We start from the raw sequence: 506,286 nt of genomic DNA, 5'->3' as shown, positions 1-506,286 counted from the left end.
TTAACCATGAAGTTAGGAGTCTAGAAGAAAATTGCTTCCCGATCCAGTTATTAAACACAATATTTGCAATGTCAATAATCTCATCATTTCAATAAATGTAAAATGTTAAAGACATCATTTTCTGTGCCTGCTTCCTGAGGAACATGTAGCACAGTGCTCATATTAGCTTGCTGTTCCAAGATTTGCCATTTATAGGCCTGCAAGTATAAATGCTAAACCCCATGTAAGAACTAAAAAGTAAAATCCTATGACATAGTGGGATTGGACCATTTTCAGTTTTAGCAGAGATAGGCATCGGGTGATTTATAACAATGATAACCTCTCCTCTAACCTCTGGGGATCTCTGGGGATCTCTGGGGGAAATTACAAAAACAAGAAAAAGTTGTCTAACATAACCCACACACATCAAAAGCTTTATTTGTATAAAGGATATGGTATTATCAGAGAGGCATATGTGTGGCCTTTGCTTAAAACCTGTGCTGTCAGCAACTTTGTTTACAATCATAAGCAGAATTCAAAACATCAGGGATGGCACTACAGGGAGAATGAGTAAGCACTTTTGCACCTTGGTGAGGATTACCATTCAACAGTTGAGCTGACACTAAAACATCTGCTGGTCTGTCAGAGAAAGCAGTAGTAAATAACCTATTACCTATGATGAAGGGCTGATTTCTGGTTAACCTCCTTCATTAGAGGAATGGAATTGTCACATTAATACATTTGTAAAGTTAAAGAAGGCAGATTTGTTTGTCACCTTTAAGAAAGAGAAAGCAGGCTGGATATATTATTTCTGGTTTGGATTATGGGAAGCCTGTATTCTTTGTATCTTTTGCCTTGGGTGTCAAAACACCATTTCTAAAGATTGCATATGTTTAACTGTAGCATTTACATTTCAGAGTCTATGAAGGCAGTTCTTGTTTATGTTGTACTTCCTCACAATGCTGTATGGTTATTGATAGTAGAATATCACACCAGTATTTGGGGCTACATGTAAAGGCAATAACTTGTTTATTAAACATTGTCTCCATTTGAAAGAACGCAAGGTTGCCAAGAGCAGTACTGCATATCCTTGAAATGCACTGTGCACATATCTCATCAATATAACTTGGGAAAATTACATACAGTGATGTATGTATTACAGTGATGTATGTATTACAATTACATACAGTGATTTTTTCTGTTTTTGTTGTTGTTCCTTGGTCTCTCTCACTGAGAGATTAAAAAAAGCAGCTGTTGCTGAAGAATTTTGGCAGGAACTGTAAATGTCAAATGATTGTAATTGTTGTGTATGCTTCTAAAGGAGAAAACAATGTATTATGGCTTTATTCCAGGCGCTAAAATGAAAAAGTCAATGATTATACCAGTCAGGGGAGCTTCCTTATCTTATAGGGGAACAATTGTGAAATTAAAATTAAATATAAGCTTTATCATACTTAAATACAAAATTATCCAAATATAATCAATTAAAGATTATGTACAGTTTTTGAAATAATTAAGTTACTCTTCACACTCCCCTCTCACCATCCCTTCATTCTCTCTTAATGCAGGAGTTGGGAGTTTGTAAAAGTTACAGAAAGTCTAACACAGACTTTGGGGGCGAGGGGGCGAGGGGGCGAGGGGGCTCCTCTTGCCTAGAAGATGTATTAGAGCTCAGTCTAAAAAATACCAAAAATTCTGTCCCTCTGCATGCTGGATATGTGTTTTATTTTGAGTTAGCTCTAATACATCTGCTAGAAAAGGGAGCCCCCCCCCCCCAAAAAAGATATATTAGATCTAGCTTTCAATCAAAATCTGATGCCCAACTCCTGCATGAACAGAGAATGAAGAGAGACAGATGCTGAGAGGAGGGATAGTGAAGGAAAATTTAATTATTTTTATCAATTATATTTATGGCTCACTAATAAGAAAGGTTGGGAACTTACAACTACCACTACTTCTATGAAGGTACATCTTGTGCCCATAGGTAGATTGGGCCTCTGCTAATACACTAGCACACATTGCAGGGCTCAGTATGCTGGGGGGCAAGGGAGACTTCTGATGCACCTTGCACCAATAGATCAAACTTGAATGGCATACTAACAAGGGGTGTGCAAGAGGGCAGCTTTCTATGTGTCAGCAAAGAAATCTAACTGCAGAAAAATTGTCTATACAATTACTAAAAGTTTATTTGTCATGATTTTTATGGTGTACTTTTTATTTTTAAATTACACTTTTTACATTGTTTATATTTAAAATGTTATTCTTGAACCAACAAATGTATTATTTTTAGTTAATTAATAATAGTAGTATGTAGGCAGCCATCTCAGTGCATTGTGCCTGAGTCTGAGCTATTAGAAAGAGCCAGTGCTACACATTAGAACTGTTTTTTAATAACCTATAACCTCCAATTTGCAGCTCAGCAGTAAAGTATGACTGAAGTTTATCAGAGCACAGGTCACATGGCTGTGGCACCCTGGGAAATGAAGAATATGGCTAGCCCCATTTGAAGTTTCAAAATTAAATATAAAAAAATCTATTTTTAAAAAAAGGATTCCAATGCAAGCAAAAGCTTTACTAACTGATGTATTTTTTCCATGACATTATTCCTTTAAGCATTAAGTCTCGTTTGTCTATGAATAGTGTTCTTGTAGAGGGGAATCTTTTGTCTTATTCCTTTTTTTGTTCTTCAGTGCTAGAATGATTGGCATGTCCCTGGGTCTAAGCACAGACAGTGAAAGCTGGAGGACAGGGGCCATTGCTGAAATGGTTTTAACTATACAGTAAATATGTTTCTAAAATTTTAAATAGGTACAGGCTATATGTCCCAAAAGTTGTTAGAGAGTATTATTATATATATATATACTGTATATACGGACAGAGAGCCGAACACACAAGGACTTGGCAATAAAGTTAAAAAATTTATTGAAAAAAATCCAACGTTTCGAGTACTGACTGTACTCTTCCTCAGGGACAAACCTCAGTGGTTTGTCCCTGAGGAAGAGTACAGTCAGTACTCGAAACGTTGGATTTTTTTCAATAAATCTTTTCACTTTATTGCCAAGTCCTTGTGTGTGCGGCTCTCTGTCCGTATATTTCCTCACTTTAGCCAGCACCCAAGGCATTTGAATTCCTATAGGGTGTGCTCCACTCTTCCTTTTAATATATATATATATATATATATATATATTAAAACAGTTAAGAAAATCGTACTTGTAAATACTGTGCATTCCATGTCAATTCCTCCAAATAGCTTCATATTTTCATTTGGATCTGAAAAAAAATACCCTGACTTCAAGGGCATCTGTTTACAAACATGCCAAATGTCTGAGACCTCAACTACATAACAATGTCTACAGCCCATAACTTAACCAGTGGAATCCAGTTAAAGGCTATGGGATGCTATTAAACATTTCTTCACCTTTTTGAGTAGACAGACAAAACAAATGATCAAGGCTGGTGAAGTGGTTCACAATAAGACAGCGTTGTTGTCATTATTATACAGCTATGTTAAGATCCTTCACAGTTATTATTCACATTGCAACCAAAGATTAAGGTGCTGTATTGTAAGGGCAGTATTGTAAAATCTACCAATTTAGGATGTTGTTGTTTTTATCTGTTATATATGTTTATATATAATTTGATATGTATTTTATGTTATCTCTTGTTAATCTATTTCAAATGTATAAAATTGTCTTTTCAAGTTGTTGGCAATTTTAGACACACAGTGCAGCATCCTGACCTTTACTGTTTCCTTGTATAGATGGGAGAGGCTGTTTCCCTTTATAATTATTAGTAAGCTAATTACATATGCCTTATGGGTGGCAAACACGCTCTTTCTGCCTGCTGTATATATGAACACTGGATACATATATATATTTATATATGGACTAGGCATACACCGAATCAAGGGTTTCATTTGACATTTGGCTAAATCCTAACATTTTTTGTAGGATTCAGATTCTTAGGTGGTTATTTATCCACAGTTGTGGATAAGTTTTTATTTAATTTAAATTATGGTTTAAATACCCTAAAAGTGTCTGGAAGCTTGCGAGGTCATGTCGATTTTTCTAACTTGTCAATGCATTAAAATTATACGTAGAGGCATTCAGTTTTTTCAGTTTTATTTGTTCACTTGTCTTTTTTTTATTTTTGGAATAAATTGGGTAACATTCATGTTTTTAAAAATTTCGGGGTTATCTGAAGTATAAAAAAATACATGTTCAGTCAAGTTGAATCCAAATAAAAAGTGGCAAGGAACAGGTGGAGCGGAGGTGCACTCAGCAAGGAACAGGTGGAGGGGAGGGGGCCATGACAATGTTAGGAAAAGCCCGGGAAAAGATCTGGTTGTTAAGGGAAGAGGAAAAGAAGGCTACTAATAACCTGATTGGCCAAGGGGCATGGGGGTTCTTCTGCAACTTAGGCTGGGCTAAGGGGAAAGGCACCATTTTATCTTAGCAGCTCCCACCTTCCCTCCCTACATTAATGAAGGGAACAGGGCAGTTTTAAGAAAAGATGGGGGTGAGAGCTAGTCACAGCTAGGACATAGGCTGAAGTTTAGGCCTGAGGCTAGGGAATTTTTGCCATTGGCCAGTGGCCAGCGGGGTTTGTGGTGGCCAGCTTAAAGGGGATGGCTAGCCTCAGGGACCCGAATGTGGCTGGGGGCAGGAAATGCTCCAACTAAATTGCAGCCTTCACCCAACAAAAGTGTGGAGTTTGTATTCTGATTGGTAGTGGGGGGGTGGTATAGAGTGGGCACAACATTGATGCTGCCATTTTCATGGTCTGGACAGCGGAATACAACAATTGAACAATGAATACAAATTAATTATATCATATTAAGTGGCCTATTAAAGAATCTTACCAAACTGGAAAATACATATATAATCATATATATACATATATAATCAAGCATAGAGAGCTGGCACTCATGTCACAGGGAGATATTGAGCCTGGGTGCAGTCCTCAAAAACTGACAAGTATCGATGAACAGGATCCACTCACATAGGACTTAGAGGTCATTTTTTTATTTTTTATTGAACTAATGTTTCGGCTGGTATCCCAGCCTTTGTCAAAGATACACAGTGAGGCAAACGGAGCCCATATATACAATGTATGGCGGGATAAGTATATCGGTCTCTATTTTGATTAGATCACCCAATATTTATTTTTTTTATATGTCCCCTCCCTACTTTTTTTTTCAATTTATTTTTTCCCTAATTCCTGCTTAACGCAATTATGTTAGGTGTTTCATAGTGTGCTATAGAGTTGGTATCACAGTTTGGTGCGTCATCGCAATAGGTGGGTTACGCCATACACATTCCCTCATCACTCTTCAAGGTTTCCCGCCGTACATTGTACTGTATATATGGGCTCCATTTGCCTCACTGTGTAACTTTGACAAAGGCTGGGATACCAGGCGAAACATTAATTGTCTGCCTCTCAATAAAAAATTACGTCTAAGTCCCATGTGAGCGGATTCTGTTGATCGATACTTAACAGGAGCAGAGAGGAGCACAACCCATCAAAATACAATAGTCAGCTGCCTGGGTGCAGGTAAAAAAAGATATGTATATAGAGAGAGTACCACACTCAATATACACACATTCCCTGTGTATGCGGCACTCTGTTCTTCATTTATATATATATATATATATACACATGTATATATACATATATATATATTCATATAGACATATATAAAACAGACAGATATAGATATATCAGTATAACAGAAAATATTGTCCTTTTACATCCTTTCCCTTGAGCCACCATTTAGGGCTGTGTGCTCCCTCAGAGATCACCTGACAGGAAATAATGCAGCTCTAACTGTAACAGGAAGTAATGTGGGAGCAAAAGGCAGAAGTTAGTTCTCTAGCCACAAGACAAAAGGATCCAACCATAAAAATAATATATAAACTATTAGGGCATCGGAAATGCATTTTACAAACAATGTGCTGTACGTGCTATGGCTATTGTTAGTTTTAAAGTTTACATTGTATGAAATGAATATACTGAGCAATTACCTCATTATTTTGATTGAACAGAAACGGGAGATGTCAAGCACATCTTTACTTGGAAAGCGACACCAGTAATTAGTTGCCTACTCTATTTTAAACTTTGACTTCTGACCTTTTTCTTTGGAATTGTTTGGGTGCCAATTCGTTTCACATGGACAAAGCAATAAAATTTCACCCACTCGCCTGTAAGGGCAGCAACAAAAGTAAGGCGGGGGGAGGGGGTGATCCTGCACGTATTTGTTTGAAGCTCTGACCAAGAGATCATTTGCAAAGGCATTTACCAGTCCAAGTATGGAGCTGCCACCTGTCAAAAATCCCCCTCGGGAAACCCAATCAAAGAATCCTTAAACAGAATCCAAGATAAAACGCTGCTGCCTCCCCAGAGCAAAGCATAGTTTATAATGACAGTATACTGGTTGCATGGGAAAACAACACTTAAGAGCTATTTTTAATGGGCAATGGTATATGATGTACCAACCTAGAATGAAAAGACTTCCTTTTAAGAGTGGTATCAGGCATACAGCAATATATAGTATAGATGGTATACATATCAGGCATGTATTCTTAATGCCTCGAGCATTGATTTCATGAATAAACTGAAGACAGCTGGGTGTATAGAGAGGCGGATTTCTCACTGGAGGATCCTTTTGGGCCACTGACTGCAGAGAACTGCGAAAGTTTTATCAGACAGTATGCATATACTATGTTGGAATATAATAGTACCCCTAGATTCATATGCTTGGGGGCATAATTATAAAACTCCTCAATCACACAAAATATTGCCACTTTACCATGTATTTATAAAGCTATGATTTTATGCCAATGTAAGAAAAGGTGTAAAATAAAATTCTGGCATTTATGCCTGAAAGTCTACAAAAGGAATTCTGGGAGTGAATTCCAAACTCTTAAAAAAAATCCCATTTACATGGGTTTATCCTATAGGCTACAGCTCACCCACTGGGTTTGAAGCTGAAGCCAGGACAATAGCTGATCAGATTCCCAACTACAGACCGGTTTCGCCCTTCTTGGGGGCTCATCAGTGTAGTGTAGGGTTTTCTGATCAGCTTAGGTAGAGTCACCATGTGGTTCTACAAACAAATAAATTAGGTTGAGGAGACTGCCTCATACAGAAACCCATGTAAATGGGATTTTTTTTTAAGAGTTTGGAATTCACTCCCAGAATTCCTTTTGTTTGCTTTTGTCTGTATGAGGCAGTCTCCTCAACCTAATTTATTTGTTTGCCTGAAAGTCTGTAATTGTCAGAATGACTTTAATAGTTATACTTGAGTAGTATGAAAAATGGTGTGAGTCTCTTACATACAAACCATTACAAACAAGGCGATTCCCTTTTTGTAATTGTATTTCTGTTATTTACATGTAAGGACAAAAGAGCTTTATACATACACAATTTAGTGTAAATCAACTTATTGTACACACTTTTATTAATCGGCCTCTTGGTCGGGAGAAATTTATTTCTATTTTCTCATACTGGGGTGAAGCTGCAATGGTCTTTTCCACCATTGTCACTTCCCCTATGTGCAGTTCTGATAACTTTGCCCATGTATCAGTACATCCTGTTGCACAGTCACAATCCCAGTCTCTTTTGCCAGTAGTGATGTTGTCACATGTTCCAATAATGATTTAATCCTTTATATACTACTGTATACATTTTTAAGCATGATAGTTTGTTTTCTTTTGAAGCTGCAGTGTTACAGCAAGACATTAAGCTCTTGCTTATTTAATACTTTATCTCGAATAACTCATTAAATTAACAGCCAGCAGAAATTTCTGATTCAAGAAAACAAGTTAAATGGAACATAAAGCTTCCTTAAAACTAACTTTGTTCCCATGGGCTCCCCAAAGCAGGCATCCCAAGATTAATTAAAGATGCAATTGAATTATCCAATCAGAATCATCTTTACCACCAATCATCTTGTCATTGTTATTATTAACATTTATTTATAAAGCGCCAACATATTCCGCAGCGCTGTACAATAAGTGGGTTTCATACATTGGACATACGGAGTAACATATAAAGCAATCAATAACCAATACAAGAGGTAAAGAGAGCCCTGCCCAAAAGAGCTTACAATTATCTAACATATTGGGATTACCATGTAATTGTTGATAATAATAGACTGTTATCAAACTTCAGAAAGGTTGTTGGGTGAAGATAGTACTGTTTAAGTGTTCAGAACTACACATGTTATATCCATATCCATATGTCTCTGTCTAAGGTAAAAAAAAAACACAAGCAAATGGAGGCAATGGTAAACAAATGGTAAATTCTTGCATCAGAGCTCTAATCGTACATCAACTCTTAAAGATGGAAGCTGTAGTCCATCAACCTCTTAAACTTAACACACAATTCATAACTTTACTATCTGCTTTTTCCCTCTCATTTCATTCCTCCTCTTTCATTTATGTTTACATACCCACAGACATAACTTCTTCACACTCTTGCATTTAAAACTTTTCATGTGTTGCTCCATTCCCTCCCACTGCCCATTAGACATTGCCTCTAGACCTTTAACTATTAATTTAAAACTCACCCCTTATATACCTTATATATTTGGTATGTACATTTAAATCAAACCCTGAGCTAGCAGGGCTGAACTGAAAACAGTTTATTTTAAATGCAATCAGTGCTACCCTGTTAGATGTATGTATTAGATGAATTTTCGAGTTGATCTAGTCACCCTACCAGAAATGCCATATTTTATATACTGAAATGTTTATATATTAATGTCGCGGAAGCTCCCATCTTGGATTTTGTTAGGCATTTCACATGCTCGATGAGCTCTGGGCAGTTGTTCAAATGCTTCCCTTTAAGCAACATTGTTTCATAAAACTTTTCCCCAGCTCTTGCATGCCAGTGGCTCACCAAATGTAAGAGGATCTTCCAACATGGATCCTGTCTGTTCAGTGTACACCCTACATCCTGCTCCTTTTTTCATGCAGTAGCCATTGGAGGCATTAAAGGGGACATACCCCTTCCATAAACTGACCCATTTATGCTCCCATCTGTGCAAAGCTAGCATCCCAAACTTAATTAGAAGTCTAAATTAATTATCCATTACACTGCATTCCTGCCAGTCAGTCAAGTCACTGTAGTTAAACATAATAATTTTTGTTTGCTTATAATGTACCCCAACTGAATCCCTTATCTGGAACCCCGTTATCCATAAAGTTCGATTATGGGAAGTCTATCTCCCATTGACTCAATTTTTTTTAAATGATTTCCATTTTCTCTGTAATAATACATGATCCCAACTAAGATATAATTAATCCTTATTGGAGGCAAAACAATTCTGTTATTTTTTAGTAGACTTAAGGTACAAAGATCCAAATTAGGGAAAGATCCCTTATCTCGGCCCCGAGCATTCTGCATAATGGGTCCCATACCTGTACCAGTATATGGGTGGATAAAGAGTTGCTGAGACATCCAGAGCTAAAAGAACTATGTTAGAAATCATCCAGTTATCACTGTATTACAACAGAGCATGCTGGATTCTTACTATACTCTTGCATTAATTAGGCCTCTGGCCCTGGAGATCTTAAAAAAGTTTTATAAGGTAGTGCTTCTTTAGGAATACATATAAGATTTGCTTAAAAGGTGACAGGACCCTTCAATAGCAGTGACTTTACACTAATAAAGTACATAAGAACCATAGATAACTTGTAAAACATTCCCTTATATATGGTGATGTCTTTTGTGTCTTGTGTATGATTAAAAATAATGTATACCTACTTCAAACTGTGAGGATGACAGAAGTAACCTTGGAGTTCCACGGCCTGTATTAAAGCACTTGCCTCATGCTTTGTGCCTTTATATGGTCTTAGAGTGCCTTGCTAACCTTAATAGCCTTACCTTTTACTATAGGTGGGAGGGGATTCAATTTTCCCTATAGCACCACCAAAATATAAGCATAGTAGCAGATAGTGGAACAAGTTACATTACTAATACCCTCTCCCTAAGTACACTAGAATTAAAGCTTCTTTGCACAGGCTGATATACAGCTGACTGAAAGCTTCACTTCACTGCCTGTCTGGATATGGCCCAAGAATATGACCTTGAAATGAAAAGCTCTGTATCTCGTTTCAACTAACTACACAGCCCAGGTCTCTACAGCTCGTTAGGACAAGATGCTGCATAGGAAATAATTGCAGGTTCTTGCTCTCTTTTGTTAATTAGCCATTGCTATGATTATAGAAAACAAAACGAACCACTGAGCTATAATCAGCTCATGCTTATGGTACAAACAACTTAACTGACTATTACAAATATTTGGCAGCAATTAGAAACTATGAATAGAATAAGTAAATACACTTAGAAAGCTGCATTGCTTGATAATTAGGCCTCTCACTAAAGGGGCACTGATATGTATTTAAAAAAATTACACCTATGCCATCCTGCAGGAGGAAACTTTGCGTGACTTCAGAAAGCCGAAGCGATGCATTGGCCTTTACACCAGTGATTCCCTTTGTTGCCTGCAGAAAGGTAGCAGAAATGTATCACAGGTGACTAAATATCTCCGTGGGACATTAGCCTAATGCACAAAAAAAATCCAACTCTCATATTGCTGCCTATCCCTAGTTTCAGCCCTGGGTGAGGGAAAATGTAGCTCTTGGATGACATTTGCACCATTCACCAATGGGCCCCCTTTCCTCCTTCCTACACATCATCGTGGGAGCTAATGTGCTGGGATGTGTGTGATACTTGCTTGGGTGTCTCTGTGAACTGACCTGGCAGTGGCTGGGCTACATATCCCAAGATGCTTTAACCCAGGCATCCCTCAAATGTAAAAAGATTTGGAGAGCAACACAAGCATCATAAAAGTTCATGAAGGTGCTAAATAAGGCCTGTGATTGGCTATTAGGGAGCCTCTATGCACACTATCCTCTTACAGGGGGCTTTATTTGGTAGGAAATCTTGTTTTTATTCAACCAAAACTTGGCAGCAATTTAAAACTCAAATTTTAACTACCTGGTTTGGGGGCACTGAGAGCAACATCCAAGGGAGCCACTGGTTGGGCATCACTGCTTTAACCCATGGCATGCTATACTCTGCTGGGAACTGAAATCAAGCATCAATTGAACAAAGCATGGTTGAACAACAGTGTTAAGGTCACCTTTGATATCCCCCACCTTGGTTCCCATCTCATGATAATATTTTATCAAGACTGTATTTAGTGGTCATAATTTTGATAAAGTTGAGCAATGCTGCTGGAAATTTATGTGCCTATTTAATCCAAGTGTAATGTGATAATACATTGAAATAATGTAGTCAAGCAACAGGTTAGAATAGAAATGTTGCACTACGTAAAACTGCCAGTTTGGCCTTAGCTGAGATTTAAGTTGTCCATTAAAATTACCATGAGGCTACAGAACATAGTTCTGCTAAATTGTATTTTTTTTTGTATTTTAGTTTGGGGTCCATAGGTGGCAATGAAAATACACTGTGTCCTGGTTGCCAAAATGCTAATCCTTATCTGTCGCGGTCAAGACATAAGGAGAAGTGCAAGTTATTTTAAATATGGCCCTAACGATGCACAGCATAGTAACTGGTGGTAGTTAATGTCATCCAGTGTCTTGTTTTGACCTTTCACCTCGACACACTTCAATTACAGAGGTGTTGAAGGACTCCGTATGATGAAAAGCCATTGGGTCTGAGGTTGCTGACTGGAGGAAGACACACTCCTGGTGTATATATTATTAGGAGGAAGGGGCTGCTAACATATAATCACAGCTGAGCAGATTACTGATCACAAATGCAATGGAAGAAGAGCCAAGCTGCTGCTTTGTATACATGCATACATAGGTACTACATTGTACAAGATTCTAAAATTAAAAAAATTAAAACAGCCAAGTACAAGAAGTGATAGTTTTTTAAGTATGACAATCAGCATATGTGGTAGGTGGTGGCTGTGATATTGGCATCAAATCTTGGTGGTGTAACACCCCTTTAAAGCTTGGCCACATTGAACTCAATCACAAAGGAGCAGTTCTTATGTGAGTACTATTTTCTGAGATTATAAATTAAAAGGAGGGGTGGGGAAGTCCAAGTCCACCTGTTGGTATTTTATTGGGGATAGGTAGAAAAGCCTAGGCAGGGTAGGGAAGGCAGAGTATGGCACATACAGGCAGGGTAGGGAAGGCAGAGTATGGCACACACAGGATGGGTAGGGAAGGCAGAGTATGGCACACACAGGCAGGGTAGGGAAGACAGAGTATGGCACACACAGGCAGGGTAGGGAAGGCAGAGTATGGCACACACAGGCAGGGTAGGGCAGGCAGAGTATGGCACACACAGGCAGGGTAGGGCAGGCAGAGTATGGCACACACAGGCAGGGTAGGGCAGGCAGAGTATGGCACACACAGGCTGGGTAGGGCAGGCTTTTGCTGTACTACCACCATTAATATGGCTATGGTCATGCGGTAACATAGGTGTGGTTTCAAGTTGGTGTGGTTTTAAAAAGGGGAGTGGTCAAAACTAGCTTCCATTACTGGCTCTCCACCACGGAGGCCAGAAAAATTCCGGCCCTCGGTACCACAGAAGTTGGACAGCACTGTGCTATGCTGGCCATTTGGTGCATCTCCACGAAGCCATTTTCAATATCTTATTTGACCCCTGTGAACTACCATATGGAATGAAAATGTTTTATTTAGTGCTTTTTCCCCAGGGGACTCAAATCACTTTACCGCAAGGAAGGTAGCCATTATAGGTGCACAAAGTATACTGAGACACCACAGGGCCTTAAGCACATCCCACATCCAAGTCTAATCACTTAACCTCTAGGCCAACTCCTCATAATTTATTTATATAATAACAGCAAGCACTTTATTACTACAGCAGATTCAGGAAAATGTGATGTACCATGGTAGCCAGTCAAAATGTTCCAGGGTAACTTTTTTTAAATAAAAAATAACAAAAGTGGTACAGTGGAGGAAATAATTATTTGACCCCTCACTGATTTTGTAAGTTTGTCCAATGACAAAGAAATGAAAAGTCTCAGAACAGTATCATTTCAATGGTAGGTTTATTTTAACAGTGGCAGATAGCACATCAAAAGGAAAATCGAAAAAATAACTTTAAATAAAAGATAGCAACTGATTTGCATTTCATTGAGTGAAATAAGTTTTTGAACCCCTACCAACCATTAAGAGTTCTGGCTCCCACAGAGTGGTTAGACACTTCTACTCAATTAGTCAACCTCATTAAGGACACCTGTCTTAACTAGTCACCTGTATAAAAGACACCTGTCCACAGAATCAATCAATCAAGCAGACTCCAAACTCTCCAACATGGGAAAGACCAAAGAGCTGTCCAAGGATGTCAGAGACAAAATTGTAGACCTGCACAAGGCTGGAATGGGCTACAAAACCATTAGCAAGAAGCTGGGAGAGAAGGTGACAACTGTTGGTGCGATTGTTTGAAAATGGAAGGAGCACAAAATGACCATCAATCGACCTCGCTCTGGGGCTCCACGCAAGATCTCACCTCGTGGGGTGTCAATGATTCTGAGAAAGGTGAAAAAGCATCCTAGAACTACACGGGAGGAGTTAGTTAATGACCTCAAATTAGCAGGGACCACAGTCACCAAGAAAACCATTGGAAACACATTACACCGCAATGGATTAAAATCCTGCAGGGCTTGCAAGGTCCCCCTGCTCAAGAAGGCACATGTGCAGGCCCGTCTGAAGTTTGCCAATGAACACCTGAATGATTCTGTGAGTGACTGGGAGAAGGTGCTGTGGTCTGATGAGACCAAAATAGAGCTCTTTGGCATTAACTCAACTCGCTGTGTTTGGAGGAAGAAAAATGCTGCCTATGACCCCCAAAACACCGTCCCCACCGTCAAGCATGGGGGTGGAAACATTTTGCTTTGGGGGTGTTTTTCTGCTAAGTGTTTTTCTGTCAGAAATTTTCCCTGAAGCCTAACATACCCAGTCCACACAATACATAGAATTGTCACTGAAAAGTTCCTCGATTTTGTCCAAAAAAGTGGAGCAGGGAGAATGGTGGGGGCAGGGCAGATGACCAATGAATGCTACCTGATAGGAATGGATCTTAATAAATTAATAAAAAGTAACAATAACAAGGAAATTGTAGCCTCAAAGAGAAATAGGTTTATGGCTGTGGGGGTCAGCGACCCCCTTGTAAAGTGTCGGAAGAGGAAAGCAAATAACTCAAAAACAACAACAAAAAAAATTAAAGGTCAATTGAAAAGCTGCTAAGAATCGACCATTTTCTAACATATTGAAACATACTAAAAGTTAACTGAAAGGTGAACCACCCCTTTAATGAGTAGTGTTGATTTAAGTGTTTTGGACTACAGCTCCCATAGTGCTTTAGCCCTTGGTATAATGCTGCGTGTAGTGTAAGTGCTATGTATATAAAGAATGATTAGGAGCCTGGAATGCTGGTAAATTTCAGAATAAGGTTCAGAGTGTTTTTATTCATTAATTTGTCATGGGTGCAAAAAAATACAGGTGCTTCCCTTGACACATAAAAAACTATTTAATGTGCCAAGGTGAATAGCCCTTTCTTCATCTTCTTACTCTTTTAGGGCTAGTACCTGTGTGCAGAAGCATAACAACAGGTCCGGGGACTCTCCTGTCCCCCAGGCACAGGGGGTCTGCTCCCTCTATAGCAAAACCACTGCAGGGGTGGGCCTTATCACTATTGCGCCTTAGGCAAGGCAACTGATTCACTGCGCCCCATAAGAGACAGGTAGAGGCAGGGCATGACAGCTTTCCCGAACTCTCGCCAGAGTTTGCAAGAGTTCAGGAGCAATCTTGTTCTGCCTCCGCCTTTCTCTGGTAGGGCGCAGAAGTTTTCTCTGGAGCCTCCAGAGGTAAAGAAGGGCCAAAACTAGGGGTAACTAGGCAGAAGAGGTTTGTGCCCTGCGCCCCCCAAGTGTTGCACCCTAGGCACATGCCCCTTCTGCCTGCCCCTCAGTCCAGCCCTGCACTGCTGTGCATGATTCATGTCCCCAACATTTTCCTTAACGTCCCTATGTGCTGCACAGTTCACACATTCCCAAGAAACCGTTGTCCATAATTTCATTATGACATCTTCTGCTTTACACCCAGCTACTAGGCAGGGAACATTCCTCTAGCAGCTTTAGCTTACACACATCATGGAAACAGGCAACATAAGCTCCCAAACTCATGCATCTACCCTGCCTCCAATAACGCAAAAATGTGAAGTCATATGATGCTCCACTAAATGCAGTGCTATAGCTCACAATTCATGAGCAAACTTCTTGTCTCCAGATGATCCAGTGTGCCACAGTCTGTCAGTTCCATTACCAAAATCTGACTTTAGTGTTCATAATATTTTTATTTTAGCCTGCTTTAAAAGTCCAGGATGCATTCTGAAGGTGCTTGGGTCCCACTGCCCCTAGCAACCATGCAGTGGCTTGAATGACAGACTGGCAGATGAATGAGGAGGGCAGTAGAAAGCTTCAATAAAAATTATTATTATTAGATATTATTAATAATGTATTATTGTTATTACTAAAAATAAATTAAAAATAACAAAAATAACAAGAGCTGCTAGAGAGCAATGAAACTGCTCTCTAGCAGCTGGGACTGACTTATTCTAGCAACAAGATAGCATTTTACATTTAATATTTCTGTGTCTTTTATTGAAGCAGCCTCATACAACAAGTAAAATGTTGTTGGATATTTGGTGGGCTTTATGCCGGCATGCCAGGCAGACATTGCTTCAGCTTCTTTATTCACCCTTAATTCACTTGGCAGAATTGTGAAACAGAAAGAAAGAGAGCATACCAACAGACAAGTTAGCAAATAGGCATACAGTATGAGCACCCCCTTGTGGCAGACAAAAGCCATGCTAAAGCTGTATTTTAAACTTATTTAGTATAACCTGCACCTGTTTATTTAGGGAAAGCATGAAAAGTGAACCTTCACAGTGGGAAATGTCACTGCTCCCTATACACTTTTATTGGATTTGTAAGATATAGTTATTGAAGGGGGAAAACAGAACAAAATTTTATTCAACCCTTGACAAATATGCACCTAGTTCAGTCACATAAGTCCCTCGTTCACTCATCTATGCCCCACATTTTTTTGTTCAGTTATAATTGGTCTACAATTTATAATAAACCATTTAACCGATCACATTTCCAGTTCCCAAACTGGATGAGAAAAAAAAATTTAATTTTGTTATTTTAGATACATTATTTAGTGGAATGGTACACCTACAGATAATTTAAGATATATTTAATTAAAATCTCCCCCTCACTCTTCCCCCTTGTCTCAAACCTAGTCCCCAGAGTGAAGCGCAATTTATTGGCTATATAGTTCGTTCCCCAAAACCTTCTTTTCACAATTGATTTTAGACAGATTTAAAACTCCCTGTGCTCTATCTGCCTTGAGTGTGGAACAGATAAAGCATATGTTTTTATAAAAATAAAAATTTGTTTTCTAAGCTCTATGAAACACAATGTTCCTTTACGTTAGAAGGGCTACATTCTTTGTTCTATGTAATTACAGTAAAGACTCTTTGAGAGAGAACAAGGGGATGAGGATGAGGTGGGCTGTAACTAAACCTTTGATAGTGGGTAACAGGCAGTAATATTCTAGAGAGAGCAGCATTATAGGGCAGGTGCATAAAAGTTAGGGCCAGAGACCATAATTAAGAGACAGCCAGAACACTGTCTGGCAGAAAAGCCCCACATGTAAACTAGGAATCAATAACAATAACGTTACAATTAGAGGTACGAGGGTAGATATAAATTGCATAACTACCACCTAGGGAGTCTCATAATAAAACTACAATACTCCATATAGTAAAACACAAGAGACTACACCCCCAAGAGGCAAAGCAATGAATACAACTGAGTAACATGTATAAAAAGTTTATTGATTAAATCTGCCTACCAAGATAAAAAGCCCCGACCTGTAAAAAAATAGGCAAAAAAGTTTTTTTACATTACATTAGAATATGCAGTATAAATACAAATTCCTTAACTGATTATTAACAGAAGAAAAAACATATTTATAGGGATATGGAATCCACAGTACAATCCACAACATTTTTGAACTGTACAAAGGTTTACAGTATGTACACAGTACAAATACACATTTGGTTTTTCATTTTCGTCTTTTTCCTTTTATTTTGAGCATATAATGTATACAAAGGAGAAGCCATCATTAGATAATTTATAAGAATATGAATTCCACACTGTACTATGACTTGGTGTCAGTGGCTGGGAAACTACTGGGAGTTCAACCACAACTTGAGTGTGCCATGGCTGGTCCAAAGAAAAATATTATTGCCAGAATTACTAAAAAACAACAAACCTTAAGCACAAATGCCGCCCATGTCTATTGTTTAATTTAGTGCAAACACAGTTGAAGTGACAATAATTATTTTTAATTTATTCTCCTTTAAATAGACAGCAACCGATAAGGACATGGATAGGGGCTGCACAAAATATTTCTTTGCTTTTTCTCTTCATATGAGCAGGAGCTGCTATATTGCTTGCATTAGCTAAGGCTGCTATGGGAAGCCCACTGTGGCTTTAAGTATAAAACACAGGGCAAATTTTGTGCTAAGCCCATAACATAGATATGCCATAGTGGGGCTAAGAAATCTGCACACTGACCTATTTATATGCTATCATTTATGTACAGCAACCTAGAAGGATATCTAGCCCCCTGGGTCATAACATGACATCACTAGGGGTGTGGCTAGCCATATTGGGCTGTAAAAAGAATTTACTCTTACAGGGAAAAAATCATTAGTTTAATTCATTAGTTTTCAAATACCATAAAACTATGCCAGCATAGTTAATCCCTAATAGTTAACACAATTTGGCAAGAAAACTTTTAGCTGTAGCTGTCCCGTAAATTGTTTTTTTGGTTACCTTGATTTATCCCAGTCAGGTAAGAATACAATGATAATGTTTCATTTAGCTAAACTGAGGGTAGACCTGGTACCCACTGTTATACACAAATCTGCTGTTATCCCAGCAATCATGGTTACTCCAGTATTCTACTCCAGGCTGAATATACTGGTAAAACACATTGTCCTTTCCCGATGAACATGCTGGGGAAAGCCTTTGTAAAACTATAGCACTGAATTGGTATGTTAACTTTCTTCTGATCTTTAGTATTTCTCCTGTCCTGCCATAATTCCTTAAGGCTCTTGCCATTTTCTGGTAAGTCATGATTTTACGGTTTCCTTTCTTCTTGCCCCACAACTCTGCGAGCCTTTCTTTGTTTTTAGAAACAAACTGGAATACACCATTAGATTTGTCCACCCACTGGATACAATTCATTAAATCTGGATCATGCAGAGCTTCGTGAAGATACTCAAAGAGCCGAAGCTTTTTACTCCCTGTTTTTAAAAAAAAAAATATTAAGATATTAGTGCTCAATAGAAAATAGTAGTAATACTGAGATACTTAGTAACTATTAGTTATGGGCATTTTATCTGCTTCTTTCCCAGTTATGTTTTATGATAGTCTTTACTGTAAATACATAGAAAAAGAATGTAGTCCTTCTAACGTACAGGAACATTGTATTTAATAGAGCTTAAAAATCAAAATTTTTATAAAAATATATGTATTTACTGTTGGCACTAGATTTAAAGTGATACTGTAATGATTTATATGGTATACTTTTCATTTCTAAAGTACCCTGTGTACATAGTAAATAATTCCCTCTGTCATTTAAAAAAATTTTTAACCAACAAATGTATTTTTTTAGTTGCCATCTCAGTGAGCCAGTGCTACACATTAGAACTGCTTTCAGGTAAGCTATTGTTTCTCCTACTCCCATGTAACTGGAGGAATCCCAAGCCAGACTTGGATTTCTTACTATTGAGTGCTATTCTGATATCTACTGGGAACTGCTATCTTGCTCCCTTCCCATTGTTCTTCTGATCAGCTGCTGGGAGGAGGGGTGATATCACTCCAACTTGCAACTCAGCAGTAAAGTGTGACTGAAGTTTGTCAGAGCACAGGTCACATGGCTGTAGCACCCTGGGAAATGAAGAATATGGCTAGCCCCATGTGAAATTTCAAAATTAAATATAAAAAAAATCTGTTTGCGAAAAACAGATTTCAAGGTATGATTCTGCTGGAGAAGCTATTAACTCGTGTGGTTTGAAAAAAAAACATGCTTTCCCATGACAGTATTCCTTTATGAAGGAAATAAAACGTAAAAGGAAGAAAAAGAAAAAACCTATATGGGCAGATGCAATACTGAATAAAATATGCAACAAGGTCATTATTTATACAATTCCATGTGAAAAGAAAATTAAAATAGGTTTAAAAAGAGCAGCTGCTAAGAATACAATGGCAGAGAAAGTTCTGTACTTTTGGACTCATAAGGCTATTTAATCTTTCAGCAGGTGTGTTTTTATATGTCTCTTTACATTTGTAACTTGATATGCTCCAGGCCAAGTGGGGTGTTATGGAACTCCTAGGTGACGTCTAACATCCTCATACTGTATTTCAAATTAGGGGATGTATTATAGTATACAATTACTGTTTACAATTCTAGTCCCAAGCATGGAGCAACAGCCAGTCCATTTAAAAATACAAAATACTTTATTAATATAGTAAAAGCATCAAAGAAACATAATGGGCTCAACCACACAACATACCCTGCTCAGCTTCACACATTCTAATTACTCATGCACACAAAAGTGCAAAGAAATTAGTAAAGTATTCACTTTGATGAGCATAGCTCATGATATTTGTGTACATCACCAGTGACACCCAAATGCCTTATATATTAACATAGTCATGAGAATTTGTAGTGTGCAGTTTCTATGGTCTAATGCTGTGTGGTCAGTCTTTTTCAGTGGATTTTGGTCTTGGTTCCTTTCTTCTTTCTTCCTAGTATTAGCGCATGCACATAAATAAAAGAAAACTGAGGAAAAGGCTTTTGGTTATTGGAAAAATATAAACTAAGCCCTATAGCATGAAAAAAATGTAATGAGAATGGCAAAAGGGTGTCTAACAGTTGAAATAGTGCTGTGAAATAGGGTTGCCTTTTCCTTTAAATTTAGATTCCTTATTCTACAAAAGAACCCTTAGTAAAAACAGTAAAATGTGTAATTTAGTTGTAGAGCCTAGTCCAAAAACTTTTTGTAGGATGGAGAAGAACTTAAATTGTTGGGTATTTCCACAGGACTTGCATATACAGAAGAGCATCTTATTAAGCATTTCAATTGTTTTTCACAATTAATTCTTACCGTGTTTTTGTTGAGGCACACTGGGAGGCACCATGTGTATAGCTTGTTCTTCTTGCATATTGGACATGTTGTGATAGAAACAGTCCTCATCATAGGGGTATGGAGTGTTTATCTGCAAATAGAAAATAAAATGACCCTAATGGCTGGCTTTGTGTTCCTATGGCAGGAAGATGAGACTGTGAAAGTGCTGCATGATATGCTGGTGCTAGATAAATACATGATTAAAATAGGAACAAATATGTGAAAATGGCTCCATTTATGAGAGTTGTTTCAAGAGGTGAAAAACATGGAATTATAGTAGCAATCATTTATCCTATTGGAACTTTTTCAAAGTATCATAATAATTAAGTAGAGATTATAGCCAGTTGTCTGTCTGAGATTATTTACTAAACTCCTTAAATCCACTCCACCACTGAGCAATGTCACCCCCACTCCATTATGGCCCTAGAGTCAAAATGAACCTTACATAAAGTTTATAAATTAGACCAACCATTTGAGACAAGGAATGGGGGAACCCTGTCTTTTTCTTACTAGCCTAGCCTTAGAATGATCTATGAAGGCACATACAAAAAGTATTCTTTCCACATTGAGTAAATGAATGAGCAGTGCCTCAGATAAGTGTTGCAGTAGGACTACTTAAAACATTTAATAAGGTAATGCTTGTTCAATCTTGCAGGATGCTAAAACAGGGACTGTGAATCTAGTCCAATTACCTTTATTAACTTTCTGTTATACTATGCTGCCAAACTACTTAAACTCTCATTATCCTTTGTTACTAGCAATATAAAAGTTATGTCCCTTCCGTTTTCTATATAAAAAGGTATTCAATAATTCTGATGTAAGACACTTGCAACATATCAAGTTGGCCTCATTTCTGACCAATAGCAATTGGTATCTGTGTTGACCCTGACCCCATAGGGTATAAAGTGTTACCCCCTTTCTAAAGTCTGCCAGGGATTTGCGTGAGTTTGCATTTGGCTGGTGCTGATAATTTCAAAAATTATTGGCAGCATACAGACAAGAAAATAACTAGTAGGCAACATCTCTACCCCCATGTATTGTCAGTTATAATCTAAAAAACTACATACAGCTTAAGCACAGTTACATTTACACCCCTACTGCACCATACATGAAGAATGGAAAGCAGTGTCAAAGGAACATGTATGAAATACAGTAAGCAAAGTAAAAGCTAACTTAAAGAAGAATTTGGAGTTATCAAAAATGACTTCTGTTTTGCATTTCAGATTTGTATAGGAATCCTAAATTAATAATATAGCCTGCATCAATACCCTTTCCAGTATCAGTCAGTTTGCATACAAATGAAGGCAAGTTGTATAGACAGGTGAATAAAAATCAGCTTACCGATGTGTGCTGCTTGGGTATTCCCCTTCTCCTTCTACCAGGGAAGCAAGTCAAATAGAACTTAGGTGCTTGTCTAAGAAAATCTTATACAATAAACAACTGCTGCAGGCTTTACTCATATAAGACTATTCAAATAACCTTCCAGGAAAAGAACAATAGGGCAGATCCACATACCATATGATCCCTCCAGGTGCAGACTGTAGGATCTACAGGTGAAGATGTGTAACAGTTCTCACTTGCTCTCAGTGGAGAGAAGGTACTGAGAAAGGTGATGTGACTCTTACACTCTGCAGATACATATATGGATTCATTTCAGATGCTTGTATACACATACACATACACATGTGTCAGTCATGTTTACATAGTTTATAACTGTACCTTACCAAAGAATATTTAACCAATATATAAATTATACCTAATAACCTTACCTAAAATAGTCCATAGGGTGCACACCATTTGCAGCAACAAAACCTGGGTGCTAGTACAAAAAAATGCACTGGAACAAGGACAGTACTCCTAGGATTTAAAGAATTGTGAGCAAAATGTAAGTGCAAAAACAGAAAGGTTTATTACTCAAAAGTAAAATTATTTGAGTAATAAACCTTTCTATTTTTGCATTTACATTTTGCTCACAATTCTTTAAATCCTAGGAGTGCTGTCCTTGTTCCAGTAGATATTTATATATATATACACACACATATTGGTAAACTGGAATAATGTGGTTCCTAACTGTAACAGGAAAAAGTGTGGAATTTGTACCCTTGGTTTGTGTGTGAGCACAGTGCCTTATATGCGCCAGAAGGTGGGGTTTAATACATAAAATGGCAGTTTATCTATATTGGCTGATCAGAGGTATAGTTTCCATTTACAGGACATATGGTTATAGCACCAGTTTAACATGATTTCTGAATTTCTGTCTACTACTAATTAATTTCTGCAGATGCATATAGAGCCACTTTACCTTGTTTTTTATTTTATTATTAATGTATATTTTTTTCTGCCTTGTTTTATTTACCCAATTGGAAATGGTTCAATTTACACGACACTGCATTAATATAGATGTCTGCCCAACGCCTTCCTTTTCTCCTCCCATAATAGTGGAAGTAAATTCTATGCAACGGCAACTGCAATTATTTGCTCATCACCCTCCGGAACTGGTGCAAGAACTGAAATAATAAAACTGCTGAGGCAAGCCTGACAGATTGCAGATCCTCCTGATTAGTCAGTGAGAGCAGTTGGAATTCCCCCATGCTATTACCCCAACCATCCATTTGTGAATCTCATGAAACTATTTTGAAAAAAATATGTTCTTGTTTCTTTTATAAACAGGCCCAGTTTTTAGTCAGTTACAGTACGGGGGGCATTTACTAACATTCATATTTATTTTTTGTCACGATTTGTACTTTTTTTTCTCAGAAAAAAAACTTGATTTTTTTGCCATTTATTATGTGTCAAAGCTGTGACAAATCCGAATTAAAAACATGCCATCTAAAAGCTGTTGAGATCATGTAGAAGTCAATGGTAGATGTCCTTTTTACAATTAGAAGATCTTTCTTTGCTTTGTGGTTTTAGAGTGTTTTGTGTTTTTTTTTATATATATTTGAAAGCGCATGAAAATCCTTTACGAACACGAAAAAATTTTAGGTTTTTTTTCAGTCTGTGTTTTTTTGTTGCGGTTTTTATTAAATGAATAGATATGTTTATTAAAGCACATATTATCGTGTTTATTAAAACACAAATTTTAATTAACCTCCCCCTATAAGTTTAGTGTACGAATATATAGTTTCTTGTGTTTTTTCCCCAGAATTCAATTTAAATAGGAGTTCCTAATTGTAATACTAAGGGGCCTATTTTCTAAAGATTGTGGTTTTTTTTCACATTTTTTTTTTGCACAAAATATGATTTTTTCTTCACTTATTATGGTGAAGATCATACTGCTCCCGCTAATTACAGTGCAGTTGAAGACTTCTACTTATTTTAAAGGCCTGCACCCAGGCTCCTAAGCATTTTAAAAACATTCCAAGACCCAGTTGATTTAGGAGGGGGTGCTGTGTGAATCCCCTTGGGGTCAGAGACCCCAGGGACACCACACCATATCATTGTATTTAAAGTGATTGAGTGAACCCTACTCAAAGCAGCACAGGGATCCACAGGTTCTGAATCTCTGAACTAATCTCTAGCAATAATATTTCTGTCTCTGGAAGAGCGATGTCTTTTTCGTAATGATCGGTATTTTGCGACTTTTTCGCGAATTGTCGCGAATTTTTCGAGCTCAATACGAAAAAGTCACGACAATTCGCGAAAGTCGTAATGGCTATGAAAAAGTCGCGACAATTCACGAAAGTCATAATAGCTATGAAAAAGTCGCGACAATTCACGAAAGTCATAATGGCTACGAAAAAGTCGCGACGGTGACGAAAAAAATCTCAAAAAATATGAAAAAGCCACAAAATGTTCGTTTCCAATCCGATCTTTTCCCATTCGGGATTTGGATTCGTGGATTAGTAAATCAGCCCCTTAGAGTGGAGAAAGATTGTTGATTTTATTGTTAATCTAATTAATGTTTCTTACATTTTGCATCTCTTTCATTTGTGCTTATTACCTGCTGGATTCTGCAGCTCAAGGGAATTCTCATGTAAAACTTCCAGAGCATCTTCATAAGCTTCTCCGAATATATCTTGTTCTTGACCATTCTAAAAGGGGTTACATAAAAAAAAAAATATATATATACTACAGTAAAAACAACATTAATATTCCAACTGTTTTATCTGGAAAATTTCCTCAGTAAATTACCTTACTTATTAAGGGGCCTATTTTTTAAGTTTTGTATTTTTCCTGCGATTTATGTTCTTTTGCACTAAAACATGATTTTTCTTTTTAAAATATTTGAATTTTGCACTATTTATGTTAAATGATGTAAAATTCATGATTCAAGGGTTTCATTTTTTTTTTACGCATTTCCTCATCCTTATTTTTAAGGAGTTTAGTCATGTTAGAAAAAAAATCTCTAAAATCACATCAATTTAAATTTTGATAATTTTCTAAAGGGCAGTTTATACTAACATTATTATTGTTAGCAATTAATTATCATAGAGAAAATCCATACTAAATATCATGCAAATTCAAATGGTGTGGAGATTCAACACAGGAAATTTTACACTGAATATTTAATTTGTTATGTTTGTATAAAAATGGCATCATTTGTGAAAAATGTGTAAGGACATCATGTGATTATTCACTATTAATACGGCAAGGAATTTTTACTGACAGCAGACTAGAATGGATTTTTTTTGGGGGGGGTATGGCAAATCTGGTACTTCATATTATAGAACATTGTACAAATACATAGGGTTCAGTATGCAAACTTTTATGAAAAATTAGCACCAGAAATACTTAAAGTTATTCCTAAAATAATCTCCTGCACACACTCCTTTAAACACATTTTCAATCAAAGTCTCTTGAAATTCATATTTTCTGACTGTAAAGAAGGCATTAAATAAATTGGCAAACAGAAAAACAGATCAGTGTGGCAACTCAACAGAAAAAGTTCCTCTCTTTTTACATTCTATCACCAGTGAAAAAGATCCAACAGCCAGGAAATATTCCTGTATGTATATTCCTCCATAGCAGTTTTCTCTAAGTTTTAAAACTGTGACAAAATATGTTACTGAGTTGCAGGAATTTAACATGGGATAAACCATGTCATTTGTCATTTTTAACAAGTGGCAAAAGCTACCCATCCTGTCAGATTTACCAAGGTTTTTTTTCATGCTGGAGTAATTTAGTCAGTTTTTCAGAATCAGTAATGCCTCAGTTAATTTGTATTACATAAAACGTAATGTAAATGTAATGTAATGCTCATTAAATTTTAGGATTGAATTTTAGATTGGTGATTTGGCAGGGTGTCAGAGATCAGTACTATAGTCAGCCTATAGTCAAATACTTCATGATGAATAGAAATGTTAATATGCTTTGAAAAATATGTCCTGACACATAAATAATAATAATGAGATAACATTTTTACTGCTGATTTGAATTTCCATAAATTAGCCCTTAACTGTAAGTTAAATGCTATGCTATGTTCTGGTATTTGCAATATATATATATATATAATAAGTATATTTGATAATTAACAAGAATATTTCATTTTGGTTTTTTGTGATGTATATCTACCAACATTTCCTGTAGATAAATATCTGCCAAGGTTGTTAACCAAAAAACAAAAATAAGATGCATACGAGTAGGTTAAAGTAGGTTTCAGCTAGAGTCATAGTAACTGCAACTTATTGTACTCCGCTGCGGAATATGTTGGCGCTTTATAAATTAATGTTAATAATAATAATAACTGTTGACCATGCAAAGTCTCCCTAAATCATGAGAACCCAGCACTTTTTTACTTCCCATAGGAATGAATAGAGATTTTTTTGTGAGTGGAGCTCTAATTTTACACCTTGATGAATCTGCCCCGAAATTCTGTCTCCATGTTTAAACAAAGTAGTACAGCTCTATACTTTTCCCCAGTTTAGCATGATAACCCCACTGCTACAAGTGCATGTATTACTAACTATAGTAAACTATAGTACATTTAAAATCAAATATATAAACTGTGTAGAATGTTATTTGGTCAGTTAAAAAGTACCAAAAGGTACGTATATATGAAAGATTTTATATTTTGTTAAAAACTTACACAGCAGATTCTGTTCTTTGCTACTTTAAAGCATGAACATGAAAATGTATACAGAAATATATTACAATTATAGAATCCTAAAAAAAAGTAAAAATACTCTGATGCACACTGGTTAAAATACAAAAAAGCTTACTTTATTATTAGGAAGGAGTGCAGTCATATCTACAATATTGTTTGCAGGTATAGAATCCTTTATCCAGAAACCAGTTATCTAGAAAGCTCAGAATTAAGGAAAGGCCATCTCCCATAGACTCCATTATAAGCAAATAATTCTAGTTTTTAAAAAGGATTTTCTTTTTTCTCTGTAATAATAAAACAGTACCCTGTACTTGATGGTAACTAACCTGCACAAATCCATATTGGAGGCAAAGCAATTCTATTGGGTTTATATAATGTTTCAATGATTTTTAGCAGACTTAACATATGGTCATGTGAACTACGGAAAGATCCCTTATCCAGAAAACCCCAGGTCCCAAACAATCTTGATCCTATACCTGTATTAATAAGCATTAACATCTTTTGCAAAAATTCTTTTCTTAAACAAAAAAAAAGTTTGTCTTTCTCATACATATAATATACATAAAAATAATATTTCATAAGAAATAAATAACTACAAATGTATTAAAGATATCGCCTACTGGAGGCAAAATGACAAAAATCCCAAATGTGCCATATACTGAGAAAAACTATTGATTTTAACTTACCATTATCAGGGTCTCAGTGCAGCTCCTGCAAAAAAAAGATTTTAGAAGTATTCATGAGTAACATTTCTCTTTCAGTAAATTCATATAAAATCTGATATTTTTATTACTGTTGTAAACCCCCTCCAGTGTTGGTTAGTCAGAAAAATAATTTCAAAATGCAGAAAGAATGGGAAATAGGCAACTGTCCCTAATAATATCAAACTGTTTTACCTTTGTAGAAGGGTTCCATAAAGAAAAAAAAATGAGGTAGCTGAGATATTTAAGCAGTTCTCATTTTTGTACGTCACTGAAATGTAAATTATAACACAACAAGGCCTTTAACACTTTATGTTCCTTACAACCCATAAGCAAATGAGGATATCATGAAATGGTAAGCCTCAGCTTAAATGGGGTTTCCCTTGAAATGGTAATTGCTCAAGTTCACATGTTCAGCCACAAAAGCATAGCACACACACAACTTTCCTTACATTGTTGATATTTAAAAAAAAAAAAAAAAAAATCAGTTATCTACATAATATCTATTCATATAGTCCCAGCTCTCCCATGTATAACATAAAAGTCTTTCAAAGTCTGGAATCACTAAGAAATGTGTTTTTTACAATGTTGTATCACCCGCTATGGTAAGCACTTTATTGGTGCAAATTTCATCATGTAGAAGGACTACAATCCAAGTAAACCCTATTTGGGAAAGAAACAGCAAGCCAGACTATCATCTTTGATAGGGTGGCCAGCAAAATCACCAGAGCTTAGTCCTACTGAGCCTTTGTGAAGAGACCTTCCCCCTAAGGTCAGAGAAAAATGCACTACAAGCCAGTAACATTGCTGGGAAGAGCTACAAAAGGTGTGGGGTGAAAATGCCATGAATATTCCAAAACCAAGATGTAGAATGCCAAAGGTCTGCAAAGCTTGTGTCAAATGGAGAATTTTTGGATGAATGTAGAATTTTATATACAGAACAGCATTAAAAAAGTATACATTTCTTTTAGAAATATGAGCATTTCTGGGTGATTCCAAACTTCTGCATAGAGATAAGATCACTAACAAACCCTTATTTCTCTCGCAGTCTTTTTGTTTCAGGCTTTTATATAAGGAGGAGTTCATTATAAAGAGCGCTTATCTGTGGACTGGTAATTTAGTTCTTGATTAATGTTCTTTTGCTCCCACAGTGAAACTGAGGTTTGCTCCTGTAGCTAGATAATGTATCCCTGGCACCTTGACATTTTATCTCAGCAGCGGTGTTAACTAATGAATGAGTCTCTGTAAGCTGGGCCCCTTCAAAGATTTTCTTCGGGGGGGGGGGGTTACAGAATAGTTATGCACTGCTAGGTATTAACGAATTCCGAAATGTTCATATACTTTGCGCAAAGTACGATTTTTTTGTGGAAATGTACCGAAAACCACGAAAAACGTGTGGAATTTTAACTAATTTTCACATACACTCTCTAATTTAGAAAAAATATGAACTTATCTGAAAATTGTTTAGTAAATGGGCCCCTATATGTTATGACAGTCTGTCCACATAAAAAAAACAGTTGCATTGGTCGAAACCAATTTTAGGTGTATTAGGGTTTTTTTTCGTTTGCAACCATCCACTTTTACAATCATGTTATTGTAATTCACACAGGTCTCTCATTTGCCTAACATCGCAGTGTCGAACTGCATTAAATATTGTACATCTGTTGCTCCAGGTGGTCAGTGCTATTTACCCTGCATGTGACTGCTCCAGATTCTTTCACTACTATTGTTTGTGTTTAACTGCAGTCCATAACAGTATACATTAAACAATATCTGTTTCAATGATTGAACTTAATGTAAGCAGTGCAAACACATTTTTTTTGTTGGCTGATGTGTGCTTACCCTGAAAAATCTATCCTTTAAACAAAAGATTTTTTTTGTACCAATAGGAAGGCTCAGATGTAGAGCACATACAGTTAATTGAGTTATTTTGGGGAAGTGTATGACCTGGGGATTTTTGAAAAATGTATTTTTTTTCTTCTCCCACATGCCCACAGTAGACACAACCCAGTATTACACGTAGTTATGCAAGAACAAAATACTCTGTAAAGCATTCAAAGAACTGATGTTGCTCTGTACCTCAGATAACTTTTCACCAGTCTTTCCTGAGCAGAGCAATATCAGAATAGTTCTCATTCTTTCTTCTCCTGTTCTACTGACAGGATTACAGTCAAAATATGGACCATGAGGTGTTGGTAAAAAAATATTATATTAGTACTACATATTTCAGAGTATTAAATCATAAATGCTCAAACACACTGCCTTACTGTAGTTCAGGCTTGATGCATTGATCCCAGAGGGGTCGAGCCATTCATATTTCAGGGTATGTATCCCAACCTTGCACTCAACTTTTGAATAGAGCCTCTCCAGAAAATGGAAGAGCTCTACAGCATGGAACAAGTGTTACTAAGGGATGTATCTTATAAAACAATGTCATTTTAGCTTCTTGTGTTGTCCCACACAGAAGTGCGTATTCAGGTTTTAATTGCTATGCTTTTTAATTGCTTTTTGAGGTTTTAATTGCTAAGAACAACTGCAGTGGTTCAGTTTTGCAAATATTTTAGTAAACTGCCCCCCAAAGCCCAGGGAGCAAAGTGAAAAGGAGATGTGGGTAGCTGAACAGCTTGCTAGGTCATTTTTCTTTTGACTGCTCAGATGGCCAATTTGTAACAATCTAAAGTCACATATGAGCTCCATTCATCATTTAAATGCACAAAATAAACTCTGATTATATAAAGATTATGCCTACAATTAGACATGAATAAAGAATTAATTTGCTTCCAGGAAATGCTTTTTCCATGTCTAATTTTGTTGTGTTTAGTCTTTAAAGGAATCTATTGATTTTTCTGTGGCCTTTCTTTTGAATAAATAATGGGCACTCCCATTGCATTAAGAGCACTGATCCAAATCAGTTTATTAAATATTTTGCATTAAAGAACACCAAAACCCCCAATTTATTTGTTAAGCACCCCCAGTTACTCTAGTTGCTAACCTGAAACCCTGGACTGATACCCACAGCCCAGGTTAATTTCCATTAGAATGCCACACCACCACCTTCTTTGATTTTTCCAGGGATTCCGTGCACCACCATAGGCTGATGCATGTGCAGTACAGTAAATCAGGAAAAATTTGTATACTCTAGGGGGCTGATTTACTAATCCACAAATCCAAATCCCAAATGGGAAAAAATCGGATTGGAAACGAACATTTTGCGACTTTTTCGTATTTTTTGCGATTTTTTTCGTCACGGTCGCGACTTTTCCGTAGCCGTTACGACTTGCGCGAATTGTCGCGACTTTTTCATAGCCATTATGACTTTCGTGAATTGTCGCGACTTTTGCATAGCCATTATGACTTTCGTGAATTGTCGCGACTTTTGCATAGCCGTTATGACTTTCGTGAATTGTCGCGACTTTTGCATAGCCATTACGACTTTCGTGAATTGTCGCGACTTTTTCGTATTGAGCGGTCGAAAAATTAGCGACAATTCGCGAAAAAGTCGCAAAATACAGATCATTACGAAAAAAACGCATTTGAACGCTTTTCGGATGTTCGTGGATTAGTAAATGTGCCCATAAGGGTAGTACAAGGGATCCCTTGGATAATCAGAGAAGAAAGCTTAATGAGCATTTATTTTTTATTTGCTTTATTTATAAGATTCTGTGAAGTTTTGCCAGCTCAAACTTTTTTTTTTTTTTATCAAAAAATGTTCAACTGGGTCAAAAAAAAAAGGAAGGTAAAAACCTGCAACTTCAATAAATGTTTTTACATCTCGCCACTAACGAGAAAATGCTAGAAAACAATGAAAATGCTGGGAAAATGTATTTCTTTTCTACTGGAGATAAAACTTTAGAAAAAAAGAATACAATGTCATCATCTAAAACCTGCCAAGGTGCTAGTTTTAAAAATTGTGGAAAAAACTGTTATAGATAAATGTTGCAATCTTTCTTCCACTGTCAGACGGGATCACTAAATACTTTCTGGTATTGCAAAAGCTATATTAAATTCATCAAAAAGAATCACTTGAAGGTATCATGTTTGTATTACGCATATTTTTCCTATATTAAATTTATTACATTCCCCACTTAGAATGAAGATATGAAATATTTAAGTCCTTTTTTTACATACAAGATTGTTGCAAGGAAAAAGCTCCCTCTAAGCAGTACAGTTATTTAAAAGATCGATAACAATAAGACAAAAATATACTTTCTAACCCCCTAAAAAAGTTAATCTAACACGTTTCTCTTGATATTTCTCCAGATGTGACACCATTTTGTTTTGCCCCTGAAAAACATAAAAATGTTGCGATCTTAAAGGTGTGTTAGTTTTTTTTAAATGCTTTGGGCTTATGTAGCTTTTTTTAGATTAAAAAAAAACAAAAAAACATTGATTTGAGTGTACAGACTCAGCATGTACTTTTTACATATAGAGATAAAAATGATACTGGAAGCAATTCACAGTAACAACTGGACATTGTAAGGAGACAATAGGGGAGGGCCCTGAATGCAAGAACTTACAATCTAAGCTTTGACCTATTCCATTTGAATGGCTGCCCCCATGCTTAGACAGCAGCTTATTTATATAAATTATAGTGGAGTTTATGAAGCAAACACACAGGGCATGGTAACAGCACAATATATTTAAATGAATATAAAACACTTTAAATTTTTTAGTGTTACTGTCACTGTTGCGAAAGTTCTGTGAAACTTTACAAATCCATCTCTAAAGTTGCAGGGGTCCATATGAACAGCATATGGACCCCAAAACAGTATAAGTATAAGCAAAACAGCCTCCTGGAAAAGGATAGCAAGTCTTTTCCCTAAAATTTCCATTGTCAGGAAATACAAAATAAGCTAAAGCTCATCAACTGGGTAAAGCATAGCCAGAGCAATGTCTGGTCAGACCCTAGCTACAGACTGGTTTTGTTCTTATTGATGCTCTTTAGTGTACTACAGGAACATGAAGTGGTTCCACATGAACAACAGATTAGAGGTGAGAAGAATTTTTCCTCTTTTATATTATAAGCAGTAGTAATACACTAAAGAATAAGGTCTGCTCCAAACATTTCTATTTTCCTTGTAGGCTAAAGTTAACCTGCTTAGAGCCAAGGACTCTGTAAATCTGATCCCAACTACAGACTAGTCTTTGCTCTTCTTGGAGCTCAGTGCAGGGTTTTCTGATTAGCATATTCAGAGCCATAGAATTCGATCCACATGATCCTATTTAGAATGAGGAGACCTTTGACTTGTCACTACTCTAATGACTTTGTGCCACTGTTGGCCTTTTGTTTCATAACAGTAGGAGGGTATTGGAAGTTAAAACTCACCTTTTCACTAAAGCCTATAACCTAAACCCCCCCAAACATTCACTAACCACTGGTTTTCACCTCTTACTCCGCAATTACTGTCACTTTACACACCTACATGAACTCCAACGCCATGCTAGTTACCCTGACCTTATGTCTCAGCCCTCCCTTTTAGAATGTAAGCTCTTGCGAGCAGGGCCCTCCCCCTCGTGTCTCCGATCCTCATCCAATAGTAACTGCCAACCATTTTTGTGAATTGTTTATATGTATATGTTAACTGTTATGACTTTTGTACCCCGCTATTCTGTAAAGCGCTGCATAAATTGATGGCTCTATATAAATAATAATAATAAGATTAAATTGAAGGTGGCGGCCAGTTAACCTAAGACAGGTGGAAAAAGGTATAAGAAAAATATTTACACACTGAGCCCTGAATATTAGACAAATACAAAACAATAACAAAAATGAAGATATAGAAGAAATTATTGGACTTTTCCCCAAGAAAACAATAGTTCTTTGCCAAAGGTTTGTGCACCAGGACAAACCTGCACCATTGTTGCTAATGTACATAAGCCTGCATGCAAATGATATCAATTAAATGTAACTTGTTATTACGGTTTCTTCTGAAGATTGGTGGGTAATCTTTCCAATTTTGTTTGTTTATTTTTCATGCTGTGTGTGGTTTAATATTAGTCATATACAGATATGGTTGCCACCTGGCTGATTTCTGGCTTTAACTGGCTTCTTATAAATAGGAAAAAAGATAACACAGATAGAAGGCTGGTTTATTTTTTAGAAAAGATAGCAACCCAACTTAGACCTGAAGCTAAAAAATATATATATATTTGAGCAAAGTTCAACTTTTTGCTCAAATAATTCCTACCTAACTTCTAGCTGATCCAGAGGAAGGGATAATGCCACCGCCCCAAATCTGTATCTAAATTATCTTGGAAGGGGAAAATAGAACAAAGCCTCATTTCTGTGCAAACGTTGCACATATTGATGCCTTTTTAAAGGTACTTGAGAACAAACACAGTTTTTCCGCTTCCATATATTCGTGGTACATCTGTCGGTACTGTGAAGCACTAGAGCTACTGCCTCATGAACATAGCAGTATTTTTCAGGGTGTCCTCAGCTGGTTGTGTCAATACAGAAGATCAAAAGACTCACATTCTAATGCCATTTTGGTAGCATTAGAGCCCACACACTTGAAGGTGGAATCTTTTGTCAGTTTATAGAGCCATGCAGTAGAAAGATAGAGGGAAGTCTGTAAGCTTTCTCTAAAAATGCAACACTTTCCTGTTCTGACCTACCCAAAGGAAAAAGTTATGGTTCCCAACTCTTTTGAAACTGTGTGGTCTCTTGGTAGACTAACTTTTCAGTTGTTTATATGTGCTTTGCTCATGTGCTCTCATGTTATTTGCCCAATAACTTAACTGGCCAAATGGAAAACTGGGTCCACTATGACCTGATTTGTGGGTGGGTAAAGGACAAATAGAGTTTATCAGAAGGGGAAGAAGTGAGAGTGAGAAGAGATTAAACCAAAGGGGAATGGGTAGAGATGTGATAAGCAGATCCACATCGTTATATATTTCACTGTGCAACTCCTATGCATAAGTTAATAAAAAGAGTGTTGATTAAGCCCCTCCACATAAGTAACTTTAAGGGTTGTTTTTTTTCATTTAGGAGCCAGTGCCTTCCTGGCATATAATAAAAGTAGCTGTGCTTGTTTCTTTTGGGATATACTGATAACCATGACCTTGCAGGCACATCTCTCGGGCACACAGGGATGGAAACATTTTTATAAAAAAAAATACTCAAAATAAAAGTAAACAGCTTCTTTTCTGAACACACATAAATGTATTTAGAATTGCTTGGCTCCTCCTAATTAGTTTGGGTTTTTCAAGTGTATTCGTGCGTACCCAAGGTAACATAAAACTAAAGGGGTTACTTTTACAAGTCTTTAAAGTTGCAGGCTATGGGGAAGTACCAGTCTGATGAACAATGTTATAATCTTCCTCTTTTTTGAACTCCCCATTCTAATAAGCGAAAGTGGCAATAAAACATTGTGAACATGACCTTTCTTTAGAGTTTCACTGACTGACTGGCTTTGAAAGAGTCGCAAAGGAAATTTATTCTATTTAATCATCTGCAGGGCTGGATTTGAAACCTATCAATCTATAACAATAAAGTGAAACTAAAAACCCACAATTATTCAATTTACAATGAAATGGTGTTGATTACCTGACATGGACTTGCTCATTACTCATGCTTGTTTTTTTAGGGAAATGTGAAATGGATTTTACAAAATGTTTGTAAATCTGCTAGCAGAATTCTCTTGCACAATGGTTAAAGGGGACATATACCTACTCAACAAAGTAGCCAACTTATACTTAATTAAAGTAATCTCATTGTTATGCCAACTTTAGAGAGCTTGGGAACGCAGATGGGAATGTTTAAAGAACCTCTGAGTTTTGATATTCATTTAGCATTTAAAAGCTTCATCTGGAATATCAATTTGCTCATTTACACTAGTTTAGCATTCCAGCTACAAACTAAAAATATGACTTGTTGAAGGCTTTGAATTAGATGGGAAGCAAATAGACTGAGGGATGCAGCTGAGCATATTTATATTAGGGACTAAAGCTGTACCTTTAGGGGCTGATTTACTAACCCACGAATCTGAATGGGAAAAATTTCGATAGGAAAACGAACATTTTACGACTTTTTCGTAAATTGTCACGACTTTTTCGTAACCATTGCGAATTGTCGCGACTTTTTTGTAGCCGTTACGATTTGCTCGTATCTTGTCGCGACTTTTTCGTATTGAGCACTCGTAAACTTGCGGGCAAAACTTTCAGACTTTGCATGATTTTGGAAGCCTCCCATAGGACTCAATGGCACTCTGCAGCTCCAACCTGGCCCAAGGAAAGTCTCCCATAGGACTCAATGGCACTCTGCAGCTCCAACCTGGCCCAAGGAAAGTCTCCCATAGGGCTCAATGGCACTCTGCAGCTCCAACCCGGCCCAAGGGAAGTCTCCCATAGGGCTCAATGGCACTCTGCAGCTGCAACCTGGCCCAAGGAAAGTCTCCCATAGGACTCAATGGCACTCTGCAGCTCCAACCTGGCCCAAGGAAAGTCTCCCATAGGGCTCAATGGCACTCTGCAGCTCCAACCCGGCCCAAGGAAAGTCTCCCATAGGGCTCAATGGCACTCTGCAGCTCCAACCCGGCCCAAGAAAAGTCACGATACTGAAGCTTGAATGAATCCGAAACTTTCGTACTCGGCGCAAAGGCTACGAAAAAGTTGCGACAATTCGCACAAGTCGTAACGCTACGAAAAAGTTGCGACATTTTGCAAAACAGTCTTAACGGCTACGAAAAAGTCGCGACAATTTACGAAAAAATCACAAAATACCGACCATTACGAAAAAAACGCATTCGGAAGGCTTCGGACCATTCGTGGATTAGTAAATCAGCCCCTTAATGTATGTAAATAAAAATAAAACCCATTAATTGCTTCAGCGTTTTATATTATATATTAGATGGAATATTATAAATATTACAGATTTTTTTTAACATTTTTATTATACAAAAATTGCCTAGACTTGCAAGTGCAAAAAGAAAAGCAATAAAATATAAATATATTTTTAAAGGAGAAAACTCTGCATATATATAAAGTTTCTTTATTGTGTTGTGTTGAAAACCCCAACATACTGTTCTTCGACTTTAGCTTATTCTTCCGCTTCTTCTTCTTCTTCTTCTTAGCCCCCCCATTTTCTAAACGCTACTCCTCCTATAGTTTTAGGGGTACAACACCCAAACTCTCCACACTTCTTTGCCCTATAGTGGAGCAGGTTTCTTGTGCTTTTCTAAGCCCCCTGTCTTTTTGTGGCGCCGCTCCGAACACCCCAATTTTTCCATTGACTTTGACAGGGAAGATTTTCAAACTGCTGCCACACTTACAGCTTTGAAGCTACACCCCCCAAACTTGAATAACATAATAATGGGGTCACCTCAAATGAAACAGCGACATTTGTTGGATGACCCCCCCAAAGTGGGACGGGCCAACAACAGCCAATCAAATTTTACCCATTGACTTTAATGAGGAAATTGAAACTGCTGCCAATCTTACAGCTTTGAGGCCACACTCGCCAAACTTGAATCGCATAGTCATGGGGTCAGCCTGAATGAAAATATGATGATTGCTGTATGCCCAAAAGTGGGTGGAGCAGTGAACAGCCAATCAAATTCTACCTATTGATATGGCAGAAATTCAACCTGCTGCCATTCACACAGTAATAACACCAGGGTCCCCAAACTTTTTACACTTGGTCACTAGGGGACTGCAGTTTTAGTTTTGAAAAGTGGGCAAAGCCACCAACAGCCAATCAGAGTTTCCAAACTTTGCACAGTCAGTCACTGGGTAACTACGCATTCAAGTTTTTTTTTTTAAAACGCAAAGTGGAAGGGGCCAACAACAGCCAATCAAATTTTACCCATTGACTTTTATGGGGAAATTGAAACTGCTGCCAATCTTACAGCTTTGAGGCTACACTCCCCAACTTGAATAACATAATAATGGGGTCACCCCAAATGAAACAGCGACATTTGTTGGATGACCCCAAAGTGGGACGGGCCAACAAATTTCACCCATTGACTTTAATGGGAATATTGAAACTGTCATGGGGTCAGCCTGAATGAAAATATGATGATTGCTGGATGCCCAAAAGTGGGCGGAGCTGTGAACAGCCAGATTGACCTATTGACTTGGTGGAAATCCAACCTGTTGCCATTCTCACAGTAATAACACCGGGGTCCCCAAATTTTGCATGGTTAGGCACCAGGTAACTGTGGTTCAAGGTAAGAAAAAGTGGGTGGAGCCACCAACAGCCAATCAGATTTTACCTATTGACTCTAAATGGGGAACTTCAACCTGCTGCCATTCTCACAGTAATAACCCCAGGGTCCCCAAACTTTTCACAGTTGTTCACTAGAGGACTGCAGTTTTAGTTTTGTGGGCGGGGCCACCAACAGCCAATCAGATTTCACCTATTGAATTTTATTGGTTTGATGCAAGGGTTCGCAAATTTTGCACAGTCACTGCGTGACTTTGTACTCAAGGTTTGAAAAAGTGGGCGGGGCCGCCAAAAGCCAATCTCATTTCTTTCATTGTTTTCAGTGGGGAAATTTTAACTGCTGCCATTCTCACATGTTTAATGTCAGGGTCCCCAAACTTTGCACAGTTTGTCACTGGGTGACTATATTCCAAGTTTAGAAAAGTGGGCGGAGCCACCAACAGCCAATCAGATTTTAACTATTGATTTTCAATGGGGAAATTCAACCTGCTGCCATTCTCATAGTATTAACACCAGGGTCATTAGGGGACTCCATTTTTAGGTTTTAAAAAATAGGTGGAGCCACCAACAGACTTCACCTATTGAATTTTTTTGGTTTAAATTAAAAATGCTGCTTTTCTCACACTATTTATGTCAGGGTTCCCAAACTTTGCACAGTCAGTGACTGGATGACTACATATTCAGGGTTAGAACAAGTGGGAAGAGCCACCAACAGCCAATCCATTTCCACCCATTAGATTTCATTGGTTTATATTTAACTGATGCCATTATTTAAATATTAATTCCAGAGTTGTTAAAGTTTCCAGAGTTACTCACTGGGTATTTGCTGTTCAAAGTTAGAAAAAAAAGTGGGCGGAGCCACCAACAGCCAATAACATTTCACCTATTTACTTTCAATGGTGAAGTCTAAAATGCTGTCAGTCTCACAATTTTTATGCCTGAGTCCCCAAAATTTGCAAAGTTGGTCATTGGGGGACTGCAGTTCAAAAATAGGAAAAGTGGGTTAGGCCATTAAAAGCCAATAAGATTCCATCCATTGAATTTTATTGATTTAAATTTAAAATGCTGCCATTCTCACACTATTTATGCCAGGGTGCCCAGTGTTTGTCACTGGGTGACTTCGACTCAAGGTTAGAAAAAGTGTGTGCGCCCACCAACCACCAATCACAATTCAGCTATTGACTTTTATTGGTTTAAATAAATTTGTTTAAATAAATGACAAAGTAGTTTAAATAGCTAATCACAATGACTGACATACCACGTAAATGGGAAAAATACCACCCCTTCCGTATTAAAACATTAATGGAAAAGTGGGTTAAACTCTGATGTTAGCTGTTATACTTTATAGAACCTTTCTCTATTTATTTATTTAGATATGTATTTATTTGACATGAAACTTACCATTGATTGGTTATTCCCTTAAATGTATTGAATTACTAACTTTTTATATTTTTTATACAATGTATTCCTACTTTAAAATGAAGAAAAGGAGTTTAATTATGCTGTATACTATGCTGTTATCCTGTTTATGGTCTTTTCCATTAATGTTTTAATATGGAAGGGGGTGATATTTTTCCCATAGACATGGTATGTCAATCATTGTGATTAGCTTTTTAAACTACCTTGTCATTATGTGTTTTTGCCTATGATTAAGTGTGCACGCGCACGAAACGCGTTAGGCATTCTGATTTTAAATGGAATAATAAAGACCTGCTTTTAAGCAAACTTCCTCTTCCAGAGCGCTTGGAGTTCTTTTCATTTTGTGACTATTAAAACCAGGGCCCCCAAACTTTGCACAGTGGTTTTTACTATATAACTGTGCTCCAAGGTTAGAGAAAGTGGGCGGAGCCCATTCAGTGACTTCTTGTTTTTCAACCCAACATGAACTTTGTTCTCAAATTTCCCTTTCTAGTTGAATTATATTATTTTAGCAAGTGGGGAAAAAGTAGAGGTTTATTAAAGTTTTGTTTTATAAATGCAGAGATATACTGTACTGTGATCAGCAGCGTAACAAGGACATGCCATGCCCCCCGCAGAACAAAATCATGAGAGAGGCCCGGCGCATAATTACCCAGCCCTCCCTCCATCTGCCCGCCTGTGTCCCCCGCTCCACGGCCACTTATGATAAGAAGATAAGAGAGCGGCTGGTGAGGGGGACTTCTTAGATCTAATCAAACAAGTCTGGGCCCCCCTATCCTTCGGGAACCCCCGCAACAACGGGGTCTGCTTCCTTTATAGTTATGCCACATTATAATTATGATAAAGAAAGAAATGCCACAGCACTACTTCTCTTCCAGATCTTCCATGTCTTGTCAATGACCAATCTCATCCAGCTTGTGGAGAAACTACTATGCAGAAGGACATATTACCCCAAAGTAATGGATAATGTGAGTTCATTAAATAAAGTGTACATCACCAAAAAAGAATAAATGAGGTCTTTACTGGAGCTTATATGGGTCTTCCCCATGTTTGATGTATGCATTGTGGGACTTGAAGAAGGTAAGGTATAAGATATTTTTTGTATCAGAATAAAATTACTTTATTAATGATAGTTTTCTTTTACTTATCTGTTACATATATTAATAATACTGACATATTCAGTAAAATAGTTAAAGGAGACATTTTATATAAAGTCCATATTCAGGTATAATATTCATCCTCCCTCAAAATGTGAAATGATGTAGAAAAAAAGATGTTTTGAAAGCATTTTACCTCATAAAACTGTCATTATATGAGAGCTGCATAGACAACCTTACAAGTCTGAAGCCAGAGCGAAATGAAACAAGGGAGTGTCCTTCAGTCTCCCACAGGAACTGGCCACAGCAATGGCTGACAGGCTTTACTCAGCAGCAGCAGCAGGGAAAACCCCTCCCTCCTTCTGTGTCTCTCTGCTTGTGCTGCTGCCGGGGGGGGGAACCCAAAGGTATTCAAATAAAAGCACTTACTTCTATTTTACATTATTTTACATGGTTTAGTGCATTGTAAAAATTTATGGTATATGTCCCCTTTAACTAAACTTATATTACTCTTTTCCAGAGATCTCCTATAAAGAAAAGAAACTGAAATATAAGATGTAAAATTGCCATGGAGTAAGCACCTCTAGATATACAGAGTTTTACCTGTATCTTGGACAATCTATTGCTACTGTTACCATTCAGTATCCTTATGTGAGTTAATCAGTTGGTGAAACCTATGCTAGTTTTAAAATGCAAGCAAAGAAGGCAAGTTTTCCCCCTTTTCTCTTTCTGGATTTTATCCCAGTGGTTATCAAACACAAATGGTTTTAATTTTGTAATTTGCCTAACCACCAACAGAAAGAAAGTATTCCATACTTCCTCTTGGCAAGATGGAATATATTAAGAATCAGTAAGATGGATAGCTAAACAGTGATAATATTACAAAGTTGCACTTTAGGGGCACTTACACAGACCATTTATAGGTTTAGAAAGTAAGTTACCTGTGATGTAAAGTAAGTAAAACAAATATATTGATTGTTTAATCCCACCAAGTATTAGTGGCAAAAGTCTATGAATGAATGTTTTAATGTTTATTACTAATATTACAGTTAGGGAAATGTTTATTATAGGGTAAAAACCGAACTCACCTGTATGCCAGAGGAAAGTTTCATAGCTATATTTTAACCTTACCCATGACCCTGACAGCCAGAAAGTTGAAGCTGGAAGGTTAATATAAAGGTGAACATTCCAATTAATGGGGTTTGTTTAGACGGTTTGAACCCTCTAACTCAGGGATCTCCAACCTTTTTCACCCGTGAGCCACATTCAAATGTTAATTGACTTGGGGAGCAACACAAGAATAATATATGTTCCTGGGGGTGCCAAATAAGGACTGTTTGGAAACCTACGGGATGTTCTGTTTGGCAGTACCTCTGGTTTTGATGCAACCAAAACATGCTTCCAAGCCAATAATTGAAAAATAAGCACCTGTTTTAAGGCCACTGGGAGCAACATCCAAGGGATTGGAGAGCAACATGTTGCTCACGAACCTATGGTTGGGGACCACTGCTCTAACTGATGGACGTTGGTCTTTCTTTAACCCAACTTAACTATGTGACTATCCAAACTCAGGTGCCCTAACAGAGGCTTTCTTTGCTGTTCAACCCTACCTAGCAACTAAGTTCCAGATAGCATGTGTGAAGGGTTAAGTGCAATGGCTTGTGTAAATAAATTTTATTTCTCTAATCGTACTATAGCTTCTTTTGGGACAGAAATAGTAGTATAGGTACAATACTCTACAGCTGGTCCAACTTCGGAAAAGGAAAACGATACCCCAAACAATGTAGGTCTCTATCTAAATATATTGCATAAACAACTTATATGTAAAACCCTGCGTCATCTAAATAAACCATTTTCATAAAAATATACTTTTTAGTAGTATGTGCTATTGGGTAATCCTAAATAAAAAAATGCCATTTAAAGAATTAAGTGCCGTCTCCTGGGATCATAGGATTCACAGTGCACACAAACAAGCCAAGGCGCACATACATGCTAAGCCCCATCAGCCAATGAATGAACAGAGTCATGCCTTTTGCTTTCACACTACTTCCTGTTACAGTTAGAGCTGCATTATTTCCTGTCAGGTGATCTCTGAGGGAGCACACAGCCTATTACAAAATGGTGGCTGAAGGGAAAGGATTAAAAGGGCAATATTTACTGATATATATATTCCAGTTTGGTGAGATTCTTTAATAGGTCACTAAACATAATCTGTTTGTTAAGTATTCATTCTGGGGGTATGGTTTTCCTTTAACTGTCAGTGTGTTCATTAGTTAGCAGTGGGAACATGCTTTGCTACCCTGGCTGTGTGTGTGTGTAGATTGTTAGGTAGGGAATCCCCTTTAGGAGCTTCTAGAACAGGTTCTACTTTGCAGCACTTAACAGGGGAATTTCCTAGCTAGTGTATATAAGGAGGGGAGCAGTGGGCTACTTTCTCTTTGGCTGATGCAAAGAAGACACGATTGCATGATGTCAGGGGACCAAAGGTCTGCCACCTCAAAGAAGTACCAAGGTGAGCCAAGAAGTAAGGTTAGCGAGTGTTAGGCCAGATCTGGGGAACTCACTGTAGGTGGTGAGAGATAGTGACAAGCCAGATAGCCAAACAGCTAAAACTCCAACAAGGAGTAAGGAAGGGGCCAAATCCAGTGGAAAACAGTAAGATATTGAACAGAAGCCGAAAAACACAGTAATTTCTTCTGCTATAGAAACTAATCTCCAGTATTATAGAAAGAGTTTAACAAAGTTAAATTAAGGATTATATTTCCATTTTGTTTAGAGGAAAAGTTGATGGTTGTACAAACTGAAGGTGTGATAAAAAGACCCACTGCTCTGTACTTGCAGCACAGTTAGGTACATAAACAGAGACTGCGTAAGTGGCTGCTAATAAAAACATAATCTCATCCGTCTCATCCTGTTGGTAAATCTTTGTCTCTCTTGCTGTTAGGGAGATAAAACCAGAAGAGGGCCCTGAAATTGATGTGTGTGAGTTATGGACAGATATCTATTTACTGATGCACATAGAGAAAGCTTTGCTTTTAAATACAACCTTAAATATATATAAGGGTTGATTCACTAAAGTGCGATAAAACAAGCGCTATTTATAGCATGCGTTAAAAATTTGATTGCGTCTTATTTTTCGCGTCTTAACCCACGATTCACTAAAAGGATACTTGCATTAATTTAGACGCGATGTTGTTTGCGTTATTTAAGTCTCGAAGACTATTTTCGTGCAGTATTTGACGCAATGTGCGCTAATTAACGCAGGGCACACAATTTGTCACCGCGTGCAAAAAAACGCACGCCATATTAGCCATACACGCCATTACTTTCGGAAAACTACTGTTCTGAAAATGACCATTTCCCTGCAAACTGCGGGATTCATCATTCTAGGGCCAACACAGACTTGAATAAATCACACTGCAAAGTCCATATTGTGTTGCCAAAACCTCATGAACTGTACTTTTCTATAATTAGTAAGTAGGTGTTAATTTTCCCACAGACTAATGCAATATTTAGCGCGTCTAAGTGTTTGTGAATCATGCGTTAGTATTATATCTGCGCGCTAATTAACGCAATGCGTTAAAATTAACGCATTTGGTTGTGCGCTATTTAACGCATTCGATATGTGACTTAACGCATGTGATAATACTTTAGTGAATCGCGTGTTTTCCTTACGTCAGTTTTAACGCAAAAAAGCATGCGATAAGCGTTATCGCACTTTAGTGAATCAACCCCATATTTTCTTAATTCAATAAAACAGGACTTCCTTATTTATGTATTGCTTGAACTTTTTATATGTAGGTTAACCACCAGTAATGACAATGTACAATTCTGTATAAACTGTGGTTCAATACTTTGGATGAAATAACACAAAGCAGCATTAAACAAAGGCTTCTGGGAAAACTCTGCCATCCATAGTGGTGCAATAACGCCATTTGCAAGATGGTAAAGGTTCCCTAGTTGTTGTAACTTTAAGTACAAGTTCAAGGAAAATACACTGTAGTATATTTTTCTAATATAGGCATACACTCCCAAACTGCTTTATTTGCTAAATCTTAATAAAATGGAAGAATAGTTACCATGATTTACAATGCAAAAGGGAAATCCCTTTGGTGCCTGCAAACACACTACTGTGCACTGTAAGGACATGCTCAGTACCCCACCATGTGCCTCAGTACAACTCTATATGCTAATATACATTGAACTAGGGCAGAACAATGATTTTTTAATCCAAAGCAAGTCATAAAAAAGTGCCTCAGTGGTTATTACTGCTGCCTTGCAGAACTGGGGACCTGAGTTTGATTCCAACCTGGACACTATTATCATAACAAATGTAAATGATGATAGGGGCTGTACATTGTAAGTTTTACTTGCACCTTTGAAGTCATGTTAAAAAAATGGCTAAATGCAAAAGCAAAGCAACACACCCAACCACCATGGGTTCTATGGAGCACAAATATGACCAATAGAAATACTAAATTTGTTTTGCTATCACAGCAAGTTCAAAAGGCAAACATGAATGAAAGATCACTTCCAGATAAGTAGTGAGAATGATTCACCAACCAATGGGAGCGTGAGAAAAACTATATTAACGTAATATCGTAAACGTAAAAAATCAACAAACTTTTAGAAGTTTATTAATAAAAGTAGTTCTTCTTTTTTTAAGGACTTGAAACTTGCTAGCACAGCACTTTCCAGCACTTTCTTAATGTGCATTAGCATTACAGTTTTCTCACATATGAAGCAGATTTTCTACATTGTTGTTTAACAACATACAGGAAGAGGGCCTGCTTTTTTAGAGCTTACAATCCAATATTTTAAATTGCACAGTAAAAAAAATCTTTATTTATGGTCTTTACCATAATTACAAATACATTTTATGTTAAAACATGTATACATTGCAACACAAAGTTGACCTTGACATTGATTAAATTGCTGGAAACCAGTGGCAGATGCTTCCTATTTTAGTGCATGGGAATATTCTGACTTCTGTTGCAAAAAGAAGGGTGGCATCACCATTCTCTTACAATGAGGTGTATCTTTTGGTGTTTGTATTAGGGGCAATATCCTGAGGTAAAGCCCCACTCCAGTCTCAGGCCTTGCACACTGAAACAGGTTGGCTTCTAGATTTACTCTGTATTTGGCTTCAGCCAACTTGCCCTCAGTCCTGACTGGTTTCCTGTTCCATTCTACCACACATAAGTGGTTAAAAGAATACTGTAATTACTGTAATGGGAAAACATGTTTTTTTTTTTTTTTTAATGCACAAGTTAATAAAGCTTCTTCAGCAGAATCCTGTACTGAAATTGTTTTTTCAAAAGTGCAAACAGATTTTTTTTAAATTTAATTTTTCACATGGGGTTAGCCAAATTCTTCAGTCACACTTTACTGCTGAGCTGCAAGTTGGAGTGACATCACCTCCTCCCTTTCCCCCCAACATCCGATCAGCAGAACAATAGGAAGGAGTGAGATAGCAGCTCCCTGACACCTGTATTACTAAAAATGGTAGATATCAGCCATACATAGCACTCAATAGTAAGAAATCTGGCTCATGACTTTGGTTACATGGCAGTAGGCTTAACAATAGGTTATCTGGAAGCAGTTCTTATTGAATATAGCAAATGGCCACAGTTATTGTGTGAAAAAATCCATTCATTAAAGAACAGGCACTGATGGCATTTTAATCCTGAATACTGGAAGTGATACCAACTGCACTTCTTCAGCCCACCTTTATGAAGCTTCTGGGTTGTAGTCAAGCCATGTGCCGCCGCTGCAGAGAGCTTCTATACATGACAGCCCCCCTGGGCAATGTGCCAGGGGGGCTGTCATGAGGGTCCTGCGAGAAGATCGCTAGCAGGACCCTCCAGGAAGCAGCAGACGCGATCGCATATCGTCTGCTGCTTCCTGCTTCCTATTTCCCCCAGGAGCGCCGGCCCACTGAGGAGGAGGCGATCGGGTCTTCAGGACAGGTAAGGAGTTTTTTTTATTTTTTTCATTTACACACTTACACACACACTTACATACATTTATACACACTTACATACATTTACACACACAGCACACATTTTAGCAGGTTTTTTTTTTTTTTTTTTTTCATTTTTCACACTTTTATACACTTATTTACACTCATATACACACTTACACACTATCACACAACTTTTACACATGTACACACATGTTTACACAAACACTTTGTTTTTTTTTTTTCATTTTACCACTTTGTTTTTATTTTCTTTTACCTAAAAACTGTTTATTTTGACAGCGTGACTATTGGATCAGATATTCTGACCACTAATTACGCTGTCGTGTGACTTATTTTGTTGTTTCACTGATTTGCACAATTTTTGTGGTTTTATCGCATTTTATCCCTGTATAAGTGTTCATAATCTGTTTTTAGCATAGCTTTGCCAGGTGTAACTTTGGTGTACAAAAATAACTTTACCTATTTTGAATTCATCAGAATGTGTACTTTCCAAAAATATATGGTTTTCTGGGGGTCTCTGTATAGTAAGGGGGGTTACTGCACATAATACGCTGTCAGGGGTCTCTGTGTGCAAAAGCTGAGTTGGCAGGCGAGAAATCCATATGCGCTATTTTTGTTTTGGGGTCAGTACATACCGCAGACTTTGGTATATCTATGCATATTGGGCATCAAACTGTTCAGTAGGCCTCTGGTGTTCCTATTTGGGGTGACTTGCCTTTGTACGCAAGAAATTGTGTGAGATAAATGCGGCAAATTGCAACATTTTTAGGTGATTTTCTGAAATGTCATAAAAACCAATAACTTTAGGAAAGCTTTGCAGATTGGTACTTTGGTGTAGAAAGGACTCTTTACCCTTGTTGGATTTGTCAGAATGTGTACTTTCCAAAAATATATGGTTTTGTAGGGGTCTCTGTATAGTAAGGGGAAGTTTCGGCACATAATACACTGACAGGGGGCTCTGTGTGCAAAAGCTGAGTTGGCAGGCGAGAAATCCTTATGCGCTATTTTCATTTTGGGTTCAGTACATACCGCAGACTTTGGTATATCTATGGATATTGGGCATCAAACTGTTCAGTAGACCTCTGGTGTTCCTATTTGGGGTGACTTGCCTTTGTACACAAGAAATTGTGTGAGATAAATGCGGCAAATTGCAAAGTTGTTAGGCGATTTTCTGAAATGTCATAAAAACCAATAACTTTAGGAAAGCTCTGCAGATTGGTACTTTGGTGTAGAAAGGACTCTTTACCCTTGTTGGATTTGTCAGAATGTGTACTTTCCAAAAATATATGGTTTTGTGGGGGCCACTGTATAGTTAGGGGAAGTTTCGGCACATAATACACTGACAGGGGGCTCTGTGTGCAGCTGAGCTGGCAGGCGAGAAATCCTTATGCGCTATTTTCATTTTGGGTTTAGTACATACCGCAGACTTTGGTATATCTATGCATATTGGGCATCAAACTGTTCAGTAGACCAAAGGTGTTCCTATTTGGGATGATTTGTCTTTATCAAAAAATTGTGAGAGATAAATGCGGCAAATTGCAACATTTTTATGCGATTTTCGAAATGTCATATAAATCTGCAAACTTAGGAAAGCTTTACAGCTTGGTACTTTGAAGCAAGAAGAAATGTTTACCCATCATAGATTTGGGGGGATGTGTACTTTCCAAAAATATATGGCTTTCTGGGGTGAGCGTACTTTTTTTGTAGCATTATCCCACATAAAGGATATAAATGTGTTGATTTTGCAGGAGCTGAAATGATAGATCATATGGGGTTATGTTCCCATTGGGGCCCCTACATGCCACATACTTAGGTAAACCTATACATATTGGGCATCAAACTATTCAGTGGACCCCTGGTGTTCAAATTCAGGGTGTTTTATCTTGGTACCTAATGCTATGTGGGAGATAAGATGCTGCAAAGTGGAAGCTTTGAGGGGATTTTTGGAAATGTTATCAAAATTGCTAAAAGCTGTGCGGCTTGGTACTTTGGAGTAGAAAGACATGGGTACCCATTTTAGATTCGGGGGAATGTGTACTTTCCAAAAATATATGACTTTCTGGGGTGAGCGTACTTTTTACTATCTTTATCCCACATATAATGATGTAAATGTGTTGATTTTGCAGGAGCTGAAATGACAGAAATGACAGTACATATGGGGGTATGTTCACATTGGGGCCCCTACATGCCACATACTTAGCTAAACCTATACATATTGGGCATCAAACTGTTCAGTGGACCCCTGGCATTCATATTTAGGGTGTTTTATTTGGTTACTTTATGACCTGTAGGAGATAAGATACTATAGACTGGAAGCTTTGAAGCGATTTTTTTTTTATAAAAACCAATAACTTTAGGAAAGCATTGCGACTTGATAGTTTGGAGTAGACAGACAGTTGTGCCTTTTCTGTATTCCCCAGAATCTGTTCTTTCCAAAAATGTACAATTTTCTAGGATAAACCTTCTGTTAGTGGAATTTTTGGCCTTGAAATCTAAAGTATGCAGCTTTCTGGAGCAGTGCTTTGGAAATTTGGTAGTGTACTGCTGGGAGTTTTTGACCTATACAAGTGAGAAATCTCCATAAAACTATATATATTTGGTATTGGCACGTTCAGGAGACATGGGACTTTCCAAATCAGTATTCATCATCATATCATATTCGTGCATAAAATAATTTTTGTTTCTAGTATGTGTGATTATATTATGGAAAATTAGATTTTTTTTTGCATTTTTAGACATTTAGAAGCCTATATCTTGTTACAGAATTGGAATTACACAAAAATACCATATTTTGAAAGCTTAGGTTGTTCTGAAAAAAATGATATATATATTGTTTTCCTGGGTAAACTAAAAGTCCCCCCGAGGAAAGGCCCCTAAAGTGAAACAGTGCAAAATGTTCAAAAACTGTCTGCCAATACAAGTTCCGCTTTGACCAAAACAGCTGGCAGTAAAAGGGTTAAAGAACACAGGGTGTCACCTCTCTGAAGAAATATAATGTGCCATTGTGACTGGATTAGTGGAAAAGTTTAAATGCTGAGGACTTCCCATAGCAGTTGAACTGAAGAAGCCGCTCAGATGAGTAGTGAAACGTCTTCAATGATTACTCAGTCCAGTTGCTCTAGATTTACTTATATTAGACATACCATGACATGGATGAATGAAAATCTTCATAGGTATATACTTCAATGATGTTGACAACATCGACTAAACTTCCCGTGCACTTTTATGGTCTATGCCAAGTGTATGAGTGTATATATATATATATATATTGTGGGGATTTAGCTGGTAGCAGCAAGTAGCAGACTGGAACCTTGGTAACACAGACGAGGCAGGCCACTCCGGTTTGCGACAAAACTAGCAGTAGGCTCCTGTCATACACCACAGCTTTGTGTTTGAAAGGGAAAAAGTTCAACAAAACAAAGTCTCACCAGAGTGTACAGTAGTTTCAATGAATGGTATAACAAAATACATAGTGCCAATGCCCGGCAGGCTGTCTCTGGAGTCCCAGAGTCAGGGGAAGTTTGCCTTTAGCCCAGTCTTTCCCTCACAGCTTTTCTTGGTTACTGAACTCCTGCTGCACAACCAAGCAGCCCTTAAGTGCTTCATGTCTTGCCTAATTGGCTTCAGTCTTCACTATCCATGCTGCCAGGGCACTAGCCTCTCTTGCCCTGGAGATTTAAAAGAGCGAGTATCTCAGCCTGGGTGCTACGTATCTGCCATCAAACAGAAAATTCCGACAGAGATAACCCTTTTTGTCACAAAATATATAGTTACACCAAAGATTAAATGGCAATTACCTCAACAAACAAAAGAAATGGAGGAAAGGACCATCAGACACAATATAAGTTAATTGCACTTAATTTTATTGATTTGTAAGCTATATATTTTCGGGTTTCTCATTGCTGTACCTCATTGCAAGCTACTGATGTAATTGGATCTTTCTGATTGCCTATTTGACTCTCATCTCATTTATGTTCTTCTTTGACATATTTTATTGTATGTAGATTAACACCTAGGGGCACATTTACTTATCCACGAACGCTCCGAGTGTTCGTTCGATCGGTCCAAACGTATTTTCTGCGAATTTTTCATACCTTGCGTGACTTTTTCGACGCTTGTGAGACTTTTTCATATTTTTTAGCTCGATAAAAATTGGAACGGTTTTGTCGCTGTTTACAATCGTTCGGTACCAACATTTCGTGACTTTTGGATCGCCAATACGATATTATCGTGACTAATACGATTTTTTTGTAAGCATTTTCGTGATATTTGCGATCTTCAGAAATTTTCATTTCCAATCCGAATTTTTCCCATTCGGGATTCGAACTTGTGTTTTGATAAATCTGCCCCCTAGAGTAAATCAGAGAAATATCAATAGGTGCTGACAAAATTAGCAGAATGCAAGGTGAAAAGGGTTTTCTGTGTCTGAGCACAAGGTGAGTTAAACATCTACCAGTATTCAGATATTGTGTGTTGATTTTCATCATGTTATGTACAGTGGTGTGAAAAACTATTTGCCCCCTTCCTGATTTCTTATTCTTTTGCATGTTTGTCACACTTAAATGTTTCTGCTCATCAAAAACCGTTAACTATTAGTCAAAGATAACATAATTGAACACAAAATGCAGTTTTTAAATGAAGTTATTAAGGGAGAAGAAAAACTCCAAATCTACATGGCCCTGTGTGAAAAAGTGATTGCCCCCCTTGTTAAAAAATAACTTAACTGTGGTTTATCACATCTGAGTTCAATTTCTGTAGTCACCCCCAGGCCTGATTACTGCCACACCTGTTTCAATCAAGAAATCACTTAAATAGGAGCTACCTGACACAGAGAAGTAGACCAAAAGCACCTCAAAAGCTAGACATCATGCCAAGATCCAAAGAAATTCAGGAACAAATGAGAACAAAAGTAATTGAGATCTATCAGTCTGGTAAAGGTTATAAAGCCATTTCTAAAGCTTTGGGACTCCAGCGAACCACAGTGAGAGCCATTATTCACAAATGGCAAAAACATGGAACAGTGGTGAACCTTCCCAGGAGTGGCCGGCCGACCAAAATTACCCCAAGAGCGCAGAGACAACTCATCCGAGAGGCCACAAAAGACCCCAGGACAACATCTAAAGAACTGCAGGCCTCACTTGCCTCAATTAAGGTCAGTGTTCACGACTCCACCATAAGAAAGAGACTGGGCAAAAACGGCCTGCATGGCAGATTTCCAAGGCGCAAACCACTTTTAAGCAAAAAGAACATTAAGGCTCGTCTCAATTTTGCTAAAAAACATCTCAATGATTGCCAAGACTTTTGGGAAAATACCTTGTGGACCGACGAGACAAAAGTTGAACTTTTTGGAAGGTGCGTGTCCCGTTACATCTGGCGTAAAAGTAACACAGCATTTCAGAAAAAGAACATCATACCAACAGTAAAATATGGTGGTGGTAGTGTGATGGTCTGGGGTTGTTTTGCTGATTCAGGACCTGGAAGGCTTGCTGTGATAGATGGAACCATGAATTCTACTGTCTACCAAAAAATCCTGAGGGAGAATGTCCAGCCATCTGTTCGTCAACTCAAGCTGAAGCGATCTTGGGTGCTGCAGCAGGACAATGACCCAAAACACACCAGCAAATCCACCTCTGAATGGCTGAAGAAAAACAAAATGAAGACTTTGGAGTGGCCTAGTCAAAGTCCTGACCTGAATCCTATTGAGATGTTGTGGCATGACCTTAAAAAGGCGGTTCATGCTAGAAAACCCTCAAATAAAGCTGAATTACAACAATTCTGCAAAGATGAGTGGGCCAAAATTCCTCCAGAGCACTGTAAAAGACTTGTTGCAAGTTATCGCAAACGCTTGATTGCAGTTATTGCTGCCATGTAGGTTTGGATTTTTTTTCTCCCTAAATAATAAAAACCCTCATTTAAAAACTGCATTTTGTGTTTACTTGTGTTATCTTTGACTAATAGTTAAATGTGTTTGATGATCAGAAACATTTTGTGTGACAAACATGCAAAAGAATAAGAAATCAGGAAGGGGGCAAATAGTTTTTCACACCACTGTATTTGTACCAATAAGACAAATTAGAATGAATAAGGTGTGGGAAAAACAAGAAAGTGAAAAGCCTGCGCCATAAAATAACCCCTGCCCTTTTGTCACAAAGCCTAAAAGATAGAGTAGTTGTAGAAACTTACCACAGGACTAAGCAATTCAAAGAATCAGTTCAGGGAACAAAGAAGAATAGTAAAAGTATATCTTGCATGCAAATATGTGGCAGCTGCAAGTGGTAATATGAAAATGTTTCACATCTTTATTCAATATATATTGTGGAGTTTATGGGAAAATAGAATGCAACTGGTTAATGCAAACAAAGTAGTCTCATTTAGCAAACAATACTAGTTCACGTCATGAAGCTGGGCTTTAAAAAACTAATAAAAAGGGTATTTTAAACAAAAGGCATAAATGAGATCATGTGATTTAGGAAGTCCTTTAATCACTCCATGGCATTAACACATGGTATCTGGCACAGTGTTTTAATCCAGGATCAGTCAACATTGTGGCATAATAAAGCCTGTGTGGGAACTGAAAGCAGGTGACCATACTGCTGGGCTCTGGATATTTTTCTTTATTTTAATAAAAAAATGTCCTAGATACAGTATATGCTACTGAGCCACAGAGCCCTGTATACTTCTACATGCTACCGAGGAATACAACATTTTGGAAGCTCTAGCCAAGCAATATAAGTGCACAGACTAGACTCAAAAGCTGTTGGATCCTTTGGCTGGTCATGGTGGGTGGTGCGCCAAAACTATAGGCATGACTGCTTTCCCATCTCCAATGCCTGTAGCATTTATAGACTCCTGCCTGGCCCGCCTCCTTGTGTGGTGTCAAAGATGGCAGGGAAGAGTATATAACTGGTAGTCGTGCCGCAGACTGTGTTGCCTGAAATGAGGCAGGTTAGGTGCATTACTAAAAAAGCTGAATTCTTAAAGCAACACTACTTTATAAAACTTTCTCCTCACTTATCAAGGCCAGTGGCCAGGCTGCTCAATGCAAGAATATAATACTTTATGCATGCAACTGTGGCCAAAGGCATTTCTTCTTGCACTTGCTTATATTTGATTACAATACACTACTAGCATAATTTGCATTATAACAGCAAGATGACTGAAATAGCACTTGTCAAGATCATTCTCATTAGTGGACTATTTGCATTTTTAATTACACGTATAATACTTATCACAGGGAGCAAGTAGTTGAGCAAAAAAGCAAATTTAGGGATGGTGTATCTCCCCAATGGGCAAGTAGGAAATATCAAAGAAGGCAGAGATAAAGCAGATTTTATTAATATGAATTTAGAATAAATGCACTATATCTATATATAGGAAGACTATCAACAGCAATAAGATTCAGATTCTGTTTCTATATTTCATAGCACATGCACTTGCCTGGAATGATTTCTGAAGTACTCAGTGATAAAAGGCAAATATATTCAATAACAAAGTAAATAAGCAAACAATAAGGTAAGTTGGTTGAACAAACATGATTAAATATCAGTGCTCACAATGCAACGCTTCCTCTTTTTATATGTACCACACATCTTTTCAAATGGTTAAACCACAAGCAGAAGTACACCAGTAATCTCAACCAGCATTTCTACAAAATCTACAGTTAAAATGACAAATGGCCATAATAGCTATTATGTGGTGTCATGGGTGTTTTTTTGTGTGTTCCATAAAACATGATCACCTTAAAGGCATAATTACATTAGGGAATGATACAGAGCATATTTTCATTTTAAGCAACCTTTTTGTATTAAAGAAGGTCTGGTTTATTTTTCAGTTTTGTTATACAGGTATGGGATTCTTTATACAGAAAAGCTTTGAATTACAGGAAGGCCATCTTCCATTTTAATCAAATTTTTAAAAATGATTTCTTTTTTGCTCTGTAGTAATTAATCAGTACCTTGTAAGTCATTGGAACTTAGCTGCATGAATCCGTATTGGTGGCAAAACAGTCCTTCTTGGTTTGATGTTTAATTGATTTTAAGTGGATTTAAGGTATGGTGCTCAAAAACCATGGAAAGATTCCTTATTTGGAAAACCCTGGTCCCAATCACTCTGGACAATTTATCCTATACCTGCTTTTATCCTGGGATGTTTTGCTTCTTTTTCATGAAAATGTAAAGGGGACAGCCCTCTCATGTTTCTTTATTCCTACTCCCACACCCCATGTCTGAGCAACATTTTCTTATTTCCACAGTTTACTTTCAGAACTCCACAGTTTAAAAAAATCTAAAAATGGTGGGATGATGTACTATGCCAAGAAATGTATTTTCTGTTTCAAACCTGGCAATATATTACACCCTAATTATCATGTACATAGTAGGAAAAAAGTATTATGTTGGCATAATTCTTATGGTTATTGTCTATAACCCACCTCTTCTCTGGGTGTCCATATCGACTGGGCCACTTGCTCTGGAGAGATGGGGAAAATGTAATTATGCAATATTGCATTAAATGGGATACATTGTATAAAGCAGAATTGCTCCACTCATACATAGAGACCAAATATATTATAACAGAGCTGTCAACTCTCCCATTTTTTTCTGGAATTACCCAACTTAAACCGTTTCCCTCGGGTCTCCCCCCAGTTTTTGATATTTCCCTGTCCAAATGCTTACTGCACATGTGCAGCCCATACCTGTTCAGGGTTGATGTCTCTGCTATCAGTTGGAAAACAGAAGATTACATAAGCTATTGTTTATAATCATATGCAGCAACTTTTAGGCTAAATGAAAGCAGATCAAAGAATCAATGTAAACTTTCCTTATTTAGTGTAAAGTGGCCTTAGCGCTGGCCCATACTTGTAATTCTACCTTCCTTTTCCCTTAATTGCCCTGTATAAGCTTTGCATTTAGCTCCTTTGTCCTGTGGTTGATGCGGTGCCAGATATCCATGGAGAACATAGTATCACGGGAATTCAAACTGAACATGTGCTGGAATTGCTTTTTCTGCTACTTCCCTGAGTTTTAGTGGAATAAAATTAGTCATACAATGTTAATATTATTAACTCACAAATATATATATATATATATATATATATAAAAATATAGTTTGGCTCATTTAAAGGATCTAGCACAAGCAGGAAAGTCCCACAAACTCCACAACATAACAAGCTTACTAGGCATAAATGTGCAGCAACTGAACTGTACACTTGTTATGTATAATGGCATTCTGAGGAGCTCAAGAATTACAGCATAAAAACTAAATATGATTATAACATGCTAGGACTAATGAAAATGTCTTGTCTCTGAGGAAGAATAATGGTAATCCATAAATGTGCTGGGAATCACATAAACATAAATGCCTATGGCAACATTAGTCTTTTGTCAACACTTTTTTACCCTAGTTTACTTTATGGGGGACACATACCTTCTCCCCCAGAGCTATGGGGCAACTGATGCAAGAGCATGCTCCAATCAGAATTCTGTCTGTTTACATATGACTTAGTTTAATACTGTCATTACCAAAGGCATTAAAACTATTTTTGTTGTAGCTTCAAACACCTTAACAGCACAATATATGAGATTTTGAAGTCTGATTAAAGTTGAAAAAAAGCTGATGTAGCATCACCAGGAATGATTCCCAACTGAGATTACTCTTGCATCTGTAATTAAGTGGTGTACCTATTTTGGAGTGACAGGGGGCATATATTTTGTTTTAGGGACAGTTTGCTCTCCACAGGAGTTTTTGTTGGATTGACAAAACACATCCTACAAGTCGATACAAAAATCTGATGTGTAAATTACATGAAAGATTTGCCATCCAACACGGCACACCTGTCAGAAGGGAACGCAGCATGCTGCATCCTCATCTAACGAGAGGGTGTCAGACAGACTTTTTTTCATTGAAATACATTGACTGTTGGATGTAGATAGTTACATAGTTACATAGGGTTGAAAAAAGACCATTGTCCATCAAGTTCAACCCATCCGAGTAAAGCTGGCCATACACGTGGCGATCCGACGATGTTTCGTACGACCATCGGTCGCACGAAACATCGTCAGATCCGCCACACACCATTCAGGGCTGAATCGGCAGGTAAGGAGGTAGAAACAATAGGATTTCTACCTCCTTCTGCCGATTCAGCTCTGAAGGGAGAATTTTGGTCAGGCGCCTTCTATGGCGCCCGATCAAAATTTTCTAACTTGGCCGATCGGCGAGCCGACCGATTTCAGCAGCTTCCTGCGATATCGGTCGGCTCGCTGACATGCCATACACGCACCGATTATCGTACGAAACGAGGTTTCGTACGATAATATCGGTGCGTGTATGGCCACCTTAAACCCAGCACACAACCTATACTAACCAATCTATACACTCACATACATAAACTATATATATACAACCAGTAATACTAACTGTAGATATTAGTATCACAATAGCCTTGGAGATGCAGAAACAAAACACATCTGACTTTATCTGATCTGACATTACATTACAGCTGTGACACAAAATCTGATCAAAATCTCCCATGGAGTTTATCCCTATTAAAAAGAAAAATTATCATATATGTGAATATAAAAGTGTTTTTCAAATATTAAAGTTCCTGAGAGTGGAAGTTCATGCCTATAGTAGTGCTTTATTTTTACTTTACCAGTTTAAAGGAACAGTAACACCAAAAAATGAAAGTGTATAAAAATAATTAATATATTATATACTATTGCTCTGCACTGGTAAAAGTTGTGTGTTTTCTTCATAAACACTACTGCAGTTTATATATATACCCTGCTGTGTAGCCATGGGGGCAGCCATTTAAATTGAAAAAAGGAGAAAAGGCACAGGTTACTAAGCAGATAACAGATAAGTAACAGATTCCCATTGTATTCTACACAGTTTATCTGGTATCTTCTTATGTAACCTGTGCCTTTTCTCCTTTTTTCAATTTAAATGGCTGCCCCCATGGCTACACAGCAGCTATTTCTATTAACTATAGTAGTCTTTCTGAAGCAAACACGCAACTTTTACCAGTGCAGGGCAACAGTACATTATATTTTAATTATTTTAAAACATTTTTATTTTTTAGTGTTACTGTTCCTTTAAGCCCACTTTTGAGATCTAATATTTGCTCAGTGTCCCCTTAGCTTTAACAAGGTTAAAGTTAATATAAGACGTTGCTAGGGCTTAAAGAAGGAAAGTCATTTTGGCATTTTACTGCCAATTTATTCACCACATTAGTGCCACCTAGAACACTATATTTATTCTGCAGAAAGCTTTATCATATCTGAGTAAAGAGCCCTAGAAGAAATCCTGTGTTTCTTTTCATAAAGGACTCTGTGTATTTACATAGACTTTTCTGATAAAGCTTAATTAGTTTTCACCTTTCCTTCTCCTGTAATTACCCAAAGGAAAGCAAAATTAAAACTATATTTTTTTAGTTGAGAAGACACCTATTTCTACTGTATGCTGCAAATAGGTGGATTGATAACTGAAAAAAACTCACAAAATAATGAAGACCAACTAAAGAGCCATTAGAATATGTCAATCTATAACACACCAAAAGTTAATAAAGTGAACTTTAACTGTGATTATCCTGTCTGTGAGCAGTCTGTGTCCTCTAAGGATCAGTCACCTAATAACCTTGGTGGACTGGACCTGAAAATTGGGTAGAATACTGTTTGTGTCACAAAAGCAGTAGTGTTCAGTGTTCTTAATTCAACTTTATCAGAAACCACAACCAGCTCATCACTTCTCAATACCACTAGATCTCCCATATGCTTTTGACATTGTTGATTACCCCTTCTCCTTCAGGCCCCCCATTATCTGGGTCTTTGCGTATCTGCCCTCTCAAGGTTTTCCTCATATCTTTCAAATCACTCTTTCAGTGTTCCCTAACAATGGACGATCATCTTTCTGTCTGGCTCTTCAATAATGATGAGCAAATTTTCTCACCAGGCATGGATTCCCAGCAAAATTCCGCATTTCTGCAGCCTTGTCAAAAAGGCGTGCTTGCACCAAGAAAGGCGCAAATTTTTCTGCAAAGCAAAACAGGGCAGATTCACTCATCACTACTCTTCCAACACTTTGTCCTAGTCCCCTAGTCCTATTTCTGTATACTCCTTTTGCATCAATTCAAACAATTTATGATATTTACAATATGCTGACATTACTCTAAACTCTCCATTACATGTCTTAACTCGGGTCATATACCGGTATATCTCTAATTGGACATCCCACTGCTACCGTAAAGGAAAACCAAGGGATCACCCATAAGTGAATGCTGCCACGATAGCCAGGGAAATCTGCATTCCCTTTGTTGCTTTATAGACAAGTATTGGATCGTGGGTTAGCAACAGGATATACCAGTCCAGCAAGTAACTGACCGCCTCAACAACCAGCTCTGATTGCACCATAATTACTGCTCAAACGCGCACGGACAACAGATTCATCAAACCACAAACAAAGAGCTGCCTGGCATTTCTACATTTCTCAGTTTGCAAATATACTAAGAAAATATTTTCAGACTACTAATTTTACTCCGTAAGCCTAGCAGAACTGTGTATTTTATTTTACTTTTTCTTATGTCGAATCTTGCGTTCCGAATCATAAGTGCTGTAGCTCTGTGACTGGCTGACAGAGTGACGTGGAGCTTCTGGCAGCGCTTCCGGGTGTGAGACTAAAGCAGCAGGATCAGCAGCAGCTCCTGCGTCGGCCACTCTACCGCTTAAGATGGGTAAGCCTGGGCCTGGGGCTGTACGGCCTGCGGGAGGGGGTTCTTACAAGTTAAGGGTAGGGACGTTGCTCGCACTGTAAATGGGTTGTATATGATATGTTTATAGTTAATGTTTGTATCCATGTATGCCCATAACGCACTAATGGTCATAGGAGTCGTTTGGCGACAGCTGGAGAGTACACAAAGCCCCCACCAGCCCAATAAATAGTGAGTGTCTATGGCATCTTACAGCAGCCCCTCTGGCATTTGCCACAATCCACAGATTGCCGGTCTGGGCCCTGGGTCTTGTGTAGTTGAACATTTATGCAGAGGTTTCCTTATGGCACTTTCCCATGCAAACATGTATGTAAATGTGTTGTACTCAGGCCTGGAATAGAATTTCAACTACACAAAGGCCCAAACAGCCTTCCACCATGTTGTTGAATGCCAGATAATGAAGCCAGTAACCAGCCCAATAAGTAGCGACTGTCTACAGTATCTCACAGCAGCCCCTCTGGCATTTGTCTCAATCCATACATTCCAAGGCCGGGCTTGGCACCCACCAGAAATTGTGTCCAACGCTTTCTGTAAGTCTCGTGCCATCATTACAGGGATAGGTCCTCTTAAAATTAACTTTTATTATGTTGTAGACAGCAGTGTTCTGAGAAAGTTTGTATCTGATCTTATTTTTTTTAACAGCTGCCCATTTTTTCAGGTTTAGTTACCCTAGTAACCAGGCAGCCATTTGGATGCCATAATGGGAAGATCAATAGGATTGAGACTGAAAATTAAGATAAGCAATAGGAATGTAAACCGAATGGAAATGGAACCTGAGGCGGATCAGCCTACATATAAACACAGGCAGCAATCCACCTGCACACTTGAAAAATCTTCTACTTATGCCAGCACCTAGAAGCACTGAATCCACCCGGGTACAGGCACACACAGGCGATATTCACCAACTAACGTGCGACTTTGCAACCCTTGGTGGATATCGGCTGTGTGTGCCTGCACCCGGTGGATTCAGTGCTTCTGGGTGCAGGCACAATTGGAAGATTTTTCAAGCAAATGGGCAGATTATCAGTCTGTGCTTACATGCGCATGGGGCCTTAACCTAACAGTATGTGTTTGTGGTTGCTGGGCATCAGTCACTCTGGCACCCAGAGTATATTTTTAGTTGTATGATGGGAATAGGCAGGCTTATAAATAAGAAAGCATACACAAAAAGTAATAAAGACAAATTTAAACATTATTCAGATTTGGTTTCCTTATAACATACTAAAAATACATATAATTTAAAACTCCCATAGCCATCTTTCTAGCAGTGCTGCCAGATTTCACCCCTGCAGTGGTACTCACCAGATGCTTGGTACTGCCAGCAAGTAAAGATATACAGAATAAATAATCAGTATCAAAGCAGTATTGTGTGTTATAGCCTTTTCTCACATAACTATTATTGGTAAACCTGCAGCTTATTGTATACAGGTATCTACCCCTACAGCCTTTTAGCAACAGCTGGGGGGGGGTCACAGGCTGGATATCATTTATATGTGATACAATTTCATGAAAGTTTCTGACTTTCTTAGGGCTCTTCTCCCTGTGTTCCCCTGTGTGGATCTTTCATGGGTTCCTCAGGGGACTGCTGGAAAAAAGTCAGCTCCTTCTTTCAAATGACTTTGTTCTCACTGAGGCACCTGAATACAAAGTCATTTAAAAGAAGGGGCTGTGTTTTTTCAGCAGTCCCCCTGAGGAACCTATGAAAGATCCACCCAGGGGAATGCAGGAAGAAAAGCCCAAGTGTAAGAACTCAAAGCAGAATGATCATGAAAACAAAAAGTGATGCCTGGGAAAATGGGACCTTAGCAATTTAATTCATTATGGGTGCCTAACCAGTGAATGAGCTTTTCACTGTCCTTTAAAGTGATACTGACATGAAAAAATGACTTTTCAATTTATGAATCTACATAAAAAGTTACCTATAGGTCATGTTGATCTTTTTTCACTGTTAGGGTTGGTTTTGTATGTAATTGTTGCTTGAAGTTCCTAAACCTGACTGTTTTGCCAGCCTGACTGTCCCTTCTCAGCCTGTCAGTTATAGCTTCTAGTGCTAACGGCCTACTGCTGCACAAATATGGCAGCCCCCTCATAGAAGAACATGGGGGATCAGATAAGGAATGGAAAAGCATCAGGAAATACTTTTTTGGCAAAATTATAAAGCTCATGCAAAGACAATGTTATGATAGATGTAAAAAAGTTTTCATTTCTGGTGTCATTATATCTTTAACTCTGTCCGAGGTTCTGGTAACTGTTGCTCTTCAGGATTAAATTGGTCCCGTAGAACTCATTGTAAATGACCAAAGGGGCATTTTTTCCTAAAGCGTTGGCATCTGGCTATATGAGTCAAAAGTATACACAGAGTAATTGCAGGGCAAAGCATTTAATATTAAAAATAGCATTATGATTATATTCATTATCACTAATAAGACATAGTGTGACTTCTTGATTTCACCACGGACTAGTTTAAAGGACAGTTAATACATTTTTAACCCTGGGCTGCCATCTTCTCTCCTGTCCCAGCGATCTGTTGTGGCTTCCTGTGCAGTAGAGTAAAGTTATTGGTTAGATGCGAAAAATTAAGCTTTTACTTGATTGCACACAGCCCAGTCCTGCAGCAAATATCTTGGAGACGGGGAAGAAGTTTGTGGCGCTCACCAGAATAGTAACCTAGGCCAGTGACCAAATAAAAGCAAGCAAATCTATCCCCTGATATGGCTACATTGGTGGACGATATCGTGCCCTAGGGCCCTACAATAGCATTAAAATGATAGGGATATGAAAAGTCAGTGCAAGGACAGCAGCAATGAGCCAATGCGGTCCTCAGTCTTGAAAAATCAAGCCTGCCCAATCAACATCTGGCTGATATTTGGCAACTTAAGACTGCATGTAAGGCCGCTTAAGAAATATCATGCAATTTTTTTAAAAAGAGTAGAGATAAGATTTATTAGTGCCCTATGCAATCCCTCGATCCCATTTTTATGTGTTGGTCATTCCAGCTGCACTTGTTCATAAATCAGAGACTTGCATGAAGTCTTAAATAGAATGTTAACAGAGTGCAGGTATTGATCTACCCTAGCAAGGGGCCATAGGCCAAAATGTATACACAATTGATGTTTCATGTGTCAACACTCTTTGTGAATTAACAATAGGTAACTGGGTTTCCCTGCACACACTCCCGAATACTTCTCTGTTGAATCATTGCTAAGCCTTTTTCAATAGCAAGCCTGAACGCTGACAAAACTAAATTCAGCATTAAACTTCAGCTGTCATTTGCCTTATTATTTATGCTTTCCCACACAACATTATTATTATTATACATTTTGTGCAGTCTCCCTTTTTAGTTTCCAGGTTACTGAAGAGATGGACATGACAAATGAATATATATAATCCCAAATAATGGTGTAAATGTTTTCTGCTGAAAAGGGTGGTTGAACATATAGAAAGTCACTCTACATAGCACTAGGTATACATTAAGTAAATTATCCTGTGGCAGGGGATTTCAGTAAGGATAAAAAACTCTTTGAGGTGCAGCAAATTTATGATTCAGCCAAACTGTGTTGGTTCAGGGATGATACAAGTTTTTAAAACATTTTCCCAGAAGTTTAATTTACATATAGGGTTTAGGTTATTTGAAGGGGATTTGGTTCAGTGGAACCCACAAATTATGAATTTGGTGGAGCCCAGTACATATTCCTGTGTTTTCTTCTGAAATAGTATTTTCATACCATGTAGTGTTGCAGGTTGGAGAGATTTGCTTATGCATTCAGTTTCTTTCTTGCATTAAATATCTCTGTATTACTTTTTCCAGGGGGCTTTTTTTCCAGCATCTTTTCCAGCTTGTTTGGAACACGAGAAATGAGAATTTTGATTCTTGGCTTAGACGGAGCAGGGAAGACAACAATCCTTTACCGGTTACAAGTAGGAGAAGTAGTTACTACTATACCAAGTAGGTGCTTATAACTCTGTATGTTATACTATATATGTATGTACGCCATTGGGGATTACTTATTCAGTAGTAAGAAATATCTTTATGCTGTGAATATTCTGTAGGATCATGTTTATTTCTGGATAACATCAAAGTAAATATTTCTGCTGGTCCTTTAATTGATTGAAACTGCAACCTGTATAGGGTTGTGTTAATTATGTTGTCACAACCTTCTTAAAGGGATTCAGTCATGATTTTTATGGCATACTTTTTATTTCTAAATTAAACTGTTTACAAAGCAAATAATTCACTCTACCATTAAAAATGTTATAATTGAACCAACAAATGTATTTTTGTAGCTGTAATATTGGTGTGTAGGCGCCATCTCAGTGCATTGTCTGAGCTTTCAGAAGGAGCCAGCACTACACATTAGAACTACTTTAAGGTAACCGATTGTTTCTCCTACTCCCATGTAACTGGAGGAGTCCTAAGCCGGACTTGGATTTCTTACTATTGAGTGCTATTCTGATATCTACTGGGAGCTGCTATCTTGCTCCCTTCCCATTGTTCTGCTGATCGGCTGCTGGGGGTGATATCACTCCAACTTGCAGCTCAGCAGTAAAGTTTGAAGTTTATCAGAGCATGGCTAGCCCCATGTGAAATTTCAAAATTAAATATAATTTTGAAATTATAGAAAAATACATTTCAATGCAGGACTCATGTTTTCCCATGAGAGTATTCCTTTAAGGGGTAAATTATTTCTCCCACTACAGGTGCGGGCCAGAAGAGGCTGAATTCTGGTTGGGGAAACAATACTGTTTTATTAAAATAATTGCCACCCATCAGTTCTGTGCAGTCTGCACTTGGAGGGAACTCCTGATGAGCGGACATGTTTCCTAGCACATATGTTTTTAATGACAGAACCTTCTGGGTCGCTCATTATGTTCATGCTTGTGACATCACACGCATGCACATAATCTGAAATCTGGGACACAAAGCTTAATTTGAATGTTTGTGTCCCAGAATTAGGCTTGGGCTGGCAATCTGTGAGTTACTGGCAAATGCCAGAGGTGCTGCTATAAGACAGTTGGTATTTATTGGGCCTATGAGGGGTTGTTTGGGCCTCTGTGTCTATAAAATGCCAGGGCCTATTTTGAATCCCAGTTCAGACATGCCAGAATGGTTGACTGTACCAGAAGCTCCTTTTCGGTGTGGGCGGCAAAGTGCTGGTGGGGGGGGGGGGGACAAGTTTTCAGAAAAATACTGTTGTTTTCCCAAACCGGAGTGTGGGCTTTTCTAGCCTGTACCCCCGGGAGGGGGAAACAATTTGGCCCCTATAGTTGCCCTTTAAAGGGAAAAAATACCTCTCTTTTCTGACATGAGCTCAATCAGTTGGGCTTGCGTAAAAAAGGTTTATAAATGCAATCTGAGCTGTCAAAAATAACACATACTCCACTCATTATGACTTTTAAGTGGAGTCAGTGATGATCTATTTAAGAACCATTTACCAGCCCCCATCTCCCAATGATTGGCAGTCATGCAACCCCTCCATTGCCTTGTTTCATTGGGAAAAGATGAATTCTGGGACTTTCGCAGTTCTTTAGATTTCGCCAACATGGAAAGAAGAGGAACTTTCATATCCATCACTTCAGTATGGAACAAGGAATAAAGATGCATATAAAATTCTGATGGCAGTATGAAGAATTTCTTATAGCAATGTAATTGAAATACAAATAATTCTTACATTTTTTTGTTTTTATTTTCAGCTATTGGTTTTAATGTTGAAACTGTAACTTACAAGAATCTCAAATTCCAAGTTTGGGACTTAGGAGGACAAACAAGTATCAGGTACTAAATGTTCCAATGAACAATTCTAGGACCTCATGGTCCCTAAAAATCGGCTTTAACAGTGAAAATAATAGTTGAGCCTTATTATAGTCTGTGATAGTTGTTATGAAAGTTTGTGAGTTTTACCACACATTCTTAGTTAGTCATGTGTAGTTTGTTTTTCTTAACTCAGTTTTGTTGTGGGTGTTCCCTTTACTTCTGTCAGTTAGTATTTTGGGATCTGTATGTGTGATGTATGCAGACTTCTATTTTATAGCGTTAAGGAATATGGTGGCACAAATACATGTCAGCAATAAATACTTCAGCTACTTTCTTTTCTGTCCTGTTCTGCATGATATTTCATCCTCATTCCTTTATGAAACTGCAGGGATATCTTAAAGAAGGAAAGGCTAAGTTACTTGGGTGTGCCAAAATGTTAGGCACCCCCAAGTGACTTTAATCGATTACCTTGTACACCGGGCTGGTGCCCTTGTTAAGAGAGAACCGCACCAACCCGAGGTACCTGTCGAGAGCGCTTCCTTCTTCTGTGTTTGCACTTGCGCATGCGCATTAAAGTGAAAAACCAAACTTTAACAACAAAGTCGGCTTTTCGCGGCCCAGGGATTTTGCCACAGAAGAAACGCGGAAGAAGGAAGCACTCTCTACAGCTACCCCAAGCTGGTGCAGTTTTCTCCTAACAGGGGCACCAGCCCGGGGTAGAAGGTAAGCGATTAAAGTCTCTTGGGGCTGCCTAACATTTTGGCATCCCCAAGTGATTTAGCCTTTCCTTCCAATGCATTTTCCTTTGATTATTAGATCTTTTAAGTCCCCTCTCTGCAAAACATGTTCTTGGCAATGTTCCTTTTATCAGCTTCAGTAAAATGCATGCAGGCTAACATTATCAGCAAATACACAGTTTCAAATTCTTTAAATCTTTGGGGAACATTGGCTGCTGGTGCCCTTTTTAGTTTACTGCAGTGCCCTAGAAAATTCTTTTATGGCTTGGATTAAGCAGGAAAGTTTCTGACTGCATTTAACCTGGCTTTTCCATTTGGAGTGGCCAACTCTGATGCAGCTATATTTCCATTTGGAGTGGCCAACTCTGATGCAGCTATATTGGATTTTATAAGTTCAAAATGATCAGATGTCCAGTCATCATCTAGTTCAGATGAAAATAGAATATAGCAACAAGATAATTCCATCAGTGATCAGTTCAAGGGTGAAGAAACACAGAGCTACTTAGTAGCAGCTATTTCTCACGGCTACTAAATGCTAGAAAATACCCTGCCATCTGAGAATTGCCTCTGCTAAAATATTTAGATACCGTTGTTATGAGTAAATGATCAGCATTGTCTATTTCTGTAGCTGTGACTACTAGTAGCTCTGTGTGTTTTCGCCCTAAAAGTCAGCTCCTCCATGTTATTGCAATGCAAGCTATTTCCACTTGGGGGAAGCAGAGAAACTGCATTAGAGATGATTGTAACCATGACGTATTGTGTCTTTTCTTCTTTAAGACCTTATTGGCGATGCTACTATTCCAATACTGATGCAGTCATCTATGTAGTAGACAGTTGTGACAGAGACAGGATTGGAATCTCCAAGTCAGAGCTGGTGGCCATGTTAGAGGTAGAGTATGACTAAAGGGGAATGCAATCTGATTTATTTTTCACAAACATCTACAGGGCCAATTTAAATACTGTATATTAATATGTTAATTTGGGTGAGGTATTGGCTTTAGAAACACACCTGTTATACCTGTATACATTTAGTAGAAGTTAATTATGTTGTACATAGCATTATGCCTTAACTCAGTGACCCCAACCAGTGGCTCAGGGGCAACATGTTCCTCACCAACCACTTGGATGTTGCTCCCAGTGGCCCCAAACCAGGTAGATTTTTTTAAATGTATAACTTGGTGGCAAGTTTGGTTGAATAAAAACAGGTTTCCATACCAAATAAAGCCCCCTGTAAGCTGATAGTGTGCATAGAGGCTACCTAATAGCCAATCTTAGCCCTTACTTGGCACCTCCCATGAAGTTTTATGATGCTTGTGTTGCTCTTCAAGTGTTTTTACATTTCACTGTGGCTCAAGAGTAAAAAAAGGTTGGGGATAACTGGATTAGACAAAATTGCACATCATTACATATGTATTTCTCTGTTTTTCAGGAGGAAGAGTTGAAGAAAGCGATTTTAGTAGTGTTTGCAAACAAACAAGACATGGAACAAGCCATGACCCCCACAGAAGTTGCAAATTCACTTGGCTTACCAGCTCTGAAGGATCGCAGATGGCAGATTTTCAAAACATCTGCTACAAAAGGCACTGGACTTGATGAAGCTATGGAATGGTAAGCAAAATAGCTAGATAAACCAGGCGGAACTGAAGTACCATTGGCAGTTACTCGTATTAAAATAAGGATATTTGCATGATTTGGACACTGACTCTTCTTTAATCATTGGGCACTTTGGTCTATAGTCAGATCATGGAGAGCCAGTGCAAACCCTTAAATAGTGACCACAGTGAGGCCTTTTTGCTCATATACTTCCTGTTTTAATCCAGTACATAGGCCCATAATCTACTGATCTGCTTTATAGAGTGACTGATGCCCACAGCTGGCCAGGTTTATATTCCTGCTTCTGTTTTCAAAAGACTATTGTTAACATGTGCTACTGTCTTGCAGGTTGGTGGAATCCCTGAAGAGCAGGCAGTAATTCACACTCTGACTTTGCTCTCCATCACTCCAGAAAAAGAATGTCGCTGGATGTACATATGAAATATCAAACACCACCACAAAGAAACTGTTTATTGGTGAAAATATAGTTATTGGAAAATGCACATGTCTTTAACAGCAATGTACTATAGCCAGTTCTTTGTGCTTGCTCTGTGTAGGGTAGTTTCACTTTATTTATATGACATTTTTGTAATGAATATAAAAATTGGGAGAATGTGAAGTTAGGTGTTAAGATCATCGAGCTTTCCCCTTTGGCTGAAATTGTTTATTTTTAATTATAACTAATAAAAACCTCTTTTCAGCTATGTGGGTTTTTTTTTTAATATATATTTTTTGTGGGACAAAGGACCTGTGATTGATTTATTCAGTCATGGGAGCAGCCTTATAGAAAGCATACTTGTACTTTTCTGTAAAGAAATTAATATAAACGTACTTTCATAAATAAACTGTCATTAAGCATTTGTATAAATGGCTTCTAGAAAATTCTTTCTAATCCTTTGGGTGTGTGCACAACAGGGACTAGGAGCTCCTGGGCCCAAGTGCACTATTGGAAGCAGGGTCCCCCTAGTCACATATTTGTATTAATGTTCCCTCTGCCGCAGGCACAATGATTATTGGTATTTGTGCACTTCTGTAGTTGTGCGTTTGTCTTATTACCGGTCCCCTGTGCGGTATCACTCAGATGTATACAAAATATTATATACTAATGCCGTTTCTGTAAATAAATCTTGACAGTGTGACTAAAAGCAAATAGATTTCTGGGTTCTTAACCAGTGCAAAAATGTCCAAAAAAAAGTTGTGAGAATCTAGACACACATCTGTAATAATATAGCAAATGTTTTTTTATGCGTGCATATGCAATCTGTTTACTAACGCTGTCAAGTGATAGGTGCCTTACAATGAGCTTGCAATCTAATGTAGACTTATGTATTCTGAGGCAATAGGTCTGCATTTTTTATGTTTTTTTACCTATATAAATGTTTTGATGTGCAGCTCTCAGGCTTGGGGTTTTTTTTTTCCTGATGTCTAGTTGCTAGGACTTGGCAACCAGGCACCAGGTTGGTAGTTAGAATGGATGATGAATAGCAGAGGGTCTTAACAGTAATATAATATAAAATATAATTTTAGTAATAAAATTTCTGCCTTGCAGTTTTGCTATCAATTTACTAACAAACAGCCCCATACAATTGTAGGCCAGAAACAGCCAGAATTGGAAAAATGAAGACAAATTCCTAGGGGCCATCCTAAACATTTATCTAACAGTGTCTGAGGGGTTTCATTCATCCAGGTCATGTAGAGTATCTAGTAGTGGTAAGTCTAAGGCTGATGCCACACGTGGTCTTTTTCCGCTGCGTATTTTCTAATTCTCTCGGCAGCTGAAAAACGCCGATATCATCATCCATAGAAATAGCTTGAAAAGACTCGTAGCAAACCACACAAAGCGGAAATACGCTAGAAAATGCCTTAGCGCGGATTTTTCAAGCGTAGGCCGAAATACGTCAGTTTTTGCAAAGCAAGCTATTCCTATGTATACACAAAGGCAGCTGCCAGACCTAGTGGAAATCCGCTGCGTTTTTTGCTATTTCGCACTATTCGCACCATGGAAACGAGATTTGCTACGTCACCAGTACTAGGCTGAAAAACGTCATAGTTAGGGGCTGTGTGGCTTGTGCGGCGTTTTTAGGCTGAGAAAATATGCAGTGTAAAAACGCCACGTGTGGCATTAGCCTAAAGCAACTGGACTTGCTCATTCAGCAAGACTTACTACTAGATATGTAAAAGTGAGATTCTCTTGAATCGCTTGTTCACCTTTGAATTAACTATTAGTATAATGTAATGTAGAGTGTGCTATTGCTATTTTTGTTTTTTTTAATTAGCTTTTTGTTCAGCAGCCCTCCAGTTTGGAATTTCAGCAGCTACCTGCTTGCTAGGGTCTAAATTACCCTAGCAACCAGGCAGTGGTTTGAATGAAAAACTGGAAAATGAATAGGAGAGGGCCTGACTAGAAGGATAAGTAATGACAATAACAGTAAAATTGTAACCTCACAGAGCAATAGTTTATGCTCTGCTGGGGTCAGTGACCCACAATGTGGAAGCTTGAAAGAGTCAGAAGAAGGCGGCAACAATAAATAAGACCAAATGAAAAGTTGCTAAAAATTGGTAATTCTATAACATACTAAACTTGGTCAACAAACCCTCGAAGAAATTTTTTCCAAAAATACCAATGCCAGCATGGACCTTTAAACATTCAGCAATACACTATTATCCCAAGCAACGTTAAGATGGATGCCCCCAAGTCTTAGTGATAATTACTGTGATACAAACAAATATTCTCCTACCCATTTAGCAAGCCTAAGGTATGACTTTAATTCTATAATATTAAAGGGGCAGCACAAATCACTAGGAGGCAGTTTTTATTTCCAGTAGTGCCAGTTACAGACCCCCAACTCATTCTAAGCTAGTGACGTGGGCACTGGGCCAGGCGTTACTTTAGGTGCAGGTGCTCTTCCTAAAACATACTGCCACATTTCCTATTTTTACTTGGAATGTGTCAGTATTGCTTTAATTAGCATTCTATTCTGCAATCAAATGTGACTCGCAGGCACACTAATATAGACCAACACACATCTGGGTAATGATCTGGCATAGGCCAATATGTATTTTTAATGTCGTTATAGGTCACTTCTTTGTCCAGTTGACTGTTCTAACTCCTTGCAATGCCAAGATTCTCTATAGTTTAAAGGAAATACTGTTTCACAGTAGTCTTAGATCCTGATTGGGTAAAACACCAACATGTGGATGATGATCTAGAGCAGTACTGTCCAACTGGTGGCCCACGACCCCCCTCTGTGTGCCCCCCCACCTGTCTGGCTGGTTTGATGGCTTATTTTGTGTAAGCTTTAAATGGTATCAGTACTGTGATTAACTGGCCCCCCTGCATTGCTCACACCTCAGATTCAGGCTGTAATCCCCCTGTATTGTTAAAAAATGTAGTCCCCTGTACTGTTCACACCTTAATCACTAGATTGTTCACCCCCTGCAGTGCTCACATCTCAAACTCAGGCTGTAATCACCCACATTGTTCCCCTGTTCACACCTCAGGCAGACTGTTGGAGCATTAGAAACCCACAAATAAACCCTGCACACTATAAAGAGAATTGAGGTGGTACTGCAATTAAAGTTTTTTTTAATAAATAGTTATTGTGCAGACTGTAGGAGCAGTGCCAGCATTGTGTCAATGTATGCTGCCTGTGTGTGCCATACTCTGCCTGCCCTATGCTGCCTGTGTGTGCCATACACACAGGCAGCATAGGGCAGGCAGAGTATGGCACACACAGGCAGGGTAGGGCAGGCAGATTATGGCACACACATGCAGCATACATTGACACAATGCTGGCACTGCTCCTACAGTCTGCACAATAACTATATATTGAAAAAAACTTTTTAATTGCAGTACCACACAGGCAGCATAGGGCAGGCAGAGTACGGCACACACACACACACACACAGGCAGAGTATGGCACACACAGGCAGCATAGGGCAGGCAGAGTATGGCACACACAGGCAGCATAGGGCAGGCAGAGTATGGCACACACAGACAGGGTAGGGAAGGCAGAGTATGGCAGTTTTTTGCTGTACTACCACCATTAATAAAGTTACGGTCATGTGATTACACGGGTGTGGTTTCAAGTGGGTGTGGTTTTAAAAAGGGGAGTGGTCAAAACTGGCTTCCATTATCAGCCCTCCACCATGTAGGCTGGAGAAATTACGGCCCTCGGTACCACAGAAGTTGGACAGCACTGATCTAGAGTTTTATTGCTGCAATTTGGGAATCTTTTTGTTACCCAAAGCAGCATTAGAACCATAGGGGAAAAATATAAACACGGGAGCACTTACCGCTTAGAAGACATGTGTGCTGCTCGCAGACCAACTCCCAATGGCCCAAATAGCAGAGAACCATTAGAATCATACCTGTTACTGCTCTATAACAAACTCAACTGCAGAGCAACCAGGCCTTGGAGTGTTTCTGCTTCTATCAATTGTGAATGAATAGTGTGAGTAAATAAATATGGCCAATTGGGTAAAAATCTCCACCTTCACTGCTTCCTCATCCCTCCAGTACTGGGCTGGTAAGGAGGGAAGTAGGGAAACTGATCATAAAGCGATCTCGAATCTGGAAAAAAAGTTATCTTTGGAGCAGATTGCAGCTTCCCATTGCCTCCATTTTTGAAGTACTCTGGAATATTGGATCCAATATCTTTCTTGCTTCTACACACACATTTGAAAAATATGCCCTACAGTTAATGTTCATTTCTTCCTTATGCTGGGCAAATTGCTAGTAATGACAACAAATATCTTGTACTATCTATAAAAAAACAAAAACCATGTATATATTGGCAAATATTCTACTATACTGACTGCAAGTGCCCGCACCCTACTATGAGTGGAAGAAGTCATTGAGCCCATTTTCCTCCCTCTGAATCTCAAGACTGAATACTTTACATTACACCGTAATGCAATCTTCCTGCAGACTCAATGGACAAACACTGACACTGTTGATTTATGAAGTTACGAATATTTAATTACAAAAGGTATTAGTACAATAAACTGTACATTGGAGAATATTTCCAAACACTGGCATTTCAGTCTTTTTCTAAGGCAAGGTTGGCCCAGAATCGATAAATAGTCCCATATTTATTCCACCATTGCTAAATCTTTCAGCGTGTGGCTGCGGGATCTCTTGGCTTTATATCCAGGGCGTAGAAACTCAATCTTCCTTTTCTTGGCCTCAATTTTGTTTTTGTGTTTCTTCAACTTCTTTTTAGCTGCCACTTCAGGATTTGCTACAGCCTGAAATAAAACAGGACACAGAAATATTCTTCATTAAATAAAGCTTAAATCCTTATGATATTTGAATACATAGTTATGTCTTATGGACCTTAGACAAGTCTCTGCCCCAGACCTAGAGATGCAGAGTCAGGTACCAGGGCAGCAAGAGATAGTGCCCAGAGACTTTGCCTGTAATTAGAGAGGCATTAAAGAAGTAAAGAGTTATGGCTTTTTGCTGATATTAATATTTATGTACGGATTTTCTGTTTGGTACTCCTTTGGACCTGGTGGTGCAACAGAATACTATAGCCTGGCAGCATCTTCTAGATGATTAATGGCTGGATCTGATATTTTGCTCTGGCCCTTATCTTTTACCTGAAGTGCTTTCTGTTTTTTCCGCATCACCCTCTTCTGGGTGGCTTGTTTCTGCACAGATGCAAATGCTAAAGAAAACTCCTCCAGCCCAATTAAGCTCTTTAGAAGATCTATGATTTCTTGGGCTAAGTTCTTCAAAGTTGGGTCTGAAAAGGAAAGGAATAAGTGAATGTGGGTTCTGCCTTGTTCAGACTAAACTCAGCATCAGGTCAGATTTATTAGCCGACTTTAAATTATCAGTCGGTTTTGGGGTGAAAACTTACTTTATTGAAAAAATTATTATTAATTTATGCAATAATTACAAAAGACTAAGAACTCAAAAGGAGCAGCAGAACACAGAATGCATCAAATCCCAAACCATCAGTTCAAAGGTCCATGTATTTTTTTTTTATTGTACAGGTACGGGATCTGATATTTAGAGACCCATTCTCCAGAAAGCTCTGAATTACAGGAAGCCATTTCACATAGATTGCATTTTAAGTAAATAAATGACATTTTTGAAACTGATTGCTTTTTTCTCTGTAATAATAAAACACTACCTTGTACTTGATGGTAACTAAGCTGAATGAATCCATATTGGTGGCAAAACCACATTATTTTTTGGTAGACAAATTGTTGTGATGCAAATTATGGAAAGACCCCTTATCCAGCAAACATCAGATCCCAAACATTCTGGATAACAGGTCTCATACCTGTACTCTACATCTACAAGTGAGACAGGGTGTCTAATAGTTCCGCTTTGGAGACAGACCACCTTAGCAACTACAAACACTTGTATATTCTTTACAAAAAAACCTCTTTATACCATGTGGTTCTTGGCAGCTACTTTAGATGTTGTTGAACTCTCACCATCCTACCTACAGGCATTCAGGGGGCTTCTTGGAACCATGATTAAGTAAGATCTGGAGGGCTACTGGCTTCCTGTCACCATTATAAAAAATATAGAATGCCCCTTTGCTGGATGGGAAGGATGCCACGTATATTACCTTGTTCTGAATAGGTGCTGCTAAGTTCTCTGAAAAGGGGGGTTAAAATGGTTAGGAGAAAAGGCTTCAGTCTTTCCTTTCCCAGATCTACTGCGCACGCTCCAAGGAACTTGAAAATGCATGTTCTCTGTAGGGATACAAAGAGAGAGCTTGTCATGTGACCATTTTTAGCCAGACACATTCCCCTCGAAGCAGCTCTGAGTGCAGTTTGAGGACTGCCTCCACTTCACATCATTTAGTGCAGTTATACACCAGGAAATGGAGCAGGTTTAGAGCCGAGTCTGGTGGGGAAATGCTGATCCTTTACATGGGACAACCCTAGTTTATCTCTGTAACAGAAGCAATTAAAATTCACCTTTAATGGGTTTTTTGGCGTATAGGCAGCTTCTCTTTTTGCTAAGATGGTCAGTCTCTTCATCAACCAAAGCAGCGTAGCTTTTTTCTCATCCTCTTTGTCCTTCTTTGCCTCTTCATCACCAGCATCATCATCCTCTTCCCCAGATACAGCATCCTTATTTGTTTCACTATCCATTTCCCCATTACTAGTTTGGGTAGGTTCCACGCCAGGGGCAAGGAGGTAAATAACTTTGGCCACAAAAAGCAAATTCTTAATGATCTAAACATAAAAACGATTTCTATCATTACAACATAGAATCGCAAGTCTGTAAATGTAAAATATTCAGTTCAGCAAAGGTTGGCTAAGGGCACTGGGTACGGTAATTCACAGCTAGTTGCAGGGTTTGACATGCCTTGAGAAATGGATTTGGTGTTTCCTCCAAAACAACCATGGAGCAGGAAGTCTGATTGCCAGCCATGTTATGTTTACATCTTATTATACATCAGAATGGTTAGAAAGCTGAATTAATACATTTTATAAATCTGTATGGCTACCAACCAATCAAAATAAGTATTTGGCCTTTAGCGAAAATCATTTCACCCTATGAAAAGTGCATTTTTTGTGCTGAGGCTTACAAATGTAGAATACTAATAAATACACAGTTTCTTGGTATTTATCTTAACATAATGTGATTGCATTTTTGGGTTTTTTTTCGACATCAGCTATGCCAGTATAATGAAATATCCCCAAACCTATAAAAAGGCCAAGAAGGGTCATTAAATGTCATACCTGTTCTCCCAGAGCCTGGTCAAGGAATTTTGACTGCAGCTGATGGCAGAAAGCCAGAGCGAGGTCTTTCATCTGGAAATAAAACACCCAAATATGCTATGTAAGGGGCAGCATTGCATTGCTAACTATGGTATCAATAATCTGTATGAATCCCTATTTGAAATGAGCATCATGACAGTAAAAATATTTATTAAGTGATATATTTAAAAGCAAATTGAAAATCGCAAAAAGAAACTGCAACTTGTGCCTCTTCTGATACTGCCCAGGGAATATGACATGAAGTTTAACTAACTACAGTATCTAGGCCAGAATCCTGTCACATACTGTCATGACATGGGATGGCATATACACAGGTAGCCACTTTTGCCTTTTAATGCCATTTAAGTCTTTTAATGGAAAGCAATAATTGTAATTAATTTTATCTGGGCTTTCTCTTATGGTTGGACTTTACCAATCTCACCATACTGCAGGGGAGTCCGTGCCTTGAAAATTGGTTTGTTCTCCAGAAAACTCAACCGAGCTCCCTGCCTACATCCCACAATAAAGGTGCAGCAAATGTGGGTCCTTGCAGCTCAGTGCAACCGCCAGCGGTAAGCAGGTGAAATGACAGATAAAGTAGGACAAACCCCCATAACATATACAGTATGTACCATCATTTATTTAGCACAGGCTGCTAACCATTAGAAGTTTGAGGCTAAGGACCAGTCAGATGGTCAGTTTGAATGTGAATGTAAGAACTATTAGTACATTAAATATAACATGGTAATACTGAACAGCTGAGGGTGCCATAACAGACACAGTTTGTAACATGGAAAATACACTCATTTTTTCATATTTGCAAGTACTAATTTTAGAGTCAGTAAAATATTTACACACCTACATATTACATAAAAACACACACAGGCTACTTCCTGTTATTTCCAGAGCTTCTTTCCAATAAAACCCTCACAATTTATGTTCCCAAATGCCTGCCTCACATCTGTTGCCAGGTTATGGTCTTTCATGGTAAGAAGAATCCCGTGTGCAAAGTCACATAAGCAAAACAATCAAATCATCTATTTACAGTGCTTTTTGCAGTTTTACTAGGCCTAAAGTGTTGCATGAGAAAACTCAGTTAAACAAATGGTTGAAGGTTCTCTCTTGTGGAATAGTGCTATATAGTGGAAATAATACAATAGATACACAAAGGGGCAGATTTATCAAAATGTGAGATAAGAGCTCAACCACTTTCTATTCATGGGCAGCATGGTGGTTCAGCAATTAGCACTTCTGCCTTGTAGCTGGGAGTCCTGAGGTCAATCCCAGCCAGGGCACTATCTGCAATGAGATTGTATGTTCTCCATATGTCTGCATGAGTTTTCTCCGGGTACTCAGGTTTCCTCACACACTCCAAAACATTAACTGACTTCTGACTAAATTGACATAGTCATAGTCCATAGTGTGTGTGAATGTGATAGGGATGTTGGATTGTAAGCTCCTCTGGGGCAGGGGCAGGGGCTGGTGTAAATGATGAATAATCTCTGTAAAAGGAAAATGTGTTGGCACTATATAAATAACAGAAAATAAATGTAATTTCTATGGGAAGCATATTTATAACATGGTGAACTCTATCTTTTACATACTGTAAATAAACATGCTTCTAAAAAACCCATAGGAACTAAAAGAGAGTGGTTGAACTTATTTGTGGTAAATGCTCACGTTTTAAAAATGAGAAAGCAGCCATTTGTGGGCCGACCTCCTCTCTGCTGTGTGTGCCTGCATGCAAGTGAAGATGCAAAACCAAAAATAAAGGCACAAAATGACCAGTAGTGAACAAATCAGATATGGAAATGAAGCAGATGTCTGACCCTTTGGTTGCAGAGACTTTCTAAAGTCTATAACAGAGGTGTTCAATTAGTATAGAATAAAGCTGCTTAGAGTCATTAGATGAAATGGACTGTAGTGAAAATGTTTAGTTATTTTTTACCTTTACATCCAGATGTTCCACTAAGAACGAGCAAGATAATGCTTCCTGTGTGGCTTTTTTACCCGGCTTTTTGTTCATCCATTTACTGACAAGATCTTCTGGCTTTTGTAAGGCAAAAAGCAATCCAAAGATCTGGGATGAGGTGAGCCAGACCCAGCTATGAGGATACCACAAATGAGACTGAACATGGGCTGAAATGTTGAACAGAGCAAGTGAGGTTAGTTAAGTAAATGCCACGTGTGAAACAGACTAGCAGAACTGCTCCCTGATTATAAAGAATAGATATATCAGGAGCCTTTTCAACAAAGGGGGAGAAATGTTTATCAAGTACTGGCACAGTCTGTGATCACTTATAAAATATTACACCCCTCTTTAAATTCCGAGGCCAGAAAAAGTCACAATAAGTTCCATGAGATGGATTTTAGGCACTGGCATAAGATTATTTTTCTTTTATTTTGCATTCAACACAAATACTGTATGTTTCCTTACTTTACCTAATGCCATGGATTTTGCCAGTAAAATTGCAATATTTCATGGTGAACACAAAATTACAACAAACATGGATTTTCTTTTTAGGAGGCTGTCTTTCATTGGCACTCAAAGGTAAACCTTGCATGAAATTATCACTTTTATAAAAATATAGCTCTCAAAGGCTTTTGTGGTTCAGATTTCACTGTTATGTGCATGCATGTCACCTGAAACAGCAATAGAAATAAAGGCTGGCAGCGGGTAAAGCCCATGTTGCTGAGCTCTAAAATGTACAGACTTGATTCCCACCCTCTGCCCCTAAAAGAATTAGGGACCATCCTAACAAAACAAAGGACCTATTGGAAGGAACTTTTATAATAATATTCCATGTGATTGGAAGTGTGCTGAAAGTTATTTTTTTTTAGCAAGATGGCCAAACTCAGTAATGATTAATAGTCTTACTTACCAAGTATTACAACCATAATCTCTTGGCACTTTGATAACTGGGTAACGTTGCATTCCTTAATCAGCTTAGTAATTAATGTAAGAAAACTAAACAGCAATCTATCCGCTGCCTTTTCTTCAGTCTCTTCTTTTAGCTGCAATAGACAAAATATCCATTGAGTCACAGCAAATAGAGGGGAAATGCTCTGAATCTATTAAAATGTGATTTACTTACATCCTCAAACATAACAGGGTTAATTTCTTTTTCAATGGTGGTAAGGACAGGCTCCAGTCTCCTCTCGAATTCAACGCCTTCAGCTTCAACAAATAAACCACATGTTTGGGCTCCTAATCTTTTGTGAGCAGACTGTGACAGACAATATGAAGAGAAGCATATGATGAAGAGGCAGTGAGACATTGTTGGTTCTCTCCTGTCAGCTATGGGCCTGCCTATTATTTGTTATTCCACTAGCAGGATACAAGGAACTGAACAATTTGCTCAACATCCTTTGAAAGTCAAATATCACTGAAGGGACATGGAACTCACATACAGCCAGCTAGGGTAGTAATAGTTGGCCAAATTGCCCATAGGTTAGTGGATGATAAATGAGGAGAATTACAGAATGCTGTAATAGTGTCTATTCATATCAATAGATTTGACATGCTAATCTCTGGCAGCACTTTAAGGCTACATACAGAGGAATATCTCTATCATCCCTGAGCCTGAGGTGGGGGCTCAGTGAAAATATGTTGCAGAAAAAGAATTTTGGGAACTTTTTTTTTTTTTTTTTCCAGAAACCATTTTTCCTCTGTCACCCTCAGCTGGAGTGTAGATTCTCCCAGTGAAAACCAACAAAGTGTATTTTTACACAATGGTGCCATGCCAGCTTGATGGAAACTTGAGTGCGAACACTCCATGGGTCAGTCGTGCTGCCAAAACAGCCTGATATTTGTGCTCATATGTGCTAAAAATAACCCAACTGAAACCGTTAGGGGCATAAACAGATTCCCACAGAAAAATTAAAAATGATCTTGTGGTTTCTGATCACAGCAGCCCTACCCTGCAATCTTTCCCTCTGACCATGACTGCAATGGCTCAGCAAGCGCACTTACCTTTTCATTAGAAAGCCACTGAGTGACCAAGGAGAACATCAGATCCTTCTTCTGAAGATTGATTTTACTTAAAAGGGATTTCCCTGCCAGAGCAGCCATTTTTTTACACTTAGGGGAGTCATCATTAACCATCAGCAAAACAATGGGGACAAATAGAAGTCCACAGAACTGGTTGAGAATGCTCTGTAAATAAAAATATAAGCTTTAGTATCATTTTTCACCAGAAATAAATATGCCAAATACAAAGAACCAGAATTGTAGGTCAAGTAATTTTGGTAGAGGCCTAAAACCCCTACTGTAATGGCTCACATTTCCCAATCCATTTGTCCTTGAGGGTTTTCAGAGGATAGAAGGCCAGTGAACTACATGACAGTATATATGTGATAAATCCACAAGGACAAAAATCATGGCATGATGCAAAACATGGATTCCATTATTTACAGTTTTGGCTTCCTTACATCTATTTTGTGTCGGTACAAAGTTACAAAATAATGACAGTGACAGAAAACAAAGTTACTGGACCCCCTCCGGGAAGATGATAGGCTTTGCAGAAATATATTACTTAAGATTACGCTTATACAATATATTGCAGTACATGGAGACAGCGCAGTGACACTTACTTCTGGGAATGCCTGGAAAAGGTAAGCCATCATTTCCAAAGCAGACTCTCTTCCAGTTTCATATTCATAGCTGCACCAAAAGGAACAAACACTTAATTGTTAGAATTGAGAAATACCAAAGGAAGGTTACTAGTTTGTAATATAAAGGTAACTTGGGTTATTCGCCTTTAATGTAAAGAGATATTCTGGGATGATCTGTAATTGGTCGTCAGTTTTTATTGTTTGTTGTTTTTTAAATTATTTTGCCTTTTGCTTATTCAAAACACTGGTTACCAGGGTAATTTGGATCCTATTTGGCAGGACTATGAATAGGAGGGGAACTGAATAGAAAGATAAGTAATAAAAAGTAACAATAACAATGACATTTTAAGTTAACTTAAAAGTAAACGACCCCTGTATGCTTCCAAAGATATTCCAGCAAACTGGACTTTAACTCATCTGTAGTGAAGCAGGTTGGAGGTCTCTAACCTTTAGATTTAACAATGCTCAGTTTGATAGGTCATGTTGAAACATTACAGGTTGCAAGGCTGGGATACAGCAGCTGTGTGGCTACAGTCAACCACACTCTTTAGAAACTACCACACTCTGGCACATTTTTATTAAAGGCAGAATAGACAATAATCCACATATATCTTTAATAGTAGTCTAGAGCCATTCCAATGAAAATGATTTTGGAGTAGTTTCTACCTAAGAGATCTCTTCACCCTTTGATAAATATGCTGCAACACAATCAACTCAACTCACTATAAGTTTGCTTTTTGCACCACTCTTCCCTAAGCATTGCAACTTGTAAAAAAAATTTTACTCTCACATTTTAATGAGTGAGATTCACAGCAACCAAACAAAACAACCATGTACATTATTATGGAGCCAGTAACATTCGACACCGTTTTTATGAGGCACATTAAAACATATTAAACCCTGGAGACATTTGTGCAACTTCATCTATGCATTTCCCAATATTATCTTGTACTGGCCAGAGAAGCATGTTGATCAAACATACTGACGTTAACATGCAATATAGCAATACATCTTATATATACAGCTCTACGTGTGCACAGAACTGTACATTCATATCTGCTGCTCATAAGGAGTAATATAAGCAACCCAAAAGCAGTTCATTCCAAGGGGTGAACATACACTTACTTTAGCTGTGCAATTATAAACTCCAAATTCGTTTTTAATTTTACCCCAAGAGGATAGTCAAGAAGGTACTTCAAGTAAATCTGTAAGAAAAATTTTAGGGCACATTAGAGGATGGATTCAGTCCAATAGTAACTGGCAGCACTGCACATACTGTACATCTTGTCATCTCACTTCTACTAACACAAGTGCATGGTTCCCTTTACCTGCCGACATTGGACTCTGACTTGTTCGCTCTGCCCAGTCACTGCTAACTTGGCTACTTTCTGCATCACCTCGTCAATCTCAGGAACAATCACCTTCCTTGATACAATGGCCTTTAGAATAATCAGAGGAACACAGATACAGTCATTAGAAAATTTCCCAGAGGACAAATCCCAGTTATTCGCAAAAGTCAGAGAAGAATATGTTATATTTAACATATAAGAAGGGCAATGATAATATTTGAAAACTAGAGCTAAATTTGTGCTAAAGTGGGCTAGTATGTTGCCCATTCACAAATGATAGCTTCTATAATGGTTTATACTATAAGAGGTTATCAAGAAGTTTTATAACTATAGGAAAAGAGAAGGCCAACCATAGAAGGGCATTTATTATTTACTAACTATATTTACAAATAGAAATGTTTTTGCACATTCTCCAAAGATACATTACATATGCCTACCTTTAATAAGCCGAAGGCAGTAGCCTGTCGTGATGAATCGTACAGATCTTCCTCCGCATAGCCCAGTAACACTTGCAGCTGCTTCTCTGTAATTTCACCCTTCGTGTGTTTCACCAGTATGGTAACGCACTGCAGAGTAAAGGATACTTATTATTGGCGTGGGAGCCCAGTGTGTCAGAAAGCTAGGTGTCTGGGCACTTTTCTTGTCTGATCTATTAATGGCTTTGGCCTACAGCCAAGCTAAATTATATTCCTACTGAGCACCAGGACTCATACTAAAAACAATATACTATTTCTGACCTTATCAGTCTTATAAAACTTTCAGGTTTATGAAGTACCAAAATACAAACACTTTTCCCTTGCAGCAGGACTGGAGCTACTGGTAGGCAGCAGTACCTGCCTTAGATCCAGCTGCTGAAGGGGTAGGGCACAATTCCAAGGGAAAACACATTACTTGATAATACCCTCCACTCCTGAAAATTGGCAAAGTATCAATATAATGTACACATTGGGTATCATATTTTATAGCATTACTATAAACCAACTAAAGGCAATGTAATATCAGACAAAAGGTTTGCTCCAGGTCTAGTAATATACTTGGTTAGTCAGTAAGCAGCATTTACCAAGGACACTATTATGACCACAACAACAGATGTGGTTGAGTTAATATGGATGCAGTTGCTGTGCAAATTAATGCTATTATTAAAGGAATGTGCATCCAAACAAGCTTCTAGTATCAAACCCCATTTCTCCCCCTTCCAGTTTGTTAAGGTGAATCACAAACAAGTGCTGGGAGGAATCCTGGTAGCTTCTGGTATCACACTGCAGGCAGAGTCAATGTGAGGCAAATGAATTAGCTGACACCGAGTGCAGGAAATGATGGCATTTGGACTTTTGTGCCTGTAACAGCATTCCGGGTAAAAAAACTTTGCAAATTGCATCCAGAATTGCACTTTGCACACTGCACTTGTGTAGGTAAATAATTGCTACTGATCTGCTGTTTCAAAAGGAGGCAATGTCGGTGGCCAGAAATCAAAGAAAAGGTGAAATTCTCACCTTGAAGCAGTTAACAACCAAGTGGAAATTCTGCCCTTTGGCTACTCCAGCTTTTGCGTAATCCTTCAGCAGCAGAAAGAGCTGTTTGATCAGTTCCACTGTGTTGGTTTTAAGGGAAGGCAAAGGAAACTTTAGGATCCAGATGAAAGACTGCAATGCTCCAGTGATAACCTGCAAAAACCCAAATGTACATATTAAAACAGCTTATCTCAGCTACTACTGGAATATTGGCTCTTGTTGCTACTAAAGCTTCAGACATAAAGTACATTGGGGCCTCAGGGTTGGATTAGGATTTGGGCCTTTCAGTGAAAACCAGATAAATGGCTTCCCCATGAACACCTTTCCCACAGAGCCAATGTGCTGTCACCCAGGCTTCAGAAACGCAATGCCTACTTCTGTGTGTATATACTACTGTGCACTATAATAAAGAACATTCAAAAAGGATGGGGGGTTTCTATAATGCTTTGGTACTGATATAACAACAATAATGAGGTACAAAATGTACACTTTTATGATTTACAAGTAATACAGAAAACAAAGAAGAACAGTTTGTTGTAGAGCAGATGAATGCAGGTATAGGAAAATATATGATATAGGACTTAAGGAATGTAAAGAAAAGGGTGATATTTGACCAGAGGGGAGAGGCTTAAAGAATGAAGGGAAAAAGGTGATGACTGACCACAGGGGAGTGGTATATCCTTTGTGGTTAAAAAGAAAGCTACAGGCTGGGTGGGAGTGCCAGAACATCTCTACGAAGGCTCCATACAGCCTCTTGGATTGTTAATACTTTCTAGCAGCAAAAAGGAACCACGAAAAAAGGTTAAAGAGATAGTAACACCAAAAACTAAAAATATGTGCACTATGGCAGAAATAATATAAACACGAACTATCTACTGAATGGTAGTTTGTTGGGGGGATCCTTAATGAAGAAGGATCTAGGGGTTTTTGTAGATAACAAGTTGTCTAATTCCAGGCAGTGTCATTCTGTGGCTACTAAAGCAAATAAAGTGCTGACTTGTATAAAAAAGGGCATTGACTCAAGGGATGAAAACATAATTTTACAGGTCCCTGGTAAGGCCTCACCTTGAGTATGCAGTGCAGTTTTGGGCTCCAGTCCTTAAGAAGGCTATTAATGAGCTGGAGAGAGTGCAGAGACTGCAACTAAACTGGTAAAGGGGATGGAAGATTTAACCTATGAGGTTAGACTGTCGAGGTTGGGGTTGTTTTCTCTGGAAAAGAGGCGCTTGCGAGGGGACATGATTACTCTGTACAAGTACATTAGAGGGGATTATAGGCAGGTGTTGTGTTTTCCCATAAAAACAATCAGCGCACCAGAGGTCACCCCTTTAGATTAGAGGAACGGAGCTTCCATTTAAAGCAGCGTAGGTGGTTTTCCACGGTGAGGCAGTGAGGTTGTGGAATACCCTTCCTAGAGATGTGGTAATGGCAGATTCTGTTAATGCCTTTAAGAGGGGGCTGGATGAGTTCTTGAACAAGTATAGTATACAAGGCTATTGTGATACTAATCCTTACAGTTAGTACTAGTGGTTGTATATATAGTTTATGTATGTGATAGTATAGATTGGTAAGTATAGGTTGTGTGTGCTGGGTTTACTTGATGGACTCTGGTCTTTTTTCAACCCTATGTAACTATGTATATCAGTCGGCCCTGCAGCTGCAAATAAAATATTGCTTGACAGAACTAGTCCTCTACTGGAGAAAGGTTTTCATCCTATAGGTGTAACCACTGGTTACAACCACTTTAGAACTAGAAGTGGTTAAATATAACCTAAGACAACTTTATTTGTTATCTTCAAAAAAGGACACTACAGCCCCCCACTGAACATTACATTTTCTTGGCAGCGCCTGAGAGGGCTAGTACATGTGTTTTCAGACAATTTCTACTAGATTTCCATCCAGCAATACCCTGACTAGCTCGTGCACATGTTTTAGCCAGTTATTTTCCACTGCACGCAGAAAAGGGATGACTTTTCTTGAGCTACTAATATTATAAATATAATATTTATCATGTGTGCAACTCCTCTTACAGCTTCTAAAGCAAACACACACTATTTACAAGCACTGGCTAACAGTACATCATATTAAAATGTACCCAAAGACCTTTAAATATGTGGTGCTACTGTTCGTTTAGGGCAATAACACACAGGGAGATTTTAGGTGCCTTTTATAAAGCATTTATCACTTCTTGTTTCCAAGTGGTTATTGCATGAGAAGCACTTATACAAGCTTTTTCAGACAATGGCTATAGTAGACAAGAGTGCAGTTCTGGGTAAATTGGCATTTTAAGTATCCCCAAATCTCCGTGTATCATTGGCCCTTAGGTATTTAACAGTTCTGAAAAAGAGTTGCACACAGGCCATACTGTCTGTTGACTAGGTTACCCTTAGAATAGGAAGCTTATTGGCCTTGGTATGGGGAAAAAATGACATCCTTCACAACCCAATCGGGTTGGCCCTAATGTAATCTCATGAACAGCCCAGAAACAAAGCGACTGGCACACCATCTTGGTAGGCATATCAGCTTGTCTGGCAAACCTTTGTAAACAAGGGTATTTTAATGGGCATGGGTAGCTTCACTAATTCAGGTGGGGGACTAGAGGTGTTGCTTAGCTTTATTTTATTATTACCTTTACATCCATTGACTGCAAACAGCCAATTAGGATTAGCACAAAGGGATCCAGCATTTCTAATGTATGCTCATCAGAAGAATTGACCTTGGATTTCTTCAAACTCATGTGCAGCAGCTGCAATATAAATTAGTGATAATTAAGAAATTGTACCCACAATTCACCGGTGTTATTAAGCTTGCAAAAAAAATAACTGCTATTTCAACAAAAAAAAAATATTAGCAATGTTTATTGGGCTGGATCCTCAACAGGAGATCCACACCCTTGATCACAACATCGTTGTTGTTTACATACATAAATAACTGCTGATGTACTAAAAAGAATGTTACCAGCCAGCCATATTCAGGCCACAGCCTAAAGTTTTCTAGCAATTTTAGTGCTAGATGTGGTATATTCTATGCTACATCATATATTCTAGAAAAATCCTTCAAGGTCACACAGCTCAGAGTGTATCCCAAATATACTGCCTCAGTACAGTGCACCACAGATATATTACTTCCCATACAATGTGTCACGTAAACTTGTGTAAACTTCTTGTTACCCTTCTTCTGTGCCCTTCTTTGAATTTCTTCCTTTTTTTTTTATCAGTCTTTCCATATCATTCCTTTCCATTTCATTACTCCACTTTAACTTCAAGTGTGTGTGTGTGTGTGTGTGTGTGTGTGTGTGTGTGTGTGTGTGTGTGTGTGTGTGTGTGTGTGTGTGTGTGTGTGTGTGTGTGTGTGTGTGTGTGTGTGTGTGTGTGTGTGTGTGTGTGTGTGTGTGTGTGTGTGTGTGTGTGTGTGTGTGTGTGTGTGTGTGTGTGTGTGTGTATATATATATGACAAAAATAATGCATCAAAATCAACAGTAGAAAGCACTCACAGCTACAGCATCAATCAGGTCAGTGATTTATTTCAGCATACCATCTACGCGTTTCGATCACCACAGGATCGTCATCAGGAAGTGAAGTCTATCATCCTGATGACGATCGAAACGCGTAGATGGTACGCTGAAATAAATCACTGACCTGATTGATGCTGTAGCTGTAGCTGAGTGCTTTCTACTGTTGAGTTTGATATATATATATATATATTCAATTAAAAACCATGTAGTCACAAAGATTTTTTTGCTTAAATTTTATTTCTACTGATGTGTGATTTCATAAAAGACCCATGAGTGCTGGCCTACATTGCTCTTTTATTTGTATTTTTTGCACAAGCACCTGGGCAATTACCACTTTGTATGTGGTGTGCTTCCAGTACTGGAACTCTATATATATATATGTGTGTGTGTGTGCCCTCTTTTACTATGGTGTACATATACAGGTCCTTTTCAAAAAATTAGCATATTGTGATAAAGTTCATTATTTTCTGTAATGTACTGATAAACATTAGACTTTCATATATTTTAGATTCATTACACACAACTGAAGTAGTTCAAGCCTTTTCTTGTTTTAATATTGATGATTGTGGCATACAGCTCATGAAAACCCAAAATTCCTATCTCAAAAAATTAGCATATCATGAAAAGGTTCTCTAAACGAGCTATTAACCTAATCATCTGAATCAACAAATTAACTCTAAAAACCTGCAAAAGATTCCTGAGGCTTTTAAAAACTCCCAGCCTGGTTCATTACTCAAAACCGCAATCATGGGTAAGACTGCCGACCTGACTGCTGTCCAGAAGGCCATCATTGACACCCTCAAGCAAGAGGGTAAGACACAAAAAGAAATTTCTGAACAAATAGGCTGTTCCCAGAGTGCTGTATCAAGGCACCTCAGTGGGAAGTCTGTGGGAAGGAAAAAGTGTGGCAGAAAACGCTGCACAACGAGAAGAGGTGACTGGGCCCTGAGGAAGATTGTGGAGAAGGACCGATTCCTGACCTTGGGGGACCTGCGGAAGCAGTGGACTGAGTCTGGAGTAGAAACATCCAGAGCCACCGTGTACAGGCGCGTGCAGGAAATGGGCTACAGGTGCTGCATTCCCCAGGTCAAGCCACTTTTGAACCAGAAACAGCGGCAGAAGCGCCTGACCTGGGCTACAGAGAAGCAGCACTGGACTGTTGCTCAGTGGTCCAAAGTATGTCATTCGGAAATCAAGGTGCCAGAGTCTGGAGGAAGACTGGGGAGAGGGAAATGCCAAAATGCCTGAAGTCCAGTGTCAAGTACCCACAGTCAGTGATGGTCTGGGTGCCATGTCAGCTGCTGGTGTTGGTCCACTGTGTTTTATCAAGGGCAGGGTCAATGCAGCTAGCTATCAGGAGATTTTGGAGCACTTCATGCTTCCATCTGCTGAAAAGCTTTATGGAGATGAAGATTTCATTTTTCAGCATGACCTGGCACCTGCTCACAGTGCCAAAACCACTGGTAAATGGTTTACTGACCATGGTATTACTGTGCTCAATTGGCCTGCCAACTCTCCTGACCTGAACCCCATAGAGAATCTGTGGGATATTGTGAAGAGAAAGTTGAGAGACACAAGACCCAACACTCTGGATGAGCTTAAGGCCGCTATTGAAGCATCCTGGGCCTCCATAACACCTGAGCAGTGCCACAGGCTGATTGCCTCCATGCCACGTCACATTGAAGCAGTCATTTCTGCAAAAGGATTCCCGACCAAGTATTGAGTGCATAACTGAACATAATTATTTGAAGGTTGACTTTTTTTGTATTAAAAACACTTTTCTTTTATTGGGCGGATGAAATATGCTAATTTTTTGAGATAGGAATTTTGGGTTTTCATGAGCTGTATGCCACAATCATCAATATTAAAACAAGAAAAGGCTTGAACTACTTCAGTTGTGTGTAATGAATCTAAAATATATGAAAGTCTAATGTTTATCAGTACATTACAGAAAATAATGAACTTTATCACAATATGCTAATTTTTTGAAAAGGACCTGTATATATATTGTAAAACAATGATTACAAACCCGTAGTCCAGTCTCTACAAGGATGTGCAGGTTGGTCTTGCTGTTAACTGCTGCTTTAAGGCCTCCACGAGGTATAGGTGTCTCAATTAACAAACAGCTCTTGGGCTGAAGGCGTTGATCTGGAGGAAGCATTTCTGAGCGGCTATTTCTGAAAGAGAAGAAACATAACATGCAGTTACCCATATTTTAAACAAAACTATATGTGCTAGAAGCCATTATCTTTTTCACTGCGAGGATAATAACATGGTTTAAACTGTTTGAAAGCAAACAACTGATTGGCTGCTGCGGGTAACAAGATCTGCAGCAAACTTCTGCCATTGCATTAGATGTATCACGCCCTCGCGTAGCCCCGCAGAAATCTAAACCTGTTCAGTGCACCATAACAAACCATAAGAAATTAGTTTTGATCAATGTACAACCAATTAGAAAAGAAAAGCAAAGATCTGATTGGTTGTTATGGGCAACTGCACTGTTGCAATCTTGGCAAATCATCCCACCTATGTACAGCAGAACAACCACCACTGCATGTTCTCAGTCAGTTCACTGCCCATTTTGTCTCACTGAAACAAGCATAACTAAATAACAGCACTGGAACATTTGGGTTGTATATAAACAACCAAAACCTTGATGTGTTTCCTTATTGTTAGTGCTATTTTTGTGGTTTACTGTTTTCACTGCAAACTGTTATTTGTGGTTTGTTTACTACATTAACCCTTAAACAGTACTAGGGTGTAAGTTCTCTAACAAAAGGCAGCTATGTTAGGAAAATAATGACTGCAGTGCAGTGGAACCTCTTTCATAAACAACCCCCCTACTGCTATCATAGTTTATTCAATATAAAAGTGCCATTTTTACTATTAAAAAGGATACTTTAGTAACCAACTACAGAATAATAACATACAATACAAGGTGCTTACTTCTCTTTTTCAGTTATTAGTGGGAGATTTTCACTAATGAGCCCATAGCTGAGTAAGAGGACAGGCTGGGCAGTCATTCCTGTGTTGGCGATTAAACCAAAAACAATCCGGCGGAAAGCTTCATGCACTTTACGTGACACCTTCAGGCTTGTAGTCACCTCCAGAACCTAAAGATGAAAACAGACACCCACTTACCAAATTATATACATATCTGAAAAGATTCCTATAAAATGGAACATTTAAAGGTCTGAAAACATATGATTGTTTTTCTCTGCTGTATATTCACCTCTTTCAAGGGCAGAATAAGCTTCACCACCTGATCTTTTCCAACAAACTGAGCAAGGAGTTCATAAGAGTCGTAGCTTTTACTCCTTCGTGCTTCCATTACTTTTGAAACAATACCTTTAACTTCTTTTTCTTCTGCGATATTCCCAAACAACTCCTGATTGAAAATCTTTTATTGGGGAGACAAAAAAGAATACACTACAGTAGTATAAAAATAAAAAGGTAAAATGTTTCTATTGCAGCTTTATATAGATATAGGCTTTACATGTGTTAGAGAAGCATTTACATGCATCCATACTTTATTCAGACTGTGCCTATTTACACACTGATTATTAATCTGTACAGCCAAAGCCCATTCTATTTACCTGGACCAGTGTTTCCAAGCAGCCATCTAAATCTCCATTCTTTAGGCTGCCAGTCAGCCCTTTTAACAGCAGACTGACAGTAAAGGTCAGAACATGGACCTAATAGAAAAAAAAAAAAAGAAAAAAGGTTTTTCGTTTGCACATAAGGTATAAAAAAAAGGAAGCTGCCATTTCAAGAAGGAAAAGTGACTATTGGCAACTAGTTATGTCTAATTTTTTTGTGTTTGCATTTCTATTATCATCGTTTCCATACTTTATCCTTCTCTTTGTAACGTCACCTAGAGATTTTTATATGTTCTCAAGTCACTGGCTGGTTGCTAAATTACATTAAGTGGAACAATAACAATGAGAAAAAGGTTAAATGCCAAACTGCAGAGCAGCAGAACACCAATTGAAAATTGTCTTTGGGAAAAACTGACCAAAGTATACAAAATGTTTAATGGTAATGCCACACGTGGCAGATTCTCTGCCTACAGATAAATGCAAGCTGAGCATCTGCCCCTACTCTTGAATCAGCACTCAGCACAAGAACACCAAGTGGATTTTGGTTCCGAAATGCATACTAGCGTGTTTCAGGGCCAGAATCCTCTCTGTGTGCCTGCATTCCATGCCAACATAATGGCATAAAACCAGGTGCAGGTGCCGATTTAAACATAGGGGTGGATTCTCTGCCTGAGTTTATCCACAGGCCAAGAACCCGCCATGTGTGGCTTGTGTCTCCTATAAAAAGGGACACAAGGATATCAAAAGGATACTGTTATTAAGATAAAGGGCTAACGATTGTACAATGAGCCTTGTGGGAGTCATGTGGACAGTACAACGATGGCCCTGTATTCTAAATCTGGTCAATGGCAGGTGTAAAGTAAAGGGCTCCTTATATTTTAAAAAGGTGATTGTGCAGGTGTAAAGTTGCTTCTCCTTGCATATGTTATAGTTACCTGGTATCCTTTGACAAGCACAGATTGCATCTCTTTAAGTACATAGTGCAGGTACCGAGCACCAATGGTCTCCATGATTTTAATTAAAGTGTTACGGGCAACATCACGGATTTCCTGTGCTCTGTTTCTCAAAAAAACGCAGAGCTTGAGCAGGATACTGCAAGCATAAACAATCAGTCAGTACAATTCATAGATGTAGAAATGATCACACAGGAATTAAGTTAATGAAAAAAGATCATATATGAGATGTTGCATTAAAGGGCCTTTACACTTGCATTCTGCATAGCACAATGGAATTCCTATGACAGCTTTTTAGAGTCGCTACTTCTATCCACCAAATACTGGTTACAACAAGCTATTTGGAGGCTCATTGAAAAATCCACAACGTTACTGTGTCATCACAATGCTGTGACCTCTATTTTTACACTTTGATATTTGCTCCTTTGTAGTACACACCACTCCTTCTCTGTTTGGTACTACAATATTCAAGAAACTAACCATATTGCCCCAGAGATTTAGCTGCACTTATTCTGAATAAGAGTTCACTGGGCCCTGCTATATCCAAAAACACATTTTGCCTGCATTATTTTATTACTGACCACTTTTGATACCAGGTTACATACACTGTGTCACAAAGCTACGCTGCTCTCTGCTGGCGACTTTTCACCCATTACAGGAGGTGAAAAGACAGCTAAAGAAAGGCTGTAGACAACCAAGCAAAGGCAAGACTTAACTGGTTAGCAACACCTACACACAATCTAAGCAGAAATTTTTTGAAAATGCTGTAGTGGCAAAAACAAAAGAAAATAAATGATAAATCTCAATCAGTTGTGCCAGTTGATACATTATATAACTTTAAGAAGGGGCAGGATGGATTCTTAGCAAGTGAGAGAATACAGGGTTATGGGAGATAGCTCTCAGTACAAGTGAGGGAATACAGGGTTATGGGAGATAGCTCTCAGTACAAGTGAGGGAATACAGGGTTATGGGAGATAGCTCTCAGTACAAGTGAGGGAATACAGGGTTATGGGAGATAGCTCTCAGTACAAGTGAGGGAATACAGGGTTATGGGAGATAGCTCTTAGTACAAGTGAGGGAATACAGGGGTAGGGGAGATAGCTCTTAGTACAAGTGAGGGAATACAGGGTTATGGGAGATAGCTCTCAGTACAAGTTGATCCAGGGACTGGTCCAACTGCCATCTTGGAGTCAGGAAGGAATTTTTTCCCCTCTGCGGGAAATTTAGAGAGGCTTCAGATGGGGTTTTTTGCCTTCCTCTGGATCAACTAGTAGTTAGGCAGGTTATATATAGTCATTATGGTTGAACGTGATGGACGTATGTCTTTTTTCAACCCAACTTACTATGTTACTATGTAAAATGATTTAAATCTGATAAAAAAAAACTGGTAATTTTACCTAGGTAAATTAGACTCCATGACTTCTTGTGGCAAAGTCTGCATGAGTTTTACCATAGCAAAGGCAATTGGAACCCTAACAACTTCCTCCTCATTCACTGCTTTGGATTTCACAGACTTGTGCTCTTCATCTCTTTTAACCTACAAAAAAAAATGTTAAATTCAACTATAAATAGCTGGGTCGAAAACATATTGTATTACAAAAATGTTCCAGCCAAGCCAGTAACATACCTCCCTGTATTCTTAATTTTAAATCAGAATTTATTGCTATATCCCCAGTGAACTAAGGTCATACCTCTAAACAACTCTAACCCTTTCCTATTCCCCATTTTCAAGCTACCTGTGACTACATTTGCGACAGATATATGAAATAAAACAACATATGGATGTCATTATAATCAAAAATCTGCATGGTAAAAAAGGGATTAGTAAGTATATACTTATTGCTTCAGAACATGCACTGGAAACATTGGCAGTACAGGTATAGGACCCGTTACCAGAATGCTTGGGACCAAGGGCATTCCAGATAAGGGGTCTTTCCATTATTTGGATCTTCATACTTAGTATACTTTAGTATACTAAAAAAAAAAAAATCAATAAAACCTTAATTAAACACAATAGGATTGTTTTGCATCCAATAAGGATTAATTATATCTTAGTTGGGATCAAGTACAAGGTACTGTTTTATTATTACAGAAAAAAAGGAAATCAATTTTAAAAATCTGAATTATTTGATTAAAATGGAGACTTTGTGAGATGGCCCTTCCGTAATTCAGACCTTTCTGGATAACGGGTTTCCAGATAACAGATCCCATTCCTGTATAGCAATTTTTAGAATTCAGATAGCACTGCTCATGCATCCAAACCCTATTCTGTGCTAGGGATCTCGGGAAGACAGAAAGAAATGTAGGCACCTAATTCCCATTCAAACAATTGTCTAAAAAATTGCCCCCAACCAGTTATTTAAGTTTTGTTGTCACTTAATAGTTTATATTTCCTTTTTAAGCAATTATTCAACTGACACACTAACTTCCAGGATTTAGAACCTTCTACTCTAGCTGGGATAGTTACTTAAACAGAAGACTGACCTTAGCATCAAGACATTTCTTCAACTTTGGTATGATAGTAGTCTTGACCGTCTCCTGAATATGTTGGATAAGTGATGCAAGTTCTTCCTTGTTCTTTGGTAGAGACTTGAGCGCTATGTTTGGCTTTTGACTCTTTTTGTGTTCTTCATCCAGATTCTCACTTATCACATTTGCTGCCTTTTCACTATCCACATTGGATATTTCCAGATTTTCCTCTTCCTCTTCTTGCAAATCCATTGGTTCCTCCTCCTCCTCTTCTAGTTGGTCAGTGTCCATTTTACCTTCAACAACAACATAAAGCACTTTACACAGGAGATACATGGTACATTACTGTCTGTGACTATTTATAATAACCTGCATATATCATTTGGGCACTTTGATTTTACTTACTTTCTTCAGTTTCTACTGCTTGCAGATGCTTTTCCATTGTATTGTGATCAAAATGAAATGCATCAAGCACCATCACTAGCAAGCTGTTTAAAAAATAATGAGAACAAAAGTTTGAATAATGTATATGTAATTACAAAGACAGGTGAGCAATGGCTATGTGGTGCCATGGATAATATTGGATAGAAAAAAGACCAAAGTTAGTAAAGTTCAAATCCATCAAACAAACCCCAGGGCAAACATATACCTACACACTTTACCAACCTATATAAACACTATGGGGCAGATTTATCAAAACACGAGTTCGAATCCCGAATGGGAAAAATTCGGATTGGAAAAGAATATTTCTGAAGATCGCAAATATCACGAAAATGCTTACGAAAAAATTGTATTAGTCACGATAATATCGTATTGGTGATCCGAAAGTCACAAAATTTTCGTACCGAACCATTGCAAACAGCGGCAGAACCTTTCTGAATTTTTCTCGCGGACGAGAAATCGGCGAGAATGCGCTCGCAGCGTTTGCATGAACGCTCCGAGCGTTCGGGTCTTTGTAAATCTCCCCCTATATGTACCAATATCTACGTATTGTATATTATAGTATAGTAGCCTTGAATATTATGCTTGTTCAAGAAAACATCAAAGCCACTCAAAGGCATTAACAAAATCTGCTATCACAACATCCCTGGCAGGGCATTTTACACTCCTTTTACATCCTCACTGCCTTCACCACCTACGCTGCTTCAAATGAAAGTTCTGTTGCTCTAGTTTAATGGGGTGGCCTCTGGTGCACTGTCTATAATTTCAACCCCAACCTTGACAGTCTAACCTCATAGTTTAAATCTTTCATTCCTCTTATGTTAAGGCCTAAGTGTGGCTCTGCTGCTTTCAGCCTGGTGGGTTTTTTCAGCCTGTGAAAAGGAGTGTTGGCTCTGCAGGCTGAGAGCAGCAGAGCCAATGCTCCATGGGACCATACCCTTACCAGTTTATCTGTACATTTAGGACACTGACACAACACATCTTTAGATGAGAGCTCACCTGAAACTTGCTTCCTACTATAGCATTGCTCTACCTGGACAGGACTGGCAGTGAGTAAGATGGCTTCACACTTAACCAAACCATTGATTTCAGTTTGAAACACAGCCAGCAGCAGAAAATAATCCCACTTGGCACAATTTGTTTTTGAGAATATTATAAAAATGTACATGCTGTACAATTATTGTGTTCTCTAGGGGCATTTTTAAGACATTTTGTTACTGTTTACATCTTAATATTATGCAACTATATGTGAATAAAAAATGACTAAGATACATGAATAAAGTGCCTATAGGAATCTAAAAGTCATGAGCATCCAACTATATCAATATAGAGTGCATTACCCGACACCCAGCTTCTGGCTGATCTGCCCAGTTTGAAGAACGTGAATAAAATACTTCATGTGGTACATGTATGCCGACCATGACAGATGTTTGCACACTGCGCCTACCATCTCCACAGATGCATTGATCATATTTTCATACTATAAATGAAATATGGAGACATGTTTTAATTGAAAACAGTATAATTTTTAAACTGCACAGTTATATTGTTTAAGACACATGTAAGCAAAATTACAAACAGATGGATCAGTGGACATAGATTTATTTACTATAAAGGACAAAGATGCCGAGGTCCAGGGCACCAGCTTTAAGGGGGCAATGGGAAAAACTTTTTTCTGTGATAACTATATTTACCTTTCATGATTCATGGTAGCACTAGGGTGGAAGACTATATTTGGTATTCATGGAGCCCTTTAGAAATCTCCAGACTTAACATGAACAATGCTAGTCACACGTGGACTAGATTTAGGATTTCCAGCTGATCAACTCATGCAACATCAGTCAGAATGAGAGTATAAAATGGCTACATACATGAACTGCTACATGAAAGCCTGGTCCTGTACAAATCCAGGTCAGCTGATGACATGCATGAATCAGGTCACTGCTGATGGGGTTGTAAACAGAGGCTCCACAAAACCAAGGTGGCAATTATCCAAGGTGGCAAGCAACAGGGGAAAAGTTCTTACCTTTTGCATCTTTTCGTCAAAGAGAGTTGTGGTGGCATATGGCATGATGTAGTTCTGGAGGGATTTAGAGGATAAAAGCACATTCTCCTCCACAAGTTTCTTTGCTAATTTTCGCAAAGCCCTTGCTCTCCTGTGAATCTTTAAGACAATATAAATGCTTTAGAACACTAGGTTCACTAAAGACCGACATGTTTTCATTTAAATCCCTTAGTCGCTTCAATTTAAAAGGCTATAAGTTGAAAACAGTTATATTTTATCTTGTATTTATCTTGTTAAGTTCTATATATAATATAGTTCTCCAAAGAAAAATGCATTAAGTGCCAGAAATGTCTACGGACAAGGAACCTGTTAACATTATTGCCATAGGACAACAGTTTACATGGCTTTTGCACCAAAATAATGAACACAACAGAAATAATACAGAGTATCTTGACAGAAAAGAACACCCTGCTTATAACAAAGATCAAAGTCCCATTATATTTCTGCAGATGCTCAGGAAAAAGATTGGCCTGGGTTATTTTAGTATCAAACCACAGACAAAACAGTATCTAGGAGCTAGGACTGTGGGAATCAAAATATGCATAATTCAGCTGATATACTGTGTTTAGTTATTTACTGGTTCATATTTTTCTGCATATTTAACTGTGTACATTACAGTAGGCTTCCATATTTCCCCATGTCACATTACCTACTGTTTTTACTGTTCCTTTGTCAGAGCATCCTTGCAAATCTTAAGCACTCCAGTAAATTGTTGCTTAGATTTCTTTCTTAATAAGTATATATTAGAATAAAGAACAGACCTTAAGTACTAGAATAAGAAAAATGGACATCAAAAAACTACAATGTTTACCTGAATGTGTTTCATGTTTTCAAAGAAGTCCATTTCGGGGTCATTGTAATCTGTAAGTTGAACCAAATCTGCAAACTCTGGATGTTTGGGAAAGGTCCGGATCAAGTTAGAAAGCAACGTTGTGTAGTCCTGCTGAATATGCTAACAGAAAGAAAATATTTGTCAGCAGATATTCTCTAATATAAGAAATCTTCATTTTCATAAGACACAGGACAAATGTGAGTTGATACATTCATCATCTAAAATAGATGCCTTCTCAGGGTCTAGTCTTTTCCTATGAGTTAAGGATGCAAGGATGATGGTCAACCAATTTGCCAATCGGTTTAATTTCGTAAGGGGCCATTATTAGCACTGGGCATTGCGGTGAGCAGTTCAAATACTCAGTCTGCAATTCATTTTCTTGCTATCATGAAGTAGAAATAATGTAGAAATTTAGAACTGGAAATACAAATGTCAGTGTCTGCTTGATAAACATTTGCATTTGGCGCATCCCTAGTATATACAAGACCAAAGACAGTAATATAAAAACTGTATATCTGCAAGTTGGATATCCTTGGGTTAGAATATCAGACATTTCCAAATAAAGTCAGAAATCAAAACACAATAAAAGCATTACAAGGGGAGGATCATTGAGCAAAGACTCATTCATGGTTGAATGATGACACATGCCTGACTAAACAAAGGATTCATGCACAGCAGAAACACAAATCTGACAAATGCCTCAATGTGTTGTCTTTTTCCCAGAAAGTATGTCTTTGTTTGTATACACAGGATTTCTAGCATCTTACTAACCTCCACTTTGCTTCTCAGCCCTGTTTTCACACTCTGCAGCAAAGTGCGCTGCACTATCTCTCTGAATTCAATCTCTTCGTGTTCCACTGCTGCAAGCTGTGTTATTATGGCAGTAAGGCACAGGCTGGCATTGTCACTCAGAGACATTTCTCCAATCTACAAAAAAACACAAGTGTTCCAATGTTGGTTAGACAATATATATAGTATAGGAAGCATGATACGGAACCGTAGACTTTATGCAAACATTTGGATATTTAAACTATAAGTAAATTTAACTGCTGCAATTATAATAACTGTACATCTGGGCAGAAATTATCATAAAGGTGTGACATTATTACCCCTAAAGCAACTGTTTTAACAACCATCAAACATTCTACGAAAACAGAAATGCAACCCCTCAGTGGAAATAGATGACTAATTCTTAAATAATCACATTCATTTTTATTTAGTGTGCAGTGTAAGATATACAAACAATGTTACCTGTATAGTATGGAAGCAGTTGTACATAAGGGGAATGATATAGTTCATGTCGAGTGACTTCATCTCCTTTATATGGGCAGTGGCTTTTTGGAAAGCTGGTATCCGCACATCAAAGTGAATGTCATCTAAATGTCTCTTGTCAAATGCATTCAGCTAGAAAAACGCAAGTAAATAAAAAGAGTAACCAACTTCACGTTTATCACAGTGAGATCCTACAAGACATATGCAACTCTACAGTAAGAGAAGTATGAGCATTTCTGTCAGGTACACTGTAGTGAGAACAACAACACTTCCACTAAACCCAAAAACTGGAGCTTTTAGCAACGTGCATTCTAATGGAAATAGTTACAAATTAGCTATTGGCATAAATACCATTTAATCAGCAGTCCGATCAGATGAATGGAAAAGACTTTTTATATGACTAATGTTACGGCTGCCAGGTAGCGAACACTTGGAAATATAATCTTTGGTGATTTCTACCAGACAGTGCCTCTGCCATAGGCAGGGCTTTTACCATTGCCATGAATAAGAAGCAACTGCATGAAGTTCTAAACCTCCAGGATCTTCCTGGAAGAAGCTCTGTGATGCAATGTAAAACATGTACTGTAGGCCTAACAGATTTACAATACAACCCTTTGACTCATTTTGCAATGAGAAGAGAAAAAAACTATAGGAAATGGTGTTAACAATTCTTAAACCTTGTTTAGCACATGTAAAGATGTCAAGGGAATTCACTAACCTTAGCAGCCACATCTGTGATATATTCCATTGAGGGATCCAGTTCTGACAAAACCTACAAAATAAATGCAACGTATTACCATTATGTTTTAAATGTATGAACGACAAAGGTCAATGAGCGGTCTGTCAGGGATGTGACCCATATGGGTTATGAATAAATAGCAGGTGCACCTCTAAAAGGGTCTTGCAAACTAATACTTTGTTATTGAGCAGTACTAGCTAGTACTCAACAACTAGCACTAGTTTGCCCATTATTCTTTAACATAATTTGCCATGGCAAATTATGTTCTGTAAAATAATAAAAATACTCATATTAATAATTATTACATATCTGAGGTGAATTTTTGCAAATTAATTTCGCCAAATGTTATGAAAATGTGCATATTTACCAGACAGTCACAAATTCATGATGATTTATATGATAAAATAACAGAAGCAGATAATTTGTTCATTTATGTCAATCACACTTTGACCTCCATGAGTGAAGAAATCCCTTTAGATTCAAAAGCAAAGGTAAGATAATGTACCTGAAATGTTAAACACAGAGTCTGGCGGGATAATTTGTTCTGAATAACTGCAAAAAGTTTTGCCATTGGCTTCAGAAAGATTGCAGGGTTTGTACAGTGTCTTAACAGATTCTGAATTGTTTGCAGAATATCCACCTCTGTATCCTGAGATAAAAAAAAAAATCAACAACATTAAATATTTAATTTAATTTCAAAATACTGAAATAGACTATCAGCCCTTTGTATATCAGAATTTAGGTATCACAGAGATATTCCTCTGAATTTTCAGGAGATTAACTGCAACCGGACAGACCCTGCCTGCACTCAACCGAGTACAGCCACTTACACCCCCACCAAACCCTTTAACACCCATACCACTCTCCCAATCCACCTGAGCCTAGAATATCAATCCTGCAGACTCCAGTATAATATTTAAAAGTTATCTATAGTACAAATAGAAATAAAAATAAATCATACTAAAGAGGAAAATGGAGAATGGTATGCAGGGTCCAATAGTGAAGTAAATATTTTTTTATATGAATTTGCATATTAAAAGTTATATTTTCAACAGTTATACTGCCGACTGGGGTGATGCATAATTATAGGGCACTCATTTTCTGATTTACTTAGCAATAAAAATAGCAGCTGGTATGACTACTTAACAAGGAATCTTGCTATATACCTGTTCACAAATTGTGTTTTTTTTTTTTTAAAAGGCTGTTGGCTATGCACATCTATCATATCACTCATACACATACCTGAGCTATATTGCTTTTATGCAAGTAGGAAATAAGGAGCCCAATAAGCACAGTACTTTGTTCTTTTTCCTGAATAAACTTGCTGATCCTGAAAAAAGGGATTAAATATTTCTAAAATAAACATACAGGAAAAACATTTATTTCAATTTACATTAAATAAAACATTTAACACTGTAAACAAACCCTAATACTGAAGTTGTTTTTAGAGCCCTACATGCACATACATTACCAGTGTCCATACCAATTAGGCAACTGCACAATCCTGTCTTTCTGCATGTTTATGTTGGCCCACCAATCATGACTAATACTATAAATTTGTCAGTTTGAGAGTCTGATTGAAAATGTAATCTGCCAGTGCATTTGACATATCAGCTAGTATGTGACACATCATCAGATGAAGGAGTGGAGTTACTATTATTTATACAAAGAATAGTAAGGGGCACATTCATGAAAACAAGAGTTCAAATCCTGAATGGGACAAATTCGGATTGGATACGATAATTTCTGAAGATCACATATATGACGAATATGCTTACGAAAACATTGTATTAGTCACAATAATATCGTATTGGCGATCCGAAAGTCACAAAAGTTTCGTACCGAACGATTGTAAACAGTGGGAAAACCTTTCCGATTTTTTCAAGCAAAATTACGAAAAAGTCGGCGAAAATACGCTCGGAGCATACGTGGATTAGTAAATCTGCACCTAAGTCTTTTGTTTTCCGTATATTATGAGTAAACGTTGAAGAAACAGTCTGTCCACAAAAACTGAAGTTTGGGGCTGCCATTGTTGGACATATTTAGCTAAAGCTTCCACCTTTGGGGGTCCAACGTTTGGTCCTGCCCCCTTAACTTAAAATAAGGACAGATATAGAAAAATATTGATTTGTCATCTAGGCATAGTTACAAGATCTACTTAGGCAGCAAATAGGTTTTCACCCCAAATATCAACTTTATTGACCTTTAGTCTGGGCCCTTCCAGTTACTGCTATAGGTCCCCTTGATTTAGAGTAAAAGTAAAAGATTCTGTCTTGGGATGCCATGGTAAAAGCTGTCCTTGACAAGGCTTTGGCACCAGCTTTTATGAGAGTACTGTGAACTTATACTCTAAGTTTATACTTACTTTGACAGGATGTTTAGTTCTTTGCTCACTTGTGCACTAAATTTCTTTTTCCTCATTTTGTCCACATTCAGCATACTCTTATTGAGGTACTGCAGGATTGCAGAGATGTGCGGGTATATCAACCTTACACCCACAGTGGGAGATTCTACCAAGGAGAAAGATAACATTTTATGCCTGAAATGAACATGGGACCAAGATACATGAGAAATAAAATACGTAATGATTTGTTTCTTTCCACTCTCATACCATCATTTATGTTTTCAACATCAGAGAGAACACAATCATTCACCAACAAGCAGGGAAGATTCTCTGCAGCTTCAAAATCCGTGCTGTTAAGAAGATTGTCAGCCACATCTATAACCAGACTTGCAGTAGCCTCTGATAAGTTCTTTGTTGAGAGAAGTGCAAACACATTTAGAAGTATATCATATTCAGGATGCCCAGGCCTTTGTTTTCCAAGCAACAGGAAAAACCTAGTTTAATGATACATTAAAGTACAAATTAAATGTTATTACATATGTTATATTGAGCATGAATGTAAATTAAAATGTATAATACTTAGCTTTAGTTCGGCACACAAAGAATGAAAACCAAATTCAGTAGGTTTTAACCAAAAGTGGCAAAATATGGGCCCACGCTTGAGATTCCTAGTCCTAGGGGCTGATTTACTAAGACACGAATTCCGACCGAAATGGAAAAATTCAGATGGGAAAACGAACATTTTGCGACTTTTTCGTATTTTTTCGGCGCCTTTACGACTTTTCGGAAATTATCGCGAGTTTTTCGTTACCAATACGATTTGCGCGAAAAAACGCGAGTTTTTCGTAGCCATTCCGAAAGTTGCGATTTTTTCGTAGCGTTAAAACTTGCGCGAAAAGTTGCGCTTTTTTCGTAGCGTTAAAACTTAAAAGGCGCGACGTTTTGCGCAAGTTTTAACACTACGAAAAAAATCGCAACTTTTTGCGCAAGTTTTAACGCTACGAAAAAATCGCAACTTTCGGAATGGCTACGAAAAACTCGCGTTTTTTCGCGCAAATCGTATTGGTAAGGAAAAAGTCGCGATAATTTTCCGAAAAAAAATCGCAAAATACCGATCATTACGAAAAAAAACGCAATCGGACGCATTCGGCCCGCATTCGGCCCGTTCGTGAGTAAGTAAATGGGCCCCCTAGTCTATTTTATGCCTGCATTGTGCTGGCAATGTTTCTTTATTAAAACACATTTCTGTCATGCTATGTAGTCATGTCCCCTAGTATCTGACATTGCAGCTCCCCTGTTCTGCTCACTTTTGATATGACCTTGCTCCAATAGATATACAATCTGCATCTTCTGCTCAGGGCTTGTGTTCTATAGTGCATAATGCACCATTGCTATGTGTATTGCTTTCTTGTTGCACTTATGCAGAAAAAGAAATATTTCTTTGTCAGCTAGAAAGATTTATTGTGCTGTTGCTGCATATCTACGTTACTCTCTGTGTGCAATAGATGTATATGATAAACACATTCATCACAAACACACTTTGTAGGGATGCCATATTACCTGCTGTTACTGCTCCAAACATGGATAAGTTTCAGTAAAAGGGTTGGGGAATACTGACTTTCAGCAGCAAGTCTGCTAATCTGCAAGAAATAAATCATCCAATCAAAAGCAATGATTATTTTCTCCACTGACAGCCACTAGCTTAATACTTGTTAGTTGAGAACCCCAAATTCTCCATTCCCATTCAGTACCAATAATCTATTTCCAATCCAAGTTAATTATAAAACATAAATAAATAAATGAGAATAAAATAAGTAAAAAGAGTAAAATGAGAAATCAGGTTCTCCATTAAGGGACTGCAGTGATAATAAAAATCACCATAAGACATTGCTCCTAAAAGGTTTCAAATATTTTTAGCTGCTAAAACACACTAAATACATATTTAAATATCTAATAATTAGACTGCATTTACGTTTAGTTGTGTTAGTGTGTATTAAATGACAGCCATTAAATTACCTGTGGCCATACAACTGCATGAAATATAGCGTCAATCTCATCTGAAGAGAAATTATACGTCTCAAAATCCGTAAAAAATTCAGCAATGCGTTTAACCCCAAGACGTCTCAAGTTCTTTAATGGGTTGATGAATTTTAGCTGTATCTAAAAAAATTTATATATACACATATTTTAAACAAACAAATGGACACAAAGTCTTTATTACCAGCATCGTTCATTAATGCAAACAGTTCTGTTGACATTGCATAAGTTAAGCTGGCTATACACTTATCGATAAAGATTTTCGGACCATGTGGGCTGAGTATTATCGCCCCATTAATTTTCGTACCATGACGATCAGTCGTTCAGATTGGTTAGAAAATTTTGGTTGGTTAACGATAAAATCTGTGTATGTATTGTGTATTGGACGATAGCCTTGGGGGACCTACAATGGAAGTCACTTTGGTACAATTGGTATCTGCCAACTATTTCATATCCTCAGATTTATTATTTTTAGAGCTTTATCCTACAATCATGGCATATAAACACATGACCGATAGCCACACCTTTGTCAGAAAAAGACAAAAATTTGAATGTGTATGGCCAGCTTTACCTACTAACTGCTCCCAACATTTATCAACACTGGGCAAATTTGCCCATGGGCAGTAAGTCGCGACAACCAATCAAACTGTTGCAGTCATAGTTGTAGCTGGCTTAAAAAAAGCTATTCACTGACTGGTTGCTATGGGTTACTGCCCACAGGCAAATGTGCCCAGTGTTTCCAGCTCCCTGGCAGAAGGGACATTTTGTCACCTACCATACTGCCATTAAAGTAGATTCCTAGTGGTAAAACAAACATATGCAATGGACAGTCTTGATTTTATTTTTAATCAAGAGAATAAAAAAGATAAACAGTTGATCACAATAAAAATGATGTGGATAGATTTTTGCCAGACATATAAAGGCAATATCATAAAATATTCTGATATCACTAGTTGCATACACAACATTTTCCTTTAGCAGTAGTGAAAATCAAATAATCTTCTGCTCCACAAAAAGACAAAGGTATTAGATTCATTTATTTTTATCAACCTGCTTAAAGTGGTGATTAATAATAAATAGGGCAAATGTTACCATCTGTCAGATGCACATAACTTTCCCAGGGCAATAAGCAGTTAGCTTCTCAGGTAGCTGTAGCTACCCCTCTGTAAATAAGTTGCAGTATTTGGATCATAAACACCACAGGAAGGTGTTAATTAAACTTGCCAACACTTGGTTAGACCTGAACCTTTGCTATTGAAGTTAAAGTTTGCCAGGGTTTTACTTAAGCAATAAAGTCCGGGCCCTGGAAACATCCTATAATCATTAGCTTGGATGGAGCCAATGTCATCTGCTTTATGGATCTTCTAACACCCTGGCATCTAATGAAGCGGTAAATGAACTTTGCAAATGACTGCTTGGCATTTCAGGCAAATATCTAAGGGTTACTGAGTCTTCAAATCTGTTGTAAAAACAAGTTAGGGATTCTATGAACAGACATTACATGCAGGGGAACATAAAGGTGTTTATAATAATGTTTGTGTAAACATGTAACACACTGGTTAAAGGGAGGAAATTGACTATAAAAAAAAGAATAAATGTTAATATCAATCCCTTGAAAGGACATTTAAGGGACCCACTTAACTGGTTTGTTTAATACTAGGGCAATGAGGTAACCACTGACAACAACTATATACCTGTGAACTTTCAGAACTCCCATCATTTAACCTTTATGATCCTGCCAGTATAAGGTAGCTGTTACATTTGCTACAAAGGTAGGGGCAAATTCATGGGATCTGAAAGGTACATGAAGGCTAAATTTGGGTCTGTAACTGAGGCATTTGCTGGCCAATAAGTCAATGTTATGTTGGGCCTTTTGTTCTCCTTTATAAAGTAACATAGTAACATAGGTTGAAAAAGTCTCACCCATTTGTCAGGGGAGAAAAATCATGAAAAACTGTACAGGGATGTACAAGGCCAAAAAAAAAAAAGAGTGGGCCTCTAAAACTGCAGCAAAGCTTGTGCATAACAAGTGCATGTATAAACTATGATAAACTGGATGTATGGACTATTATTTAGTAACATGGGAAAGATTGCACTGATCCAGATGTCCACTGCAACCAATAAGATGTTTGTGCTTACTGCTGATCTGAACCAGAACAGTACATTTAAGTGCTGATTGGATTACTGGAAATTCGTTTAGATTAGTGCAGAAATGATTTCACATTTTAATGTGAAAAATGTTGTTGTATTATTAAGTTTCAGCCACTAAAAAGCAATTATAGGACATGCTGCTTAATAATTATAAGTCAACGAGGACTTCCATAACCATTTAATGGTATACTATCATCATTTTTATGGTGCACTTTTTATTTTTAAATTACACTGTTTACATAGCAAATAATTCATTCTACCATTTAAAATGTTATAATTGGACCAACAAATTTATTTTTTGCTGTAATATTGGTGTATAGGCAGCCATCTCAGTGCATTGTGCCTGAGTCTGAGCTTTCAGGAGGAGTCAGCCGGACTTGGATTTCTTAAGGTGGCCACACACGTAGTGATTTTAGATCTTTTGTGCGATCATCGGTCGCACGAAAGATCGTACAATGCGCCACTAACCGTTCAGGGCTGAAACGGCACATAAGGAGGTAGAAACAATAGATTTCTACCTCCTTCTGCCGATTCAGCCCCGAAGACCGATTTTGCTCAGGCGCCTTCTATGGCACCCGATCAAAATCTTTAAAGCAGCCCATTCGGTAAGTCGACCGATATCAGCAGAATCCTGCGATATCAGTCGACTCACCAACTTGCCATACACGCACCGAATATGGCCAGCTTTACTATTGAGTGATATTCTGATGTCTACTGGGAGCTGCTATCTTGCTGCCTTCCCATTGTTCTGCTGATTGGTTGCTGAGAGGGGGGGGGAGATATTGCTCCAACTTGCAGCACAGCAGTAAAGTGTGACTGAATTAGGGATGCACAAAAGGATTTGGTTCAGGGTTCGGCCAAGATTAAGCCTTTTTTTTAGCAGGATTTGTATTTGGCTGAATCGAATCCTAAAAGACTTTTTGTGCAATACACGCACAGCAAAATTTTACCCTCGGGGGCTCAGCTGAATCCGAAAAAGTGGATTCGGTACATCCCTAGACTGGAGTTTATCAGAGCACAGGTCACATGGCTGTAGCACCCTGGGAAATGAAGAATATGGATAGCCCCATGTCAAATTTCAAAATTAAATATAAAAAAATCTGTTTGTGTTTTTGAACAATGGATTTCAATACAGGATTCTGCTGGAGAAGCTCTGTTAACTGATGCATTTTAAAAAATATTTTTTTTCTGCTGGTATTCCTTTAAGCATGAGACTGAAGGCATGAAACTCCTCGATGACTTATAATATCCTTATATTTTTCAATAGGGGGTACTTTATTTATTACAATATACAAGTTGAGTGAGTCATGTGACAGAAATAAGTGACACTGATTAAAACTGATGGCATCACTAAGTACCATTTCTAAGGATATCATTTGCAGGATATTCATGGTTCTTGTGTAGTATAAAACAATAACAATATTAATAATTTCACATATTTCTGTGATTAGCATTAAATGGCACAATCTAAACAAGCAATGCATTGTTCTTTTGCGTTTGCACAACATTACCGTCATTTATTACCTTTTCTCTTTGCTCGAGAACGTAAGAGACGGAAGCAGTCATGCACAGTAATATCTGTAGCATTTCAGGTAAGTAGAGGCTAATCAGGTGTCCGAGATGTTTCAAAACCACCTCCAAACTACTAAGCAGACTGTGCTGGCGCCCAAGAGGAAGAACTTTAGCGAGATCCAGACTTTCAACAGTTTGTACTACTGATGCAAGGCAATGACCTGTAAAATAACACATGCTTTAAGGCAATACTATTATAATATTAATGTAAAAAAAAAAACACAATTAAAAGAAAGAGAAAAGGGAATCTTTTAATAAAGCATGTATTTTCCCTGGGACTTAAAGAGCCATTATAGACACTAAATATGCTGTGACAAGGAATTGAACCAGGATCTCTAGCATGAGATCCCACAATGTAGACCTTTTGTTAACTAATAACAGGTATATACAATTATCCAAAAGCAATCCAATGGCATTTTTTTTAGATGACAATGGAGGCAGATCAAAGGCCTACCCTGCAATGACTAAAGCGTGTGTGTACTGATGCATGCCAACACTGGCACATCTTTCAAACATGAATCAATGCTGCAAGATGCACTAACAAAAGGAAAATCCTAATGCATCCCCATTCTAGCCTCTAGTAGCACCATTCATCATTCCCACCAAATTCAACCCAAACCATTCCCTTCTGAAAACACCAAGATTTGAGCGTTAATATAACTAACCTATTTATCATACTGATTTATGCCATCGCCACTACATGAAAACAATTCTATTATTTACAGCTACCAATACAGGAATGTTTGACAAATACATCTGTAAATGTAACATTAATTAACCATTTAGCAGTAATCCCAATAAGTAAGAGCAGGTCCAGAATGATGAATAAGATATGAAAGCTGAAAGATGAGCATACTATCTGATATATAAAGTTTCATACCATCTTTCAAATGTTTTATGGGCTCAAATAGGAGATCCAGGAACATCCTGATCTCCTCAGGCAGTGACCCAGCCAGGAACCTTAACACAATAGACATGCGGGTTCCTGCTGCCGACTTGCCCTGTGTTTTACTGCCAGTTTTACTTCTCATGCGGCCATAAAGGATTCTGAAATGACAGAAAATAGATATGTATTATTTCTGTTAAAAAAAAAATAGAATAATTAATAGATAGATAAATAATTTGCCATCTTAATAACTGGCATCTTAACAACACAGACCTCATGAGAACTGACATTACATCTGGTCGGTGGAAGGATTTTACTATTGAATTCTCTTCAGATATGCTGAAATGGACAATTTCATCCTTAAAGCTTTTATCATCCAACAGCCTTAGCAGGTTTTCTCTAGAGAAAGAGAGAACAAAGAGAGTAGAATGTAAAAAAAAAATCCCAAAGGTGTAAAACTGATTACAGTGTGTAAAATGATTGCTTGCTGTAAACTCTAGTAATATAATAAGATGTTTAAGGTGCCTATTTGCACACACAAACTTTTAGATGTTATAAGGGTTAGAAAAGTTTGGTAATATCATAAGTCGCAAGAATATTCAAAATATTTAACTGTATATTATCTTGACGTAACATGTATATTAGGATTTAGATAAAATCTGCATACTAACACGACAATGGTTGGCTAAAGTGGTAGACAGTGCTATAAATGAATATTGTTTGGAGACATAACCTCTTTCTGGTTGTCTTGAATTAAATGTTTGCAAATGTGTCCTACAATATCTCTTAAAATCACACATAAAAGTTGCTTACTTGTAAGGGAGAAGATGGGGATGCTTATAGCTCATCACACACTCAAGGGTGATCTTCTGTACTTCCTGATCTTGATGACATAGTAGCTAGAAGGGAAAGAAAAGGGGAGATATTGAACTAAAGTTGAAGAACTTTGAGCATAAACTATTAAGTTGAAAACATGAATATATCAGAAAAGAAGCACAAAGAATTTAAAAATGAACCCATTTATTCTACCTCAAATTTATTTGGGCCAAGAATATTTCAGGTTTACTGCATAAGAGAAATACAAACTCCCCTATCTGCCTGTCACCGCTTCCCATAGTAATACACGGACCTAAGGAAGACATTATGCAACAAGCAGACCACCACAGGGTCAAGACAGTCCTGCTGGAGTATATGAACATCTCCTGGCATCAGGAGCAATCCTCATAAGCCCTTTCCTATGTCTACCATAGATTTAAATGACACCTAATATATTTAAAACTATCTACATCAAATGGTTGTGAGAGTGGATCCTCAAGGTCAGGTTCTCTGTTGGGCCCTAAGGGGCCCAGACTGAAACTTGAACAATGACTAGAAATGCACTTCTGTATAGTAATCGAACCCTAACCACAACATCTGCATTAGGCACCACTTTCCCCATATATAGCAGGCTGCCTTGCCTTGAGCGCTAATACAGCTTGGTCTGATACTGCCACAGCTAAAATGTGTTTTGACACAGGGTCTATATACCCAATAATTTGAAGAAAAAAAAAAAACAGCTTAAAAAAAAAATGATTTAGGCTATAAAAAAGGTACGTCAATTCAAACAACAATTCTTTTTAATTTAACTGGTTCCTTAAGGAGTGCAGCAAGCAAAAAATGTATATGCTTCCCCTGTGACACACAAAGCACATGCAGCTTGGCAATAATCCTGGAAATTACTGTTTCCCTTAAGCAGCCTTTCATGATCTTAGCTTCTGTACATTGGTTAGCTTAAAGCAGGGATCCCCAACCTTTCTACCTGTGAGCCACATTCAAATGGAAAAAGTGTTAGGGAGCAACACAAGCATGGAAAAAAGTTCCTGGGGGTGCAAATAATAGCTATAATTGGCTATTTGGTAGCCCCTATGTGGACTGGTAAGCTTATAGAAGGCTCTGTTTGGCTTTACATTTGGTTTTAAGCAACAAAAACTTGCCTCCAAGACAGAAATTCAAAAACGAGCACCTGCTTTGAGGCCACTGGGAGCAACATCCAAGGGGTTGGTGAGCAACATGTTGCTCATGAACCACTGGTTGGGGATCACTGGCCTAGAGGCTAGCACCTAATAAACAAAACTCCATAGCATGCTGCACTGGTTGCATGTGGCACAAAGGGCAGGGCTGCCAGATGAACCTCAGTGAGCATCAGTTGTTGAACCAAAATATGTCTGGCTGGCTGAGTAGGCTGGGCACTGTCATTCTCAAACAGGTGAACAATGACATTTGAGGATTTTAGTTTATTTTGAGAAAACATTATTACAACTTCCCAGATTAGGTATTGCACACTTCTGGCAAATGTTATTTATTTAAATCTGTCCAGTAACTAACATGCCATTCATTTCCGACAGCCCACACAATGACACCACTGTATAGTTCCTGTTTAAAATACAAATATAAGGACATTTACCTGTGTGTAGAGGTCATATAATTTTTGTTCCAGGTACAAGGCACGCGGATTGGAAAACTTGGAAAACACTTTCAAGTGAGCAATTAGCTGCCTTAACACAAAAAAAAAAGACAATTAAGGCAAATGCATTTTCTCAACAGAAGAATGTATTGCAGTGTATCACTCTATGACAATGTAAATGTAAATTCTTAACAGCTAATTAATGTGTGGGACCTGACATTTTTTGGAGAGGTTTTTTTTTTTTTCAGAAATCATATGCAGCTAAAGTATATTATATATTATGGAATAGTATAGTATTAGAGGAAGTACCAATACTAACCCGTTTTGAGTGTAGTATAACAATGCTAGAAACAACTGTGTTGATGTAAAGGAAGGCTCATTTACAAACACAGGGTATATTTGCACTAGTGCAGTAACCCAAGGCAACTAAATAGGTGCTATGATTGTTTTTCCTGCAGACCTCTGTAAATACATATTCGCTGATTGTTTTCACTACCCAGAGGTGACTTTGCCCAGTGTTAGTACATGAGCAAGAACTTTTGCCTGCTTTGTAATAATGTTTCAATGAAGCATTTCACAGAAATAGCAATGCTAAAATTCATTATATAACATCCTTTAATAAAAATATCATTGCTTTTGAAAGAAGACCAAACAGAAAACTAAAATTTATGGCTTCTGAGGCATTTTGATTGGTAGGCCATAGCTTTATGTAGTTCCCCAACTACTTAAGAAGTAATGTCAGGTTATCTGCATCCAGCACAAACCTGTAGGTTCACTTGAATTGCCAATGGCTATATTCATGTTTTTAACTAACATTCTGACACCTCAAGCAATTGCTGGTTTATAATTCAGAGAATTTCTGAAACCTTGCAACTTTATAACTAAACTAGATAATTAACCAAGGCAAATGTTTTAACTTAATTAGGGCACATGGTCAAGGAGAAAGTGTTACAACTGAAATACTTGCAGGGAACCCTTCATGCCTAAAGCAATGTGCTGATTTTAAATAACAAAATACACATAAATGCCTTTGTGCACCCACCTCCACATTCAACCCAATCCTCTTTCTGTGACAGTGGGTGAAGTACTGGAAGCTTGACCTGAACAGCTTGCAAGACAAGTCTACAATTTATATACAGGGATATCCATTATACTTGAGATACTATTTTCTAATAAAATATTTTAAAACTATGAAAGGCTATATTTAGTTTCTTGTCACGATTACTGTGCTGATTAACCTTATTAAAGGGCAGCTTCACCTTAAGGAGGCCTAAAGAGCAGCTTTAATCAAAAGAGCCAGTTGCTTTCCTTGCCTGAACATGTGCAATTTCAGTCATCAGTTACTCACTTTGAGGCTGCTCTCCTTGTTTTCTTTTTCTGCGGCCCAGAATCTTTGACTTCATTTAATTCTACATCCTCCTCCTCCTCTATAGTCTCATTCTCTTTCATGATAACATCATCTTCAGACTTTACCTTTTCTAGATGCTTTTTTCTAAGGTCCTGAGAAGGAGCAATTAATAAATCTGCTGGATAATATTCATTGCTGCAAAAAAAGGATGCTGACATTACTAATAATAAACAATATTTTCAGTAAAAAAAGTTATAATGCATTAAGTCAATGTCCCCAAAGTGTTGGCCTTTTTTGGCTTTATTCAGCTACAGTGGGGTTCCTGTTAAGTGAAGATTATGATCAAAATATATGTTACCTTCCTGGAGCCTGCAAATAACAAGCATGGGTTAATATTAGAAAGAACCTGCTGGAAATAGATTCAGAAGAACTAGCCTTTACTCTTAAACAAATGCCTAATGGAAAAACGCCAGGGCCAGATGGATTCCCATATAGATATTATAAAGCATACCACCATATACTATCACCCTATCTATTAAAATTATTTAATCAATTTCTACAGGGCTCACCAATCCCAAACACCTCTTTGATGTCTCACCTATCCCTACTATTAAAAGAAGGCAAAGATCCAACCCAATGCACAAACTATAGACCCATCGCCCTTTTAAATTCAGATCTCAAACTTTTCTCTAAGATTTTAGCCAACCGCCTAGCTCCTATTCTACCTAGACTCATACACAAAGACCAAGTCGGGTTTATTCAGGGGCGCCAAGCGGGAGACAATACCAGGCGGACAATTGACCTTATAGAAATACTTCAAAAACAAAAAACTCCAGCTCTAATCTTAAGCCTTGATGCCGAAAAGGCTTTCGACAGACTGAATTGGTCATACTTATTTATACTGCTACAACACCTTAATTTTGCAGGCCGCTATCTCTCCGCCCTACAAAATCTCTACAGTTCCCCCACAACTTACTTAAAACTACCGGGCCAATCTGGAAAACCCATCTCAATTTCAAATGGCACTCGCCAGGGCTGCCCTCTATCGCCTTTATTGTATGCTTTAAGCATAGAGCCGTTAGCAGCTGCAATTAGATCCCACCCTGACATCAAGGGAGTGCTAGGACAATCAGGTCACTATAAAGTGGCCTTATTTGCGGACGACGTTCTACTGACCCTAACCAATCCCATGATCTCACTCCCAAACCTACATCAAACCTTATCTCACTACAGCACATTCTCTGGATACAAATTAAATCTGAATAAATCAGAAGCCCTGCCACTAAATATCCCTCAGAAAGCATTAGAAACCCTCAAAGCGAATTTCAACTATAGATGGAAAATAGACTCAATTGCTTACCTAGGGACCCATATTCCAACTACTCATAGTCAGATATTCAACCTTAATTTCAAACCCCTCATAGGCGAAACTAAAACCAAGCTAGCGGAATGGGCAAAATATCCAATTTCATGGCACGGGAGAATAGCAGCTCTAAAAATGACCATCCTACCTAAATTTCTGTATTTATTTGAAACATTACCTGTGCCAATATCAGCGAGTATACTAAAACATATACAGGCCACATTTCATAATTTCATATGGAATTCCCGTAGACATAGAATCTCCAAATCAGTAATTATGACAGCGGTAAGACGTGGTGGGCTGGGTGACCCCAATCTACAAAAATACTATGAGGCCACCCACATAAGACAACTTTTAACATGGTCAACTTGGAGTTCACCCACTATCTGGGGTCAAATTGAAAGCGACCTACATGAAGACTCCCACCTCAACTCAGTAATCTGGTCGAAAACAAGAAAACAGCAGCTCTCTCAAAATATGCTGTCATCAACCCGCCTCACGCTCACAATCTGGACTAGGCTCAAACACAAGCACAAACTAATTTCCAACCTGTCGGGTAACACAATTTACCTAAGGAATCCTAATTTTCCTCCGGGCATGGACCAATCCTTCTACAGAAGATGGACTAGGCTAAACCTGCATACAGTGAGAGACATGATAGAACCTCAGAGATCTACAATACTCACATTCCAAACTCTGAAAGACAAAGCCCCACAACTCAATCTCAAGCTATTTGAATATCTCCAATTGCGACACTTCCTCTTACTATATGCAACTTCTGCAAAGGCTGGCCACCCAACGGCATTCGAAATCATAGCAAAAAGAGGCCTCCCACAAAAAGGCCTGATCTCAGCACTCTACAACATCCTAACAATCCCACTCGAAGGACCTCAAGCCCGGCACAACTATATGAACAAATGGGACTTGATACTCACCCAACCGTTATCTGAAACAGATTGGACGAGCATTTGGGACAATGCAAGAAAAATGTCCACATGTGTCAGACAAAAAGAACAAATTTATAAAACTTTGATGTTTTGGTACCATACCCCCGAAAAATTACATAAACTCTTCCCCGACCACTCTCCAAATTGCTGGAGAAATTGCGGCTCACACGGTACCCTACAACATATTTTTTGGGACTGCCCCATAATCCAACCTATTTGGAAGGACATTGCAAACCTACTGAGCCGACTATTCTCCCATGAGGTCCTCCTAGATCTCCCCACAATGCTATTAGGGAAACCATTCCCGAAAATGCGCAATAATGGTCAAGCACTAATCAACCAGATACTTACCGCCACCCGACTAGCCATAGCAGCAAAATGGAAAACATCCACTGCACCTACTATGAATGAGATAATCAACCGGGTGAACTCCAACAGGAAGTTCGAACACGGAATTGCCATTCTCCACAATAACGTCCACCAATACCTCAAAATCTGGGACATCTGGGAACTACATGGTCTGGCCACTTAACTCAATATTACCCTATAGGGGACACCCAACCACCCACCTGCTTATCCCTTCTATAGCTATTACCTCACCACGTCTTTTGACCTTTTATATTCATCAACTTAAGAGTCTACCCTGGTCTTTATTTATTCATCCCTCATTGCATACCTAAACATACCAATGCTTACAGTTCTTTCCTTTCTTTTTTTTTCATATACTTATATTGAAACTACGGTACTGTTGTTTATTTGACTTACTGAACTCTGTCAAAGATAACATGCTTACTACACACAGCACTGTACTTTTGCTTTCTGTCCTGTATAATTGAAAAATAAAAATATAAGTTACCAAAAAAAAGAAAGAACCTGCTGGAGACATCAGAATACAAATGTTCTGCACAGGGAGCATAAAAGTAACAGTGCAGCTTTGAGGAACTTTAAACACTATACAGACTATATAGAACATACACATAGCTTACAGCAGAGGTCAACAAGAGTGAGTTGCCTCTGAATGGTAATTATAATTACTGATATTTTTGCGTTCCTTAGATTTATTGCCAAGTTCCTTGGTCATGCAGTGGTGTGGAAGCACACACGGACTGTTGAAAGTTATGTCATACATAGCAATAGAAATTATCCATGTCAGACTACCATTACACAATTTGTAATGCACAAATACTCTTGCTTTTTTTATACATTCAGATCCATAGCCCTTTGATTGGATGAAACATCAGGAAATTAAATAGAAATTTAGCTTTAAGAACTAAATGCACTTTCAAAAAAGCATTATGGCTTTAGGCATTGTTTTCCATTTCACAGAGGCTTTATGACATTTCCCTTAGAGGTGAGGTTAGAGAATTTTTTTTATAATAACAACAACTCCTACCTAATAAACCTCAACAGAAGGGGTGACAGTTCCCTAGATCTTGGTTCCACCCTGTCAGGGAACATGGACATTGCTTTCCACAAAAGAAACCGGAAATTGGTAAAATCAGTTCTGTCATTAATGTTAGTTCTGCGTTTAATAGATTCGTTATATAGTGCTCCAATGTGTCCTCCAGAGCTAGACTTGGATTCTGGGCCATAAGTGACTGATATCTCTTCCTCCGGTTCATTTTCTTCTTTCAATTCTTTCTCTACATAAAGAGAAAAAGCACAAATCCATTACATTTTCCAGAAACTGACAGATAAAAGGTTCTGTCAGCAGCTAAGAAGGTATAACATCACTGTTTATAGTATAGTGAGCAATTTAAGCTATTAGGCGGTTAAACCAATGCCTAGAAGAAAAAAATACTGCTGTTTATGTGATCACATCAGGATGTTCCAAGTTCAAAATGTAGTAAACAAAACTAACATTTTGTGATGGACTTATGTTATGAAGATGGAGCATCTTGTTAAGGTCTGCTGCAATTATGCAAATACAGTACTTAAATACTTAAGATCAGAATAACATCTTTGTGGTATGGCAGTCAGTTTCATAACCAACACTAAAAAGCACATGAGAATAATTGGTCCTCGTGCAATGGTATAGCTTGAGCTAGGTAATACTACATTATGACATCTAAGTTTATTCTGATGAATAGCCAATCAAAACTCAAAGGAATCTAAATATCTATGTTCTAAGGTAGAACTACAGTGAAAAATGGGAGGAAGGTTGAGGTGCATCACATTCATGAAAGACATGCCTGAGCTGAGTTCTCCTTTTATAGTTAAGTATAGCTGCAAAACCCACTAATGCTAAATTGTGCTTAACAGCTATGGGTGTGACCAAACTAATGGCATTCATGTGACCCTCATTTTAAATGTAAAGAAAAAAAAAATGCTGCCTTACCAGCACGGGTAGCAGACTCCTCCAAATGCTCACAAAATACTTTCCAAAAAGATTTATTTTCCATTTCATTTGCATGGGAACTGTAAAAAATACAGAATATTATATCTTCTTCAAGCAATTCCCAAAGGGGCTGTACTTTGCATATCTTCAGACAATAATACCTTTTATCAATTATGGCCAGTTTTCAGCTGTACAATATTCCAAGGTGTTGAATTAATTCTAAAGGGCACATTTACTAACCCACGAACGGGCCGAATGCGTCCGATTGCGGTTTTTTCGTAATGATCGGTATTTTGCGATTTTTTCGGAAATTATCGCGACTTTTTCGTTACCAATACGATTTGCGCGAAAAAACGCGAGTTTTTCGTAGCCATTCCGAAAGTTGCGCAAAATCTGGCGATTTTTTCGTAGCGTTAAAACTTGTGCGAAATGTCGCGATTTTTTCGTAGAGTTAAAAAGTTTTAATGCTAAGAAAAAGGCGCGACTTTTCGCGCAAGTTTTAACGCTACGAAAAAAATCGCCAGATTTTGCGAAACTTTCGGAATGGCTACGAAAAACTTGCGTTTTTTCACGCAAGTCATAATGGCTACGAAAAAGTCGCGTTTTTTCGCGCAAATCGTATTGGTAACGAAAAAGTCGCAATAATTTCCGAAAAGTCGTAAAGGCGCCGAAAAAATCGCAACAAATACGAAAAAGTCGCAAAATGTTCGTTTTCCAATCTGAATTTTTCCAATTCGAATTCGTGTCTTAGTAAATCAGCCCCTAAGTCTTAACAAGTTAATTTATGGAAAATGCAACACAAATAAAATAGTAAAAGAAGTCATCCACTGCTTTATATAGGGTGAAAAGCAAGTAAGCACTTGCATAGGGGTTATGCATATGGTGTAAGAAATAAGCCATCATTTAAGCCATCATAAAAATGAATTCATATATATATTTAATAATCTAGGTTAGAATATAACATCACTGACCAAGAGACAGATGAATAAGACCTGTTTGGGCAGAGAGTTGTCAAAAACACTGATAACAACTGGAGTCTCTTAGATCAAAAGGGTTGTTTAGTATAAACAACAGATTCTGGGGAAATAGCCAGAAGCATCAGAGTAACCAGGTTAAACAGTTTGCCCTGAGGCAATGGAGATGTGACGTAACTATGATATCATCATAATGTGTAAACGAAGGCTGACTATATATAATGCAAAGAGCTGGTCATAAAATATGGTATGAGATCGAGCGATTATGGATCAAAAGCCTTCCGTTGCATATTGTGCGGGAAACATTTGTTACTAAAACAAGAAACTTGGATCCACTCAGGTTTCTGTTTCACCTGTTTAACCAGATGTTTTATGGGGGATGAGGCTCTAAACAGTATAAAAAGGGAGACCAAAATGCAGTCTGGAGTTCTGTTTTGGGGAACAGGCCTCTGTGTACAGGGTCTACCTCTAAACAGGAACTCTGCAGGCCGAGAGACTGAATTACTGTCCCAGGATTGGTAAATATTCTTCTGTCTTTTTGTCTCTGATGGTTTTAGTATTTTGTATTTAGTATTGTGTTTATGTATTAGGTTTTTGCTGTTTGTAGTATTTGGTTATAGTCTTTGACAGATAGTATTTGTTGGTTGAAGACTGTAAGTTAGTTTGCCTTTGTTAGTGATTATAATTTAGGGTTGTGTTGCGGGTTGTTTGGGGTATTTACGATTTACAATTTGTGAGTATTATTTTGGTATAGAATTGTTTTTATGCTTTTTCCCTTTTGTAAGGGTGTGTAATATGTTTCATTCTTTTCATTGTTTGTATTAGTGTGTTTTTGATTTGTGCATAAATTATATTTCAATGAGTACAGTGATTTGATTGTCTTTCTTCGCCAAACCTCCCTTTTTAGAACCTATTGGTTATATTATTATTGCCCAATATTAATATTTTATATGAATGTTAATATTGTCACTAATAATTATAATCCTACAATGGGGAATGCTCTAAAGGTGCAGAAATAAGATCTGCAATTATAATAATCTTGAGAAAAAAGGGAGAACTAGAGAACTGAAAAAAAATAAAACTATAAAATTTAGGAAAGAACATGCCAAGGAAAAACCTGTTTTAAAAGAAGGTGTGGCAGCCATTGGCCTAAACAGTAACCATCGCACCCCAGTGCTAGAAATGACTTAACCCCTGTGGCGATTAAAAGCATTAAAAACAGTACAGGGAAAGCCTATGATTAATGTCTTGCATCTCCACTGTGCTTTAGTCTCGTATTTTGCTGGCTACGTATTGCTTAATGTAGCCATATGAATACTTAGAAAAAAAAAAAAATATATGACACTCTATGTACATCTCTTTCTACACTCAAAAAAAACAGGTCCTCACAAAAACTGTACTGAATATAAGTAAAATATGTGTACATTAGATGAGAAAACAAAATAAGCACACAAAAAGTTAACATAGTAGAGTACAGCCTTCCCTAGGTTAAGAAATACTTACACAATAAGCTCAACAACTGGATCCCAGAGCGGACTGAAATTGATATACAGCATTGCCAGTAAATACCGTAGAGGTACCTGTAAAAAACAGTAACACTTTTTAAGTTTTTTTATGTCCTCTACTTGATGGTTACTTCTTATTTTTACACCTGATTACTTTATGATCTATCACTGGAATGTCCTATTATATTCCTTCCTTAAATGAGGATAACATATGCAATAAGGGTTGTTTGGGTTGCTAGGGGTTACTAGACATGAGCAAATGTTGTGCCTTATTGCATTACCATGTTTGCTCATAACTTATACAGAGGATATACATATATCTAGTTTTGGTACACACAGTCACATGTAGTAAGCATAATAAATTCATACAGAATTAGCCTATTGTGTCGGTTACCAAATCTGAAAAAAAAAAAAAAAAAAAAAAACCATACAAACCTCCTGCAAGTCTCCTTTTGCTACAGTTTTCACCAGATCATGCCTCAGTTTTCTGAGATGAAGAAGTTTCTCTCTGTATTCATGAACAGTTGCTGGTACAAGTTCAGCTTGCAACAGGATTGAAAACAGTGACTGACTCCCCTCTCTCTGCATTTCCTGTGCATGAAACAAAGACTGGAGATACAGCAACTTTAATTCTAACTTCCCTAAAATACAGTTTTCTGGTTGTTTCATACCTCAAGAGCAGAAGTGAGAGGAGCATCAAAATTATTTAAAATCCTTATCGTTAAAAGGCGCACCTACAACAAAAAATATGGATATTATTTAAAATAGCGTAATACCGACACCAGTTTGTGGCTGGTTTATTTTGGAAGAAATCATTAAAGTAGAACTATACTCCTAAACAATGTCACTATTAAAATATACTTTTTTAGTAGTATGTGCCATTGGGTAACCCTAAATAGAAAATTGCCATCTTAAGTATTGAGGGCCAACCCCTGGGATCATAGGTGCACACAAACAAACTGTAAGAAAAACCAAGGACAGACATACATGGTAGGCCACATCAGCCAATTAGTATACTATATATATACATAAATAAATTGTTTGTATATGTATGTATGTATGTATGTATGTATGTATGTATGTATGTATGTATGTATGTATATATATATATATATACATATACATATATATATATATATACACACACACACAACCTGTTGATTAAGTATTCATCCTGGGGGTATAGTTTTTAAAGGGGCAATACACCTTTTTTCAACATGAGCAAAATAAATTAAGAAATACATTATGCCTATTCTTTAATTTTACAAATATGCATATTTTTAAAGCATTGTTGTTTTCACATTTGCCATCTTAGTATTAATTAGCTCAATTAGTTTAAAGGGGCAGTATACCCCATTGTTCAACATGAGTGTAATGAATAGGACTTGTGCTGAACATACTTTTTCCCTTTTGTTTTAATCATGACAAATTAATATTTTTATTATTTCTTGAAATGAACAAGGCAAACAGGGATACTAATGCTACTCCATGACTGGTCCTTCTGAGGTAGATAATTAGATTACCAGTATGCAATCACCTCTCTTCATCCTTGAATGTGACTGTTTTGTTAACAGGTGTCCACTGAGCACTGGGATTACTGTATCTGTGATCCCATTAATACCATTTTAATAACTTTTACGCAATGCCAACCCTGGTCTTATCAAAGCCTTAACTCATCTATTCAATCGCTCGCTCTCTACTGGAATCTTTCCCTCCCAACTGAAGCATGCACTTCTATTCTGAAAAAACCCTCCCTTGATCCCTCCAATCCTAGTAACCTCCGACCTATCTCTCTGCTCCCATTCATCTCCAAACTACTTGAGTGCCTAGTTTTTGACACTGTGGATCACCCTCTTCTTCTCCAGTCTTTCCGCTCACTTGGCCTTCGTGACATGGCCTTATCCTGGTTTTCATCTTATCTTTCAGATCGATCCTTCAGTGTCTCTTACAATGGGGAATCGCCTTCTCCCTTGCCTCTTTCTGTCGGGGTTCCTCAAGGCTCTGTCCTGGGCCCCTTACTATTTTCTCCTCACTTGGCAAACTAATCAATTCTTTTGGCTTTCAGTACCACCTCTATGCTGATGATATTCAGATCTATCTTTCCTCTCCTGATCTCAAACCAGAGCTTCTAACTCGTGTCTCTTCCTGCCTGTCCGCTATCTCCACTTGCATGTCCCAACGTTACCTTAAATTAAACCTCTCTTAGACTGAATTGATTCTCTTTCCCCCATCCAACGCCCACATTGTTCCCGAGGTATCTATAAAGGTTTACAATTCCACCATCACCCCATCTTCCCAGGCCCGGTGCCTTGGGGTTATCCTTGATTCCGCCCTGTCCTTCACTCCTTATATCCAGTCACTTATCAAATCATGTCACTTTCACCTAAGAAATATTTCCAAAATACGATCATTTATCACCCAAGATGCTGCCAAAATTCTTATCCACTCTCTTATAATATCTTGTCTGGACTACTGTAACTCCCTATTAATTGGCCTTCCTCTTCAAAGACTGTCCCCTCTCCAGTCCATAATGAATACTGCTGCCAGGCTCATACACCTCTCCAACCGCCCCTCTCTGCCATGCCACTCTGCCAATCCCTGCGCTGGCTTCCCCTACCATCCAGGATACAATTCAAACTAATGACTCTCACATTCAAAGCATTTCATAACTCTGCCCCACCCTACATCTCTGAGCTTATCTCTAGGTACCATCTAACGCTCCTCTACTGACCTGCTCCTCAACTCCTCTCTCACTTCCTCCTCACACACTCGCATTCAAGATTTTGCAAGGACTACCCCCCTTCTCTGGAATTCACTCCCACAAACTGTCAGACTTTCTCCCAATCTCTCTGCCTTCAAGAGATCTCTAAAAACGCATTTATTTAGAGAAGCTTACTCTCATTTAGTTTAACATGTCCTCCTGTTTTAGCAGTGTACTGCTAAAAGCAATAATCTGTGCCACACCTCTCAACTCTGTCACGCCCATTCCCACACCTTGTGTCTTAACCCTTTCTCCTTGTAGATTGTAAGCTCTTTTGGGCAGGGCTCTCTTCACCTCTTGTATTGGTTATTAATTGCTTTATATGTTACTCTGTATGTCCAATGTATGTAACCCACCCATGTATTGTACAGCGCAGTGGAATATGTTGGCGCTTTATAAATAAATGTTAATAATAATAAAATAATAATAATCTGTGCACATGTAATCTAATTATCTACCTCACAAGCAGCACGTTCAGCACATGCAGTTATATTGCCCATTTAACTAGATAATACTGCGCTGAGTAAAAAAAAACCTTCTCCTTTACTCTTTGTTGTGAATATTTTGGTTTACAGATTACCAAAAATCCATTATTGAGGGTCATTATCTATACACTATATCACTATCTATAATTTGTCAACCTCACAAGAACAAAGCAGTAGATTCATATTGCCCTGTTTAGCGCAAGACATAAGGAAAACCATAGATCATGATTCATGTTTCATGATTAAAACAATAGGCCAAAAGTATGTTCAGCACAAGCCCTATTAAATGAGCTTATGTTGAGTAAGGCAGTGTACATTCCTTTAAGGCAAATCCCAGTCTCTGAAGATAAGAACAGCCTACAACTACTTGCACTTTTATAAGGGGATAACACTTTGTACCATTATGTGGGTTTAAGAAAAATATACTGGATAATTAAAATAAGAGACCACACCTTGCACACAGAGCAGAACACTCGTATTACTATCTACCAGAGCAAGCGCGAGGGCAGTAAAGCAAATAAAACACCACAAATGATAAAATCCTCATTTCATATTCAATTCCATTTTAATAGGCCTACTGAAAGAAGTGATAAGACTGTTTCAGACATTTAAAATACCTTTGAGGAGTTTGTTGAAATGTTATTTTGCAGTTTGGTAAAGATCTCCACCATGGTGTTGTGTGACAGTCGATTCTGGTGGCCACAAAATACTAATCTAGTAAAGTACAGATCAGCCAAGAGCAAGACGCTTGGATCAGAGGGGAAAGTCCTAAAAGACAATCAAACACAGAAGGTGAATTGTATTGAGTAAGCCATCAGTGAGGCATACAGTACAAAGAAGTGTAATAATTTTGGCTTGGGTGCAGGCATATGGAGCAGATTTCGACATCAAAATCCACTCTGTGTGGCTGCATCAAGCATATGCAGTGGCTCCTGGTGTATACACATCAGAGTGCTAATGCAAGCATAGGGGCTGATTGTGGGCCCGAGAATCAGCCCCCTGTGGCATTAGTTCTTTGTAGTGTGTTATATATATATATATATATATTTATATATGTATATATCAGTGGGGTTTGACATCGTGAACAAGGTCCTAGACCCGGACCGAAACGTTGATGTTTGAGCTATGATGTAAGTTATTAATAAAGCTGATTGATCTACGCTGGAGTGCACATATCTTTTGGAGAAATATACAAGGTACAACCCTATTTAGCACCCGCTTATTTTGCCTAAAGGATTAATTAAAGGGAGTGCGGACCTATATATATATATATATATATTTATATACACACACACGCCTACATACAAACAACTCTTTCCATGACCAGGGTTGTTTCTAGTTCTGGTAAAAGGAGAGGGTGGGAGGAGGTTTGGTGCCTAGTGCATCACCAGAACCAGATACAGCCCTGGTCACCAACCCATGGAGCAGGTTAGCAAGTTCATTACAATTTCTTCATCCATGTAAACACAATATGTTTCTATGGGTCAACGAGTCTGGCTAGCTTTATACAAAAATGCTTCAGATGTGGCATCCCTGCTCAGTAGTGACACTTCTATCTCTACACAGGCCCCAACAGACCCATTCTTAAGAGTCAATACAAAACAAAAGCAACTCCATATAACGAGATGTCTGTGTACCCAAACTTTAATTCTAATGTTACTTGAACCAAAATTTCTTTACGAGCAAAGTATTAACCTAGGAGCAGGAAAAGCAGATATTTATTACCTTAACTCCATTAAACACTTTTTTCAACCAATTTTCACTTACAGCAAAAGGCACTTCACATTCTCTACTGGAACAATAGAAAGAATTTCTGAAGAGTCATCCAAACTGAGTAGTGTGCTTACAGCTTGGCAAAGTACAAATAGGATTCCTAAGGGACAACAAGTCAGTTCAGTATCATGTAAGATAAAAAAAAAAAAAAAACACACACACACACTACAAATACACAAACACAAAATCCTGCATTACTATAAAAGTATGCACATAATACAGTGGCATCATTATATATAATTAAGGATTCCTTTAACTCATACTATCTTATACCTTGCTTCTGTTGTATTTGATCCGTTAAAACAAAAAGCTTTTCAATAAAAGTCTTTAAAAGTGGCAGAATGTTGTCTTTTTCCAGTGGCCTGCAAATAGAAAATTACATTACATTACATGGAGGCACTCACATATGTTTAACCTTCTTTAACCGTCTATCAAAAATGTAGAGCCAAACTTGAAATCAAACCAGGATACAAAAATGTACTTTTTGTCCAATCATTCACTCATGGTATCAGTTCACACTGCGAACGTACCAGATTTCTCATGGTTCTTTTCATACATTATTCCATTCTGTATCATTCTCAGCCACATTCCACTTAAAGGTAAACTAGAGTACTTGATTTGAGGGTTCAACAGCATTTTTTTCATATTCAATTCAATCTTTGGAACAACTAGCTAGCTAGCATTTTGACAGTGAAAAATTACATTGTTTCCAGAAGATCATAATGACCAAATGCTAGTACCAAATCGCAGTGACAGACATAATCTCTGTAAAGCGCTGGGTAAATGCGTTGATGCTATATAAATATCAGGAAATAAAGACAAAAATGACTATTTTGCCCATGGATTAAAAGAATTATAATTGCTACTATATAAAATATTTGGCATCCTTTCGAGTTTCATTTGCATTAATAAGTGTTTAGACTAATTACCTTAAATGAGGCAGAACAATAAGTGCAGCCCAACACTGGGGAAGGTTGGTGATATCTTGTCCCTCTGATAACTGAACCAAGGAGAGTACATAGCTTAGCACTGTTGAAGGCTCCCCTTCAGCACATTTAGACTTGTTTCTAGAGAGAGAGAAATAAGTAATGTTAATGTTCATTTGGGAAAATGTTACAATGGTTTGCCTAGCCCAGTAATAAAAGGAGGTTTTGCAATTATTTTCAAGTTAAGAATAGCAAGGAGATCAGAACCAGGTGTAGACTTGCAAGGACATCATAATTGATTGCTATTTTTTGGATTCATATATCTAACAAGTATTTCTGAGTAGATTAAATGCTATCATACATGCATTATAATCTTTTACATAAGTGATTCAAACAGACCATTTTTTCACCCTACCACAACAGTGGCATAACTATAGAAGGGGCAAACCCCAGTAATGCGTCAGTAATGCCTCAGTAATGCGCACCCGCAGCTTAACATTTGCAAAAGTTATGCAGGCATGTAAGAGTGGGTGGGGAGGGGGCGGTAGCTAGGGTGCCCACCAGGCCCTTCCAAAGATTTTTTTGTATGGGGGGCCCAGCACGTTCTCAGAAGGCCTGGGCTTATGACAAAAGGAAAAATACCAAAAAATTCTAGAAAATGTTCACTGAGGCTTACAGGGATTTCACACCAAAAGCAAGGGGATATTTCTCAAATGCCATTGATGCTGTAGAAGGAGGTTCAGCTTTTGATAAGATAAGCTTTGCCAGTATCACCAAGGCCTCATCCTTTACTTGACTGTCGTCTTCTTTAAAAAGTAACAGAATGTACTGTAGGAAGCTTTGTAAAAAATGCTGAAAGAAACAAAAAACATTGGGTAAGGGTAAATTTACAGAAAAACATTTGCTAAAGAAAACCCTAAAAAACCAAACCAAAAAGTAAAGCCCTGGGTGGCCGAGATGTCCAATACTTTTATAAATAGGATCTATATGCTTAGTTACATACAGAAATGAAATATTAAGAACTAAGCCTGGGCAGTTTTCAGAACAGCATGAAAGAAAGAAATTCCAGCTTTTAGATAACCCTGCTTTGTATCACCTACTGCATAAAAAAATAAGTTAAACTAAGAAAGATAATAAGGCTGGCCCTAGCTGTATTTCCCACATGAGGATCGCACCATGTTCCATTTGTTGTATGGCACTACTAACAGAATTTCAGTGTAAACACAAATAATCTATTTGCCAAGTACAAGTTTCTTATATAGACTCCAACTCACAAAAACTGCAAATAGGATTTTGAAATCATTCGGGGGAAAAATTAAACAGTAGAATCCATTTTTCAATACTATGTTTTGTAAGAAGGGCTTTGTTATTTCTCTAGTACAGGTATGGGATCTGTTATCCGGAAACCCATAATCCAGAAAGTTCCGAATTACAGGAAGGCCATCTCCCACAAACTTCAATATAAGAAAATAATTCTAATTTATAAACATGATTTTCTTTTTTTTGTAATAAAACAGTACCTTGTACTTGATTCCAACTAGGATATAATTAATCCTTATTGGAGACAAAACAATCCTATTGGGTTTAAATAACGTTTAAATTATGTTTTTAGTAAGCTTAAGGTAGGAGATCCGAATTGCGGAAAGTTCTCTTATCCCAAAAGCCCCGGGTCCTGAGCATTCTGGATAACAGGTCCAATACCTGTACTGTCAATCTTCATTCTTAAAGTGATACTAACACGAAAAAACTACTTTTTAAAATATGAATCTACATAAAAAGCTACCTATAGGTCATATTGATCATTTTTCACTGATAGGGCTGCTTTTGTGAGTAATTGTTACTTGAAGTTCCTAAACGCGACTGTTTTGCCAACCTGACTGTCCCTTCTCAGCCTGTCAGTTATAGCTTCTAATGCTAATGGACTCCTGCTGCACAAATATGGCCGCCCCCTCGTAGAGAAACATGGGGGATCAGATAGAAAATTTAAAAGCCTCAGGAAATACGTTTATGGCAAAATTATAAACCTCATGCAAAGACAATGTTATGAAAAAAAGGTTTAATTTCTGGTGTCAGTATCACTTTAACACTCCCCAAAGCTTTCCTGTCACTAAAATAATCTCCTACAGGAGAAGGGGGCATGGCTAAGAGGTCTTAAGTGTGCTGGGAATAGAATGCACTTTACCACAAGATATGGATAATAATGACAGATTAGCAATTGCAACAATTGCTACATTCACAGGTTGAACTCCATTAAAGCTTCAGGATAATAACACATGGTGTCATTATTGGGAAACTAAAGCAGAGGAATTTATAAGCACAAAAGTATGTAAGGTATGGCAAACAGAGATACAGGGGGAGGAGGACCCTGTAATATAATCATTATGGGCACATGCTTCACACACCTCAATGAATAGAGCTCTGAGCTTGTTGGTAAAATCCTCCTGCAATACCCTTCTTTGTGATTATGCTTACCTGCTCAAATTGCTTCATACGGAACATATCTTCAGAAAACTCCAGAATTAAACTTCTTGCAAATCCACTTTGAAAGACCTTTAAAATTAGAATTGCATAACTGCATCATTGTTGACCAACTAGTTATTTTGTAAGAACTCTCTTTATTACACGTTAATAAGCATAAGGAAAACTCCCAAATAGTAGTAACGAACAGCAGAAGATAAAAAAAGGACTAAATAGTTATAGGAAAGCAGGAACACAAAAGCTTTTTACTGAACAAAGCCAGGGTTGGCTGAGAGAGAGTATACTCCCAGAATGTATTATTCAGTAAAACCAACAAGGACAGGTATTGGATAGGTGCATAAGATTCATTTTGTTTTGAAAGATCCTATGAAGAACAGCTTATACTGTATGCTTTGCCACCACATTTAGTTGTTCTTCGAATATTGTTATACATGCCCTGAACTGTGTCGACTGAGATACGAAACCATCCTATAAATGGGGATGAAGAAGGTGAAAATCTCCATTGCACTTTATGCTCTGTTTGTTCCCATAAAATGTCAAAGGAAGTTTCCGACACACCAGTTAGGAAGTGCTGACACTGTGTTCTGTACTTGTACGTGTGTGCCAGTTTGGTTTTTTTGGTGCGATGTGAAGAGTGCTGGCCAGAACACCTTAGTGTTCTTGCACTGCTGTCTAGGGTCTTTAAAATTACCCTTATAGTGTAGCTGCTTTTGCAATTGTGATTTAGTTATGATGTTTCCAATATTTTGTCCTACCTGTATCTATAGAGCAGTGATCCCCAACCAGTGGCTCAGGGGCAACATGTTACTCACCAACCCCTTGGATGTTGCTCTCAGTGCCCCCAAATAAGGTAGTAATTTTTGAATTCCTGACTTGGTGGCAAGTTTTGGTTAAATAAAAACAAGATTTACTACCAAATAAAGCCTCCTGTAAGCTGATAGTGTGCATAGAGGCTATCTAATAGCCAATCTACACTAATAGCCAGTCTACACTAATAGCTTGTGTTGCTCCCCAAGTTTTTTTTACTTTTCTTACGCGTAATAAAGGTTGGGGACCCCTGTTATAGAGTATATATAAACACACATGCTAAATACTATTTATATTATTTTTAGCAGATACCTAATACACTTTGTTTAGTATCCTGTATCAGGCATGATTTATTAAAAGGAAAAAAAACTCATGTCAATACAAAACTAAAAGTTATAGAGTATACTAAACAGTACTTTCAGTAAATGTGGTATATAGGACAATTATTACCTTACTGATGGTGTGTTCTATATCACAGGCAGGCAGTGAAATGTTGTCATTTAAAAGTAAAGTAGAAGTTATCTTCAAAAGGTTACCACAACATGACAATGACATATTTTGAGTGTTCATCATTTCTGTTAAAGTCTAGAAATAAAAACAAATACAAGATTATTATTATTCTAGTATAAAGAGATCAGGTGGAAAATGGAGCATAACCAAGTAGCTAAATTATTCCTACCTGGCAGTCAGTTTCTGGTTTTGGGACCTTAGATCCGTGACCATGCGCCAAAAGCACAGAATACGCCTGCAGCAACCTTTCAATTTGATCTGAACATTCAGATGGATTTGACCCTATTTTCTTTGAAAGTGCTAAAAGGGTCTCCTTAAAAGGCAAAATTGGTGGAAAATCTCAATGAGGACAAGGGTTAATTTTTACAATTTTTTTCACTGCAGGATTTATTTCATAGGGGAAGTATTTAAAAACTTTTCTTATTTACCTGAATATTGGTAATTAGTGGATTAAAATGCTCTGTGTTGATATAATGTGTTGCAGACTCCACAAAATGTTTCAAAGTTTCCCCAACCAGACTCCATGGCAACTCCTCCTCAGTTTCAGTGACAGGTCCAAGCTTTTGTAGTATTAGTTTTATGGCCTGTCAGAGGTATAATGGAATATAAGGAAAACTGCTTGAAAAATAAATACATAATAAAAATACAGGTGAAGATGAGTAGTGCATGATGTCATACTGGGTGACATCATGGGTCCAGAGGGATTTATTTATTTATTTATTTTAAAGTGGCACAAAATATTTATGGCATGAAAGCACCCAATTGTACCCAACCACTTACCTTTAGGGCTGAGGAGTGAAACATGTTTCTAACCCCTTTACACATCTCAAACAGTAACTGCCCCAGGCCTTGTGCCTTTTGAGGGTGCTCTTTAAGATCCAAAAACATGAAATTTAATAGCTCGTTTAGATCAGGCACCTGAAACAAACAGAATGATACTATGATCAACAAACACAACAGATGCATGAAAAAAATTGCAAAATATAACTACAGGGTGCCTAAAATGTCTGCATCTACATTTTGCAAACATTTCTGTAGTTCAGAACATTTCAAAGTAAAGCCTCCGCTCAGTGCATGTCTACTTATAACGTTACATATAATTGCTTCTTACCTTCCTCATTAAAAATGCAAAGCTCTCTGCTGCAAAGTTTCTGATGTGTGGCTTCTGATGGGCCAAAAGAGTGCTGTACAGACTGTTATTCATAAAAAGAGGTGTCAGAGAGGAATAAACACACAGAAAAATGAATTCCATATACATCAGATGAAATCTAAAACTACACCAGTTTACTAAAAAATGTCACAGCCCCTTTCCCTGTGTACAATAAGATCTTCAAACAAGAGAGACAGTGATATGTAACTTTACAAAGTAGCAAAGTATGGGAACCATAGGCCAAGGCAGAATAACTGCTATTTAGATTTTTATTATGTAACCATATGATATGTTTCGGGCATCAAGGGCCCTTTCCCAAGTATGTGCTCTGATATAAATACTGCAGAAAATCTCCTCCAGAGATAATCTGCACAAATAGGCAATGTACAATGTTCTCTGTCAGTTTTGAATTGGCAGATATAATTTTATTTAGAGGGGCATGAACAATGCGGCCATAGCTGTACTTCCAGGCAAGACAGCAAAGCAAATAAATGCATTTAAAATGCACAGCTTCCCTCCATAATCTTTACAGTTGGTTAACCTTCTGTTCATATTGGGCAGTAAAATTTGGGAAGGAGCAAACTTGAGAATACACTTCTTCCTTGCATTTTCGCATGGATACTCAGCCATCAATCTGTCTGAGCCAATGTATTTTCCATAAAGACAACGAGAAAGTAATACAGATTTTTTTATTGTATGTTAGGGCTTTTGCTAAATTTACATTGTTAGAAACATTAATATGAATGTTACATTCTATGCATATAATGTTATGCCCCTTAAATGGCTATTTAAGATAAAACATGAACAAAGAGAGAAAGAGAAAGGGCGCTATAATTCATAGCATTAAAATCATTATGGCACATTACATCAATTTAAAGTGACACTTAATACAAGTTTATAACTAGATATTTCTAAATTCTTGCTGTACAAATGTTCCCTCATAAGGATTCTGCCAAAAAACAAAAGCAATGAATACATTTTAATGACTTTTCATACCTGTATATAGCTGGCATATCCTTTACCATCATCCTCCATAGATATTTGTAGAGATACGACAGGCAAGTAAAGGCCCATTCTAATAAATCAGTGTCTTTGGTTTCCAGTATAGAAGAGACAGCTAGGAAAAACTCTTGAAAGTGGGGATAGAAGTCAATCTGGAGATCTCTAGCCAGCTGTACCACGAGGCTATCAAAATATAATATAACTTTAGTAAAGGCTGTGCACATCAGAGACTAATGAATTAGAGAACAGCAAATATCTGTGAAGGAAAAACAGCAAATAACCATATAACAATTCCATAACATTTGGCTACTGCTTGCCTGTGCTGTTCCCACTTAATAACTACATTATAGTAATATGCATTTAATCTGGCATTCAACAGCATATCGACTCACTTTTAGAATGATAGCACTGTGAAAAATGCATTATGGTTAAAAATAAATGCTTTTTGGGATCATTTTCTAACCTTACTCAAAATTTTTTCACAGGTCCACAATCATCTGGAAAATGAATCATGAAGAGGGGTTCCAGGGTTCAGCAAGGTAGGCTTCCAACCAGCAAATGCCAAGAAGATGCCGCAGTACATCCATAGGAGCAAATGAACAGCTGATGTATAGGATACCTATTCGTTCAGTGTTTCCCATGTATGCTAAAGAACCTAGAAAGACTGACACTGCTTGAAAGTCTATCTCTCTGAACCACGCTGAAGAACCAATACCTAGCGACCGGACAGGTATTTAAGCTGTGAAGCAGATTTCTATTCTGTATAATGAGTATCTTTTTATTTATAACAAGATTATTATACAAAGGAAACGGTTTAATCTTGCTATTCCTCCTATTAAGGGGATATAAAAATATATAACAGTATTTTTTACAAAAAATATAGGCATATACATAGGTATATTTTCATATCCAGTCTTAAACCGCAGGTAAAATAAATGCTTCAGCGCCATGGAACATTGGTGTATTTATACATACTCGAGAAGGGGTTGATAAGCAAGGCTGTTCTTCACCTGCAGATGAGTCTTCAAGCTTTGAACTATATCATTCTGGTGATATACCAGAAGGTTGAAAGACTGACATTTGGAAGATACCTCTTTGTAGAATGTTACTAAAAGACAAAAGATGATCCATCAGACCAACCAAGCCATCTGTAATAAAAGGTAGCCTTTTCTAAAAGACTTCATATATATTTTTATAGTTCAGAAACAGGTGTAATAAAATATAAGAAAAAAACATCTAGAATTTAGTCAGAACCCCACAGAAGGATATCATTCTGGCTAGGCATAATCCTTACAACCCTAGTTGTCTATAGGTTGAATTTCAAAGTTAGCCACTTCTGTAATAAGCTTGTTACAAATTTAAGTGCAAAATTAACATTTATTAAAGCAAAAACAAAACAAAAAACACAAATCAATTTGAAGGAATTAAAACACAGTGGCCAAAACATAGAATGTTTTAGATACTTTTGACAGCTATTCCTTCTAATTTGCATCTTATTCTAAATGGCACTATAAAATCGTGTTATATCCCTTTGGATTTTACAGGCAACACTGAGTTAGAAGAGTTACAGGGATTTATAGTAACAATATACAATAAAAAATTAAATATTAACTTTTTAATTTTTTTTTCACAGGAATCACAAACAAGCCCAATTCCAAATGAGTCTCTAAGCTCATAAAATCCCCTAAGGATTGAATTAAAGTAAAGGCACAGACTTAACAAGCCACACTTCCTTAGCACAGCTTCTGTACACACAACCAGACACTAGAAATAAGTAAGGCTCCTGTTCACACTGTTCTAACTCCCAAAGATCAGAGAAGAGGCTTTAGACCGTTTCGTGGTCCAGCATTTGGTCAGGGCTTCCCTCCCATAAAAATGAATTTCCATTCAACACCTGAAACTAGTTTTCTAGTGGGAAGGATCTCTATAGCAGCTTTAGCTTAGTAATAGGGTTGCCACCTGGCCAGTAAAAATTATGCTTGATCCCAATGTTATTATTAAGGCTAATGCCAGACGAGGTGTAGGGCGGATATTTTCGGCAAGCGGAAAAGCGCTTGCTGAAAATTCCACCCTATGCCTCCTACTTGTGCCTGCACCTGAATGAATGAGATACGCTCGGGTGCAGGCACATGTAGCGGAAATATGCATAAAAACGGGAGAGTTTGGAAGTCTTGCGTTTTTATGCATATTTCGGCTACATGTGCCTGCACCCAAGCATATCTCGAGCATAGAGCGGAATTTTCAGCAAGCACTTTTCCGCTTGCCGAAAATATCCGCCCTACGCCTCCTCTGGCATTAGCCTTAGGAAAAAAGATGAAAATAGGAAGGCCGGTATTTTTTCTCAGAAAAGGTGGCAACCCTACTTAGTAGAAAAAAAATGTTGGAAGATGGTACATAATAACAGTTTTCCCTGTGAACACTGATAAGGAAAGGGAAAATTGTATCATACTTACCGTGATTTTCCTTTCCTGGGAGTACTCCATATCAGCATGTTCCCATCCCTTATGCAATGGTAGTCTTAAAGCTCGTAACAAAGACGCCATAGAGGGGGTGGGGGTGGCTTTTAAAGCTTTGGGGAGGATCCTTCTGATGGGGCATGGGGGCGGGGATATCCCAGATAGTGCTGATATGGAGTACTCCCAGGAAAGGAAAATCACGGTAAGTATGATACAATTTTCCCTTTTCCCTGGTCGTACTCCATATCAGCACTATCTGGGACATAGCAAGCTAATACCCAGTTGGGAGGGAAACTAGGCTCTGGCAGACTTCTGGATGGTACTGCAATAACTTTGCTAAACGTCATAGTAACCTATCCATTGTCATGCTAACAACTTCAGGAAAAGAACCTAGCAATGTATTGAAGACTTCTAATAGGATTGGCTGATCTCAAACCAAACCAGGAGAAAGAATGAACAGTGATACTAAGGAAAGAAGATCCTGCTAGGACCCAGACCTACACAGAGAAACACACACAGTGAGTGTGACCCCAAACTGACCATCTCATCGCCACTTGGTTAGAGGTGGACAGTGCCTGACACCATAAGAACAAACTCCCAGAATTTCACAAAACTATTTAGAGACATACCATTTGACAGCTGTGAAATTCACCGCAGGTGGAAAATACCTGCTAAACCATAGCAGAGAATCCGGTCTCTATACATATCAGTATCTGGAACTAATGCAACATGAACATTACAAGGTAGAAGATATGCATCATGAAGGAAGTACTATAGGCAGAAACCATGTGAGCCCTGTCAGACCTTTATGAGTCCTATATGTGCTTATGCTGACCTCTTGACCGCTAGTAGCACTGTATCCCATAACAATCTTTAAAGGTTGCTCTCATGCCGAGGTCACATACTAGAATGATAACCCTCCACAAGAGTAACCTAATTCCAGGAATCTCAGGTACTGCAATGACAAAACAGTCCCTAATTTTTGGGCTATATGCTGTCCCTTTATGGGGACTAGCATAAAATGAGACAAGCAGGGCAACCCATGACAGAAGACATGAACGGCAATGCCACTACATATGATATACCCTGGACGGGAAGGCATACTCATAGCCACCATGCCGCTAAATTAATATATAGCATAGGAACAGGAAGACAATCCCAGCCAATGTAGACAACTGGGTAGGAATAAGGAATGTCTTTCAAGTATGAGTTAAGGTTAGAGCTTCTAGACCTAACCAGTGTGTATGCCCTGTATCCGGACTAATTTGATGGAAGTCAAAAACACCCTGTTTCAAGCTTCCCAGCTGGAGGCACCCTCACCCAAGGGAGAATACTTCAGGGCAAGTAATTAACTGTTGTGCAGGCAATACTATGGGCCAGATAACTGGGCCCTAGGCAGGGAGATGTAGGTAGATCTTACCTCTAGAGACTATGATGGCACAGTCCATAAATTGGAAAGCATAGGTCATCCCAAGCAGTGCGAATGTGACACATCCCTTGAGAGACCAGGTCATTCCCTGCCATATGCCCTGCAATCAGAACAGTGTATAACAGAAAACCCAAAGAGCAAACACGTGTCCTCTTGGGGGAACTAGGTATGGAATGGCAGCTACCCCAAAACATTTACTCACAGCATGTAATTGGAAGCCAGGTGAACCTTTATATATTCTCAAGCCCTGTAGAATGTATACAATATGCCTAAACAGCTGTAATCCCACAGCCAATTCAATGCAAGGGTTAGACCCTCCGAACCCAACAGAAGTGACAATGATAGCTTAGCAAGGTAATGCATAGTCTATTTAACGGCTGCTTGCTGGGCAAAAAACACCTAACCCCTGTCAACAAAAAACAGCTTCGAAAACAAGCGTTTAGCTGTGAAGCTATTCAAGGCAGAGAAGATACCCAGTAACATAATTAAGATGTAATGTACATGCCATCTTATTACCCTGCTTGAGCTACTGCGATCCCGCAGATGCCATGAGATTGGCTGCAACCTGCCAGCCTTTAGCTCCCAAGAGGCAATACCAACAAGTGTACTGGCACCTTTCAAAAAAGGCTAGTGTTATACACTAGCAATGTGGAGATTCATGAACACACTGATGGGTTTGCTTCAAATCGGTCATGGAGCCAGCCCCTATTTAACTATTTAATGTTTTCGGACTGACTTACCATGTAGATCAAACTCATGAGAGAGCCCTGTAGAACATGCAAGTCAGATGCTGTTCACCAAGTGTATATACTACTAAAGTGATGCCTCCCTGCGGCACAAAGGAACGCATGTTGCTGGGCTCTAGAATAACTGCAAACTCAGAGGAATGTTTGTTTTGCAGCATATTATGGATCATGGTTTTATGCCAGGCTCAATAATTACTACAGGCCCAATGGCCCCACTACAGCATGTGAGCATAACCCTTTTGGTTCAGCTGTAGTTATAACCGTAATGCATTCCGCTTGCATACCCACAGGGCCCAATGAAACCTGCAGCTTGGCCCATACGTACTACCTGGTCTTAGAAGTACTGCAAAAAAGGCCTACAAAACCCAGAACTGGCAACAGCTTATGAAGCTTATCAATAATAGGACACAGTGAACCATGAATTGTGCTGCAGCTTTAGGCATGCTAATAGCACAGATAAAAGAAATGCTGGAGATAGTACTCTGTTTGGGCTGCAGATTCATAAACATGCACATTGCCCAGTACAGCAAACATTCAGTCAGCTAAAGCTCTAGGTATGCTTACTGCCCAAACTGGTACCAGACTCTGGTTGCTGCAGAAACTAATGAATATTATTTTGTACCCCGGCATTTGCAGTTTAAGCATGCATAATACAGGAACCATGAGTTGTGCTGCAGCTTTAGGCATGCTAATAGCACAGATTTGGAGATGCTAGAGATGCACTCTGTTTGGGCTGCAGATTCATGAACATGCACATTGCCCAGTACAGCAAACATTCAGTCAGCTAAAGCTTTAGGTATGCTTACTGCCCAAATTGTTACCAGCCAATGGTTGCTGAAAAACTAATGAATATTATCTGGTACCCAGACATTTGCAGTTTAAGCATGCATAATACAGGGTTCTACAGGGTTGCTGAAGAACTAATGAATATTATCTGGTACCCAGACATTTGCAGTTTAAGCATACATAATACAGGGTTCTAAACCTTAGAAAAGTGAAAAAAAAAAAAATCTGCTGGTGATTATTGTACAGAGAAAAATACAGCATAAGTATAGGAACACTTAATGGCAATGTGCCCATGCATAGCCTGAAAGAAAACTACATGGCAATACACTATTAACACATATGCAGATAATGCTAATCACAAATCAATAATTGTGTTAGTTTACTGGTAGCAACACAAGCCTGGCCTGGGGACCCCAAAGCATGGCCAATAATTGCTGCTAGCTGACAAGGTAGGATTACAGCCCTCTGCAGTGTGCTACAAAACACCTTTAAGTGATCAGAATAAAGGGCTCTCGATTTCTATAATACTATAGCTCTCTAAGCCAATAGTTATGGCCTACCTTAGGCATCAAAAACTGGAAAGAGGTTCCTAAAGGAGGACTGATTATAGGAAACCAGCAAACAAATCAGTATACAGAACCTTACCTTCCCAGCCCATGGTGCTATACTCTGGGAACTCAGGATTGGAATGAGAGCCACAACACCTTTGGCTAATTACATAATTACCTTCAGCAGAGGTACTCTGGTTACACCCCTATTAGCCAGTAGGGTTATACTACAGACCCTTATACAGAGTTTTAAACATAATTAGCCAGGCTACTACTAGCGAGGCACCTGAACAACTTCAGCCCTAATGCAGCAATACAATCTGGCTACAATCGTGATGGCAAAGTACTGGATCCATGTGCATACACATAATTATACCCAGCTAATGCAGATACAGATCTCAGAGGTACTTCAACTCTATAATGCCCTGACTACTATAAACACCTTCCACAGTAAGTGAAATATTAGTGCATTACCTGGTGTAGCAGCAGTAGCCATAACACAGAACTGGTGCAACTCTCTGGGAAGCTCAGCTGGAGTGTAACTGATCACGTAATCACATTCACCTGAGGCTACTCAGGAATGCATCTAATTAGCCAGTTCTTAGTAGTAACTACACTACAGTGCCCTAGCAACCATAACACAATGCGGGCAGCTGAAAGGAGTTGACGCATTACCCCATGTATCAGCAAGTAGCCATGACACAGGACTGCTACAATCTCTGGAAAGCTCAGGTAGAGTGTAGCTTAGCACATAATCACATTCACCTGAGGCTACTCAGGAATGCATTTCATTAGGCAGTTCCCAAGGTTACTACATGGCTCTGCCCTAGCAACTGTAACACAATCCAGAGCAGCTGAAAGGTTCAATGAATCACCCAATCTGTCTGCAAGTAACCATAATATTTGACTGGTTACATTCAGCTAAAGCTATCCAGGTATGTAGCAACTAGCAGGCAAACTAACCCATTTGTAGTACATAATGCAGCCCAATGTTTAAAGACAGTGGGGTGTCAGGCCCTTTTTTTTTTTTTTTTTTTTTTTTTTTTTAAACACCTCTTAATACAAAACCTTAGGAAAGACTTTGTGAGGGAGGCAGTAGGCTTTGAACTCTGGCTCTATTAAAAAAAAAAAATCTCTCCACACAGTAGAACAAAAAGGAATATGGAGATCGCCAGACTCAGGCCACTAACTAAATGTTGAGGACTGCTAACTTCCACCTCCCTCGCCCATCCGCAAAAATATTAAGTGTGTCGGGCCACACACCATTGCCACCAGACACTCACGGCCTGGGAGGGCATACGGATGGGGGGACTAGCACTTGCCATTGGATGCCATTATGACAAACCAGAAAGGCACATGGGATCAAATATACCAAACAGCATTGTCCTACCTTATCAAGCAGAACAGAGCCAAAGATCCCAGGATATGAGGTAATGTGCAGGGGAAAAGATCTCATGGACCAAAAAACCCCAGTCCCTAGGTGCCATTTCCGGTCACCTAATGCTTTCCCAAGGCTAAAAAGCAAAAATGTTGCTTCCAATGGAGCAAGGAAAGCAGAAGGAAAAAAAGACGCCATAGAGGGGGTGGGGGTGGCTTTTAAAGCTTTGGGGAGGATCCTTCTGATGGGGCATGGGGGCGGGGATATCCCAGATAGTGCTGATATGGAGTACGACCAGGGAAATTGTAGCTACTGATGCCTCCTACGGATTGCGTCTCTTATACAAATGTACAATAGAACATAAAAAATAAACCTACCATAATTTTCAGTGAGATTTAGTTCCTTCCATTTCTGTAATGCTTCAAAAAAGTAGGTCTCAACCACCTTAATAAATTGCAATAAAATTAAAATAAAAGTATGCAGATAGATACAATAAGAGAATATATAAAAATTCAACTGCAATTCGATTCAGTAGCTTACTGTTAATCTATGTACACGTGACCTTCCTTTTCTTACTTAAGATTAATGATTAATGATTTATATCTTTGGGTGGTTAAATTAATCAGACCAAAGATGCTAAATGGTTTCAATTTCTCCTTCACTTGAAATTAGATTGTGTGTAAATACCCAGGTAAATTCAGATGAAATCTCTGGCAGGTAGTGATGCAACTAGTTGGTCAGCTCTATAGAACTCTATGATTAGTAGAGTAGAGTAGTCTGCATGTAGACTGGATGTAGCTTTGCAAGGTAAATAATGCCATGCATGGTACCAAAGAGATGCTTTTGAGTTTCAAAATCTGGCATTAACATTTGGGCATGAAGAAAATAAAAAATCTCATGCTTGTTGCTGTCAAAATACTGAGCCTCGAGTCTGCACTGAAATGCACTGCATCAGCCTGGGAAACATGCAAGTGCATATTTTTATGCTGAAATCCACTCCCTGTGTCTGTACCTAGACAGTACTTTTTAGTGAAGACCCAGGAGCTGGCACAGGCCAAAGGATTAGTTGATTCTGGCCCTTTGCTTTAAACAGCACAATTCCCTTTAGTTATCATGGCAAGGAATCCTTAGCAATTCAATGCATTTCCTCACAATGACTTGTCTCTAGATAATATGCAGGGACCAGACACCATATGATACATGCTAAAAAATAAGGTTCTGGAACAACATTGCCTTTGGATCTTTATATAAATTAACAAGCTCGAAAAGGGCACTTACCTCAGAATGACTCTCTGTTCTGTCAATACGATGGATAATATCAATGTTAACATTTGCTAATCTTTCTGAAAATGTCTGGAACTGAAAAAAGGAACAAGAAATATTGATTATTCAAAATGACACTTAGGGGCTGATTTACTAATCCACGAATCCGAATCCTGAATGGGAAAAAATCGGATTGGAAACTAACATTTTGCGACTTTTTCGTATTTTTTGCAAATTTTTCGTCACCGTCGCGACTTTTTCGTAGCCATTACGACTTGCGAGAATTGTCGCAACTTTTTAATAGCCATTACAAATTTCGTGAATTGTCACGACTTTTTCATAGCCATTATGACTTTCGTGAATTGTCGCGACTTTTTCATAGCCATTACGACAATTCGGGAAAAAGTTGCAAGATACCGATCATTACGAAAAAAACGCATTCGGACGCTTTTCGGACGTTCGTGGATTAGTAAATGTGCCCCTTAGAATACATAAGAAAGGGGATGTATTTTAATCATGGAAATAAAGCACTCACACTGCTTTAAGTGGAAGGAGTCCCCAAACTGGGACCGAAATGTTGGATGCAGAATGAAGTAAAATAAAGTCAAAAGCACATTGGAGCACAATCTTGGAGTGCTGGTTCATTCTTTGATTTTATATATAGATATTGTATCAGTAATGGAAATTGGAAATTACGAAAATATGTTTCGAAATGACATATTCCAATAAAATCCATAGGGACATGTCAGTATTGCTAAAAATAATGGGCGCAATATTTTTTTCTTACAAGGTGCCTCCAATCCAGCAGTACTTAGAAGAGCCAACAGTCTGACATTACTTGATCCCTGAGGCAGAGGGCTGACTGTGTCTGTCAAGCTGAGCTGGAGGAAACATACTCTTGTAGTACTCTTTCCATTTGTACTCCAGCCTATGGAAGGATTGCCTACCCCAACCCAGCATGACCGCAGGAAAAAGGAAGAGTTCTGCAGCTCTCGCACCACATCATTACTGCAAATAGTACTGGGCGTGGGGTGGCTTGGGGGCCACTTTTCTAGAGGTAGAATATAGTTCTCATTGTTTTTTTAGTAACACTCACACATTCCTACAGATTTTCAAAGGAACATATCAGCATCACTTTAAAGGAGAACTAAAGCTTAACTAAGGAAGTAGGGAAAAAATGTTGCACATTATGTTTTGGGTTTCTGTACCAGCCCAAGGGAATCGCAGCCCTTTAGCAGGGAAGATCTGTGCCTCTGAAGATGCCCCCAGTAGCTCCCCATCTTCTGAACTTCATTTTATGCTTAATGATTTGTGATGACCCCTAAGCTCAGCTCCCCAACAGTGGCTCAAAGCACACTGAGCATGTGCGGGGTCACTGACACTCTTAAAAAAAACCAAGGTCAAGAGCTCCTGTGACAACTTTAAAGGCCTGGATCATTACTGGTATAGAGATGCTGGAACTTTAGGCTGGTGCAATAAGTTCAGTATATATAATATAGCATTTCTATCCATATTCATGTTTAGTTCTTCTTTAAACAGTGTTAGCAGCTTACTTCCAATATGTGATGCTGCTTATTTATCATTTTATGCACAATATTTGTACCTTCCTTAGGTCACAAAACATGTTTTTTTATACCCATAAATCTTGGTCCCTATATGACATCACAGAATGTGATTAAAAAAAATGGTAAGAGCTTGCTTGAAAATATCTATGCATTAACTTATAAACAAAGTTACAGTAGTAACTTTGGCCATTGTAACTTGTAAATGGCCATTAAATAGTTTTTTTTGTTTTAATCATGTCTATGCAGAAATATGTTCAATATTATTACATTTATGTATAAAGCACCCACATATTCTCCAGTACTGAACATATAGGCGTATAACTGACATACATCAAACTCATACATGAAGGTAAGAGGGTCCTGAACACAATGGCTTAAAATCAAATACAATTACTAAAAAAACAAAGCTTTATACACCTATGCATCTTTAAGCTTTAATGAAATATATATGATACACATAGTGAATATTTAGAGACAGAAAAGCCTTTAAAGATTAATTACACCTAAAAAGGAGCCGCACAGACATTAAAGCATTCTTGTCTTCTTGTGTATTTTTTTAACTGATACAGGGAATTTTACTTAGAGGCATTAAGACCACCATATGTAAAGGGTTGTCAAATCTAAAAAAGCAGAGTACATCTATTAAACTGAAAATCCAGTATGGAAATGATGGGGGTGGCAAAGAGGAGCCATATTTTAGCCAACCTTATGTTTCATGGTACAGACAGAGCTACCATTTCAATGGTACAACTTGCAGATTGTTTTATGCTGTAACCCATAATAAATAATCACACAGCTTAGTTAATAATAATTACTGAGTATATTGCATTCATCAGTTATTATAGTTTATAATATTATAGTTTCTGTAATACCCTATCAATTCCATTTAGGGAAGTAAAAGGTTCCCTGTAAAAATGTAGCATAATTCAGAAAAAAACGCGATTTATAAAAGTCTAACTGATTTGTAGCAAAACAAAGTTATACATTGAAACAATCATTTGTGCACTAGTTACAGAACATTTCTCCACATGTACTTATTGTGTAAAAGCTACTTATAGCCTACTTTATATACGTACAACAGCACTTTTTCAGCCATTGCAAGCACTGGGAGCATTAACGATTTCGTTTCTAGATGGAATTTACCTTATAAGTGTTCTCAGACTTGTGACGAGATGATTTTGTTTTCATGTTCACGGTAACTAGTAACTAAAATCAGAAGGCTGTGTGTTTTACTTGTTGTTGTTTTCAGTGTTCCAGATTTTTGTTATTAACTTCAAAATAAGCACGTTTCAATATAGCACTAAACACACGCCGCTAGTTAGTGGGGGCCGCCATATTGCCAGTGATGACGTATAACTACCTAACTTCCGGAGTTCCCGGAATCGCTTGCATCTGCCTGAATAAAGACAGAGGTTTCCATCCAGCAGCCATATTGTGGTTGGCGGTGCCGTAACGTGTAATGTTTTGCGAACGTGATTGGATTAAAAATTTAGCTTTGACAGGCATGACATGCACGTTTTGTCCCCTAGGACAGTTAGGTGTTTGGATGCTTTATTGTATTATTTAGTTCTGCTCCGTAATGATGTGCAAGTTCTGATTTGCTTGCTATTGCAAATTTGCAGTTGACGTCTTTAATAGCAACAAAAGTGATTGCAGAGGATAGTGCGCTGCTTTGGAGGCCAGACATTTTTAAGGCAGTGCCGGAAGGTGCGGAGCATCCAGAGTATATTTACCTTCATCAGATTGTTAAAGGAACAGTAACACCAAAAAATGAAGGTTTTAAAGTAAGTATGATATAATGTAATGCTGCTCTGCACTGGAACAATGTGTGTGTTTGCTACAGAAACTCTTTTGTAGTTTATATAAATAAGCTGCTGTGTAGCCATGGGAGCAGCCATTCAAGGTGGAAAAAAAAGGAGAAAAGGCACAGGTTACATAGCAGGTAACAGATAAGTTCTATACAATACAATGGTGTTTTATCTATTTGCTAAGTAACCTGTGCCTTTTCTCCTTTGAATGGCTGCCCCCATGGCCACACAGAAGCTTTGCTTACTAAACTATAGTAATGTTTGTTAGGGCTGTGACACACGGGGAGATTAGTCGTGCCACAACAAATCCTTGCCTTGAGAGGAAACTTCGCGGCACCGCCTTTGCCATCCCACCGGAGATTTACATTCTTGCCGGAGGAATGGCATTGTGGGGAGATTAGTCGTAGCGCGACTAATCTCCCCGTGTGTCACAGCCCTTAAGCAAATACACTAGGGGGCACATTTACTAATCCACAAACGTCCGAAAAGCGCCAGAATGCGTTTTTTCGTAATGATCGGTATTTTGTGATTTTTTCGGGAAATTGACGCGACTTTTTCGTAGCTGTTACGACTTTTTCGCAAATTGTTGCGACTTTTTCGTAGCGTTACGACTTGTGCAAATTGTCGCGACTTTTTCGTAGCCATCGCGCCGAATACGAAAGTTTCGGATTCATTCAAGCTTCGGTATCGGGACTTTCCTTGGGCCAGGTTGGAGCTGCAGAGTGCCATTGAGCCCTATAGGAGACTTTCCTTGGGCCAGGTTGGAGCTGCAGTGTGCCATTGAGCCCTATGGGAGACTTTCCTTGGGCCAGGTTGGAGCTGCAGTGTGCCATTGAGCCCTATAGGAGACTTTCCTTGGGCCAGGTTGGAGCTGCAGTGTGCCATTGAGCCCTATGGGAGACTTTCCTTGGGCCAGGTTGGAGCTGCAGAGTGCCATTGAGCCCTATGGGAGACTTTCCTTGTGCCAGGTTGGAGCTGCAGAGTGCCATTGAGCCCTATGGGAGACTTTCCTTGGGCCGGGTTGGAGCTGCAGAGTGCCATTGAGCCCTATGGGAGACTTTCCTTGGGCCGGGTTGGAGCTGCAGAGTGCCATTGAGCCCTATGGGAGGCTTTCCTTGGGCCGGGTTGGGGCTGCAGAGTGCCATTGAGTCCTATGGGAGACTTTCCTTGGGCCGGGTTGGAGCTGCAGAGTGCCATTGAGTCCTATGGGAGACTTTCCTTGGGCCGGGTTGGAGCTGCAGAGTGCCATTGAGCCCTATGGGAGACTTTCCTTGGGCCGGGTTGGAGCTGCAGAGTGCCATTGAGCCCTATGGGAGGCTTTCCTTGGGCCAGGTTGGAGCTGCAGAGTGCCATTGAGTCCTATGGGAGGCTTCCAAAATCATGCTAAGTCTGAAAGTTTTGTCCGCAGTTTACGAGCGCTCAATACGAAAAAATCGCGACAAGATACGAGCAAATCGTAACGGCTACGAAAAAGTCGCGACAATTCGCACAAGTCGTAACGGCTATGAAAAAGTCGCAACAATTTACAAAAAAAGTCGTAACGGCGACGAAAAAGTCGCAAAATGTTCGTTCGAATTTTTCCCATTCGGATTGGATTTGTGGGTTAGTAAATCAGCCCCTAGCTGTACCAGTGCAGGGCAACAGTACATTATATTGTTATTACTTTTATACACTTTCATTTTTTGTAGTACTGTTCCTTAAAGTCCTGTAAAGTCAAATAGGCAAATTAGTTACACTAACATTAACAGAAAACTATAATTGGGCACTGACCCAAACTCAACCCAAGGTGGCCCAGATTGCCTCACCATGCTGTGCTGAATGAAATACCTGTGCCGGCCTGGCCATATGTGACATAACAGGAGGCTGCTGCAAGTATATAAATACAGTGGAAAGCTATGTCCTTTTCTAAAGTTGGGTCGGGATACAACAGCGGCTGGACACAAATATGGCCAGATGTCCATATTGGGGGGGCATCTGGTTTGCCCTAACCCAACCTATGCATCACTAAATTGCATGCAATGACACATGGAAACCCTGGAAATACTGTTATCCTGGATTTGGAACTGGTGTTGAATTTATAGATCCAGGATTAAATACATTAAAATATTTTATTGCACAAAGGACTGACCCAATATGCCAACTGATTTATGTGAATTGGACATTGTAACATAACTCCATGGGGAAGAAAAACGTGCATGATTTACTAAAGTGAATGTTAATAAGCACCCATATTGGAACATTATGCACAAGTTGCAGTTGACACGACTAAGCATGCACCCACAAGTACACTGGATCGCAATGTCATCACACTTTCATGTCTTTACAGTGGAGGAAATAATTATTTGACCCCTCACTGATTTTGTAAGTTTGTCCAATGACAAAGAAATGAAAAGTCTCAGAACAGTATCATTTCAATGGTAGGTTTATTTTAACAGTGGCAGATAGCACATCAAAAGGAAAATCGAAAAAATAACTTTAAATAAAAGATAGCAACTGATTTGCATTTCATTGAGTGAAATAAGTTTTTGAACCCTCTAACAAAAAAAGACTTAATACTTAGTGGAAAAACCCTTGTTTGCAAGCACAGAGGTCAAACGTTTCTTGTAATTGATGACCAAGTTTGCGCACATTTTAGGAGGAATGTTGGTCCACTCCTCTTTGCAGATCATCTCTAAATCCCTAAGGTTTCGAGGCTGTCTCTGTGCAACTCTGAGCTTGAGTTGTCCTGTGCCCTTAGCAGAAAAACACCCCCAAAGCAAAATGTTCCCACCCCCATGCTTGACGGTGGGGACGGTGTTTTGGGGGTCATAGGCAGCATTTTTCTTCCTCCAAACACAGCGAGTTGAGTTAATGCCAAAGAGCTCTATTTTGGTCTCATCAGACCACAGCACCTTCTCCCAGTCACTCACAGAATCATTCAGGTGTTCATTGGCAAACTTCAGACGGGCCTGCACATGTGCCTTCTTGAGCAGGGGGACCTTGCGAGCCCTGCAGGATTTTAATCCATTGCGGTGTAATGTGTTTCCAATGGTTTTCTTGGTGACTGTGGTCCCTGCTAATTTGAGGTCATTAACTAACTCCTCCCGTGTAGTTCTAGGATGCTTTTTCACCTTTCTCAGAATCATTGACACCCCACGAGGTGAGATCTTGCGTGGAGCCCCAGAGCGAGGTCGATTGATGGTCATTTTGTGCTCCTTCCATTTTCGAACAATCGCACCAACAGTTGTCACCTTCTCTCCCAGCTTCTTGCTAATGGTTTTGTAGCCCATTCCAACCTTGTGCAGGTCTACAATTTTGTCTCTGACATCCTTGGACAGCTCTTTGTTCTTTCCCATGTTGGAGAGTTTGGAGTCTGCTTGATTGATTGATTCTGTGGACAGGTGTCTTTTATACAGGTGACTAGTTAAGACAGGTGTCCTTAATGAGGTTGACTAATTGAGTAGAAGTGTCTAACCACTCTGTGGGAGCCAGAACTCTTAATGGTTGGTAGGGGTTCAAAAACTTATTTCACTCAATGAAATGCAAATCAGTTGCTATCTTTTATTTAAAGTTATTTTTTCGATTTTCCTTTTGATGTGCTATCTGCCACTGTTAAAATAAACCTACCATTGAAATGATACTGTTCTGAGACTTTTCATTTCTTTGTCATTGGACAAACTTACAAAATCAGTGAGGGGTCAAATAATTATTTCCTCCACTGTATATACTCGACATGCACTGGAGTTGGTGGATGTAAAACAACATTTTTCACAGATTAAACTGTGCAACAACAGATAAATGTGCTTTATCTGATCATAGTCTGGTATTGATTTTAGTGACTGTTAAATCCATCAGCTCAAATAGGTCTTCCTAGTGCCTAAACCTGCCTCCCCTGTTAGCCACTGACCTATGATAAAATGTGATAGGAAAGTAGATTCCCATGGGTGTTGCAGGTCATCATGATAACAGCAGAATTAAAATTCAGCATACCACAATGATTATATAACTAGGTCCTAAAACAAAAACACAGAGATGAGAAAACATAACCTCAGAACAGAATGAGAATAGTCCACTGTCCTATTGGTTTGGGAACTCTCTCTTTCACAATAATGCTTCCACCAGTGAAAACACACTGGCATTACATCCAAAACAGCTTTGGTCAGTTCTTGCACACAGATTTGTGCTTCGGTTATAATTATAGGCATTTGAATAAAAAAACCACAGCATATAAATTAGAAACAGTAGTTGTGCTTAATTTGCATTACTGGCAAGAGGAGTGCTTTTTGTTTATTTTTTAGGCAATCATTTGTGGGGCATTCCTAATACGTTAACTATGTGTTAGCAGTTGAGTCATCTATGAATATCTTTATACAAAACAAAATATTTAGCTGGATAAAGTTCAAACTCGGGTCTATTTTGAATCATTTCCGTGACAAGACAAAAGGTGCCACTGTGGGAAATGTTGTTTGTAGGTATTGAATACGTGCAAAACCAAAATGGATGATTTACACTAGATTGGACTTCACAGAAAGAGAATGTTTTTGTGAGAAAGGCAGAAGATCGCTTTATCTAGGATTAGCAATATATGTTAATTAGATAACAGCTTGTTGACATAATGAAGGTACTTTAGCTAGACTTTAAATTTCACCACTAATGTCTCTTTCCAATCTGCCTGCTTCGCGACAGTGGGATAAGCTCTGTTCCAAAATGATTCAAATTAGTAGGCAAACAGCTATAGGTACAGATATTGTTATTGTTCATTGCTATTAATTATATTTATAAAGCACCAAATGTTTGGCAGAACTGTATAACAGAATCTTTAGTCTCCTTGACCTTTTTTTTTCTTCTTCATAATTTGGTGGGATAATAAGAAATTGTAAAGGTCAGTTGTGGGTAATTCAGTATCTTTAAATTAGGGTATTATAGAAGGAAATAGAAATAGTCATTAATTGCATCTGTGGAAACATGCTATAAGTTCCAGCAACATTTATTTCCCAAGTTATTCTAAAACTAAGCCTTACCAGTTGAGGAGTGTGACTGACTACTCTCATTCAGTCTCTGCAAGATTACTCTGTGCAGTTCATCAGTTCCAAAAGTATTGTGCCAGCTTGTATTCTCCAGATTGGGTAATACATTTAGTGCACTGCCATTCACAGCCTGCCTTGTTTATTACACTGGCTAATGCAGTGCTTCTGAATGGCCTGGCAAATCTGCACTGCTAGTGATAAATAAAAAAATAGTTTGTACTAAATACTTTGCTTTTAATGAGAAATGCAGACTTTTTCACAGCTTTTTCAACTTGATCTCTCCTTTACCTTTCCTGCTCCCCCTGTTTATTTCTTCTTCTCAACCACAGATGGTGCTGTAGTCACTTATTAAAAGAGACAAAAGTGCTCATGTTTTATGCAAGTGCTACAGGATGCAAAAATGTCATGGTTTTATCTATAAAAATATAATTATTATTTTGATGTTTCTCCTTGAGAAAGACATATGGGGGTTCTGTGAGGGAACTGAAAATGAATATGACATGACATAATATTTCTAAATTGTTTCTTGGTCTTGCATTGCATTTAGCACAGATCTGCAAACATAACCCAGCTCAAACTTGTGACAAACCTCACCCTATCTATTTTAAAGCTAAAGCTGGCCGTACATGTATGCTCATTTGAGGCCCATTCAGACCAATAAACCTGCAGTCATTGTGGATTAAGAATTATCTGTCCCCACAGAAAATTTCTGTAAGTCAGCCAAAAGTAAATAACGAGAAACTGCAACTCTGCGGCTCCTTTTCAAGCCAAACAGAACGATGAAAAAGTGGTCGCCTTAACACTGCAATTTCATTTATTATATACAGTGGGAAATATTTATCAAAGATTGAAACTAAAGTGTGCCACAGTCCGCCACAGAGAAATATCGCTTGGTTTATTTGGACAGGAGAGATATAATTTTATAAAAGAGGAAGCCCTGGTTTCAGCCTTTTACAAATATACCTTAAAAAACCCAAAGCAAGAGAGATTGGTTTCTCTTTGGCAAACCTCTACTTTAATCATTGATAAATATGCCCCTATGTGTGTAACTGCAAATAAATAACAACAACATTTTTTAAAATTTTGTGTGCATACAGCTTACAGGGATTTGCTTGTGCCCCTCTATGTCTAAAACTTTTTTTTTAACTTTTCATATTTTTTATTGCTAGTCCCTCTACATGTAAAGGGGAACCCCTCATTTAGTTAGGAGCAATAACTAGAAGTTGCTGTGTCCAATTACAACCACAGAAACTTTTTCTGTAGCACAAATGCACACCTGTGTCACTGCTTTTGAAATGTCTATGAATTGATCTGAAATTGAAATCTGCTTTTGAAATGATCACTCTGGTTTCCAAGCTGCTATTGATTAACAAGCAGTTCCGTGACTGTCAGGTGATTTATATTTAAGTCTATGGGGGTCTGCTTTGGGCACTTTGGCCTCATTTTTAGGTTACTCAAGAAATGTGCAGTTGCCCTGACACAGCCCTGTGTGCCATTGCCATTACACAAAGTGCTTAAACATGTGCTTTTAGAGAAAGCAACATAGATACAATTAGCATCTTTTGCTATAGGGTAAGGTGTTGTTTTAGGAGAGTGCTTTAAGGTTTATAGAACAATAACATTCTAAGTACATTTTAATGACTTCCAGTCAGTGGCAATTGCTGCTGTTGGCAGGTGTTACCATTTTAATTATGCCAATAATGACCCCTAAAACAACTCGGGTAATATATTTCAGTATCATGCAATCTGTTTGTCAATCTATAATTAAATGCTATCAGTTCTGTTGCCAGTTCAGGTAGGTACATTGTACACCTGGCTTATTGTATCTGCTGCCTATGTGTTTGGCTCATTGTTGTTAATGATGTTTGTGTGATGGATTTCTCCTCTTATCACAAAATCCCTATTGTTCTGTATCTTTACCATGATTTACCCTGGCTATATCGTCAATCAGTAAACAAGTCATTGTTTAAACATTATTTACTTTTGATTTCCTCATCTTGATTATAGAGTATGCTAACTGTTAAAAAATCATTGCAAAACATTTTCTACAGACAGAATGAAGGTCATTGAAGGGACCTTATTCTTATTCAGCTTTATCAAATATATATATAGTCTACTATACAAGAGGAAAATGAAAAACATTTTCAGCTTACATGGTGATAATAGGCAATAAACCTACAAAAAGTATAACAGATCATGCGAAGAATCAGAGACACCTGGAGAAAGTCCAGCTAGGAGGGCTGCAGTAATTACATTCAGTTGTAATATAATCAGCTTTCAATTAGCGCAACCCACCAAATGTTGTTGATTTTTCATATGATCTGGTAACCTTAACCTAGAACCTTAAGCAGCGTCTTTCCATTGCTTTCTGTGGAAATCAGGCCACGTAAGAACAGTGGCACGTAGGAAGTTTTGTTGCTGGTGCCAGGAGACCTCTGCTACATCCCAGTCCAGAATCAGCATTGATGTCAGCAAGGCAGCAGCATATTGATAACCCCTACAAATTGCAGTGATCAAAGTGCAGAGATTAGCATGGCAATCAAAATATCTTGTGTGAAATTATAATTTCCTTATCTTGAATCTGAATTACACTGGAACTTTTGTTGAACATGCTTTCATAAACAGATTTCATAGTTAGATGTAGTTGCATATCTAAAGTGCGACAGACTTTTCTTTATCATTAAACAGGAAGAGCAAGGAGCAGAATAAAGGTAGGTCAAAGGATAAGAAAAACAAAATAAAGCTCAAAGAGAGAAGAAGAAACTTGGAGAATATGGCACAATGAAATGGGGAGGTGAAAAATGAAGATCGAAGAATGGGGTACATGAATGAGGAAGGGGAACAAAGGAAGAAAAAGAGGAGTGAGCTAAAAATGAAAGTAGGAAAAGATGAAATTAGGGCATAATAAGGAGAAGGGGAGGTGACTTCAAACAGTAAAAGAGAGAGAGAGAGAAATAAAAAGGTATTCAGAAGGATAACTTCTATGAGAATAAAAAAAAATGGGATGAGGAGACAAAGAGAATACACTGAGTTGGAAAGCAGTTCCACAACGTAAAATCAAAAGTCACATTGTAAATCCTGGTTCGAGCGCTTCCGAAATAAATAACCAGTCAATTGAGATGCCCTCTATAAAATGAACTGTTCTTTATCTGTAGTCCAGTTGGATACAGCTGATTAGGGAGACACTGGCTTATACAGAGGGCTTGATTCCTTTGGATTGTGTCGGCAGGTACAAGAAGTAGAATGTGACACTAGTTTAAATTTCAGATGTTTGCACTGTTTAATGCAAGAATAAAACCATACATATTTCTTATTTAAAAGGACAGGCAGACAGCATCTTTAGCACAAGACATATTGAACAAATGTTGAAAATGGGGCGGATGGAGGTTACCATTAAAGCATCGTTTATGCTTGGAAGAGAAACCTATTTGGCAGGATACACTAAACAAGTTAGGCTATGCAAAACACCATTTCACTTAGACTTAAAAAGTTAGTTATTCAAACTAGTTATAAAGCTGGAAATTCCCAAACAGATGGTTTCTCGGCTTATGTTGTATCAAACTACACTTGATCCTTTAAAATTTTAATTAAATGGATTGACACATACTTTCGTACCAACACCCAGTGATGTAGACATCTCTGACTCTACTTATACTGTCTGTGTTGATGCAACAAACATATTTAGGAAACACAATGAAAGTTGGCAAACTAGAGCCTGAAGTGAACAAAGCAGATAATCAGCCAGGGACTAAAAGATTATACCCTAAATCAATTAGCTACTTTATCCTCACTGTATGTTCAAAAAATGCCAGATAAAACACAGTGCATGCATACAAAACAACAGTTGCATTGTAAAAGAGTGCCTCGTAGCATAAACAACCATTATCATCGCCTGTACTCTAATGGGTATATTTGCACTACTGGGTTTCTTAAAATATCAGCTGTACAGAAAAATGCATAACATTTATTACTACTTATATTTTAGTATGAGACAATAATGAAGGGTCTTGTAGCTTGCCAGATCAATCCAAGTGTTAAAAAGGCATTGCATACATAACGGTTATTTTATTGAAACCTACAGTAAGGGCCGTGGCAGACGGGGAGATTAGTCGCCCGTGACAAGAGAGGTTTGTCGCAGGCGACTAATCTCCCCGTCTGCCACGGCCCTTACTGTATGTTTCAATAAAATAACTGTTATGTGTGCAATGCCTTTTTAACACTTGCCTCTCAAGGCAACTTCCGCGATTTCGGGAAATGGCGGCGCCGCATATGCCTTCCCACCGGCGATTTACATTCAAGCTGGTGGGATGGCATATCGGGGAGATTTGTCGCGGGCGACTAATCTCCCCATCTGTCATGGCCCTAATTGTACTGGACACTGGTGGAACACACTTTGGGTCTTATTCCCTCATGATTGGTACCAATCCCAGCTTGCTCCTTATCATCCACCAGGCCTGGACTGGGATTCAAACTAGGCCCTGGCATTTTAAGTACACACAGGCTCAAACAGCCCCTTACCAGCCCATTAAATAGTGACTGGCATCTATGACATCTTACAGAAGCCCCTCTGGCATTTGCCAGAACTCAAAGATTGCCAGTCCAGGCTGGCTGATAGAGTCACTTCTGGTGACAAAAGTTGCCATACATTTCATCCAACTACACAAATAAAGTATATGCATCTATCCCCAGTTTCCTTCCACACAGAAATATAGAGGCAGGTTATTTGGTTCCTGATAAAAGTGACCATAGTGTGAAAGTTTTAGGGACCTAAGCACCACTGCGGCAAGGGACCGACATAAATGATAATAAACCTTTGCAGGTATAGCTTTGCTAGTAATGATCTATTTGTTAGGACATTACCCCTGCAGTTTAAAGGACAATTTTGATGGTTGTGTTCCTTTAATACACTATTATAACTGGTGCCATGTAGTACAGGAAAGGAACCCTTTGTGGTTCAAAGTGTCTATGAATTCTTTGTTTAGGTAAATTGTGGCAACAAGGGAAGCTGGCAGACCATGCAATCTATGTGGGGTCTTAACTCTTCTGTTATTTCCTTCTCAGGAAATGCTTTGGAATTACAGGAAAAGCAAATTACTTTACAATACACCTTTACAATATAACATCTTCCTGCCTTCTGATTTAGAAAACAAATATATTTTTTTCTTTCAGAACACCCAAGTACCTTCACATTGGATTAGGTTTTCTAAGAATAGTACTGATTCGTACCTGCATTCTATATAAAGGACGAAGAAACTGTGAAGAAATTCAAATGACAGAAATGCCATTTACTGGCAACTCAGAGATGCCAGTACAACTCCAGTTTATCAAAGAGAAACAATTCTTAAGAAAACTTCAGATCAACTAGGGAATACTATGCATGCACTGGAATTTTCCTCTTACAGACAAAGTTGCATTTGTAAGAGTGGTAAAGAAAGTGTTGTTTCTGTAGAACCATGATTACACAAAAGCTGGCACTGACAGCCAACTGTATTTATCCTTTATTTTCATCAGGAAACACTGTGAAGCAATCTTTGCATTCTGTTGATATAAAGTTGTACTGGCACATGTTATTTTTATTGTATCTATTGTGCCACCTCAGAACGTTGTGTTCATAACCGCAATAAGGCTGTAAATAACACAGTAAACCTTGCTGGATTAAAGAGGCAGTTTACCTTAAAATTAACATTTATTTCACAATGGGCAGTAACATTCCAAGACAATTACTGTCTTCCAGTAATTCTTCTTTTTTTCATGTTTTGTTTTAGAATATTAAAGTGTAGTTGCAGAGAGGCAGAAGAGGAAGGCAAATAATTAAAATTAAGTAAATCAATCAGGTGATGCACAGGACCAACTCATGTCAGCTTTAACAAAACTTTATAGGATCATCTGTTGCTTTTGCTATTTAATTTTTCTTCAAGATTAAGCCAGGCTAGCCTATCTGCAGGTGTCTCAATGGGGGGGGTGTCTTTTTTTTTAAGGAACCATATAGGGTGACATTCATTTTTCCCCCTGTGGAGCAGTAAAAAAACACTAGCAAATACTGCCAAGATGCCGGGACAAATTGCCTGAGTTACTGATGGGCCAAAACTAGGAGTTGGAAGGCAGACACATTGTGAACCCCGCCCCCCCCCAAATGTCTAGGCAAAACCTGTTTCAAACATATACTGTATAATAAAATTGCCCATAATCTGTATGTACTGTATGTTCAGTGTATACACCCATTTATTTAAAGGTTGGCAGTTTATAAATATATGTTAATAATTAAATTGCTCCAATATATTACCAGTAATAAGCAATAATAGAGTGTGCTGATGTTACTGTTATATTTCTAAGGATGTCAATAGGAAGAACCCTGTGATGATAAGACAGGATTTTGATGGTGTGAAAACCCATTGCTCAAGGATCACACATATCAGTTTCTACCATCAAACCTATAAACAAAACTTAATGCTGCAATAATGGCATTATGGTCTGTTAGATTTGTCTGAATCCAGTCCCACTTTAGGCATCCTTTGGGAGGGACAATTTATTTTCATGGAAATTAGCCTCTTAACTTGGTTTCTTCCTCCCCTCAAACTTACAGCTATAAACAATTAGCTATACTGTTTGACAACAGTCCTTTGTTTATACACAGACAATAAAGTAACTGCCTTAAGTGTGATTTTCCTTTAGTAACCAAGATAAGTATTCTATTTGCAGACCAAATCTGTGGCTATCAGTGCATTTGTGTTACAGGATGAAACTGTACTGTATTGGTTTCAGGCTGATAACTGTTGCTTCCCCTCATGTAGTTACCCTTTCTTAGCTTAACTTCACTTCTGTAATGAAAAAATCTGGGGAATTTCAGACAGAATCTGTTCCATGCATGGAAAACAAATTCTGGCCATACATTCTTGTACTTATTTGGCAAGGCCACTAAACAAGCACATATCTACTTAACTTGTCTGCGCACTCTGAGCCAAATTGTACTCATGCAATTGGGCCAATAATTGGGTCATACCTTAGGCCTTCAGAGACCTTTTGCTCGAGGTTCGCATTGTCTTGGTGGCCCAATATCGATCATGCAGCCCAGTGGGAGGCCCTCAAACACTGGCCATTAAAATGCCAACTTGGCCTACAAGGGACTAGTTGACTACATATATGAGCCCATGGATGGACAGCTTAAGTCACTATACAGTGAAAATACATTTATAATATAATTTATAATAATTTGTATTAATTTACCACATCCAGATCCAGGCTTGAGCTTTAGCATCCAGCGCAAAGAGGGCACTCTGCTCATATTCCAACTAAATCCCACCATGACATTACCCCATTTTAATCTATTTATCACCTTTGTTAGTATCACCATTATAGCTTTTTTGTTATGTTCCACATCAGAAGATTTTGTCCTATAACCCCAGTCTAAAAGAATCGTTGGAAAGTGCAGATCAGTTGTCATGGAAGAGTGAGGAAAGACATAAAAGATTGTCTAATTATGAAGCCCTTAGATCAGTTATCCCCAACCAGTGGCTCATGAGCAACATGTTGCTCACCAACCCCTTAGATGTTGCTCTCAGTGCCTCTACTCCTCTACCTACTGGGTCCCCTCCCTTAGGGAATTGACTTTGGCTCTTGGCTCACTGAGCATGCTCAGTTCTTCTCTACTCAGGTTACTAAACACACCCTCCAGTATAACAGCCAATGAAGAGATGGCACTGCTGGTTTCCATAAAAAACTCTGCTCTAGTTGTGTACTCAGCTAGAGAAACAAGTTTGTTTTCCTACTCTCCTGAGCTCAGTTTAATGGTTACAGTGCTCAATCCAAGCAGGACTCTTTATAAAAGTAAGCTCTACCTATGTAAGCATGCATTCTTCATTGCATGAACTTTACAACCCATATGTGCTGTTTGCAGATGTAAATGTCACTGGAGATGTGTGAGAGGTAAAATGGCCACTGGGTGAAAGCTGATATTTGTTTTTTTTTTTTATTTCAATATATTTTTTATTTCAAAATAAGTAAAAGACATACAGGCTACTTTCCAAGTATCACAGTGTATACAAAAATAAAATGCAAAATCGTAAGATACTAGAGCTTTATAGTAAAAGGAAATTGTGAACATTGATTAGTTAGTAGTCTGGATTATACCATGGGGAGGCCAGAGGGGTTCCTGAAAGGGGACACTCTGGGTCCCTTTCTTTTATGTTCTATTATAACTAAGTAACTGTAACTATATACAACATGGGATGGGTTATATTGCTTTGGTTTTTACTCGGGGATGCTGATCAATCAGGGGTTTTATTATGATTCTGTAGTCGATGCCCACGGTGGTTTTATATTATGTTTAGGGTTACAATGAGAGAAGGGAGGTGGGATAAGTGTCTCCATATCTGTAAACAAGCCATGGCTCCCAGATTTTAATAAATTGTGTGAGTCAGATAGGATACTAGACATTTTTTCCATAGCCATGATTCCATCATCTTTGTTTTTGAGAGCTTCAAACGGAATTAGTTTCGTTATCCATGCTTTCGCGATTATACGTTTAGCTACCATTATGATAACTGTTAAGAGTTGGAAAGCTGATATTTGTTTTAAAAAAATGTGAGGGTGCTGGCGAAGAAATATGCCAATCAGCAGCTGGGCTGACCCAATAGGGAACTGAAGCCTGTCTGTGCTTGAGTGACTGCAGGGCTGTGATTGGCTCTCCCCCTTCTACTGTGCTTTTGGCATGGACCGTTAGGACACCCCCACTCTTCATTTCACACATGGACAGAGAAGCGAGAGGATCTATAGGGAGCTCCAATAAAGGGGCAATTGTTACAGATAGGATTGCCTACAAAATTAGGGGTTTCCCCATTTATCTAATATGTCTCCTTTAATGAATAAGCTGCCATCTGTGTGGATGAAAAGGTGAGAATAAGGTAGATAACTAGAGAAGAAGGGTGCTGACAAAGGAAATTAATAAATGACTATTTTCCCAGAAATATTCCCTTGGGCAGATTGTGACACCATTTCCAGTGTGAATGCTCTCCAGTAATATTATTCCCAAGAACAGCATCTGGCTATATAGTTTTAAAAGACTACTGATTAATTAGATCATGTCAAGTTATTAACACTATTTAGACCATTGTTTATGATCCAACTGAATTTGAGATCACGATGACAAGGAGCTCAAAATGTTTTGAGCTCCCCAGAACTTGGGCAAGATAATCAGTTTCATAAACATATTGATATTGGGCATCAGCTAGGACCCTATTGCCTTGAACAGTCTGTGGGTTTGGTAACCTTGTTGTTACTCCCCTCTAGTCAAATGCAAGTTGAGATTTTAGTATGTGGCTGCATGCAATTTAGCTGAAACTGAAGGAGAACATTTTTTATCCATCAGTTTATAGTTTAAATGCATCAATGATGCATCTACTTTAAATGGAAACATTTGCATAGTAACCCATAGCAACCAATAAGTAATTAGCTAACTGCTAAAGTTAGAACACAGCTGCCTAACATTGGTAATTTAATCCAACTGGGTGAAAGTTCTATTGTATAAATCAATGTGGTGAGAGTGACTAAATAGCTTTGTGTAAAACATGCCACATACTGCATCTTTGGTATGGCAATTAGAGCCAGATTTTACAGATTGGGCATGATAATAAATTGCACCCAGCTTCCATCAAAGCCAGTGCATGCAAATGCACTGTATATTTGATACCATGGTCACCAATTCAGTAAAAATACAAACTAAAATTAAAACTAAAATGACTAGGCCCCAGTGTACATCTTTTTTAGTGCACCACAAAACACTCTGATTTAATACATTTAAAATGTAATTAAACTAGTCACAGCCTGAATCTACCGAGTCCCTGAACTCATAGATCTTCCAGTAACCACTGGGTTTTCTGTCTGTTTGTTGTTATGACCCTCTATTATCAAACTGTTTTGATTTTCAGTGTACACAAGTCAGCACAGGGATTATAGTACATTTCTTTCAAATGCCTCCAGTGTGCATAGCCCATATTTATGAAAAATTAAAAGGCCACACCTTGTAACTAATGAGACCAGCAACCTAGGTCCTATAGAAGAACAATATTAGGACCACCCTAAGCATATGGAAGATGCCCTATATTGAAAATGATTTTCAGTCAAGGCCTCATAGTGCTCTTGGCCCCCAGAAATTGCAGATTCTACTTCACCTGTTGTTGCAAACCCCTTATGCACAGACAATGAATGAATCTGTGGAGGTCTGCTTTCAGAGGTCCAGGCCTAAAAGGATTTTAGTAATGACATCCTTTTGTTGATTGCTGTCTAGGAGCAGGTTGGGGACTCATTGTTATGTTTATTATCACCTCTGAAAGTACAATAGTTGCTAATGGGAAACCACCATTGTGGCATTATCCTTCTGCAATATATTTGGTGATTTAGAAGCAATATATTGCAACAATTTTTAAAAACCCATATCACAACAATATGCATGGATGGGCATGTTGTTTTTAGTGTAGATTAAACACTCAAGGAGACCCTGTCACCTCAATAAAACATTGAGACATTCATGGGCAGTAACTGTTATCTAAATTAACTACACAGAGTTGCCTCATTTGCCTTCAAAGAAACACAAGACTTTCCTCCTCTTTCCTATAAATAACATTACATTGCCAGGCTAGCTAAGTGGCAATGTTTTATAACCCCATAATTTATAAATTTATATTCCTTCTATGGTAATATCGCTGCTCATCTCTTGGCCATTTTATCTCCATAATTATTAATATGTAATGCAATCTGTTCTACGTGCCTTATGCGGATAGTGGTTATAATCTGATGCCTGGCTGTTTTGCCTGTAGGAGAGTAGCAATGTTAAAGAACTGGAGGCAAAGTGTTTTATCTGTTCTGGGAGGGGATTGCAGGACAATGACAGCTCTCACCTGCTGATCCCTCCTACTGAGTCTGGCTTCTTTATTAACCCTCCTTTTGGCTCAGCCCTGCTTCTCATTCCTTACTTCTCTGCCTTTTCTGCTCTCCTGCTCCTTAGCTTCTTACAATCACTGCACCTGTAGTTACCTCCCCTGGGCATACTTTCTTAATTGACCTTGTATTTAGCTGTAGTTATCTGCCCCCTCTACCCTCTCATTTGTTGATAACTTCCCTTGGATATTACTGCCTATATCTGAGCAGATCCCTTTTGGGCACTGTTGCTCTAACACAGAAACAATACTCTTTTCACTATGGTTACCCCGGGGAATATTGGTTCCTTCACAGTTTGGGACTATGTGGTGTTTGCCTTGATGCTGCTGATTTCAGCAGTGATTGGAATCTATTATGCTTTTGCTGGGGGTGGACAGAAGACCTCTAAAGATTTCCTGATGGGTGGGAGAAGCATGACTGCTGTGCCCGTGGCCCTATCCCTAACTGCCAGCTTTATGTCAGCAGTTACAGTGCTAGGCACCCCAGCAGAAGTGTACCGCTTTGGATCCATGTTCAGCATATTTGCCTTCACATATGCCATAGTGGTGGTTATCAGCTCAGAAGTCTTCCTGCCGGTGTTCTACAGACTGGGCATCACTAGCACTTATGAGGTAATTATTGCTTACTCATTTGGGGCTGCACTGTTATGTACATATAATGCCTATATATAAGTGTAGGTGCTAGTACAGTGCCTAAAGAAACTGGTATTTTAATAATGAGGCTTTACTGCCACACTCTTGACAGTATAACTCTTGACTATGTAATTCTAGGATTTGCATTAGGGGAAAGGGTTGTCTCAGAATAAATGCTAAGAACCCACCTGATGAACTTGCAGTATGGTGTCTACCAACCAAAACAATAACCATATACCTCCCAACCACAGTTGTGCCATACCTACGGGGCATGCCTTTTTTGTCTAAATACTGTAGTTTAGAATGTCCCCTTAAAATACAGTGGGATCTATTTGCTTCAAGAAGTCATAGCCATTTAGCAAACAGCTTGCTTAGATTATTGTATTTAAAGTGCCCAGTATGCTTTATACATAAGTGAGCAAATACTTATATGTTCTCTCTATGCTACTTCAAAAGAACAAAAGAAAGATGGGACTGTGAGGGGATGCTGGTAGCTGTAGTTCTAGCCCAGGCGGAGAGAGCTGCAAGTTGTACTATAGATAATAGGGAACCATGCAGTATTAGTAGTAGTAGAACCATCAGTAGTTAGCATCTGCCATTTAAATAATCCCGCCATGTGTTTAAAAGCAAAATAAATGCTACAAAAATGTTGTCTTTTAATTTTCAGTACCTAGAACTTCGCTTTAATAAGTTTGTCCGGCTCCTCGGCACCATACTTTTCATCATACAAACGGTATGTCCTTATTGTTCCCCATTTCACTACAATCATGATGCTGAATATTATAATAACAGTATAAATGAAGTACTTAATGGTTCCATGTTTTATAACATGTATAACAACATGTATGCAGTTAGGAATAAGATTAGGGTAGTTTTTCTTCATTTATTTGAAAGAACAATGTAAAAATAAGATCAAATGTATATTTTGCTTTAAAAATGTAGCATTATTGTGCATGACCATACTTGCTTGCTCCCTTCTGTTTATTATGGGGAAATAAAAGGCTATTGTAACACCAGGCTGAGTCTTGGCCTGCGGATAAACGCCAGCTGAGAATTAGCCCCTACATTCTAACCAACCTACCCCTGTGCCTGCATCTGGAGCCACTGTGTCAGCCACTTTACCCTAATATCATCATTATGCAATAATATGCAGCAAGGTAAACAAACCATGTGCTTCTGAAAAGGCATAAAAGTGGCCATACACGGTTGCGATCTGCTCGTTTGGAAAGGTCACCAAATGAGTGGATTGTCTCCCGATATGCCCACCTATGTTGGGCGATATCGGGCTAAATCGCTAATTCGACAGAATTAAAATGCCGGGTATATGGTATATGGGCCATCGGACTGAGGACAGCATCAACTAGCCAATGTGGTCCCCATCTAAGGAATAGGGTGTATGCATCAGTTGCACGCTGAACACCAGAATGGACTTTGTTAATTGTGTCTAATTTTAAACAAAGTACAAGCAGAATTGCACTAATTTTGGCACATTGGCCACAATTGCATCAGGTGATAAAATTCTGAGAAAAAAACCTACATTATGGAAAAAAACATGGCATTCAGAATTGCTTACTGCACCTGCAGATGTAATTGAGCCCTAGTGTCTTGCTAATTTTCCAGTTTTAACGGCTAACACCACCCAAAAATTTGCACAATTAAAGAAAATATAATGCTAGGCAACTTTCCAATATAGATTTATCAAAACACTTCAGTGTTTTTTTAAAAAGTTGCGGCAACTAATCGCCCCGTGTGTCTTCACTCTAAGATGTACAAGTTAGGGAGCTCTGGCGCAATTTTCAACCTGGATACAAAGACCAGATCTAACATAGTATGGTTAGCTTAAGGCTGAGCAGGGTTCAAATCCCTAAAGAGGGTAAAAACCTTACATGTGGCAGCCCTCTGCAGGGTGGTTCCAAGGGTAAATGAACTCTAATATCCATGCATTTACATGTGTTAAGTACCGTGTATACTCGAGTATAAGCTGAGTTTTTCAGCACGAAAAATGTGCTTAAAAGCTCATGCTCGGCTTATACTCGAGTGAATATACGATGCGCTGGCATTCGCCGCGCCCCCATCCCCCGCCCCCCCCGCATGTACTCGGCCGTTCTCGGCCAGTGCAGTGTATATTCACTAGAGTACCTTCCTACTTAGCATGTCAGCTTCGATGTGAGGGCACAGGGCAGGATGGCACAAAGCAGGATGGCTGAGGTAATCAGTTCCTCACTTTTAGAGGACCTGGCTGGATGAGAAACCCAGGTGGGCTGAGAATATATAGCCTCAAAGAATGTAGTGCCCTTAGTGGTTTCATTCCCTCACTCTAGAGGGTGCATTCCATTCCCATTACAGATTCTTTAGCCTCCCCAAACTTGCCTGACAGTTAAAAAAAATAAAAGGTAAAACAATGAAAACTATGAGGCAAACTTTTCTCACCCCCATCCAGAAGCCTGCTACTCTAAAGGACCTTTACCTAGAAATTCTGACAAGCAGCAGTTGAGAACACTGCTCTGATTGGTGGCAGATTCAGTGCTTTGCTCACAGTAGCTGCTTCTCAGAAGTTTCCTAGGCATCGGACACAGCCTTCCAGATGGGAGTGAGTAAAATTATTTTAGGCTCCTTCCACCTTTCACTAATCACCTTTCCCTAATCTGCAGCTGCCAACATTATATATTTATGAAGAGTTCACAGGGGGTCACGCTGAGTGTTCTTTATTAATTATTTGATTATTGAAACTTAGCAGTAGCTGCACATTTCCCACCCTAGGCTTATACTCAAGTCAATAAGTTTTTCCAGTTTTCTTAGGTAAAATTAGGTGCCTCGGCTTATATTCTGATCGGCTTATATTCGAGTATATACAGCATGCCAGAAGAGTTTATAATGCCTAAGCTATGGGATTCATCTCATATGACTGGTGCACATATAGAGCAGAATTCATTTTATTTCTAGTGTTTTGGGCAGGAAGTAATGAATCCTTTATTGATATCAGTAATATATTATGGCAGTGCTGTCCAACTGGCGGCGGCCCACGACCCCCCTCTGTGTGGCCCCCCACCTGTCTGGCTGCTTTGATGGCTTACTCTTGAGTATGCTTTAAATGGTATCAGTACTGTGATTAACTGCCCCCCCTGCATGGTTCTCACCTCAGATTCAGGCTGTAATCCCTCTGTATTGTTTAAACATGTAATCCCCTGTGTTGTTCACACTTTTTAATCTCTGCATTGTTCACCCCCTGCAGTGTTCACACCTCAGGCTCAGGCTGTAATCACCCACATTGTTCCCCTGTTCACACCTCAGACAGACTAGAAACCCACAAATAATCCCTGCACACTACAAAAAGAATATATACTGAGGTGGTACTGCAATTAAAAAGTTTTTTAATATATAGTTATTGTGCAGACTGTAGGATCAGTGCCAGCATTGTGTCACTGTATGCTGGCACACACAGGCAGGGTAGGGAAGGCAGAGTATGGCACACAGGCAGGGTAGGGAAGGCAGAGTATGGCAGGTTTTTGCTGTACTACAACCATTAATATGGGTATGGTCATGTGATAACACGGGTGTGGTTTCAAGTGGGTGCGGTTTCAAAAAGGGGAGTGGTCAAAACTGTCTTCCATTATCGGCCCTCCACCACGTAGGTCGGAAAAATTGCGGCCCTCGGTACCACAGAAGTTGGACAGCACTGTATTATGGTATAACCTGATTTACCATAATGTACTTTCCTCTTCCATAAGCCAGTATAGCGCTGGGTTTGAAGGTCAATTACCACAAAGCTGCTGCAGTGAAGTAATTTACATCCTTTATTGTGAGTCGGGCTACTTATTTAGCAGTGAATAGGTGGGCAGTTATTTGACTCGTGTTTATGTGTGTGATGGGTACAAACTTATGATTTCTGTCCTTTTTACAGTATTAGAACTGGACAATGCAATAATGTAATTCAAATTGTTTATTGTGTCTTTAAGCTTGGTGCCTTTAAGGTGCTGTTGTGGTTGTACTTTCCTACGTTAATCTGCTATGAAAGGTTCTCTATTATGAAACTGTGAATAAACAATTGTTCTATTCAGTTTTTTTTGTTAGCAAAGTCATCAACCACATGTTCCTCAGTGCAGATATGTGCCCCACGACAGGGAAACTATATTTTGTATAATCATTTCAGTTGTCCTACACTAGGTACATATCTAGGCAATGGGATTTTAAAAAAAAACATTTTAGGCACCCATACAGGCTTATTATGACCATGCAAAATGGTTATATATTATACAATACGACCACAGATGCGGATGGCCAAATTGCAGTGATTACTTTCAGCTGAAGCTTGAGGAAGGTTTAATACCAGTCACTTTAACTTGTTATTCCTGTAAATGTTAATGTTTTATGTTATTCTACATAGTGACTCCTGGAAACCAGATAGCATTTTTATCTTCAGACAGGAAAGGGTCAGAATAAGAAAGCTAATAATTAACACAATTGTGCAAAATAAATAATGAAATACAACTTCATAAGTTACTTTAAGGCAAACTTTCCCTTTAATAAGGGAGAGGAAGCTGATATATTGCTTCTTTTAGCAATTATGTCCTCACTTGGCTAAAATGTTATTTATTAGCTCTCATCTACTCAACTCAGTTAGTAATGTGTAAACTTTAAAAGGGTAGTTCATTCTTAAATAAAGTTTTAGTATAATGTAGACAATGATATTCTAAAACTATTTGAAAGTGATCTACATTTTTTAGTTTTTTTTAAAAATTATTTAGCCTTTTGTTCAGCCTCTTTTTAATTTGGAGTTTTAGCAACTATTTGGTTTCTAGCAACCAATTTACACAGCAACCAGACAGTGGCTTGAATTAGAGACAGTAAGATGAATAGGAAAGAACCTGAACAGAAAAATAACATTATAGCCCTACAGAGGTAATAGTATTGTGACTGACTGGGCCAGTGATCCCCATTTGAAAGCTGAAAAGAGGAAGAAGAGGAAGGCAAATAATTTAAAAAAAGCTATGAAAAATGAAGACCAACTCCTATCTAAACCAGTATCCTAATTCTACTCATTACTTAACAAACCGGGCAATCCCATACTCCCCAAACTTAATAACAAATGGAAGAAAGACATCCCCCACCTGACACCTGAAATGTGGACAGAGATCTTAGAAACCTACAACACTACCCTAATCCGCTCCAAAATAAGATGACCCTATTTAGATTCTTACATAGAACCTATCTAACCCCCCACAAACTCCACCTAATTAACCCAAACATCCCTGATATCTGCCCAAAATGCTCACAATTCCCAGCTGACTACAAACACATGATGTGGGGATGTCCCCCAATCAAATGATTCTGGTCCAAATAACCAGAGAAATCAGCCGCTTATTGGCACTTATAATACCTCTAGACCAGTGATCTCCAACCAGTAGCTCGCGAGCAACACGTTGCTCCCCAGCCCCTTGGATGTTGCTCTCAGTGCCCCCAAACCAGGTAGTTATTCTTGAATTCCTGACTTGGGGGCAAGTTCTGGAGGCATAAAAACCAGTTCTACTGCCAAACAGAGCCTTCTATAGGCTGCCAGTCCACATAGGGGCTATCAAATAGCCAATTATAGCTCTCATTGGCACCCCCAGGAACATTTTCCATGCTTGTGTTGCTCCCCAACACTTTTTCCACTTGCATGTGGCTCACCGGTATAAAAGGTTGGGGATCCCTGCTCTAGACCTAACTTGCTACTGTACTGCACTACTGTTACTAAACCTAGTGGAGGACACAACTCCCTCCACAGCTGAAAGAACATTATTGTGCTAAGAGACTAATAACTCTTAAAATAAGAACAACCGCCGAAAAAAAGAAAATGGATCTACCTAATTAACAGCTTAGTCCCCCTAAACCACCTGACATACCTAAGTAGAGGATGTCCCCAAAAGTTTGAGACAGTGTGGACCCTTTGGCTAACCGAACACTTACCTGCACTACTACCATAAACAAGAGTCAGGCCCCCCTTCACCCCTATACTCCCCCCCTCCCCCTGCCTTCCCATCCCCTTCCTCCCCCTGGGAAACAACAGTACACACCATAAGTTGGGAAATAGTTTATTAATATAAATATATACTAGCACAATATACTGTACAGTTGCCTATACAGTTGTTTATGTAAAGGCATGTCATTTCTACAACAAAGCAATGTATAAGAATTGAACGCCTGTACTGTCTTTCTATACGGAAATGTTACTATTCAGACTAACTATAACATACAAAGAGCATGTTGCTCTATTTTTACTTTCTTATTCCTTCTTCTTTTTTTTTTTTCTTGCTTTTCTCTATGTTAAATAAAGCTCAATAAAAAAACTTTTTTTTTAAAAAAAAGAAGACCAACTGAAAACAGGGCATTTATATTATTAAAAGAGCAATAAAATGCGTGGCATTTTCATTTCCCCTTTTAACTACTATGGTGTTTGAACTGAACTCTAATCAACCTAAATTATTGTGTATTAATTGTATATTTCCTTTCATAGGTCTTGTACACTGGAATTGTTATTTATGCCCCTGCTTTGGCTTTAAATCAAGGTAAGAAACCAGTATACAGAGACACATAATGATAGTATATAGGGACAAATAATGATCCAGCCCATTCTTCCATGCAGGACACATAAAGATGGAAGCAGCTAGTGGCAGAAATTGAATATGCATGTAAATATTGCTGTTGGACAATCAGTGGACTCTTTACTTACTCTTACATTTAATTTTCCTCTTGCAGTAACTGGGTTTGACCTGTGGGGTGCTGTTGTTGCCACCGGGGTGGTTTGTACCTTCTACTGTACAATGGTAAGCAGTTATTCATTTAATTCATTTAATGCTGACCTGAAGCATATTTTTCAGTTTCCAAGCAGTGGCAACCCCAACAGTTCTTTACAAAGATATACCATTGAGTTGTTGGGCACTGCAATAAATCACAGTTTACCTAATAATGGCTATATATGCACAAACATATTGCAAGCCCTTGGAGAAACTAAAACCTGCAATCAGCTTAAAAATAGCAAAACAAGCAAATATATTTCTAGTTATAGGCGTGTGTGTATGTGTTGAAGTCTTATAACGCTTAATAGATGTTTGCTTTTAATCTTCAGAAACATTAGTGGATGTTTGAAATCTGTGGTGCATGCAATATTGTTGCATACCTGAAAATCTGCATTAAACCTTGGTTAATACAGCAGGGCATTGCTTAATATTAATTCCCAAAGGGATTGTAACCTGAAAACACAGGTAGTTTTGTTCTCCAGGCACCTAGTGTGACATTGTCAGAATCGTTCGTGTTTACCTACTGACAAATATACACCAGAAACAAAGAGATGACTGTGTGCAAATAGAAGATTATCTATGCAGGGCAATATCTTGTAATACATTTTCCTCGAATAAAGGGGAGTATATATATATATATATATATATATATATATACACAAAGGATGGCACACCGCTACATAACATACCTTGGGTGCTCGGTAAAGGGTTCCAATAGTATAAAAAAGACCAGCAACTCCGGGATTACTTGTGAAAAATCAAAACATGTATTCAAAGTAGCATAAACAGCCAGGCTGTTTATGATACTTTGAATATATGTTTTAATTTTTCACAAGAAATCCCGGAGTTGCTGGTCTTTTTTATACTATATATATATATATATATATATATATTTATTTATTTATTTATTTAAACTCTGGGAGGGTGACTAGGCGTAGCCCTCCCATGTGATATCAAAAACTGCCCATGTGCCTGTGCCCAAGTAAACTGACTATATACAATTTCATTAAAACTAAAAGCATTTAGTTTTACACACTTACCTCTTAGTATCATTATGTAACAAATACAAAACAAAAGAACTTAAGACATATAAGGACTTAAGACATATAAGAGACATTGTGGAACCAAAAGGAAATATATATTGTTCGTCCTCTCAGATCTGTTTTTTATTCTGTTGTAGGGAGGCCTGAAAGCTGTGGTCTGGACGGACGTGTTCCAAGTTGGAATCATGGTGGCTGGCTTTTCTTCTGTAATCATAAGAGCAGTTGTGGTCCAGGGTGGCATTGGTCCTATTCTGAATGATTCTTACTATGGAGATAGATTGAACTTTTGGGAGTAAGTGGCTTATTTTATTCCTTACGTGTATTAAATACTTATTTGGGGCACCAGTCCTCCAACTACCCACTCGGCGATTGGTACATGCACGGTGCAGTTTGGGCTAGTGCTAGTAGTGGAAGAGAGGGCCACCCAGCCCTTGGGTGTCTCTGTAGGAAATATGGCCTTGGCTGAACGATGGAAATAATATGAGCAGGAAATGTTTTGAGCTGACGCTGAGTTGGGAAAAGCTGCCCCTCTTCTGGGGCTAAACATTAACATGGACACCATTTTTCCAAGATTCTGTGCTGCCCAAGGCAGTCAATTAACATTCCCCTCACATCTTGCCATAATTTTCTTTCAGGCTGCCCCCATCTGCTGCTTCAGCCCCTCTGGGGGGAAGGCCCCACAGTTTGTAAATCACTGGCTCAAAGGGAACACCTTGGGATCAATAGATATAGACATAAAGGGAATTACAGTCCTTCACCAATAAAAGTTTTTTTAACGTTTTAAGAAGCTGCTTTTATATTCATATTCATATACAGGTATAGGATCCGTTATCCAGAATGCTCGGGGCCAAGGGTATTCCAGATAAGCGGTCTTTCTGTAATTTGGATTTTCATACCATAAGTCTACTAAAAAATCAATAAAACATGAATTAAACCCAATAGGATTATTTTGCACCCAGTAAGGATTAATTATATCTTAATTAGGATCAAATACAAAGCACTGTTTTATTTTTACAGAGAAAAAGGAAATCAGTTTTAAAAATCTGAATTATTTGATTAAAATGGAGTCTATAGGAGACAGGCTTTCTGTAATTCGGAGCTTTCTGGATATTGGGTTTCCAGATAAGGGATCCCTTACCTATATGTGTTTTTTTTTCTCAGTTTCACTCCTAACCCTCTGCAAAGACATTCCTTTTGGACAATTGTAGTTGGAGGAACATTTACCTGGACAGGAATCTATGGAGTAAACCAATCTCAAGTTCAGAGATACATTGCATGCAAAACCAGATTCCAAGCTAAGCTGTAAGTATCAAGGCATTGCTTCTGATTTGCTCGTGGATGCCAGGCACTGTGCCAGGGAATGGGTTCTACAGGCTGAAGTACAGTAACTCTGCACGCTGTATGAGTTCTCATTTTCAATAGCCTCATTTTTTGAAATGCAAGAAAGAAGGAATGTCACAGCCCACCCAATGTACATGTATAAATGTAACTGAATTATTTCAAAAGAAGCGGTAAAATTATTTAATTTAAGGTGCAACATATGTGCTGAGTATCTTAATAGAAAATACATACAAGGTGGCTGTATTTACATTTTCCCAGTGATCTGCAGGATTCTGGAATCTATAATATTTATATATGTAAATGTCTACTGTCATTTCACACTTATCAAATCCAAAGAATCAGCAAATGCCCCCAGAATCAGCTTCTGATTATTTAGCCTATGTCCCCGCAATAGTAGTTTTAGGAGAATGAGCACACAGGTGTTTTGCTGTGCACCAAGGTATAGTTTACTAAATATTAGAGCAGCAGGTTGGGAGGACACAATGTAGCTGCATGTACAAATATTCATGTGTTTCCAAATAGGTTCCATTTGTAATGTTAAAGGAAAACTATACCCTCGAACAATGTAGGTCTCTATAAAAATACTGTATATTGCATAAAACATACGTAGAAACCCTGCTTTATCTAAATAAACCATTTTCATAAAAATATACCTTTTAAGTAGTATGTGCTATTGGGTAATTCTAAATAGTAAATTTCCATTTTAAAAATTAAGGGCCGCCTCCTGCGATAATACAATTCACAGTGCACACAAACAAGCCAAGGCACACATACATGCTAGGCCTCATCAGCCAATTAATGGACACAGTTCTGCCTTTTGCTCCCACACTTCTTCCTGTTACAGTTAGAGCTGCATTATTTCCTGTCAGGTGATCTCTGAGGGAGCACACAGCCCATCACTAAATGGTGGCTCATAGGAGAAAATTTAAAAGGGCAATATTTACTGATATATAAATTCCAATGGTAAGATACTTTAATACGTCACTTAAAGGAACAGTAACACCAAAAAATGAAAGTGTATAAAAGTAACTAAAATATAATGTGCTGCTGCCCTGCACTGGTAAAAGTTGTGTGTTTACTTCAGAAAGTCTACTATAATTTATATAAATAAGCTGCTATGTAGCCATGGAGGCAGCCATTCAAAGGAGAAAAGGCACAGGCACATAGCAGATAACGGATAAAACACTATTGTATTCTACAGAATTTATCTGTTATCATCTATGTAACCTGTGCCTTTTCTCCTTTTTTCCAGCTTGAATGGCTGCCCCCGTGGCTACACAGCAGCTTATTATATAAATTATAGTAGTGTTACTGTAGCAAACACACCAGTTTTACCAGTGCAGGGCAACAGTGCATTATATTTTTATTACTTTAAAGCTCTTTCATTTTTTGGTGTTACTGTTCCTTTAATATGATATAAACTATCTGCTGGTTAAGTATTTATTCTGGGGGTATAGTTTTCATTTAAGAATTATCTCTGAAAGACAAATTTATTAATAGGTGAGACCTTTAATAAATATGAGCTCTCTATTCACTTGCACATGATTTTTAGGGAAATATTTATCAAATAGTGGAAACAGAGGTGGTTGCTGGGATTTGCAGCAATACATATTACCTTTCAATGTATAGGGGCCTTTCAAACGTTGGAGTGATATCAACTCCCTTTCCCCCCAGTAGCCGATCAGCAGAACAATGGGAAGGGAGCAAGATAGCAGCTCCCAGTAGACATCAGAATAGCCCTCAATAGTAAGAAATCCAAGTCCGGCTTGAGACTCCTTCAGTTACATGAGAGTAGGAGAAACAATAGGTTACCTGAAAGCAGATCTAATGTGTAGCGCTGGCTCCTTCTGAAAGCTCAGACTCAGGCACAATGCACTGAGATGGCGCCTACACACCAATATTACAACTAAAAAAAATACATTTGTTGGTTCAAGAATAAAATTTTAAATGGTAGAGTGAATTTGGTTTGTAAACAGTGTAATTTAGAAATAAAACGTACACCATAAAAATCATGACAGTATCCCTTTAAGCATTTAGTAAGATGCTAAGAACCTGCTGACATCATAATGTACATGTAATTAAGTTTACTTGCGTATCTATCCAGGTTTAATGGCACACCCTGTTCTTTCAGAACATTACAGTTTATGTTGTGTTTATTGGCTGTTTCCCAAGGAATTTTCCCAACTGTAGCAAATGTAAAATGATGAAATTCCTACTGAGTGTAAAAGCTACTATAGATATTTATTTGAGCTATTTCTTTTTATGCAATGAAGTGAAATCGCTTCTAGTCCTTATATTTTACAAAATAAAGTCAACCTGTTAAAGCAGTTGTGCCCCAGCTCTATAAAGTGCTACACATTAAATAAGAGATAACTGTCAAACAGGCCTGTTTAAGTGATGTAATGAATAATTACATAAATAAATAATAGCCTTGGCTTTTCCCATCTTGTACTGTCACTGGGAAGGGATCTCTGTGCTGATCAAGCAGTTCTGCTTCATTGGCTCCCTTAAATAATGAGCAAAAAATGTTTAGAGGTAACTATGAGGCAAACAAAGATAACAGCTTTAAAACTTGTATACCCTTAGCTTTGTTAGTCTCCACTCTGGTTAATGGCAATAACTTCTTGGGGAAGTTCACAACTTAATGCCATGTCCCACTTAGCTGAACCAGTACTAAATTTTATAGAAGATATTTCACTGCTGAGACTTTAGTCCTGCTGAAAAGATGTCTTATTCAATATATATTTACTTTCCTCTGCCCATTGCTTTATCTGTAGCAAAAGTGTCACATTTTCATGATGACCAAGTTTGATGCTGTCCATCTTTATAAATAATTGCAGAATTCGAATATTGTCATACAATAAGTCCTTTTCATTTTGCTTTACAGTTGATACATATTTTTCCCTGTCTGCCTAGGTCTTTGTATATAAATCTTCTGGGACTTTGGGCAATTCTTGCTTGTGCTGTATTGAGTGGATTGGCCATGTATTCAATTTATAAAGACTGTGATCCCTGGACTGCCCAGTTTGTGTCTGCCCCAGACCAGGTGAGAAAAATATTCACATAATATGGTATGAGAATCAGTCCTGTATCACACTAGTCTAATAAACAACATAGATAAACATAGGTATACAAAGTTTGCCTATGTTTGCACAGGTCCAGAACTAGGGCTAGGCAGAAGGCCTATACAAGCTCCTAGGGCTCAAAGTTTGTGGGGGTGCTAGGCACATACCTCTTCTATTTATCTGTTTTCCCAGAGTAAAGGTAAGCGCAGGGGGGATGTGGGCATCGGAGGGTACCGTCCCTTACTGTGGCATAGCCAAGGGTCCTATGCCATCTTCTTCATTGTTGGGGTGAGGGCTACCCATGTTTAAAAGCCTGTCTGCCTGAAACACCTGGTGCTTCTCACTAGGACATCCTATCTGTCTGTCCCGCTGATCTACCATCAAAAAGCCCCAAACTGGGTGTGGTACCTTGCTTATATACTTTCTGCCCTCTGTTCCCCTCTAGTGGCTGAAGGCTCTATTACACCTTATTTTCCCAAACTTGAAAAACCATGTCACCTAGTGGCTAAACTGCAAAAATACATTCTACAATAACTAAAACTTATGCTGGGGAATTAGCAATCATTCGAGCACCCCCCTACAACTTGGCCTGGCGCTGAAATGTACTGAAAGCCAATTAAAGAGCTTGGGAAAGATATAGGAGGAATGCAAAACATTTTTTCCAGGTCTTGTAACCCAGTATGAGATATTTGCTTGCATCTCTACCACTGATCAATAAATGCTTGATACTGATTGGTTGTTATGTCTTTTTAAAAGTGGTGGAATTTTTGCACCTCTTATTACATTTCCCCTGGTTTTTATACTTTTGTCAAATGCAGCTGCTCAAAAGATGCTACTGGCTACAGACATCAATGACATGCCGCTTATATACTAACATTAAAATAATTATGACTTGCTAGTAATGCATTGGAACAGAAGAGCTGTTATGACTGGACTAACAATGTAATATTCTCATACATTTAGCTGATGCCCTACCTGTCTTTGGATATTTTGCGGGATTACCCAGGGCTCCCAGGGCTCTTTGTTTCATGCGCTTACAGTGGGACATTAAGGTAAGGATTATACTTCTTGGCAGGAGGAGAATTCTATAACAGAACAAATGAGACTTGGGGAAATATCTAAATACAGGAAAACCCTATAAAAAGAAAAAGGATATTGGGGGACAAATTTGTACCTTCTTTGTTTATATGGACTATTGTTTAATTATGTTAAAATGAAATTGGCTCAATATAATGTGTGATACAGTGTGAGAAAACGGGAGCTGAATAGTGCCTAATGTAATAACACTGACACTTATTTTCCTTCCCATCAGTACTGTCTCCTCTAGCATAAACGCTTTAGCTGCTGTAACAGTGGAAGATCTTATAAAGCCTTACTTCAGATCCCTCAGTGAAACAAAGATGTCTTGGATCTCCAAAGGAACAAGTAAGGGTTTTTTTATTGTTCTTTTACACATTGTGAGTGATGAATTCTAACATTGCCATAACTTAAAGGACAAGGAAAGGCAAAGTCACTTGGGGGTGCCAAAATGTTAGGCACCCCCAAGTGACTTATATCGCCTACCTTTTACCCCGGGCTGGTGCCCCTGTTCGGAGAGAACAGCACCAGCCCGGGGTAGCTGCAACGCTTTCTCCTTCCTGTACGATCGCACGCGCATGCGCAGTGGAGTCGGCTTTTCACTCTACTGCACTTGCGCCGGTCGTGGGGTCCCGGCAAAATGAAGCAGGACAGAGGAAGCGCTCAGTACAGGTACCCCGGGCTGCTGCTGTTTTCTCCTAACAGGGGCACCAGCCCGGGGTACAAGGTAGGCGATTAAAGTCACTTGGGGGTGCCTAACATTTTGGCACCCCCAAGTGACTTAGCCTTTCCTTGTCCTTTAACAATATCCCATAGTTCAGTGGGTCTAATACTTTTTTCATCAAAACCTTATACATGTATTATAGTTTGCATGGAGGCCTCAGTAATTTAATATGTATCTGTACAGGTACTCCTGTCATTCATGGTATTAGAAACCTCTTGTTACTGTGGTTTTTCGGCCAAAAAAACACCACATCTGAAACTTTAGGCAAAATACTATCTGTAATGAGCGATGTCAGGTGGTTTATATTTGCACAAATCACAGGAGTTATGGGGGATGTCAAGTAGCATTTATCCTGCTTATCTGCACTTAATGATGTTTGATGAAAAGAGCCCAAAAGGATGAAGACTTAGGAGGTTCCACACTTGTGTGGTATATTGTCAGCTATACCCCGGAACCACATTAATAGCTTGCCTACTTCTTGATATTTTCTTACCCATTTTGTTGATGGATATTTTAGCCTTAGTTCTGCCTCTCCAGTCCTAGGTCAGCTAAGCTTGTGATTATAGGGAGGAGCAATAACGTTATAGGCTTTGCCTATGAATAAAATGTTTTTACTGTTAATAATAATTAACCAATCCATCATAAATATATAACAGTGAATGTCTATTTGAGAAAATACCATTTCTTTTATTTTTCCTAGGCCTTATATATGGGGCAATATGCATTGCAATGGCTGGTCTGGCATCTCTAATGGGTGGCTTGTTACAGGTAAGGGTTTGCTTTAATTAGATGAAAGCATGATGAACACTAATAGACTTAAACTATTCACATATTATATATAAGATCACTTTAAAATGTAACTTTTACCATGATGTAGAGAGCAATAGTCCCAGACAATTAATTAGTCTTCATTATAAATTTTTGTGTGCTTTCTTACCTGTGATAAACAATGACAGTTCACCTTAAATATATAAATTCATTTTTTTTGTTCTGCAGTTTCAATTGTTATTTGTTTGATACTGTAATGCTTAAATAGAATGTTCTCCTTTATATTTACATACATAATATTAAATGTTAATTTTATTAATACAAATATCATACAAAATAAATGAAGATCTACTGAAAGGTTACTTAGATTAAGTTCCTCTATAACATACACAAAATTGAGAAAAAGCTCATATGTTCATTCCTAAATGGGCAAATACTGCCCATTCCTCACGTCCCAACCCCCCCCCCGCCCGCAGGCTCTCAGGTAGGAGAGTGGAGTGGGAGTTCCCTAAAGCAATAGAGGATGCAGACCCCACGTTCTAGGCCCCCCGGGTCCACCATAACTGCAGGATCTGCTTCCTCTATAGTTACACCATTGCTGTTGAGTGACATTAGAGGACAACTCCCCTTAGTGTTTTCAAGTGATAATTGCCTGCACTAAAAGTGCTTTCAAGTAGTTTCCGTTCAGAGTTATAGGAGGGGTGATTTGGAGCATTGTGTTTCCCCCCACAGTGCTATAAAGTATCAGAAGGACCAAATACTTGAAATTGCATCAGAATAAAATATATGATATGCCAAGTCAAACTAATAATTTTCCCTTATGTTAAGTTTGCAATACGCTGCACATCACCAAACCATCGTAGGTAACATCCTATATTTTCTTTCCTTTCTTCCTACAGGCAGCTCTGTCTATATTTGGCATGGTTGGGGGTCCTTTGCTGGGCCTGTTTGCCCTAGGCATCATCTTCCCATTTGTAAACTCACTAGTAAGTACAATCATACTGTATTAACATAATGTTGATTTTATTCTTATAATTTACTTGGTGCTTGGTGGCATGAGATTATGGTAGTTGCTGCAAACAGATTATACATAAGAGTTACTAAGAATATGTCCAAGGTTTTATATTTTAGCTATCTTTAGGGCAGTGAATAAATTGAACGTAGGGTAATGCCTAGGGGTTTTTTGTTCTGTTTTAAGGACACAGACACCATAGCATTAGAGTACGAATGCAGGGCTGTTTTAATAAATGGTCAAAAGGGGCATTTTCCCAGGGACAACCAGGACAGGGGCATCAGCATCTAATCTATTGTGACCTTTGGTAGTTTCATCCCCCAGAGATAGCAGACCCTATAGTTTAATCATCTGGAAGAACTTTACAACAGGCACTCACAGATCCTTTGAAGGTTAATAACAGAAAAGTATCCTTTATTATGAAAACATATCATGTACAAAAACACCTTATGTGTTGCGTGCTATAAGCCATTGGCTATCCCTAATTGTGCTATAGCACAAAATGTGTAAGGCTGTTTATACCTGATAGGTTTTTTTAACAATGATTCTTTTACTAACGCCTGATTGTAGAATCTGTAAGTGCCCTGTATGTATGACATGCTTACAGGCCTACAGTGCTGCTTCTTGTGTACTTTTGTATATGGACAAGCTGTTCTAATGTTTAATTGCTTTCATGCATTATTACTATAAAGCATATGGTGGTGATGCTTACGTAGAGTATGCATGGTACACAGCCATCACTTTTTGGCAGTAGTGAGGCAACATTTTTTCACCAGGCATTGATTCACGGAGAATTCCTGCGTTTCGCCACTGGCGGATTCTTTCGCGAAAAGGACACAAAAATTCGTAGTGTGTCAAAATAGTCGTTGTCGCGTCAAAATAGACACTGTTGCGTCAAATTGGGCACCGTCGAATCAAAATAGGCATGGGCACGTCTAATTGGCCACATCAAAAAAAGGTGCGCACCTCAAAAACGTCATGTTTCACAAATTTTTCTGACATTTTCACAAGTTTTTTTTGGCAAAGCCAAACAGGACAGATTCATTCATCACTATTTGGCAGTCTAAGTTGAGTCCAACAAGCAAATACTTTTTTCTGTTTTCCTGTTATTTGGGGTACTGCAGCAAGCACATAGCATTTTATACTTCAGCACTGAGAGAAGCAGAATAAAAATAAAAAGTAAAAGGCCAGTTGTTATATTATTGTCCATATTAAAGGTAAAATTGCACTTAAAAAAAGCTGATCCTGCCCTGTATCTGCTGGCCAGTTACAGTATGTGTTCAACTCAGGAAGTCCGTTATGAGCTTCCCATGAAATAGTCCTGTAAAGTTGGCCATTGCTAGGTGGCAGACAGCTTTCTACTGTTACTAGACCAAATTTCACATAATACACAGGTTTAAACATTTTTAGCATTTTCAACATCTGGAGCATTAATAAATTTATTTGGATCAATCATTCAGAGTATTTGATATAACAATTTGTTATACAGTGCAATTTTTGTAATAGTTGTAATAGTTATTTTTTTTAGTTGTGATTGAGAATTAATAAACTTGAACAGAATATTTAAATTAAAACCATAAAATTAGTTTTGAGAACAAAATGCTATGTTGTGATTTCAGGGTGCTGTGATTGGTCTCCTGTCTGGATTCGCGATTTCCCTATGGGTTGGCATCGGCTCCCAGATTTATCCTCCCACTGCATCCAGTAGCTTACCCAAACCTCTGTCACTTGAGGGCTGCAATTTCACCAGTTTTGAAAGTAACTGGACTACCACAGTGATGCCAATGATGACAACCTTAATTCCTGAAGTCAGCAGCAGGTATGTCAATGAAATATAACATGTTTTGGGGAAAATTCTCAAAGATTTTGAGCAAATTACAAGAATGGGCTGCTTGATGTGTCCCTGTGGAATGGATGCTCACTTGCAATAACTGGCTTAGACAGTGTTGGAATAGCCTCAGTTTATTTAGTGCTATACAATGCTTGCCCCCTAGCCCACTATTCATGGCACCAGGGTGTTTTAGTTTGCTGTTGTTACTTTCATAAATCTACTTGTTTTACATGATGTTTAAAGCTGCATTTCACTGGAATGATTTCTTTTATTTTTCTTTGCAGGCCAGAACTTGCGGATAGCTGGTACTCGCTATCATATCTGTATTTCAGTACTCTTGGGACAATAGTTGCAGTTGTAGTTGGTGTGATAGCCAGTCTGCTATCAGGTATGATATACACTTCATTGCCAGACAATTTCAGTATGAGATACTTTTCAGCAATAGAAATTAAATAAGGTTTGTGGTGCAGAGCGGAAAGCTCCTTTGATAAATGTAGGTACAGGACTCCCTAGTGCCCCCTATTGCTCCTGGCTTGCATTTCCTCAAATGACACTCAAGCTAGGGACATGCCAGAGGATGCTGGAGAGCCAGCCATCTACTTCAGCTTCTGTATGCACTTCTGTCCAAGCCAATTGTACCTTAGGGTGAAAAATACAATCCCATGGGGGAAAGAAGTGTAAAAAATATAATGTTGCTATCACATCAGAGTCAGCATGCCTCTACCGTCTGCCAGTGGGTGGGAGGGCAATTATTAGATGCATCAGAAGCCACAGCTTCTCCTTGTTCCTTTCAGATGTATCATATTTTGATTCATTGCATTGCATTGTATTTTGGTAGTTCAAAACAAATATGCTGGCATCCACAAATTAAACAAAGACTCCAAACCATAATTTCCATAGTGCGGTTTAGGAAGAAATATAGCACAGAATAGAAAGGCATAAATAAAGCATAAATACAGACACATTTTTTAATCTATTTTGTATATTTTAAAATGTGAATAACAGGAACAGGCATCGTTTGTGACTCCAGATGTTGGAGAATTAAAGCTCCCCATAATGCTATGCCAGCTTCATGCTGGAACATGCAGTTCTGCAATACTTCTTACTCTGACGTTTACCTAATCCTTTTACCAATGTTAAGGTGTGTCTCCAATAATATAATTAGGTTTGTAAAGCAAGCATTAAAATGAATCACTTTAACTTGGCATTTAATGAAGTTCCAGCTGTAAAAGTTTTAATTTTGTATTTTGCAGGAGGGTTAAAACAAAATGTAAACCGTGATTTCCTCTTAACCTCTCAAGACTTTTCCTACTTGAATGTTCTGTTCTCAAATTGCAAAAAGAAAGGGGTAAGTATATCATTGCCAGTACATGTCTTAACGTGCGCTTTTGGAATGGGTATATTGTTCATTGTTTAAGCAGAGTTCCCTAAACTTGACCTTCTAATGTCCCCAAAAGGGACACCAGGATCTGTCCCAAACCTACAGGAGCACTATGGGTATAGTAATGCAGGGCAGTCCAAATAAAGGCAAACATTCAATGGGCAATCCAGAGTCTGTATGTATGGCTAAAATGATGCACTTAGAATGTAAAACTTAGATTTCTCTTCTCAGAGACTGCACAAATGTCTATATATGACATTATACATTACAGTGTGGTCTCATAACGCATCTCATCACCCGTCTGGCATGTAGAATGTGCCAGTCTGCCCTTTAGCTTGCCCAGTAATCACCAGAACACTGTACTTGTGAAATGCCAGTGATAGCAGACAGGGTGACTATGACCATGAAACTCATGGAGTTCTTAACTGAAGCACCTTGCACACAGGAATATGCTCTTTACATTAAAATGAGTGGACACCTTTTATTTTATGGCATATAAAATTTTCTTTTCTCAACCACTTACACATATATCTATTTTTTTTTTTTAGCAGGAAGAAAAAGTTGAAGTGTTGAACTGGAAGATGCGTAGTACAGATACTGATATGGATCAAGGCACAGATAACCCCGCATTCAATCATATGGAAATGAGCTCAACGGAAAAAAAAGAGAAAATGAATGGAATTATTGCATAGTATTGGTCAATATTCTTTACTGTTTTAGTAGAGAGGAAACATATGGGGTGGTTATCATCATGTGGACAAGCTGGAATTTTGCTGCCAAATTTAATATTTTCTAAAGGACAGTCACGTGCATTAACCTTCCCAAAGGGTTTCATGAAAACTGAGAAAAAATGCTTTTACACCTGTTATTCATTTTTAGAGATTATATTAAAGGTTTATAAGGGTCAGAACTGCTTAAGTCCGACAAAACAAGCTGTGCATGGCTATATTTATTATTACACTAAAGAGGACTTAAATCTTGCTTTATTTTGCTCCCCCTAGCCTTCTAAAGTGGATGTCCCGCCAATTTTAAATAATAATTAGAGACCAGTAGAAAAAATATGTTTATGTCTCTAACGACAGTCTTATGAACAAAGAATAGACAGTAGTCTTAGAAGGCTTGCATTACGTGGGCCAGTGGCTCTGCACAGATGTAAAAAGTTTTATCAACCAGCTTTTCTTTAAGAATACAGCCCTTCTCTTAATAAATTACAGTTTCCAGCATGCTTTAGAGAGGGATTTTGCCTCTATTAACTTATAGTATGTTATAGATGGTTACATTATTTATTTTTTATGACCCTTCCTATTATTGTTATTTGCCTTCTCCTATTCATCTGCCATTCTCCCTACCCTAGGGCTGCCCTGTTGCTAGGATAATTAGGCCCTAGCAACTAGAAATGTCAAGCCTAAGGGGCTGATTTACTAATCCACGAATCCGAATGAGAAAAATTTGGATTGGAAAACGACCATTTTGCGACTTTTTCGTATTTTTTGCGATTTTTTTCGTCGCCGTTACGACTTTCCCGTAAATTGGCGAGACTTTTTCGTAACCGGTACGACTTGCGTGAATTGTCGCGACTTTTTCATAGCCATAATAAATTTCGTGAATTGTCGCGACTTTTTCATTGCCATTATGCCTTTGGAGAATTGTCACGACTTTTTCATTGCCATTATGCCTTTGGAGAATTGTCGCGACTTTTTCATTGCTATTACGACTTTCGCGAATTGTCGCAACTTTCGTATTGAGAGCTCGAAAAAGTCGTGACAATTTGCGAAAAAGTCGCAAAGTACCGATCATTACGAAAAAAACGCATTCGGACGCTTTTCAGACGTTCGTGGATTAGTAAATGTGCCCCTAAGAGTTGCACATCAAAAATGAAGTGACAAAAAACCACAAAAATAATAAATAGAGTAGTTGCAAATTGTCATAGAATACAAATCTCTACTTCAAACTAAAGGTTCATTTTTTTATGATCTATAAAACCAAAAAGCTAAGGAAACAAAACTGAGAAAACAACTCTTGTATGAAATGATCCAACCAATGGCAGATTTAGATGAGGGAACTCCAGATGATCTTCTGTGCCCCTGTGCATGCTGTCATGGAAAAGGAAGTAACAATAGGACAGATAGATGGTGGAGCAGGGATACAGCCTGGGGCCAAAGCAAAAATATTGGATGTCTCTGAAACCTACATATTTAATTGTCTAAATAATTTAACACAAATATTATTAGCTAGATGACCTTGCACCCCCTTGATGAGCTCTGGTTAGGCCTTACCTTTAATGTATATACCATTACACATCCAGCCTTAGTCTCTACTGAGCTATACATGTTTTATTTGCTCTTTCCAGACTAAGTGCATCAGCCATCTATCTTATAATCTCCCAAAGCAGAACATTCTCATGTACTGATCATCGTACTGGCCAGCTGCTGTATAATATCTATATGCATATACTGTGTGTATTGTTGTATTTTTTTGTTATTGTTTATTAAAATTCATTTTATTATTTGCACTATTTTGTTAAACACTATCATCATTTATAGGCGTGAAAGGAGTTACATCTTTATTAAATATAATGCTCTATTAAATGTCACTAAATCATAGGAACATATTATTTTGTATGCAAAACATTTTAGAGGTCATTCACAATGTAGAAGGCAGGAGCAAAGTGCACAAAAAAGGCACAGTCCAAAAAGTTTTTGCACTATGCATCGTACCTTCCATGCTAGATAAATTCCTGCAGGTCTCTGCACTCTGATTCAGGGACGTAGATCCATTATTCAGGTCTCAGTGGAACTCTGTACTGGACAGGGCTGCCTGAGCCCACTGAAACTATGCTCTGTAACTTGTGGCAGATTTCTTATCTAGGACAAGGTGCAGGGCACAGCCATTGACTTTAACACTAATGGTATGAAACCATGTAATAGAGTTTAAAGAGAGCAGGCAGGTTTCTTATAGGAGGATGCTCCTATGTAAGTAAGGTATTTGGTACTATGGCTGATTAATCAGTATCTAATCAAATTCTATATATGCACTTTTTTAATAGCCTAAGCAGGGCTTGACCAATGGTTAGACTTTTAACAGGGCCTTGATCAAAGGTTAGACCTTTGGGGGGGGAAGGGCTGGCAAAAGGTTGCACCTCTAAGTGAGGCTTAAGATAGAAATACATGAAAATCAATGTTCTATAGTAAGGAAAGAGACCCACTAAAAACATATCCCACTGCACTGAAATAGCAAAGGCACAATGGCTAAGGAAGGAGCTAAATGATCTCAATGGCTACATTTGTCAAAACTGAGGGGTCCTGGAATTAATTAGACAGGGACCAAGCAAATGGTGCGTTGTGTTTCAAAACAAGACAATTAGACAATAAATACACACATACCCATCCAAGGGCGTTTTGACAATGCAAGCTGAAAACTGGATATATGACATATTTATTTATAAGCATGTTCTTTCATGCCAATAGACTTGTTACTCATAACCACATGGATTACATATTTTTATTACAAATATTAAAATCCATATCATTTAATTTAGCTTGAATATATTGCAATAATCCCATAGGAATGAATAAAAACGTGAGTGATTTTTTATGTAATAAGCTCACATTCGGATAAATCTGTACCTTAATGTTAAGGGTAAGTGCAGAGGACCTCTTGTTTCTGCTATATCCATATCATTTAATTCAGCAGTGTTATCAGTTTCTGTGCTTTACATTGCTGTGGTCTCTGGCATGGAATGGATCCTTACAAATCTCTTACTTTCTCGTAAGCCCGTCCCATTTCACACTTCCTTACTCTCGTTAAACTAATACGTTTAGAAAGACCTGTCTGTTTTGTATAGTGAAAGTTGGCACCTGAAGGGCTGTGACTAACCCAAGCTTTAGATCTGTGAATGTGACCTATAATTAAACCAGTTCTTCAGTATAATTTAAATCATACATAGTTAAATGTTCACTTCAGTCTGTGCAAAGAATGGGAGCCCTAGGTGATGCTAGCCTGTTCTCCCCCTGGGATTATGTTGTGTTTGCTGCAGTCTTGCTCATCTCTGCAGTTATTGGGATCTATTATGCATTTGCTGGAAGAAGGAAAAACACATCCCAAGAATTCCTGACTGGAGGGAGAAGCATGAGTGCTTTGCCAGTGGCCCTGTCTCTTACTGCCAGCTTCATGTCTGCAGTGACAGTTCTGGGCACTCCTGCTGATGTCTATCGCTTTGGTGCAATATACAGCATGTTTGCCTTTTCTTATGTCTTTGTTGTTATCATCTGTGCAGAGATCTTCCTTCCTGTCTTTTACAGACTGAACATTACAAGTACATATGAGGTATGTATTGTGTTAACAATAGTTGGACACTTGCACTAATGATTTAGATATTTTAAGTCAAATTGTTTGGCTGCTCCAAAAATGGTGCTGAACTTTGTAACGGATTTGTTGTTTCTCTGCTTACCAGTTTTTATCCCACACTGTTTAATATACATATCGTGATACATTTCTTAGAAACTGTAAATATTGTAATATTGTTTGAGGCTAGTACATAAAATTTCGGAAGGCACAATATCTATTTTTATTCAAGGTATAGTGTGGAGTGGTGGTACCTATACCCACAGGGATGATAGCAAATATGGGAAGGGACCGTGGGATGGTGCCTATAGTAACAGTGGAGATAACAGCCTCTGGGAAGGGACTGTGGAATTTGATAAACCCCATGGCAACTTTCCATCTCTGACATTGAACCCCTTGCTTACCTGATATTTATGCAACCAATTTTAGTTAAAATAATACGCAACAGTTTAACACTACCCTTCTCTCTGGCATTCAAAGCTTTATCTGATTTTTGTGCTCAGGGCTGGAGCTAGGGGTAGGTCACTGGGGGCACTAAGCATGTTACTTCTATCTGCCTACCCCCTTTGGGCCTTTCTCTGACTCTGGTACCCAGCTGAGGGAGCAGTGGCCTATATATATATATATATATACAGGTCCTTTTCAAAAAATTAGCATATTGTGATAAAGTTCATTATTTTCTGTAATGTACTGATAAACATTAGACTTTCATATATTTTAGATTCATTACACACAACTGAAGTAGTTCAAGCCTTTTCTTGTTTTAATATTGATGATTGTGGCATACAGCTCATGAAAACCCAAAATTTCTATCTCAAAAAATTAGCATATTTCATCCGCCCAATAAAAGAAAAGTGTTTTTAATACAAAAAAAGTCAACCTTCAAATAATTATGTTCAGTTATGCACTCAATACTTGGTCGGGAATCCTTTTGCAGAAATGACTGCTTCAATGTGGCGTGGCATGGAGGCAATCAGCCTGTGGCACTGCTCAGGTGTTATGGAGGCCCAGGATGCTTCAATAGCGGCCTTAAGCTCATCCAGAGTGTTGGGTCTTGTGTCTCTCAACTTTCTCTTCACAATATCCCACAGATTCTCTATGGGGTTCAGGTCAGGAGAGTTGGCAGGCCAATTGAGCACAGTAATACCATGGTCAGTAAACCATTTACCAGTGGTTTTGGCACTGTGAGCAGGTGCCAGGTCATGCTGAAAAATGAAATCTTCATCTCCATAAAGCTTTTCAGCAGATGGAAGCATGAAGTGCTCCAAAATCTCCTGATAGCTAGCTGCATTGACCCTGCCCTTGATAAAACACAGTGGACCAACACCAGCAGCTGACATGGCACCCCAGACCATCACTGACTGTGGGTACTTGACACTGGACTTCAGGCATTTTGGCATTTCCCTCTCCCCAGTCTTCCTCCAGACTCTGGCACCTTGATTTCCGAATGACATACCTTGGACCACTGAGCAACAGTCCAGTGCTGCTTCTCTGTAGCCCAGGTCAGGCGCTTCTGCCGCTGTTTCTGGTTCAAAAGTGGCTTGACCTGGGGAATGCAGCACCTGTAGCCCATTTCCTGCACGCGCCTGTACACGGTGGCTCTGGATGTTTCTACTCCAGACTCAGTCCACTGCTTCCGCAGGTCCCCCAAGGTCAGGAATCGGTCCTTCTCCACAATCTTCCTCAGGGCCCAGTCACCTCTTCTCGTTGTGCAGCGTTTTCTGCCACACTTTTTCCTTCCCACAGACTTCCCACTGAGGTGCCTTGATACAGCACTCTGGGAACAGCCTATTTGTTCAGAAATTTCTTTTTGTGTCTTACCCTCTTGCTTGAGGGTGTCAATGATGGCCTTCTGGACAGCAGTCAGGTCGGCAGTCTTACCCATGATTGCGGTTTTGAGTAATGAACCAGGCTGGGAGTTTTTAAAAGCCTCAGGAATCTTTTGCAGGTTTTTAGAGTTAATTTGTTGATTCAGATGATTAGGTTAATAGCTCATTTAGAGAACCTTTTCATGATATGCTAATTTTTTGAGATAGGAATTTTGGGTTTTCATGAGCTGTATGCCACAATCATCAATATTAAAACAAGAAAAGGCTTGAACTACTTCAGTTGTGTGTAATATCTAAAATATATGAAAGTCTAATGTTTATCAGTACATTACAGAAAATAATGAACTTTATCACAATATGCTAATTTTTTGAAAAGGACCTGTATATGATTAACTATATGTCATTTTCTTACTCCTATTAAAAATAAAGTACTTACTGCAATTTATTTACTGATTACAGTATTTAGAACTTCGCTTTAATAAATGTGTGCGGATCCTGGGAACAGTCATTTTTATTATAGAAATGGTACGTAGTAAATTATTATTTGTGTATTATTGTAAAGTTATTAAGTGCTTGTTGTTGCATTACAGTATTTAAACCTTTTAATTAGTTTTAATTCATTTTTGTGGTTCCTTTAATACAGTGCAATAACGACTGCAATATATACCCACAGTGGGGTATTTATAAAGCTAAAAAAACAATTGTCTGCTGTTATTTATACACTTATTCTCTTTATAAAACACAACACAATTAATATAGTGAGAAGTGGCTGGGAAGCCATAAATAGAAAACTATTCTATAGAAATCCATGTAGGTAGTACAATTTATTCATACATTTGAATAAGGGATGTATTGTAAGTTCTTAATTAGTATTATTATACTAACTACACCAGTTTTAACAGAAATGTCAAATTTTGGCAAAAATTCCAGCATTATTCTGATGCATTCAGTTTTTTAAAAGTGCAACCTCAGCCTCTACATTCAGAATGTATGCTAAAATGGATATTTGCAATTAAACACTTCAGCCTAATACTTAGGTATTTCATTTTTTTACCAAATTTTACACTTTTCTAGTGTAAAATGAAAGACACGGCTTTATAAATATCCCCCTTTTTGGCACTTGCTGATTGGTTCAGTGAGAAGCCCACAATAGCTTCTAAACTGATAATAGGCCACTCTGAATGGAGACAAATATAAAATAAGTGGTAGGTTTAAAAAAACATAGAGAAGACACATTTGGGCAGATCTGGACCAGTATTCAAAATAGGCCCTGGCATTAGGATCAACAACCTGTCTAGTTCCAAAATTAGGAAAACCAGACAGGACACTGGAGTAAATGACATGGTGATCAGTGGGGGCAAAAATGGCAGTTTTATGTAATATAGGGTAGCATAGGGCAGTGAAACTAGCTGCTGCAGCTTTTTCACCAGGATGTCTGGTGCGTTAGTTTCAACCCAGTTGTTCATTTTACACATTTTTCTGTGGTGTCAGCATTTTCTGCATGAATCTATAACCTTAATTGGAATTTGATAATGATGTATGAAACGGTTATCACTTATAATGGCTTGTCACCAAGAACACTACAATTAAACAGCAAATCTTGTAATGGGCCCTGGAGCTTTTACTCCAATATATCATCAAAAGAATCACACAACTTCTCCCTTCCACAGTGCAAAATGGATCAACCAACTTCTCTCTCTTAGAACCCTAACTTTACAGTACATCAAGCCAAGTACACTATAAAGATAAAATCACACAGCTTCCTAGCACATAATGAACTGTGCAGCTGCCCCATGATAAACCATACTGCATGGAAATGTGCAGTGATGCAGATATGTCATGCTTGCAAAAGTTTGGAAAAGATGACTGATAAAAAAAACCACATTTCTTTCAGGTTTTATATACTGGTATTGTGATCTATGCTCCTGCACTTGCACTGAATCAAGGTTGGTAACAAGGACTGGTCTGTTCTATTTAGAATGATTTTATTATATTATAGGAGTGGATTTTGGCATTTGGCATTAAGGGTAATTTTTATATACTGTATATATATATATATATATACAGTATATATACAGTATGTGTGTTATTTAAATTAATACAATTTATTTAATTTTTGACATATTTTAAGGCTTGATTAGTACAGAGGACAACCCTAACTACTGGGGCAATATGCATAATAAGAGAAATTCTGAATAACTGCAAAAAAAAGTCTGTATACATTTGGACACAGATTTATAAAGATATATATATAGGGATATGGTTATCAACATACAAAGATATTTAAAAAGCCTAACAATTAAAACCCTTTAGGTCAAGGTGTGACAGTAGTTTTAGTTTTGCTGCTTTTCTAAAAAAATTATTTTATTAATTTTGCTATTTTAGTTTCAGGATTTAACCTGTGGGGAGCCATGACAGCTACAGGGCTGGTCTGCACTTTCTACTGTACTCTGGTAGGTTCATTTGCCTGCAGCTTTGGCTTTCCTTATAGTCTGCTCTTCCCCAGGTAACACATTGGTTGCTTGATGTGCAAATTGACTTCAAGTGTTGATAGCTAACATTACAGAACATGGATACATAAATACCTGAAAAGAGCTACTGGGATGATAGATATTACTTGGAAATGTTTTCGCCTTGCATTTATCCAGTTCTCAGTAATCATTGTTGCAGCGCCGCTCCTGTAATTATTTCATGCTGCTGTTCAGCAGTGTCTTATGGGATATTTTAAGTTAATTTTTATCTTTTTTTCAGCTATGTGGTTTTTATTATCTTATATGTATACAGCATTTCATCATTCACCCTCTTCTCCTCAGTCCCTCAACAGTCTCCTCCAGGCCTTCTTCACACTGCCCTGTGCTGGTTTTCATCTTACCTCTCAGATCACTCCTTTAGGGGCTGATTTACTAACCCACGAACGGGTCGAAATGAGTTCGATTGCGTTTTTTTCGTAAAGATCGGTATTTTGCGATTTTTTCGTATGTTTTGCGATTTTTTCGGCGTCTTTACGAATTTTTCGTTACCAATACGATTTTTGCGTAAAAACGCGAGTTTTTCGTAGCCTTTACGAAAGTTGCGTAAAATCTTGCGATTTTTCCGTAGCGTTAAAACTTACGTGAAAAGTTGCGCCTTTTTCGTAGCGTTAAAACTTAAAAGGTGCGAAGTTTCGCGTAAGTTTTAACGCTACGAAAAAAGCACAACTTTTTGCGCAAGTTTTAACGCTACGGAAAAATCGCAAGATTTTACGCAACTTTCGTAATGGCTACGAAAAACTCGCGTTTTTACGCAAAAATCGTATTGGTAACGAAAAATTCGTAAAGACGCCGAAAAAATCGCAAAACATACGAAAAAGTCGCAAAATGTTCGTTTTCAAGTCGGAACTTTTCCCATTCGGGTCGGATTCGTGGGTTAGTAAATCAGCCCCTTAGTGTCTCTTACACTGGAGCATTATCTTCTCCCTTGCCTCTTTCTGTTGAGGTTCTTCACGGCTCTGCCCTGGGCCCCTTATTATTTTCTCTCTACACTTCCTCCCTTGGCAAACTATTTAATTCATATAGTTCCCAATACCACCTCTACGCTGATGATACTCAGATCTATCTTGAGAACCGCTACTCTACCTGTACAACTAAAATGAGTGTGAGCTCTGGAAATTGTGTTTTCGTTGGCACATAAAGAGTAAACCCAACCTTTGCCTGTAGTCTGCTTATTTTATTTTTATTATACTCAACATTTCATTTTTTTATATAATTGCGGTAAATATTAACATTGCAAATACTTATGAAACCGTGCTGGGAAATATGAGCTCACACTGTACCAAGGTTTAAACTTTATTCTTTGTATTTATTTATACTTAGGAAGCAGACATAAGAGGTTCTGTTGCAGTCATTTTTAATTATGTTAAAAGTCTTCAAGCAGGCAGGTGCATGTCAACAGCCACCTGATCTCCTCCTGTTATTTGCTTTAACTGATATTTGCCATTCTCCAAAATGCTTTATTTCACAATTCTCTTTTTCAGAGGTTGAGAACCACTGTACAAACCCATTCAGTAGTAATTAACTGGATTGGATTTCTGTGTAAACATTGGTTCTTAAATCTTTATAAAAATCCTCTCCTGTTTGGTGGGAGCCTGCCACTACTGGCACCACCTTTTTTGAAAAATGGCCTTCCTATCTCTTCTTCTTCATCAATAATATTTTAATATTATTTAATATTTTTATGAATGTGGTAGTTGTAATTCCTATTTACTACTGTATATCTTTCCCTGTAGGGCGGCATAAAAGCTGTAATATGGACAGATGTGTTCCAGATAGTGATAATGGTGGCAGGTTTTATTGCCGTTATTATCCGAGGAGTGGTTGTTCAAGGAGGAATACAGACAATAATAAATGATTCCTACTATGGAGGGAGATTAAATTTCTGGGAGTAAGTATAAAACACATCTAGGCATGCTGGAAAATACAGCCATTTTTCATGCACAATTCCTCTATGGTAATTTGTTCTATGAATATAAATTTAGATTTTGAGCTGCATGAATGCTGCCTAATAATGGAATTTTTTCTTGTCATGCTTCATTTATTTTCACTGTTATATGAACATTTAATTTCTGAATTAGAACTTCTAATTTGTACATAAAGCAATGTAATTATATATATGCTTATAAATGTTGTACTGGTAATGTATAGTATTAGTGTATTCATCTAACTTGTGTTTTCTTATTGGCATAAACTACAAGAACAGAAATCTTGCCCTGTTATAAGCTTGGGATATAGGATCATTATCAGAGCAATAATCTTGTGAGGACCGTGGCATGCCAATGTAACTATTTCCTGCCCTGCTCAACATTTCATTGCTTCCTATTTAAAGAACAATGTGTAATGATCTCTGGCAGTTAGTAGCATTCATGTGTCTCTGTTACTGCTTTACTCCAACCTCTAGAACTAGTGTGAAGAGATCCCTGATCCTGACAGCAGTCCAGAGGGGTCCCCAACTATCACCACCACCATTTGCCATATAAAAAACTTTCCCAATACATACAAAACAATATAATAGGGATGCTGGTCTGTCTATAATAATATTCTTAAAGAAAGGCAGAATAAAACAAGCAATTTACTGATAACCTGATGCCTTTAAAGAATAACACTATAAAGTGAGGTCAAGTATTTCATAAAGAAAGAGAGAGAGATAATTTTAGCCTGGAATTAATTGTAAAGACTGCTGTAGATTATGCATGAAACCCTTTATTCAGTAATTGGCCTAAACTCAGCTCTTCATTGATTTGATGCACCATTACACATTACAGCATAGGTGACTCTATCGGCAGAGTCTAAACTTTTATTTTAAGCTGTACAAGTTAACATTTACAGTGCTCAATTTGCCTTTAAAAAGGCGGGCGTTCCTGAGGGGGGCAGAGAATGGGGGCGGCCCCCAGCAGGGTGAGCTTACATATTTGGGGCAAAGTTAGTACTAACACCTCTCCTTCTTTTTGTGTACAAATAATGGCTTTTTATTGTTTCTAGCAGCTGTCAACTCCGTAATGTGGGTTAGACCAAGCGCTGGCACAAAGGTGCTTCTAGCAGTATGTCAGTGCTACAGTGTGGGTTAGAATGAGCTTGTTTTGTGTACAAGGTAACATTTATGTGTTTATTTTTATGCCCTATGCAGTTTTGATCCTCAACCTTTGAGAAGACATACATTTTGGACAATCGTCATTGGGGGAACATTTTTATGGGTTGGAATCTATGGTGTTAATCAGTCTCAAGTACAAAGATATATCTCCTGTAAAACTAAAGGCCAAGCAAAACTGTAAGTTTTACATGACTAATTAGTTAGATAGAATGGCTTTACAATGCATCCTTGGTGTTGCTGGACTATAGCTCTCATAATACCTTGCAATATACTGTCACTATGGCTTGTGTCACCAATACTGTCTCTCACAGCTCCCTGTATATAAACCTTATCGGATTAATGATTATTTTGGCCTGTGCTGTCCTGTGTGGCCTTATTCTGTATTCGGTATATAAAGACTGCGATCCATGGACATCACAGATTATATCAGCTCCAGATCAGGTGATTAATAAAAGAAAAGCTGCTTTCTGAAATGTCTATGAAGATTCTCATTCATCCAGGTCATCAGGTCATGATATACAGTATCTAGTAGAATTAAGTCTAAAACAACTGGAGTTTTTCTTGAAAACGTTTCACCACTTATCCAAGTGGCGGTATTTAAACCCTTGAGGGTAGTACAGTCACAGACATCCAATCCAATGTATAAGTTCAATGAAACCATTGTGATTGGATGTCTGTGACTGTACTACCATCAAGGGTTTAAATACCGGGGAATTCCCTACCAGTCATTTGAACTGAAGAAGCCAAACTCAGAAAAGTCCAGTTGTTTTAGACTTAATTCTACTAGATACTGCTTTCTGAAATGTTTATTTCACAGCTCGCACAGCACACAAAATGCACAATTACCCTGTCACTTAGCCATAACTATTGGCACAAAATAATTATTTCAATAATCTTTGTTTTATAGCCATAACTACATTAAACCTGAGACAGGAGAAGATAAAGTTGTAGTCATAATGGAGCTCTGCAGAGTGATCAATATTGACACTCGATTGTGCAAGGCTCACACATTAAAACAATGGACAATAGAACCTTATGTTCAGATTATTTGATACTTGCTTGGACTGTCATGTTGCACAACAAAAATACTAGTGCAGAAAGTCCGGCTGGGGAAAATGTTACCAAACCAGGTTGCTTTAAAGCAGGGATCCCCAACCTTTTATACTGATGAGCCACATTTAAATGGAAAAAGTGTTGGTGAGCAACACAAGCATGAAAAATGTTCCTGGAGGTGCTAATAAGAGCTTTAAAGGAACAGTAACACCAAAAAATGAAAGTGTATTAAAGTAACTAAAATATAATGTGCTGCTGCCCTGCACTGGTAAAAGTTGTGTGTTTAATTCAGAAAGTCTACTATAATTTATATAAATGAGTTGCTATGTAGCCATGGGGGCGGCCATTCAAAGGAGAAAAGGCACAGGCACATTGCAGATAACAGATAAACACTATTGTATTCTACAGAGCTTATCTGTTATCTGCTATGTAACCTGTGCCTTTTCTCCTTTTTTCCAGCTTGAATGGCTGCCCCCGTGGCTACACAGCAGTTTATTATATAAATTATAGTAGTGTTACTGTAGCAAACACACCAGTTTTACCAGTGCAGGGCAACAGTGCATTATATTTTTATTACTTTAAAGCGCTTTAATTTTTTAGTGTTACTGTTCCTTTAATTGGCTCCTTAATAGCCCCTATGTGGAGTGGCAGCATACGGGAGGCTCTGTTTGGCATTATACTTGGTTTTTGTGCAACCATACTTGCCTCCTAACCAGAAATTCAAAAATAAGCACCTGCTTTGAGGCCACTGGGAGCAACATCCAAGGGGTTGGGGAGCAACATATTGCCCCTGAGCCACTGGTTGGGGATCACTGCTTTAAAGGAACACAAGCGTAACTTTAGATACAAGGGACTTCTCCAGTGAGAATCATGCCTGCGTCAGTAGTATCATTATTATATAGCATTGGGGGAATTCTGTGCAAAATACATTGCATGTTTCCCATTTTGTTTTACAGCTTATGCCATACCTTGTGCTAGATATTCTTCAGGGCTATCCAGGAGTACCAGGCCTGTTTGTAGCATGTGCTTACAGTGGCACACTAAGGTGACATCTCACGCACTATTCTATTTCTGTAACATTTCCCTATCCTATACACTGCCAGCCAAGTGTCTGAATACTGGAAGGCATCGTTATCAAAATTCCAGTTTGTGGATTTTTGAGTTGAAAACTCACCTAATTTAAATGTGTGCTTATTTATTGAAAACTCAAACCTCTAAAACTTGACCAACTAAAAAATGCAAAATCACTTTCCACTCTGATTTTTTGCATTCAGGTTTTTATGCATAATAAATCTTGAACATTCAATTTTTGATAACTGTAATTCAAGTTTTTACATAAAAAGTAGTGGAAAAAACTTAAATTGAAATGCCCCTTGGAGTTTCATATGCTTTATTGTAGGTTTAGCATTTATGAGAGCCTTGTGCAAAGCAGAAGGTTACAGAATCGCTATTTATTTTTTTAAAATGGTTTAAAAAACAACAACCAATGCAAGCAAGTCTTCTTGGACTTATCCAAATAGCCACTGTTTGCAGTGATCACAGCAGAGCAAACTCTGAGCACCACGTAGAGAGTAAAGACTTAAGGTATATGTCCAGCAGGTCACTCTTGACCTATCTATCCATTGTATTGCTTTTAACTCTGTGTTTTATTTATCAGTACTGTATCATCCAGTATCAACGCATTAGCTGCTGTTACAGTTGAAGATCTAATTAAGCCTTATACACATCTTTCAGAAAATAAATTATCTTGGATATCAAAAGGAATGAGTAAGTTTCCAGTGTTTTTATTTGCTCTCAAAGAAAGAATCCGAAGTGCAGTTTCTCTTAGACATATAGACAATGGGAGCTATTGGCTGTTTATTCTATACAGGTACTAACGGTAATTGAAAGAAGTGTGGGAGTAAAACACACAGTCCAATCATTGGCTGGTGTAACCCAGCATGAATGTGTGGCCTTGGTTTGTGTGTGAGCATTGGGGCTCATACTAGTTTTCCTATATGGGGTGATCCAGTAGTGCATACTAGTATAAAAGGCTCTACTATGAAATATGCATATGTGCTGATATATTTCAATAGACACCTGCAATATTCAGGGGTTTAGTTTCTCTTTAATCAGTATATAAAATATATACCCCAAAATGAATAATTGTTATTACTTCATAGGTGCACTTTATGGGATACTTTGCATTGCAATGGCAGCTGTAGCATCTTTTATGGGAAGTGTCATACAGGTAAATATGCTGTTGTTTATTCCCGATACTGTATTTCATGATGCATTAATTCTAGAAAATTCTAGGAAAATATGTATAATTTAGTAATGAGGTTTTACTACAATTATTACTATTTGAGAAACTGTGAGACTCGATTCCCCCATGCCTCAGGGAAAATGATTTGTAGAATGACTACATATGAGTCGGGAATCCTACAGATCTCCCCAGCAACAACTGAGCTTGCTATATAGGGATGTAGCGAACCTCAAAAAAAAAAGTTTGCGAACCCGTTCGCGAACTTACGCCAAAAAGTGCAAAAGTTCGCGAACTTTGCGAACCCCATAGACTTCAATGGGAAGGCGAACTTTAAAACCTAGAAAAGCCATTTCTGGCCAGAAAACTGATTTTAAAGTTGTTTAAAGGGTGCCACGACCTGGACAGTGGCATGCAGGAGGGGGATCAAGGGCAAAAATTTCTCTGAAAAATACTTTGTAGACACAGCGTTCAGGGCCGGATTTAACTTTGCGGCGCCCCGAGGCCGCCCCCGCCCCCCCCCCCCCCCCGAGTGCGCATGCGCAATGGCGCGGCGCCCTCTCCCCCTGAGTGCGCATGCGCAATCGCACATTTAAACTCCAATACGGAGCAGTGGGGAGAGGTCCCGACTGCTCCGTATGGGAGCCAAATTTTAAAATTATGTTGCGGCGGGGCGGCATGCCGCCCCTAAACTTGTGCCGCCCTAGGCCCGGGCCTTTGTGGCCTTTCCACAAATCCGGGCCTGACAGCGTTGCATAAAAACGCAAAGGCAGCTGGCAGACCTAGCGGAAATACGCGGCATTTTTTGCTATTTCGCACTATTAGCACCATGGAAACAGGATTTGCTGAAAAACGCCATGTGTGGCTTGTGCGGCGTTTTTAGGCCGAGAAAAAATGCAGCGGAAAAACGCCACGCGAACCCAAATTGCGAACATACATGGAAAGTTCGCAAACTTGCGAACACCCGATGTTCGTGCAAATTAGTTCGCCAGCGAACAGTTCGCTACATCTCTATTGCTATATAGCCATAAACATTTATATACGAGCTTATCTAGTAGTAAATAGGAATGTTTCTTCATTGTCAACAATTACATTTCTTTCTTTTCCCAAAGGCAGCATTATCTATATTTGCCATGGTCGGGGGTCCTCTGCTTGGACTTTTTTCCCTAGGACTGTTTTTCCCTTTTTGCAATTCAGTGGTAAGTTTTACATTCCTCTTAACAAATCTTTTCTTAGACATCTTTTTCTTTAACTTAGACAGAGAGTTCAATCTAAAATCAAGTCCAACCTAAAATCCATATTACCAGTGAATTCTGAAAATAGGAATAAGGAATAGGAATATTCTGAGTTGAGTACACCAATGCTGGGACATTTCATGCTTGAATTTGATTTGTAAAAAATGGTGATGCAAGGAAAGCTGTCGGATACATCATTATTATTATTATTATTATTATTAACATTTATTTATAAAGCGCCAACATATTGGTTGTAGTATTTTCCTGCTTATTGTACTGTCTGTGTTAGCTAATTCTAACTGTATATTTTATTCTTCAGGGTGCAATTGTAGGGCTTCTCTTTGGGTTTTCAATGTCTCTGTGGGCTGGAATTGGTGCCCAAATTTACCCTCCTTTACCAGAGAGAAGTAGGCCTTTACCACTTTCTATAGCAGGCTGCAATTTCAGCACCATGGACACCAACTGGACATCAATGACAACAGAACCCACCATGGCCATGGTAACCAACCTGATACCATTGGACACCAGTGAAAGGTGCATGGCAGCGATTTTGCTTAATTCTGTACAATTTGCATTAAGGCATAGGTCATATATAACACTGAAATGCAATTTGCATGATAAAACATTTTCAGAAATGATATTTTGATGTAAATATTGTAGAACCATTATAAATGGTTTACCCATATCTCCAAATTACTGCAAGGCTATCTTCCACAGAGTCCATGTTAAGTAAATAATTTAAATTTTTCATTTTTCTGTGTAATAGTAAGTCAGTACTTTGTACTTGATGGTAACTATGCTGCATAAATCCACTGTGGTGACAAAACAATCTTATTGGGTTTATTCAATGTTTAATATTTTTTTATTAGCAGACTAAACGTATAGAGATCTAAATTACCTGTCCAATGACAGTGAAGATAAATATTAGGACCAAAGCCATATTATGCACAAAGGTCTCTGTGCTTCACAGGACAACAAAGAGAGGGGTCTACACACTGATTTTAATCTGTACAGTGAATTAAGAAATGTAGAATGCCCTTGGCTCGGAGCATAATAACTAACTGAGCAAGGACACAGGTGGTTTTCAGTTTAAATATGAGCTGAAATCCACTGAAAATTATTTTAACCAGTACCAACCAGTAGTAGTTTCCACAAAAGTCTGCTCGAAATGGCACAGGCCACTTCCAGTATTGGACTGAGAATTAGCTTTAATGTATTTCATTTACAATGGGGGCATTTTGGATATTTATCTAGTTGATTGGCCCAAACTGTACTTGTTGCTGTGTTTGCTGTGTCTGATTTTGTGCACAGTGTAACTGCTCTTCTACTCTAATAAATATGGCTTTTCTCAGGATTTGTATAACAATAGCTTTATATCTCTTTACTTGTTTATTTGCAGGCCTGTACTAGCTGATTATTGGTATTCGCTATCGTATTTGTATTTTAGCACACTAGGAACCATTGTAACCATATTAGTGGGTGTTATAGTCAGTCTAATGTCAGGTATGTACCCTGTTTTACTCACTTAACAATTTAAAGTGAAAAATCTTGTCTTGTCGTTCATATATATATATCATATGCAAATTCCCATCTTGCGGCCATTACTATTATCTATACATATATTAATATATATATATATATATACTTTTTTATATATTTTTTAAACAAAAAAAACACATAAAGTGTAAAACTTCAGAATCTAAAAGATTGTGAGAACATGTAGAAGTCAACGAGAGTCCCAGTCCCAGTTAAACTTTTAACGATTTAGTCTATTTGAGGTTTTTAAAAATCTTTTAGAGCTTTTCCATGCAGAAATTACATTTTTATTTTATTTGGATTTATAACAAATAAGGTTACATTCATGTTTTATTTAAATCTGAGGTTAACTGAAATAGGAAAAAAATTACACAATAGATAAGTGATAAATAAGCCTCCATGAGATTTTGCATGTTGAGCTACTATAAATGCCCTATGCTTGAACACATTGCAATATATGGACAGGGATTGTTGTCCATTTATTGCTATATATTCAAGCTGGCCAACTATGTAAAAGTCATCCCTGGTCTGGCCAGTCCTACACTCACTTTCATCTGATTTATTAAGAATTCTACTGCTTTATTATATTTTTTTAGAGTGACTATGATTTACCTGCAGCTTGCTTGATATAGTTGGCCCCACATTACAAGTAAATGCTCTATATGTAGGGCTTAATGGTTACATCTTTTTTTACAGGCGGGCTAAAACAAAGCATAAATCATGATTACCTCTTTGGAAGACAGGATTTCTCCTGTGACATCTTTTCATGCAGAAAATCAGAAAAAGTAAGCTGAAATGTGTAATATAAACGTGTATATTTCAGACAGGGATAATGTGAGGGCTTAAATGTTATTTACATCCATTAAAGGACGGGGGTTAGTCCTGGGGTTAATTTAGTATGCATGGAACTTCTTTTGGGCCCCTGCTTATCCTGGTGCAGTGCAGAAGTTAATCTGCAGAGGACCTTCCTAACCAGAAGCTTTTTGCATCATTTTCACCTGTACCCCATGATGACTGCAGTACAGTGTTTTGTGTTACCAATGGTGTACAGTACAGCATTGCTAATGGTAAACAAATAAAAAAAATTACACACCCACTGTTTTGCTAAATCCTTTTTGAAGTCTCATAGGAGGACAAACCATAATGGTGTTTCAGTCAGGAAACAGAAATGTATGATGCATAACAAAGTGAGGCAGGTGGTTCACAATCTATGGTCTACAATTTCCACTCATGGGGTGCCTGCAGCAGTAGTGGGGTGACTCAACCTAAAGACCAAATAGCATAAGATTTGGGGATAATTTTTACTCACTTTAGATACACCTGAAAGACTAAAGGTGGCCATACACGTTACAATTACGATCTTTCCTGCATCCATTGGTCGCAGGAAAGATAGTTTGTACCCTCCACTAACGTTCAGGGCTGAATCGTCAGATATAGATGTAGAAACAATAGGAATTTTATCTGACGATTCAGTCTTAAATGCATGCCTTTGCTCAGGCGTCTTTAACGGTGTCCAATCAAAACCTTTCATTCTGCCCGATCGATGAGACAACTGATATCCAAGGCTTTTGCAATATCGTTCACCTTGTCATTTCTTCATACACGCACCGAATATATTGGTGCATGTATAGCCGGCTTAACTAGAAGTTAATATTGAATGAGATTTGGGGCGAATGCTTATTTTCTATACTTGATATTCCTGAAATTAAGAATGAATGTTTTCGTATATTTATAACTGTTATGGCTAAAGGAGGTACAGAACAAGTTTGGTTCTCTTTGGGGCCCATAAAAGTCAAACAACCACTCACTGGTTTAGATTGTACATACTGTAAGAGTGGCCATCTGAGCACAGCTGAAATATTGTTGGTATAAACATCTCCCTATGGAGTTTTAGATGGTTCAAAGGGATTAATTTTTAAATCTCATGTTCAGACTCTATATCATGCAAGTGAACTTGGCTAAAGTATGTTATTTATATTTTTTTTAGGATGCCAAGGATCTGTGGCCAAAACCTAATCCTTACCAAGGTCATGAAAACCCATCATTTGTCAAAGATGATATAAGCCTCTCAGAACTCAAATGAACACATAAAAAGACACTGAAGTATATCATGTGATTGGTTATGAGAAGAATGGGATTATTATTAAGAAACTAAAGCCTTACCCCCGAAACATACAGAATCTAATGTCATTGCCATAAACTGCCACAGGGAAGTGACAATATATGGACAGTGGTGAAATAATGTAGAGCCAAATGAAAGATATTTATGAATAGAGAAAGTTGTGCTCATCACTAAACAATATTAAACCATTACGTTAATATTAGTAAAATATATTTTATACATATTTTAATATTTTAAAAAGTATGTATATCTGTTCAATTTCAGTTCAATTTCAGCTGGCTGTTTTACTGATATGCTAGGGGGCACATTTACTAATCCACGAATCCAAATCACGAATGGGAAAAAATCGGATTGGAAACGAAAATTTCTGAAGATTGCAAATATCACGAAAATGCTTACGAAAAAATCATATTAGTCACGATAATATCGTATTGGCGATCCGAAAGTCACGAAATTTTCGTACCGAACAATTGTAAACAGCGGTAAAACCTTTCCGATTTTTTCGTGCAAACATCCGAAAAAGTCGTGCGGCGTATGAAAAAGTCGTGTGGTGTACGAAAAAGTCGTGTGGACGCCCGAAAAAATCGGTGAAAATACGCTTGGAGCGTTCGCATGAACGCTCGAGTGTTCGTGCTTTTGTAAATGTGCCCCTAAGTGTTGAAAAGGGACCTGTCACGCTAAAAAATAACTCCAAATTTATTTCTATTGTATTTGTCAAGCAAGTAAACTTCACTTACACTATATAAATAGTATACATTTTGTTTCCTTCAGTCTTGGAATTACACAATCACAATAAGCAGGCAGCTGCCATTTTATAGACATTGTTATTAAGGCAAGTTTTGTATCATACCAAAATTATGTTTATGTGATAGAATAGAGGATCAGATGCACATGTCCCATGCACAGGCTACACAATGAGAAGACTTGAATGGTTGCTGCTGTGGGGCCCATAGTCCCCAGAGTGAAAGAATTTATTTACTAAATCCGAGATAAGGAACAGATATTTTACCGCCCAAGAGTGGCTGCATCATGGCGAGATTCTGTGAGTAATAGACCATGAGAAGGTTCCCCCTGATATTGATGCAGAAAGTGAAAGGCCATAGAAGGTTGTTCTGTCTGACATTTCTGATGACACAAATGACTTAACTACCCATGGTGATGCCACTATCCTGAAGAATGTACCACTGAAAAAAAAATTGTTAGATTCGCCATTTGAACAGAGTCAAGGAAAACAATGTCCATCCTGGTTGAGTTGCCATTGCTTGGAAGGCCGGCTGGAAAGCCCTGAGATTGTGAATGTGCTGGGACAACTGACTGACCAACTGACTCAGCTGGAATGGAAATTTAAAGAGACAAAGTGTTTTCAGGCACAAATTCTGTAGCCTCGGGTTAAGAGCCCTATGAAAATTGGAGAGACTCCACTGTTGTGTCCGTAAGACACTGGACTGGCCCCAAGGCAACAATGAGAAGGTAGATCCTTAAGAGTCTTTACAGTTCTGCTATGGACATTGTTATATCCTACCTAGTTAGTCACCCAGATGTAACCTCAGGTGACCTAACTGAAGTTCTGGAGGTAATGTTTGGCCCTAAAGAGAGTACTACAGCGATGCTTCATCACTTCTACTCTACATTCCAGAAAGAGAAGGAAGATTTGTTTGTTTATCTTGTGAGGTTGGAGCAAGGCCTGGGGCGCCTAATGGGCCATGGTGCATTCCAAAGCTCTGAAATGGATTCTCTGGGAATCTGCCAACTGAGAAGAGGGACTTTGAAGCATCACCCTGGATAAGCTACCACCTGGATATGTTGCTCTAATGGAGAGAGTTTGGTGAGAGGGGGTGGATGCTTATGTGAAGGTGAAGAGAAGCCCCTGCTGATACATGGAAGATAATGAGAAAGCTAAAGGTTGGCCACATATGGCCAGACTGTCCAGTTCCTGATGAGCTTGAGACCCATTCTGTACTGTGTAAGGTACGCCACAGATGTAGTTTTATGGAAGATGCTACAATTGCCAAGTAGTGGGTCATCAGGCCCGGAATGGTAAGACTTAAAAAAAAGTTCCATATATGAGAGCGACTCCCCTGAAGAAGATGAGGTGTTGAGTCAAGAGAAGACCACTGTGGAGAACCCTGTTGGCATGAAGGTGGCTGCTGGAACCTTGACACCCCCAATAGATGTAAGAAACTGGATCTGGGTAAGCACATGAACGCCTGGTAAGGCCCCTGTTAGGTTTTCAGGTAGCAGTAGTGATACAGAAATTGTTGACTGTTGTACTGTTTATGTGTCAAAGTATACGACAAGTAAGGATGTTGCCAGATTGTCCAAGGGGAGAGCGTAGAGGTTCAGGAAACCTTTCCCCTGTTCTGCATGTTACATCATTCAGCCCAGTTACAGGTAAGGGAACAATTTGCTGGAAGCCCTCATGCAAGGGAGTGCCTTGCTTTGGAGGAAAATCCATGGGTTGGATCAGAGGTTATAAAGGAAACTCTGCTGCAGGACATATTGCTTGAAATTGAACTGTGCATTATTTAAACTCATCTGGAGTTGATTGTGGGACTGAGATATTAAAAGTCTGTGGTAGGTAGACAGTCAGTGTGTTTGGCACTGCTCAGTAAATCCCAGTTGCCCAGTATCTTTCATAGCAAAATGGTTCAGGCTACTGGATTTCAAACACAGACCCTGTGCCAGTTATGTGAGTGTGATCCGATTCTGCAGGAGTGCGTAAGAATAAATAAAATACAAGCCAAAATAAAATACCAACAGGGAATCAGAATGAAATCAATAGTGATCATAAAATTCCTATTTGCCATATGTTTGGGATCACTGACAAAAATGTGCAACTCACAATAAAGGCTAGCTGCAACTTTACTAAAAGCAGCAAGTGTCCAACTATGTCTAGCCCACAAAATAACCTTCACAATCTGTGAATTCTACTCTGTGTGTCAATGTTTTTTAGGAAAAAATATGCTGTTGTTTTTTCTAAGACTGGTAGCCCTAATAAACCCTAGAACGTTTTGGTTACAAACCAACTAATTAACCCCAGCATAATGCAATTGTGCAGGCAGATTTTAAACCCCTTAAGTCCCTCACCACCAGGTTTTGGGCAAACTTACACATCACTGAAACATAGGAGAGTATAATAATTGGCTCAAAGATTATGGAGCAATTTACTAAATCCAGTTATTCGCTTATAGATTGCAGTGGCTTTTGATTGATTACTGGAAATAAAGATATGCAACATGTACCCTAATCATTCTAATAATGAGGAGACTCTACACATCCATATGTGCATAATTCAGTTTATTGCATAACATTATACAAGCATAAAATGTCTTTTTATGTCCATGAACCATTATTTAAAGTTTTGAAAAGTTAACATTCTCTGTTTTAGCTTTTGGCTATTTACAAATAATTAAGCTTTCTGTATTATGTATATATTTATATATATATAAATACGTACATCTATTTACATTTATATAGGATGTACAGTAGTATAGAAACTCTCCTCAGAAATATCTGAAGTACAAAAAATTAGTACAACTGTAAACAGATTTGCAGTTCCAAATGTAATGGTCGAATGGATGGATGGAAATATATTGTAGGAATCAAAGAATGATGATAAAATTGAAACTTGTGTAAAATAGGAATCCAAATGCAAAAAGAGATACAAAAAGGTGGAAAAAGATGCCCGCTTGTGTTGTATAGAAAGTAGAGGAATACTTTTAATATTTGCATGCTTGCTCCGGAAAAGCGCCTGTCACACTGGTAGATTGTAGAATGATTTCACAGTATATCAGTTGCCAGGAGCCTAATGCTGTGCTGTCATCTTGTTTCCATGCAGTAAGGTTGCTTTTTTTCTGGAGGTTTATTTAACATAGTGCACTGGTAGAAGTCATATCACTCTGCAATTAAAAAATAAAAAATAATAGGAATTGTTACAGGCATGGGATATATTACATGTATAGGATTGGTTATCCAGAAACGAAAATTTGCAAATGGCGGAAGGCAGAATTTCAGAGCAAATCCATGCCTGGAGAAACATTTTGCTCATCACTAGCCTCCATGTTGCTTTTCCATCTACACAGAACACAGCTTTACCAATAACTGTGATTGAACTAGCTGGGGGCTATTTTTGGAAAAAAGTTTTTCAGGTATTGTAGTAAGGCTTTTCAAATGAAACAGCATGTTTATTGAGCTTTCCTTGTTCTTTAAGAAGATAAAATTAAAGGTGCAGCGCTCTAGGAGGAAGTACCCTGGGTAGATACATACCCGCCCAGGTCTGAATGTTAGTGATTTTCCTAATTCAGGGGTGCCCATTAAAACTTGTCCCCCATAGTGTTTTAATATTTCGCTCTCCTTCAACAATAAAATACAATGTATATAAAATGAATACCATTCTTGTACCCAGTTAGAGTTAGGGCCACTCATTATGTTGACATTTTCCATTTTTTTTTCTTTCTTTCTTTTCTTTTTGGACTCTCTCTAGCTCTGCTTCATACATCATCTCCTGTATAAGGTATTTTTCTCTTCTCATCCTGTCCCTTAGGTCCTTGGGAAGGTCTGGTATTAGGTAAGAGATCAGATGCTTTATGAAAAAGACAAGATGCTGGAATAAAAAAGATATAATAATGAAATTAGTACAAACCTTAATTAAGGATCGCATTTCCTGCGCAAGCAATTTCATGACCTGAAGCAAAAAATAGCAAGATCCTTTCTACTTTATGTGCTATGTAGTTCCATGTTTCTTTTATAATATGAGACCTACTGTAAACCAATGCTTTGGTCTTTGCTTCAGTATGTAAAACAGAAGTCTATGCACAGTAAGTGGTTTCTGGTATCTAAATCACAGTAGTTATTGGCATGCATATAGGAGCACAATATAGCGTACCTCAAATACAATAATGAATGCCAATCGAGCTGCTAAAACATGCCAGAACTGCAGTGTATAAGCGTAGGGCTCAGGAGCGCTTGGGGGGTCTCTATAGTCACGGTACCTTGAAGAAAAAGAAATAATTAGCCTGTGTTATTAACAAGATAATTAGTTATAAACTAAGGAAAATACAGTTACCATAGTCTCTCAGCACAGTAATTCCCTTTTTTGTAAAACCCAAATAAGAATTCAGTTTAAAACAGATTATGAGAATGTTCCACCTAGGGATAATGACACATGGGGCTGACCATACCACAATCAGTTACTTATCAGGGTGGCCATAGTTTTGGGTCCATGCATTGTCTTATGGGCTGTCAACTTGGTTAACAGTGGAAGTGCCTTTACACCAAGCCATTCTTTATCCAATCTCTATGTAGTAATAGCAGGGATGCATTACCTTTTATTCCAACCTAGGCCATTTTTTATGAATGCTGCCCTTCTCCACAGGATTCTCTATGGACCCATACGACCCACAAGCCCCACAAGCCCCACAAGCCCAGAGCTAACAAATCTAAGTTGACTAGAAATGCAATTGCTTAGCTGTATGTTTTTTTGCACTTTGCACCATGGATGAGCAGCCAAAGGCACCGATCCTGACCTGCACTTCCCCTACATTAGGAATCAATGTACCCGTCATCAAACTTGTATGCCATTTCCCTGCGTCAGTATATAAGGGCAGTACGGCCTTGTGTCCACATACATGACAACCTGCTTCTTAGAGATACTGACACCAAAACCTTTTTTACACCTATCTTAATATTGTATTTGTATGCTATTTATAATTTTGCCTTAGAAGAATTTTCCGGATGCTTTTACATTTCCTACCTGATCCCCCATGTCCCTCTATGAGGGGGCTTCCATAAGGATGTGGGGGTAGTCCATTAACATTAGAAGCTCTAACTGACAGGTTGGGAAGGGACAGTCAGGTTGGCAAACCAGTCAGGTTTAGGAACTTCCAGTAACAATTACTTACAAAAGCAGCCTATCAGAGAAAAACAATCAACATGACCTATAGGTTACTTTTAATGTACCTTAATATTTTAAAGAGTAGTTTTTTTAGTGTCAGTATCACTTTAAACCAGATTTTTATTTTAATCCAGTGTAAGAATGAGGACTAAAGAGCATAATTTACAGGAGAATGTATGAATGATTAGTAAATTACTTACCTGCAATATTTTACATATTGTTCAGCAAATTCTCTTCCATTGCGTGAAGAATTTGAATGGTTTTCAAAATCAGTCACCAAAAATACTGAAAGACTGGCATTAACATAACCGACCATGCACCTAAACAAATCACAGAGGGGACAACTAAGTGTTTAAACAAACCAAAAGCATCACACTGTAATAACTAAGCATTAGTTACCCATACTGATAGGATTTAGACTAGAATTCCCATCATTCAGTAGAGCAATGTAAACACCAGATTGTGCTGTTCTTACTAAATTCATTATTAGCACATTTTATTAAATAAACCACTCAGTATTTTGAAAACCAAAAAAAATTAATGTTAATTGCAAAAGTGCTAAGAAGAGTGATCTGACCAATTTGATCTAAAACTTAAGGCTTCCCTTATTATTATTAGGTCTGGAATTCTATCTAGCAGGCTGTACAATCTCGCTGTCTGCATTCGTTCGAGTCACCAGACATCACTATTCCTTTTGGCTTCTCAATGTCTTATTTAGGGCAGGCAGCAGTCAGATGCAGGAAATCTTATTTTTTGTAGTAAAGGAAATTTGGGAGAACCCTGAGAGTTCCTCCATGCAGAAGCAGCCAATGCATGCAGTTGAAATTTGGCATGGTAATATCACTGGCTCACAGAAAGCGACTCACACTCACACAAAACTTGAGCTTTAATAAACCCCTTTTTAACAAAAGGATAAAATAAACTGTAGGGCAATAAATGATAGTGTTCCTTTTAACTGTGTAGTAAGTAGACATTTTGAGGAGTGGTGGTACACAAATGTTTATTCATTACACACTTAACATAAACATATACATGTTTAACATATAATCCCAAGTATAATACTCAAATATTTTAGTCAATAATGTATACCTGTAGCAACTCAAATAGAACAGAAAGTGTCATTTCTAACAAATACTGCAGTTTTTATTTTGCCAATATCAGATAATAATAAATATCAAAGTACTTTTCTCCAGCGCGTCCTTGACCTGCACAGGGTCCATATTTGTAAGCGTAGACCAGACGAGGGATGAAGTCCGAGGTCACAGCTATGACAAAAGCGTTGGTGATAACTGAGAGAATTCCGATGCCTTCAAGAATTCCATACCATATGCCTGCCCAGAACAAAGTATAGTAACGTAATCAGGGATAGGAATGTTAGGCATTCATTATTATGTGATTATGAGGAATATCCACAGCATTATATTGTGACACTAGATTGCATTTAATCCAAAAACGACATTCAACAGTTTTTTGTATTGTAACAAAAACAGTATTTGTATGTAAGACAGCCAGTCAGTATATGAATGATATATGAATGTCTATTTTTTGCATTCCTTTAGCTACAATTAGTGATGAGTGAAATTTCTTGACACAAATGAATCTGCTGCAAAATTTAGCCATTGGGGAATATTTTTGCAAAACCACCAAAAAAGTTGCTGTGAATTTTTGCCACAAAAAGTCACTGCAAAAAAACACCCACAGACTCCAATGTATTCTTCACAGAAAATGTCTGTGGAAAAAGTTGCTGCTAAAAAAAATTGCCCACTGTATTTTGAATGGAAAAACTAGCTGTGAAAAGTCGCATTGAAAAAACACCCATTGACTTCAATGCCTTTTGCTAATTTTTCCCATGGTATTGAGAATATTTTGGTACAACGGGACAGATTCGCTCATGACTACAGCTATTTATTCTCACCTATCAGTGTCATGCAATCATTTCCCCAACCGATAGTTTTTGCTTTGCAGGAGGAGCAAGGAACTTTATATATATAGCAGTTACCTTATAATGCCCATAGAATCAACTGTACAGTATTTATGTAGAGGTACATGTTGGCCATGAAGTGAGACCCTGATTCAGTTTTTTTGCAGGGATTACAAATAGCCATCTAGACTGAGGAAGACCACAACTAATTTAAACAGTAGAAATTTAAAGTAAAACATGACAGCCCCAAAGGACAAATAGGAGAAGGCAGCATGTTGATGGGTGTAGCTTGCCACAAGAAAAATCCAGCAATTGTGATCTCTCATTTAATCTGCTTTTTTTATTCTGATTGGACAGGTCTCACCCCTCGCATGACATCATTACATTGTAATATGTTACAGGGCAAAAGCAAAACACACTTACACACAAGGAACACAACAAATAACTTTCCTGTATCATGTGTCTAAATAAAGACTTTTTTTTAAAAAAAAGAAAGAAAATATTTTAAAGAATTGTATATACAGTATAAAAAAATGTTTTTTTAGATATCTTTATAGATTCACCTATATCCTTTGCCCGGGAAGCTAGAGGCCGCCTCCACTGAGTGATGAATTTATATGCATCAAGTCGGATTTCAATGATGTTGTTAAGTAGGGCAAGTAGAGGAGCTAATGGAAAGGCAGCCACAAAGATGGTTGTGAAGCCAAACTGGAGAACTGTAATTAAGAAATATAGTTGGTTAATTAAAGGCATTGCTTTGTTATACACGAAATGAGTTGAAAAAATCTGTATCAGGTAACAGATCTGAAAAAAAAAAAAATTTAGAAAACTACTGATGTGAAAATAAAAGATAGTAAATGTGTTGTCCAGAAAGTGACAAAATATTAAGAAGCATCATTAAGTGTAATTTATCTGTGAACATGGAAGCAACACTGTACTATGCACCCTCCGTGTTATAACATTGAAATTTAAGGTGCATAATAGGGATGATTATAAAATTTGGATGGGGAGCTACCAAAGGCATCTTTGGGGTTCACAGATCTTCCTTGTTAAACGTCTGTGTTTACATTGGGTTGGTATAGAACCCTAATCAAACTTTATATAAAAACTTACTCATTTCCAGATACTCTTCAAAGAGTCCATATGGATTGATTGGCTGCAAGTTGTAGTCCTTTTCCCACTGTGGAAGGGCAGTTTTTCCATGAATTCCATGCTCTTGACGTAATTTTCTTCGAGTCCACCAGTTCTGAATAAGTCTGAAAGGATCAAATATATTTAAATGTTTATAGGAATGCACCCCTAGTACAAAAAAAAGCTAAATAAACAAAAAGTCCCTAGCACAGCATGCAAGTTAAACCTGCAAAGTAGTTACTTTTAAAACAATGACCGAGAAAAGTTATAGGTCCTTGTATAGTATTAGGTTGTGAAGTAGCACAAAGTGACTCACAAAATGGCATACATAAAAAGGTATATATGCTATGATAAAAATGCACTGGTACCAAAATGGACAAAAAATATAAGAAAACATTGCCTCCCTGGATGTATTAGGAACATAGTGCGCACCTGCAATTCCATTCAGACGCACAAGTGCAGATGGAGGTGCAGAGGTGAATCAGTTGAAGTTAAAAAACAAAGTTTATTCACAATAATACAACCATAACTGTGAAGGAGGTGAAATATGACTTTGTTTTAATGTAAATCGTTGGGCTATGTCTAAGTTCAGCCAGCAGGTGGTGCCAACACCTCAAGTTGGGCTGCAGGGGAATTCTCCTTGCAGAAACCTATATAAGGAGGTGCATAAGCTGTTCACTTCCACTTTTGTATGTATGTATGTATAACTTTATTTATAAAGCCCTTCAAGGATATGCAGCGCTGTACAGTATTAAAATATACACAATTAAACTCAAGGAGGGCAAGTATTATAATAAATACAATAAATACGTATAAATACACTGAGATTAAGTGCCATGTGGTATGAAACACAATAGGAAGGAGGTCCTGCCCCATAGAGCTTAGAAACATTTTGAGGCAGGACTAAAGACTAGGTCTGTATTTATATAAATTTGTTAAAAAAAATAAAATCTGCCCCCAGCCTTCACTGCAGATTTTCTGAGGAAATTCGGCGACAGAGTTGGGGGGGGGGTGTAGGGGGTTGGGCCTCACTATGGAAATGTCATCACCCGCATACTGCATGTGACGTCACTTCAGCCATGTAGGGGGCGTATTTAGGTCCAGTGCCAGCCCTGCTGAAGGCCAGATGGCTGACTGGTTAGATCAAGTGGGAGACTGATTCCTTCAGGACTAGTGAGTGGATAGTAGTGGAGTGAAAAGTAGCTAGTGAAAAAGGACAGTTTGTCGTCCCGATGAGAACCTACAGGTGAAGCTTGGGCACTGTATGTGAGAACACCGCAAAGAAAGGGGAAGAGGTTTATTATAGAGAGGAGGCCCTTGTACGGCTAGCGGCACTCTGCCTGAGCATTCCTACATATAACAGGCTGGAGGCTTCAGTGAAACGTTGTGAGAGTGAGAGAAACAGAGAGAGAGAGTGAGAATCTGCTTAAGCATTGTTTATTGTATAACTTATATCCAGTGCCCCAGTCCAATTTGTGCCTGTATGTTACCCAACCACTTAGTCTGTAAGCTCTACGAAGCAGGGACCTCCTTCCTACTGTGTCTCATACCACATGGCACTTATTCCCTGTGTATTTATACTTATTTATTGTATTTATTTATTATAACACTTGTCCTCGCTGTGTGTAATTCTGTATATTGTAAGATTGTACAGCGCTGTGTACCCTTGTGGCGCTTTATAAATAAAGTTATACATACATTCATACAGTCCGTAACCTGCCTCCCTGCAAAAAGCTGCCTGTTAATAAAGTGTGCCTTTGGTTCATCGCATCATGGTGTAATATGCCTGCTTCTTACAGTAAAGGCAGTACACACACATCTGACTGTAATGGGTGCCTGCCAGCTATGGGTAGCCTTGTTACAGGCTCCAAGGTTGTTATGGTTTTATTAATGTGAAATAAACTTCATTTTTTTAATTCAGCCAATGTGCCTGCAGGAGTGCTGGCTTCTATCTACTTCTTGAGTTGAATCTCACCCCAAGCTATGGGCTCTGGGCGATGCACCCAGGCCACAGACACAAGTCGGTGAGCGATTTCTCCTTACTTCACTGGTTTTGGTGTTTACTCACCTTACGACCCGGGGTTTGTACACCCAGGCCTGCTGTTCTATTTTACTTTTACGGTGAGCAGCATCATATATTTTTTATGATAAATACATACGGGTACCCAAGTTCCATGAAGTTATTCCAGGTCTGTTTGAGAACCATAATTATTCCCATCTGCAGGCATAGGTCAATAAGGCATCCACTTGGGTGACACTGATAGGGGGTGAAAATAATAGAAATATTGTTAGAAAACAGAACATTAACTTTATGGCTATTTTAAAAAAATTAAGGGGTAGATTTAATAAAATGCGAGATTAGAGCTCACCACTAAAAAAATCACACACTTTCTATTCATTTCTATAGGATTTTTATAAGCGTATTTATCATGTGGTGAAATTTTGATTCTAAAAATCCCATAGGAATAAATGAAAAATGTGGGTGAATTTTTCAGTGGTGAGCTTTAGTTTAAAATTTTGATAAATTAAAACTACTTAACCCATATGTAATAAAATGCACTGTTTTCCCAGGAGCAGAACCCCATATCAACCAATAAGATGTTTGCTTTAAAACTGGTGACCAGTAAATGCTACCTTTTAATTGGTTGCTATGGGTTACTGCTCCTGGGCAAACTGAGTGCCTTTTATGACAAAACCCCATAAAAATTTTATGGCAGGTTAATATTTTTGCCTGTGCAAGGTTATACAGGGTTTGGTACAAGGTTTCCATATGTCCCATGTGGTTTACTAAAAAACATTACTATATAACCTTCCATATAATTCATAATATTACATGTAGTGATGGGGAAATGTTTTGCCAGGCATGGATTTGCTGTGAATTTCCATGTTTCGCCATTGGCGGATTGTTTCGCGAAACGGATGAAAAAATTAGCTGCGGAAAAATTCGCCAACCGTCCAAAAATTGTCGCCCGGGACAAAAGAATAGCCGCGCGACAAAAAAATAGCCGTGGGCGACAAAAAAATAGTCTCAAGGGACAATTTTTTTTGACGTGCGACATTTTCGCTGTTTCGCGAATCTTTTGAAAGATTTGCAAATTTTTCGGCGAAGCGAAATGGGACAGATTCGCTCATCACTAGTTACATATATAAGGACAGCTAGCCAATTTGTTCCTACTCGCTTCATTTGCTTTTATTGTTAGTCTGCACTGAATGCCTTTGTTGGTGCCACTTTTTATACAGACGTGGGATGCAGCAGCAAATGATAAATGCCAATGTTGTTTTAAAGCCTTCTCTTAAAAGTGGGGTGCCATTTCTTATGCAATAAACCTGACCCATTTTAGAACTTTATTTCATCAATAGTCATATCAAGATCCTTTACTTCTGCATTTTTAGTAAAGGCCCCTAAACAAAACAGCCAAATATATAATACTGTATACCCATTTACTGAGGCTTCTGTTTGAATATAAATATGCCTAATGATATCTTACAGTATTGGGAAGATTGACATTTTACTCATTGTTCTTATGGTTTAATGAAGCAGATTGCACAACTTGCACAAAACAACATACACATATGATAAATAATGTCTTTAGAATAGTCACTGACCTCTTCAAGTCGCCATTTGTTTATGAGCCTTAAATAAGCCCCTGGTCTGCCAGTAAACCTTTAACCAAAAATTAAAGTTTAATACATGTTTTTATAAACAATATCACAGAAATTAACATCAAATCTAATAACTAAATGCTATTTATTGTTAGAAAGATAAACATGCCTGGCTGGGTGTATGCTGACAAGCATTATACTTGATCTGTACTGGTAATGTTATCACACAATACACATATTTATAAATAAAGATATATATATATATATATACATAGGGTATAATAACCTGATTCTAAATACACTTATATGTTTTTTAGCCCAAGGTATATTATTTACATATCTGTGTAAGTCAAAGCAATTATGGCCTCATCCAAAGACTCTAGTGAAACAGTGCACTCTGCTACAGCAAAACAGTCATCACTTAAATGCTTGACGCCCAGTGCTAGCCAATATGGACATGAGCACACTGATGTCTAGCCTGGACAACAGGCAGCTTATGTTTTGGGAATGCCCCATGTGGCGACGCAGTGTGTCATATCTGACAGTCATCTTGTTCAAGCTCCCTACACCCACAAGAGAACACTATACCATTTAAAAAAACACAAGTGAATCATTTGTCTAGCTCCAGTCGTCCTGTTACTATTCAGAAAAAAATCAAACAGAAAACATGACCTTTACACAAATTCTCGTTTTTTTTACTCCAAATTTTCAAAATAATAATTTTTTAAGACAGCAGCTCCAACTTACCGCCCAAGAAAGAATGCAATGTAAAAGGTGGAACTGTTCAGATTGACAAACTGAAAAAGAAACATTTTCAAAGTAAAGCTGTTCTCCCATTCTGATTCAGTGCGAGGCTGTTCTGTGGGCAAAAACCACGGTTATCAATAACAGGAATATCGGTATTAAAAGAAATATTCTAAGATTCTATATAAAAACAGTTTAACTCATTAGAAAACCCTAGACATTGGGCCCCATTTATCAACTCTGCAGGCTAAGCAGTTGCCATTTTGTTACAAATCTGGCAGCACTTGGTGGGCTCATGTCACCTTGATGTCTCCTTCCCAGCTGTTGGCAATCATATTAAAAATGAAACACAGATCAGAAAAATTTAATATAAGCTTCATCTATTTTAAATATAATCAATTAAAAATTCTGTACTGTTTCTGAAATAATTTAGTCTTCACTCTTCCCTCTCCGCATCTGCCTGCCTACATCGATTCTGATTGATAGTTAGGTCTAATATATACCCTAGAACAGTGCAGCATGCAGCCCTCGACCCCCCTGTGTGTGGCTGCTTTGATAGTTTAACTTTGTGTTATCTTTAAATGGTATCAGTACTGAGATTAACTGGCCCCCTGCATGGTTATCACCTCAGATTCAGGCTGTAATCCCTCTGTATTGTTTAAAACTGTAATCCCGTGTTGTTCACACCTTTTAATCTCTGCATTGTTCACCCCCTGCAGTGTTCACACCTCAGGCTCAGGCTATAATCACCCACATTGTTCACCTCTTCACACCTCAGACATTGTATGTACTGCCTGGCCTATGCTGTCTGTGCATAGGCAGCATAGGGTAGGCAGAGTATGGCACATAAGCAGCATAGGGCAGGGAGGGTATGCCACCCACAGGCAGCATAGGACAGGCAGAGTATGGCACACACAGGCAGCATAGGACAGGCAGAGTGCTGCCTGTGTGTGCCATACTCTGCCTACCCTATGCTGCCTGTGGGAGGTGAACCTGGCAGGGGTTTGTTCTGGGAGTTTGTTAGCAGTTGGAAATAGATATTAAATGATCCCTAAGGTGTGTAATTATATGCTGGGGGTTGCTGTGCTATCCACAGGGGAGGAGGAGGCATATGGATATAAGGGTGTGTCTTAATATGACATAATATAATTCTTTCACATATGAATGATGGTTGATATCCCTGCAGCGACCATTGTGATAAAATGGGTGTGGTTTAAAATGGGTGAGTGGCCAAAACTGGCTTCCATTAGCGGCCCTCCACCATGTATGCGAGAGAAATTCCGGCCCTCGGCACCGCAGAAGTTGGACAGCACTGCCCTAGAAGATGTACTAGAGCTCACTCTTTCAAAATAATCAGAAACACTCACTCTGTGACAGTGTCAGTTATTTTGTTAGAGAAACAATGCAAACAGTTTTTAATTGCAAAAAATGTATTTCCATGAAATTAAGCTTATAATAAGTTGGAATTTTTGGGATAGTTCCCTTTTAGGGCTCTGGCACATGGGGAGATTAGTCGCCCACGACAAATCTCCCTTGTCACGGGCGACTAATCTCCCCGATATACCATCCCACCGGCGAAAATGTAAGTTGCCGGTGGGATGGCACACGCTGCGCAGGCGATTTCAGAAAATTGCTGAAATTGCCTCGCTTACAGTATAGTGCACACACACACGTAAACACTTAAGGTGGCCATAAACGGGCGATAACCACATTGGCAGCTTATTGGACTGTGTATGTTAGTGTTGTTAATCTTATTAGATAAAATATAAATGTATTCCAGTGCTTAGTTCTGTCTGTGACAAGGCACTATATAAAAAATGTCTATATCTGCCTATTTAAATTAATGATTTGTTGAAGTACAAATATTACAAAACTGCACAGAAAATAGTATGAAAAATCTTACCTAGGTTTGTAAGGAAGAGTGCAACCCTTTCATAGAGCTGAAAAACAGGAAAATGGCCCTATTAATCCATCTGCTTAGTCATTTTTTCCTTATCCACTTTCATTACTACAGTAGATTAAAAATATAGAATGAACCTCATCTGTATACATTCATGCTGATGTTGACAAAGTTATTTCTATATCCATGGTTTCAATGGCAGGGAGATAAGAATTAAATGAATGATGGCAGTATCCCTTTAAATTCAAATACATAAGTGTTAGTTGTCGTGAATGTGAAAACAGAAAAAGTAGCAAAGCTACAAAATGCCTTTTTTGAATTTTATGTATTAATATTTACAGTAATCCCTAGCAACCAACTGGTCAACAACAGACTACATAAACCTGAATTTTGTACACATTGTATGTTTTTCTAGAACTGCATGTGTTTAGTGACTCTTTAAGATAAATTCCCCCTCAAAAAAACTTTAAAAGTATTCATATCCCTTGTTTAAGAAATCTGCCCTACATGCCCTCGTAGCACTCATGGCTGTTCTTTCAATGCTTTATCGACTAATAGTAGTGTTATCACGCAAGAGGATTTTACCATCTTACCACATTCAGAAGCATTATAATGCAAAAGTTTATGCACACCGCCGTCCCTGTAGTAGCAACCTGAGAATTGTTCCTTATTAACGCCCACTTAAAGGCAGCAAACGTACTGACAGTCACAACACGATAAATAACAATGCCGAAAACTGCAGCAATTACGACACATATCTGGGGAGAACACACAGAGAGAGGTCAATAAATCATTTGCACATCTGTGGAACTTTTATATGCCCTTAGAAGCGGGATTATTTTCCTGCCAACAGATAAAATGGAATTCGCAGGTCTCTAAGGGAACATAGAGGTGAAGCTGCTGAGAAGCAACCAACGCAAGGCCCTAGGGTGGAATAAAGTCTGATCAAGTGTGTGCCATGCCTTATAATGTGAGCGCAAGGCAAAGTGCAGGTTTAAATTTCATTCTGTCTAGAGACACTGCTATCTTATTACCATGAACCACGTACAGCATCGGCACTTTCAGGAACATTAGCATACACAGCTAATTTTAAAAAAGAATGCTATACAATGTAGTTATGGCTATAATGGTTATAAATATAACAGTGTACAGGGGCAGTAGGAATTCCCACATCTTCATATTTATATATTCTTTACACTAAAGCAGGCCAAGCACATTAAGATACACTTGTTTGGACAATAATAATACAAACTTCCGTCAGATACTAAAGTATATTATACATGAGCAACAGTAATAAATATGATAAATATGGATTTTATTTCATTTACAGAATAGGCAGAGAACATTTTCAACACAGGCTCTATGTAATTTGCCCATGCTGGAGTGTGTATTTAACCTTGTAAGTGCATATAAAGTGTACATTTAACAAACCATAAAAAATATTCCAGAAGCAGAAACAACAAGTCTGCTGCATTTATCTGCAAAGGCTTGATAAGGCTCTGGCTTTCCTGATATTGGGTTTACACGCTCTTTCTTTGAGTATTTGGCTTCAAACTGAGGGCGGATTTCTTCCTGGACAAAAACAATAAAAACAAAAAAAAAATAAAAGTAAATGTAATGCTCAGATTCACACATATTGTTGTCTCTTACACAAAATTTCTTTTATGTCTGTATCCCTGAGTCTCTAGCCATTGGTAATCCACAAGGAATATCACCAACTAGTGCCTAAATGGTGGTATTATAGATTGACATAAAGTGACCCTGCCCAGATTAGTTAAATTGTTAATGCAAAAGTTGTGGCTTTGAAGTACCTATTCAATCAAAACCATTTTGATTTTTCACGTCAGAAAATATATATATATATATATATACAGGTCCTTTTCAAAAAATTAGCATATTGTGATAAAGTTCATTATTTTCTGTAATGTACTGATAAACATTAGACTTTCATATATTTTAGATTCATTACACACAACTGAAGTAGTTCAAGCCTTTTCTTGTTTTAATATTGATGATTGTGGCATACAGCTCATGAAAACCCAAAATTCCTATCTCAAAAAATTAGCATATCATGAAAAGGTTCTCTAAACGAGCTATTAACCTAATCATCTGAATCAACAAATTAACTCTAAAAACCTGCAAAAGATTCCTGAGGCTTTTAAAAACTCCCAGCCTGGTTCATTACTCAAAACCGCAATCATGGGTAAGACTGCCGACCTGACTGCTGTCCAGAAGGCCATCATTGACACCCTCAAGCAAGAGGGTAAGACACAGAAAGAAATTTCTGAACAAATAGGCTGTTCCCAGAGTGCTGTATCAAGGCACCTCAGTGGGAAGTCTGTGGGAAGGAAAAAGTGTGGCAGAAAATGCTGCACAACGAGAAGAGGTGACTGGGCCCTGAGGAAGATTGTGGAGAAGGACCGATTCCTGACCTTGGGGGACCTGCGGAAGCAGTGGACTGAGTCTGGAGTAGAAACATCCAGAGCCACCGTGTACAGGCGTGTGCAGGAAATGGGCTACAGGTGCTGCATTCCCCAGGTCAAGCCACTTTTGAACCAGAAACAGCGGCAGAAGCGCCTGACCTGGGCTACAGAGAAGCAGCACTGGACTGTTGCTCAGTGGTCCAAAGTATGTCATTCGGAAATCAAGGTGCCAGAGTCTGGAGGAAGACTGGGGAGAGGGAAATGCCAAAATGCCTGAAGTCCAGTGTCAAGTACCCACAGTCAGTGATGGTCTGGGGTGCCATGTCAGCTGCTGGTGTTGGTCCACTGTGTTTTATCAAGGGCAGGGTCAATGCAGCTAGCTATCAGGAGATTTTGGAGCACTTCATGCTTCCATCTGCTGAAAAGCTTTATGGAGATGAAGATTTCATTTTTCAGCACGACCTGGCACCTGCTCACAGTGCCAAAACCACTGGTAAATGGTTTACTGACCATGGTATTACTGTGCTCAATTGGCCTGCCAACTCTCCTGACCTGAACCCCATAGAGAATCTGTGGGATATTGTGAAGAGAAAGTTGAGAGACACAAGACCCAACACTCTGGATGAGCTTAAGGCCGCTATTGAAGCATCCTGGGCCTCCATAACACCTGAGCAGTGCCACAGGCTGATTGCCTCCATGCCACGCCACATTGAAGCAGTCATTTCTGCAAAAGGATTCCCGACCAAGTATTGAGTGCATAACTGAACATAATTATTTGAAGGTTGACTTTTTTTGTATTAAAAACACTTTTTTTTTATTGGGCGGATGAAATATGCTAATTTTTTGAGATAGGAATTTTGGGTTTTCATGAGCTGTATGCCACAATCATCAATATTAAAACAAGAAAAGGCTTGAACTACTTCAGTTGTGTGTAATGAATCTAAAATATATGAAAGTCTAATGTTTATCAGTACATTACAGAAAATAATGAACTTTATCACAATATGCTAATTTTTTGAAAAGGACCTGTATATATACTGCCCACAGTTACTCCTTAACACACCCTTAATCTTCCCAAACTCCACCTAGGTAGGGAGGTATGATATTGCTATTGTTAATAAATTGCTGTTCCAGAAATAAAGAGCTGTGTGAAATGTAGTTCTCTTCAAGCATCATAACTTTATCTGGAAGGTCTTGTTATACAAACCTCTTCTTCTTCCCAGTCTATTAAGTCCCAGTCATAAGCAATTACTGCTCTTCTTCTTTTCCAAAACTCCAGAAACACTGTGGCTAAAAAAGTATATTTCATTAAATTTCTCAAAGTGCTTAATACATAAAAACGTACTCTTGTTCTATTTATTCCTATGGGATTTTAAGAAGAATATTTATCAGTGGGTGAAAGTAAGAACTCACCAATATATAAATACACTTCTTAAAATCCCATAGGAAAGAATAGAACATGGATGATTTTATATGTATTAAACCCTAAACTCACATTTTGATAAATCTGCCCATAGGTGTTAGTGATATAACTAATTTTGCTATTAACCCCCTTCATGCCAGGCAACTTTGATTTTTCCAGGAAGCAAGTGACAAAACATAGATCAAAGAGCAACCCGGAACCATAGACTCTATGGCACTGGCAATCTGTGACTTGACATACAGTACAATCCCCCATATGTAATAAAAGGCACTATGTTTACCCAGAAGCAGTAACCCATAGCAACCAATAAGATGTTTGCTTTTAAAAAGGTGAGCAGTAAATGCTACCTGCTAAATGGTTGGTATGGCTGCTCCTGGGCAAACTTAGGGCCCGATTCACTAAAGTCCGAAATAAGGAGTGCTATTTATAGCATGCGTTAAAAATCTTATCACTTCTTATTTTTCGCTCGATTCACTAAAAGGACACTTGTCATAATTAAGAAGCGATGTTCTTGGCGTTATTTATCTTACGATGACATATTTTAATGAAAAAAACTATGCGATAAGCATTATAGGGGCCGATTCACTAAAGGTCAATAACGCTTATCGCATAGTTTTTTTCATTAAAATATGTCATTGTAAGATAAATAACGCCAAGAACATCGCTTCTTAATTATGACAAGTGTCCTTTTAGTGAATCGAGCGAAAAATAAGAAGTGATAAGATTTTTAACGCATGCTATAAATAGCACTCCTTATTTCGGACTTTAGTGAATCGGGCCCTTAGTGTCTTTTATTACATTAACCTCTATGTATTCTAGATCTGCAGCAGTTAAGTGGTTACAGCACAGCTGTATCTAAATCTAAATGTGTTATTTTCTGTTTGTCTAATTGTAAACATTAAAATGGGAACATTTCATTATTATACCTTATGCTTACAATTTTAGCCTTGACTGCATTGCCATGGTCACAGGTTGGCTGGCCTTTTACTGTGCTTTGAAAAGCCAATACAGGTGTTGCTGAGTTAATCAAGTATGTTCTGACAACTCGGTCATGCTACAAATATCTGGCGTACAGTAGAAACACTGGAACAGGTTTATTAGATACTTGTAAAATGTAAAACAAAACTGCCCCAGAATGTTCTGTTCTGTTCTGAAAGATCAAGTTCTTTATAAATACCAGGGGTTGTGCAGATGTAGAATAGAGCCTAACTTTCTGTTTAGGCTAGAGGAGATAACGATATTTATCAAAAGTTCTAATTAGGCCTAAAATGACTATGCATGGAAATATTGGGTTTCTTAAAACATATAAGACTGTAAATGTAAATGCAGGTAACTGCAAATGCTGGAGCACACAGTAAACTATGCTATTATAATCTAGTATTTCATCTACTATTTATGGATACTGAACACTACTTATAAAGAGGGAATGCTTTCATGTTAATGCTATAGATGGCATTAGTGGACATCTTTACAAGGGAAAGTAACTGTGCAGTCAAATTATCCCTTCCAATAACTTCCCACACGATGTTAATACTTACCCCAAACTGCCATAAAAACAGCAAAGAATACTGTTGCACTGTTGTCAAACAGATGGGTAACCTGCAACATAAAATACCATTTAGAATACCTAAAAGTATACACATTTAAAAAATAAAGCAAATGCATTTTATTGTGGTACTTATTAGGCCATAGCCAAGGGGCACATAATCTGTGCAGCTAAACAGGGACACTCATCTGCTCCTACACATTATTTTTGTATGCCCCAGAAGGCCCTGTGTATTGTTACTACAGGAGAGATGCTGAAAGAGCAGTACTACTAGAAAGCTACCACTCTATATGGGGCCCTTATACTACTTCTGCACAGGGGCCATATGCTGTGCTGACTGTATCAAGCCTGGTCATAGCCCTTCCTTTTCCTCTATACTATAGCATAAAATTCCTCACTTTAATCATGCCAACCAGTATTCCCAAATTAAAAAAACATTTAATGAACTCCACCTATATTTACTATAGTTGTCATCAGTGCTGGCCACTGGGGAGGGGGAATCCTTACAGTTATAGAGGAAGCAGAGTCTGCTTCCTCTATAGTTATTCCACTCCACTAGATTGTAAGATCTTTGTGTCAAATACCTCATTATTACCATGTATTGAAACTCCTAGCACATAGTATTTATTATCATTGTCTACACTGTTCATGTTTACTCCTTGTAAAGCACTGCGTACCCCTGGGATGCTATATAAATACAAAAAATGATAAAAACAATACAATTCCACTTATAACCTTGAGATGGGAGATATAGTTCATAATATCTAGAAGGTAGCAGTTTCCTCATCATGTTCTGCACACCTAGGGGCTGACTTACTAATCCACGAATCCAAATCCCGAATGGGAAAAAATCGGATTGGAAACGAACATTTTGCGACTTTTTCGTATTTTTGCGATTTTTTTCGTCACCGCCGCGCCTTTTTCGTAGCCGTTACGACTTGCACGCATTGTCGCGACTTTTGCATAGCCATTATAACTTTCGTGGATTGTCGCGACTTTTGCATAGCCATTATGACTTTCGTGAATTGTCGCGACTTTTGCATAGCCATTATGACTTTCGTGAATTGTCTCGACTTTTGCATAGCCATTACGACTTTCACGAATTGTCGCGATTTTTTCGTATTGAGCGCTCGAAAAAGTCGCAAAATACCGATCATTATGAAAAAAATGCATTCGTACGCTTTTCGGACGTTTGTGGATTAATAAATGTGCCCCCTAGACTGGGAATGATTTCAAATATTTCAATGGATTCAGTTTTGGAAAGCTAATCTGTTGCAAACATTTTGTCTCTCCACCTAAACCTGCCCAGTCAATCAATGCTACATTAGACCCTATGAGCTGGTGCCCTTTACCCTGTATTATTACTGCAACAATCGGCCTAAGCAATAAATAAATCAGCTCCGACTGAGCCATGAAGGAAGTGCAAAATTGAATTTGATAAAAATCTTGAGGATTCCAATACAAAAAATAGTATTCCATTGTACCCCTCCCAAAGATGGTCTTATTGTGCCGTACCTTGGCATAGATGCAACTGTCTGACAACCTCATGTATGGACAATATTTGTCACATAGTGGACACATAGTAATGTTTGTGGCTTGGCAGATTTCTCGACTGCAAAACAAAAGTGTAACAAGACAACAATATTGTGAAAAAGAATTCTGTGATTTTACCAAAGGACTTGCCAATTTTCTGACTAGAAGTTAATTGAATTGATTGACCAGTTAGATCAATTTCATCAAAGCTGCAATGTCTATAAATCCCACATTTCTCATTATGAGATTATTTTTTGTGACAAAATGAATAATTTGTAAAATTAAAACAGAAACTAGCGCAATTTGATTACAAACATTTATGGCCAAACTGCACCGATCTGACCGATGGCACCATGGGATATTCTGCATTAAAGTCTTGGTTACCATGATATTTCCCTGGAAAAACTAAAAACTTGTCACTTTGATTATGGAAAGTGTCAAATTAAGGTTTGCATTAGTATTTAAAATCACTATTAATAGCAACTACATAAAGGGACGTATTTATACTGTATATAGGCAACCTGTCCGTGAGGGGTGGGGGGGATGGCCCTCAGGTGCCTTTTATAATAATTTTTTTTTAATATTACACCTTCTCAGCCACCCACATATGAAACCTACTGAAATCTGAAGGCGGAGCTGGGGAGGTGAGGGTGTCCTCGGCAAGCATCTGCATTTAGTTCCTAGGGTGGCACTGGAAAACCTTATTGACTCGAGTATAAGCCTAGGGTGGGAAATGCAGCAGCTACCCCCCACCTCCGAGCTCGCGCGCCGGATGCGCCGGTAGGACAAGTAATTCGGCACTGCCCTTACTACTTGATTACAGCATAAGCCGAGGATTCCTTTTTTAGCACATTTTGAGTGCTGGACAACTCGGCTTATACTCAAGTATATACGGTAACTTGGAAACCATTACAAATTTTAATGAATGTATATTAGAAAGTTGTGTAAGATCATATTTTCTTTCGCTGTGCCAAATAGTTTTTGAGTGGAGGACCCTTATTTAGTTCAAAGCTGAAATGAAGAAAAATAAGCAGGAAACCATGACTATATAGTTTGTAGGTATTACCTGACTTGGCAGCTGTCTAGTGTAAACATTCCATAGAGGAAAACAAACAAGCCAACAATGGCTGCTGGGAAAAGCATTCCTGTGTACCAGCCAAGCCATGCAAAATACAGACCTATCTTCTCTCCGAAATACCGCCTGTTTAAAAAATTAAGATGAAAAAGTTAATTAGCTACAGAAACCACATTATTAATAAAAGCAGCACAATTGCATAAGAAAAAACATGTACTGGATTTTGGTTTAATTAGGGAACTTTACCCAATGTGGTAGAGTGACCAAAGAAATAGGTCGATAGGTGAGTTTTTCCTTGAAGTTCTCTATAGTGAGATATGTAAGCTTCAAGGGAGATGTCCCTAAACAGAGCCATAGTGTTCTGAAAGGAAGTGACAGGTCATGACAGTCCCTTCCAGTGGTCCAGCTCACATACCGGAGCAGAGTTTCCACAAGAAATCTGTCCTGTGGAAAGGTTTTAAATTGTAGTAAGAATGTTAGGAGGGTCTACCTGTCTGTGTTAGGAACTCCCAGAGGGGCTGGGGTGCTGCCTGTCACTGCAAGGAGCAGAGGGTGTTTTTTACCAAGTAACAGCGCCAAATTTGTTACGAAGGCGCACAGAGGCCGCCTTCATTCCCTGCCCCCTCCATCCCCCTCAGGATCGTGCATGCGGAGCAGTGGGTACAGCATGCACTAAAGTTTTCTGTGTGTCCTGTTCCCAGTGCTCCATATGCAAGCAAATTTAGGTGTGGCTGGGCTGCATGCTAAATTTGTGCCACCCTAGGCCCAGGCATCCAGGCCTGCCAAGTGACCGATAGTCTGCAGGGGCGTATTTATATTAAGGCACCCAGTGCCTGGGGCAGCACGTTTTGGGGGGCACCCCCCCCATACACATACATTTAAACACCCATACAGAGCAGTGAGGAGAGGTCCCCATAGAGTCGGGGGGTGAGGGGGGTTGCAGGCTTTGGGGGAAGTGACACGCTCACGTGCAGCAAAGTAGGGGTGTATTTGGTCCGGTGCCTAGGGCAGCACAGATCTAAATATGCTTCTGATATTCTGAGTGAAGTGAGAAATGCCAGGAGGCTGAGCAATTTCCCCAAAGAAGTATTGTAAGTACAGGAGTGACCCCAAACATTTGTGTTGTTGTTGGCAGTCCACAAGGGGCACAGTTTAGTGAGGGAACTCATCAAATGTGTGCAGGTAGTGCCAGCGGTGTAACAAGTCGGCACCGGGCCTCCTGCAAAAAAATTCTTTAGAGGGGCCCAAAGTATATAGCCATTCTTACTTGGCACCCCAACCCCTTTCCCTGTAGTCTTTTTGAAGCAATCTTCTTGCAAGACACCTTCTGTTAATATTGGTGCTTAAGAATGAATTTCCTTACCTGACCAGATCTAGTGGTTGGTATTTATACCATACTCCCCAGGAGGCCCAACATTCAAAAAGCAAATGTCTGTGATTTTCTGCTCCATGTGTCTTTATTGAATTTTTGCTTCTGTAACTCCCCTAAATGAAAACCATAAAACTCAAATGAAAAGTAATTTTGTACAGCAGGAAATTCATAATTGCACAAAGATCAAAACTATTTTTAAACACAACATTAATGTATCCACGATGCCAGTTAAAATAACTATATGTATTCATGTACAATTTAATGTAATTGCATTATAGTTTGTCATCATGACAACAATTCTCCTGTAGGAAAGCATTCTGGGTAAGAACATAAATGTTCAAAGCCACACATTTTTTTCTCTTAATAACATGGTCTCGATAATTGGTCACATCAACCACAAGCACAAAGAACAGTGTGGCAGAACAAAACCTGCCAAGAACAGTTATAACTATATGGATGGTTTTGAACACAGTCCTGAGCTATCAGATTTTGTTGTTATATTCCAGGAACCCAGGATAGTCAGAATACAGGTAAGCTTGTATGTGCTTGTGCTAGTCTTTAGTAAACCTTGCAAAACAGCTTACGTAGAGTGGATGTGATAATATGCAAGTATATGTAAGTGTGCCTGATGATCCAGAATTGCAGAAATGTTTGTGCTAAAACTGTTCTGGCGTTTTTTCTGGTGCAAGTCATTATCGTTATCTATCGCACTTTGGTAAACAGACTACAAAATCTCCCTAAGCTATGTTACCTTTTTATTTAATTTCTTTAATTATCTTTTTACTTAGTTTTCATTTTTAAAACAAAGATATGCATAATATGCATACAGCTCAATCGCAAGAAAGATCAAAAACAAATTAAAAAAAGAAAGAAAAAGAAACCAGCATAAGAACGCAGGATATATTATAGCAGTGCTGTCCAACTTCTGTTGTACCGAGGGCCGGAATTTTTCCGACCTACGTGGTGGAGGGCCAATAATGGAAGCCAGTTTTGACCACTCCCCTTTTTGAAACCGCACCCACTTGAAACCACACCCATGTTATCACATGACCATACCCATATTAATGGTTGTAGTACAGCAAAAACCTGCCATACTCTGCCTGCCCTACCCTGCCTGTGTGCCATACTCTGCCTGTCCTACCCTGCCTTTGTGTGTGCTATACTCTGCCTTCCCTACCCTGCCTGTGTGTGCCATACTCTGCCTGCCCTACCCTGCCTGGGTGCCATACTTTCACTGTGTGTGCCATTCTTGGCTGGTTTGTGCCATACTTGGCCTGTGTGTGCCATACTCTGCTTGCCCTACTCTGCCTGTGTGTGCCATACTCTGCCTTCCCTACCCTGCCTGCGTGTGCCATACTTTCACTGTGTGTGCCATTCTTGGCTGGTGTGTGCCATTCTTGGCTGGTTTGTGCCAAACTTGGCCTGTGTGTGCCATACTCTGCCTGCCCTACTCTGGCTGTGTGTGCCATACTCTGCCTTCCCTACCCTGCCTGTGTGTGCCAAACTCTGCTTGCCCTATGCTGCCTGTGTGTATGGCACACACAGGCAGCCTACAGTGACACAATGCTGGCACTGCTCCTACAGTCTGCACAATAACTATATATTAAAAAACTTTTTAATTGCAGTACCACCTCAGTATATGTTCTTTTTGTAGTATGCAGGGATTATTTGTGGGTTTCTACTGCTCCTGAGGTGTGAACAGGGGAACAATGGGGGTGATTACAGCCTGGGCCTGAGGTGTAAACACTGCAGGGGGTGAACAATGCAGAGATTAAAAGGTGTGAACAGTACAGGGGATTACATATTTAAACAATACAGCCTGATTACAGCCTGAATCTGAGGTGAGAACCATGCAGGGGGGGCAGTTAATCACAGTACTGATACCATTTAAAGTTTACACAAAGGTAAGCCATCAAAGCAGCCAGATAGGTGGGGGGCCACACAGAGGGGGGTGGCGGGCCGCCAGTTGGACAGCACTGTATTATAGCATCGGGTTTACAAAAGTATGCATGTTTTTAGTCTATTTAAAAGATGCTTGGGTTTCCTATAAACTGCAATAAGAACTAAACTTGAGTGGGAATCACACCATTACACAATTGGAGCGGCTTAATCACTAGATAACACCAACCACTAGGTTTGTCGTTTAAGGTCCATTCCCTTCAGGAGCTTATTTAAGGAGGTGTGCCATTTACAGTGTGTGTTAAGAACTTATGCCTACGGCACAGAGGCGGAGCAGGCAATATATGATTAACAGCTGGAATTTTTAATATGGTATTCAGGGGTGGGGAGAAGATTCTATTGCTATTCCTATTTTCAAGCTTACCTTTACAGAGACAAATAATAGGGTTTTATGCAACAGTGCCAGTTATCTGATTTATAGGTCTCTATACATTTATAAAGTGGCTTAGGGCAAAATATTTATTGTATAAGCACAGGTATACCTCATGTAGGGGGAAGGCAGCTTCATATGTGCAGTTTGTGAGCAATCGGTTCAGTCCTGAATGAAAGGGAACAAAAGAGAAATCACAGCACAGAAACATTTAAAATAAAAGGACTGTAGAAAAGCTGAGACACGTTCTGAGCACATATAAACATATGCATTGTGCATAAACACGTTAGCATGGTTTAAACAAAAGTCCCTATGGTCTTGTATTGATTTAAAGGTTAACCATTTAAATGAACAAATGTACTAGATCGGTGGAGCTTTCTTTCTGCACACTTTGCACTGACTTAGCAGTAGTGATTTTGTGGTAAAGATATACATAACTTTCCATGACCTAATCATTAGGGGCACATGTACATCCTAAAGTGCAGTAAGCAATTTCGAACGCGGTCGCCATGTTTTTCCCTACTGTGCATTTTTTTTCCCCAGAATTCCAGCCATTATAGTTGCAATGGGTTTGGCATAATTGTGCCTACCATAACGGCATTAAATTCACTAAAATTACTGCAGCTATGCATGCATAAAAATTGGACACAATTTTGTTGGTCTGTCTGGTGTTTGGCGTTTGATGATCTACGTCCGATGCTTTAGGTCAGGGGTGGCCAGACTTTGTTCGGTCGCGATCGACCAGACCAACGCGGAATGCGGAAGTGCGGCATGAATGCATACGTACATGACACAGCGTATGTACACATTCACGGAGCACTTCCGCATCCCCGGCTTCACCGCGGTCCACCAGAAATCCATGGGGTATCGACTGGTGGACCGAGATCGACGTGTTGGCCACCCCTGCTTTAGGTTTAAGTGTGCAGTGCCTATTGACGCTGAAGATGTAGGGGACCCTGGCCCTAACTTCTGGTCAGGAGCTGGGGGTAGTTCTAGGGTTTCGCTGCGTCAATAGGCGCAGCAGCACTCAGTTTGAAACAGAAGGCAGAAAGGGCTGAGGGGCACCAAACACAATTATATATACGGAGGTGCGAGCAGCTTTATTGACAGTTGTGGGTACAGTGTTTCATTGACTATAGACATTTTTTCCCCAAGAGCTGGATGCAATATATAGAGATTTAGTATAAGGCTTTTACTGGACAGAAGACTATTTAGTGTTTATAAATCATGAAAGAATGTTTCCAAAAATCCTTGGCAGTCTATCAGCCAGATATGCATTGTTCAGCTGAGACAGTAGCTCATAAATGCTGCAGGCTCCCAAGTGGCACTTCTTTAGAAATTATTTGCAGTTTTCCGCATTTTTTTTTGTCACTCTCTTTTTTTGTTACTCTTCATAATTTAAAGGAAGCTGTTACTAAAAAAATATGAAATATGCAACACTGTCAAATAAGGTGTGACTGTATTTACAGTGGACTTTATCCTCACAAACCAGCAGTTCTGTTATGGTGGTATCTAAAACTCAACAAAATGAATAATTGCCAGGTATCATGGGTACTTTTATAGAGGTAGATGCTGCTGCTGATATTCTAATACCTGCCATGTTCATATACAATCTGTGGTCACTATGGTCTATGCCTAGTGAAATATTTACGGGTATGGGACCTGTTATCCAGATAAGGGATCTTTATCTAATCTGGATCTCTGTACCTTAGGTCTACAAAAAATCCACTAAAAAATAATGTAAACATTAAATAAACCCAATAGGATTGTTGTGACTCCAATAAGGATTAATTTTATATTATTTGGAATCAAGTATAAGGTACTGTTTCATTATTACAGAAAAGAAGTAAAACAACTGAAAAAAATGAATTATTTGATTAAAATAGAACCTATTAGAGCTGGCCTTCCTGTAATTCTGAGCTATCTGGATAATGGCTTTCCGGATAATAGATACCATACCTGTAGCAAAATGAAGTACAGCAAGATCACAGTGCTCCTTGCACATAAGCTTAGAGAGGAAAATACAGCTGCTCAGCAGTTTTAGCATAATAAAAATAAAATTCTTCAGATAATAGTATACCTTTCATAGCTTGTATAGATTTCCTTGCTATGTGCTTCTAGTGCAAATGAAAATATTCAAAATATTTATTAATGTAATGTGTCACATTAACATTATGCTACACTAATGCATTTTATTATTGCTTGTCACAGCACTTCTAAGGCCAGCAAATACAGAAGGAATGCTAATGCTAAAGTGGTGAATAAGTCACAATTTTGCACATTTGGAATCTTTGGAGAACAGTTAAAAACCGACACACAATTTGATGATATTTACTGGTCGATTAATTTCATTTACTTGGTGGTTCCAAGAGAATGATGTTATTTGCCACTATAAAAAAAACTCTGAACACTGCATGGTTATGTTAAAGGGCACCTTGCCATGTGCTCTATTATAGCACTGCCCATTGGCTCATCAATTTGCCTCCCTGAAACTTAATGGCAAAATCTCTCTAGTCAATCAGAAAAAACGCTGATTAATTGCCCCAAAGTCAACCACTCCTCTTTGGTCACCATTAAATTAAGAACATTTAATTAGCTAAACAATATGATGTAGCCTGAATTGTAGCAAGAAGCAAGGGTGTTCACAATTAAGAACAAAAGACTATAAGAATCATTCAAGCAGCACCAAAAAGACCAATAATGCACCTGCCGTGATGGCTAAATTGCCCAGCAGAAAAAGTCACCTTCATGTTAAGAATAATTATGCACAGAGTGGAAACACACACTGGCTTAACAAGAACAACTCTGCTCCTGCAGTTCCTTGCTGCTGAGCCTTATTTAACAGTTCGATGGTTCCTGGATTGTTTAGTAAAGCACTAAAGAGAAATACAATAAAAACACAAGCAGAAATCACAGGCATTGTGGTTGACTTCCTCTAACTCCCAACAAAATTACATTATCATGCATACAATAGTTAGTTTATGGATTTGTCCAAGGCTATAGATTTAGAGAGCAATAAAGCATAAGGAAACAAAGCTCCACTGACTGCTGCAAGATTTGCTGCAGGTTAGGTCTCCACTACTGCAAATAATGTTAATTATAATGACAGTACAGTACTTTTACTAGAGCTTATGGATTAATTATAAGAAAATCTGCTGTTCACAATGATCCAAAAGACACAAATGTCATTATTCTTTATTTCTCAATCTCTTTCCCTCTCTAATAGGGTACTGATTTGCCAACCCAGCTTATTTCATATTGATGTAATACAGTTGTATCTTAAATGTTTTCCAGATTTTAAGCATAGAATTTTATGAAAACACCCCTTGAACCAGGTTTCAAGCATTCTGGGTAAGAGATGCTATGCTTATATACATCAAAATATATGATGTTATAATCTACTAACTTTTACCGAATGGTTATGTCCTTTGTTTGCAACAGATAATCTCTGAGCCACCCTGCATAACCTCTAACATGTTTTATTCAAGAGTATCAGTAAGACAAATATTTCAAGTATTGCAGGACCTTGGTATAGTCAGTTTTCATTGTAAGAACATTGCACAACCCATTACCCAAATAACGCAAGTAATTGGTTGTATTTTAATATAATGCTGGAAATTCTGTCCTTTCTTTCCAAGAATGTTCTCATTTGCAGTGAGATTCATCAATCCATGCATTTCCACACTAAACCACAAAATAAAATATGCGCTGCAGTGTACAGTACAGCATGTTGGGCAGCAATTGTTCTCGCTAAGTATTCACAGAAAATGATGATCTCTAAAATGCTTCAGCATATTGTAATCAAAATATATCACATCAATTTAACAGCATACTTCAACTGTGCTTCTAAAACATAGAAAATGTCCTTGATCCTTGAGAAAGGTCCTAATAAGGACCGAAACGTTGGTTTTAACAATATATTTAAAATAAAAAAATTTTGATGAAACATTGAAGGGTGTGCTGGCCACAGATGATTATTTTCTATACAGACATAATTTTGGCTAGCACCCCGCAGAACATTGAGCCTTGGAGTGCGGACACCATTTGGATTGATATATATATATATATATATATATATATATATATATATATAATATTACTCACAGTGTAAAAATTTAAGATTCATTTTCAGTTTTAAGATAAGAAAATCATCATCTTGTAATCTAAATTAAGAAATAGAATTTCTAGCATGAATAAATGTTCCCTTGGGAACAAGTTTAACCTGAGGGCACAATTCTGGCATTTAATTCTGCAACAGTAGTAGATCATGTATACAACACTTCATGCTGTTTAGTCAAAGCATGATTACATGCTCAGTACAATTTGGAGATCATGAGACCAATGGTGCAGAGTTTTCCAACCATGCCATGTAGGGCAAAAGAGCGTTAAGTGCCTGGACATGCTTGGGGGGGGGGGGGGCAGATGCATTTAATTGTGTAAAAGGATACATATCACAAATCACATGGTAATACTTATTATTGGTGAATGGACATTGCATGTTTTGCTTTGGTAAAAATTCCCATAATCGTGGAAAATTTTGCAAGACCACAAAAAGTCAATGGAAAGGTGGCATAACATTTGGTTAAGGCATTTTTAGCTCAGAAAACACTTCTCCCCACTATTGTACAGCTGTTCTTTATAGGAAAAAAAGGCCTAGATGATTTTGTACAGGCAGACAATTTCTTACCGATTTTATTTTTCCCCTCTTCATATTTGACTCTTTGTAAAATATGATGTACAATTCTGGTCCTTGTGGCATTGTTGAAAAATGTGTCTTTATTGTTTATTATGAAGCTAGAAAAAAAGAAAACATTACATTAATCATTTTTATAGATTTCAGATATTTCTGTGTTTGTTTCAACCACCTGACCACTACCTTACCAGCCTGGCTGGTAAAAATGATGGCAACCCTAGATCTATTGTAGACTGAATAACAAAATATATATTATATACTGAACTTCTGAGTTCTTTTGATTATTTATATCAATAGGTCCAGATCAGAACAGGGACATTTACAACATCAATGTTTGCTTACATTATTCTATTATTTAGTTATAAATAAACTATAGGAGTCATTTACTATTCCATCAGGCAGAAGTACAATGGTGCTAATGGTTGCAAGAGCCTGCCTCATACTTATCCATGGAGCACTTCTAACTGAGGGAATGGTTGTGCTGTGCATATCATGCCAGATACAAAAAAGTGGCACAGGGGCAGAGTTGGGGTGCAGAAGGTCAGGGCCCTGAAGCGGCTTGCACTCTCTACAGCAACCTTGCTTCTTGCCGTGTCTAAATGACAAGCAAGTTAGGGAATGGGGTGAGGGTCTGCCAGGTGGTCCTCCCCCCAACCCCTCACAAGTACAGCGCTGACAAATTTTGCAACAAATCAAGAACAAAGGAAGCGTGGTTTGCACCTGTTTTTGCACTTTGCACACTGCGTTTCTTAAAGTAAATGACCCCTTAAATAATCTTAGGATATATATAATCTTATTATAAGTTATATTTGTCCTTCATACTGATAAAATATATATACTGTAGCTTAAATCTTGCATGAAAAGTATACCTTGAATAAATATTATTTTTTATTTTTCGTTTTAAATATTGCTTTTTATCTTCTGTAAGCCAGCCATATCAAAAATACATTATATTTTGTTTGCATCTTCTCATGTATTGCATCTGTGACGAATTGCTTCTGTTTTCTGTATTTACATTACAAAACTGGAACGCAGCAAGTTTATAGCATTAAATGTCATAGTATATCATTACCATATAATTATAGACACTATTCAAACTAGTGCCATCTCTTTTCCTGTCCTAATAATCATCTATAGCAACAGAGTATGTGTCTCTTTGAAGAATTACAGATAATTACAACAATAATGATTATAAATTGGGTATATTGTCCTTTTACATCAGTACAGATGGTATCCTTTGTTCTAAATAGCCTATCTCGTTCCTCTACAGAAGTGCGAACAAGGTTCTTTATCAGACAACATCTTCAGCTAACATACAGTCATCATTTAAAGAATGTGCTATTGACTGGCAGTGCCAAATTGTTTCACACCTCCTACACTACATAGAGTTGCTAACCTTTTACTATACTGTGCATGTGCCGGTCCCAGAACCCCAAACAGATGCACCAAAGTAACTTTTAATGCACAGCCCATGAAACTTCTGTATGATTTCAGTGCTCACAATAGAAGGTACCCTAGGCTAGTGTGGTTTTTAGAGAACAGGAGCACCGGCATAGGATTTACAGTTAGCAACGATATACACTGGTGGGGAGGTCTAACAAATTAGCACCCCTCAGTGAATAGCACTTTCCTTTTCATTTAATGGGGGTAAACATGCAGCCTTTTGTGGCCTCAGGCTCAGCTTCTTATATGACCATTGCTACTTTTTTACCAGTAAAATAATTATAGCACATAGACAGTAAATGCCCTTTGTTTGACTCTGCTATGTGGTGAGTTTCTGGGTTAGGAATATGTGGTTATAATAGTTCCCTTGGGTATGTAAAACTAGGGCCTATGCAAGAGTCAGAGTTGTTTGTAGTGTAGGCATATAACACTCCCCCCCCCCCCATCCCATTGAGAAGGATGTGAGTGTAGAGACGAGAGTCTGGTCTCAGAAGAAGTCAAGCTTAAGTAGAGATCCAATAAGGTTCTAGCCAAAGGATAGAATGGGCAGAGACAGACCAATCACTGAAAAAGTGAAACAGATCAATGAAGTTTGACTTACTGGTGAATCCTCTGTTGACTAAATGGCGCAGTGTAACAGTCATTCTCCTCCAGGTCTGGAATTTTCTCTTTGTCCAGTCTCATGGGCTTTTTAGGTAACAAACCTCGAAACCTGCTCAATTGCTTCTCCATCCTTATGTGAAAGGCACAATTACAGCAAATGAGTACAAGGCAAGACCATGTCTAGTACTAGGCCTTGGCAAAATAATTATTATTACTGTCTTCCTCTGGATCAACTAACAGTTAGGCAGGTTTCATATAGACATAAAAGTCTGAACTCAATGGAGGTGTGTCTTTATTTCATCAAGGTTAATACTAATAAGTATACTTAGTATAATATTAAGGGATATTGACACTATCAAATCAACATATTTTGGGGGCTATAGATATAGCCCTAAAAATACTGTTTGAGTTTGAAAAGTGCCATTCCCATGACATCCGGCCAGCAGAAATGTCGTAGCTTTTTTAATTAAAATATCATTACCTTCATTAAACACCAAAAACTGAAAATACTTTCTATAAATGCATTTTTATTTATCCATCCAGGAACTGCAAATAAAATATGTATTGGCCGCAGCAACAGTCTTGCTTTTGTAAGGAAGCTATTCCTCCTTCAGAGACACAATGAATCACATCTGACCTCTATCCGAAGCTAAGGATTAAAATCACTGAAATCTAAAATGTTTATCTGGTATCTGCTCTGCAATGCGAGCCCCACACTGCTCTGCACGGCTGCTGTTGTGTATTGACTGTTACTGTAAGATCACTAGATGGCGCTGTTACATGTAAAACTGATATGTGTCATCCTGTTCTGTGGGTAATTGTTTCCTGTAGCATTTGTCTGTCTATCCTCTCCTTCCTCCCAACTTGTTGGCAGTTCAGCCATGTTTTGTTCTAAGTAAAGCTTGTTCCACTACCAGCTGCTGTGGATCTCTTTTATAAGACCGAGTTTAGAATCTAACAGCTGCCTCCACTTATTCAGAACAAATCACTTTATAAATGGCATTAGAGCTTCTGGGGCAACACAATATTTTCAAAAGCCCTTTTATTATTTAAGTATTCCTGGACTTTAAAATAAGCAAGATAGTAGGAAAAATAGTGTAAATGTTTGCTTCCATTTTCTGTTGTGCATTATGCAATGTAGTTAATACGTCCCAATTTGAGAAACCCGGGCTTCATTTTACTAGAGAGATGTCCTTTCCATGCATGTAAGCGGCAAAATCTGATTGTGTTAAAGGGGTTGTTCACCTTGGAGTTAACTTTTAATATAATGTGGAGCAGGGATCCCCAACCTTTTTTACTTGTGAACCACACTTAGATGTAAATAGTGTTGGTGAGCTACATAAGCACGAAAAAAGTTCTTTGGGGTGCAAAATAAGGATTGCAAGTGGCTATTTGGTAGCCCATGAGGACTGCTAGCCTGCAGGAGGCTCTGATTGGAGTAAAACTGTGTCTCTGTGCTTCCAAAATTTGCCTCTAAGCCAGAAATGAGGCACCTACTTTGAGACCACTGAGAGCAACATCAAAGGGGGTGGTGAGCAACATGTTGCTAATGAGCCACTGAACAGTACTATAGTCTGCATAAATAAGCTGCTGTGTAGCCACGAGGTAGCCAGTCAAGTTGACATAGAGATAAATAGCACCAATAAAACAGCAGATAACAGGTAAGTTCTGTAGAATAAAATAAGTTTAGTTCTTACATAGGAATCTAAACCCTCTGTATTCTAAAAACATTTTCCTAAACTATAGGAGTGTTTCTCAAACACATTAGTTTTACCAGTGCAGGGCAACAGTACATTATATTTTAATTACTATAAAACCACTTTGATATTTTTTGTGTTACTGTTCTTTTAAGGACCCTAACCTAAATATGCACACAATATACATTTGCCATCCATAGACGGGGCATCATTTATCCATGTAAGTATAATTATAGCAGAACTGCTTACCTACTCATGAACTTGTACCGACGGTGCAGGTAATAGATTTTTCTCCTGGAAGAACAGCAAAAATGAAGCCAGTCGAGAAGAAAACCCATCGTGAGTTACAGTATGAACTAGCAAGGAAGCAAAGGAGATTGAAGACAGAAGCCTGTAAGAGGTGGAGGACGAGACTAAAAAGAGAGGTTAACACAGACATCAGTCACAGGAGACTGTCTTGCAACCAAATGTAAAATGTTCTAGGCCGCAAAAACAAAATTTTGACTCCTCTATTAAGATGCATATCGATGCCAGAGCAGTATTGTATACCAACCAATTGGCCATTTGCTGTCATTATTCAACCATATTGGATAAAGCCAAGCTATCATTTAATTGTAACCCCCAGCATCAACATCATAAATACTATGAGGTTTAGTTCAATCACAGCAGAACAGCTGTACAATGGAGAACCCTACTATAAGGCCTTACTCATGCCATGTCCTCTTATGATACAAGCTATCTCACAACCCAGTACCATAAAATATTAAATGTGTGGTGCAATGGGACTTCATTCCTCTCCTTTGGATCACAGCTTCTAGTCAACACTGCTCTGATCTATCTATCTTTGGGAAATTGCAGAGCATAGAGAATTCTTATTCTGCTATGCTTTAAATCAGTGTGAGTTAGCATTCCAGTGGTTTCACTTATTTGCATGTATCTTCCCACATTGATTATACAAGAAATTGTTGTAAATAAAGGATAATAATATTAATCTTCCTCTGCAGGTTACAGGACTTAAATGTAATCTAATTTGGTAACAATTCCTGGCTTGTATTCTGCACTCAATGCAGCATTATAGGATATTTGGCCAGTATACAGTTCCTTTTCGTCTATTAGAGAAAACTTGGCTACCTTGAAGGAAGATAATGAGCTGGTTTTTTTTTAGATTTTGGCTTATTTAAAAGCAATGCAGTGAAATGCAGCTTAAATTATAAATTACATGGGCAAAATGTATTTGTTCTTGTCCCTGACTGAACCTCAAGGGAGCCATTAAAAGATTAATTCTGCTACTTGCGTGATCATTTGTGTGTGTCTAAAAAGTGCAACCTGCTGATCACCAAGCAGTTCATTAGGATGCTATAACATGACAACCAGAACAACAAAATGTATTGGCATCCAACACATTCTTACTTCTGGGAATAAATGGTGTTAAATCAGGTGGTTAGCTCTTGTTCTGTGGCTTATTTTAACATGATATCTACCTTATGGTGCAGGCACCTTTAGATACCACTGTTGTAGGGAAAGCACATGCATGCAGTATCCCCAAACTAAAGCATTCATTAACAGGCACTGCATAATCATCAATTACAACTGTCTCTGTAGTAAAACACAGTCTGACTGACTGTAACCATACAAATTTAAACAAGGACACATCCTAATATATATTTTTGGCCAAAATTAGTCAGTCAACCCTATAGAAAAATGTGCAGTACTTTAGGTATCCCAGCACATTCATGTTACATATCTGGGGCCTGTTCTTGTTTGGATAACAAATATACTTTCAATAGCATCATGTTTCCTTAGCTATCCCCTGTAAACCCAGCTTAATGGTGGATAATAAAGAAATCAGTCTGTGTTTCAGTCTAGCGGTTGCTTTAGAGTCCTGGCAAGTGGCAGTTTAACATCATCTGTGAAGAGAAGAAGAGCTCTTTGTTGTACTTCCATATACCACATACTATTAGTACCTACCTGAAAGGCATCCTTACATTCATTAGTTCTGCGTATCTTCCTAGTACCTCCCATGGAGCATGAAGTTTTACAAATATTATGTCACTGTTCACAATGGAAGACTGAAAAAAAATCAGTTATGGTTAACTGTGACAGTTCACAAGGAAAAGTAAAAAAGGGCTTATTTACAAGCAGCAACAATGTGCAAAGTGTAATATACTGATGCAGATCACCATTATTTTTTTACCCACAATGCAGTTTTTTTTAACAGAATTCCAGTGTAATACTGCATGTTACCTCCCCCTGTGTTGTGAAAAAGCTGTCAGTTGTGGCTATTGATGATACCTGCTAAAGAAAACCTGGAATTACTTGCAAGCTATTTATTAGAGCAGGCTGGACAGTAGCACTGGCACCTCTAGCAAGTAGCCCCATTTCATGTAGTATGTATAGGCATGAGAACCTTTTGTGAATGTGTTTGCATTGACATATTAAACTACTAATACTTTGAAATCGTGTTTTTAAATGAACCCTAAACTTATATTTTATATGAAAATTTGTAGCTTTTACTACTGTGGGACAGCAAAGATGTTTTTTTTTATAGTTATAAGAATGTATTCCTTGCCATTTAGCTCCTGTGCAGCTGGGCTCTGAAGCCTTAGTTGGCAAAGTGGCCCACATCATCCTTTCCAACATTCTGTTCACCTGCAGTTCTATGTAATAAAACCTGATTTTCATTTTCAGAGTATAATAAAGCAATACCAATTATGCTGACTATATGTTAAAGAGTTAAATGCCGATAGTGGTGTACATGCATTATATTTATATAATAATACACTATGATAATTTTTTAGGCATCCTGGCTTACATTAAAATTATTTATTATCAGAAAAACACTGTACCTGCTGATTTAGTCAATCATATAAAAATATAGTGTTCTACTGTATCATTGTTTTACAAAAATATACTGAATTGTATAATTGTTAGAATTAAACCACTAATCTTTCGATGTTTTCATTCTGTACTAAATGACACCACAAGCTAATTTATAGCAAGAGAAATATACAAGAAACTGTACCTCCTTCTCTAAATGCAATCCCTCCGCCCGAATATTTCTTTCAAAAATCTCCCTTTTTTCTGACTGAAGACTGGTTTTTCTGTACACCAGGATATAGTCAATACGACGCTTCCCATCATTAAAAAATAGGCCACTTGTTTTATTTTTTTCTGGAGCACTCAAAACCTGAAAGAAAAGAGGTAAAATATCAGACTATGGCAGAGACATGTAGAAAGGCAATAATATCTCTCTCTCCCTCTTTCTATATATATATACAGTTAAAGATATATATTCTCATGTTCTTTATAATAAGGATAAGTTCAGATAAGGTCATGTTGAAGCTGCAATAGATTATAACATTTCTTCAAATGTTTTTTTAAACTGGCCTTAACTTTCAAAACAGCAGTACACTAACTAGCAAATGTAACAGTGGTTTCAACATTGAAACTCACCAATATAACCAAGTCCAGTTAGCCAACAAACAGGAAATATCTCTCCAATATCTCCATGCTGGTTACCACAATACTAATGCTCCATTTATTACTAAAAATGTCTCTCACTGCAGGGCAGAAAGACTGGGGGCTCCCAAAAAAATCATGTAATTAACAAATGTCAAACAACAATTTTTAATTTGCCATAATCCAATTCATTTTAGGGTGGAATGTAATAAGAGAGAGTGAAAGCTTTGTCCATGAAGCAGCTATTGTTTTCTTTGCTGCTATAAATATAAACTGGATCAATTTTCTTTGATATTTGTTTAATACTGGGATCGGTTTGTTGAGTAATACCACAGATACCTATAACACTTAAATCAAAACTTGGGCCCCTTGCCAGCATATACCAGGCCTTAATCAAACTAATAAACAAAACCTCTATAATCTGTATCAGATAAGGGATAGAAGGTAATGTTAAACTCCATAAAAAATAGGCTTGCTGTGGAACTGTTATTCCGCTAAAATAGATTCAATGAGTTGCGTCGTAAGGTTAAAATAAATGTGGAACTCAAACATATCTATTTATTTTTACGGAGACAATAAGATAACAGAAGAAATTAAGACATAGAGGAGAAGACCAATAAGACTAATTGTAAACTTTATTATTCATTTTAATTTTGTAGTTCAGTTTTGTTATACAGGTATCGGACCCCTTATCCGGAAACCCATTATCCAGAAAGCTCCGAATTACGGAATGCCCGTCTCCCATAGACTCCATTTTAAGCAAATAATTCAGAATTTTAAAACTGATTTCCTTTTTCTCTGTAATAATAAAACAGAACCTTGTAATTGATTCCAACTAAGATATAATTAATCCTTATTGGATGCAAAACAATCCTATTGGGTTTAATTAATGGTTTATTGATTTTTTAGTAGACTTAAGGTATTGAGATCCAAATTACGGAAAGACCCCTTATCCGGAATACCCTTGGTCCCGAGCATTCTGGATAATGGGTCCTATACCTGTATTTTATTTATGAATATACTATTTAACATGTCTGTACATCATTAATGATTACATCATAAGCATTCTCCTCTGCGTAGGAGACCATTAAAATGCTGCAAGGTAAAAACTTAAAAAGGCCTGTTTAACTGTTATTCCGTCCCCATGGAATTATTAAGCAAAAAGGTTCCTAAAATGTTTGATTTGGAATCATTATTGTGTGGTTCTTTTATAAAAGCATTTGCTGAACCTGAATGTAATTAGAATATAATGAGAAGAGTCTGTGCAGGCAGGTTGTAAGAATAAAATTGTACATGATATTCTTTACATTAGAGGGCTAAAAGCCAGCATTTATGCTACATATCTCTGACTCCAACACAGCTTTTCCTTTACAGCACAATCTAATAAGGGAACCTAGATATAAGCTAGCCTATTTAGCTTCCTAGTTAAATGTCTTATTTTTGACAATATGAATTTGTTTTGGCCTCAGGCTAACATAGGAACTGTCAAGCAGGCTGGCAAGGTTCTTCCACCAGAGCCAAATACAAATTTTGGGGAATCAAAGGTAAAGATAAAAAAGCTTGTAATATAGCAATGAAACCAATAAATATCTTACAGTTGAAATGACAAGGCAAGTATCCAGTATATGCATAAAAAAGGTCACATGCTTCTGCTTTCATGGATACCATAATATTTTATCTCTTAGAATGTGAATTAAGGATAAGGCTTTCATGTGTCCTGGATTTTCTCTTTATATGTAAGGGAAAAAACACGGGATATTTTGTAGGATGGTGTTGGATTGATCAGAAGGGAAGGCTGCATACTGTGTTTTCATTCGATGAGATAAAATCTGATGCTTTTCCCATTAATACACTGACTGTCAGATGTAGATGCAGGAATAAAACTCACCATCAGACTTTATCTGATCCAACTTTACATTACAGCCTGTGGAGATCACATTGTGTAGAATTCTACAAAATTTTGTGCTGTTACTTGGCATTGCATGCCAAGATCAGATAAAATCTCACCCACAAAATCAGATCAGAATCAAAATGCCAATGTATATTCTAGAAGGTGGCGAATTAACTTCTACTCACATTAATCTATACCCCCTTTTAATACAGAAAAATATTTTGCTGGGCCTTATTGCCACTGACTGGCATTGGTTACTACAGCAAGATTATTATTTACAAGTACCCCTGGTCCCTAGTCCTTCTCCATCATTACTTAACAGAGTTACTTAACAGTTTGATTACGGGTGTAAGCAACTTGCGTATCAGTGATTACCATCATCTGTACATGATCCACTTTTCTATCCAGGTACAAACAGCATTACTAAGACCTTTCATGAATGGATTGTAGATGTTATGTTATATTAAGTGTTTAAACTATCAATCTGTAATGCTTGTGTGGAAAAAAGGAATGGTAAAAAAAAAAATGTCATTTACAAGAGGGTCAACAGTTAAATGAATGTATGAGAATACCTCAATAACAATTCTGCCTCTGCTTACACACGTTCCTATGATTTGTTCCTATGATAATTGCAAGGGTAATTAAACATGTTTTTTCACTTACCAAAAACCTAAAAATCAATTGGAACATTGATAAAGTCCATACTTTATATAAGTCCATACATATATTCTCAAATCCTTTTCCAGATGTTTTATTTACAAAGGTATCCACACATTAAATCAAATGTTATTTTTTATAAATAGCTTGTAGTCAAATGTGCTGCAACCTGAGCACCCAGCTGTAAGGAGTTCTAAAGCAGTATATTAACAGTAGAACTCAAGCTGTTACTCTATAATTAAATTAATTAATTATATATAGAAAAACTCCAATCAACTGAGTGACGCAGCATGGCTTTAAAGACGGAGAACCTTGCAAGCATCTATTCTGAGCAGAAGGGCAGCTTAGCCATCTCCAGACATCTTATGATTTTAATAATGTAATTAAAACAGAACAAATGACCTGATTTCTTTAGTGAGGAAAGATTCATAACTTTCAGTATAATTGTTACCACCCGAAGCACCCTGTGGTCTGCTCATAAATATTAAAATCTTTTGCCTGATCAGAAGGGGAACCTGTGATGTGTGAGAGGAACCTAATCAGAAAATGTAAGTTTACAAAATCGCAGTGTTTATACCAATCTAGTAATCCACAGAAACCAATGAGTTGTTTGCTTTCAGACCAGTAAATACTATCTACTGTTTAGTAGACCTTTGCTTTGTTCATTATGTTACCCATGTCTCTTTTCTTTGTATTACAATATAGGCATACTGTAGCTGGGTATCTATCTAAATATCTTCAGACTAAAAAAAGACATTATGCTTTGTATCATTGCAACATTAATAATAGGGTTCTTTTGTAGCATATATTACATAGATTCAGAAAATACAGTGGTGTGAAAAACTATTTGCCCCCTTCCTGATTTCTTATTCTTTTGCATGTTTGTCACACTTAAATGTTTCTGCTCATCAAAAACCATTAACTATTAGTCAAAGATAACATAATTGAACACAAAATGCAGTTTTTAAATGAAGGTTTACGTTATTAAGGAAGAAAAAAAACTCCAAATCTACATGGCCCTGTGTGAAAAAGTGATTGCCCCCCTTGTTAAAAAATAACTTAACTGTGGTTTATCAATTCAATGTTCAATTTCTGTAGTCACCCCCAGGCCTGATTACTGCTACACCTGTTTCAATCAAGAAATCACTTAAATAGGAGCTACCTGACACAGAGAAGTAGACCAAAAGCACCTCAAAAGCTAGACATCATGCCAAGATCCAAAGAAATTCAGGAACAAATGAGAACAAAAGTAATTGAGATCTATCAGTCTGGTAAAGGTTATAAAGCCATTTCTAAAGCTTTGGGACTCCGGCGAACCACAGTGAGAGCCATTATCCACAAATGGCAAAAACATGGAACAGTGGTGAACCTTCCCAGGAGTGGCCGGCCGACCAAAATTACCCCAAGAGCGCAGAGACAACTCATCCGAGAGGCCACAAAAGACCCCAGGACAACATCTAAAGAACTGCAGGCCTCACTTGCCTCAATTAAGGTCAGTGTTCACGACTCCACCATAAGAAAGAGACTGGGCAAAAACGGCCTGCATGGCAGATTTCCAAGGCGCAAACCACTTTTAAGCAAAAAGAACATTATGGCTCATCTCAATTTTGCTAAAAAACATCTCAATGATTGCCAAGACTTTTGGGAAAATACCTTGTGGACCGACGAGACAAAAGTTGAACTTTTTGGAAGGTGCGTGTCCCGTTACATCTGGCGTAAAAGTAACACAGCATTTCAGAAAAAGAACATCATACCAACAGTAAAATATGGTGGTGGTAGTGTGATGGTCTGGGGTTGTTTTGCTGCTTCAGGACCTGGAAGGCTTGCTGTGATAGATGGAACCATGAATTCTACTGTCTACCAAAAAATTCTGAAGGAGAATGTCCAGCCATCTGTTTGTCAACTCAAGCTGAAGCGATCTTGGGTGCTGCAGCAGGACAATTACCCAAAACACACCAGCAAATCCACTTCTGAATGGCTGAAGAAAAACAAAATGAAGACTTTGGAGTGGCCTAGTCAAAGTCCTGACCTGAATCCTATTGAGATGTTGTGGCATGACCTTAAAAAGGCGGTTCATGCTAGAAAACCCTCAAATAAAGCTGAATTACAACAATTCTGCAAAGATGAGTGGGCCAAAATTCCTCCAGAGCGCTGTAAAAGACTCGTTGCAAGTTATCGCAAATGCTTGATTGCAGTTATTGCTGCTAAGGGTGGCCCAACCAGTTATTAGGTTCAGGGGGCAATTACTTTTTCACACAGGGCCATGTAGGTTTGGATTTTTTTTCTCCCTAAATAATAAAAACTGCATTTTGTGTTTACTTGTGTTATCTTTGACTAATAGTTAAATGTGTTTGATGATCAGAAACATTTTGTGTGACAAACATGCAAAAGAATAAGAAATCAGGAAGGGGGCAAATAGTTTTTCACACCACTGTACATCTGTTATATGAATTGTATCTCTATACTTGTTAACGACTGCATTTTTAAAAGATGGTGGGACAGCATCTGCTGGGAAGAACTGTGATAAAACTTAAACAGCTGGAATGGTGCACATTAAAAAAAGGGCACCATCATAAAATTATAAAATGACTGTACTTAGTGGTCATCACAGAAAGAAACCATTTAAAGAAAGCCAATTTGATGAAAGCTCAAAATTCCATATTGCTCTTGCTTACAAATGATGGCGAAATGACTACAGAGACTAATTATCCAATGACTGGAAATGTCTCAGCATGAATAATGCTTGAATTATTTATGTATACCTAACGATGCCTTTAATTCCAAGTCTCTAATACCAATATTTAAACATCGAATATGTGTAACGCACAATCATTCAACCTAAAATCCAATTCAGATAATAAGAGATAAAAAATCTGACCCATTTTGAAATAAGACCTCTATAGAAACTCTATCAGCATCATCTTCCAGAACTTTGCTCTGTTTCATTGTGGGTGCTTTAGTTAAGTCAGGGTGAAAGCTTTCTGTAATATTTCTTTCTATAGATTTAGGCAACATGCACTAGACATCATCAAGATCAATTTGACATTTGACGTATGAATGCACTAGAAATTGATTTAGCAACACCATTCAAGTATATTGATAGCCACTGCACAGGCTGTTATATCCTTGTATGTACCCACTCAACATTTATTCTGTGGCCGAGAAGGTCCATTAGTGACAGCAGAAAATTGTGGTGAGATACCTGCTTTACCTTTTTTGTAAATTCTGCATAGTTGCAATGGCAGTGATCATATAAAAGCAGGAAACATAACAGAATTCCCAGCAACAAAACAGCATTGTAAAAATACAAATAATGACATAGACGGAACATAACATTTAGGGGTAAGATAAACTGTAAAAAGCCAAATTTTCTTAATATGAATTTAGTGTTTCGGTATTATAAGGTTAACAGATCATCTAAAAAATCAGGAGCAGGTTGCTGGTTGTATTACCAAGAAATACAACCAGTGCTTTCCTTCTGGAATTTTCCCCAATTTTCACATGATTTAGTCTCAAGTGAAGTGTGCAAAGCATGTCTCTATGTTTTTTTACCCACAATGCAGCTTTATTTCTCACAATTCCAGCATAATTGGGGCTGTGCAATTAAGTCCAACAAGTTACTGTCTTGTCCAGAAAAACATGTTTAAGAATGACATTGAAGCTGGAATATACAAACATTAATACCTAAATGTTTTCCAACTACAGCATCTAGCACCACAACATATTATCAAGATTTATTGCATGCTAGGAACAGTTCTCCCAAGGGAAAGTGGGCCAATAAATGCTTTGTTCGTGTGTACATTCACTCTCTTTGTTCTTTGTGATTATCACTCAAGGAACAGAAGAAACAGCATTATATTCCACCTTCTGATGTTTGCTTATAGTGTAATACAGTCTGTAGAAGAAACAGCAATCTTGCTATATTAGGAGATGATAATTCAGATAATACCAGTAAGGATGCATCTTGCATTTGTAATTAGGCTGAAGCTGTAAAATAGAAAGCCATTCTGTATTGACTACCTTGATCCAATGCTGACACATTACTTCTCTAAAGGCATCGGAATGATAAAGGATCACAGTGACCCATTCTTTATTATTGGTAGTTATTGAGTAGTTTGATGAGCAAGAAAAGAATGTAAGCCATTTGCCGTGACATCCCAGCATAGTCTAACCCCAGTCCAACAAAAGGGAAATTCTAATGCAGCCCCTGATACTCCATCAACATCAACTAAACATCGAATCTGGGAATTTTTCAGAGCTATTTAACTTCTTCAACAAGATTCTAGATGTACTTTTGATGCTTTTGTCATGCTTTTTGTTTTTAAAAAGGAAACCATAATGGAGTAAATTATTGGTTTCACCCATTTTGTCTATCTTTAAAACTTAATCTTGCTCTTCTCATATTCAGTTTTGGCTATTACAACCTAGTTTTAACTACTGAAAAATTACATGTTTCAGCAAGCTTGATCTTGATTATGTTCACCTTTCCAGACTTGGTCAAATCCATTACTTTCCAGAAGCTAAAATTTGTTAATGTTAAAGGAGACGTGTAGTATAACTAAAAGACCCTCCAATATAATAAAAAATATATGGTGCTGTTTTTACTTTGGACTACAAAATAATATTATCTTAAAAACTGTTCCCTTTATTGGAGCTCCCCATCGATCTGCCATGGTCCCTATGAGGGGTGGGTGTGTTCTAACAGTCCCTGGCAGAAGCACAATAGGAGGGGATAGCCAATTACATCCCTGCAATTGCACAAGACAGAATGCAGTTCCTTATGAGATCCACCTAGCGCTGATTGGCTCCTGTACTACAGTGCAGAGTGCTGAGTGCCACTAGCTCCACTGCACAGCCTGGGAAAGCAGGAAGTGAAACAGATAGGCGGGACTACTAGGATGTTTGGGGAAATACTCAATCCAAAACACATCTTTTTAAGCACATTCCTTCTACATTTAAAAGAGTATAATACACTGCTACATTCTTGTTTTTATTCAATATGTTGGCTTTGAATTGAGCAATATCAAAAACATATGTCAACAATTATTATATGTCAATTATTATGATATTCAGATTTCACTAGCATTATTTTATTGCCTACTATTCCATACCAATACATATTAAAAAGAGGTTAACAGAAAAGGTGGACAAGCATAACAAAAGAATACTATTAAAATTATATCTACTATATTGCCCATGTAGATACACAGCCCTTTATGCTATTTCCTCTGTTTTGTAAGTTACATTTAACACTATCATTCTTTGTAGAACAGTTTTTGTAAGGTAAATTGCAAGAGTGTCAGTGAAATAAGATAAATACAGCAAGATAAATCTATGATAATTATCAGGTAGTAATAATAATAATAATAAGGTTGTGAAATGATTCTGATAAAGAGGACACAGTCTTAGGGCTTTTTCAAATGTAAGGTAATTGTGAACAAGTATTTTGTGCACAGTGACCTCAACACTGGCCTTGTCTGAGAGAAACCGCCTTACCTCTCCTTCTGCGTCCAACCGGCTGACTTCATCTGACATGCTTGTTAAATTGCCAGCATGCAGCAAAGAATCATCATCTTTTGATGGACTGTTTGCAGCCTCTAAATCATCAAAGAATATATTTATATCTTTAACTCCTGAAAGAAAAACACAGATCCCAGATTACATTAATATGATTATATATCTTATATATTATAACAGAAACAGGAACCCTAAAGGAAAACTGAATATTATTAAAGGGTAAGCTGCACTCAGTATTTTTAATTTGCAGTGTTTTACTCTGTAAAGTAAACTCACAAAATATAGTCCAGATTTTACATTCCATTTATCTTCTTTTGTTTGCAAGTGGCACCATGAAGAATCTACTGTATTGTCCTGTTTTTTTTTAAGCCTATGAAGAATGCCTAAGTTGAGACATGGACCTCTAGCCATCAATGAAATACTTTATTTGTTCTCTACAGGCTATTTATAATAGAATTGTGGAGGATTTTAACAAATGTCCAGTATTATAGTTTTTACCTGGGTACTGAATTTCTGTGTTCCCATTTGAGAGTGCACATTTGCCGGAGGCCTCCATTTTTATTGCTTTTCTGAGTGGCGGAAGTGAGGAATGCCCGACCACAGTCTGTTCGTTAGGAAGAGAATGGCTGGCCACACTTCCCTTTTGATGGATTTGCAGCTGGTTTTTAGACCCATGAATAGATATGCTTATTCCTAGGGGACAAATAAAATGGACTAGGTTACATTGTGATACAACTGGGTGATTCGCTTCCAAAGACAATACTATATAATACTATTGTAAAATGACCCATCATGTATGTGGGATGTAAGTTATATACTGGAAATAGCTCATAATACAAAGCTAATCTTCTAGCATCCACTAAAATAGTAAAACCCAGTCTGATAGCCTGCTGCCCCACTTTCCTCCTCCCTGACTTCTCTGTTAATCAAATGAAATATGCAGCCCATCTAGCTCTATCCTTGCCGGTCATCCTCACTGCAGTGATACATTATCAGTTACACCTACAGTACATATGTTAATAAAGGCAGTTTATTTATACTACACTGGGCAGAAAGATAGTATTTGTTGAAGATGTGTTTTCCCTTGGTTAAAAGCCTTAGTTCTCTTCATGAATCCATCACTGCTGCTTGCAATTTGGTACGCCCCAACAGTGTAATTTTTGCCCATCAAGACAACAAATGTAAAAAAAGCATGCATTAATATAGCCCAGACCTACTGGAATAAAAATGGAATAACAACTGGGAATCCTGGCAGATCAAGCCACTCTCAGACATTTATGTAACATTTGTTTCCATGTTTATGCCTCTGGCATTCTTGTAGAGAAAACAGAATTTGAGTGTAAAGTATCACAATTTTGATGAGACAGTACGGTGACCCATGATGAAACCATGGTTGCTGAAAGTGGAGAAGCCACAATACACTGTTAATATAAATCAATACTTATCATGTGTACACTATTTTTCACCATTAGCAAAGTCAATGGTCCATATATTAGCGCAAATAAATATTTATACAAATACTCATTATGATCTGACATTCTCTAATTTCTGCCCTCTGGCACTGACCTCAGGCAGCCTTGAAGTTAATTTTGTAATGTCATTGAAGAATGTACACTGTAAAACAAAGCTGGATTTTCAATTTTCAGCCACTCTGCATCTTGAGATGATTTTGAAAATAGTAACTCAAAGCATGAACGTTTAAAGAATGACTTTAACTGAACTACAGGAACAGAAATATTAGCAGTTAAGCGAGCAGCCTGTTCATCAGCATGCAGAAGTCTCATTATAAATAAAACAACGTAGACAGATATTTCAAAAAAGGCATTTACTGATGAACAACTTCAGACATGGGAAGACAATGTAGATAACGCTTCCATTTTAATATTAAGTTGGAATATTTAATATTGAGTTGAAAAGAAATAACTACAGTAAAGAGAACCAGTATGTTGTAAATCTGAGCTCTTCTTACCAATACTGACTTTGTGCTTTCTTCTGCTTCTTGGCACACCATCCTCTCATGCTCTTATTCTGAACAGAATTTTACTTACTGATCACCATTATTCACTGCCACCACGCATATGGAGAAAGTTCTCAACCATGCTCTGGTACCTATGACTAGAGTGCCTTTATACACTAGTAGTATACGTAAACATTTTTACATGGTGGCCAGAAGTGGAACCTACAGAGACATCAATGACAGATAGGGATACTGGCTCTGCTGAGAAGGAGCATATCCACTGGATATTCCAACAGTTACAAAACAATGTCTGCTTTGCCCACATCTGCAGATTACTTTACAAGGCAGGGCAGGTACATTATTTATGGTTCACAGTTTCGTGTCGCCTAAAACTCATTCTGCTGTGAAAACCAATATTAAATCTTTAAAGCAGTTTTCAGGCAAATGATGGGTCCTTGAACTTTAGAAGAGGGAGAGAAAAGAAGAGCAGAATAGTTTACAAAATATAAGCAAGTAATACTCATTAGATACAGGTACACCTTGGCCCTTCCCCAGCAAAGAGTTGCTTATTATTCTCATTGGGCATATAAGTAGGCTACATTTTTTTTAATCCCAAATGTATGAATTTACACAGTCTAACACTTAGCTAACACTTAATTGCCATTTTATCAAGATCCCCCTACAAGAATGATACATCTTACATAGAACCAAGATAATGACAACAAACAGGTTACTATAAATAAAAGTGAATCTTGTACAGATCCATGTAGCACATCACCCTAGTATAGAAAGAGGAACTGACAACCACTCCTTGTACATGATCCTTCAGGCGTCTCTGTACGTATACAAATAGCACCACTAAACCCAAAAGTCTTTTGTTTAGAAAACATACAATTACATGGCACTATATCAAAAACCTTAGCTAAATCTTGACCATATCCACTGCAACCCCACTGACCAACATCCTATTCACTTAAATCACTTCATCATAAAAGCAAGTACATTTGTTTGGCATGATCTGTCTGCAATAGCACATATATTGCCCAACCTTGTTAGAGAAGCTCCTATCCACTATGCCACAACTGTTCCTCATAGAAAAAAATGGAATATTGTGATTTCTTCCAAATATAGTGCCATAGTCCAAACATGGTGCAAGCCTCTCTCTTTTGAGACTGTTGGTACAAGCAACCCTCTCCAGTTTACAAAATAAAAAGCACACATTAAAAAAACAAACAAACAGGGCATAAAACACTGAATAAATTGGTTACATTCTTTTTAACCATTTTAATTACTGTGAGAACGATACTTATATATACTTAACAAAATAGGGAAGAAAAATAAATAATATACACTGTATATATATTTATATATTTGAGAAACGTTAATATGAACTTTAGCAATTATATGAAAGCACAGAACCCCTGGGAAATTAGAAGGTAGCTGGATCTCTGCTTATGTGGAAAAAAAAAATGGTTGACTTTCTGTAATATTCTCAAAGTCATCACTTTCTGCCCTGAAGTATACTGCATTGTTCTTTCAAAGGAGCAGAAAAATGTATGAAATATTAAATGTCTTCTGGCATATTTTGTACTTTCTGCAATAGCTATATCCTAAGATTAAAGGGAAGCTAACCCCAAATATATATTTTTTAAAAATGAAAGAATAATCAGTTCTCAGATCAGCTTTACAAACTAAAAAACAATGCCAATGATTTTAGCTATTTGTAAATGTAATTGTTATCAAAAGCAGCATGTTTCTTGTGCTATTCATTGCACTACTGGTTCTCACTACAGATACCATTGTAACAATCCAGCGAAACTCTGCTCAAGCCAATTCTCATAATTCTTATACCGCGGTGTACTTTTGATGTGAATAACATCTTTTCCCCCAAATCCTTATTGTTCACGTTTTTTCCAAACTAAAAATCTTGGCTGAGTGGTTTTTTATGAGAAAACTCGAAAACGGGACCTTTTAAAAAAAATTGAAAAGCAATGAAATCACATTCCACCCAACATTTTTAATTATTTTATTTATATTCAAGTTTTTGAGTCTTTTACAAGTAAAAGTAAAATTTTAAAATAGTTGTAACTGCAATTTTTTCCTCGAAAAATTCTAATTATGGTATAAACTCAAATTCAAATGTTGTTAAATCTGTCCCTTAGCCTCAGCAAATCCGTTTTACATTGTCATAAAAGTTACAGTCACAGAGTGACAGATCAGAAGGAAGACCCCATTTTGGTAAAGTTTGGGCACCCCTGTCCTACAACTGACATAAAAATCCTTCTAATTTTTTTTAATGTACAATAGGCACCACAAATAGCACACAACTTACCAAATTTCCTTAACATCCACAACAAACTATGTGCAAGGTTCAGTGCATGCCACAATGCTGGAATTCTAGGGGGGAAATGCTTTGTGGCAGGTAAAAAACATGGTCATTTGTTTACAAATATTACAATATTTAATATATTACAATATTAAATGAGCCCTTGTAAAGACAAAATTAACTTTTGTGCATTAAAATCATGTGATGAACATTGTAAATTGAATAAAGCTGTTGGCAGAGGCATACTGCATTACTGCATGGGATCTAGAATATTTAAATTATCTGCTAATACTGTGGTGTTTTGATGATACAGGTTTTTATACAGCCTGGAATGCATGTGCGTCAGCATTTTCACATAACTCCCAGTCAAGGCAATGGCAGGCAATCCCAGTTAAAGCATGGTGTTCAGGCACTGCTTTTTAACCAAGTTAAAAACAGAACAGCCAGCAAGGCTAAGTGTACCATAACCATTCATTGGATATATCTGTGCTTCTCACTGACTATTTTAGTACCCCAGGCCATGCCATCAAAACCATTTTAAAAGATATACTGTATATACTCGAGTATAAGCCTAGTTTTTCAGCACCCAAAATGTGCTGAAAAAGTCACCCTCGGCTTATACTTGAGTCAGGTGCCATGGGTCCCTCCAGACTAGCACCCTCTGTCCTTTGTGTGCAAATTAGGCCACCTGCAACCAGACCCTCAAGTGCCCTGGCCCACTCCCACTAGCAATACTTATTTGCCCTGATGTGTTCTCCGGGACTGGGTCTGCTGCCAGTTTGCCAATGTGCAATGAGCGTGGGGTAGAACTCATATTGTTTTTGTTGACCCTCTTCTCCGCTTACAGAGCTAGTTTACTGTTTTTCTTTGAAATAAATATTAAAAAACATATACCCCACTGATGCCTCAATTAATGTCATTTTATTGGTATTTATTTTGATTATTGAAACTTAGCAGTAGCTGCTGCATTTCCCACCCTAGGCTTATACTCGAGTCAATAAGTTTTTCCAGTTCTCTTAGGTAAAATTAGGTACCTCGGCTTATATTCGGATCGGCTTATACTCGAGTATATACGGGTATATTAAATAATGAAGTATGGCAATTGCAAATACTGCTAGATTAACATACTGATATTACAATTGCATTGGAAAAATTTTCTTTATAAGAAATCCATTTATTTAATTTCTCTCTCATACTCTAGGGAAGTGATCCCCAATCAGTGACTCGCTAACCTCCTGGATGTGGCAAACATGTTGCAAGAAGAGGGGGAACAATTCGGAGTAGTCAAGGACAGGCCGCCCACTAGACCACCAGGTATTGTTACAGAGGCAAGTTTTGGTTAAATAAAAATAAGATGTACTATCGAACAAAGCAAAGCCTCGCTGAAAGTCTGCATAGAGGCTACCAAATAGCCAATCACAGCCTCTATTTGGCACCTCCATGAACTTTTATGATGCTTGTGTTGCTCTCCAAGTCTTTTATGTTTGACAAGTAAGAAAGGTTGGGGACCCTTGCTCTAGGGCAGTGCTGTCCAACTTCTGTGGCACCGAGGGCCGGAATTTTTCCGGCCTCCGTGGTGGAGGGCCGATAATGGAAGCTAGTTTTGACCACTCCCCTTTTTAAAACCACACCCACTTGAAACCACACCCATGTTATCGCATGACCATAGCCATATTAATGGTGGTAGTACAGCAAAAACCTGCCATACTCTGCCATCCCTACCCTGCCTGTGTGTGCCATACTCTGCCTTCCCTACCCTGCCTGTGTTTGCCATACTCTGCCTTCCCTACTCTTCCTGTGTGCGCCACACTCTGCCTGCCCCACCCTGCCTGTGTGTGCCATACTCTGACTTCCCTACCCTGCCTGTGTGTGCCATACTCTGCCTTCCCTACCCTGCCTGTGTGTGCCATACTCTGCCTTCCCTACCCTGCCTGTGTGTGCCATACTCTGTCTGCCCTATGCTGCCTGTGTGTGCCATACTCTGCCTTCCCTACCCTGCCTGTGTATGCCATACTCTGCCTTTCCTACCCTGCCTGTGTGTGCGATACTCTGCCTTCCCTACCCTGCCTGTGTGTATGGCACACAAAGGCAGCATAGGGCAGGCAGAGTATGGCACACACAGGCAGCCTACAGTGACGCAATGCTGCCATTGCTCCTACAGTCTGCACAATAACTATGTATTAAAAAACATTTTAATTGCAGTACCACCTCAGTATATGTTCTTTTTATAGTGTGCAGGGTTTATTTTGGGTTTCTACTGCTTCTACAGTCTGTCTGAGGTGTGAACAGGGGAACAATGTGGGTGATTACAGCCTGAGCCTGAGGTGTGAACAATGCAGGGGATGAACAATGCAGGGATTAAAAGGTGTGAACAACACAGGGGATTACATTTTTAAACAATACAGGAGGTTTACAGCCTGAATCTGAGGTGTTAACCATGCAGGGAGCCTGTACTAATACCATTTAAAGCTTACACAAAGGTAAGTTAGCAAAGCAGCCAGACAGGTGGGGGGCCACACAGAGGGGGGTCGCGGGCCACCAGTTGGACAGCACTGCTCTAGGGTATACTTTAATTTAATTACATTTTGTATGAAAACATCCTAAATTTTTCTATGTGTAAGGATTCATGCACCACTTGCAACAAGTTTCATGGCCATGCAGAACAGGGATTCTAAACTTATGAGTCAGGACCAAAAAGTAGGTCCCATGCTACTTAGGCTCCAGTTGTACAATTGATTCCCATAACACAATGCCATAGAAAATTATTAAAATAAGGTGCATAATCAGTTATAAACCTATTTAAGGTCTCTCTAGGTATGTCCCCAAGAAATAGGTTATGTAGAAAAACAGGGCTTACAGAAGCAATTTTATTGTACCACTTTGTATAAAACTCCATTTATAATTAATACCCTCACATGTATGACACCACAACACAAGCATGTTAATGTCAAAGTTCTTATTCCATTATGTTTAGAATGGTACAGGTATAATTTGCACACTGTATTATGGTCACTTAAGCAAAGCAGCTATAGGTGTGAACTTTCTCTCTAATTGCTCGCAAAAACATTTCCTCCTATGTTTTGTACATTCAAAAGCAGTACCAGTCTCATTGCAAAAGATGCAAAATCCTATGGAAAGGGACTGTGGCTGTGGGGTAACGGGTATAGTAGGGAGAGATGCTGCCTATAGTAGCAGTGGGGATAATAGCCTCTGGGAAGGGATTGTGGCTGTGGGATAACAGGTATAGTAGGGAGAGATGGGGCCTATAGTAGCAGTGGGATAATAGCCTCTGGGAAGGGACTGTGGCTGTGGGATAGCAGGTATAGTAGGGAGAGATGGTGCCTATAGTAGCAGTGGGATAATAGCCTCTGGGAAGGGACTGTGGCTGTGGGATAGCAGGTATAGTAGAGAGAGATGGTGCCTATAGTAACAGTTGGGATAATAGCCTCTGGGAAGGGACTGTGGCTGTGGGATAACAGGTATAGTAGGGAGAGATAGTGCCTATAGTAGCAGTGGGATAATAGCCTCTGGGAAGGGACTGTGGCTGTGGGATAACAGGTATAGTAGGGAGAGCTGGTGCCTATAGTAGCAGTGGGATAATAGCCTCTAGGGAGGGATTGTGGCTGTGGGATAATAGGTATAGTAGGGAGAGCTGGTGCCTATAGTAGCAGTGGGATAATAGCCTCTAGGGAGGGATTGTGGCTGTGGGATAATAGGTATAGTAGGGAGAGATGGTGCCTATAGTAGCAGTGGAATAATAGCCTCTGGGAAGGGACTGTGGCTGTGGGATAGCAGGTATAGTAGGGAGAGATGGTGCCTACAGGAGCAGTGGGATAATAGCCTCTGGGAAGGAACTGAGGGTGTAGGATAGCAGATAAATTAGAGTGAGATCCATATATGGTCCATATACCAGTGGAGATAACCCCTAAAAAGGGACTCCAATACAAAGCAATAATCATGTTTGTTATTTATCTCTTGCACAGATATTTGAGTTGCAGACTGCAGCAGGCGTTCTTTAATATTTATAAATATAAACTGTACTAATCAAAAGCAATGTACAATCTCCTAAACAGCCAATCATGCAATGGTGTGTTTGCACAAGATTTTTGGCTGCTCCGTAAAAAGTAATGCCCTCTTTTATCCCCAAAATTAAAATTAAAAACATTATAGTTTTAACTAAAATATAGTTTCTCTTTAAGAAAATAATCTCTGGGCAACTGCATACAGAGAAAAAGAACCTGAAATATTAATTCTGTGCTATTGTTTTGTAAACAGAGTACTTGCAAGTATCAGTAACCAGACTTTATTGAGAAGACAGTGTGCCTTTTATTTAATGGGACAATAAGGGTTTATTGTTGCCAATCCATTTGCCTAGAAACAATATATCAGTATAAGGTTACCAAGGTTCCCAGGAAGCTCCAAACACTGGGTATCAATCTGCCAGAACATATCGGTATCCAATTTAATGTGGGTGATTTATTTGCCTTTTTTAATTTGTTGCAGGGTGTGAAGATACAACTCATTATTTTAACCTTGTCAGTTTTACAGGATTATGTTCGCACTGGAGATACTGTTCAACAACAGCTGGGGGTCCTTGTGCCATCTTTTTAGAGTATAGACATATACAAAATCATAAACCTTCAATACAATATAAGAAATACCCTGCAGACATTAATAAGTATCTTATTATGCATTAATATCTATTTTATAAGCATAAAGCACAAGCTCCACCAAAGGTATATGATATTTTTTCTACTTCTTGGGCTGAACTAAGCAACACCTTTTACCAAAGGTCTCACCAGTTTGTTACATTAACACTTTACGGTTTGGTGCTGTCTTCTTTGAGAAAGTGGCTATTGGAATTCGGGAGGGTGCCGATCCCTCCAAGCAGTGTGCACCGAGCATTAATTTTTTTGGAGAGCTAAGGGTGTGCGGGTAGGATCTCCTGTTCTTTTCTTTGAGAAAGTGGCCAGCCCCCTAAAAATTTATGTAAAGCCTCTCAAACACAGGCACCATGACTTTAAGGGCCATGACACACAGGGAGATTAGTTGCTGGTGGGATGACATACCCACCACAATTTGCCAAAGTCGCCAATGTTTCCTCTCAACGTCAAATCACGGCGCCACATATGCCATCTCACCGGCAATTTACATTCTAACCAGTGGGATGGCATTGCGGGGAGATTAGTCACCCATGACAACAGAGATTTTGTCGCGGTGCGACTAATCTCTCCGTGTGTCACTGCCCTAAACCGTCTTCTGCAAATGTTGCCCTTTATTGCCATTATTTAGATAACTGCTAATTTACCTTTGTTGCGCTCAACAGAAAATTAAGACTTAAAGGAGAAGGACATTTTAATGCCAATATATTAGCCACATCAGTGCCACCTAGAATGCTATACTAATTCTGCAGAAAGCTTCACCATACCTGAGTAAAGAGCCATAGAAGCTCCATCTGTTTGTTTAAGATAGCAGCTGCCATTTTAGCTTGGTCTCCCTTAGCTTCCTGCTACAGCTCTAGCCATTGGTAGCTGATAAGAGGTGGAGTTTTATGAATTCTTATGGGAGGGGGGAGCAAGAGAGAGGAGAGAGCTGTGCAGACTCTGGCCCCGGGAATGAAGGATTTTTGAGAGAGAAAGTCAGATACCCTAAGAACATGTTTACAAAAAATGAGACAAGAAATCCTGTGTTTCTTTTGATAGAGGACCTTTCTGACAAAGCTTAATTAGTTTTTACCTTTCCTTCTCTTTTAAAGAGATTCTGTCATGATTTTTATGGCGTAGGTTTCATTACTAAATTACACTTTTTACATTACAAATAATTCATCAATCATTTAAAATTTTATTCTTGAACCAAAAAAATATATTTTTTTAAAGCTATAATATTGGATTGTAGGCATCCATCTCAGTGCATTGTTACTGAGTCTCAGAAAGAGCCAACACTTCACAATAGAACTGCTTTAAGATAACCTATTGTTTCTCATGCTTGGTGTAAATAAAGAAGTCATTAATTGCTGTTATCATATCTACCATTAAGTGGGACGTGGGAGCATTTTTAGAAATACAGGTGTCAGGAAGCTGCTACCTTCCCACTTTTCTGTTGATTGGCTGCTGGGGGGGAATGTGAGGGGGTGATATCACTCCATCTTGCGATGCAGCAGTATAGAGTGAAGTTTATCAGAGCACAGATGACATGGCTGGGGGCACCTGAAAAATTAAAAACATGGCTAGCCCCATGCCACATTTCAAAACAAATTATAAAAAAAATCTGTTTGCTCTTTTGAAAAATGGATTTTAATGATGCACGTAACTGATGTGTTTTGTAAAAAACATGTTTTCCATGACAGAATCCCACCCCCCAGAACCAGAGGCAAAATACCCCCTTCAACGCTCTTGCCAAATATTTTACTGGGTGGTAAAAATAATGCTTTATGTACAATTTTTTTAACAGGGAAGAAAGATAAAAATATATATGTTTGTGCAATTTTTTTCCATAAAAGATGGTAAACACATGCTGAACAAATACTCATAATATAGTGTATTATCTAGCTTTGATACTGCACTCATATTTATAACACACATACACATATATATATATCTGACCTGATTGATGCTGTAGCTGTGAGTGCTTTCTACTGTTGAGTTTGATACACATATATATATATATATATATGAAAATTCCTGTGAAAGGTGACTACTTGCGAAGATATCTATTGAAATACTGCACTGGAACGCTGCGCTGCGCTAATGGTGTGCTGCTTACCGGCTGTCTATATGTATATATAAACTAGAGTCAATCTGCACTCGTGTAAAAAAAAAAACAAGATATTGCCTGGGTGCAGTATCAAAGTTAGATAATGCACTTATATAGAAGAACCACACTCACTGGCCTTCTAGAAAGAAAGATGTGTTTATTCAAAAATGGACTAACATTTCGGCTAGCAATCTAGCCTTTCTTAAAGTGACAAATATTTAACAAACAAAGCCAGATAAACCCAAAGTAGCGAGAAAGAAAGGGGAGTGACGTCAGGAAGGCGTTCCTTCAGTGAGACATTGTATGCACACATATTACCCAAAGAAATGTACAAAAACATTTTTGCCTAAAAAATTAAATGAAGAAAAGAAAAATGAAGTAACAAATTAGATTAAGTGATACATAATAAAAAGATACTAATGTAACGAAATGTCCATATGATCGGTTCCCACGTGGATTATATATATTAGAGACAATGTTTCTCAATACATTAGTCTGCACTATGGGTAAGGTTTAGAAAATCATAAAATTTGGTATATGCATCAGCAAACATAGCTAGATTGGCAAACATAATTGAAACTGTGAACATTCTAATGTGCTATTAGGCGATCAGAAGTTTCAGTGGTAGTTGTGCTAAAGTTATATTAAATGAGTATAATAATGCGCTATTAGGAAATCAGACGTTATAGAGGTAGTTGCGCAAAAGATGTCAGAAAAGCTAGAAAGAGTTAATACTTGCTTCAACCGATATGTAAGGAGATGTAAAAAGGATCCATGAAATGCTTTTTATATAGGGTGTGCCCGTTTAATATAATTTTTGTTATATTCATTGTAACTGCACACTTGGACATATAGGATCTTTGCATTTGAGTGCAGGTACTTGAAGGATAAAGGCTGCAGGTGAGCAGCAAATAAAAGGGATGTGGGATTACACAGCAAGGGGTTGTTGGTTCTTGACCCAGAAAGGGTTCACTCACAGAGCAGGGCACAGGGCAGGAAGGCTGTCTGTGCATAATGCTTTCAGTCAATGGGATGACAATCAGGTGTAAGTGAAAGACTCTGTTTTATTTAGAGAACAGGGATCCAGTAAAGTATGTTCAGCAGAGCACAGAAAATACATGATCATGTATTGTTGCCAGTTTGTGGTCCCTTTACTTCATTATATATGAAGTATATAGTATAGTAAAAATGTACTACTGTAAAATATTAGGGTAATAAAAGACACTAAGGAGTTTCATGACCTTATAATATACAGGTAATGGAAGTCCAAGGTGACTTCTAATATCCTCATTTTTTACAACAGGGGTACATTGTCCTGTGACATCATCAGTGACATCACTGAGCATGGTTTATAATTGATGGCCTTTCCTTTTCCTTTGTTGGGAGTTTCCTTTTCTCTGTAGTATAATATCTTGTACTTAATTCTAAGCTGAATGAATCCATAGATCTCAGCCTGCCCCTTCACCTCACCTATGCTCATCTATAGGATCAAACATTATCCAGGTTTTTTGCTGCATAATTCATTTTACAAGTCAAAGCTTCCAATAATTTTCAAAAAGCGCTGGATTGTGCAGTTGTCAGTGAGGGAGAGTGATATCAGTAGCATTACATCCATACTGTTATTTCCAGTAAGCCAAAAAACCCCAATGCATGTGACAGTGGGTAATTCTGATTGGCAGATAAATGCACAATATGGGTAATAAGCAGAAGAAGCTGAAAAACACTTAGTTTAATATATCACACGGGAAAAATGTGACAACAGCAGTGAATTAATAAAGAAAAAAGGATTTTGGAGAAAATAATTGGATCTTAAAAGCTTGTTGAAGAGATAATTGTGCTATTTTCATGCCATAGTAAAATTCAAAGATCTACTATCTAGAATAAACTGATAAATACATCTACTATATAGTAACAAGAGCAGCTTCATGGCTTGCTGTTTTTTAAGTCTATGCTCAAAAGTGTAATTCATTGCATCTTTATGGAATGGTGTTAAGGGGGGCTCATTTTAACTGGTGCTTAGTGCTGTTAGCTATGGTTATCTCTGTAAAAGTAGGCAGGATTTTGATTACAGAGACAGAAGACTTCTCAGTGTGGATGCTTCCCCTGGGATAAAGTAGTAGTAAAGTCTAGAAAAGGGAAAACTAGAAGCTCTCCTATACTTGTTTACAAGCTTTTCATGACACAATTTGCCAGCCTCCTGATGAGGGTCAATTGAGAACTTGAATATTTACATTTTTTCTTTGAGGGGAGCCATAAATAGAAAAGAGAGCAAGACAGAAAAGGCAAAAAAAGAGCGAGAGAAGGTAATAAGCTGACAGAAATGAGAAACCCAGTAGATAACTTTTTAAATTGATAATTAAATGCACAGATGTGACTAGGGATAAATGGAAAAACCAACATATTGACTCCCAAACAGCACTTACTGATTGATTTTCTAGAACATCCTACCCACCTTAATTCTCTGCACTTGTGGTGAGAACTGAGATCGTCTGTCACAAATACTTTTATATCCTACTTCCCTGCTGCATTTAGTGCAGGACTGAAAAGCCAGTTGAAAAAAGATGAAAAAGAAAGGGAAAAAAAATAACCACTAACAGAGATCAAAGAGGGAGACAAAGCTAATAATGTGAAAATGGAAACGGTAGAAACAAAGAATGAAAGAAAAGGTCAGACATGATTAAATATGGAAATATGCTGAGGTAAAAAACTACTCAAAGAGCAAAGACTAGGCAATGGGTCAGACAAGGGATGCTTGTGACTGACAAATTCCACCTACCTAACTGAGCAGTAAGCAGAGCTAAATATGTGCAAATATAATATCAACTACATGATATCAGCCTGCACTTGTGTCATCATGTCTCCCTTTCGAACAGATAATTTCATCCTTTTGGATGCTCAATGGCAAACATTTAAATACAGCACAAACTGGATGTGAATAGTGAACTCACAAATAGTTGGTTAAACGGCTGGTCCTCATCTGAACAAAGGATTCTTTTTTATACTGATGTTTTGTAATAGTATCACAATAAATGCCCCCTCCTGTTATAACATAATACAACCTAAGATATCATTATGATAACATCACAGTAAGAAAAGTAAGTACTCTCCCCATCCATTTTTTTGGATTTTATGTATTTTCATCAGTTAAGTGATGTCTATATTATAGGCTTCTAATAAATTCATAATTAAAAACTTGTGCTTCCCAAAAGTGACATTTCTATTGTTAAACCGTATATAAGTGACATTTGGGTGCAAATGGTGCCGGTTTAGTTGCTGTACCCATATAAAGGGCCATGTGAGGCCTAAAACATTGCTGTGTGACCTTTGGTCTGTACCATAAAATTTTAGTAAACGTGATTTTATATTGATACAGAGGTATGTTATTCATTGACCAGATTGCTACAAATAGCCAATAGCTATTCTGAAATGCTAGCCTGATTAATTAAAACTTAAGCTAATTAGCATGTTTTGCTGCATTGAAAAACAACTGCACTGGATGCAACGCAACCTCAATGACGCTGGTACTCTGGGAAAAACAATTGGGATTTACAAAATGTGCTGCACTCACAAATGATCCTTAAATTCTTCCAGCCCTATCATAAATTATTGTAAACTAATTCTCACTGTCCTGATATCAGCTTCCCTGTACTTGCCTTTTACGATTTTAATGGTCTGTATTTGAAATTGTCAAAATATTTGTAACATTGTTTTGTACTGACTAAATGATTCTGATAATTGCTTTCTTATAAAGACTCTCTTCTTTCCATGATTATTTAGCATGCAGGATCAATCTGGTTATATTATTGCACTCCAAGAAGTCACAGCCTTGCATAGGCATCAGCCTCCATGGAACCAAAAATCTGAATTCAGATTCTATGGGCGATTCCATGACATATCCCCAAAAACCCCATAATGCCCAGACCAGGCCCAGTTCTCAACTCACAGCCACATAAATATGGGGGTAAAGTATGATTTTGATTCTACTTGTCCCTGTAAAGGTTCCACAAGGGTTGCTTCTTTCTATCTTTTAGATTATCACGCAGCAGCACCCTGAAGAAGTGCAAATAAGTATTTATTTGTGCATAAATTAGGTAATGTTTCATGCTTCAAATCAGCCCTTTATCTTCCTCTATATAATTCTCAAACTCATTTTTAGAGGGTATGAAATTACGTATGCAAATAAGTCAAAAGGGATTCTGGGAACAAATTCCTTAAGGCTCTTAGAAAAATCCCATTTACAAACCGTGCAGAATCTCTTCCCCAGGATTTATATTCAGTATGACAGGGATACCCTTCTAGGGGTCTGAATGGAGACATATTCTTCATTTCTTTAATGCGAATGAGGGGGTATTTGCAACATAATCAGCCAGAAAAATGGCATGCACCTTTGGTCTGCTGACATCTGTAGTCTTTTGTGGTTAAGGAAACTTCAGATTTAATGGCCTCATCAATCCCTTCTTGCAATTTACAATGTCAGAATAGCTTAGCTTGTGAAAAGCACCATCAACTGTTTCTTTTCCCTGGGCCAGAGTTTATCTGGGGAGAAGGGCACTGCAAAAATGGTGGTGCCCCAACTTGGGGAAAATAAAAAAATTAAATAAGGACTTCCAGGTCCCAACACTCCCTACAATCTCAGTTATTGTGATCTTGAAAAATGCAGTTAAGCCATAACTACAAGAACACAGGCTGACAATCCTTGGAACACTAAAATATAAGTTACATTGAAACCTCAATTTTACATGCCCTAATTTTAAGTTTTCCCACATTTCATAACCAATATATAATGCATAATTCATTTCCCTGATTTTACACCACTTTTTTCTGGTCCCCTAATAAGTGTAAAATTCTTCTGTATTACATAATCAGTTCACAATGAAGAAGTCTGTTTAAATACAGCAATGCAGGTATCGGATCCCTTATCCGGAAACCTGTTATCCAGAAAGCTCCGAATTACGGAAAGCCTGTCTCCCATAGACTCCATTTTGATGAAATAATACAGAATTTTAAAACTGATTTGCTTTTTCTCTGTAATAATAAAATAGTACCTTGTACTTGCTCCTAACTAAAGGTGGCCATACACGTACCGATATTATCGTACGAAACCTCGTTTTGTACGATAATCGGTGCGTGTATGGTATGTCGGCGAGTCGACCGATATCGCAGGAACCTGCTGATATCGGACGACTCGCCGATCGGACCAATTTGAAAATTTTGATCGGGCGCCATAGAAGGCGCCTGACCAAAATTCTCCCTTCAGATCTGAATCGGCAGAAGGAGGTAGAAATCCTATTGTTTCTACCTCCTTACCTGCTGATTCAGCCCTGAATGGTGTGTGGCGGATCTTACGATGTTTCGTGCGACCAATGGTCGTACGAAACATCGTCAGATCACGACGTGTATGGCCACCTTAAGGTATAAGTAATCCTTATTGGATGCAAAACAATCCTACTGGGTTTAATTAATGTTTTATTGATTTCTTAGTAGACTTAAGGTATGGAGATCCAAATTACGGAAGGACAAGGGGTCCCGAGTATTCTGGATAATGGAAGTGGCATATTACAGAGTTTTCTGGGTAATGGGTGTTACTGAACAAGATCTTATGCCTGTACTAAGAAACATCCTAAATATTAGAAATAAAACTGCTTTGATACCAAAAAGCTCTTGGTGCCTCATGGCAAAAGCAACAACCATCTATTCCCATACAATAACAGTCCCAGCATTCTTTGGTAGCAAAATGACACTATTGCAATAATCCAGCGCTGAAGCAGCAATATATTATACTGTCACTGGTAAGTAACACAATGACACAAGCGAACATTCAGGTTCATTTTGAAGACATGGCAAATTAATGGAATTTTGAGTAAATGACAGTGTCAGAGTGTAAATTATATAAATGACTGCTGGCGTAATCATTTTAAATGGATATGTAAATCAATTGCTCAGTTCTGCCATGTGCAATAAACTGCAATGATGTCATTGTATCGTGTGAGATGAAAACATTTACATGTGGTAACTGCCCCACACACTCAGCAGATCTTGTCCTTCTGTCGCTAAATGCACACCCACATTTTAAGGGTACAAATACTAAGCTGCATGCCAGTCTGTAAAATAGAAAATCTAGAGCATTTGACCAATTAGGGGCTGTTAAAAATGTATATATATTTTCATTAATGATGCCCAATCTGCATGCATTCATATATACACACATATATTCTTGGATTGCATAATGCGATCCAGCCTTGATGCGGCACTGAAGGAGTTAAACCATCATTTCAAATGTTTCCCTTTAAACAGGAAAGATTATGAGAAAGGCAGCGTACAGGGCCATTCTGAATAATAGCCAGCCATGCACTGGCTCTGTCTGTTAACTCTCCCTGCTGAAAGGTATCACAAACATCACTGTCATTACCAAATAACACACACAGTATCACACCGGTAACATTTGCATAATAGGCAATCTTCTCCAACAGGGAGCTGTGATGATTGATTATTCTGCAGATGAAGGACAGAGAGTAGAAGCAGTTTTAAGGTAAAACTCAAGGTCTCCTGGCTGCAGTATGAAATGATATGTGTACAGGCGGCTAGTCTAATCAATACTCGCTGTAACGTAAATATCTGTGACTTACACAGACACTACAGTATAGTACAAACAAAAGGATAATGCCATTGTTATTTCTAAATGACTATTACTATGGACAGTAACTTATGCACGAAAGGGAACTAGTACCTCTACTACTATGTGCATGACAGACATAAGGGCAAATCTAATTTCAAATACACTAAATATTGCCCTTCACAGTCATTCCCCTAGTTAAATACTAACTGTGCTTTTGCTAATCACCCATTTAGAAGCATGCAGTATATTTGCCCAGAATAGGACTGTTGCTAAACATGCAGTTGAATGTACTACACTCTAGGGAGCGAAGGAAGGAAGGTCATACGGAGCAGAAGGAGAAAGCTATACTGTACTGCAGCAAAGAGCTGTGTTCTTTTCATACTCCAGCACTCACCGTACCAGCAGGAAATTTACACAAACAGCATCTTTTTTTCTATTTTTTCCAGATGGACGACATCCTCGAGCAGGTCAGTAGGCTGCAGGGTGACACTTGCAAGTTCTGCTAATGCCACAAACCCACACACAGACTGCCCAGCAACAGCACTGTGCTGCCTGCTCTTCTCTGCACTAACATCTCATTTTGGTAAAAGGCTTGAGTTACAGGCATTAAGAGCTGTGGGAGAATCCTCTTCCATGTGGCACAGCCACTCTGTGTGCGATACCATCAGTATTCCTAGCCAGTCCCTGGAAGCATCCAATCAAGGCAAAGTGAGCAGTGTCAGCATGACGCTAGACAGAAAGCAGTGACTGCAAAGCATCAAAACCAATGCTGCTTTCCAATGCTTGCACTGCTGCCCGCACTTTTCTACTTATGTCTGTGTCTTGTAGGTGCCATATCAATGTTACCTGCATTCCAGCACAGTCATTGCTAGCCTGTGCCCATAGTGAGTATAGAATAACTGTCTGAATGGAGAGACTGGGTAGAGGTATGTTTATCCTGCCAGAACAGACTGGAAGATCTAATTACTGCAGCATCACATAAAAAGACAAGCACATAACTTTACTTTCCAAGCGCAGCCATAGATCAAATATAAATTATATGAGAACTGGTAAATTATGATGATCCTTTATTTATATAGTGCTAATATATCATGACACATTTTACAGAGATCATTAACATCAGTGCAGACACATTTCTAAGTTACAATATATTATTTGATGAACATATAGCCACCAAATAAGAAAATTTTCCACTATGAGATTAGTTGCCGGAGGTAGATATTTGCTACCACGGGCAAAAAAATGCATCACTTCAGTTTCCAAAGTTGCATGAATTTTCCCCCCCTGTAGACAACTTTGCGTGACTTTGTAAAACTGAAACATTGTGTAAGCCTTTCCACCGGCGATTCACTTTGTTGCTAGTGGAAAGGCATTTCCACTTTCCTGAGAGATATTTACTCATTTTGGAGGAGAAGAAAAGGTAAAATCACCTGAAACTTGGCACCCCCTAGTAATTACTTCTGACCCCAGGCCAGTGCTAGGGTTATGTGTAGAAAGATGATTCACTGACCGTGTGGGCAGTCGGTGGGTACCCTACCTGGGTATATGGTTCAGCTGCGGGACTTAGCCCTCCCATGGTGTTTGGGCTGTTTTTTTCCCTTAACCTGGTTGATCCACCTCCAGAGTGAAGTCACTTCCAGCCTCGCGGGTTCCTGGGTCGGGTGGGAAGTAAACCCATTGCAGGTTGAGGGTGGGTGTGGGTCTGGGTGTAGGTCGACAGAGCCAGGTTGGGCATGGATCTGCCCAAACGGACCTGCGCAGGACCTCTAGCTCACAAAAGCTTAATAGCCCAGGGTACTTTCGGCTGGGGATCACGTCATATATTTTTCAGATCTCTCAAAAATGCACCTTGTAAAAAAGTACAGGGCATACCTGAGAGATGAAAAAGCTATGGAAGCACAATGCTTATAAAAAACTACCCCTGAATGGTGTTTTGTTTTTTTTAAACAAGATGAGCACTGGCTCAAGGTAGCACATACACAGTTAGAATGACTAGGGGTGCCTAACAACTTGGCATACCCGTATTTGTTTTCATCTCTTCTTTACAGCTCAGGTGTTTATTGCACAATCCATAAAAAAAGCATCATGTTGCAAAAAAACCAAAATCGAATGCGTGAAGATGCAGATCTAAATGCTCAAGGGTATCACTAGGCAGAATAATATGGAATAAGTTAGCTTGTGTGAATCGGTGTGCTTGGACCTGCTTTACAAACTTATATCAAACATTTGGAAAGTATACTCAAAGGTTGACTGCATTTTTAATGTACAACTTTTGGGTAAAATATGTGAAGTAGAATTACACTTTCGGACAGAACTCTGGGTTGGTGGAAATCACAGGACAAGTGGATGATTAAGAGGCTGAGTGCTGTATTTATGTGTATGTAGATAATTAGATTACCAGTGCACAGATGAACAAAAATCCATCATGTAGGGGAGTTATGTGAGCTCTTGTAATCTAATTATCTACCTTGCAAGGAGCGAACATGGAGTTGTTTCTGTTTGCCTGTTTGCCCCGTTTAAGCAAAGAAAAAAAAAAAAAGAACAGATGTTTTTTGTGATTAAGACAATAGTCATGTCACTTTTGGTGGGCAGGGAAGATTTTAGAAAACTAAATATGGAAACATTGTAAGAATTACAAATCACTTGCTTTGCCAACCACCCACAATCAGAAATGTAAAAAAAAGCCCTTATATATTGCAAACTAGATATATTGATTGTGATGTTTTATACTGTGTAAGTTATTAAAATAAAACTATATCCCCAGAATGAGTACTTAACCAATAGATAGTTTATGTTAAGTGACCTATTAAAGAATCTCGACAAACTGGAATATATATATAGATAAATATTGTCCTTTTACATCCTTTTTCTTGATCCACCATTTAGTGATGGGCTGCATGCTCCCTCAGAGATCACATGACAGGAAATAATGCAACTCTAATTGTAACAGGAAGTAGGGTGGGAGTAACATGCAGAACTTTGCCCATTAATTGGCTGATGGGGCCTAGCATGTATGTGTGCCTTGGTTTGTTTGTGTGCACTGTGAATCCTATGATCCCAGGGGGCGGCCCTTAATTCTTCAAATGGCAATTTTCTATTTAGAATTACCCAACAACACATCCTACTAAAAAGTATATTTTTATGAAAATGGTTTCTTTAGATGAAGCAGGGTTTTACATATAAGTTGTTTATGCAATATATTTTTATAAAGACCTACATTGTTTGGGGGTATAGTTTTCCTTTAAGCCTTGTACTCATTATATTAGCATTATTAATTTAAGAGATACATACACACACATGACCTATCAGATTTACTAAGCATTAAACTACAGTGCACCCTGTTTAACATTTAATGATCATCTACTGTTGGAATGGCTGGAGCTATATGCTGAAAATGTAAAACGCTTTAAAGATAAAATATTTCTATAACTGGAATAAAATTGCAAATTTTTTTGTTATCTGCGTAGCATGAGGAACAAAAAAGAAAAATTTTAATGTATTTTATTCAAATTTAAATAATTAAACAACTACACATAGTAAATAATGAAGCTGTATTGTAAACTGTCTCAGAATATTAATCTCTACATACTAAATGTTGACTCAGGGCTCCTGTACTACTATGAACCCTGGCCATTTCATACAATTACTTATGTTTACAAACAAACCCTGTGATTTCAGTATTTATATCATGGGGCTTATTTATTGATACTGGGCTATTATAGGCAATGAGCCATGGCAACCAATTACATTTTTGCTTTCATTGTTTTACTCGCTGCTAACCAAAGCTAATCACTCACTGACTGCCATGGATTATGCAAATTTGCTAATTGTTAATAAATTAGCCCCACAGACCAAATATGCTACTACACAGTTATGTACTAATTCCTTGCATTGTCTTTCTGCTTAGTTAAAGCATCCTATTGCCAGTATCCCATAAATCCCCCATTGCCTCATTTTGTGGAACCCTCATCACCAGGGAGAAACTGACCTTCATACTAGCATGTTACTGAAGGACTGCAAGCAGATAAAGGCAACTGAAGTGAATATTTTTGTTTGTTTGTGTGTGGGTGTTTGTTTTACTTATTCATTTTTCTGCGGCAGGCTGCTTAAGCAAGGATTTGTTTGATTCTTTGTAAGCAGTTGTAGTATCAGCTAAAAAAGGCTGTGCAATGTGAAAATAGATACGGACTCCCATACTTTCCTCCCTCATGCTTACTCCATTCTGTAAATGATATGGGGAAGCCAAAGCCTCTCTCCGTTCTAGGGTCTCCCTTGGGCACATTCATAGTTTCTCCCATGGTGGGGGGGGGGGGGGGGGGATTAAAAGGAAGAATAATTACAAAGAGGGCAAAGAAAAAGCACTATAGTCTATGACAACTGCTTATTTATGGTGGGGGAAGGGCTATTTGCAGCACCCTCTCTATGTACAAGTAATTTCTGACATGTAGGCCATAGCTTTTTTCTTTTTCTGCAAAGGTGTTTTTATAGCTGTAATGTTTGTTACAGACGGAAATAGATTGTCTTATTCTCACTGTGCTCATAATTATTTACAGAATTATACATCTTTCACATCAGTTCCTGCCCCAGTGGAGCATACAGTCTAACACACAGTAGAGTCAAGACCATATCTACCATAGAAAGACCTGTAGGCTTAAGCCTAGGGTGGCAGCAAAATCACCAAAAATATACCACCCCTGCCTGCCAATTAGCAGTGCTGGGGGGGGGGAAGTTACTGCACCAACCCCAGGAGAAGAGGGTGGGCTAAGGCCAGATGCCTAGGGCAGCACCGCACTTAAATGCAATCCTGAGTAGGGTCATTTTTACCACTTAATTTGCATATATGTTTTGTAGTGTTTTAGGAAACCATTGCAGAAGTGGAACTGAAGCTGAATTATTATTATAAAATACAATTCCAGGTATAACAATGTTGTAGCAGTTGCAAAGAAAATTGCACATTATAATAAACAGTGGTCTGGTCCACTTAATAACACTAGATATTACCAACACTGCTAGATGTTACAGTCAACACTAGATGTTACCACTTTAGTAACACTAGATGTTACTAAAGCAGTCAATTATGACTCCAAGGCAGTGCGCACAAGCTTACCCTGGTGCAGAATTGCAGCGTTTTTATGGCTGTTTTGGCAGAACTACCAGGGGTGCGGGGGGGAAGTTGTACCTGGGCCCCAGCAACGTTGCCCTCTCCTTACTGCCTGCCCTATGATGAATATAATACAACTCACTTTGGTGCATTTGCAACATTTTCACAATTAATTAGGTGTACTGCAACATAGTGTCTCTTTTTGTGGTTTCCTACACAGATTTATTTTGTTATGTTGCCATAGATAGAGCACTTAGAGGTGTGGAGCTTGATGAACAGTAACTGAAAAATGCCATTAACATGCAAACTCTAATATAGATAAATAATTAAAAATAAAAAACCCGTTCCTCTGCAAGCTGTCTTTAGGTGGACTATAGCATCACCTAGTGGTTCATTATTGCAACTTCATGTAAAGGATCTAAATGAGCAAATTCACATTCTTTTAAAAGGGTTATAAACACTATTTTTCAACATTAATAAATAATATTTGGATTTGAAGATATATTTCGGCATTCAAGTGATGCTTTTGCCCTATCTTTAGACTGCACCCATTGAAGCAGTAACCTGCCTGGAGCACATTTTGACACAAGTACCTTTAATGAATAGGGTTTTATGCACAACAAAATTTGGGGAAATCTGTGTAAATGAGAAAACAAATATTTATTAATTAAAACAAAAGGCAAATAGTATTTTCAGCAAAAGTCATAACAAGGAAGTATATTACCACTTTAAAGCAAAGTATTAGGGCATACACAATGTTCTACACAGACCATATCTCTTTAGTTTAGGCATCCACAACAGCCAATGAGCAGTTTACATTGTTTAGTATCATGCAGTGAAAATGTTGAAAGCAAACAACTGATTTGGTTCATTCAGGGATCCCCAACCTTTTTTACCCATGAGCCACTTTATAGGAGTGGGGAGCAACACAAGCATGAAATAAAGCTCTTGGGGTGCCAAATATTTGCCTATTTGGTAGCCCCTAGATGGGCTGGCAGGGCTACATGAGGCTCTGTTTGGCAGTACACCTCTTTTTTATGCAACCAAAACTTGCAATGCCAGGAATTCAACGATAAGGAGCTGCTTTGATTCCACTGGAGGCAACATCTAAGGGGTTGTTGCTCACGAGCCACTGGTTGGGGATCACTTGGTTAATTAATATGATGGACTGTAGAGAGATATAAATAAATGGATAAATGAATAGGAAACAAACTCTTGCTCCCTAGTAGAAGGGTTGACTAGGGCTATACTGTCACCTAATATAGCATAGCCTCAGCATCCCTACATTACCAGCTTATTACCTCTACATCTGATCTGGACTTAGACAAGGGCATGTGATCATTTAGACAGCATCACTGTACACTTCACTAAAAATACAGGATGAATACATGACAGAACTCCTTTGCCTAACACATGCCCAGTATTAACATGTATAACTACCCTCAAGCCCACTGTGCTCTTACTAATTATTTATTAATTAGGTTATCTATTTTTTGGATACAGACCAACTAAAAAGCACATTTATAACTGTCACTCAGCCAGAGGGAACAACAGACTAATGGTCACTATTAATCACATTGATAATATTGCACTCTTCAGCTGTGCAAGACTTTATATTTACTGAGGCTGCAATGTCTAAATGGCTTACTTGCCAATTACATGGAATTTAATCATGTATATTGTTATAGCACTGACATCAGTAGTAGGAAAACTTTTGGAAGGGGTAATAAGGGATAGGGTACTTGAATACATTGCAGTTCACAATATTATTAGTTTGTGCCAGCATGGTTTTATGCGTAACAGATCTTGCCAGACTAATTTAGTCGCCTTTTATGAGGAGGTGAGTAGGAACCTTGATGCTGGAATGGCAGTTGATGTCATCTACTTGGACTTTGCTAAAGCGTTTGATACAGTACCTCACAGAAGGTTAATGATCAAATTAAGGAATATTGGCCTAGAACATAATATTTGTAATTGGATAGAGAACTGGCTGAAGGATAGAGTACAAAGAGTGGTTGTAAATGGAACATTTTCTAATTGGACCAGTGTGGTTAGTGGAGTACCGCAGGGGTCAGTCCTTGGTCCTTTGCTTTTTAACTTGTTTATTAATGACCTGGAGGTGGGCATAGAGAGTACTGTTTCTATTTTTGCTGATGACACAAAATTGTGCAAAACTATAAGTTCCATGCAGGATGCTGCCGCTTTGCAGAGCGATTTGACAAAATTAGATAACTGGGCAGCAAACTGGAAAATGAGGTTCAATGTTGATAAGTGCAAAGTTATGCACTTTGGTAGAAATAATATAAACGCAAACTATCTACTGAATGGTAGTGTGTTGGGGGTATCCTTAATGGAGAAGGATCTAGGGGTTTTTGTTGATAACAAGTTGTCTAATTCCAGGCAGTGTCATTCTGTGGCTACTAAAGCAAATAAAGTGCTGTCTTGTATAAAAAAGGGCATTGACTCCAGGGATGAGAACATAATTTTGCCCCTTTATAGGTCCCTGGTAAGGCCTCACCTTGAGTATGCAGTGCAGTTTTGGGCTCCAGTCCTTAAGAGGGATATTAATGAGCTGGAGAAAGTGCAGAGACGTGCAACTAAACTGGTTAAGGGGATGGAAGATTTAAACTATGAGGTGAGACTGTCGAGGTTGAGGTTGTTTTCTCTGGAAAAGAGGTGCTTGCGAGGGGACATGATTACTCTGTACAAGTACATTAGAGGGGATTATAGGCTGTTGGGGGGTGTTCTTTTTTCCCATAAAACCAATCAACGCACCAGAGGTCACCCCTTTAGATTAGAGGAATGGAGCTTCCATTTGAAGCAGCGTAGGTGGTTTTTCACGGTGAGGGCAGTGAGGTTGGGGAATGCCCTTCCTAGTGATGTGGTAATGGCAGATTCTGTTAATGCCTTTAAGAGGGGCCTGGATGAGTTCTTGATCAATCAGAGTATCCAAGGCTATTGTGATACTAATATCTACAGTTAGTACTAGTGGTTGTATTTATAGTTTATGTATGTGAGTGTATAGATTGGTAGGTGTGGGTTAGGTGTGCTGGGTTTACTTGGATGGGTTGAACTTGATGGACACTGGTCTTTTTTCAACCCTATGTAACTATGTAACTATGTAACAGTAGGAACTCAGTGTACAAGCTTTGAGTCCTTTATGGAAGACTTAACATTAACTACAAAAAAAGAGAATACATTCACTAAGAAATGTTTTTATGGTTCCTTTCTAGAACTCCCAAAGCTGTTCTCTGCTTTTTCCTAAATGCACAATATTGTCCAACATTGTTTTCTGATAGAGAATAGGATGTTCCCTACTAACACAGTGACTGAGAATGATAAGCATATTAATCAGTGGAATTAGGCTCAGTACTGTATGTAAGGCGCATAGGACAGGAAGGGTTGAATCACCTAACAAGATGTAGTTATCAAATCTTGCAAATCTGGGATTTGGGATCATTTTCTAGAGCACTAAGCCTCTAGACACAATTGTGTCATTCAAGAAACATTGGCATAGAGGGTTATGCTGCGCACTAAGACTCTAGACGCAATTGTGTCATTCAAGAAACATTGGCATAGAGGGTTATGCTGCGCACTAGGCCTTACGCCAGATTAAAAATCCTAATAACCACCTCTTATGAACCTTATATTGCAGGTCCTTGCAATCCAGAATGGAGACAAAGACATGTAGCCAAAGGTGTTGATGCCACCATCAGTGCCATCAGTGGGCAAAGTGGCCTGCCTTTAATAAATGGCCCATTGTCCCAGCTGATTGAATAAATAGAGTTGAGATGAAGGTGCCATGCAATATGCATGATATTTGGGTTTCCACACAAATATATTATGTTAAAAGTTTACTTTTGCAGGAGAGAGTTTTTTCTGGAAGTTGGTGTAAAAAATCAAGGGTCCTGGGTTATTAGCCCACTGCGCACACAGGGGTCCTGCTAACGAAATATAATGGGAACCCAACAAAAAAATTCTAATGTATGTAGCAAACTTGAGTATGACCTCAATCCACTCATGCCACATACTGTTACCCCTAAATACCCTCATAGCTTGGCCGGTCTGCAAGCCTTTTCCCTTTCTATTCTTCTTAAAGAATTGCATCTGTCTGGGCCCTCTACTGGTAGCCCTGGTTGCCATAGTCTCTAAATTTGTCCTGCAGCTAGTGGTAGTTTAAAGGGGTCATATATTCTACCCCAGGGCAGAAGTTCAAGAACACTACAAGGAGCAAGAGAGTGTCACTTAGTGCTCACCCATGGGCCATTTCTTCCTGAGGCAATGGCTGCATTGTACACCTTGTGACAGGTAAAAAAAAATGTAAAAATTTAATTAACTTGCAAGGTACAAGCTTGTTGTGGGGCCAGGAGGGGAGACATCAACTTCTCTTCCACATACTACCTATCATTAATACAGGGATGGCAATAGCAGATGGTTGTATTTTGGGATTACCGCAGCCCATTTTACTTTTGAACATAGGGTTACCTAAGATCTCAATTACCCTAGACGTATGCCTTAGATCTGGCCCAACTGGTGTGGTCATTAGGGAGTGTGTTGCATGCAACTCTTCTTTCAGATTGTCAGCTTCATGTTTATGTGACAAAACGTCACGTTTTAAGGATTCAAGTCAGAATTTTGACCGAATCCCAAACCTAATCCTGGATTCAGTGCATCTCTACTTACTTCTCCTACTGGAACCCACCTCTTTCCCAGGCTCTCCAGCATACCACCTCCTGCAGCAAGTGGAGACCAAAAGAGGCAGGGCACATGTTTGCTTTCCATTTTATAAACTAGGTAACCCTGACACCCACTGCCCAAATACTGAACTGGCAAGGGTCATACTGCCTCTCCCAACTGTAATATCAGGCCCATCCTTTAGCTGGCCAAACCACTGCTGGGGACAACTCAAGACTAAAGTTGGCAAACTTTTACCCCCCTACACTAAAGGAAAGTGTCGATTCAGCGCTGATTTCAGTGCTGAAGGCAGATTTTGGTCAGGTGCCTTCAATGGCACCCGATAAATATCTTTTAACTGGCCCGATCGGCGAGTCAACCGATATCAGCAGATATCTGTCGACTCGTCGACTTGCCATACACGCACCGAATATCGTACGAAACGAGGTTTCGTACAATATTATCGGTGCGTGTATGGCCAGCTTAAGCAGTATCTGTTATGCCTACTACGTCTAAGCGGTGCCAGGATGAAGTTCTATACAAAAAAAAGTGCACACAAGCTCAGATAACCTTTAAAAGTATATCATGGCAACATATCACCCCCTCTTTCTTGGGCAGGAATTCATATATTCAAGTTATTCTATTAATCATATTTGCAGTGAACTGCAACATTAGAGAAACAAATTCCCTTAAAATTCATGAGCAATGATCATTGCTGCAGTAATTATGAATGCCATCTACACATAATAAATCAATACTGTGTTCTGAGGCTTTGTCAAATCCAGTGCAATCACATGAGTATAAATAAATATATATATATATATCTTTGACTTGCTGCTGAATTAGACAAAAGTCCAATAGCCACATTGAGACAATATGAGACCCAGTGAGTATAAGCTTTAAAGACCACAACTGCAGCCCAGACATTTAATATTGTCCAGCACGGAGTCTTGGGGCCATACCCACAGCCAAATAATATAAGCAGTATGTGATCTTCAAAAAGAAAAAATCCAGTGATTTAAAATACAATTTAAACAATCTGTTCAAAACCACATTTGTTCTGCAAATTATGCTCCGCATTTACAGTTCAGTGTCATCCAAACATTTGCAGTACTCACAAACCCCTTTTTATTAACTATGAAGCTATTAATGTGGCATCCAAGCAGCTGGCTCAGGTAATGGGGTTTCTCTGATCAGGGTAATATAATAAAAGCCTCAAAGTTTGTCCAGATCTTCTTTCTTCCATAAGTAATAAAAGCCACTAAGTTTGCAAAGTTGTAGTAAACAACAAGATGTTTGGTTTTAACCCTTTAAGTGCCATGGGACGTAGATTCTACGTCCAAGGCACTAAAGGACCAAAGTGCCATGGGACGTAGAATCTACGTCCAATGGCACTGTCGGGTTTACAAGCGCTGCGCTCGCTTTTAAAGCAGCGCAGCGCTTGTAAACCCCTCAGATCCCCCTAGGCAACGAGCAAACATACACATACTCACCGATCCGGGTCCCCCAGCCGCACCGATCGCGTTGCCAGCCAATGACAGCAGTGGACACGCGTTGATGACGTGTCCACTGCTGTCCCTTTAAATATCGCCGCCTACTGTCGGCTCCTCACTCCTGCTGCGCACGTTGGACAAGATGGAGCTCCCCTGCTGCCTTCCTGCTGGATTGATCGCCCCTGATCGCCCCTGATCGTCTGCCTGCCTTGGGTAAGCTGAACTACAACTCTCTACCACTGTTTATTTTGCTTATTTTTTTTTTTTGCATTTTTTCTTCTATCTTTGTCATTATTACACTTTTGTACACATACACACTTATTTACAACTTTCCCAAGCACACACAGACACTTACACACACACTTACACTTTTTTTTTTTTTTTTTCTTTCTTTCTTTTCTTTTCTTTCTTTCTTTGCTTTCTTTGGCAGTCTTTTTTTTTACTAAAACTTTATTTCTGATCTTGCTCTATAATTATCTGATTTATTTGGTTGCATTTTAGTGTTTTTTTGGCATTTTCATAATTGATTTCTGTTTTTGAATTATTCTATTGCACTGTAACTTTTTTTATTGCTATTTGGTGCTGAATTTGCAGTGACGTTGGTGGATCCAGGGCTCTGACCACCGATTTCATTGTAATTATTGTTCTTCTGTTGGTTTAGGTGGTTTTATTGGATTTTACTGATTTTATGGTGTTTTATCTTTGCATTGTTCTTTATTGTGTGTTTAGTGCCCCCAAAAAGGTTGCTTTTGCAGTGACATTGGTGGATCCAGGGCTCTTACCGATTTCATTGCAACTATTGTTCTTTGATTGCTTTTAGTGGTTTTATTCCATTTGATTTCAGTTGTTCTAGAAAGGTCCAGAGGTGCTAAGATTGTTCTGGTAGTTTCTATTGCCAAGGGTTAGGCTGATGCCACACGAGGCGTAGGGCTGATTTTTTTCAGCAAGTGGAAAAACGCTTGCCGAAAATTCAGCCCTACGCCTGCTACTTGTTCCTGCACCCGAATGAATGGGATACGCTCGGGTGCAGGCACGTGTAGCCGATATACGCATGAAAACGCGAGACTTTGCATTCTCACGCGTTTTCATGCGTATATCGGCTACATGTGCCTGCACCCGAGCGTATCCCATTCATTCGGGTGCAGGCAAAAAAAAAGGGGTGCATAGAGTGCAGCCCCAATATTATGCATTTTCAGGTTTGGCGGCCATGTACTTATGTGCAACCAGACATAGGTATCGTTTTATTCAGGGGAACTTGCAGATTGATGGTTAGTAAGTTTTTGGTAGTTGCCATGGAGATTTTGGGGAGAAATCTAGGTTTTTTATCTGGTTTTTCCTTGATTTCTGACCAAAATCTAGGTTTGTATCTGGTTTTTCCTTGATTTCTGACCAAAGCGCTGACTTCTGCAAGGGACTACGGCCGCAATTTTCCATGTAGAAAGAGAAGAGTGGCGTCTCTGAATAGCTGAAGGTGTGCACTTTTCGTAAATATATAGATTGTGGGGGTTATCTCACAGGTAGGGGGGGTTAACACTGAAAAACTGCAGGTAGTGCACATAGAGCGCAGCCCCCAAAATTTCAACTGAAATTGCCCTTATGCATTGCCCCTGTTTTGGGGCATTTGGTGGCCACGTCTTTATGTGCACCCATACATATGGGGTATCGTTTTATTCAGGGGAACTTGCAAATTGAGGTTTAGTAAGTTTTTGGTAGTTGCCATGGAGATTTTGGGGAGAAATCTAGGTTTTTATCTGGTTTTTCCTTGATTTCTGACCAAAATCTAGGGTTGTATCTGGTTTTTCCTTGATTTCTGACCAAAGCGCTAACTTCTGCAAGGGACTGGGGCCACAATTTTTCATGTAGAAAGAGAAGAGTGGTGTCTCTGAATAGCTGAAGGTGTGCACTTTTTGGAAATATATAGTTTGCGGGGTTTATTTCACAGGTATGGGGGTGTTTAGACTAAATAACTGCAGGTAGAGCACATAGAGCACAGCCCCCCCTTATGCATTGCCCCTGTTTGGGGGCATTTGGTGGCCACGTCTTTATGTGCACCCATACATATGGGGTATCGTTTTATTCAGGGGAACTTGCAGATTGATGGTTAGTAAGTTTTCGGTAGTTGCCATGGAGATTTTGGGGAGAAATCTAGGTTTTTTATCTGGTTTTTCCTTGATTTCTGACCAAAGCGCTTACTTCTGCAAGGGACTGCGGCCACAATTTTCCATGTAGAAAGAGAAGAGTGGTGTCTCTGAATAGCTGAAGGTGTGCACCTTTCAGAAATATATAGTTTGTGGGGGTTATTTCACAGGTAGGGGTATTTGGTGCCCATGTCTTTAGGTGCACCCATACATATGGGGCATCATTTTATTCAGGAGAAGTTTGTCTTTCAAATATGCCTTTGTTAGAAAATTTTTATGAGATTTTTTTTTGTCAAATCCACATTTGATCATGCGTCCAAGTTTACGTTTTAGAAAAAAAAAAAAAAAATGTCATAAAAAGTTCCAAATTTCACAATGCACTGACAAAAGGTATTTGGCTTTTGAGTGAAAACTACATTGCACCTAGAAACCTGAAGGTCTGTAGTTTCTAAAGATACCAAACATGAGGGGATATTTTAGATTTACATATAAGTTATGCTGCATTAACTGTTACAAGCGCTTTTCTGCTTTGTTCTGGTGTGATATTGTACTAAGTATTGCTTTAGTTTGGGGGTTACTTCTGGACAGGAACTGTGGGGTACCACCACATATTTGGTATCGTTGGAATTGGGAGTATCAGGGCTTTTACAAACAATAAAAAAAAGTGAGTAAAATTAACTTTTCTATGGAAAAAAACCTCAAAATATACAGAAATTTTTCATAATTTTTTTTTTTTTTTACATATTTCACCCAAAATACACATCATATCTCCAGAAAAGTTATAAAATTTGGTATGTATGTCGAAGCCCAATTAGTGACGAAAAAAACTATATATAATTTCCCTAGTTTCGTGGAGGTTTTCCTACCAAAAAACATTGTTAAAGTGAATGAGTACAAAATGCTTAAAAAACGTCTGGCACTGGGGGGAACCGAAATGACGAATTCGGCTGGCACTTAAAGGGTTAAACAAGTGACCAGTAAATTCTACCTACTGTTTGCCTGCTATTGATTACTATACTGGTATAAATAGGGGTGCCCCCATCCAACCAAAGGACTAAGTCTAAAGGAAAAGCATTTCTATATACAACATTCTTTCTTCTCCTGATTATAACAAGGCAATTGCATTTTTGCATATAGAAAAGATGGTGGGATTTGTGAAAAATGTCAGTTTTGAGAAGTTTGCCCTCTTGAAATAAATTAAATCTTGAAATAAATATGTTTACAAGATAGCAGATACAAAGCCCTTATTGTGGCTTAATATCTGCAGTGGGCTAGACTAGTACAGAAGAGTACTGGTGCCAGCAAAAAAACCCTTATGATGAATTATGACTTTTAAAACTCAAAATTATGACTTTTAAAACTAAAAATTATGACTTTTAAACTTATAATTATAACTTTTAAAGAGTCAAAATTATAACTTTTAAACTCAAATTTTAAAAGTCATAATTATGAGTTTTTAAAGTCATAATTCATTAGGCGTATATAATGTGTGTTAACTACATGACATACCATCTAGTGGCTAAAATTTTTGTTCTTTTGAGATGTATACCTTCTCCCATAACATGGAATATTTATCTGGTTTCTACCAAGATCCCACAGTTGCATCACTACAAGAGCACTTAACCCAGCTGCAATCACGCTAGGAAATACACCTGATTATTCAGGAGAGTGTGTATTGGTGCACATAGGGGCCCATTCATTAAAGGATGAATTTTAGCAAATGAAAAGCACGATTGGAAAAAATTTGGAGTAACCACGATAATCTCTGATGTGTGAAAATTCTTTTCTTGGTCGTACGAAAATATTGTGGTTGCGATTCGAAAGTCACAAAATTTTTGTATCCGAATGATCGTAATCGTAAAACCTTTCAGGCTTTGAAAATTCAATGCATGATTTTGGAAGCCTTCCATAGGACTCAATGGTACTCTGCAGCTCCAACCTGGCCAAAAGATAGTCACAATACCAAAGCTTGAATTCCGAAATGGTCATAGTCTTTGCGAAAAATACAACTTTTTTGTGGAATTTAACGAAAGCCACGAAAAAGTTGTACTATTTTAACGATATTATTGTGGTCAATAAACAAAGTTCTAACAATTAGAAAAAAAATACAAATTTTTCTCATTTGGACTCAATCATGCTTTAATGAATGGGCCCCATAGTGTGGAAGTCTGAAAGATCAAGCACACCAAACAAAAAAACAAACTAATCACTAAACCTGGGTCCAAGCCAGTTAGTACACAAAATCAAAATATAGATGCACACCAGGTATTTTTACTAAGAAAAAACCTAACTTTTAATCAGCATCATTAAAAAGAAAACAGGACGACATTTCGGTCCCCATCTCGGACCTTTCTCAAGACCTCTTGAGTATTTTGATTTTGTATATATATATATATATATATATATATATATATATATATATATATATATATATATTTCTAATATATAGAAGTAACAATATATGTAATTATTTTTATTATTCTTATGCAGAGAGAAATGATGAAAACTGAAGCTGTAGGAAAGGTACTTTAGATCACCTGATATCTAAATAGCAACAATTTGTGGCTAAGTCAGAGGAGAAAGGGGTTGAATTTCAAACCATTATCAAAGTTTATTGTCTGCTGCTGTAATGATCAACTCTCTAATGTTTCTTCTATAAATAACAATTTGCAGTAAATATATGCTGCAAAGTTGAACAGAAAATGCCCTGTAAAGTATGCTAGTTTATTCAACAAACATAGTAAATGATGCTCTCATATTTCAAACAAATAAAGAGCAACTACACCCAAAGATCCTGCATTTGGAAGCTTTACAGTAACTGTAGGCCTGATAAATAAGGGTTGCTGTGAATTATCTCTAAGGAAGAGACTTACACCATGTAGACCAGGGTTCCCCAACCTTTTTTTTACCCATGAGTCAAATGTAAAAAGAGTTGAGAAGCAGCACAAGCATGAAAATTATTCCTGGGGGTGCCAATTAAGGGCTGCGATTGGCTATTTGGTAGCCCCTGTGTGGCCTGGCAGCCTACATGAGGCTCTGTTTGGCAGTGCGTCTGGTTTTTATGCAAACAAAACTTGCCTCCAAGCTAGGAATTCAAAAAGGACCTCCTTTAAGGCCACTGGGAGCAACATCCAAAGGGGTGGTAAGAAATATTGCTCCCCAGCAACTGGTTGGGGATCACTGGTTAAAGAAAATTAAGTCTTACCCTGATTAATGTCAGAGTCCTGGCTTAGTGTATCCTGACTGCTGCTCCTGGAAACTGCTGGTATGACTGACAGAGAGGTGGGGCAAGATAAAGATGCTGATAAATCCATCTGTGCCAATAAGGAACATGAGACTGGGTTAGCAGGAATCTCTGCATTGTGCTGGCTGTGGTCGAAGGGGAGATATGTTTCATTGTGCACATATGGAGGCTTCCAGTGTGATATTCCTATTGAAACTGGTCCATTTACTTCAAATCCTGTGAAGAGAAAAACAAACTTGATATAGCCATTTCTGTAATAAAGCATTTCTCATAATGAAGAGTGCCAGTTTAGCTGTACATATACTGTTCTTATCAGCATTCTCATTTGAATTGTGAGTAAATTGGTCACACAGACACTTACAGGAGTTTTACAATGGTTTCAGATCAGATTTAAATGTATTATAAAATTAGTTAAAATTTAAGGCAGAACTGCATAAAATAACAATTACTTTTTTTTTTTTACAATAAATAATAACAAGTGCAAAGTTTGATTTGAGCTACCCATGGCAACCAATCAGCAGTTAGTTTTGGCTAATCTGTTCTTTATGAGCAAAGATTGGCAACTAAGGGTTTTTACACTGCACCTTCTATTAAACAGCATCATAAAGTGTTATAAAACAAAAGAGGCTGATTCTAGTTGTGCTTTGTGTTCCATTACACTTTTTTAGTCATTTTTCTGGATAATCTTTGAATAAGAAACTAAAATCGGCAAATAAAAAAAATAAATTAGGGAACAATATCCATTTAAATGTATTATACTATTTAAATCCACCAATTCTACTTTTGGCCAGCACTCTTTTAGAAAACCATGAATAATAAACCTTGTATAATGATATGCCAAGGAATATAAATGTGTTTAATATATTCTTAACACAATCAAATCATCAGTTAAATATTAAGCATTAATAACATTGTTTGTGGTAATCTTAATAGTGTCTTCTTTGAGAAATTGGATTTTTATAAATACATATTGCATTATTTTTGAGAAATAATAGCAAAGATTCATATGCAGCATTAGGGAAGAAAGAAAGTTTGATTTTTAAATGTCCATTAAAAAAAGATGCATAAAGGTATGTATATTTCTTTATTAATTAATAAAAGTGATAGCCTCCATGCTGCTTCCCCATTTATAAGGGTTATCTGGGTGGGCTAGGACTATAATGGGCCATGAGGTCCCCAACTTAATAAAATGCAAATCAACATTTTGTGAACATAAAATAATGGTGCACATATACTGGCATGTACTGGCAACCATTTTAGCCATACCTGGTTGCATTAGCCTTTAGTAGGTTTATCTACGGGATGAAAATATTTGCATTTACCCATCAAGATAGGGGCCATTCAATATATGAGATATTGAGATAAGCTTGACCTGAACTACCATTTGGCAGCTGAACTGGGTACCCACGTTTCCTTTTAATAATGTGGTTTATTTGAATAATAGAAAACACAAACAAAAATCATGTGCATGGCTTAGTTCTAAACCTCCTTTGGCTGACCTTATTTTCAGTCCCCTGTGAAAAAGGTTAAGAAACACTGTTTTGTACAGGCCAGGGATTACTCAAGATACCCAAGGATTATACAAGCGCAGAGTATCCTTTTATGTATTTTCACTATGTGGATGAGGTATTTATCATATGAAATAGTGAATTACAGGAAACGGAGAGTTTTTGTTTAAAAATGAATATGATTCATGCAACCAATAAATGTACCCAAATGGGTGCTTCTGCCATCTGGAAAAATTGAATAAGCTGAATTTTCATTGTATTTTTAACTGGTACTCAGCTCTTTCAGTGCACAAGAGCAAAACTTTATATTCTACATTAGCAAACTTCCAAGGTGCCCCTGATTGTGGTAATGGTAGAACATGGTGGATTCATCAGAATGTATATGAAACCAAAAGATAAAAAACAGTTATTGTAAATGGGGCAGCTTGCATCCCTCTAGGATTTTATAAGTATCCTCAAGAGTCAATTCTTAAGGGTAAGATGCTGTTGAAACATGGCATTCTTACCTATAGTGATCTGGCTGACACAGCTGTAGTAGCTTGTTCCACTGGAAAGATTATTGTAGCTCTCGCTGGCAGGATCTGTGTCTGAAAAATATGAGCAAAATAGTTTGAAATAAATAGATAGAATAAGAGAACACCCTTAAAGGAACAGTATAATTAGTGGGGGTGCCTAAATTTTTTTCAGCCCCAGGCCGCTTTAAGGTACCAGTGGACCGAGGGCAAAGATTGGTGGGTCCCAATAGCTACCTCAAGATATTAGGAAAAGGACTACCCTAAAGCAAGAGAACTTAAATATATACAGTGGCTTGCAAAAGTATTTGGCCCCCTTGAACTTTTCCACATTTTGTCACATTACAGCCACAAACATGAATCAATTTTATTGGAATTCCACGTGAAAGACCAATACAAAGTGGTGTACATGTGAGAAGTGGAACGAAAATCATACATGATTCCAAACATTTTTTACAAATAAATAACTGCAAAGTGGGGTGTGCATAATTATTCAGCCCCCTTTGGTCTGAGTGCAGTCAGTTGCCCATAGACATTGCCTGATGAGTGCTAATGACTAAATAGAGTGTACCTGTGTGTAATCTAATGTCAGTACAAATACAGCTGCTCTGTGACGGCCTCAGAGGTTGTCTAAGAGAATATTGGGAGCAACAACACCATGAAGTCCAAAGAACACACCAGACAGGTCAGGGATAAAGTTATTGAGAAATTTAAAGCAGGCTTAGGCTACAAAAAGATTTCCAAAGACTTGAACATCCCACGGAGCACTGTTCAAGCGATCATTCAGAAATGGAAGGAGTATGGCACAACTGTAAACCTACCAAGACAAGGCCGTCCACCTAAACTCACAGGCTGAACTGATCGCTGAGAGCGCTGATCAGAAATGCAGCCAAGAGGCCCATGGTGACTCTGGACGAGCTGCAGAGATCTACAGCTCAGGTGGGGGAATCTGTCCATAGGACAACTATTAGTCGTGCACTGCACAAAGTTGGCCTTTATGGAAGAGTGGCAAGAAGAAAGCCATTGTTAACAGAAAACCATAAGTAGTCCTGTTTGCAGTTTGCCACAAGCCATGTGGGGGACACAGCAAACATGTGGAAGAAGGTGCTCTGGTCAGATGAGACCAAAATGGAACTTTTTGGCCAAAATGCAAAACGCTATGTGTGGCGGAAAACTAACACTGCACATCACTCTGAACACACCATCCCCACTGTCAAATATGGTGGTGGCAGCATCATGCTCTGGGTGTGCTTCTCTTCAGCAGGGACAGGGAAGCTGGTCAGAGTTGATGGGAAGATGGATGGAGCCAAATACAGGGCAATCTTGGAAGAAAACCTCTTGGAGTCTGCAAGAGACTGAGACTTGAGACTGGGGCGGAGGTTCACCTTCCAGCAGGACAACAACCCTAAACATAAAGCCAGAGCAACAATGGAATGGTTTAAAACAAAACATATCCATGTGTTAGAATGGCCCAGTCAGCCCAAGTCCAGACCTAAATCCAATCGAGAATCTGTGGCAAGATCTGAAAACTGCTGTTCACAAACGCTGTCCATCTAATCTGACTGAGCTGGAGCTGTTTTGCAAAGAAGAATGGGCAAGGATTTCAGTCTCTAGATGTGCAAAGCGGGTAGAGACATACCCTAAAAGACTGGCAGCTGTAATTGCAGCAAAAGGTGGTTCTACAAAGTATTGACTCAGGGGGCTGAATAATTACGCACACCCCACTTTGCAGTTATTTATTTGTAAAAAATGTTTGAAATCATGTATGAGTTTCGTTCCACTTCTCACGTGTACACCACTTTGTATTGGTCTTTCACGTGGAATTCCAATAAAACTGATTCATGTTTGTGGCTGTAATGTGACAAAATGTGGAAAAGTTCAAGGGGGCCGAATACTTTTGCAAGCCACTGTAAATAGGCAAGCAATAAATAGCTTATACTTAGGAGCAGATTTGTCAAACTGTTAAGTTAAGAGCTTACTACATAAAGCTCTTCTGAATTTGATGGAATACACAAATTAACAATGTAACTATATAACAATGTTATGTTGATGTTGATGCTTGGTAAAAAAAAGGTATTGAGAATTTCATAGTCTAGAGGGGTGTTAGAGGTCAGTGAAGCTCTAACATCCCAGAGAGTAGAATGGCATTTGACTGTTGAAACAAATTCTGCTGAACTGACACATCTCTCCTCTTTGATAAATGTGTTAATTTTTTAAAGCACTTTCCTGACTGCCAGGAAAATGTTCAGAAATGGGAAAATATCGACCTGATGGGAATCTTTCTAGATTTCCTAGTTCAATATTTAATAAATCTGCCCCTCTGAAAAATACCAGTCCAAAAAAACAGGCTTTTGCATTTGCATATTTTTATGGCATTTCAGAATTGGGTATTGAAGTGACCCACAGTCCATAGGCTGCATGGTGTGCAGGGTACAGAGTACAGAGACATCTGATCCTTGGACCTTGAAAAACAAAAAAAACAAAAATCCCGTCCGCTCTCCTACCTGGGAGTCAGCGTGGAGTGGGGATTTACAAAAAAAATGGAAGAAGCAGACCCTGCAGTCTGGGCCCCACCTTCCCACCTCTTCAGGGTCTGCTTCCTTGACAGTTACACCACTTTGTAAGAACTGTGACCACTATTAACCCTGAGCTATAATGTATATTCGGTACCTTTCCAGTTCAAATTACCCTAGCAACCAGACAAGGGTTTGAATGAGAAGCTAGATTATGAATAGGAGTGGGTCTGAATAGAAAGATAAGCAATAAAAAGAAACAATAACAATGAAACTGTAGCCTCAAAGAGTGGTTTGAGGACCCCTTTTAAAAGCTGGAAAGAGTCAGAAGAGAAAATATTTTAAAAATGATTAAAAAAAAAACAAATTGAAAAGTTGCGGACCCACCCTGGACCCCCTTCGGCGCATGAAAGGTGAGCACTTGGGGGCAAGGGAGGGCAGCATCACAGGAGCCACCTCAGGGTGGTTTTGGGCAATAATCGTCACTTTAAAGGACATGTCAACCCCAAAAATATTTTTTTGACTAATAAAGAAAACATAATTTCAAGCAACTTTACAATGTGAATTTACTAAAAATGTTTACTGCTTTAAAAGTTATTTGTTAATGCAATTGCTATTGAAAGCAGCATATGCTGTAATCCTGGATGTTTGTTTTTAAATAATGTTGCAAAGGTCAGTCTCTTCCAGCAAGACAGGTCTGTCAGTCTGCTGCCTTGTGTTACATTGTTTCAAAAGCCATCAGGACAGAGAATAGAAAAGGACTGGCAAACACTAATTCTGATAGCAATTATATATACAAATAAGTCAAAAACCATCACAAATTTGTAATGAATGTATAATGAAAAGTTGCTTAGAATTGTGTTTACTTTTATTAGGCAAAAAATTATATTTTGGTTTGACTTGCCCTTTAAAATCTGACAAAGTGCAGCACATGAAGAAAGTCAAGTTTATCTTGATGACGTTGGGAATTTATTGCTGACTGGCCCTTTAGTTAAGCTGTGGGTACAACCTGGAATGTTACATAGGCCAAGTCAAGCAAGGAGTGATTTGTGCAGCTGCCCATCCACTTATCGTAGACTAACTGGCACAAAATGTTTCACCTGAAAATTGCACATGAATTCTGAAGAAATGCTGTTTTGTGTTAAAAAAACATGAAAAACTGCACCTATGTTTTTGCACTTTTTGGCAACAAAAATAAATGAAGCCCCTTTTCTTTCTGCCACCAGAAAAGCTTTTGTTCTGATGGACATTTATTAAACCACTTTAGGGGTAGACAGGAAAGGAGAGACCTCCTCCTGGTGGTTATTTTCTGGGTGTTTTTTATAACCCACTATGTCAACCAAAAACTGCTGATGAGAGGCTTAGGGGTCATTGAAAATCATAAAAACTTTAGTAGAAAATTAAGTGACTTATTTCCCATTCGCTGTTGCTATAGGGTTGATTATTAACCAGTTCTGATGCAAAATGTGTTGGTTCCTGAGTTGCCAATTAATATGAACCTGAACTACAGTAATTAATAATCAGTCTTGTATTGAGAATTTCCTGTTGTATATATAATGTATATTGTAAGTCAGTCCCTAAGCTTAGGTAAGCTTAGCAGCCCAGGGCATGTTCTGGTAAATCAACAGAAAAGAAGATTGGAGTTGATGTGAGAATTACCAGAGTCACAGATCATTGCTGCTAAAGGGTTGTTGTGGCACTGGGCTTGTACAGAAGCCCAAAACATTAAAGAGTATAATTTCTAGCCTAATTCTCCTTTAAAGGGAGCTTTTCTGTATAAATTTAAGTGAGTAAACTGCCTAAGCCAGTCAAGTTAGTAATGAAACTGTATTTTGACATTCTGGTTCTTATTCCCTAAGATAACTGTTTGCTGAGCTTGTTTCATATGCCTAAAGCTTCCTCATGCATTCAACTCTTACAGACAATTTTATGCACTTCTATGATTACAGTCCTGCAATATTAATGATATCTGCATTTTGGGCCTCTTTAACCATTCTGTCTACCTCTTGTATAGCTTTTCCTCAGCTTAATAATACATAAATGCCAGATGAAAAAAAAAACACACAGATGTGCTGCAGGTTTACTGCTACAGAAAAAAAATTTAATTTTGTCACTTCAAAAAATAAAAACCCTCACTATTACTTGGTTATCATCAAATTTAACTGATTATAAAAATAAATAAAGTAAAACCTGTTTACAAATGGAGTAGCTTGCATTAAAATAAGATCATCTTGCTGGAGCACAGTTTACATGAGGAATAATAATGGCTCCCTCCCTGTGTCCATTTCTGTGTACTAAGAAGAATGGTAAAGATAAATACCTTTATCCTCAGGCAGGGGTAAAGTTGAAGAAGACTCATTTATGACAGATGCAAGTAAGCAAGAGCTCCATGGTTAATATGGTTAATACTGGGCTCCCAAGGAATTGGCATCACCTGGCACTCATTTGCTGTTCTAAGAGATGCCAATTTGCTGCCCATTATTGTCCCCTCTATATACAGCAGAGCTAAATGGCCTTATTGATGCAGTCAGGAGTACAAATCAGGCAAGGTGCAAAATGTAAAAAGAAAAAAATGACTCTTTGCTCATTTTTGCACTTTGCACCTTGCTCTGCCATTGGAAACAACCCCTTCAGTGGGATACTTGTAATGGATACTTGTGAAGTTCTCCACCACTCTTCAGTCACGAAATGTACTTCAGTGTGTTAAGTTAGGTCTGGAGTGATGTAAAATAAGAGCTTAATAGATATATTCTGCATTAGGATACCTGTCTGATATCTGCTCACTTTCCTATTATTTCCTCCATTTCTAGCCTAGACAATTTCCCCTCAAGTCAATATTATCATTCACCTCTTGGCTTCCAACAAACAGTACAAATTTTCTTCTTAAGAAAAATCAAAATACATTGAAAGCTTAAGTGCAGCTCCATTAGGACTTTGTCTCTCTATAAAGAATGAAAACAAAGGTGTCTCGAAAGATCCAATTACCGGCTTATCTGTAACTCTATCCACACAACTCAGCCTTTGTGTATTATAGAAATACTTCCCACAAAGTAAGCTATGTGAGTTTTGGAAATCAGAGAGAAAAATAAGGTCAAGGAGACATTTCAAAAAACAAGACTCAGGATCATTATAAACAGTTTAGACCAAAACTGGAATTTATCATGCCTAGTGTAATTCATCCTGGGGTTAATGAATTCAGCCTGTGCCTCACATATAGTTAATTTAGTCAACTGAACTTTTTGCCCAATCTAGCACAAAGTATAATGCTTATAATGTTTTCTCCAGGTTTCCTTTGTAGGTGTAACTCCTTTGATACCATGTCTCTTTGATTTACTGCACTGCTGTTGCCACATGCAGCATGGCATAGATCAGAAAGTAACCTGGGAATGTAAACAGGAAGTAAGATGGCATGATGTAGTGCGATAATGCTTTGTGTTCTTGTGATGGTTGCGTCTATGCCTTTGTTAGAGAATTTGGCACAAGAAGCAGAGCAAAGAGATTGTATTTAATGCCTGCCTAATGAACTGGCTGTTCAAATTCTGCCTCACACATAACAGGGACAAATTTTGTTTCTGGAACCTAGGTAGTAGTGGCACAAATACAGGGAAACAAGGTGCTTTGTGGCTAAATATTATGACATGTTGCACCTCATTCTCCTTGTGTAATAGTATGGCTACATACAGCCTTTAACAGATGAAAGAAATTAATTTTCTGCATTCCATGTTTGTTTCCCCTGTGTCACAGTAAGCATGCTTAATCCAGATAAAATTAAACTAATGCCAGGATATCACTAGTAAACTTAGCCTACATTTGTATTTCAATAAAATGTTGCTAAGCAAGACAATTGGCTAATGCAGACACTCATGCCTTATTTATCCATGCCAGTTATGACTTAATGATAGAGTGATTAACAGTTTGGTTTTCATCTTCTCAGTTTGCTCCCAGAGCTAGCCTCTGTAAATGGTTTCCTATTCAAACAAGACACAACTTCACATATCACCTCTATACCACAATGCCAGTCAGCTCCTGATCTAAAACATTACAATAGATTCACAGCCACCTAACCCATGGGATAGGCAGGCAAGACATCTTAGCAAGATGTCAACTAAGCTAACTCCAGCATGGTGGCGCAGTAGTTAAAATTCTAGGATTGCAGTGCTGGGGGTCCTAGGTTCAATGGCAGCTAGGGCTGTATGTAAAAGGAGTCAGTAAGTTTCCCCATGCTTGTGAGGATTTCCTCCAGGTCCTTCATCCCCACCTCAGATTCCAAATACATACAGAAATGTAAACTGTAACAAGGAGGGTTTTAGAGGAACAGTTCAGTGTTAAAATGAAACTGGGTAATATAAATAGATGTGCCCCCATAAAGTCACTGACTAACTAAGAGTTTAGAAAGCAGGAAGTAAAGTTCTGGTTATTATGGTAGACATCTGTCCACTCCAGCCTTTATAGATTAGATTAACTAACTATATTAGAAATATGTTTTATTTTGCACAGTCTATCCATTTTACCCATTTTTACACTGAACTGTTCCTTTAAAGGGGATCTAAACCCCCAAAAATGAATTGATGTCAAGTTATTCTGGGGCTTTTCTGATTACATTTTAAATGTACATCCATTTTCTTTATCTACCAGTTTATGTAGTATTTGCAAATTTAGACTGTTAATAGCAGAGATTTTGCTTAACTGAGAGTCAGCAACTGAATAAAGGAAGTGCATAGAAAATGCAAAAACACTGTTGAGCTTAAAGAGTGCCTAGCAGTATAAAATCACTTAAAAGAGAATATGAATGTACTCAAATTACATTAATTTATTATTTGGGTTTAGAACCCCTTTAATATGTCTCTACTATAGCACCATCTATCTAATAAGACTGAAATATTCGATAATGCATAGCAGAGAGAAATTCAGCCACACTGTCTGAGACACATTTTGCTGCCAAAATACATGACACTTGGAAATAGTCCAAACATTGGACACACGTGATAATTGTATACCCAGTGTCTAGAATAAGGGGGCAGGGCCTTACCTATTTATACCTGTTTCCTGTTACACCTTGGTGAGAGCACTTGCCAAAGGGGGAGTATAACCTAAACCTTGTGTGGAGATCTCAATAAAATGTAAGATTCACAAGCACATTTGCTGGATTTGAGTGCTATCTGTTACGCTTTGTGTACATGATCCATGTAATAAGCATTGCAAGTGAGTGGCTTCACCACAGCTATAGACAGCACTCCAATGAATGTACTGTGTACTGATTACTCTACAGTACAATGTGAAAACCCAAAAGTTATCGCTTGATTTATCATGTGTAAACTTGGCATGAGGAGAGCTGCTAAATTCTAAACCAGGAGGACAGAAAGGGACAAAAACTGCATTCAATAGTCATTACATTTACAAATAACTTTAACACCTATGAAAGTGTAGCTTAGTATTATGATTTCTTCCATTAGGCAAAATGCTATTTTTTATGTTTTCTTGCTTTACTGTGAACAGTTTTCAACAAAGGCATCCCTTACTCATACTATACACAATATTACAAAATGCATTATTCTGCCTTACTATGAACACTGCATCTCTTTGCCTTACACATATACATACTATTATATAGCTGCACCCCCTTCCTATGGGTTAGACTCACAGATATAGGAATACAGTATACTGACAGACAGATGATGATTCATGGCATAGCCATGGCATGATACTGTAGAAGAAATATAATAGTTAATACTAATACTAAAAAAGACTTAGGAGTGTATACTTTCTGCCTTTACTCTCTACACTCGTTGGAACATACAGAGCAGCTCTGCCATGCCCAGAGGTACCAGGGACAGCAATGAAGTGCCACTTACCATACCCGGTGAGGGGAGACCCCCTTGGGCTGCTGCATGCCCGAGAAGCCGGGCTGGTAGGCACAGAGATGGGCGCTTGCAGGCGCGGAGAGCCCAAGTTGAACCCCCCGGCATTTCCCTTCTTGGTGTCTATGGACTTGTAGCGCCTTAGCTCCAGCGCAGCTCCCCCGAACTCGAACCTGGGGCTGCGCGGCTTAGCGCTTAGCTTTCCCTTATGTGGGCAGTGCATGACTCCTGCATGCTGTCTGGGCACCTTCCAGGGACTGGGGCAGAAACCTGTCTCATCCACAGCCACCTGTCCCGGATCCAGAGCTCACAAATCCACAGCCACCTCCATCCAACTAAAGTCGAGGCAGATAATAACACATCCAAGCTGGGTCTCTCCGTCTTTTAATGCCCTTTAATGGACATTCCTTTCTGTGGAACGATAACTCTCCTCTTGCATCCCTGGAGCAGTGCCGGTACCCAGCTAAAGCGCACCACTCCGCTCCCAACACTCCGCCGCTGATGCGCACAGAGAGGGGCGGGGCCTGGGACATGGGGGCGTGGTGCCCAATTCACACTGCAGGTCCTTTAATCCAAGGAATTCGAGTGACAAATTAGAAGAACGTCGCTCTGCTATAAACCAAGCAGTGATTATTGTGTTACCCCATAGCCTGTGGCAATCTGTGAGATTAATTGACACGGGAGGAGGGAGGGACCTGCAGAGCTCTGAGCTGTCCCGACTAAAGCTTCTGCAAAGTTTACCTTTACGTTCTGCAAGCATGTGTTCAGAGTCAGATCACAGTCTGGCCAAAATAAAATAGTAAACCTTAATAAAAACGTGTGTGTGTATTTGTATATATCACAGCAACAAATATATATGTTTATTATATATAGCGTTCTCTCTCTTTTTTACTATACGTTTCCACATGGCAGGCTACTTAGTAGTTTTTCTCATATTCAAATTGAAACGTCTTGTTGCAGACTTCACTTTCATTCTGAAACCTATGGACAACCGAACTCGATTGCAAGATGATTGCAGCGTATGTGCAATGTGTTTTATGCTCCCTTCATCCCATTCATTCCTCTGAGTTCAGCCAGCTTCGGTTTAACCCTTTCCTTCCCCTGGCTGAGTCACCAAGATCTCAGGTTGTCAAAATGGATTCCTCGTCACGTGACTAGAGCACAGGGAGGAGAAAGGTGAGGGGAAACTGTGTTGTTATAAGAGGCCAGCCTGTATGTATGCCTGAGTGTTCTTTGTACTGTGTACAATATATGATCTATCGAAAATACAAGTTTATATTATACAACATAAAGAAGCACTGTTTTAATTTTATGCATGTAACTTGCATTTTTGGGAAATATTTTTCTAAAGTAAAGCCTTCTAGTTTAGGTGCATCCACAGTGGCCAAGCTACTTGAAGATGTTGGCAGTTGCAGTTAAAAACAAAAAAAAAACACATTTCAGGCTAAAATCAACATATTTCAGATCAGGCTGTATATACAAATCTTAAATTTCGTTTTTAATGCTTTTTTTAATGTAATTTATACAGTACTTCTATCTTTTTTCCCCACGATCTGCAAATCAGTAATGTGCATTAAAACAAGCAATGTCTGGAGCTCCCCTCTATGTTTCATAATTAAAGTTATAAACTATCTTTTTGAGAGGCTGCAGAATGTGGATCTCACACTGTTTATTGTACTACTGTCCTGGGCAGAGCCTATTTCCTGGCACCATTGTGCCAGCAGTGGGAATTAGATAAATCTGATAGACATGTTTTTAAATTTGTGGGCAATTTATTCTAAGCAGGATGCATTTAAGATTTTGCTTGGCTTTTTATAATTCAGCTTTATTATTCATTAAAACTAAATGTATGAGAAATATGCCAAAATATTCACAGAATCATTTTTGCAGTCTTTATGCAACTTTTTCTCATCCCATATTATAATCAGTATATACTCACACCTTATTGCAGTGTGCAGTAAGAGTTTTGCTAACAATAAAGATGGAATTAGAATTATTGCACAGCTGAAAAGGTTAATATTTATGTTGTGTTTAAACATTTATACATGTGTGATTTTAAATTCACACACTTATGTATATTACATATATATGTATTATTATTATATACGTATATTATGTGTATTACACACAGTATATAATATATCACCACCAAGGGAAATATAAAGAGGGACTTAAGCATGTAGAAGAAATTTTATGCTCTGCACATCATGCACCAGGCAAGTTGTCATCACTAGGCTCAAGAAAGAGCCAGTACAATTAACCCCAGCAGTGCCTATGAATAAAAAGCAATGTAAAGAGCCATGCCATTTTATGTAAAGTCTGCCCCACTATATCATTCAATAAAAGGCAAATATTAAAGATGGCATATGGCATATGGCTAAACATATTTTTTAAAAAGGCAACAGTTTTGAGTCCAATTTATGAAACCATTTTCATTCTAATTGCAATTGAATGAGTTAGCAATTTCCTCCCCTTCTGTGGAGTGGTATATAATGTATTGCCATGTATCTAAATCGGGAGTGGGCAAATCAGATTATATATATTTTTTTCTTTCCAATATGACTTGTGAAGTGCTATGCCTTTCTTTTTATTAATATTTTCATTAGCACTCAGGCAGTAAATCCACTGTAGAGCATACACCTCTTTGTATACTGTATATGGTAAATAATATACCCCCAATAGTAAAATATAAGGATATTTTAAGCCACTGAGGCATTCCAAGGCTATATAAAGGTACAAGACTAAAGGCTGATTTTAAAATGGGGGGTACATTATTATAATACACAAGTAATTATAAATTGTCATTTTAAAATATAATTTACAGAATAATCATGGCCCTTGTGTATATACACACACATAAAGTATATATATTGTGACAACCTGCCACCTGTACTGTATTGTACATGTAATTTTGGAGGGAAATTCGCTATGGTAGGCAGGTTAGCCAGGCCCGGATTTGTGGCGAGGCCACAAAGGCCCGGGCCTAGGGAGGCACAATTTTAGGGGCGGCATGCCGCCCCGCCGCAACGATATTTTAACATTTAGTGGCCATACGGAGCAATGGGGACTTCTCCCCACTGCTCCGTATGGGAGTTTAAATGGCCGCGCATGCGCACTTGCGTCGGCGCAGCACGGCGCGGCGGGGAGGTTTGTTCACGCATGCGCACTGGGGAGAGGGTGGCGCAAATGGGGGGGCGGCCTCGGGGCGGGCGGATTTGAAATCGGGCGCTGAGGATAGCAGAGGATCTGGGGCACAGAAAATATATGGACACCAAAAAATGCAGATAAATAACTTTGCCTTTAACTACTCGCTCAAAACAAATTAACAAGTTGCTTATTTTCATATGGCATCAAAATTATAACAGTCTCTAACAAATGAGGTTGTAGTCCTTGTGACTATCCCAGAGCCTCTCCTGTACCATTGCAAGGCTAGCACCCTGTTACTTACATTTCAGAGGTAACTTCTCTCTCTCAGCCAGACCACAAAGCCTACTTCCCAGTCAGCTTCACTACTGCACTTCCTTTAAACACTGCCTTTCTCCAAGTACAGTCACAGGCCCTTTGGCACTCTCTCTCAAGTTCAGGCACAGCCATAGGCGGAGGGTGACTTTTTTGTTTGGGGAGGCTAAAGATGGGCCATACAGAGACTGACCTACAGCTAATGTGAGACTTAGTGGATTCGCTGCTGGTGTAAAAAATTAACCTCCCAACTACCTCTTGCGGTTTCCACTGACTCCCAGGGATACAAAAGTGTGGGTGGGAGAGCATTTTTACCCTAAAATGCTTAGGATTCATAGGTGCACTTCTGTGAGGGGTTTTCCATCCATTTGTGTTTCGGATCAATTAGCTTAAAGGGGTAGGTCACCCTTAAATTAACTTTTAATATAATGTAGACATTGATATTCTGAGACAATTTGCAATTGGTCCTCAGTTCAGTTATTTAGCTTTTTGTTCAGCAGCTCTCCATTTGGTATTTCAGCAGCTATCTGGTTGCTAGGGTCTTATTTATCCTAGAAACCAGGTAGTGGTTTAAACAAGAGATGTGAATATGAATAGTTAAGGGGCCTGCATGGAAAAATAAGTAATAAAAAATTACAATAATAATAAAATTGTAGCCTCGCAGAGCAATACTTTTTGGCTGCCGGGGTCAGTGACCCCCATTTGAAAGCTGGAAAGAGGCAGAAGAGAAAGGCAAATTATTCAAGAACTATAAAAAAAATAATTAGGGAGACCAATTGCAAAGTTGCTAGGAATAGGCAATTCTATAACATACTAAACGTTAACTTAAAAGTGAACCCCCCCTTTAGATGTGTTTAAGTTAGTTTTATGGAGAGAGAGGCAGTGAGCACTGACACCACAGGTACATTATATACAGTGAGACGCAGTCTGTATTTACAAAACCAACACATTATATACAGTGAGACGAAGTCTGTATTTACAAAACCAGCACATTATATACAGTGAGACGCAGTCTGTATTTATAAAACCAGCACATTATATACAGTGAGGCGCAGTCTGTATTTATAAAACCAGCACATTATATACAGTGAGGCGCAGTCTGTATTTATAAAACCAGCACATTATATACATCGAGATGCAGTCTGTATTTATAAAACCAGCACATTATATACAGTGAGACGCAGTCTGTATTTATAAAACCAGCACATTGTGTACAGTGAGATGCAGTCTGTATTTATAAAACCAGCACATTGTGTACAGTGATATGTAGTCTGTATTTACAAAACCAGCACATTATATACAGTGAGACGCAGTCTGTATTTATAAAACCAGCACGTTGTGTACAGTGATATGTAGTCTGTATTTACAAAACCAGCACATTATATACAGTGAGAAGCAGTGGGTACTGATGGCAGATATTCCGGCCCTGGCACTATAACACTGGCACTGATACACAACATTGGCCCCACTGTAACTAACTAGAAATGAACAAAACAATGACAAAATTAAAAACAAAATAGTAAGTGCAAAAAAAAACAAATATATAACAGCACAATGAGCTTTTTCAGGGGGAAAGAGTTAACTTACCATCCATCTGTTAGGATAGGGGATATGGATATTATAAATGTCAGGTCAGGCAAAAAATTTAATTCAAATTAATTTCAACTAGTGATTCAGCCTTTAGAACTGTATTGTACCTGTGAATAGTGCCTGTGTATAGTACCTGTGGAAGTGGGATGAAATCTGCAGCAAACGTTGAGTTGGTTTTCAGGTAAAGTTTACAGCCTGCAGATTCTTCCTTTCAGTCTTCATTTCTGCACTGCCTTCAGTTTGCAAAATCTCCTGATCCCTGTGTGCATCTGTGCTTTGATTGGTCAATTTTACTGTCTGTCAAGAAAGCTGTGCTCTGATTGAAGAATCCACAAGAAGAAAGATCCAGTCGGAGCACAGCAGAACGGGCTTGCAGGAACAGAAGATTTGCAGGAGAGTGCATAAATGGAGTGAGTTTTTATTTTGTTTTGTTTTTTTAAGGTGCCAAGCAGGTTTGGGGAGGCTTACCCTCCCCTAGCCTTATTGAAAATCCGCCTATGGGCACAGCCTCAGAAACTCTCTGTAACTCAGGTTCCTCATGCGCCTTAGTCCTTTCTCAGGTTTCCTCTCTCACACTAGGAACAACAGGGACCCTGTTTTGCCTTCAAACACACAGGACAGACCCATCTCCTCCAAACATCCAAGGAAGAGCCCATAGGTGTGGGAGCACATCCCTTTACCTTTACAGACAGCTCCTCTTTCAGCTAGGGTTGCCACCTGGGTTTTGAAAATCACCTGTCTGGTTTACCAAATATGGAAAACTGGGCAGGACTCTTTGACCGATTGCCACGTCATAGTCACGCCCCCGTGAAGTCATAGTCATGCCCACATGACATCACTGCAATGCCTAGTGACATCATGCCAAGCCCCCCTTCCTAGAGTTAGCCACCGCAAAAGGTGGCAACCCTACTCTCAGCTGCCACTTAACCTGACTGGAAGGGAATATTAACCTTATCTGCACTTGCACTAGGTATCCCCCTGCAGCCACATCTTGCATCTCAAATGCACACTTTCCAGTACATTTTTAGGCTAAACAGCTGTGTTTATTAAACACAATGTTACAATATATATATAGCTGGTATTGCAGTAATGCACTCCCAGAAAAACAAAATCCAACAGCCCAGGTGCATCCAGTGAAATGTTTATCCATATAGTTACTGAGTGAAATGATTTATTGGTTCTTATCAACATTTTGGTTCCAACAAAAAGTCCTTTCTCAAGGTGTCTTTGAAGATGTTGATAACCACCAATAAAAAAGTTTACACATGTAAAGCCTAAATTGTCCTACCAGGTATATAAGTAGGGCACATCTCCCCCACCCAAATGGAATTATTTGTACTGCGTATATCCCCTCCATTCGCCATCACCTTCACATTTTCCTAAAACAAACAGCTTTCACCCGTCAGCCATTTTTCCTCTTTCATAATCAGTGATGTTTACATTTGCAAACAGCACTTGTGGGCTATAAAGTTCATGCAATGAAGAATGCAGGCTTACATAGGCAAGTCCTGCTTGGGCTGAGCACTGTAATGGTTAAGATGAGTTTAGGAGAGAAGGTTAGGAGAAAAATTAGGAGCAGACAGCTAAAGCAGAGTTTCTAGGGAACCAGCTATGCCATATCTTCATTGGCTGCTAGACTGGAGGGGGCAATCTAAGCTTGGAAGTGAGCATGTTTAATATCTAATAGCCAAAGTAAATTCATGAGGGTCTGAGTGAATTAAAGGTGGAGAAGATATCCTAAATGATATAGGCTAATGCCCCATGGAGTGAGTTAGTCGTCCACGATAGATCTCTGCTACCGCGGGTGAATAAATGCTCTGAAATGCCGTTCCACTGGCAACAATAGAAGTTGCCAGTGGAAAGGCCTACCCATCACTTCAACTTTCTGAAGTCACACTTCATAAGAGTAGAGGCATTTCACAGATTAGGTTTGTTTGTGGAGGGTTTACATGTCCTTTAAGCGAGGTTAATTTCTATAAAATCTTTTACATAAAATTGTAAATGTTACGTTATGTTCTTTCAGAAACAAACTGTTGGGTATTGTTTCCTTTAAGATACATATTTATACCCTTTCACAGTAAATCTTGCATTTTATTAGGCACTATATGCGAGTTAAATCTGCTTTATGGCTCAGAAACTATCCTTGAGCCTGACCCCATGTTGATGCTTTCACATAAAAAAGCTACTTGGTAGCACACTTTTGGCAGCTGCAGTTTTTCAGATTTTAGTAACTGTGCACCTCAGTAGAGAAATTTGGTCTCTTTGATTTCTTATAATCACCTCAGATTTAGAGGCCTTTGGAGTGTGGATGTTTTTCTGGCTGACATTATCTGACACAGAAACTGTGCACATGAAATACTACCCTGTTAGCTTGTTGGGTCTGTTCAGATTGCAATGTAAATGACTGGGGTGTATTAAGATTCTTCATAAAAGAAGCATTAAATTATAAAGTAGCAATTGTAAAACTTTTCCATAATTGAAGATAAAACTATCTTACAATATTGTGAACTTTCTTAAGGTAGCCATACATGGGCAGGTTTAAGACCTTCGGACTGATTTGGCCCTAGATCACAACAGGGATAGAGACCATTAGGGTGAAGACCGTATCAACGAGGTGATGTAGTTCTCGATCCAACAGGAAAATCAATTTTTGCCAATAACATTCGGGTAGGCCTGTTGGAGGGAACCATACACGGGTAGTTAAGCTGCCGATTCAGTCTGAAGGGGCCAAATTGACAGTGGAAATCTGCATGTGTATGGCCATCTTTTAGTTATATTTAGTTACATTTTCCAAATGCTGTTAGAGCAATTCATTTGTATTACATGCAGTGCCAATGGTTCTAGCATTTGAGCACCAGATCTTAGTATAAATAAAAATAAATTTGGATGTGTTTAGAAGAAATAAAGTAGAGATGCAAACATGTATTTGATCAAAACATATTCTTAAAGGAACAGTAACAAGTAAAGTAATTAAAATATAATGTACTATTGCCCTGCACTGGTAAAACTGGTATGTTTGCTACAGAAATGCTACTATAGTTTATATAAACAAAACTGCTGTGTAGCCATGGGGGCAGACATTCAAGCTGGAAAAAAGGAGAAAAGGCACAGGTTACATAGCAGATAACAAATAAACTCTGCAGAATATAATAGGGGCTTTATCTGTTGTCTGCTAAGTAACCTGTGCCTTTTCTCATTTGAATGGCTGCCCCCATGGCTACACAGCAGCTTTCTTTATATAAACTATAGTAGGGTTTCTGTAGCATACATACCAGTTGTACCAGTGCAGGGCAACAGTGCATTATACTGTAATTACTTTTATATACAGTTTTATATTTTGGCATAACTGTTCATTTAAAGGGGCAATATATACCCTTTTTAACATGAGGTGAAATGAAGCATAGGAATTGTATTGGAAATTATTTTTTAGTCTGAACAGTTTTACACTAATTTGTTTTGAGGATTTACATTACTGTCAAAAGGACAGAAGGGAAGATTGTACCATAAGGTAAGTGGATCATATATAAATCATATTTCAGTATTTTGGTTTGTAGTACGATAGATCTTGGAGAGTGGTTGTGTTTGTTTGCCATCCAGATGTTCCAGAGGGGCTAGCGTTCTTGTGTAGAATTAGAGTCTTTTGAGTAAGTTGGTCCCTCTGCTCTATGTTTTTTGCATAGGAGAGTAGTTTTCTTTCAGCTCCTAGCAAGCTAGGATCTGCAATGGCATTCTCACAAATCCATATCATCTTCAGCATTCCACTGTCTGTGGAATTAGAATAGGCTGCCTGAATTTTGTCAGGGGTACAGAACCATTTGGAAATGAGCTTGATGAACAGGTAAAGGTGTTTGAGGGATATGGAGTATCTGGAGGTCCAAACAAAAAGTTTGTTCCATGTTTGGCAGTCGTAATTTGTTTGTAGTCCATTGTTTCCTTTTATGCTCATTGTTTATGTTACTATCCATTATGTTGTTATATATATATATCTATGCTTAGTTGTTTCATTTTCTAATACCTCATGGTTTGATTACATTCTCTTTTATGTTTACAGTATTTTTTTTTCTCCATTCCCCTGCAAGTATTGCTTTCTCATTCTTTCAACCATTGTTTGGCATTTCTGTTTTATTTTTTTCTTGTCTTCCTGTCCCCACTCTTTTCAAGTTTCTCTTGGTTTTGGTTATTCTCTCTAATCCTTTGCCTTATTATTTTTGGATTTGTATTGTGTAATTTCAAGTCTGTTGAAATCGCCAACCCTGATCTATTTTCATGTTTATAAAAATGAGCTAATCTAATTGTGCTTATTTGGAAATGTGTTAGCTTCTAATATTAACTGCTTCCAAGTGCTATGCAATCTGTCTAGTCTCCAGTGGGTTAAGTGGCTTTTTCAAGTCATCAGAACACTACACCTCTGTTATTTATTAATAGTCACCCTGCCACAAAATTAGCCTGGCACAGCAGGTACCATTGCATGAGGTCACTTTCACTTAGATATAGCTTTTAAGATGAAGAGCTGCTGAATGTTTCTGCTGATTGTTGCTTGCAGCATGAGCTTAATTATCAAGTGCTTGTTCCCCTTTGAATGTTACAGTGCGTGCTGACTCAATCAAAATGTAATTACACAAATACAGAATTATGTATATTTATAAAAAAAAGTTTCAGTGTTTTTAAAATAAAAGCTTTTTAGAACTGTTCCATGCATTATCAGGCAGTTTCCAACTGACTTGCATTATACTGATACCAGATATGAACTTACAATTAGATTGCTTTGATGGCTTAGAAAAGGATGCAGTTCTGATCTTTATCCAGGATTTCAGGTTAATAAAATGCCCTTGTGGATAGACTTAGTTACCTTAGTACTTTGGAATCTCTATAGTTTAATATTAGTGAAGAGCAAGTCCCTTTTGCTTCACTAAAAAATTTGCAAAACTGATGAAAAATTTGTGAAATGATGAAAAAAATCACAAAATGTGGCTACTGCATGAGTTTTCCTATGTGTGCAACTGTTTTTGATGCAACCGCAATTTTTTTTCTCTCTCCAAATACATTAATCAACGGGTGTTTTTCTTTGCAAAATTTTTGTAACTGTGAGTTTATACAGCAGTTTCTTGAAAAAAAATCAGTGGGGAAATGTGTAATTTTTCAGCAAATCCATGCCTGGAGACAAAATTGCTCATTACTATCTAAGATCACCAGGTGTTGGGTGTCACTGATGATTTTATATTATATACACTGGGGTTTCCATGCTATAATACACATTCAGCTATATAGTCATATGTATAGTTTGCATAATATACTGGGGTAAAAAAAAACGTGCTGTAAAATATAGGTAAATTAGGAGTGACAGTACAGATTATAGCTTGACAACATAAGAAAGCACTGTTTGTAAGGATATCTTTTGTAGAATATTCATCAGTGTTGTGTATGATATTTGTAATAATGGTACTGGAACAAGATAAAAAATAATATTATGTTAGGAATGCAGAGAAATCCCAAAAGGCCTGGACTGAGATTAAAAAAAATCAAAAGCCTTGGCATTTTAAGTACACTGAGGCCCAAACATCCCCCCGCAAGCCCTCTAAATAGTGACTATGGCATCTTACAGCAGCTCCACTGGCATTTGACAGAAACAACAGATTTCCAGTCCAGGCCTGTGTCCCAGCAAAAGTGTGAGCAAACTAGGGATGAAGAACTAGAGCCGGCAGTAGGAGGACCTAGTGAAGTTAGTAGAAGGCCCATGTAAAACCTAATTTCTAGTGGATGCTGGGATTTACCAACAGCTAGAGAGATCATTTTTTTCCCGAGAGAAGTATTTTGTAACTGAAGGTATGGCACCGAAAGCCCACTGTATTCTTTTAGATCCATGTTGCATATAAGCTACTTTACATCAACACCTACTTTGCATGTAAAATATCGTGTTCACATTTTCCTTGACCTCAGTTTTAAACTGGTAGACAAATGCTTAGGAGCTGCTTGGTACTGCAGATGCTCTTTGTAAGTTCACTTGACACTGCAGGTAAAAATATCAAGCGCTTGCTTAACAACTTATCACTTCACTTGCTACTTAAATTCTTAGCTGGGGTGAGTGCTCAGTGTGGCTGTTACCAGTGGGGTATGAATTATTCATCCGCTCTTCTAAACAACAGGATAATGCACCTGCTCTTGCCAGACAATGGTTACAGTTACAGGCTGCTAGATTGATGAGCAGTAGAATAGAAAGGTAAATGATTGAAAAACCACCATAATAAGATCAATAAATAGATGCAACTTGCAAACTGTTTCAAACATTACTGTCTCCATCACTGCAAAAGTTCATTTTAAAGGAGAACTAAACTTCCCCCTAATACAAAAGCTGCCTTAAATGCCCTGCATTGACCCCCCTCACCTCTCCCTTCTTGCATAGCCTGTAACTTTGAAAAGTGGCCCTATAGAAAAACCTGTGTCTGTGTCGGCGGTGAGACCCGAAACACTTTCTAACGGAAGATGACGCTTATTCAGGCGCAAAAAAAAACCCCTTTTTTTACTATTAAAATACCATCTGCAGCTCCTTCTATGAGAGAATAAATATAGTAAGGAGAAACACAGTTTAAGCATTGTTGCACTGAGACAAGTAATGGTACACACATTTTAAAATGGCAAAAGTGTATGTTAATAAAGTATTTTAACTGCTGAGGGAAAGCTGCACTTATTAAATGGCATAATGCAGACAAAGTAATTTACAGATATGCCCAGAAAGAGAATGTGGTTAGAAATGATGTAGGCTGCTTTTGAGAAACAAAGCTTAGAGAGTGCTATAGGACTAAGGAGTTGCTGTAGGCACTGATCTTTACTGCTAAATTGCTGGTTCTATTTGGGCTGTACAGAAGCTCAAGATAGCTATATTCTTTATTGAGCGTTAGTTCTTCTTAAACTTTTGTACTGCTTACCATGTTCTCAACTCTAGACACAGGTACCTGCTTATGGGCACTATATTTGCTTAAGTGCAGTGAGCAAAATACAGTTTTCAGCACAATTGCCATGTTTTTTCCAACAATGCAGTATTTTTTTCAAGAATTCCAATGCTATTGTGGCCACCAGGGGACTATACAATTAAGACTAGCACAATTGTGCTTGCACTTCATGACAAATTTGGCACAGTTGAGCTGATAACTCTCCAAGTCTAGTTGGCATCATTTTCAGCATTAGACATGCATGTGTGCCCTATCCTCTTAGCGCAACTGTGCTGCAACAATTTATGCAGGGCACTGTGGGATGCCTGGAGGTACTGCCTGGTTCGGAGGTGGTGGTCTGTCCAGGGTTCACCTTGCTCAAGTTCCCATGCAAGTTCCCATGCATCAGTTGAGGCAAGTTTGCTTGATTTGGAACTGGAGGCAGGAAGGACTGAGTGTTGCTAAAGGCAATTCCATGGATGTGGAACATTATTTTGATAAATGTCCTAAGATTAGGATATTCCCTTAATTTACAGGAGCCATTGAGCAGTCTTGCTACTCCCCATTTTAGTGTCACCATATATTTTTTAAATTGTCTAGGGCTTCATGGGGCTGGAAGCTATATCTCAATTTAATGAACACAGTCAAAACTAAAAAGAAAATACAGGAATATAATCTGTTATCTGGAAACCCATTATCCAGAAAGCCCTGAATAACAGAAAGGAAGGCCATCTCCCATAGACTGAATTTTAATTAAAAAAAAAATTCAAATTTTTAAAAATGATTTCCTTTTTCACTGTAATAATAAAACATTATCTTGTACTTTATCCTAACTGAGATATAATTAATCTTTATTGGAGGCAAAACAATCCTGTTGGATTTAATGAATGATTCAATTATTTTTTTCTAGACTTAAGGTATGGAGATCCAAATTACAGAAAGATCCCTTATCAGGATCCCTAGGTCCTGAGCATTCTGGAAAATATGTCCCATACCTGCATTCTAAAGAAAGGAGCCTTCATCATAAATAATCTTTATAAGGAAGGAAAGGTTGATGTTCTCTGAAGATGCCTGTATTGATTTGAATTTTCTCATAAACAGCTAAAGCAAATGTAATGTACTTTAAGCTCAGTTCCACCGCTGAACTAAAAGAGCTCTGCTGAAATCAATATACGGAAATAGGTCTCTGTTCAGTTTTGGAAGAAGCCAGACAGCTGATTAGGCACTACTGCTCAAGTAAATTGAAACTCCGGGGTAATTCAGTGGCATCGCATAATATCTGCCATCGTATTTAGCAGCATAGGTCCTAGTAAGGCATCCACAAAAAATATAGGCATCAACAAAAATACAGCTCCTAATTTGACTAATCAGAATTTAAAAAATGTTGATAACCATCTGGTCAATGTTAGACCAAATAGTGGTCAAGTGGTCAAGGACTCGGTCCATCAGCAGATTTTATCAGCCCATGTATGGCCACCTTTAGAGGGAATTAATAGAATCTGCCATCCTGACCCCACTGCCCTCACCCTGAAGAACCATTTTCACCATTTTCCTGAAATCTAAATGGGTGACCTCTTGTTGTTTGACCTTTTCTATATAAAAAAAAGATCACACTATCTGTCTTTAATTCCCTCTAATGTACTTGTACAGAGTAATCATGTCCCCTCGCAAGCACCTGTTTCCAGAGAAAACAACCCCAACCTTAATAGTTTACCTTCATAGTTTAAATGTTCCATCCTTTTTACGAGTTTAGTTGCACGTCTCTCCACCTTACTGTCATGGGAAAAAACACATAAGTTAATAGAGCTTCTCCAGCAGAATCCTGCATTTAAATTTTTTTTAATCTAATTTAATTTTGAAATTTCACATGGGGCTAGCCGTATTCTTCATTTCCCAGGGTGCCACAGTCATGTGACCTGTGCTCTGATAAACTTCAGTCACACTTTACTGCTGAGCTGCAAGTTGGAGTGATATCACCCCGCCCCGCCCCCCCCCCAGCAGCCGATCAGCAATGGGAAGGGAGCAAGATAGCAGCTCCCAGTAGATAACAGAATATCACTTTAGTGTCAAGAAGTCCGGCTTGGGAGGAGAAACAATAGGTTAGCTGAAAGCAGTTCTTATGTGTAGCACTGGCTTCTTCTGAAAGCTCAGACTCAGGTACTATACACTTAGATGGCACCTACACACCAATATTACAACTAAAAAAATAAATTTGTTGGTTTAAGAACACAATTTTAAATGGCAGAGTGAATTATTTGCTATGGAAACAGTGTAATTTAGACATAAAAAACTATACCATAAAAATCATTATAGAATCCCTTTAACGCAAATGCCAGATGGGGCAGATTCTCCACCTGTGATTAAAAGCAGGCCAAGAATGAGCCTACACAATGGCATCGGCCTGTCTTTACCTTGAGTTAGCTCAGTTTTAGGCACATGGAGCCTGCGTATGCTGACTGGCATTAGCCATAGAGGTTTTAATGGCAAATTAAATGTCAGTTTGTCTTGGTTGCTGGCTTTTAATTTTCATGACCTTGAAACATGTCCTTAGACCTGTCTGTGTCTTTGTATGCCCCCAGACATGACTAGCCTCACTACTGGAGTCCCTGAATCCCCTGAGAGGAAATATACCCTGCATATCAAACAGTATAAATCACATCAGCATACACCTTTGGGTTATAAATAGAATGGCTACCTTGTACTATACTAAAATAATTTTACAAATGTATTGTAAACCAATACATTGCTTGTTCAGCATTGTGCTTGTCCCATTTTCCAGCTAATTTGCATGTTTGACACTGCGGGCGGGGTGACAGTAAATTTTTTGTACCACGGGGGTAAAAATGGAATGTCTGTGTCTTTTCAACATAAGTCAAGATTGTACAGCAGTTGCTTATATGTGCACACTTATATTATTATAATAGCAAGGGCCCTAATGGTGCCCCAGAAATGGAATTATTTTGTGGTAGTTACTTCTTTTCTGGTTTAAATGTATGAATACAGAGGGTGAATACCACTGAATAAGGGAGTTTGTGACATTTGGAAGTTTCCATAAAAATGTCTTGTAATTTCCTAAAGGGATTATTAATGTTATACTCTTATAGTGCTGGCGAGTGCTACATTTGGCAAACACTTTATTTTAAGAGTAATATACAAGGGGACAGGCACTCAACACTTAAGGGGGCATTTATCAACATTCTGATTTTCATAGTTTTAGAGATTTTTGAAAGCACGACTAAACTCATTTTCACAAAAACCATGAATTGATAAAAAGATCCAAATTGAAACAGCACAAATGAAAAAAGATGCAGAAAAAATGCAAAAACCACAACTTTTTCATACTTTCGCACAAACGATAGTATATATATATATATATATATATATATATGTATATATGTATATACTGTATATAAAAACAAAACTTGTGAAATCCTAAATTAAAGAAAGATCTTCGATTTTCTGATGTCACAAACAAATCCGCTATTCTATTTACAGTGGTTACAGAATCAAACAATAGTCATTCTTTCAAAGTTTGTGATGGAACAATGCTTCATCCATTCTTGTAATATAACACTCTCTTTCTATAACCCATCAAGCAGCAGGAGAATGTTGTTCTACAAGTCAACAAATGTACAGCGATTTAGGGGTTAGTTCCCTGACAATGTTGCCCCCTGTTTCCACAACAACGTGTGTACGACTGAAGAAACAATTCTGTGTAGTTACGCCTCGCTCGCTCTGCAGGGGAGACAAGTGCTTTTCTCCCTTATCTGACTATACTCCATTTTTGTAATAACAAAAATGTCTGAAATATCGTCATTGCTACCCAGAATCTACAAATCCTGCTCAAAGGATATGAACCCCTCCTCTCTCCTCATAGAGGGACAGCGGCAGCTGTTGAACAGGAGTAATCCCAGCAGCAGTAAATCTTTGGACAGTGGGACAATGCTGCCTGCTCCTGGGGACAGGAAGAACAGAGCTGTGACAGCCAGGCCCTACATAAGCTATGCAAAAACCTGGGTACCAGGTGAGCAGAAATTAACCCTTTCTGTTTGTATTCACTTGGAAAGAATATCCACTGAAGGAGTGTGTTTGTTGAATCAAAGTGCACAGGCACTTTTTCCCAGAAACGTTCATTTATGACTTAACATAACTGTTGGAGTAAATTACATTGATTTTATAATGAATTGGGAATGCAAAGCTTAAAACTGATAGGTGTTTTATTGTAATTAATTGGCCAAAGAAAGAATCAAAGCAGTTAAGTAACATTAATGGCAAGCTATAAGATCTACTGAAGTTTATATTTATTGTGGAATCTACATTTTGGGGCCTTTTTATAAAATGTCAGTAATGATTACAATCTCTGTAATAGTTTCATCACTTATTTAATGTTAATAAATTACATTCAGAATTTTAGTGCAGTTTGAGAAAAGTGCTAAAATATCAAAGACACTGGTGAGATGATCCACAGGTAGTAAAATATCTGTAGGGAAAAGGTTTCTGAGCAGTCCCCACTTGCCACCACTAGTGTCTGCCGCAGGGACTTTCCAAGGGCGCCACTCTGAGGGCATTTTCATTGCTGAAGCACAGCACCAGCCAAATTGCCCCGTTTGACATTCACAGTAGAGTGAAAAGCTGAAATTTAACAAAAAAGCTTCCTTTTTCACCGGGCGACACAAATTTTGGGGCGGCATGCAGCCCAGCCGCATGTGCAGTTTGCTCCCATACAGAGCACAGGGGACGGGACACGCAGAAAACTTCAGCTTGTGCTGCGTATGCGAACTGCTAGGATGCACATGCACGTGATTCTGAGGGGGACTGTGAGGGGGACAGCCTCTGCGTACCTGAAATAGAAATCTGGGGCTGGGAAGAAGTGGATTGCTTGCATGCAGGTACCCTGAGCCAGTGCAGTTTTCTGCTGAGGGGCACTGGCCCAGGGAATCAAGTAAGTGATTATAATCACCCCCCCCCCCCCCCAGTGATTGTAACTTTCCTTCTCCTGTAGGTCATGTAAAGCACAAAGAGGAAAATGCTACTTTGTGGGGGTAAGTTATTAATGATCCAACCTGCAGATCTCAAGCTGTTGGCGAACTAAACCTTGAATTCCCCAGAGTGGATTTTAGAGGTTATAGGTCAAGGACAGAATGGAGCTGCAGGTTGGATAGCCTGACTGCCCTGGGCCACAATCACTATGCAAACTAACATAGTAACCAAGGTTGCCAATGTGTCCTGTGGTGGTGAGTGAGTGTGTGTTAGCGCTCCAAGCCCCCATAATCTATCCAAGTTACTGTTTCAAGGCACCGCCCTCATGATCTCCTGATAAACTGCATAATCACTGTACAAAGTAACATAGTAACTTAGGTCGAAAAAAAAGACACACATCCATCAAGTTCAACCTTCCCTGTCTATATATTATCTGCCTAACTGCTGGTTGATCCAGAGGAAGGCAAAATAACATGAAACTTCTCAAAAAATCCTTCCTGACTCCAAGATGGCAATCAATTTGTACTGGGAACTATTTTATATATTTTACATTTGCCAATAAAATATTTAATTATTTTATATGCACAGAAGCTTATTAAAAAATGTATCATGAGGCTAAAAAAGGCTGCAGTCTTTATATTAGCTTGCAGAGTTTGAAGATATGTGACCTGTTTGCATCATACTGTATATTGCTATTGCTGGCATGAGATTTAAGATGACAACTCAGCCTCCCCCACCCCAGAGACAAGAATCTGAATACAATATACACAGGGACATGGGTCTGCAATCAAAGTCCAGCTAAAGACATCCTTTCCCACACATTCAAATATACTGTACCATCAGACTTTGAATTAAAGTGGCCCTTTTAATACTCCTGCACAATCTAATATATATACACCTTGTTGCTCTTTTGTACCAAAGTACAACATTTAGCATCTGCATCAGTGTTTGTTAATGAACTGTCAATATATAAATAAAAGTGTAATACAAAATAATTAAAATGGCTTCTAATATTGCCATTATTGGGAGCCAAATGCTGGCAGACTATCACTCTGCAAATATTTCTAGGAAGAAATACAGGTTAGGGTTGTTGAGTAAGGGTAGTTTAGTGTCCCATATAGGAGAATTAGTGGGCTTCGTATTCCCCAGGCTATTCTCGCAAAGTGTAGGGACCACAGTGGAAAGGTGCCCTGGTTCACTTTCTCTTCCCTGAATGACATTCAATGAGGGGACCCCAGCATCAGGAAGGGTTCAGCCAGAGGGTTACATTCAACACACTTTTGATGTTCTAACTCATTAAAGGGAGAACTAAAGCCTAACTAAAGAAATAGGGTAGAAATGTTGTACCTTATATTTTGGGTTTCTGTAACAGCCCAAGGCTGGTCACAATAAATGTCACAATATAATGCTGATTTGTAATAAATACAAATTATTACCACATGGCAGCTCAACAACTGGTGTAATTAGCATCAGAATTGAATAATCAGCCATGTAACATCAACTTATATGACAGGCCAGTCTCATTTTCTGCTTGATAATTTGCGACGACCTCTAGGCTCAGCTTCTCAACAGCTGCCATGGGGTCCTCTCCTTTAACCCATATAAGTGGCTGTGAATCTACAGTATACAAGAATATAAAATATATATATATATATATATATATATATATATATATATAATAAAATAGCAAAACTGTTCAGAGGTGAATATTCAACAAGCAACATGTTTGTATGTATGTATGTTTAAGAACCACTGGCACTACATTTTCTGTGTTCTACCTGAGAGTTTTAATTTCCTCTACCATTTTTGCAAGGGCCCAACTGAGGGCAAGAGTTACATGTTCTGCTGGGAGTTGCCCCTCAACCGGCTGTGCTGAGTGGCAGAGTTACAGCACACCATTTAAAATAGCTTTACATTTTCATTTTGCAGTTATCCACTGATCAAATATTCACTTTTGTTGTTTTATCTCTTGAAATAACTTTGCTTTTCTGGATTTCTCTCATGCACACAAATGAGCACCTGGTTCACACTAATACATTTTTGAATACTACATTGCTTTACAGAAGGCAAGTATGCTTAACATTTACCGGAACCTACACGCTTAACCTAATTGATTTTAAAAAAGAGAAGTGCAAGTGTCCTCCATGCATTGGCTGCTTAGAAATTGTTGAAACAGCAGTCTTGTTTGGCTAAATAATTAATGCTATCATTTCTTAACTTTAAATATTTAATATTGGCATTTTAATCTGCAAAAGACACTTTCATGAGTCTACATACTGCATAACTGTATAGGTGACCAGTTACTGATAATTGTGTGTGTTGTACTGCTATTTCTTTATCATCCCAGAATCCCTATCTCCTTCACACTGTTCCCCTTCTGGCCCATTCTCAAACCAGAACACAATCAACACCAAACTCTATTTTCTTCCAGGAACAAAGCTCAGAAAATATTCTGTACAGTGGTATCAGGGGTAGAAAAGTCACAAAGGGCACCTGAGAACTTTATATAATTACAGTTGTCTTAAGCCAACTGTACTGTACCTGGTTATCATAAAGGTACCACTTCATAGTTTGTTTGATATATACTGTATTAGAATGTGGAATACAGTACAGAAGTTGTCTCAGCTAAAACTATCAGTAGCTGCCCAAGGGCAGTAATTAGAAACACAAAACAATATTAAAGGGGACCTGTCACCCTAAGAAATAACTCCAAATTGTTTTCTGTGTGTCAAGCAAAATAAACTTCACTTACACCAGCGATCCCCAACCAGTGGTTCCTGAGCAACATGTTGCTCTCCAACCCCTTGGATGTTGCTCCCGGGGGACCTCAAAGTAGGTGCTTATTTTTGAATTTCTGGCTTGGGGGCAAGTTTTGATTGCATAAAACCCAGTGTAAAGCCAAACAGAGCCTTCTATAGACTGCCAGTCCACATAGGGGCTACCAAATAGCCTCTTATGTGCACCCCCAGGAACTTTTTTAATGCTTGTGTTGCTCCCCAACACCTTTTCCATTCGAATGTGGCTCATGACTATAAAAGGTTGGGGATCCCTGACTTACACTGTAGAAATTATTTTAATCTTATTTTCTTCAGCCTTGGAATTCACAATTGCAGCAAGCAGGCAGGCACCATTTTGTGGACACATTTATTAAGGCAAGCTATGCATCCTGCCAAAATCTTGTTTCTGTGCCAGTATGTGGGGACCTAATACTCATTTCCATGCACTGGTTATGAAATTACATGGTGAGGAGGGATGGGGAATGTGAGGGGCCCAGCAACATCTCATAAGTTCTGAATTGAAAGTGAAAGTAAGAGTCTGCCCCACCAGGTGGGGTAAGCAATATATGATTGACAGCTGGGATTTCTAAATGCTTTTATAATGGATATGAATATGTTAATAAAAAAAATGGCTTTTGGCTTCATATTTAATTTGAAAAATACTTTTATTATACAGATTTTTATGCCTAGGTGACACTTTAAAGAAGTGAAAGATTTAGTGCCAACACTAAAGAAATACATAGTTTTTTGTTTGTAATTATTTCCTTTACTGTAACATTTTCTTTAGAGTAGGCTGCCAGGCAACATGATGTTTGTTTAACAACAAGTGACTATTGACAAATGAAATCCTGGTTTTAAAAAAAGAGAAACAGTTCCAATTTTGGAAACACAAAGCCAGGCAAGTTCACACATGCCTGTCATAGCAAGTGTTTAAAAGGAAAATGAACCCTATTTAGAAATAATGTTGCCATTTATTTAATTTATTAGTTACTTTTAAATCATATTAGCTTAATTTATCTACACCAGTGGCATATCTACAATACAGCAGGGGTAATGTACCCTGCTCCTTAGTTCTTGACTGTGCCTGCACCTCTTGATGCATATGTGTCACTGTGGGGCAGGGTTATCATTGATACAGTGGGTCACGGTAGGGCTCCAATATTTGATTTGTTGCGTGGGTCGAGCAAGTCACCTTATTGCACAGAGACCCTTTATTTTTTAACATGCAGTATGTTTATTCTACTGATTTGAGCAGGAGCTGCCACTGTTCCACATTGGAGAAGCTATTGTAATTGTCATACAGAAAGTCCAGTAGCCAACATATTGTGAAAATAGTGGTAAAAAATATTAGCCTGCTTCTTTAAACTTTTTAACACACCATGGGGCATAGTTCCTTGCCTAACTACTCGTCTAAGTGCGCATCATCTACTTGTCAGGCGTATTTATGTAAAATCGCAATGTTATATGATATAATTTTGCTGAGGAAATAGGTAAAAACCCTGATGAATTTACATCATAAGAGAATGGCGCATGTGGGAAATTAGCATGGAGCATATGATGTAGACAATGAGAGGCTAACATCCTAACCCGGCAAAATTACTTCCTGTGAAAAACTGCATTGGCGCTCTTAATAAATTTTTCTATAAAACAATCAATTGAATCCTTGGGAATTTTCAATAACCAATTTTAATAGCATAAACCAGTGCTGTCCAACTGGCGGCCCGCGGGCCGCATGCGGCCCGCGACCCCCCTCTGTGTGGCCCCCCACCTGTCTGGCTGCTTTGATGGCTTACTCTTGTGTAAGCTTTAAATGGTATCAGTACTGTGATTAACTGCCCCCCCTGCATGGTTCTCACCTCAGATTCAGGCTGTAATCAGGCTGTATTGTTTAAATATGTAATCCCCTGTGTTGTTCACACCTTTTAGTTTCTGTATTGTTCACCCCCTGCAGTGTTCACACCTCAGGCTCAGGCTGTAATCACCCCCATTGTTCCCCTGTTCACACCTCAGGAGCAGTAGAAACCCACAAATAATCCCTGCACACTGCAAAAAGAACATATACTGAGGTGGTACTTCAATTAAAAAGTTTTTTAATATATAGTTATTTTGCAGACTGTAGGAGCAGTGCCAGCATTGTGTCACTGTAGGCTGCCTGTGTGTGCCATACACACAGGCATCATAGGGCAAGCAGAGTATGGCACACACAGGCAGGGTAGGGAAGGCAGAGTATGGCACACACAGGCAGAGTATGGCACACACAGGCCAAGTATGGCACAAACCAGCCAAGAATGGCAAACACAGTGAGAGTATGGCACACGCAGGCAGGGTAATAAAGGCAGAGTATGGCACACACAGGCAGGGTAGGGCAGGCAGAGTATGGCACACACAGGCCAAGTATGGCACAAACCAGCCAAGAATGGCAAACACAGTGAGAGTATGGCACATGCAGGCAGCGTAATGAAGGCAGAGTATGGCACACACAGGCAGGGTATGGCACACACAGGCAGGGTATGGCACACACAGGCCAAGTATGGCACAAACCAGCCAAGAATGGCACACACAGTGAAAGTATGGCACACAGACAGGGTAGGGAAGGCAGAATATGGCACACACAGGCAGGGTAGGGAAGGCGAGTATGGCACACACAGGCAGGGTAGGGCAGGCAGAGTATGGCACACACAGGCAGGGTAGGGCAGGCAGAGTATGGCACACACAGGCAGGGTAGGGCAGGCAGAGTATGGCACACACAGGCAGGGTAGGACAGGCAGAGTATGGCAGGTTTTTGCTGTACTACAACCATTAATATGGGTATGGTCATGTGATAACATGGGTGTGGTTTCAAGTAGGTGCGGTTTCAAAAAGGGGAGTGGTCAAAACGGGCTTCCATTATCGGCCCTCCACCACGTAGGTCGGAAAAATTCCGGCCCTCGGTACAACAGAAGTTGGACAGCACTGGCATAAACGATTAGCATTGCCTTTCATAAATCTGTCATGAGCCTTTTAATATTTCCTAGAATGCATAAAAGGTTTGCTGTTAATACCTGCTACTAGTTACAGTACATGCAAAACTCCTAGGTAACTCAGGATAAATGCAACTAGTTGTAATGTTATAAGCTTCCTTGGATGTGGCTTTGTGTGTGTGTGTGGGGGGGGGGGGGTCTGGATTTCTGGGTACAGCCATACATTACAAATCATTGAACATATTGTCCTAGTCAAGGGTCAAATTGGCAGCCAATATCAGCCTGTGTATAGCTGGCTTAGCAATAAAAGTGGCTACTGGGGAGAAGCTGGGGGCAAGAAGTATACATGCCCAAGTGGGAGGATTAATTGATGTATAGCTGGAATATATGCATAGTAAACACCAGCTTCTGTATGGGTACATGGCATTGTAATGCTATTTGTTGATATGATTTGTAAATCATATAAAAATAAAATAATTTTGTTCAGGATCTTGTGTGCTGTTTGAACAAGAGACAAATATTCTTAATATTGTTCCTTTCTCCTATTCCTTTATTTGTTCTTAAAGGGCACAAAAATAAAGAAGTGATAAGGGCACACACAGCAGGTGGACGTCATTCTGTGTTGGACACTAATGAGGTTAGATTTAACTTTATTGATGCTGCAAAATATATTCTCTAGAACTCTGTACTGAAGAAACGAAAGCAATGCATTATAATGTAGCTGAAATTAATTCAGATATCTGTCACATTATTAAGCCTAAATCACCCTGCTCTTTATATTGGTGACTTTTTATACAGTGCTTCTCAAATTCTGCTATGTAGGGCAAGGTTCCAGGGCTTGGTTTAGGCAGACCTGTTAGGTTATGCTTATTGCAAAGTTTCTTAGCTCCTTCCCAAGGTAAGCATTAATGGGATCCCGCACAAATCTACTTTATTATAAGCAGTGTGCAGCACAATACTGTTTATTTTTTAACGTTGGGCAAAATTGTGGCAGTGCAGTAATCCATAGCAACCAATATTTTTTTTAGTATTCTGCCTGCACCAGATTAATCAAAGCTAATTGCTGATTGGTGCTATAGGTTTTGCACTGAAGAAATTTTGCTCAGTGTTAGTAAATCAACCTCAGTGTACCTTTAATTTATGTATAGATGTAGTGTATATTAAAAATATAGGATAAATAAAGCACTGCAATACAGCTTTAGCGTTGTTGCCACCTGCAGCTGCAAAGTTGTATGTAAACAATTTAAGAATAAATGGACCCTAGGCAAGTTTGTTGTTTAGGTCCCCGTCCTGTCTATTGCCAATGCACCAGCATCATATTCATGTCTTCCAAAGAGATAAACCACAAGCAAACCTGCTACTGAGTTACAGTTAGTAATATGTAATGGTGACTTACAGTAGCAACACCCACAGATTATTGGCAATTTAGCACATCTTTTGCTTCCTTTAGATACTTGCCATTATTGAGGAAAAACTGAACAACTCGCACCATTATGTAGAGCAAATGTTTCGTAATAATGACCCTAAAAGCAAAGGAATCGTATCCAGGTAAGGCTTATATTACACACATGTAAACTTCGTAAATGGTGAATCAAGCAGTCTGAAGTTTCTACATTTTCAAATGCCCTGCCTTCGTTTTTTTTAAAATATACCAATAGTGAAAGTAAAAACAAGATGGAAAGAAAAGCAGCCTGTTTTATGTGAAAATGAAGCCTAAAGCTGGCCATACACGCACCGATAATATCATATGAAAACTTGTTTCGTGCGATATTCGGTGCGCGTATGGCCAGTCAGCGAGGCGACCGATATCGCAGGAAGCTGCTGATATTGGTCGATCAGGCGGGTTAAAAGATTTTGATCAGGCGCCACAGAAGGTGCCTGAGCAAAATCTGCCTTCAGGGCTGAATCGGCAGAAGGAGGTGGAAATCCTATTGTTTCTACCTCCATATCTGCTGTTTCAGCCCTGAACATTAGTGGCAGATTGGACCGATGGTCGCACGAAAGATGAAAATCGCCACGTGTGTGGCCACCTTAAGAAGAAAGGGCATGCTGATTCTGGACTCATTTATGGGTGCAGTATAGGCATCTTAACCTAAAAAAACTTCTTGCCTTTAGGGCGAAGACACATGGGTCGATTAGTCGCTGCAACTTTTAAATAAGTCGGTCACAGTAATTAATCAAAGCGACTTTCCTGCCATAGGTCAACGTATAAGTCACTGTGACTAATCGCGCGGCTACTAATCGCATTGTGTTTCTTCACTTTTAGAAAGAAACACGTGTGAAAGAGAGAAAGGGATATGAATAGAGGAGGGCTTAAATACAAAGAGAATTGATAAAACTAAAAATAACAATAAAATTGTAGCTTTTTGCAGCTATGGCTGCATTTTAAGAGGAAGGCAAAAAAAACTATAAAAAATGCTAAATAAAAATAAGGACCACTTGAAAAGTTGCTAAGAATTGACCACTCTATAACATACTAAAAAATAATCTGATGGTGGACCACCCCTTTAACAACTTGTTAAACAAACACTGGCTCCCAGATTAGTGCAGGTATGTTAACTGTTCCTCTCACCCACAGCAGGGGGTCATCTAGGAAACAGATTTCTGTGTATATCGTTTTCTACTGGAATAGCCAGGGGTGTGCTAAAATGGGAATTCCTGTTTATAAAGGGAGTTAAAGTATACACTTTTAAAATAGGAGTAGGACTAGGATGTTGGAACATGCACTGAAATATGTTAGGTCTTTGGGTATTTAAAGGTGATTCAAAGAGCCTAAAGTTAGAGCTTAAAGAACCATTTATGCTGAAAATTTCACTTTCCCCTAAAAAACTCTATTTTCCAGGCTACGGCTACCTGAATTCCCAGTCGTTCTGCAGCAACTATGGAGTACTGGAAATTGGGCTGACTGGCGGAGCACACAAATATTATTATTATTAGAGATTAGAAAAAAAGTAGCACCCTTAGGATATCAGGTCCTTTGTGGGTTTTCAGTTATTTAGCTTTTTTTGCAGCAGCTCTCATGCTTAGAATTTCAGCAGCTATCTGGTTGCTAGGGTCTTGTTTACCTTAGCAACCAGGCAGTGGACTGGAAGATGAATAGGAAGGGTGACTGAATAGAAAGATAATTAATGAAAAGGATCAATAATAATAGAATTGTATGCTCACAGCTCAATACATTTTTTATTTGCTGGGGTCAGTTACAGTTAACAAAAACAAAGTTTTTAGGAATAGGACATCCTATAACATACTAAAAGTTATTTTAAAGGTGAACCACCCCTTTAAAGAGGTGGTTCAACTTTAAGATAACTGTTAGTATGTTATAGAATTGCCTATTCAAAGCAACTTTCATTTAGTCTTCATTATTTATTTCTTATAGTTTTTAATCTTTTTCTTCTAATTCTTTACAGCTTTCAAATGGGGGTCACTGACCCCAGCAGCCAAAAAACTATTGTGTGGCTACAGTTTTATTGTTATTGTTACTATTTATAACTTGTTTTTCTATTCAGGCCCTCTCCTATTCATTTACCACACTCTTTACTACACACTAATGTAATTTGGACCCTAGCAACCAGATAGCTGCTGAAACAAGAAGTGAAATAACTAAGAAACAAAAATTACAAAATCAAGACCAATTGCAAATCTGTCTCATAATATTACTTTCTACATTTCAACTTAACTGTTTAGTTAAGCAGAGAGATATATAGGGTACTTATTATTGCAAAGTGCACCCTTAAATCTTTTCTAATCATCTTGTTTTCTTGTTGATCAGAAATAGAACTTAAACTATTTTAATGCACATATATCAAATTTACAGGGAAGCATTGACACGAGTCCTTTGGAGCATATGCGGGCATCTAACTACACAGCAAATCAGTCATCTGTTAAGCAGGTAACAAGCTTTCAAACTGATCAATCTGCAGTTCTTGCAAGTAACTTAGAAATGTACAAATTGTTAAAAAGGCAATGTTTCATTTCGGTTTAACTGACATATTGTTTCTGGCTAAACTACTGGCCAAATACAAGATAATGGTGCTTAGTAGTATTGTATATTTTTCTGTAATGTTATACAGTAGTACTTCCCATGACAAACAGGGCATATGGGGTAATTGCCAATGCTTCACACACTGTGCAAAGTGCAAAACATTCTCATTATATAAAATATTGCAATTGATTAGCTTGCAAAATAAATGCCTGTCTCACTCCTGTGTAAATGCCTCTGTTGTCATGGGCTTAATGTTTTGCAACAGAATTTAATTTTTCTCAGTGAGCAAAATTGTGCAGGAGTCCTGGGAAATGAAAGCTGGCATTCTGTGAAAAAACACATGAGAAAACAACCTAATATGGTATGGTAATGTAACCTCTGGTCTAATTAGTAGCAAGCTAAGGGGATGGGGATTAGGAGAGCCCCTGCCATTCATAGTTATGTTAGCTAAATTATATCCATTTTGAAAATTTAGACCTCATGACTACTGATTTGGACCAGGTTGCTCTGGTGTTATGAAAAGGAGAGATCATTTAGGGAAGAAAATGTGAATACAGAAACTGCTCTGAAAAGATAGTAAATGGTTGATTTAAATGTATTCTATGCCCTTGCTAGAGAATAACAAGGAAGTGCACCTCTTATTGTATAGTATGTACAGTAGAAGGTACATTATCATATCTTAGCTAATAAAAAGGTATGCATGGGGCCTTATAGGTCTCAGTCTTTCCTCATTACAACATATACATGTGACATTACACCATTTCTGTTATCTGATAGGAAGGACAATGAGGTGGCTCACTGATCTTTGCTTTGTCCCACAGTTAAAAAAAAAAATTGTACGGAGTAAAGAGATCTTTGACCATGTTGAATTATTTATGCAAATAGGTCACATTTATTGTCAATCTTTCCATTCTGTATAATTTGATATGAATTTATAATGTATATAAGCACCCTTTAAATGAAATTTCATTATGAAACAAAGAAACACTTTTACTTAGGAAAATATAGTTTGTTAAAGCATGTCCCCTTTAATTTTAAAGGAAAAACAAACCCTTCTTTTTTTACAGAGATTTAGTTATGACTGTATGTATATTTTTAGTTATATAACACTAGTAATATACGCAGTGCTGTACTGCGTATATTACTACAATACACTAATAAGCAAGTAGGGGGTCATTACGATAAAAGATAATTAAAAACAGAGTACAATAACGAATGCAAGTAAATAAAAAGTACAGTTGTATTAAAGATTCCACAGAGCTAAGTGACAAGAGACAAGAGAATGGAGGTCCCTGCCCCACAGATATTACAATCTAACTAATGCTCACTGCGTATAACTTGGGAATGGGGGGCTCCAGACTTTTATCATAGCAAGTAGGTCACAAGGAAATTGAGAAGGAGCAGGCAATCAAGGAACTCACATCAGGCCAGTAAAGGAAAACTTCAGTTTATATCAGGAACAAGCCTTACGCATTTCGTGTTAGAGCTATTTTGTGTATGACCTGCTGTTTTCCTTTGCTGGCCTGATGTGAGTTCCATGATTATCTCCCCTTTCTCCATTTCCAAATATCCCCATGATTTAAGGCAAGTTAAAGGAATACACACTACACTACACATTTGTACAGTATCTATGTCATATTTATGCAGCTGTTTTGTGTCAAGAACCACAACAGCAGCCCCATATACTCCTGGGTAAATCCTGCACTGACTGCACTGAACGTAAACTCCTTTGCAGCTGCCTTATAAAATAAGGAAATTTGTGTTCTCAGAATATTGTAATAAGGGCTGACTTGATGATTCATGAATATGTATATGGCACCAAGTGGAAAAATTCTGATAAAAGCTTGTGCAACCCATACATATTGCCTGCAGTCATTTGATATAAAAAAACAGCCTTTAAGTAACCCTCTTGGTAATAAGGCAATTAAAATCAGCAGAAAACAGAGATTTGCTGGCTTTTAACGTGACTGATAGAAAATGACATTTACAAGCAATGGTGCTTATAAATGAAAAATCTGATGCGGGGAGCTGAGCATATAAATGAAATCCGCCAAAATGATCTTTTTCTAAAAAGAAAGACTTTCTTACAGAGTCTTTTACATTGCTGTTTCAAATATAATTCCTTATTTAACTGCATTGGATAACCAAAGGACCACCTGGCAGGGTCTTGGGAGCCCTTCATTCTGATACTGGGAATGGAACATGACTCAGCACACAGGGGGTATCTGAAAAAATAAGGGGATTACTGCAGTGAGAGAAAATGCAGTAGCAATAAGCATAAATTGAGTTTTAGTCATAGCAGGCTTTTGTTAATCTTGCTGTATGCTGTGCAATTGGTTCTGGGATTTTTTGGTGATTTTTAAAACATCTAGAAGCTTGTCTGATAAATAATAAAATAAGTTGAAAACATTATTGTGTGCCAAAAATGTAATTTTGCAATGTTCCCAACCTGCCAGCTTCAGTTCAATAATACAAATCCATAACAAATGAGCAGGTCTGGACTGGGATTTAAAATAGGCCCTGCCATTTCAAGCACACAGAGGCCCAAACAGCCCCCCACCAGCCCAATAAATAGTAACTGGCTATGGCATCTTACAGCAGCCCCTCTGGCATTTGCCAGAATCCACAGGGTGCTAGAAAAGGCCTTGAAATGAGTGACTTTGATTAACATCTGCCTTCAAACCTTCCCTTGCATTATACTGGAAGAAAAAGGATGGCTGTGCCCCCACTCGTTTTTCTAGATCATCATAAAGTTTATTGTACTATATTTTTCTACAAATCGTCTGCAAAACATTAGAAACATTTTTTTCTTGGGTTGCTCAAGGAATAATGTTTAAGTCCTTATTTTATTCACTGCTGCTCACAGTCATCAGAATATTTTAGGGTCCACCCAAACTCGCTGAAAAACCAGTTACTAAAACATAAATTAAGAATGTATTTAAGTCAACACCCTTTACATGCCTGGGCCCTATAGCAGACTCGGTTGTTCTAATAGTAAACCCCTACTATGGTGTAGAGCAGAGATCCCCAACATTTTTTTACTTGTGAGCCACACACAGATGTAAAAAGTGTTGGTGAGCCACTTAAGCATTAATAAAGCTTGTTGGGGATGCCAAATAAGGATTGTGATTGGCTGTTTGGTACCCCAATGTGGATTGCTAGCCTGCAGAAGGCACTGCTTGATGTCTCTGTGCTTCTAAAACTTGTCTTCAAGCCAGAAATGTAAAAATGGGCGCCTATTTTGAGGCCACTGGGAGCAACATCATCGGGGTGGTGAGCAACATGTTGTTAATAAGCCACTGGTTGGGGATCACTGACGTAGAGGAATGAAAAAGGCCTCTATATAATAAAATAAAAACACGATTTTTAGCCTTCAATTCAAAAATATTTTTTTAACACACCCATGTGTGACCCACTTTGGCTAACTTCATTATTGATCTCTCCTGATATTACAGCTTTAATTATCCTTATATCAAATGGCCAAAAAAAAAACGTCCCTTGATTCTTGTGAAAGTAATGTTTGCCGTGGTTATACTCATTGGATCTGCCTGCTAATATAAAACACTGAACTAACAACTTTCTTAGTATTTCCTAGAATTTCCTAGATGGAACAGAAAATCTATATATAAAGCAGATCTACCCAGCAACTGTGCATAGGGCAGTTTGCCTTTTAAACTTTTAACATGTTCTCTCACCATCTGCTGTTTATTTTGCCTTGGAGATGGGATGTGGTTGTGCTTATTCATAATATACAAATTAGGAACATAATTACAGTTCATAAATATCTTTGGTTTTGCTTAATTTGAGTACTGCGGATTTAATTATTTAATGGAAAGTCTCAGCTATGCAGCTTTTCTGTATCCAGATTTTACAAGATATACAGTAAGGATAGGGTTCTGGAATGGTGCTTGACACCCTGTTACCTAATGCTATGATACTCCTTAAAAAGGGATGGTCAATCTGTGGCCCTCCTTATGTTTTTGAGCTAAAACTCTCCACATATCACTGACACATATACTGTATATTACAAAACTGTATTATATAGAACTAAGAAGAACATCTAAAATATATCTGGAAAGTGATAGTTTGACATATCATGTTTGTACTTTTATCAATAAGTCTAATCTTTATGTGTGTATGGTTACATGGGAGAAACTAAGCATTGCTGGCACTTTTTCTAGAGTTGCATGTCTTTACCATGCAACAGCAAGACCTAAGCCAGGTGTGACCAACTGGTTGATACCTTCACATCTTTAAGATTTCCTGGATGCTACATCAGTAAAAATACATTTCAACAGGCAAATATGATCATTGGAATAAACCAATAGCAACAAATCATTGATTAGCTTTTTTTTGTCCTGTTGCAAGTAGAACAATGAAAGCAAACATTTGACTGGTTGCCATCGGTTACTAGGCAAATTTGTGATATAACAAGTGATATAAACCCTCTATCTTTTCAACATATAGTGCCAGTTTAATACCCTTTATTTATTTTAATTTATTTCAGATTAAATTTAACTGGACACACCAGCATATCCTTTAATGATTTCAAAAACTGTTTTCAAAAGAGTAAGGTAAGAAAACTGTGAATACACATTATTCAAGCCATTGTGTGTGATTTATGTGTCTTTTTGTACAGTTATATAGTATAATTAAAAATACCACAGTTTTTTGCTAGTTGTGCAATTGCAGTAGTAGTAGTTTGATGACAGTTTCTGGTCTTGTGTTTATGCTCCTTGTTGTAAATAAGATTTTTTTACACAAATCTTCTGGGATCATTTTATCTGGAAACCCTTTATAACAAAAGCTTTATTATGACCTGAGCACACAATTTTAAAAAAAATTGTGTAGGCCCCATTGGAAGATCTGATCAGCTCGATTTGGCCCAGTTTGTGGGTGACAAAATCAGACCCAGGTCTGCTTGGTTGGTATCTGTAGGCCTCACTGGAAGATCTGATCAGATCAAAATGGCCCACCATGTGAGTGGCCAAATTGGACCCAGATTAGCTTGTCTGGATGTGTTTGGGCAGTTTAAGTTTAGTATATATAACTCTGGCCAGTATAAATATATTCATAGTATTTTTGCAGAATATTAAGCATATTAATTCCACATACAGTAATGGCCTTTTGCTTTGCCTAACCTATATTGTAATCCCTGTATGAGCACCTTTTTACAGTACTAACTAAATTTCCTACTTGTTTTGATTATAAAAAAAACCAGAATCAATAGACTGCTCTATACTTGTATTCTATTTAATGAATGCTGTGAAATGAACTGGTTCTGCTTCACAGGAAATGATATTGACTTTTATTTTGTATTGTGTTGTACTGAAGGTGAATAAGAGTGGGTGGATTAAGCCAAACATGGCTAAATATTTCCAAAGCAATATAAGAAAACAGAACAATACACCTGTCAGTGAGGCCACAACAATCAATCAGAGGCTCTGGGATTTATTAGCAGAAAGACTAAAGAAATGGTAAGGCTCACACATATTTTTTATTAATGGATGTGCCACTGGCTCCTTACGAATGATCCCAGAAAAAAATAAAGAAGAATAATTAGGAAATTAATACATTATTGTTATTTGTTTTATTACTTTTCTTTCTCTTCTAGTATTCTCTTCTGTTCATTCAAGCCTGTTCTTACTTACTGGGGTCAGTGTTTCTAACTACGTAGTAGCAATTTCAACTTTAAATTTAAGAACACCAAAATAGAAGCTTTAATTTGGACATAATGTGAATTTTCTTTTTAATTTGGCAGAAAGCGTAGAGAGAAATTGCATTTTTGCATTTTTATTTAGTGCTGATTGACCCACAAATGTGTTATTGTGGCACCTGAACTACAGTCCAAGATCCCTAAAGGTGGCCATACACGCACCGATATTATCGTACGAAACCTGCTGATATTGGTCGACTCGCCGATCGGACCAGTTGGAAAATTTTGATCGGGCGCCATAGAAGGCGCCTGACCAAAATTCTCCCTTCAGATCTGAAACGGCAGAAGGAGGTAGAAATCCTATTGTTTCTACCTCCTTACCTGCCGATTCAGCCCTGAATGGTGTGTGGCGGATCTTACGATGTTTCGTGCGACCGATGGTCGTACGAAACATCGTCAGATCGCCACGTGTATGGCCACCTTAACTCTCCAACTTGAGTTCTCACATTTGTTGGAATGTGTATGTGGTGTTGGTGGGATTTCCCTCCCCAGAACCCCATAGGCTCATTACAACAATTGGGGAACAGTGCAAAACTCCTTGCGCCAAATCTGATTTCTGTGTTAGCCGCCTCACAGTCAGGAGTGGTGGCATGTGTGCTGCTATAATAGATTGCATGTCATTTGGAACATTCAAGCTAAGGGAGCTCCAGCACATACAAAGGTGTAGGGTGCTCTGTGTGACACAATCCAGCACAAGTTACTTATATACTTCTTAACATAATATTAGAGTACACACAAGGCACCTACTGCTCATACAGTGCTTAAGAAATTTGCTAGACAACCATTGCTACCAGTCCTACCACTTCAAGCTGTATTATTTAAGCAAACAACTTAAGCCTTGCAGAACCTTTAAGTTTGTAATTATTGCATTTCTGCTTTTAGTGACTCTTTCCACAAATATTTGCCACCATCTTGCCTTCATTCTTCGGGATTGGTTACCTTTCAAGAATTTAAAAGTGCTCTAAAGGCTGTGAGTTTGCTATACTCTGATAATGAAATTGAGGACATGTGGACAAGGTAATGCCTGATGGCTTAAACCTGGGTTCCTGTTTAGCAATAATACTGTTTAGCAATTGTAGACATTGGTTACTTTATTCCACAGGGTGGTTTAGCTTCGCCAATCACTATATTGGCCTGGGCTTTCTTTGTAAAGAGCACAGACTGCTTTGGAACTGAGAAAATCCTTCCACGTGAAGGGACTCTTCTTGGTTTTCACCCCATTTACCCCTCAGGAATACAGTGTTGCTGAACCCAGCCCTATATTCATCAGGGAAGCACAGGTCCTTCTGTTAACTGGTAGACAGGGTTTAAAGTGTAGAAAGCATGGCTCTCTGGATCTGTTTTTTTCCACTTTTCACCCTGCCCCAGCAGAACTAAGAGTCCTTGTGTGCCAACTAATTGATGATTGTTTGATATTAACTGTTCGATTGGTTCATATTATTAAATGTTAAAAACCATTGCATAAAAAATTGGATTATAATCTATATTAACTCAGTCTAAATCTGTTAAAAATAAGTGATTGTTCTGTAAAACCCATAGGTCAAAAGATGTGCAAGAAAGCTCACACTTTTGGATAAGTTGGCACTGCTACTGAAGAACACAGAGTGGGATTTTAGCTAAACAAACAGATAAAAAAGAGAAATAGGGAATATGCAGCCTTTTTGTTAATGATTTATAATGGCGAAAACTAGAATAAGACATTGCTAACGCTGCATATATTCTCATTTGGGTATTTTATTTATAGGTTTTGGAACACAACAAGCGCAGTTGTGCCAACTGCTGTTCTCTTTCGTAAGCTAGGATTAACCTTTCCAGGTACAGTATGCTGTATGTCCCGCTTTGTGTAGGACTTTGTCTTACTATGCAGAAAATCAAAAGGCCCCAAAGAAAATAATATAGTATAGTCATTCCACCTCAGTAGTAGCTTTCCAAGCAGAACCTTGAGTTTTAGGATTTTGATGGATGCCTGCACCAAGTGGGAGCTGGTTGTTAACTAGACTCTGCCTGTTGTCTCCATGCTACATGGTGTTGTGGGGACAATATTACAATTGTCATCTCTTGAATTGTTAGGTGGCAGGTACTAAAATACACACTATTTTGCCTTTTACTTTGGGATTACAGGCTGCTATTAAATAATCCTGTTATATGTAATAATACCTTAAACAAGGGTCTGCATAAGAGAAAGTATAAACAGAAATACTAGTCTGGCACACAGCCAGATATATTGTACCCTATTTCAAGCTAAACACCCCACAGTTCCATCCTTATTCTTATATTGCTTTCTGGTAGCAAATTGCCTGCCAGAAGTAATACATTATTCTAAAATGATTCCCCTTGGGAAGATAACTGTGTTTACTACATGTACGGTACATTTTATGTTTGTGGTTTGTATTGCAAAGTTCGTCTTAATGATTTTACATTACCATAAAGGCTAAAGCATTAACCTTAAGCATGCATTGCCCATCTAACAATAATTTCTCTTGCAGTCATTTCTAATAACACCACTCTGCATGAGACAAGGATAAGTATTGAGAAAATCATTTCAAGAGTAAAAGAAAAGGTGAAAACAAATGGTTACGCCTATTGAATATACCAATACCATTGATTATATTGATTATACCAATGACACATTTGCATTACAGAAGGTAGCTGAAGTGTAAAAAAAAAAGAAAAATACTTTAAGATGCCCAAGGCACAGAATCTTTCTGTCATACATATATAATACATTGGCACTTTATAGCACAACATTTAAACAAATTAACTTAGGTCAAATAAGATTATTTATGTGGCATCTACTCTGAAATATAAATCCTACATTATAAAATTACAGGTATGGGATCCATCACCTGGAAACCCATTATCCATAAAGCTCTGAATTATGGAAAGGTCATCTACCATTGACTACATAATTCGCATTTTTAAGAATTATTTCCTTTTTCTCTGTAATAATAAAACAGTACCTTGTACTTGATCCCAACTAAGATATAATTAATCCTTATTGGAGGCAAAACAATCCTATTGGGTTTATTTAATGTTTAAATTATTTTTTAGAAGACTTATGGTATGGAGATCCAAATTATGGAAATATCTCTTATCCAGAAAACCCCAGGTCCCGAGCATTCTGGTTAACAGGTCCCATACCTGTATCATTAGTTTATTAACTGAAACCTATATTTATGCAGCAAAAGGGATAGGCAGGATAAAATACTGCTATACAGGTATGGGACCTCTTATGCAGAGTGCTCGGGACCTGGGGTTTCCAGATAAGGGGTCTTTCTGTAATTTGGCTCACCACGCCTTAAGTCTACTAAAAAATAATTTAAATATTAAATAAACGCAATATAAGTGTTTAGTCTCCAATAAGGATTAATTATATCTTAGCTGGGATTAAGTACAAAGTACTGTTTTATTGTTAGAGAGAGAAAGAAACTAATTTTGAATTATTTGATTATAATGGAGTCTACCTTTACGTAATTTGGAGCTTTCTGGATAACGGGTTTTCGGATTATGGTCCCATCTGTGTGTGTGTGTGAGAATAATGTACCTGCTGTTGTAAAATATAACATATTAAATGTGACAGGCACTGCAATGAGCGCTGTCAGAACAGTGTATGTCCATAGCTTGTGATGTCTGTGCCTAAAGAAACACTAACAGGCTATGATAGGAACCTGTTAGCACTGACAGGAGCTACTATTACAAGCAAACAAAATGTTAATATTGTCATAATTTACAAAATGGGGGTACATTATTTATTATATTTCACAAGTTTCAGTGAGTCATGTGACAGAAAGGACATCAGTAAGCACCGATTATAACTGATGGCATTACTAAGCTGTTTTTAAGGATATACGGTAAGTATATAATTTACAGGATATTCATTACTCATATATATATATCTCAAGTATAAGTCCCAAGAGGTGCACTTTATCTTTTACTGATATAACCACCTTAAGGAGGGCAATATCAGATGTGATTCACTTGCTTGGCCTGAGGGCCAAACAATTGGATCACAATGAAGGCCACTGGGGCAAAGAACCTGCATGATCAACATCTGGCACATATGGGCAACTCCTTCTCAGTTTATTAACACTGGGAAAATCTGCACATGGACATTAACCCATGGGGCAACCAGTTAGTGATTAGCTCTGTTAAGCCAGCTGCAATAAAACAATGACAGTTTGCAAGTTTGCCTAGTATATGAACCCTATTATTATCTTATAGGTTATAGAATATTTACACAAAAATTGACGCAATGCTGAGCAGGAGCAGTCTGAGCAGAGCACTACTCGGGATCACTGGAGCACTGTATCCATAGGTCTGGGATGATAGATATATAGATGATAGGCATTTTACAACCAGATAAACATAATAGTATAGGTTTTTAAGAAAAGGCATTATAATATTTCAATTAATTTGTATCACTATCTGGGTTATTTTGCTGCAGTTAAATGAACCATGTATGTCAATGCTACAGCAATTCAGTAGACTGGACTCATCACAAACTGGTCTGGTAAGTGTTCAAACTTGCTGTAATTTACTTCTACTTTATTTTGAGTCCTTTTCCATGCTTAAGCACAGTCTTACATTACTGGCTCTATATATTTATGTGTGATTTCATATTGGCGCATGGATTATAACTGTTTCCCTTACACTTCTGAGGTATTCAGTTCAATTCCAAGCACAAGTCCAGTTCTGTTTGTGTGGGGTTCCTTCTGCTAAAACACTGCAGATGCTCATATTAATATTCTGCTCCGCCAACTACAGCATACCTCCCAACTGTCCAAGTTTTCTCAGGACAGTCCCAATTTTAACAGCTCAGCCCGCAGTCCCGGATTCTTACTAAATATTCCCTCATTTGTCTTTGATCTCCTGCACTGAATGCTAAAAAAGATATAATGTTTCCCAAACTTAATTAAAAAGGTACCTTTTGGCAGAGAGCCCAGAAAAGTTAGAAAGCAACACCTGCACTTAGATACAAATGTAAGTAAATAAGCAGGTCTCTTGGGGGAACTGAGACTTGCAGTTTAAAGGGCAAGTTCACCTTTTTTAGCAAAACTGTAATAACACATAAAACAAGACCCCAAAATCAAACTTGAAATAACCTGCCAAATTTTGTAAAATGGGAGTGGCATTTATGGGGTGTGGTCCCAAAACGGGCATGGTCAAAAAAATTCTCATTTCTTTTTGTCCTTTACATTTTTCAAATGTTGGGAGGTATGAACTATTGTAGTCCTGGTCATCACAAACAGAGTGATCATGATGGAAAACTATGGAAAAGCTAACAATGATGGAAAGGAGATGGCAAAACTGAAAGGGGCCATTGGCAGTAGCACATAGGAGAAACAAATACAACAAGTAGAAAAAAAGTACATGAAATGCCATAAGAAAGAGTTGCACTACAGAGAAAGAGACATGTTGATGGAGGACTGGACAAATGTGAAAAATATACATCTGTAATTTACATTTATTTTTAAAGTTTTATGATATTAGCAGTATTGTATACTTCTTATATTATTTGTAACAAGACTGAATCCAGGTGAGGGATCAACAGAATAGCAAAAGCTTAATTTAATGATAGTTACATAGTTACATAGGGTTGAAAAAAGACCATTGTCCATCAAGTTCAACCCATCCGAGTAAACCCAGCACACAACCTATACTAACCAATCTATACACTCACATACATAAACTATATATACAACCAGTAATACTAACTGTAGATATTAGTATCACAATAGCCTTGGATATTCTGCTTGTTCAAAAACTCATCCAGGCCCCTCTTAAAGGCATTAACAGAGTCTGCCATTACCACATCTCTAGGAAGGGCATTCCACAGCCTCACTGCCCTCACCGTGATGCAGGAAGTACTGTATATTCTGGCACTACTCTGGTCTATCTCTCAGTGTGACAGGTAGGGTTGCAAAAACTGCTCAAGAGAGCATTCTGGCCCTAAAGGCCTTGTTAAACATTTTATTGTGCAGTGTTGATTTAAGATCCCACCATGCTTTACCCCTCAATAGTATGCTGGAGTATGCTATAGTACTGCAATATTTGGATTGGACGAAAGTGTTATATAAGGTTTTAATAAACAGTACAATACAGTTGTGAAGTGTCTTGTTTCAGGTCAGTAGATGTGACTTTCGGCGATTTCTGTCAAATGTTAACATTCCCATGAAGCCAGTGGATACGGAGCATCTTCTGGCCAGGTAAATCACATTCAAATTCCTCTTGAATTAAATATTTCTTAAAATCATTATATACTACCTTAAAATAATGGCATATTAATGTATTTGTAAAGATTAGGCAACCCAAAACCTCTTGCCTTGGTTCTCTCACATTAAGTCGGCATACGAGTAGCGGGGGGCTCATCCAGTAAAAAGCAGCTGTTATAGGCAGAAAAGTGAGCTCACACCGCAATCTTGGCATTTGTTCTGGGGGTTGGGAAATCGTGTGTCACAGTATTATTAATAATAATTACAAATATTATTGTGTGATTTGTTATTGTTATAGTAATGACAAATATTGAATATGCTTATTTGAATATGCTTTATTTTTATTAGATTTAGCTTTTTGATTACCTATTTGGGATCAGAAATACATCACATGCAAGCATTAAACACTGTGCTTTTAGGTTTAATTTAAGAAGAAAGGACGGGATGGTGGATTTTCTGGCATTTGCTGAGAAGCTAAAGAGCAGATCGAGTCTCAGCTTCATGAAACAAATGTTTAAAGACAAAAAGCAAAGGTAGGTAACTTTTTATACTCTAATGTATGAGGGAAGTAATGGTTGTTATACATAGGGTTTAGTCAGTATTGTCTAGTATAAGGGTTTATGTAGGAAAAGATTCACAACCTGTATCTGAACTTAAACTTTACATTGTTCCATTGTGAAGCAATGAATTCTGGGATTTGAAGTCAGGGTTAGACTGGGAGGTGCAGGGCCCACTAGGGCTGCTGTCCCAGGGACCCCACATGCCCCCAGGGGACCCTCTCCATGGCTCCCACACCTCCCTGGGGGCCCCTGCCGCCTCCTTAACCTCCTCCCTGAGCATGCATACTCTATTCTTACCTTAGGCACGTTGGGAGAGGGGGATCTGGGGGCAGGGGGAATAGCAGTGGGGATCGGCTCAGGGCAGGATCAATCCAAACCTGCTTGAAGTCCCTCTGCTTTACATAGAATCTGTGCACTGTGGAGCTGCAGAACATATAAATGCATTTATAATGTGTAGGTTGACTTAAGCTGCCCATGCACGCACCGATAATATCGTACAAAACCTCGAAACCTGCCGTTTCAGCCCTGAACGGTTTGTGGCTGATTGTACGACCTTTGTGTGACCGATGGTCGCATGAAAGATCGCAAATCGCCACGTGTGTGGCCACCTTTTAGCCAGCAAAGATAAGACCAGCACAACTAAACCTTTTACACCCTACACTTGCCTGTGGTTCTCTCTATAATTTAATTGCTACCCATAATTAGTGTGGGTCCCAATTCGTGTCATTTAATTACACAATATTGCGCTAAGTGGGTTTTGGATGTTCTTCTGTCTGGATATTATCCATTTGTGAATGTAGAGTCATAAGCATTTCCCATTCCAGTGTCTTCTCTTCTCCCAACATACACACTGTACAGGGTGGGAATCAATAAACTAATCATATAGCATTTAACCATTGTCATGGTGAGCAACCCATAATCCTACTGACTGAAAAGGCACTGGTGCCCGGTCCTTGAGTGCTTCATCACTGCTGCATGAGCCTTAAGAATCCACTTTGTTTTATGATAATTATGTTTTAGTTTGAAAAGAGCACGTGTATGTAAAATGAAATGCAAAAGGAGCTGTCATTTTCCCAGTATGTAAATAATTAAGCATGTAAACCTTTTATTTCTATTTCTCCAGAATAAATGATGACACTGATGGACATGAGGAAAGCCACAGAGAGTTCTTAACAGCTGTGCAAGCAGAGTGGCGGCTTTTCCTGCTATGTCAGGGGCCTTTTGTTCGATTGCTTATGCAGTTTCGGTAAGCAGACTATATTTGTAGCAGAATCATCTTCTTTAAAGGAGAACTAACCCATCTAAACCTTAGCCCTCCTTAACTTCACCCCCTACCTGTTATTTGTCCAAGCAGTATATTCCATTTAAAAGTGTTATAAATATGTAAAGGTGAACAGCAGAGTTTCACATGTGCTATCTTCTGACAGTGTGGAACACAAACCTGCAGGAGTATGAGCAGTTTAAGCTAGGTTTGGGAGCAGCTTTAACTGCCCCTGTTCCTGCAGGCTCCATGTAAGCAGTGCAAATGAGGAATCTGAACAGAGAGAAAATGGCACATGTAAACTCCACTGCACACCTCTGCATGATTATAGCAGTGTAGGAACACTTTTGAATGGAAGATACTGTGCAGGTAGCACGGAGGGTAGCCAGTTGAAGGGGGCTGGGGTTTAATTCTCCTTTATGTCCTTACAGGCACTGGGACCTGTTTGCTAAATCATAAGGTGCAAGTGAAAATATACATCAGTAAATTTAATTTTTAATCAGTGCTTGAAAGAGGAGGATGGATGCTATGTGCACAGGGTGGCAAAATAGATTTGTTGCCCCTATTTACTTTATCTCTCTTCTCTATAACCTTCTTTGATGCCTCCATCTTTTTTTATCCATCTGCCTCTCTTCTCTACACCTCTCCCAGCAATTTTTTCTTCCCTTTTATCTTCTATATGCCCTTTTTGGTTGCACTTTTTATTCTCTCCATTTTATTTGCATACAGAAGTGCAGAGGAGCAAAAGAAAGCTCTGGTATTCAAAACCCTTGCATCCTCCCTGAGGTGATGCTATTGCACAGAAATAAAGAAGCAGAGTGATAGGGTGTGTAGACTTTTTATATCCACTGTACATTCATTGCAATACTATGTTGTAAGTGGATACATTTTTTTCCTTCTATATAAGGTATATGCTAACCAAAGAAAGCATGCTGAGATCAATAGCAGATGCACAAGAATTCTCCAGTGAGAATTACTCAGCAATTATCTAATTGTTATCTAATATATGGCAATTGCTCGGTAGCTAATATCACGCAGTAATCAAACACTAGAAAGGCAGCTATAATGCTGTTTAGTTGTTCAGGGCTTATAAGAAATGATTCATTGCCTTTGGCTAAGATCATGTGAAAAAAAGAATACAAAGTCAAGTGTACATATCAGACCAGGTAGGATTCTCATTGGAAGATAGTCTTGTATCAACAGGGCCTGAGTAAATGGTACTCTATGGTTTCTTGTTTTATCATGCTAAATACTTTTATAACATGCTGGGGAATGCTGAAAGTTGGAGTCCAGAAGCATTTGGGTTGAGCAACACTACTGTGGAAGGCATATGTGCCCTTTAACTATTGTTATCAGAGCTGCACACAAAGGAGAGATGGTTACAGGAGAGGAGGAGGCAGTGGCACACAGGGAGATTAGTTGCCCACAATAAATCTAAACTATTGCGGGCGACTAATCTCCCCAACATGCCATCCCACTGGCAAGAATGTCAGTTGCTGGGGGGATGGTATACGCATCCCTTTGGTCGCAGAAGTTGCCTCGCAAGGAAACTTCGGAAAACTGAAGTAGCGCGTATGCCATACCACTGGCAATTTACATGGCTGCCAAAAGGCCAGATGAGCTGGGAGTGCCACTGTGGCCGCTCAAACATTCATAATAACGACACAACAACATTTGTGTGGATAAATTAGCGGCCACAGCTTTTATTAAACATATATATATGAAAAAACCACATAACAAAATATGCCAACTGCCGGGGGGCCCGGCAGGCACGAATTGAACCCCGCTGTACCAGGAGTCTCCTGCAGCTGGCCCCAGCCGTAAGCTGCTGACCAGCCGCTTAACTCATCAAATATATCTCCAGACTACGCTGTCAGATGTTGCCATCCGCCAAATAAAAGCTGTGACAATAAAGAACCTATGCATGCGATAAACATAAACAGACATATCAATAATAACAAATTAACACTTGAAGAAGGGTGGGTGGGAGGGGAACTTTTCTAAGTTGAAGAGCTTTCTTCCCTGACAGGAATCACTTTTCTCTGACATGAGGTACTAGAGGAGGGATGGTGATAGGTGCAGGGGTTGCCTAGTAACCTGACACGCTCCCAGCTCACTGGCCGGCAGCCATGGCCCACCACCCCCCACTTGGGTGGTCGCTGGGCAGACTTGGCTGCCAAAAGGCCAGATGAGCTGGGAGTGCCACTGTGGCCGCTCAAACATTCATAATAACGACACAACAACATTTGTGTGGATAAATTAGCGGCCACAGCTTTTATTAAACATATATATATGAAAAAACCACATAACAAAATATGCCAACTGCCGGGGGGCCCGGCAGGCACGAATTGAACCCCGCTGTACCAGGAGTCTCCTGCAGCTGGCCCCAGCCGTAAGCTGCTGACCAGCCGCTTAACTCACCAAATATATCTCCAGACTACGCTGTCAGATGTTGCCATCCGCCACCACCAATTCGGCTACTCCTAGCCGGATTGGTGCCCCAACATCAACAGCGCTGTTTCAATGCCTGATTGGAGGTTCATATTAAATATATCTAATCCAATTGGGTTAAGGTGCACCCCATCATCTCGAAGTAGGTGTGGGCCATCTTGTTCCATTTCCCTGTGTCTAACAACTACCCCACCTATGGTATTTACAAACGCTGAAACGGACATATTGAGCTTTTTCCTGCACTTTTCCATGGCTAGGGGATTCCTGGCGTGACGCCATACGCGCCTGTGTATGATCTCAGACCAAACCAGAACGCAGGATCTTAAAAACTTGGAGCAACGCTCCAGATCCTGCCTAATGGAATGTATGAGGTCCGCATTCTTGCCCATCCCCATGTCGTTCCCCCCCGCATGGATCACTATTACCTTTGGGCCTGTTGTTATCCCTTGGAGCTGAAGAAATTCCGGTAAGATCTGTTGCCACAAAAGGCCCCTAATGCCCCTCCAACGGGCACGTACTGTACTTTCAGGGAAACCAAGCTGTCTGCCGTAACTGCGAATGGATGCCCGTCTCGCTGCCCAATAAACATAAGAATGGCCCAGAATCCACACTGTAGCTTTGGGCGTACCTGGGGGTAAAAAATTACAACAAATGAGGGCGTACATAAAGCTGGAATCTCTTGGACTGCCATCTGCCTATGCGCTTGACCTCTTCCTCTCTGAACCCATGCCTGCAAGCCTCGGTTGCCGCCCCTATTCGGAAGGAATGGGTATGGAAGGAGAAGGGGGCTATGCCCAGTGTTTTCAGGGTTAATCGGAAAATGGCTAGAAACTGGAATCGGGTCAGTGGGGTGCCGTTAGCATGGAGTAGCAGTGGACCAGGTATACCCGGTCTCAACGCCAAGTATTGGCGGGCTAGACTTACTGGGCAGGCCACTCCCCCTGTTGCACACAGTGTGACCATTCGCCCCTTTTCCCTGTTGGTCGGTTTTTGACTGCCTGAGCAGTATAGCTATGAGTCTGTCACCAATGTGCACATCCGGAAACTGAATCCCTCCCGGCCTGTTTTTGGATGGGGATACTAGCTCCCCAATGCGGAAGGCCCCAAAAAAGGCGATAGAAAAAGCTAAGCGGAACAGATGTGATTCATATGCTGAATGGCAAACTGTATGCACTGAGGAGATTAGCTGGGACAACATGTGGAAGCTAATGGGGCGCCTGATATCCCTACCCCTAACACTGCTTTTCCAACCCTTCAGTACTTTTTTAACCACAAATTCCTTTGTGACATCCTTCCACTGGAACAGCTGGAAAAGGAAGGATAATGCAGCCAAATTCCTTTCTGCTGTACTGCCAGTTGCTCGCAGAGACTTGAGAGCCCGCAGGTAAGCAAAGGTAGCTACTGTTCGACTGGTGTGACTTTGTATTCCCCTCTCCCTGTCAGCTGTCGATAACCAATCCCTCCAGACCTTGGTATACGCCCGCCACGTAGAGGGAGCTAATGACCTGGATATATATTCTACAAATTCCTGGAAGCAATGTCCCACAAGTGTGATGGTACCTGATGACCCCTCTGTGATGCGTTTGGAGCAAGCCTCCAGAACTCCATGAACTGAAACCGGGAGAGAGAATCAGCAATACTGATTTTAACACCCAGCACGTGCCGGGCTCTAAACCAAATGTTCAAACGAAGGCATTGTAGGACAAGAGCCCGTAATAATTCCAGCACCGGTGGGGATGAAGAAGTTTGACGGTTAATGACGTGTACTACGCTTTGGTTATCGCACCAAAAAATAACACGCCTGTTGCTAAGTGACTCCCCCCATAGGAAGGCTGCTACGAGGATTGGGAATAGTTCTAGAAATGTCAGGTTCCTTAGGAGATCAGATCCCTCCCAGGTCTTGGGCCACCTTTCTGCACACCATTCACCCTGGAAAAAGGCCCCCATGCCCACCCTGGAGGCGGCATCGGTAAACAACTCAATGTCAGGGCTGTCCACCGCTGCCGCTTGCCAGCAGGTCATGCCGTTGTATTCAGCCAGGAAGGACTGCCACAGCATTAAATCCTCCCGATGGTTCTTGGAGATGCGGATATAATGGTGGGGGGCTTTAACGCCCACCATGGCCATAGACAGGCGCCGGCAGAAGACTCTGCCCATGGGCATGACCTTACATGCAAAAACCATGTGCCCTAATAATGTCTGGACCTGTTTTAGGGTCAGCTTCTTAGCTGTAACTGCTCTATCAATAAGACGGCTCAGCACTTCCAGCTTGTCCTTGGGGAGCTGAAAAACCATCCTTACAGTGTCAATTTGGATACCCAGGAACGTAATGACCGTCACTGGCCCCTCCGTTTTGTCTTCTGCAACGGGGACGCCAATGAAGGCCATGAGGTCCCTGAATGAATTCAATAAGCTGGCACACTGATCTGACTGTGCCGGGCCAACAAATAAAAAATCATCTAGGTAGTGTAGGAGTGACCTGCAAGCCGTTTCTTGCGCAACCATCCATTCCAGGAATGTGCTAAACAACTCAAAATAATAACAGGATATGGAGCATCCCATCGGTAAACACATGTCGACAAAGTAATAGCCACCAAAGGTGCAGCCTAACAAGTGGAAACAGTCCGGGTGCACCGGTAACAAACGGAAAGCCGATTCTATGTCAGACTTTGCCATGAGTGCCCCCCTTCCAGCCTCCCTGACCAACTCCAGGGCCTTGTCGAATGAGGTGTACTGGACCCTGGATTCGTCCTTGTCAATCCCGTCATTCACTGATGACCCTTTGGGGAATGACAGGTGATGGATCATGCGGAACTTGCCTGGTTCCTTCTTGGGAACCAGCCCCAACGGGGAGACCCTGAGGTTGTGAAAGGGAGGATCTGGGAATGGGCCAGCCATGCGGCCGCATTGAACCTCTTTACTGAGTTTTTCCCAGACAATGTGCTCGCTATCCTGAACTGACCTCAAGTTGTCAGCGCTGTAAGGTAGGTCTGAAGGGGTAAATGGAATCCAGAATCCTCTAAGGAAACCCTCCCTAAGGATCAGGGCCTCTCTCCTATTGGGGTAGTGGTTTAGCCACTGCTCCATCCTTAGGACGCTCACTGGCGTCCTCGCCCTTAGCGGTAGCTGGCTGGGCTGCCTTTGCCGCTCCGGCCTTGGCTTTTTTGAAACACCTGACTGCTGGGTGCATTCCGCCACAAAAGGAGCATTCGTGTCGAAAACGACACGTTGAATACCACCTGCAGTGGCTTTCGTTGTATAGCCAACATAGGCCTCTTTTATTGGCAGCGGTAGCTGCTGCTCCTGAGGCATCAGATGGCACCTGGCTACGGGGGTGCCCGGGAAATGGCTGCACAGGCCTGTTGGGGGTCATGATCAAAAGCCATAAATTCATGTCTTGGCAATCCCAGCGCATGTGTGACCTCGCTGCCATCCTGCGCCTAAACTGCTCGTCATATCGCAACCAACAGTTGCTGCTATAAATCTTATACGCTGACCAAATAAGGTCAAGGTAGCAGAACAGCGGGGCCCCGTGTTCAGGAAGCTTCTCGCATAACACACTAGCGTATATAGTGAAGGCTTGCAGCCAATTCCCAAAGGTTTTTGGAAGCGCATTCTTTGCTTTTTCCTCCCCTTCCGCCATCCTGCGGAATGGTTTATCTAGCGAATCCTTCTCGGGCGGTAAAATAGCAAAGAAATCAATGAACTGACCTGCCCAAATTTTATCTTTTGTCGCTTGATCTAAATGGATCCCCAAGGGGGCGGACTCGCATAACTGATGGAGGTTCCGCGGCCCCGGGTAGACTATGCTAGTGTGTGTGGACTGGGCAGGACTTGAGGTAGAAGCCTGGGGCACCCAGCTAACGTCAGAAGACGTGCCACCCTGGTCTGTGTGTAACCTGTCCAAAATCATGCGGAGCATGTGGTGAATGTTACCCTCTGCGGCATTACCCCCGCTATCACCCCAGGCCTGAGCCATATACTCACGCTGCTGGACCGTGGGAGAAAGTTCGGGTAGGTCATCAAGACCCTGGGGGCTCCATTCTGCTGCCCGTGTGTATGGAGGGGATGAGGCGCTGAAATCCTCTTCTGCCAGGTAGTTCCCCTGCTGTGAAGCTGAATAGGGGCGATCCTGGGCTTCTCTGCTGCTTGTGTGCGCTGATTCCTGCGTGGAACGCATGGTGGAACGCATGGAACGCACGGTGGAACGCACGTCGCGGCGGCCATCTTGCGCAATGACGTCATCACGGTGCGCGCGCCTAGGAACCTCAGTATGGCGTTCGGCAGCCGAAGAAGCAGGCTGGGTCCTAGCGCCTGGGGACGCCATTCGTCTGCTTGTGGGGGAAGCCGGTCCGGATCCTCTCCTGCTGCGCCGCCGGCTTGCTGGGAGAGCGGGTTGCTCAGTTGGACCCTCAGGTCGTGCAGGCTGGTTAGTAGGTGCTGCTGGGGCTCTGCTTGCCCTGCGTGTCCGGGCTGCATTTGGAGGAGAGCCTGCAGGCTGTGGGGATGCTGAGGGGGGGGGTCGCCGTTTGCCTGCCCGTTTCCTTCCCCCAACTGGACTTGGGCTGAGGCGGGTGGGCGGCCTGGATCTGCGGCCCTTGGACCCCGTGGCTGCTGTCACTGCCTCAGTCCTAGGTACATCAGATGCGCTGGCTGCTTCAAGGGCTTGACGAAGCCAAGTACCTCCATCTCTCATGGCTGCTTCCTTCACCCTGGCTAGGAGGGCATCGATCTCCGGACCACCAGACATGTTTGTGAGTATGTTGAAAACTTCTGAACATTTCTAAGTTGAAGAGCTTTCTTCCCTGACAGGAATCACTTTTCTCTGACATGAGGTACTAGAGGAGGGATGGTGATAGGTGCAGGGGTTACCTAGTAACCTGACACGCTCCCAGCTCACTGGCCGGCAGCCATGGCCCACCACCCCCCACTTGGGTGGTCGCTGGGCAGACTTTCTTGCTGGTGGGATGGCATGTTGGGGAGATTAGTCGCCCGCATTAGTGAATATTTATCGCGGCCGACTGATCTCCTCGTGTGCCACTGCACCTTTTATTACATTACCCCTATAATAGAAGCTTGATTCCTAAGATACTGCATGCCCTTGTTTATTCTATGCATATAACACAAATAATTAACACTAAATAAAATAAGTTTCAGGCTACCATGGTGACTGGGTTATGGTCACTTTATTACCTTTAAGGGCTTAAAATGCATAGAAATTTCCTACCATTCAGGAGAAGAATCTGCCTGAATTATTGGGGAAACATTTTGAAGACCAGTGGGCAAGCACACTTAGGCTTCCCATTACTAGATATATCATGAACTATACAAATGAACCTTCAGACACACACTTCACTCTGCTTTTTACATTGCCAAAGGTTGCCCATTGTACTATTTTGTGCCGGACACTATTTATCCTAAGGCCAGCCCTGAAATTAAAAAAGTAAAAGTTTGCCTTTCTGTAAATATTCAGATTAGGCAACACTTGGCTACAATGTTAATGATTGGATTTTTTTCTATAATCAAGGGAAAATGATGGAACAGGAGATGGATTTGTCAGTTTTGAGGTTTTCAAAGCAATAATGGAGAAAATGCAAATCGAACTAACTGAGGAGCACATGAGGAACCTGGTCCTTATCCTATCACAGCACAATTCCAACTCTTTATCCTACACAAAATTCCTTTCTCTCATTCAAGACAGGTAAATTCTGCAGTTTGGGTTGTATGTAACTTTAAGTAACAACTTGTATTTCTTAAATGTAGAGTAACAGTACAACATGCTAGCAACTGTGTAGTACAGCAGCATCAAATAAGCATTGGGAATCATTAACAATTCCAATTTCACGGTGCAAATACCATCCCAAACCAACTGTGGCTGTGGATGGGGGACTTTTTAAAGAGAAAGCAGACTTCACAGTCAGACCCCACAATCTGGGCCCCCTGCAACTGCATAATAGCCCACTGGATTACCTAAAAATAAAATATTACTATAAAGAATCAGAGTATGGCACACACAGGCAGCATAGGGCAGGCAGAGTATGGCACACACAGCAGGGTAAGGCAAGTAGATTATGGCACACAGGGGCAGCATAGGGCAAGTAGATTATGGCACACAGGGGCAGCATAGGGCAGGCAGAGTATGGCCCACACAGGCAGCATAGGGCAGGCAGAGTACTGCCTGTGTGTGCCATACTCTGCCTGCCCTATGCTGCCTGTGGGAAGTGAACCTGGCAGAGGTTTGTTCTGGTAGTTTGTTAGCAGTTGGAAATAGCCATTAAATGGTCCCTAAGGTGTGTAATTATATGCTGGGGGTTGCTGTGCTATCCACAGGGGAGGAGGAGGCATATGGATTTAAGGGTGTGTCATAATATGACATAATGTAATTCTTTCACATATGAATGATGGTTGATATCCCTGCAGTGAGCACCAAGCATTTGGGTTTTTGCTGCACTACCGCCATTAATGTGGGCATGGTCTTGTGATAACATGGGTGTGGTTTGAAGTGGGTGCAGTTTAAAAAGGGGGAGTGCTTAAAACTGGCTTCCATTAGCGGCCTTCCATTATGTATGCTAGAGAAATTCTGGCCCTTGGCACCACAGAAGTTGGACAGCACTGTTCTACTGTATTGTGTGTGTAATGATTGATTTATGTTAAAAATTTAAGCTGTTTAACTATAATGAACTGTGATTATTCAAGGCTCTTTTTAAAATGTTGCCATCAAGACCTCACTTTGGACTTCTGCTTGTCGTACCTCACCATAGACATCATCTTAGGACTGTTTTTGGGAAGGGAGGCTTGACTTATTTTTCCTTAAGCGTGTTTAACTGTGCATGTTAACAATAACCCTTTGCATCATACTTGTGTATATGAGTGTAGCTCCTACTTTTTACAATATACAAAATTAGTGAACAAAACAGCAGATGGCAGTGTGACACAAATTATTGGACAAAAAGTCATCCAAAATGGAATATGAATTGTCTTAATAACTATGATTTAGAGCCTTTTTTCCTCATTATATGTATTATAAGGCTCAGAGGTGTCTAGAACCCTCCTATGATTTTTATTATAATTTATTATTTTTAATTGATATAGCACTGATACATTTACCCAGCACTTTACATAAACTTGCCCCTGTGGGCCCTACCACCCTACCAGTAAGGTCAATTTATCACATGCATAAGCACAAGGCTCTTACACAGCGGTGACTGTACATTAAACAGGTGAATGTGTCTTTGAGGGATATTTTAATGTGTTACAGTATAATATTATAATGTATTGGTTTTTAATTTTGTTGTCAATTTTCAATTTCAGGCCCACACCTCTAGAATTGATAGAAGAGGTAGAAAAACTATCCTCTTTGATTAAAATCCGCCATCGAATAGATAAAATCCGCTACCACAAAAGTATTGAAATGGATCTGTCAAAGTACAGTCACGCACAATCCCGGAGGGACCTGCAAGAGGCGAGTTATTTGTCCTGAAACAAATTCATAGGTCCCATGATGTAGAAGTGGAATTGCTGGTTAGGTGTATGTGACATTGCAGGGAGCTACTGAAAGATGGTCATGAGGGGAATATTTATGCTGTAGCTACTTACTGTAATTATCTTACATTGTTTCCAGTGTAGAACCAAACACTGAACTCTAGTAAAAACCTGGCCAATACTAAAAGTAAGTACTACCGTATTTAGGTTTTAGCAAATTTAGAATCCATGAACATAGAGATTGTGTGCCCCAGCACCCCAGCCTGTCACTGGTTATATTTGTTGACTTTTGTTCAACTAAATAACCAGTGTCAGGCTGGGGTGCTGGGGAACAGGGAAAAATGTCAGTGTACCCCGGCCCTAGTGGACTCCACCTCATCTGGCCTGCTGCCCATTTAGCATCTGCTGGGCATAGGAACAGTTCATCCATAGGCAGACATAACTGGTGGTGGGCAGAGGTACACTGGTGGGGGTTATTGAAGTGAAACCATTATATATTTAGCTTCTGGAACATCAAAATTATTTGTTAATAAGAACATTTTATTTTTTTTTTTATTTTAGCTGAATTCTGTCATCTGGGGCCTTCTCCAAAATAAATTTTGGCAGTTCTGCAAACTTTTTATCAGCACTTGTAGAAATGATGACTGTACTGCAGATAAGGAGAAACTGGATTCCATATTAATGCGGTAAACATATATCTGAATAACATGCACAACTAACTTACTTGCTTCACATTGGAATGGCCGCAGTGACAATGCACATTTGGCTGCTAGTGACAGAACTGAACTCTCCCTGTGGTGCTCCTCCCCTTGGCTAAAAAATGCAGGCAGAGAATATACTAGATGTGCCCTAGGCCTTAGTTTATTTAGAGATAATGGGCTCTATACAGACACCCACTATTCACCCCTTTTTATAACTGTTTTGGCTTACAGGTAACCAGATGTCCATTATGGTTGGGTATTATGTCTGCACTGCTAATCTGGTTGGCTACCTTGCAATAAACAGGAAAGTTCCCTATTTAGCTCAAGAAATAACAAAAAACATAGCTCCTTCTTTATTTAAACAATAGGCAGAAAGTATATTCAACAGAAGCCCTTTTAATTGCACTCATGTTGAACATGAGCATAGACACACTATTTAAATTACCTTATGTCGACTAGGTGGTACATTGGGATAGGCTTTTGGTAGGGTTTATATCACCTTTACCACAGGAACTCTTAGGGGCAGATTTTCACTAAACTACAAATGTCTAGTCATTAAAAGATCCGAATTGAAAAAGCATGAACAAATTGAAATGCGGAAAATAAACGAAAACGACACATTTTTCATGGGTTTTCCCACAAATCATTGTGGACTTACAAATGAAAAAACCCTGGAAACCTCTAAAACCACAAATTAAATAAAGATTGTTACAATTTGCCTAGGACAACATTCATTAACTTCTACAGGAGATCAACAGCTTTTAGATGGCAAAGTTTTGTTTTAGTGTTTTTTGTGGGTTTTACACTTATCCCAGGGATACAAAAAGCAAGCCTTTATTTTAAATATGTCAAACAACAGAAATGTGTAAGACAAGTGGTCGCTACCTCCTTGTTAAACATTTTTAACTAATATTAGTAAACATTCTGTAACTCGAAGTCCCTCTGCTTTCCAGAGAATCTGTGTTTCACCCACTATGGAAAGCAGAATGCATCACTTCACAACGATACACAATAAGGGTGGGATTGCGTTACACTGGGGTCTCCAACCTTTTTTACCAGTGAGCCACATTTAAATATAAAGAGTTGAGGGGCAAAACAAGCATGAAACAAATCCCTGGAGGTACCAAAGTGCAATCAGGTATATCTGTGTGAAAAAATATATTTATTTAAGTAATTTAAGTAATTTATTTAAGTATAGATAGTGTTAATGCAACTTTTTTTTTACATAACCCCAACCTTGCATTAATTTAATAATTTGACGTTAGACAAAACTTTACAGAGCTTCTACATGATTTACATGTGTGTGTGCCCCAAAGGAGCTTATTTCTGTATTGTTTAAATGTAGGATGCACCTTATTCTGCTGCCAGAGGAACTGCAGGAATTATGGAGTAGTTTGCCAGTCACTTTCCCAGTTGAAGCAATTTCCTTGCAAAAGTTACTGAAACATTTTATAAGGCTAAGGAAGCCAGAGGATTATGGTGAGCATATCTACATTGCACTGTGGGATAAATGCACTGGTGGTAGATTTGGTTAATGTTCATATTGTTCATATTGCTGCAATAATGTAATAATCTTACTGAATTTCTCCCTCTATATGTGATCCGTCATCTGTGCCGCACATTCTCCAGCTTCCATCCCCCAGGCACTCTCATAGTCAGATGTTCTAAAATACAATCAGCAATTTTGCGAGAACATTTCTTATTCAATATAAATACACTGGGTTGGCGTGTTTTCTGGCATTAGGCATGTGAGTGACATGTGGGCCCTATGTGAACCCTGGAGCTACTGTCTGGGTTAAAGGTGGCAGCAGCTCAAGGATTCCCCTGCATCAATAAGCGCAAATGCAACTGGAGGCAGGAAGGACTGGGCTGCACCAAGCACATCAGTCACACTCCAAATTTAAGAAATTAATTACACCAATGCAGGCATAATTGCACTAATCATATCAGGCATATATTAGGCACAGCTTCCATGGTAAGCACAACACTGGAATTGGGGGGGGGGGGGAATGATGCATTGTGGGTGAAAAAACATGCTTGATTGCAGTGGAAAATTGCACTTTGTGGTGCAGCAATGAGCCCCTGCAACCTTCAGCAGCAGCCTAATTATCTACCATTATTATCCTCATGACATTGGATTAGTTGACTATCTGCTGTGCATTGATTTAGCAGAATTTAGGCAGGGTCATACACAGAAGTGGTCGCACTACTGGCATACACTAATAGAGTAGCTCGGTACCTTTCCAGAATATGATGAAACACATTGCTCATGGATTCTATGGACTGGATCACCATACCATATTTCTTTATCCCTGCAGAGGCAGAAATATTTTCCCAAACTACCTTGCAGTTTTCTTACACAGAATATTCCCAATTCTATTGGAAAGTGTGCCAAGCTGAATTTTTACAATACTCTTTTAATGGTTATTCTCCCCATTTCTTTCTGAAGGGTCCAAAAAGATAAATCAAGTGGAAATGATTCAGCTGAAACTTGCCAACGATATTGTGAAATACTGGAGAGAAATCAAATGTGTTATGAAGAAGAGAGATCCTCGAGGCACAGGTCAAGTCTCCTTTAAGGAAATCTGTGCAGTTTTCCTTGCTCTTAAGGTCTCCATTAATCCAGTGGAGTTTGACACCCTATGCCAAGCATTTGATCTCCATCTGGATGGCAACTTCCACTACATACCTTTCCTAAGATTTTACATAGATAGAAATAAAATAAACCACTAATAATCACTTAATATTTTTGCCAGTACTCTACACAAAAAATGTTATAGCGCTCAGGCTGTTGACTATTACTGTCAGTTAAGGTGGCCATACACAAGCAGATTGAAGCTGCTGATTGGGGTTCAGCAGACCCATTCGGTGCCTTATCTGCCTGTGCATGGGGCTCTCTGACAGGCCTACCTGACCAATATCTGGCCAAAAATTGCCAGATATCGATCGGGTTGGTTTTATTTCCCTGTTGGATTGGGAACTGCATCAGATCATTGAGGGGGTCCTTACTCCGACGGCTCATATTCCTGACATTGTAACCCCGTCATAGGTACCTTTGGTGAGCATATCTGGGAAAAGATTCACTTGTTTTTTAATGTGACATCATAAAATGAAAGGATCTTCTAGTGCCTGGTCATCTTTGTATAGACTAGTACATTAAAACTCCAACATTTTATTGAAGCTGGAAGTGAGATCCTGTGACCAAGTGTGCATGTGTATGTCACTTCTATTCAAATCAGTGGCTGCAAGTTCTAATGTACTGATCAATGCACTGGGATCTGTTTGGCCATAATCAGTTGGAGTCATTTGGTAAACAAACCCTGAATTGACTGATATATACTAACAAAAAATTCATTCACCACAGTGAGACAGTTTTCTTCCTGAAATATTTTATTAAAGTGCATCAAACAGCAACAATGCAGAAAGGCTTCTAATACATTCATGGCACACCAATATTTAACATAGAAATACTAACAGGAACTATATGTCTTAAAGGACATGTAAACCCCCCCCCCAAAAAATGTAATCAGTGAACAGCCTCTTTGAAATCTTTAAATACCTGCCACTCCTGTTGTTTAAGGGTTATTATTAAGGCTGCAGCATCCGCTTAATCTAGGATTCCTTCTCCTCCTCTGACCCACTGGGACCCCTCCCTTAGGAACTGACATCGGCTCTTGGCTTATTGAGCATGCTCAGTTTATCTCAACTCTGTTTGCCAAACACACTCTTCAGTCTAGCAGCCAATGGCGAGATGGCACTGCTGGTTTCAATAGAAACTCTGCAATACAAATGGTTTGGTTTGTGTGGGGAGTGGGGGAGCTATGCCCAACATATATACACAGTAGGGAAATGTAGGCTTTACATGATATCAAAGGAAAGAAGCTGAATGGAAGTGGAGAAAATATGTCTGGAAATGTTCTTAAAATATTCACTGCACACAATTGTCAAGAGAAATACAGCCAATTTACAAATAATTGAATTTCCATAAAAGAAAACAGAAACAATAAACATTGTAATGGTTCATCTGCACTGAGAGACACAATTCCTTCTCTTTTGTTTGTGGTGAGTGCCATACTGCCAAGGTAAAAGTAAATATAGACTTCAGCAAAGCCCTGCTCTAAGTGCCCAAGTAACACAAATATATTCATTTATATATTATAATTGCTTTTTGGCTTTCCTACAAAGATACGGATCAGACAGAAAATACAAGAGTGCATAATCCATGTCAGATATGTATTGCTTTTAACTAGTGATGCACCAAATTCAAGGTCCAATTCACATATTACAGGAAGTGTTCAGTTGAACTGAATCCAAACACTTAGGGGCAGATTTATTATTATTCCTATTTCAGAGCATATTGTTGCACACGTTTTCTTGTTCCTCACTCGTGTGCCTTGAAAGATGTGATTAACTGATCATGCCACAGATGATTATTTTACTCAAAACTTAATATGCAATATATTTTTCATATACTCATATTTGGCAAAATCTTTTGTGGAAGACTCCATATTCAGCTAAATCAAAAAGTTCTGTGCTTCTCTACTTGTAGCAGCCACAATGTGACAAAAAAGTATAAGGCACTGCTATCCAGATTGGCTGATCTCTGGGAAGGTTTGTAGTTATACTAGTAGATCAACATCTATTTAAAAGTTTGTAGTTATTAGTAGGTCAATGGTAGGCAAAAATAGTTTGCCACAGCCATGTGACTTTGATAAACTTCATTCACGCTTTACTGCTGCGCTGCAAGTTGGCGCAATATCATCCCCCTCCCTTCCCCCCCAGCAGCTGATCAGCAGAACAATGAGAAGATAGCAGCTCCCTGACACCTGTATTGCTAAAAAAAAAAGGTAGATATGAGAATAGCACTGAATAGTAAGAAATCCAGTTACATGGGAGTAGGAGAAACAACAGGTTACCTGAAAGCAGTTCTAATGTGTAGCGCTGGCTCCTTCTGAAAGCTCAGGCTCAGGCACAATGCACTGAGATGGCTGCCTACACACCAATATTACAACTAAATACAATGGTTCAAGATTACAATTTTAAATGGTAGACTGAATTATTTGCGAACAGTGTAATTTAGAAATAAAAAGTACACCATAAAAATCATGACAGAATCCCTTTAAAGGGACATAAACCTTTGCTACAATTCTTTCATTTTTCTCTCTCTGTGTCTATATATACATAAGCATCTTATCTTGCTGTTTTCTAACATAGCGAAATTATTGAGTATGCTTGCTGCTATTACACAGCAATCAAAAATGGGAAGGGTAGATATAGTGGAGCAAGAAGAAACATGTACAAATCTTTCAGCTGTAGTCACAAACGAATAACAGGGATCCATCTGCACAGAGGTCCTCATTGAAGGATTGTCTTGCATATATTGGCAGCTGGCCCTGGAAAACTGGGGAACAGTTTAATGGAGCAGGACGATAGTTCTATACTTTGTCTGCACACATATTAGAAGAATTTGCATTAAAACATTTTTAAAACATATATTATGTACATAGGCAGCATACATCAGATTCTGTTATATAAAGCTAACTTGCTCTTTAAACATTGCTGTGCCCGGGGTATTTCAGCACACTACTGACCTGCAGTCGAGACATCTTTGTTATGATTGCTGTGTTTGTATGAATTTGTATGGCTTTCTATTACCACAATTACTATATAAATGTAGCATTTGGAACTTTCCAATGTAGGCCTTAATTCTGTTTGTATCTATACATTTACACTACATTATATAGTGCGGATGTGCTACAGAGCCCAATAATACGACTCTATATCATTCCCTGCAATAGTCAAACCTAAGGTCATAGTCATACAAACAAGGGTCAGTTTTTAACAGGAGTTAATGAACAGTGCTAAGCACTGAGCCACTGATCATACCAACAATCTGTTTACAGTAAAGTATTGGTGTGTATATATCTATACATTATACACTGTATATTTCTGTATATATAGGCACACATAAATACAACAATAACACTCTTCTGAGAGTCTCTGAGAAGAAAAGTCTGAGATGATAAAGCTTGTTCTAATGTTCCAAAATAATAAATTAGTAGCTTAGAATCCAAAAACAAATTTATTAGCTTAATATTCACCTTTTTGTAGCAAAGTGCACTTCTAGTAATATTTACACTCCCATGACGACCAAATGATTGGAAAGGACAGATTACCAGTTTGGTACATTTACAAACACATAACATTCTGTCATAAAACAGACACTAAATTTCTCATGATACATTATATTTTTGCTGGCAAGATTGCCTTTTTGAGTGAAAAGTTTCAATGCATTTAAAAGCTTGCTTGATTTTTAGATACAGGTATGAGGCCCAATATCTGTTTTAGCAGTACCTAAAACACTAGAAAACCAAAAAGCCAGGGCCAACTAACCAATCTTAAATATGTCAAAATCCACTCCAAAGCCGAAATATTGCCAGATCAGTGGGTAGCAGCTTAGGGTTGCCACCTCACTCCTTTAAAATTGAACATATTTATATATATATATATTTCCTAAATGGCTGATTAACAATTAAAGAGGTTGTATACCATCTATAAAACTGGCCCTCTGCACTCCCTAATTTTCTAACATAGAGGACTAAGTTACAGATTTGCACAAATAAAGTGGAATTCTCATCGGAGAATTGCTTTGTATTTTTAATTGGGCCATAGGCCCTGGGGGACTGGGGAAAAGTTTTGTTGTACAATATTGCATTGAGTATACAACCCTAATGTCGGTGGACCACAGCTCCCAGCAAGCTTATACCGCTGATGAAATGTTGTTGTATACTATGATTTGTAGTTTAGCAAACTGTGTAGACATCCCCTTTAATTTATATCCGTGCTGCAAACTGCACAGATCCAAATGAACTGCTGATTAGCCGAATATGATATGTATTTAATAGGTGTTTTAGATAAAGTGGCAATTCTAGTTTCATGCTCCCTCCTTCTTTCCAAGCTGCAACTAAAGGGAAGGGGAAGCTGAGAAGCTTAGCACCCCAAAAAACCCTCTTCCTGCAAGCCGTGGTTCACAAATGTTCCCGAACTAAAAAAAGTGAAATAAAAAATCTGAAAAGTCTAAGACTGTGATTAAAAGTACTCCTAGTACAGTGAAAAACAAAATCTCTCTAATGTGATATGAAACACCTACATTATTGCTTTTCTAGTTTTTCTGTATTTTATAAGTGTTTGGAAGTTTTCCCCCAGTGCAGTAGGGCAAACAGGGTGGAAATCTGCAGAACACCCCTAGGGGAAATAGCTAAGATATCAGACTTGTTTGTATGCTGGAGCTGAGCTTGCGGAAACCTGTTATTCATTTTATACATAACAGTAAAACAGTTGTGGGACTATTATACACTCCAGATGTCACTAAAAGTCATCGGAATACACAGAGGACTCCAAATGCATTACAGGCAAGCCTGTATAAGTCCCTTTCTACTGAATTACATACAGCACATCATCAACAACACTGAAGGAATTCACAAGACTCGTGTAGTTTCACCAGTTTTATCAACCAAACAGCAATCAGCTGTTAGCTGGTCACTGCAGTTAGACCAACAAAAGCAAAACCCCGATTGGTTTCTAAGGGTTATCATTCACTCTAGTTTTATGACTTCCCACATTAATCAAAAGTAAGCACATGCTAGTGTTATTAGATATTAATTAGTGTTAAGAAACCCTTATCCTTTCTAGATAATCACACTAAGATACAACAAGCCCCCTTTGGCAGTTTACATTTTTGGTCAGGGCACCCCTTAGGTAATAACACAGTTAGCGATATAACAGAACATTTGTGCATTAGACATTCAGCCACTCAGTTTAAAGCTGGGCTTTCAACTGTATCTAAAAGAGCAAATAGACATTCTCCCTAAAATCCACCCAACTCACATTCAGTCTGAGCCCCCCACCCTCTGGGCCCCCCTAGGGGAACCAGCCCCATAGTATGGGGACCTCTATACTGAACTTTAGCAAAACACCTATATTGTGTGGTTGGAAGTGTTGTGTCTTGTCAGCTGGACATGTAACATCAGTTCCAAAATTGAAGCACAAACAATTTTACTTTTCCACATTCATGAAAGAAATTTACAATTTTACAAATATGGTAATTGCAAAATGTGCTCGTGAATGTGCCTCTAAACAAGGCTTCAAATATTTGGAACCTCTAGGGCATCTGGTGCCCTTAAACATAGCATTCCAGTATATAGGTGAATCGCTCACTACTGCAGCAAGTCTCAAAATAAAACCAGAAGAAGCTAAAAATGCCTGCTTAGCATGCCAGAAGCATAAAGCAGTACTTAAATAATCTAAATGTATATTTACAGCTTTTGAATGTAAACAAATTCAGCATACCTTGCCAAAATAAAAAATAATGTACATCCATTACTTGATAAAAAATATACACAAAATATATAGTGCTTGTACGGCTCATGCAGCCAGAAGCAGAGATAAAACACTGTACCCTTACTAAAGTTTCATTCCCCCCATGACCACCTACTCAGAATTGATTTGCATATCAGCAGAGCGGAAAAGAGACACTATGGATAATGTAGTCAAAAAGGGGTCCATGTTTCCAAAAGGTGAGGGTAATATATGTGCATTCACTTGGCTTGTTTCTAGCAGCACAATTACTTTTCCCCACCTTTTGAAGCCATTAACTGTTCACCCACTTTGGGTTTTTGAAGCTTATCTTTCCTGACATCGAGGACACCCTTGCGATACGTCACTTTAGCCATCAAAGCTGCATTAGGTGAAGGCTGAATTTTGGCTGAAGGGCTGGTCCTTGGTGCAGGATGGGTTTTGGCAGCCGATTGCGGAACCCTTACAACAGATAAAGGTGTACGTCCAGAAATAGTGTTTTTATCAGTAACTGTCTTTTTTATTTCATTTTTTGGAACTGCTTTGGGATTGCTTTTTGTAACAGTCTTGCCATGGGCAACACCTGTGGGCATGCTTTTAGTAGCATTCTGTACAGTAACTGGTGGTTTGTTAGTGTTTGCTCTTGAGGACACTACAAATGGTTTCCGATCTAATAGGTTATTTTTACTAGGTTCTTCCACTTTCCTGGTTTTAACATCATCTTTAGACATTTTAATATTTGGTCGCTGACCAGATGTGTCTTTAGCTCTTTTGGTATTTGCAGATCCGTGTGCAGAAACAGGAGCTTTAGTGGTAGCAGCTGGTCTATGTGAACCCAGTGTTTCTTTTAAAGGCTTTGTTTGTAGCTGAGAACCAGCAATTGTTTTTAGCAGTTTGTTTTGGCAGGAGGATGCACATGGAGACGTCTTGGGTGACTTTAAGTTCCTGTGTGAAGCACTAGCGTGCAGCAAGTTTGGTGAAGAATGTTGAGAAACTGGAGTTTTCTCAATTGCTTTGGTTGCTCGAGCTGAAACTTTTCCTTTTTCCACCTGGTTACAAAGTGTAGCTCCTGGTTTCGACCCACTAGACACACAAGTGTTTGTCGCAGAAATATTTTTGGGGGCTTTGCTGGTAAGTGGAGATGCTCTTGTTTGAGGTGGAGAATTTGATTTCTTTGCAACCTTCTTTTGAGGTTCTATAAACAGAGGTGACCCCTTTCTTGGCACAGTCTGCACTTTGGGGCGCACTCCGCTTCTGGGGGTCAAAGCTGGTGATGAGTTACTCCCAACATTAGCTAATGAAACTGGTGTGTGTGCTTTTGAATGTGTTGGTTGAGAAGCACTGACTGCAGACAAAGGATTCATTACTGGTGGTTGAGGAGTCCTAGCAGGTTGCAAAGGCATATTTTCATTTTGACCTCCTTTTTGAAACTGTAGAATCTTTTGTTCTAAAGTTGTAAACTGTAATACTCGACAGGGATCATATTTCAGTAGAAATCCTTGGAGAGTATCCCAGCCGCCACCAACACGAACCATAACGTGTTTTCCATGTAACATCTAAAAATAAATCACTATGGTTAAATTATGATTCAAAATGATATGATATGGATAACCTTCACATTAACACTTCATATAATGTAGAAATTTATAGTCTAAGACAATTTGGGGGTTATGTAAAAAAAAGGCATTAAGTTTTCCCAGGTGCAGTAACCCATAGCAACCAATCAGCAGGTAGTATTTGTGGTCACGTTTTTAAAGCAGAAGTAAAGGCTAGTAAAGAGTTAATCTCAAGCTGCAGGCATACCTTCAGTTGTCTCAATAGTGCCCTTAAATCTCCCCATATTTCACCTGTTCAGAAGATCAGAAGCCAAACAGAAAGAAAAAACGCTGAGCTGTGTAAAGAAAGTTCCCATAATGCCTCACTCCTGCACAGACACCCAGACCAAGCGTACTTGCTCAGTTAGTATGACTATGAGTCAGCTTCCTGCTGATTGGCTCAGATACACATTCCTAGGGGGGGGGGGGAGTTCTTAGCATTCTGTGGCACAGGAATTACAGACACAAGAAATCTTTTTTCAAAGAAGTCAGTGCAGCATTTCTGTGAGTGCTTATGGCTGTATTTACATAGACCTTTCTGATAAAGCTTACTTAGTTTTTACCTTTCCTTCTCCTTTAAATGCAAACATTTTATTGCCTGATATAGGTTACTGCTCCTGGTCACACTTAAATTACATATGGGGGGTTGCCTTTTCAGTTTTTGATGCTTTTTTGAATTATTTGCCTTTCTATCAAGCCAAACTCACGCAGCATGGTGACAGGTGTGCTTCAAACTGAGAATCTTAAGTTAATGTTTTGGTGCTGAGGTCTGCTTGTCACAGGTCCATGTGTGTAATTTGACAGAAAAACAAAAATTAAGGAGTACTGACAGATGGAGGAATCATTTTGCCTAGGGCTGTTCTCCACCTGAGGGCAGCAGTGCACAAAACATCTCACGTGCCAGGGACACTTACTTATGAAGAAGAACTGCATGTTTCAAATAAACAGAACATTCCAAATACAGAGCTGCCTTTTTTAAATGAACCTACTAAGTAATCTGTGCCATGAGACTTATAATAGACAAAGTCAGACAATTAAACTTGATCCTATCAGGTCTCTGGAAAACAATAGCCTTCAACATGAGAACAAATTTTTCCTCTCAAAATGATTACTAAATAATTCTGTAAAACTCCACAAAACTCATAAATGTTTATGTTTCAGCAGAAGCTTCAAAGGAATATCCTTCTTATCATACTGTGAGATGAAATGCATCATCTGTCATGCATCAGATGAACCCTTTGGCCCTTTCTAATGAAAAGGAGCAGATTTTGCCTCTTGGTGTACCTCAAAAAATTATTTTCTGAGCATCTCTTAGTAATTCATTAACTGTACCGTCTGCGTATTTCACATTCTCATCACAATTCAGTAATCAAATTAATTCTCAGGAATATTTTTTTAGATCAGTACATAGATTTTTTTCTGCAAACACCTTCATAATGCCCAAGCATTTTTAAAGGTACACTACTCATTGTGTAGTTTATCTTAAAGGAATACTGTCATGGGAAAATGTTTTTTTTTCCCCAAAACATATCAGAATCCTGCATTGAAATCAGTTTGTCAAAAATGCAAACAGATTTTGTTATATTTAGTTTTGAAATTGAATTCTTTGTTTATTCAGGGTACTACAGCCATGTGATTTGAGCTCCGATAAACTGCAGTCAGACGCATGCATATATTTAAAGGAGACAAACATTTCATAGCAGTATTGCCCAGCCAGAAATTGCTGAACTTAACTCCCAGAATTCTTCAACACATTATCGGGGATAAAGTATGTCTGGAGCTATAGCTTAAAGCAACACTACTCACTAAATCATACTTTCAGTTAAATGAAAAGGAATACACCAATGAGAATCATGCACCCTGTTCTTTGTTATTGTGTTTATTACACCAAAGGCATTTAACATATATCTTTTCTAGCTCTGAATGCTAAATTGCAGCACATCCAAGCTCCTGATGTTTGATTGCTGTGTAAGTTTAGTAACCCAAAACTGGCGAAACCCAAATCTCCCTAGGTTAGAGGAGCGACATACAGCTTGTCGGCAGTAACCTCTGGGAGAAATTGTAATGAATGCAGCTTACCCTTATAAAAAGAATTTTATCACCCAGACGATAGCGACCTTCAGATAAGTACTCAATAGAGAACCGATGGGAACAGTTACATGGAGGATCTTCTGCTATGTGTTTTACCTATAAGCAAATGAAAAACAGGTGTTATTGGCCTATGATGTTAATGTCCAACTTCAGTCAGTATATCAGGAATATGTCTTACATATAAAAATATAAATTAAACATGGCAAATTTCCAAGAAAAGCAAGAGGCAACCCTAACTAATATGAATGAATGTCAGAAGGCAGTTCTCACCGCTTCATGGAGCTCCTCACGGTGACAGCATGACTTCTGAATATTTGTAGGCACCAATGGTCCTGATTCAATGATCAGAGTTTCTTCTAACTCAATCTCTTTCTCCAGCTTTACCAGCACGGGTGGCTCCACTCCATACCTGAATATGATTTTTAGATGTAATGAACCATGGCTATACATACAGAACATGAACATAGTGGCACACATGGGATTTAAAGAAAGTGAAAAAAAATATTTAAGTAAACATTTTATTTCTGCTCAGAATCGTTCTGAAGACCTTTCTCTGAGAAAAAAAAAATCCCAGGAATGTACAGAAAATATTGGATAAATTCTAACACAACTACATTTTGCTTTAAAGGAAAAGTGTGGTGGTTATAAAACTCCTATGTGAGGACATACCTGGATACAATCCGACCAACATCAAGAAGACACAGGCAAACCTGCCGGGGATCTTTATGCAAAACTTAAAAAAAAAAAAAGTTGAATCAGTGTAAGCATGATATTAACTCCAATTATGCAAAGAAAACAATGCAATTCAGGCCCCATACATTGACAGCAAATATGGGAATAAATGTGAAATAGGTTTGCTAACAAAACTTTACTAGCTGGAGCTGGGGGAATGTTATGATGAATCCTTCTGCCTGCTCACTGACACAATTCTCTCTAAAAGTAAAAAAAGTGTGCTCCTAAAAATGTATTCTTCCATTGGTACAGCTAAATCAGAGAAGTGAAATTAAATTAACTAGAGGAAACCTGTATGGTGATCTGGGCTGCCTAACATAGAAAAAAATCAGAGCAATACTGTACCCATGCATACTAATCGGCTTTACCTCTTCATTGGGGTATTCTTAGCCTTATTTACATAAGTATGTCATCATCTTTTTTTTTTTTTTTAGAACAATACTTGTACAGTAATACATGTCACAATGCTTACTGAAGCATTAGAATTTAATTGCACTGTAAGATAAATTTACACTGTATTAATGAGCTGTCAAACTGCATCTCTTCAAAAAAACAAGAAACCTCTTTGACAGTTACTGGTCATACGCTTAGCCAGAACCTTCTAGGCATTTTCTAAAGACATGATGGTTTGGTGCTAAGACACCGGAAACAGTCTAAACACAAGTTGATAAAGAAAGTGTTCCATTGAAAGCATAGCATACTCTTAACTGCTGTACAGTCACGCTGGTTACTATCTTAAGATGTGTTACTCAGAAAGGCTCAATAGAATCTATTGTGTGCCTTCTCCACAATATCTGCCATGAATAAAAACAGGCAGTTGTTTTGTGTAAATAACACAAACAAGTAAGATAAAATTATTTTTTGTGGGGAAAAAAAGACCAATTTCATTTTCAATTGCAAAAAGGGATCAAATACAATTGCAGTACACCCAATCACCGACATCGGTGCATCTTAGGTCACTGGTCACTGGGTGGTACAGCATGAGAGTTAGTTTAAAAAGCTTAGATGTATTTATTTATACCTAATAAAAATAGGGTAAAATAAAGGCAAAACTATGCCTTTTGCTATCAACATATGCACCGACTAGATTATTTTTGGGCTGTTAATCTTCATCCTTTGATACTTATATACATATGCTTTGTGGTCACTGTAGAGAGAGTAGATTATTTGTAATCAACTAACTCCATGCTGTTTTTTAATAAAGTTTTTGTAAAATAGTGCACTGAAGTGATATGCACAAGCTTAGCTACCAAGAGCTGCTACAGGGGGGGTCACAATTTGCTCCATAACATGTCTCTCTGTGTCAAATGAAACACAGCCTTTCAGTCCAAGACTCACTATGGGACAGAGTAAAGAGCAGAGCTGTGGCAGTTCTTAGTACCACCGGTGAAGGTCATGAGCATGAAGCCTTCCTTTATTGTGTCAGTATGAATGAAAAAAAAGAGGCTTCTGTCAAAGGCCAAGCTGGCTTACACAATCATAAAAACATGCAAGTGTGTGCTTCAGAGATTCACCAACTAAACTGCATGCATTTATAACTGAACTGTCAAAGCAAATGCCTACAGAATTAAAAAGAATTGTTACCTAAGCCTTCAGACTCAAAGAGGTAGGTCTCGTCAACTCCAATGCCCCTACACCAGCGCAGAAAGTTGGCTGTATTGTCACGAGCAAAGAAGGACCCGGAAGGGGCGTCTCTCCTACATGGGACTTTTCTCATGGGAACACACTAAAGTGAAACATAAAAGTAAATTGTTCACAAGCATTAAGTTGGTTTAAAATTAGTATATAAAAAAGTAAAATTAGTATTAAAAAAGGAAGAAACACAGCAGTAATTTACAATGACAATTTTCATATATAAGTGATTACCACTTGTGCTTTTAGATCATTTTTTTTCCCAGATACATGCAAAAAATGCAGGACAACAGAGTTTTATGTATTAGCAGTTTTCATTGCTAGATAACCAGCATCACTGCACACAAATAGGACTCCCCTTAGGGTAAGCATTGGAATACCCATCCAAATACCACTGGACCTTAGTGGAGATTCAAAATTATGCACTGGCGCTGGTAAATCCTACTTGATTGACTCATAACTAAATGGTTACACTTAGTGGGAAAAGATACTTGACATCAAGACCAGCTAGAGGTGATAAAGGAACGTATGACCAGCCTGCTAGTGAGATAATGGTTGCTGAGACAAAGGCCCAGCTCAAAAGATCTTACAATCTGAAAAGAGAAGGGGTAAGAGGTAAATGGTATTTTATTACAGCAATGGTTTCTTAATTCTAATAGCTAGTGAAAATTACACATAATATACAATTATTTACCCTTAGTTCTTCTGCTGTGCAACACTGTTTCATTGTACTTTGGATGACAGAGATCAGCTGACAGAGCAAGAAGCCATTATCCAACTCTTCCATAAACTTGTCACCACTTACTTTGACTCCTATGAATTAATGATTGGATGAAAGGAATATCAGTCTCAGTTTATGTAGTAGAATTATAATCAAACTAAACAGAATACAGCCTGTAGTTCTCCCTTTCTCCTCAAAGCTGCCATATTTTCTAAAATGGGTTAAATGTGGAATCTGTCCCGTTTTTTATTTATACACACAGCTGCGTGCAGTTTTGCTACAACAACACAAGAAGATAGAGTTTCACACAGCAGAGCTGTCTCATTGACTGGGATTCCCATGACGGTTCTTGTTTTCAGTGAAAGTGAATACATAGCCACCAGGCAAATAGATGTATCTAAAATAAATGTTAGTTATTTGAAAGGCCAGAGAATAATAGTCATATGGGAGTTTCCCCATAGAAATGGAATAAGAGATTCATTAGCCACTGTAATAATAGTGGTACAACTATATATAGCTCTGTTTGAAAAAAATCCAGATGGGTAAAAGCAGATCTTTCTTTTTGAACCCTGAACTGAGGGTGGGGGCACCTTTGGCTATAAATGCTCATGTTCTTTGGGGGCTGATTGAAACTTAGCCAGAAGGAAAGATATGAGAATATGTGAATGTGAATATAGATCTAAATATAGATCAAAGTTACTTAAAAAGGCAAAAACATTTTTTAAGGAAGTGGGAGGTAATGTGATTATTGTTCTTTATGCCTAATAATACTGAGCTTTTAGGCAAGCCATCACCAAAATAAGGCCATGTACAGCATGTACTTACCTAAAAGGCCAGTAAGCCAGATAGACAGATCTTCCTGCATAGGCACCAAAGTGGCTTCATGGCGCACTGCCAGCCACTGATCATACTGGTAAACATCAGCAAGGCCTGGTCCATGCCTAGGGGTCAAAGGGTTCCTTGGACTTAAAGGCGTATCATCTCCAAACCAGACCTATACAAGAGAAAGCACGATGTAACAAAGAACAATCCAAACACATATATTGCAAATTGGGTCATGAATTGAACATTTTCTTATGTCACCCCAAAGGCATGCATTTCTAACATGCCACGTATTCTAGAGGCCATTTGTGCACCCCCAGCTGAGGCAGTCTGTAATTCCTTGCACCCCACACCCCACCAGCTGAACATGCTGAAGTTATGTGACAGCTGCAGTGCCAATAGGCATATACAGCAGTTTAATCTCAGTTAGCAATTTGGAACAACACACGGCAGTATTCATAAAAGTGTGTATTCTTCTTTTTGCTCAGCTAGATGTGCAAGAGAGTGAACCACCTTCAGTTACAGCTAGAAGCTCAGCAGGAACTGGGAGGTGCATTGCATGTTGCCATTACCTTCTTCCCATCCTATTTGTCCGAAAAATGTGATCTCATAAGAATGTGTTCCACCAACATAATTCCTCCTAATCTTTACACTACAAAAATGTTCTGCTTTACTTATACAACTGAACAGATCTAAAAACTGCAGCACCAGGGAATTGTGGGCAGACAGCAATATATGGACAACTGCTGCAGCCAGATCTGTTGCACTTTTAAGGGCAAGTATACTCCAGTTTTGGAAAGTAGCAAGATCAGCAATTTCTAAACATGTTTTCAGGTATGCAATACATGTGATAGATTACAGAGCCATAAACATTTCAAGTGAATCTGGCGAATCCAATCAGATCTGATACAGGTATGGAACCTGTTATCCAGAATGCTCGGGACCTGGGGTTTTCCGGATAAGGGGTCTTTCTGTAATTCTGTAAGTCTACTAAAAAAAAAAATATTTAAACAGTTATTAAACCCAATAGTATTGTTTTTGCTCTAATAAGGATACATTATATCTTAGTTGGGATCAAATACAAGGTACTATTTTATTACTACAGAGAAAAATGTGAATTATTTGGTTAAAATGGAGTCTATGGGAGATGGCCTTTCCATAATTTGGAACTTTCTGGATAATGGGTTTTCAGATAAGGGTTCGGATACCTGTACAACCACATTAATATTAAAGGATATTGATTTCCATTCACTGCTGAACCCCATATAAAAACATACAGATAAATTACCTGAACTGGCTGATGCATGTTTTACTGAAGAGAAAATGTTCCTTTTATTCTGAAAGAAAAAGTTAGAATCAGTGAAAACAGCCCTTCCTCAAATTGCTGTAAATAGTTGAGATGCACTAGCTTGCACAGATTTGCTGTGTATACATGCAATGTTTTGGCATATTGTTTAAGGTGTTTAATGACTTATATTCAAACACATAACACCGCTTATTACATCTCAAATGCTGAAATTACTGGCAAAAAACTGCCCCACCCCTTCTTAGAAGAGAAGGAAATGCTAGATCACTGGGAGGTGCCAGCGATTGTAATCGCTTCCTGAAACCTGGAGAAAACTGCACTGACTAGAGGTTAATGCAGGTGAGTGAACCCCTTCCTTCCTTCCCCTTTTGACGAGATCCTGGGGCCCGCGCATGTGCAGTTGAGCAAAAAGCCAGCCTTTTTTTTTTTTAAGTTCGACTTTTTACTCAACTGTGCACGGGCGAAGACTGAAGAAGAAGATCACTTTGTTGTATACAGTCCGGCCAGTGCACTTTTCACCTAACAGAAGCACTAGCTGGGGGTTTCAGGTAAGTGATTACAATGAGGGGGGGGTGCCTAATATTTTGGTGATTTTAACTTTCCTTTAAACTGTTAAATCCCAAAGTATTGATAACTTTGCAAACAGACTACATGTTTCTAATCCTGTCTGAAACTGTGCATGCTCCTGTGGTGAGATCGCTGTGAAGAGGACATAATGTGGCACAAGATGGTGTGCTCCAATGCACTACTCTACTTTTTATGAACAAGTGTTGTGGTTCAGCATGGGAAAGGGAGGCCTAACGTTTTAACAAGGCTTTCTTTTTCCTTTAACTAATTTTTTGCAATCTACAATAAGAATTTGAGATAATGAATTTTAAATACAGTAGATAAGCTAGTAACCAAGTGGTAGCTCAGCATCTTAGGCTGATGCCACACGTGGCGTAGGGCTGATTTTTTCGGCAAGCGGAAAAACGCTTGAATACACTCGGGTGCAGGCACATGTAGCTGATATACGCATGAAAACACGAGACTTTGCATTCTCTCGCGTTTTCATGCGTATATCGGCTACATATGCCTGCACCCGAGCGTATTCCATTCATTCGGGTGCAGGCACAAGTAGCAGGCGTAGGGCTGAATTTTCGGCAAGCGTTTTTCCGCTTGCCGAAAAACCAGCCCTACGCCATGTGTGGCATCAGCCTTAGATAAGCAACCATGGTAGATGGGAGGACCAAGTGAGATTAATCTAGAACTTAACGACTTCAAAAATTGTCTCAAACTGTTGATCATGGGAATCAGTTTGGTAGACCTATATGAAATGGCCTATTCTTAGCAGCTTTTCAGATTATTCGCATTCCTCTTCTGACTTTTTCAGGTGGTCTGACCCTAGCAGCAAAAAAAAAAAACTTTCACTCTGTAAGGTCACAGTTTTCTTGTTATTATTACTTTATATTACTTAGCTTTCTATTCATGCCATTTCCTGTTTATCTTTCAATAAAAAAAAAAAAATCTCTCATTCAAACCACTGCCTGGTTTCTTGGGAAAATTAGACCCTAGTTGCTGAACAGCTGCTAAACAAAAAGCGAAATAATTACAAAGCCACTAAAAAATAAAAATACGAAGACCAGTTGCAAATTGTTTACAATGTCACTATCTACGTCATACTAAAAGTTTATTTAAAGGTGCCCCATCATGTCACAAAAAGGCACTTTTACCTTTTAAGTACTGTAATGTTTTATTGCCCAACTGAGACTATCCTTTGTAAATCCCTTGAGGATGATTCAGAGACTTCCATCAGCCTCCTTTCTCCATGTAAAGAAAACAGCTAATATACTTGCAATACACAGGACAAGAAGTTTAAAAGTAAATCAAGTGCTATGTAACTGGCTTGTGCAGCATAAATAAATCATTATGCTGGTACTTTCTGGCCATATATTTCCTTTAAATGGCTATAAAGATCTCGCTAACACAATAGAAGGCTTAAGTTATACAATTTCAGGCTCTCTGAAAAAGCAGATGATGATTTGCAAGTAATTAGCTCTAACATTTCAGTGTGTGGTGCCTGTTACATTCTTTAATTTGGTATTTTTCAGAACTGATTTCAGGATAAAGGAAGCTCTGTATGGAAATGTCACAAAACAAAGGCTAACATCGAGCAAGAATCTGTTGGCAGAGTTGGCCGGCCATGTATTGATGTGATATTCAGAATACACAAAGTTCCCTTTAATGAAAGGCCATGTGGGTAGCTTTGATAAAAGTTTAGTGCTGATCTTGAAAGAGTAGCCTTGTAGGCAAGTTCCCTTCATATATTCTTATATCACAGACTAGCATTGTGGGGGGGGGGGGTTGACTGCAGTCATATTTTGCCAGATGGCTGTATTCTTTTCTGCGTGTAAAGTTAATTACCAGTGAAAGGTCATTTACCCCCAGTAATATGAAAGTAATATCAACATCCAGTGGCGAGTTTTGCACATCCAGTGGTGATTGGCGATCTGGCACAAGGCGCAGAGCACAGCCTGCCAATTCCCTATGGCACAAAACGGGCCAGACCCTTTAAGACTCCAGAATATTAGTAAAATTGACTAATGTTTATCTTTTGTGACTTTGCAGGCACCCGAGCAAAGGCAAGTGTTTAGCGCTGAATCATCAGAGAAGGTAGAATTCCTATTGTTTCTACATCCATATCTGAAAATTCAGCTCTCAACATTAGTGGGGGGTATATAAGTAATATTTTAGTATAGTAATTGTACAGTGTATGGCCACCTTTTATCCTTTTGATACAGTTGACCATTCCATTCTAATGCAAATTCTCTATTTTCTTGGTTTCTGGGATAAAGTTGCTTCTTGGATTTCTTCCTACCTCTCTAATTGTTCCTTCTCTGTTGCTTTTGCAAACAAATTTTCTACCCTGATTTATCTTAATGTGTGGGTACCCCCGGGCTCTGTATTTGGCCCTCTACTATTCACCTTGTGCAATCTCTCACATTTTTTTTTTTATTTGCCGATAAATATCATGCATGCAGATTACTTTTATATGAATATTTTTTAACACCCCATCATTAACCTTTTGACACTCAGACCTCTCTCTGCCTCTTAGCAATTTCCTTGTGGATGAATCATCAGCACCTCATCAGACCCTAGCTAAAACAGAGCTCATGGTCTTCCCACCTAAACCTGGTCCCTTCCCTTCTTTTACAATTTATATTGATGGTATGATTATTAATCCTGCCACTGCCAAAACCCGCTACTTTTTCTACATAATATTGCCAAGATATGGCCCTTTCTTTCACAAGTAACAGCTAAAACACTAATCCATGCCCTTATACTATCCCATTTAGGCTACTGCAATCTCCTACTAACCAGTCTCCCACCTCTCTACCCTCTAATCAATCTGAAAATCTGCTGCTAAAATCCTCTTGCTCTCTCCTAAGGCTGATGGCCCACAAAGTGAGTTATTTGCTTGCGACAGATCTCGACTACTGTGGGCAACTAACCGCTCTGAAATGCTATCAGCCTAAAGGTGGTCATACACACTAAGATCGGCTCGCTAGGCGAGATTGCCAAGCGAGCGGATTTTCTCGCAATATCCCCATCTACAGGTGGGCGATAACGGGCCAAACAATCGAATTAGATCGACGGGTATGGGTGTCCGTCGGTTCGGGGACCGCATCAACAAGCAGATGCAGTTTCCAATCCGACTGAAAATCAAACTTGCCTGATCGAGATCTGGCCGATTTCAGGCCAGATGTCGGTCGGGCAGGCCTGTCGTAAAGCCCATACATAGGCCAATAAACTGCCAAATCGGTCTACCTTGCGGCTCCTTACATCTGGAATTGTATCCCTGAATTCCTCTGTAGGGAACACTCACTCAATCTTTTCAAAAATAAAGTCAGAGCACTAGAACATATCTTTTCTGGTCCAATTCTGGCACTTAAGGGCCAATGGCCAAGCTTTTGTACAATTTTTTCCTTCAACTTGTGCCTGTATGTTATCCGCCAGCTTAGACTGTAAACTTTATCAGGCAGGGACCTTCTTGCTACTGTGTCTTTAAGCCCATTGTAGTGAATCTCAGTATACTTATTTATTACTATGCTTTTTACTTATTTACTATTTATAATTATGCTCGTATTCCCTGTGTGTACTTTTCCACTCTGAAAAATTGCACAGTGCTGCGTATTCATGTAGCACTTTATAAATAAAGTTATACATATGTACAAACACTTCTGTATGCATATTAAATAGGTGCATCTTTTGTTCAGAGGGAGTTAACCTCCCTCATGTCAAGAATAACCCCAGGGCCATTGGTGATCAGCCAAAAACTATTGCTCTGTGTGCTTACAAATACATAGTAACATAGTAAGTTGGGTTGAAAAAAGACATATGTCCATCACGTTCAACCATAATGCCTATATATAACCTGCCTAACTACTAGTTGATCCAGAGGAAGGCAAAAGACCCCATCTGAAGCCTCTCTAATTTGCCGCAGAGGGGAAAAAATTCCTTCCTGACTCCAAGATGGCAATCGGACCAGTCCCTGGATCAACTTGTACGAAGAGCTATCTCCCCTACCCCTGTATTCCCTCACTTGTACTGAGAGCTATCTCCCCTACCCCTGTATTCCCTCACTTGTACTGAGAGCTATCTCCCCTACCCCTGTATTCCCTCACTTGTACTGAGAGCTATCTCCCCTACCCCTGTATTCCCTCACTTGTACTGAGAGCTATCTCCCCTACCCCTGTATTCCCTCACTTGTACTAAGAGCTATCTCCCATAACCCTGTATTCCCTCACTTGCTAAGAATCCATCCAGCCCCTTCTTAAAGCTGTATAATGTATCAGCCAGGACAACTGATTCAGGGAGGGAATTCCACAACTTCACAGCTCTCACAGAAAAAATCCTTTCTGAATATTTAAATGGAACCTCCCTTCTTCTAAACGGAGTGGGTGCCCTCGTGTCCGTTGGAAGGACCTACTGGTAAATAAAACATTAGAAAGGTTATTATATGATCCCCTTATATATTTATACATAGTTATCATGTCACCTCTTAAGCGCCTCTTCTCCAGTGTAAACAGACCCAACTTGGCCAGTCTTTCTTCATAACTGAGACTTTCCATACCCTTTACCAGCTTAGTTGCCCTTCTCTGGACCCTCTCTAACTCAATAATGTCCCGTTTGAGCACTGGAGACCAAAACTGAACAGCATATTCTAGATGGGGCCTTACCAGCTCTGTAAAGGGGAAGAATAACCCCCTCCTCCCGTGAATCTATACCCCTTTTAATACAGCTCAAAACCTTGTTTGCCCTTGCAGCTGCTGCCTGGCATTGCTTGCTACAGCCAAGTTTATTATCTACAAGGACTCCAAGGTCCTTCTCCATTATGGATTTGCCTAGTGCAGTCCCATTAAGGGTATACGGGGCTTGCATATTTTTACATCCCAGGTGCATGACCTTACATTTATCCACATTAAATCTCATCTGCCACTTAGCTGCCCAGATTGCCAGTTGGTCAAGATCCTGCTGCAGGGATGTCACATCCTGGATAGAATTGACTGGTCTGCAGAGTTTTGTGTCATCTGCAAACACTGATACATTACTCATAATACCCTCCCCCAAGTCATTTATGAACAAGTTAAACAAAGTTAAAATGTATTATTATAGTTACTTTTTATTACATATCTTACTATTCAGACCCTCTCCTCTTCATATTCCAGTCTTTCATTTAACCCACTGTCTGGTTGCTAAGGTAAACAAGACCATAGCAACCAGATAGCTACTAAAATTCTAAACTGAAATGTTGCTGAACAAAAAGCAATTGCAAATTGCTTAAAGGACAATGAAAGGTTAATATAAATTAAAAGTAAGTATAAAGGCATTCTTTATATAGCTTTTTAGAGATGGCTGCCTGTTCTAAAAAATGTGAAGTAAGTGTGACTGAGTAAATATTTGATTAGGTGAGCCAAAAGTGTGGCGTTTTTACCAAACAATAGGACAACTATTGGGCAGTATGCTTTTTACATTTTGACTTGCATTCTCCTTTAAGAATATCAATGTCTATATCATATTAAGTTTTAATTAAAAAGAAGAACCCCTTTAAATCAATATGGAAGTTTCCATTTAACTACATATACTAACATGTTATGTTTCTACACTGCTATCATAGCTTAATGTGTAAACTAATGTAAAATGAATAGAAGAAAAGTCTTATTGTTAAATACTGTATTTCCTTTTTTCAGCAAAGCTTTTACTGTTTCTCTGGGGAATTACTGGGAAAAGCACATAACAAAAGCAGTCAGATAACAGCTGCACATAATGCAGTAAAGAGGCCAAAACAGAGTATCACACCATCCTACTTTATGTATATGCATAACAACATCCCACCAAATATGCCAGCTGTTTCCCCAGGAATCTAGAGGAAAGCCCACTCTGTTGAAATTATTTGTTTCAGAATCAGCCCCAAGCATAAATGGAGATCAACATATTCTGCATGAGCCGATGTAGCAGCTACAAATCTCTGGATTTTAGCTGTAGCAGACTAAGACTTTGCAGTAACTGTACCCAAGGAAATAGTTACCCCAATACCATTTTGGGTATTATCATTTAAAGCTATACAGTAATTTTTCGGTACCCCTCTTACACCTCTAAAAGTAAATACAGAAGAGAACTATATCTTGTGGTGTCTATTATAGGTCACAATCCTCTCAGATTAACTAAATATTCTAAATTCCGCATTGTATGGATCTCAGATTAAAGTTATTTTAAGCTTTAGGAATGAAATCTATTCACACAGAAAAAAGGTCAGATAAAACAGCTGCATTATTACTGACATTGTTCAGTCACAGACTCCCTGTGCCAATGGCATTCCTTAGATTTTACAGGCCTGGTAGATTATTGTGCAGTTTTAATGAAGTAATAGTGTAGCTATTGGCTGAATGTATACTTTTTTAATCATATGTTCGGAACATATCATATTAGGTGCATCTCACCCGGGCCAAATGGACCTCGTGATGGGGCTCAGTGTCAATGTGTGTTGGTCAGAGAAAGGGGTGACACTGTCGGACAGTAAGTAAGAGGCTAGCAGAGGGTATATTTTCTGTGTAGCTTAGCCGTTACAGAATGATAGAAGCTGAACCATACTGCAGAAATCAGTTACTTCCTTATCTACCATGAAGCTCCACCCCTTTTTTTGTTTTCTAAACTTTTCTTCTCTCATAAGGGTGACATCGGATGGGGAAATTAGTCACCGAGATTTTTATTTTTTTAAACTAGTGATGGTGACTGATTACCCAGTCGCCAAAACGATACCTCAGTTCTCAAACATGCAAGGAACCATATGCGAAGGTACCCACACAGGTACAAGTCGCTGCTACTTGGTGCCGATTAGTCATCGCAACTAGATTTTTTTTTAAATTGTAGCAACTAATCGTCCCATCCGTCTTTGCCCTAAGACTGTGAAGACTGTCTGCTGTGCTGTTCATGCTTGCTGCCTCCTGCTCCAATGGAAATCCATCAGGCATGCACGGTAGGCACTTCTTTGACCAGCATCCTGTGCAACGGAGAAGGAAGGCTCAATATACTAAAGTGGGCAGAGTTTTACACTAGATACAGAAGCAACTGGTTGCTGCAGCATGTTTCCGCTTCTAAATCATGGGTCTCCAACTTTTTTTTTTTTTTTTACCTGCGAGCCATATTCAAATGCAAAAAGAGTTGGGGAGCAACACAAGCATAAAAAAAATAGTGCCAAATAAAGGCTGTTATTGGCTATTTGGTAGCTTATATTTGGACTGGCAGCCTACAGGAGGTTCTGTTTGCCAGTACATCTCTTTTTTGCAACCAAAACTTGCCTCCAAGCCAGGAATTAAAATATAAGCCCCTGCTTTGAGGCCACTGGGAGCAACATCCAAGGGGTTGGGGAGCAAGATTTTGCTCTAGAGCCACTGGCTGAGGATCACTGTAATAAAGGATATCAGACTTAATGTAGGCAAAGAGGTAAGTCATTTTAAGGGCAGAGTTGTTTTAGGGAATTTAAAATAAAAACATATTTAAAGGCTGATATCTATACTAAGAATCTGGTACCTAGCCTACAGCAGTGTATGCCTGTGATTCCACTGCAATTGACTGTACAGACGCATACACTCATACAAGTCACTGTTACAGAAGTGCTTTTATGTTTGAAACTGTAATTAAAAAGAATCAGAGAGTAAAAAAACTTCAATGAACAAATGACAATGAAACTTATTTTGAAAAGTGCAAAAACAGGCCCAATTTGCTATTTGCTATCAGTCAAGAGAAGATGTTTTATTTGTGCTGTCTTTGCCATAAGATCTACGGTACCTGCATAAACAGACTATACTGTTGCCATGATAGATTGGCTCTTTAATCAATGCCACACACTTTACAAAGCAACGTACATACATTAAAGTGCCAATAACCTCACTGATGGGGTTAAAGTCTGGTATGAATTTACCCAGGGACATTTTTTTTTTCTCTCCCTAAAATATGAATTTTAAAGATTATGCTATTTCAAGAAGTGTCAGTCTTAGCTAAAGATGTAAAAAAGACAAGAAGTTATGTATAAAAGAAAGATATCCATTTCATGAAAATTAGTTTATTATTCCTTATAAAATAAAAACTTTCACTCTGGACTCTAAGTCAAAACAATGAATTTACAGCCAAGTGTGAAACACAGTGTAAAGATTAGGATAAAGTAATTATAATATTAAAAATGTACTTGAGCTGTAAGAAGGGAGGGTGCTTCTGAGGGTGTGTAGAGAAAAACACAGGGTTTATAGTACACATACAGACAGGACATTATAGTAAAACACTACTTATATGGTCACAAGAAGTCTGAACCAAATTGCTGAGGCACAATAATAATTATAGTATATGTAAACCATGAGGAGCAAAACAACGTTTTTAAATAAGAATGAAAGAAATGAGGAATAATTATAACAGTATATGTAAACCATGAGGATCAAAAAAAGTTCTTAAAATGAGAAATAAAGAAATGACTGTTTTGTTCTCCTGGGTGTGAATTACCACACTGTTCTGCATTCTAGTGTTCTAATGTTGCAAATCCCAGCTCTCAAGCAGCATGTGGGAACAGGTGGAACAGTACAGGGATAAGCAACATGTGCAATCCAGCTGCTGCAGGACCTACACCCCCTCCTGCCAGTTTAGCCATAACAGGGATGATGGCAGCTGGAATGAAAGGTTTCCTAACCTTGGCTAGTGCTATCCAAAAATATGCATTTATTAGGAATGTGTCAGGCAAGTGCAGGATTTGTACTGGGGTGGAGGCCATCACTGCTCTTCAGTACAACCATGATAATCTCCATTGGGCCTCATATACACACCACTGCAAATGCTTGTTCCATGGAGTGCCAGGTAACCTGCAATAAGGATAACTAAAAATGTTTTATTTATTTTTGCCTGTTTTTCTCAAGAAATAAACATGGTGACAAGACTGCAGGAACTGACAGAGGAAATGATGGATTTATGCCACAGGCAGGAGTTGTATGTTTCCAGCACGTTTGCCACTGCCATTAATGCTGAATATCAGACTGACTACCACAGAGCAGTAAATGTCCTTTTTAAATTGATAAATCAAATACCAATTAACAACCCAAATAATAAGCCACAAAATTAGAATATGTGAGGAACCACAATAGGACGCCACCCCTGGTCCTGACAATGTATCCAACAACTGCTACATTCCCTTAAGACTGACAGTATGTGTGTCCAACCACAAAGATGGAAGAATATCAAGTATCCAATCACTGCGCAGCATAAACTCTAAGCAATCACACAGGAAAAGCAGAGGGTTCCAGCAATCTTGGGAGTAAATGCGTAGTTGCTGTTCCAAGCAGAGTTATGAGCACGTTTTAAAGCGTGAGTGCTTCATTCAAAATGCAAATACATTTACTTACTGAGCAGAAGGGCAGAGTCGGAGATTCTAGCAACGTCACATACAAGACTACTTAAAATCACTTCCAGATCATCGCCTCTGTTTGCTGATTAGAGACTGAATCCCCCCTACTACTCCGTTCAGTTCGGACAAACCGCCTGCCCCGCCTTGCCTGCTTCCTCTAATCTGATTGGTCTTCAGGAACGCCCTTGCTTCGAACTGACCAATTGCATTTCTTACCTGAAGCAGTCTAGCTGTGGGGACGCCGTGTGACTCACAAGCTGTGTGACAGAGGGAGGAGTGGGAGGGGAACTTGTGTGTAATGATAGAAAGCAGTAATTCCCATAGACAGTTCTTGAAAGTGCTCTTCTATGCAGCGGGGCTATTAAATACACTACTAACAGGTTCTGACAGGGGAGACATACAACTGTCAATTGTAGAAATGATGCACTTCGTAGTAGCAGTTGTGCAAGCTTGGATGGGAATGCGTGGTTTAAACCAACAAATAGAAATGGTAAGACTGAAAAATGAAAGAAAACAAAATCAACTCAGGGTTTTGATTAGAAGTGAATATGGAATTGCCACCGTCTATGTTGAATTGCGTATGTTATGGTGAGCAATACAGTGACCAGCAGGTGTGTTTTTGTGCCAGATGTCCGTAATATGGTTTCCACCTTTTTTGGGGAAAAAAACTATTGGCCTTCCTACGTTTCTTCCATATTGATAAAATTGGCATCAAGCAACACTTTTCAGGGGCAAGGAATCAAATTCAGATACTATTCATGGCAATAAGGTACTTTTGGTAGCTACGCCATTTCCTCATTAAAGCAGTCAAACATTTGTAAAATATGTAATTATTGTATATTAGAAAGTTGAAAGTTAGAATTAAAGGAACAGTAACACCAAAAAATGAAAATGTTTTAAAGTAATTGAAACAACATACTGTGGCCCTGCAATGGTAAAACTGGGGTGTTTGCTTCAGGAACACTACTATAGTTTATATAAATAAGCTGCTGTGTAGCCACGGGGGCAGCCGTTCAAGCTGGAAAAAAGGAGAAAAGGCACAGGTTACATAGCAGATAACAGATAAGACACCATTTGTATTCTACAGGGTTTACCTGTTAGCTGCTATATAACCTGTGCCTTTTCTTCTTTTGAATGGCTGCCCCCATGGCTACACACCAGGGTTTATATAAACTCTAATAATGTTTCTGAAGCAAACACAAAACTTTTACCAGTGCAGGGCAGCAGTACATTATAGTTTAATTTCTTTAACATTTATACATTTTTTGTTGTTACTGTTCCTTTAAATTTGCACAAATTTAAAGGAATGCAGAGAGACAGGATTTGGGGTGATTTTAAAAGAGTGAGCTCTAATACATCGTCTAGGAAAAAGAAGCACCCCCCAAAGGCTGCATTAGACCCAACCATCATTTAAATCATACTCCTGGCTTCTACATGAAGAAAGACAGATACTGAGAGGGTGAAGATAAACTTGATTATTTTGGAAACAGGTCAGAATAATTCATTGATTATAATTAGAAAATTTCTTATTTCATTGCAATGAAGCTTATATGAAATTTTCATTTTTGAGATAGTTGCCCCAGAATCTATATTTCCAACAAGAGTGACTAGGTGTTGTTATACAGCAACATCTGGAGAGCCGCAGGTTGCCAACCAACTACTGAAGTCTCCAGGCCAGCAGGATACTGAAAAGGATACAAAGCTTAGAACACTTCCTGGAAATCTGTATCAAAACAAAGAGGGGCAATTCTTTGGCAAAGCAAATGCACCATGTTTCCTTTTTTAAAAATACAGTGACAAAAGCAGAGGTGTTATACCCTTAGGAGGAAGTTTCATTTGAATCTTTATAAATACAATTAGGCAGCTGTTTCTTAAAACAAATAGATACAGTGATAGTGACAGCTGAAATGTAGGTGTTTTTCCAAACCCTACTTTCTCTCTACCCTCTGCTGCTGTTATGGAAGGAGATGTAAACCCACAAATAAAATATTGACTAATGGAAGAATTCATTCCACCATTCATTAGTAAAGAGTTTTTATGTAAAGGAACAGTAGCACCAAAAAAATGAAAGTGTTTTAAAGGAGACATATCCTATAAAAAATTATGAATGTACCAGTGAATTATACTCCTCTAGAGTTAGAAGGATTGTGCTTAAAAATGTTGTGTTTCAGACTGATTTATTGAGAAATTCCACAAAAACCCCACTAGTCCCGCCCATCTGTTCCACTTCCTGCTGGCTGAATTCTCTGGATGAGCTGGGGAGCCGCCAGCCCTCCGTACACTGCACTGTAGGATAGGAACCAATCAGCAGCTAGGCTGACCTGATAAGGAACTGAAGCCTGTCTTTGCTTGTGTGACTGCAGGGCTGTGATTGGCTCTCCCCCTCCTACTGTGCTTCTGGCAGGGACTGTTAGGACACGCCCACCCCTTATTTCACACTGGACAGAGAAGTGATATGATCTATAAGGAGCTCCAATAAAGGGGCCATTTTTACAGAGAGGATTAATTTTTAGCACACAGTGAAACCAGCACCATATATTATTCATAATTGCCAGCAAAAATAGCGTTTTTACCATTTATCCAATATGTCTCCTTTAAAGTAATTAAAATATAATGTACTGTTGCCCTGCACTGGTAAAACTGGTGTTTTTGCTACAGAAATGCTACTATAGTTTATATAAATAAGCTGATGTGTAGCCATGGGGGCAGCCATTCAAGCTGGAAAAAAGGAGAAAAAGAACAGGTTACATAGCAGATAAATTCTGTAGAATATACAGTTGGTTTATCTGTTATGTAACCTGTGCCTTTTCTTATTTGAATGGCTGCTTTGTTTATATAAACTATAGTAGATTTCTAAAGGCAAACACACCAGTTGTTCCAGTGCAGGGCAACAGTGTATTCTAATGTAATTTCTATTATACACTTTCATTTTTTGGTGTTACTGTTCTTTTAAAGTAGTGCTTGGCTATGCCTGCATTGCTGGTTCTGACTGGTCCAATTGCCATTGTAGACTCAGGAAGGAATTGTTATCCCCTCTGAGGCAAATTGGAGAGGCTTCAGAAGGGATTTGTTTGCCTTCCTTTGGATCAAGTAGCAGTTAGGAAAATTTTAGACATAAATGTTTGACCTCGATGGCAGTGCTGGATTTAAACTGCAGATGCCACCACTTCCTCCCCTGCCCTCTCCCGGCGCCAAACACGTCACATACGTAGTTTTCTTTTTCTTGTGTTCGGAGCAGTAGGGATTGGCACACGGTTGCTTTAATGAGCTATCAAATCTCCCGTGTGTCCCCAGTACTTTGGACCGAATTCGGATGTGGCTGAGTGGCATACTGCCCTAGGCCCAGGCCTTTGTGGCCTTTCCACAAATCCAAGCCTGTTACTATGTTACTTTGAAAAAATGTAGCAGAAGTAATTTATGTCCAGCCAAGCCTCCATTTTCAGAAGTGTCTTACATGCTTCTTCACAGGTCTGTTAATCAGCTTGCTTCTGCTACATCATTTCTATGCCACAATCAGCAGTGCACAGTAGAGTCCTGCATCATGTCGGGTACCCGCGGGATACCTGCAAAGCGGTTGGGAATCTACTGTCCCCACTGTACATGTAACCCACAGGTACCCGACCCACTGCAGTGGAGTGGCGATTTAGGGGATTACGAAATAAAATCTACTTTGTGAAAGGTAGAAATGATAGGCGTGTGATGTCACTTCAAGTTTATGTTATGTCACTTATGGTCAGCACGATGCTTAGGGTATGTGGATACAGGATGGGGAAAAACCAAATTGTGCAGGTCTCTAGTGCAGAGAATAGAAAGGGGCAGACAGATAATGTTTTCAGTAGCAATCACCATCTACTGTAGCTGTTAGTCGTACCCAGCTGGCTATATGGAAATCCATTTGCATGTGATTTCCTTGCTGCTCCCTAGAAGTGAATGAGGTTACTATTCATTGTTCTGCACAAAATATTCTTGCTGCCTACTCCAGCTACCTCCAACATGGTCAGACAGATTGCATGGTATGCTTAGATCTGCTGGAATGTTGGCATGCTAAGATGTGATATTAAGTTTACTTGGTAATTGTCATTCATTCTAGCTACAAATATTAGGGCATATTATATATTTCATAGAAAATTGTGGTCCAGAACATCTGCTTGTCTCGGTTTTGTCTATGGCCCCAGATCCAGACCAAGCATGGGAAATTTAAGTTATGAATAATGCAGTTAAAACAAAAAGTGATACTCTTGTCTAATAAAAAAAATATAGTTAGCACCAAAAGTAGAAGATTATGGCAACCTTCCCAGACTGCACCAATGTGGTTCCCCCAAACAGCCTCATTATGTCATGCTGCTTAAAGGACAAACAAAGTGTTAATCATTAGGGCCCCCCCCTTCATAAATAACATTTTAATTGGAATAGCACATAACTATCATCCTTAACTTTAGATCCAAGGCCAGCACTCCTCTTTTCTGAAAACTTCAGATTGGCGGTTACAATTACTTTGAACATTGTGCACCAAATTTTTACTGTAGTTTCAGTGATGCCTTTTACTGTTTGAAATGCATATGTGTAGTGACGATAAAATTCAGGCTATTCTACTGTAAATGTCTGTGGTCCTTGATAGTGCAGGGGATTTCTGGGACTAGAGAAAAGGATGTGCGGTGCTGACCTCAGTGGAATTGTTCCCTGGGCCAGTGCCTGGGCCTTGTTTTGGACGATATTTGGTGCGTGTATGGCGGCTCGACAAGACGACTGATATTGCAAAGGCTGCGGATATTGGTTAGCTCACCGGTCGGGCAGGTTAAAAGATTTTGATTGGGCGCCTTCAACATTTAGGGCTAAATCGGCAGGTGGACGTGGATTCTACCTCCATATCTGACTATTTAGCACTGAACGTCAATGGAGGGTGGGAACAATTTTTCCTGCAACCAATGGTCGCACGAAAGATCGATATTGCTACGTGTATGGCCACCTTAAGGGTAGCAATTATATTTACTGGTAAAATGCCTAAGAAATTGAAAATTAAATAATAGTTTACTTGTCCTTTGATCTTCTTTTGGAAGTCATCACCAAAGCTAAGTATGTGCAGCTGAAGCCAGGTGCAAAGTGGCATGCACAATGACCATTTCCAAAAGAATATTTAGTAGGGCAAAATGGTGCCAGCCAATTAAATCTGCTTTTTGGAAGGGGGAAGGGGGAAGAACGCTGTGGTGCAGTTTGGTAGGTGTTACATAAGTACATGGGTTTCATTCGCTTTTACATGAATTTTGATCTATACTGACATAATATACTTAACAAACTTAACTTTACATAAAAATAACTTGACAAAAATAACATCTACATCACCAAGTCTGTGTGTTCTCCACTTGTGCAGCTAATAAAATGTTAGGGCTCCATTCCTACCTTGCACTTGTGAGTTACTATGAGGTTAGGTACCTGCCTTAATTCTCCTGCACCATTTACAGCTAGTTTGTTGCTTACTAACACAATCAGCGCAGGTCTCAGCAGATGCCAGTAGTTGCATTTGCCTTCAGCTGTATAGGACAAGATGGAACAGGGAGCAAACTTAACACAGGCAAAACTATTCAAATTATTTTTTGCTTAATTTCCATTTCACATAAAGTTACAGTATATTATTTGCTGCTGCCAAATTACCAAAATATTGTACTGTTGAAGTGCTGAAGTAAACATATCTGGAGTATTCTTAGTGGTCCTCAGAAGGACTTTATCTTTGGAAAACCTGCTGAGTTGTACAATAGCTCAAAGTTGCATTCAGGCTTCAGTTGAACATGGTGGGTACTATTGCAGTTTGAGTGTACTTCTGATGGGGGCTAAAAGATTAGGCATTAGGTTTTTCTCTATTATAACCTAATGGACAGAGGAATTATCATCCTTTTAGTGTGTTCAGCTGGAATCTGTATTTACAAGGGTAAAATATTTTAGCATTTGTAACCCCAGATTTCACCATTGTAACCCCAGATTTCACAGCATGTGGGCTCTGCTGTTTAGTTGCTTTGATACAGAGAGTATGACTGAGCCCACACTAAAGGTGGTCATATACTGTAAGATCCGCTCAGATATTCTCCCGATATGCCCATCTACGGGTGGGCGATATCAAGCTAATTTGATAATTAAAATGGCGGGCATAGGCGCCGCCATTTCAGGGACCACAATAACGCACAGATGTGGTCCCCAATCTGATGGAAAAAGCAAACCTGCCCGATCGAGATCTGGGCAATTTCAGGCCAGATGTTGGTCAGGAAGGCCTGTCGTTGGTGTCCATACATGGGCAGATAAGCTGCTGAATATCAACAGCTGAAATCAGCCAGTGTATGGCCACCTTAAGGCTTCTGTGTAGCAGAAGATATGACCAGAGCCACAGACAGTGCCTTGTGTGTGCCCTCTAGGGCCCAAGCAAAAACACCCCTGCAAAAGGAGCAACACTGACAGGCATTGCAAAGAGTGCTATTAAAATATATGTCCACAGGTGGTGTTATCTGTGCCTCTGGAGACACTGACAGACTATGCTACAGAATGCAGAGCAATCACTGACAAGAGCTATGGGTGTATCGTTGAAGATGCTGTCTTCAATCCTATTACAAGCAAACAGTTCTAGCCATGACTGTTAGTACTGCTATCAGTTTAATACACCATTTATATAGTGAATAATGTACCCCCTACTGGAACATAGAAGGATATTATAAGTCACCAGTAATGACAATATAAATGCACAAGGCATAAGGCCAAATGATTTTATACAAGTCATGGAACTCCAAGGTAACTTCTTATGTCCTCATATTTTACAACATGGGCTGCATTATTTATTAAAATACACAAGTTTAATTGAATTATGTGACACAAATACATCACTAAACACCAATGTCCATACCTAGTGCATTCTTACCTTCCAATTTGTGCCTGTATGTTACCCAGCCACTTAGTCTGTAAGTTCTACGGGGCAGGGACCTCCTTCCTACTGTGTCTCATACCACATGGCACTTATTTCCTGTGTATCTATATTTATTTATTGTATTTATTATAACACTCATTCTCCCTGTGTGTAATTTTGTATATTGTAAGATTGTACAGAGCTGCGTACCCTTGTGGTACTTTATAAATAAAGTTATACATACATACTAGGGATGCACCAAACCCACTTTTTTGGGTTTGGCCGAACCCCCGAACCCACTCTGACGGATTCTGCCGAATCTGAATTTGCATATGCTATTTAGGATTGGAAAGGGTCAAAAGCTGGCAGGTGCGTAGTGAAATTTTTTTCCCCCTACCATTTAACCCTTTTGGAATGCTAATTAGCATATGCAAATTTGCATATGTTAATTTATGCTAAATAGGATTCCGATTCGGCTGGGACTGTGGATTTGGCCGAAACCGAATCCATCAAAAAAGGCTGGATTCGGCCTGAATCCTGAACTGAATCCGGGATTCAATGCATCCCTAATACATACATACATACAGTTATAACAATGACATCACTAAGTGCCATTTATAAGCATATTATTTACAGGATATTGAAAGCTTTTGTGTATTATATATAATTTATAAAAACATATATGCACATAGAAGTGTTATAATGCAAACAACATTGCAGTTATTAATGATGTGTGCACAGGTCTTCTGTAAGAACTTGACTAGGCATCCACCCTAGAAGAAGAAAAAAGCAGAGCGGATTGGAGGTCGGCCTGAAAAACAAGAAAGGGGATGTTTTCCACGCCGACCTCCGACCTTGCCATAGTTTTTAATTCAGGCACGCAGAGGAGCGTAGGCAAGCTGATCTGCTTCAGGGCTGAAAGAAGCAGATATACGCTTTGTGTAGGACTGAAAAATGAAGAAAATTTACTCAAAAAAACCTATAAGGCATTTATTTGCAAGGCACTATAGCTATGCTTATTTTAACTGTGCTTCATACCCTTCCATCATACTCCCCTTCACACAAACTATATTCAGCTTTTATATACTATTATCCCAGTTGCATCATACCAAATACATACATGGTTCAATTGCCATGCACATTCTCATGTCAAATCTTGACTAAAAATATATTTATTGAAGGGCATCCTTAAATATAATGGATATATGTCAGTTAAATCAAAATAAACATTGGCTTTGTTTACACTTTATTTCACACTCACATCTTATCCACTCAACATCCATCAGCAGTTAGACAATTAGGTAGACATACCTGTGCTATGCAGGATTTTTAGAAGTAGTTGGAAAGAGAACGTGCCTCTTAATAGATCTAAAGAACCAAATGCCCAGAATAATGGAATAATAATAATATTTGAATATGACATCAACAACAGTAGGGGCCCCATTTACTAAGGTTTGTATTTTTTCATTTTGATGAATCATGGTTTTTAACCCTAAAAATTATGGATTTTACTAATTACATGAAAACTCGAGAAATTTGTGATTTATTAAGCAAAAAAAAAAAAACACAAGAAAGGACAAAACTATGCCATCTAAAAGCTGTTTAAGTCATGTAACAGTCAATGGGAGCTGCCCTAGCCAAATTGTAACAGTCTTTATGTAAGAGTTTGCTGCAATTAAATGCCTGGACTGTTCTCTAAACTGCTGGCGCATTTACCATCTCAGCCACTGGAGGTCAGCCAGTTTGTGCAGTCCTTTTTGGTTTTCTTATTGTACATGTTTTTTTTGTTATTGTACCTGTATTCTTGCCTTCTGCTCCCTTTCTCCGCCCATCTAGTTATCTCCATGTGCAGTACATTAATCAATTTAGATCTTTTATAAGCCTGCCCCTGGACATTGCTCTTTGCCTGATCATTAAACTGTTAGCCATGATCTTGTCCTCCTGTGTTCTGTGATTCCTTATACCTGAGATTCCATCTGGTTCCTAGTCCCTGAGTCTCCACCTGGTTCCTTATCCCCTGCCTTATTCCTGAGTTCCAGTGCCCTTTCTAGCCCTGTTCTGCTGATCTCCTGGTTTTGACCTTCAGCCTGTTCCTGTACCTTTGATCCGATACTGCACTTTGTTTGACTGCTGCCTGCCCCGACTTCTGACCCGCTACTAGACTTTTTTCATTTGTAAGTGCATGAAAATTCATTTGAAAACAAAACTTTTTGTTTATGTTTCACATTCTAATTTGTTTGTGCTTTTTATATTCTGATCTTTTAATAAACCACATTGGTGGTTTAAATGGAAATGAGTTTGTGGCTTCAAAAAATTGTAAAACAACTAAAATCAGAATGTTGATAAATGGTGTAATCCTACACTAGGGGTGACCTAACTACCAGTGGGGCATTGTTTGATATCATCAGTAGTCATGTAGTTAATAAAATACTCTATGCTTAGTCTTCTAAAGGTGGTCATACACAGGCTGAACCATGACAGTACCTAGCCTTTCTCCTGTTCTAATCCTTCAGGTAGACAACTGGAATAATAGAACAGCAGTAAATGAGGAGCTGTGTCTCCTCTTCAATTTCTTATCTGCTGATACACCATGAACTGGCTGACATGGTGTACTAGTAGATGAGATTTTTAAGCGTGCCCAAATGATTTTATCCATAGTACAGAAATATTGGATAGGATCATTGGCCAACTGTGAGCATTTTCAGTAAGTTTATGTCCAACTTCAGTTGTCTCTGTAGCCTTCACACAGAGATAACATGAAGCAATATCTACCTAGGGATTGCCCAGTACTAAGTACAATTTATAAAGAACATTTTTGATTATTTTAGATTTTTTTTTTAAAGGTTTCCAGACATTTGTGAGTTGCTTCCAGGAGTTTTTAATCCCCTAAAACCAGAATACAATATTGCAATACAATATTCATAACTTACAAGGTGATTTCCTTTTTGTGCTAAATTAAAAATGACTTACAGATATTTAAAACATATTTGAAATTAAATACTAAGGAAATAAAATTATATATATAAAAAAACAGCTTCTAAAAGGAAAATGTGATTTATACATAAGTGGGATTAATTGGCTATAAATGCCCTCCCAATAGACAGTTAAGTGTGATGGCTTAGCTTAATAGTTACTTATTTGCATCAATAAATAAGTGTGAAAAAGTTTCATTATAGAGAATTCAGAAGCCTATGTGATATGGCAGCTTCCACTCATATATATATGTGCAAATACACAGAAGGAATGTTCTGTGCACACAGTAATGGGTTTATGCCCATTCATATAAAAGCAAGGGTTAACTCTAAATAATGTATTTTGCCCTTTAATGCTACTAGTTGTTTGGGAACCATATCAAGCAATGATTACTGTACATCCCAGATTTCACAGAGAAGTGGTGTAAATTTGTGATCATTCACTCTCCAAGACATGAGCATGTCAGCATGGTGGTGGCTGAATGTCCTTAACTCTGTTAGACGTCCCAGGAGGCGAGCAAAGTGCTGAGGGTTGTCAGGATGGCAGCGCTTGCAGATCTTCTCCAAAATATGTAGAAATGTTTCTTGGAGTTTTTCTACAGACTCTTTGTCTTTGAGATACTGACGATCTGAATAAAGCAAACACATTATAAGACAAACCTAGATTTAAGAACTGATTTCTAAAAAAAAATAGCTTCCCCTGTAGGATCATCAGGGGTGTTGCTACAGAGGAAGCAGACCCATATTGGTAATAATGATCAACCTCAGGACATTTTGGGAGCCCTTAAATGGATTTGCCTTGGGCCCTCTGATGATTGACCCTATAATTTGCAAAGCCAATCTCTAAAAAGGGATAAAGTTCCTTTTTAAAACTGCCGGAGTAATTGGTTTAATTTGCATCAAGTTTTACTCCATAGTCTTTAGATGTCAAATGGAATGAAGAAAAAGGATCTTAGAAAGGCAGTTATGGACAGTTTAGAGATTTACAATGTAGCTATGAATAAATTCTGTTTTCATGGTATAGGCAGAACGTGAGTACCATTACATTATAACTTGTGATACAGAGGAAGCTTACTGCTCTTTAAAGGGGTAGTTCACCTTTAAATTAACTGTCTACTTTATAATGTAGACAGTAACATTCTGAGACAAAATTAGACAATTATTTCAGCAGCTATCTGCTTGATAGAGTGTTATTTACCCTAGTAACCAGACAGTGGTTTGAATGAGAGACTGTAATATGAATAGCAGGGGGTCTAAATAGGAAGATAAGTAATACAAATTAACACTAACAACTAAATTGTAGCCTCACAGAGCAATGGTTCTTGGCTGCTAGGATCACTTACCCTTTTTAAAAGCTGGAGGCAGAAGAGGAATGAAAATAATTGCTAGATTTAGGACATTCTATAACACACTAAGGGGCACATTTACTAACCCACGAACGGGCCGAATGCGTCCGATTGCATTTTTTTCGTAATGATCGGTATTTTGCGATTTTTTCGGAAAATTATCGCGACTTTTTCGTTACCAATACGATTTTTGCGAAAAAACGCGACTTTTTCGTAGCCATTCCGAAAGTTGCGATTTTTTCGTAGCGTTAAAACTTGCGCAAAAAGTTGCGCTTTTTTCGTAGCGTTAAAACGTAAAAAGCGCAACGTTTTGCGCAAGTTTTAACACTACGAAAAAATCGCAACTTTTTGCGCAAGTTTTAACGCTACGAAAAAATCGCAACTTTCGGAATGGCTACGAAAATCTCGCGTTTTTTCGCGCAAATCGTATTGGTAACGAAAAAGTCGCGATAATTTCCGAAAAGTCGTAAAGGCGCCGAAAAAAATCGCAAAAAATACGAAAAAGTCGCAAAATGTTCGTTTTCCAATCGGAATTTTTCCAATTCGGTCGGAATTCGTGTCTTAGTAAATCAGCCCCTAAAAGTTACAAGAGTTACAAATAGTTTTACATGTAATGATCAATTTTCTGTACTGGAATGATTCATTTAAATATAAAAAATAATTGTGCATCAGGGATTAAGGGTGTAAATACAGAGTGCTTTAGCTGAGCAGCACTTTATATTAACTTTTGGTTTAAGTGCATGGGTTTGATTGCTCAAGGCAGGTTTTGGGTTTTCACTTGCACCCTCCCATGTTTCCAGTAACAGCTCAGTAAGCAAGGTTATCAACCTGCTAAACCAGTGTTTCTTAATTTGTCCACAGGAGACTTAAATCCATGAAGCCAAAAAAAGGGGATAGAATAAGTTTTTTTATCTATATATTCTGTTATAGGAAGGGACCTTCATTATAGGCTATGATCATGAGGAGCCACTATAAAAAAAAATGGGGCTTTTTTGTGTCCTGACCCATTGGTTTCTGCTCTAGACTTTTAAAATTTAATATATAAATTGATGCATAAATTTCTTATCAGCATCACAAAAATACTAACCAGTTTGTCAGTTACCATGTGGCAGGCTTTAGTAATGCTCAGGGCTGATGCTGCATGTAGAGCAGTATAAAAACATATTTTTTATAGCAGTTTTAGAAAGTATGCCACTTAGCTTACACAACTGCTACTAGAAAATAAAAAAAAATGGGCAGGGAAAGTGGGAATTAAAGTAATTTAAATTATAGAAAAACTAAAAGAAAGAAAATAGAAAGCAACTGATGAAAGTCTAAGCCTATTAAAACTAAATCAATTTAAATAAATTAAATATCTAAATTCAGTATCTAATGAGTGTGCCATGTTCAATTTGGGCTCATCAGATGAAAGCCGAAACTATTTTATGCCTATTATATGGCACCTTGCTGTCTTGGGTTATATTACTGAAATATAGGCCCAGTGAGGGCTGTGGGCATACCAGAAATTTGGATTTCCTGGCCTGTTTAGATTCTGTCACTGTATTTGTACTTATTAGTTATTATGGCCCATGTCTGCCAACTTGACAGTCCTCAGTAGGCATTTGTGACCCACAGGAGTTGTTGATCACTCGTAAAAAATATCTTAAAATTCTTTATATTGCTCTTGACTTAAAAAACACTTGTGCAGCCAGTGATTGCACCCATAAACTGTGTCTGTAACCTGGCTGTGTCCCCTAGCATTGTACCCCTGTACTCCATGATTTCAGCCCTGAGAATAAATACCTGGTGTTAAAATAACCACTGCTGTTAGTAGTGCATATTCCTCTTCTACCATCTTGAGCTCCCCAACACTCTTGTAAAAATGAAACATTGGGTTTATGTAGTCATGCGATATCCCTAAAAGAGATGAAAAAAAAGTCAGTATGTATCATTTCTATATTAAATGGATACACTGTAACCCTATTCTCTTTATATCATATTTTATAAAAGGTAGTTTATAAATGTAATCGCTTCTGAAAGCAGTATCTGTCAGTTCTAAAAGAGAGCAGCCATTGGTCATCGAAATAATTGCATGTCATAATTTTACTTTTTCAAACACATTTCTGTCGCTGCTTCAACATACTTTAAAATATTTCACTTCCCTGAAACTTTATGAAATTTGTTAGCTTAAACATGGATGAAACACAATAAAAGAACCCTGATAGCTGAAAATCAAACAACAAACTGAGAAATGACATTGTTCATCTCTAGAGGGAGCCATTAACAAACAGGACTGGGAGACTCACTTCTGTGCTGTAATTTGTTCTCTTTTAATAAACTGGATTGTATCTTATTCAAAATAGTGTTATTTTTGTACTTGAGAAAATTGATACCAGCATTTTTTATTTTTATTCAATATAAAAAAAACTGAATAATTCTGACTAAATGTGATTGAGCATTTTTGTTTTGCCATGATTTTCTTGAGTCATGGCAAAATCACAACTCAGATATTAAAGGGGTTGTTCACCTTTAAATTATATTTAGTATATTATATTTTAGTATGACATAGACATTGATATTTTAAAGACAATTTGGAATTGGTTTTTATTTTTTATATTTTGTGATTTTTCAGTAATGTGGCTTTTTGTTTGGTTTTTTTTTTGCAGCTCTCCAGTTTGGCAGTTCAGTAGCTATCTGGTTGCTTGGGTCTTGTTTGCTTTAGCAACCAGGCAGCGGTTTGAATGATGAATAGGAGAGGGACTAAAAAGAAAGATAAGGTGACCCCCATTTGAAAGCTGGAAAAATGGAAGAAAGGCAAATAATTAATAAACTATGAAAAATAAATAATGAAGATCAATTGCAAGGTTGCTAGGAATAGGGCATTCTCTAACATACTAAATGTTAACTTAAAGGTTACGTACTAACCTGTTAACTTAATGAATCTGCCCTAGCAAATAGAGAAAGTCCACTTATAAAATGACCATGTATTTATTTATTGCAAATCTCAACCTACATCAAAGATGTCTTGTGCTGTGTTTTTTCATTCTAATTTACATAATTATTTTGTTATGACTTCTCAGTGTCATTGGGACAAATTTTATCTTCCACTGTTTTTTTGTGCATATGCAAGTCAATTCTTTGTTGCCTTCGTGGGCTACGTTACTAAGTTTCCTGGCCTTCTGATGTAGGGGCAGGGGTGGCCATATGCTGGCACCCCAATTATATGTTCTTTTATTATTATATAGACATCCAGTCCAGTCTGTTGTGTTCAGGAAAGCCTTGAAGAATCAATATTTGCGATCTGCCCCAAAAAGCTTTAGAAAGTACAGGATAAGTGAGTATATGCATTTAGTTTATTTTACAGTGTTTTAGCTATTGATACTGTCCTGTCCTTAAATACAGTGGTGTGAAAAACTATTTGCCCCCTTCCTGATTTCTTATTCTTTTGCATGTTTGTCACACAAAATGTTTCTGATCATCAAACACATTTAACTATTAGTCAAAGATAACACAAGTAAACACAAAATGCAGTTTTTAAATGAGGGTTTTTATTATTTAGGGAGAAAAAAAATCCAAACCTACATGGCCCTGTGTGAAAAAGTAATTGCCCCCTGAACCTAATAACTGGTTGGGCCACCCTTAGCAGCAATAACTGCAATCAAGCGTTTGCGATAACTTGCAACGAGTCTTTTACAGCGCTCTGGAGGAATTTTGGCCCACTCATCTTTGCAGAATTGTTGTAATTCAGCTTTATTTGAGGGTTTTCTAGCATGAACTGCCTTTTTAAGGTCATGCCACAACATCTCAATAGGATTCAGGTCAGGACTTTGACTAGGCCACTCCAAAGTCTTCATTTTGTTTTTCTTCAGCCATTCAGAGGTGGATTTGCTGGTGTGTTTTGGGTCATTGTCCTGCTGCAGCACCCAAGATCGCTTCAGCTTGAGTTGACGAACAGATGGCCGGACATTCTCCTTCAGGATTTTTTGGTAGACAGTAGAATTCATGGTTCCATCTATCACAGCAAGCCTTCCAGGTCTTGAAGCAGCAAAACAACCCCAGACCATCACACTACCACCACCATATTTTACTGTTGGTATGATGTTCTTTTTCTGAAATGCTGTGTTACTTTTACGCCACATGTAACGGGACACGCACCTTCCAAAAAGTTCAACTTTTGTCTCGTCGGTCCACAAGGTATTTTCCCAAAAGTCTTGGCAATCATTAAGATGTTTTTTAGCAAAATTGAGACGAGCCATAATGTTCTTTTTGCTTAAAAGTGGTTTGCCCCTTGGAAATCTGCCATGCGGGCCATTTTTGCCCAGTCTCTTTCTTATGGTGGAGTCGTGAACACTGACCTTAATTGAGGCAAGTGAGGCCTGCAGTTCTTTAGATGTTGTCCTGGGGTCTTTTGTGGCCTCTCGGATGAGTTGTCTCTGCGCTCTTGGGGTAATTTTGGTCGGCCGGCCACTCCTGGGAAGGTTCACCACTGTTCCATGTTTTTGCCATTTGTGGATAATGGCTCTCACTGTGGTTCGCTGGAGTCCCAAAGCTTTAGAAATGGCTTTATAACCTTTACCAGACTGATAGATCTCAATTACTTTTGTTCTCATTTGTTCCTCAATTTCTTTGGATCTTGGCATGATGTCTAGCTTTTGAGGTGCTTTTGGTCTACTTCTCTGTGTCAGGTAGCTCCTATTTAAGTGATTTCTTGATTGAAACAGGTGTAGCAGTAATCAGGCCTGGGGGTGACTACAGAAATTGAACTCAGGTGTGATAAACCACAGTTAAGTTATTTTTTAACAAGGGGGGCAATCACTTTTTCACACAGGGCCATGTAGATTTGGAATTTTTTTTCGCCCTTAATAACGTAAACCTTCATTTAAAAACTGCATTTTGTGTTCAATTATGTTATCTTTGACTAATAGTTAACGGTTTTTGAGGAGCAGAAACATTTAAGTGTGACAAACATGCAAAAGAATAAGAAATCAGGAAGGGGGCAAATAGTTTTTCACACCACTGTATATCTAGCCATCTGTTTCACACAGTTTTGTAGCCTATTGAGTGAACCTTATTGATGAAATGTCTGGAAGCATGCCACAGATTGACATAGTTAGTGCATTAAAATGCCATACTGCAGAAGCATAGTATACATTCATATATACTCACACTATGCTTACTCACTCAATATGCCCAACAGACTTTCCTATTTGTAACAGGAGTTGAGCCTCTATCTCTGAACCTACATGAGGGGGTCTCACGTAAATGAATTTGCTTGACACCATCTGTAAAAAGCTCAGCCCATAAGACTTCAGCCCTCTCATTTACACCATAACCTCTTCCTTTACTCAGGATTTCCAATCATGCTTAAAGGAGAAAGAAAGTTAAAAATCACTGGGGTTTTCCCCGGGCTGGTGCTCCCATTAGCAGAAAACCGCCCAGCCTGGGGTAGGTGCAAGCCAGAGATCCATTTCCTTCTTCATTCTTTGTGCCACTTGCGCATGTTCAGTAGAGTGAAAAGCCAAACTTTAACAAGAAAGCTGCCTTTTTCACTCAACTTCTCATGTGAGAGGATCGCTGGCTCACAGCTACCCTAGGCTGCAATTTTCTTCCAACAGGAGCACTAGCTCGGGGTAAAAGGTAAGCGATTACAATCACTGGGGTGTGCCTAACATTTGGCATCCCCTAGTGATTTTTACCTTTACTTCTCCTTTAACATTCAAAAACATTTCAAAAACAAAGAAAACCAAAAGTGCCATATAATGGTACTCAAACTATTTTATTTGCTGCTAGATGTGATTAAGCACACATTTCAGCCCTTTTACTTGGGCCTTAAAACACCAATACCCTCCATGTGCCCATCCATATACAGTGTTAAATATAGGCCTGGATTTGTGGCGAGTGAAATTTTGAAATTTTGCTCCCATACGGAGCAATGGCGACCTCTCCCCCCCCGCAGAATGGGGGCAGCCTTCTGGCACCGAAGTTGAAATCCAGTGCTGGTTAAATATACACATTAATTAAATATTTAAAAAAACAAAACAATATTAAAGCTGACAAGGTAGAGTGGAAGGAACAATCAGCTTTTTCCCCACTATCCTCTATTTGTGTACACATGGTTGGAGGGGATTGTATCTTTCTCATGAGACTATAGGCCTTAACAATAGAGAGAATATCCTGGTGTGACAAGCCAAACAATTCCTATAAGACTTGTGGGAAGATAAAGAGAGTAGCCATCTTTCTTTCTCCTGACAAGTTCCTTGAAAGGATCATGGTTGGAAACTGACAAGCAGGTGGCACTGTTGTAACAATTCATTCATATTAACAGTATACATTCCTCTTAATATCTTTGAATCTTGAAAAATAATACATAATGACTGTATAGTGCAAAAGTGCATAGAACAGCACTCATCAATTTTACATTCATTTATTTTAAAGCTTTACTTATCTGATAACCCAACACGATTTTTTAGAGACTTTTTCAAATGTCTGTGCCTAATGCAGTGTGGAATGTTGGAGCCCAACAGCATGCTGGCTCTGTGACAGATATCACATTTTACATTGTTTGTAATCACAACCTAAAGACAATCCTGAAAAGCCTGGTTGCCTCCCTGCTTGAAGTTGCAAGGTGGCAACCCAAGCTTCCGTGCATATAACTATTGATGTGCAGTTCATATTAATTAGAACATGCACAAAGAATTGATTTGTATATAGTGGTACTTGTGCACTCAGCACTCTACAGCAGAATTTTACATTATTTTACATTATTATCACAAAAATAAATATAATTACAATTTTACGATATTTTAAAACTAGAAATGCCCTTTTAAACATTTTTTCATCTCATTCTCTGTTCCTACTCCTAATAAAATTCTCTACCTTTATTTTGTAACAATATATAGATTTACAGATACAGTACGGTTTGTGCTGCCTTTATTAAGCTCATGGTATCTTTGTGGGTTCCTGCCATTCTTTTATGCAGTGTTTGGGCATCAGTTTTTGCTTTGTTGATACACCCATAGCACTTTGCTTATTAATACACAAGTTTTTTGCTTCAGGTGTTTTCAAATTCAAATTCTTTCATATCCTTGCTAATTAATCTAACTAATCTAATGCAATGATACAGCTGCTGAGCAATAATTAATAAACCGCTTTCAACAGATAAAAATGCTTTAATTAATTCTCCTTTATTTTTTATCTTGGAAAAAAACATTTATGTGCCAAGAGAAGGACTGGAGAATATTCATCTGACTTCCTAAATGTAAGATAAATTGTGCATCGTTACTGACATCAGAATAAAAATTTCTGTACTTGAAAATGTTATATTGTGTACCTAGTTTAGTTATGATGAAAAATATTTTATTTGACAGTTACATATTGTATCAACATGAATGAGGGTATTTCCTGATACTTGTATGTGGTTGCCTCTACTACATTCCTGGAAATAAAACCCACATGTCTCTCACATTAAAGTGTGCTGTGGGGCCGATTCACTAGAAGCCGAAAAAACAAGTGTTATTTTTTGCATGCGTTAAAAATATTATCACTTCTTATATTTGTAGAATTAATGATCGATCCACAAAAAAGACACTTGTCTGAATTAAGAAGCAATTTTATTGTCGTTATTTATCTTGCAATGACATAATTTTAAGCGATATTTTAAAGCATGCAATATATTTATGCGTTATTTTGTAGCACGCTATATTAGCGCACGCTATTACACACGTAACCGTTACTTTCTGAAAACTACTGTTCTGAAAATGACCATTTCTCTGAAAACTGGAGGACGCATCACTCTAGGGCGAACACATACTTGATTCTCTTCTTCAGATTCCAGAAAAAATCTGACTGCAAACTCCATCTTGTCACCACAGACAATCACCAGCTGCAATTTTGTTTAGTAACTCCTACTCCTGGGAGGCGTTACGTTTCACAGTAATTATTGACACATTTTATGCTTTTAACGCTTAAAATATGTCTGTGAATTATGCGTTAGTATTATTTTTATTAGATAATTACTGCAATGAGATGGACATAACGCTTTGTGATAATTGCGGTTTTGGCGCATGAGTAGTAACGTATGCAAAATGACTTTGATGAATCGGTACTTAATTAACGAACACTTTTTAATGCATAAAACTATGCGTTAAGCGTTAACGACCTTTAGTGAATCGGCCCTTTTGTCTATATGAATTTTGTGGTCACAATCTCATTGCCCCCCATTTAATGGTTTCAGTTGTTTAATAAATCAGATGAAAGTGAGTGTAGGACTGGCCAGACCAGGTATGACTTTAATGTAGTTTGATTAGCTGCTGTGGACAATGTAGATTTCCAGTTTTATGGGATAATGCACTGCTTAGGGCAATGACATACATAGCCATTGCAAAGTTCTTGTTGCAGCTCTGCTTGTGGGTTACAAAACACCCAGAATTTCCTCCCCAATCATAGTACAGAGAATAAAAATCATTTGGATTTATACAGTTTGTTTGCAGATCAATTATCTCTCATTAAAGCTGACTGCAAGTTTTAAATAAAACCTTTCCAAGACAGCATTAAGGCTACTTCACAGTTTTAATCTGTATATTGGTCTGAATATATATCTGTATATTTTGCAAATGAGAAGTAGATTTTAGGAGACAGTGACAATGTCTGCTAAAATTTAGGAATGTACTGAATACAGAAACTTCCGTTAAGGATTTGGTCAAAGTGAATGCAAATCATAAAATAGAATTTAAGAGTCCCCGAGGAGTTCCATGACCTGTATAAAAGCACAAGGCTAAAGGCCAAGGGTCAGGGTGCTTTTACATGCCATGGAACTGTAAGGTAATAGCAGTATTGGGGAGCTCAACCCTCTGTTAACTTAGAGGATGCAACCCTCTGTTAACTTAGAAGATGCAAGCCGTGAAAAAAATGTGTTTTATTTGCCCAAGTACATATAAACAAGCAAAGAGCAACGTTTCGGACCGAAACGTTGCTCTTTGCTTGTTTATATGTAGTTGGGCAAATAAAACACATTTTTTTCACGGCTTGCATCTTCAGTGTGCTACTGGATATTTTTTGCTGATGGAACTGTAAGGTGACTTCTAATACAGGTATAGGACCCATTATCCAGAATGCTCGGGACCAAGGGTATTCCGGATAAGGGGTCTTTCCGTAATTTGGATCTCCATACCTTAAGAGTACTAAAAAATCAATAAAACATTAATTAAACCCAATAGGATTGTTTTGCATCCAATAAGGATTATTTATATCTTAGTTGGAATCAATTACAAGGTTCTGTTTTATTTCTACATAGAAAAAGAAAATCAGTTTTAAAATTCTGAATTATTTGATTAAAATGGAGTCTATGGGAGATGGGCATTCCGTAATTCGGAGCTTTCTGGATAACGGGTTTCCGGATAAGGGGTCCGACACCTGTATCCTTATATTTTGCAGCAGTACATTATTTATTATAATTCAAACATTTTAGTGAGTCATGTGACAAAAATTACATCACTGAGCACTGATTATAAGTGATGACATCACCAAGCACCGTATATAAGGATATAGTTTACAGGATTTTCAGGGCTCTTGTGTATTATATTAGGTTATTGCTTTCACAGGAATAAATGCAGATCTTACCACTCTTTCGAATTCTCTCTTCCAAGACATCCGTATGCCTCTCCAGCAACTTTCTGTTAAAGAGCTCCGCTGAGCGAAGGAACATTGCTTCCACTGCAGAACCTTTCAGAAGAGCGATCTGATCTTCATGGTCTAATGTCTGAAAACCTAAGTGTAAAATGAGGGAATACAATCACGTACTATACAGTGACAGTATACAGTTACATTTATAATGAAGAAAAATATACCTGGTAACTTTTTGGTGAATTCAACGAGTATTTGAACATGTCTTGTAGCCATCTCTGTGAGGAAAACAAAGTTGTCATCACTGCCCATGTCTTCCTGCAACTAAACAAAGTGTTAAAGTGAAGTGTTGTTAAAAAGTTTTCATTGCAGCCATTTTACATATAGAAGAACAACCGTAGGAACATATTATTCAGTCTATAATCCTTCTCTGCTTGTAACCTGTTGTGTTTACAGGGATTCTGTCATGATTTTTATGGTGTACTTTTTACTTATAAATTACATTGTTTCCATAGCAAATAATTCAGTCTACCATTTCAAATTTTATTCTTGAACCTGCAAGTATATGAGGGTCATTTACTGAGACCCCAGACACACGTGCATTTAAAAGGCTCTTGCATGTAGGGTACCGCTGCACTCTGCACCTCTCAGCATATAAAAAATTGTTGCAAGCATTAGCCTGCCCACCTGTGCACCATGACTTGTGCATCTGAATGGCACACATGTTATGTGCCGGGAGTGGGGGATGTCTAGGCATGCCCCACCCATCCCTCATGAATAGAGCACTGTAAAAATAATTGGTGTTTTTCTTGTTGGAGCAGAGTGGCCTGTTACAATACATCTGTGTGCAAAGTGCAAACACAGACTGTGCCCCCTTTTTTCACTTTGCACCCTGGTTTGAACATTGTAAATGATGCCTTATATCTATACTTTGATCTGATATTGCTGGCTCCTCCTCCTGTCAACTCATTCCTACTCCTGCTAAGATCATTCCTCTCATAATCAACAACTCTTCTTTTTTCTACATAACTCACACTATGGGGCTGATTTATAAGCATTCATCAGTGCACACATCGCATATTTCTTATCCTATGCAAAAAGGAATGTCACGTATTCTTAGCTAGGTTAGACTTACCTCATTCTAGTTACATTTTATACAATATTCTCTGCCTTTAACCTTGCATGAGCAAAAGCCGAGACGAGAAGAATGTACATTGTCTTATTATTGCCTTTTTAAAGGGATGTCCAATTATATTAGGTTCTGTGAGTTTATTATATTGTTACCTAGTGCTGGGTAGCGTGTTTTCAACGTTGAGATTATCTCAAAATCCTTGGAGACAATCTTATCACCTTCATCATCAAGAGATTACATATCTTATCACCCACTAATATTCATGTCTTTCCTTGAAATAAGACTTTTATAGTGTCCTTATTCTGGGCTCCGTATTGAGATATGGATCAGTATTACACTTCTATCTTTGATCATTATCTTTGTGACCTCTGTAATTACTAACAAGCCTCAAATAACACTTTGGTAGTATTTAGTGCAACGCTAGGATTTTTTGAGTACTAAACATAGCACACCACCAAAGGGCAACTTCAAGGTTCCCTATACCTTTCAGATAAAAGCAAATTTTTGGATCTGTGAGACCAATTCATCCACAAGATCCTAGGATCACAATTACCCCTGTTCTGACATTGTTCATAGTATATGTTAAGAATTTAGTTTCATTTAGTTTCATTTGGCTGTGTCAACATAAATAACCCCTAATAAACTTGAGTGTCATAATAGCAAGGAGCAGGAGGATTATGATTATTATTTTATGTTTATTACAACAAGGACATTTTCTTAGAAAACTTTCCATGTGCAAAATGCATGAGGTTTTATGTAACGGTAGATGAGGATTTAACAAGTGTTCATTTTTAGAGGAAGGTGGCATAATATCTTTGCAACACTGGTATCAAAAGAATCAGCAACTGTAAGCTGACTTGTAAGCCAATGGGTTCCCAATTAGCCTTGTCACAACAGATAATTGCTGCTCCTAGTGTAACCAGTAACAAGGGACATTTCTTTACATTTTTAGCCTGTCTGGGCCAGGGGTAAAAATAGTTTTAATCACCTATACAGACAATCATGATGTGATATGCTAACTAGATGCCTTATACTCCAAATTATGTGCTGGGGCTTTTCACCCCATTTGTGCCAGATGTAATATTGCATGCCCTCTTAAGGCTCTGGCACACGGGGAGATTAGTCACCCGCGACAAATCTCTCTGTTCGCGGGCGACTAATCTCCCCAAAATGCCATCCCACCGGCGAAAATGTAAATTGCCGGTGGGATGGCATACGTGGTGGCGCGATTTCAGTAAAATCGCGGAAGTTGCCTTGAGAGGAAACTTCTGCGATTTCACTGAAATCACGCCGCTGCGTATGCCATCCCACCGGCGATTTACATTTTCGCCGGTGGGATGGCATTTCGGGGAGATCAGTCGCCTGTGAACAGGGAGATTTGTCCCGGGCGACTAATCTACCTGTGTGCCAGAGCCCTTATAATGGGACATTACTATGTCTACACATAGTAACCAATTAGCCTGTGCTATTATTCTGCAACTAACCAATGTACTTAGACTCTGAAGGTGCGTAGTCTTTAGTAACCCATATGTCGGCTGAGCAATGGCTGATAAGATTGTATATACCGCACACTGATGACATCACAGGGAGTGGGCTGGACACCAATTTACATAACCAAGTGGCTATTTTAGGTTGTGGGATCCTGGTGTGTTTGGGATGTCTTGAGAAAGGTCCTCTTAGCAGTACCGAAACGTTGACAAACTAATAAAAACTTTTTCACGCTTTCGTAAGTCCTATAAGTGTTCTATTTTGTCATGCATTATTCATTGCAAAAAGATCAATTGTGTATTAAAAAATGCATGAACAGCCAACATTAAGTTTCGGTCCCCATCGGGACCTTTCTTGTATATATATATATATATATATATATATATATATATAAAAGTTCATAGGTAGACAGGTGCACACTGGGAACCTTTAAAAATACTTTTATTGATTTAATACATTACAGACCACAGAACTTGTATTCAAATGCTCATTTGGCTGTTCATGCATTTTTTAAAACACAATTGATTTTTTTGCAATAAACTCGGTGTTGCTGGTCTTTTTCTCAAAAAAAAAAAAAATATATATATATATAGTAAACCAAGTCACCAAGTAGTTTCTTGACCATATAAAAACACAAGGATGAAGGCTGAGTGCTTTTATACAGGTCATGGAACTCCAAGGGGAATTTTAATATCCTTATATATTTATGACAGGTGGTTTAGACTTCATCTTACAATTAATCTTGTAGCCAGACTCTGCGGCAGCCGATTTTTTACATGTGAATCCATGACATACTGGAGAAGGTTCATCTGTTCTTGTGTAAGTTCTGTGTTCTCCTGCACCAATGCATAATAAGCAGTCAAAGTTAAGAAATTACTATACACCTAATGGACCCATATTACATTGAGACACAACTGAATGATAACACTGGAGTATGGGCTCACATAAGAATAATAAAATACTTGCGTCTTACAAAAATTGAATTATATGGACTATTTCCCTGAAATAGCGGAAACTTCCGCAATTTCAGTGAAATCGCGCAGCTGCGTATGCCATCCCACCGGCGATTTACATTTTGACCGGTTGGATGGCATTTATGGGAGATTAGTCGCCTGCAAACAGGGAGATTTGTCAGATTTTGCCATGTGCCAGAGCCCTAATGTTAAGGTGGCCATACACGGGCCGACTATAGCTGCCGATATCGGTCCCTTGGACCGATTCGGCAGCTAATCGGCCCGTGTATGGGGAGAGCAGAGCGGCCTGGCCGACCGATATCTGGCCTGAAATTGGCCAGATCTCGATCGGCCAGGTTAGAAAATCTGGTCGGATCGGGGACCGCATCGGCTCGTTGATGCGGTCCCCGATCCGACTGCCCCATTGCCGCCCACATAATCCGATCGTCTGGCCCCAGGGCCAGACGATCGGATTATTATTTTTTTTACCTAAATGGTCCCCGATATCGCCCACCCGTAGGTGGGGATATCGGGGGAAGATACGCTCACTTGGCGACATCGCCAAGCGAGCAGATCTGCTCGTGTATGGCCACCTTAACAGTAACTGCTCCATACATATATATATGGAGATACCATCTTGTTAACTACTGACTGGAATGTATTTCTTCAAAAACTGCCAACAATCAGCCTAATCCCTGTGTAAATATATACATAGTAGCGCTGGTACTTATAAAACCTGTTCCACCACCAGGTGACTGATTTACTACAGTACGTGATCCTTACCTATATTTACAAGCTTGTATTCAGGATATGATTTTTTTCTGAGGAGGGGCAACATATACATTGCTACTCCATATTTTCATTTTATTGGAGACAAAGATAAAGCGCATATATAAGTGTCACATGAAAATTGCACAGGCTGGAAATTTTATTTATTTAGGTGCAAATATATACATATTTTAGCTTTGTTTCCCTTTATTTTTGCCTGTGACATACACAAGAGTTGCTAGCTATTCAGGTCAGTACATCTTGCAAATAGCAAATAGCCTCTAATTTGTTCTTGGTTTAATTATACCTAGTATAGGGAAATGCATATGCTACACACAGGGACCTATTTATAAAGCAAACGGAAGAATTTAGAATTTTTGTCAAAATAATTTTCCTGTTTTTAAAACAATTCTTGATTAGGGACATAACTACAACTATTCTTCACCTTGCCTTGTTTATAATAAATCTCAACATCCTCATAAAAACTTTCTTTGGAGTGAAAGTAGTCCCTTATATTTTAATGCAGTGATAATCTGGTTGCAATACCATCAAAACAATGATATTTCAATTACATTTACTGCAATTTTTTGGGGTCAGGCTTTTTGTCGCTGAAAATCTGAGTTAGCTGTGTAAAACAACTTGACTTTTCTGCAATTTATTGTGCAACAAAACCGCAACAATCCCAAGTACTAAAATATGCTGTCTAAAACCTGTCGAGATCATATAGAAGTCAATGGCAGATGTCCCTTTTACAATTGGAAGATCTTTCTTTGCTTCCTGGTTTTAGAGGTTTTCTGCTTTTTTTAATGCTGGTTTTTGTGCAACAATACAAAAAAGTTGTGGTTATTGTGTGACAAGTGAAAAAGTTGCATTTTATCAACTTTTTTTCAGTCAGGATTTTTCAGTTTGGATCTTTTCATAAATGACTGCAGTTCGTGGAAATTAGTTTTTTCATGGTTTCAAACAAATATAAATCTGAAAAAAGTTTTAATAACCCCCTCCTACAGCAAAGCATGTTGGGTGTTCTATCTCATAATTAGATGGAAAACACCACTAGGCATTTTGTACGCCATTTAATTTTGCTACTTGACTGAGAAATACTTTTTTTTAAAAGGGCAGAAATGGGGTGTACCTGGTTTGTTTTAGTGGTAGATGTCACTTGTTTTGTTTCATGTCCATCAATGTCTTCCTGAAATGACTTCTCAGACTGAGGCTTTGCATGTTTCCTAAGCCGTTTTGACTTACATTGTATTTCTGTTAACAAACCTAAAATAGTAATCAGTGATATATAAAGAGAACAGAGGCCCCTATCATATAGTGCTCACAGTTTCAGTGGATGGATTACATTCAAGCACACAGATGTGTGAAAGTGCTGCCATATACAAAGGTTAGGCCCTTAAAGTGAAACCAACACTAAAAAACTACTCTTCAAAATATACATTTACACGAAAAATTACCTGCTTAGACCTGCTTTTGTAAGTAATTGTTACTTGAAGTTCCTAAACCTGACTGTTTTGCCAACCTGACTGTCCCTTGGTAAAAATGCAGATACCAAATACTATAGAGCAGTGCTGTCCAGCTGCTGTGGTACCTACGTGGTGGAGGGTTGATAATGGAAGTCTCTTTTGACCCTTTCTTTTAAACCACACCCACTTACAACCACAGCCTTGTTATCTCAAGAGCTTTTAAGACTTTACCCACATTAATGGTGGTAGCACAGTAAAAACCCAAAAGTTTGGTGCTCACTGGAATAATATCCCCTATCACTCATATGTGAAGGAAGTTTGTGTCAGTTGTCATATTAAGAGTATGGCACACACAGGCAGCATGTGGCAGGCAGAGTATGACACATACAGGCAGCATAGGGCAGGGAGAGTATAGTTACATAGTAGTTACATAGTAACTACTATGGCACATACAGGCAGCATAGGGCAGGCAGAATATGTCACACACAGGCAGCTAGGGCACACAGAGTATGGCACACACAGGCAACATAGGGCAGGCAGAGTATGGCATACACTAGCAGCATAGGGCAGGCAGAGTATGGCACATAGGCAGCATAGGTCAGGCAGAGTATGGCATGCACACAGGCAGCATAGGAGGCAGAGTATGGCACACACAGGCAGCATGGGGCAGGAAGAGTATGGCACACAGGCAGCATAGGGCAGGCAGAGTATGGCACACACAGGCAGCATAGGGCAGGCAGAGTATGACACAATAGACAGAGTAGGGCAGGCAGAGTACAGCACACACAGGCAGAGCAGGGCAGGCAGAGTATGACACACACAGGCAGAGCAGGGCAGGCAGAGTATGGCACACACGCAGCATATAGCAGGCAGATTATAGCACACACAGGCAGCATGTAGCAGGCAGATTATGGCACACACGGGCAGCATAGGGCAGGCAGAGTATGGCACACACAGGCAGCATGTGGCAGGCAGAGTATGGTACACACACAGGCAGGGTAGAGCAGGGCAGGCAAAGTAGAGAAGGAGACAGGGAAAACCATCATGACTTAACAAGTAACTGATCTGAGGTGTGAACAATGCAGGGGGGCAGTTTACCAGTACTGATACGGGGGCCAAATAACGGCAGGGCATGGGCCAGATGTGGCCCGCAGGTGCCAGTTGGACAGCACTGCTATAGAGTACTATAAAGAGTCTCAGCTATAAATGTAAATGGTGTCAAACATTTCCTGTGATTAAGTGTGGAGACAAAACATTGTTATATTATAAAATGCCAAGATTTGGATCCAATTGCCTCTTATTTGAAACAATGGAAATAGAATGAGGTATGGCAAAAGTGACTAAATATGGGGGAAAATGTGGATTTATTCAGTAACTGGATTAATTTCATATAAAATGTTTAAGTTTTTTGTGGGGAAAGGAGGGATATACCACAGTTCATTTGTTTATCTCTTTCCATTTTTGTCCTTTCTAATTCTTGCCCACCCCTTCCTTCTTCATTAAGACATTTTATTAAAAATAAAAAAACAAGAATTCTGGAGGTATGTAAGGACAGGAAAGAGCAAGAACAGGTTCAGGAAACTCCCAACTTCCAGACCAATTTCAAATACCAACACTGCCCTACCCAAGTCTCCTTCAGTCTTGACCTGGGCTCTGTCCCACATAATAAATCACATATTTAGCTAGGTTTTCTAAATGGTGCATACATTGATCTCTATTGAATTAGCAGGACTTGTCTAATTCTAGCACAATGATAATTTATTATGGGTGATTTTTATGTTTTAGAAGGTCAAATTCATAGCTCTGATATAAATCTCAAAATCACTGCTCTGCTCCTATAATTTTAGTGGCTCACATTGCCTGATCTGCTGTCCTATTAATACACCTAGGTATGACTAGTAAATTGATTATTATTTGATTTACTGTGCACTTACATTCAGCCAGCATTCCCATCTGTTTACACTTGCGCAGTCGGCACTCTTGGCATTTTCTCCTCATGTACATGTCCATTTCACAGTTCCCACCATTTTTGCACTTATAAACTGCATTCTTAGTAATACTCCTTCGGAAGAAACCTGCAAACCAAAGAGTTTTGGATTTACAAGATGAAAATTGTGTCTGATGTTTTCTATCCCATTATGGGTTAATTAACCCAAGTGATATACAATTCAATAAATAGGAGTAATATATCTGAAGCATTGTGTAAAGGTAAAGTGCTGTGTATAATATTATTATTATTATTTCATCCACTGTCTATGCAACAATAGATTACCTCTCCCCTTCATTTACCCATTCTTTGCTATATGACCATTGAGTAAGCATTAACATTTGTTAACCCTGAGATATAATTATTTATTCATAGTTACATAGTTACATAGGATTGAAAAAAGACCAGTGTCCATCAAGTTCAACCCATCCAAGTAAACCCAGCACACCTAACCCACACCTACCAATCTATACACAACATACATACATATATGTTTTATAATATACCATGATGCATAAATTGTGCTTTATTGTTATCCAATTGCATTGAGTCCAGGTACCACAGCCTGGCCATCTAGCGACACCATAAGTGTCCAATACCAAAAAAGATACTATGTTAAATGGCATATAATTCTCAAGCTGTTCACTTGTTAACCTAATGCATGTTACTGAATGTTTTTGATAACTTTTTTTAATGAATGCACAGTAACCAATCATTTTGTCAGGACGACCACCATGCAAGGAAGTAGTATTTTCTGCAAAAGGATTACAAATTTAACAGTTCTAATGAATCTCACAGTGAATATATTCTGACCCTGGCAACCAAATAAAAAATCATTAACCTGCAGTAAAGTTTTTATCATGGTCTTTGTTCTCCATGTTTGTAATAAGCCTTAAATAGAAAATAGAAAACCTGACTTTTTCATACATTGCTTAGGATACCATTATGGCTATGGCATATACATTCACAGTGTTTTGTCTATCACAATCCTTAAATAAACCATTTATGTGATTAAAATATGTTTAACTACTGCCAGGCACTTTACATTGTAGTAAAGAACAGTAGATACGGCCTACCATTTCAAGTACTGCAGAAATCATGATTATCCCCATTCTTGTTCAGTGCTTGCCTCACACTTTCCAGAACAATAGGTACTTTAGTCCACAAAGCAACACTCACTAATTTAAGTTACTTCTTACTTCATGGATTTACTTCTTTAACACCACCTGCCAACCTTGACTGGTCTACAAGCACTAATGCCAATATTGACTTTTAATTGGCTGCTTTCTCTGTGATTGATACATAGCAGTTGTTTTCATTTTTGGAAAAGCCAATTCCCAACCCATTGCTGTTTTGTAGATTTATCATGGTTCTGGAGTACAACAGCTAATGTTTTAGACCAGATTTGCGCTACCACATGTTACTTAATCTGTTTATTTACCCAAATCTGCTTGTTTTAAAAGGGTGCCAAGTCTGTGTATCTTTTCCAGATTTATTGATGAGCCAAATTGGATTAATATGATCGTTCAGCCTTGGGCTAATGATCTAATCACATGGAGGCCTGTAGGTTCTGTGGATTCTGACAAATGCCAGAGGGGCTGTTGTAAGATTCCAAAGACAGTCACTATTTTGTGGGCTAGTGGTGTGCTTTTTGGGCCTATTTTCCCATGCTATGTAACATTTTTTTTACAAGTAAAATCCATAAACTGTGATTATCATTATATATTCTTTTGTAGACATATATAGGTAAACGATAAAGACCCCAGTAGTGACTTTTCTAGTCTATACGATATACAGGATACCTGCAACATTAAGGGTCATCCACACCTCTAGCTGAAAATCCATAGTCTTGATGATTGAATAGCTAATGATCAGTAAGGAATAATATTCCACCAAGAACTGATAATCTGCTTGATAATTGAGCTCAAGGAATTGTATTAGGGCCGCGACTAATCTCCCCAAAATGCCATCCCACTGGCAACTCAAGGCAACTTCCCCGATTTCGGGAAATCGTGGCACCGTGCATGCCATCCCACTGGCGATTTACATTCTAGCCGGTGGGATGGCATTTCGGGGAGATAAGTCGCCCGCGACAAGGGAGATTTGTCGCGCAGTGACTAATCTCCCCGTCTGCCACGGCCCTTACTTTTTGTGCATGTAACGATCAGTTGATCTAGGCATACAAATAAATGGAAACAACTGCTGAGTCAGTTTTTGTTGTTGTTAAAAGCACATTAAGTACAACCACATCAGTTCATATACTATGGCGTCCAGAGGTGCACTTTGAACTTTATTCACTGTGCTCATATCTTACCCAGCAGCACTGAAATCTCCTCTTATCTGTTCCACAATTGCTAGTACATAGTGTACAGCACTCTGCAAATATTTATAAATCAAAGTAGCTGTTTCCAGCGCAACATAAATAATGCAGTGATCGGAACTACTGCTGTCACACTTTACAGGAGAAAGCACAAAAAAGTCACAATCAGTGGTCCTCTCTACCTCTTGTGTTGGTTATTGGTTGTTTTTGTATGTGCTTTTGCATGTTTAATATTCAAGTCTGCAAGATTTTAGAAGTATGTGCTAATAGTAATAATAATATCAGGGCTAATTTACTACATTTCACAGTGCAACTACTATTGCAACCAATTAAAACATTGCATTAATTATTATTAAAAATAAAATTCCTTCTCTTCCACACATTTCTTGTAACGGTATAACTGCATGTAGTGAATAAAAAAGGCCCCATTATTGTCACAATTACCACTCCCCAATTTTAATAATTTATTTTCTACGCTGGTATTAAAAGCATTTTGTGGCATATGGGTTACGGGTACAGTAAATGTTTGAATTTGGTGGGATGGTGCTTTTACTTTTGATTATGCCAATATCAAACTACTGTTTTTGATTAAATCATATTTCTGTGGACTCAAAACCTTTTTTTTATGTTGAGTACTTTTGTCCTCTTAACACAAGGACCATGTCTACATAAATACTGCTAGTTTGTTGTTAAAACAGGAAAGAAATAGGAGACTGTAGAAAAATGCATGGCTTAAGATGGTCACATATATACTGATATAGTTGGGCAGTTTGGTTGTAATCAGACTTACAACCAACTGAAATGCATGTATAGAATATATAGTGACCGTATTTGTAGGTGACATACTTGTTAAAGTTCATTACTCCAGAAAAAAATCATTACTACAAAAAAATTCCACACAGTGGTGGAGTGGGTAGAGTGTAATGCCATGAACTTAGTCCACAGTAGCAGTTAAAGTGATTATAGATTAGAGGCTGTCAGTTCAGGCTAATCAGATATGGAAATGGATTTAGATATAATAGTAGATTGCAAGTTTGGTAGCAGAGCTTATTGGCAGACCAATATTATGTATGGGGGTACAGTTTTGACTACTCTTTAATTAAAAACAGAGAAAGAGGCAGACTAAAAGGCAATCAGATGAATTAAGGATATAGGCATACCAGTAAATGTCTATCAAATTCATGTAGTTTATTTAGTTAGTTTGTTAGGAAATACTGGCTTAATGTAAGTAAATCCCTAGTTTCAGCCAGCAATATCCTGGGGTAGCCAACTGTCCCCAGGGAAAGGATAGAATGACAGTGCCAAAGAGCCAAATTTCAAGGTTTTTTTATCAGAACATTTTGGCTTAAATGCAGAGCAAGAGTGTCACAAAAGACAGACAAGCAGACACAACTGAGGAACCAGCTAATGCAGGGTTCCTTTTTAATAGATCCAGTCCTAATAATATAACTACTGATGTGTGGGTCATTTAGGAGGAAATTCAAAAGGGACTTGAACATGTTAAGGTAAACAAAGGTTCAGGACTGGATGGTATTCATCCCAGGGTATTAAACGAGCTTAGCTCTGTAATTGCCTCTTCACTACAATTTTTAGGATTCTTTGAGGTCTGACATAGTGCAGAGAAACAGGTGATACATCTGTGGTAAAAAAAAAAGGGATCCCATTGTCAACCTGAAAACTACAGGACTGTTAATCTGATATCAGTAGTAAGAAAGCTTTTGGAAGGGGTAATAAGGGAGAGGGTACAGTACATGAATACATTGCAAATCACAGTACTATGAGTTTGTGCCAGCATGGTTTATGTGTAACAGATCTTGCCAGACTAATTTAATTTTATGACGAGGTTAGCAGGAACCTTGACTCTGGGCTGGCAGGGGATGTCATCTACTTGGACGTTGCTGAAGCATTTCAGGAATATTGGCTAGGAACAAAAATTGGTGGCAAATGAAACTTTTTCTAACTGGACCAGTGTTGTTAGTGGAGTAAGGGTCTGGTCCTTTGCTTTTTAACGTGTTTATTAATGACCTGGAGGTGGGCATTGAAAGTACTGTTTATATTTTTGCTGATGATATAGGTATAGGATGTATTATCCAGAATGCACGGGACCTGGGGTTTTCCGGTTAAGGGATGTTTCTGTAATTTGGTCATCTTAAAAATAATTTAAACATTAATTAGGATTGTTTTGCCTCTAAAAATTATTAATTATATCTTAGTTAGGATCAAGTACAAGATACTGCCTTATTATTACAGAGAAAAGGGGAAATAATTTTAAAATTAAAAATCTGAATTATTTGCTTATAATGGAGTCCATGGGAGATGGCCTTCCTGTAATTTGGAGCTTTCTGGATAACTGATCCTATAAATGTACTAAATTGTGCAAAACTATAAGTTCCATGCAGGATGCTGCCACTTTGCAAAGCGATTTGACAAAACTGGAAATCTGGGCAGCAAAATGCAGATTGAGGTTCAACCAGACCCGGATTTGTGGAGAGGCCACAATGGCCCAGGCCTAGGGCAGCACAAATTTGGGGGCAGCATGCCGTGCCGCCGCACCAAAGTATTGGCATTTTTCTCCCATACGGAGCAATGGGATCTCCCCACTGCTCCGTATGCGATCTTCAACTTTTGGGGGTGTGCGCGCACGGATGTGGTGGGGGGTGTGATGAATGGGGCTGGCCTAGGGGCGCCCAGATTAGAAATCCAGCATTGGGTTCAACGTTGAAAATTGTAAATAGTTTGGTAGAAATAATATAAATGCACACTAATGTGCTGGGGGAATCATTAATTGAAAAGGATCTGGGGATTCTTGTAGATAATAAATCTAATTCCAGGCAGTGTCATTCTGTGGCTACTAAAGCAAATAAAGTGCTGTCTTGTATAAAAAAGGGCAGTTGCCCTTCAATAGCAATACATTTACAAATTGTAAACAGATTGTAAACAATTTAGACATTCAGTTAAGTTATTTTCGATGTCACGTAAGAAATTTTCATTCATTATGCAAAAAATCTTTTTTTGGGAGTAGATTCAATTCAGTAAAAATTATCTCACAGTTTATCACATGAAAACTCTACTGAAGTGTATGGAAAAAAACTAAATTAGCATGATTAGCATAATAATAATAATTAGTGATCATGGAAATCAAATCCAGAAAAAATGCTTGTCTTTTTGTAAAATTTGTCTTGCTGAAATTTAAGATTGAGGTCTTTTTGGGTTCAGACTTTTTTCAGTCAAACATTTGAGTGGGTCCCCTTTAGCTCAAAACAAGTTTACAGATATATAAAACCATGACAGTTGCTCTCCTATTATTGGAGTGAAATCCAGCCTATTTAATAAGCCTTCATCCCCACATTTTTTGGGAACTACTGGGCTAAATAATGGCAGGTTTTGCTGAGTATTGTCTAGTCACCCATGTTATGATTCCTATGTTTGTGTGCATTATACACAGTAAGAGAGAAGGGGATGACAAATTCCCTACCTCAATACCAGAATGAAAATATGGATATTTTAGCAAATGCAAAAGAAGCTGCTGTAAACTGTGTGCTTTATTGCTTTTGAAATGCCAGAGCGTGTTTTGAATGACAGTTGGTGCATACTTGTAATTACCTGTAAGTACTATTCATATACAGAATTATTCAAAAGAATACTCTTATTATTTATTTTTTTTCAAGTATTGGCTTGTTTGACATCCCTAACACCAGCCCTGTAGACATTAAAAACTAGAAATAATGAAAAATGACCAATGAACGAAACTGTAAAACCTTTTGCATTAATGCATTAAGTGCATTTTGTAGACTTGATTCCCTGTGCACCAATAAATATACCATTTACCTTTGCCCTACAGCACTGGGAATTATGTAATTGGATAAAAGGTCAAAGCAGATTATATTGCTCCAAAGGTGCTTTAAAAGCAAAGTGTATACAGGATCTCATAAATTCAGAGTGTTCCTTTATAAAACCTGTGTGATTATTCTAGCATTTACATTGCCAATGAAAAAGAAATCCTTCGGGCATCAAATGGGAAAAAAGCAATGCTTAAATGGTTACTTTAATATTTTACTTTTTAGAAATGAAACATTGGAGGCAAATAACTTTGGAATCTATCTTATTTGGATCTAATTGTTTTCTTACCTTTACATCCTTCACAAGTTAATGCATTGTAGTGATATCCTGATGCATTATCTCCACACACAACACACAGCTCGTCTCCTTTCACCCTTCCCACACGGGGACTGACTCTGTGCTTCTTTGTTGCTGGTAAACTTATTATATCAGTGTCTATTGAATATAGGTTCTCTGATGGGATTCTCTTTAGATCATAAATTCCATTGGCGCACCATTCCTCTGCATGTTGTGAGTAATAGTTTGAGTTCAAGTGGTATGGCGACGATGATGATGATGTCATTGACTGGTGGACAGAGGGATACTGGACATGGTTGTATGGAGAGGAGAATGAAGGGCCTTGTGAATCATGGTCAGAAGAGTTTGTGTGTACTGAATGAAGACCTGCGAAACAGATTATTAAGATTAATAAAAGGGAATGATAGGTTTCATTTTCCAATGAGACTGTATGGCCTTGGAGAATTAAAATATTTCATTCAAAAGTTTTGTTCTAAAAACAAATCTCTATAGTTTCTGGACATTGTGCTTCAATTTTATGGCTATTGTTACTTTTTATTCCTTATCTTTCTATCTATTTATTCAGTCCCTCTTATTAATATTACAGTATCTCATTTAAACCAGTGCCTGATTGCTAAGGTAAATAAGACTCTAGCAACCAGCTAGCTGAAAGTTTAAACTGGAGAGCTGGTGAAGAAAACGCTCAATAACTGAAAAGCCACAAAAAAAGAGAGAAAATCAATTGCAAATTATATCAGAATATCAAGTCTATGTCATACTTAAACTTAATTTAAAGGTGAACAGCCCCTTTACCCCTTGATAACATCTTGGCGAATGCTGGGATTTGTAGCCCAGCAGCATTTGGGTGGAGCAACACTGCTATGGAAAGTTTATGTGTAACAAGCAATATTAGGCAAGGCACACATACACCTCCCCTCATATTTAAATAGCAGGCTGGATTTTGTTAATAACTAACAAGCAGTAGGAAACCGGGGAAGTTTATGAATTATGAGAATCACTGCCTTGCCTACAGGGTGTAAATGTAAAGCTCAGCTGACAGTGCTGAAAAAACTTGTTTTCATCCAGAAAAACAGGAAATGGACCTGGAATTTTTGAGCATAAATACCAATTTATCAGTAATTCCCAGACCTACTTCAGAGTTTTAATTCAAATAACATCTTTTAAGACAGCCTTACGTGTTTAGTGCTTTGCACTTAGTCTTAGGCTTGTAATTTTTGTACTTTTATGCAATACATTGGAATGTTTAGTTAAGTGCAAGCCCCTATGCTACAACAATATTTTCTCTTGCATTTGCGCTTTAGAGAGCTTGGGATGAAAAGGGGTGTATTTCACAAATCACCCATAGCAGTGTTGCTCAAACTATGTAATGCTTGACAAGGATTAATTCATAATAAGCTTGTAGCCCAACAATCTTATGGATGAATTATTAAAACTACATTTACAGTATAAAGTTTCCACTTCTCCATGGTGATTTGACCTAGTTGAACCATAGTAAGCCATAGCAACTAATCAGTGCGTACTATTTAGTTGTCACTTAATAGAGCAAACATTTTATTGGCTGCTATGATTTTCCTACTGCTATTTTATTATATTGCCCCATGAAACAGAGCTTGGCTGCAATAATAAATGTTTATTTCAGGCACTACTTTCCTCTTGCCCTGCCCTTGTATAGAGTATAGCAGAACAATAAAATGATAGGCTAGATGTAATCTATAATTCCCAGTAACTATGATTAGCATGACAGATCTTTTTATCACTGATAGCTTCTGTCCAGCTAAAGAAAGTTGCCAGTAAAGCTTTATCAGCAAGTGAAGATCTGCTGTCTTGGGTTGTCTTGCTGGAAATTACATGGAGTTCTTTTTTAAACAGGGGATATATACCTTTAATTAATCCCCTCCACTGGCTGGTTTATTATCTTTTTGCTGAGCGACGGTATTCAGAGACATGGACCTCCTTTACACTAAACCATCCCCAACAAAGGTATAAATATAAGTGACTTCAAGAACTGTCAGGGTATATTACAGGCCTGCACTGCATTAGCTATTATTTATATAACACCTACACATTTACATAGTGCTTTACAGAGACACATTATTCCCACCAGTCATTTAATCTTCCTGCATGTTTTTGAGTATGGGAAAAAGGTTATGGCAGGTTTTTATATCCTTTAAATATGTGTACTGTTATAAAGTATATGTATGTTCTATACCTTACAATTAAAACTTTCTTTTGTATGTTGCTACTACAGAGACCACGAGAGTTCCGTAACATGTTATATGTTGTTCTCTATGGTATTTTTGCTAACCTCTGTAGCACATTTGGTAAGAATTTTCAGGTCAATGTAATGTCTTAAAGGAAAACTAAAGCTTAACAAAGAAGTAGGGCAGAAATGGTTTACATTATGTTTTGGGCTTCTGTACCAGCCCAAGGCAACCACAGCCCTTTAGCAGGGAAGATATGTGCCTCCAAAGATGCCCCAGTAGTCCCCCATCTTGTTTTCTGCTGATTTACTGCACATGCTCTGTGCTGCTGTCACTTACTGAGCATAGGGACTGACTCACCATATACAATATATACAATATAAAAGTCACAGTACAAGGCTTTCAGATTCTCATTACATGGCAGCTCTAAAACCAGAAAATCAGAATTTAATAATTAGTCCTGTGGCATCAGTTTCTATGACTTGCAAACCACATTTTCTGTTGCTAATTTGTGACAACCCCTAAGCTCGGCTTTTCAACAGCTGCTCAGAACACACTGAACATGTGGAGTGTCACTGACAAAATTCAAAATGGTGAATTCCCTGTGCAGGGAACTGTAAGGGCCTGGATCATTACTGTTGTAGAGATGCTAGGCTGGTGCAGTACATTCAGTGTATGAAATACTCAATTTCTACCCCATATTGGTCTTAGGGTTTAGTTCTCCTTTAAATGGGCAGGCTCCCATGAAAGAAATGTGTAGATCAGCAGTCATGAAAATGTTGCTAGCAGGAGGCATTGCTCCTTCTGTAAGGTCTGTTGAGTAAATAAATGGCCTACCTACTGTATACAGACAGCATCACATTATTATCAGGATAATTTATAAAAGCAAGCAATTGTTCCTTTGCTCCTCTTTACATGTTGTCCCAAGAATTGATACCTAAGACACAGCTCTCTGTTCTCTGATTTGCACCCCACTCTGAATGCAAATGTTCATGGGCCCTAAGGGTGAAATTTTGCTCCCTTTATCCCTTATCACAATAGTAAATAAGACCTTATGTTCTAAACTGAACCTTAACAACATAATCAGTGGTAAAACGTTTTTGGATAATTTTGTGGATCACTTTCTCTTATCTGCTTTATAAATATGCTCTTTGGCCCTGAAGAGAAGCGCAGCTCCAGGCCAGTACTTATAGACCTGGAGGCCTCCACAGGGACAGCGAACATACCACAAGAAACTCTGCAGGAAATTCTAAATACTGTTTAATAATGTTACAGTTATAGGAGTTGTACATGGGAACATGTAGCCCTGTTTCCTATTATAACATCTTATTTTACCGTAGAATTATCATACTTTCAGACAAAAGAGGTGAAATTTAACACCAACCAAAGTCACCAATGTCTATGCCAAATGTTCACATATAACAAAAAACATATTGTCCGATAAGCTCTGTGGTTATAATGTATTTAGGGGTTGTTCATCTTTAAGTTAAATTTTAGTATGTTAGAATGACTAATTCTGAGCAATTCCTCAATTGGTCTTAATTTTGTTTATAGTTTTTGAATTATGTGCCACCTCCTTCTGCCTCCTTCCAGCATTTAAATCGGCGATACTGATCCAAGGTACCAAAAAACTGCTCTGTGAGGCTCTAATTTATTATTACTTCTACTGTTTATTACTTATCTTCTATTTAGGCATTTTCCTATTCATATTTCAGTCTTTCATTTAAATCAATTCCTGGTTGCTAGGGTAATTGGGACCATAGCAACCAGATAGCTACTGAAATTCCAAACTGGAGAACTGCTACATAAAAAGCAAAATTATTCAAAACCACAAATAATAAAACATGAAGATCAACTGCTAATTGTCTCAGAATATCACTCTCTACATCATATTAAAAGTTAATTGAAAGGTGAACAACTCCTTTAGCAAGTACATACAAAAGTTTAATGTATGCTAGAGACGCCCAGGTCCATCTGCTTGGATAAATACGCACACTACAATGATGGCAGGGGTAATATTTCAGTGTGCCTGGGTAGCCACAGCACTGTAGCTGTTCTGTATGTAGTGAATACATTCTCCACAGGTGGGGACTACAGCACATTCATGCCAAAAACACAATTGTAATAGTGGGCTCTTATCAATTACCACATAATGGCAACAGCTTTGTTGCAACCAAAATAACTAGGTGATTAGTAAACAAATTACATTTTTTTTGCAAATAATAGCATAATGCTATGGTAATTTATTATACCCAAAGTCTTAACCAGCTTGTGTGCATGCAGGTACTTACACATTCCATTTTAGATCAAAACTCACCTTACCTAGTGACCTAAAAGGCCTATTTCTACCTAAATCTGGGCAAAATGCCACCCCGCGATTGTTGATATACAAAAGTCATAACAAAGCAGTAATCCTACCTTTTGTCTTGCTCATCCTGATCATATCTGTGATCAAAAGAAGACGCGATCCTATAAATTGTTACTTCTGGATTGTTGAAATGGTTGTTTACAGTTCTCTAATTTCCAATAAAGATCCTTTTAACAGAACAATTTGTACCTTGACGTTCAATAAGAGACTGAATATCAGTTTCCTTGTATATCTCACATGTCAAGGTGTGACTGAACAGAGGTTATATGTAGCTTACTGATTAACCTGGCTGCATTGCAGCATACTGTAAATGCTTGCATGTATAATCTCTGCCGACTGAAAGCATCAATATATCTGTTTTTTTCTTAAGCATTATTTCATATTATGATCACTACTCTTTGACTCACAGTGATCCCTTTTGCCCTCAGATAATCCACTTTTTTCTTTACTAGGCTTATGTTAAAGGGGTGGTTCACCTTTAAGTTAACTTTTAGTATGTTATAGAATGGCTGATTCTTACAACCTTTAAACTGGTCTTCATTATTTGCCCTTTTCCTCTAACACTTTCTAGCTTTCAAAAAGGTGGTCACTGACCCCAGCAGCCAAAAATTATTGCTCCGTGAGGCTAAAATTTTATTGTTCCTTTTTATTATCTTTCAATTCAGACCTATTCCATTCATAATACAGGTATGGGATCCCTTATCCGGAAACCCGTTATCCAGAAAGCTCCGAATTACGGAATGCCCGTCTCCCATAGAATCCATTTTAATCAAATAATTCAAAATTTTAAAACTGATTTCCCTTTTCTCTGTAATAATAAAACAGTACCTTGTAATTGGTCCCAACTAAGATACAAATAATCCTTATTGGATGCAAAACAATCCTATTGGATTTAATTGCAGTTTTATTGATTCTTTGGTAGACTTAAGGTATGGAGATCCAAATTACGGAAAGACCCCTTATCCGGAATACCCTTGGTCCCGAGCATTCTGGATAACGGGTCCTATACCTGTAATAATAATATTCCAGTCTCTCGTTCAAACCACTGCCTGGTTGCTAGGTAGATTTGGACCCCAGCAACAGATAGCTGCTAAACAAAAAGCTAAATAATTCAAAAACCACAGAAAATACTAAGTTAAGCCTAACTGCAAATTATCTCAGAATATCAAGCTGTATGTCATACTAAAAGATCATTTTAAACAACCCCTTTAACAGCCCTTTTAAAGGAGAAGGAAAGGCAAAGTCACTTGGGGGTGCCAAAATGTTAGGCACCCCCAAGTGACTTTAATCACTTACCTTGTACCCGGGGCTGGTGCCCCTGTTAGGAGAAAACTGCACCAGCCCGGGGTACCTGTAGCAAGCGCTTCCTCCTTCCGGCTTCGTTTTCCGGCAAATCCCCGGGACCTGCGCATGCGCATTAGAGTGAAAAGCCTTGAAAAGAATCTAGGGTTCTTGATGCACCTAGCACTTTTTTCTTTTACTTTCCTCTCCTTGTAGTAAGCTTAATATATTAAAATATATCATGACCTCTGTATAAAGAAGCCCCTCTTCAATTTATCTGCTAGTCTTGTCATAGCAAAAGAAATATAAAAAAATATATATGTTATATTAAAAAAATATAAACTGTTTTCAATGAAGACCAAGAACAAAGACTATTCAGGGGCTATAACTGCTTGTTTAATGTCTACAGCAATGATCATATAACCAAAGAACATTGAGACAGGAGTACAGAGAGCAAGCAGGATTCTCACTGGAGAATTTCCTTGCATAAAAAAGCATATAGCATATAAACCCCCTGCAAAACTCTTCTTTTCCACTTCCTATAGAAGCAGCAGGACACGATTATATTGTCTTGCCATTATCTAACATAGTGTAAATACTGTGCAGTTTGGGCTTGCCAATGTTACCCTGTAATTATCAGAAGCAAAGACCAAACTTAAATAAAGAAAAATATATTTTCCAATGAGAATCATTTCTGCCAGCGCTATGTAAATCATCTCATCATTACTGTGTCATTTTTGCTTTGCTTGCTGGTATTACATAGAAACCTAACTTCACAAATGTGAATATAGTGCTGTTTAGTTTTTTAGAGAAAATGTTTTTACTGCCTTTTGTTAAGATCACATGAAACCAAGAATTAAGATTTAAGGGTAAACATATCAGGTAGGGTTCTCCCATTGGAGGAGACTCTTGCATAATTTAGGCCCACAGGCATAGTGGACTCAGACTCTTGGCCTTGCTTCATAACTTGCCCCCTTTAATGAATTTTATCAATTATATTAATAGTGTACTTTTTTCTCTAGTGGTGTTTCATTGTTCGGTATTTTATCAGCAATTATAATTACAGCAGCCTGCAAAATAATGTTCTTAACAACCTGCGTGCAGTGTACCTATGCAGATGTGGTTTGTGCCTACATTGTAATTGCATCCCCATTTTGTTTGCCTAGTGGGGGGTGCACATTGTGTATTTTTCAGTGTGTCAGTGCAAGTCAGATGCATTGTATACGCAATATTCAGGGAGATCCTTGTAAGTACCCACACCTCAAGACAGGTGATACTCTCAGGGGCTACTTGTGCCTTTGTGTAACTTGCACAGAATTGTGGTGCAAGATGCAATTTTAGAGGCATATATAGCATAGCAGCAATATCATATTTTATTATTTATATAGGTATTTATAAGGCACCACATATACACTGAACATCCAAATCACATACAAAAATACTGTTAACTAAAACAAGAGGTTAAGAGGGCCCTGCCCAAAAGAGCTTACAATCTCAACAAAGAAGAGGGAATGAGACATAAGGTGAGGGGGTGGGCAAGATTAGGAATCAGCAAGTTAGAGATATTGCATTGAGCAATGCATTTAGCAGCATAAAGTGTACAGTGGAAGGTTAGATGAGTATAAGCTTCTCTAAAGAAAGACATACTTTTATGCCAGAGAGATTGGGTAAAAGTCAGACAGAACATGGGAGGAAACTCCAGAGAATGTAATTTTGTACTACCATTGCATGCATATCAGCTCTCTGCTGTTTTATGTCTATCTGCTATATCTTGTAACATGTTATATTGAAAACATATTCATTATACTAATGTTAAGATATAATGATACATTTGGTGTAAGCATGGGTAGACCTTAATGGGAGCTCTTATTGCATGTCCTCACACTGACAGTTGCACATGTCTAAAGATTATTTAACAGATCAGAAAAACCTGATCTATAAACTAAATGAAAAAGGTTTGCTATCTGACACAACACGGCCATCAGAAGGGAATGCTGCATGCTGTATTTGTATCCAACAAGATAAAGTTGGGCAGACTCTTGTTTCTTTAAAACTCACTGTCAGATGTGATATAGAAAATCAAAAAAACATCAGCTTTTACACAAGGTTTTATAGCAAGGAGGCTCAGATTCTACAACGTCCAAGTAAAATCTGCTAGTGACAGGATTTTGTGGGACAGATAAGGTCTTGCGTAGGTCTGCCATAAGCAAATACATATGTTTCCTGTACAGTAGGTTTCCAAGTCACTTGTGTACCTACCAATGAATTCAGAGGTGTCAAGCACAGAAATTGCCGAGTCTAATGAGAGCTGAGAGTATCCGGTTTCATCGATTTCAGATTCCATCCAGATGTTTTACAGTGTATTTCCCGTCAAAACAGTTGAAATAAAAACAATACACTGGCCCTACGACATTAAAGAAACATATACATTAGTTGTTAATCATTATTAATAAATGCATTAGTACCTATCTGTGTAGGTATTTTATGACAAAATATCTTTAGTACCAAATATCAAAAAATCAGATATTTTAATTTATGCCTAAATAACTATACTACCAAGGGAAATTCCAGATCTACCATGGCCCTGTAATTAAACAGTAATCAATAAGTGATAAGCAACTGGACATTCAATATTCACAGCTGCTTATTTCTATGAAGCTGCACTTTTATCAGCAGTAACCCCTTCCTGGCAAGACTCGCCCACACACCCACTCCTGGCTTTATATCTAAGGTTAAACATTGCTCCACTGCCAGTTCTTACAAGAGGTGAAGGAAGTTGCTCATGCAGTTGGTCATGCAGTTATTACAGGTTCCTGCATATTCTTGCTGTTTGTTATTGTGATAATTTTCTTTTCTAGTCTTGCTCAGCTGTTTTTAAACTCACAGGGAGGACTTTAATGTAAAATTTGGTTGAAAGACAAGAAACTTTCCCATATCTGCTAAAAAGTAGCCTAGCTTTGTAGCTAGCATGCAGTTCATGCCATTATACTGTATCTGTGGTAAGAAGAGAGGCACAGACTCATGTATGTGTAAGGGCCGTGACACACGGGTAGATTAGTCGCACCATGACAAATCTCCGTTTTCGAAGGCAACTCATTTCCCTGCAATGCCATCCCACCGTCTAGAATGTAAATTTTATGTATATTTGGTAGAGAGAGTTCTGGAGTCTTAGAACCTCATGAAAAAAGTGATGCAGAGATTTGCAGTGGGTTGGCAACTAGAACTGTTAGTAAGCTCAAGAGGGAAGCACTGAGAATCCATGGAGCTGGACTAAAGTCAGATCTCTTCATACTTCTGCAATGAAATAGGGATATAACACGAGATATTATATTGCAATTATTTCTAATTTCAATTCCTTTTCAATTTCTAAGATAAATCTTTACATTTGGTGTGTTCTGGTGATGAACATTTTACAGCAATGCCTTCTGACACCTATTGCTTTAATTGCTAGGTGTCGGTGACGTTTCAGGGTGAGACGTGTTGACAATATTCATATAAGACCTTTTACACAGTTACATAGAAAAAAGTCACCAAGTTCAACCTCAGTTCTTCCTAAGCTCTAGGTGATCCAGAGAAAAGTGCAAAAAGAGTCAGAGAGACATACCGTACCTCTGTATTAGAATTGCATACTTCACACAGGAGCTGAAAATTGCATTACTTGATTTTTTCAGCATCTGTGCCTTAAATTGCTGTTTGACATATTACTGTATATACTCGAGTATAAGCCTAGTTTTTCAGAAATGTGCTGAAAAAGTCACCCTCGGCTTATACTCGAGTCGGGTGCCATGGGTCCCTCTATACTAGCACCCTCTCTCCTTTGTGTGCAAATTAGGCCACCTGCAACCAGATCCTCCAGTGCCTAGGCCTAGGCTCCCACTAGCAATACTTATTTCCCCTTACATCTCCTCCGGGACTGGGTCTGCTGCCAGTTTGCCAGGTGCAATAAGCGTGGGGTAGTACTCATATTGTTTTTGTTGACCCTCTTCTCCGCTTACAGAGCTGTTTTTCTTTGAAATAAATATCGAAAAACATATACCCCACTGATGCCTCAATTAATGTAATTTTATTGGTACTGGTATTTAGCAGTAGCTGCTGCATTTCCCACCCTAGGCTTATACTCGAGTCAATAAGTTTTTCCAGTTTTCTTAGGTAAAATTAGGTACCTTGGCTTATACTCGAGTATATACGGTACATATCAGGATCATTTTGCTCACAAATCTCATTCACCAGTGTTTTAATTTGCACAAATCTATACAAAAACACCAAAATAATATGTTTGTATAATTTAATTATAACCCAGTATTCCTTTTATTCAGTAGGGAGGGTAGGTGTATTTCATAGTGAAATCAAGCTGGCTTCATTCGGAGCCAAGGTTGTATATAGTGTATTTATATATAAATAAATAAATATATATATATATATATATATATATACAGTATATAGTAGCCCCAAATATCTTCCCCTAATCCCAATGGCTCATAATCTCAAATGACAACTCTGTATTGATTAGCTGTATTGCCAAAGTATCTAGAAGCATGCATCATAGTTGTTAAGTGCTTTCAACCCCTCATTTAAACCCTAAGTGATTGTTCCATTGATCACATCAATATAGTTTACCAATTTTTAAAATCCCTTTGCACATTAAGTTTTTACTATACACCAATCAGTATATGGAATGGCCTTTGTTGGTTGCCAGTTTTTTCATTGTTTAAAATAGCAAAAAATCTATGTATTCTGTAATGTTAATACATATTTTCATACTGAAAAATTGCTTTAGCCATACATTTTTTTCATTTTTTCTTATATAAGCCAGTTGTCACAATGTTTACTTAATGTCAATTACTATTTAACTGTCTTGACCTGATTCCCATTTGTGTGTTTCAGTACCCTGCCATGTGATACACATCCTATGTTGCAATTACCAATAATTCCCTTTAGTCTCCTTGCACGCCTGTGTATTTTTCAAAGACAGTTCACGTATCAGTTATTCATTTATCAGTTGTTTAGGGTTTTTGGATAACTTAACTCTGAAAAATGTGACTTTATTTCTATAACTTACAGTGTAATTAGCAGACACTAGCAGCATATCACACAAGTGAAAAGGCTAATTTAAACATCTCTGACATCTATTACTTAAAGTTAATGCTGCACATAACATTCCAGACAGCAGATTATACAGAATGCTCAGTAGTTTCATGCATATTAGTACATTCTGCTCTTATTTCTGTTTCTCATCTGAAGTAACTGAAGCTCCATGCTCCAATCCTAGAAAATAAACATAGTCTACACCCTTATGGCAAAGCATTATATCCAGTAATAATGCAAAGATAAATGTAATTACCCTTTATTCTCATCAAGCATTATTGTTAAGCGATTTCCCTCAAAAGTTGAGTCAATAAGCAAACAATTGATCTTCTGTGCTCTACCCTTCTCCTACTAAGGGAATCTATCATGATAAGTGATGCATTTACACCTACAATGTTTACCCCTAAATGCTTTTAAATTGGTGACCATTAAATTCTACCTGCTGATTGGTTGCTATGGGTTATTACTCCTGGTCACACTTAGCACCTTTTATTACACAACCCCATAAATGTTTAATGTTATTACTTTGTTATATTATAGCCACATTTTCTACCAGAATTAAAGGAACAGTAACACCAAAAAATAAAAGTGTATAAAAGTAACTAAAATATAATGTGCTGCTGCCCTGCACTGGTAAAAGTTGTGTGTTTACTTCAGAAAGTCTACTATAATTTATATAATAAGCTGGTATGTAGCCATGGAGGCAGCCATTCAAAGGAGAAAAGGCACAGGCACATAGCAGATAACAGATAAAACACTATTGTATTCTGCAGAACTTATCTGTTATCTGCTGTGTAACCTGTGCCTTTTCTCCTTTTTTCCAGCTTGAATGGCTGCCCCCATGGCTACACAGCAGCTTATTATATAAATTATAGTAGTGTTACTGTAGCAAACACACCAGTTTTACCAGTGCATGGCAACAGTGCATTATATTTTTATTACTTTAAAGCTCTTTAATTTTTTGGTGTAATTTTCATGGTGTGTGGCACATCTGACGATGTTTCGCACGAAACATCGTCAGATCGCCACGTGTATGGCCAGCTTTAGAATGTTAGTCAAGATCAGTGGGCTTTATCTTTATGGCAAGTTATTACTTTATAACCCTACAGCCTGAGAGATATGAAGATGTACTATGATGATAGGCAGTATTTTCCATTTTATTCATCCAATTTAATATTGAATACAGAGCTGATAATAGTCAAGTGGCTCAGGTTTCGTAAGACTATTCTGTAGCTTGGGTTTGATATTAATTGTCTTATCTCCTCAACTCTTATTCTGTAAATAAATCATCAGATTATATTGTTGTCATTTCAACCAATGTAGAATCTTTTCAGGTGCACATTCCACACTGGCCAACTCCACAATAGTTCAGTACTAATTTTTATTACCATAAAATCACATGTGCTCTTAAAAGCACCCAGAGTAAATTTACATCAATTCAGTTTTTGGGTTTAGCTCACCTACTATGGAGAGCAAAGAGAACCCTCCTTAAAGAAGTAAAGAGGACCTTGCCTGACAGAACTTGCTATCTACGTGGCAACTGAGGCCAAACACAAACATCCAAAAGATATAGGCATGTACACGGTAAGATCCGCTTGCTTTGTAAGGTCGCCAAGTGAGTGGATCTTCTCCTGATATGCCCACCTCTGGGTGGGTGATACCGGGCTAATTCGGTCATTTGGCCCTAGGGTATAAAAAATGGGGGGTAGAGGCCCAGTCAGTTTGAGGACCACATCAATAAGCCATTGTGGACCCTGATCCAATGGAAAAATCAAACCTGCCCGATAGAGATCTGGGTGATTTCAGGCCAGATGTCGGTTGGGGAGGCCCGTCATTCATGCCCATACATGGGCAGATTAGCTGCCTGAATTGGTCTTAAAGAGATACTGACACCAGAAAGTAAATCTTTTTTTTACATCTGTCATAACATTGTCTTTGCAAGAACTTTATAATTTTGCCATTAAAATATATGCCTGATGCGTTTACATTACCTGTCTGATCCCCTGTGTTCCTCTATGAGGGGGCAGCCATATTTGTCTGTTAGCATTAGAAGCTGTAACTGACAGGCTGGGAAGGGACAGTCAGGTTGGCAAAACAGTCAGGTTTAGGAACTTTAAGTAACAATTACTCACAAAAGCAGCCCTATCAGTGAAAAATGATCAACACGACCTATAGGTAGCTTTTTATGTATATTCATATACATATACTTTAAAGTGATACTGACACGAAAAAACTACTTTTTAAAATATGAATATACATAAAAAGCTACCTATAAGTCATGTTGATCATTTTTCACTGATAGGGCTGCCTGTGTGAGTAATTGTTACTTAAAGTTCCTAATCCTGACTGTTTTGCCAACCTGACTGTCCCTTCTCAGCCTGTCAGTTATAGCTTCTAATGCTAACAGACTCCTGCTGCACAAATATGGCCGCCCCCTCATAGAGAAACATGGGGGATCAGATAGGAAATGTAAAAGCCTCAGGAAATACATTTATGGCAAAATTATAAAGCTCATGCAAAGACAATGTTATGAAAGATGTAAAAAAGTTTTAATTTCTGGTGTCAGTATCACTTTAAGGACTGATATCGGCAGCTAAAATCGGCCCGTGTATGCCCACCTTTACTTACTGTAGCATTTATCACTTGCATGGCTTAGTTGTACAGCTAATTTTTACAGTTCATATTTAAATGACTGGAAATTGAGGGGCTTCATAGTAGGGCAGGACTTAGAATGGAATAGAATGTAGGGAACATTCCTTCAACATTGAATTACTGCAAGAAAGTTGGCGTATTGTCCTATCCTAATGCTCCTATTCCTATTCTACCTGCTCGGTATTAGTACTTTATGTACTACATACTTTACAGGAAATTCTTTTAACAAAGTAATTCTTTCTCTACATATTTACTTAATTTGCTGTAAAATAATAGAAGTGAGCTCAGTCTGGTGAATTAAGATGTCTAACGTGGACATTTATTGTCCATTAGTAGGTAAGGTAACGCTCAAGGTCAAACACAATGCAAACACAATATGTCTCACCTAATGTTCAGCTGCTACTGCTGGTTCTTCTCTGGTAATTCTCATATACAACATCAGATCAGATATCGGAATCTACCAGGAGAACTTCAAAACTCAGGTCTTATTAATTTGTTAGAGAGACGGTCTGCCAAGTCTCTTCAATTCACAAGCCTAGGATTTTGAAGTTCTGCTGCACATTTTACAGAATACACTGTCTATTGCTAGATAGTAGGATAAAAATCAGAAAGTGTTGATCTGCAATAACTGCTGCAAATATATATATATACAAATTAGTATTAAAGCAAAATATTTATTTATTTTGCACAGAATAAATATATTTAAGGATATACAGTAAGTAATCGATAGGCTCAATATTTCTGTATGACAAGTTAATTTGTATAGTATCCATTATAAAAACCTGTCTAGCTCCAAGAGTACACAGTACTGTTTATTGCTCTTTAAACAATGTATATTTAGGTAGCTCAAAATCAAAGTGTCAGTTAAGAACTGGAAAAACAAACACAGACTTATATTGCAATTCCCTGACCAGTCCTTGTGCCACTTTTTGTGAGGTGATACTTACATGGTTACATAGTCATTTGAGTAGCAAAAATAAAAAGTCCATCAAGTTCAACCCCATCAAAATAACCTTCAGTGCACATATATACACATACTCCTACTGACCTATCTATACACTCACATAAATAAATTTTATTTACCAATACCTATACTAACTAACTGTGGGTAATAACATTACAATAGCCTTAGATTTTTATTCTTGTTCAAGAAATCATCCTCTGCCATCATAATATCACCTGGCAGGGCATTCCATAATACCTTCACTGTGAAGAACCCCCTATGTTGCTTTAACTGAAAATGATGTCCCTCAAGTCTATAGGGGAGGCCACTGGTTTATTTATCTAATGTACTTATAAAGAATACTCATGTTCTCCAGAATAAACAACCCAAACTTTTGGTAATCTTTAATAGTTTAATTCTTCTATCCAGGGTCGCACTGTGGGGTGTAGGGACCACCGGGGATGCCGCTCCAGGGGCCCACAAGCCCCCAAGGGACCCCCACAGTGGCCCCCACAAACGCCCCAGGCCGCACTGCTCACCCAACTCCGGAACGTACATACTTAGGCGCGTCAGGAGAGAGGGACCTGCGGGCCAGGGAGCTCCCCGCAGGGATTCGTTCTGGCCCAGTGGAGGGCCAGAGCCCACTGGGTTTTCTCATTATTTATTGATTATGCAATTATATGCCTGACTATTTTATTGCAGTTATTAAATTATATTATTAATTTAGTACATTTTACACTGGAAATGATCCCATGTGCCATTTCCATAAGAGTCTAAGTGATCTACTGGCACCTCCTTTCAGACTGCATTCTTTCATGACAGCCTTCATTCATTCTTTATTGATTTTACCTATTATTCCTATGGAAAAAAAGGTAAACTGGGAGTGCAACCTATTTGGATATAGCCACAATCATTTTAAAACCTTATAAAAGACTCATTTTGATTACACCTATTTTGCCTGTATTTGTTTTAATAAATGCTAGTATATCTACCAAATTTATTATGGAGCTGTAAAATATATAAAATGTGCTGCTCCCCTAACCGGTTCTAATTTAAAAAAAAAACAAATGGTCCTATACTGACATTAATATTATACCCTACAAATTTGTAAACTTAGTGAAATAGTTTTTCATGTTTTCTTTTTAGTAAAATAAATATTTACTGTAAATTCTCAAATTGAAAATCAGACTGCAGAGTTTGGAAAGTAGGGACCCAAGCAGACTACACATGTTGTATTAGAGATAATGCCTGGGTTGCTCAATGGCCACATCATCAGTTGTCACACCGAAAGGATGATGCAAACGTAATATCTAAAGAACATTTACACTTACTGGCACCAGTATATGAGTCAACCATCCCCATTTATTCCACAACAACAAAATGGTCTCGATAGATACATAACCTGGGAGTGATTCCAGTGCCACCCTGTGCCCTCAGCCATTTCCAGAACATAAAAAGACAATTGTACTTTTTTTTTTTTTTAACTTGGTAACAGAAAGCCATACAAAACATACAACTTAAACATCCCCAAGTTGACATAATAAAAAGAACCATGTATGGCTGCTTTTGTAACTTTTTTTCTCATGTTTTTTCATGTCATGTTCAGGTAGGGGAAGAAAGAATAACATATATAACTTTATTACTACAACCGCTACTTTACATTATTTGATAAAATAAAAATAATTTCCTCAAAGGAATACAGACACCCAATTAATCTGCAACAAAACTTTCTTCATTTTATTTTGCTTTTTATAACATTAATATATTATTTCTTCTTTCCTTTTATTTTTTAAGAAAATGCTCTAAAATTAAGCTATACCTTGTTTTTTTAAATTTGGCTTGAAATATGTTCTTGTATTAAGCATTAATAAGAATAAGAATTTTTAGATGAATTCATCCATTATGACAGTTTTTAACAAAAAAATTAACCACAAAAAGTAAAACAAAAATAGGAATGTTCTACCCTGTACTACAGGTCATTCCTAGTAAGTCTGTGATCAGCCAAATCGTTTGCTTAATGTCACTTACCGAACTTGCCTTTGCCTTATTTTCAGCACTTAAATTGTTATCCAGTAGTCACAAATAACATGGGATCGTTAGATTGGGATTTGAAAATTTAGGAACGAGCAGAGGTAAGAATCATGCTGTACTGTCTGTCCCAATGGTCTGCTGCTGTTTAGTAGAGGAGCAGCTTAATCATTAACTGCTGTCTTTAAATAAACAGATCTGGAATTCTCAGAAACAAAGCACTTCCAGGTTAAATGGCAAATTTACAAGAGGGGAGACATGTGGTGCATGGTTTCATCTATATATACATTTTATAATTGTGGTTACAGTACATAGTTGTAAACAAAGCAGCAAAATAAAGGAGTTATCTGTTGCCACAATGCTTTTAGTAGCTAATATAAGGAACAGAAGCAATGCCCAGAGAAAATACAAATTACAGACATTTAAACATAAATAAAAAAATTGGCTTTTTTTTTTATAGCCATAGAGGTGTCAACCCTGTGACTATAATAAATAGACAAAGAACCATTTCTGGTGCATGGTTAAGTCTGTGTTTTCTACTTTCACAACTTACTGGATTTCTGTAGTGATACCCTGCCAGTTATCCAAGATGCTACCAGGATCTAGTTTCAAACATTTAACATAAAATTCCCACACTGAACAATTCAGCTAATCAATCCTGAGGCACTAAAATCCTGCACTGTGCCTTAAATGAGGTAATTGTGCTAGGTGTGCAACAGTCTTAACTTGGCCTAAAGGGAAAGATAAATGAAGAGTGGACCTAAACCCCATATAATTCATTACAAAACTAGAAGAATGGATATATGAACTTTGTTTAGTGTTATTTTTGGGGAATAAATTGCATTCATGTCCCTTTTACAGTTGGATCAGTAAAACGTCTAATGCTTTGACTAGTCCAGCAATTTTACTGGTCTAGCACTGTCAATGCTCAGATGCTGTAAAGGCAATTTCTATATTGAGTATACAAGAACCCCCAAAGCAATAATTATTTCTCACATCCCAGTGAAAAAACATTTCTGAAAAAGTACCACTAATAAAATATGGAGAGAGTCTTGGGCTGAGGGGGTAGCTTTGGTGCTTTTCACTGAAATCAACTGGAAGGGGTGTCTGTTGATTTGGGACAGTCTGTCAAAATACTTTATATGCCATAAGCTCTAAAAGTGTGTTGCTCCATACTTTCGTTGCCACCCAGTATTCTCCACCATATGACTGGCATGTGCGACGGCTGTGAGGGTCTGGTGGCTTCAAACCAGAAGATGGTGGTGGGATGCCTGTATTTCTCTGCCAGGCTCTGAGAGATAGAAAGAAAGAGACACAGCACAGCACTATTCAGTCCCCTGTGAACCTTTATCATTCTTTGAAAAAGATAAATAGTATGCACTGGAGTGCTGGATCCTATTTCATCTATATATTTTTTTTTAATTATTTCCTATTTTGTTTTTTAGGAGGGTTGAAATACAAATATTGTTGCACTACCAGTTTATTAGTAATGTCCCTCACCCCTCTGTACTGTATTAGCTGGCAAGGCTTCTGGCAAAAAAATACTTGCTCTCAACTGATGACCAGGCTAATCCCTGCAATAAACTTCACTACACCTCTTCTATATCACTGATTAGTAAAATGCCTACACCATTATCATGTTCTGCATATCTTTAAATTTTATTGCCAATCACATGTAATCTTATCAAACATGCCTTAAACTGGCCACTGCTTGGCAGATAAGCAGATGATTTTCCAATTTTATTAAAAGAAGATGTACTAACAGAGCGTGTGATTCAGAAGCTAAAGAGATGTCTGCAGCATTATTAAAGCATTATAAAGGAATACATTTTTCTGACAAGGTTATTTTGCATGTACATTAACAGGTTCTGTCCAGTTCTCACATTACCTAATATAATACAGGTATGGGATCCCTTATCCGGAAAACCATTATCCAGAAAGTTCTCGAATTACGGAAAGGCCATCTCCTATAGACTCCATTATAGGCAAATAATTCTAATTTTTAAAAATGATTTCCTTTTTCTCTGTAATAATAAAACTGTACCTTGTACTTGATCCCAGCTAAGATATAATTAATCCTTATTGGAGGCAAAACAATCCTAGTGGGTTTGTTCAATATTCAAATGATTTTTAGCAGACTTAACTCATGGAGATCCAAATTAAGGAAAGATCCCTTATCCGGAAAACCCCAGGTCCCGAGCATTCTGGATAACCGGTCCCATACCTGTACCAAAGATAATATTATATTACAGATTTGCAAACGTAGTTTGGTTTTGTCTTCTAGCTGTTTCAGCTTCACTCAACAATTAATGGCTTTTACCCTTATAACTGCTTGCAATGTAGAATTTGCACTGCCGGAAAAGCACAGTAGATTTCAGTTTCCATTTTATTAGAAAAATAGAATGTATTGCTAGCAACACATGACACCATAGTGGCTGCACCATTTCACAGTGGAATGTTTAAGAACAATAGCATATGGGGATGTTTGAATGCAGAGAACTGCACCCCAGGAGCCCACCAAACACATAAGTGTGCCCTCTGCACCCCCATCCCCTGGCTGTTGCTACTGTCCACCCTGCATTATACACAAAGACAAACAAAAAATAGTGCCTAAGTGAAGCAAAAAATGCATTGAGCATAATACTATACTGACAATTTTAGGCCACTAACACTTTGTCTCTCCCTTTAGCTGTAATTACCTAGACATGATGGTATAATCACAACAGAAAATGGTTAACAAGCATAATCCCAAAAATGCCACTATAATCACTGTTGGAAATGGCTAATCAGCATATTAGCCCTAGACACAAAATTCTTGTTGACCTTTAATATCACCTCCCAAAGAACTGAAATGCTTCTCTTCTTTATTGCATTGATGCATGCTATTCATAACTATGAACAGTAACAGCAACATTTCAGCTGTGCAGCACAACTGGGGAATGTATTCTTCCTTCCTGTTTATGATAAGGGGCAATAGGCATGATGTGCGAGTGCCTCTCTGTGTATCCATAAGCCTTTCCAGAGCTTGAAAGAAAAGAGAGGCAATTTAAATTAAATTCCTTCATCACACACTTGTGCTCGAGAAGAAGAACACTGCAGACATGGTCTGTCATCAGTCCACTAACCCCACACATGCCAGTAAGATTACTTTGGAATTGGACAATAAGCACTCCATTAACCCCACACAAGCCAGTAAGGTCACTGCATAAATGGACAATAAGCACTACATTAACCCAAACACATGCCAGTAAATGACCAGATTGAAAACATTACCACAAGTTTTCATTCTTTTCCAGTTCTCATGTGCTGCTTGTCTCTCTGCCTAGCTAAAAAAGCTGTAAAAAAAAATTAAAGATGGCTGTGCATTCCACACAGGAAAGCACGGCTATATTTGATTTTTCTCCCAATCTTTGAAATGAGAAAAAAACTTCCACTCTGATCTAGGAGCTAGTGGTGGCAGGTAGGATTGAGGCCCACCCAGATTTTTCCCGGTATCCCAGTGGCACAGTCCACCCTGAATGCTGGGGTCTCTCATGGGGAACAGTGATAAAGAAAACACCTGTATATTGGCAGCAACAGATTCCCATTTAGTAGATTGGGAAACACGCTTCTGTTGTACACTACAATAATGTGCCATTGCTTGAAAGGTTACATTTATACCACCAGTGCGTTTCACATAGAATCTGTGATCACTGAGAATACTCTTTTTATACAGTTAGCTAGAATCGTGCCATGATGTGCATTTGTGCATTTTATTTTAAACAAATTATTAGAATATCATGTAAAATTTATATATTTACAGCTCTACGCTTTCCCATTACTTTTTCATGTTGTAATCATTTCACAATTTTTCAGGCTATTTTTCATCATATTTTGACCACTAGTATATGTGTATATGTGTATAATATATATGAGTCTCTGGCTAGATAGATAGATAGATAGATAGTTTTTTTTAAAATTTTTTAAAAGAGCACCATTCTGTCCTGCACTAGGTGACCCAGAAGAAATGAATCCATCACTTATACTGTGTTTTATCATGACACTATGCTAAAAGAATTTATATGCTACTAGAAAAACATTAAGTATTAAATTACAACTTGTTCAAATGTTCATCCTAATCACTACTATGAATATGTGATTTAAAATCAATTAGAAATGATTTACCTGTTCTCATTTAACAACCATCTCTAAAGAAAAACTGAAGATGATCAGAGTCCAGATCAATGATTACAAACGAAAGGCAGTCTGAGCTTAATTCACATATTTAATCTGATTTTTAAAGTATGATCTTATCAGTAGAAATTGCTGGGTTATCTACAATAGATAACAGATTATAAAATACTGATATAAATGCTGGGATTACCAACAGCTAAGAAAGCTTTTTACATTAAGTTCTAAAATATTCTTAACTCCTCCAATAAACACACCGTGCAAATTATTAGTACATGAAAATGACTGCATCATTGACTAGTATTGTAATTCAGTTATTAATAATGTATAAGTAAAAGGATGAACTGTGGGAGATTGTAGGAAGCAGTGGGGCAAGGTCATAGTGCCTTGGATGTTTTTTGACCAGTCTGCTAATGCCACAGAATTTCCCCTAGGGCTGCCACCTTTTTCTAATGGTAATACCGGGGGGGGGGGGGGGAGCTGTGATGTCATTTGGGATTAGGGCCATGATGTAAGAGGTGGGGAAATGAGTGGAAAATAAGCAATTGGGGCCGATAACGGGGCAAGGAAATGGGCAGACTGGGCAGGAAAATAGGTAGGACAGAGGTGGGCCCTACATAAAACCAAGATCGAACATGGTCACCCATCAGTCAAGCCCTATATCATTCATTCAGTAAAAAAATAAAAGTAAGGCTAATATGCCAAATCAGCAATTCAGTTATGAATCAAAGCTATAAAATCAAATAACCCAAATTGTGATCAAAGCATGTTGCAGTGTTTATCACTGCAGGTTGTGGTGAGGTTTATTCATTTACAAGATATTGCTTAATATGAATCCAGTGCTTGCTCCTTTGTAAAAGTCAATAGGTAATTACAAAGAATAAATAAAACCTTTGCAACATTCATCTCTGCAGAAATAAGTAAACATTCTCTATTTAGTTTAAAACCAAACAATAATAGTCCATGAATCAAAATGGGTCATATAATAGATCAGTCCAGGCAAGTTGTATTTTAGTGCAGTTGGGGAGCTTTGGCACTTTCTCCCTTTGGGAGTGACAGCAAGATCACATGCGACCAGTGTCGGACTGGGAGGCCAGGGGCCCACTAGAAAACCTTAGGCCAGGGATCCCCAACCTTTCTTAAGCTGGCCATACACGGGCAGATCCGCTCGCTTGGCGATGTCGCCAAGTGAGCGAATCTTCACCCGATATCCCCACCTACGAGTGGCGATATCGGGGAGGCATGTAGGCGAATTCGATCGTTTGGCCCTGGGGCCAAACAATTGAATTCTGCAAGCGGCAATGGGGCAGTCGGTTCGGGGACCGCATCAATGAGCCGATGCGACCCCCGATCTGACTGAATCTTTTAACCTGGCCAATCGATATCTGGCCAATTTCAGGCCAGATATCGGTCGGCCAGCCCGCTCGTTTCTGCCCCTACACGGGCACATAAGCTGCCGAGTCGGTCCAAGGGATCGATATCGGCAGCTTCTATCGGCTCGTGTATGGGGGCCTTTACTCATGAGCCACGGTAAAATGTAAAAGACTGGAGAGCAACACAAGCATCATAAAAGTTCATGGAGGTGCCAAATAAGGGCTAAGATTGGCTATTAGGCAGCCTCTATGCACACTGTCAGCTTACAGGGGGCTTTATTGTTAGTAAATCTTGTTTTTATTCAACCAAAACTTGCCACCAAGTCAGGAATTTAAAAATAACTCCCTGGTTTGGGGGCACTAAGAGCAACATCCAAGGGGTTGGTAAACAACATGTTGCTCATGAGCCACTGGTTGGGAATCACTGCCTTAGACCATAGGCCCACTCTCCAAACTATTTCTCCTCCACTTCTCACTCAACCTCTATATTTTCCTAGTTTTTGTATCTTTACATATTATAATCTATTTTTCTATCTATTTAGTCTCTTTGTTGATATAGAAAAATAAGGAATGACCATGAACTAGGCAAAATGGTTAAAAGCCTGAGGGCAACTGGGTCCACTGGGAGTTTTCCTGCCATACCTGTGGGTCAGTCACTGCAAGGGACACTGTAGATAATAAGGTATAGAGCTAAACTATGTTGATGCAGGGGTTACTGTACTACAATTTCCAGCATTCTAAAGCATGTTATGATGGGTTCATGATGGACAAAGGTATTATTTTTCCTAAGTCTAAATGAAATGCCTAAACAGCACTGTGTGCACCCTTCTGAATTTGTAATTGTGGCAAGCAAGATGACACAGTAATCCCAATATGTTTAATAACAAAGAGATGATTAATGTAATGCTGGTGGAAATAATATGCCCTGGAAAATGTTCATATCTGTAGCTGATCTTGGGATGCCTACTTGGGAGACCTAGGGAGAATTAAAGGGTCAGTTGTAGGGAAGGTATAAGGCCCCTTTATCCTCTGAGAAAGCATCACATGTTTTACTGAGCAAGAAAGCCATGTACATCAGTGACTTATTTCTAAATCCCCAATTTGTCAGTAAAATGGCCCTCGCTAGGTTACTTTAACCTAAAAACAAAGTTACACTTTCCTGGAAGAACGCTGTATAAATAAACAAAAATTCTATTATCTTAATTTAATGTAATGTTGTTTCATTTATGTGGAAATTTCCTCTGCACTGGACATATGTTTCAGTTTGCACTAAAATTACCCCAAATTAACAATGCTTCAGTTAAATAACAACCAACAGAAAAGCACTCAGAACATTTTATTCACTCAAAATAATTTATTTGGAGTGCACCAGGATCTAGACAGCAAAAACAATCCACACAATGGACCACACATACATAGGTGGAATAAACAAAAGAGGCAAAGAAATTCAGATACAGCGTCCTTTACAGATCAGGTTCATGATGTCAGTAAGTGAAGAGATAGATTTGGTTTAATTGTATGAGCGCAGATGTTCCCATAAAGAAAACAGTAGAACATTTGAAGTAAATATTATTGTTTCTACCTATAACAACCAAACCCACTGGGGATATATAGTAGCCATTATTTTGAATGCCCTGTCAAGACAATTTTGATATCCTGTAGTACTGATTTGGGAGTATTGGGTGCCTCTTTTTATTCAAAGCAGCTTTTCTTTTCAGAATTCCACCACCATTCCTCCTGCCACAAACTGTGCCAATATAGGCACAGCCCTTGTGCCCCTTTGCAAATTTTATCTGCATTATTGAAAGGCATGGCATGGGTGTTATCTCCTTTTGCTGAGTACACAGCATGCAAAGAGAACCCTAGCACTAAGGTGGCCATTTATAGGCAGATTTAAGCTACCCATGTATGGGGCCCTCTGAAGGGCCTCTCTCTAGCTGAATAATGTTCAGATCTTGATTAGGCAGGTTTGTTTTCTCTGAGATCCCTGAATCCCTGTTGTTGTGCTCTGCTTGTTTGGCCCTAGAACCAAACAATCGGATCAGCCTAATATCACCCACTTTAGGTGGGCATATTGGGGAAAGATCTATTTTTCTGGCACCCTTGCCAAATGAGTGGATCTGCACGTGTATGGCCAGCTAGAACTGCAGTAAAAAGGTATAGATGTATGGCAGAGGTTTTATAGACAAATATCAGTACCCATTTATCTGCCTAGGACCAAGAATATGTCTCATAGCTAAAATCAGACTAAGGCTTCACCGGCAGTAAAGTAGTTTATTATGCATTTAGAAAATTATGCAGGTTTCTCGTGAAGGCCTGGTTAACTGGCTTGTCGGAGACTGCTTTATTTCTTTGACTACATTTTTCATACACTTAAGTTTTGTTTTTTTACAATAAATATAATAAATATAATATAAATATATAATAATATAATATATAATAAATATAATCATATTCCTACAAAATTCTACACCTGCCACTTGGGCTGTTTTCTTTATTGTCGTGTTGTATAAGTGTTTAGTTCAACTCAAGTGAACTCTATGGGATGGTCACTGCTCAAAGCCTTGGGTTCAGGATAGATCCTATAAATACAGTTTAAGCACACCTCACAGCTTTTGGTATTTTACTCCATTTATTACTGAGGTGAGGCTACCGCTGATAAATGGGTCAGTATCTTGATTAATGTTTGTGAAAATAGGAGAAATGGGGTCCTAATAAAACAAAGCAAAAATTCTATAAATGTGTCAAGCTAAAGTCAGCAAATTTGGGCAATATTTTGCCAAATCTAAAGGCTCAAGTTCAGCACAAGCCTAGTTAAGACCCTTTTACTTCCTGTGACAATCAAAAAAAAAATCTCAAATTCTAAACTGTTTTATACTAGATTCCAAAAAGAAAGGGGATCCACCCTCCACTGTATCCTTTTGAAACTAAATGCAAAGGCAAAAGTCACAGAAGAGGACTAATTCCATGCAGTACTGAAAACATCTGCAGTCCCACACAGCTTCCTGGTCTGTAAATTTGATGTAAATTGCTTAAAAATATTTCAGCTCCACCTTACCTTTGAAACATGAAATTATAACTAGGCCTCTATTCAGCTATCAGCACCCTTTTCTTGGAAATCTTACTTCAAGCTCTTATTTAATAACTGGATGACAGGGTGAGGCAAGTAGCCAGATAAGGGTGCTGATGGGATGCCACATCCCATCACCTGCAGAATTGCATTCCCTTCTGCAGAACTGCCAGTGGGATGCTGTGAGGGGCAACTTTACAACAACTGGGATACATAAGCTAGACTGTCACTGTAGGTATTTTACTTTTATTTGTATAGATTCCTAAGACTGTTCCCAAACATTGATCAAAAAATAAGTGACACATGCGTAAACATGTTGCATTGCACAATTACACAGACAGTACAACCATCTACACAAACACACACACAAATATATGTATATACAGATATATATATGGCTGGAAATCCAGTGCATGAGTACAGGGTATGGGTTTTCTCTGTTTAGCTATGCTGGTAGAAAAATATAACTATACCATAGCAGTGACGTACGTTTACCAGCTCTTTCATGTTTTGGTGATATTTCAGAAGCTCCTGGAGACAACTATGCTTTTTTTCATTCTCAACCCAAGTCTCACATAAGAAAACATGTAAATATGGAATTTGTCCACATATTATGCATTGCTTCCCCGGAATTAGGACATATCATAATTTCCATTTTCATGCTCATAGAAATTCTGTTCATCTATATCCTGCGTCGTTCCCTTTTTGCTTCTCCATCCCTTCCTGCGGGTTTCATTGCTGTGAATAGTGGATCCATAGCTGGATTTTTTGTTTGAGCTAGTGAAGGATTCATTATTCAGTTCAGTTTCCTCTGCGAGTTCATCGTTGTCAATGATCCCACATTTATCCTCGCTAAGGCTCTCAGGATCAGCCCACTCCTGCTTCTCTCCTGAAGCGAATATTCCATAGAATATAACTCCACTGTAATGGACTATTGCAGCAATCAGGAATACATTTTGCCATTCTTCCCGTGTCTAGATCAAATGCATGAAAAGAAAGGTAAATTCACAAGGAATAAACAAAATATCGATGTAGTAGACAGAATAGAACAGAATATCTCTAAGAATCTAGGTTTTTGAAAACTAACATAGAAAAGAGCAGCTGTACCAGTACTAAGACTACATTCCTTGTCTTTATGTTGCTTTTTTCTCTGTTATTTCTTAACCTCAGCTCAGTCCTTAAATTGTTTCAGTCCATATTGGCTCATATATGGTTAGTGTGAGAATTTACTTTGATTTCATATGAATGAGCCCAGTTGCAAAGAAATAGTTCTATACTCTTAGGCAACAAGAAACCACAGGGTAATTAGCTAGTTTTATATGCAGTGCAGGCAAGCAGAGATCAAGCTAAGCCACAAAACATTAGGGGATGACAGACATGACTGAGCCTAAACTGCCATTTCCTAAGGGAAGAAAGCAGGGAAATGAAAGAGCTACACAAATGAACTATGATGTATGAGTAGGGAGGAAAGTACTTGGTTTAGAAGAAAAGGACCAGGTCACAGTTAAGCTGCTGAGTGTGAAGAAAAGAAACATGGGTTAAAGGAGAACTAAAGCCTAACTAAAGAAGTAGGACAGAAATGTTGCAACTACAGCCCTTTAGCAGGGAAGATCTGTGCCCCCAAAGATGCCCCCAGTAGCTCCCCATCTTCTTTTCTGCTGATTCACTGCACATGCTCTGTGCTATTTTCAGTTACTTAGTTTAGGGACTGACACACAATATACTGTATATATAGAATATATATGTCACAATGTAAGGCTGATTAGTAATTCATACAGATTATTAGTACCTGGCAGCTCTGAAACCAGTGCAATTAGCATCGGAATTTAATAATCATCCCTCTAGAATCATCTTATATGACAGGCCAACCTCATTTTCTGCTTGATTATTTGCGAGGACCCCTAAGCTCAGCTTCTCAACAGCTGCCCAGAGCCCACTGAGCATGTGAGTGTCACTGACACTTTCCAAGCTGGGGAGCTCCTGTGACAGGTTTGTAGGCCTGGATCATTGCTGCTACTGAGATGCTGAAAATTTAAGCTTGTGCAGTACGTAGAGTATATAAACAATCAATTATATAGTTGAACAATCAACTTAAACCTAACTCCATAGACTGTTTTCTCTATTAGGCATGGACAGTTTGGAAGCCAGTTCACTAAAAAATGGAAATGGCTTCACATGTCACGTTCCCCTTTTCCATTTTTTTCATTATGAGCATGGGCTTGTAGCATACTCTGCCCATTTTTCACCTGAGTGTAGGGTCCAGGGCAGGTTGCACCTGGACCAGAGGATTTAAGCGGTGAGCAGTTTTTCTAGTAATTTAGCTACTGACGCATGGGTCACTCAGGAGGAAATTCAAAAGAGACTTGAACATGTAAAGGTAAACAAAGGTCCAGGGCCGGATGGGATTCATCCTAGGGTATTAAATGAGCTGAGCGCTGTGATTGCCAAACCTCTTCACTTAATTTTTCAGGATTCGTTGAGGTTTGGCATGGTGCCGAGAGACTGGCGGATTGCTAATGTGGTGCCGTTATTTAAAAAGGGATCTCGTTCTCAGCCTGAAAACTATAGGCCTGTTAGTCTGACATCAGGAGTAGGAAAGCTTCTGGAAGGGTTAATAAGGGATAGGATAGTTGAATACATTGCAGTTCACAATACTATTAGTTTGTGCCAGCATGGTTTTATGCGTAACAGATCTTGCCAGACTAATTTAGTTGCCTTTTATGAGGAGGTGAGTAGGAACCTTGATGCTGGAATGGCAGTTGATGTCATCTACTTAGATTTTGCTAAAGCGTTTGATACAGTACCTCACAGAAGGTTAATGATCAAATTGAGGAATATTGGCCTAGAACATAATATTTGTAATTGGATAGAGAACTGGCTGAAGGATAGATTACAAAGAGTGGTTGTAAATGGAACATTTTCTAATTGGGCCAGTGTGGTTAGTGGAGTACCGCAGGGGTCAGTCCTTGGGCCTTTGCTTTTTAACTTGTTTATTAATGACCTGGAGGAGGGCATAGAGAGTAATGTTTCTATTTTTGCTGATGACACAAAATTGTGCAAAACTATAAGTTCCATGCAGGATGCTGCCGCTTTGCAGAGCGATTTGACAAAATTGGAAAACTGGGCAGCAAACTGGAAAATGAGGTTCAATGTTGATAAGTGCAAAGTTATGCATTTTGGTAGAAATAATATAAATGCGAACTATCTACTGAATGGTAGTGTGTTGGGGGTTTCCTTAATGGAGAAGGATCTAGGGGTTTTTGTTGATAACAAGTTGTCTAATTCCAGGCAGTGTCAATCTGTGGCTACTAAAGCAAATAAAGTGCTGTCTTGTATAAAAAAGGGCATTGACTCAAGGGATGAGAACATAATTTTGCCCCTTTATAGGTCACTGGTAAGGCCTCACCTTGAGTATGCAGTGCAGTTTTGGGCTCCAGTCCTTAAGAAGGATATTAATGAGCTGGAGAAAGTGCAGAGACGTGCAACTAAACTGGTTAAGGGGATGGAAGATTTAAACTATGAGGTGAGACTGTCGAGGTTGGGGTTGTTTTCTCTGGAAAAGAGGCGCTTGCGAGGGGACATGATTACTCTGTACAAGTACATTAGAGGGGATTATAGGCAGTTGGGGGATGTTCTTTTTTCCCATAAAAACAATCAACGCACCAGAGGTCACCCCTATAGATTAGAGGAACGGAGCTTCCATTTGAAGCAGCGTAGGTGGTTTTTCACGGTGAGGGCAGTGAGGCTGTGGAATGCCCTTCCTAGTGATGTGGTAATGGTAGATTCTGTTAATGCCTTTAAGAGGGGCCTGGATGAGTTCATGATCAATCAGAATATCCAAGGCTATTGTGATACTAATATCTACAGTTAGTATTACTGGTTGTATATATATAGTTTATGTATGTGAGTGTATAGATTGGTAAGTATAGGTTGTGTGCTGGGTTTACTCGGATGGGTTGAACTTGATGGACAATGGTCTTTTTTCAACCCTATGTAACTATGTAACTACTATGTGGGGGAACCTGTATTGCTTTTTCCAGACAGGCACCTGTATTTTTAAACTAGCCCTTAAACTGTGTGCTGTGGATATATAATTTTTTCGTGTGCATACTCTGCCCATGACTGATTAACTGCATGAACTTGGGAAATTTATTTACAGCCAGATTTTGGTGTTTGGTTTTCTAACCATGCACTTGAAAAAGAATTAGGCATTTATATAAAGTCCTTTCTTAAAGTAATAGCTAGTACCTTGTTCTTCGTCATTGCACCAACAATGAGCGGACACACCATGCCAGACAAGGTCCCAACACCATTAGATATGCCCATGAGAATGCTGGCATACCTGGGTGCAATATCTAAATGGTTGACATTAAAACCTAGAAAAAGACAAATAGAGTTTTTTAGACTAGACAACAAATGAAACTGATGGTTCAGCAGCATGCAGAGTCATGAATTCCACCTACATGCTTCTCAAGTGGTGCAACTGGGAGCACCTGTAGGTACAGTACACACAAAATCCATATGCTCGCCTGGCCTCTCATATAAGCAGTGCTGCATTTAGCTAGCAAATAATCTAATGTGTTAATTTAAAAGGAGTATAAAGCCTTAGAAGTCACTCTTCTGTGGACTCTAGCCCTTCAAATTAAGTGTCCAAAACACATAATTATACCAACTAGTTAATCATGCAAATTTTGTTTGCCAGTATTACACTACTATCAAACAGAAGGGCTTTAAGGTGCTTGCATTGGTCCCATGCTGTGAGTTGCTTTAATATTCCATCTTTCTGCCTAATGAACTACAATTCCTTAAAGGGCATGTCAACCCCAAAAATAATTTTTTGCATAATGAAAGAAAACATAATTCTAAGCAACTTTCTATGTGTAGCCATTTAAACGTTATTTGTAAATGTAATTGCTATTGAAAGCAGCATTTGCTGAACTCCTGGTTGTTACAGTTTAAACAATGTTGCAAAGGTCAGTCTCCTCCAGCAATACAGGTCTGTTGGTCTGCTGCCTTGTGTTACATTGTTTCAACAGTCTGAGCCCCCAGGGCAGAGAATAGAAAAGGACAGGCAAACACTGCTTCTAATAGCAATTATATATACAAATAACTCAAAAACCATTACAAACTTGTAATAAATATATATTGCAAAGCTGCTTAGAATTTTGTTTTCTTTTATTAGGCAAAAAATTATATTTTACGTTGTTTTGTCCTTTACTAATTTTAATAACTCATAACGCTACATCAAATCAGGATATACAGAACATAGCTGTTACCTGTAGCAGGCTGTTTATGCTTATTGGGGGGGGGGTGAATAATGGATTACTGTAATATTACAGATAACAATAATGCCTAGATCTTTGCAGCTATGTGCTATTCTCCTGGTTTGACTTAAGGGGTCATTCACAATGCCCAACAAAGTGTGCAAAGTGCAAAAAAAAAATAAAAGGCTGCGATTGGCCATTTTTTGCATTTTGCCCACTGTGTGCAGAATTGTGCAAATGGCCTGCGCTAGGCTAAAGGCCCTATAGGCTTTATGGAATAGGGCTATTGTGCTTCGTTCCACAATGTAACAGCTCAGACAGCATCCAGCTGGGGCCAAGGAGTGCAAATGTGCTAGTATGGGTCCTGAGAGCCGTTTTGATATGTGAAAAAGATCATCTTTCCTAAGGCTTAAGGGGGTGGAAATCCTAAGAATTGTTGAGGGGACTGGCAACTTCTTGCTGCATCCCAGCTTCATTCTTTTAAATTTTAAGGACAAAAAAAAAACTTTTCAGAAGACAGACTGGCAACATCTTGTGGGTAGATTTACCATTCAAGCGACTCAGATACGATCAAGGACCCTGGCACATTATTAATTAAAATAATGGTACATTTGAATATTTGTCATACAGTGTGAATACATTAAAACAAATAAACATGATTTAATTATGCACAGCATTGTGTTGCAATATCTGGTTTGGAATCAGTGATAAAGAGTTATTAAAAAGGAACGAGGTGTGGAAATTAGCATGTATTTGATTAGTGTAGAGAACAGAAAGATGAAATACTGTGGCTATGAAAGGACTGGAGTAATATCCCTGCAGGTAGAGGCTCATTTCATAAGAGTTAAGTTACTGGAAGAATAGCCAGGCAGTCTGACTTTATAACTTTGAAGAGGCCAAGCTGTAAGTAGGCAAAAGTGTCCCAGACACATAATTAGTAACCAACTCGTTTCAGTTGGATGTCAGCAGGCAGGTGATATTATCAACTGCAGTTTAATTGCAGTTGGTCACATGAACTAAATGTTATTAGTATTAATATTTTCTAGGTTCTTTCCATGGGTTGCTCATCAAAGTAGGGAAGCAGCCATATGACAAGGTGCAGTGCAGCACAGTGGCTATGTTAGTTGGAATATTCAACCAGCAGTGCCCAAAGGTAAGCTTATTTCTACCTTGGTTCATACAGTAAGTGGCAAAGTTTCCACATGCACAGAGATAGTGGGTTAAAGAAACTGGTCCTAGTGGACATAGGTGTTGGAGGAATAGTGACACTGCACTAAATTATGCACCAGGATCCATGAGCCTTAACTATACCTCTGCTGGAGCAGAATTATTATCCATCTATACAGGGCACCATTTGTAGAGTGCACAGTGTTCAGAAGACAATCTACAGTTTTACAATAAAAGCATTCCCTATATGAAGAAACTCTTCAACTGAATTGCCTGCTGATCACGTGTGGGTATTCTGCATGGATATCATCGGATTGGATATGAGACAATATAGGATAAGCCTGATAGCTCATCCTTCCCTTTGGCACAGGTAAAAAGTCAATAGCCAACCAAAAAAGTGTCTTGTACCTCCACCCTAACTTGCGACAAGAAGGGTCATTTACCATTTACCTGGTAAATAAGTGCAGAGTGTTAAGGGGTGCAATAATGCAGTTAGTGCTCATTCAGCAACTACTTCATCCCCCGGTCTGGATATAGTCTGCACCTGGCATCAGATAAAACAAAATCCAGCACAGGGTGCAGAACACAGAGCCAGGGGTGCAGGACAGCTTTCCAACCTTTCTCTAGAATCCAACTGATAGTGAAAATTTAAAAAGCTATACATATATATATATATATATACAATACATATATTGTTGTTTGCATTTGAATAAACTTTTACTATGATGTAGAGAGAGTAATATTCTGAGACAATTTGCAATTGGTCTTTATATTTTATTATTTGTAGTTCTTGCGTTATTTAATTTTCAGTACTGGAGCTCTCTAGTTTGGAGTTTCAGCATTTATTTGGTTACTAGGGTCCAAGTTACCTTAGCAACCAGGGAGTGGTTTGGATGAGAGACTGTACTGTCAGAGAGCAATAGTTTTTTTGGCAGCTGGGGTCAGTGACCCCCAGCTGCAAAGATTTGGAAGAAGAAGGCTAATAATGTAAAAACTATAACAAATAAATAATGAAGACCAATTGAAAAGTTGCTTAGAATAGGTCAACATACTCAAAGTTATCCTAAAGGTGAACCACCCCCTTTAAGTAGTAATCTCAAAACAAAACAGAATTTTACCTGAGATAGCAAAGCCACTAAACCCCACAGCAAGAACTAAAAATGATATGGATATGGCCTTGGTATGGGAATAACCAACCACCAGGAGAAGTGTCGCTTCCATTCCAAAACCTGTGTGCAGAATCAATAAGAAAAGATTATTTGTCATTTACATTAACGTGACAACGACCTCTAAACAAATGGCAGTTCTATTTCTGCCTTACAGATGCACATACTGTGCCATTCTGTGCCTTGTAAAAACAGCTCATTAATTTTAGGATTACAAATGAATTTTAAGCTATTCAAGCTATTAAAGTCACATGATTTTAAGGATTTGGATTTGGTTCGGCCAGGACCATGGATTCGCCCAAATCCTGACGAAAAAGGCCAAATCTTGTCCGAATCCTGGATTTGGTGCCTAATTGTAGGTCATATATGCAGAAAAGAGGTGGCATCAGTATTATTGTATCAACAAAAAATATCTGCAAATTCAATGTAATGTAACTTTATGGCTAATCTTTTTGTTTAACAGCTGAATAAAAGCTACTGAAAAAGCCAAGTGTTAATAAGTCAATAAAAAGTCTTGTACCTCCACAATTCATGATTTTTCTGACAGTCGTCGTGGACAAAATCTTTCTGCTTCTCAAGAAATCAGCCAGCTGTCCCCCCACTGGTACAATGATTGTCATTACCATGTGCGGGACTGCAGAAAGCAAGCCAACCTAGGCTCAAGAAAATCACATATATTAAATAGTAACATATGAGTAACATGTTATAAAGGTAATAACAATATACCAATATTTGTCTTTATAACCAAGTGTAATTCTTACAGTGAATTTGAAAGGAGAATGACATACCTTGCTTATAGGAAAGCCAAAGACCTCTTCAAAATAAGCAGGTTGGCTAATTAACAACAAATAAAAGGTCCAGCTTCTGCAGAAATTTGCTACTATAATTGCATAGACGGGCATGGAGGTGAAAAATTTCTTCCAGGGCGTTTTGAATTTCTAGGGTGAAAATAAGGATACATAGAAAAATGCATCTGAGCCATCACATTAAAAGTTGGTCAGAGATTAAACATGAGTCAAGGTGCCCTAGGCAAGGAATTTCTGGGATACAAAAGGATGGTGTAGGTAAAACATGTTTAAACTAGGGCTGGAACTAGGGGCAGAACAGGCACCTCCTCGCTACCTCTGCCCCCACCCCCGCACTGCGTTTGCTTGTGGAGGGGGCTCGGGCTGAGGTGGCCAACCGGCTTGGTGCGTCCCTGATTTGAACACATTATTATCTTTATTTACATAGCACCAACATATTCCACAGTGAATTAATTTTACACAGCATAATAAATACGCCCCTAAGTGTCCAGTGCCAGTCTGTGAGGTTTTTTTTTTGGAAAGCATGGGTCCTTGGGTACCTATATGGTAAATATGGTTAACCATTGTACTGCCATGCTGTATGGCCAATGGGCAACTTCAGTGCCATGAGTAAAGTCACAGTGCAAAAATACTGCAACAATACTACAGAGAGTAGAAGAAAGGCCTGGTCCAACACAAAACAAAGAAACTCCAGACTCAGACTAACAGCTGACTTTATACCAACACTGGCAACACAGGACATGGACAGAAGTATAAATAGTCTGCTGGTCACTTACACCAGTTGTAACTAAGTTGCTCCCCTCTCCTATACTTGTCTCTATATAAGTTCGTTCTTCAAACGTGATAGAAGGATGTGCAGCCGGACTCTCTGTGGCGTGCAGCAGCCAGAACACATACCAGCACATGCCGAATACTCCTGTACAGGGCAAAATCATAATAATGTCACTAAGGTTTTTTAATGCATTTTTTACAAATAATTTTTTTTTTTTAATTGTATTGTAACAGAACAAATAGAAATCTCTTACCGTAAATGTAAAATACAGAGGGCCAACCAATATATTGTACCAGCACTCCTGCTAGTGGCATTGCAATGACTGCACCGGCATAGGAACCTAAGTAGCAAAAGACAAAAGTAGTCCATGTCACCAATTTGAATTCTATTGCTATACTGACGATTTATAGTTATTCATTATGGAGAAAAAATGAACATTTATATGTGCAGGATTCTGACTACCAAAGTGGCTCACACTGTGCCCAAAACTAGGAGGGTTTCTGATGGGACTAATAGGAACCAAAAGGAATGTGATTAGGCATTTTAATAAATCAATTAAGCTTATTAATACATTGGCATTTAAAAGTATAAGCCAAACAGGCTGCCTGACTGCCCCACATTATAAGGTTGGCCTAATCTGAATCTATCCATGTGATGCTGGATATCTGGACAGACCATTTTAAAGAGCCACAAAAGTGGTACACATTTCTCTCCAGATTTACAGCAGGGCAGGAATAGGGCAATGTAAAACCTCTTACTGAACCCATTAGTTTTGCACCACAAAATTACAATGACACTAAGGGGCACATTTACAAAAGCACGAACGCACGAGCGTTCCTGCGAACGCTCCGAGCGTATTTTTGGCGATTTTTTCGGGCGTCCGCACGACTTTTTCGTTCGGCGCACAACTTTTTCGTACGGCACACGACTTTTTTGGACGTTTGCACGAAAAAATCGGAAAGGTTTTACCACTGTTTACAATTGTTCGGTACGAAAATTTAGTGACTTTCGGATCGCCAATACGATATTATCGTGACTAATACGATTTTTTCGTAAGCATTTTCGTGATATTTGCGATCTTACGAAATTTTCGTTTCCAATACGATTTTTTCCCATTTGTGATTCGGATTCGTGGATTAGTAAATGTGCCCCTAAGCAAATGCACTAAGCACAATGAAACTTTTGCAATGGAATAACTGTCAAATGAAGAAAATTACATTGTAAAATGTAAATGTTTGTTCTTATTTATGGGATTATTTTTATTTAATGTCCCTAGTATTACATCCAGGGGCTCAAAGAAATCCAAATGAAGTGCCAACACTACATAAATATTATATAGCAGATAAGAGCACAGAAAACTATTTTCCATTTACACCTATTCTCTTAATGTTATATGCAATGCAGATCCTAGCAATGTATTTACCACAGAATGAAGTAGTAGCCAGCCTGCTTCTCTCCAATGGAGGTGCCCACTTACTCCACATTCCATGGCATGCTGGGTAGGTAACGCCCTGAAATGCACATTACAAGGTTAGACCTTTATTGTTAAGTTTAGATTTATTTTCTTGAAAATCTAGCTCATAATCCTCAGTGATAGTGGAATAATAGGTGTAATTCTAGCAGGTGAGTTTTATTACATTATTATTACATTTGTAGGGTTTTCATATCTTATCTGACTCTATAAACTTTAATAACTGAAAGGAGCCATTTATAGTTACACTTACACTATTTTGAAAAAAAAAAAAAAGTGCTAATCAGGAATAATTTCTTTATATTTACACAAATACAGTCAGAGTAAAGCCCTAAGCATTTAAACAGGACTTACAGTAAATATTCCATAAAAATGTCCCACAACCTCTCAAGCCCTTCAAATAAGGCAGTCCCAGCTGGTAGTCCACGCAATTTGTTTTTTTTTTGAGTTCTCCAAAGCCAGAATCTCAGCTGACGGAAAAGAATCCTTCAATGAGAATTGTGGCTGTTCTGCTTACCATTAACTCTGTTATCCTGGTTTACATTAGTTTTTTAGTGATTAGGGATTTAGTCAGTAGTGATTACAGTAGCAGCAACATGAAAAAATGACGCATTAATCCCAATTTGATTGGTAGGAGAGATTCTCACTGGAGAATATATCAGAAGAATGCTTGGTACATGCTTGGTACATGGGGATATCCTGCCTCTGTTAAAGTAACATTATATTGGGGTATGCTGCTGTAAGAAGCCATAGACAGTCACTATTTATTGGGCTGGAGGGGGTCTGTGTACTTGAAATGCCAGGGCCTATTTTGAATCCCAGTCCAGGCCTGATGGGATGTTGCAGGGATCAGTTTAGGTGTCAAAACTACCTTACTCCATGTGAGTAACCTAAGCTTTACAGCCTGTAAACCCTTCCATGTGTGGATACCTAGCAATGACCAAGCTCAGGACAGGAGAACTCCAGAGCCAGACTAATCAGTTGCCATACTTATTTAATAACACACCTCAACAAGTCCTTGGAGAACCCGAACTGATATAACACATCCAAAATGAACTCTGGCCGCGGATGGGATCAGCATATTTAAAATAGATGTTAAAAAAATAGCAGCACCAAAAACCCTGTGGGATAAAAAGGAATTTAAATGAAATAAAGCGGTTTGTAGTTAACAATATCAACTCATACTAGTGCAGTGCTTCCATTTTACAAACAGCACATCACAAGCACACAATAACCTTATGGAAGGCTTGATTACTTAACCAAACTTGCTTTTATTTTCTCAACAGTTCACACAATTTCAGTGGGCTGCACTCTATGTAAAAAGCTTGCCATACACACACGGATATAATCCGTTTCCATCAGAGTCGGACTGGGCTGCCAGGACTCCGGGAAAAAACCCAGTGGGCCCTGGTGGCCCAGACCCGATCCCTGTTGCCGCCTTCCCTGGCTGCCGATGTCCTCCCCTGATGTGTTCACTTACGTGTGCTCAGGGGGGGCCTTCAGGCAGGTGTCGGGGGCCCCTGCAGGGGGTTAGAGTGGGGAGCGGCAGGGGCACCTGCTGGGGTACGGGTGACGTGGCTGGTGGAGGCACCTTTGGGGGTGCAGGGCCCCTGGGGCAGCAGCTCCTGCACCCCCCAGTCCGACCTTGGTTTTGATATCCATACTTTGGCTGAAGAAGACTAAAATCTGAACTTGTATGGCCAGCTGTAGTGTCTAGAGAAAATTCAGGCCTACTCTCTCCCTAAAACAGCACATGCTTCTTGCATAGCTCCCAATTGTCCCGATTTTCGCAGGACAGTCCCTCTTTTGATAGCTCAGCCCGCAGTCCCAGATTCTTACTGAAAAGTCCCTAATTTCCCTTTAATCTCCTGCACTGAAGTGGTATTTCTCAATAAATCAGTCTGAAATACAACTCTTTTAAGCACAATCCTTCTATATTTAGTAGAGTATAATTCACTGGTACATTCTTAGGCTGATGCCACACGTGGCCTTTTTACACTGCATATTTTCTCATCCTAAAAACGCCGCACAAGCCACACAGCCCCTGACTATGGTGTTTTTCAGCCTAGTACTGGTGATGTAGCAAATCCCGTTTCCCATGGTGCTAATAGTGCGAAATAGTAAAAAACGCTGCATATTTCTGCTAGGTCTGGCAGCTGCCTTTGTGTATACATAGAAATAGGTTGCTGTGCAAATAACGGCGTATTTCAGCAAACGCTTGAAAAATCCGTGGTAAGGCATTTTCTAGCGTATTTAAGCATTGTGTGGTTTCCTTCAAGTCTTTTCAAGTTATTTCTATGGATGATGATATAGTGCGTTTTTCAGCCACCGAGAGAATTAGAAAATACGCAGGATAATGGGAGTGGTATTTCGGGGGTGTGATTTAAAAAAGGGGCATGGCTATTTCTTTTTGTCCCTCTTTCCATTTTCAAAATGTTGGGAGGTATGTTCTTGCCCTGTCACAAACACTGCCAGAATGGCCTACCTTCTTTCTCAGCTTGAACTTTATTGTTTAACACTCTTGTCAGAAATCTTTTCCTACTAGAGAGCGTTATGCAATGTCGCCACCTACTGACCATACTGGTTATAATTTAACTATTAACACAATAAAATCACATTTCACCACATTACAAGAATGATTTTTTCAAAATGCCTAGTGATAAATGAGACTTTAGCAAATCTGCACTGATCCTGGTGGTTGTACTATTGCAAAGTCTTTGGGAAAAAAATTACTAGCATCAATTTGCCTCCTTCAGCAGACATTTTTATTATCCTGTATTATATTGCACCAACATATTCCACAGCACTTTACAGAGATTAAACATCATTCAATGATTTTGACATCCTCACTATGGGATCCCATTCCATGGTTGTTAATAGGAGACATGAATCTAGTTGTTTCCCCTGCACTAGACCAACAGTTTCCAGCCTCTTAATACTAACCGACTAGCCAAGTGGTGCAAGGCATACAACCTTATAGATCCTTGGAAGCACCGACTGTTTGTCTAGAAAACCTATTTTTCTTATTATTTCTTATTTTTCTTATTTTTCCTGTTCTTATAGCTCTACCTACTTCCTATGTGAAGTGTCAGACCATGCCCTCCTCACATTGAGCCTATGTTTCTTGGGTGTGACCCATTCCGGTTATAGAGACTCCACACTAAGTGGCTCCATATTATTCATTTTCCCAGTAAGATAGCAAGATAGCAGCTCCCAGTAGATATCAGAATAGCACTCAATAGTAAGATAGCCAAGTCCAGCTTTGGACTCCTCCAGTTACATGGGAGTAGGAGAAACAATAGGTTACCTGAAAGTTCTAATGTGTAGCACTGGCTTCTTCTGAAAGCTCAGACTCAGGCACAATGCACTGAGATGGCTGCCTACACACCAATATTACAACTAAAAAAATACATTTGTTGGTTCAAGAATAACATTTTAAAATGAATTATTTGCTATGTAAACAGTGTAATTTAGAAATAAAAAGTATATCACAAAAATCATGATAGTATCCCTTTAAGAGGGGCATGTTTAGTATCTATAACCCTGTACAGGAAATAACATTATGAAAAAACTTAAGAACTTAATGATGCAATTTAGCTAGTAAATATGCTGGAGCTTCCTCTCTCCAGAGCTACTGAAAGAGCCATCAGACACATCAATTGAACATACTAGAAAAAAACCCAGAAGAGATCCTCTTTTTCCAAATACCTTCTTTTTGAGAAAGCAAGGAAGGGGGAAAAATATTAACATTTTTGAAATGCATTCACCACTGCAACCCCGATAACATAGGTGAGGACACCTTAGAGAGATCTCATGGGATCTCCTAGAGCAGTGCTGTCCAACTGGCGACCCCCCTCTGTGTGGCCCCCCACCTGTCTGGCTGCTTTGATGGCTTACCTTTGAGTAAGCATTAAATGGTATTAGTATCACTGATACCTGCCCCCCTGCATGGTTCTCACCTCAGATTCAGGCTGTAATCCCTCTGTATTGTTTAAACATGTAATCCCCTGTGTTTTTCACACCTTTTAATACCTGCATTGTTCATCCCCTGCAGTGTTTACACCTCAGGCTCAGGCTGTAATCATCCACATTGTTCACTTCTTCACACCTCAGACATAGGTACTGTAGGCAGAGTATGGCACATACAGCCAGCATAGGGCAGGTAGTGTATGGCACACATAGGCAGCATAGGTCAGGGAGGGTATGGCACACACAGGAAGGGTAGGGCAGGCAGAGTATGGCACACACAGTCAGGGTAGGGCAGGCAGAGTATGGCACACACAGTCAGGGTAGGGCAGGCAGAGTATGGCACACACAGCCAGCATAGGGCAGGTAGAGTATGGCACACACAGGCAGGGTAGGGCAGGCAGAGTATGGCACACAGAGGCAGCATAGGGAAGGCAGAGTATGGCACACATAGGCAGGGTAGGACAGGCAGAGTATGGCGCACACACAGACAGCATAGGACAGGCAGAGTGCTGCCTGTGTGTGCCATACTCTGCTTGCCCTATGCTGCTTGTGGGAGGTGAACCTGGCAGGGGTTTGTTGTAGGAGTTTGTTAGCAGTTGGAAATAGTCATTAAATGGTCCCTAAGGTGTGTAATTATGTACTGGGGGTTGCTCTGCTATCCACAGGGAAGGAGGAGGCATATGGAATTTAAGGGTATATCTTAATATGACATAATTCTTTTACATATGAATGATGGTTGATATCCCCACAGTAAGGACCAAGCATTTGGGATTTTGCTGTGCTACCACCATTGTGATAAAATAGGTGTGGTTTGAAGTGGGTGTGGTTTCAGAAAGGGGAGTGGTCAAAACTGGCTTCCATTAGTGGCCCTCCACCACGTATGGTAGAAAAATTTCGGCCCTCGGCACCGTAGAAGTTGGACAGCACTGTCCTAGAGATATTAACAAGGCTTCTGTTCAGTTCTGTCAGAGACCGGACACTTACACACAAGACATACAAAAGCAAGAGATAATAATTCAGCTTCCCCTTGACAGATAACCGAGATAAATTTCTTATGTGAGCCACTAAGCCATTAGGTCTCCTCCTTCCCTAATGGAAAATCAGCAGATTAAAATGGCAAAAGATCAGTGTAGAAAATGAAACTGTTTAAACTTAGTAATGAGAGAATCTGTCCTGTTTCGATTCGTCAAAAAATTTGAAAAACGTGTTTGTTGCTTGACTTTTTTGTTGCACACTTTTTTTTTTTGTCACATGCATCTTTTTTAATAACACAAGAAAAAGGGGAAAAGGGGGATTTTTTGCGGTTGTTTATATGTATTTTGTGGTCACAGCCTCATTGCACCCCCGCCTAATGGTTTACAATTTAGTGGTTGAGCACAACTTTCCCTTTTTCTTGTGTTATTGTTTATACAGGAGCAGTGGCCAGCTCCATGTTGTAGCCCCCACTATTCCCAGCTACAGTCAGGTGATCCCAATGGAGCCAATAAAAGGGCAACCATATGGGAGTTTTAACCTTATAAGCAAGCATGTTGCAGGTAAAACTTAGTCCCTTTGCTCAGTACTAATCTTAAATTACTTATATAGGTCAGTCAGTGTAGGACTGGCCAGAAGGGATGACTTTGACGTAGTTGGCCAGCTTGAAGTATATTGCAATGTACGGACAAACAATCCCTCTTTTTGGGGTGGGGAGGGAAGGCATTTCTTAGTAGCTGAATGCACAGAAATGTCCTAATGTCCTATTTCTACATATTGATAATGGGTGAGTGCAGAGGATTTTTTGCGGTTGTTTATATGTATTTTGTGGTCACAGCCTCATTGCACCCCTGCCTAATGGTTTACAATTTAGTGGTTAAGCACAACCTTCCCTTTTTCTTGTGTTATTGATTCTGTTATACATAAGTCAGGATCTCCTGTTTTGTAGAGCTGGGGCAGTGATCCCCAACCAGTGGCTCAGGGGCAACATGTTGCTCCCCAACCCCTTGGATGTTGCTCCCAGAGGCCTCAAAGCAGGTGCTTATTTTTGAATTCCTGGCTTGGAGGCAAGTTTTGGTTGAATAAAAACAAGATTTACTACCAAATAAAGCCTTCTGTAAGCTGATAGTGTGCATAGAGGTTACCTAATAGCCAATCTTAGCCCTTATTTGGCACCTCCATGAACTTTTATGATGCTTGTGTTGCTTTCCAAGTCTTTCTACACTTGACTGTTGCTCATAAGTTAGAAAGGTTGGGGACCCCTGAGCTAGGGGGTGCAATGGGCAAGAGTTTGGATTAACTCTGTGCTGAGAATACGCAGCACCCTTTAGTGGCCAGTTAGTTTAGGCTAAAGAGAAGGAATGAGGGTGTTGTCTTACTTTACTGAAACATTTATTAGCTTAATATATTTTTAATAGGCATGCTTACGTTAGCAGGGAGACAGGGAGCAGAACAGTTCTACTTCAGCTCCATGTAAAACAGGGGGCTCAAACTCAATTTACCTGGGGGCCGCAGGAGGCTGAGTCAGGATGAGGCTGGGCCGCATAAGGGATTTCACAAAAAATTGGCTTTCAAGGGATAATGCAAGGCACGGCGGGCGGGAGCTGCTGATTGCGGAAATGACGTTATGCCATCATAATCATCATAATCATATTATGGGAAGACGTTCTGTGTGCACAATTAGCTCCTTAGCAGCTAATTGTGCACACAGAACGTCTTCCCATAATAACTGTTATGATGGCATAACGTCATTTCCGCAATCAGCAGCTCCCGCCGTGCCTTGCATTATCCCTTGAATCGCAATAAAAATCGCGATCCATTCATTGCTTTTGAGAAGGCGTTGGTGCGGGCCACAAAATACTGTACCGAGGGCCGCAAATGGCCCGCGGGCCGCAAGTTTGAGACCCCTGAATTGTAAAACTAGAGGTTTTTATATCTAATTCAGGATCCCAATCCCAGTAGCAATGAGGAAAAATAAAATCTCTAACATACCAAAAAAACATTTTTGCCAGCTCTCTAGAGCTAGTAGCCCACGCTAAAAAAGTCTTTAAACAAAAATGCAGCTTGTTCTGTGCATGCCCATGTTTTTCTTTGTTTTTTACTCTTTTTAGGGACCTGGGAGTATTATATACATCTGTTTTTAGCCCCAAACACATAATCAGCACATAATTGCCCTTCTTATTTCTTATTACAGTATAGTATAAAATGTTTCCATTCTCATCAAAAACCCTTAACATCACAGTCATGCTAAGCGACTATGTCATGATTATGAATGATAGATGAATGATCTGATCCCTTTTAAGCAGATCTATGCTTCGAAAGCCTACTGAGCCATCATTGGTTTATTAGAAACATCACATATACAAATAATTAGAAAGTCTGTTTTGCATACATAAGTAGTGGCCAAGATCATTATATTGCATGTACATAAGTATGACCAAGCACAATATAAAGTTGCTTATTGTTGTACTTAGTATTTTTAATAAGAACCAGCTTTATACACACACTCAGTTATAAAAATGTGTATATTATATAGAATTCCCAACAAACCCAGAGATTCTTTTGCATGCTGCCTTCTGAGTGAAACCCAAGTAGGAGGTCACTGCAACCTGCCTTAGACCTTTTAGCTGTTATACTGTATTTATTGCACAATGGAAGGGCTTTTTCACTCCTTGCTTTTAGCACTCCTCACACTAAGGGCCCTGTTCATGATTGCTTCAGCCTCCTAGTTCATAATCATCGTAACTGAAACTTTGTGCGAGTTTGCTAACTGAAGCTGGCTTTTTTTGTTAAAAAGGAAAAAAAACAAAAGTTGCCAAGATAATTGGGCCCAAAGCCCAGCATCAGTTAGCAAACTCACACAAGGCTTTAGTTATGATTGCTCAAGCCCAAAGTCCTTAACTCTTTAGTTCCCCTTTATGGGTACTCAAGCAGCGCCGGATTTGTGTTCCATGCGCCCCTAGGCCGCCCCCCCCCCTACTTCCCTGAGTGCGCATGCGCGAACGCGCGAAGAACCCGCCCCCCTCCCGTGCAGCAGCGAGTGCGCATGCGCAAACAGTTCAACTCCCATACGGAGCAGTGGGGAAAGGTCCCCGTTGCTCCGTATGGGGGCAAAATTTAAAAATTTTGTTGCGGCGGGGCGGCATGCCGTCCCTAAATTTCTGCCGCCCTAGGCCCGGGCCTTTGTGGCCTCTCCACAAATCCGGGCCTGTACTCAAGTCATACCACTCAGAAACAACATTCCAATCTCCTACACTGATGTGATCAAAACAAGCTTTCTACATATTTGGATCTATGGCTTTGGACCTATAAGCTGAATTAGTGTTTTGCAATTGCATATGTGTAGTATGAGGCGAATACCTTTTGCTATAAGTAGGTTTTAACTGCATAGTCAGGCCTGATTTGCCATTGCCCTAGCTGCAAGTCCAAGACCACTAAGTGGAGTAATAATGCAACCTTAGTGGACAAAATATATCCCTGCACTTATGGTCAAAATTGGCCAAGCTGCTTGATTAAGTTATGGTATATCTAGCCATCTTAAGGAAGACAGGCCATATTGTTTCAGTATAACTGAAATAAGGGCAGGTGTATAAATGTAAATAAGGAGTGATTTACTCTGCTGCGGCCCCTATTTATATATGTAGCAGGTGGAAGGCAGAAGAGCCCCAGAAATAAATGAGCAGCTTTGTGGGTTATGCTATTAAACATAAAGGTGATTTAAACATGTCTGAGCTGACACATCTTGGGGTCTGAAGGGCAAAATCCAACTGTGCAAAGATGTAAAAAGACATTAGCAGCTGTGAATAGTGCCTATAGCCTGAGTACAGTAGATTGCCCTGATCAGAGAGTCAGTGGAATAGAGAAGAAACAAGATTAAAGCATTTGCAATTTACCCTTCTTGGTTGGATCAGATGGCCACTTCCACAAAACCACTAGTGCCAAGGAGGTCAGAAAGAGCTTTTTTAAAATACATAAAATCTATGAATAATCTGTAAAATACATTATTATAGTTATGCTTAAAGATATCACATCACATTTCACAAATAGGGGATACATTATTCCGTATTTTAAAAATATATAAATGGTTCACAAAATAAAAGCTAAATAGAATTATTTATTCTCATAAGAAATTATTAATTAAGAGATAATTAATTACTGTCAATGAAATTCCTTAATTAGGAGTAATATACAATTCACCCTGCAGGTCACAACATGTTCATGTTTAGCTTTTGTATAATTAATGAGCTTGGGAGGCTGGGATATCAAGCAGCGATAGACATGTGAATATATTTCCATTATGCACCCAGCTTACCTATTGGCAGCAAGCTTGTTTGCAATGAACCCTCCTGGTATCTGGGTTATGATGTAGCCCCAGAAAAATGAACCGTGGATGAGGCCGACTGTCTCTGGATCCCAATTGAACTGGGCTTTCTGTGGATGTACATTTGTGTTAATTTTACCAGATATACTGAAAATACTGTACAATGCAGATTTCTGGCCCATAAAGTAGCACAGGTACATGAAGCCCATAGTTCCATATATGCTATACACACATGACAAAGTTACATTATTTTTGCACTAAATTTCCTAAAATTTCTTCACACTAAATAGTGCTACTAGTTTTGTGTCTTTGACTATCTGCCCAGGGTAGGATTTGTTCATATAATTTCAGTGTGAAACAGAATCCATTAAATGTAAATACATTTCTTCATAAGTTCTTTAGCAATAACCTACCTGCATCTCTGGTTTTCCATCAACATAGACTGTGTTGTTATTCACCATTTCTACAATGGCCACGCCAAGATTACACCTAATTCCAAAAGATATGCAGAACCCCAGGCCACTCATCATGGCAATAATATATCGCTTTGGTATTCCGCAGCAATAGCAGTCAAATCTTGGGGGAGGCTGAGTTGGAGCTTGCACCGGTCTTCCATCTTCATCAAGTTCAATATTGTCCTCTTCTATATTCCTCCCATCAATTTTCCTGGAGAAATAATAACAGTCTAAGATTATACAGCTTTATTGAATTTGAATCTAAAAATGCCCAGACTCACTAACTATTAACATCTTCACATATAGGGCTAGGCAGAAGAGGCATATATGCCTAGGGCTCAGAGTTGGGGGTGATGTTGCTGGGTATGTGCCTCTTTTGTTTGTCTGGTTCCCCATAGATCAGGCCCAAATTGACCGGAAGTAGCATCAGAAGACCGTCAAAGTGAGAACCAGCTATTTTGCCCACATGCAAAATACAGGGCGTGCAAAATACAAGGGGTGTGTGGGTTCACAAAATAGCTATTGCTCACCCTGACAGTCTGTGTGCAGTGAGTGAGTCAGCAGAGGGGCGCAATCGAGGGCCTTGGGCCCAGTTCTAATCTTGCCCGCCACTTTCCATTCTAGAACACCACTGCAAGAAGACCCAAAATTCTGTGTAATTCCCGTAAAATTCTAGCTTCTGCTATTAGCACTGATTCTGTATCACTGTACAATAAATGGGCGTATATATTAAATTTACAAGATTGCATACAAAACAACTAATAATCGACCAAGAGAGGTAAAGAGGGCCCTGGCCAAAAGAGCTTACAATCTATTGGCATCTGAGAATTGAAAATTACTGACTTATGGTGGAATAAGTCCGTCTAGCCAGGTTAAGTTTGCCATTGACTCACAGCAGGACAACAGTAACCCCGGTACAGACCTGGTTGCCCACAAAGCTCTAGAAATCACGTCTATGCTTATCTCTTTCTGCAACATAACTGCATAAAGCACTCCATAGGCATTATATGTTCCTGTATTTTTAGGTTACTCTAGTCCCAAAAATGTAAAAAACAAAGTGCCTTTCTCTTGATATTGGGTCCTGCCAATGGTACTGATACATTATTGGAATTCCTTTAACTTTACTTATAAGTACAGTCAATGAAACCTAAATATTAATAAAGCAGAAATCTGGGAGTGATAGCATCCAGATAAAGAAACTGTCCATTTCTTTTGAACAATGGCCACTCCCATTTCCATGCATCTTCCCATGTTTTATAGATGTGAACATCTATACATTATAGCAGATGTCATATCTGTTACTGTAGTTTATTAAACAGTGCATTGTTTTCCGTGGTATAGATGAAGAAAGATTATACTAGGTGGCACCTAGATGGCACAGAACATTAGTGTCATATGTTTTAGGAACAGAACACCGTGTACCCAAGCAGCACACCAGGAATAAAGGTACCTAGAAGTTCTAAGTATTTGTTACTTATCCTGGATCAGGTTGGATCTGCCTGGCAGCTGCCATTCTCAACATTCTCTACTCCAGGGATCACATTGCTAGGTGCACAAATAAAGTCGGTCAGCAGCAGCAGGAGGAGGAGCTAAACCTATATAAGGAATATGGTTTTGTAGCCAGGGCAGGCTCTGTCCTTAATTTTTTACTTAGCTTTTTGCTGATTCATTGTGATCCATCAGCAGTGGTCCTCCTTTTACACCAGTGGTGCATGTAGCCATGTACAGCAGCCTAGCATAGAAAGTCAGCAACTGACCAGCACTGACATGGATGAACATAACATACCATTCATATAGGCTGCTAGCTAAGAGGCCACTGGCCAATGTACCCATACATGAAGTGAAATGGGTCATGTCATTTATTTTAGCCCATTAATGTTGGTTGGACTGCATTAGAGTTTAATGGGCTCAGCCATTACACAGGACACAAAAATTCACACTGAGGAAAATGTCACTTTCAATAGAACAACTAACCTTGAAAGGATTCTCAGCATTTAAAAATTTTAATTGTTATTACCACCTTCCAGGAGGTCAGGAAAGTCTTTTACAAACTGAGACCTTGATCAAAGCAAATTAATGTCAGTTCAGCAGAATGTGTTTAGCTGCTTTAAGCAGTTAAACTCCAAACTTTCCTATGGGGTGTTAGAGATCAGCGGGAGTGTTAAACTCTACCTCCCCACCGAATTTCTACTTCTCTAAAATGAACAATAAACACAATTCAAATCTTAAAAATGTACTGGTGCGCATCTGTTTGAAGATTGCTATTGAGACTAAACACATGCACACAAATCATATTAGTTCCTTTACTACTTAGCTACTTGAACACTGCAGCAAGCGTCTGGCAAGAATATTTGACCATAGAGATATGCAGGTCAGGAAGAACTCAGCCAAAACCCACTCCAAGGCAGGTAAACTTTGGGAGCAGCTGAGAGGATTTCTTCCCCAGTCTGACCCACACCTAAACCAAGCTGGCAATGGTCATTCAAATTTCAACCTGACCCTGCCCAACCCACAGGTAAACCTGCACAACACTATCTGGAAAGGAATGACGACATCTAGAGATCAGTATCAATGACCTGAATTTCAAGGGAACATTTATACATTCTTGCCAAGAGTTGGGTTCCGCTATACAGGAAAGGAATAGGTCCCTTTAACATGTTAATGACTAAACTATATTAACAATATATTTTATACTTTTCAATATTATAAATATTAGGTGGGGGTTAATTACAGAAAATACATTCTGCTGATTTGTACTAATAATAAAGCTCTGTATTGTGCATTTCTTCAGCTTCCTCTGCTTCTTTCTCCAAAATAACGTAAATAGTGCAAGAAGGGAAGGTAATAGGTGGCTGGGCATCAGTCACAACACTTTATTGCACAATGACAGTACAAGGGTTAACCAAATCTTCTTTTCAAATTAATTCTTTTTTTTCTTTTCAAATTGATTAAACTTTGAACTTTTAAATAAATATTTCATAACTTTCTAATATTTCTAAGCCATTAACGGTGCCACTTGAAGTTTCTCTTTAGCTTTGCAATGTATGTGGTTGATTAGAGACATTATACCATTGACTGTGACTTACTCAGTTATGCTAAGCTATACATTGTGAAATAGGTGCATTGATACCTAAACAGTAAATCCCTTCATAAAGCATGAATCAAGACAAGAGTTTAAAAGATACTTTAATGAGTACAGAAGGAGCGGCAGGAACGCAGATATGATAGACACTTTCTAGTATTTAAAGTTATCAACAGTTGATCGACTGATTGTGAACCAATGGACAGAGGCTCTTAGTCTGCTATTAAAGGGTGGGCTCTGGATTAATATTAGATTAGTTTTCTTGAAGAGTAGTAGATGCCACTAAAAAACCTCCAGCTGATAAAGAGATATTGAAGAGAAACACAGGTTTGTCCCAAGTATGAACTGAGAAGCAACAATTAATTACATGGTCTCTTTCAAATATCTAATAGTAAAAAAATTACTTATGCCTTGTCAATCTAGAAAGCATTAAACTGAAGTTCCCCTACCCCTGCTGACAGCTGCAAAAATAAACTCAATAGGAGCAAACAGGTTCATTTACAGTGCTATGCCAAAAAACATGTCCCCTGCTATCTGATTGGCTCTAGTCAACTATGTAATTATGTTACTATGTCCACTTTAATTGTGACACATATATATATATATATATATATATATATAATCCCACATAAAGGTCTTAGAAGGAGACCAAATCGTCGACCTAGTTTTATGGAACAAAAAAAGTAATTTTTTTTGTAAACGTTCCCGATGTGCACCTGCCTATGTGATTTTGTGTGAGTATGCCGAGTGGGTAGCACCTGGGTCATTTGATTGAGGATTTGTGGGAGTGCTGAAATCTTTTGGAACTTTTATATATATATATACACTTTATTTCTTTTCAGCACAAATAACTTTTATTCTGTGAAAATATACATTGTAAAATGTAGTTGAACTATACTAGGCATAATTAGTTCAAAGGGGACATAAAAACAAACTACTAAAAAATGATTGAGGTACTGCAAAATGTATGGAATTTTGGGGATCAAGCATATTTCACTAGCATTTTTGAATAAGAGCAGTTACCTTTGCAGGTTCCCCAACGAGTCCCCAATGCTGTTCTTAACTTCTTCCTTTCCAGGGCTGAAGATTTTTTCTTTGAATGAACTGAGTGCTTGGAAAGGCATTGTAAATGTGTTTAACTAGGACGACGTTATGAACCATTCATTCCAACTGTCAGGTTACACCTTAGAGATCTAGTAACCAGAGTGCCACTTGGAGAAGAACCATTCATCGCCTGCACAGAGCTCCTTACTGAAATGTAATATCCAAGTGCATTTTTTTTTAAAAAATTCCCTTTTTAAAAAATCAGATTATGTTTGTTAGTTGCAACTTAAAAATGCTGCATTTAGGCTATCCAGGGAACTGTGAAGGAGATCCAGCTTCAGTGATCCGGTCAGTGCCAGTGTCTCCCCAGTGAAGCTGATGAAGAGCTCTGCCTCTAGTGATCCTTATTGTGGAGGGATGGATGACAGCTGCACACATCACACACTGTGCTGCTACTTAATCAGCCTTATACCCACATCAGCCATCGTGAGGGACCAGGGCAGTGTTATCTGATGCTACTCAAAGAAGAACCGACTTGGGAAAACTTATCTTATAGATCCTATACAATAATGTACATGAGCATGATAATTAACTCATGGGGAGCAGAATGGCTCTGGCATTAATGCACATTTTTAATGAAACGAAAGCCCTTCATAACATTCTACCTCTGCCCAACCAATGCTACAGGATCTTGAAACCTGATAACAGCCTCCTAGGTTGTCATGCATCCCTGATACAAGTGGAGATGCTATAGTAACAGATACGATGGGTATCTACCAGATTAGTTATTAATAGCATCCCATACAAAGCTCTAGACAAAGAAACACGTTTATTAAACATTTAAGGGCTTCTTCCCATCTCCATGACGCATTCGTTTGGCCGCATGTATTATTACTAAGCTTTTTTTTATTTATTTATTTTTTGGTTGGGGGGAGGCACAAGTCACAGTAAAAGCAGCTTTGTACTGAGCTTCATAACAATACAAAGGAATAATGATAAAAGCAAACATGTCTAGTGAACATGGGGCAGCTGCTGTTGTAGGACAATTACAAGCAAATATTGACAACATTTCTAAAATCGTGTATTGTGAGATAATCCCTGCTTGTAAAACTGGGGGGGGGGGGGGGGGGGGGGGGGGGGGGGGGGGGGGGATGCTCACCATTTAGTTATACAGCACCAGCAAGTTACACAGCAATTTGTAATAATATCATAACAGACAGGGGACTTTAAATACATTAACAAAAAGGGTTACAAAATGAGACGATAGGATTAGAAAACTATACTCGGTTACAATCTAAATGCCACATCTAGCTGTCAAATGTTACACTGAGCACTGGAACGCTAAAGAGACAGTCAATTTTTGGGCAATATTGCAAAATCTTGGAAAAATTGTCAAATGTTTTTAAAACTTTAATTTTACACATTTCTGTGATGCCCCAGACAGGGTCCCTGAAGTTTCCTAAAAATGCCAAAACATTGTCAGAATTTAATATAGAAGTACTTTTCCATACCCACAAATATGATGTTCCTCAAATATTTCAATATATGGAAATGAAGATAAGCATTTGGGGGAATTCAATGCTCAGTGTCTGCCAGGAACCCTTTATCTGCTGCCTGCAAACATTTTCCTACTTAATACATTTCATTGAAACGTTTATTATAATTACAACATTTTTTTATACATAGGCTAAAATGGACCAATATGGTTATCAGAATAGTGCATCGTAAATATACTGGCAAACATTTTCATCACAATAGAGAAGACTCATTTAGAAGAGCAGAAGCTATACAGTAGAACTCCGATTTTAGGTCCCCAACTTTTACACTTTCCAGGAAATGATGCAGCTTTTTCACAGTCCCGTATAGGCAAGCTTATCCAGATTTTACATTCGCCTGGAATTTATACCATTTTGGCACTGCCCCCTGGGAAATGTAAAATCAGGTTTCTACTGCATGTTGGTGAAAAATCACCATGCTTTTTATCCACAATGCAATATTTCCCCCAAATTCCTGTGTAATTTGAACATCAGAGCAGGCTACATAGGTGTATTAGTGCAAGACTATGGTTGGGGGGTATGTGTAGTGGCAAGTTGAGACAAAACACTGATAGTACTAGAACTCCCTGTTCGTGGGCGACTAATCTCCCCGGATTGCCATCCCACCGGCGAAAATCGCATACGCGGCGGCGCGATTTCAGTGAAATTGCACAAGTTTCCTCCCGGTGGGATGGCAATCCGGGGAGATTAGTCACCCGCGAACAGGGAGTTTTGTCACGGGCGACTAATCTCCCCGTGTGCCAGAGCCCTTAAACTGCTAACATCTCAGAAACCACACGATTTTACACTGGGTACTTGTGTTAGCAAATAAGCCCTACTGAGTTTATTTGCTTCCTAGGAAGCAGTTCTGCATTGTGGGAACAAAATGACAGTTAATTACCTAAATTAAAATGTAATTACTGGGGGAGTCATAGAGCACATAGCTGGAAGGAAACAACACACCCATTGTAAATAGTTTAAAATGTGTTATAAAAAAATGAGTGAAATCAGCTCAGCTTAACCAGTCCAGTACTTGCCACTGTCTGACACCTGAGACTGCGATATGATCTAACAAAGCATGACCTCAAGACGTAATTAGGATATACTTCTTAAAAAGGAAGGAGGAGGGAATAAATAAATAAATAATGGTTTGATCCCGGTTATAGAGGCCAGCAGGATTGCTGCGAGCTATTTAGTGTGTTTTGTTGCCTAACCTTTGCTCTGTATAGGCTACAGTAAATGTAGGTGTGTTCATATAGCATGGCTCACTTGTGTGCATCATGGAAAAAGATCCCACAAAAAGATAAGCAAAGAGAAACCATTAAAGGAACAGTTCAGTGTAAAAATGAAAATGGACAAAATAGATAGACTATGCAGCCACATAGGAGATGTATTTAAACCTCCTTACAAACTTGGGAAACAGAGGCTAAAACTGTAACTGCTTAACACTCTGTAACTCTGATCCCCCATTCTTTATAATAGTAATGATTTAAGATTTCCCAAGCTATTTTTGGATTGTAACAATACCTTCCTGCTCTAAAAAGAGCTTTATCTAATTGTAGGAGAGGGAAAGAAATAATCACTGAGAAAGGGGTTCCAAAAATAAATAGAGATATAGCGAACCTCACAAAAAAGGTTGCGAACTTCTGCCAAAAAGTGCGAACTTTTGCGAACCCCATAGACTTCAATGAGAAGGCGAACTTTAAAACCTAGAAAAGCCATTTCTGGCCAGAAAACTGATTTTAAAGTTTTTTAAAGGGTGCCACGACCTGGACAGTGGCATGCAGGAGGGGGATCAAGGGCAAACATTTCTCTGAAAAATACGTTGTTGACACAGTGTTGCGTTTTGTGCTGTAAAGGGCAGAAATCACACTACATTTCTAAACTTGTGTAATAAACTGCTTTAAAACGTCCGGCGTCTACATGCCAATCAAGTCGTGTAAAGGTTACAGCCGGTTCACACGCAAAGACAAAACGCCGCAGTAGTGGATACGGAATATATTATTGCTGGTGGAAAAACGTCGCTCAGGTGATTTTATTGCAATGCAATGTCACTACTATGTGTAACATGTTTGGTGCACAGCAAACAGCACTGGACACGTTAAAGAACAGTAAGTTAAATAATAAAAAAAATTAATAATAAAAAAAAAGTGATCTCTGGTTGGTGCTGGGGGTGAACTACTAGGAGCAGCACACCAGTCCCCAACACAGCTAGACTAATAGCACTGGGCTCTATAAATTACAGTAGCAAAGTAAAAAAACACAAATATAAAAAAATTATGTGAATGTGTGGTTGGTGCTGGTGCACTTCTATGTCTGTCTCCAACACAGACGGAGCTGCAGTATACAATGAAAAGAAGAATAACAGTAATCAGGAAATAAAAGCAGTCCTTACAAGGACTATTGGGTTACAGCAGATGAGATCAGCAGGACAGCTGTCCCCAGCAGCTACATACAGAGCAGTAGAAAGTAGATTACTAGTCAGCAAAGCTACCTAAACTGCCCCTCAAACCCCTGCACAGCTCTCTCCCTATGCTAACTCATCAAGCACACACAGGCAGAATGTAAAATTGCTGCTGGGCTTCGGTTTATATATGGAAGGGAATGGTCCGGGGGTGGTCCAGGAGGGAGAGCTGCCTGATTGGCTGCCATGTATCTGCTGGCTCTGGGGTGACAGGTCAAAATTTGGCTCCAGCTAAGGCGAACCCAAAATTGCGAACATCGCTAAAAGTTCACGAACTTGCGAACACCCGATTTTCGTGCAAATTAGTTCGCCGGCGAACAGTTCGCTACATCTCTAAAAATGAAGCACCCACCCAGTGATTATAATAGCTTACCTGAGACCCTAGGCCAGTGGCCCAGAGTAGAACTATAGGAGCACCATATTGTCATCTCTTTTTCTTTTTCCTGAATTTGGCCCAGGGTTTCAAGTAAGCAGGAAAGTGTGAAACCATTTGGAAAACTGGCCCAGGACCTTCTGTTCAGTGGCAGCTTCTGCCCCCCAAAAGTCTGTCAACACTGTATGTAACTGGCACCTCATACAGGTAATAGTCAGGCACTTTTAAAAGATCTAAATTGCTCAAAGATTTTGCTTCATGCATGGCTAACTTAACTAACTAACTAAGTGCATAGTTAACATCTATATTATTTTACCGTTCCTTGTAGGCAATATCCTCTGAAGGGCTAGGGTCTTCTACTGGGTAAAAGCACCTCTCTATCTTGTAGATTGTAAGCTCTTTTGGGCAGGGCCCTCTTTATATGCTTTATATGTTACTCTGTATGTCCAATGTATGTAACCCACTTATTGTACAGCGCTGCGGAATATGTTGGCGCTTTATAAATAAATGTTAATGTAATATTCTCTTGAATCCTGGGATTCCCATTCCAGCCATTCACACACGATTATGCTCAGTTACACACTTAAGTTGCCCACAACCCAGCCAAGACTGTCTCACAAAATGCACCACTGTTAATAAGTGTGTTGTCAGATCCCATTCTCCACAGTCTCCAGTAAGAGATGAGCTCTCTGTATTATACGTAATTACATTCACTACAGAGAGGCAGGGCTTAAATCACATGTTTATTGTCATATTTGTAGACACAGACCAGGCATTTTTTTCTATAAAGGGTGTCTATATAGAAATATGGCACTATTTGTAGAACTAAATATGGTAAATTGCACCTATTATATTTCTAGAGGAGAAACACAGTCTAGAAATGTGTACTAAATGAATATTTCATACTTTATATTTGTATTTTTAGATGTTATTTTCTTATGTGTTTTATATTTCATTATTGGTAATATTATTGCCTAACGATAGGAATAATGTTAATATTCAAACAAACAAGCCACTAAAAGCTTTCCAGTATATTTCCTCAGCAAATGAAATGCCTATTTAGGATGCTTATTTTAAATTGTACTCTAATTTGTCTCCTATTAAGCACACAATACAGTGATGTGCACAGCATCCGCATTTCCCAGATCTTCTCCCTATGATTTGCTTGCTGTTTGTGGTTGTAGCTGTTATTTACCGCATGGAGCTGCTTGAATATCAGCAACATGGCTCAAAAACACATTTGTTTTAGGGAACAAAACTATGCAGGGACAAATTTCCCTCATCAATTTAATCTGTACATATGTACACTGTGAAATATTGTACTCATGGGAAAGGGCAAGCCATCAAGTGAGACTGCAGTGACAAGGTTAGCACTCCTTTGGGAAACTGAATAGTATATACAGGTACCACAGTGACAATCATGCCATTGTTTGCTGCGTGACCAACAAAATCTAAAAAATTTTGTCCACAGGGCCACCATCAAGAATCTTGAGGCCAATACCAGTTGTCCCCCCCCCCCCCCACCATGAACACAAGCACATAATACAAAAAGTATTTGTGCCCTCCCCTGTATTTGCTACACAAAAATGATCATCTGACAGTTTGATAGGTTTAGCTAGGGTAAAAGGTTTATCTTGATGGTTGTTTTTTGACCCACAGCTACTAAGGTACAAACCCACCAATCATTTCACTGAAAGGCAGGGTTGTAACTATAGAGGAAGCAGGCCCTACTATTGCTGGTGGGCCCAGGAACTATAGGGGGCCCAGGAACTATAGGGGGCCCAGTGGGACTGATAACCATCTCCAATGGTGGGGCCCAATAACTAGTCATTCAACTGCTGAAAAGTTCATATAATATCATAAATAGATCCAAATATAAACAGTTGTTACTCTATAACTAGTTCATATAAATAGTTTCGTTTATGTCAGTCGATTCATTGTCTGTTGGCTTTGTTAATAATGTAAGTTAGGCAGGTTTCTAAGTTCTTCTTTTAGGTTTCTAAGTTACCTGCATCTTCGCTGCCCAGCTGGGGCCTCCCTCAGGGTCAAAATTTGACCAGACACCTGACAATAGTACCCCCTAATAGCAGCCCTGATTGTCAACCCTGCCACAACCAATCCCAGCAATCTGCGATCAAGCCCAAGAGCGAGGTCAGATGTTGCGTCTTTCCGCTTCTCTCAGCCCTACGCTTTTCTGCCAGGCTGAGAGAAGCAGATCTGCTTCCATAAGCTCCTGTGTGCCTGCCTTAAAGCTATGGCAACTGCCCAAGTGTGGGCACACAGAGCGGAGCGGATCGAAGGTCGGCCTGGAAAACATGAAAGCGTAGGGCTGCATTAAATCTGCAGGAGGGTGAAAAAGAAATACCATTTATAAAGGGATATGATCTTAAAGGACATGTAAAGCCTACATCTGCCTACAATGTATATCAGTTGGGCACGTCTCCCCCACCCAAATGGCATCATTTGTACTGCATATATCCCCTCTGCTTGCCAGCACCGTCACATTTTCCTAAAGCAAATAGCAGCTTTCACCCAGTGGCCATTTCATTACATAATCAGATACATTTAAATCTGCAAACAGCATACACACACACAGACCCTTATTCAGCATACATTTCATCAATAATACAGGCTCACACAGGCACAACTGTCTCTGATAAAAGTTCTGCTTTGTTTGATCACTGTAATGGTAAAGCTGAGCTCAGGAGAAAAAACTGAAGCAGACAGCTAGAGCTGAGAACCAGCAATGCCCTCTCTTCACTGGCTGCTAGACAGGGGGGCGTGTTTAGTAATCTGAGCTTAGAACAACTGAGCATGCCCGCAAGCCAGAAGTCAAAGCAAATTCCTGAGGGCGGGGGGCTCAGTGGGTTACAGGAGGAGAAGGAAATCTAAGTGATTAAGGGGATGTTGCAGCCTTACTATTAACCTCTGGACAACCAGTGTGGCAGGTATTGAAAGATTTCAAGGAGGCTGTTCACTGATTAAATATTTGTGTGTGGGGTTTACATGTCCTTTAACACTGCTCAAGCTTTAGGGTAGAACTGGAGGGAATTTATAGAATAAAATTCAGTGTATAGTAGTACAGGTAAAGGATCCATTATCTGGAAACCTGTTATCCAGAAAGTTCTGAATTATGGAAAGGCCATCTCCCATAGACTCCATATCAAACAAATGATTCCAATTTTTAGAAATATTTTTTTTTCCTCTGTAATCCAGAAGACCCCAGGTCACTAGCATTATAGATAACAGATACCTGTATACATATTATTCAATGCCAGATTATTACATAGCACTTACTAATAGCTTCGTAAAGCTTCTTCTTTGTATTAAAGTTTTATTCTTACAAACAACTCTAAGGTTATGGAACATCAGGGGGTAGCTCTGGACGCATGGACCATTACTGTATTGCTGGGCTAGTAAAGCAGGCCCAGAACTAGGTGTAGGCAGAGAGGCATTTGCCTGGTGTGGGTGCTGGGACCCTAGGCACATACCTTTGTTGCCTTAACCAACTCTGGTGCTTAATTCCAGAAAGAAGACATTCACCCAACAGGCAACTGAGGAGAGGCTAGAGCGACGACTGAAGGCTTGTCATAGGCATCTTTAGCTTCTGACCTGACTTTGCCAACAATTTCTACTCTTATAGTTTTGGGTTTCTGCTCCCCTTCACAAAAAAACAATGTTATCTTTATGAAGCAAATTATTCAATGCATTATTCAATGTCATTTATTAACAGTTCCTTATAAACACATTGTTCAAAAAGTAATTAACAACAGCACAATGATTTTACCATTACACAACCCTTAAAGAGCATGTTAAACAATTCCTATGATTCACAGTTAAATATAAATTAGGGTATAATTATCACTTTTTCAATGTAACAAATCCATTTACACCGTAAGGCCCCGTGGTCATCAACATCAAATGGAATAATATAATACAACAAAAGAGTATAGGCAAGACTGATAGTGATATATATTTTCCATCAAGCAGTCTCTATGATCTGTATATACAAACAGTCCCAGGAAACCATGGGACCAACAGGAGTAGAAAAACAGAAACAAGTGACAAAAAAAAGGAAGTGTACTTAATACAGAGATGAAACACTGCGAATAATCACGGTATTGCTTGTATCTGACCCGCTCAATCCATAATAGGCAAAAATAAACCTCAGTGTATTGTGGAGAGATGCACCACTGTGCGTTTTGTTTCTCTGATAAGTAGCTCTAATACATCAGATGTAAGTCTTGAAAACTGTATTACATTTGATATCTCATGTGAATAGAAAAGGTATGTTTTATCTGTCAATTTCCTGTTATTATACATTCATTTATAAAACAACAGTGTATTTTACACACAAATATTAAAGGGGAAGTTCAGCTTTAAGGTGGCCATACACGCACCGATATTATCGTACGAAACCTCGTTTCGTACGATAATCGGTGCGTGTATGGTATGTCAGCGAGCCGACCGATGTCGCAGGAAGCTGCTGAAATCGGTCGGCTCGTCGATCGGCCAGGTTAGAAAATTTTGATCGGGCGCCATAGAAGGCGCCTGACCAAAATTCTCCCTTCAGAGCTGAATCGGCAGAAGGAGGTAGAAATCCTATTGTTTCTACCTCCTTACCTGCCGATTCAGCCCTGAATGGTGTGTGGCGGATCTGACGATGTTTCGTGCGACCGATGGTTGTACGAAACATCGTCGGATCGCCACGTGTATGGCCAGCTTTAGATTAACTTTCGGCATGCTGGCTAAGCCAACAATCTATGATGGTGTTTACTTTTATAATAAACACAGGGAAAACAAAAAAAAAATAAAAAATGGGGAATAGGGCTCTGAATGTGACATATTTCATGTGGCAGCTCCTGTAACTGTACCAGTATATGGTGACCACAACAACTAGATGGCATTCAGATTACAAATAAGAAAGCTAAGGGCCCAAAAGTTAAGGACTGATTTAACTGGTTTACAATTAGGGTATATGAATCTCTTTTCTGGTATCATTCATAAATTTACACCAATGATGGTAATCAGTATGGGATTATACTTGGCTGGTTCTGTGGAATGTGTTCATTTAAATTTTAATAAGCCCTTCACTTAGAGGACTAATTTTAGGTTACTTAAAAATAGTTAGTTATTTTGGGGACAAAATGATTGTTATTAAGGCAGAAGTCCATATAAAATTCAGGCTGTAAGATGGTAGTGAAACAAGTAGTGTTTCTCAGCTGGCGCATCTCAGCCCGTGGAGTAATGCTCATTGAAACTGCCTGTCACTGCTCAGGTCAGACTGGTGCTTTTGGCTTGAAATGCCAGGCAGCACAAAGGTGTATCTGGTGTTTCTCTGTCGGCCATTACATTAACAGTAAAGGGTTACTATCACATGGAATGTATTGCCAGAATGCAGGCTGCAAATGAAAAGGCACCATAATAAGGGAGTCTGGTAGAAGATAGTTCTAGTTCACAAACAAAACAAACTGCTAGGGCAGTGGCAGACGGGACGCCCCGCAACAAATCTTTGTTGCCGCGAGCGACAAATCTCCCCGCAATGCTATCCCACCGGCAAGAATGTAAATCATACGCTTTGATACGATATGCTGAAGTCGCCCAAAGTTGCCTTGAGAGGAAACTTCGCCCGACTTCCAGAAATCATAGTGAAACAAAAGTGACCTGGCCTGTAAATGCTTTTTTAAAACAACTGCAACTTTACTGAATATCATGGTTTGGTCCTGAACGACTATAAAACGCATCCTTACTCTTGACATAGCTAAGTAGGTTGGAAATAGTAAGTGTACCATTATTTAAAGAAAACCTTTAATCACCAAATGTTAGGGACCCCCCCTAGTGATTATAATCACTTAGCTGATAACCTAGGCGGTGGTTCCTGTTAGCAGAAAACTGCGCTGCCCCAGGGATCCTCCTAGTGAGCACCTCCTAGTGAGTCAACCTCATCTTTCTTCAAAATCCAGGCCCAATGCACATGCAGTAGAGTGAAAAAGGTGGGTTTATTGTTACAGTTCAGCTTTTCACTCTACTGCGCGTGCGCACCCAGCATGAAGAAAGAAGCAGGAAGAGGATGGCTTGCTTGTACCCCGGCCGGAGCAGGTTTCTAACAGGAGCACCTGTATCAGGTAGGTGATTACAATTACTGGGGTGCCTAACATTTGGCATCCCTCAATGTTTAAAGGTTTCCTTCTCATACTGCTTTGTTTCCTAGAAGCCGTTATGAATATGATCACCCTAGCAGCAACTGACTGGAACCTATAGATATTTCCAACAAAAAAAACGTGCAAACAACAGCAACAAAGAGAACAAAATGTCACGTTTTGCAGGAAAAGGATCATCATTGCTAGAATATATTTTGATTATTCAAGAGTATATTTACAACTTACAGCTAGCAAATATATGAAAATAGAGTATAAAGCCTAAAAGGACAAACCATTTTTACCCCCCCCCCCCCCCGGAAGGTTCACAGCTAAGCAAAGCAGTACAGGTATGGGACCTGTTATCCAGAATGCTCGGGACCTGGTGTTTTCCGGATAAGGGATTTTTCCATAATTTGGATCTCCATAACTTAAGTCTGTTAAAAATATTGAAATATTGAATAAACCCAGTGGGCTTCTTTTGCCTCCAATAAGGATTAATTATATCTTAGTTGGGATCAAGTACAAAGTATTGTTTTATTATTAGAGAGAAAATTTAAATAATTTTTATAAATTAGAATTATTTGCTTAAAATGGAGTCTAAGGGAGATGGCCTTTCTGTAATTCAGGACTTTCAGGATAACAGGTATCCGGATAAGGGGTCCAATACCTGTATTCTTAAAGGGGCGGTTCATTTGGCTACAACTAAAGAAGCAAAGTGAGCAAAACTAACTCCTGGACCTGTACAGCCCAAATTTAGTTCTACTGAAGCACAAAACATACCTATACACGATCTGTGAGTGCAAATACCTGCTCTTGCACAGTGACTTAGCATTGATGATCCTTCAAAAAAATAAATAAATAAACAAACTACAAGATATGCTGGAACAAAATAACCAAGTTAAAATGACATCACAATTTATTTATAAAGTAAAAATACGCTTTTAAATACAATGTGCAAAGACAAACACACACAGACATCTGAGTCTGCAGGAAAGAAAGGTTGCCGTTTAATCAGGCACACTGTCCCCCTGTATCAGCAGGGGGGACAGCAGCTCACACAATGATATGAGGAATGTATTTCTTTTTTTTTTTTTTTTTTATATCTAGTTGGTGCAAACAATCATTTAAATGTTAACGATGGGCAAAAGTGCTTTTGTGAAGATTATTTGTTCAGTTAATGCAAAAAAAAAATAATATATATATATTCTCTTGATTTTTTTTTTTGGAAACTGAATCTTGGTATGTAAAAATGTTCTTGCCCTGAGGAAGATACAGTAAAACTATCAATTTTGTTTTTAAATTATTAGTCTATGCCCCTTCCCACAAAAAAATCTCCAGATAAGAATGGTTTAGATGGGAGCACAAAACTAAAAAAAATCTAAAAATTAAAATGTTTCTTTGGAAGAAGAAACATACAATTTGAATCTTAAAAATCTTAAATTTTCTTGTGTACATGTAAAATTGGGTCACTAGGTGTATATAGTATACACTGCTATCTCATATATTTATATCATAGTTAAAGAGTTGTTCCTTGCCTGTTTTAATAATCCCATACTATTACATTGTTATGTCCTTGCAGTCTGTATGCTAGAAACCCCAGTTAAGTGTAGAATAATCAGCAAAATCTGAACTAGGGGAACATTTTTGAGAAAATTTATATTGTACAATGGTGGATCATAAACAAATGTAAATGCCAAACAGTTATCCATGATTACAAAAGACACCGTAAAAAGAGATCTAGCCAAAGAGGTCTTTCAGATCATTGCTGGCCGAACTACTACTTTTCATAGCATTTGTTGGCTGAGTAAAGCTCTGTGGGTTGAAAAATGGGTTGGACTGAGTGCCAAAGCCAACTTGATTGTTTATGCCAGTCTGTGCAGCTGGGCCACTTGGGGCCAGAGAACTTTGTGAGGGTACAAATTGGTTGAGCCATGGATTTTGATTCTGTTGAGACATTTGGTTCATACTCACTTTGGATTTTTGAGGACCAAACAAATTGTCTAAAGAGGAGATGTTAGCAGTGGGTCTGATGTTCTGGCTCTGTTGTAGCATGCCAGGAGCGCTGCCCAATGAATTGAAATTGTGCATGTTAGAAGGCACTGGCATTGCAGTACCTTTGCTCATTCCTATAGGGCCTGTACTGCTGAAGAAATTTTGGTTTGGATTTCCAGCTCCCATTGTGAATGCAGATGGATTGAATGTTGGATTTGAGTTAAGTCCATTTTGCATATTTCTATTTGCGCTCATATTGTCAACTGGTGTGGGAAACCCAATGTTTCCAGCCACGTTAGGCATTGGAGCAAATCCACCAATGGCTGGTTTCGAGTTACCAATTGAAAGACTACCCAAGGATGACATGTTTTCCATAAGGGTCGCTGTCAGGTCCTTGGTCTGCAAAACAGGTAAAGTCATGTTATTCCAATGTTCATTAACACACTTTCCTGCTACCTGTATATGGTAAAATGATAGAATGCATTTAGAAAAGAGAAAAACGAATGCCTCTCATACACAAAGAAGTTTAGATACCCTGAAGGAGAGAATGCTAAAGTCATTTACGGACATCTTCATTATTACATTATTACAATTTCTGAACAAGCAAAACAAGCAGGCAAATTTGTGCATGCTAATACCCCTTTGTTTCATTTCTTTGTATAGCATATGATATTTGATGGCCTTAAGCATTATAAAATTTCAATTGTGCATTTCTTATGAAACCTTTCTTACCTGTTTTGCAGGTGCCACAGGTGTAACTGTGCTAGGAGTAAGCGGCTGCTGGCTTTTTAACTTTTGTGCTTGCTCCTGTTCTTTTGCTAGTTTTTGCTTCTCTTCAAGTGTAAGTGATGCCTTTGGAAACATAGGAAGATGTGTTACAAACAGCTACAGGTTATGAATTCCTTTATTTGGTTTACAGTACAGGTATGGGATCCCTTATCCCGGAAACCAGTTATCCAGAAAGTTCCAAATTACGGAAAGGCCATCTCCCATAGACTCCATTATAAAAAAATCATTCTAATTTTCAAAAATGATTTCCTTTTTCTCTGTAATAATAAAACAGTACCTTGTACTTGATCCCAACTAAGATATAATTTATCCTTATTGGAGGCAAAACAATCCTATTGGGTTTAAATGATTTTTTAGTAGACATAAGGTGTGGAGATCCAAATTATGGAAAGATCCCTTATCCAGAAAGCTCTGGGTCCTGAGCATTCTGGATAACAGGTCCTATGCCTGTATAATATTTCAGTAAATTGCTACCTATTCTACACAATATAATATCATGATTATCCAGGCGGTGATCATATGAAATTACTATTCTGGCAAACCTTGGAGAAAAATAAGTTTAGATATTCTCTAACTATGGGGCATATTTATCAAAAAGGACCTTATTTGTGAAAGTTAAACTGTTTTTACTTCTTTTTTTTAACAATCGGATTCCACATGTACAAAATAATATTCATTGCAAGAGAATACCAAAGTAGCATAGGATTTGGCATATATAGTCGATATAGGGTATGGTAATATGCGTTGGTTGTCTTATATCTGGTCGTCTTGGAGTTCAGGAGTGGCAGGGTAATTGGCTGTCTCACTCTTGGGTGTGCCAAATTACGAAAGTTAAACTTTTGCTTTACAAACTATAGCTGTCTCTGTATGTGTAGTGCATCAAGCTTCCTTGGACCATCAAGGCACAATGCAACTGGCTATGGACACAGAAGAGTTGCTTAGCATATACGGCCAGTGGTGCTGTTCCCATAGTAAATAAGCATCAGTGAGTTTTTCTGGTAATGCTATGCCTGAAGCATTCCATTTTGGGCCTAGTAAAGATAGCCTCTATCACTATTTTTCCATTCAAAGGAAATAATAAAGAAAAAAAAAAGAGAAAAAAAAAAGAGAAAATAAAAGGGTACAGTGGCCATTTACTAAAACCAGATTTAATGTACAAGATAAAATGTAACCAAGACTACACTTATTCACCTTTACTGGCTGCTTCTGTACATGTCCATTTTCTTTCTTGTCATTGACACCTGACAGCAAATCTTGCCCAATGCTGTTAAAAATGTTTGTCTGTGGAAAAGATGTAATCTTTAATAAATAATTTATTTAAAGAACTGTAAAGAAAACGTTATGTACAAGCTGTTCAAGCATTCGGCTTACATGCGTCTTCGTGAGTACAGCACTAAAGGGAAAAAAAGGGCTGCATTTTGCCCTGTGCTCCCTTGTGGCGGAACAGAGGAGAACCCCACTGCAGGGAGAAATGCCATCTGCATGAGCCCTAATTTCTGTGAAAACAACTTTTCAAATTTGCTTATTTCTGCTAGTCGCATTTGAAATTTACAGGCTCACTTGTAGGAACCTTAGTGAAAAGCCTCTTTGAAATGTTTCAATACCTTCCACAACTGTTGTTGAAAGGTTAATAGTAAGGCTGCAGCATCCCCTTAATCACTTGGGATTCCTTCTCCTCCTGTAACTCACTCGGCCCCCTCCCTTAGTAACTGACTTTGGCTTTTGGCTTACTGAGCGTGCTCAGTTCATATCAACTAAAGTTACCAAACACACCCTCCAGTCTAGCAGCCAGTAAAGAGATGGCACTGCTGCTGTGCTCTAGCTGTGTACTGGGTAGAGAAACACGTTTTTTTCCTGCTAAATTTCTCAACCTCCCAAGCTCAGCTTAACCATTCCAGTGCTCAGCCAAAGCAGGAGGAATTTTTTTCTGCTTGTGTAATCCTGCATTCTTGACTGCATGAATTTTACAGTGCACATGTGCTGTTTAGGTAAATGTCACTGAAGATGTTTGAGAGGGAAAATGGCTGATGGGTGAAAGCTGCTATCTGTTTTAGGAAATTGTAATTGGTTCTGGCGAACTGAGGAGATATATGCAATACAAATGGTGTAGATTGGGTGGGGGAGATGTGCCCAACTTATATACACATGGTAGGAAAATGTAGGGGTTTACATGTTCTGTTACATGTTATAAATAATAAGCTGCATAACAGTAGGCATTTATACTGAACAGGGCAAAAAAGGCCCCGGGTACACAGCAGGTAAGCTGTATATATGCAGTGAGTTTAGTTCTTACAAACAACTGGTTAAAATCAGGTCCGGACTGCGATTCAGAAAAGGCCCTGGCATTTCAAGAGAGGCCCACACAGACTCCTAAGAGCCCAATAAATAGTGACTGTCTATGACATCTTACAGCAGCCCCTCTGCCAGAAAACACAGATTGCCAGTCCGGGCCTGGTTCAAATCCCATTGCTCTCTATAAGACTATCGAATGAAAATCTCATATAAAATAGGACAGTTGTGGCCAAGAAATTGTATATTTGAAGATGCTCGATCAGCATACTCAAATTTAAAGTGGGATTTTTTTTTTTTTACATATAGACTGGTTCTGTTTCATAGCAGTTTACATTAGAGTTACTCTATGTGCTATTATTATTTATAAATAAAGGCTTGAGTTTGTCCAGTAAGGGTGATGCAGGAAAGGAGAGAGATTTTACTGTGGTACATATAGAGAAATGAAAATTAAGAAAAACGCACAGCAAACATGAACTTCTTTTAACTACAATCTCATCTTTTGTACCTGATTGGCAGACTTGGCAGGCTGTTGTTCTGTACTAAGGTTGAGCTGGCTTGTTATATTCAGTGACCTTGATGAAAAAAGGAAAAATCACATTCATAATTTTCATAAACAGGCATAATGCAAAATGTCTAAATTGATGTACTTTCACCAAGAACAAAAATCGTCACAACATTAGCAATTTACTAAGATATGAGTGTAACAAATTTTGGTGTATTAACATTATATTGATGAATATTTATGTGCAGTTACAACATGAACTTGATACAAATAAGGGATGTAACATGTTGAGGATTCAATAGGGGTTTTCCACAGACATTATAACTACTAGGTAGGAATAAAACTTTACCAAGCTACTTTGTTACTCTTTTTCCTAGACTTTACCCACCCATGACCTAAGGCCCAACAACTGTAACTTTTGTTTAAAAACAACGTTAACATTAGCAGTACTTACTTTTGCTGTTCTTGCATAGTATGAATTTGTTCAAGTTTGGTTTTGTGTTCAGATTCTAATTTGTTTAACATCTCCTTAATCACTGCCATAAATGAATTAAACTGTAAAAAAAAATATACATAAATTATGGAAATAAGTAGTAACAGACAGGTATCATTTGGCAGTAAGCTGTTTATTCAATTTCCCCCACCCCCATGCTCTGATTCATCAGAAACACCTGTATGTGTGTTCTGAAGACACCCTGAAAATAATCTGCAGACACCAATGCACCAGGGTAAATATAATAATCCTAATGCTCGGAACAACATCCCATCATGTCCTTATCCAGGTTTCAGACCCTGGAAGAAGTTATTTCTGGTTCCCAAAATTACCCTTTTTTCAGTGTCAGGCAAAGCTATAGTAGGCTTTTGAGTAGTTTCTTATGAAGACTTCATGAAAGTTACACGTTTGTCCTTTCCTGGGAGCCAGATTACTTAAACTGCTTTCCTGTGTCCCAAGATCAAGTCACAGTGCACTGCTTTATGAAGGTTCAGTATAAATATACTATTTAAATAAAGGACAACGGAAAGTGATAGAAAAAAAAAATCGCTTCACATTTTCAGAATTTGTTATTCTATGAAGCCTGTATTATTTCTGTGATATCTTAAGTGCTTTACTTTCATCTGTCTCACAATGAAAACATCATTCTGTGTGTAGGTCTAGTTTAGTGTCTGGATCGAACATTTTTGTTAATCTTTCTTAAGTATTGAGTATTTCCATTCGCGGTTTTTAGACACATGTGGAGAGCATTTTATTTGCTGCACAAACTAACCTGTGTATACCCTCATTCTAACTGTATGGGATCCATTATCCAGAAGTATTTGAAACCCCAGATCCTGAGCATTCTGGATTATAGATCCTACGCCTGTATTATTTAAAATACATTGGATAAGAAGTCTACATATAAAAAGTGTGATGTAACACTGTTCTTACCTGGCTGAGATTAAGGTTATTGTCAATACTAAGAGGAATAAGATGTGGCAGCACTTTGCCAGCCAGCTGTTCTTTGGTAATACCAAGTTTCTTATGCGTAAACGTACATTTGTAAATACCTATAAAAATGAAAAAAGTTACTACAGAAAAATAATCATGTACAATTTTTTTTAATTGTCAGATAAAGATTAGTATATCACCATGAAAGAACTCAGTTAATGCAAATTTTCTACCATACCTACTTAGCAATGACATAGTAATATGCAACTGTTACACACAAACCTGTTAAGACGAATACTTTGAAAACTAGCAATGCTATTTATTGTTTGGGAAAAAAAAAATACTGTTTTGTACTAACACCATAATGGGGATGAATTAGTCTTTAAATGTGTGCTACAAACATATGATTGTGAGAAGTCCTTTAGTATAAGGAAATTAGCTATCTATATGATGTCAAATATAGGCAAGTACAGGTTTAACAGTGGCAATTTTTAAATTTTGTCGCAAATTGACTTTTTGACTCTCAAAGCCTGCAGCTGCCATGATTTAATTAGGAATGTTTTTTGGGGTTTTTTTGTACATTCATTTGAATGTATAGTAGAAATGTAAAATACGTTGCAGGTTTTTTGCTTTTACACTTGGGGCTGGATCAGCCAAATCACCTGTTATGGGCTACACAGTTTTTTGACAAAACCTAAATATGTACACGTCACCAGCATAAGTTGTGCCTGAGCAAATCTTAAAGTAATTATACCTAGAATTCCCATGAGGACTGCAGGTTCTCGTGATGGAATTTGTTGTAAAAAAGGCAATAGTTCATCAATTACAAACCACTTATCCAGGTATTCCAAAATTTTTCCCAAACAAACCAAAGAATTTACACGTACCTACGAGCAAAAATATATACATGTAAGATGAATTCAGCATTTTTGGATAATTCATTCATATCTGTACAGAAAAGGTAAGAATTATACCCGGTATCATTTGCAATGTCTAACTGCAACAACTGCAACTAATGTTATACATAGTGCCGTATAACTAATATCAGTATTCTTGGTTTATAAATATTATCTAGAAATATTATCGGTTTGCTAAATAGCTTAAGCTAAGCAAAACATAGCATTTGCTTAAAGGGGAAGCGATCTTCATTCTGAAGAGGCAGAAGTTCACGTAGAGATGGCTTTCCCCTAAAAGGATCAGAAATGATACAAAAGTATCTCACACAGATGCCAGATAGGATTGTGCAAACATCAAATGAAATGCTAGACAGCTTTGCTTGCTTAGCTAGGCGTCAGGCACTCAAGGGAACAATACTTTGTGGAGTTTTAATTAGAAAATGGATAATATTGCTAATAAGACTTTCTAAATTAATGATATGGAAAAATATATAGGTTTACTTACAGCAAGAGATGAAGTTTGTAAACAAGCATTCTTAATCCTTGGTATTAGGGAGTTCTTCATAGATGGGTAATCTATAAGGTTGGCAAATGTTGGTATTATGTTGAGGCACAGCTCCTACAAACAATAACACAAATTCCAATTTACCATAAATGTTCATGTTGTGTGTGCAAATGTATGTGTGCATCCCTGCATATCATACAAAGAGTTATTACTAACACTTCCCCTTTAAGATAGTGTCTTTGTGACTTTTTGCCCATACTATATAAAATGTTCCCACACCGTAACACTATACAAACAACCCAGAGAAATATACATTGCAAGAAACTGAAAAATATCGAAATGCACAAAATGTTATGAAAAGTGGTACTGCAATACTCATTTATGTATAGCAATTGCTAATCTCAGGCATATACCTGGATTTGTATTGAAGGGGCTTCGAGAGCCCTGTAGACCATAGGCAAGACACTATTTCTGATTTCATCTGGTGGAGTCTTTGTAAGAAGAAGATCCATTTTTTGCAGAAAAATGAGAAGAATCTGAAGGAAAAGAAACGTGGTGAGAAAAACACAAGCTTACAAACATCTTTTCTATACACCCATTTACACATATCATTAATATTTATAACTATATCAAACATACAGAACATTCACTCACCATGTTGCTAGCCTGAGGCATGAAAGTGAAGAACAACATGTGGAAAAATTATTACATTTAAATGATACACTCAAATGTATTTGAACTAATGAAACAAAGCATTGCAGTAAACATTCAAAGCAATATCTTTACTTATTCTACTTATCTTTACGTATTAATCACTGTATTAGGTCAATTGATAGTCTGGAAGCAATTCCACTTACCAATCACCTTTTGGTACACTTTCAGCATAATGACTGACAGAAGGGAAACTTGGCATTCTAGGTTAATTGCCAGGCATGCTAGAAAATATTTAATCCCCTAGGTTGAAAAATTTGAAGATGGCCCATAATTAAAGGGGAACTCCAGCTTTCAAACCAAAATTTGTTAAAGAGCCCCACACAACACAGAAAACCCTAATATAGCTATCACTGTAATATGTTCCTTCAAAAAGTATAAATAAATACCATTTTTATATGCTGGAATCCAGCTGCAAAACAGTTCTTCTCATGTCGACTAATTTGAGATCCTGGCAGGGGAGAAGGGACTAAAATATTGATTTTACAAATTCTAACAACTTTTCCCACAGCTTACTAACAGCATTCTAGAACTAAACTCACAATGCATTGCACTGTGTTCTTACTTTTCTTATTGACGTGATATTATCACGTGTGCAGAGAATTGTTGGATTTGGACGATGCAGGCTGAGGACACTTAACTACTGTTATATTTTATTTGCATCTCAGTCAGCCAGATCAGTAGGAGAACAGGGGGCCAGGCTTAGGTAACTGTCCCAAACCATATATTACATTAAAATCTGAAAAAGCTGCATATTTTTTAATTGATGTATAGTATACCACAAAGTTGCCTGAAATTATATTTATTTTAAAAAAGCTTAAGTTGTGTTTGGGTGGAGTTCCCCTTTAATGTTGCCATAATTTTGTGAATGTAGCTAAAGGACAAGAAAAGCTTTATTTACTAGAATGCCACTATGTTAGACATAGTTAAGTTTTTTGCTTAAGCCAATGGAAAAAAAATAGCACTGCATCACCATTTTACTTTTTCCAGTGTCTTCTTAGACACAGACGTATGCATGCACAGTAGAGTAACATTTTTAGGCTTTACTCTGCTGTGCATGCATGAGTCTATATCTGTGTTTGTACTATTTAAATAAAAATAAATAAATAATAAATAAAATGCCTTTAACTGTGGCTTGGATGTGTTCTTGAACAAGGAGAATATCCAAGGCTACCATAATGTGAGTATATAAATAGGTCTGATTAGGTATATGTATATGTGTGTGCACAGGGTATAATTTGGAGGGGTTGAATTTGATCAACCTAAATTAACAATGTAAAACAGGATGTAATGAAGAAGCCACTTGGATTAGTGGTGAAAGTGGTCAAGAAAACTCCAGTTACTTTATACTTTATTTTACTAGATACTGCATATTATGACCTGGATGAATGAGAATCTTTATAGACAAACCTGGATTGGTTCCTGTTGCCTGAAAACAGGCCCCAGGTCTGGCAGGATAAGCTTTGTATACTCTTCTTTTGTGCATTCTTCTGCAATCAGCAGAACATTGGGAAGAACAAAGGGCACCATGTCAGGGTTTACAAATTCCGATGTTAATGCTGGTAGTATTCGCTGTACAACCACGCGCTATAATAAGAAATAAGACAAGTGTAAAAATTTTGGAAATCAATAACTTGTAATATATAAAGTTTTTTTTCCACGACTACAGTATTTACTGGTAGTTCCGAAGATTTGTTCTGAACAAACTTGTGTACTTTTACAGAATCCTAAGGGGTATATTTATCATGCTGTGTAAAAAGTGGAGTGAAGCATTGCTGGTGACGTTGCCCAGGGCAACCAATCAGCAATTAGATTTCAACAGTTAGCAAATCAAAGCAAAGCATCTGATTGGCTACTATAATTAACATCATCAGTGAGTGATGTTTTACTCCACTTACACAGCATGATAAATATACCCCTTAAGTGTATATCTTTCATTCTACTGTGCATTTCTATTTCCTTTAAGCACCTTTAGTGCAAATCAGAGAATGATCAGTGGCCTCATCTAAATCTGATTATGTATAAGTTAATAAATAAAAAGTTTCTAGAATCATATACGGTATTTTAAATCTTGTATACACCATTAAAGAATGGTGTGTCCGTTTCTGTTAGTAAAGGAATCTGCATTTCATAAAACTGTTTAAATGAAAGTTCTAGTTTTTTTTCCCTTTTTATTTAGCTTTCTTATGTGCTCAACTTTTCGTAAACTATCATCACACTGCAGCACTGTAATGTATTAAAAAAAAATATAATGAACTGCAGACCATAGACTCCTTTTTGGTTGAGAATGTGGCAGGATCACATGACTGGAAGAAACTAAAGGGGCTCATGTTTACTAGGAAATATACAAGCAAAAAAGTAGCCATATCTTTTTCTGGCTGCTACTCTGTTTTACCTGTAGTTCCTGTGATCGGCTAAAAGCCCAGATGGCTTAATGTAATAAAACAATTTGCCATGTTGAATAGTTTCTGTAAAGACTGGCACTTAAGAATTGAAATCGACATGCAATTCTGTACCACACAAAATATTTTAAGAGATAGAATGCTTAAAGAGTACAAAATCCTGTACATACTACTGCACATGGAAACTTTACACTTGAAAAAACAGGTTACTCACTTTAGGCAGTTTTTGAAGAACTTTTGGTAACTCTTTAAAAAATTGTGACTTCTGGAGATTGTCTTGTTGAAAGAGGGAATCAAAGTACTGCAAAGTTACAACTCCAACATCATCAAAAAATGGTATCTGTAGAAAGTAAAAAGTCACCACATTATGCAGGCATCAGGAGCAACGACTAACAAAGTGTCTGTAATAATGTTCATAAAAGGGGCATGACACTAGAGACAGCTTCAAATACATTTGTTTGATGTGGAATTAGCCATAACAGAAACATACAACCAATTTGTTGCAGTTTGTTGTTAATCTACAGATTAGAGGATCTTTCTTGAGCTTTTTGAGAGGTAAATAGATGTGTAAGTATCTGAAGGAAATAATTATATTCACATGTTCTAATAAATGGAAAAGAAGTGCATTCCTCCAGTGGACATGTGCCCTTCCAGTATATCAATTTATCCCAGACTTTAATTTTGCAGATACCTTTGTCATTTGATCCGCATCCGGTCTTACAGTAGAAGTGACATTTAAGAGAAGCTTTACATGTTCTTTGACTTCTTCTGGGATATTCACAAGCACATTTGGATTTAAACGACTCAGCTTCAGAAAGAAAATAAAAAACAAAAAGCATAAATTAGGATACAGGAGAAAACATTAAAACTACTAGTATGTTTAATAAAGATATAAGGGGAGCACCACAAAAGCACCTTAGCATCATTCATAGTGTAAAAAGGGGGCAACATCTGCTATTTGTAAGGGGGAAAAATAGATAGATATTGATTGTATTCAAGGTGCTGATTAGGACTGGCTGTGTTCTATCCTGGGTGACCAATTTTAAAAGCACTTTTCAGGCCAACCCTTTCTGACTATAGAAGTTTGTATGTGGGCACTACGTGATTGCATTTTGCAGAAGGGGTAATGATGGAGGAGTCTGTGCTTTCTGCTTTAAGGTCATACATTTCCAAGCATTTCATAGAAACAAATATATAAGGGACTTCTCTACTCTTGTTGGGATCTCGTCTGACATTTTTGCAGGGCAAGTGTGCAAAGTGTTTAATTTGCCTAGTGGTTGTTCACACAGTTAACCTTGTGACTGCCTCATTGTTGGGGGACAGGTGTTTCTTGCAGATTTAGATTTTTATGGTGTACTTTTTATTTCTAAATTACACTGTTTACACAGCAAATAATTCACTCTACCATTTCCAATTTTATTGTTGAACCAAGAAATGTATTTTTTTAGCTGTAATTAGTGTGTAGGCAGCCATTTCTGTGCCTGAGTCTGAGCTTTCAGAAAAAGCCAACGTTACACATTAGAATTGCTTTCAGGTAACCTATTGTTTCTCCTACTCCCACGTAACCGGAGGAGTCACAAGCCAGACTTGGATTTCTTACTATTAGGTGTTATTCTGATATCTACTGGGAGCTGCTATCTTGCTCCCTTCCCATTGTTCTTCTGATCGGCTGCTGGGAGGGGGGTGATATCACTCCAACTTGCAGCTCAGCAGTAAAGTGTGATTAAAGTTTATTAGAACACAGGTCACATGGTTGTGGCACCCTGGGAAATGAAGAACTTGGCTAGCCCCATGTGAAATTTCAAAATGAAATATAGAAAAATGTGTGTTTTTTAAAAAAGGATTTTAATGCAGGATTCTGCTGGAGAAACTCAAAACATGTTTCCCAATGACAGTATTCCTTTAAACAGCTACATTAAAAGGCCTTATAAAAAGGAGAGTAAATAATGAATTCCTTCTCTCTCATGTTTGTACATGCAACCTTTTTAGTTAGTAATAAGTAGGGAACCAAATGTTGGGCCTGCTAACAGAAGCTTGAGCCCTGAATATATGAAACTATCTGAAGTAACAAAATGTTTTAATTCTATATGCTTGTAAGTCATATTGTCAGATAAATGTTTCTTTTAAATAAACCTCTCCTAGTTGTCAAGTACAATACAGACATGGGTTTGTTTATCTGGCTGTAGATAACTTCGAAGTCTGGGATTCTATTTTAAAGTAACATTGGTACAAAGCACTCTGACATTAGCACGACTACTTACCTGATCCAATTGCCTGCTGAAGCTTTTGTAAATATCTTGCTTGTTTACTTCAAAAATGGTTTTCCCTTTGTTATATACTGCATGAATAATAACTCCCAGTGAGTACATGTCACTAGCCGGGTCACAGCTCACTGATAATATGTATTCCGGAGCCAGATATTCTGGGTTTGGCAGACACAGAGGCGGTAAATTAGGGTCCCATTCTTTACATACAAACTTTGCCTAAAAAAAAAAAAAGTAATTTGCTTTAAATGAGATTGTGTATATATTGTTTATCCTATAAGGAGAATGCATCATTTTCTCTCAAAATGCACTATACTTAATATTGATTGACGATACACAAAGCAAATATGATGTTGGCCAAGTTCAAGTTGTTCATTTTTACTTGCTTAGAGCATGAATGCCGTTCAAATACATAGATTTATGCAAGACTGGGCAGAGGTAGAATTCCCACCTGGTTGAAGTTCAGCCTCAGAAAACTCCCAGATAGCTGTTGAATATATTGTAAAGCATTTCTGTTTCTTGAAGTGAAGTCATTCCCTATACTAAACATTAATGTATGATCTGAGAATACTAAAAAAGACCAAACAATTATGAAAACCCCCTTTATATTACCTCTTGATCTGAGGGGTTAGTTGCTGGATTGCAGAAATCAAAGCCCATTATTTTCCATGCTCCACTTTTGTTTAAAATTATATTTTCTGGCGTTAGGTTTGCATGGATCATTTTAACACTGCTATGCAAAAATGACAAGCCTTCAGATACCTAAGAGGAAAAAAAAAACAGATGTGTATTTAATATAAAATTGAAAGATGTATTACCCTGGGAGACTTCAGCAGCTGCAATACTATATATAATCAACAAGTCTAAAGAGGCAAATGTATGTAAATAAACAAAGCGCTGGCAAAAACCAAATATGTTGCTAGTGTAGTTTATCTTTTAGTTATTATAATTAATAATTTGCATTTATAAAGCTCCACATATTTTATACTGTACAGCAGAAGGCTGCTCATCTAAAATCTACAGATTATGTATGAATACTGATGTATGCAGGAGGTATAGGGGGCCCTACAGCATAGGAGGATTTTCATTAGGCGGAGAGTAGGGGTCGACGCATTTACACACACACACACATACATTTATACACACTTACATACATTTACACACACTTACAGCACACATTTTAGCATTTTTTTTTTCATTTTTCACACTTTTATACACTTATTTACACTCATATACACACTTACACACTATAACACAACTTTTACACATGTACACACATGTATACACAAACACTTTGGTTTTTTTTTTTTTTTTTTTTTCATTTTACCACTTTGTTTTTAGTTTCTTTTACCTAAAAAACTGTTTATTTTGACAGCATGACTATTGGATCAGATATTCTGACCACTATTTACACTGTCATGTGACTTATTTTGTTGTTTCACTGATTTGCACAATTTTTGTGGTTTTATCGCATTTTATCCCTGTATAAGTGTTCCTAGCTTTGCCAGGTGTAACTTTGGTGTACAAAAATAACTTTGCCTATTTTTAATTCATCAGAATGTGTACTTTCCAAAAATATATGGTTTTGTGGGGGTCTCTGTATAGTTAGGGGAAGTTTCGGCACATAATACACTGACAGGGGGCTCTGTGTGCAAAAGCTGAGTTGGCAGGCGAGAAATCCATATGCGCTATTTTCATTTTGGGTTCAGTACATACTGCAGACTTTGGTATATCTATGCATATTGGGCATCAAACTGTTCAGTAGACCTTAGGTGTTCCTATTTGGGGTGATTTGCCTTTGTACGCAAGAAATTGTGTGAGATAAATGCGGCAAATTGCAACATTTTTAGGCGATTTTCTGAAATGTCATAAAAACCAATAACTTTAGGAAAGCTCTGCAGATTGGTACTTTGGTGTAGAAAGGACTCTTTACCCTTGTTGGATTTGTCAGAATGTGTACTTTTCAAAAATATATGGTTTTGTGGGGGTCTCTGTATAGTTAGGGGAAGTTTCGGCACATAATACACTGACAGGGGGCTCTGTGTGCAAAAGCTGAGCTGGCAGGCGAGAAATCCTTATGCGCTATTTTCATTTTGGGTTCAGTACATACCGCAGACTTTGGAATATCTATGCATATTGGGCATCAAACTCTTCAGTAGACCATAGGTGTTCCTATTTGGGGTGATATGCCTTTATCTGATCTTTATCAAGAAATTGTGAGAGATAAATGCGGCAAATTGCAACATTTTTATGCGATTTTCTAAATGTCATATAAATCTGCAAACTTAGGAAAGCTTTACAGCTTGGTACTTTGGAGCAAAAAGAAATGTTTACCCATTATAGATTCGGGGGGATGTGTACTTTCCAAAAATATATGGCTTTCTGGGGTGAGTGTACTTTTTTTGTAGCGTTATCCCACATAAAGGATGTAAATGTGTTGATTTTGCAGGAGCTGAAATGATACATCATATGGGCGTATGTTCCCATTGGGGCCCCTACATGCCACATACTTAGGTAAACCTATACATATTGGGCATCAAACTGTTCAGTGGACCCCTGGCGTTCAAATTTAGGGTGTTTTATCTTGGTACCTAACACTATGTGGGAGATAAGATGCTGCAAAGTGGAAGCTTTGAGGGGATTTTTGGAAATGTCATCAAAATTGCTAACTTTAGAAAAGCTGTGCGGCTTGGTACTTTGGAGTAGAAAGACATGGGTACCCATTTTAGATTCGGGGGAATGTATACTTTCCAAAAATATATGACTTTCTGGGGTGAGCGTACATTTTACTAGCATTATCCCACATATAATGATGTAAATGTGTTGATTTTGCTGGAGCTGAAATATCAGAAAGAATTGATCATATGGGGGTATGTTCAGATTGGGGCCTCTACATGCCACATACTTAGGTAAACCTATATATATTGGGCATCAAACTGTTCAGTGGACCCCTGGCGTTCAAATTCAGGGTGTTTTATTTGGTTACTTTATGACATGTAGGAGATAAGATACTATAGACTGGAAGCTTTGAAGCAATTTTTTAAAAAAAATCACAAATTTTGATAAAAATCAATAACTTTAGGAAAGCATTGCGACTTGATAGTTTGGAGTAGACAGACAGTTGTGCCTATTCTGTATTCCCCAGAATCTGTTCTTTCCAAAAATGTACAATTTTCTGGGATACACCTTTTGTTAGTGGAAATTTTGTCCTTGATATCTAAAGTATGCAGCTTTCTGGAGCAGTGCTTTGGAAATTTGGTAGTGTACTGCTGGGAGTTTTTGACCTATACAAGTGAGAAATCTCCATAAAACTATATATATTTGGTATTGGCACGTTCAGGAGACATGGGACTTTCCAAATCAGTTGTATATTCATGCATAAAATAATTTTTGTTTCTAGTATGTGTGTTTATATTATGGAAAATTAGATTTTTTTTGCATTTTTAGACATTTAGAAGCCTATATCTTGTTACAGAATTGGAATTACACAAAAATTCTACCATATTTTGAAAGCTTAGGTTGTTCTAAAAAAAACGATATATTGTTTTCCTGGGTAAACTAAAAGTCCCCCCGAGGAAAGGCCCCTAAAGTGAAACAGTGCAAAATGTTCAAAAACTGTCTGGCAATACAAGTTCCGCTTTTACCAAAACAGCTGGCAGCAAAAGGGTTAATATAATCGAAACATTAAAGGAACATTAACATCAAAAAATGAAAGAGCTTTAAAGTAATAAAAATATAATGCACTGTTGCCCTGCACTGGTAAAACTGGTGTGTTTGCTACAGTAACACTTCTATAATTTATATAATAAGTTGCTGTGTAGCCATGGGGGCAGCCATTTAAGCTGGAAAAAAGGAGAAAAGGCACAGGTTACATAGCAGATAACGGATAAGCTCTGTAGAATACAATAGTGTTTTATCTGTTATCTGCTATGTGCCTGTGCCTTTTCTCCTTTGAATGGCTGCCCCCATGGCTACATAGCAGCTTATTTATATAAATTATAGTAGACTTTCTGAAGTAAACACACAACTTTTACCAGTGCAGGGCAGCAGCACATTATATTTTAGTTACTTTTATACACTTTCATTTTTTGGTGTTACTGTTCCTTTAATATGTTTTGATGAATGGTTTGAGAAAGTTTTTTATTTCATAAAAAATTGGTGAAAATTTCTTTGTTAGTCATTCTTTTTGAATAAAAACAAAACACCATTTTCAAACAAGCAACATTTTTACTTCCATGTAGCTCAGTAACATATTTTAAATAGGCACATATAAATGTTTGGCTGAACACTGGCATCAGTGACAGTAACAGACAGTTTCTCACGTGCATATGTCTATATTGGTCTTGCAGAGGGATGCAAGTGTCACACTTATGTCTGCAAATTGTTTTCTGTCACCCACAAACAAAAAATAATTTACCTTTTGCCAACAGTAAAACAAATAAACAGGGCGATATACTATATAGAAATAAAGTGCCAAAAGGATACAACCTTGGAACTGCATTTGCTATTTACTTTAGTACTGACCCAGGAGGTCCCCTTAAATTGACAGTGTCTTCCCTTTTGGATCTCTAAGAAAAAATCCTCAACTAATTCCATGTTATTCAATTTTTGTTTTTACAACAGATGCAAGATCATCATTCAACACCTCTCTTGTTTAAAATCTTTCAGTCTTTTATAGGAAAGTATTTCTGAATCTATTTGGTTACATTCTTATTAAAGGATTTTTAATAGTTTTTCTTACCTGGAGCAATCCATATTTCGCTTCAGCGTCAAAAAGTTTATGTTCTCTGATTTCCGGAGGAAGTGGAGATGGAAGATTATCCCAACTCCCAAGCACATTGGCTAGGCTTGCAAAGACTGGTTCGGTACAAAATGCAAGGCAATCCCTAAATGGAATAGCAGAGGCAAAAAAATAAATCCTTTTTAGCAATAAATGTAGCTAAAATAATAGTTTCATAGGTGACCACACATTCTCCGTAAGGGGTCAGCTTTTGAACTTTTTGATTTAGAAAAGAGAAATGAAAAAGACAATATGACAACTGCATTTCTAACCACTGTGCCTTTTCTGGGAGAATTTGATGCGCAAAACACCCTGATACTCAGCAGTGGCTTCTCTTGCACAAACACCTGTGCTGGAAGACAAGCTACAAGGGGCTCTTTAAGTTGCTTTGAGCATCACATTTTTATGTAACCCAAAAACTGCCCCACTGACAAACATTGCAATTTCCAGGAAGTCACTTTCATACGACTGCCAACAATTTCATGTTTAGAACATCCTCCAATTTATTATTTTTAGGGCTTTATCCTGCAATTTCAGTCTGAATGTTAGTTTTAGATCATTGCATTTAAAGGAGAAGGAAAGGCTAAGTCACTTTGGGGTGCCGAAATGTTCGGCACCCCCAAGTGACTTTAATTGCTTACCTTGTATGCCGGGCTGGTGCCCCTGTTAGGAGAAAACTGCACCAGACCAGGGTACCTGTAGCGAGCGCTTCCTTCTTCTGCATTTCTTCTGCCAGCGAAATCCCTGGGCCGGCGCATGCGCATTAGAGTGAAAAGCCGACTATCTTGGTAAAGTTCAGCTTTTCACTCTACTGCACATGCGCGCCAACACGGAAGGAGGAAGCACTCGTACATACCCCAGGCTGATGCGGTTCTCTCTTAACAGGGGCACCAGACTAAAATCTGAACATGTGCAAAGCCTGTCTTTGCTTGTGTGAGTGCAAGGCTGTGATTGGCTATCCCATTCCTGCTGTGCTTCTGGAAGGGATTGTTAGGACACGCCCACCCTTCAGACAGAGACCGAGATCTGGTAGGATCTATAGGGAGCTCCAGTAAAGGGGCCATCTTTACAGACTGTATTCAATTTTAGACCACTGTGAAACCAGCACCATATACAATTCATAATTGCCTAAAAATTTAGGGTTTTTTCCATTTATCCAATTTATCTCATTTAAAATGTCTGTGCCAAGAACAGCAAAAATGAACTATAGTAATGCTGTGCGTTGGGCACTTAATGTAAGAGTTGGCACTGCCTATATTATGTTATGTGTTCTTGGCTATTTAAACATTTTTAACATACCTAAACAGCTCTGCATGTCAGCATACCATTAAAATACTTTAGCACTTTAAGATAATTATAATTGAACAAGCAGCACTGCTTTAACCTGACTGACTAGGAATATTTGTTAATGTCATTCTGTAAATCCCTGCAGAGTCATCAAACACTAAAGCTGGCATATATTATAACATCCGCTTGCTTGGTGACCTCAAGGGAAGGAGCCAGGTGACAGAAAATCACTCCTTCCTTCCTCCTGTCCTGGAATAGCAACGGTTGGCTGGGGGGGGCAGCTCTGTTGTCATTAAAGGAGAAGGAAAGGTAAAAACTAAGTAAGCTTTATCAGAAAGGTCTATGTAAATACAGCCATAAGCACTCACAGAAACCCTGAACTGACTTCTCTGTCAAAAGATTAGTTGTATCTGTTTTCCTCTGCCAGAGACACACAGCTTTCAGTTTCCTGCTCTCTGCTGCTCCCCCCTCCCTCAATAATGCTAAGAGCTCACTCCCCCCCCCCTTAGGAATGTGGATCTGAGCCAAGCAGCAGGAAGCTGACTCATAGTCTAACTAACTGAGCATGTTCACTTGGTCCCGGTGTCTGTGCAGGAGCGAGGCATTATGGGAATCTTCTTTACACAGCTCAGCGTTTTTTATTCCTGTTTGGCTTCTGATCATCTTCTGAACGGGAGAAATATGGGGAGACTTAAGGGCACTATTGAGAGAACTGAAGGTATGCCTGCAGTTTAAGATTAACTCTTTATTAGCCTTTCCTTCTCCTTTAAGAAAGCTTTCAGAGGTGGGGACGCTTGCCAGGGTCAATTTTCCACAGGGACCGGGAATCTGAAACAGTGCCAGTCCCCCTGAAACTGGGACTGATTGTAACCTTATGCTAGATGAACAAGCAAGTAACAAGCTCTACCAGCAGGACTGTATTTTAGGACATGCTGTACTTATATTTATTAATTATAACTATACCTGTTATATAAATAATAAACCCAATAGGATTGTTTAGCCTCCAATAAGGATAATTGGGCAGGGCCCTCTTCAACTCTTGTATTGGTTATTGGTTGCTTTGTATGTTCAGTGTCTAAACCTGTTTACTGTATAGCACTGCATAACATGTTGACACTTTACAAATACATGTTAACAACAAAAATAATTATATTTTAGTTGGGATCAAGTACAAAGTTCTGTTTTATTAATACAGAGAAAAAGTAAATCATTTAAAAAAAAAAAAAACAAAAATGAATTTTTTGTAGTCAATGCGAGATTCCCTTTCTGGATAACATACAAATCCAAGCCAAAAAGGAATGGCCAACTGTAGCCTGAGCATGTAGGAACAGTTTGTTTCCCTTTGTATATCTCCTCACTAAATAAAACAAAAATTCAAATTGTAATATCAGAACTCAGCTCAGTCGAATGGGTCACTATTCACTGAACATAGTGCTTGTTTGTAGATTGCAATGAATGAAGTTTGAGGATACATGTTAATGGCCAATCAGCTGAATTCTGAATGGCAGTATCCCATGAGTAGTGTGGAGCTTCTTCATGATCAGCTATTAAGAGGTTAACTGTTTCATGCCACCAATTGTACGTGACCAGCTTTTGATGTTTAAAATACAGGGGATAAAGAAAAAACATTTTAGACATAAAAAAATAAAGAAAATGCAACAATTTGTCTCAAAATACAAAAGGAAAAAAAATCAAAGAGGGTCAGGAGCTGATTAAATAGAGGACACAAGACTTCCCTATACTTTTAAATTGAATAGTTTACATGCTTTTCCAAATTATAACTACAAAGTGCCTTAGGCTCTCCTAACTGAGAGCCAGCGGTGAGATTTAAATGCAAAACTGGAGGAAGCAGACCTTGCGGTCTGGGCCCCCCTGTTCCCCATGACTGTGGAATCTGCTTCCTCTGTTGTTATGCCAAAAAAAAAATTAGGTTTGGAAAGCTTAAACAGATGAAATGATAAGGTACCTGGACTCTTCAAGTGGATGCTGCACAGTTAGTAACCGAGGGTGCCGAAGTCGGGTTAACTGTTGAACGCCCCTTTTAAGCGAGTCTATAATCTGATCCTTTTCATATTTTTGATACTTATCGATTATTTTTTTGTCAAAAACAAACACTGCAACTTCCTAAAAATGAAGACATAAATTTTCAGCAGATTAAAAGGCATGTCATTACATTTTACTACTTGCTTAAATACTGCTTTCTATGATAGTACAGAAAAGTACAGAAAAGTCTCTTTGAGCAATACATGGTAAGGCTCTGGGAATGCCTCAGCTGTGGCAAGCAATATAGACGTTTTGCTCATATGCATTCATGTAAATAACCAAACAAGACTGCAAAAAATAATTGCATTGATTAAAAAACATAAGGTGTATATTTATATACCTTGATTTTGCAAACAAAGCATATTACATAAATGTCTATAAGTTCTGAATTACAAGGGATATGAGAACTGATACCACAGAATTCAATTGTTCAGTGATTTTTGCTAAGGTTAAAAGAATTATAAACATAAAAAATCTACTGTACTTATATAAATCTTCATTTCTATTTCAAATACTAGATAAAGACCAGTGATTAGAGGAGAAGGAAAGTTACAATCACTGGGGAGGTGCCAAAATGTTAGGATAGTAATAGTTCAACTGAAACCCCCGGCCAGTGCTCCTATTAGGAGAAAACTGCACCGGGGGGGGGGTATATGCGACAAAGTGATCCTCTTCCTTCTTCGCTCATACACAGTGGTGTGAAAAGTTGAACTTTAAAAAAAAAATGTCTTTTTGCTCAACTGCGCACATGTGGGTCTCGTCAGAAGGAGAAGGAAGGAAGAGAATCTCTGGCCTGCACCAGCCAGGGGTTTCAGGTAAGTGATAACAATTACCCCCCGCCCCCCCCAAGGGATTTAGCCTTTTTGTCTCCTATAAATAAATGAACAAAGTAACAATAAGAAATAAACAAACCTGTTTTGTAGATTTCTTGGTGCCATTAAAGATTTTCCAAGCAAGTCCATTCCCGCCACTTGCAATATGCTTGCCTACATCAAATTCCCTTGTCACAGGGTTTCCCATCACAGCACTGGTAACATCAGCAGTCACCTTTGTGACAGTGCTTTTCAGTTTGTTTAGCATCGACTCCATTTTGGCTTGTGTTGTCTGAGTGCCAAAGAAAAATAAGGGAATATATTATGAGGTTAGTAATTTACCTTACATTACTTAGTTATATAATGATTCACACCTCAAACTAAATTAGTGATTACTGAAATAAAAAAAATTACAGTTTGTTAAACTAATAAAAATTTGTCTCTTACTTAAATGTTGTTACAGCTGATCATAGCTAAAACAAATAGTAAAAGTTTTATTTAAAAAGCTCTCATCATACTTGTGACAACAATAAATAATTAGTCTCAAACAGTAAACACTGTAATGTGTTATTACAGAAATTTGCATACACAGTGGACGCTGTAGATACTAGTAACATTCCTGGTGGGTGCAATTCACATGAATGATTAAATCTATTACATACTTCAACTTGGTACTGTAAATTTTGGTCTTAAATTGACAGTTATGTGCATAGCCATGCACCCCCAGAGTTGGCAACTGGATTAACAATATTCATCTTATTATTTTCACCTGGACTGGATCACGGAACATTTAAGTGCATTAGTAGACTATACATGACTCTCAATTTCCAGGGAAAATGTATATACCCAAGGGGGTTTTGTGGGAAACACTGATGCACTAACGCACGAGGAACATTTTCAGGTTATTATGGAGGTACCCCTCCCTACCATGCCACAGTGGTTTTAATGGTTAGGGTCTTTTTATAAAGAGTTTGTTCAATAAATGTATCTTACTATGATATTTTTGATACTTTTTCTGACTTTATCTACAGTTTGGATGGGGTTGAGTATTCCTTAACTTATTTCACAAACTAAGGGAGCCGTGGCCAATAGTTGAACCCACAAGGGGGCTTGTAGGTTCAACTAAAATAAAGAATGCTTGAAACTATCAGATGGAAGATAAATGATGCCTGGGATCAAAATAGAAAAATCAACTAGTTTTAGATAAAAATTTGAGAAATAAAAAATAATTCATAGATACAAAAACATATGAAGGTATCTGAAAGACAGATTAGGGATGCCACCTTTCCGATTTGGAACCAGACAGCCTGGCTTTTCAAGGGGCTGTTTGGTTCAAGCTCCCCCCCCCCCTCCCCCGGCCTGCTTTTTATTCAAAAACCCTAACAAATTCTTTCATTCATGCAGTGTGATGTCCTAGCCCCACCTCAAACTTTATCATCCCACCCACCATCACCTGCCCCCTTTGTCCAGCTTCCACTGCTGGGTAAGGTAGCAACCCTAGAGGTGAAGACATATGGAGCTACTTGTAGCAGCTACTTGCCGTGGCTACTAAAAAAGACAATGCTGATCATTTACCGATAATTGTCTCAATGTGTGTTTTAGCAGAGGCAATTCTCATTACTGTCTATGGTCTATGGCAGGGTATTTTCTGGAGTTCAGTAGCCTTGAAAAAATAGCTGCTACTAGTAGTTAAGTGTGTCTTCGCCCTAAGACAGATTAACATGTTTATGATACAATGAAAAGAAGGAATGGGAAGAAATGGAAAAAACGTGATAAAATGGGAGATAATGTTGAGAATGCACATGATAGAATAGATGAACATTCTCCTGCAGGATTCCCAGACATTCTTTTCTGTTACCAATTCAATTCAACTTTTTTATATAGTCAGATATCTTTGATAGGATGGTACAACAGAATCAATCACAACCGATATTTACATTGACCAAGCATCCAGGATTTAATATCTCAGACCTCCAAAAGAATGAATGGTCTGAAATGTTGAATCCCACAGAATGCTCTGGCCAATATTAACATTTTTTTGAAGATTTTTTTTCTGTTAAATTTAATCAGTATCACAAATTGACTGATACTGATCAAATAGAACCACATATGAATTAGAATGATTCAGAACAATTTGCTTTGAAGCGACAATGTATCATTTGATTTAATAAATTATGGGTGATCAATCCATAATAAAAAACAGGATATATCTGGCCTTCCAAATGTGAGGGACAGAATGGTTCCAATGCATGTGATAAAGCACATTATTTAAATATTGCCCATTTAAAGACATAAGCTAAACATATACAGGAAAATGTGCCCCCTGTGTACATCACATTGATTTTAGAAGTCAATGAGTTCCCTAAAAGGTTAAGGTCGAAGAACCCACATAGACATTTATACATAGGTTTAAAATAATGAACAATAGGACACTGAATAAAAGAAGAGTAGGAGAAAATGAAATGTGACGCCCACTATATCTCACCTTTCAAGGTGAAATCACTGTACACTTGGGGGAAAGTTGCAGAAAGTACATGGAACATTTTAAGTGATGTTTACATTAAGTACACGTCAAACTTAAATTACTTTTACTACCACACTCTTACCAGTTACAGTTAAAGCTGCATTATTTCTGGTCATGTTATCTCTGAGAAAGCACACTGACCATCACAAAATGGTGGCTGAAGGTAAATGATGTACAAGGGCAAGATACTTTAATAGGCCACTTAACATGATATAAACTATTTGTTGGATAAGTATTCATTCTGGGGGTAAAGTTTTCCTTTAAAGGAAAAGTAACACTAAAAATTTTTAAGTAAAAAAATCTATTCTACCCTGCTCCAATAATTGCCCTATCCTGCAAACCACTTAGTATTTTGAATGCTTTATTAGAAAATACCTGCTAAAACTTCCTGTCATTTGAAATAAGGCGATACGCCAAAGGAAGGAGCAGCATCCACTATGCGACGATCGATTGATCGAGCCTAGCCTGACTCCTCCCCATACATAAGGAAGGCTAGGCTTGATCAATCGATCATCGCATAGCGGATGCTGATCCTTCCTTCGCCGTATCGCCTTATTTCAAATGACCGAAAGCCAAGTTTTAGCAGGTATTTTCTAATAAGGCATTCAAAATACTAAGTGATTTGCAGGATAGGGCAATTATTGGAGCAGGGTAGAATAGATTTTTTACTTAAAAAATTTTAGTGTTACTTTTCCTTTAAAGGAATACTTTACCCCCAGAATGAATACTTATCCAACAAATAGTTTATATCATGTTAAGAGGCCTATTAAAGTATCTTGCCATTGTACATCATTTACCTTCAGCCACCATTTTGTGATGGTAACAATTTGTGCAGTTGGATGCAATTTTAACTCCAGTTGTAAATATAACAATCACATCAGAAATATTTAGAACTAATAGCATGACTGCTATATAATAAAATCTTTCTAAACAAGGTATATATAGCAGTTTAAATGGTTGGGGTTGGTGCCTAAGGAACAAACAAAGAAAAAAATCCCTTGGGGACTTCACAGAACAACTGGTCACAGACTGCATCCATGGTTTGATACAGACCTTGCTTGCTCAATTTCTGAATGAGCTCTGGTCAGAAATTAAACTTGAAGCCAATCATCGTGGATCTACTATAAGCTTATTTCAGTTAAACAAAAAGTAAACCCTCAAAACAAATTAATTTGAAATTGCTCACAGAGGTCTTCTAAGGAGTTTTGCAATTTATACTAAGCAGATTTTTTTTTTTTTAACATTTTTAAGATTTTGGTAGTATTTAAACTGCTCATATATTGGATGCAACATTAAATTGAACAGCACCACCCATTTGTCATTTTGACTGATTGGCTATAGTCAGGAAAACAAGCTGTGATGTTACTTAGAAAATAAAGTTAGAAAAGTCATCTGATGTTTCTCTATATCTAAAAATGTTTTCATTTGTAAAATGTAAACTGATACAATGCACTTGCAAATGAAAATGCCTCTTCAGTCAATTCTGCATGATTACGCAAGCTGTTTTACAGGCAGATATTCCTTTATACTTAAAAAGAAATGTATTTTTGGAAGTTCTGTACCCCCGTGATACTGCTCTTGGCCCTCCTAGCAGAGCCAGCCCTATAGTTTAGGAACCACTGCAGTAGAGTCACAGTCAGTTTAGCCTTTACCAGCAAACTTATAAAAAGTTCACAAGGCTGGCAAGTGAGACATTATAGCAAGCAAGTAATACCTGCCCTTTTAAGTTGCACCTCAGTGGTTCAGAAACATATAACATGCCCTGTGTTTTCACCGGGCATGTTATATATGCACAAAAACCAAATAACAATGAATTTTGATGGGTCTACTGCCACTTAGAAAATAAAAACAAAGATCTATCTAGTTGCTATGGACAACTGCACTGACACAATTTAATACATTTTTTGGTAAATCAGCCCAACTAAGTTCACAACGCACAGGAACACCAAAAAAATGAAAATGTTTTAAAGTAATTAAAATATAATGTACTGTTTCCCTGCACTGGTAAATGTTGTGTGTTTGCTTTAGAAACTACTATAGTTTATATAAACAAGCTGTTGTGTAGCCATGGGGGCAGCCATTCAAGCAGGTAAACAGGAGAAATGGCACAGGTTACATAGCAGGTAACAGAAACTCTGTATAATACAATGGGAATCTACACAGCTAATCTGTTATCTGCTATGTAACCTGTGCCTTTTCTACTTTTTTCCAGCTTGAATGGCTGCCCCCCATGGCTACACAGCAGCTTATTTATATAAACTATAGTAGTTTCTAAAGCAAATACACAACTGTGCAAATTCACTACTGCTCCTTTAATGGCATAAAAGATAAACTATCGAAAAAAAGAGTACTATGCCACTCCCCAAAGGCAAACCTTATACACAGTCTATGGTCATGCCCTTCTGTACAATGCCTTTGGAGGAGGTGGCCTCATATTGGACACAGGTGACCGGGAAACCATTTCACGCATGAAAAGATTGGGCATTATTCAGTAATACTGTATCTTACACTCAATTAACAAAACCTGAAAAACAATTGGCTGGGAGACTGGCGGCGGCAACCTGGAAGACAATACTACACAAATGGTTAACGCCTGATACTCCATCCAAACTACTAGTAAAACAAAAACTACACCATATCTTTCATATGGATTGGCTGGAAGCAACTAAAAAAAGAACAAAACACTGCTAAATTCTTTAACACCTGCCTCACATACATAACCTCTGTTCCGCACACAATCAGACATCTCACAGTTTATGCAGTTAGACAAACAATATGGTACAACACGGAAATCCTGAAAGAAAACCCACTTCTCCTGGAAGCATCCCAATACCTACAACACATAAATCAAGAGAATGGACAACAAGAACACACAAACCCCAGGAGTCACCGAACAGACAGACAATTGGAAAATTACTGACGATGAAACTTACATCTGTAAGGCCTCCAGATATAACTGGTACGAGCTATATGTTTTTGATTGTTATTCTATATAGTTGACTCAACTACTTTAGAAAAATTAACATGCTACTTATGTACGCAGCGCTGTACAGTAGAATACATTAATACAAACAGGGGGTATTAAGATAATAATAGATAAAAACAAAGTAAAACAATAAATACAAGATACAGTTGCAGACACAAGAGGATGGTGGAAATAAAACAATGTTTAAAAAAAAATAACAAAAAAAAAACAGATGACCTTTTTCTTACCACTTTGTTCAAAGACTGCTGGACATTACATCTAAAATGACATGTACTCAGTTGGAACAATAACTGCTGAGTGCTAAACTGTCTCCAAAAGTAATAGCATAAGAACTATTTGTATGGATGTGGGGTTTCTATGGGTGATTGGAGGCAAACAAATCTAGCATCCTCATATGCAACGCCAGTGGTTGGCTAAAGTGATATAAAGGATTCTGAAATGACAAATAGCATTTTCCCACCTTGCTCTCTGACAGAAATGACTAAATTAGGTAGATGCCAGGAGAACGCTGCCTGGCTGAATACATAATACGGATTGTAAAGTTTGTCAGAGAAGGAATAACGTTCTGGGGCTTTAGGCTAGGGCTTCTTCACAATTCACTGCTTCCTACTTTGTGACAACCGTTTGGGTAAGAGCCTTTTCTGTTTGAGCACCATAATGAGTGAGGTCTCTACAGAATAGGTTTACTGAGATGGGAGTGGAAGAACTTTACTGGCCTACACAAAGCCCTTACCTTTCAACTAAAAATCTGTGGGTTACAATGTGGGTGACACTGACTACAAGCCAGGCCTGATCCCCCAACAACAGTGCCCAACCTCTCTAATGCTCTTGAGGCTGAATAAAAACAAATCCCACCAACAATGTTCCACTGGAAAGTCTTCACAGAGGGGTAGAGCCTGTACTATTAGCAAAGTAAGGGTCAATTTAATATCAATACCCTAGGTTTGGGAATGAGAAACTGGACAGGTCGTATTGAATACTTTTTTTGTGGCCATATAGTATGTAAATGTATATGTAGTTAATGTACCTGCACCTGAAAGTTGTTTTGCTTTAGCTCTTTCTACTTGTTGGGTCTACTTTTAAAACAATGAAGCAGATTTCATCCAGGACTGTTACAGGGTATCTAAATACTACTGCGAGATGTTGTTGCTGGACAACAAATCCCATAATAACGTAAGGTTTAGGCATGTAGTACAGTAACATCAGGGTTATTCTTAAAGTAGTATTGCACAATAAAACTATTCTACCAACTTTCCACATCCAGCAGATGCCTTAAATGCAAAAGAATCATCTAATGAGATTCCCACCAGATCTGTGTAAATCTGCCTCCATGTTCTTGCAAATGGAGTTGAAAACAATAAAGACATTTAACTACAATGTAATATAATGAAGCAAAAAAGACAACATTTGTGTATGTAAAATAACAGCAAGATGAGTAACATAGTGCTGATAATGGGCATGTTCATTTGAGTAATTATGTTTTTCTGTAACTCCTATAGAAAATTTTGGGGCAGTGGGAGAGCGTTATGGTTGGGTTTAATCAGCTGGCTTCTGTTACATTGTTCCCTGAGTCAGAACCAGCAGTGCAGAGAATATATACAGATACAGCTTTCAATAGCAATTACATTTACAAATAGCTTTACAACCACTGAAAATTTCCCTTTAGAATGGAAAGTAGTTTAAGTCCCCCTTTAAACTACAACTCCCACTTCCCTCAAAACCGAATAAGCAAAGCCCCTAACATCCGGAAAGGCAAAGCACAAACTATGAGAGACTTTTACAGCACTGAGCTGCAGGGTAATAGACGCCAAAATAAATCCACGGACCCCTAGTGGGTGTTACACTTCAAACCCCAGGACTGTCCTACATGCCTGCCGAAGGATTCCCATAGAACACCTGGAGGAACGCAGGTTGCCCATCCCTTTCATAGACTCCAATTCCATATAGGTGTTTGGCGTTAACTCATTCAGCAATGCCCCACCGAATCCCTCCCAAACTAGTCGGATAAAGCAGCTCCTACCTCTCCCGGGCAGACAGGAGTGAGTGAGCCAGGTGTATGACAGGTAGGGATGGCTCTCCTCCTGTCAGGCCTCTCCACTTGTTTCCCAGCTTGGCACACTCCGCATCACCCAGCAGCTGACACTACGTCACTTCCGGGATGGCACAATAAACCTGACTGTGCATGTCCTGTGTGGGACACCGTATAGGTGTTTATTAACCTTAGTATAGCATAAAGTTGTCATTCCCTATTGTACTGTATCCCATGAAAACACTTTACTATACTTTAGCCGCGGTTAGGAATAGTGGGTCTTTCCCTGCATTCTTTAGAATGTATTTCAAACATTACTTCACCCGCGTCCTTCTTCATATTTAGCGTTTTTGTTTACTACGAATAACTACTTATGGGTACTGTATTTTAGGCAATTTTTAGCTTGATATATTTAGCTAAATATTTGTGCCCGGTTTAATCATGGCGACTTCCGCTCTTAGCTCCTATGTGACGTCTTAAAGCAATGCGTTCTGGGAGTTGAGGGATGTGACTAGTCGGGTATGGCGGCAGAATTAACTTCAAGGTTTCGCCGGATCCGCAGTATGGGAGAACTGAGAGCTCGCAGGAGAGGTAATGTCGCGGTCGTATGTGTTGGGAGATATATGCTAGGTATTTGGAGCGTTCTGAGGATCATATGTCAGGTGCTTCTAGGTTTGTTTTGCCTTTAATCGATTTTAGTCAATTGTCTTGTATGGCAGATCATAAAGTTCTAATAAAATTGGGCCATACAGAGCGCGGCTCCAGTTAAACTCTTCTAAAACCAGACTGCGCATGTCTTTGTTAAACCCCCTAGTTATCAGAGATGAGCAAAATATTAGCCATAATATTCCCTGGTGGTGAGCCATATACAGCTGCTGTCTGGAACTCACAGATCCCCACTGTGCTGTCAAACCTTATGTCGCACAGTCATGGGAGACATATATATAAGTGTTGGTGATAGGGTTGCCACCTTGCTGGTATTTTAACAGCCTGGCCAGTACAAATGATGCTTGATGCCATTGTCAGTAATAGGGAAAAAAGGCAAAAATATAGGAAAGCTGGTAATTTTTTTTTTTTCAGAAAAGGTGGCAACTCTAGTTGGTAACCAGTGTAGTTGTAGAGATCCTGTCAGTCAAGATAGATCATACTAGTGGAATCAATAGAGCATGTTGATTGGTATCATATCACAAAATTGTCATCACTTATTTTAACAGCCCTGTCCAGGTGTCACATATTTAATGGAAGAATCTCTCAGTTTAAGCAGCTGTTATGCTGTGAGCAAAGGAAATCACCCAATTTTCAGCTCTGTGCCTGGACAGTAGCCAGTTTGGTGTGGAAGGGGCCTGGAAACTAAAATCTATATATTTAGCTCACTGGTATGGAAGGTGTGTGGCTAACCAGAATTTACAACTCCTCTTAGGTGGTAAGGGTTGAGAGGTGACATGTATGTATCTCAATTTTGTGCTAATTTGGTCATGGAGAGAAGTTACACAAAAGCATAGGAAATGGATTTATTAAGGGGTGCCTAAAGTATTGGTATCCCCATTTTGTAAATTGCTATTATAGAAATGGCAAAATACTTATATATGTAGGTTTTTTTCTTTTCAGGCTATGTGGGACCATTCCAAGCCACTCAGTTATGGAACAGCATTATTCATGCATTGAAAACTCAAGTGGAAGTCAAGAGCCGACGTCAGCATCTAAGGACATATCATAACTGCTTTACTGGTTCAGATGCAGTGGATGTGGTGCTTTGCCATCTTATGCAGAACATGTTTTTAAGCAGCCTTGACCTTTCCCGGACTAAAGGAATCCAGCTTTGTCAAGCTCTTATGGATCATAAAATATTCGAGCCACTTAGTGTCAAATTGTTTAAAACAGAAACAGAACAAGTGTTTGAAGACAGCAATAATCATTTTTATAGGTTTATAGAATCTAAAGGTCCTGTTGAGTTCTTAGCTGGAGAAAAAGTGAAGAGGCGCTCCAGGTATAGTTTATTTTTTATCTCTTGGTCAGTGGAACATTTCTTTTTAAGCCACTGATTATCTTGCAATTGCATTGACTGCCTCATTGCTAGGGTAAATTAGAACCAGATAGCTCATTAAATTATAAAAACTGGAGAGCTGCTGAACAAATTGGTAAATAATTTAAAAACTATTTAAAATGACGACCAGCTGCAAATCACCTCCAATTATCAATGTAAAGGCAAACTACACCTTTAGATATACCAGAACCAAATTGTACTACATATTTTGTAGCAGAAAAACATTCATATTAAGAATTTGTTAAACTCAGAAAATGAGACTTCGGAATGGCAAAAACCCACATATTTAAAGATTTAATTCCCCCTCCTTAAATATTTAAGCAGGCATCACACATAACAGCTTTGTGATTATATGTATATTCACAAAAGGTATATGCAGTAATTCTTTAGGGTAGTTATTAACCCTATTTAGTGGTTATGGAAAAGAGAGCAATTTAGTAGGAGGAATTACAAAGCATGAAAACTTTCTACTTGGTTAAGTACTGGGGCAGATTAGAGGCACTTATGTGGTTAGTATGTTTTTTGGGTGCCAATTAAAAGGGTGATATTATAATTGTTATTAATCAAAGTGGATTTACATTTTAATTAGAAGCAGTGATCCTAAAGAAAATACATTATTCGTGCTCTCATTTAATCTATGCTTAATTTCTCTTCACACATTACTGAAACATGCATGTGCATACTTAAATGCATACTTAAATTCACTAATCTATTTGTCCTATATTGACATAGATCTGGATATGCATCAACAATAAGCAACCCAACGGCTCTGGACACTGAGAATAAAAAGCTACACCAGCTACTTAACTGCATCTGTGAACATCCCAATGCCCACATGAATCCGTCACTTAATAAACCAGGCCACGGCATTTCACAGAAAGGTAACATGAGGCAGCAGATTGTAGATAATGTCCTATATTACAGTTGTACATAAGCAATCTATTTTAAAACAAGTTCTGAACATACAGTACCCCTTTTAAAAGCATGTCAATAGGCATGGCATACTAATCAGACAGTAAGAGACACTAATGTATAAAAACATTTTGTCTTTACCTGTCCAACCTTTATACCATGTGGTATGTGGTGTAGGCATATGGAAATATATATAATCACAATCCGCACTCTGAACTTCAATTCAGCCACCATTTGTTGTTGCCTGGGTGCAGCTTAGGGAATTTTTTACATCTTCCAAAAATTGTTATAAGCGCACTCCAAGGGCTTTTCATAAAAATTCAGTCTTTATTGTAACATTGGCCCTTGGAGTGCGCTTATAACAATTTTTGGAAGGTGTAAAAAATTCCCTAAGCTGCACCCAGGCAACAACAAATGGTGGCTGAATTGAAGTTCAGAGTATATATAATATATATATAATATATTGGATCAGTTCCTAAATATTCCACCAAATGAAATGCATTGGAACACCAAATTACCAAAAGGAATTTATTGCAGCACTGTCTGCCAGATTCCTCAAGGCATATCATGTTATTTCTTTTGTACAGATGCAGTACAGTTGGACTATATTGGTATTCATAGCTAATATCAGTATGTTTAGTGTATTTTAGAATTGTGTTCTCTGCTGTATTTTAAGGTGTTACTTTTTCACATACATTAATTGCCTTGTTTGCTTTATCTGAAGATACAGAAAACATATGGAAACAGCAGATTATTTTGCGACTTCTTCAGTTAATAGAGATTCCTATGCTGGAAGACATTTTTGAGTCACCAGTTCAAACTGAGCAGAAGAAACACTTTAGTGATCTTATAGTTTCCAATACATTTCTGGACAGAGAGATTCTGCAGACACTTAATTTGCCTAAGTAAGTCCATTTTTAAAGACTTCTGTCTGTTTGCTGTCCAAATATTGTAACAAACAATGTTAGCTGGCCACACACATACAGATTATTTTAGCAGTATTGGACAGTTTCATCCATATTTATCCTAAATATCTGCCTGTGAGTGGCCAAAAACTCAAATTGCATTCCATCAGAATCTGTGCAGTATATAGCTGATAGCACTGTACATAGCACTGTACATTGCATTACCTTGTCTAAAGGTTGCATGAGGCTCTGTAAGCAGTTACCCCCTCAGTAATTCAGTTGCTCAGCCAGCTACAAAATCTATAATGCTGTTGGACAGCTTCACTCTCCACTAGTTTGGCTGCCATCTTTAATGCACAGGTAACACATTGTTTGTGTTTGGGTTGTGTTAATGAGGTAAATTAAATTAATCATCATTCATTTATAAAGCAGCTGCACTTTGAGATTCAGGCCAATAACATGTTGTGGATTCAATATTTGAAGATTTGGTATATCCAAACCAGTGCAGTTTCCCACAGTTACCCAAGACAAGTTGTGGCAGTCAGAAACTTTTTATGCAATAAGCCTAAGCTATGCCAGAAAGGACTTTCCATGCCTATGCTTGTTATTTTTTTTGTCTGTAATCTTCTTTTTGTGATCTAACCTATTGTGTATCCAGATTCTAATTTAACAATAAATATTTTCCTTTTAGACTGGACAGATGGCTTATCACTGCTGTTGAATGCTTGGAGTATTTTCCAGATCAACAGATAGTGATGCTAGCTCAGCAGCTGCCCCATACCAGTAACCTTAATGAAGATTTGGACCTGTGTAAGAAAATGCTATTTGACCTGATTGCAAAATACTACACACAAGAGAGAGAGGCTTTTCTGAACAGTCTTCATCTGAATTGTCTCATGGGAATTATTGAACTTTTGGGTAAGCATGTTATAATCTTTTTTTTTTTTTTTTTTGTATATATATTTTGCAGGCGTTAGTACTTACCCAAACAAGTGGCATGAAGACAGCTAAAATAATTTTTCAATGGAAATGTGTATGGCTTGTATCTAGGCGACAAAATCTGTGATGGCCAAAATGGCTGAAATCTTCCCATGTGCATTGCTATTGTGTTAGAGGGAAACATCACCCCTCTGACACATGCATCCTAAAAATCTCAACCTGTTGTTTTGATAAATAATAAACTATAGATGTCATTCTGCTTAAAAACTAGCAGGTTATAAAGACTTCAGCAAACTTTCTGTGGCTGACAGCCTTCTGATTATGTGAGTACTATGTCCCCCTCCCATGGAAATTTGGGAACGTTTCCATCTTCTCCATAGGTTGTTGATACTACAGTTTGTGTAGTGCTCATGTAATCTAGAGACTGCTTGTGCCAACAAATGTATAGCTTTCTGAGCATCAGCTTTGCTTTCTATACTGGACCAACCTTTTTTTTATTTTTTCCATTCAACATTGTTATGAGGTCTCTGGGGCTTCCAGCTGGCTAAATATCAGATTAAACTTTAGCATCCTGCCTGCTGTTACACCAAGTTATGCAGACAATTACTGCCATATATTTAACCCATGTATTTTCTAAATAATAGAAAAAATTGTATAACAGGGCTGTATGTAATACTGTCACATGATATATGTTATATTTTGTTTCCAAAACATATTTATATTCTGATTGAGGCTCTTCAGCTTCAGTATTTGAAAAATACATATATTCATGCTGCCTTATTTTTTCTTTCACATCTTCAATTTCTTTCATATTCTCCCATACTCATGGCTATGCTACACTGTTCTGTAGTCAAAGATGCTTGATTAATCTTGTCTTTGACAGAACAGGTTATTTTAATTTACAGAAACTAAATGAAATGGATTCACTTATTTCACAAAGAATTATGGCACTAAACAATATAATCTTAGCAATTAGAGGGTAGACTTAGGCTGCAATCATTTGTTCTCTATATAAAATTCTTACAAGTATTTAATGGCTTGCCATTGCAGAGTGTGGGAAACAAACCCAAGCCTTGGAAGCTGTCCAGCTGTACTTAAGATTGTTAGTTCCAAAAGCAAAGGAAGAGCTTCGCAGACTGCTGACATTCATGGCAGTGGCATCTGAAATTGATAGCTACAAGGTGCACAAGCAGGTATAAATTGGAAGGCTTACTAATGTGAAATCATCCCTTGGTTCTTAGTATCAATTTCAATTTACTTTTCTAGAAATGTTCAGTGACAAATAAATAGTGTGCAGATGAAAGCACAAGAACAGAAACCAACCCTCCAAAAATATTGTACTTAACATCCATCATTAGTATTATTTATTATCTGAAGGAGGAGAGTGGAGGGGCTAGGAGTTGAGCAAGAGACTTTGGGGCAGATTTATCAAAACACGAGTTCGAATCCCGAATGGGAAAAATTCGGATTGCTTACGAACAAATCATATTAGTCACGATAATATTGTATTGGCAATCCGAAAGTCACAAAATTTTCGTATTGAACAATTGTAAACAGCGGCAGAGCCTTTCCGAATTTTTCGCACAAGCGTACGAAAAAATCGTGTGGGCATTCGAAAAAGTCTCGCGGGCGCAAAAAAATCAGCGAAAATACGCTCGGAGCATTCGTGTCTTGATAAATCTCCCCCTAAAAGTTGCTTGGCGTTGAGTAGTGCTGGGCGGTATGACCAAAAATTTATATCACGGTATTTTTTTTATTATATCGGTATCACGGTATTTGACGGTATTTTTTTTTCCCCATGCATGATTACGTGACCACCCCAAACACCCCCCCCCCCAACCCCAAACACCCCCCCATCCAACCCCAAACACCCCCCCATCCCCTTCACATAAATAAACCTTACGGGCCAGGCAGCCGCAGGCACCCCCGACAGCTCACAGAGCCTCCTGGCAATTTTTCTTACTATTTCCGGGTTGCGCGCGTGACGTCAGCGTGCGCGTGACGTCAGCGCGCACGTAACGTCAGCGCGCGCAACCCGGAAATAGTAAGAAAAATTGCCAGGAGGCGCCCACACCGGTATGCCGGTAAGTTAAAATTTTTTATCATCTTTTTTAAAAAAACCGGTGTTCGGTATATACCGGTATACCGCCCAGCACTAGCGTTGAGTATCAACATGAAGGGAGAAAGAGAGAGAAACATAAGAGAAAGTTAGTGCCATTTCCAGGTTATAGGGGCAGCCGCATGCAAAGAAACAAGTGAAGAAAGAGGGGTAGTTGACGTTGGGATTTGTTCATGCATGAAGGAACTGAAGAAGCTGCTCGGATGAGTAGTGAAACGTCTTCAATGATTACCAAACAAGTCCATTTGCTTTAAATTTATACTAGATGTGCTGGGAGTTGTGCTTGACAATGCAGTGTTGATCTGTGACTTAGGGAATAATGATTTTTTTAAATAACTCCTTATTAATATTTTATTAGAAATTAAATCTTGTAGATTATGGAGAATGTTTCCTCAGCATTGACAAGTAATAATGACAACTCCCATTCATATGTATTGATCCATATACTATACAAAAATTAAACGTTCTGTACCTATTGAGCTGGGTTCTTATACTAAACTATCTAGCTAAACCAGTGGAATATTAATTTAACACAAATAGTAATAAAAATATTTGTACATTTTAATCAGTTCAAGACTTTTTTTTTTAAATACATTAACAGTCTTTTGTTTCTTTCCAGTTTGATAATAAAATGGTATTTGTCAGGACATTTACCAAAGTCCTCATTAGAAGCACAACAATACCAAAACAGCAGTGTGAGGACTTTACAGTGTTTCTATTGGAAAATTATACAGAGATCTTTAAGGTAAATATGAAATCTAAATTATAGATATATTTTGTCATTAATGAGATATTCTTGAAACAACGGTGCTCCAATGTTTGCCAAAGTGTGTTTCAACAGATGTGCCTTGCAGTAACTAAAGTTATTAATGCAAACATGACAGTTAATTTTAGAACTATTTTTTGCAAGTTGTTTTATTTATTTTGGTGCTTATTTAGGACAACTGCATCTGTTATAATTGTTTTGAATTTTTTGGTACCATTACAAATGACTACATTAGTGAAAAGTTTATATATAATAGTATTTATTACCAATTTATAAATGTATTACCAAATGCAATTATGGCCAATTTTTTTGGAGCAAGGCATTACCACTGTCTGTTGCTCTTTACCAAACAGACTACATCTGGTAGCATCTCTGGAGGCACAGTTCTTTATTGCTAAAGGGCTGTGGTGAGCTTGTGCTGGAACAGAATCCCAAAACATGTGTAGCATTTCTAGCCTAATTTATTGTTGCGCTTTAGTTCTCCTTTAATTAAAATCCTAAAATCAAATAGTTTGATAATGCATATTGATATCATTTATGGAATTATATGTTCCATAAACTCTTTTTTTTAAATGCTGTATATAAAATGAGACCCCTCCTGGGCCAATTATAATTCATAAAAGACACTAGTTACAAATACCTGTTACAAATACCTGTACAATATTTTATCTGGAATTCTTGGGACCTGGGGTTTTCTCGAAGTGATCTATGTCAGTGCTGTCCAACTTCTGTGCTACCGAGGGACGGAATTTTTCCGACCTACGCGGTGGAGGGCCGATAATGGAAGCCAGTTTTGACCACTCCCCTTTTTGAAACTGCACCCACTTGAAACCACGCCCGTGTTATCACATGGCCATACCCATATTAATGGTTGTAGTACAGCAAAAACCTGCCATACTCTGCCTTCCCTACCCTGCCTGTGTGTGCCATATTCTGCCTTCCCTACCCAGCCTGCGTGTTCTATACTTTGACTGTGTGTGCCATACTTGGATGGTTTGTGCCATACTTGGCTGGTTTGTGCCATACTTGGCCTGTGTGTGCCATACTCTGCCTGCCCTACCCTGCCTGTGTGTACCATACTCTGCCTGCCCTACCCTGCCTGTGTGTGCCATACTCAGCCTGCCCTACCCTGCCTGTGTGTGCCATACTCTGCTTGCCATATGCTGCCTGTGTGTGCCATACTCTGCTTGCCCTATGCTGTATGGCACACACAGGCAGCATACAGTGACACAATGCTGGCACTGCTCCTACAGTCTGCACAATAACTATATATTAAAAAACTTTTTTATTGCAGTACCACCTCAGTATATGTTCTTTTTGTAGTGTGCAGGGATTATTTGTGGGTTTCTATTGCTCCTACAGTCTGAGGTGTGAACAGGGGAACAATGTTGGTGATTACAGTCTAAGCCTGAGGTGTGAACACTGCAGGGGGTAAACAATGCAGAGATTAAAAGGTGTGAACAACATGTTTAAACAATACAGAGGGATTACAGCCTGAATCTGAGGTGATAACCATGCAGGGGGCCAGTTAATCACAGTACTGATACCATTTAAAGCTTACACAAGAGTAAGCCATCAAAGCAGCCAGACAGGTGGGGGGCCACACAGAGGGGGGTCGCGGGCCGCCAGTTGGACAGCACTGATCTATGTAATTGGGTCACCACACCTTAAATTTGCTAAAAATCATTTAAACATTAAAGATACCCAGGAGAATTGTTTTGCAACCAATATCAATTCAGTTTCAGATATTTGAACTAATGGCCCACAACATGAAAAATCCAGCACCCATCTTTCAGTTCATGCAGTAACACTGCCTGTTCAATAGTCAAGACTGAAAAATAGTGCACTATCAGCATTCTCAACTGGCATAATTCCAGCAGAGAACATATACATGATTAGAATATTGTGCTTTTCCTTAAAGCTGATAATCAAGCTGGAGGGTTGAAATGGGTGAATTGAGAGTAATCAAAACAACAATTAGGGAAATCGATCCACAAAAAAAGAAAGACATAATGATCCATTCATGTATATATGCACTTCTACTGATGTGAAATAAATAAATGTAACATTTTATACGCAGGGTGTGAGTGCTATATGGGATCTTTCTTGACCACTGGGTCCCCTTATCTTGTGTAAAGAAGGTTCAGTACCGTTATAGGCTACAGAATTTTAACTAATCTTAAATATTTTTTTCTGATATTCATTAGATATCCTCTTTAAGCCAGTCCACAATACTTTTTTTTTTGAATATTATAATAGCCTCATGCTTGAAATGCAATACTGGCTCTTTTCCTTTTATCTTTATTTTTAAATAGTGAAATACACAGTAATCCCTTTTAACAGTTATTTTATGTTCTTTGTTTGAAATTATTAAAATACAGACACCAATTGTTTTGTTGGACCTTGTTAGTACCAAACTAAGAAGCTTGCAAAATGGGATGGATCCAGACACCATTTCAGGTATGCATGTCTTTGCTTGTTCAAAATTAGTAATATAAAATATACATTTTCATAGAGTTTTATTTGCCATACTAAAGTGGGCAGGGGCATACAGGGAGTGTTTTTTGGTCTGTGAGGCTTGTTAGACTTACACACTGGAATGCAGCTTACATAGTAGATATCTATGTCTTGGAAGGTGCACTGTACATAAGATTAGCTACCTGGCTGTTAGTGTAAAAAAAAAAAAGTAAAGGATAGCGCACATCACATCTTTGAAAATAAAGTCAAAGGTTCTTATATTATGCCAATGTTTTGGTGACCTTTATCAAGGGAAAAAATACAGAAAAGTGAATATTCATGAAATAAAATCTTTGTAAATTGCTGTGAAAAATATGTTGACACTATGGGAAAATTCACCCATTTTTTATTTATGCGTCTGTAATTTTCCAAAGTGTATTTATCAAATGATAAATTCTTCACTTTCACCCATTGATAAATACACTTCTAAAAATCCCACAGGAATGATTATAAAGTGGGAATTTTTTTTTTTGTGGTAAGTTATAATCTCACATTTTATCATCTGCTATTTCATTTAGTACTGACACATGTATGCAGCACTTTACAGAGATTACATATTGTTCACTGCTCTAGTGGATTTACAGTCTAATGTCCCTATGACATTCCCATACAATAGGGTAAATTTTATTTTTAAATGTGGGAGGGATCCAGAGGAAACCCATGCAGATACAGGGAGAGCATATCAATTCTTTGCAGATGGCTTTCAAGCTGAAATTGAACTCCGGACTGCTAGGAAGAAGTGCTGGTCACTGAGCCACCATGCTGCCCATTATGAATATAATATGATGTCAAATTATTGTAAGTTTCCAAGAGTGTAGTGTTGTCTTGTCAGGCCTGTTGCTTGAGTTTCCATCTTTAGTATCTGATCACAATTTAGCTATAGGGTTATTGTCATGCTTATGAACTTTCACCTTACAAAGGCATATACAGTCTTAGTACCTCTGTGACCAACTGTGTCTGGCATTCCAGTGAAATGTTTAATTCATTACAGGTTTTACATTTTGTGACCGTTGGACTCCTGAAGAGTATGACAACCTGCGACATCATTACACAACCTGTGAGCTGCAACAGTTAAAAGAGGAGATTGAAAGAAACTCTGCAATTCCAGAGAAGAAAAAGAAAAAAATTCTAAAAGAATTTGACAAATATCACCCTTTTGATTAACACAAACTGCAGAGTCCTGCTTTGAGCTGTTTATATTCCTGAAGCAAGGATTCCACATTTACAGCCTTCAAGAAGTTATGATTTACCACACCAAGCATCCCTGGAAAGTCCATGACTATTGGAGATGTAGTTTACAGAAAGACAAAGGGGAGACATTGTGACCCATGGCAACAGTAGTGGGGGTATTTTTCTGCAAAATGTCATTGGGATGATTTTGTTTCTTAAAAAGCTAATATTTTTTTTGCACTACAAAAGAACTTGTTCCAAACTGCCTTTTTAGAGAAATGATTGTACTTCTAATGAACATACCTGAATTTATTTGAAAAATAATGCAATACACTAAAATAAGACTTTAAGGCTGCATACACTGGACAGGAATTCATAACTGGACTTATTACTTGAAATATAGAATCTATTGTAAGTGATACAGTGCTTAAAAATCACACTGTCTAAATTAAGAATGTAGCATAATTGAATGGTAATAATATGTTGCCCATGGCAACTGGCACATTTATTGCTCATAATCCTTTGAAAACCATTTACTGAAAAATAATACATTGTAGCTCTTGGCTACAATATGGCTTACAATACAATACATTATTGTATGGTGATATGAAATGAACTTTACACCAGTGGAAAATGGTGTTGGATTAGCTGCGCATTGTTTACTGATTTATAGTTTGTTGCCTTAGTTGCTACTGATTAATCACCTGGCACAGATTAATTAGTATAATAGAGTGCAAATGTCAATTAACACTGTTAGGAGGCCAAATTACACTAATTTAATTAGATGCCGCTTCTGCACATTTATTTAGGACTCTTACACACCGGTTTTTGAATGTGTGTCTGTGGAAGTACATGCTAAACAGATCTAGGACTCTTACACATGAGTGTTTGTAACATTGTTCCCATGTGGTAGAGCACACAAAAATCCACTGCACTGGAGCACTGTTACAAACATATGTAAGAGCCCATGTAGCTTGCGTTTGCGGCTGTTTACTATGGACCTAAATGCATGAGCTAACTGATTGCATTTCTTTATTATTAGAATGCAAAAGCACATGTGTACAAACAGAATAAAATTGAATAAATTAATTTATCCACTTAGGTGCACTGAAACATGCACCGTAGAGTCCTTACACATGGGTGTCTATTGTGTTCCTGTGTGGTGTATTTATTTTTTTTTTTTGTGTGTATATCACTGCGTTAACCATTCATTTTAATTGTCCCTGTGCCCACAGTGCCACACTGCAGGTGAGGGACGACATGCAGTGTCAGACCTGTGTTCAGTGGTTTAGCTTGGTGCATAGAAAAGAATGGGCTTTGTGGGATATGACTCAATTGCACATGCACAAAAAAAAGCCAGTGTGTAATGGCCCTTACAGGAATTTTGTTTACAGATTATTGGCAATTTTTAGGTATTGCATGCAAGTTGATTTGTAGAAAGTTGTGCATATATCAAAAGTAACAGCAGGGCCAAATGACCCTAATTTATTCTAGATAGCTTTTATCTTAAATTTGCTGGAGGGTTGCAGGGTGAGAGTTCCTGCTTTAAAATATCAAGTGGGCTGCAGCTGAAATTAAGGATAATGTTCAGTTAATCTTATAATGCATAAGGCTGATGCCACACCATGCGTATGGTGTATATTTTGGACAAGCCAAAAATGCCACATGCCATATGCTCCTACCTGTGCCTGTACCTGAATGAATGGAATACGCTCTGGTGCAGGCACATGTAGCCGAAATCTGCAAAGTCTTGTGTTTATATGCGGATATCGGCTACATGTGCCTGCAGCCAAGTGTATTCCATTCCTTCAGGTGCAGACACCGGTAGGAGGAGCGTATGACGCGTATTTACGGCAAGCATTTCTCGGCTTGCCGAAAATATACGCCATACATATGGTGTGTCATCAGTCTAAGGGCCCTTAGACAGGAGTTAGTTACATAAACATAGAAAAAAAAAGCAGTGTGTCATGGCCTTTACAGTAATTTTGTTTACAGATTAATTGTAATTATAGAGATTACGTGTAAGCACATATTAATTTGTAGAATGTTGTGCATATATCAAAAGTAACATTGATTGCAGGATCAAATGACCCCAATTTATTTTCATTGGCTTTTATCTTAAATTACAGCTTTTAGGGATTATGTGCAAGCAAAGTGATTTTTTAACAATTTTCCTTTTTTTAATAACTAAGAAATAAATTGATTTGATTATAGAAATATAAACTACCTGTTTTTCATCATACTTTGTATATGTCCTGGATCCTTTCTAAATTATAGCGTTCTGAGTGGCGCTAGCCTTGTACAGGTAAGGGACCTTTTATCCAGAATGCTTGGGACCTGGGGTTTTCTGAATAATGGATCTTTCTGTAATTTGGATCTCCATAACTTAAGTTTGCTAAAAATCTTGTTTTGCCTCCAGTAAGGATTCATTATACAGGTATGGAATCCGTTATCCGGAAACCTGTTATCCAGAAAGTTCCAAATTAGGGGAGACAAGGTTTCCGTAGACTCCATTTTAGGAGATTGAGGAGAAAAGCAGATGAGCAAGTGTTAAATAGAAAGATGAATGTAAGATCCTCTGCCAGCTTTTTCTTCAGGACCCGCTTTATGTCCTGGTAGCGCTTCTTGCAGTGTTGGACACTCCGCAGAAAGACCGCAATGCTGTTAACATGCTCTGCGATGTCCTACGCCTTGTTTTGTATGTATGTATGTATAAC

At 38.5% G+C, this 506,286-nt stretch overlaps 13 protein-coding genes and 2 long non-coding RNA genes across 24 annotated transcripts; 6 read left to right on the top strand and 9 right to left on the bottom strand.

The window, feature by feature from the left end:
• Positions 1-17,878: 17,878 nt before the first annotated feature.
• Positions 17,879-20,302, bottom strand: spic (Spi-C transcription factor). Its single transcript, XM_031898138.1, has 2 exons — positions 20,236-20,302; positions 17,879-18,369 (listed from the first exon to the last, which is right to left on the bottom strand). Exons 1-2 carry the CDS (start codon positions 20,300-20,302, stop codon positions 17,942-17,944), a joined length of 495 nt encoding a protein of 164 aa, XP_031753998.1. The 3' UTR covers positions 17,879-17,941.
• Positions 20,303-51,698: 31,396 nt separating this feature from the next.
• LOC116409730 lies at positions 51,699-57,961 on the bottom strand. Its single transcript, XR_004221961.1, has 3 exons — positions 57,869-57,961; positions 54,096-54,133; positions 51,699-52,598 (listed from the first exon to the last, which is right to left on the bottom strand). It is a non-coding gene; the product is annotated as an uncharacterized LOC116409730 (long non-coding RNA).
• An 83-nt stretch (positions 57,962-58,044) lies between these two features.
• Positions 58,045-67,213, top strand: arl1 (ADP ribosylation factor like GTPase 1). Its single transcript, NM_001016396.2, is given in 6 exon segments — positions 58,045-58,391; positions 62,236-62,373; positions 64,119-64,200; positions 65,694-65,805; positions 66,346-66,524; positions 66,858-67,213. Coding segments are annotated over 6 exon segments (546 nt in total). The 5' UTR covers positions 58,045-58,387; the 3' UTR covers positions 66,889-67,213.
• Positions 67,214-71,464: 4,251 nt separating this feature from the next.
• On the bottom strand, positions 71,465-140,931 carry utp20 (UTP20 small subunit processome component). Of its 4 annotated transcripts, XM_031898857.1 has the most exons (62): positions 140,716-140,931; positions 138,023-138,103; positions 137,122-137,188; positions 130,377-130,509; positions 129,396-129,584; positions 128,361-128,442; positions 128,030-128,167; positions 127,678-127,833; positions 127,419-127,562; positions 127,190-127,324; positions 125,927-126,004; positions 124,131-124,306; positions 123,458-123,595; positions 122,802-122,890; positions 122,523-122,628; positions 121,373-121,523; positions 118,181-118,243; positions 117,945-118,100; positions 117,508-117,584; positions 115,031-115,110; positions 114,086-114,335; positions 110,383-110,577; positions 109,035-109,125; positions 107,405-107,490; positions 106,865-106,990; positions 106,586-106,752; positions 105,658-105,866; positions 101,962-102,105; positions 101,506-101,585; positions 100,213-100,439; positions 99,967-100,111; positions 98,844-98,931; positions 98,107-98,250; positions 97,581-97,634; positions 96,842-96,994; positions 96,362-96,517; positions 95,570-95,710; positions 94,720-94,857; positions 94,034-94,173; positions 92,658-92,740; positions 92,268-92,548; positions 91,181-91,320; positions 89,766-89,922; positions 88,828-88,926; positions 88,464-88,631; positions 88,178-88,344; positions 87,261-87,408; positions 84,347-84,463; positions 81,700-81,870; positions 80,644-80,772; positions 80,186-80,296; positions 79,983-80,062; positions 78,837-78,906; positions 78,217-78,399; positions 77,339-77,470; positions 77,126-77,258; positions 76,192-76,382; positions 74,226-74,297; positions 73,455-73,715; positions 73,100-73,226; positions 72,114-72,259; positions 71,465-71,759 (listed from the first exon to the last, which is right to left on the bottom strand). In XM_031898857.1, exons 1-62 carry the CDS (start codon positions 140,758-140,760, stop codon positions 71,604-71,606), a joined length of 8,340 nt encoding a protein of 2,779 aa, XP_031754717.1. In that variant the 5' UTR covers positions 140,761-140,931; the 3' UTR covers positions 71,465-71,603. The 4 variants fall into 4 exon arrangements, with proteins under 4 accessions (XP_031754717.1, XP_031754720.1, XP_031754718.1 ...); XM_031898860.1 differs by lacking the exons at positions 137,122-137,188; positions 138,023-138,103; positions 140,716-140,931 and adding an exon at positions 136,757-136,936 and having other exon boundaries at positions 130,412-130,509; XM_031898858.1 differs by lacking the exons at positions 137,122-137,188; positions 138,023-138,103; positions 140,716-140,931 and adding an exon at positions 135,841-136,393.
• LOC116409729 lies at positions 115,916-135,076 on the top strand. The gene is made up of 3 exons (XR_004221960.1): positions 115,916-116,522; positions 116,790-116,792; positions 135,065-135,076. It is a non-coding gene; the product is annotated as an uncharacterized LOC116409729 (long non-coding RNA).
• Positions 140,932-157,332: 16,401 nt separating the features above from the next.
• Positions 157,333-179,480, top strand: slc5a8.1 (solute carrier family 5 member 8, gene 1). Of its 2 annotated transcripts, none has more exons than XM_031897766.1 (15): positions 157,333-157,929; positions 158,618-158,683; positions 164,444-164,495; positions 164,686-164,753; positions 165,907-166,061; positions 166,931-167,071; positions 170,027-170,156; positions 171,139-171,227; positions 171,488-171,600; positions 172,677-172,744; positions 173,644-173,730; positions 175,376-175,575; positions 175,872-175,975; positions 176,841-176,935; positions 177,520-179,480. In XM_031897766.1, the coding sequence occupies exons 1-15, from the start codon at positions 157,579-157,581 to the stop codon at positions 177,658-177,660; spliced, it is 1,860 nt and encodes a 619-aa protein (XP_031753626.1). In that variant the 5' UTR covers positions 157,333-157,578; the 3' UTR covers positions 177,661-179,480.
• A 1,432-nt stretch (positions 179,481-180,912) lies between these two features.
• LOC100488353 (sodium-coupled monocarboxylate transporter 1) lies at positions 180,913-197,149 on the top strand. Its single transcript, XM_002936840.3, has 15 exons — positions 180,913-181,294; positions 183,601-183,666; positions 185,036-185,087; positions 185,527-185,594; positions 187,406-187,560; positions 188,800-188,940; positions 189,075-189,204; positions 190,773-190,861; positions 191,474-191,583; positions 191,979-192,046; positions 193,171-193,257; positions 193,613-193,827; positions 194,693-194,796; positions 195,526-195,614; positions 196,817-197,149. The coding sequence occupies exons 1-15, from the start codon at positions 180,944-180,946 to the stop codon at positions 196,910-196,912; spliced, it is 1,821 nt and encodes a 606-aa protein (XP_002936886.2). The 5' UTR covers positions 180,913-180,943; the 3' UTR covers positions 196,913-197,149.
• Positions 197,150-200,233: 3,084 nt separating this feature from the next.
• ano4 (anoctamin 4) lies at positions 200,234-288,988 on the bottom strand. Of its 5 annotated transcripts, none has more exons than XM_004912893.4 (29): positions 288,492-288,988; positions 280,121-280,201; positions 278,068-278,322; positions 244,303-244,497; positions 243,784-243,920; positions 235,303-235,467; positions 234,249-234,349; positions 232,530-232,574; positions 230,582-230,713; positions 228,532-228,638; positions 223,957-224,012; positions 221,507-221,628; positions 220,135-220,269; positions 219,051-219,147; positions 217,528-217,588; positions 215,774-215,856; positions 213,575-213,715; positions 212,737-212,901; positions 212,147-212,183; positions 210,247-210,358; positions 209,503-209,560; positions 208,056-208,153; positions 205,879-206,021; positions 205,329-205,481; positions 204,028-204,175; positions 203,045-203,164; positions 201,837-201,942; positions 201,342-201,554; positions 200,234-200,850 (listed from the first exon to the last, which is right to left on the bottom strand). In XM_004912893.4, the coding sequence occupies exons 1-28, from the start codon at positions 288,718-288,720 to the stop codon at positions 201,363-201,365; spliced, it is 3,474 nt and encodes a 1,157-aa protein (XP_004912950.2). In that variant the 5' UTR covers positions 288,721-288,988; the 3' UTR covers positions 200,234-200,850; positions 201,342-201,362. The 5 variants fall into 5 exon arrangements, with proteins under 5 accessions (XP_004912950.2, XP_012815309.2, XP_012815310.2 ...); XM_012959855.3 differs by having other exon boundaries at positions 201,353-201,554; XM_012959856.3 differs by having other exon boundaries at positions 208,062-208,153.
• A 15,166-nt stretch (positions 288,989-304,154) lies between these two features.
• LOC101734576 lies at positions 304,155-343,583 on the top strand. The gene is made up of 18 exons (XM_012959852.2): positions 304,155-304,496; positions 311,756-311,826; positions 312,640-312,737; positions 315,004-315,078; positions 319,679-319,745; positions 320,506-320,648; positions 321,770-321,904; positions 322,632-322,702; positions 323,374-323,447; positions 325,332-325,397; positions 327,011-327,093; positions 327,519-327,632; positions 328,783-328,905; positions 336,899-337,072; positions 338,683-338,833; positions 339,415-339,539; positions 340,900-341,033; positions 342,004-343,583. Exons 1-18 carry the CDS (start codon positions 304,271-304,273, stop codon positions 342,285-342,287), a joined length of 2,214 nt encoding a protein of 737 aa, XP_012815306.2. The 5' UTR covers positions 304,155-304,270; the 3' UTR covers positions 342,288-343,583.
• LOC105947391 (mucin-1-like) lies at positions 330,939-336,340 on the bottom strand. The gene is made up of 2 exons (XM_012963493.2): positions 335,359-336,340; positions 330,939-331,999 (listed from the first exon to the last, which is right to left on the bottom strand). Exons 1-2 carry the CDS (start codon positions 336,119-336,121, stop codon positions 331,404-331,406), a joined length of 1,359 nt encoding a protein of 452 aa, XP_012818947.2. The 5' UTR covers positions 336,122-336,340; the 3' UTR covers positions 330,939-331,403.
• A 2,034-nt stretch (positions 343,584-345,617) lies between the features above and the next one.
• On the bottom strand, positions 345,618-366,891 carry gas2l3 (growth arrest specific 2 like 3). Its single transcript, XM_002936844.5, has 9 exons — positions 366,732-366,891; positions 356,791-356,839; positions 355,506-355,674; positions 354,654-354,772; positions 353,912-354,053; positions 352,265-352,328; positions 351,866-352,004; positions 351,584-351,691; positions 345,618-349,465 (listed from the first exon to the last, which is right to left on the bottom strand). The coding sequence occupies exons 2-9, from the start codon at positions 356,806-356,808 to the stop codon at positions 348,179-348,181; spliced, it is 2,046 nt and encodes a 681-aa protein (XP_002936890.2). The 5' UTR covers positions 356,809-356,839; positions 366,732-366,891; the 3' UTR covers positions 345,618-348,178.
• A 7,874-nt stretch (positions 366,892-374,765) lies between these two features.
• On the bottom strand, positions 374,766-418,488 carry nr1h4 (nuclear receptor subfamily 1 group H member 4). 2 transcript variants are annotated; one of them, XM_002936845.5, is made up of 10 exons: positions 418,344-418,488; positions 409,895-410,039; positions 401,777-402,151; positions 395,276-395,416; positions 393,008-393,141; positions 390,889-390,990; positions 387,759-387,858; positions 387,532-387,678; positions 379,717-379,830; positions 374,766-377,217 (listed from the first exon to the last, which is right to left on the bottom strand). In XM_002936845.5, exons 2-10 carry the CDS (start codon positions 409,977-409,979, stop codon positions 376,979-376,981), a joined length of 1,437 nt encoding a protein of 478 aa, XP_002936891.3. In that variant the 5' UTR covers positions 409,980-410,039; positions 418,344-418,488; the 3' UTR covers positions 374,766-376,978. The 2 variants fall into 2 exon arrangements, with proteins under 2 accessions (XP_002936891.3, XP_031754715.1); XM_031898855.1 differs by lacking the exons at positions 409,895-410,039; positions 418,344-418,488 and adding an exon at positions 406,405-406,542.
• Positions 418,489-425,233: 6,745 nt separating this feature from the next.
• On the bottom strand, positions 425,234-452,559 carry slc17a8 (solute carrier family 17 (vesicular glutamate transporter), member 8). The gene is made up of 12 exons (XM_002936846.5): positions 451,425-452,559; positions 447,278-447,530; positions 446,856-446,974; positions 438,609-438,723; positions 437,555-437,642; positions 436,385-436,471; positions 436,136-436,275; positions 435,342-435,491; positions 435,074-435,206; positions 434,506-434,616; positions 431,205-431,332; positions 425,234-427,930 (listed from the first exon to the last, which is right to left on the bottom strand). The coding sequence occupies exons 1-12, from the start codon at positions 451,523-451,525 to the stop codon at positions 427,589-427,591; spliced, it is 1,767 nt and encodes a 588-aa protein (XP_002936892.1). The 5' UTR covers positions 451,526-452,559; the 3' UTR covers positions 425,234-427,588.
• Positions 452,560-462,855: 10,296 nt separating this feature from the next.
• Positions 462,856-492,313, bottom strand: scyl2 (SCY1 like pseudokinase 2). The gene is made up of 18 exons (XM_002936831.5): positions 492,189-492,313; positions 484,759-484,950; positions 483,770-483,927; positions 480,478-480,622; positions 476,349-476,498; positions 475,734-475,955; positions 474,164-474,280; positions 473,687-473,812; positions 472,481-472,657; positions 470,773-470,895; positions 470,360-470,473; positions 469,713-469,845; positions 468,959-469,077; positions 467,987-468,087; positions 467,536-467,602; positions 465,930-466,019; positions 464,682-464,801; positions 462,856-464,348 (listed from the first exon to the last, which is right to left on the bottom strand). Exons 2-18 carry the CDS (start codon positions 484,933-484,935, stop codon positions 463,695-463,697), a joined length of 2,793 nt encoding a protein of 930 aa, XP_002936877.2. The 5' UTR covers positions 484,936-484,950; positions 492,189-492,313; the 3' UTR covers positions 462,856-463,694.
• A 97-nt stretch (positions 492,314-492,410) lies between these two features.
• depdc4 (DEP domain containing 4) lies at positions 492,411-505,811 on the top strand. The gene is made up of 9 exons (XM_002936847.5): positions 492,411-492,788; positions 493,806-494,184; positions 494,974-495,122; positions 495,878-496,058; positions 496,750-496,976; positions 498,048-498,190; positions 499,736-499,861; positions 502,264-502,342; positions 503,391-505,811. Exons 1-9 carry the CDS (start codon positions 492,719-492,721, stop codon positions 503,561-503,563), a joined length of 1,527 nt encoding a protein of 508 aa, XP_002936893.3. The 5' UTR covers positions 492,411-492,718; the 3' UTR covers positions 503,564-505,811.
• Positions 505,812-506,286: the final 475 nt, after the last annotated feature.

This window comes from Xenopus tropicalis, chromosome 3, assembly GCF_000004195.4.
Source record: "Xenopus tropicalis strain Nigerian chromosome 3, UCB_Xtro_10.0, whole genome shotgun sequence".
Classification (NCBI taxonomy): Eukaryota; Metazoa; Chordata; class Amphibia; order Anura; family Pipidae; genus Xenopus; species Xenopus tropicalis.
This window is presented reverse-complemented; position numbering and strand designations above follow the sequence as displayed.

Coding starts and splice junctions, on each gene's coding strand:
- ano4 (XM_004912893.4), bottom strand. CDS start 288,720: ATGCACTGCCCACATAAGGGAAAGCTAAGCGCTAAGCCGCGCAGCCCC. Junction 224,013..228,531: donor AGAGGGGAAAAATAAAATCG/GTAAGAAATTGT, acceptor CCTTTCATTCAG/GACTGAACCGATTGCTCACA. Junction 210,359..212,146: donor ACTCTTCCTTACAAACCTAG/GTAAGATTTTTC, acceptor TTTTGCCCACAG/AACAGCCTCGCACTGAATCA.
- nr1h4 (XM_002936845.5), bottom strand. CDS start 409,979: ATGGAATCTGAAATCGATGAAACCGGATACTCTCAGCTCTCATTAGAC. Junction 387,679..387,758: donor ATTCACCAAAAAGTTACCAG/GTATATTTTTCT, acceptor TTTTACACTTAG/GTTTTCAGACATTAGACCAT. Junction 379,831..387,531: donor AGAGAGAATTCGAAAGAGTG/GTAAGATCTGCA, acceptor CATCTCTTTTAG/GGATATCGCATGACTACATA.
- LOC100488353 (XM_002936840.3), top strand. CDS start 180,944: ATGGGAGCCCTAGGTGATGCTAGCCTGTTCTCCCCCTGGGATTATGTT. Junction 187,561..188,799: donor GGGAGATTAAATTTCTGGGA/GTAAGTATAAAA, acceptor TGCCCTATGCAG/TTTTGATCCTCAACCTTTGA. Junction 195,615..196,816: donor CATGCAGAAAATCAGAAAAA/GTAAGCTGAAAT, acceptor TATTTTTTTTAG/GATGCCAAGGATCTGTGGCC.
- spic (XM_031898138.1), bottom strand. CDS start 20,302: ATGTCCAATATGCAAGAAGAACAAGCTATACACATGGTGCCTCCCAGT. Junction 18,370..20,235: donor TGTGCCTCAACAAAAACACG/GTAAGAATTAAT, acceptor TTTTAAAAACAG/GGAGTAAAAAGCTTCGGCTC.
- slc5a8.1 (XM_031897766.1), top strand. CDS start 157,579: ATGGTTACCCCGGGGAATATTGGTTCCTTCACAGTTTGGGACTATGTG. Junction 157,930..158,617: donor GCATCACTAGCACTTATGAG/GTAATTATTGCT, acceptor TTTAATTTTCAG/TACCTAGAACTTCGCTTTAA. Junction 171,228..171,487: donor GCTTACAGTGGGACATTAAG/GTAAGGATTATA, acceptor CCTTCCCATCAG/TACTGTCTCCTCTAGCATAA.
- slc17a8 (XM_002936846.5), bottom strand. CDS start 451,525: ATGCCTTTCCAAGCACTCAGTTCATTCAAAGAAAAAATCTTCAGCCCT. Junction 438,724..446,855: donor AACAAGCTTGCTGCCAATAG/GTAAGCTGGGTG, acceptor TTTATCCCACAG/GGTTTTTGGTGCTGCTATTT. Junction 434,617..435,073: donor AAAAATCATGAATTGTGGAG/GTACAAGACTTT, acceptor TTCTGCACACAG/GTTTTGGAATGGAAGCGACA.
- depdc4 (XM_002936847.5), top strand. CDS start 492,719: ATGGCGGCAGAATTAACTTCAAGGTTTCGCCGGATCCGCAGTATGGGA. Junction 496,059..496,749: donor CAGACACTTAATTTGCCTAA/GTAAGTCCATTT, acceptor TTTTCCTTTTAG/ACTGGACAGATGGCTTATCA. Junction 498,191..499,735: donor GCTACAAGGTGCACAAGCAG/GTATAAATTGGA, acceptor GTTTCTTTCCAG/TTTGATAATAAAATGGTATT.
- LOC105947391 (XM_012963493.2), bottom strand. CDS start 336,121: ATGTCTGGTGGTCCGGAGATCGATGCCCTCCTAGCCAGGGTGAAGGAA. Junction 332,000..335,358: donor TTCTCCCACGGTCCAGCAGC/GTGAGTATATGG, acceptor TTTTACCCCCAG/GTACGCCCAAAGCTACAGTG.
- LOC101734576 (XM_012959852.2), top strand. CDS start 304,271: ATGTCTGAAATATCGTCATTGCTACCCAGAATCTACAAATCCTGCTCA. Junction 311,827..312,639: donor CTGTGTTGGACACTAATGAG/GTTAGATTTAAC, acceptor TGCTTCCTTTAG/ATACTTGCCATTATTGAGGA. Junction 320,649..321,769: donor GCAGAAAGACTAAAGAAATG/GTAAGGCTCACA, acceptor TTCTGCTTTTAG/TGACTCTTTCCACAAATATT.
- scyl2 (XM_002936831.5), bottom strand. CDS start 484,935: ATGGAGTCGATGCTAAACAAACTGAAAAGCACTGTCACAAAGGTGACT. Junction 472,658..473,686: donor TTCTTCAAAAACTGCCTAAA/GTGAGTAACCTG, acceptor TTCTTATTATAG/CGCGTGGTTGTACAGCGAAT. Junction 469,078..469,712: donor AGTCCTCATGGGAATTCTAG/GTATAATTACTT, acceptor TCATTTTTATAG/GTATTTACAAATGTACGTTT.
- gas2l3 (XM_002936844.5), bottom strand. Junction 354,773..355,505: donor CTGGCTTACTGGCCTTTTAG/GTAAGTACATGC, acceptor ATTAATTCATAG/GAGTCAAAGTAAGTGGTGAC. Junction 351,692..351,865: donor GTGAGGAGCTCCATGAAGCG/GTGAGAACTGCC, acceptor ATTTGCTTATAG/GTAAAACACATAGCAGAAGA.
- utp20 (XM_031898857.1), bottom strand. CDS start 140,760: ATGAAAACAAAATCATCTCGTCACAAGTCTGAGAACACTTATAAG. Junction 137,189..138,022: donor GAACAGAGAGTCATTCTGAG/GTAAGTGCCCTT, acceptor CAATTTATTAAG/GTGGTTGAGACCTACTTTTT. Junction 94,174..94,719: donor TTGACGAAAAGATGCAAAAG/GTAAGAACTTTT, acceptor TTTCATTTATAG/TATGAAAATATGATCAATGC.